General features: G+C 42.9%; 6 protein-coding genes, 1 long non-coding RNA gene and 2 other non-coding genes across 28 annotated transcripts; 4 read left to right on the top strand and 5 right to left on the bottom strand.

The window, feature by feature from the left end:
• The first annotated feature begins 81984 nt into the window (after nt 1-81984).
• On the top strand, nt 81985-106631 carry PNOC (prepronociceptin). 5 transcript variants are annotated; one of them, XM_036423959.2, is made up of 4 exons: nt 81985-82109; nt 93246-93395; nt 102852-103239; nt 106200-106631. In XM_036423959.2, exons 2-4 carry the CDS (start codon nt 93270-93272, stop codon nt 106283-106285), a joined length of 600 nt encoding a protein of 199 aa, XP_036279852.1. In that variant the 5' UTR covers nt 81985-82109; nt 93246-93269; the 3' UTR covers nt 106286-106631. The 5 variants fall into 5 exon arrangements, with proteins under 5 accessions (XP_036279852.1, XP_045432630.1, XP_036279850.2 ...); XM_045576674.1 differs by having other exon boundaries at nt 82085-82212; XM_036423957.2 differs by having other exon boundaries at nt 82085-82212; nt 102852-103297.
• Nucleotides 106632-108797: 2166 nt separating this feature from the next.
• On the bottom strand, nt 108798-153181 carry ZNF395 (zinc finger protein 395). 4 transcript variants are annotated; one of them, XM_036423952.2, is made up of 11 exons: nt 153056-153175; nt 139395-139480; nt 126112-126389; nt 123539-123771; nt 121236-121345; nt 117306-117541; nt 116838-116938; nt 115743-116022; nt 114055-114147; nt 113156-113259; nt 108798-112358 (listed from the first exon to the last, which is right to left on the bottom strand). In XM_036423952.2, the coding sequence occupies exons 3-11, from the start codon at nt 126370-126372 to the stop codon at nt 112247-112249; spliced, it is 1530 nt and encodes a 509-aa protein (XP_036279845.1). In that variant the 5' UTR covers nt 126373-126389; nt 139395-139480; nt 153056-153175; the 3' UTR covers nt 108798-112246. The 4 variants fall into 4 exon arrangements, with proteins under 4 accessions (XP_036279845.1, XP_036279849.1, XP_036279846.1 ...); XM_036423956.2 differs by having other exon boundaries at nt 126136-126389; XM_036423953.2 differs by having other exon boundaries at nt 126112-126385; nt 139407-139480; nt 153056-153169.
• A 35835-nt stretch (nt 153182-189016) lies between these two features.
• On the bottom strand, nt 189017-239619 carry FBXO16 (F-box protein 16). Of its 6 annotated transcripts, none has more exons than XM_036424034.2 (9): nt 239101-239617; nt 232851-232986; nt 225105-225140; nt 217226-217432; nt 212747-212911; nt 207803-208035; nt 201048-201150; nt 190035-190060; nt 189410-189558 (listed from the first exon to the last, which is right to left on the bottom strand). In XM_036424034.2, exons 2-9 carry the CDS (start codon nt 232947-232949, stop codon nt 189549-189551), a joined length of 879 nt encoding a protein of 292 aa, XP_036279927.1. In that variant the 5' UTR covers nt 232950-232986; nt 239101-239617; the 3' UTR covers nt 189410-189548. The 6 variants fall into 6 exon arrangements, with proteins under 6 accessions (XP_036279926.1, XP_036279924.1, XP_045432605.1 ...); XM_036424035.2 differs by having other exon boundaries at nt 189416-189558; nt 190017-190060; nt 239101-239618; XM_036424033.2 differs by lacking the exon at nt 190035-190060 and having other exon boundaries at nt 189017-189558; nt 212747-212806; nt 239101-239619.
• On the bottom strand, nt 209502-209604 carry LOC118711918. The gene has a single exon (XR_004985874.1). It is a non-coding gene; the product is annotated as a U6 spliceosomal RNA (small nuclear RNA).
• Nucleotides 239620-243015: 3396 nt separating the features above from the next.
• On the top strand, nt 243016-324207 carry FZD3 (frizzled class receptor 3). Of its 4 annotated transcripts, none has more exons than XM_045576495.1 (7): nt 243016-243178; nt 253239-253768; nt 275292-275488; nt 280326-281343; nt 308471-308619; nt 313646-313879; nt 322359-324207. In XM_045576495.1, exons 2-7 carry the CDS (start codon nt 253580-253582, stop codon nt 322570-322572), a joined length of 2001 nt encoding a protein of 666 aa, XP_045432451.1. In that variant the 5' UTR covers nt 243016-243178; nt 253239-253579; the 3' UTR covers nt 322573-324207. The 4 variants fall into 4 exon arrangements, with proteins under 4 accessions (XP_045432451.1, XP_036279919.1, XP_036279923.1 ...); XM_036424026.1 differs by lacking the exon at nt 243016-243178 and adding an exon at nt 252526-252577; XM_036424029.1 differs by lacking the exons at nt 243016-243178; nt 253239-253768 and adding an exon at nt 278564-278647 and having other exon boundaries at nt 275365-275488.
• Nucleotides 324208-324575: 368 nt separating this feature from the next.
• On the bottom strand, nt 324576-325459 carry LOC118711084. The gene is made up of 2 exons (XR_004985643.2): nt 325058-325459; nt 324576-324830 (listed from the first exon to the last, which is right to left on the bottom strand). It is a non-coding gene; the product is annotated as an uncharacterized LOC118711084 (long non-coding RNA).
• Nucleotides 325460-333640: 8181 nt separating this feature from the next.
• Nucleotides 333641-334634, top strand: LOC118711828 (FUN14 domain-containing protein 2-like). Its single transcript, XM_036425215.2, has one exon. The coding sequence runs from the start codon at nt 333682-333684 to the stop codon at nt 334195-334197; it is 516 nt and encodes a 171-aa protein (XP_036281108.1). The 5' UTR covers nt 333641-333681; the 3' UTR covers nt 334198-334634.
• Nucleotides 334635-359114: 24480 nt separating this feature from the next.
• Nucleotides 359115-471510, top strand: EXTL3 (exostosin like glycosyltransferase 3). 5 transcript variants are annotated; one of them, XM_036423528.2, is made up of 7 exons: nt 359115-359220; nt 431668-431759; nt 433228-435849; nt 451220-451347; nt 455367-455511; nt 461407-461535; nt 468418-471510. In XM_036423528.2, the coding sequence occupies exons 3-7, from the start codon at nt 433702-433704 to the stop codon at nt 468625-468627; spliced, it is 2760 nt and encodes a 919-aa protein (XP_036279421.1). In that variant the 5' UTR covers nt 359115-359220; nt 431668-431759; nt 433228-433701; the 3' UTR covers nt 468628-471510. The 5 variants fall into 5 exon arrangements, with proteins under 5 accessions (XP_036279421.1, XP_045432656.1, XP_036279420.1 ...); XM_036423527.2 differs by lacking the exon at nt 359115-359220 and adding an exon at nt 416230-416367; XM_045576699.1 differs by lacking the exon at nt 359115-359220 and adding an exon at nt 416240-416367 and having other exon boundaries at nt 431665-431759.
• LOC118711956 lies at nt 368077-368212 on the bottom strand. The gene has a single exon (XR_004985904.1). It is a non-coding gene; the product is annotated as a small nucleolar RNA SNORA1 (small nucleolar RNA).
• Nucleotides 471511-479038: the final 7528 nt, after the last annotated feature.

Raw genomic sequence — 479038 nt, 5'->3', positions numbered from 1 at the left:
AGACCCAGAAGAGAAGCCCATATGGGGAAAAGTCAACGCAGAAAGTGGATGGCACTGCCTGTGGGTGTGCCGATGAGCCTGGCAGCTCGCCATCGAAGAGACCCCGTTACTGATTCTGCTGGGGTCTCCCTCACCCAATCCTGGCCTCCTGCGGGAAGCGGGCGTCCCGCTTGGCCCATCTTCCCTGCAATTTGTTCACTTTGCGGAACTGGGTTCTGCTTGGCGTACCAGGCGACAGTCCCCTCTGAGGAACATCCCTTGGAGGAAATTGCCTCTGCAGTGACTCACAGGGAAGGGGCCATAAAGCACTGAGTCACCCATACCCCCTCCCGCCCTGCTCCGAAGCTTCTGCCCTGTGTTTTCCTTTCCAGAGACAATTTAGGATTTAGGATCAGTTTCTGTGCTTTTGGCCCCATACAGAGGCGGCCGCTGCCAACTAAACCGAGATCTGCAGTAACCTTTTCTCCAACTCATTGTTCGCCTGAAAATGGCTGTCACAGATAAATGCTCTGCCCTGTCCTACCCTGCCTGGCTACTGACCACATTGAAAAAGGAAAAAATCAGAGCAACAAGAGAGAGGATCCGTACTTGGCCGAGGCCCACACTGTTTCTAAATGATAATCAAATAGTCTATGCCCCTGACTGAGACTGAACAAACCTTTCTCTAGTTGTGTATGAAAACTGTTTAAGAATTATTTTGATTGCTATAACTTTGAAAAGGCCCACGATCAAAACACATTCCTTTAAAACATATACTTTTTTTCCCCCTAAAAAATACCCACCAATGCACATGCAGACAAAAAAAGAAAATAAAAAAAAGACGGGGGGAGGGGAAGAAATCTAGACACAGAACTTACACCCTTCCCAAAAAATTAACTTAACATGGACTATAGACCTAAATGTAAAAATGTAAAATGTAAAACTATAAAACTGCTGAAAATTACATAGGAGAAAACCTAAATGATTTGGGGTATGTGATGATTTTTTTTAGATAGAACACTAAAGGCACAGTCCATAAAAGAAAGAATTGATAAGCTGGACTTTACTAAAATTAAAAATGTCTGCTCTGGGAAAGACACTAAGAAGAGAATGAGAAGACAAGCCACCCACTGGAAGAAAATATTTGCAAAATACACATCTGATAAAAGACTGTTATACAAAATATACAAAGAATTTTAAAAACTCAACAATAAGGGATAATTAGGCAAAAGATTGGGATACCTCACCGAAGAAGATACACACATGCAAATCTCTATACATAAAAGCCTAATAAGCAAAGTGTCCCCTCTGGAGTTCAACCGACCAGACCCGAGTTCAATCTCTCACTATGACGTGTGCTGACCACTAGGGGGCGGTGCAGAAGAAGGAAGGCCTCAGCTGGCAGCGGGAAGGGGTGGGGGGGTTGGGAGGTTGGGGGTGTGTGGAGGCCCTGCCGGCAGCCAACAGCCACTAGGGACCCTACCCGTGCACGAATTTTGTGCACTGGCCTCTAGTAAGTATATAAAAATATAGTCAACATCATATGTCAATTGGGAGTTGTGAATTAAATCAATGAGATACCACCACACACTAAATTACAATGGCCAAACCCAAAACACGAACAACACCAAATGCTGGTGAGGATGTGGAGCAACTGGAACTCTCCTTCACTGATGAGGTAGGATGCAAAATGGTACAGTCATTTTGGAAAAGAGTTTGGTAGTTTCCTACAAAACTAAACATACCCTTTCCATAGGATCTAGCAACCATGCTCCTTGGTATTTACCCAAAAGAGTCGAAAACTTATGTCCACACAAATGTTTAGAGCGGCTTTATTTATAATTGCCCAAACTTGGAAGCAATCAAGATGTCCTTCAAGTAGATGAATGGATACATAAACTGTGGTTTATCCAGACGATGGGATATTACTCAGGACCACAAAGAAACGAGAAGACTTGGAGGGAACCGTAAATGCGTAAGTGGAAGAAGGCACTATGAAAGATTGCACACACTATCATTCCGGCAGATGACAGTCTGGAAAGGGCACAAGAAGATCCGTGTGGCCAGGGTTTGGGAGAAGAGAGGGATGGATAGGTAGAGCATAAGAGGGTTAGGGCACTGAAACTACTCTGTGTCACATAATGGTGGATACATGTCATTATATATTTCTCCAGGCCCACAGAACAGACAACACCCCGAGTAAGCCCTAAAATAAACCAACAACTCGAGGGGATCATGTGTCAATATGAGTGCATCCACTGTAACCAACGCAGCACTCTGAGGGGAGGAGAGGGAGGGATCAGTAGTACGGGAAGCTGAATGGGACAAGGGGTGTATGGGAACTTCGTACTTTCTACTCAATTTTGTTGTGAACCTAAACTTTCCCTAAGGAATAGCCCATTTTTTTTTAATCATATGGGGAAAGATTTTAAGAATAAATTAATACTCCAGATCAGGCCTGGGAAAATGCAGATTCCTATGATAAAGGGCCACATGAACAACCACACACATCCCTCAGCCCGAGGCATAGTCTTCTCCACATGCACCGGGTCCTTTCTTAGGCCTGTTGCGATGCGTGTGTTCTGGCTCCAGGCTTTTTTTTTTTTTAATTATTTATTTTTATTTATTTGGCCCTGGCCTTTTAAACTGAACCATCAAAGTGTGGCAGAGAAATTCCTTTTTGAAAAATTATGTTCTCCTTACATCCCCCCCCCCACCCCCCGTTCTCTCCCCACTCTAGGTCAGCTCCTTTCTAAGTCTCAGAATGTAAAATTTTAACACCAGTTTTTTGTTTTTTGTTTTATTGAATTAACAAATGGACTAACCACACTGTGAAAGGCATTAAGGACACGGCAGCCAGAACCCAGAGGAAATTAGATGCTGTACCTAAGAAGTCTCCATGCAAAGCCATTGGTTGCTGTACATAGTCAAAAGCGTCATTCATACAAAGTAAAGAGAACAAGTACAGCCATTAATAAAAACAGGATCCGGCCAGTAATTTGCTCAGGTCTATGCACGTGACTCAGAAATACCTAGAGTCAAACTTGTTTGCAAGTATTTGTATGCATCTTAGTTATAATAAACTATACACAAAATACACATTGATATGCATTCATGGGTACAGATGTATACTGAAAATATCAGAAAAACTTATTCTTAGTATTTACATTTAGCCAAAATGCAGAAAAAACTTAGTTTTCATTATTATTATCATATTAATAGTAACAAACAAATATATTACATCTAGAGGTCCAGTGCACAACATTTGTGCATGAGTAGGGTCTCTAGGCCTGGCCAGTGATCAGGGCTGATCTGTGGGGCTACCAGTGGGGCAATCAGGGAACCCTCGCTGGTATCCACCTTGACTGGCCTGGGCCTGAGAGCTGGGGACAGCTCCTGCATTGAGTGTCTTTCCCCTGGTGGTCAGTGTGCATCATAGCAACCAGTTGTTCCACTGGTTATTCGGCTGATTTGTGTATTAGGCTTTTATTATATAGGATTGATTTTAGAGGGAGAGGAAAGGAGAGTAAGAGATAGGAACAATGATGAGAGAAAAACATCAATCAACTGCCTCCCACATCAATCAACTGCAACCCAGGATGACCTCTTGGTGCATGAAACAACACTCAACCAACTGAACCACGCCAGCTGAGCTGTTGTTTATTCATTTGTTGATGGACACTTGATTGTTCCCATCTTTTGGCCATTATAAATAATGCTTCCTTCCCCTGGCCAGTTTTGCTCAGTGGATAGAGCATCGGCCTGCAGACTGAAGGGTCCCAAGTTCAATTCCAGTTAAGGGCACGTACCCAGGTTGTGGGTTCAGTCCCCGGTAGGGGACATACAGGAGGTAGCCAATCAATGATTCTCTCTCATCATTGATGTTTCTATCTCCCTCTCCCTCTCTGAAATCAATCCTATCTAATAAAGAGGGAATATGCTAATTGACCCTCATGCTGTCACAAACATGGCAATACCCATAGCCAATAAAGAGGGAATATGCTAATTTCTGCCCCGCCCTCAAATATGGCAGCACCCACAGCCACAAGATGGCAGCACCCAGTCTTCAACCCCATTGGGGTGTCTGCCTCCAGAATCCCCTAACCCCTTAGCCCCTCAGCTGCCCAGGGCTTCCCAAAGCTCAGGTAACCAGGGCCAGCTGAGACTTGCGCTGCTGGCAGTGGCAGCAGCAGCAGAGTTGTGATGGGGTGTCACCTTCCCCTGATAGCCAGGTCAACTCCTGCCCCTGAGGGCTCCTGGACTGTGAGAGGGGGGCAGGCCAGGCTGAAGGACCTGCTCTCTAGTAGATGAATTTTCATGCACCGGGCCTCTAGTAAAAACACATTTTTAAAAAAAGATTTCACTTGTAAATAATGCTTCTAGGAACATTGGTGAACAAGAATCTGAGTCTGTTTTCAGTTTCTTGGGGTACATACCTAAGAGTGGAATTGCTGGGTTATATGGTAGTTCTATGTTGAACTTTTTGAAGAACTGCCAAAACATTTTTTACAGTGCCTATACCATTTCACATTCCCACCAGCAACAGGTTCCAATTTGTCCATATCATCACCAACACTTGTTTGTTTTTTCTTTTTAAAAAAATATATTTTAGCCAAAACTGGTTTGGCTCAGTGGATAGAGTGTCAGCCTACGGACTGAAAGGTCCTGGGTTCAATTCCAGTCAAGGGCATGAACCCTGGTTGTGGGCACATCCCTAGTAGGGGGTGTGCAAGAGGCAGCTGATGTATGTTTCTCTCTCATCGATGTTTCTAACTCTATCCCTTTCTCTTTCTCTCTGTAAAAAATCAATAAAATATATTTTTTTAAAAATAAAATAAAAAATATATTTTATTGATTTTTTTTACAAAGAGGAAGGGAGAGGGATAGAGAGCTGGAAACATCAATGAGAAAAACATTGATCAGCTGCCTCCTGCACACACCCTACTGGGGATGTGCCTGCAACTGAGGTACATGCCCTTGACCGGAATTGACCCAGGGACCCTTCAGTCTGAAGGCCAACGCTCTATCCACTGAGCCAAACCAGTTAGGGCACTTGTTAATTTTCTTGATGATGATGATGATGATGACGACAATGATAATCATTAAAGCCATTTTATTGGGTATTAAATGGTATTTCATTATGATTTTGATCTGCATTTCCCTAATGAGTAATGATGCCAAGCATCTTTTAATGGGTTTATGGTCCATTTGTATAAGTTTTTTTGGGAAATGTCTAAGTCCATTGTCCATTTTTTAGGGTTGTCTTTTTGTTATTTAGTCCATTGTTTAAGTAGTCATTGTTTTTGGTCCTATTGGCCATATCTGCTATAAGGCCCGGAAGCACAGGCTACATTTCATGTCCCCAAGGCTGTGACATCAGCAGGATGGGCAAATCTATAATATTTTGGACTATGCTGCTGTGTGGCTTGCTCTTTTGTCCTTAACTACGAGTACTGTTCTTCTCATGTCATTTGGGGACTCGGAGTAAAGACTGCTATTCATCTATGTACCACAGTAAGACAGATCTAGTCAAAGTGTAATCATTGCTTGAAGAGAGTTCGAGGTCAGGAAAATTATGGCTAATTTTGTGAAATAAAGGGTCTAATACCTTCCTTTCAGTAAACTGTAATTTAGAAGAAAAATTTAGAAATGCATACCTACTACAGAGGAGGCAGGGCCAGACGAAATGATTTCTTAGGCCTTATATGGCCCGTGGGCAGGACATTCCCCTCCCCTTGCCTTGGAGGACCTTCTGCTATTCCTGTCTATATCTCAATTAGTGAAAGAGGAGAAACAACTACCTGTTCAGTGAGAGATGCTAAACCAGCACATTAATATGATGGAATATCATGCAGTTATTAAGATTGTATTTATGGCCCAGCCAGTGTGGCTCAGTGGTTGAATCAGGAGGTCATGCTTCCATTCTGATCAGGGCACATGCCCAGGTTACAGGCTTGATCCCCAGGAGGGGGCTTGCAGGAGGCAGCCAATCAATGGTTCTCTCTGATCATTGATGATTCTCTCTCTCCCTGTCATTTCCTCTCTGAAATCAGTAAAAAAAATAAGAAAAAAATTAAAAATATTGTGTTTATGAAGATTATACAATAACACAGTATTTATAATGTGTCAAGGACAACAATCTATATGAACCTAAATTTATTATAGAAAATACAAATACAAGAACACTGGATGTTCAGTTTCCCCCCCAATATTAGCAGTGGCTACCACTAGGCCACATGACTAGAGATAACTTTTTTTCTTCCTACTGTTCAAAATGTCCAGCTTTGCCCTGACTGGTTTGGCTCAGTGGATAGAGCATCGGCCTGTGGAGTGAAGGGTCCTGGATACGATTCCAGTCAAGGGCATGTACCTTGGTTGCGGGCACATCCCCAGTAGGGGTGTGCAGGAGGCAGCTGAGCAATGTTTCTCTCTCATCGATGTTTCTAACTCTCTATCCCTTGCTCTTCCTCTCTGTAAAAAAAAAAAAAAAAAATCAATAAAACATATTTTTAAAAATGTTCAGCTTTAAAGGCCATAGATTGTTTTTCTAATGTAAAAACCTCTTTTCTAATATAAGGTACATTTTATTGCCATGAGTAATTACTATTACTCAGTTCAATTTCTGTAAACATTGATTGAGCAGCAACCCTCTCTCTTGCCTGCAGGATAGTTCACCTAATCAAAAATCAAATTGAGGACTTGAGTCTTTCTCTTTCATCCTTCACTGGGCTGGTTTCCCAGGGGCAAAACGCTAAGGTTTCCCAGGGGCAAACCTCAAGGGAAGGATATCACTAGACACAGGGTAGTGCTTCCCTGAGAACAGTCCATCAGCTGAACAGGGTGGACTCGGTTTATCCAAACTGAGTTGTGGAACAGCTGCTCTCAGCTGCCTGTGTAACACAGGAAAATCACTTCCCTTTTCTTGGCCTCTGTCGATAGGAAGATGATGAGGTTTGACCAGATCTGCAAGGTCTTTCTTCCCATCTGTAACAATCTAGGGATCCCACTCAAAGAGGTCAGCAGCCCAAGGCGATCGTGGTTTTGTAGAAAATGCCCCCTTGTGTGTATGGATGCGGGGGCAGCATGAGGAGGAGGCCAGGAGATGTATTCTGTGGTAAATCGTAGGCAAAGGGCACACAGGTTTGGAGGCTGGGCATTTTGATCAGTAGGAAGAAAAGAAACGATCTATAGTCGTAGCTTCTAAAGGTGGCCATTGTTAGTATTTGGGGGGAACTTATGCGCAGTGTTTTTGTATTTTCTATAATACAAAGCCATAATAATTGGAATCCATAGAGATTGGTTTCCTAAACATCACTTTATAAGCACTATGTTATTGTATCGTCTTCATAAATAATTTTAATAACTGTATAGTCCATCACATTAATGTGCCAGGTTAGCTTCTCTCTTTACAGGGTCATTTATAACAGTGAAACTACAGAGACAATGCAATTTTCCAACAGCAGGAGGAGAATGAAATAAATCGTGGCATAGCTGAAAATAAAATATTGGGCAGTCATTGAAAATTATGTTTATCTCTACTGATGGAGCAAGAGATTCATAACATATTAAGTGAAAAATCAACTTATAAAAATATATAATATACCTTTTTTTGAAAGGCTAATAGTGATTACAGTATTTTGTGGTGGTGATGAAATTGCTGGTAAGATTTTTCTTTTGGTTTAGTTCCGATTTCTAATTTTCTATACTAAGCATGCCTTGTCTACGTGATTAAGATAAATACGTAGGGTATGTCAGTCAGGGTCCTCCTGAGAAACAACCAATGAGAGAGGTAGATTAAGTAGGTAGGTAGGTAGGTAGGTAAGTAAGTAGATAGAGGATACGTGTGTGTGCGCGCGCGCGTGTGTGCATGTGCGCGCGCCCGTGCTGCAGTCCTGAGGGAGAATTTCTTTTCTGAAAAATTTCAGTTTTTGCTCCTAAGGCCTCCAACTGCCCGCCCACACACACAGTAATCTCCTTTACTTCAAGTCAGCAGACTGCAGGTGATAACCACATTGACGCAATAGCCTCCCAGCAACAAAACTAACCAGCACACGGGAGAATTCTTTTCAAGCAATCGAGTGAAATAAAAGATGGCAACACTTTCCTTCACTGGGACCTCAGTGGGCCTGGGAGAGAGAGTCTGATGTGATGGGGCCTGTTCCTCACAAGAGAACCTGAGGAGCCTAGAGGGGGCCCCTTCCCAGGCCCCCAGTGTGGGAGGTCAGTAACTGTGAAGGTAGAAGGAAGGCACGGGGGAGGGAGGGGGAGACAAGAGCCCTGGCAGAAGGCAGTGGAAGTGACCCCTCCCTGTGAGCCTTCAGTTAGCACATCCGTGAGATGCCCGTGAATCCGGGCTGCGGACACAGAAGAAAGCCACAAGGAAAGCAAGGACAGGAAGTAAACGGACGCTTAATGAATACCCCCGGCTGTGGAAGCAAGTTTGGGTCCAGTAAGTGCTACCCGACTTTCAAGAGGCGCAGAGACCCCCAGGATATCCGGTTGTTACAAACCAAGCCCAGATCTGAATGGTTAGTGGAGTCCCTTCCTTCCCGGGGCTGGTGGCTATCAGGTAGCTCAGCCTGATGCAGCCCACGCGCCCTGTAGACGTGTAGCCGTCAGCGGTTCGGTTCTAAATTACCGTATTTTTCGGACCATAAGACGCACTTTTTTCCCCCCCAGAAGTGTGGGGGGGAAAGTCCCTGCGTCTTATGGTCCAAATATAGCCTACACATATACTTTAAAAAAAAAGTTTTTTTACTTGCCCGGCTCTGTGTGGTCTCTGTGTGCTTGCCCGGCTCTAAAATGGTTCTAAATGCTGCTGTTTGTTTACAGGGTTGATTACATGTGTTTATGACTGTGATGTTGGGTTTTAATGCACATAAAATATTTTAGGACACTATTTGTTTCAGAATCTTTTTTTCTTCATTTCCCTTCTCTAAAAACTGGTGCGTCTTATGGTCCGGAGCGTCTTATGGTCCGAAAAATACGGTGGCCTGCTGACTGAGCCGGCTGCTGGAAGGAGCGGGCAGGTCAGTGGGGGTCCCCGGGCATGAGGGACTCTTCAGCAGTGTGAGTGAGGCCAAGGAAAGGTATTAGGGAAAGAGAAATTACACAAGCACCAAGGACAATACAGAAATCCCAAACAAAACGGTGCTGCTTTCCGTTGGGGAAATTACAAGGCCAAAGTGGATGATTTCTGTCTCAATATATTTGGCAAAGGAGAGGGAGAAAGAGGCTGTTGTTTCTTTTCCATTTCCCGGTCTTGGCAGAAGAAAAACCTAAAAAGCTTCTGCCCCTTCTCCCCCAGAGCACCTGCTCTGGCCACTGTTCTCATCCCTCTAAGCCCTTTTCAGAGCTCAGAGCCACTAACTAGGTGTTTGCTCCTTGCCTCATGCAGTTCCTACAAAGAGCATCATTACTCTTATAATCAGGCAGAAGAAGAAAAAAAATATCCATTTAAAAATCTGGCAGGGACGCTTGCTTTCAAGATGGCACTTTTAGGCCCTGGCCAGTGTGGCTCGGTTGGTTGGGCGTAGTCCTGTGCACTGAAAGGTCACCAGTTCGATTCCCAGTCAGGGCACATACCCAGGTTGCAGTTTGACCCTCGGTTGGGGTGCTTGCAGGAGGTAACCAATGGATGTTTCTCACATCAACGTTTCTCTCTCTCTCTCTCTCTCTCTCTCTCTCTCTCTCAAATATCAATAAATCATATTTTTAAAGATGGCAATTTTAGGACATATACTCTACCTCCCCTCTAATGCAAAGATCCTTTGAAACGATCCAATAAATAGTAATATAGGGGGATATAGTTATAGCAGGGCTGGAAAGCAGAGGTGGATGCCACAGATAGTCCAGGAGCTCTGAGGATTTCCCAGAAAAACTGAAGCAGAAGGAACAGGGAGATACACGGAGAGAAGATATGCGACACTGTTCTGGAGGGTGACTTAGCAGTATGTCAATCATAAATGCACACACCTGTAATTGCAGCCTCACAGACCCTGGAGATTTATCCTAAAGGCATAATAGGACATATGTATGAAGATGTATGTTATGATGATTGTTGTAGTTGCACTTTTTTATATTTTCAAAATTAAACTTCACTTCTCTCCTTTCACTGTGCTCTTCGTCCATGTGCGCTCCAAAGGTGGAAACCAACCAAAGGTGGCATTTCTTTCCGCTGACTATGCAAATACTGCCAGATGCTGACCACGCAGGGAGTTAGAATGACATTGGTTTCTTGATGGAGTCCATAGTACAGCACCAGGGCACCAGGGAGAAAATATCCCTAGCATCCACAAAACCTAAGATTCTCTGATTTTATACCAAATTAACTCCTTAAAATTATGTCTCATTTGATATTGGCTTAGATGTTTGTGGCGTAGTTTTATCTCTTATAATCTCTAATTTCCTTGCCTCCATTATTTGCCTTTATAGCCTCAATTTCCCCCAACCTTTAGTAACACTCATTCTGAGTAATCTCCTTTACTTCTCAAGTCAGCAGACTGCAGGTGATAACCATATTGACAAAACAGCCTCAGAGCAACAAACCTAACCATCACATAGGAGAATTCTTTTCAAGCAATAGAGTAAAATAAAAGATGGCAACATTTTCATTCACGGGGACCGCAGTGGGCCTGTGGATCCCCTCACTTTTTTCCTAAAGACAGCCCCGGTCCTCTTCTCTCATGTCCGCCGGGACTTTCAAAGTCCACTGACAGCTATGTCTGAACCCTCCTGCCCTGCCCCCCGGGGTTGGGATCCACCAATCTCATGCTTTCCCCTTCCTGCTTTATGACTCCTGCCCTCACCCTTGTTTTGCTGCATTCTGAAGTCACCTTCTAAGAAATATAGATTAAATAACATTGGAAATGAAAAAGGAAACACAACCCCAATGAGGCAGAAAATCTTTAAAAGAATATGAAGACTATACTGTGAACACATATAAGTTGGGGGGGAAAAAATGAGTTGAAATTGTTTAATTCCTTTAAAAAGTAGAGCCCACCAAACTATTCATAGAAAACCTGAATTATCCCATAACCAGTTAACAGTCTGAATCAATAGTTAAAAATCTTTCCACAAAGAAGCACAGAGAACTTTAATGGAAAAGTCTACCAATCATTTTTAAAAAGGGTAAATTTTGGTCTCGCCCAAATGCTTCCAAGGAAGAGAGAAAGAAATACTTCCCAATGAACATCCTCTTATTGCTAGCATAACCTAGCCCTGTGGTCGGCAAACTCATTAGTCAACAGAGCTAAATAGCAATGATTGGAATTTCTTTTGAGAGCCAAATTTTTTAAACTTAAAGTTCTTCTAATGCTACTTCTTCAAAATAGACTCGCCCAGGCTGTGGTATTTTGTGGAAGAGCCACACTCAAGGGGCCAAAGAGCCGCATGTGGCTCTCAAGCTGCGTTTGCCTACCACTGCCCTAGAGGACTATGGGTCCATCCACAAGACCGAAACGGCCCAATTCCCACCAATTGGATTATTATATAAGCAAGAAATAAACTTCTTGGGGGAGGGAGGGGTTATTTGTTACAGCAGCTAGCATTTACCTTCACCAGAGATTGATAGTTTCAAGTGGGGTGCTACCATAATAAAATAAAAAATATGTAAGCATAGCTTGGGCACGTTGTGAGAAAATAGATTTCATAGGCCAAACCGACATTCGCTAAAACTGTCACCTGATTATAACTTGGAAGGCAGACCGTATGCCCTAGAGAGCCTGCTAGGGAAATGGTTGGACAAGCCACAGTTTTTACTTGCTGTTTTCAGCAAGTCTCAGGAGAAAGAGTTGAGCACAGACAACAATACCTGGTTTGAGAACAAAGACAAAGAAATAGCACAAAAATATGGGTTAAAAAGCTGAACCAGGAACCTAACCCCTCAGAGCGTCACTAATTACTTAGAGGGGCTCAGTACTGGAAGTGCCGTCATCCACTCAATGCAATTGCCTCCACGCCTGCAGGTGGCTCCCGCTAATGTGAAACACAGAGAGGCTTGAGGGTGAAGAAGCAAACAAATCAAGCAAGCTTGAGAATTATATCTGGAACAGGCTAGTGCCAGTGGTTGCAACGTACACGTACATGAAGTGTAAAATAAACACCGGTTTTCAGACGCAGTGAGGAAAAAAGGTAAAATATCCCATAAGCAAGTTCTCATACTGGTTACACATCGAAATAACCTTAGAATTGTATTGCCACCAGAAAATCAGGCCTAAACGTAAAAGGCTGTGACTGCGAAACAAGCTTTGGACCTCGAAACTCGCGCTGGCAAGAAACCCCCACACACGTGCGATTCTGGTTCTGGGCAGACCTTCCTGGAGAAGGTCAAACTCCCCAAATCACGCCCTCGATATCCATGATTCATGAATCCCCTTTGATTCAGGCCAAACGCATATAAAACACATGAAGAAATCAAGAACATGATAAAGAAAATCGGGGTAACCCAAACACACTGTTTTTACTAATCAAATTCAAAACAACAGACATAATAAGAATACTTGCAGAAGACGATCCTTAATTAAGGCTTGGATCTAGAGAAGCTAAGATTTTTTTTAAACGAAAGGTACATATGCTTTCCCAAGCGTGCTGCCAGCAGGGCAAGATGAGGGGCTTTTAGGTTGGCCTGGGCCATCGCCCCTCGGTGCCCAGTTACTTCTAGAAATCATGCCGGTTAAAATACTACTTTCTGCTCTGCACCAGCCTCTGGCTGCAGGGGCAGCCCCTGGTGAGAAGACACAGGTTGTTTTAGAAATACCTCCATCCTGGAACAGCGCTTCCTGGGAGCCATCCTTGCAAATTTTCAGGGTCCGGGACTGGAGGAAGCATTTCAACAGGGGTACAGTGACCACGTGCAGGATGCAGGGACCTTGCCAGGGCTCCTGCCGCCACCGCCTCCTGGAGCCGGGCAGGACCCACCTGCTCCGTGGCGTGGGGCAGCTCAATGGTCAGCCAGGATGACGTGCTGGAGGTGCTGAAATACCTCGGGGCCTCCCAACGAAGGCCCATGAGCCGCTGTTTTTAAAGAGCCCAAGTTCCTTTTTCTAATCCCATGAGATTGTGGTATCAAAGCATGCTGAAAGGAAAAGGCTGGCTGCCATGCATGTTGGAATTTTCCATTAAATAATTTGCTTCGCCCGGGAAAAGAAAATGGGGTGATGGCGCGCCTCTTAGTGGGTGGCTGCTCTTTTCCCAGCTCCTGGTGCCTGGCCCTCCGCCTGGCCGGCATCCACATCCGTATGCTGGCTCTGTCCTCAGGCACAGGTGTAGGCCCTTCGGCACATCCTGTGGGCTCGTTTAGAGGGTGGGAGCCCAGGTGTCTCCCAGAATACATTGTTTTCTCAAAGTTCCTGATGGTTGTTGCTGAGGTGCATCTGGCAATCATAATCAGAGCCACAATATTGGCTCCAAGAGGGGAAATGCCTGTGGGAGCTCACTGCAATGGGATTATATTTCTTTAAAGTGACATTAAAAGCAGCACCTAAAACCAGAAACACCCATCAGAAAGGACAGACATATGCACCCCTAGCAGCACAATTCACATAGCTAAGATTTGGAAACAGCCTAAGTGCCCATCAGCAGATGAGTGGATTAAATAACTATGGTACATCTACACAATGGAATACTATACCACTATAGTAAAGAAGGAACTTTTACCATTTGCAACAGCATGGATGGAACTGGAGAGCATTACGCTAAGCAAAATAAGGCAGTCAGAGAAAGATAAATATCACACGATCTCACTCATGTGGGATATAATGATCAACATAAACTGATGAACAAAAATAGGTCCAAGGACAAATGGCAGGGGGTGGGTGGGTTAGAGAGCAACCAAAGGACTTGTATGCATGCACATTAGCATAACCAATGGACACAGACACTAGGGTGGTGGTGGCTTGCCAAGGGTGGGAATGGCTGGCTGGGGGGGGGGGGGGTGTCAATTGGGAAAAAGGGAGATATAGGTTAAAACTTTAGACAATAAAAAAAACAAAACAGCAAGCACCTATTTGGTGTTGCAAATGGAAAACATAGTAAGAATCTAGTTACTGAGTGGCCAGTATAGTATTATGATTCCTGCAGTGGAGTGTCATACTTTTAGAATTTGAGTTCTAACCTTTTGATAATAATAATAATAAAGTAATACTATTCATATCTGGGCTCCATCTTGGGGCTGCAGGGACCAGTGCAGACATTTATCCCGAAGTCCTGGCAGGGACGCCCATTGCCACACAGACCAGGGACCTTGTGCTCTGGGGCCCAGCCTCTGGGGATGTTCATGCTGTTGCCCATTCAGATAGAGACCATGTTTCCCTAAAGATAAAAACGAAGGTGCGTGGCAGCGGGCTTTTATTTGAGATCCAAAAGGAGTGGTCATTCAGGCAGCAACCCAAATAGCGTTCCCACCAGGGGGTGATGGCAAAGGGTGTTCCTAAGAGGGGAAGGGCAATCATTACCTCAGTAGGAGGAAAGGCTTCCTGTCGGTGTTAATGAGTGAAGGGAGGACTTCCTGCGGGTGCACACAGGCCAAGTTACTCATTAGCGATAAGAATGTCTTTCATCTTTAGCCAGGCAGTCGGATGTCTGTCCTCCGTTAGCTTTGCCGTTGTTTGGGACACACTGAGGCTAGGCCCAGTCCCAAGGTTATTTTGCCCAGTTTTAACATTCCAAAGGTTTGAGGACTCGGGCATGTAAGGCAGCTCATCTGGGATGGCAGCTCTGACTGTGGGAAGTGGCTTTGTTTACATTATTGTTCACAACCCTTGCTAGTATGTCTGTTCGGCCCTTTGCGTTCCCAGAGCTATTGCCTATAGATGGAGGCATTTTGGCATAGTTCGTGTGGTTTAAAAATGCACCTTGGACGTTGGTTATAGATCTTAGGCTCAAGGTTTCAAGGGCTTTAAAAATGCACCTTGGACATTGGTTATAGATTTTAGGCTCAAGGTTTGAAAGGCTTTCTGATTATTTCATCCACAGTAAGCCTGGGGACGTACCGCATCTTCACCACCGAAAAAAAACAGTGGGGTTGTCACTGAATTAAAATAGACTTTTTTGTTGTTGTTAATCCTTACCCGAGGATGTTTTTCCATTGATTTCTAGAGAGCATGGAAGGGAGGGGGAAAGAGAGAGAGAGAGAGAGAGAGAGAGAGAGAGAGAGAGAGAGAGAGAGAGAGAGAGAGAGAGAGAGAGAGAGAGACATGTAAGAGAGACACATCGATTGGGAATCAAAGCCGGGACCTTCAGCCCGCGGGTGATGCTCTATCCACTGAGCCAAACCAGCTACGGGTAGACTTTATTTTTTTTAGAAATAAACTACAGTGTTTCCCCCAAAATAAGACATAGCGCATGGAAAGATAAGACATCCCCTGAAAATAAGACCTAGCGCAACTTTGGTAGAAAAAATTAATATAAGACACTGGGTAGGAGACACAGAGATTTCCCACATGTCCCCTGTCCCCACACACTCACAGCCTCTTCCAGTATCAGCATCCCCACCAGAGCCGTACACTCGTTACAGTTGATGAACCTACATTGATGCATCAGTCACCCAGAGCCCCTAATTTATACCAGGGTGCACTCTGGGTGATGGCATTCTGGGTGTGTGGGAAAATGTATAATGTCATGGATCCACAATTAAAGTACCACACAGAGCAGCTCCACTGCCCTAGAAATCCTCTGTGCTCTGCCTAGTCACCCCCCCTCCAATTCTTCGCAACCCCTGATCTTTTCACTGTCTCCATAGTTTTGGCGTTTCCAAAATGTCATGTAGTTGGAATCAGAGCATGTCAATCTTTTCCTATTGGCTTCTTTAACTTAGCAATATGCAGTTAAGGTTCTTCCATGTCTTTTCATGGCCTGATAACTCATTTCTTTTTTTCTTTTTTTTAATATATTTTATTGATTTTGTACAGAGAGGAAGGGAGATACAGAGTTAGAAACATCGATGAGAGAGAGTAATCGATCAGCTGCTTCTTGCACACCCCCTACTGGGGATATGCCCGCAACCAGGTTCATGCCCCTGACCGGAATCGAACCCGGGACCCCTCAGTCCCCAAGCCGACGCTCTATCCATTGAGCCAAACCGGTTTCGGCAACTCATTTCTTTTCAGCCTGAATAATATTCCACTGTCTGGATGTAGCTCACATTATTTATCCATTCACCTCCTGAAGGGCATCTTGGTTGCTTCCAAGTTTGGGCAATTATGCATAAAGCTGCTCTAAACAGCCTTTGTATTGACATGAGTTTTCAACTCCTTTGGGTAAAGACCAAGGGGTGCCATTGCTGAACCATAGGGTTAAGAGTATCTTTAGTTTGTAAACAAACAAACAGAAAAACAACACACCAAACTTTCAAACTGTACTAAGTATCATTTAAAAGTACAGTCAAATAACATCTCTTTTTGGAATGACTTGTAGCCAAAACAAGTTTGTAAATGCCCGGGAGAGCGTGTCTATGAGACCTAGGTCAGGGTACACTAAGGTGATTTCACTCCGTTTAATTCCGCAGCCACTGTGCATGGCCTATGCCAACTCCCACCACAATGAAAAGTCACCTGAAGTGGTAGAATTGGGAACCGTTCCAGGATTCCCTGAAATTGCCTTTACTCGGGAGAGAAGACAAAACAATTAGGTATTTTCTCTCATGAGAGCAGTGCAAGGAGACACAGGTACACTCAGCAAGTGCCTTTCTCTTTTCTGTTCCCGAGACGAGAAGAGTCTGTGTTGGGGAAGATGCTCTCAGGGCTACAGTGTTTGATTCAGCCGCTAAATGAACGTGCCCTGGCTTTTAGCTCTTTCACTTTATCATCAAAGTAAAAGATAGAAATAGCACCAGGAAGTCCAGAGCTACAGACACTGCTCTGTACATACCTCCAGCCAACACACATCTTGCAACCATCAGCTCAGCTGTACACGGAAGGGCAAGTTATACATCTTAAGTATTACATTGGAAAACCAGTGCTTATGTCTAGAGAACTCCTAATGCATCTGAACAATGGATTATCAAAAGCTACATTGTGAACCGTCTTAACTATGCAAGAAACATGCCCAGAATTTTCATATGGCGATGTCTGAGGCCATATACAAAAATATATGATTTCCACTCTAAGAAACAGAAGAAAAAAAAAAAAAAAAAAGGAAGAAAGCGTCAGACTCATTCTTATATCCCATAAGTTCTTTCTGTGATGGTGATCATTGGCTTCAGCCTTGATTGCAGCTGAATGATGAACTTTTGCCCTTAGCCATCTGGAGATCAAGCAAAAGGGAGGTTCGGCTCCCCTCAACAAAGCTCGCCTTATCAAAGCACAACGTTAATTTAAGGAGCTGGGATTTGGATTTCTGAGTTGGCTCCACACAGCAGAGCAGGTTATAAACAGCCAGAGACTCTGAAAGGGGCCCAAATGCCTCCTCTTCCTCGTGGGGCCCGCAGAGCTGGGTTGACGGGTTGACGGGGCCCCAGGAGCAGCCAGGCTGGTTTCTCTCTCCCCCCCGCACTGGCCAGGCCCTTTGGCAAAACGGCTGTTACCCTGTGGACACTGACACTGGGCTTTTCTCTCTCTCTCTCTCTCTCTCTCTCTCTCTCTCTCTCTCTCTGAGGAGTTCTCTCCATAATGAAACCAGCAGAAGGGGCGGCAGCTGCTGGGCTCCCGGGGTCCCCGGTGGGCTGCTTTTGAATTTCCTGAAACTGGGAGAGTCTATTTCTTGGAGGAATTGTGTGCACGGCTGGACAACTTCTCCCACAAAATAAAACCGAGAACAAATGGGTTCAGAATGTTCTGAGTCTCTTCCTCCGTTAAGACAATAAAATGCGATTAAGGGGAAGAAGTGGCAGGGGTCACCGTTTGGGCAGAGTGAGAGGTAGTGTGCTTACACGGTATTTGTTGCTTTTTTTTTAATTTTTTTATTTTCCTGGTCACTTTAACTTGTGACCCTTGGCTTTGCAGGCCAGGCAATTCCAGACTGACAGTGCCCAGAGGAAACGGGGTCATGGGAACGAGAGGGAGGGAGAAAGGTTTGCCTTTAGGTTTAGAAAGCCCCAGCTGAATGCTGCTGCCGCTGAGATTCACCCTCCTGATTCAACAACCTCCACGTGGGCAAAATACATGAAAGAAGGGTGTTTAACACAGTGGACATCGGGCAGGGAAGGACTGTTGTCCCTGAAATGGGAAATCAACAAGCCGAGCCCTGTGACTGCCCCAGCGAGGCCTTGAGACAGTGTCCCAGGCTCGGCGCAGGGAGGGCCGGCGGGTGGAACCCGGAAGACTGCCTAGTTTGGGGCTCGGGTGTGGGAATCCAGAGGGACAAGGAGACTGGGGTCTGCAAGGCACAGAGCTGCCCAGGAAGAGGATTCTAGAGCTCCACAGAGGGTGTCCCCTGAGCATTCAACAGATCGCCAACAGCACACATGTGAGGAAAGACCCCCCTGGCAACACAGGAGGGAACAGCACGAGTGATCACACTGGGCTCGGAATAAGGGAAATCAGATGCTGAAACTCGATAGCAATCAGTCAATGGGGTACCCCTAAAGCAGTACCTGTGGTTAATCAATGCTTTTATAAGAGGCTTTGCCCCAAAAGGAAGAATACAGAGCTTGGGGGCTGGGGAAGAGTCACTTACCATCCCACTCAGAGACCTCCCTGGAGAATCTGTGCTTCCTGTCCTCGCAGCGCTCGCTGGGCTCTGCCTCACAGGGCTCCCAAAGGGGGAACGCCTCTCTTGGTGGGCATGGAGAGATTCCCGTGGAAGATTAAGCTGCCGCTGCCACCTATGCCCCTCAGCTCCCTTGAGCCCAGGGACCACCTCAAAAGACGGGGGGCACCTTCCTGGCAGGGCTAATGGACACTGACCTCCAAAAGGAGGGGGAGATAGGGAGGACGCACGTGAGGGACTCTCGGCACTCCTTCGTCCAATTTGGACAGAAAACGGACACGCGCGGGAATCACAGCCTGGGAAGGGCTCGGTGACAGGGCTCAGGGGCCCTCGGTTGTTAAGAGTCTGTGTTATGCCACCAAATTAGCCACCGGGATCAGCAAAGGTGCTAACTAGGTTGAGGGGGATCTAGAGTGCAGAGTAGAGGAGGGAGATGATGGGTGCCAGTGTGGCCCAGAGGTAGGTATTGTCGTTCATCGCACAGAGTTTCCTCTTGTAAATTCCCCCAGGAGGGAAGGTGCACCAGTGCCCTGAAAATAGATGGAAAAGCAGATCCAAGCAACAGAATGAATTGTAGTGGACACTGTACCACACCCAGATCTGCAGTTACTGTGTGTGTGTGTGTGTGTGTGTGTGTGTGTGTGGAGGTGGGGGTGTGTGTTGAGAGCTGGCTACTGGAAGGCAGTCTTCACATGTCAGCCCCTTAGGGTTTGCCTCAGCTGCAGAGAGCTGCCTCGCCTGCGATCACATCGCTTCCCAGGGCAGCCAACATCCAATGAGGGGTCAATCAGGGAATATGCCCCACTTGGGACAAATCTGAAGTCTTAACCTAGCGCTGTGGTCGGCAAACTGCGGCTCGCGAGCCACATGCGGCTCTTTGGCTCCTTGAGTGTGGCTCTTCCACAAAATACCAGGGCCTGGGCGTTAGAAGTTTAAGTTTAAAAAATTTGGCTCTTGCTGAAACCGGTTTGGCTCAGTGGATAGAGTGTCGGCCTGTGGACTGAAAGGTCCTGGGTTCGATTCCGGTCAAGGGCAAATCTCAAAAGTACAACGATTAAAATTTCTTTTGAGAGCCACATTTTTTTTTTTTTTTAAGGAACTGTTTTTTTGTGTGTGTGTGTTTTTTTAAAATATATTTTATTTATTTTCCACAGAGAGGAAGGGAGAGGAATAGAGAGCTAGAAACATCGATGAGAGAGAAACATTGACCAACCGCCTCCTGCACACCCCCCCACTGGGATGTGCCCACAACCAAGGTACATGCCCCTGACCGGAATTGAACGTGGGACCTTTCAGTCTGTAGGCCGACACTCTATCCATTGAGCCAAACCGGTTCCGGCGATTAAATTTTGATCAGATAAATGAAGCTTGAGATAGAAATGATGGGGAAACAATTAAGGGTTTCTTTTTTGTGTATCTGAGGCTTAGAAATCATATTGAACACCAGTGAGATTTCACTATTGGCATTAAAGAAATAATCAGGATTACAGTGCCCAATCATGTCTATCGATATATCTCCCCAGGAACTACCTAGTAAGTCCGTCTGCAAAAATCTTTTTGTGCCCTAAAGCAGCAAAGCATGGGGCTGAAGAGAAAACGCCTGTCAAGTCATCCAGTTTGGAGTCATTATTAGTCCTCTGTGTCCGGCTAAAACAAATGACTCCAGAAAGGTACCCACGTGGAACCTCTGAAAGAGACCTTATTTGGAAACAGGGTAATTAATTGCAGATGTAATTAAGTTCAGGATCTTGAGATGAAGACTATCCAGATGCGCCATGACTGTCCTTACAAGAGAGAGGGACAGGGAGATTTGAGAGAGGCAGGGGAGGGAGAGCACACAGGCCCACCGAGGAGAAGCAGTAGGAAGACAGAGGCGAGACCGGAGGCATGCGGGCCAGGCGATGCAGGAGGAGGCCCAGAATGGCCTCAGCCGGAGCCTCCCCTCCTCCTCCCGCTGGCACTGTCCTGACAGATGTCAGACTTCTGGCCTCCAGCACTGTGAGAAGATAATTCCTGTTGTTTCAAGCCTCCTCGTTTTCAGTAGTTTGTTACTGCGCCGCAGGACACCAACACTCTCCCTCCTTCTGCCTCAGAATGCATCCTTTGTGAAGCATGCAGCTTTCACTTCCTCACGTGGCCCCAGAAACAGTTGGAATAGCAGGATGCCCCCCTCAGGTGTGCTCGCTATGGATACAATCTCTGCGTAAAAATTGCCCACAGCGGAGGACGCAGCGGCATCGATCTGCCTGTGGATATGAATTACAGCTCCTTTCCGGAGAGCGTGCCCAGCAGCCCGGAGGCATAGCTTGTTACAGCGTGAGTCCATTTCAGCCAGATCCACGCTCAAGGTCAAACAACTTAAAAATACCCACAGACACTGTCTTAGATCCAAAGAACTGATCTTACTGGTATTCTGATCAGAAAATAAAAAGTAAACCATTTATTGTGCCGTGACTCGCAGCCGGTCAATGGCAGGATGGGAATCAGACCTTTGCTTTGATCCCATTTTTCACTGTGGATCCTCCGGTAAGGATATCTGAAAAAGGAGGAGGACACTTAGAAAGAAGGCCAAGGAGAAATATTGTTCTTCCACTGAGAGCCACAAGGAGATTCATTGCCTAAGGAGCAGCGTTGACAGCAACATTGTCTGCGGGGCCTATTGTTCTTTCTCCCCCAAGGAGCCTTCGGAAGCCTCTGCCTTATCTGTCGGGCCCCAGGAACCTCTCAGGGGTTGCTTTCTGCCCCAAAGCTCTGTCTCTTTCCTCTGGAGAGTCTGGGGGCAGGTGGAGGTAGGAGTGTGGGAATGAATAACAAATGGCGTTTTTTAAAGGCCTTCTAGAAAACTCCCGAGTGGTGGCAAATTATTTAGTCCAAGGCTTAAAAGCGAGCATGCAGAAAGGAATAAATAATATCGAACTCTCTGAAACAATTCTGAGAGGCAGGTGACACGGTCTCCATTTTATAGATGAGAAAAATGAGGTTCCAAGAGCTCAGGAGACTTGAGGTCACAGTAAGAGAGGAAGCTGGGATGAGAATCCAAAGCTGTCCGACTCCAAAGGCCCTGTTCATTGAACCTGACCGCATTTCCCCCAAATCGAACGTATTACACAGAAACACAGAAACAGAACGTGGGTAGACGGACACCCCCTTCCAAGATAAATCTTGTCTACCTCACGACACATGAGGGGTCAAATAAAATTAATCAATTCCCATAGAAAGCCCAGTTGCCTCTACCTCTAAGGAATGTGTGGTCTAGCCCTGGCTGGATGGCTCCGCTGGTTAGAGCATTATCCTGTGCACAGGAAGGTTGTGAGTTTGAATCCTGGTTGGGACGAGTATGGCAGGCAATTGATGGGGGTGTCTCTCTCACATCAATGTTTCTCTCTCTCCCTCTCCTTTCCTCCCTCCTGAATAATAAAAAAAAAATTTTTTTAAAGCACGTGTAGTCTCAAAGGGAAAATATGAAACAGAAACAGCAAAGCGAGGAGGAGCAATAGAACGCAGGCAGGGATCTGACAGGGCGCTCAGAAGGGAAAGGCCACCTTCAGATGGAGGCGCACAGAGTTCACCAAGCGGGGAAGGAAATTTCATGCCAAAGAAAGCATACACAACCCTGGAGGTGCAAGCTGGGGTGTGTGAATACTCCAAAAATGTAGTAAATGTTACGAATTATTCAGAGAGAAGTAATCATGGAAATGAGTATCGGGCAGACTTCGGCCTTTGTGATATCGGAGGACGGGCCCAGGTGTCCAGGGGAGAATTCATTTGCTTCAACCCCTCAGAGCACCTGGAGCTAAAGGGGAAAAGGACTCTTTGGAGCCTGTAACTATCCTGTAACTAAGCTTTAATTCCTATTGTAGGTAATGCATTCGTGGGATATATCGAAACAACTACAGTGAAAATAAGCATCACGGTGAACTGAAAAATCAGAGAATAGAAAAATCTAGCTTCTAGAGACAGTGTGGAAACATAAATCCTGTGTGCTACGATCCGCAGGGAGCCATCAGCCCCGGGAAGACCGGGGAAGCATGCTGTCCCGCTCCCGCCCGCTCAGTGCAATGAAAACCCGGGACCTCCTGTGAGAAGCAAACACACGAAGACTGAAACAGGGAGAAAAGCTGGCTCAGCAGGGAGGGCCTTTGGCTGCCAAGGAACCTGGTGGTGAGCTCCCTGGGTTTCTTTTGGCCTCACATGCCACGGACTTGGAGCTAAGAAGCTGCCAAATCAGAAACACAAACGAATGAGGACACACACAGAAAAAGCCCAACAAAAGCTTGCTCTCTGGCAAACATGCAAACACACACACATACACACACAGAAAAGGGCCAGCGTAGCAAACCCTTTTTTAATAGACCGCCTCTCTGACTCTGGCCAATCTGAGCAGGCTTTTTACTAGAACACAGTGTACATGTTCTGTACCCGAAGCTACACTGTGTTCTAGTAAAAAGCCTGCTCAGATTGGCCAGAGTCAGAGAGGCGGTCTATTAAAAAAAGAACTGGTGTTGCCTCGGAAGTGGGGGGTAGTCTCATAGAGTGAATATAGGCCTAAACCTATGTTTTAGCTGTAAAATTAGGGGGTCGTCTTATACGCCGGAAAATACGGTATGTTACGCCCAGACTTCGTGATCCCCAAGGACCACCAGGGAGCCCAGTCCGATGCAATAAACAAAAGAGCCTTTTCCATGCTAGCATGGGCTCTGTCCCACTCACACCGGCAGCATGGCGGAAGAGAGCAAATTTCGCCCAGTCCAGGGGTTTTACTCAGGTCGGTGGTGATGTCACTGCCTCAGCTAACCCTGATTGGTTGGGTGAGGGCTAGGGTTCAGTTACAGAATGGAGGATAACTCCACCCTGCCCCACAGTGGAGTCAGGAGCTCATCCTCGCCCCGCCCTGCCTTTCACCTAGATCTCCACCCTCTCCAGGCTGTGACCAGGCTGCTCAGCGTGCCCACTCCAATCATACTGTGACCAAGAGGGCTGAGTAGGACCTGGGCATTCACAGGTGACAAAGCTGTTTACCCCCCACCAGCACCCCTCTACGGCATCAGGAACCCAAAGATCTCAAAAGGAATAAAAAGAAAAAAACCAACAGGTGACCACACTGAGATAACAGCAGTTTGAGAATGAACTAACAATGATTTTTGGAACAATCAGCATAAAAAAGAAAGAAAGAAAGAAAGAAAGAAAGAAAGAAAGAAAGAAAGAAAGCAAGCCTCAATGTGCCATTAAAAATATGTTTTCACAAATAAAAAATTAGAAAGTCTCAGCAGAATTGACAAGATCAAGAATCATCTAAGGAACATTTTAGAACTGAAAGATAAAATAAACAAAAAAAAATTCAGGGCATGGAGACACGACCTCAGAGGGAGCACCCGTGCCCTGTGCCCTGCAGCTGCTATCCCACCACGTGCACCCACACACCCCAGACCCGGCGGGCTCTGCACACACCTGCCCTGGCTCCGCAGCCACTCCATGGGCACTGCCCCTCCCACACCCTAGTCAGTGCTGGAGCCCGGGTGCCTGTGCCTGGACACTGACACCTGCCCCTCCTCGGACCCGGGAGCCACAGTCCCACCATGTGCATTCTCCGGCTTCGTAATTCCACTTTGGAGAAGAGTCTCCTAGAAAACCCAAAAGTGTGTGTGGGGGGGGGGGGTGGAGAGGAGGGGGACAAACAAGATAATTTGTACAAAGATGCTCATGATGTTTTCACATAAAGAATTAAAAGTTTGAAAATAACTCAAATGTACCACCACTCAACCTCCCCCCCCCCTTACCCCCAAATCAGTAAAGAAAATGATAATAAAACAATATGCTGGGTTATTCTGAAGCTATAAACAATGTCAACTAGATAAATGATTTTAACACATGGAACTGTGTTTGAAAAAATAACAAGTGATAAAGGCGAGACACATGATTGCATCCGCAGAGATTGCATCTATGCAGACATTCATCACCCGCTCTGAGACCCGCGGTGACACGGGAGCCACGGGGAGAAAAGGTCTCATTCGTTAGCTTCTTTCATGGGGAAAGTTACCTAATTTTATTTTTGTTAATCCTCACTCGAGGCTATTTTTCCATTGGTTTTTAGAGAGAGTGGAAGGGAAGGAAGAGAGAGAGAGAGAGAGAGGGAGAGAGAGAGAGAGAGAGAGAGAGAGAGAGAGAGAGAGAGAGAGAGAGAGAAACATGAATGTGAGAGATACACATCGATTGGTTGCCTCACACACACACACATGCCCTGACCAGGGCCGGGAATCAAGTTGAACCTGCAACCCAGGTACGTGCCTTTGACCAGAATGGCACCCGGGAGCCTTCGGTCTGTGGGCCGATGCTCTGTCCACAGAGCCAAACTGGCTCCGGCTAAAGTTGCTTCATTTTTAAAAATGGAAAGGCGCTGCCCGCCTCGCTGCGCGCCGCGCTCCGGGGGCGGCTCGGGACGCTGCTGCCCTGGGCCTGACACCGAGGACGCGGATCTGCGAGCTGGACCGGAGCCGGGCGCCGGGAGGATCGGGGGGGATGGGGTACGGGAGGGGGGAGGACGGGGGAGGGTGCCCCCAGCCCAGTCTCTGATTAAAGTGCTCGCGCCCAGGAAAAAAAAAAAAAATAAATAAATAAATAAAAATGGAAAGGCAAAGAAGTTGTCCCACACGCATGAGACAGCCACTATTTTAAGCAGTACTTCTTTGCCATGGCTTTAAGTGTACGTCCCTCACCATCTTGTGAGAAGTAAATGTACCAATCTTCCTATATAATAAAAGGCCAGTATGCAAATTATCCCCTCAACTTTAAGTTCAGCCAGAAATTCGACCAGAGGCCAGAGCTGGCCTGCCAACTGCCCCATGGCCTCTTCCCCCGGCCAGCTCGGCCTGATTGCCCCATCAGGGCTGGCTGGCCAGGCCCCGCCTGTGCACGAATGTGTGCACCAGGCCTCTAGATTTCATATAAGCAGAACACGGGCACAGGTGCAGGGGGTACCTCCCATTCATAAAGCTATGTGTTTCCCTCTGTGGCTTTGGGGTCCTGTCCTCTCTCTGTAAGTCTCCCGGCTAAAGCTCCAGCGGGCACCAGCCCAGGAGCCCTGAGCAAGCACAGCCTCGTTCACCAAGGCCCCATGATCTGGGCTGAGTCTCTCTCTTGCTGTTTTCCACAAAGCCCTCTCCTCTCCTCAGCAATATCTGAGAGGAGGAAACATAACCAGATACTGAACTATAAGAGCGAGAGTTTCCCCAGGTATGTTGCTCCCCTGGTGTGGAGGTGAGGGACCTTGTGGATCTAAATTCTGAGTCTGAATTTTGACTTAGTTTGGCCCCAGGTCAAGATTTCTGAATTGGCTCTGGACCCAGTTATTGAAGCCTCGGTTTCTTTGTCTGCAGAGGGAGGATCCCACGGTCAGCCGGATGGGAGGAGTGAGAGTAAAAGACTGGCACCAGGAAGCACAGTGCTGGCCCCACCTGGCCTTCTCCCCGTTCCCCTGCACAGCCCCTAACCCAGTGCTCAGAACTTCGCTCCTCAGCTGTGTTTCACTCAGCAGGTATTTTTGATTCACTGAGGAGACAACCTGGGAATAGTCTGATTTCCAGAAACATCTCTAATTTTTTTCTAAAGCTCCATAGGAAGGAAACCATATCCTAAAACAACAACAATAATAGTATCTTCTCCAGAATAAGACAGGAAATAAATGAGTACACTTTGCCCCTTCTATACACTTGGCCTAGAGGCGGTGCCTGCCAAGTATCTCTTGACTGGTCGCTACTAACCTTCTCACCCAGAAACACCTGGGCCAGGAATCCAGGGAGAGGAGTTTGAGTCCTGGGTCGCGTAGGGATGGCTCTCAGTGAAACTAAACCTTCACTGTCCCAATAGCCTGACTCTAACATTATCTCTGCCCCGCCCCCCAAGTTCATCCAGATCATTCTTCCCCACACACCCTTCCTTCCATCTCTTCTAAGAACCTTCTCTGACTCCTCTCCCCTGATTTCTAAAAGAAATTCTGCCACATGCCCTTCACACAGCTCTGTGGCCGGCCTCCTCCTCCTTGCCCAGCCTTCTCCACAAGCCCCTCCTATTTGGGGGGGCCATTTGCCCAGCTCTCCCTCTCCAGCCACACCCCATTCCTACCACCAAGCCTTTGCCCCTTTCTTCCCCTCTTTTCCATGCAAAGCAACGTGTCTCTTCAAGGCCCATTTCATCCTTCTCGGAAGGCTTTCTGGACTACTGCAACCCCCTCACCCCAGCTCTGGATGCCTCACAACCCCCGGACCCCGGTGTCATCAAATCATTACTGGTTTCACTCAGGGGTCACCACTGATTGCCTCACTACCCTACGACTCAGAAAGTTCACAAACACAGCATCTGCTGGCGTGGGAAGCTATTTTCAAAATTAAACAGTAAACAAGGCCGAGGGCTTTTTCCTGAAAGGAGAATTAGAGAAATTTAGTTTGAAGACTCCTTTTCATTTAAAAACATATGGGGATGTTAGCTTGAGGCTCCCTTCTGAAGCCAAGAGAAGTACAAATTTCTTCTTAGGAGGCAAACGTTCCATTTGTATGGATTATATCCGATCCTCTGGATAGGTCATTAGTATAGGATATTTGAACTATTCTCTCTTAAGTTAACACTAAAGGTAACTGGGCAACAGTCTCCCACGATGCTGGGGCACTGCTGAGCCTCAGGGAGAGTGAGGGGGAGGACAGGTCAAAGGTCAGGTTGAAAGGTCACCAGACACACTAAAATAAATTCAGGAAATCTACTTCATAATGATCAGCCTAAGGCAGATTATGTTTTCCCATGGAAACCATCTTATAACTGGCTGTTAATTGAGCACCGCTAATATACCACAAAAGTTTTCTAATTATAAGAAAAATGTATGCAAGAGCTGGCATAAATATACCATAAAAGATATATTTAATATCTTATGATATATTTAATATCATAAAAGATATATTTAATATCCTGAGGTTATTGGACAGCCCTGGAAACCACAGTTTTTAGAAATAAGACCCATCAGGTCAGAGTCACGATATTTACATTACGATTCATAACAGTAGCAAACTTACAGTTATGAAGTAGCAACAAAAATAATTTTATGGTTGTGGGTCACCACAACATGAGGAACTGTATTAAAGGGTCGAGGCATTAGAAAGGTTGAGAACCACTGACTTAGAGAAATGGAATTACACTTTATTGTTGTTGTTGTTGTTGTTGTTGTTATTATTATTATTATTATTATTATTACACGTGGGCCCAGAGAAAAACATCTTTCAAATTTCTGGGCAAAAACATGGAGGAAGCTTTCCATATTTGTACTTTTTCCAGTTCTTTGTCTCCCAAAGAAGAGTTTTCCCGGTCCCCTTTGCAAGTTGTTAAAGAGCCCCATGTGCTGTGGCCTTGAGACCACAACTAAAGGCCTGGCCTGGCGCCAGCACTGATAACTCTGTCTGGGATGGTTTATGGCCTCTCTAAAATGGGAGCAAACAGGTCTTGCAGGACCAGACTATTAAAGGGGCAGAGACTAATAAGAATGTGCATTAGGTTCATGGCACAGGTTCAGATTGCTAGACCCCCAAAATGTCTCATTTTCCCCCATCAGCTCTAGGCAAGCAAGAGCACGGCCCCTCCAAAGGGCTGAGAGACGTTCACACCGGGGCATGAGCACTGCGCTGCATCCTCGTGGCTGGCCAGGCACACACAGCCGAAGGCCAACAGGGCCAGTCTGACTCTGGAGACCCCCGGGGAAAGCACGTTTATAGGAAAAGAAAACAAGGGCGTGCTGGGGCCCCAAGGGGGAACTATTTTGAAATCTATGAGCCCTCGAAGAAACCCTCAGCTTGGAACCGACTGGACTACCTGTTCACCTCCTCCACACCCCTAGGGTCATCAGTCCTACAGGCTGACTCCAAACCAAGCCCTCAAAGCAAATGGATAGCCTACCGACTCCAATGTACTTCATTTCAAAGAACTAAATAAATCACTGGCCATTTTCCCCGTAGGCGCCTGCTTGACACAGCTTTCAAGTTGAACGTCATCTAGCATTCCTTGGGGTTGAAGGCCGGCGTGCTATGTGGCATCTGAATTGCTCACCTGGCCTTTCCTTTCTTTCCTACATAAAGGAACCGGCAGCCCCACGCGGGGCCTCTGGAGCCTTGTGGGGCCCACACGAAGCCCCAGCGGGAGCACGCACAGGTGCCCGAGCAGGGAACAGGAGAGATAAGTGCTTGTGACAGAAGCAGCAGAAAACGTTCATGATTAAAGTTAAATGTCAGTTTTCATTCTGAGAATATGGGAGTCAAAGCCCTCTCGAGGTCAGATGGAGAGGAGAGATTACACATCCAATCAAAAACAGTAAGGATCGTCGCTGATGAAAGAAGCCTTCTAATCCCTCCTGCGACAGCCGCAGTTCGGATCTCCTCTCTCCTCCGTGTGAAACCCTTCCGTGTGCCCTTAAGACAGAACCCCGGCTCTCTCCACGGCTTCAGGGCCTCGGGCCTCTGGTTCCCCAGCTCGCTGTCCGCCAGGCACAAGGGCCTCACTCAGCTCTTACACCCACCAAGCTCCTTCCTGCCTCTGGGCCCCCGTGCAGGCTGTTCCCTCTGCCTGCAACGTGCTCCCCCAATGGCATCTTTTACCTCTCAGCCCAGATGTATCCTCCTGAGAGGGGCCTGACCTGGCCAACCCACCTCAGCAGCCTCTCCCCCCGCTGGTTCCTACCTCCAAACCGTGTTTACCACCTTCAGAGCACCAAAGGCAATCTGTTTAGTTTGTCTGCTTGCATCCTATCTGCCATCCCTCTAAAATGTCAGCTCTCTGAGCCCGGAGTCTTGCCTGCCCGGTTTGCTGGCAAATTCCTGCGGGGAGACACATGTCTGTGGTGTCTGTTGTTTCGGTGTGTCGTGTGACGTAGACACTGATGGCTCTTTGTTCCAAGCTATCCTTTCAAGGATTTTTTAAAATATATATATTTTATTGATTTTACACAGAGAGGAATTGAGAAGGACAGAGAGTTAGAAACGTCAATGAGAGAGAATCATCGACCAGCTGCCTCCCGCACACCCCCCACTGGGGATGTGCCCGCAACCAAGGTACATGCCCTTGACCGAATCGAACTTGGGACCTTTCAGTCCCGAGGCCGACGTGCTATCCACTGAGCCAAACCGGTTTCGGCTAGGATGTTTGTCTGTTGAACAACCTTGGAAGCTGCTGGAGTGCCTCCCTCCAGGACACAGTTAGGCTTGCTTCCTGTCCCGTGTAATAAGCTGCATGTGTAGCCTGGAGATGTCTTCGGGAGGGGACGGGAGGGCCAGGGATGACGGGGAAGCCCCTGAGAATGCCCTAAGAGTGTCTGGTAGATTAGAAGTCGTGGACACAGCCCTTTTCAGCATCTTCCACCTGAAGGTAATGTCTGCCCTGGTTGGTTGGGCATCATCCCATGTACCAAAGGATTGCTGGTTCAATTCCTCATCAGGGCACATGCCCAAGTTATGAGCTCAATCACCAGTAGGGGGCATGCAGGAGCCAGCTGATCAATGTTTCTCTTTGTCTCGTTCTGTTTCTCCTCCTTTTCTCTCTCTTAAAACCAATAAAAACTTTAAAAAAATAAATAAATAAGATAGTGACTGTCTCCTTGTCTCTTAAACCTGGGATGGCCTTGACAGTGGCTCTGGTCAAGTGGATGTGGTAGGGTGGGTTCCAGAACTTAAGAGGCCTGTGGCTTCTACTTTCTCTTTTTTTTTTATTCAGCCACCGGTGCAAAGGCCCATTGAGGCCACATGAAGCGAGAGACCCTGAGGGATGAGAGCCCATAGGGAGAGGAGGGTCATATGAAAGAGACCCCAGACCCCCAGATGGCAGCTGTAAGGAGGCTCCATCCATATAAGGGATGCCAGCTGACACCGCCAGGAGCTGAGGTGAGCTGTGCCCACCGAGCTCTGCCCAAATTCCTGAGCCACAGATTCATAAGCAGCAAAATAGTTGTTTTCACCCACAGAGTTTTGGGTGCAGCAGTGGTGTGATGGGGGCATTGCCTTCCCCTGACCGCTGGGTTGCCTCCCACCCCTGAGGGCTCTTGGGCTATGAGAGGGGTCAGGCCGGGCTGAGGAAATTCACTGCATGAATTTTCATGTACCAGGCCTCTAGTTTATAATAAAAATTAACCTTAAATGAGTAAAGCAGAAAATACAAAACACATCAGGCATGTTTAGTCCACTGGCTGCCCTTTTAAAAAATGATATTAAGGCAGATATACTCGTTTATTCAACCTAGAAGAATCACCTGCTAGTTTTCTGACTCTATCAGCTGTGTATTCGACTAAGAGGGAAAATGGTGTTTGGTCCAGCTCGCTGACAGATAGAAGCCAAGCATCCAGAAGCAGGCCAGCCCAAATGCCCAGCCGCCCAGCATCCCTGTCTCACTGATGCTTGGAATTGAATCTCAGCCCCAGATGCATGCATGAAATTCTCCCTTCCCTTCCCACCCAGAGGAATTCTCAAATGGCTTTCATTTCATTATATCTGATCTTTTCAAAGTTAAACTCCAAGAAACACCTTGGTTCTTACTTTGAGAGCCTTTGTCTTGATATCTTTCCTTAAGAGAGTCTAAAGTTGTCTTTAAATTAAAGTAAGATTGTAAGCCCTCAATATAGGAAGTCTACCTTGCTGACCCCTTGAACTTGAACTTCTTAGTCTCCAGAACTGAGAAAAAATAAACTCCTGTTGTTTAAGCATTTTATCAAGCAGAATAAATCATTTCTTCGACTGCCCTCACACAGACCACTTTGCACTATAATTAGCTGGATCTTTGTCTGGTCTCTGCTGGGTGGGAGATTTGTGAGGACAAGGATGCCCCCCCCGCCCCCCCGCACCCAGCACAGATCCTGTGGGAGCTGAGCACAGTAGAGAAGAGGTAAGACTGAAGGTCAGTTAGGGCCAGGTCAGGAGGGTATCAAGGGACAGTCTGAAAAGTATGGCATGGAATAGACACAATGTGCTCCCGAGCTCATGAGCTTTCAAATGCAAAAGACTAATATTTAAATCCTGCATGAATTTCTGCTGCTATATGACCTCAAGGAAGTCACTTAAGCCTCCCTGAATCTCCATTTCCTCATCTGAACTACAATAGAATGGTACAGGGTAGCCCAGTTGGCATTGTTCAGTGGTTTAGCATCGGTCTAGGAACCAAGGGATCACTGTTTGATTCCCTGTCAGAACATATGCCCGGGTTGTGGGCTCAATCCCCAGTTGGGGGTGTGCAGGAGGCAGCCAATCAATGATTCTCTATCATCATTGATGTTTCTATCTCTCTATTCCTCTCCCTTCCTCTCTGAAATCAATAAAAAATATATACTTAAAAAAAAAAAAAAGAATGGTATAGGATAGGATGATCAATATAATGCAGGATGCTCAGTTAAATTTGAATTTCAGATAAATAAAATGTTAGTATAAGTATGTTCTCTGCAATATTTTATATTAATTTAAGCATTTACATTTAATACCAATATTACTAAATATTAATACATTAATTGTATTTAATATTTAGTATATGTTCCATGCTATATTTTATAGTAAAAGGACATCTTATAAAAAAATTATCTATTACTTATCTGAAATTCACATTTAACTGTGCATGCTGTATTTTATTTGCCTAATCTGGCAATTTATCCAGGTGTATTGTGAGGATTAAATGAAATTATTTCAAGGGCCCGTCAGGGGCATGCATACAGTAGGCACATGCCCGAGTTGCACGTCTAAAACAGGAAACCACTAATCATACGTGAGCAAGCGTATGACAGAACCATCCATCTTAGGGGTGCTAAATTTAGCTCTGGCAAAAAATAATTATTTGAGATTCCTCAAAATGCCTGAAAGTAGAACGTTAAACTCATTTAAAATATACCACGTAAGCAGCTTTCAATTATAACTTTATCTCTTGCAGGTTCTGCCCAAGCAACTTTGTAATCTAGCAGTTTCCAAGTGTCTAAAGTCTGTGCGCATAATGAATGGGGATAATCATTCTCTCCCAGAATGCCTTGGCTTTGATGATACTGTGTGTCAGACATATGGTCTGACTTGAATGACAATTGACTAAATCATTGTTTTCGCTCAATTAACTTACAGCCCTGGTAGCTGAGCCAGAGTTCTGAGCTCCGGTTTCTTGACAAGCCCCCTCCCAATTAATAGCCGGATCTCACCCCAAGGCTGCACTCCAAGAATGGAATACATCATGCTTTCACAGATGATGACTGCAACAACCACAGAATTTAATAAATTAACTGAGAAATCATGTAAAATGTAATAGAGGTGTGCTTTTCGGTAGCATCATAAAGAAAAGATGTGTCATGCTCCACCAGGTCAGTTGTCACCCTAATCTTTTCCTCTCCTCTTTCCTGGACATCAGGACCTCTCAGTTTCCTTTACACCAGGTGAGCCTATGGGCTTGTTCTAGTCCAGTGGTCGGCAAACTCACTAGACAGCAGAGCCAAAGATCAACAGTACAACGATTGAAATTTCTTTTGAGAGCCAAATTTTTTAAACTTAAACTTCTTCTAATGCCACTTCTTCAAAATAGATTCGCCCAGGCCGTGATATTAAGTGGAAGAGCCACACTCAAGGGGCCAAAGAGCCGCATGTGGCTCGCAAGCCTCGGTTTGCCGACCACGGTTCTAGTCCACGGGTTTTAGCTGAAAGCGATGTGTTGAACTTCCACATCACCTGTTGAGAATGGCACCTGCTAGTCTGGGCTCCTGGACGAGGTCACCGTGCAAGAGGCCACCTGCCTTCCCCAGGCCACAGTGTGACAGGAATAAACTATGCTCTTAAAGCCACTAAAAGTTCTCGTACAACTTTGTGACGCCAAACTAGGCTTGGCTCTAACGGTGGCAAAATTAGTCCACTTCACTCAATCTCCTCACATCAATGACTGGAACGAAGTCCCAACACCTGGACCCAGCTTGCAGGACCTTGAAGGATCCCGCTCCCCCTCACCACTGCGAAATGACGCCCCTGCTTCTTCCGCAGGCACCTCCTTTCCCACTCCTTTTCCGGAAGGCCTCACCTGCTGCTGAGGACTGGATGTCTGTGTCCTCCCAGAACGCATCCGTTGAGGCCCCAGTCCCTTGCCAGGATGGTGGTGTTAAGCGGTTATTGAGTTTGGATGGGTTCGTGGGGAACACACACCATGGGGACCACGAGGTGCCCCCATACGAGGGCATGAGGAAGGGCTGATATGTAGGACTTGGGTTTGTGCTAGGTCCGTGGTCGGCAAACTGCGGCTCGTGAGCCACATGCAGCTCTTTGGCCCCTTGAGTGTGGCTCTTCCACAAAATACCACGACCTGGGTGAGTCTATTTTGAAGAAGTGGCATTAGAAGAAGTTTAAGTTTAAAAAATGTGGCTCTCAAAAGAAATTCCAATTGTACTGTTGGTATTTGGCTCTGTTGATGAGTGAGTTTGCCGACCACTGTGCTCGGTGATTTGGGGGAAGATTTAAGTAAGAAAGGCTTTGCTCTGGATGGAACGCCGTCGGGAAGAGGGGAGATTCTATGGCTGGGTAAGGCAGCAGAGGGCACTCACAGTAGCTGGAAGATGGGGGCACTGGTCTTCTATTGCTTGTAACAAATTACCACAAGCTCCGTGGTGTAACACCACACAGCTTTGTGATCTCACAGTTTCTGCAGGTTAGAATCTGGGTGCTACACGGCTCAGGGTCTCACTGGATGAGGGCTGTGGGTCTCTCCTAGTGCACAGGGTCCTCCTTCGAGCTCACTGGATGCTGGCAGAATTCGTTTCTTGCAGCTGTAGGACCATTTTCCTTCTAGCTGTTTCCCTGCATTCCTAATAGGCAGTTCCCAACATGGATGTTTGCTTTCTTCCCAGGCAGCCAGAGTGTCCCTCTGACTTCCTCTTCTACAATCAGCCAGAGAAAACACTCTGCTATTATTATTATTATTATTATTATTATTATTATTATTACTGTTATTTTTAATCCTCACCCATGGATATGTTTTTATTGATTTTTTAAGGGAGAAACAGAGAGAGAGAAACATCGATTGATTGCCTCCCATACACATCCTAACCGGGAATTCATTTGCAACCTAGGTATGTGCTCTGACCAGAAATCGAACCCATAACCTTTCGGTGAAAGGGTGCATGCTCCAACCAACTGAGCCACCAGGCCAGGGCTCTGCTTTTAAAAGATTCACGTGAGTAGGTAGAATTCTGGATAATCTCCCTATCTTAAGGTCCAACTAATTTGGGACTTTAAGCACAACAGTACCTAGATTTGTGCTTGTTGAATAACAGCAGGGGGTGGAGGGAAGGCATGTGGACAGCAGGGACCCTGAACTTTGGGGCAGGCAGCTTAAAGTTCCAGCTACCACAGGGGGGTGGGGGTGGTATTTTGTGAACCATTCCCATGTATTCTGTGTACAGACATGATGACTGACAGAGTATTCTTGTTTTTGTCTTGGTCTGCTGTGGTCCCCAAGTGGTCTTGTCTGAGGCTGATATTGCAGAAATTTGTATGTTCACTACCCAGGCTTCTCTGAAAGGGCCAGGCCAGCTCCTGGAGGTCAGGAACTGCGTTTTCCTTTCTCAAGGGAAAGTTCTCATGACTTCTACTAGGAAATAGAAGCAGCGAGATGAAGGGCCTTTCCCAGTAGAGATAAATACAACAGAGGCCAACAGATCCACAAAAAGGCACACAATGTCTCTAGCAGTGAGGAAAACGCAAATGTTAATTTGTATTTACATAAATATAAACAACAGGGCGATGCACTCACATCCATCTGAATGCCCAAAATATATAAAATCTGATCATGGAAATGTTGGCAAAGACGAAGAGACCCAGGAAACCCCACGTACTACTGAGGAGTAGACATTGCCATGACTCTGCTGAGCTATCTGGCCACATCTAGCATGACTGACAATGCGCATACTCTATGATTTGTGAGTTTAAGATCTAGAAATGCCCCAAAGAAATTCTTACTCACACACAGAAGGACATGTAGAAGAATTTTCACTGCATGCCATAGTCACAAAACAAGTCCAAACCATGGAAATAACCTAATGCTCATCCAGAGGAGAATGGATAAGTACATTGTGTTAGAATTCAGACAATGAAGCACCATATGGCATTTAAAAATGAGAGCACTAGAGCTACATCTATCAACACTGGAAAAAATCTCTGAAACAATTTTGAGCAAAAGATCCAAGATGCAGTGGGATATTTACAACAAGATATCATTTTACAGACTTTTAAAATAGGCAAAACAAAGCTTTTTACTTTTTATGGATGCATAGCATATGTGGCAAAATATAAAAATGTGGGTGGAAATGATAACGGTTGAATCCATGAATATGATTCCCTCTAGGGAGAGATAGAGGAAGGGGGTGGAAAAGATCTGAGAAGGGTACGCAGGAGGCCTCCATGGTATCTGAAATGTGTCATTTCTATTAAAGAGCTCTCCAGCAAATACGGGTTAATGTTAAGATTTGGTGAAGCTGGATAATGGGTATGTGGATTTTCATTATATTATTCCTTATTCATATCTCTATGTTTGAAATAATGAAGTTGCTGTTTGATTTCAGTGAAGAGACAAGTTCATTTTTCTAAGTGGAGATAATAAGAAATAACAGCCAGCATGGTTCCATAGTTGAGTGTAGACCTATGAACCAGGAGGTCACAGTACCATTCCTGGGTTGTAGGCTCTATCCTCAATGTGGGGTGAGCAGGAGACAGCCGATCAATAATTGTCTCTCATCATTGATGTTTCAATCTCTCTCTCTCTCTCTTCCTCTCTGCAATCAATAAAAATATATTTTTAAAAAAATAAATAGCGGTGAGGGAACCAGGAGATTTAGGTTGGAAGCTGTAGAATGAGGACTATAGAGAAGATGGACAGTAAAAGTATCTAGAATGTTTTCAGAATCTCCTTCAAGAAAGTCTTTCTTGATCCTACCCCAAATCCAATTCTGGGCTCCTATAATTCCCTGCATAGTCATAATAGTCAATAAAAATTATCTGTTTTTGGTATTCACAAAGTCATGCCATCATTTTTTATTTATAATACATATTCATATATATATATTCATATTCATATATAAAGGTGGTTATTTCAGAGTGGATGGATAAGGTGGCATCTATTATTATGTAATCTAATTATACTTACATGTCTGTCTGCCTATCTCAGAATGAAACTTCCTTAAAGACAGGGATCACACTTCACCCAGATTATGTCCTTCTCCAAGCTGAGCCCTGCCCGGCTCACAGAGACCAACTGGAACTTGCTGAATGAATGATGGGCCATTCAGAAGAAAAGCTGAGGTAGTAAGGAAGGAGGTGATGATCAGTTAGAAGGGAAGGACCCAGACTCAGTGTCCTCAATACGCTCTGCTGCCGTGGATCTCAGACAGGTGCTAAGAGGGGAAAAGAGGACTGCAATGTATTTAAAAATGTAAAACATTACACAGCCTTAGAACTGGGTGCAATCTGAAAGATACCTTCTTCAGAGTCCTTACAACAGCATCCCCAGTAAATGCCCAGCCATGGAGGACATAAGCCTCTCCCATCCTATCTTTGAATAGCTCTGATGGAAATTTTCCTTTTGATATGGTGGAATCTGGCACCCTATCTCTAGATTCTACTGCCTGGGACCACTTCTCTGGAGGTTTCACTCTGGTCTAAAATGGAATCTAACGTGTTACTGTGAATGCCTATGCTGGTACGTAGAGGGTGCTCAAGGACCAAGGGGCTCAGAATGAGACCGGAAGGGCCTGGGATGCAAGCAGATGTCTGGAATCTTCCACCTAGAGAGTTGAGGAATTCCATAGACCTTATCTTCACCTGGACCTAGCTTTCTACCCTTACTGAGTCTGGTTCTGTCATATTCCTGTGATGAAAAGAGAGAGACACAGAGAGAGAGTAAATAAAGCAGAATTAAGCTAACCTTGTTCTCTGCCGATTCTAATTCTTTGAGGGTCCAGGTCCTGGGTTTATATTTAATCCTCACTACAAGGTAGGTCCCATTATCTCTTTTAAATAAATGAGGAGTCAGAGAGGTTACGGAATCTCCCCAAGGCTGTGCAGCCTGGAAGTGCAGAGCCAGGATTCAATGCTTGAAGTCTGGCCTCACAGCCAGTGCTCTGACCCCACACCACATGGCCTCTCTTTGCACACTGATGGACAGAACAAGCAGCACGCCGCCCGCCCATTGGCCCAACGCTAGAAGGTGGTACACCAAGAATGGCAGGACAAGGAGTTCCAAAATAGTTCCAAGCCTAATGCCGGACACCTGGCAGCAAGCACCAAATCAAAGCCCGTAGGATGTGGCATGAGGGCGCTGCCACTTCAAAGGGAGGGGAAACCTGTCTACACTCTGGACAGGGTATATGTGCAAGGCAACATCTATGTTCATATCTATGTGTGTGTGTGTGTGTGTGTGTGTGTGTGTGTGTGTGTGTGTGTGTGTTCTTACAAGATCTGATCAGAATATCAAAGATTAGAGCAGCCTGAGACACAACTCGAATTTTAAAGCCTAACTAGAGAAACAGCTAGTTGTGATTAATAGCTGAAACTTCTGAGCCTTGAGCCAACTGTGTTGTCATTACTAACAAAAAGAATTTGAAATCCAGACGGATAAGGAGCTCTTTCCTGCTCCCTTTAATTCTACCCTCTGCACACAGAAAGCTGCGTTGAGACACCTCTACTTCACTCTTCAATGCCTTGGCCCATGCCTTTGTCAGATCGGGGGTGTTGTCTGGTTCCATTGGCCCAAGTCAGTTCAGTCCTCATGTTGCAACCCCAGTGTGGCGAGCATGGGCTGGACAAGTAACCACACAGACCATAGAAAATATTAAACCGTGTTTCCTGTTGTCTCTTTTTCTTTCTGATATCATCTGCAGGGACATGCTATGGTTCTGACTGCCTGAAATGAGGATTCTTCTCTCTGCTGAACAGCTCTCTGAATATAATCATATATGAAGAGCAAGTTCATATTGCTCACTCAGCCACTCCTTCTTGGGATCTACTTCCCTGGAAATAACTCTCAACTATGACCCCGCATAACCTCAAGGGCAAACACATTCAGCAAAGCAACAGCCTTCCCTCACTCTTGCGGAAGTTAGAAGAACCGTGCTGCATGCGGAAGAAAGTGAATGACTCACGCTGGCTTCCTCCTGGCACATTCTACTGGAGACAGCATTTGTTTCTGCAGAACAAAAGGGGGAGGAAACAGTCCTTGGTTTGGGTTTGAGTAGCCGTTTCAGCAGAGATGGATTTCCAAGCCATTGAACCTGAAGAGTAGACTGGGGATCCGCAACCATTGGGCATCAGGCAGCATTCAGAGAAACACAAAATGAGGAGCAAAAGGGAGAAAGAACCACAAATGCAAGAAAAGAAACAAAAATATGGGAACAGATATCCAAGAAAGTAAGAGAGAACTTAGGTAGAAGCAAAAGGGCTTGGAGGACAAATAAGGGGAGAATAAATGATAGACGAGTCTTAGAGAAAAATAAATAGATGCACTAAGGAGATAGACAAAGAGAGTGAATAGGGAAGGACCTGCAGGAACATGAAACAAAAAAACAAACAAACAAACAAACAAAACAAAAAACAAAAAACGAGGCACAACAACCACTGGCAGAGGTATCTAAACCCCAAACTATTAGTCAAAACCCTTGGTTTTCAACAATAAAGAATTTAAAATTTAAAAAATTATTGTGTTGCTATAATACTATACTGTGTATTGTTAAGTAGAACACATGTTTAATATAAGCTCATTCGAATAAATAAATTGTATATGTAGAAGAAGAAAAAACTCCTTGGTAACAAGGATGCCATGGAAGGGATCCTTTAAGGGAAGACTGTGGGGTGAAACTCCCCAAGGTAAAATTCCCCCCATTCTGTGTCCCAGTAAATTATTCCCAGTGCAAAACCCAGGATTGAAAGCCTTATGTAGCCAAGGGAATCATGCACACATAAGTGTACCCTCGAGGAAGAGTGGGCAGTTAGCTACAGGTAACATCGAACTAGTTCCCTTCGAGATGATGTCAGTGTTTCCTCCCACCCTCGTCCCTAGGTACCCAGTGTGTCTGTACACAGCTCCCTCTGGAAGGTCCCAATGAGCACAATTAGGGATAGAAATGGGAAAGCCGTAAAGGGCATGTGTGGGTGGGGATGTGGAACATGGGCAAAGCTTTAGGGATACTTTTCCTCAATGTTTGCCAGATATTTCCTCATATTTCTAAAATGTTTTATTTCCTACATCTAAGCTCTGTATTGCAGATAAATACAGAGATTCCTTGCTATAGGCTGGTTGATAACCTCAATCTTTTCCTGACATAACTTTTCAGACAGCAGTCCCCTCCCCCTCCCCCACTTCCTTATTCATGGATTTCAGTTAGCCACAGTCAACTACAGCCCAGAAAGATTAAGTGGAAAATTCCAGAAATAAACGACCCATAATGGTTTAACTGCACACCTTTTTGAGTAACTAACACAATGAAATCTCATGCTGCCCTGCTTCGTCCTGCCCACGGCGTGAATCATCACTTTGTCCAGCGAATCCTCGCTGTATACCCTGCCTGCCCATTAGTCATCTTGGTTATCAAAGAACGAGAGAGCACATTTGCATAACTTCTACCACAGTAACCTGTTATAATTGTTTTATTCTGTTATCAGTTATTGCTGTTAATCTCCTACATTATAAATTAAACTTTACCCTAGGTATGTATGTACCTATAAGAAAAAAAAAATCCCAATATATACATATATGTAGAGTTTAGTACGATCTGCATTTTCAGGCATCCATGGGAGTCTTAGAACATATCCCATGGATACATGGGGACAACTGTACATCTAGAGCTCTGACTGCTAATAATTTAAAGAATAGGCTTCATATACATTGAGTAAAGAATTTTCACAATAACACTTTAGGGACAGAAAGGCTAATGTGACTTTCTCTCTTCTACAAAAGGAAGCCAAGAAAACACTCATTAAAGAAATTCATCCGAGACCTCCCAACTGGGACTTAGGCTCCTCTGTCCATTTGCATTCCCGTCCCACTGTGTGACCTGGGCTGTATCCTGGTCATATATTTTCTGCTCTCACACATTTTCTCTCCTTTTGCTTCAGATATTTGCTGTTTTGTGTTTTTTTAAATTAAAGCTTCACAACTCTTGAGTCCCTACCTCAATCCTATTGTTCTTCCTCCCTCCCTAGAAATAACCATACTCTTGAAATCAGAATTTGCCATTGCCATATATCCATGATAATTTCATTACTTGGGTATATACATGTATTATAAATGTCATAAAGCATTGCTTCACAGATTTCAATATGTTTTGCATTATTCTGCAACCTGCTTTTTTTCTTTTCCTCATGGCATGAGCTTTGTTCATACATTAGCTTTTACTTCTGAAACTGTGTTTGTCTTCCATGGCCTCACCTCCTTCCCACAGCCAAAAGACCCACTAGCAGCCTGATGTTTTTCCTCTTCCCATCCTTCCTCTTCAGGGCTGAGCATCAGAATTTGGAGCCAGATGGGCTCAGCGATCCCTCCTGGGCCGCCAGTGGGCCCATCTCCTGCTACGTTACAGCCTTTACTCATTTCCATCGGGGTTTACCCTGAGTGATTGGATTAATGAGACTGTTGATATAGTAATTTCACTGCCATCTTCATAATTAGTTCTCAGTGGAAGTTGTTATAATCATGATTCTTCTCAGTAGGAAGACATTGAGATAAAACTCTGGGAACAGAGCTTTCGAAAGTACGTGAAGCAGGAAATTCGAAGTGGCATCTGACTATGTCCTACTCAAGAAGGCCACCGAGGCTGGGTGAATAAAAATAAATGAAAGCTGTGGTCTGGGCATGTTGGGAGAGCATGCATAGAGAGGTCATTTTCTAAAAATAGCCTGATAAAATAATTAAACTAAACAATCACTATCTGAACACTCGTCTTTGGAAAAAACCCAAGGAATTAGATGGCATATGGTAAACTCCTGGGATAGATGGCCAGGGGAGCTACTCTATGTCTGTGCTTGCAGAAATGAGTCAAGGCTGTAACATGGCAGGAGACTGGCCCATGGGCAAGCACTCAGCGCTCATCATTGTGCAATAATGATTTATAAGCCCAGCCCTTGTATTGCCATGGCAGGTGCCATGATGGTGAGATGCATGCCATCTGTACCTGGAGCCTAGCACGTATCTGGTGCTCTATCATTCAGTGAATGGAGAACAGTGGCACCAGTTAAATCCTGCTGGCATGTAAAAATCTCCTATTGGCTGTCCACGGAAAAAAGAATTCCATCGAGCTACCAGCATTGCCTCAAAGTAAGCTCACGTATGGCAGCTACAAGCAGGAAGGGGCAGAAGCACATCCACAGGTGACAGGGCCAAGTTTATTCATTCAGCAACACTGGCCAAGTGCCTTCCAAGCCTCGTGTCAGCCTTGAGGAGGAACGGAAAGGGCCTACTGAGGGGGAAGGAAGGAAAGATTTACCAAATGTCTACTCTCTAATCTTACTTATATCAGATTTAATATTGGCCACACAGGAAAGTGGGTACAATTTCCATGTTACTCACAATGATACCAAGTCTGGGAGAAGCTGCCTGTCCTAATCATTATCATTCAGCTTATCAGTAGTAGACCCAGCAGTCAAGCTCAGTTCCATCTGACCTGAATGTTCATGGATGTCCCACAGTAAATATGGCCTTTCTCCAAGGTAAGAAGTGGTCCTTAACTTTGAGGAACTTGTGGTCTAAGAAAGATCATTTTGGCCCTAGCTGGTTTGGCTCAGTGATAGAGCGTCGGCCTGCAGATCAAAGGGTGCTAGGTTCAATTCCGGTCAAGGGCATGCACCTCAGTTGCAGGTTCATCCCTAGCCTGGGCCCTGATCAGGGCGTTTGCAGGAGTCAACCAATTGATGCATTTCTCTCACATTGATGCCTCCCTCTGCCTTTCACTCTCTCTTCACCTTCCTCTAAAAATCAATGGGAAAATATCCTCCAGTGGGGGGGGGAAAAATCATTTTGGCTCATAAAAAAATAATGTCTAATTAGAAAATAAAACAGAGAAATTGAGATTTCAGTACTTGTTATAAACAGGTAAAGTTAAGCCTATTAAATTTTGCCTCCTACTATTTTTTTCTATATTCTAAAAAAAAAAAAAAATTACTTCATTTTGTTTTCCCTACCTAGAATACTAAGTCACCCTGATCACATGTGTTAAAGGTTTGACAAGGCTATCTCACTTTTGGGTCACCCAGAATCTGAACTTTATTTAACCTTTGGGACATTCCCACCCTTATGAATTCTACTGAGAGGCAGAGCCCACCTCCCATTATAGAGGTTGAAAATACCAGCCTTCCCATCCTCCCTTGCTCTGAACATGGCCATACAGCCCAAGCTCTGAAAATTAGGCACACTTTCCCTAGAATTTGAAACAAGCAAGTGAGGCAATGAAGGAGCACAGATGATTGAGGTTCTAAGAGTAAGACTGATGCAGCATGTGCTAGAAGCCTATATCCAGAGCCAGTGGTCCTAGTGCTACAACCGAAGGCTCATGGGTTATGCATATGTGCATACTATTGTAGAAGCCTAGTGCATGATATTTGTGCATGGGGTGGGGAGGGGTCCCTCCGCCCGGCCTGTACCCTCTCCAATCCAGGACCCCTTGGGGGAATGTCCAACTGCTGGTTTAGGCCCAATCCTGCAGGCAGTCGGATATCCCTCTCACAATCTGGGACTGCTGGCTCCTAACTGCTCACCTGCCTGCCTGCCTGCCTAATTGCCCCTATCCACTCTGCCTGCCTACCTGATCATCCCTAACTGCCTCTGCCTGCCTGATCACCCCTAACTGCCTCTGCCTGCCTGCCTGATGCCCCTAACTGCTCCCCTGCTGGCCTGATTGCCCCTAACCACTCTCCCCTGCTGACCCGATCACCCCTAACTACTCTCCCCTGCCTGCCTGATTCCCCCTAACCACCTCTGCCTTGGCCTCTGTCACTGTGGCTTTGTCCGGAAGGATGTCTGGAAGGACATCCAGAAGACATCCAGTCTATCTGGTCTAATTAGCATATTACCCTTTTATTAGTATAGATAAATTCTTTGGTTAATCTATTCCTATCCCTGCTTCCCCTTCCCTCCAAGAATCCTTAAACTGTTGCATGCTTCCATATCTCTGCCTCTATTTTGTTTGTCATTTTATTTTTTTCATTAGTTTCCACATATAGGTGAGATCATATGATATTTATCTTTCTCTGACTTATTTCACTTAGCATAATATTCTCCAGGTCCCTCCATGTTGTCTCAAAGGGTACAAGATCCTTTTTCTTTTTACTGCTGCATAGTTTTCCATGGTGTAAATGTACCACAGTGTTTTTATCCACTCATCTGCTGATGGGCACTTGGGCTGTTTCCAGATCTTAGCTATTATAAATAACTCTGCTCTGAACACAGGAGTGCATATATTCTTTCTGATTGGTGTTTCTGGCTTCTTAGGATATATCTAGAAGTGGGATCACTTGGTCACATGGCAGTTCCATTTTCAATTTTTTTTTTTTTATGAAACTCCATACTGTTTTTCATACTGCACCAGTTTGCACTCCCACCAGCAGTGTACTAGGGTTCCCTTTTCCCCACATCCTTGTCAGCACCTGTTGTTTGTTAATTTATTGATGGTAGCCATTAGGCAGATGTGAAGTATTGCATCTCTCTGATAATTGTAATGATGAGCATTTTTTCATATGCCTCTTTGTTATTTGTATGTCCTCTTTGGAGAAGTGTTTATTTAGGTCCTCTGCCCATTTTAAAATTAAATTTTTTATCTTCCTTTGTTGAGTTGTATGAGTAATTTACTAGTTTATATTTCAGAAATTAATCTGTTATCAAATGATTTATTGGCAAACATGTTCTCCTATGCAATAGGTTCTCTTTTCATTTTGATCTAGTTTCTTTTGCTGTGCAGAAGCTGTTTATTTTGATGTAGTCCCATTTGTTTGTTTTTTCCTTTGTTTCCCTTGCCCTACACATTGTATCAGTGATAATTCCGTTACCTGAGATGTCGAAGATTTTGCTGCCTATATTTTCTTCTAGGATTTTTATGGTTTCGTGATTACATTTAAGTCTTTTATCCATTTTGAATTTATTCTTGTGTATGGTGTAAGAGCCAATATAATTTCTTATAAGATTTTGATTTATTGAGCAAAGTGTAAGGTATAAAGATAATAAACTTTAAAAGTAAAATTTTGACAAATCAGTTAAATTCAACTTGCCCCTTCCCAGTGAGGCAACCTCACTGCTCTGAACTGGTATTAACATTCTAATGCATCCATAATACTTCACTATATATTTATGTAACCTGAAGCACAAGATATTAACCATCTTGTATTTGCTTTAACTTCATATAAATGGTGTCATACTGTATGTATCCTTTTGCAACTGGCTTTTTTTTTTTCCTTAACATTACAAGTTATGGAATTCTTCTAGGATGATATATGTGGCTATTCATTCATTTTTACTGCTGTGACTATAGTATTCCATTGAATGAATATACCGTAATTTATATGTTCCTCTATGGGAAGACATTTACATTATTCTAATTTGATGTTAATATAAATCATAAATAATATAAATAATACTGCCCCTCTTGCACATGTGTATGTGCATGTGTAAGGGTTCCCAGAGGAGTACATTTGTTGGGTCATACAATACCATTGTTAATACTTCTAATTTCTGGGTCAAAAGTAGGTTTATAGCTATTCATATGGAAAGTAATATAATAACTAATAAATAAAAATATAAGAACAAATTCTGTTTTATTCACCCAAAACTGTAAACCTACTATATATAATATATATATATATATATTATCATATATCTAGTTATCTAAAGTGCCTGCATCTTATATCATTTTAACAAGTTTAGCCCTAGCTGGTTTGGCTCAGTGGATAGAGCATCAGCCTGTGGACTGAAGGGTCCCAGATTCGATTTCAGTCAAAGGTATCTACCTGGGTTGCAGGCTCCATCCCCAGTAGGGGATGATCAAGGGGCAGCCGATCAATGATTCTCTCTCATCATTGATGTTTCTATCTCTCTCTCCCTCTCTCAAATCAATAAAAATATATATATTTTTAAATAAGTTTATTTTGCTGCTTGAACCAGCCAAAATCAACTTGTAACTAAGAATTGATAAAAATTAAAAATACAGACTGATGCTGGGAAATAATTATCCATGAGTCCCACAAAACAGCATGGAACTAGCATAAAAACGGACATATAGATCTATGGAACAGAATAGAGAGCCTAGAAATAAACCCATGCATACATGGTCAGTTAATTTACAACTATGAGGAAAGTCAGTTTCTTCAACAAAGGATGTTGGGAAAATTAGAAAACCACATGCAAAAGAATGAACCCGGACCACTATCTTGTATCATACACCAAATTAACTCAGAATTGATTAAAACTTAAACCTTAAATCAGAAAATTATAAGAAAATATAGGCAGTAAGCTCCTTGGCATAGGTCTTGGCAATATTTTTTAAACTTGATACCAAAACCAAAAACAACAAGAGCAAAAATAAACAAGTAGGACTACCTCAAACTGAAAAGCTTCTGTACAGTACAGGAAACCATCAACAAAGTAAAAAGGCAACCTACTGAATAGAGAAAATATTTGCAAATCATAAATCTAATAAGGGGCTGATATTCAAAACATATAAGGATTCCCCGAACTCAATAGTAAAAAGACAAACAATCCGATTTAAAAATGGGCAGACATTTTTTTTCAAAGAAGTCATAAAGATGACCTACAGAAAAAAAAAATGCTCTATAATGATAGGGAAATGCAAATTAACCCCATCATGACATATTATCTCACACCAGTCAGAATGGCTATTATCAAAAAGACTAGAAATAACAAGCATTGCTGAGGATATGATCTACCGATTCCATTTGTGGGTAATTATCTGAAGAAAAAAAAAAAAAGAAAGAAACACTAGTTTGAAAAGATTTATTTATCCCATGTTCACTGCAGCATATTTATAAGAGTCAAGGTATGGAGACAACTGAAGTGTGCACTGATGGATGAATGGATAAAAAAGGATGAAATCTTGCTGTTTGCTACAACATAGATAAACCTAGAGGGTATTTTGCTAAGAAAATATCAAAGAAAGACAAATACCATATGATCTCTCTTATATGTGGAATTTAAATATATATGTTATATTTTACACATACATACACACACACACACACACACACACACATCTACATCATAGATACAGAGAACATGTTAGTGATTGCCAGAGGTAGAGGTGGGAGAAATAGGTGAACTGTTCTTGTTTTTCATTTTAGTTTAAATAAATAAATAAATAAATAAATAAATAAATAAATAAATACTACATAGTGTGGTTGTTGTTTTTTAAGAAAGGAGAGTGGGGTAATAGTTTGTCAAGGACTCAATAATGGTGTGAGTCTACCCAGGAGATCAGTCAACATCCCACCATCTGCTCCAGTTCTAAGTTTGAGGTCTCAGATGTGAATGTGCCTTCTCCAGGTCCAGTGAGCTATAAGCTAAAAAATACGTTACATAGTTCACCCAATAAACAGTGATAAGGATGGGACAGGATCAGTAGATCAGCATTTCCCAGGAAAGAGGAGACTAGAGACACACAGCAGTCACCTGTCCACAACATGTAATGCATTCCACTGAGGACAAATAGAGGGAACATTCTAGTTGGCATAGCAATGGGTTCCTTGGCTGCCTAACCTGGACAGCCCTGCTTCTGCTCTTGGAATGTCCTCTTGGCTCACTGGCCTCTGTGGCCCCTCGTTGTGGCCTCTGGAAGAAACTCCTTGTCCACTGTTCTCACGGCCCTCTCTGGGGAGGCCACTGAGGAAGATGGCCTCTGCAAGGTGCTTGTCTTTCACAGCCTTTTTTTTTTTAATCGATACAAGCATGTTTATTGTTATACGTGATGTTATTATGCACAAGTCTTTCATCAGAAACCACTTTTTATTGGTACAAATGTTTCCACTATTATAAGTATTACTACTATGTACACTCTTGTACAAGTATTTCATCAGAAATCACTTTCCACCCAACAGGTTGGAAAAGATGAAAAAACTTTGATAAGCTGTGTAGGCAGGCACTCTCATACATATGCTGATAGGAGCACAATTGGAACTACTTCCATGAAGGGCAATGCGACTAAATATATTACTCATATACACATATGAGTAATTTTGAGAGATATATATATAGATATCTATCTATATACATTTGGTTATATACATATACATTACTCATGCAATATCTTTTGACTAATTCCACTTCAAGGAATTTATCATACAAATGTATTCACAAACATAAAATGGCATATCTACAAGATTATTCATTGCAGCTGTGTTTCTAAAGCACAAAATTGGAAACCACCCAAATGACAAGAAAGGACGGTTGAGTAAAGTATCGTACACCCATACAACGACGTCCTCTACAGCTATAAAAATGAAGGAGAAAACTCTTCACTTAGGTATGCAAAACACATTGTTAACTTTTAAACACAGGTACAGACAGCGAGTAGAAGATAGTGTCCTCTGTGTCAGAAAGGAAGGAGAGTCCTATCTTTAGAAGGATACACAAGAAACTGATAACCAAGGTGCCAAAGGGGACGGGAACTGGGTGGCCGTGAGCATGCGTTGGAGTAGGACTTTTCCCTGTGTGTTTATTCTTTTGTATTTGATCATATGAATATATTAGCTATTTAAAATTTTAAATCAGAAACTTGGTGGGCCAATGTTTATGGCAGCATTATTCACAATTAACAAAAGATGGAAATTAGCCGAAACCAGTTTGGCTCAATGGATAGAGCGTCGGTCTGCGGACTGAGGGGTCTCGGGTTCGATTCTGGTCAAGGGCATGTATGTTGGTTTCAGGCACATCCCCGGTGGGGGGTGTGCAGGAGGCAGCTGGTCGATGTTTCTCTCTCATCGATGTTTCTAACTTTCTATCCCTCTCCTTTCCTCTCTGTAAAAAATCAATAAAATATATATTTTTTAAAAATGGAAATTATTCATATGTCCAAATGAGTGAATAAACAAAATGTGGACTATACATACAATAGAATATTATTCAGCCTTAAAAAAGGAAGGATATTCACCAACGTGGATGAACCTTGAAGACATTATGCTAAGTGAATGTCACAAAAAGACAAGTTCTGTGTGATTCCACTTATATGAGTTAGACTGAGTAATCAAATTCATAGAGACAGAAAGACAAATATATGTCTATGATATTCTGTTATAGAAACCCAAACAGACTAAGGCAAAATCAGAAGAAACTAAGGAGGCACAACAATGAAATGAAATGTGTCATTAGTTGCATTTTATCCTGGAACTGAAAAAGGCTGTTAATTTAAAAAGTAATGAGATCTGGATAATGTCTAGAGTTTATCTAATAGCCAAGTGCCAATGCTGGTTATGTAAGATGTTAACAATAAGGAAAACTGGGTGAGGGGAAAACAGGAACTCTCTGCACTAGCCTTGGCGATTTTTTGTGAGCCTAAAAGTACTCCAAAATAAAAAGATTATTTTTTTAAAAATCATCCAACCTTTTTAGTTATTTTCAGAAGTAAAGTTTGTCAGAATAACCTAATTTGAAAATGGAGTTCCCAGATACCCACAAACTCCTTCAGGTCTCTGCTCAAATTTCACTGTATCAAGGAATCTTTCCTTGATCACCCTATTAAAAACAGCAAGACCCTCTTAAAGGAGAAATGATCCTAGAGGAGTAAGAAAATGTACTTGACCCAGTATGAAAGGGGCAATTCTTTAAGAACGGTTACATTCAACCAAGATTTCTCTGCCTTTGGGCATCGACAGACCACATGATGGGCCAAATATTAGAACTTTCCTTTATTTAATAACTTTTATCATTATTTTAATATTTTTTTAAACTTTAAAAAATCAATAGTTTCTTTCAAATCAGTTGAAGTCTTTGAAGTCTTTGACTCTTTGGCTTGATGTCATCGTTCGTGTCACCAGATTCCACTTCCAATTGATTTCTTCTCATTTCACCTCATTATGAAACTGAGTCTCAATGATGTTATAGAGTGTGGTGGCGAGAGTCTGGCTCTGTCAGATAGTGCTTGATGCCTGGGTTGTCCAGGGACACGGAAATCACGGCGGGATGACTCACTAAAGACTTCTTTCAGCTCTCCATCAGATGCTAAGTCACTGAGCATATCACACTCCAACGCTGGGGGAATGAGGCTCAGCCTGGGGACCGGTGCTGAATGGACTCCTAATGGACTCTTTGGAAAGTAGCTTTTCATGCTCCACTGCAGCCCTCAGAGGTAATTTTAAAATACGCCCAATAATACATCATTGATTTCTCTCGCCCTGAGAAGAAAAGCAGCAAGTGCTGGAGAAAAGACAAAAGTTTCTGCAACTGAGCTATTTGCAACACGGAGAAATTCTGGTGTTTTATCCTCCATATTAAAATGCATGATCATTCAGCCCGAAGGCAATAGGCTCAGGCTCTTAAAGACAATAAACATATTGCTGAGACGATTGAACAAAACACTTGACGTCTCAGGAATGGAGTTTATGACATTATCCATGTCATGCAGAAATGTTTTTATTTCTCCCTGGTTTCACAAACCCCGAGAGCTGCTCTGCCTCTGACAGCGAGGGTGCCTCCGTGTGGAAAACGTCTGGTACTAGGTGCCCGTTTCCTGATATAGCACATTAGAAATATATACCACTGCAGGTATGATTTGGATGAAGGCACAATTTTCACTGTTTCTATTAACCTTGAATCAGGATCAAATGTATTTGAGCATGTTGACTTTATTATTAGTATTCAGGTACTAGAGGCCTAGTACATGAATTCGTGTACCAGTGGGGTCCCTCGAGGTAGTCTGTGGAGACTGGGCCCCAGCTCATGCCCCCAGCCCTGCAGCCCCACAGCCCCACTTGGCACCCCGCCTTGTCCTGGTGCAGCCCCCTCACCTGCTCCACCATCCCCCCTGCAAGGCGATCAATCGGGGCCAGGCCTCTCACCTGGCTCCCTCAGCACCTGGGAACTGGAAGGTGGCCCTGCCCCCTGCCACCGCCATTGGTTGCCATCTACAGGGTGTTCGGTGGGGTGATCAGGTCTCTGCTCAAACATGCCTTGGCCTGGCGCCACCCGCTCACTTGCTCTACTATCCCACCACTCACTTGCTCCACCATCCCACTGTAGTCCCGCTCTCACTGGGGCCCACTGGTGCCACCCGCTGCCAGTGAACTGTCACCAATGCCCGCCATGTTCTGTGTCATTCCCCTGTGGTCAGCACACATCATAGCAAGTGGTCGAACTCCCGGTCTCCTGGTCCAAGGACCGTCCAAGGAGACAAGGTGCATATTAGGCTTTCATTATATAGGACAGTGATATCTACATATTAGGAGACAACTGCCATTGAGAAGGCAGATTGCCATAAAAGTTCCAGGAAGTGGAGGCAGGCAGTGCTGTGCAGGGGCCACAGGATTTAGCACAAGGGCTGGTCAAAGAGCAGAGGGAGAGCAGGAGAGAGTGGACAAGAGTCTTTACTGCAGTTTTCTTTGAGAAGAACAGGTGAGGCAGGGTAAACCTGTTTGGACTGGCTCGATTGAATCATCTCAGCAGGCTCTGGGGACCAGGGACTGCCCCTCACCTGCTATCTGGTCCTGGAGTGATTCCGACAGATGGGAAGTCACTGAAGTATGGGAGCTGATAAAGGAGGTGCTCAGGGGGAGGGGCTCTAGATGGGTTGGTTTGCATATAAAAGGCAATTCAGGTGATTTTGGTTTACTATCTCTACAAATTAGCTAACCCTGGGAGGGGCAGTCCCTGCAGTGTCAGCGAAGGCCCACATGTCAGAGCACCGCACGCGATGAATAAACGTCTTGGTTAGCGCAGGATGCCCACTGCTGGCCACCAGCCGTTCTCAGAGGACAGAGCCACGTTACCGAGCAGCCTCTTTTCCTTGCAGAGCGATGAATGGCCCTCCTTGCATTACACACAGCGAGGTATGATCAGAGAAGAGCCCCACAATTATCTCCCAGTCCACACCGTCACTCAATAACTAATTAGCAACTAAATTAAAAAATATCTTCTTCAGCCCGCCTGGTGTGGCTCAGTGGTTGAGCATGGACAGATGAACCAGGAGGTCATGGTTTGATTCCTGGTGGGGGCATATGCCCAGGTTGTGGGCTCCATCCCTAGTTGGGGGGCATGTAGGAGGCAACTCATTGATGATTCTCTCTCATCAATGATGTTTCTATCCCTCTCTCCCTCTCCCTTCCTCTTCTTTAAATCAGTTATATAGATAGATAGATAGTTAGATAGATCTTCTGTAGCATGTGCTTTTTTAGTGATAAACAAGACAAAAAGTCTCTACATTACCCTCCCTCATGTGTGCACCACACATATACTAAAAGCTACTTTATATTCTATATGTCAGTAGTTTCGTCCTATCATACGATGGTAATTGCTCTTTTACTAGTATATTGCCTGTGATATCCAACAGCATCAGTTTTTAACAGCATCGTTTCAAAGTGAAATTTTCAATAATAAGTTATGCGTTTTTTCCTGGCACATATATCACCAGCCTTGGCTGGTTTTACAAGCCTGGCATCAACAATGCAACTAATACCTCTTTTTGCTTTGCTATGAGATTGCAGTTCTGAATGATGCCTCTAGTTTGGGTCTCTCTTCTGTCTTTAACAACATAACTAATCAATTGGAGGTTTATTTTTATTAAAGGGGTTTGTGTACTTCATCTGAAAGAACCTGACGGCTTTGTGTCGCTACTTGATAAAGTTTCATGTCAGTCAACATATTAAGGACCAGAGGGGGAAATGAATGGCCTGTCCAACAAAATCCAGTTTCTAAGTATGAGCATACTTCTTATTTGCACTCATCTTTTGACTAATTGTGCCATTTTACTTGTTCCAGCCCAGAGCGTCACATCCTCCATTCTCACACATTCTATACTTGAGTCGTAGTGTTTACATTATTGTGCTCGCCTCCATTTTCATGCTTCATGGAGCCACTTCCAAGCCACCATCCGTCTCTGTAAACTAGGGAAATACACTAAGGCCTCGCTTAACGGTGTCAATGGGTTCTTGGGAACTGCAGCTTTAAGAGAAAAGCCTAGCAAAACCAATTTTACCATTGACGAATGATATGAGCAAGACTTCGGTTCCTACAGAATATTTCTGTTCACAAAAACATCATCAAACTTCTAAATATAGACCCCAAACGCTTCTAATATTAGGCATTGAAATGAATGTGAGCCGTACACGTTTTCAAGAAAGATGAATAAAAACAAGTAAGATCCTTATTATCCAATCCGCTTATTTCAATTCAGGGTCAGGGAAGGGACGGGGCCAGACCTCTCTAGGCAGCTCAGGGTGCAAGGTGGGACCCACCATGGACAGGAAGCCCTTCCTTCCACCCCATGGCCACACACACACACACACACACACACACTCACTCGCTCACTCACCAAGACTGTGAAAGCATAGTAGACATGCCAATCACTTAATTGCACATCTTTGGGATGTGGGAGGGAACTAGAGTCCCTGAAGAAAACCCACGCAGACGTGGCCATAACATCCGAAGGTCACAATAATGTTGAACAAAATTACATTATCCAGGGCCTGCTGTACTGCAGGGGACGTTAAGCTATCATGAATATCCCCTTAACCGTGGCTTTCACTGTTTCCAATAGGTTTTGATATAAAATGTTCTCCTGTTCTCCATTTCACCAGTTTCCTAGACATTACAATACAAAAGTAACTACAATGAAAGCAAAATCCAACAAAAGGAAACAATACCATACAAATAGGTCAACCTAGAGAACTGAATTCTGTCCACTGGAATTGTTACAGGAGATGATATTGCCAAAATGCAACACATCCATAACCTTTCCTGCAGGGCATACACAACCTTCGAGAAGAAAAACAGTAATGTAGCAAGATGTAATTGACATCACAACTGGGCTTATTTGTAAGATGAATAACATGGCCCCATTGTTTGTTAATTCCTGTGACTCACTTGCTAGCTGAGCAGAGGATCATAATAACTTATAGATCTGGTCGCCCTTTTGATATTCCCGATGACTAAATCAATCACCTTTGTTCTGTTGTTATTTTTCAGGCATTCCGTTCACTTTTTTTAAACATAGAAATGATTTTCTATTTCCAGAAACATTTTTCCTCTTTGACCATTCCTTAGCAGAATAGCCTAATATCTCTGTGAGGTTCATATAATTTTTTAACAAATCTCTTTCTTCTTCCTGAGTCTAAATCGGAACTCCCTAGTCAGGTTTTGGGTAGGTTTGCCTTCAAATAACGGAGCCCCTTAAAGGGCTTAGGGGCATTCTCTGCCTGGTTGCATCACGTCATGCAGGTCAGGATGGTGGGCTCTGCGGGAAGTGGGGAGCCCTCTGCTCAGAAGGAACGCTCCTCCCGTAGGTCAGAGCCCAATGGCCCGGCAAGCTGACCCCTCACAACTGAAGCACCTGAGGAGGCGCTGGGTTCTCGGAACTACGGGAGGCACAGTCCCCTCCTTCCCACACGGAACCAGAGCGGTTCAGCCCAGCAGGGACGATCCCCTGGACAGAGACCAGGATCAATGGAACCAGCGACTCAGTGGGCTCTGGCTTAGGCTTTGCCAGAAAGACGGGTCTCCTCCCAGGTCTGTGGGCTTCCTCTCAGCATTGCAAACCACGCCGCACAAACCCAAACCTCTCCCGGCCCGAAACCACGTTTGCCTCACAGGCAAAGCTCCAGATGTGTTTGGGACTCCCCTCGGGGCTCCAGCTGTGAACCCCGCTTTTCTTACCAGTTGACGACTCCAGCAGAGAGAGGACGCCAGGGGTTCATAAAAGCGTGCTCCAGTCAGCATCTTTCCCGAGCCCCCAGCAGCCAGCCTGTCTTCCCTTGACTTCATCCTTCAAATGGGGTCCGGAGAGATTTACCTGAAACATAAAAGCATCATACCGTGATGAGAACGCTTTATGATTCCCTATTAGCTGAAGACAAAGTGCAGGCTGTAAAGCATGGATTACTAGCTTTATTCCACCGCCAGGGATACGCATTTCACACCCGAGTGCAACAGAACCGTCTGTAGCTCAGCCCTGCTGTGGTAAACCTGTGTACCCGCACATCCAAGCTTTCTTTTATCTCAACATCAGCTTCGCTGTCACCTCCTCTACGCTGTCCCTAAACCCCCAGCTTGGGTTGAATACTCCTTGTCAGTTCTCCCACCACACTTTGTGAATGTCTCTCTCTCCCCCAAAGCCATTAGCTCCTCCAGGTGATCATCCATGGCTTCAGTCATTCATGTATCCCCTGAGCCTAGCTGAGTGCCAGCCCCATGGCATGGCCACAAGATGTTATTTGTTGAGTAAAATTGAACATAATCTCAGTCTCCCACTGGACTGAAATCTCTACACTTTTTATGAATGCTTCGTGATTGCTGCTGTAGATGGAATATTTGTGTCCTCAGCCCAAATTCACATACCTGCAGCCTGATGCCCAGCGTGATGGGTCAGGAGGCAGGGCATTCGGGAGGTAATTAGGCCGTGAGGGTGGGGCCCTCAGGAGTGGGATGAGCAGCCTGAGGAAAGAGACCACAGACAGCTCCCTCACCCCTTCTGCCCTATGAGGACACAGTGAGAAGATTGATTGTTGTCAGTGACCCAGGAAACTGGCTCTCACCAGTCACTGCATCTGCTGGAGCCTCAGTCTTGGACTTCTGGCCTCCAGAACTATGAGAAATAAATGTCAGTTGTTTATATGCCACTCAGTCTACACTGTGATAACAGTCCCAAAGAACTAAAAAAAAAACGTAATGATTTGCTGAAACCGGTTTGGCTCAGTGGATAGAGCATCAGCCTGTGGACTGAAAGGTCTCAGGTTCGATTCCGGTCAAGGGCATGTGTCTTGGTTGTGGGCACATCCCCAGTGGGGGGAGGAGGGGTGCAGGAGGCAGCTGGTTGATGTTTCTCTCTCATCGATGTTTCTAACTTTCTATCCCTCTCTGTAAAAATTCAATAAAATATATATTTAAAAAACGTAATGATTTAAGTCTAAGTATTTAATGTGCAATTTGCATGATAATAAAGAACTTTGCATTGTTTAACATGTGATACTGGAATTCAAGGGCCATCTGAGATTAGACTATTCCTCAGGTTTCTTGTGTATGGGATATATTTGTCAAAACAAAGCTGCGCTGCTGATCTGATACTCAAAACTCTTTTTTTAAATTATTTAAATGCTTTATTGTTTAAAGTCTTACTTATGTCTCCTTTTCTCCCCATTGACCTCTCCCTGGCCCCTCCCACCCCCCAGCACATGCCCCCAGCCCCCTACTGTCTTATGTCCTTGGTTATGCTTATATGAGTGCATACAAGTCCTTTGGTTGATCTCTTTCCACCCCCCACCTTCCCCTTCCTTCTCTCTGAGGTTTGACAGCCTGTTCGATATTGATCTGATACTCAACACTCTTGTTCACAGACCAGAAGCACGTTTTCCGTCTAGACCAGAAGAACTCTGTCAAGGTCACAGAGCTCTGTAACGAGCCGTGTGAAGAAGGCCAGTGTGCACTCGCGGCAGCAACAATCCTCACGCTGGCACGAGACCTGCTGCTTTGCCAGAAGGACTCCTTTAGCCAGACTAGTGTCAGTTTCTCTCTCTGAACATTCCACATTTTCCAGGCCATTACCATCCATTCTTTTCCCAACACTTTTTATCGGCCTAACTGCCGCATCATCACCATAGAATTTCCGCCACCCATTTCCTACAGGTATTAGATTTGGCATCTGTTCTCATTGTGCACTCATGCTCAGGTGAAACAGCTAGGAAAAATTTGTTTTGGAGAGGAGGAAAGAGGAAGAGGGTGGGAGGGAGGGTAAGGAAGAGAGATAGAGAAAGAGAGGAGGGGAGGGGAGAGGAAGGGAGGGGAGAGGCGGGGAGAGGCGGGGCGGGCGAGAAGAGAAGAGAAGAGAAGAGAAGAGAAGAGAAGAGAAGAGAAGAGAAGAGAAGAGAAGAGAAGAGAAGAGAAGAGAAGAGAAGAGAAGAGAAGAGAAGAGAATAAGCTACATAGAGTAAATTTAAAAACTTAACCAAGAGGAAAGATTTTATGTCAGCATGATAAAAGCCTAGTGTGATCATCTAGTTTCTTAAAAGATGAGGGTTTTTTCTTAATAGGAAAACACACACATATACACACACACATACACACACATACACACACACACACACACACACACACGCACACACATGTGGGGAAGCACGGGACCTGGTTGGAATGTCTATAAGGAAGATTCTCTAAAGGAGGCCTCTGAGGGGACCTTTCTGAAGGCTGCAGCCCCTACCTTGACTTTTCCAAACAAGTCTGATCCCCCAGACAGTTTTGCTAGAATCTCTATGTTTAGTCTTGAAAGACCCGACCTTGTAGGAGCATGTACTTTCTCAAGGACATTTGCCCTGCTGGTTGTATCTAGAGGTTGAGTTCAAGCTGTTGTTACAATAAAAAGCCAACGAGGCAGGCTAACAGGACTGCTTTTACTGCTGAAGTCAAAGAGTCCCTAGCCCTCTCTTTCACAGAAACCTGTGTCAGAGTAATCTGTTCATCTGTAGCTCAGGGTCTGCTGGTCAGCGCGCGCGCATACACACACACACCAAAAAACACCATTGCAGGCCATTGTTAGAGACTATAACCTTGAACCACCTACTCTGGCTCTGGAAAATCCTTGCTGAGAGATGCCATGTTTCAGGAGGGCCTAGAGCTGCCCACTTCTAACTTCAGTCCTCCCTACCATTCAGGTTAAGCCACCAAAGTCTTCCTCCTTGGCCCCCATGAGCCTGAGCTACAGAACCATCTTCACCGGGGTGCTCTTAAATGCCTTAACACCAACTTTCACTGCGTGGCACTCCCAGAGACGTACATGAAACACGGTCCCACTTTTGTCAAAGATCTTGTCATTAAGGAAATTACTCGACATCCTTGATAACAAGGACAGCAGCAGTAACAACCCTGAGTGAAAGAACACCTGGGAAACCCGCTTCAATGCTGTGTCCAGGTCTGAACCTGGATCAGAAAAAGGACATTGGGGGGAAAACGGATGAAATCCAAATTAGGTCTGGACTTTGATTAATAATTACATACCAATGTTAATCCCTTCATTTTGGCCAATGTACCATGGTTACACAAAACAGTAACATTGGGGGAAACTGAGTAGGAGTCTGCAGGAACACTGTACTATCCTTGTAACTTTGCTGTAAATCTAAATTATAATATTTCAAAGTAAAAAGTTTATTTTGGTGGGAGGAGGGGGTGGGAGAGGGGGCGGGGGAGAGGCTTGCATGAGAAGCTTAGAGTCAAGAAAAAAACACATCTCTCAAGAATCATGTATCCATGCCTCTCTTTCAACAATAACAGCCCATGATTTATTGTCCTTTTCTTTTTTAAATCCTCACCCAGGGATATTTTTCCCATTGATTTCTTTAGAGAGTGGAAGGGAGAGGGAGAGACAGAGAGAAACATCAATGCTAGAAAGACACATGGAGTGGTAGCCTCCTGCATGCCCTTGATCAGGGCCGGGAGCCTGCAACCAACATACGTGCCCTTGACCGCAATCGAACCCTGGGCCCTTCAGTCCACAGGCCAATGCTCTATCCAAACTGGCTAGGGCTGTCTTTTTTTTTTTTTTACTTTTGCTGTTCAGATGCTCAAAACCAAATTCTATGCTAGGTTACATCAACTTCATTAACCCTTAGGGTCATCACAATTTGTTTCCTCATTTCTCCTGATCCCAATGTTCCTTTTCTGTTAGGAAGAGAGTCTAACCTTGCTGCATTTTGCTGTTGTTGTCCTAAGCCACCTCTAATCCTTTTAGGACGGGGGTTCTGTATTAATTATAAACCTAAAAATTGTCCAAAGTCATGGAAGCAAAACTGAAAGCTCAGGAAGTCACGGGTCAAAATAAAATGGCAGAAGGAATCAGGCCCTTTAGGCAGAAAGATGACTCAGGGGAGAAATGAGGGTTGTCTGCAAATAGCTGAAAGATTGCCCTTGCAAAAGCAAGAATGACTTTCCTGTTACACCCAAAGCCAAATCCCAGCCAAGGGAGGCCCATTGCTAGAGGACTTAACTCTGCACAGGGAAGAACGGACAGAGCCAACCCCCAGGAAGGGGTTAGTACCTCAGCCTGAGGGATAACATGGGGTATCCAGATCATCTTAACAGTATGTGCTTTTTAAAAAATATGTTTATTGTGGGAGAAAAAAGAGGGGGAGGGGAACATCGATTTGTTGTCCTTCTTATTTATGCATTCATTGGCTGCTTCATGTATGCGTCCTGACCAGGGATTGAACCCGCAACCTTGGAGTGTTGGGATGATGATCTAAACAACTGAGCTACCTGGCCAAGGCCAGTAAGTGCTTTTCTGAAAAATAAATGTTTTCAATTACAGTTTACATTTAATATTATTTGTATGTCCTGTGTTTTTTAATCCTATAAACTTGCACTAGGTCTAGTTCAGTGGGTAGCAAGACTGTAGTCTAGACCATCTGTCAGGAATTCCTCATTGAAGAAGTTACACTAGAAGATCTCAAAAGTGTCTTCCGGCTGCATATTCTGAGGCTAAAAGCACATAATCTAGTTCCGGGATGAAGATGAATGCACATAACAGCAGTGGGTGATATCATTAAATGCTTGCTGTGCCAGGAGCCGTGGAGTGCCTTTTGCAGTCATTGTCTCTTACCCTCTGCAACAACTCCACAAGCTGGCCCACACAGGAGTATGGTGCCCCCCGGCCATGCCTTTTCACACTGCTCCAGCCCATGCGGCAGAGTTTGCAAACTGGTTGTAGAATGGCACCCCAAAGGCAGCATCTATGATAATTACGGTTGTTATGGGTGACTGAGTCAGGCGACCCATTTATTCAATAAACATGGCCCTGGCAATCAGCCTAACAATGCGTTGAGAAGATGTGACGTCTGTCTGCTCAGGAAGGAAACCTCCTTGCTCTCAGCATCCTTGGCTTCAAGCAGAATTTCCTCATCTCCAATATTTGGTACTGTTATGTCATATGTACAATACGGCACTCACTTGCTGCATGACCTTGGCCTAGTCACTTAACTTCTATCTGCCCCTCACATACTCCAGGGAGTCAGACAAATATTTCTGAGGACCTTTACCTATAACGTTATAGATGATATTTGCAACAACATCCAAAAATCAAATAATGAGCAAAGGATCTTGAGGTCTAAGGAGACCTCATCTTTTATTAGGAGCTCATTTGCCCGTGATTTTATTTTTAGCTTTACTACCCCTTGAGAAGTAGTTATTGGCCTCCATTTTCACATCTGCAAAAGGGGGACATGGGCCTTACCAAATGATTCAGCCCTGCTGACCTTGGTGGTCGCCAGGCTGGGTTTCAGGACAGTAAACATGAAGCTCCTGTGAGATCACAGCTTTTGCCGCAGGAAAAGGTGCTGATGATATTAACTGTTAGCACGTCGCACAGAGGAACATTTGGAAGCAGAATAGCATTTGCCCTACAGACTCAAAAGCAGGACTTTGGGGAAGGAATGTTGGCTTCCCTGAGGAATAGCATGTAGGAAGAGAAGATGCTCAAGAAAAGAGGGAGTAGTTGAGAGAGAGAACAGATATAAATTTGTTTCTGCCAAGGTACAACATGGCATACAGTGGCACCATCACACACGGTACCATCCCCGCCCTCAATGATCACCAGTTCATGGCAAATCAGAAAAAAACACCAATAAACAAGACAGTCTGGGTTACATGCAATAATAGCCCAACAGAGAAGAGGCAAAGATGGATTCTGCTCAAAGAAGTCTTGGTAAGCTCTTGGAACAAAGTGCCATCAGAACAAGCCCTTATGCATGGTAACGGTTCTAGAGGTGAGGTTAGTGGGGATGGGAAAGAAGGGGGTTCTAATCAGGAGGATGAGTTATAAAGGATGACAGAAGCATCAAAATTTAAATTGTGACTTTCTATAAGAGCAGAGGAGTGGGGACACGGGAGGTAGAACAAGAAAGAAGGGCTTCGTGCTTGCTGAGGGACTCAGCCACCCTTGGAGGGTTAGGGGTTTTGCAGAGTTTCTCAGCCAGAGGAGAGGATCATGGCTGTTTTGGTAAGACTGCTGCAGGAGGAGCGAGGAAGCCATAACCAGGAGGGACTGAGGCAGGAGACCCAGGCAGGAAACTCTTATCACTGTCCAAGTTCACATCATGAAAGAGGTCAGTGAGGGGCAGCCGGGGAGCTGGATATGGCGCGTTGTGGATGCCCCTGGTCCGAGGTCCAGGACGCTGGAAGGTGTTAATGACATTAAGCCAGAGAGGACACGTTTAGACAGCACTTGAGCGTCTTCACACCACGTTCCCTCCCCTTCTCTCAGACCCGGGCTACCCCTGACTCCCTTTCCACTCTGCGATCCCATTTCAAGAGGCTACTAGAATCACATTCCAGACACATTTTCCCAGTTCAATCCCACAGGTTCCTGGCAGAACACGAAGAGGGAGGACTTCTGATTACTAACAGTCGTTCTGTTTTGTCTACATTCTTTCCCCACTCAGCCCCTGGTGCCAGCCAAAGTCTGTTTCCTGGCATGTATGAGTGGCTGAGTCCTGCCACTGGTGTTTCCTTATGTCATTTGCCCTACTTCCCTCCATCTGTCTATCTTCCTCACCTTCTTCGAAATCTAGCCTGGAAGTCACCTCTAGGAAACTTAGGATGAGCACACATGACCATTATCAACTGTAATGCCCCCGGTTTTGGTTCCCTATCCCCCTCTCACGGCTGAAGACTGGCAGCATCAGAGGTGGCCCTTCTTTCTCCAGAAGGGACCACTTCTACTCTCCCCCACCTGGTGAAAACCATGGCTCCCTGAACTTCTCAGCATAACTGCCTGCTGCGGAGACATGCATCTTTCAAAGTCCCTGGTTTCCCTTTTATCTGCTACCCGTTCTCAGAGGAGCCAGGGTTGTGATGTTCTAAGATGGCTGGTAGGGCTCTCACCTCATGTTAACCTCACTGCCTGGGGCTGACAGGTCCCAAGATGGCTTGCCATCCTTCCTCCCATCAATCTGCCTGAAAGAGTGAAGGTGCCAAGATTTCTTCATCTAGAGAAAAGAGGATTTTCAGCCACGCAGAGGGAGATAAATACTGTAGATAACTGGGTGAAGTGCGTGAAGTCACTTAATGGCACAGCCATTTTTTAATTACCTTCGGAACAGGAGATAAGAATAATGGAAGATTACAGATAACCCGTTAGCTTCAGACAACCTTCCACGTCAAATTTGCAGTTTTAAGCGGATGCTTACAAGACAGGAAAGAGGCCAGTGAAGGGTTTTCAGGAAAGAAGTAAAATCCCCCGAACCCCTCCCAGAAAGACCCAAAACAAAACAGGAAAAACACAAAAGGGTTCTCCATAAAGGCTAAGTACGGCACACTGCAGTTATTAACCACAACTCTCCACAGCCTTTTCCGTTAACAGAAAGACTCAATCTTCCTGAGAGTGTGACAAGTGACATCCGATCACTCCCTAGGGATTCTCTGTTCTTTAGTCACTTAACAGTCGCAATAAATTCTTCCATAGTTCCGTTTAAAGCATTGTTCTGCAGGGGGTATTCTAGTTTACTTTGAACAGCCTGTGACAAATATCCCCAACCAAGAGCAAGAATGCTGAATTCAACCCATTCTAAGAGACACAGAAAAGTCAGCCTGGCCCAGGTAACCTTGTGAGCCAGGAAGTGCCTTGGAGGCTGGCTCCAACTCCTTAGTTCCTCTCTTTTACTTTTACAAGAGAATGGAGAGTCCAGGGCAGGGGAAAGGCATTCCAGGGGTCACCCAGATCATAAGTAGCAGAATCGGCACCAGGTCTGGGTCCCTTAAATCTAGGCAACATCTAATTTAGAATAGAACCCCTAGTAGACTGGGGTGGACATGGAGATGCACCGCCCAGACCCCCTTCCAGAAAGGACATGGGGAACATGGTTAGCACACAGCCACCAGCTCTCAGCTCCCTCGGGGTCTGCCTCAGAGGGGGATGTCTGTGCCACCCAAGGTCGCACCTTTTCCAGGGCAGTCCGCATCCATTGACTAAGTGAGGCAGGGTTCAAAGATCCTGTCATTTCTGCCAGCTTGCCATTCTCTTTTATTTTTATTTTTTTTAAAATATATTTTACTGATTTTTTACAGAGAGTAAGAGAGGGGGATAGAGAGTTAGAAACATTGATGAGAGAGAATCATCAATCAGCTGCCTCCTGCACACACGCTACTGGGGATGTGCCCACAACCAAGGTACATGCCCTTGACTGGAATCAAACCTGGGACTATTCAGTCTGCAGGCTGATGCTCTATCCACTGAGCCAAACTGGTTAGGGCCATATATATACATTTTAAGTCAATGGATCTACCATCAGAAGGTATAGTCTAATTCTCCCTGGCCCTTGAATTGGGCTGGGCTTAGGGACTCACTTCTAATGAAAAGAATGAAGCAGAAGTGGCACTGGGACTTCAGGGGGGAAAAAATAAATGCATGTTCTAAACTGAATGTTATGAGGTGCTCTAGCCTGGCTCTTCTCCTCTTAGGTTACTTGCTCTTCTGTCGAAGCTGCCATGCTGGGAAGAAGTGCGGAAGACACTGGAAAGGCCAAGGGGAAGGGCTCCAGTCCTCAGCCCCAGTCAGGGTCCTAACAAACAGCATGGACAGACAGCCACTGAGATGACTCCAGCTGCGGTCACATCTGGTGGCAACCTCATGAGACCCCCAAGTGAGAACCACCTCCTAAGTCCAGACAACAATAAATGAGTGTGTGTTTAAAAAAAAAAAATCAATATTGAGGCCATTTCACAGTGTATACAAATATCAAGCCATTATACTGTATACCTGGAATGAATACACTGTTACATATAAAATTAAAAGAAGTCGATGGGCATGTGTTCTGAAAATAAATGCTCTTCTAGGTGCAGACTGCCTCCTGAGGAGGTCGAAGGGCCACCACACCATAGGAGTGACTGTCTAAACAGCTGGAAATGGATGGCCCTCATAACAGCCTCTGGAGAAAGGCCACCCAAAGCAATCCGTTTTCTTTAACAGCCAGTTGTGACTGGCATCTCCACATCTATCTTACCTTTGAAATTACTTTTTCGTCCTTTACAACCTCTTGGGATAATGGTTCCATAAGCTTCTTCCCTATGAAACTAAAACAACCGCATGTTCAATTTGCCTGCCGCACTCCCCATTTCAGAACATACGATCGCACTCACTCTTCAACGTCCCCTTTCCAGCCTGAGAAGTCTAGTGTTTTTCATCACATTCCCCACTGGCAAACCAGTGTGGCGCCTGAAACACTCAAGGCCTGTGGAGCCGGTGCAAATTCCCAATGAAATGGGGTTTAACTAAGTAGTTTATTTGTTCATATGTGCCTTGTTTTAATTGACTCTGAAGACCGCATGTGGGGTTTTTAATTTGTGTGAGAGAATGCAATACATATTAAAGTACTTAAAAACAAATGCATAATGTTCTGAACCGAATGTTAAGATTTTATATAAGACTTTTATTATGTGTTAAAAGCTATTTTTTTTTTTTTCTTGAGACTCAGACATCATGGCGGAAAACAGCCAGAAAATATTTGCATGCATCCTGCCACCTCTGCTGATAACTTCTCAGGGTGACTGTGCCTGGCCTTGTGAAATACCATCCACATCGCTCAAATGGGTGTGGCCATCACTGAACCTCCGACCTGGTGCCCTTACTTTCCAACAACACATCAGCTGTGATCACTCTAATCTACCCTCGGACTCCCATGCACACAGGGCTCTATTGCCCCTCTATGTTATATCTTTGCCAACCCTGCCCCACAGCTGGAGTGCCTGTCCATCCTTACCTACTTTCCAAGTCCCCTTTTTCTTTTCTTCTTTTGGTTCTAGTTATTTTATGACTTTCTTCTTCCTTAGAGATCTCCCAAAGGACCAAAAGAGAATTTACATATTTTTAACTCTATAAAACGTATTCTCCACTGCAATTACCCTGTAGACCCTTTCATCTAAACGAGATGTGTCTAAGATGCAAAGTAGGATCTTAGTGATCTGATTTTCTTTTTTTTCTATATCTTCCAACATGTTCCTATTCTAGTACATGGGAATTATTGTTAATAATTGTTCTTTATCATTACTCATCAATTGTTCTCAACTATGCTATTAAAAGATAAAAATAATTTTAAGAATAAAGAATGATGGAATTGTCTGGAAAGATGATGCAGTAGTGAAGAAATCATCTACTTCCGTTTTCTTATTGCCAAAGAAATTTATCATCTTTCACGAAAGTACAAAAGAAGGCAGTAAACTCCATCTTTCTAGCCTGCTCCTAGCGTTCATTGAGTACAAATGACAAATCACATTTTTTCATTTTCTACTCTTAAAGGCAAAGAAAAAATTGGACCAAGGAAGATATTTCAAATTATTAGATAAACTAGAAGATGAAGTGAAGTGAGATAAGACAGCAGCACTCTAGATGCTAATAATGATTGTAAAATTTATCATTTAATGAAATCTAAGACTTGCAAGTTCTCAAGTGACAGTATCTTAATGATTTTTCTCAAATGTAAGCATCATTTTGTGAACAATATATTTTTAAGGACAAAAAGAGAAAACAGTATTTCTACCCAGTTAATCAGGCAAAGGAAATACTTCCTCCCAATATTTTGTGACAAGAATGTGAACCAATTTTGTTTCATTTTTGATGATGTTCGTGCCTCCAAATTTATTTGATGCAAAGAAGTTTGCTATATTTGGATTTATATTAAAATTTCTAATAACGTTTTTTCCCCACTACTCCTCTATTTTCATGTCTGTAAAGTAAGTATTCATAGAATGACTTCGAATTTTAAAAGATAAATAAGCCATTCAGTGCGGATGGTGACTATTTTTCCTGGTGCCTGAGAGTTCAGGTTCAGCTGGAGTTCTATCTTTTGGAACCTTGCCTCCTGTTTCAGTTCACCCTGACCTTCCCCTCCTCAGAGTCACTGTTCCAAAAGCCTCCACCATGCCCTAGCCAGTTTGCTCTGTGGCTAGTGTCAGCCCACAGACTTAAGGATCCAAGATTTTATTCCAGTCAAGAGCATGTACCTTGGTTGCAGGCTCAACCTCTGGCCTCTATCCATGTATGTGGGGGAGGCAACCAGTCCATGTGTCTCTCATCACATCTATGCTTCTCTCTCTGCCTCTCCCCCTCTCTTCAACTCTCTCTAAAATCAATAAAAAATATCTATATATATATATATAAAAGGCTAAGCGACCAGCTGACCACCCAACTGCCTGACTGTCTAATGAGTAGCTATTGACACACACTGACCACCAGGGGGCAGATGCTCAGCTCAATCTGTGACCCTTTGGGGGATGTTGGAGAGCTGGTTTCAGTCCAATTCCCGCAGGCCAGGCTGAGGGACCTAACCTGCTGGAGGGACGATCCCCGCTCACTCTGAAGACACCCTTTGAGCCTGGGCTGCCCTCGGTGCATCCGGCCAGGGAGAGATCACAAGAGGTTGGCTCCAGGGTGTGTCTAGCCCATCTCACCCAGTCCTGCCCCACTGGCCACCTTCTAATTAATTTCCTTTCAATGTGCATGAATCCACGCACCAGGCCTTTATAAGTAGGGAGATCTAGGGGAGATAAGAGATCAACTGAAGGACTTGTATACATGCATATAAGTACAACCAAAGGACACAAAACTCTGGGGAGGGAGGATATAAATGGGAGGGGGGAGGCAATGGTAAGATATGTACACAGATAATAATTCAATAAAAAAATAAATTAAATAAATAAATAATTCTGATTCTCTCTTATCATTGATGTTTCTCTCCTTCTCCCTTCCTCTCTGAAATCAATAAAAATATATTAAAATAAATAAGTAAATAAAATAAATGGGAAGATATCCTCAGGTGAGAATTAACAAAAAACAAAGACCTCCACCAAAACAATGGTTTGTTGTGGTTTCTATATTTGCTTAATTTCTATCTAAACCAAATCACAAAGCTCTTTAGGGCAATAATATTCAGTCAGCAAACAGTTGCATGTGACTGGCACTGTCGCAGGCCGTGCGGACACAACAATGAGTGAGTTAGACATGTCTTCCTTGACTTTATGTTACTTATTTCAGTTGTGGCCATACCAGAACTCAGTCAAATGAGAGGGCAATGAAAAGTAGTTATAGCTTCAGTGTAAGACTGCCCCGTACTTGAATTCTGGTATCACCACTGCATATCTGCGGAAACTTGAGAAAGCTTTGTCTCTCTGAACCTTGTTCTCTTTATGTGAAAAGTATAGGTCTTATTTCCTTCCAGAAGAGCTGTGTATTAGTATGCTAGAGCTGACATAACAAAATGCCACAGAGTTGGTGGCTTACACAACAGAAATTCATTTTCTCACAGTTCTGGAAGCTGGAACTCCAAGGTCAAGGTGGTGGCAGGGTATATTTTTCCCGAGGCCTCTCATTGTCTTGCAGATGACCACCATGTGTCCTCACATGGCCTTTCCTCTGAAGGCACACATCCCTGGTGTCTCTTCCTCTTCTTATAAAGACACCAGTCATTTTGGATTAGGATCCCACCTTATGACTTCATTTAACCTTAATTACCTCTTTAAAGACCCTATCTCCAAACATAGTCACGTTGGAAGTTAGAACTTCAATGTATGAATTTTGGGAGGACACAACTCAGTTCATAATAGAGTGTTACGAGGATTGAAAGCATAGACCATATGTAATATACCTATTATACAGTAGATACTTAATTTAAAGGTATTTAATTATTGTCCAGCCAGTGTAGCTCAGTGGTTGAGCTTCAGGAGGTCATGGTTCAATTCCTGATCAGGGCACATGCCAGGACTGTGGGCTCAGAGGGGAGAGGGGGATGCAGGAGGCAGGCAATCAATGATTCTCTCATCATTGATGTTTCTATCTCTCTCTTATATAATTATGAATGTCTTTTGGCTCCTGGATCAATACTTTTTTTCACAAAGTTCTTCAAAGCAGTTGAAATAATATATTACAGTTGTTACAGAAATCATTAGACATTTTTATGACACTTTTTTGTCACATTCTTCAAGCTAACCTGCACCTATTTCTTTGTATGTGTTTATATGTCTGCATGTGCATGTATATATGCTTAGGTATGTGTTTCCCCACATTCCCTAGTGAGAGGATAAAGCCCTGAACAATGGGAATCATATCTTTCATTCATTTGCTACATTAATGAATTTAACACTCTGCACACAGTCAGTGCTTAATAAATGGTGATTCTTTGAACAGGCCTGACACAATGGTAAACACACAGTAGGTACTCAGGACATACTTGGTTGACTATATTAGGATACCTGGATGCGGGATACCAAGTTGTTCTCACATAAATGCTATAAGGAACAGAGGAGAAAGTGCCACCTTTGGGGTCTGAAGAACTGTTCAAATGTGGACTCTGCCACTTACCAGCATGTGGCCTTGAGCATGTTACTTAACTTGACATTCCTTTCCTCATTTGTAAAATGAGAATAATGGCATCCATTTTGCATGGTTGATTTGAAGTCTAAATGAGATAGTGTCTGTGAAATCAACTATCCTGGCACATAGTGAGAAATCAGAAAATATTACCTGAATGTATGAGAGTTTGTCTGAATATTGGATCTCTAGGGCGGTGAAGGGCTCAAATAAAAAAATAAAAAAACTGCTCTGCTCCCACTAGCATTTTCAAATTAGGCTCAAAGGCACCTCAGGGTAGGTTTGAAGAGGAAGGATGGGATGGAGATAGCCAAAAAGGTAACATAGGGAAGGCTTGGACTAGGCACTTGGTCCTCTGCAGACTTGGTGTCCTAGACTATTAAATCTTCCAGTATTAAACCCTCGTCTGGCCACATACACACACACACACACACACACACACACACACACACACACACACAGGAAGGTTTGTTCTATGGGTCATCATTCTTTATTTACCTCATCCCCTTTCATAGCCACTGAAGTGGAGGGTAAGGAATAACAGATTCATGTTAAGCCACTCAGATTTGTTCTTTTGATTGATTCCAAAATCTCCCTTTCTTGGGCAAGGAAGTACAAGAACATTCTAGAACATGTTGTGTCAGAAAACACAAAACATTCAAAAACTAATGGAATCAGCACAGGATACAGGAGCCAACTTGAAGGATTACCACTGGCCAAATTTGGGGAAATTTGAATATAAAAAAGAATAATTACAATAAGTGTTTATAATGCACTAGAGGCCCGATGCATGGATTCGTGCACATTCATTGTTTATCTATTTATTGTTGATGGACACTTGATTGGTTCTGCCTTTTGGCTATTGAGAATAATGCTACTATGTACATGATGGTAGAGTTTTAAAGGTATATGCATAAAGAAGAGTTTGGTGATCTATGCAACCAAATAAATACTAATAGGATTGATTTCTGAGATAGAATTAGAGATAAATTTTTATAAGGATGTTATTTTTTAGAGCAGCTTTAGGTTCATAGCAAAATTAAGAGGAAGGTACAGATATAGGTACAGAGATTTTCTAGACGTGCATGCGCACACATGCACATACACACACACACACACACACACACACACACACACACACTTGCATAACCTCCAACATTATCGACATCCCTCACCAGAGTGGTATATCATTTGTTACAACTGAAGAACCCACATGAACACATCATAATCACCCAAAGTCCAAAGTTTACATTAGGGTTCACTCTTGGTGTACATTCTGTGGGTTTGGACAAATGTATAGTGACATGTATCCATCATTATAAATATCATACAGAGTATTTTCATTGTCCTGAAATCTCTGTGCTCTGCCTATTCATCCCTCCTCCTTTCCAACCCCTGGCAACCACTGGTCTTTTTACTGTCTCCATCGTTTTGCCTTTTCTAGAATGTTATATAGTTGGACTCATATAGTACACAGCCTTTCAGATTGCCTTCTTTCACTTAGTAATATTAAATCTTCTCTGTATTTTCATGGCTTGATAGCTCATTTCTTTTTGTTGCTGAGTAATATCTCATTGTCTGCATGTACCTCTGCTCATTTATCTAGTCATCTAAGGATGAATAGATATTAGTTGCTTCAGATTTGGACAATAATGAATAAAAGCTGCTATAAATATCTGTAAGCAGATTTTTGCATAGACATAAGTTTTCCGCTTTTTGGGTAAATACTAAGAAGCCTGATTGCTGAATAATGTGATAAGAGTATGTTTAATTTTGTAAGAAACCAACAAACTGTCTTCCAAAATGGCTGTACCATTTTGTATTTTTACCAGCAATGAATGGGAATTCTTGATGTTCTACATCCTTGCCAGCATTTGGTGTTGTCAGGTGTATAGTAATTATCACATTGCTGTTCGAATTTGCATTTCCTTTATGTCACATGAAGTAAAGCACCTTGTAATGTACTCTTTTGCCATCCATATATCTTCTTTGGTAATGTGTCTATTAAAATCTTTGCCCATTTTTAAATCAGGTTGTTGGATTTCTTATGGCTGTGTTTAAAGAGTTCTTTGTATATAATAGATAAGAGTCTTTTATCTGGTGTGTCTTTTGCACATGTTTTCTTCCAGTCTGTGGCTTGTTTTCTCATTCTCTTGACATTGCCTTTTGCAGAAAAGAAACTTTTAATTTTAATGAAACCCAGCTTATCAATGCTGTCTTTCATGACTCATTCCTTTGGTGTTGTATCTAAAACGTCATCTCCACACTCAAGGACATCTAAATTTTCTCTTGCGTTATCTTCTTGGAGTTTCATAGTTTCGTATTTTACATCTAGTTCTATGATGGATCCCGAGTTTATTTTTGTGAGAGACAATAAGGTCTATGTCAAGGTGGGGTTTTTTTTTGTTTGTTTGTTTGTTTGTTTGTTTGTTTGTTTTTTGCATGTGGATGTTCAGTTGTTCCAACACCATTTGTTGAAAAGATTATCCATTGTGTTCCTTTGCTCCTTGTCTAAAATCCATATCTACATGTCTATGTGGGTCTCTACTTTTTTGTGCGCATAGTCTAAAAAAGCCTGTTTCAGTTTGGTGGAAAATGCCACTTCCTGTTCCATAACAGGTCTTTCTATCCCTGAAAATTATTGGGATAATTGCTTGTGTAATGAAACATTTATTCATTTAGCAAATATTTCCACATGAGAGAATTTTATATTGCTCACAAAGACTCTAGATAAGCTTGAGGGTCTTCTTATCCAATCTCAAGATTTTTCTATTTCACTATATAAATATTATTATAACAACATGAAATAAAATTTTGTGAAAATAAGGAAAAAACCACCATGTCAATGATTTTTCTTTTTTCTTGTTTCCCAGGAATCCATATTATTTCACGCAGTTGTAATCAAATGGCCTTCTTTTACTTCTCTCTTCTGAATCGATTACTCATTAATTTTAAACCCTCTGGAATCCATTCATATTTGGGACATGGACTGTTTGTGTTCATTCTAAATGCATTTTTCAAGCTTCGAGGACTCTGGTGTGCTGCAGATGGAATCTCTCCCCATTCCCATCTGTGTGCCCAGCCCTGCCACAGGGTCTGACCCCCCAGAAAGCCCTCAGTCCATGTTTGTTGAATGAATGAACAAGAATATGTTGTGTTGATGGGGAGGAGATGGTCTGTGTTCAGACCAGGCACAGGCAGGAAGCTATTACATGCAAATCAGAATGTTCCCATCCCAACCCTGAGCCCTGACTCAGAGCCCTCTGGTGCCTTTTGTCTCCAAGCAGCAGGGAATCCAAGCAGAAAATTCACCATTAATGGTTCGATAAAAACATTCAGGTCCAAAATGCGGCCCGTGGAGGCCGCCTGGCAGCCTGGCGTCCAGATGTGCTGCCCCCGGAGGGAGTCTCATTCCCATTTAGTCTAATCTGTCATTAGACTGGGAGCCTGAACTCCTGGAGCCGAGCCTGGGAAACGCTTCACATTGGTGGGCAAAGCGGCAGAAAAAGGCAGAGCCAAGTTGTGGCAAGTACCAGTTGTCTCAGAAAAAGTTACTCTCCTGGCGGTCTGCGTTCCGTTTTGTTATGCGTGACTCAAGAGGTTAATCGCCTGCCTTGCCCTCAGAGAAACAATTCCATTATCTGAACCAACCATGTGGGTTTTGTGTGTGCGCGCGCGCGTGTGTGTGTGTGTGTGTGTGTGTGTGTGTGTGTAGGCACTGTGCTCCTGTGATTGAACAAGATACATTCTGCAAGTAATTCTGACGGTGACGCCAGCTCATGAACGGGTGCTCCATAAAAGTGCTTTGATTGTAATGATGGAAGACAGAGCTGCAAGTACCAGCCGTGTGCGCATGTGGCCGGCAGAGACCCAGGGTGGAGAGAGGGTAGGCGGGAGGGAGAAGGTCACAACAAGGTTCTTAGAAATTGTCTTTTAGTGGATGCAGAAAAATTGGACTTGGAAAAAAATCTGTCTTCCAGAACCACGAAATCACTTTGGGAGGTAGTCATCTTGCATCAACAGCACAATTACATGAAATGGCATTCTAGGTGCTCGGAGCAAGCAACTGTTTGGGGAAGGGAGGTGAGAGGGGCCCTTCTCTGCTGGGCAGGCTCAGTCTGTGTCTGACTGCCAGGCCCCTGATGGTGGTGGCGAAGGAGAGATGTGATTTGATATAGAAACAGGAAATGCCAAGAGATTTGGAGATTTTCATGTGACGCTACTTGCTGGAAAAAAATAGAAAGCTTTCAGTGCAGTTGCTTGACTATTTGTATGTCTATTTCTGGCAGGATTTTGAGGCTGCAATCCACGTAGAGACAGAACCAGCCACATAGAGACAGACGAACACCTACACAGTCCCTCCCCTGCGTTCTCCAATCAAGAAGTATTTAGTGTCAGCCCTCCTTTAACACCCCCAAAAGACAGCTGTGAGCAGCTCACTCGCTCTGCAGAACTTTCAGTGTCTTCCAGTTGCCAAGGGAGAGTACAAATGATTGAGGTCACCATTCAAGGCTTCCCACCCAGCCTGCACATCGGCCCCTTTTTTTACAGCTGCCTCTGCCCCAGCTCCCCTGGCTGTTCACTGTCTCTCTCCCCGCTCCTCCCCCCACCCCCAACATCTCCACTTATTCAGATCTCACCCATTTTTTTTAATCCTCACCTGAGGTGATTTTTCCATTGATTTTTTTGAGAGAATGGAAGGGAGAGGGAGAGACTGAGAGAAAGAAACATCAAAATGAGAGAGGCACATCAATTGGTTGCCTCGCGTATGCACCCTGACCAGGGCCGGGAGCCTGCAACCGAGGTACGTGCCCTTGACCTCATACCCAGGAAACTTCAGCCTGATGGCCAACACTATATCCACTGAGCCAAACAGGCTAGGGTGTGATCTCACCCATTCTTCATGACCCAGGTCAAATCTTCCCTGTCCACCAATTCTTTCCCACCATCCCATATCCAAGGGGATCCATCACCTTTAAATATTTTTAAAATACATTTTTATTGATTTCAGAGAGGAAGAGAGAGTGGGGGGGAGATAGAGACATCAATGATAAAAAAAAAAGAATCATTCATCAGCAGCCTCCTCTATGCTGCAACCCCCCCCCCTGGAAATCGAGCTTGCAACCCAGACATGTGCCCTGACCGGAATCAAACCGTGACCTCCTGGTTCATAGGTCAACGTTCCACCACTGAGCCACACTGGCCTGGCTCTCCCTCACCTTTAAATGCCATTGTATCTTTTGCTAACACAGCAACTGACTTATATATCTTAGTTCCTGCAATCCATCTTCCAAGCCAGACTGAGCTCTCGGAGTACAGGGATTGTTATATTTCATTGAATCACTTGCCTGTTAATATGTGCCTTGTGCATAGTAACATACATTTAGTGATCAATCAATGTGTATGAGATTGGTTGACTTTAGTGTGCTTGGCACTGTGCTCAGTTGGAGAGAAATGGGAGAGAATATAAGTTGCTTCCCCCAGGTGGTTTACAGTCCTCCTGGATAGGCAAGATGTGAAACTGGCGGAGACCAGCAGGGGGCACACTATGCAATGCAAACTGCACAGGCGATTGTCCAGAAAAGTGCTATGCAAGGTCAAGAAAGGAAAAAGCCAACTTTATTAGCTATAAGACAGCGGTTCTCAACCTGTGGGTCGTGACCCCTTTGGGGGTCGAACGACCCTTTCATAGGGGTCGCCTAAGACATCCTGCATATCAGATGTTTACATTATGATTCATAACAGTAGCAAAATTACAGTTATGAAGTAGCAACGAAAATAATTTTATGGTTGGGGGTCACCACCACATGAGTAACTGTATTAAAGGGTCGCGGCCTTAGGAAGGTTGAGAACCACTGTAATAAGAGGTAGTTGTACTTGAGATGGCCTAGGGTTGATCATTATATATTGTATCTGCATAGTATCTTAGAGTTTTCAAAGCTCCTTCATTTACTACATTATTGAATAAATTTCACAACACCATTGTTTGGTATTGCTATGCCCATCTAAAAGAATAAGAGTACAGGTTTTGGCCAAAACCGGTTTGGCTCAGTGGTAGAGCGTCGGTTTGCGGACTGAAAGGTCCCGGGTTCAATTCCGGTCAAGGGCATGTGCCTTGGTTGTGGGCACATCCCTGGTAGGGGGTGTGCAAGAGGCATCTGGTCGATGTTTCTCTCTCATCGACGTTTCTAACTCTCTATCCCTCTCTCCTCCTCTCTGTAAAAAATCAATAAAAAATATATATTTTTTAAAAAGAGTACAGGTTTTGGAAGCAGTAGTCGCAGTAGTCATCTAGCCAAAGTCACATGGCAAATCGGGGAATAAGGTCTTTAGAGCTCAAGTCCAATGGGCTATGCAGTGTGCCCTGATATCTTCCAACTATATCATTCTTTGCTTTTAAATTAGAATTTTGGAGTGAATTATTGAAGAAGAAAAAAAATGGAAAGCCCATTAAAAAATACTAGGGCCCTGTACAGTGTAGCTCAGTGGTTGCACCAAGAGGTCGCTGGTTCAATTCCCTCCCCAGGAGGCAGTCAATCGATGCTTCTCTCTCATATTGATGTTTCTCTCTCTCTCCCTCTCCCTTCCTCTCTCTCTAAAACCAATAACAACATATTTTTAAAAATTACTAGGCAAGCTGCGGAGTGTAGGGTAATCTGAAGAGAAAGCGAGGGAGCAGTCTGGGAACTCTGACAAATGGCAATAAAGATGAAGTGAATGTACGTCCTGACTATAGAGGGTAGGGAAAGGATGAGATGGAAGATGACTCAGAACTGGGTGGCTGTGAGAATGCTACTGATGACTTGGAACATTTGGACAGGGGTTAGTTAAAGGGGAGATGACACTGTCCTGTGGGCATCAAGGTGACATCTGAGTGAGGACCTCCTAAAGGCACCGGGAGTATGGCACAGAAGTCCAAGGGGGAGATTGGGGCTGGAGAGGGACCTAGGACCCCCTCCCCAAGTGTAGAGTTGTGAAAGGAAATGAGTTCACATACAAACCTGCACCTCATCTAACATCGGGACAAGCTGAGCAGGGGCTTGCATCCAAAACATGGGGCATACGTTTAGCGGTGAGGAGTTGTGGGACATGAGGATATCAGCACCAAACCCTGGCATTGAGATAGTGACCTGCAGAGAAAATGGCACCATCCCATAACACTTCTCCGAGTGCCACGCTCAAGTGCCTGTGGTGGCTGGACGCCCTCTTATCCTCAGCCTGGCCTTTCCACAGGGTCCCTGCTCTTCACCATGCAAGGGTCAAGGTACAGCTCCAGTGGTGATGGGCTCTTTCTAAAAATATATTTATTACAAGTGCTGTCGGGGATGCGGAGAAAAGGAACCCTCATGCACTGCTGGTGGGGATGCAGACTGGTGCAGCCACTGTGGAGAACAGTATGGAGTTTCCTCAAAAAAGTTAAAAGTGGAACTCCCATTTGACCCAATGGTCCCACTTCTAGGAATATATCCCAAGAAATCGGAAACATACATCAGAAATGATACATGCACCCCTATGTTCATAGCAGCACAATTTACAATAGCTAGGATTTGGAAACAGCCCTAAGTGCCCATCAGCAGATGAGTGGATTTAAAAAAATATTTTTATTGATTTCAGAGAGGAAGGGAGAGGGAGAGAGAGAGAAACATCAATGACAAAAGGGAATCATTGATTGGCTGCCTCCTGAACACCCCCTCCTAGGAATCAAGCCTGCAACCCGGGCAGGTGCCCTGACAGGGAATGAAACCGTGACCTTCTAGTGCATAAGTAGACTTCAATCAGCCAGGCATGAGGACTGCATGGGTGCTGCAGGGACACTGTGATATGGCAGAGCAGGACGTACATTGTCAGTTTGGTGTCTGGGGAAACCACTGCCTGGGGTTGGGAGCCAGAGGGTGGAAAGAGCCCATGGTGCACTCCCTTGTGCATACTGTCATAGTTCCCTCTCGTCCCCTTTCTGCGGTTGTATCCCCATTATCTGATGGGAACAGTATCATTTTCCTCTTCTTATACGCTGAATTATGCCTACTCCCCCCCCCCCAAAAAAAAAAAAAAGTTTGTATATTGAAGTCCTAACCCCCAAAACTTTAGAATGTGATTTTATTTGAAGACAGGGCCTTAAAAGGGATGATTAAGGTTAAATGTGGTCCTAGGGTGGGCCTCAATCCAATACAACCCGAGTTCTTATAAGAAGAGGAGATGAGCCGAAACCGGTTTGGCTCAGTGGTAGAGCGTCGGTCTGCAGACTGAAGGGTCCCAGGTTCGATTCCGGTCAAGGGCGTGTACATTGATTGCAGGCACATCCCCAATAGGGGGTGTGCAAGAGGCAGCTGGTCGATGTTTCTCTCTCATCGACGTTTCTAGCTCTCTATCCCCCTCTCCTCCTCTCTATTTAAAAAAAAAAATCAATAAAAATATATTAAAAAAAAAAAGAAAGAAAGAAGAGGAGATGAGGACACAGACATGCACAGAGGGGAGGTCAGGTGAGCACACAGGGAGAAGACAGCCATCTACATGCCAAGGAGAGGCCTCAGGAGAACCCAATCCTGCCGACACCTGGTCTCAGACTTCCAGCTCCAGGCTGTGAGAAAATACATGTCCATTGTCGAAGCCCTCCTGTCTGTGGGCCTTTGCTACAGCAGCCCCTAGGAGGTGAGCACGCCTCCAATCCTTACATCTGCCCGTGTTTTGCTGTTGCTGTTGTTGTTTTTAATTTTGGAGAGAGGCAGGGGAAGACTGAGAAAGAGAAACACCGATTTGTTGTTTCCGTTACTTATGGTTGATTCTTACGTACCGAGGCTGTCACTTCTCTGCCCACTGAGAGCCTGCAATTGATCCTCGTCATCTTAACATTTTGTTCAACAAGCAAGATAAACATCATCTCTCCCTCGGACTTCCGGTCTGACCTTCAATTAGCACCCTATTGTGAATTCTCGAGTTGCCTGTGCCACGCCAGCCTGTGCTGCCCTGGCTGCCACGCCTGAGCATGTCTTGTCCCCCAGCCTCCTTCTTGAGGGCAAGGACACTTACATGCTGCTCCCTCCTGTTCTCACATCGTCTAGCAGGACGCTCTCTGGAAACTCTGGGTAGCAAAACCTGATTTGTAAGAGCAATCGTTGGCTCTTCGCCTTTCAATTGCACTTGCCTAACTCTTCACTTAAAACCTAGCTCTTACCCTGGCCAGATAGCTCAGTTGGTTAGAGTGTCCTGATATTCCAAAATTGCAGGTTTGATCCCCGATCAGGGCAGGCACAAGAATCAACTATAAATAAGTGAAACAACAAATTGATCTCTCTCTCTCTCTCTCCCCTCCCCCCTTCCCCCTTCCTCTCTCTAAAATCAATAAAATAAAATAAAACTAGCTTTTACTGATTAATAAATTCAACTGTCCCTCAATATCCCAAAAGCCCATTTGGATTTTAGAAGCCAAGTTGTGGAGAAATTGGGTATCTCTGTTTTAAAAACTCATCTGCATTCTGATGAAAGGTGTTTTAAAATGTGAAGACGGTTTGCCCTCTTGGAAAATAAAAAGCAGCGTTTCCAGCTGGGACCCTGCTAGTGTGGTTACTAAGGAGACCAATTGAACTGTAGGTGCTGTAATTAATCAGCCAATTGCGAACAGCCCAATGCCCTCTCCCCTTTGACAGGGGAAAATGGCTGGGTGGGCGGAGGTCCCCAAAGTGCAGCACAGGAGCCCAGCCACGGCTGCCTTCTTCGCCCTGTTCTCTCTCTACTGACGTTTTCCAGGGGTTGTTTTAAGAGCTTCTATTGTGCCTGTCAGAACTGAACGGAGTCTAATTCTTGCCACCATTCTGGCGTGGGCCTCTCTATTGCAAGAGGATAGCAATGCCCTGGCAGTGTTGCTCAGTGGGTTGAGCATCATCCCATGAACCAAGAGCTCCCTGGTTCGATTCTCCATCAGGGCACATGCCCAGGTTAGTGGGCTCAATCCCCAGTAGGGGGTGTGCAGGAAATGTTTCTCTCTCCCTCCCTCTCCCTTCCTTCCTCTCCCAAAAAAAATCAATTAAAACATATTATTTTTAAGAGGATGGCAAGCTGGCATGACAGAAGTGAATGTCCACCGCCTCACAGTCACTAGAAAGAAGGCTGCATGCCCTTTCCTCTCCGGTGACTTCAATAAGTGCGCACTGCCAGTCCAAAGACAGGCCAGCTTGCTGCTCGATGACAAGTTGCCCATTGGAGGGAGGCCATGGCCTTTAAGACGCCATGATGCAGCAGCAAAATGTGAGGACAGAGCCTTTGCGTGTTCGTGAGCACCACAGTCTGTACCTTTCCCAGGCCTCTCTTGCTTTTCCGAGGGGCAAGGCTTTTGTACCCCACACAGCAGGGCTGTAAACTCCCTCTGGGTTCCCTCCTGCCTTCCCCTCCATGCATCGTAGGACGCAGCCTACCACAATACGCAGCCTCCTTCAACCCAAAGAGACCTTCCAGGTCACTGGCTTCAACTCTTCGATTTGCTAAATGAGGGGAAAGTTCAGAGAAGTTAAGTGGTTTCCACTTTTGCTTTTTCTTTCCCTCAACGGCAAGAGAAGAAAAGCCCTTAGGTACTGAACACCCTGGAAATGACGAGGTGCTCAAAGAAAGGCATGTCATGCCAGGTGGTTTTCCACTGCGTGTAAGGGAGCATGGTAGCTTCAAGTTATCCATCAACAGCTCCTGTGAACAGCCTGTCTAGCTACCCCCTCTGTCCTGTGACTTTGTAGTCTCCATCCAACCTGGCTCTAGACTGGCCTCATGTCTGCCGTTAGCTACCAAATGCAGCAAAAGCAGTGGAGTGCCAGCTTAGGCTCCAAAGGACTCTACATGCTTCTGTGCATTGTCTTGCTTGGCTGTACTTATTGGTGCTTGCAGCTCAGCCTTCCTATGAGATCATGCCAAACCAGCCTGCTGAAAGGATGCGAGAGACACATGAAGGATAAGACACACCAAGGTGTCCCCGGCTGACAGCCAGTCACCCTCTTGAAGCCAACCTGAAGCTGACTGCAGAAGAACCACCCTGCTGACCCCATTCTACATGGCTAATTTGCAGCATCACCAGCCAAATAAATGGGCTGTTGTTTAAACCTCTGACTTTGGCGTGTCTTGTCATGCAGCAACAGCTAACTGAACCCTGACTTATATTTGAAAGACATAGTTGAGTGTTTTCTCTCTCTCTCTCTCTCTCTCTCTCTCTCTCTCTCTCTCTCTCTCTTTTAAAATATATTTTATTGATTTTTACAGAGAGAAAGAGAGAAGTATAGAGAGTTAGAAACATCAATGAGAGAGAATCATCAATCAGCTGCCTCTTGCACACCCCCCACTGGGGATATGCCCACAACCAAGGTATATGCCCTTGACCGGAATCAAACCTGGGACCTTTCAGTCCACAGGCCAACACTCTATCCACTGAGCCAAACCAGTTTCGGCTGTTTTCTCTTTTTTTTAAAAAAAAAAAAGTTGCAGTTTGGAATTCCATAATTGGTATGGCAGCTTCATAGTCATCCGAGACCCAGAACCCTTCTATCTTTATGCTCCATCATCTTTAGTCCATGGTTTTTATCCTCAAAGTTGTCTTATGATCCAAGATGGCTGCAAGAGCTCCAGTCATCACATCGATGTTCCAGGCAGGAAAGAGGGCAAAGAAGAGGACTCTTCTAGCTAAACTGCCCCCCTTTATTGTTTAAAATATATTTTTATTGGTTTCAGAGAGGAAGTGAGAGGGAGAGAAATATATAAACATCAATGATGAGAGAGAATCATTGATTGGCTGACCCCTGCACACCCCATCCCTGGGATCGAGCCCACAACCCAGGCATGTGCCCTGACTGGGAATTGACCCATGACTTCCTGGTTCATAGGTCAATACTCAACCACTGAACCGTGTCAGCCAGGCTAAACTGGCCCCCTTTAAACAGCGTTCCTGAAATCCACATACAATTAGCAGTTTGATTCTCATTGGCTATCCTTAGCTGCAAGCAAGGCTGGCCTTTTAGCAGAACAGATTGCCACCTAGCATAAAATCAAGGGTACTGTTAGTCAGGAAGAATACGGGTGTGGGCATTGGGTAGATAACCAGCAATATCTGTCGTTGCATGTGTTCCATCAAGCTCCAGACCTGGGACCCCAATACACACATATCAGGATGCAAAACTGATCACAGGTCTTGCTGACCTCTCAGAGTACAGAGTGCTGGCTTTGACCTGTATAACCAAGTGTAAGGTTCCGGCAACAGAGATCTAAGAGGAAAACCACAGTATGCTAGTCTCCTGGGCCCCTTTGCTATGAATATTGATGGAAGGGACATTTGATTGTTGGAATGTGTTGCTCTTTACCTAGGGCAGTGCGTTCTTGCTTTCCTTCTTCCTCTCTTCTAGTGAGATATAATTCACGTAACGTAAGATTCACCATTCTTAAGCATGCACCTAAATAGTTTTCAGTAGATTCACCGTGGTGCAATCATCAGCACTGATTCCAGAATATTCCCCCCACCCCAAAGAGGAACCTCAGACCTCTTAGCAGTCAGAGCACATACTTTCTTTCATCCTCCACCCAGTTATGAGGGGAGAGCCTGACTTGTCACATGAGAAGGTGCCTGAGCTCCGTGGACAACATAGACTCCAACCCAGGGATTCTGGAGTATTTTCAGATCTTGGGAAAGCCAAGGAGGAGGTGCTGGTGCAATGGGCCTACCCTAGGGTCGGGAACAGAGGGCTCCCTGAGGACGCTGCAGAATCTAAACCCTGTCTGCCTGGGCTGCCTGTGGGCTGCTCCCTGCAGGAGAGGGAAGGAGGCTCCGCACTGAGTGGGGGAAGCCCCTTCAACACCTTCCGACTCCGAGGCACGTGGGGTGACACCCGGAAGTACAGCAGCAGCTTGAAAAGCATGCTGTTGCCCTGGCTGGTGTGGCTCCGTTAGTTGAGTGTCATCCCCTGCACTGAAAGGTCACTGGTTCAATTCCCGGTCAGGGCACATGCCCAGGTTGCAGGCTTGATCCCCATATGGGGTGCCTGTGGGAGGCAGTCAATCAATGTTTCTCACATCGATGTTTCCCTCTCCCTTCCTTTCTCTACAATCAATAAAAACATTAAAAAAAAAAAAAAAAAAGCATTCTGTTGCAACACTGGATGTTGACAGGGGCTTTTTAGATCCCATTAGCATTATTGAATGAGAAAAGGGTGGAGGGGATGCAGAATTCACAGTTATTAAAGGTCTTATGGCCCGGCTGGTTTGGCTCAGTGGATAGAGCGTTAGCCTATGGACTGAAGGGTCCCCAGTTCGATTCTAGTCAAGGGCACAGGCCTGGGCTGTGGGCTTGATCCCCAGTGGGGGGCCTGCAGGAGGCAGCCGATCAGTGATTCTCTCTCATCACTGATATTTCTCTTTCCTTCTCCCTTCCTCTTGAAATCAATAAAAAAATATATTTAAAAATAAAATAAAATAAAGGTCGTATGTGTTTTTTTATTCACAACCATCCCGGAAGGCGTTACACCCATTTTACAGGCAGAGGGCCTGAGGTGCTGAGAAGTAACTTGCTCTGATAGCAGAGCCAGAACTGCAGACACTTCAGTCTAAGTCTGAAGTCTCGGTGTTTTACCCTGAGCCATGCTGTGGGCACCTGTGAAGTGCCTCCTGGCCCAGCCCCTGGCAGGTGGCGCCCCTCCCTCGGGTGGCATCGCTGCTGCCCTTGGGTCCGTGACCGGAAGAGGGGGCTCGGCTCAGCCCTGGGCTCCTCCGAGCCAGTGGGAGCTTCCCCTCCTTCTGCCCGCTCATTCTTCACTCCTCAGGCAAAAAGGTTGCTCAAGGAGACTGGAGGACGGGGGGCTGCCTCCTCGCTGTCACCGGGAGCCTTTTCTTTCCTGACTGGCTTACCAGAGAAGCCTGCCAGTCCTCACCGCGCCTCTGGAAGCCAGGGGAGGCAGCTGTGGGAGCCTGGAGGAGCCAAGTCCAGGTGAAGCAGGCTGGAGGATGAATGGGCTGATGGTGGGGAGGCTGGGATGTCACAGGTCTGCGCACAGAGCCAGCCAGCGGGGCGGGCGCCAGCCAGGAGGCGTGTAGGTTCTGCTGCTCACTTGCTTCAGGGGGTCAGCGTGTGTGTATGTGTCATCGAGGTGGGCAGGGAATGGGAGGGCTGTGGGGGTGGGGGGAGGAGAGAAGGATATATATGCTGGTGTGGCTGAGACGGCAGAACCGAGCCTCACATCCGAGGGAGCCGGGCTACTGCTGACAGCTCTCAGGTAGGCGATGCATGCGCACCCCAGCCCGGGACCCGGTGCCGGGAGCCTTGGGGGAAAGCCGGGCAGCGGGGGGCTCTCCCTCAGCCCCCCTCCTTTGTCCAGGGTGGATGCTGCCGTCCCCCTGCGAGAGGATTTCTTCTTCGTCCGCTTTATTTTCCATGCTCGGATGGAGGGTGGAGGGGAGCCTGGAGGTTTTTTATCCTAAACGCAGAGGCAGAAGGAGAAAAGAGCCGAACTTGGAGATGAGGAAAAGTTTGGGTTTAGCAGGCGTGGCCCCTACTTTGCCATTCCTATCTGTTGAGGAGAGGGGGCTGTGGAAGTGGGGGTGCAGAAGGGGCAGGTTTGGGGGGCTGGCTTTCAGGGCAGCCCTGAGGACTGCCCCCCCACCCCGTCCCGAGTGATCTCTCTGTGCAGCTTCCCTTTCTTCCCTTCCCTCAAGTGTGTTCAGGCTGGTGGGTTTGGATTTGGGTTTTCAGCCCCGAGGGAACCCTTCCCCGATAGGCACTGAATAGGAATTGTGAGTAATGACGTGGGAAGTCGGAGCAGCTTTGTGTGGGACCCGTAGTGCGTGGCTGGCCCGGCTCGCCCTGTGTGAATTCCACGTTGATGTCTGCAGGGATGACCTTGGTCTCCCAGACCCTGAGCTCCTTTGAGGGTCTCGGGGTCTGGGAGAGAGGACGTGGCCAAGTCACCCAAACTCTCCCGCTCCTTCTCCGCCTCTTTTTCTTTCTCCTCTCTTTGTGCGCCTCTCTCCCCCGGCGTGCCTCTCCCACCACCCCCTCCATTCCCCATCCTCTCCTCCCCCCATCTCCTTCTGAACATGGGCAAGTTCTGGGGGGAATTCAAGTCGGGCAGGATGCTTGGGGAAATGGACCATTTAAAGCAAGCTGCTGTGGACTCACAGCACACCCCGCTCCCGGGCTCACACATCTGTGTCTCGCTTCCCCGAGCAGCCCCAGCCCGTAATTGCCCCAATTATAACCCATAACGTCGTTCACGAGACGAACAAAAGACAAAGCTCTTCTTTGTGGCATTCGCCGTGGAGCCCTCACCCGAGTCCTCTCCACGGAGGGGCACGGGAAGCCCCGGGCTCCTTATGAAAGGCTCCCACGGGCCCGCGGCTCTGCCCCCTGCCTGCGGGCTGCCGCGCACCCTTCCCGCGTGCGGACACGGCGGCGGGGAAACACACTGTGCGCTTCCACGGATGCTGGATGCTGCGATGTCTTTCTCAGAAAAGCGACCGGTGATTCTGCATGCTTGCGAGTCTCCTGCAGGGTAGGGTCCCCGGAATGCCCGTCCCCAGCCTCCACCTTAGTAAAAAGCGGCTTCCCCTGTCCCGCGTGCTGTGCGTCTGTGCGTTGAGGGCGCTGGGGTGCAGCCTGGGGTCGTTCGGGCGGTGCCGCTCTGTCTGTGGGGCTTTATCAGCTGGAGGCTGAGGGTACTCCAGTCTCCGGGGAGGAGATTTTGCATTGTCAATGAAGGGAGTAATTGCAAGACGAGGCTCAAGCCCCGTGCTCTCCGGAGCCTGTAACAGGAGCTGTCACGAAGCTATTCCGTCTTCAATCAATCAGATATTTATCTCCTCCACGCCACCCGGCAGGGGAGGTGCACGGGCCCGGGCTGGATTCAGCCGAGGTGATAATAACAGCTTTGCACATTTGTACAGTGATTTGCATCCACATTTTCACACCCATTATCCCCGGCAACAGCCCTGGGAGGGGGTGCCATTATCTCGGTGGTGCAGCGGGAAGCCGAAGCTGTGAGGTTAAACCGATCGTGCAGGACTCGGCAGGCGGAGGACTGAGCCCGGCCCCCCGAAGTCCAGCGCGCCTCCCGTGTGGGGCCAGGGGTGCTCCTAGACCGATGGCGATGGGGTGGGGCGGCACAAACACAGGGAAACAATTAGCAGACAAGGCCAGGCCAGCTGTAATTAAGTCCTAAATTGCGTGGTCCAGACAGCAAGTGTTGGAGGGATTCCCGGGAAGCCGTGTTTGCCCCTCTGCCTGCAGGGATGCGGGCGAGCGAGGCAGGGGAGGACGTGAATGGGTCTGTCCAGGGATTTGGAGAGAAAGGCGGCAGCCAGGACAAAGGCACAGAAGAAGGGCAAAGGAACTCCATTTATTGAAACCTACGATGCACAAGGCAGAAACCTAAACACACTTACTGTGCCCGGCCCGCGTGGCTCAGAGGTGGAGTGTCAACCTATGAACCAGGAGGTCACGGTTCGATTCCCAGTCAGGGCGCATGCCCGGGTTGCAGACTCGAGCCACAGTGTGGGCTGTGTAGGAGGCAGCCAGTCAATGATTCTCTCTCATCAATGACATTTGTTTCTCTCATTCCCTTCCTTTCTGAAATCAATAGAAGTATATTTTGTAAATAAATAAATAAACACGCTTATGTTGTGCTAAGACACACACGGACACACATAAACACACGGACAGACGTGCACACACACCATAGGGAGGTGAGCCTTCGGGTGAGTGTTTCATGCGTTTATCAGCGTGCTTCCATGAACGACACCAGAGCCCAACAGCTCCCAAAGCCGGAGAAGGAACCCTTGAAACCAACCAGCTCTGAGCCTGGGCGGGCAGCTCATCAGATACCTTAGGGAGGGGGGGGACAGGCTCTCCTGAATCATCCAGACAGCAGTCTCACTGGCTTCAATTCTGGGAACTAACTCTTTTGGCAAACTGGGTTTTCTAAACACTTTTATTTAAATGCCTATAGGTGCCCCCACAATCTGACATGAAGGGCTCCTGCTAACCACAAACTAGCTGTGAGACCTGGGGCACCCAATTTAGGGGCCGGTTTCCTGAGCATCTCCCTAGATAGGCCACGATCACAATCGGTCTGGACTGTCCACGATCCTGGGGGGTTTCCAATCCTGGCAGCGGCTGTAGCAGAGCAGAAACACAGCACCCCGCCCGCTCGGAAGGGCCTGACGTGGCAGGTGAAGGGGAGAGATGGCCTCCCAGGGGTCCCGGGTGTGGGTGACAATGTCACTGAGTCACCACCCAGCCGGGGCTCTGCCGCCCCACTGGAGCTCAGAGGCAACCTCCCCCACCCCCCACTCCCCACTCATCCAGCTGAGAAACCTGCGTGGTGTTCCCGATGGGAGCCTCCCACTGCCCGCAAAACAGACCTGCCAGCTCTCTCAGGCCCCACAGCCAGCATCGCCAGACGTGAGCAGTGCCCGGCAGGCACTCCACCGGGCTTCAGGACACGAAGGCTTTGTTCTTTATGGTGTTACCTTTCGTCATTTGCATTTATAACGTATATGAACAAATAGATGGGGAAAGCATGCTCAAAACCTGATTGCTGGTGCCATAAAGTGAAAGAAGCTTGAAGATGATTGGTCTGGTTCCATTCCTCGTTTCCTTACCTCTGTTTTCTAATCTACTCGAAAATAACATTGAGTGATTTCAGTATAAAAGTAAATACGCTTTTACGTTTTCATTTTCATGGTTTTGACAGTATGTGTGGAATCAGGAAGATCAATGCTAAGAGCGATAGCTGCTCAGTGTTGAAGCAGCCCTGATGGAAACGGATCCTGGTGACCTCTTACCCCTCCACCCCAACCCCTACCCCCACCACCACCCCTCCTGACCCTCTCCTGAGCCCCAGGCTGGGCTGTTACTGTGGCCTCAGTCCGGTGCTGCCCGGAAGCTGCTTCCTCAGGAAGCCCTTCACTTCTTCCCTCCATATCCCCCCTTCTTGCTTCCCCTCAGCAGGAGAGCACAAATATCTGCCCGTCCCACTTAGAAAATCAACCACATTAACCACCTAATCCAACGGTCTCTTCTTAGAGAAGGAGAAACTGAGGCCCAGAGAAGGGGTCTTGCTCAAGACCCCACTGTCATTGTCAGAGTCAGAGCTTGAGCCCAGGACTCTGGTCTCCACACGCAGGGCTCCCCTGTCCCTTGCTCACCAGCACGGGGTGCACTTAGGCTGCTTGGGCGGGCCTCCCTCTCCTCTCTGCCCCTGCCCTCTGCCCAAGCGGGAATTTTAGAGCAGAAAGGGGGCCTTTTTGAACATGAGCGTATTAGCCAGAGGAGGAAAAGAAAGAAGCCTCCCTCCACAATAGCTGGTGAACAGGTGACACGTGGGCATCCCGTCTGCAATGGGTCATAGAAACGGGGCGTGAGGGAGACAAACCCCTGTGCTCATGAGCGACTCCTGTGTGAACTGGGCAGAAGCAACAACAGAGAGGGGGAGCCCAGAGTTCAGGGCACAGGCAGGTGCTCAGAGTGAATCCAGCTGCACGAAGGCAGAGAGAGCCACGGAGATCAGAGCGGTCTGGTGAGAGCAGGAGCCTGGGAACCCGGTGGTCTTATTCCTCCTCCTCAAGCCTGTGTCTTCCCAATGGTACAATGGGGACAATGGCCCTCACCCCCTGGCACCGATGCTTATAAAGCTATTAGCACAGCGTCTGGCACACGGTGTTCTGAATATAACCTTTAAATATATAAAGAGAGATCATCCCCACAAGATGGTCTCTTGTGGAGATGGTCTCTCTTCAAGACCATCCCCCAGAATTTGCCAGCTTCCCAAGGCAGAACCGGCATGAGGACGCTGTGGTTCCCCAGATCACACCATTTGGGGTCAAAGTGCCTGAGCTGAAGTCCTGGATCTGCTATTATATGAGCTAGACTCTCTTCGGCAAGTTGCTTACCCTCTACAAACCTACGTTCATCGCAAAAAGGGAGGTAACATTCACCCTAGATCAGAGAGCTGCATGTGAATATTGAAATCTTCCGTAACCTGTAGAAAAACCTGTAGCTACCCTTGAGATGGATGAGGAGGATGGGGACATATATGCTCCGGCAAGAAGACTGCCCCCTCTTCCCTCGTCCTCCAAAAGCACCCAAATGACAGCTTCGTTTACAGGTCACAACGCAAGACATAATTCACTTTTATCTTCAGCTGAAGCTTCATACATAATTCTCCAAAACAGATTGGCAACTAATTATATTGTCCTTGGAAGCAAGATTACATGCAAATAGATTAAGTCTAAAGCACAGGGGTATTTTATCTTCATAAGCAGCGAAGCACAATTAAATTTAGGAGGTGTCATTGCCAAGCTGAAAGGTAATTAAACATTTCTTTATTCAATACGAGATGTCCAGATCTCTAGCTATGATGGTATCACCACATGGAAGTGTAGGCAGGGCTCGGCTTACCAAGTGAAATTTTAGCCAATTAAAATTCAGACATATGTAGGGAGCATTTTTTTTTTTTTTTTTTTTTTTTTTTTTACTGATGGTTACTATTGTCCAATAAAACAAAAACAAATATAAAAACCTGTCATCACCCCCATTTTGCAGAAGCCTGAAGCTCTCGGTGGGGAAAAAATTTGCCCAAACTCAGTTACAAAGTGTAAAGATTGAGCATAAATGTCACTCGTGAATTAACTAATTGCATGCCTTCATTCAAATGTCATTAACTTATGTACAGAACTACAAAAAAAGGAAAGCACAAGCCTTCCGAAGAATGAAAAGCATCTATGAATTTTCAGTAAAGTTCAAAATCTAACTTAACCTAGAACACACTGATACTAGGTGTTGTGAGAAGTACCAAAAAGTACTTTTCTAAGGATAATTACATATAATTTGAGTTTTCACATTTATCAATCTCATGTAAATATCACAAACCATCTGGGAGATAGGATGGTGGTCATTCTCATTTTAAGGATTTGTTTTCATTTTAGAATAGAATGAATAGCACTCAGCATTTTAACAATAGGTGGGGTCCCTTGCCTGGGTTGTGGGTGTGCAGGAGGCAGCTGATCAATGATTCTCTCTCATCACTGATGTTTCTAGCTCGCCCTCTCCCTCTCCCTTCCTCTCTGAAATCAATTTTTAAAAATATTTTTAAAGTGAGGGGTGGGGCCCAGAGGGGGATTAGGGAGGTTGGACGAGCAGGGAGGGCCAGGCTAAGGCCAAGTAGATTCCATAAGGTTACCCAAGCGCCAAACTACAGAAGGCCCGCCCTGTACATGCAGGAAGGCTACCAGGCGGAACACATGCTCCAAGTCCCAAGAGCTTATCTTCTTCCTGCCCCGCCCCCTAAAACTCATTTACCCAGAATTTGAGATAACAAATATCAGCCAAGCCATCAAACATTTCCTGGGTGAGCAAGTTGTCGCAGTTAATGCTCTTGGTGAAAAACCTCAGCTGGAGAGCATTCTATTAACATCTGTCACAACTTATCAGCTCGGCCTATGCAGACGTGTATTGCAATTTTGTATTAAGAACCAAAGGAAGCAGTCCCTTTTCTCCCAGCCTTCCTTTCTTCTGTGGCATCCAGGTGCTGCCATCATGTGGCCACAAAGGGCACAGCCATGCCATTCTGGACAGATTCCACAAAAATAACCTCCAGGTTAGAAAGACTGAAATTGAGTAGAATAAGAAATGGAAAGGCAAATCTCAAATTAAACAAAGACCTATGCAAGCAGTCCTTAGTTTAATATATTGGCTTACACGTTGGCTATTTTTAGAACTCATGATACTCTTGAGTTTTGAAAACTCTTCAAAAGAACCTGTAAGTGGTGACGGGCTTTCGTAGCTTGTCTACCAACCCCTATGTGACCCATTCAAACTTCACAGATATTACTATTCCAACCCTGCCTTGTGGCCATATGTGACCAGTCCACTAGCAAAACATGCTTGGACTTCCAGCTTAGGGTGGCACACTGCATCGCCCCGGAACAAAACTGGTTCCCACTCCCCAATCCGCACAGGTAGCGAATAGACACTGTCAGTGACGCAGATGCTGAAGTGGCCCCGGGGCCATCAGCACTCTAGGCCCCCAAGGAGGCAGATTTCTAGACACTCCCCAACTCTACCTCTGCTAAGGAGAAGGAAGAGGGCTTCTGAGATCCTCTACTGTCATTAGTCAGACTTTTTTGAGCACTTCCTAAGTTCCTGACCCTGAGTGCTGGAAATAGAGAACCCTAGAATATGACCCTTGCTCTTCAGGAAGTCACAGGTCAGGGAGAGAAACACACACACAGATGTCCCGGCTCACAGGAGAATGTGGTAAGTGCCCTGCGAGAGGCTAGGAGAACATTATTGAGGAAAGGCTGTGTGCTGAACCCTTTTTTTTCTCTCTAAGCTTTTATATAACATGTACACTGAGTGGCCAGATTATTATTATGATCTCTGAACACATAATAATCTGGCCACTCAGTGTATATTAATGTAATGTAATGAATTCGTGCATGGATGGGGTCTGGCCAGCCTGGCCAGGGGGAGGGGACATGGATGGGTGGCTGGCCTGCCTGCTGGTCAAATTCCTGGTCGAGGGGACAATTTGCATATTAGCCTTTTATTATATAGGATATACACTGAGTGGCCAGATTATTATGTGTTCGAGATCATAATAATCTGGCCACTCAGTGTAGTATGTATGTGCCAGGTGCTATATTAACTGCTTATAAACATTAACCAGTTAGTTGTCATATGAGGTAGATACTATGTTGTTCCATTGTTACGGTCTGCAGCAATGAGCTGATGGGAACTCGCCAGTCACAACCACTCTGCGGTTCCCATCCGACAGGCCCTAGAGGTTCCCTCACTTCCCACTGTGATGTGCTGCATCTCGATGCCGCAGCAGCAGATATGCACGTAGCTGAGACCAGGGGGTGGGGGTGGCTTTCCAGAGGCGATGACTCTGAAGCTGAGTATGAAGTATGAGTTGGAGACGTGTATTCCGGGTAGAAGGAAGAGAACGTGCCCAGACACAAAGCCATTAAGGACCCGATAGAGTCGGAATGACAGGTGACTCACCAGGATGATAGAGGAGACAGAGGGTGAGTAACAGGAATGGTGCTAAGTCCCAGCGGGAGTTAGAGAATTATCTTCAGTGCAAAGCATTGGATTGGAAGATGGTTTGGTAGGAGGTCAGGTTATTAGGCAAACAGATTAGGAGGCTTATCACAATAACCAAGGCAATGAATCCCAACTAAGATGCTCACTCTTGAGATAGAGAGGGAAAATTGCATTGGAGATTTATTCCTTTGTACAGATGAGTGTGCTCATGGTTCATTAACCCAGGGCACCTCACCCTCTGGAGGGTAAAGCTCAAACCCTTTAGGATAACAAACAAGACCCTGTTCTATCAGACAGAGCTCGTCTTTCAGCAGGTGCTTCCCCAGGTGGGAAGGTGGCCCCATCCATGCACCAGCCTGCTCAGCCTCCCCTCACAGGCTGTGTACATGGCTCCTCTGCACCTGTGAAAAGACTGTTTCCAGTATCTCTCAAATGCCCTCTTCTTTGGAAGACCTTCTCATCCTTCAAAACCATCTCAGATGTCAACTCTTTGACTTAGACATTGATTGAGCATCTTTCAGTCGACATCCTCTTAGTATGAGATGCTTGGGTGATACACAAGAAGAGTTGGGATGGTCCCCCAATGTGGTGTCGACTGCAGGATCCCTCCTCCTATCGCCTCACTCCATTTCACATCCATATCCTACACCAGTGTGTGTAAGAGTCACCTGAGAACACGGGTCCAGATTCAGTGGTTGCAGGGTGAGGCCTGAAACTTCTTGTTTCTAACAAGATCCCAGGTGATGCTGGTCCTGCTGGTCTGCAGACTGCATTTGTACATTTTCTCAGTGGAGTCTAATGAAAAAAGCCATAAAGGCAATTATTTTTGGTTTTCTACACTGAACTCTTTATGAAGGTAGAATTTATACACAGCGAAGTTCACAGAATTAAATTTAAATTCAATGAGTTTCGCTGAAACCGGTTTGGCTCAGTGGATAGAGCGTCGGCCTTCGGACTGAAAGATCCCAGGTTTGATTTCGGTCAAGGGCATGTACTTGGTTGCGGGCACATCCCCAGTAGGAGGTGTGCGAGAGGCAGCTGATCAATGTTTCTCTTTCATTGATGTTTCTAACTCTCTATCCCTCTCTCTTCCTCTCTGTAAAAAAATCAATATTTTTTAAATAAATTCAATGAGTTTTGGCAAATGTAGACACCCCTGTGACCAACACCTCAATCAAGAATATTTGCAACATTTCCAGAGAGTCCGCTTGTTCCCCTTTCCATTGAATCCTCTGAGCGAAGATTTTTCTATAGGGACCCAGAGTAATCCTCTGAGCGAAGATGGTTCTATAGGGACCCAGAGTGATTCAGTTCAAGGAAATAGCTTTTTGATTCAGGAGGCTTCATCACAGGATCAATTTAAAGAGGGAAAGGGAAAAACAAAATATCTGTCGGGCAATCCTACATGAAGAATATAAACTTCTGATCTGACAATGGTTGAAGCTATTATCTTATAATCATTTATTCATTTTTTATTGATATGGTTTTTACTGAGTTTTAGAGAGTCAGGGAGAGAAATAGAGAGAAACATCACCAATAGGCTGCTTCCTGCCTGCCCCACACTGGGGATCGAGTCCACAATCCAGGGTTGTGCCCTGATTGGGAATCAAACCAGTGACCTCTTGGTTCCTCAGCTGATGCTCCACCACTGAGCCAAACCAGACAAGCTATTTGATATATATATATATATACATACATATATATATATATATATATATATATATGTGTGTGTGTGTGTGTGTGTGTGTGTGTATATGTGTGTGTGTATATGTATGTGTGTGTATATATATGTGTGTGTGTATGTATGTGTGTATATATATATGTGTGTGTGTGTGTGTGTGTGTGTGTGTGTGTATATATATATATATATATATTCTGTGCTTTGCATGGGATAGCAAGGTGAGTGAACATGCTGGCCCTGTGCTCAGGAGTTAGCTCACGGCTAGCAGGAGAAACAGACAAGGAACCTGCAGCCTCCTAAAAGAGCGAATTCTGGGATGTAGGGCATTCCTGGCCGATGTGAGGAAGGCTAGAGGATGAGATGAAGTACATGTGTCACGCATAAATGTCACAGTTTGCACACCTTGTTCTTGCACAACACTTCACAAAACGCCCCTTACAGTTCTCATCGTATCTTCGCACCAGCCCTGGGACAAGGCAGGTGCCGCTACCGTCATGCACCGCTGAACGACAGACATGCATTGTGAGAAACGCATCACTCCACGGTTTCCTGGTTGTGTGAACACCACAGAGTGCACTTACACACATCTAGAGCCCACTACACACCCAGGCTCCATGGAACAGCCTATTGCTCCTAGACTATAAGCCTGCACAGTATATTACTGTACAAAACATGAGATCAACTCAAACTTGAGGAAAGGATGCAACCATGAGATGCGGTGAACACAAAATGCGTGAGGCTGCTTCTGGGGCAGCACGGCACACAGTCATTTATTATCGGTACTGTGTACCGTCCATCATTGTACGTGCTCTCTTTTATGTGACGGAAGCTCAGCTTTGTCTGCGCCAGCAGGAGTAGCACAGTGTGTACTGTGACAGTCCCGTGGCTGCCACGTCACCCGGTGATAGGAATTGTTCAGCTCCGTTATAATCCTATAGGCCTCTGTTATAATCCTATAGGCGGTCGTTGTTGACCGAAACGTCATTAGGTGGCACAGGATTATCTTCCCCTTTTACAGCCATGAACACTGAGGCTGGGAGAGGTTGTCTCAAGGTCACACACTCAGTGGCAAAGCTCCCTGAAAGTGCCCGTGCGAGTGGAGGCCAGCTGGGTGGCAGGACTCACAGGGGCTCTCTCCCAGCAGCTCTGGCACCCCGCATGGGCATCCGGCCTGGCTGACAGGAGCAGACCCCTGCGCCCTTGCCGATGATCCCCTGCCTCCTGGGAGGTGGACCTCAGCCGGCAGTGTCCCTTCTGAAGAGCGCCTGTCCTGCATCCCCTGGGTGAGTCTCCCCGCCGGAGGCTGTTCTAACGGCCGCGCACCCTCCCCTGTGTTTCAGCGTCTTGCCTCCCGCTCCTGCACCATGAAAGCCCTGCTCTGCGACCTCCTGCTGCTCAGCCTCTTCTCCAGCGTGTCTGGCAGCTGCCAGAGGGACTGTCTGACCTGCAGGGAGAAGCTCCGCCCAGTGCTCCACAGCTTCGACCTCCAGGTAAGCTGTCTCCTCCTCCCCAGCTCCTCCAGAGCAGACCCCAAGGGAGAAACTGAGGCCTCGCCCGGGATCACGTGGTTGTAGGGGAACAGAAACAGACGTGAGCATCTTCCCAGGGCAAACCCAAATGCATAAATCTGTAAACATTTATGTCCACTCGACCAAGTTCAAACAGAAGCCTGCCCACACTGAATATTGTTCCCCCATTAAAAGAGTGCATAAGCATGTGAGAGAGTTTGGCAAATTAGAGAAGTTTTTTTAAAAAGAGAATTGAAATCACATTTAATCCTACCAGTCAAGAGGAAGAATCCTAGTGTTTTCTCTTGCTGTATTATGCCTGGATAATTTCCATTTCCCCGAGTTACTAAACAAGTTATTTCTCTCGGTGAATACAGTATAACTTGTTTAAGCATCCCCTCCTGAGTTCAACATGTTTGCTGACCTCCGTTGCTAATATAACAGATAATTTGGCAAATGATCACCTAAAATGCTCTATTTTAAACTTTGCATTTGAAGCACAAATCTGACATTAAGTTTCTTTTTATTAAATAAGCTGCTTTCTCCACCGCCTTTTTTTATTGTTGTTGTTAATCCTCACTAGAGGATATTTTTTCCATTGATTTTTAGAGAGCGTGGAAGGTGGTATGGGGAGGAGGGGAGAGAGAAACATTGATGTGAGAGAGACACATTGATTGATTGCTTCTCGCACAAACCCCCACCAGTGCTAGGGAGAAGCATGCAACCCAGGTATGTGGCCTTGACGAGGAATAGAACCCATAGCTCTTCCGTGTGCTGGCCGACGCTCTAACTCTGAGCCATAGGGACCAAGGCGCCACTGCTTTTATTTTTATCTAAATAGTTATTCCTCTCTTAGAAATCCAATATAATTCCATTCTTATTATTTTTCTTTGTAGTTAAATAAACTCCTTTCAAAAGATGCCATGTTTCAAACTCCTCAACCTTTAAAGCAACCAGAAGTAACTATGTCCCTTAAGGCGAATGCACAAACATAGAAACCAGATATTCAGGCTGGGCCAAGGCACCAGCGGTGAGCAGACACAGCCCAACAGGCCTCAATACCAAGCTCCTCCTGCCCTGTAGTTTTCGAGCCTGTTTTCTGAGCAGTAATAACTGCTGCATCACAAAAAGTATTCCCAGATAACCCTTTCTGAGTGTATCCGTCCCTCTCATTCACCCGCCGTGGTTTTCCTGACTAGGACAAGGGATCCAAAGGTGAGCAGGTGGGTGGGCCTTGCAGCCAGTGGGAGAAGAATCCGCAGTCCCTCCGAGAGAGAGTAATTACTGGTGCTGGGGGAACACAGAACAGCGGACCCCAACCCAGCCTAGAGCGGCAGAGAGGGCTTTTGGAGGAACTGAATCTCTAAGGAGACCTAAACATGAGTGGGAGTGAGCCCAGCCATCATGGCTCAGTAGTTGAGCATCGATCTATGCACCAAAAGGTCATGGTTTGATTCCCGGTCAGGACACATGCCTTGGTTGTGGGCTCAGTTTCCAGTGTGGGGCGTGCAGGAGGCATGATTAGTGATTCTCTCTCATCATTGATGTTTCTCTCTCTCTCCCTTCCTCTTTGATATCAATAAAAATATATATTTTTTAAAAATGTTTTTAAAAAGATGAGTGGAAGTGAAGAGGCGGGGAGTGGTCCCCAAGTATAATAGTAAAGGAAGGCATGGGGGCAATTGGGGAGGGTAGAGAGGGGGCATTTGCAAATGCCTATACGAGGGAGGAGCGTGGCATTTAAGGAACTGAGAAAAGCTGAGTTTGGCTAGAGCACAGAAGGCCCCCATGCCTTTTCTGTGCAGCCCAGAGAGGTTTAAAAGTTCACCCAAAATCTCTTTCCCTTGGTCTTAGTAAAAAACAGAGTAGAGCCGAAATCGGTTTGGCTCAGTGGTAGAGCGTCGGTCTGCGGACTGAAAGGTCCCGGGTTCAATTCTGGTCAAGGGCATGTACCTTGGTTGCGGGCACATCCCCGATAGGGGGTGTGCAAGAGGCAATTTGTCAATGTGTCTCTCTCATCGATGTTTCTAGCTCTCTATCTCTCTCCCTTCCTCTCTGTAAAAAATCAATAAAATATATTTTTTTAAAAACAGAGTAGACTACTAGTTTGCATGTAAACCAGTGAAGGCATTGATGAAGCAATAATCTCATAATGGCCACACTGCTAAGGTTCTCTGCTTGCAGCCTAGACCAGACTGAAGGTTATGCACAATTCCTGAATCACTGGCCATAAGTGCAACCCTTTATTTCCCACTCAAAAAAAAAGCACTAGAACTCAAAAGATATCTGTACAGCCATGTCCACAGCAGCATTATTCACAATCTCCAAAAGGTGGAAACCACCCAAGTGTCCTCAACAATGAACAGATCCACAAAACGTGTGTGTACAGACAATGGAATATCACTCAGCCTTACAAAAGGCATTCTGACATGTGTAGCAATGTGGATGAAACTTGGAGACATTGTGCTAAGTTGGGTTGACCTGTCCAGACACAAAACACAAAAGAACAGGTCAACCCAAGGCCATGGTGTCCAAGGGGGTGGGAAGGCACATCAGTGTCTCATAATCGGGTGTGACACTTTTTATAAGGAGGTCATGTAATCTGTGAATGATTTTCACGGGACAAAAGGACAAATACTGTCTGATTCTATTTATAGTCATCAGCGGTCGAATTCATGGAAACAAAAAGTAGAAAGGTGGTCGCTGGGGCTGGGAGTAGGGGGTGGATGGGCATAGAGTTTCATATTGGGAAGATAGAAAAGTCCTAGAGATGGATGGTGGTGACCATGGCACAGCACTGAGAGTGTACTTAATACCACTGAGAGCACACTTAAAAATGGTTACAATGGTAGAAAGTTGGTGTTATGTGTATTTTATAATAAAAGGAAGTATTTGGAACTTAACTGTAAGGATAACCCTGAGTTTGCTCTAAAGTATTATTTTTTAATTTACCTTTGTTGTTGGAAGTATTATAGATGTCTTTTTTTTTCCCCCCCATTGACCTCCTCCATCCTGCCCCCATCCTTTCCAGGCCTTCACCACACTATTATCTGAGTCCATGGGCTATGCATATTCTATATAATACAACCTTAATATGCAAATCGACCAAATGGCAGAACAAACAGTTGCTATGACATGTACTGACCACCAGGGGGCAGATGCTCAATGCAGGAGTTGCTCCCTGGTGGTCAGTGCACTCCCACAGGGAGAGCACCACTCAGCCAGAAGCTGGGCTCACAGCTGGCAACCGTAGTGGTAGTGGTGGAAGTGGGCTTAGCCGGCAGTGGGACATCCCCCCAGGGTCCTGGACTTGGAGAGGGCAGGGCACAGGCTGGGATTGGGAGCCACCCGCCCTCCACCCCCAAGTGTACGAATGTCCTGCACTGGGCCTCTAGTATGCACCCCCCAGTTAACCTCCCCCCACCCACCCACCCCTGCTTCCCTTTGAGATTCATCAGTCTGTTCCACATTTCTATGTCTCTGGATCTATTCTGTTCATTGGTTTATCTGGTTCATCAGATTCCACATACCAGTGAGACCATGTGATACTTGTCTTTCTCTGACTGGCTTATCTCGATTAGCATAATACTCTCCAGGTCCCTCCATGTTGTCTCAAAGGCTAAGAGATCCTTCTTTTTTACAGCTGCATAGCATTCCATGGTATAAATGTACCACAGCTTTATTTATCTAATGTCTTAAAAAAAAAAATATATATATATATATATATATATATATATATATATATATTTATATATATATTTATATATGTTATTGATTTATATATATGTTATTGATATATATATATGTTATTGATTTTATGGACTCAGAGAGGAAGGGAGTTAGAAACATCGATGAGAGAGAAACATCTATCAGCTGTCTCCTGCACACTCCCTACTGGGTATGTGCCCACAACCAGGGTACAAGCCCTTGACCGGAATCGAACCTGGGACCTTTCAGTTCGCAGGCTGACGCTCTATCCACTGAGCCAAACCGGTTAGGGTTATCTAATGTCTTTTTTACAAGGAAAATCATTCACAGATTACATGACCTCCTTGTAAAAAAAAAAAAAAAAAAAGTCACACCCGATTGTGAAACACTGGTGTGCCTTCCCACCCCCTTGGACACCATGACCTTGGGCTGATCTGTACGAGAAGACAGTGGCCAGCAAGTACACATTCGCTCCAGTCTCCTTCCTGCCACCAGGATCTGCCTTCATTCTCCCCACTGCCTCCCATCTGAGTTCCTTCTCTCCCGCCTTCCACCTTCCATGGTACCACTGATTTCCCTACTGAACGTTCCTTTTTAACCCTCTCCCGCCTGTTCTTTCCTTTCTTTTGCTATTATTGTTCTAAACCACATGTGTCAAACACAAGGCCCGCGGGCCAAATCCGTCCCGCCAGGCCTTGCAATGTGGCCCGCACCGCGCTGTCATCACTGCACTCCGCTGCGTTTCCATCACAATGACAGTTTATGACTGTTCAGTAAACCATTCGGCCCTCGATTTAGGCTGGATTTTAGATTTTGGCCCCTTCTCTGATTGAGTTCGAAACCCCTATTCTAAACAGTGTTTCCCCAAACTTCTGACATATGCGTACGCCTTCTATAATTTTCGTAACGCTGAGTACCCCTCGTATTCATGAGAACGTGGAATTAGGCACAGCGAAGCACGGTGCAGTGCATATCCCCACCAAACTCTGGTGCAATGCGTACCCCCACCAAACTCTTCCCGTACCCCTGGGGGTACGTGTACCACACTTTGGGAAACACTGTTCTAAAAGATTGCGACTTTGACACACACACACCCACCCCAGCCCCTGCCACTGTGTCACTCTCGGCTGCTCTCAGGGTCCGCAGCAGCTCCTAAGCACCAAACCGCAGGCCCACGGATGGGCTGTCCACTTGGTGAACTTACCTGGCACTCTTCCCTGCTTGGGACTCTTGTTTCTCTGCCTCCGGTTGGCCTCCTGTTCTTCTCCCCACCCCCTAAGCATAGTGACTGCCAAGGTTCCCTGATTCTCGCCTCCATGTACTCGCTCCCTCAGAGATGTCATCCCCACATCCAGGCCTCCAGCTCTCCCCAGGCCCCAGGGAACTCCCAAACGTACACCCACACCTGGTCTCTCCTGGGCTCCAATCACATCCCACACTTCCCAGAAACCCCGCCTCCTCTCCTGGCTGTCCCAAAATGCCCGGAACTTGCCCTCCCACCTTGCACGTGCCTCTCCCTGCTCTTTTTCTTCCAAATCCCAGCTAAGTTTCATCCTGCTTCTCCACCTGCTCCCATAGAACCAGCGCCTCCCTCCTCGGTGCTCTGACAGTTCCTTGTGTCTGCTCGTCTATCTCTCTACATACGGTGTGAGCTTCCTCTGCTGATGGTCCCGGGCATTCCCACACGTGGCCCGATGTGCTGTGTGGCACAGAGTTACTTCTTCCAAACAATGGCCAGTTAGAGAATGGCCAGTTACTGCCTTACAGTGAGGGGTCAACCCTTCGCAGGGCCTGCTGACCCCCAGAGGGACTGGCTGCTGGGTTGTTTGGTTTCTAGTTTGTATTTATTTTATTTTATTTATTTTATTATTATTATTTTTTTTTTTTTTTTTATGAAATGTCTAGAATGTAGGTAGCCACATCTCCTTTTCAAATCTGGCAACTCCTGAGTATGTCCACTCTGTGAATAATAGGGTGGAGGGAACTCACCTCTTTCAGCAAGGTCACTTTCCCAGCCCCTCCGCCACGTTATACAACCCTGAGCTATTCCCAGAACCTCTTGGACCCCTGGCTTTATCAAGAATCCCTTTATTTCTCACTCCAAGTCCATGGTCCAAGTGTGGCTGGCTTTTCCTCAGTCTGTAATTTTGGTCAGTAAATGACTCCCATACAAAACCCAGTGTCATGGCCTGCGTTGTAAATGGTGCTTTGCCGTATCAGCTCAAGGAGAAAAAAAACAAAACAAAAACCATCATGTTTGAGAGACAAAGAAGAAGGTAACCTACCGTGAGGTCCGGGGAAATGTATTTAAAACTTCCTAAAACTCTAACAACAAAAGAAGCTGCCTTCCTTTAGGGCTTTCTGTCCTCATTACATGAGCACCCTGAGTGGCTGGTTTGTAGTAGTGCTGCCAGAAAGGGGATCTGGCCCTGAGCAGGCCGGTAGTGTTTGGGTTCTTGACTTCCTGAAGGGAAAATTTCACCACAGGAGTCCAGGTGATTTTTAGAGGACGTTTGTTAAAAGTGGGGACAGGGAAGCAAGCACAGGCTGGGGAAATGACCATAGGCGTGGCTGCTTTGGCTCACTCAGAGGTCATTGAAAAGGGGGCCTTAGGGACAGGTTCGGGGGGTTTGCCCGGGATGAGCTGCCACTGCCCATTGCTGCCCTGGGTGGCAATCCTCACGGAGTCCCACGCCCCTCACGCCCTTCTTTCCCTTCTAATGGGCTTGTGTGCCTGTTCCCCAGTCTGTGATTCCAGACATCAGTTTCCCCACCAGCCCAGCTTTACAGATCAACTTGGCATCAATCTGAGACCTTCCAGATGCTCCCCCACGCTCCGGCTTAATATAGCCATGCCGTCAGTGTGGGTTGGGAGAATGCGTCCAGCTCCCTTAATAGGCTATTAGCCCATCTCTGGGAAGAGGCTGGTGGCTCCCTCAGACCAGACGGTTCGGCATTAAGCTCTGGCGCCCATCTGGTGCTGCAAATGCTGTTGTGAATTTGGATTCCTCACATTTGCCCAAAACCTTCTCTGAAATCACGCGTTCCGATGATTTTTCGAGTACCTAATTCGTCTAACAGTATGATGTGCCTTCGTATGGGGCTATGCATCTGGTTCGATCATAGAATTTCATTTTCTCTGATTGACACACAATCTCATTACCATCTGGGCCCAGAAACCTCAGGGACTTGCAGAAGATCTAATAGCCTTTAGATTTAACAATGTCCACCTGTTCCTGTAAACTGATGGTATAGAACAGTGTTTCCCAACCTTCTCTCATGATGAGAATCACCTGGTGGAGTTGTTAAAACACAGATTCCCGGATCCCAACTAAGAAGTGCTAAACTAGAATTTTTGGGAACATATAGGTAAAATTGTATACTTAACTAGTGCTCTAAGACAGATTTTATATACAGAGCACTAAGTTAGGTATGCAACTTTACCTATATGTTCCCAAAAATTCTAGTTTAGCACTTCTTAGTTGGGATCCGGGAATCTGTGTTTTAACAACTCCACCAGGTGATTCTCATCATGAGAGAAGGCTGGGAAACACTGGTATAGAACAATTCAACACGCGTTTGGGGCTGCTGTTCTATGAGGATTGGACCAGGTGCCCAAAATTCTACCCTCCTCTTGACTTCCACGTGCTGCTACCCATGTTTTCCTGCTTTCCTCTTGACTCTGTTGTTTCTCAGACTCGCCACTGAGGACAGTTTAGGCTGGATAATTATTTGTTGGGGGGGGGGGGGGAGCGCCTGTCCTGTGCATTGTAGGGAGTTTAGCAGCATCCCTAGACTCTACCCATCGATAGCAATAGTGTCCCCCCTACCCATCCACCATGTGACAACCAAAAATATTTCCAGACATTTCCAAATGTTCCTGGGGCGGGGGGAGAGAGGCAAAATCTCCAGTGGAGACCCACTGCTACAGAGTAATAACCCAAGGGCATTATGGTCTGAAAGAACATGTTACAAATTGATTCTACCCAGTTTTCTTCCAAGTGTTTTGGAGGCAAGCTAAGTACAGACCCCCACGTGAGCTTATCTCTGAGGGGATCTCTGGCCACAGTGTTCCCTGATGGCTTCTTCCTCCTCACAGCAAGTTCCACAGTAGGATTGCTCATAGTCCAGCCTCAGAATCACCTGCAGTGCTTGCAAGGAAAAAAAAAAAAAAAACTAATTCCTAGATTCCTGGCTCTGCCTTGGCTTGCCGAATCAGAATCCCAGAGGTACAGGCTAAGAATTTGCATCCAAACCAACTTCAGTAGCTCTTCTTACAGAGCACTCAAGTTTGTAGCTACCATTGTCCTCAAGTCCACCCTTCCCACCTGCTGAAGTTGCCTGCCCTTCTTTCATACCCAGTGACATTGTGGGTGTGAAAAAGAGGTTGCTCTGGGTCTCTCAGCTGCGTGGGCACTGACTGCGAATGACTTCTGCCAGCTTCTCTGAAAAAAAGCTAATGGGAAAGACCTGCTCAAAAAAACCACAGCTCTAGTCTCAGTCGGTGCCAACATCTGACAGCATGCGGGCTAGCATGCGGGCTTGGTGAAGAGTACTCTTTGGACACCTGACCAGTGAAGGAGGGTGGCACTCCCACTGGGTTCTGTCTCTTTCTCCTCTCTGGTCCGGCCATTTGAAAATGAACCCTTTTCCCATTGGCACGTTATCTTTTGGTCTCGTAGGATCCTAGTCTCCCATTCAATTCCATCAACTCAAAGTACTGCAGACACACGTAAGCCGTTGAGCAGGGTGTTCATCACTCTCTGTGCTTCCCTACCTTGACCTTTATTTTCTATAAATGAAGCACAGAGAGTGATGACTAGTGTTTCGGGGGAGGGGAGGTGAAAAATTAACACCGGGATTGATCTTTTCCTGGTGACCTTAAAGTAACCATGCAGATTTAACTACATGCTCTGGCATCCCCAATGCTGCGCATGTCCCATGTCCTGCGTGATTCAGGGTACAGGCTCTAGAAGACGGGCCACTCGCAAATGAAAGAGATGAGACGAGAAATAATTATTTGGAAATATTGGAGGACCAGGCAGGAACCCAACTCAAGAGGAAGGACTCCCCTTGGGCTCAGGCCTTGCCATCCTTTTATTCAATTTGGGATACACCTACAGCCCTTAGGCAGGCAATTTCCAGTAACAGACTCTTATCAGTAAGGATTTACATGACTGTCTGTGGGGAAGTTGCTTCAGCTAGCTAGACTAAACAGTGGGTGCGTAGCTCGTAGCTCGGACCTTGCCCACACCTCTCTGCTGGTGAAGACAATAGGTGGTTTCCCACACAATGTCTTAAGCCAGTCTGACTTCCAAGTCTGATAAAAGAACAACAGAAAAGTCTTTTTTACGGGTGACCCTCCTGAGCTGTTTGGCTCCAAAAACCCAACTACGTCACTAACAGTTAAGGTACAGTTTAGCACGTGTGTTCTGTGTTAACTTGCTGTATCGCCTGGGATAAGGTAGCTTCCCATCTCTGAGCCCCAAGTTTCTTCATCTGCGAAATGATGGAGCTGGGCCAGGGAGTTTTCTGTCTCTTTCCAACTTAGAAATTCTATGAACCTAAACAATTACATGTAGAACGGCCGCACAGCACTTAAGAAAGACATGCTTTAGAAGAACTTGCATGGTACAGGTATAGACCATAGAGGGGCTTTATACCCTCACTGCCTTGGATTAATAGATGCCCCCCCATCCTTCTCCCTTCCTCCCACCTCTGTCTTGGCAGGTGTGCATCCTCGAGTGCGAAGGGAAGGTCCTGCCCAGCCCTCTCTGGGCGCCATGCACCAAGATCATTGCCAGGGGCCCCTGGCAGCTCAGCCCTGCTGACCCAGAGCACCTGGCGGCTGCTCTTTACCAGCCAGTCACCTCCGAGATGCATCTGAAGCGAATGCCCCGTGTCAGGAGCCTGGTCGAAGCGCAGGAAGAGACAGAGCCCGGCGCAGAGGAGGCTGGGAAGGAGCAGAAGCAGCTGCAGAAGAGGTTTGGGGGCTTCACCGGGGCCCGGAAGTCGGCCCGGAAGTTGGCCAACCAGAAGCGGTTCAGTGAGTTCATGAGGCAGTACCTGGTCCTGAGCCTGCAGTCCAGCCAGCGCCGGCGCACCCTGAACCGGAATGGTAATGTGTAGCCGGAAGGGGAGCCCCTCCCAGCTGCACCGTCCACTTCAACCCATGAGTGAGTTGGGCAGGAATGAGCTGGGGGCAAGAAGAAACCTCATATATTCATCTTAGCGCATTAGCCCCCCAAACATACAAGCCCCGCTCCCCAAGGTGTTCACCCCCTGCCTCCTGCCCACCTTTTTTTTTTTTAGGAGCAAAGATTTTTTTTTTTTTTTTTTAGGCTGACCACTGCCATTGAGAGACTAGTTACCATGGGGATAATAGTAGTAGGTTAAGATAACTAATTCCTCTATAATTCTCCAGGAGTTTAGTTACCATGGGGACAGATAAGGGGAACCAAGCCTCCTATTCGATTGCCATGGCAACCATTCAGTTCACCTCTTCTCAGAGACTATCTCTAAGCAGCAGTAGCTAGACTTACCCTTAGCCTATTAGCAGAGTATTATTTCTGAGGCTGTGATATTGCTATTTCACCTTCAAAAACAGCTTAGCTGTCCCCCACGTCTCCCTCTATATCTCTAGACAGCTGGATTCCATGGAAACCATGAAACTTTCCCAGTCAACCCCAGTAGGAGTTGTGGTTAGGGCCAGGAGCTACACTTTCTGCTCTTCTTTCACTTGCCGTGTGTCCATCCTACCGCCTGATAGACTGGCCAAATGGTCTGACTCCTTGTGGTTGATGGCATCATCACTGAGCTTTGAGAATCTGGCCCAAATGACTCAATTGCTTTCATCTTTCCTCACTTTTCGCATCTTCCCAGGGCCATTTTTGGTTTGCTTTGGTTTGTGTGCTTGCCCTTATTCCTTCCTCCCTTCTGGTCTTTCCTTACCTCATGACCATGCTTCTACATGTACCTATAATACATATCAGATAATAAATATCAAAAACCCTGATCTATTGCCTCATTACAAATTCAACTTTCCTCATCCCATCAACCTATCTATAATGCTGAATGGCACAGAGAGCTAGCACAATGGAATTTTATGAAAATCTTAGAAAACCCATCAAGCCTATGTGCCTTAATTTACATATGGGTATAATATTATATGCAGAGGCCAGCTGGCGTGGTTCAGTGGTTGAGCATTGACCTATGAACCAGGAGGTCACAGTTTGATTCCTGGTCAGGCCATATGCCATGGTTGTGGGCTCAATCCCCAGTGCAGGGCATGCAGGGGCAGCCAACTAGTGATTCTTTCTCATCATTGATGTTTCTATCTCCCTATCCTTTCCTCGCTGAAATCAATAAACACACACACACACACACACACACACACACCTCTTCTTACATAGTCTTTCTTGCCCTCGCAGAAAGAACTAATCAGTTAGTCAAAACATTTCCAAAACATTACCCAAATGGGACTTTTCCCTCCGAGGCAAAAAAAAAAAAAAAAAAAAAAAAGCCTGCATGTGCTGTTGTTGTTTGTGTCCCACACTGCAAAGATAGCCAGATTGTTCATAATCCTGCTTCAAAGCATCTGAATGCATGTTCATCTTGGCACTCACACCTCAGCAGGGAGGCAGCCCACGTGGCTCTTGGCAGGTAGGCCAACTTGTCTGCAAGTGGCCCCTGGCCAAATATGGACATGTGCATTGGGTTGTGAGAAGGCCGCTGTGTTTGTTTTAGCAGAATGATTAATCTGCGAAGGCCCTGAATGGACCTGCACTGCTTTTGAAGTCATACTCTCGGGTCCTTAACAAGCATTCTATTTCTTCCCAAGCCATATCTGCACAGAGCTTAACAATACATCTACTGAGCAAATGGCTGATAGATTGAATTGAATTCTCTCAAATCTCAGACATTCTTCTATAAAGTGGCTCTTAAGGGAACTGAAGCTCATGTCTGATTCTGAAGTACAACCATTTTCTTTACCGAAAGACAGTTTAAAATCAGCCACATTTGCAGGAATCAATGTATTTAAAAACAAAACAAAACAAAAAAAACACTATTTGAGCCCCTATTCGGGCAATTGGTTTTTCTAATTTTCTATTAAGCTTCCAGCTGAGCGGCACTGAGACAAAACGGGTAACTAGCTTCTGTCTGCTGCTCTGCTCACGAAGTAAAGTTCCTGATGGAAACGCTAGAAACATCAACCAGCTCATTTGGGTCCTGTCGATTGCTTGCTTTCCCCTTCTAGAGCCACCTATTTCTTTCCCACACATTTGTGGTTGCTGAGTTCCAAGATGGATGTGTACTTATGAGCTTGCCTTTACAACCCAACCAGCCCTACCTGCGCTTGAGACTCCTCCAGCTTGGGGGATCCCCGTTGCCAGTGCTAAGCTATACTTGTGTGATATCCAGAGCCAGTCTGTTCTGAGAAGGTTGGAGGAAGAGGGGCTGCCTCACACTGGAATGGGCCAAAGAACTCAGGAAGGAGGGACATCGCGTGCAGGACCAGTCCCAGGCAGAATGATGAGAAGGTCTGGGCACCTTCTATCCCTTCTCTGTCCCTATATGGTCTCCTCTCTGCTGCCCGGAGCTGTGACCCTTTTGGGCAGTGGGAAATGAGCATATTCATTCATGATGAGGAATCAGTAAAATCAGGCTTAAAGAGCATGTGCAATGTAAGAGAACCATATGTGAGGATGTAATTCAAGAAATGAATGGCTCCACATGGACTCCACATACCAGGCATAAGACAATGGTCTCCAGGTAGGGCACCTATCCAGTGCCTTTCAAATGCCAGCCCATAGGCCTGCCCTGTATGCTCCTAGTTATGCCAATAGGCTATCGTATGATGGTCTACCATGTAATAGGTCTATATGTATTATATGCATTAGAGCCAGGGGCAGCAGGTGTAAAAGGAGTTAGGGATCCCTTCTGACGGCTCCAGGGACTGTTTGGTTGGTCAGTAGCTTTTCTTTGCCTCCTTTCCTCCACTCAGTCACGAGGCTAAATAGGATCGAAGGGTCTGTCAAATTGTCTGGTTTGTCACTGTAATCATTTCTGTCTCCCCAGGTGTCCGGGTGATCCCCAAAACAGCATGTCGCCAGGCCCAGACCTGCCGGCTGGGCATCCGGATTCCTCCCATCCCAGGGCACTGAGCCAGGCTTCGCCTCCAAGTCTCCACCCCCAGGGTGCAGCGCCTCCCTGCCTGGTTGTCAACCCCCCCAACCCCGCCTCCCCCACCACCGCCCCCCACCACCGCATGTTTCATGGCAACCCAATCCTACATCAGAGTGTATTTTTGTAATTCCTCCAGCTGACGTGTAAATGGTCCCGTCTTTCCTCCTCACCCACCTCTTCCCTCTTCTAGGGGTGGGCTGAAGGAAGGGGACACCAAGCCTGGGGTTTTGACTCGTCACTGCCATCACTTGTTTGTAAAAGAGCTGTTCTTTCTGACGGATTGTTTTAAACAGATATTTCTCCATTAAACTTCTACCGAGCAAATGGGTGATGGGTGGGTCAGCTGTTTCTCAGGGACGTCACCGAGAAGCACGAACTCCAAGCACACCGGCAGAGCGGCCCCATGGAGGGGAGGCGGGGGCCACAAGCCTGTGGCTCTGCTTTCTGTCAAGTATGACAGGCAAGAGACGTGAGCACAGACATGCAGCTGGGTGGGTGGGACAGAGGGGCCGCGTTTCTCAGAAACTCCCTGGGCAGGGCAATATAGCCAATGGGCAAGTTGTGTCCCACCCCGCCTGCAGCCCCCATCCCACCCTGCCCTCCTCCCCCACTCAACCCGCCACCCCAACCCCATTTCTGACTCAGCGTAAGCACTTGCCGTGTAAGAGAGCCATAAGTGAAGATGTAATTTAGCCTCAAGCAATAGATTACTATACATGGACTCCGCATACCAGGGATCAATAGAAATTTGCATGAAAACTTCTTTACTTTTAAATTTAGGGAAAGAACCATTGATTTGTTCTTCCACTTACTCATGCACTCATCGGTTGATTCTTGTGTGTGCCCTGACGAGGCAGTGATTCCGGCGCCGTGGCCATCGGACGATGCTCTGGTGGTCCGTGAGGTCCAAGAGGTTGGCGACCGCTGCGCTAACCCTCTGTTAGGGCAGAAATCTGCCTTTTTAACAAGTTGCAAGAGATGCAGATCCTGCTGGTTTGGGACCACTAGATTGGGATGTGAGGCGAGGGGCAGAGCCTGGACAAACCTGCTGTTTGTCCTTTTTTTTTTTTTCCTCCAGTTTAACCCAAAACATGTTAAGGTGCATAACTATCAGAGCCCAGCCAGGAAGCATCTGGGGCGCCCAGACAGAGTGACTGAGGAATCCACCGTCTAGCACATGTGTCAAACACAAGGCCCGCGGGCCAAATCCGTCCCGCCAGGCCTTGCAATGTGGCCCGCACCGCGCTGTCATCACTGCACTCCGCTGCGTTTCCATCACAATGACAGTTTATGACTGTTCAGTAAACCATTCGGCCCGCGATTTAGGCTGGATTTTAGATTTTGGCCCCTTCTCTGATTGAGTTCGACACCCCTAGTACAGCGTAAGGGAGGGTGAGGCACTCTGTTGAGGAGGTGAGAGCTGGAGCAAGGGGGAGTCCCTGAACCCGCTGAGCTCAGCTCTCAGCAGGGGCGCAGCCATTGGCACACAGCGCAGGCAGGGCCCCCGAGAGGCAACTTCTCTATCCTTCAGGCCCTCCACCTCCAGCCTGGGGCCTCCTGTGGGTCAAACAGCCAGAAGCCAGACAGTTAGAGGTCCACAGACACAGCCACCAGGTAAGGCTGAGAGGGCCCAGGGCTGCAAATGAAGAATATCCAATTCAACGTCAGTGAGCGGATGTGGGGGCTTGGGCAAACAGCACTGAAGCAGATTCCATCCAGGGCTTTCTTAGAGAGATGTGGGGGACAGGGACAAAGGGAAGGAGGAGAAAGAAGCCCTCTTTTCTACCTCAAGGCAAGAAAAAAGGCCAAAGGACAACCTCCCGCATCAGCTTCCAGGGCTTCTGGACTTGACCAGCCGTGACCAAATTCCCGGGCCCTCTCACAGCATCTTCCCCCTCACCGCCAGGCCCTGCTTGGGGTCCTCGGAACCCGCTCCTCATGGTCCTGTGTTGCTTTCTGCTCCCAGCACCCTCCCCACGCAGGCCAGCTCTCACTGGCCATTTGGGCCATCCCAGACCATGGAACCAATGAATTCAGGGAGTGGCCCAGGTTGCTCACTAGATCAGAACTCGTCCCGTAAGTAGAGTTTAACTTATTTTCTCCTAAGTCACTTACCAACTCGCCAACAGACTCGGCAACATGGCCAAGAACACGTTCCCCGTTGTCATTATAAGCAACACAGGAAATAGTTCTACTGCCTGGATTGCAATCCTAGTGCCCTGAGTTCCCGGGGTGTGACCTCGGGAGGGTGATTTAACCTCACTCTCTTCATCTGTGAAATGGGGATCATAATAGTAACTCCTTCAGAGGGTTACTGAAGTCATCCATAACTCTTGGCCTGGTCCCTGATCATGAAACCTATCGTTATTCTAAGCAAATGAATGTGGGGCTCTGCCCGTCAGGTGACTGACATGCTGTAGTTGGTTTGACACCAAGGATATCCTTTGCAGGGGGAGGGGCCGGAGGGACAGGCACACAGTAAACCAGACAATGTACCATTTTATTCCTTATAAAATATATTTCATATTGTTGCTGTAAAAACATTACATTTCACATTTAGAAAAAAAAAACAAAACTTTTTAACGGTAAAAATAATACTTGGAAGACAGCTGGGGGGAAAAGGCGCCAATAAGACAAATTCACAAATGAGATTTATCTCCCTCCCTCTCCCTCTCTCTCTCTTTTTATTTATTTATTTTTTTTATATTTTATTTGCCCCTGGTAAAGTCAGAACCTGGGAGGAGCAGAAAATAACAGGACAGATTTCTTCAAACAAATCAGAGTACCCTCCTCCAAATTAACCATGTCCTCCCAGGAGAGAAGCCATCGGTGTGCCATCGCCATGTGGGCATCTCTCGGCGTGCTCTCTGCAACTGCAGGGCCGCTTCCCCGGCCAGCTCACACCTCACATAACTGAGTCCGACCACTGTGCTCGCTGGTCAGTCCTTGTGCTTTGCACCTGTGACCTCACTCGGCCACGGACCTTCTGGACTCTCTCTGCACTGAGCGAGCCGAGGGCAGGCTTCATAGAGTGACGGCTGGTCACAGCAGGTACCAGACTCCCCGGGTAACCCCAAGAAATGTTCTGAATAAGGGTAACATCCGTGGAATCGAGTTTCCCCCAAAATAACTGCATTGGAGCATCCGTCCTGTTACTTTCGAGCGTGCACCTCTGGCATCAAGATGCCTTCTCTCAGGTTCTGCTGCCCAGGTGGGCTGGGACGTAGGGAGAGAGATACAGAGATGAAAAACAAAAAACAAAACCAGGCATGATCGCTGGATCGGTTCACAAACCACCCCACCCTTCGAGAAGAAACAAACGGGGGTAACCCCGAGGACAGACCACACGTCAAGAATCAACACAACAGCCACGAGATTGAGGTGCGGGAAGAGGGAAGCCGGGGGCGGGGGGAGTGAGGGGGGCACCACCACCCGAAATAAGACAGGAGCAAATGCAGACAGAGAAAGCGGCACCAAAATAAAACATCAAAATATAAGATAAAATAAAAAATAAAACCACCTCAGTTTTTTCAGTCGTCCCGTCAATGTCTGTCTTCCTTTCTCTGCCCTGTGTACCAAAGACATGAAAAGCCTGCCTCCCTCAGAGAAAATCTTTATATCCGGTTACATACGAACAATCCAAACTGAGGGAGGCGGGGGGAGAACAGCTTTTCAAAAGATGAGACTCAGCAAGAGCTCTGATGAAGAAAGGAAGGGAAGGGAAGATACCCCCGGGCAGCGTCCGCGTCTGAAACCCGTCCTCCCTTCCCCTCCCCTCCCCTCCCCGAGAAGCCCAGAACACGGACAGTGCGGGAGGTGAGTGAGTCAGGATGAGCAACCACCTGCTTTCCATCCTCGGGGAGGCTGAAGGGACAGGAAGGAGCGCCCGGGCCACTTCCTGCGGGCCTGGTTTTGAGCTTTCCCCGAGGAAGAGACTCCACATACCTTTTTTTCACAAAGTTATAAAAATATACCCCATCACCACCCAAGACACTTGTGCATAACTGTCTTTCCCTCCGTCACCAAACCCGGGTCCCCATCACCCTTCACCAAGCCACGCCCCTGTTCTCTTCTCGCGGGCAGGTGTTCTAACACCCCGCCTGCCTCCCACCTTGAGGCATGTGCATGTTTCCCGAGGGAGCGGCCAGAGGAGCTCCTGGGAGCCAGGTGGTTCCCACCTCGGCTCAAGGACAGCCAATGGGGAGATGCTGCTGCTCTGTCCCCCAGGAGTGAGTGGCATGGTGGGCTTCCCTGAGCCCCTCCCTGACATCCAGGACACGGGTCCAAGGCAGCTGGTCAAGCAGGCCCCAAGGAATCGCCACGGTTCCTGGGAAGAAAAGCAGGGCTCTGAAACCCACCCGGGCCTTCCCTCGGGGCTCAGCTCACCCCATCTTAACCCCTGGCTGGCTCGGCACTAAACTCCCCACATCTCTCTCCTTCTTCCCAGCACAAGCTTTGCTCATTAACCTCCTGAGCAATGCAGTAGGGCTCCCCTCAATGCCTGAGTCCTCCAGAAACATCCTGGGAGCTGTGAATGCATCCCCAGGTCCTCCTCACTCCATTTCCCCAGCCCTCTCTCCGACCTCCTCCATCCTGCCTTCAGGCAAGAAGGTGCTCGGCAGGTACCTGGGAAGGTTACACCACACTAAGAGAAGGTTGCCTCCTCCTCACTGGGCTGGGCCAACCCGGGTTAAAAATAAAAAATAAAAAAATCCAGAAGCCTCCTGCCTTGGGTCCTATCCTACCTGCCACCTAAGGGAGGGACGGGATTGCTCCCAAAGGGGCAGGGAAGCCATCGAGCAATGAGAGACCTGCCAACTGTTTCTCCATCGGTGGGCAAGCCGCCACTCACCTCCCCTGCCCATGCTCTTCTCTCTCCTTCCCCACCAGCCCTGCCGGGTGGCAGCCTCGGGGCGGGAATGGGGAGATCCCTGGTGAAACCAGAGACAGAGAGGAACCTACCACCCAAATAAAAGGGGACCTTTAATCCCCTTTTGAATACATCCTCCTGAAGAAACTAACGTGTTTCAGGGGAGTCCTTCCCAGCAGAGAGCTCTCACAGAGACGGAAACCCTCTCGCTTTTCCTCAAGGAAAGAGGAAAGAATATCAAGGTAGTGTTCGGCCGCACGTCAGAATGGGAATTCTTATCCGCCTTCTGGCTCAGCGATGGGGGACCGCCTTTCAGAACACGAGGCGTCTGGGCTGTCGAAGAGGCCGTGCAGTCTGTGCGGGGATGCCCCCCAATGCCCGAGGGGACCCAGATCCAGAGCGCCGTCAGCAGAAGCCTGTCCTTTCACTTCCGTGGAAGCGGTTGGTGAGACAAGCTCTCTATTCTCCACAATTCGGGTGGAGAAGGGCTTGCTGGGGGGAAAAGGAAAAAAAAAAAATTCGCCCAGACACCCCCCACTCTTCCCACCCCAAGGCGGGGTCTGCTCTCTGAGTCATCAGCCAGAAACTTTTTTTTTTTTTTTAAGAAAAGTAAATTCATCTTGCTCACAGTCCCTTCTGGGCAGAGTTGAGAAAGCAAAGAATCCACCCACTCAGCAGGAAACAGAGCGAGCTGTTCCTTCTTTTGATGCTTACACACTCACCCCCCCCCACCCCCCGAGAGAGGGGGTGTGGGGAGGGGAGGCGCACACGTTCTTTGGTCTCTAGTTCGCTGCAGAATACCCTTGGTCAGTTTTGGCTCTCTCCTGGATGAGGGGGCGGAAAAATAGGTTCGTTTCTCTCTCTTTTTAAAAAAAAAAATAAAATGTTCCCGCAAGGGAGGGGAGAAAGGGGTTTCAGTATTAAACCTCTGCCAAGAGAGCCCACACTCCCGGTGTCCACGTGTTATCGGTAGGTGTCCGCTGCGGGCTCACGGGTCTGCCTGGCGTCGTTGTCCGGCCGCCGTGGGGCCGGGGGCGGCGAGGAGGAGCCGGCCGGCCGGGGCGGCGGTTCAGTCCAGGAAGCGCTGGCAGGCCTTCTTCCAGCGGCAGGCGGTGCACCACTGGTCCCGGTGCTCGATGCCGTACACTTTGCGGCACTTCTTGGCCTCCCCGCGGGCCTTCCTGCCGAGGGAGGGGAATGAGGGCACTGTCACGCGCTGGTGGTCAGCCCTGGAGAGTGGCCAGGTCAGCCCTGGAGAGTGGCCAGGCTGAGCAAACAGGCAGAGGTGAGAAGGGAGGGGAGGGGGGAGCGTAGGGGGCCGGAGGACCGCGTCTCCTTAGCGTCTGGTGTGTCCTCCAGCCGGGCTCACCCTGCCCCGCCCGGTTCCCGGGGTCAGTGGCCTCAGTAAATATTTACTAGAGGCCCGGTGCACGAAATTCGTGCATGGGGGCGGGGGAGGGAGGGGGCCGCGCGTGCACCTGTCCCTCAGCCCAGCCTACACCCTCTCCAGTCTGGGACCCCTCGAGGGATGTCCAACTGGGATCCAGGATGGGGCCTACATGAGCAGTCGGACATCCCTCTTACAATCCAGCACTGCTGGCTCCCAACTGCTCGCCTGCCTGCTTTCCTGATTGCCCCTAACCGCTTCTGCCTGCCAGCCTGATCACCCCCTAACCACTCCCCTGCCAGCCTGATCGCCCCCTAACCGCTCCCCTGACAGCCTGATCGCCCCCTAACCGCTCCCCTGCCAGCCTGATCACCCCCTAACCGCTCCCCTGACAGCCTGATCACCCCCTAACCACTCCCCTGCCAGCCTGATCGCCCCCTAACCGCTCCCCTGCCAGCCTGATTGCCCCTAATTGCCCTCACCCCACCCTGCGCGGTTCCTAGGGTCAGTGGCCTCAGCGTTTGCACGCGCAGTGGAGACAGTGGGGATGAGAGCCAGGAGGAGGTGGTGGGCAGGCACGGAGGGCCTTACCTGGTGCTGCTCTGGGCCCGGGGTGGAGACGTGACGATCAGGTGGGATTTCACGGCAGGCGGTGGCTGCTGGGGCTCGCTGAAGCTGAGCGACCTGCTCCGGACCTGGGCACGGAGAGAGGGGCCGTGAGCACAGGGCAGGCGGCCATGCCGGCGGGGCCCCTCCTTGTGGCAGGAGGGCCCGCGTGCCTTTCCCGGAAGGACATTTCGGACGGAGGTGAACAGGGGCCGGGTGAGGGGAGAGCCTTTTAGTGACGCTCGAGAGAGAGAGAGAAGGAGCCCTGGGCAGGGGCGGTGGCCACTTTGGCGGACTGAGAGGCCGTCACCACGGTGACAGAAAAGAAGGGACTGCACTGTCTCGATGCCACGTTCAGGCACCCAGGCTTCCCAGTGTGCGATCCCTTCCTGCCGGAGACACGTGAGACCAGAACCCGCTGCGGGTGGTACCAGTGGCTTCCAAGGCACTTTAGTTCAGAGGCAAGCCACCTGAGCACTGGTCCACGGTGGCCGAGAGATTTCTGATCCAGCCTAGACAGCCCCCCCCCACCCCCGCCTTCTTGCTGGCCCACCCTCTTCCCCTCCAGCTTTCCCACACTCTCTCCCTTCTTAACACGCACCACAGGCACGCGGGCCCAAAAGGGCCCTGACCCTGGCCTCGCCTGGTGATTTTCTTGGCAATAAACTTGCACGAAGTTTAATAAACTTCTCTGCAGGCACCCTCCTTCCACCCTCTATGAGGGGCTGGGACCCCCTGCCAGGCCAGGGGGCGATCTTCACAAAGTGTGGGTGCTGCCGACCAGTGCGAGGAGAGGGCCCCCCAGCACTGGGTGTGTGTGGCAGGGCCCTGGGCTCGGTCCAGGGCCCCAAAGTGCCGCTGGGCTCAGAGAATGGCACACTCACCGGAGTGAAGGAGGAGGCCGTGGAGGGGGCGGCGGCCCAGCTAATACTGGTGTAGATGTGCGGGGAGACGGGGATCTGGAAGGACGGCAGGGCCTGCGGAGACAAGACAGCCTCAGCCCAGGTCCGGCTCTCAGACTCCGCCCACCCACCTGTGCCGTCAGGATGCACAGCAGCAGGTCTCTGGCTGGAAACCCTGGAACCCACCAGAAGGCCCCTCCCAAGAGAAAGAGCCAAGTTCCCAACTCTCTGACACTGTCTCCTTAGCCACAGGCACCAATCTCTTTTGGAAACCCCTCTCAGAGCTGGTGCACATGCTAGCCTCCTGCTGCCATCATCACCCACCAAGAACACACTAAAGGCAGTTCCCCAAAGACGCCCTAAAGGGAGCGATTGCTGCATCTAGGGTAGGGAGTGCCCAGCAGCCACGTGGAATTAGCAACACTCTCCGGGATGAATGGGTTTAGGTTTGTTCATCCATACACTAGCCACAGCCGAAACCGGTCTGGCTCAGTGGATAGAGCGTCGGCCTGCGGACTGAAGGGTCCCGGGTTCGGTTTCGGTCAGGGGCATGTGCTTTGGTTGCGGGCACATCCCCGGTGGGGGGTGTGCAAGAGACAGCTGATAGATGATTCTCTCTCATCGACGTTTCTAACTCTCTATCCCTCTCCCTTCATCTCTGTAAAAAAAAAAAAAAAAATCAATAAAATATATTTTTGTAAAAGAAAAAAGTATATATTTTTTAAAATAAATAAGAAAATATATATATATTTTTTAAAGCCTCCGGGGACAGCCAGCCGCCTGAAGGGCCACCTGAAAGTTGGCCAAACATGAAAGAGCTAAGTGATCCCTCGTTCTAATGAGGACACCTGGCTCGTTTTGTACAGGTTTTCCGACTGAAAGCACTGCTGTCTAATGACTAACCTGCACATCTGCCTGGAGTCTGGTAAGATCAGGCTGTGGGCACGGAAGCGTTGTAAGAAAAATGGGCACGTGGTTAAGCTGTGCGTTTACTGAATACCTACTGTGTGCACAGGGAAGACCATCCTACATAACACCCCCCTCTGCGACAGCTTTCCCAACCACATGGGCATCCCGGCTTGGCCCTTCCTATACCCACAACAACGTCTGGTGCCTCCAGTAGGGCACACGGACGATTATAATTAATCATAGTTACATATGCATTTCTTTCTCCGGCTAAATGGTGCATTTCTCAAGGTCAGGGACAATGTCTTATTCTGTCTGGAAAGCTTACCCCACTGACACACAGTAGGGTGTTTTTTGTGTGTGTTTTTTTTTAAATAAGTGGTGGGTTGTTTGTTAACATATGACTCTAGGGACTAGAGATTTGCTCTGGAAAGCCCCAACTACAGGACTCTGTCCGCCTTGATAGCCGGCGGCTAACATCTCCCCAGTCCAAACCCATCAACCCGGGTGCTCGGGGATTCAGCCAGATTTCTAGGACTCGCTCGTGACAGCCACCGAGGGAGAACGCGGGAAACCCCACGTGGTCAAGGGTGACTTATTTCCCTTTCCTTCTCTGTAGAGGTTAGAGGCGACCCATTTAGCCACAGGGCTCCGCCTCCAATCGGGGTGGTCAGTGGCCTGCGATCAGGCTGGTTGGTGGGCAACAGGTCAGACACGGGACATCCTCACGGTCACAAAGCTAAGCTCCCGCCGCCCAGCCATACCTGGTATGCATGGTCGGCCTGAATGTGCCAGAAGGAGCCGGGAGCTGACTTGCTCAGAGCACCGGAGGGCAGGCAGGATTCCGGGCCCGGGTGCTCTGGGCCCGAGGGCTGGCCTTTGGGAGCAGGCGGTGGGAGAATGGCGAGGGGCGGGCTGGCCACGCCGGGGGTGGGGGCCGAGTCGGCGGCGGGGGTGCCGGCAGCAGCAGCTTCCTCCTTCATCTGCACCTCCGTGTAGTAGAAATCCTCCTCCCGCTTGAACTGGTCGGAGTCCACAGAGTCCCTGTGTGGGAAGGGGACGCAGTGGTGGTCAGGGACACGCTGCCTCAGTTCAAACACAGGGGAAACTGAGGCACAAGGCGGTGGGGGGATGTCTGCTCTGAGCCACCCAGCGAGTCAGGGAAGGAGCCCAAGAGGCCACACAGGAGCCTGTCCCCAAGGCAGCATCACGGGGAGGACATGCTTGTGCATCCATGGGGCCGTTTCTCCTGCACCTGAGGCTTCTCCTCCCTTCAGGGTGTCCGAACCTCACCTCCTGCAGGAGGCGTCTGACCCTGAGCCCGGCCACGGGTCCTGTCGGGCCCAGCTCGTTGCTGTCACAGACTCTCCTCCAGGGGAAGGGCTGTGAGCCAGTGCCTCAGCCAAGAGCAGCTCTGAGCAGGGAACGGTTGCTGCACTAAAGGGTAGGACGTCCCCAGCAACCACGTGGAATCCAATTGCGCCCCAGGTCCCCGAGGGAAAGCAGGGGCAGGCCTCGCCGTGGGGTCTCACCCCGTTTCTACCCAGAACTACAACAGCTTGCATCCTGCAGGAGGCTAGATGACACACCCACAGACAGACGGATGGTGCTCCCTCCCCAGGAACAGCTAGATGGACATTCACTGCGACGGGATAGGAGACCGGTCCTTCCTTCCCAGCAAGGAACTCCCTCCAACAGGCTACTCCGCTGGGCCCGGGGACAGGCACCAGGTGGCGCTCTCGAGTGAGTCATTTCCTTGGAAGCATTCTGGGCTGTGGGTCCCCGGCAATCAGCAGGGTGAAGGGGGAGACAGACCTGAATGCTCCCGGAGGCAACCAGGCCCCGGGCTCCACACCTACCCCAGGTGGAGGGCTTTCACGTGCCGCTTGATGCCCACGATGGAGCGCAGGACTTTGCCGCAGTTTGGCCACAGGCACTTGTACATCACCTTCACCGAGTTCTAGGGGAAAGGAAGACAGGGTCATCGGGACGCGTTCCGCTCCTCCATCCCCTTCCCATCCTCACCCCCTGGGGACTTCAGCCTCCTGCAAACAAAAACCCAACAGACGGCTCTCCGGAGCCAAAGAGACGGACAGGCAGGGGCAGAGTGCCTCGGCCCAGGAGCCGGGCCTGTCAGACCCAGCCAAAGCCTCACGCACACAAGCATCAGGAGAGAAACAGAAGAGGCGGGGGCTGAAGGGAGCTCCCGGGAATGTCTAGAGGGAACAGCAGCAGCCAAGGAAAGCTGAAATGGGATGGAGGCCGGGGACGCCTGGGACCGGTGGGGCCTCGCCAGCCTGAGCTCACGTGCACACAGCACCACGTACCTTTCTTTTACGTGGAGCCGGTTCATCCAACAGGAACGCGTCCGGATCCGTTTCGAACCCAGGATCGGTTTGGGGAGAACCAAAGGCGTCCCCCAGGTACTTGGGGCTGGCCTGGGGGTGCGGGGGCGAGGGGGTGGAGACGCCACTGCTGGCGCTCCAGTGCCCGCTGGTGGTGCTGCTGCCGCTGTCGGACACGTCGCCACTCTCCTTCCACGGGTCGCAGGCCGCGCGGGAGGCTGGCAGAGAGAAGAGGGGGGCGCTCAGGGGCCAGTCCCCAGACGGAGCTGCTGGCCATGGCCCTGTATACACCGGATTCCACACGGGCAGCCCACGTCAGAGGCCACGACAGTCTCGTTTGGAGCCCGGGTTCCTGAATCCAATTCCTGGCTCTGGCTCTGCCTGGCCGTGCCATGTCAGGGAGGAAAAACCCAGTAAACATGAGGAGACAATGCCACTCATCGCAGCCACGTCCCTGGGTCGTCCTGCTCGGCTCCAGTGGGCATCTCCTGCCACGGCCACGCTGGTCACCACTGACCAGCAAGCACACACTGGAGCTTCCTCTTGTATAGTATTAACAGAAAGAGAACCTAATTAAAATGTGTTTCTCACTGCCCCCCTGGTGTGGCTCCGTGGTTAAGCATCGACCTATGAGCCAGGAGGTCACGGTTCAATTCCTAGTCAGGGCACAGGCCCGAGTTGTGGGCTCAGTGCCCAGTGGGGGGTATGTTGGAGGCAGCTGATCAATGATTCTTTCTCTCCATCGATGTTTCTGTCTCTCTCTCTCCCTTTCCCTTTCTCTCTGAAATAAATGTGTGTGTGTGTGTGTGTGTGTGTGTGTGTGTGTGTTTTAAATGTGTTTCTCACTTTATATGTTTAAAAAAAAAAAGGCAGCGGCCCAGGCCACCATGACCTCCTGGTTGAGCATCAACCTATGACCCAGAAGGTCACGGTTTGATTCCCAGTCAGGGCACATACCCAGGTTGTGAGCTGGATTCCTAGCGTGGGACTTGCAGGAGGCAACCAATCAATGATACCCTCTTATCATTGTTTCTCTCTCTGTCTCTCTCCCTTCCTCTCTGGAATTAATAATTAATAATTATAAATAAATAAATGCAGGGGGAAGAGGAAGGGAGAGATTCTACTGCTTCTAGGCCTAAAACAGTGAGTGAGAAGGTGCACAGACCTGTGCCGGGGACCACTGGGCGCCTTCCCCACAGTGGAGTAGGATGGAAAGGCCAAACTAGGAGCTTGTTGGCCAGGCTTTCTTGAAAAAAATGCCTATTGATCACTTAAATCCAGGCAAGTCCATCCAAGACTGCCGGTGGGAAGAAACCACTCGGCCAGCTCTACAGCCACTGGGACGTGTACCGTCCATCAGAGGTGGCGGCAGCCCAGGCGGCTGCTTTTCCCCACGCGTGATGCGTTTAGAGAAGATAAGCTCTGAGAGCAATTCAGACCAATGACAAGATGCCTGGGTGACGCCCAGCAGGGCTCTGAACCTGCCGCCTGCTCCCGGCAGGGCCTCTGAGCAGGAGGAAGATCACAGTGAGATGGGACACTTTCCGTTTTCAAGTTGCCTGTCTTCAGGCTGCGTTAGGCCCAGCCCAGACTCTTCCACTGCCTAGGCCATAAGTCCCAATTCCTAGGCAGGACAGGAGAATCTGACATTCTCACACACAGAAATAGCGCGAGAAGAGGGGAAGCATGCGGTGCCCACATCCCCAACTACCCCAGCTCCACCACAGGCGGGCTTTCCACAAAGCCTTCTCCGTAACCTGGGCCCTGAGATGGACGGACACGACCTCTGGAGCCAGGATACAGATCCGCTGCTTTTCTCCCATCCTGCTCCATATTCCCAACTGCTTCTCAGCTGAGCCAGGCCCCTGGGGTGGATCCCCAGCATGCATTCCTGTTGCGTGTTGCCCATGCCGGCTCCCCTTCACCAAGCCACACCTGCCCGCAGGAGCCCACCCACACAGCATGGGAGGCTGTGAGCTCTTCCCTCCCTCAGCGTCACTGTCAAGTCTCAAAGCTATGGCCCCCTGGAGACCAAGAGGGTATGACATCTATACATGGGGCTTACAAAACAGGAGAGCCCTTTAGGGGGAGAGCTCAACAGCCCCAACACCCCAATAGGTCCAGGGCCCCCACACACCCACTCAAGGAGAGAAGGGCAGAGAAGCAGAAGGCGACATCTAACGCGATCAGGGCTCTGGAGAAGAGCAGGTCACACACAGGGAAACCCTACAACCCAGCCACCTCCCGCCGGGAGCCATGGGCATGGCTCCAACGCTGGAACTGGCAGGCGGGCACGCGGAGAAAGAAAAGCGTTTTAAAAAGAAAAAAAAAGGTTAATTTCACAAAGGAGTCTGTACGTTGTCAGGCGAACATGAATTCCTCTGCCTTTGATCGGGCGATTTTCTAGGGAGGGTACCAGCTATTCTATGCGTGAAAATGAAGTGCTCCTCTGCAAGTGCACAGCAATGAGAGCACACAGCGAACCTCTAAGAAATATTTATAATCCCCTCCGGTGTGTGCGCACACACACACACACACACACACACACACACGTGCACAGAACCACCCTAACAACACAGACACCCAAGGGAAGAGTGGTATCTGTGCAAACAGTATCCGTTATCCGTGACCGGAGCAAGGCTGGGGTGATTGTGTAGACCACGCCTTGTGGCAGAACACTCCAATATCATTCGCTGCCAAGGAAGCCTTATATGTCCACTGATTTCAGTCATAAGACCAGACATAAAATGGAGGGGGAAAAAAGTCTTTAATAAACTACTGAATTTTGTGTCCAAAAGGGACTTCAGATATCAAGATGGTGGCATATTATGTTAGATATGTATGTGTTGGTGTTGGGGTGTGTGTGTGTGTGAATATTATATATGTATTCTACACACAGATATATACATTAAACCCGATGGGAATTGAAGTCAATGATTTTCTTTCCCTTTCTGACACATTTCTGGATCTTCCTCCTCTTGACCAAACCTCCTGGATCTCCTGAACTCGTAGAGTTTACTGAGAACTTAAAACTGACTCCCTACACACCATGCTTCACCACAGGTGGGATAGCAGACACAGCAACCTGCTAGCAAACTCGTCGCTGACGACAAGCTTTGGGTGAAGGAAGTAAATTTACTTCATCGCTCCTTTCAACTGGAGGGATACCTGTAAAGGCCACTTTCCTCTGACTCCGTGTTTCCAGTGAGAGCTCACCAATGAAAAAGTTATTCCCTGGGAGTAAGTCAGGCCAGCCCCACAGCGAGTTTCCAAACGAAACACTTCAGGTTTGCCACCAGCCTTGCCGAACTGCTAATATCCAGCAACCCTTCTCCTTCCTCCCATTTTACGGATAGTGTATTTTGGGGGTCGCACCGGAAGAAGTGCCCTTTAATTTGTCAATTTGCTGTGAAGTCGTTCTGTTGCAATCAGATTTACTTTAGACTTGGGCTTGTTTATCCCAGGTCCTTGGCCTGTAGGCCCACGCTAATTTGTAAGGCTGAATGAGGCACTTGGAACCGGGGCGTGAATCTTCTGAGGCCCCTAGGGGGCCATTCAGTAAGTTTCCACCTCCGTGAACTAAACATGCCTCTCTGGGCCTGGTGCAGGCCCCACCAAAGTGCCTCGCTCACTTACTCCCACAGAAGAACTTACTCAAGTGGCCAGGGTGGCTCAGCCCCGTGCTCAATCATCTTCACCATGCGCCAGGAGGCTTCTCCCCAGAGGAGGGAACTGAGGAAAAAGAACGGAAGCATCCAGCTCAGCGTCACTCAGCCAGTCTGGGACATGGGAAAGAAGGGACTCTGGAATCCTGTGGCCGGGCCAGTACGTTGGCCATTCGCTGCTCAGAGCAGAGGACGTGAGTGATGAGGCTCTGCCACACCCAGAACCCACGCGGACTCCCTTCCTCACCAGAGAAGTTGGCCTCGGCCCCAGGAGGACTCTGCACGACCGGGCTGCAGGACAGGGACGTCAGCACCATGGCCGCCATCATCTCGTCCATCTCCACTGCCTCCGACTTCCTGGATTCAAACAGGCGAGGGCCAGAGGTTACATGCGGACACTGCTGGTCACGTGATCATATTACCTATCTGGGCTGTCCCCTCCACACCCCCACTCCAATCAGCCAGGGTGTACATTAAATAAAGCATGAAGGTCTCCCCTCACTCTTGGTGAAAAATACTCATTCTGGGATTACGTTTATAGTATCGGTCAACCCCCGTATAGGGGGGGCGGTCCCCATCCTATTGCTGACACCCAGAGGCAACTCCATTCTCTCCCCTGAATTCACTTCCTAAATAACTCTGCAGCTTAAAGTAAAGAACTGTATTTGGGGAGAAGGAAGGAGAGTCAAAGCAATGAAAAAGAGCATGGACAAAATTAGGATGCCCACTAGAATTCGAAAGCACTAAAATTACCTTTCGTTCCCCATCTTATACTTAAATTTATGAGGAAACAATTACACTAACCAATTCCTTTCCCCTCCCCCAAGAAAAATGATGAGGAATTCTGTTAGCTTCTGAATGTCAACAGAATCTACTTCGTAAGCGATGAGCAAGTAAGCCAGAAGCACTAACGTAAACCTCAATGCTTTAAACAGCAGAGGTCTATAAAATTGTACATGTAATTTGTTTGTTTTTTTTGTTTTTGTTTTTGTTTTTTTAAATATATATTATTGATTTTTATACAGAGAGAAAGGGAGAGAGATAGAGAGTTAGAAACATCGATGAGAGAGAAAGTCATCGATCAGCTACCTCTTGCACACCCCCCACCGGGGACATGCCCGCAACCAAGGCACATGCCCTCGACCGGAATCGAACCCGGGACCCTTCAGTCCCCAAGCCGACGCTCTATCCACTGAGCCAAACCGGTCCTGGCACATGTAATTTGTTTTTAATCCATATAAAGCTACATCATGTGGAAGTACATTTAGACCTGTCTATAAGTTAATGCTAAGGTATGTAAAGGTGGTCTGAAATAAATTTGTAGCTAGCTCCTCTGTTTCACAGGACTGTAATAATCTTTTCTTCACAATTCAGATCCACCAAAATGTGTGACTGGGTTTGAAGTTGTTAAACTGAAACCCGTAATATATTTCACATATTAGCATCCCTTTGTTTTATGTGATCTTTGTATTTTCATTTCCATGGAGTAGAAAAACACATTCTTTTGCCAATATTCCTCTGAATTCACATTCACAAATATTGTTGCTCTGGTCTGCTCTCAATATTCTGGGTGTGCTGTCACAGGCAGTATTGCCCACAGACAAGCACAGAAAGAGGCGGAATGAGGCTTGCACGTCCTGGGTATAAGACAATCTCCACTGGCAGGTTTTCTCTCTTAATTTTAAAAGATCAATGTACCAAGAGTATGTAACAGGAACTAGGAGAGAGATATATACATATATTCCCGCTCAGGGGAAAATTGTATCATAAAATTCTAAAGCAAGATATACATTCAAACAGTCTGCGTTCAACATTAATGGTTTTGAATTATGTTGAGCACCTAAAACTAATACAAAATAATACTAAACGTAAACTGTAATTAAAAAATAATTTTTATTTTTTTTTTAAATCAATGGTTTCGAGCGTCTAAGCGAGGGGTCAGCAATCTACGGGCTGTGGACCAGATGTAGCCTGCCGCCTGCTTCTGAATGGCTCCCAAGCCAAGAATGGGTTTACATTCTTTAAATGGTTTTAAAAATCAAAAGAAGAGTATTATTTCTTGACATGTGACACATAAAATTGAAATCTGAGTGCCCATAAGTGAAGTTTTATTGCAGCACAGCCGTGCCTGTGTGTTTCCTCATTGTCCGGGGCTGCCCTCACGCCACCACAGCGGAGCGGAGTCTCTGGGACTGGGCTTGCGTGGCCCACAAAGCCCACCCTCCGCACCATCTGGCCCCCTCAGAGCAAGTTCACCGGTTCCTGATCGAAGCCATTGTTTCTGTCTCTCGTCATGAAAAACTAAGACCTAATTTTATTCTAAGTACGGAAAGAGGAAAAACAGCCCTTCGTCAAACCAAAAAACAGCAGAACAGATACCGTGCCGGGTGTTTCTAAAGGATGCCGTCTCTTCTCTCGGTGTCCCATCTGTCCAATATCCTGACCACTACACACCTAGGACTTCCACGTTCCTCCCCCATCGCAGAACGTGCCACCACCCCACGCTCACCGCCCACGTGGTTTTCGGAGCGACGGCTCTCCCACACAAACCTTTTCGGGACGTCAATGTTCCTGGAGACCGGCCTGTAGGCTTGTGCCTGGGTTCCCGGCTCCGGAAGGGGCCCCTGGGGAAGAGGACCCTGCAGCTCGGCCAGCCACACCTCCTCCGCTTTGCAGCAGATCTGTAACTTCTGGTCCAACAGCCAGACGGTCACCTTGTCCTCTGCCCAGTTATGCTGCTCCACCAGGCCTGGGCACTCCTGCCCCCCGTACCACACATACACCTGGTGGGAGAGCGAGAAAAGCAGCAACCGTGGTCAGCACTTGGTAGTTCTTACCGCCCAGAGCCCAGGTTCTGGGATTCACCTAGACTAGGGGTGTCGAACTCAATCAGAGAAGGGGCCAAAATCTAAAATCCAGCCTAAATCGAGGGCCGAATGGTTTACTGAACAGTCATAAACTGTCATTGTGATGGAAACGCAGCGGAGTGCAGTGATGACAGCGCGGTGCGGGCCACATTGCAAGGCCTGGCGGGACGGATTTGGCCCGCGGGCCTTGTGTTTGACACATGTGACCTAGACCAACTAAAGTCCCTGCCTCAGTGGTAATGCAAGCAAGACGCTGCCAGGCAACTGCTTCCCACCTGAGCCCCCGGTGGATTGGTTCTTCTAAAAGCAGATCCTGCCGAAACCGGTTTGGCTCAGTGGATAGAGCGTCGGCCTGCGGACTGAAAGATCCCAGGTTCGATTCTGGTCAAGGGCATGTACCTTGGTTGCGGGCACATCCCCAGTGTGCAGGAGGCAGCTGGTCGATGTTTCTCTCTCATCAATGTTTCTAGCTCACTATCCCTCTCCCTTCCTCTCTGTGGAAAAATCAATAAAATATATTGAAAATAAATAAATAAATAAAAATAATAAAAGCACATCCTTATAGACTCTAGACACCAAAGGTTCTCAACGTGGGGCACGTGCCCCATAGGGAGGCAACTTGGTTTTTAAGGGGGGCAATTCGAGAATGAGTTATTAACAGTGATTTTTTTTTGCACTTTTTATGGTTCTAGGGGCCACATTTACAGCATATAAATATATATACTGTGACACATTTATGCATTTCAGTTCTCTATGTTTTGAAATTTTATTTGCTGTTTTTTCCATATCGTTTCATATTATTATTATTTTTTAACAATGTCTTACTGATTTCTTCTTCAGTACTTCAACTGTCCTTTTGTTCTTTTATTCTTCTCTGTCATGGATGCCGTGTGCTTTGGAAGCTTGCTCAGACCAAGGTAATGGCCTTTTAGGCTTCCGCCACGTAAACAGAAGTTCACTTTTTGAATAATAAGAATTCTATGTCATGGGTGGGGGCAGTCAAGATTTTAGAGATGCTTAGGTGGGGCATGGCCACAAAAAGGTTGGGAACCATGGCTCTATATGGAGAAGGTGAACATGTCAGTTTCTGAGATTTTTTTTTTTTTCTTCTGAACTTAGAGTCTATATTCTATTAAGCTTAAGTTGTTATCATCTTAAAATAGACAGTTTTCTGTAAGCCTTGTAGTAACCCAAAAGGAAGGAAGGAAGGAAGGAAGGAAGGAAGGAAGGAAGGAAGGAAGGAAGGAAGGAAGGAAGGAAGGAAACACCTCTAATCAAAAAGATAAAAAGAAAAAGAATCAAAGCATGACTATGAAAAAAAAAACAACAACAAACCCCAGAAGACAGCAAGAGAGGAAGAACAAAGGAATTACAAAACAGTCGGAAAATAATTAACAAAGCAACAACAGGAAGGCCTTACCTACCAATAAGTGCTTTAAATGTAAATGAGTTAAATTCTCCAACCAAATGACTTTGGAATCCATGTCCATCCTCCTGAATTCTTGCCCTGCATTGCCTTCAAAGTTCTATATGTCTCCTGGTTCACAACTACTGCCTTGAATTACTCGCCCTGCATCATCTTGCCCTCTAGGGACTTCTGAGTCTACCTAGGGACAGGGTGGTAGGGATGGCAAGGTCAGCTGTCCTCCCTCGAGGGCTGCCTAGCAGAGGGGGAAGCGAGCTGTGGGAGACAGAAGCCTCGGCAGGGAGACAAAAGGGAGAGTCCACTTGTGGACCGTGGAGAAGGCAGTGAAAGAGAAGCCCGGGCCCCTGCATCCAGTGATCACAGCAGGTGCGGGCCCTGACACAAGGGGAGAAAACACTGGAAAGGGAAGGCCAAATAGTAAACGAACACCTTCCTCTCTTATTCAAAGACACAACCTTATCAACCTCTCATACGCCTGCGATTCTTCCTGTTGTTTTGTTAAGTTGCAAACCAAGACATGTTTAAACAAAAACAAAAAAAAAAAAACTGGGCTCTGGCCGTGCTTGAAACTGAGGTTTTGAGCGGGCCTAAGCCCAGCATGTCCGATGTCAGGTCTCACCAGCCTTTTCTCCAGGCAGCCCTGTCAGTCAGAGAGGAGTCTCAGATCCGCTGCTGACAACTCATTCTCCCGAGAAGCCTGCTCTGCTGCCCACAGGCCCCCAGGGCTGCAATAAAGGTCTGTGTGCATGCAAAGCGATGCCCAGGGAGTTTCTGCCTGTAACTCGGGGCACCCCTCGCCTGCAGGCCACAAGCCTGGGAAGATGGGGCGCCTGTCCACACAGGGACCATCCTACCTTCTGCCCGGGCTGGAAGGCCATCTGCTGGAGGCCTGAGGTGCCGGGAGCCTTGAGGACGTCCTTGGGCTGCTCCTGACAGGAAGTGTCCTTAGAGGTGAGGAAGGGCTGGGGAGCCGCCCCCTCCAGCAGCTCCGCCTGCGGCTCCAAAGAAGGGGGCGTGGCCTCGGGCGGCCCCAACACGCGGGCTCCCAGGAGGGACCGTTTGCCGAGGCGCCTGGACAGCACGCTGGCCATGCTGCCCTCTTCCCTGAGGAGGCAAAGGGGACACAGAGTCCGTTAGCCATGGTCCGGGGGAGTCAGGAAGCTTCCGGGCCATGCCCTCCCCGCACGCAGCCGAGGGAACATTTGATAGGAACTCTTGCGACATTTTTCTTTTTACAGAAGTAATACCCAGTTCTCGTAGGGCAGTGGTCGGCAAACTGCGGCTCGCAAGCCACCGGCGGTGTGCCGCTCTGTGGACGAATGAGTTTGCTGATTACTGTGCTAGAAGATTTAACTGCATCAGTCAATGTTATTTGATAAAAAAAAAAAAAAAAAAAAAAAAAAAACCCTTTTAGAAACCACAAAGGATCTGCCTAGGCCGATGCAGGGGTGGGGAACGTCGGGCCCTCGGGCTGTTATAAGGCCCATAGAATCATTGGCCGAGCCTTGCCAAGGCAGTAGGGGTGAGTTAATTAAATGTTTGACCAAACCCAGCAAGCTAATTTTTAAGTCGATCTTTTTTTTTTTTTTTTAATGTTTATTTTATTGATTTTTACAGAGAGGAAATGAGAGGGATAGAAAGTTAGACACATCGATGAGAGAGAATCATCGACAAGCTGCCTCCTGCACACCCCCCACCGGGGATGTGCCCACAACCAAGGCACATGCCCTTGACCGGAATCGAACCTGGGACCCTTCAGTCCGCAGACTGAGGCTCTACCCATTGAGCCAAACCGGTTTCGGCTAAGTCGATCATTTTGCTTGGCCCTGGAATGATGTTCTACATGTCCAAATGGCCCTTGGCAGGAAAGGGGTTCCCCGTCCCCTGCTGTAGAAGCTTTTCGCAACCTGCAAAGTGTGACGGAAAGGGGGTTTCCGGAGTCTTTTACTCAGAGCCTCAAGGGCTGGAAGCAGAGAGCATGGTATCTCCACCATGAATTCCCCAGAAAGCAGAGAAAAGGTAAGAACCAGGTTGGAGTCACAGCACCCATCAGGTGTCTGGTGGCTTCCATCCAGTAACAACACTACTGTGGAAAGCTTTATTATAATAAAAAGGTGACAAGTGAATTCTTGGCCAAAAAAAAAGAAGAAATATGTACATCCAATTAACTGGATTTTTACAGCCCACTCTCCTCCCTTCATCCTCGAAGCCTCAAGCCAGAAACAAGAACCTCGGACTCTCCCATTTAATTCCGTGGAGCAAGTAAGAGCTAGAGGCGAGGCCGCAGTACCATGGTGAGACACCAGAGGGCAGCATCCATCCAGAGAAAAGAAACCACCCTTTTCTAGACCAAAAAAAAACCCAGTAGCCACCCCCACTTTCCACAACAGGAAGTTTGAGGTTTCTACCTCTGGAAATGAAGAAAAGGTCCTATTTCCAAAATTCCTGGGCTTCCAGTCTCCAGATGAAGCCTGAAATATTGCGATAACAGGCCCTGACGATGTTTTTTATCAGCCTTCTTTTCTTTTTTGTTCATGTAAAAAACTACTTTTTATTTGGTTTGTGAAGGGGCACGCACCTTCCAAAGCCAGTGGGGTTTGCCGAGCTGGTGAACCAGCCCACCTTTGGTTTGCTCCCGGGTCTGTTTGCTCTCTTCTCTGGCCTTTCTCCAAATTCCACACTGAATTGTGCTCTATGTTATTCGTTTATGGTATGCCCACCTCTTCATGTTTAAAAGCAGAAGAGAAAGAAGGAAGAGAAACTGCCTTTGCCGAGTGCCTCCTCGGCACTGGCTTTCACAAACTGTATCTAATTTAATCCTAGGGGACAATCTGAGATAAACATAATGGTCTTTTACTTCTGACGGGGAGACTGAGCCATAGAGAGTGAGGGTGCTGAGGCTGCACAACCAGGAGCCCCAGCAGAAGGGGGGGCGGGGTTTGAGGGGTGCTGCCCCCATGTCTACCTGGGGTCAGAGGTCATAATCCTGCCATTATTCCCGGAGGTGTGGGATCTCTCAAAATACAACACTCCATTACGTTGCTTTTTATCTACATGGTATTCCTCCCCCCCACCCACCCCCGCTTTGTCAGTGAACCTTAATAAAAACAAATAAATAAAAATAAAAGGGGGAAACCACTCTGACCCTGCAAGTCTCTACTTCAGTTTCTTTGTACAGATTCTTTCCTTGAGAAATCTCTCCTCCAGTCTTAGCCTCTTACCTACAAAACAGAGGTCGTGGCTTCGGCCTGACCTTGTTCGGCAGCCCGGGCGCTGTTAATCATTTAGTGCTTTGGGGAGACCTTTATACACGCACTGCCCTCTAGAGGGAGCGGAGGGATTATGCAACCGGTCTCAAAAGTTAAAAGATGTCAGCCAGGTTTACACGCGTGACTGACAGCACGGAAGGGAAATAAATACGAATCTAGACTGAAGGTAGGCTGGGCAGCATCGCCCAGGGGGGGTCACTGCCCCTCCTGTATTTATCAGCACACTCACTACATGGCGGACATGGCTCTCCAGGTCACAAGAGTCCTTCGAGGGCTCCGAAGTGGACCGGAGCGCCTCCGGAGGTCAGCGGGCAGCGGGGTGGAGGAGCCAGGCTGACGCTGGACCTCCGAGGGACTCTCCAGGCTCACCTGTTCCTTTCCCCCTGGGCCTGAGGGTCCCACCTTCCCTCCTAGGACACATCGATCGATCTACCTGGAGACTTCTTCAAACCTCTCTTCCCTGGTCTCTGCTTCTATTCACTCCCCTGTGGGTTTCTTGCTCGGGAGCAATCCAAGGCCCGTATAAACCAGCCATTTCCCTAATTTGCCATAGGATCTGGTACAGCCAAGAGAAATCAAGAAACAGCCTTCAAAGGATAACAACAACAACAACGTCTCGACATGTAGCCAAATCTCACTTTATGACGTTACATTCTTTTTATATATATATATATATATATATTTTTTTTTTTTTTTATTGATTTTTTACAGAGAGGAAGAAAGAGGGATAGAGACTTAGAAACATCGATGAGAGAAAATCATCGATCAGCTGCCTCTTGCACACCCCCTACTGGAGATGTGCCCGCAACCAAAGCACATGCCCTCAACCGGAATCGAACCCGGGGCCTCCCAGTCCGCAGGCCGACGCTCAATCCACTGAGCCAAACCGGCTTTGGCTGATGTTACGTTCTTGACTCACGGAAATCGCGGATTGAAACAAACCGGTTGCTACAAAGGACTTCCTGCTGATGCACAGTCTGAAGGGGGTCCCCTCCCGTGCCTCTCACCCCTTCCGCTGTCACACACGGGGAAGGGGCTAGCGAACTAGAATATGTATTCTGGTCCGTGTCCAAAGCGGGGGAGCCCCTTCTCGGGCTCAGAAAACATGCTCCGATGTGCTGGTAGCCCTTCAGGGAGGACATCCGCCCTCCGTTAAATAACTGGAACAGGCAGGAGAGGAAAACAAACCCTCTCTGTGGTTCTGAGTTGCAAATTGCTATTTGACATGTAACCGTTGCCGGACAACCACATGTCCCGGGCCTCTCACGCACCATGGCTGTTCTCTCCGGCCCAGGGACCCTGCAGCAGGCCATGGCGTCACCGAGAGACACTTCTAGGGCACAGGTCATAGGTCCAAATGATTCCGTAAATCACTAATAACTTGGGTTGGTTGGTTGGTTTGTTTGTTTGCTTGTTTAGTTAAGGAGAGTTAAGCTTGGAGTGAGACTCTCGTTTGCTAAACCTTGGGTGCCTGCCACAAGCTCTCCAATGAACAAGTAATTTACGGATCCAGGTGAGGGACAGCCACCCGCTGCCCGGTCTCAGGTTCTCTACTAACCTCAGCTTTCTAACTCACGATCTCCGCTGGTGACCACTGCACAGCACGCCGGTGTGAGTGGTCAGTTCTCTGGCTGATATTTGCATACCATCCTTAAACGTTTATCAGAGAGGTGCTCGTGTTTCCCCTTAAAAGTCTGCCAAGTTTTGCCCAGCTGGTGGGGCTCAGGGGCTGAGCTTCAACCTATGAACTAGCTGGTCCCGATTCAACTCCCAGTCAGGGCGCATGCCCGGGGTGGTGGGCTCGATCCTCAGTAGGCGGCATGCAGTAGGCAGTCCATTGCTGATTCTCTCTCTCGTCACTGATGTTTCTATCTCCCTCTCCCTGATTCCATTTCTGAAACCAATCAAAATATATTTTTAAAGAAAATCTGTAAAGTTTTAACCTAAAAATTTTCCCACGGTGGTGTCCTAAGCTCACTCAAAGGTTAAAATGTAGCGATAAACGTCTCTTGCTTTTACAACACAACTCAGTGGAGAGCAGGATTCCCACACCTCTTAGCCAGGGCGGTCTCTGAGAGTGCATGTGCAGGTATTTACAATGTATGTGGCCTCTCAGAGTGAAGGTCACCGTCTGAACTTGGCAGAAGCAAGGTGTCATACCCCGGCACCACCACCCAAATGCCGCCGGTGGTTCTCAAGTCTTTTTTCTCTTTTTTCTTTTTTTCTGGACTGCCTTCTCCAGAGAAAGTTAAAAAAAAAAAAAAAAAAATTCACTTCACTGAGCATATACTGACCTTTTCTTCCCAGAGGACTCTCTGCCCAGCCTGGCTTTGGACAGAAAACCCTCCAAGAGCAGCCAAGGCTATGAGCCAAGACTTTTACATCTCCCAACTTATGTAACAGTCCCTGTTATACCATTCTTTTTTTTTTTTTTTTAATACATTTTTATTAGTTTCGGAGAGAAAGGAGCAGCAGAGAAAGATAGAAACATCAAAGAAAGACGGGAACTGTAAACTCCTGGTTCATAGGTTGATGCTCAACCACTGAGCCGCACCATTTTTAAAACGTGTGGTGTACGTTTTAGGTTTTCACAATGCAAGCTTAAGGTACACAGCACTGAGCGAGTTAGTGATTGATTCAATACCAACATTTCTAAATCAGCTATTCAAAGAATGACCATTTGGATTTTCAGAGCATTTAAATTCTTTTTCTTCTCCTGAAGGCTTTTAAAAACTAGATGACACGCCATGTGTACGTGTGGGCCGGTGTGGCTCAGCGGTTGAGCATCGACCTATGAACCAGGAGGCCAGGGTCCAAATTCAGTCAGGGCACAGGCCTGGGTTGTGGGCTCCAGCCCCAGTGCGGGGTGTGCAGGTGGCAGCCGATCCATGATTCTCTCTCATCGTGGATATTTCTCTCTCTCTCCCTCCCTCTCCCTTCCTCTCTGAAATCAATAAAAATACATTTTTTTTTAGAAAATAAAAAATAATAATTAAAACTGGATTACACCGATCCATGTGTAAGAGTTCAGACTCCCCATAAAATTAAAGTGACAGGCTACTATCAGGGTGGACAGGACTCTTTGGGGTTGCCCCACCTCCCTTTCAGGGGCCGGAATCCCGGTCCCAGCATCCCCTCGGAGCGAGCACCCAGCCTCCCCGCTGCTGTGGGTAAAAGATGGAACAGGATCACGGAAGGGAGAAACAAGGGGCCCGAAGCTCAGTGCTATTTTCCTGTCCCAGCAGATGGGCTGTAGAAACGGGCCATCGACGGGTGACACCGAATTTCCTCCAGCAAATTAACACACGACCCTCATCAACAAACACCTGTGTTGGTTCGACCACACAACCGTCTTCAATCCCGTGAAAGAGACACACCACTCTGCTTGCCCGGCCGGCAGGACGAACGTGTGTTTTCACCGTTCTACCCAGGCACCGGCCCGCTTCCCCTTTCCTCACACCTCGCTCCCCGTCGGCTCCCAGACCGCCAGGGCCACACGTGGCTCCCGGTCCCACGCGCTGTCATGCATGCACGACGCTGCACGGCACACGACCCTTCTCAGCACGCTGCTCGGTGCATAGCCGGGGCTTAGGAACCCGTGATTCTAACAGAACTAAGGGGCCTGTCTCCTCCTCGGACTGCAAGCCCGTTGAGGGCAGAGGCCATAGCTTGCTGATCTCCCCAGACATGTGATTTTTAAGGAGATGATATTCCCAGAAAGCCCCCGATTTCAAAAAGGAGATGTGTTCTAAGAAGCAGTACGTGCTGCTTGCCCTACCATGGAGACAGGTATCAAGAGCAAAGGGGGTGTCGGGGGTGTCCCCCCACACCCAGTTCTAAGACAGGAGGGCTGCCTTAAAAACAAGTTGGGAATGCCAAATAAGGAAGCAGGCGCAGGGAAAACCGAGCTCACCGGTGTGCGTGTGGGCGGCAGAGGGGTTCCCAGCGCGGCTCTGTACATGCACGGGGGGGAGGGGGAGGGCCCGTGCCATGTGTACGTGTGGGTACGTGCGTGCAGGGTGGTCAAACCTGATTTACACCCTGCGAAAACTATGTGAGCGCTCCAGGAGGGCGCGGGGAGGGCGGGCGGGCCAGCCGGCGATTGCTGACTCGGCGTTTTACCCAGAGGCTGCAGCAAGGAGGGAACCAGGAACTGAGTGTCTCCAGGAACACGAGCCTCAGAGAATTAACAGTTTTCTCCAGCAGCTTTCAGAGTAAGCGCAGAAGAGACCCGCGCATTAACTCAAACCACCCGTGCGTCAGTGCTTCAGTGGCACTGGGGTTTACACCCATTTTAATGCTCACACACTGGGGACCTTCCCTGTTTTTCCTGACCGCCCAGCAGCTCAAGAAAATGTGGGCAGACAGCATAATCTCCATGTGACAGCTCAGAACACCGAGGAGGTCCCCTGTGTGCCGAAGCGGGCAAGCACTGGCGCTGGCCGCTTTCCTGGCTGCTCCCCGGTCCTGTTCTCTCTTCCCCACAAGGGGAGACCCAGCAGCAGGGCAGGGGTCCGGACCGGGGTGCAGGGTCCAGGGCTCAGGAGGCGCGGCCTTACCAGACCTTCACTACGCCGTGAGGAAGAGACGTGTCGTTGGGAAGACGGAGCCTCGAGGTAGTGATAGGGAAGCAAAGCAAAAGCTGGCAGCAGAGAACTGTCCTAAACACATAAAAGGTGGAGGTGAGAATTTTAAAAGCCAAACAATCTGCTGTGGCTCAGGGGTTGAGCGTCGGCCTATGAACCAGGAGGTCACAATTGGATTCCCGGTCGGTCAGGGCGCATGCCCGGGGTTTCGGGCTCGATCCCCAGTGTGGGGCGTGCAGGAGGCAGCGGATCAATGATTCTCTCTCATCACTGATGTTTCTCTCTCTCTTCTTCCTTCCTCTCTGAAATCAATAAAAATATTTTTTAAATAATAATAATAAAAGCCTAATAATCCAGGACCCCATTAGCCTAAGGCCCTGGGTGTCAGATGTGCCAAAAAGGAAAGCCTTCGGGGCCATGATGCCCAAGGTGCCCATCTTAAGACACCAGGAAAGGGGTTCCCATGTCCTCACGCCTGTGAGAAGGCAGAGAAATGCGGACTGTTTTCTGGAGAACGGGACCAGGGAGCAGCCAGGAGAGCGGCCAACGCCAGCAATTACCAGCTTCGGCGAACAGGGGACCTCCTCGAGGGACATCGGTTTTCTGAGCTGTAACCTGGAGACTATATACTCTTTTAAACCACTTCGTTGTAGTGGTTAAGACAGAAAAAGGTATTTGGAACTCAGCAATCCTTGGAGTGAATAATGGCACTCCCCGATGGCACTGAGTAAACAGACAGTGGGGCCTGTCAGGGGGGGCGGGGGGCAGGGGGAGAACCACCTGGTGACTTGCCCGGCCGGGGTCAACAGGTAAAGCACAGAGCACAGAGCACAGAGCAGCAGGTACCCGAGAGAGACATCACCTGGTCTGAGAGGCAGGCCAGGAGGGTGGGATCCAAAAGTAAAAATGAGAAACTTCGCCGGCTCGCGCAGACCAAAGATCCGCCAACGAGAGGCAGCTGGCCAGGCAGGTGAGGGAAGGGCCAGCCTCAGGAATCCCAGCCTCGCCTGGGGCCACCGTCCCCCATGTGAGTGGACGGTAAATAAGCTGTCATCCTGGAGACCATAAGGCACGAGATAAGAGGCGTGTGTGGCCGGGATGACATTTAAAAACCTGAAAGAAGAGCTGGCAACCGGAGTTTGTTCCTAGACCAGGATGGAGGACGGGCCAACGGGAAGAGACCTGCCTGGCCGGAAGGGAAGTCACCGGAAGTCACCTTTTGCAGATCAACGTTTAACCCAGCGTTCCCTTCTATTCCCGCTCCCCGGTGAACTGTACGTGTTCTCCATTTCCATATTGGGGGGGGATAGGGGGGCAGCTCCTCGCTGTCCCTCCATCACCGTCTCCTGGAGCCAACAGGTAATAAAAGGACCGCGGCACAGAGCGACAGGTCCTCAAGGAAGATGTCCGCTGGTCTGAGCCGTCTCCCACAATGGAAGCCTCCTCCCCAGCACCACAGGGGATGCCTCCCGCGCCCCAGGAGCGCCGGGCTGAGCGGAAAGAAAGGCTGGAAGCCACTGAAGCATTAGAATCGGCCCCTCGGAAGGACACCAGCCTGTGCGGGAGAAGGAAGCCCAGCCCCTGCTGAGGGAGTGTCTCTGGGGAAGGGACAGAGCCGCCAGGCACCTCCACCTGTGGCCGCGACCCTCAGCCACCCTCTCAGAGCCTCCACGTCCCGCCCGCCTGTGAACATGAGACCAGTGCCCCAACCACGTGTCCCTGCCCCAACGCCCGTCCCAGATGGAGGCTGGGGAGCCAGGTCCCACACCACGGGCCACTCCAAGTCACACCCCCAGGCTGGCGTCTGGGGATGGAGGCTGTCAAACGCCGTTTGACCAGAACCAGTCATACAACTTACTGATTCTAGAGGCAACCAAGAGGTTGACCATGGGAGAGCCGCTCGTTAATTCAAATCACAGCAAAACAGATCTGCAGCAAGACAGGGGAACCGAGGAACCTGTGCATTCCACGGAGAGGCCTGCTGGCCACCTCCAACCCACTCCAGGGGCTCAGGGCTGAGCGGGTGCACCACCACGCCCAGGGCCTGCCGCCCATCCCCACATGGCAGAGCTCCTCATTTCATCCCCGGCAGGCAGGCACCTCCCAGTTCTGCTCTTCTCTCCTGAGCCCACATCTCAGTCTTGGTGCCCTGCCGCCGCCCGTCCCCCTCCCCCCCTGGGTGGTCCAACCTCCCGGAGGCGGAGCCTGGCCAGCCTCTGCGACCGGCTGCTGCAGACTCTCGGGTCCTGGCCCCAGGGGTGCTGTCCCAGGTGAGCTGTCCAGCTGTCCCGGGTCCAGGCCACACCAGCGCAGACCCACACAGGAAACCATTTCGCACCAGCTCACCAGAAAGAGCACCAAGGAACACAGGCACGGGCGCTTTTAAAAATCTGCTGATGCCCTGACCAGTGTTGCTCAGTGGATAGAGCGACAGCCTGGGGACTGAAAGGTCCCAGGTTCGATTTCAGTCAGGGGCATGTACCTTAGTTGCGGGCACATCCCCAGTAGGGGGTGTGCAGGAAGCAGCTGATTGATGTTTCTCTCTCATTGATGTTTCTCACTCTCTCTCTCCCTCTCCCCGTCCCTTCCTCTCTGTAAAAAAATCAATAAAATAAAATAAAAATTAAAAAAAGAGATTCTGCTTAAAAATCTGCTGATATTCAACCCATGTGCCAGGCTCTGCCGATGCACTGGATCGGCGTCATTTAGAAGCCTAAGCATCAGACCCGTCAAGAGCCTCGGCCTCCCTGAGCTCCCACCTGGGCCCTCCCTCCAGCACTTGTTGGTAAAAGCACTGACTATCCTCTAGACTAGGGGTGTCGAACTCAATCAGAGAAGGGGCCAAAATCTAAAATCCAGCCTAAATCGAGGGCCGAATGGTTTACTGAACAGTCATAAACTGTCATTGTGATGGAAACGCAGCGGAGTGCAGTGATGACAGCGCGGTGCGGGCCACATTGCAAGGCCTGGCGGGACGGATTTGGCCCGCGGGCCTTGTGTTTGACACATGTGCTCTAGACTAGAGCTACACCCAGACGCCTGTGCTTTTGCCTTGGATGACTGAGTCAGAATCCACGTCTCTGTGGAAAACGCAAACCTCCAGCCACCGGACACGGAAGCCTGGTAGGAGGATGGTTTTCGGGACCCAGCTCATCAGGTTAGATCAACGTGCACGTGAACATGTTAAGCGCCTGACATGCGTTAGCGAAGTGGAAATGTGTTGTGATTTTTTTTTTTTTAATCTGTTGGGTGACTGGGAGGGTGAGGGGCGCAGACCCATTTCCTCCCAGAAAAGACAAAGTCAGCCGAAGTAAAGAGACCACAGACTCCATAAAGGAAGGTCCCGGGGCCACCCAGCTAGAAAGTGACAGAAGTGAGCTTAAATACGACTGATTCCAAAAGAAGACGCTCTTTCTTCCATAGCCTACACTCAGGAAAAGCACATGTGCGTCAAGCAAGAAGCTAGACTGATGGCCTCTTAAAGGCTCCTTGTTGGTAAAAGGGGGAGTCGCTCAGAGGTCAGTGTGGTGGTGGTGGTTTGGGCGTGGAAAGGAAATGGAGCGGGCATGTCAGCAGCAAAGCATCCGGCAGGGGGCTCCCCGAGGACCAGGGCGACGGTTATTCCTAGCTCACACTTGTCCAGAAATCTCAGGGCTGCCAAGGAGCCCGAACTCCCCAATCATGTGCCCTCAGGCACGTTACTTCCCCTCCCTGGGCCTCAGTTTCCTCGCCTCTACCATGGGAGAGAGAGCACTCCTCCTCCGCAGGATAACCTGCGGGTGTCCTGAGGCCTGCAGTTCTCTGGCACAGGGCCTTGGTTTGTAAGAGCCACCAAGCTCCTCTTCCTAGCCGTTCTGACCCCTCTGAGAGAGGACCCTGGGGAAGAATGAAAACATGCACCTCCGCCCTAGCTGGTTTGGCTCAGTGGATGGACCGTTGGTCTGCGGACTGAACGGTCCCAGGTTCGATTCCAGTCGAGGGCATGTACCCTGGTTGTGGGCACATCCCCAGTAGGGAGTGTGCAGGAGGCAGCTGATGGATGTTTCTCTCTCATCGATGTTTCTAACTCTCTATCCCTCTCTCTTCCTCTCTGTAAAAAAATCAATAAGATACATTTTTTTAATTTTAAAAAACAAAAAAGTGCACCTTGGGCACTCAGCACTGTGCCTGTCACCGAGTACCCAATAAACGCTAGCCAAAAAAAAAGGCACCAAACTCTGAACAGTAATGAGCCAAACTTAAGGAACGGTTACGTAGAGGGGGAAGCGGCCAGGAACATTTAACCCTGACAAGGGCAGTGCAATCGATTTAAGGAAAGAAAAAAAAGAAAATCGAAATCACAAAGAGCCCTGTGGCACAACGGTCGGAATCCAGGGAAGGGACCTCCTTGCCACTGCCGACCGGACTGTCATCCTATCGAGGTCCCGGAGGCCAACGCAGACAGACAGCACAGCGCTGTGTCCGGCACGGCTGCAAAAGTGCCGAAAACAAAAAGCAGCACGCTGCCGCCCACCCCGTAGAACCTGGGAACACGGGAAGCGTGGCCAACCACAAAAACGAGTTTGTACAAACAGAAGACGGTCACCGGAGGGGGAGGGCAGCCGGCGCAGCCAGAGGGGTCAAGGCCAGCAGAGTCCAGTGAGGACCTAGCAGAGGGAGCGATAGGGTGGGGCACTAACTCCGTCACCAAACCCTGAAATGACAGGGGAGGGAGCGCCTGCCAGCACCCTCGGGAGACCAGAAGAGGAGACCACGCCTCAGAACCCCAGAGGCAGGCGATATAAATGCATTCCCGGGCTTGGGCGATGGCTTGAATGCCACGCTGGGCTTCCCCAGGAGTCAGATCCAGAACTACTTTCATGAGCACCTGTGTGAGGGATGTGAAGACAGACTTGGGGGAAGTAACGAAGGCTGCACAGGGGTCCCGCCTCCCACAAGCTCGGGGGCCAGCAGTGCGGGCCCTTCAAGAGGGACTCAGCCACGCCCTCCCTTGCTACACTGGCATGGGCTTGGCCCGATACGAAGAATTTCTGTTTTCCAGGAGTTCTCAGGGATCCAGAGATGATGTCAAGAAGAGTAAGTCCAGAGACGCGCGCTATCCTTCTCCACATACAACGAAACTATCCAAGAATATGACAGTGCTTCAGATTTTTTTGATTTCTAAGAACGCTACAATGCTTCCAAACGCCTCACCCTGGGCTTGAGCACCGAGGGTAAGGCGCTCTGTATTGTGGAGCGGCGCAGAAAAAAAATAAAAATCACAGATGCGTTAAGGTCTCCAGCCAGGGAGGGAACCGGGCTTAGAATGTGCCATGCAGTCCACCATGTGCTGCTTGTCCATCCTGCAATTCCCCTGCACACAACCACCACCCACATGCAGCCATGGTCCCCGGGGGGGGGGGGGGGGGGGGGGGGGGAGGGAGACCAGACAGAACTATGTGGACCTCAGGGCTGTGGGTTCGATCCCCAGCCCTTCCAGGCCACCAGTGCTAACTTATGGGGGAGGGAGGCACAAGGGAACACAGCCAGCACACCCTGAATCCTGCGCTCGCCTCAGAAAACAATCGCTTCCTGTCTGAGCATGTGAGGAACTGACCTTGCCATCTGTCTTCCTCAGGATTTAAAAGTAAAGTGCCCTCTTACACAGCAATTCCCCTTTCTCCGTGTCTACTCTGGAGAATCACTCACCTGTGTTACAAAGAGGCGACTGCAGCCAAGCTGGCTGTAACATTTGTAACAGCAGAGGGTTCAGAAATAACCTTACACGTCCACCCGTTAGAGCAGTAGTTCTCCACTTTTCTAATGCAGCGACCCTTTAATACAGTTCCTCATGCTGTGGTGACCCCTAACCATAAAATTATTTTTGCTGCTACTTCATCACTGTAATATTGCCACTGCTCCTGAATCGTAATGTAAATATCTGTGTTTTCCGATGGTCTTAGGCGACCCTGCTAGCGGTTCTCAACCTGTGGGTGGAGAAAACACAGATATGAAGTGTGGGGCGGCGTTAGGAAGGTTGAGAACTGCCGAGTCAGAGGAAGGCTGAACAACAGTTTCGCCGCTGCTTCCAAGAAGGCCATCCAGGAGCTAACCAGAATCCAGAAGACCGACCTCAGGATTGGAAGCCATCACCACGGGGTGCCCTTGAGGGGCAGGGCAGGGGGCCAATATGTGCCGTGCAAAGCACTTCTCCTTTTTGAAGCTCTATGGGTATGACTGCAACTATGTAAAGCATTTGAAAAATACCAGCAAACCCAAAACAGCGCTGACCTCTGGGGAAGGGCTGGATTAGGAGTGGTTGTCAAGGAAGATTCTGTTTGCTCTGGGAGGTCTGCCTCGCTTTCCTGTGAAGAAGGTGTTCGTTTACTCCCTGTGCGATAAAATTTTATTTAGAAAGAAAGAAGGGGGAGCAGGGAGAAAGGAAAGGGAAGGAAGGGAAGGAAGGAAGGAAGGGAAGGAGGGAGGGAGAAAGGGAAGGAGAAAAGGAGGGAAAAAAGGAGGGAGGGAGGGAGAGAGGGAGGGAGGGGGGGGAAGAAAAGAAAAGGAAAAGGAAAAGAGAAGAGAAGAGAAGAGAAGAGAAGAGAAGAGAAGAGAAGAGAAGAGAAGAGAAAAGAAAAGAAAAGAAAAGAAAAGAAAAGAAAAGAAAAGAAAAGAAAAACTAACTGACCCTGTTCAACACATTTCGGTAATATGCCTGGGGGCGTGCTTCCCCAGGAGGCTGACAGCTCAGCAGTGCAAAGCATCCGGGCTTTGCAACACGGATCTTGTTTCAATGTTACAAGCCCAACTCTGTAACTCTTTTACTTATGTGCTAGTTCAAGGAAGAGGCAGGAAAAAGGGAGAGAGTGTACTGGGGGCTTCTGGGTAATCCAAAGGGATGTCCTAGGAATCATTCCAATTCTTCTAGCTGAGGATTCCAGCTCTCCGACACAACACACACACACACACACACACACACACACACGCCAATAATGGCAGCCCTCACCCAATCACACTTGATCCTAACATTAATCTGGATCCTGTGGACACAGAAAAATCTGAATACCCCACTAGACAGGCTCCAAAATATTCCTGACTCACCAGGGTACTGATTTGTTGTTGTTGTTGTTGTTAATCCTCACTGGAACATACTTTTTCCCTTGATTTTTAGAAAGAGTGGAAGGAAGGGAGGAAGGGGAGAGGAGGAGGGAGAGAGAGGGGGGCGGGGGGAAGGGGAGGAGGAGGGGGAGAGAAACATCTACATGTGTGAGACATCAATTTGTTGCGTCCCCCATGCACCCCGACTAGGGCTGGGGATCAAACCCACAGCCCTTAGGTCCATAGGCCAATGCTCTAACCACTAAGCAACCCAGCCAGGGCATAGGGTACTGATTTTTAAGCACACACCCCCCTCCATCTCTTCAAAGCATTATATATAAAGTCCCCAGAAACACAAAATTTGAATCTTAAGAGCCTAAGTGGCAAAACTCACCTGAGCTGTGGTCCTTATGATGGGGGCCGGAGGGGGGAGGGGGGGGGGGAAGAGGGGTGTGGGGAGGGGTCATCTAGAAATAGTCACGAGGAACATTTCTGGGGTGATGAAAATGTTCTGTCTCGAAATGCATTTGTCAAAACTGATTACCAGCACCCTTAAGATCTGAGCATTCCACTGTATGCAAATTATACCTCAATTAAAAAAAAAAAAAAAAAAAGAGAGTGCAACTGAAACGCTGTTTCTCTGCCAGCTGCAGCAGAACTTTGAGCTGCCCTATCAGACATCTGAAATCCCTGTTATGCTATGTAAAGAGCACAGAGTACCATGGCGACAGTCGCCATAAAAATAGATAACAAGATTAAAATGGATAGAGGCCGCATGAATTTAAGAACAGCACACCGGGAGCAATTCATTCCCAGCAGCCGAAGAAAAAACAGAAAGCAGAGAGGGAGTTTCTCGTTCCCCCTGCACTCTGAGAGACTGCCGCGGAGGATGGTTGTTTTCCCTAAAAAGTGTTTTTATGACTTCCCAAGACTCCAAGGACAAAAGAGGCCGAGAACTGTTATTATTCCTCATTGTAGTTTGCTTTAAAAAAAAAAAATTTTTTTTTAAAGCATATGGTAGTGTATGTTGTCCCCATATCCACTCTCTGTGGCCCAGGGAACCAATTCATAGCAATTCAACAAGCAGAGCTTGTGGGCCTGAAGGACACCGAGGTAAAGGAAAACGGGGCCCTTTGTCACCAAGGCGCAGGTTTCCAACTTCAGTTCCAAATAAGCAGGCAGGTTCTGCCTGGATTTTTATGTGCTTCTAAAACTGCCATTCCATACATTGTGCACCCCAAAACTGCTTTACTCCGTGTGAAGAGAGAGCACTTCCAAATACTGTTTTTTTCTTCAAGTGCTAATATGTGAGCCTGGGTCATGTGGAGACGGAAATCATCTTGTGATGTTCTCCAAAGTGAAGAGAAGCCTCTATTCTCTTTGCAGAGCTCTCTAAGAAATGTGTGATATGTGATGTTGCCCTGGCAGTGCCTGCACCAGCAAAAAAGGTAATTCAAAAATATCAGGAAGAAAATCTAAAAATCTATGTTTATAAAAAGCCAGCGACAGGAATGCTGTTAACGACTAGAACAACTGGTCGCTATGATGCCCACTGCAGCCAGCGAACTGGCCCTATCTGGGGATGGGGCTGGACGACCAACCTCCTGCAGCCCCTCACCCCGACTGGCCCTGCCCCTGATCACCCCCCCCACCTCAATAGGGGGCAGGGCTGGCTTGCCCACCTCCTGCAGCCCTTCCTCCTGGCAGGCCCCGCCCCCGATGGGCCTCCAACGCGATTGGCCCACAGTCCCTCCCTCCAGCCAGCTCCGACTCTGATCGGCCCCCCTACACCAATTGGGGGCAGGCCAACTGGCCAACCTACCACCATTTCTTCCTCCCAACAGGCCCGGTCCCGATCCACCCTGATTGGGGCCAGGCAGGGCTGGCTGGACCCCACCCATGCATGCACGAATTCGTGCACTCTGCCTCTACTGTTAAATAATCAGGGTGGTTTCTAAAACAACCATAAATTTCAGTAAACTTTAGGCAATATTAAGCTAATCAAATTTTCTACATGTAAGTGATAAATAATAAAAATGAAAAAAATTTTGACTTAAACCACAAACTTATTGCCTGATACACACACACACACACACGGAAATCCCACTCAAAAGTTTCTTTAAATGTATTCATCCCTTTTCCTTTTTGTCGCTAAACCTACAGAGCAATCCCAAGGCTCAGTCTCTTCCCAGGTGTCAGGATGGCACTGACAGTGCTCCTCCTGTGGATAAAAATCTGTAGTGTCGGACATTGAAAGGAGATGGTCAAGGGCACTTCCAGATCCCCAAAAGCCAAGCAGAGCACCCATCATTCAACTGAAGGGCCCCACCTTGTTTCATTCATTTTCCTGCTAGAACTGGCCGACATGCGCATTATTAGTCTTTTATGTGTCCAGCCATTTTATTTATTATTATGTTCCACTTCTACCCAAGCCCCAACCTTTCACTTTCCTAAAGACCAAATTCCATTTTCTGCAGCCCTGTGCCCAGAGAGTCCTGCCCCACCTTGGAACAGTTCTCAAAGTGACTGTAGAAGAGTCTCCTGGAAATGCTGGGACCCATTTATAAACATTTTTAAAAGAGCTGACATGATGCTATTGACTCAGATCCTATGCAACTACAGGTATTCTCGTTCAGCTGTGACAAACCACCTAATGACCCGACCCTAGGACTGGACAGGATTTCGGAGGTCAGCCTAATTCGCATCCTTCTCTTCCACGGTATGTTTACTCAACAACATTCAACCCAACTTGGAATCCTCCAATAATGAGAAGCTCACTAGTCTATGCGCCAACAGTTCCATTGCTGGGCAGCTCTGTCAGCTGGGAAACACTGTTTCCTATTGAACTGAAAATCTGCCCTCTGGTCTTTGGGGTTAAAAAGAACCTTAAAGCTCATCAACCTCAGTGTAATCATTCTACAGATGAGGAATCTGAAGCTAGAGAGGATCAAGTCGCTGTTCTATCCATTGGTCAAATTCCAACAGCAGGAGCCAACATGAGCAGGTCCACACTCTCCTGTGCTTGCTAACCACGAAAATACTTGCAAGCTCTGTCACGTGCCCACCCCATGAGTCCGCTCCAGTCATTCCTGATTCTACACCATCCTGGTCGCCTTCCTGTGGAGAGTCTTGCTGGCTTGTGTTTCTTGTAAATTATGCCCCCCCCCCCGCCCCCGGTTGGTCCAAATGTCACGTGACCAGCAGAGGTTATTAAAACTAGATCCCTTGACTGGATGGATGAATTCCTGATCCAGTTGAGAACTGGATTCAATGTGTAAATGCCTCATCCCACTTAGGGCTCACATTATTCCCACAAACATAAAACTATCTCAAAACTTTTTCCCCTGCCCTAACCAGTTTGGCTCAATGGATAGAGCATCAGCCTGCAGACTAAAGGGTCCCAGGTTCGATTCCAGTCAAGGGCATGTACCTTGGTTACAGGCACATCCCCAGTGAGGGGGGGGGGGGGAGTTGCAGAAGGCAGCTGATTGATGTTTCTCTCCCATCAGTGTTTCGGACTCTATACCCCTTTCCCTTCCTCTCTGTAAAAAAGCAATAAAAATTTTATATATATATATATATATATATATATATATATATACACACACACACACACACACACACACACACACACACATGCACACACACACACATATATGTGTGTGTGTGTGTATATATATATATATATATATATATATATATATATACATTTTTTTTTTATTTTTTTTTTAAACAATACTTTTTTCCCCACAGGATCTGCCCCTCCTCAGCATGTATGGAGTTGCTACCAGGGTTACACTGTGCTTGTCTGTTCACCTGTGGGTCTGCCCCTTTCAATTAGATTATCAAGTTCAGATCAAGAACTGTCTTATTTTATGACTCCAGTGCCTCATCCTGTGTGTGACCCAAAGCAGGTAGGGACAGCCTAGCAGCTGTGGCTCAGTGGTGGAGAGTCAACTTATGAACCAGGATGTCACTGTTCCATTCTCAGTCAGAGCACATGCCTGGATTGGTAGCTTGATCCCCAGTGTGGGGCATGCAGGAGGCATCCAATCAGTGATTCTCTCTCATCATTGATATTTCTATCTCTCTTTCTCCCTCTCTCTTCCTTTCTAAAATCATTTAAAAAAATATATTTTAAATAAAAGCAGTTTAGGTACTCAAGATACATCACTGAATGAACTATCTACTTTTCCCCATCCTTGAACAATAAAATGTTTTTAAAATAGCAGTGTTTAAGAGAAAGAAAAGACAAACCAGACTAGGAGAAAATATGTGCAAAGGATACAGCTGGTGAAGAACTATCAGTCATAACATACAAAGAACTCTTGAAACAATAATAACAAAACAAGCAACTTGATTAAAAAATTTACCAAACCCCTAACTGGTTTGCCTAAGTGGATAAAGCCTCAGCCTGTGGGCTGAAGGGTCCCAGGTTGGATTCTGGTCAAGGACATGCACCATGGTTATTGGCCAAAGACCTTAACAGACACCTCACCAAGAAGACCTACAGATGGCAAAAAAAAAAAAAAAAAAAAAAAAAAAAAAAAAAAAGTACATGAAACGATGCCATCACATGTCATTAGGGAAATGCAAATTAAAACTAGACACCACTAAACACCTGTTAGAATGACCAAACTCCAGAACACTGACAACACCAAATGCTGGTGAGGACGAGAAGCAACAGAAACTCTCATTCACTGTTGGTAGGAATGCAAAATGGCACAGCTGCTTTGGAAGACAGTTTGGCAGTTTCTTACAAAACTAGGCATACTCTTACCATATAATCCAGCAACAGCACTCGCTGGTATTTACTCAAAAAATTGAAAACTTATGTCCACGCAAAAACCTAGACACAGATGTTCATAGTAGCTTTATTCACAATAATTGCAAAAGCTTGGCAATAACCACGACGTCCTTCAGTAGGTAAATTTAGGATAAACTGCAGTACACCCAGGCAATGGGATGTTTTTCAGCACTAAGAAAGCCATGAGAAGCGATGAAGGAAGCTTAAATGCATATTACTAAGTGAAAGAAGCCAAACTGAAAAGGCTGCACACTCTGTAATCCCAACTATGGAACACTGTGGAAAGGCAAAACTGTCACGACAGTAAAAAAGGTCTGTGGCTGCCAGGGGTTTGGGGTGATGCTGGGATGAACAGGCAGAGCACAGAGGTTTTCAGGGCAGTGAAAGCACTCCATCTATATATATATAAAAGCCTAAGAAACCAAACGACTTGTTGACTGGTCGCTATGATGCACACTGACCACCAGGAGACAAATGTTTAACGCACAGGATCAGGCTCCCTCCTGTCTGGATGGGCCTGCAAGGATGGGGCCTGTGGGGATCAGGCCAAAACCGGCTATCCAACATCTCCCAAGGGGTCCCAGATTGCAAGAGGGCGCAGGTCAGGCCTAGGGACCCCACCAGTGCATGAATCTGTGCACCGGGCCTCTAGTAGGATACAATCATAGAGGATACATTTATTTCATACTAGAGGCCTGGTGCACAAATTCATGCACAGGTGGGGTCCCTCGGCCTGGCTGGCAATTGAGGCCTATCGGGGGGCCAGCAGGCTAAGGGGAGAGACTGAGGGAGATTGGCTGGCCAGCCCAGCCCCCATCAGGGCCTGGGTGTAGGGGCCACAGGAGGTTGGCCATGGGAGTGCACTGACTACCCATGGGGCAGCCCTGCATTGAGCGTCTGCTCCCTGGTGGTCAGTGCATGTCATCACGACTGGCCGACCGGTCATTCTGGTTGTAACAGTCGCTTAGGCTCATAGATAGATGATAGATAGATAGATAGATAGATAGATAGATAGATAGATAGATAGATATCCAAACTCAGAATAGACAACACCAAGAGTGAACCCTTATGTAAACTATGGAGGTAAAGTGATAGTGATGTGTCAATGTTGGTTCATCAGTTGTAACAAATGCACCACTCTGGTGGGGGATGTTGTTAATGTGGGAAGCTTTCTACGCGTGTGTGGGGGCAGGGAGTTTAATGGAAAATCTTTATCTTCCTTTTAATTTTGCTATGAATCTAAAATTGCTCTAAAAAAATAAAGTGTACTTAAATATATATCAGTTTCTTCCACTGTGATACACACACATTATCAAAACACAAGTAATAAATTTTAACTGTAAAGAGTGACAGTCAACTTGATCCTTCAAGAAGCAACCAGTACTAAGTATTTCAGTATTAAAATTAGCAATTTCCTTCCTGTCATTTTCCATATACTTTTGTTTCTTTAAGATTTGAAATCATAGAGCAGATGCACTTTAACTTTAACAGAAACTTGTCCGTATTATTTTTAAATTATTCCTAATCATTATTTTGAATGCCCTTAATATCCTATATAAAAAAAAGATAATATACAAATCGACCAAATGGTGAAACGACTGGTCTCTATGATGTGCACTGACCACCAGAGGGCAGATCCTCAATGCCTGGACAGTATACTCCCACATGGGGAGCACTGCTCAACCAGAAGTCCAGAAGCTGGGATCATGGCTGGCAAGCGCAGCGGTGGTGGCAGTGCTAAGGATGTCCGACTGACATCTTAGGCCCATCCCCCGAAGGCTGAGGGGACCCCCCCCCCCCTGGAGTGCATGAATCTTGTGCACCAGGCCTCTAGTTCTATTAAAAAGACACATTCACTTATAGATTGCTTCCAGCCCACTCATATCATTGGCTATTTAAGTTATTTCCAATTTTTCACAATAGTTTATTTTAAAAAGTCTGAATAATCTCTGTGCATAAAATAGCATCTACATTTTGGATATGGTCTATCTCTAGAAGTAGGATTATCTGACGAGAATGTATGAACATCTCGACACATTACCATTCAAATTTTAAAAACTGAATCAGACTTTTCATGTATCTCTTACTGAATTTTTTTTAAATTTGGGCCTCATTCTGGGTGACTTTGAACATGGACTTACCTATTAAATAAGCAATCCCTCCCACCTGTGTGTCTTCATCCACGCATTGGAAAAATGGGGAACAGCTCAAGACCAAGAATAGAATCCTACGGCATTTGCTTTCAGACCCCCTTAAGGGCTGACTCAGTGCCACTAATTAACAGTTTTTGCCTATTAATAGCACAATCGAAATAAATTAATAACACCATCCAGCTCACGTTCTACCATCATATTCAAATAACTGTTAAATATCTCCCTACAAAGTCAAATGTACTAAAGCTGCTATATCATTTCTCTGATCTGGTAACCAAACCATCATATAAAACAGGCCATGGGTTTCATTTCATCCGATTCGACGGACTATTAATTATCCTAGCATCCTCAGACCACACACTTTTTAAGCAAAAAGCACTTCCATTTCAACTCTTTTTTAATGTTATAGTACAAAGGCAATATTTTAAAGTAATCAGATTGTGCAATCTGAAAAAAAAACAAAAAACAGGGTGACTTTTGTTCAGTCTCTTACCTGTAGCTCACCTGGGGAGACATAACAAGTGGCTATGGACTCCCAGAGTACACCAATCTGTCTCAGGACCACAGAGACCTGAACTTACTCACTTCTCACTTCAGCTGGTCCTAGAAGCAGCCTAGTTTCCCAGGAACCGTTTGCATTAGCACCTGGGCTTGGACCAGTGATTCCGTATTCCTTGTGAACCTCTGGATCCTGGAGGCCTAGCCACTGGGGACATCCTAGGAGTAAGGATACACCAGAAGAAACAGCACATCTCTCCCTGCTATTCCTTTACTACTGACTCAGAACCAAAGCTCCTGAGAGTCTAATGTCATTCGGCATGTGGCAGTCACCACTCACCTCTGACCAAGTTATTACCTCGACTTCGTTCTTAGAAGATACAGGCCAGGGGCCTCCATCTAACCGTGGCAGGTAGTAGTGGAAAGGAGGAATGCTTGGGAGATCTGGGGGTCACTAGAAAATTGTCTCACTATAGAAAATATGTCACAAAGCCCTCCAATAAGTGCCATTCCAACCCACCAAAACAATGTTGCCAAGTCCCAGCCCATAGCAACTCAGAAAGTGCTGTGCACTCGCCTACAGTAAATCATTTATGCACACGAACATTGGAGATTCCGTCAGGTCAGACTCCTCCCTGAATCCTCTTGAAGATGCAGGTCACACACCCAAAGACCTGCAGGACTAAGCATCGACGTAAAGCGACTGGACTGAGGCAACAGGGAGCACTGGGACTATGACACCTGGAGACCACGAGACCTGTCTCCCACACCCAGGGAGCAGCCACCACTCGGTTCTAGAAGCCTGCCTGACGGGATTCTTTAAGGCAATCCCAAATCCAGAGGTTTTCTGGATCTCTCCCAGGCTATGAAAACCTTTGGGCAGTCCAAATTACAACACGTCGGAAGACGGAACATATTCTTTGGGCCACGTACTTATCACCCCTACATGATGCTTTAATCCTAACCCCCCTTGCCAACCTGATTCTGCCTTCGCTCTGCTCATTATTCTTGCACGCGCCATGTACATCCCCAACTCCAGGTCTTTGCCCATGCTACACCTCCCACCTGTGCAGCCATAAGACACCCCTGCAAAGGTGTAGCCCAGACTTCCTTCCCTATTCCAAACAGTTTTCCCAAGCCCCTCCAGCACAGGTTGCTCACCCCTTCCTCTGAACTCGGTGGGTAGCTATTGTTCATGTGGCATTTAATCATTTTGCTCTGCTCTGTAACCATAGCTCGATCCTAACACTCCAACTGGCCTGTCAACTTCCAGCTTCTTCCTCATGCTTCCTTCCACCCACAGCACTAATAAGGGTAGCTCTGCACGAGCAGCTTAGCAAACACAAGGTGTGAAAATTCTCTGTAACTGTGTTTTTCAAACTGTGGGGAAGGATCCATTACAGAGTGGCTACATCAATGTAGTGGGAGACAAATATTTTTTAAATGAAAAATAATAGAATAGAAAATAAAGGTAGCAGAGGAGACTGTACCAAGCCAAGGAAAGTAGTATTTTATTAACTTGAATTAGATTTTTACATACATGATAAGAGTGGACTAGGCCATGAGAGAGCAGAAAACACTGTTCTATAAAGAGTGAATTAGCACTACTGCTCTGTGCAATTTTTTTGACCATCATATATTCCCTATAAAGAAAAAAAAAAAAAATAGCCCTAGCCAGATTGGCTCAGCGGATAGAGCATCAGCTTGCAGACTGAAGAGTCCCAGGTTCGATTCCAGTCAAGGGCACATACCTGGGTTGTGGGCTTGATCCCCTGTGTGGGGCACGCAGGAAGCGGCCAATCAATGCAATCAATGTTTCTCTCTCATCATTGATGTTTCTCCCTCTCTCTCTCCTTCTCGCTTCCTCTCTGAGATCAATAAAAATATATATTTTTTTTAAAAAAGAAAAGAAAAAATCTGATGGACACCTCTGCCTATGCAAGTCACTTCCCCTGCGAGATCACCGATCCTACATCTCAAAGAAACAGAGAGGCTAAGGAAATGCAATTACACTCTCCACTCATTCTGCAACTTTTTGCAATCATCCTTCACATTCACCAGCCCTCAGATGTTGCAAGTTGAGGCCTGGGGAATTTGTTCAGCAAATCACCCAGTCCCCCTTGCAACAAGAAAGCAGAATTCAGAGCTCAGGAAAGACCTCTGCAGGCAGGTGGCTGGATTCCTGGGGACTGGTAATGGTTCAGGTGGGGATTGGCCTGGCTCTGGGAAAGGCAGTATCCCTAAGCCCAAAACGTCCTCCTTGCTCCTTTAGGTCATCCAGCTGCTCCCCACCTCCGCCCATAAGTGGGACACCAGGACTAGCCTGAGGTTCTCAGTGGAGAGCAAGTTCAGCTCGTTTCAAAACCCAGCCATGTATGTCTTTAGCAAATTCCATTCTACCCCACCCCCTAACCCCGCTTTCCATCACACTCATGGCTAGAAGAATAAGCAGCCCATTCTCCTTGGACCTTCAGTTTTCCAGAGTAGTTTGGCCAACTGCAGGGTCAGGACCAGGAGATGTCATTTGAATAGCAATACAGAACAGAGGCTAACAATTCGGACCCTCACTAGCATCCTCTACTCCCTCCCTATGACCAAGACGACATCCCACTTATTTCCGGGGTGCCTTCCGTCTCCCAGCCTTGGCAGCCTTTTCTACACTCCACATCCTGGCTCACCCTGCCCCAATCTCAGAGTCACAGTCGCTTGCAGGACACCTATGTTTGGATGTCTTGACAAACACAAAACTTCTCTGCAGCCTGAGTGTCAATTACTTCTCTCCAAAACACACATTTCCAACTTCTCAATTTCTCGAGTTACCAACTACTGCCGTGTTTCCCCGAAAATAAGACATTCTCCAAAAATAAGACCTACTTACAGGTTTCCTTCTGAGTGAAATATAAGGCATCCCCCGAAAATAAGGCCCCCCCCCTCCCCCTGGCTCTGTCTCAGAATGCTATTGCTAAACATGAGAGATTTGGTCCACCGATTCAGAAAGAAATGGAGTCACAAGAAATTCACCAGGAAATTCAGGAATTGGATTGTTATGATGATGTTCCAGAAGATGATGACATGATTGTCATTGAATAAATGAGTAAATTCTTGATACTGTAGGATTCACAGTTTGTCTGGTTTGTGTTGACAACTACCGTACTACCGTACCGTATACAGGTAATAAATTTCCTTTATTTTCATTTAACAATAAATGTGTACTGTATTCTTCTTCATGGAAAAATAAGACATCCCCTGAAAATAAGACCTAGCGCATCTTTGGGAGCAAAAATTAATATAAGACACTGTCTTATTTTCGGGGAAGCAGGGTAGTACAGCGACTCCAAGGCCTTGGCATGCAATTGGTTTCCACAAGGTATTAATTTCCGTCTATTTCTTCCTTTCATCCTGCCCCTGTCAAACGGATTATTTCAATGTTACTGTTTCTAAAACGCATCCTTCTTTCCATCTCCAGTTATCCCGGTCCAAACCCTGGGCACTCCACAGTAGTAGCTGCCTAACTGATGTGTCTCCCATTATCACTTTTTAAAACCCTTCCGACTACCCTTTCATTATGTCACTCCCTGGCTCAAGCACTTGAATACCTCCACAGTACGCAGGGTGAAGTGTCATTCCCAGCCTGGCTTCCTAGCACTTTTACAATCTCGACCATTGTTCCTCTCCATCTTTATCTCCTGCCGTTCAGGAAATGTTCCCTTGGTCTGGCCAAGGCCGTCTCCTTGTCAGTCTCTCGGAAAAGCCATGCTCATTCGCACCTCGAAGCCCGTCTCAAGGGTCTCGTCTTCCAGGAATACAGACCTGGTGAGTCTCTGAACTCAAACAGCACTTCTTCTATACATTCCACATTTAAATGAATCGTGCACTCTCTTGAGTTGTACTTTACCTGCTCTGGTCTTCTCGTCTCCTTCCTGAGTTTATAATCCCCAGCAGACATCATCTCGTGTGTCCCTTGTACCCTCCCTCCCTGGGATCCCTGTCTGAACGTCTTCTCTGCTGGGAGCCCCTTTGCAGCCTCTTGCACCTGTTACTTCTTCCCCTCCTGCCTCTGGGCCTCTGCCAGTGAGTCATCCCCAGTGCGCAACTTATGTCAGAGCGTAGTACTGTCCGTCCATTCCCCAACGCTAACCTTTCCTTTGATATGGCTCCCTGCCCCCGGCATGTACAGAATTTAGGAGGCCACAACACATTAAGTTGGTCAGAAATCGCTTTCACCTGGACAGCAGGCTTTCTAAGGCCTTCGATCTGTGTGCCTCTTGTCCTCTCACAGAGAGCCTGGCCTGGCGCTGAGAGCACGCAGCTCCTCACAAGTGCCTGTGGAGTTGAACGGAACTGCTGTGTTTCCTTGCGTTTCAAGTTCCTTGGGACCCAAAACCTCTGTGTACACAACACCTTAGGAGGGTGTCAAAAAGGCCTTGGGTATCTGTGGATCACTCGCTCTCAGGCAAACTAGACCACATATACTTTTTCTGGAGAGAGGAGTGTCAAGAACTTAGTGGCGGCCCACTGGCAACCCTTGCGCCTGGCAGCCTGGCACCATGCCCGCCGGTGGAAGCGCTCCAGAGACACCAGGAATTGGCCAGGGCTGCCAGAAATCACAGAGGCGAGGCGGCAGCACCCCCTCGCCCGCCTGGCAGGTGGGCTTCTCTAGGTCCCTGAGCCAATCCTAAACTTGGATTTAGGATTGGCTTGCGCTCTGAACTCCAAGGCAGGGAAGAAAAGCCTGCCTTTAAAATTGTTTGCACATGACAAACTCTCCCATCCGGGCCCCCAGCGGGCAGCCCCCCATGCCCACAGTGCCAGCTCCTAGGGAGGGTCAGGGGCCACCAGTGAGGAGAGGCAGAGCTAACCGCACGGAAGGAAGTGGGGGTGGACAGAAGAGGACAGAAAGGGGGGGGCAGGGGGGCGGCGCCCGAGGTAGAGGGTGTGTCTGTCGCGCCGCGCGCCCCGGAGCCCAGCGCTCGCTCGCTCGGTAGAGTGGGCAGGAACGCGCGGGCCCAGCCGGAAAGGGTCAGCGAGGGGGGAGGGGGGGGCAGTTCCCTCTCCGTCGGGGAGAAGCGACTCCGGACAACCGTTCAAAGTTAGGGAGGGGGTGCCTCGGCGAGCGCCAGCCGCGAGCGAAATAAACAAGACGGCACACGGGGGAGCGAGCGAGCGGCCACCCCCAGCCAGCCAGCCAGCCAGCTAGCGCGGGCACCGCCGCAGCGGCCCCGCGCCCCGACCCGCCAGTGCCCCCCGCGCCCCGGCCTCCCGGGCCCTCAGGCCCCGGCCCGCTCCCCGGTTCCCCCCGAGGGCGTGCGGAGCGTGGGAAGTTCTCAGGCCGCCCCCGGGCTCGGCGCTGCAGCGCTGCGAGGTCCCGGCACAGCTCAGCTCACCTCGCCTCGCCAGCAGCAGCAGCAGCAGCAGCGCAGGCCGGACCGCTCGGCTCGGACAGCTCGGCTCGGCTCCCGCCTGCAGCTGCCGTCGCCCCTGCACCACCCACCGGCTGTGCGCGGCCCGCCGCCCGGCTCCGCTCCGCTCCGGCCGCCGCTCGCCCGCCCAGGCTCCGTTCGCGCCCACCTGGCCGGCCTGCCCGCCCCCCTCCCTCCCCGGGACTCTGCGCTCACGTACGCGGCCGCGGCCACAACCCGGCCCGGATTCCCGCCCGCGGAAGGGAGCGGAAGAGCGCGCCCGCCAGCGAGTGAACGAGCCAGACTCGGGGACACACACCCCCTCCCTCCTCTCCCCCCCCCCCCCCCCCCTCGACCGCCCTCCCCACCCCGCCCCCAGCCCCAGGCTCCGCGCGCGCGTGCCCGCGGCCTGCGCGCCCCTCGCCAGCTCCGCGCGCCCGCACCCTCCCCGCGCGCCCCCCGCGCGCCTGGGCGCACACCCCCTGGAGACCGGGGGCGCTCCAGAAGTTACCCGGCGGCTCCCCGCGCACGAACGCCATTGAACCTGACCCAGGGGTGACCCACCCCCCAACCCCCACCCCCAAATCGGAACCGGCGGCAACAGCCCCGAACCAAACTGGAGTGCTTTGCTTTTTTTTTTTTTTTTTTTTTTTTTTTTTTCACGGAGCCGCCAACCTGGCCAAAGTTTCTTGCTGTTGTTTTTCCCAGGCCTGGCTCTGGGACGGGCTCCTCGAGGGAAGCCGCGCTGCCCCGGGCGGGAAAGGGAGCCGGAGTGCCCCCAGCGCCCCGGACGGGCGTGGGGCGGGGGCCGGAGGGACCCGGGCTGCGCAGCTGGACCGCCGGGGAATGAGAGGGAGCAGTTGCAATCAACCTTTCCATTTTTTTCTTTTGATTTAATGTTTTCTCCTCCATTTCATGTCGTTTTACACATTTCGCTCCTGTGTAGTTGTAAAACGAGGCGTTATTTACTTTTTTTTCTTCTGGACGGGGAGAAAGTTAACGATTAGCTTTCAGCCCTTATGTAAACAAGGCCGGTTGCTTTTGGCACCGTTAGGCTCTGGCTTTTGTAGAAGTTGTAAGGAGGAGCATTAAGCTGCTCCATTGTGTTGCTCTGTTTTTCCGAGATAAGACCGGAGGCCCTGCGTAGGGAAGGGTCCCAGGGTCTCCAGGTGTGGGCCTGTTGTTATGTTACAATACGTGTAATGACTAGCAAAGGAATGATTTCCCTGTACCAGAAAGTTTCTAAATACTTGGGGGCAAACTTGTTGAATGCACAGTGAGCCGTCCGTGTGAGGCACCCTGTTTTTCTTGCCGAGTGGCCGTGGGGAGTGTGCTGGAAGGGAGCAGAGGCTTTGCCAGCAGACAAGCCTGGCGTGCAATACTGATTTAACTGCTGAGCAAGCTTTACGGTCTCCAGCAGTTTCCTTTATCTCGCTGAATCTCAACTTCGTCTGTCAGACAAAACTTTCTTAAAAACATAGGCATAATTCCTAGCTTGGAACAAAGAAGCAATAAGTATTATTTCCTTTCCCATAATTCCCAGCATTGCTTTAATATATATATATATATATATATATATATATATATATATATATATATATATACACACACATACATACACACCCTGTTTCCCCGAAAATAAGACAGTGTCTTATATTAATTTTTTCTCCCAAAGTTGCGCTAGGTCTTATTTTCAGGGGATGTCTTATCTTTCCATGCGCTAGGTCTTACTTTCGGAGGATGTCTTATTTTCTGGGAAACAGAGGTAGAACCAAATTGCCTATAGAGCATTGGTTCTCAACTGGGAGCAATGTCTGGAGACTTTTTTCTTCTCTCACTATTTTGAAAATATCTTAACTTGTATATATCCCATTTCTTTCAATGACGGTTGACAGTCAATATTATTTTAATTAGTTTCAGGTGTACGGCAACTGTATAGTTTACAAAGTGACCCTGTCCATAATTCTAGTATTCACTTAGCACCATACATAGTTATTACAATATAGACTACATCCCCTTGACTATTTTGTAACTACAAATTTGCACTTCTTAATCCCTTCATTTTTTTTTTCACCCGCCCCCAAACCCTCTCCCATCTGGCAGCCTTCTGTATCTAAGTCTGTTTCCGTTTTGTCGGTATGTTTATTTTGTTCTATAAGTTAAATCATATTGATGTTTGTCTTTCTCTGTCCGACTCACTTCACTCAGCATAATACCAGCAGGCGTCTACAAACTACGGCCCGCGGGCCACATGCGGCCCGCAGAGGAGTCTGATCCGGCCCGCCAGGTTTTTTGGGCAGTGAGTGCAGCCGAGGTGTTACAGTAGGAATTAGTAGTTCATATAGTTCAACCCTCCAGCTCTCTGAGGGACCGTGATCTGGCCCCCACTTTAAAAAGTTTGAGGACCCCTGCCTAGGTCTATCCATGTTGGCACAAAGGGCAAGGTGGCGCTATTTTCATGGCCAAGTAGCATTCCATTGTATATATGTACAACATCTTCTTTATCCAATTGTTTGTTGATGGGCACTTGGGTTGTTTCCATGTCTTGGATACTGTAAAATAATGCTGCAATGAACATAAGGGTGCATATATCTTTTCGAATTAATGTTTTGGATCTCTTCGGATATATATCCAGAAGTGGAATTGCTGGGTCATATGGTAGTTCTATTGTTAATTTTTTTTTTTTTTTTGAGGGAACTGTCTGGAGACAGTTTTGACAGTTATAAAAGAGGGGGTGCAACTAGCATCTAACATGTATGGGCTCACAATGCTCCTTAATACCCTACAACGCACAGGACAGCCCCCCCCCACCTCCCCAACGCCCCCCCCCACACACACACACGGACAACAAAAGATTACCTAAAATATCAATAGTGCCATTGTTGATAAATCCAGTTATAGGATAATTCTGCTATCGAATAATTAACCAAATACTGATTCTACCTCTTAATTCTCAACCTCAAGGAAACATTCTTGTTTTGCATTGAAAAGAATATAAAAAATGAAGGCATTTTGAGGATCATAGCAATTATGTTAGCACACAAACCCTTCCCTTTTTGTTGTTGTTGATGTTGTTAATCCTCACCTGAGGATATATTTTTCCATTGGCTTTTTTTTTTTTTTTTAAGAGAGTAGAAGGAATGGGGAGAGAAACATCAATGTGAGAAAGACATCCATTGGTTGCCTCCCATATGCACCTTGACCAGGGCTGGGAATCCAGCCTGCAACAGAGGTAGGTGCCCTTGACTGGAATTGAACCCTAGACCCTTCAGTCCGTGAGCTGACATTCTATCCACTGAGCCAAACCGTCTAGGGCCACAAACCCTTCCCTTAACATGAAAACACAGGCTGGAATTTTACATTTCATCTTTAAAGGAATGTTTTCATTAACTAGCAGCAATGTATGCTCCCTTTTTGTTAAGGTGCCTTATATATTACGTTCACTATAGTACATAAACAGCTACCTGTACATATTCTTGTTTTCCTTTTGCCTCCATCCGTGGGTGTTTACTCACTTGTGTACATTCTCTGCTAAGTCCCTCGCCTATCCGGAGGTTTATAGTATGTGGCCTCTGCCCTTAAGGAACCTACAACCTAGTAGGAAATGGATTAATGCACATGCAACAATTAAGGAACAATACAAGATAGCATGTAATTAAGCTTAATTGCAGCGCCCAGACTAATGCGGCTCAGAGGAGAGGGCAATGAGTTCCACCAGCACCAGTTCACCGCTGCCTGTGTGGCCGCAGTGTCCAGTCAGTGTCTGCGGGATAAAACGAAACAGGGAACGTTTTTTACACGAGCCAGGACTCGAGCTAGCCTAGACACTCCATTACAGGATCTAAACTGCTAGATTTTGTAAATGGATGTTGGTGCCTGGCTGGCAGTTGAGTTTATTTCTCTTAAAATGTCCCGTGCAAACATGTAACCAAATCTACAGATTTCCACAAATGACTGGATCTTAATAGAAGTGAAAAACAATCATTCACTCGACAGATACGTGAGTGCCTTCTGTGCGCAAAACCAAAAGAATATCTGGATTGGAACAGAACCCATCGCCTGTTCTGTTAGAGACACAGACCGTCTGAGGGCTGTGTTCTCCCGCAGCGTACGCTGCACGCATCTCCCTTTTTGCTGCAGGTACGTACTTGCACGGTGTGCATTCCAGAGTTCTGCACATTAACAAAGGCTCAGGACGAACTTCCCACCACAAACTTCCATTCCCCGACACACACCCCCAGCACTTAGCGCCTTCACACAGAAGCCAGGCCCTGTCCTAAACACGCACTGCGTCACACACACATCACACCAAGCAAGATGTACTTAGCAAGACTTTAAGGTGTTTGTTTCCCTTCTTGGCTCCCGACCCCCCCATAACTAGACGTTACTCTTCTTGGAAGCTGTCCCATCTAGCACTGTGTTTCACTTCCTCCCACACCCTGGTCCCTATTAAAATATAGGCATCTTGTGTCTCTTTTCCATCAAAGTAATTAGCTTCTTGGAGCGCATATCCCATTCGCTTGAGGTTAAGCAAACCCAAGCCCTGCGGTGTCTTATGTGGACACATTTATAGGGGCAGATGAGTGTCAGATTGCCACCGTCTCCAATCCTCTGAAAGTAACTGCTCCCAGGTTTGTCTCCCTCCAATCCACTCTTTACACTAGTCCCTTTTCTCTCCTTAAAGCTCAAATGCTTCCTGTAAGTTTTGTTAACAAAGTCCCGGCTTTGCTCATTAAGATCCTTCATGGTGTAGCTCCTGATCGCTCCTCCAGTCACTACTTGCCCCTCTCTGTCTCTACCCCATCCACTCTGCACTCCAGACTTGCCAACCAGAACTTTTGTCCTTTGCCTGCACAGACTTTTCCTTTGTTTGATACATGCTCTTTTTTTCTCCCTAGAACATTCTCCACCTCTCTCTCTCTCTCTCTCTCTCTCTCTCTCTCGCTCTCGCTCTCGCTCTCGCTCTCGCTCTCGCTCTCGCTCTTTTTTTTTCTCTGTTAATCTTCACCCAAAGATATTTTCCCATTGATTTTTTTTTTTTTTTAAGAGAGTGGGAAAGACAGAGGGAAACATCAAGGTGAGAGAAGCACATCTATTGGTTGCCTCCTGCATGCGCCCAACTAGGGCCTGAGAGAGGAGCCTGCAACCAAAGTATGTGCTCTCCCTGACCAAAATCGAACCTGGGACCCTTTGGTCTACAGGCTGAGGCTCTATCCACTGAACCAAACCGGCTTGGGTTCTCTCGCCTCTTTGCCTGGCTACCTTACTCATTCTTCAGGTGTCAGCTAAGATGGCCCTCTCTGCCCTCCAGGGCTGGATTCGGTGCTTCTCCTTTATGTTCAATCACACCCTACTCTTACCTCCATTGCATTGTACTGACATCGCCATTCCCGGAGATTAAAGATTCTGTGAAGACAAGAAGCATGTCTTGTTCTCTATCGAATACGCAACATTTGGCACAGTGCCTGGCGTGGAGTTGGCCCCCGATAAACATTGGTTAATAATAAATTGTAAGTCAGACCCAGGGGACTGACTGACTAGAGCTATTCTATCCATGGTCCAGGCAATTCAATCTCTGGTTCATAGTATGTCTTATATGCTCAGTGGGTGCTGGGGCTGAGGGAGACTTTTTAAGCATTTATTTAGAGTGGGATGTACAGAGTCCTCGGCTTATATCAGAACCTTATTTTATATCTAACCTGGCTTCCTGAACTCCAGATTCTTGTTGCCAATTACCTACTTGACATCTCCACTTGAGTGCCTCATCAGATCTCAAATGTGCCACGTCCAGAGTTTGATTTCCCTTCAAACACTGCTTCTCCCCCATCACAATAAATGCTAATTCCATTTTTTCCTAGTTACTTGAAAAACCAAACTCACAGACAAACAAAAACGTGGAGTCGTCCTCAACTCCCTTTTCTCCCACTCTACACCCAATGCACCAGAAAGTCCTGTTGGCTCTATCTATGAAATATATCCAGAATCTATATATGTCCCTCCCTTTCCTCTACTTCCCTTGCTGGACCACCATCTCCCTGGCCTAGACTTCCACAATAGGTTCCTAACCGGTCCCCCTGCTTTGTCTGTTGCCTTCCCATACTCTATGAACACCATGGCAGCCAAAGTGATCCTTTTAAAACCTGAGTCACATCCAGTCACTGTTCTGCTCAAAACCTTCTATCACTTCTCACTTCCCTCATGACAAGGCCCTGCAGAGTCTTGCCCCGAGTAAACTCTCCGGCCCCACTGCCACCCTCTTCCCTGGCTCCCCCAGCACTAGCCACACCAGCCCCCTTGCTGGTTCTCAGATCAACTTCCAACTCAACCTTTCCAAGCTCTTCCTTTGGAGTGGAATGATCTTCCTTCATATAGCCACATGACTCGCTCCACCGCTTGATTCAGGTCCCTGCTCAAAGACATCCTTATAAGAAAGAAATTCCCTCCCTAACCTATCTAAAACACACCTACTTTATTTTTCTTCATAGCACTTATTGCCACTGACAGCCTGTCTCCATCCACTTGACTATACTTTCAAGGATAGTAGAGTCTATATTTTTAATATATGTTTTTTTATTGATTTCAGGAGGAAGCAAGAGGGGGAGAGAGAGAGAAACATCAATGATGATAGAGAATCATTGATTGGCTGCCTCCTGCATGCACCCTACTGGGGATCGAGTCCACAACCCAGGCATGTGCCTTGGCCGGAATCGAACCCAGGCCCCTTCAGTCCGCAGGTCGACATTCTATCCACTGAGCCAAACCAGCCAGGATGAGTCTTTATTTATTTATTTGTTTTTTTACTGCAGTATCTATAGCTTCTAGAACAGAAGTAGGCATTCTAGCATATACTGTAGTAGGCATTCAAGAAATAATCATGAATCAAGGGTCTACTAGGCTACCAAAAAGTTACCCCTGAACTAGGTATCTATCCACTGCTTTTGTCCCAACTAATCCTCCAGGATTTAGCTGTCCTCCAGTGGGACATCAAGATACCAGCTGCCTAATTGTTTGCTGCTCTGCTTCTCATACCCTTAGATGAGGGATTTGTGTAACCTCTATGGTACACAGTTCTCAACACAGTTTCTACACAACCTCAAAACAGGCAACGAGTTTCCAATGAAAAAGATAATACTGCTCACTTAGAATGTGTAGCAGACTTTTTATAGGAGGAGGAGGAAGAGAAGGAGGAGGAGGAGGAGGAGGAGGAGGAGGAGGAGGAGGAAGAGGAGGAGGAGGAGAGAAATCACAGTGTATCCTAGCGGGCAAACATAGATCCAGCACCAATGTTACGCACTTTCACTCCAGAAGGCACCGGGCTCAGCAATTCTCAGAGAAAGCAGTTTGCAGATGTGCCTGGGACAAATGGCATCTCTTTCTGAGCCATGGGGCTTTCCTACAGAAGGTGGGCTTTGCATTTCCTGCACGAGAAAGAATTGATAGGTTGCAAGTAGGTTGTTCAAAGCTCCAGGGGATCCCTGGAGTAGCTTGCTTACATCTGCACAGCCACACGTTCCAGCAAACAAGCCCCCACATGCGTGAAGATATCCAGAGATACGCTTCGGTGCATAAACATCCAGATCCATACCTACTTCCTCCTGGCTCTGAAATCCTGAGTATGAACCAGAGTACATATTTGAAGGAGAAAAACATGAGCTGGCTTTGGGAACATAGACCATAAAGCCCTGTGGCTCTGGGAATGAAAGAATGTGTAAGCCCAGGCAGGCTCTCTGTGCACATCTGGTTTTTCCTTTTATGCATCTGTGATTTCTATGACACAGGAAATCCACTCTGGAACAACCCTGTCTGCTTTCTAGTGAGCGCATAAGAAATGCGGATTAAAAGTGTGTTTATCTCACTGTTTGAGGCAGGAAGATAAAATCCAGAACAGTACTCTCTGACGATGGACCGACTCCAGTGTCACCCTCCATGGTGCCCCGGAGGAGGTGCTAGTAACTAAGACCAGAGGAATGAAGGCCCAGGAAAAATGTTCTGCAAGGGCTTAAGACTATCTAGACATGCCTCTCACTCTGAAGCAGACCAGGCACAGAAAACGCCATGTGGGAAAAAATATCCATTCAGCTCAGCCCAACAAATGCTAGGGGAGCAGTTCCCAGTCTTGCTGGGAGCTCTTCTGAGTTAGGTTTTCACACTATGGCCTCTGTAAACATAGTCTTCTCATTAGAAGTCCTAAGGGGGATGACACAGAGCTGTTTAAGAGAAAAGCATGATTAAATAAGATGAAACAGGATAGGAGACCTTAGACTATGAAAGTAAAGCGAGAACTGGGTTAGCCAGACCCTCCCCGCCCCCTAGAATGGGTGTGGGGAGCCTAAAGTCATTTCACCTACTAGATACAAGAGTTACTAGAAAACAGATCGGGGGCTATCAAGAGAAAGAGCCTGGCCAGCTGGTGTGGCTCAGTGATTGAGTGTTGACCTATGAACCAGAAGGTCATGGTCAATCTCCGGTGTGGGGAGTGCAGGAAGCAGCTGATCAATGATTCTCTCTCATCATTGATGTCTCTATCTCTCTCTCCCTCTCTCTTCCTCTCTAAAATCAATAAAAATCTTTTTTTTTTTTAAAGAGAAAGAGAGGAGTGATCAAGCAAAGGCAAAAACAACCATTAAGAAGCAAAAATTGGTACAAAAGTATACGTCATGAAAGCCAACCCATACCGCCCCCTATTTTAGTTTCTTGAGTTCAAATCAACACATAATTATTACTTTTCTGCCCTGTGTTTTGTGTCACTAGGTTTGCTCTTACAGCTTCTATTCTTACTTTCCCTCCCATCGCAGGGGCACCCCATAGCCCCCCAGAGAAAGGGCTGCTGACCTTTTCTGCAGTGAACTTTCCAGTTTCATTTTTGTCCGGCGGTTCAACTTCATCCCCTTCATATTTCATTTAGTTCGCTAAGCCACATAAGCTTTCTGCCATTCTCCCTCATTCTTCTGCAGGACTAAATTCCTTCCCACGGCAGCTGGGCCTGCCACAATCCAGAAGACCCAGATCCTTAAAATGACCCAGACCCTGGTTAAACCCTGTATGGGAGCTCCTAGCAGAGGAAAAGGTTGTGGTCTCGATTCCTTGTAGGGGGCGAGCAGGAGGTAACCAATCAATGATTCTCTCTCATCATTGATGTTTCTATTTTTCCCTTCCTCTCTGAAATCAATAAAAATGTATTTTTTAAAAATGAAGTTCATAAGTCCATAAACCAATCAAACAAAACCCCAAATACAAAAGCCTGTTTCTAAAAGCATTTTAAATGCTGCCAATCGTTTTATGACAATTTCTGGCTCTTCTGGATCAAATAGCAGGTGCTGCTCCCTACTTGTGCTAGACATCATATTGTATCTGCTGTCAGCCCAATTTCTTACATCCATCATGGGCTGGCCTCCATCACTACCCAGTGAGATAACCAGCTCCATAATACCAGTTTATAAGACATTACAGGTGCAAGGGGATTGGCATATACCAGTGATTGTCAACCAGTATGCTGCTAGAATTGTTTAAACATGTACTACCTGACTGTTTAGTGAGGGGCATTGATCTCTTTTCCCTTGGATTGTCAAGTTAAAAAAAATGACAACAGCTAACACAATAGCTGCCCAGTGTGAATGAATCAAAATTATACTTTTTTTTTGTCAGATCGCCAAACATGTATTTTTGGTATGCCTCAGAACTTTAGTAACTAGTATACAAGTGCCATGAGATGAAAAAGGCTGACGATCATTGACATATTTAAGGAATTCCCTCTTGCATTTCAGTATAAACAATAAGGTCTGAAATTTAGCTTCTCCTTCAAATTTGATCTCTCCATGTTTAAATTATTTACTGATAAAAGTTTCTCCTCTTTTTGTAGACCTGCCTAAATTAATTTAGATGAGAAGAATGAACCCTACTTATTCTTGGTTCTCTGAAGAAAGCCAATCAAGCACTTACCCATGAAACCCATAACCTTACCTTAAAAATATATCCAGTCACCATACTATTCTCTTAACCTACAGCTCATCCATCTTTAGGTCACCTACTGTCTTAATCCTATCTAATAAAGAGAGGATATGTTAATTGACCCTCATGCCATTGCAAAGATGGCAGCACCCACAGCCAATGAGGAGGGAATATGCTAATTGGCTGCCACGCCCTCAAAGATGGTTGGCACCCACAGCCACAGGATGGTAGCCCCCAGTCCTTTCAGCCCTACCGGAGCAGAAGGTGCAAAGCAAGGCCAGGCCCACCCAAAGGTGGGCCTTGCTGCTTCATGCACCTGCCTCTGGAGTCCCCCAGTTCCCTTAGTCCCCCAACCACCACCCAGAGCTGGTCCAAGGCTTTGGTAACCAGGGCTGGCGGAGGCTTGCACTGCCAGCAGTGGCAGCAGCAGAGGTGTGATGGGGCATTGCCTTCCCCTGATTTCTGGGTTGCATCCCACCCCTGAGGGCTCCCAGACTGTGAGAGGGGGCAGGCTGGGCTGAGGGACCACCCCCTCCAGTGCATGAGTTTTCATGCACTGGAGCCTCTAGTAATCCTTATAATACACTGGAGTAGAAATCACATGAATTAATCAAATCCTGTTCAATTACCCTTTTTCATTCTCCACCTAGGAGCACTCTGATTTTCCAATACTTGTCCTAAACATGGCCCATCTCACAATCATCTCACTGATAAACTGCTGAATCGCCAAAACCCAAAATTTCCATCTGACAGTATAATTGATTGCCTATCAGATCACCCCTGAGAAGCTTTCATTGATTCCTGAGGGTGAGTAGAAATGGCTGGCAACTAACTGGGTTTTCAGTCAAGTCATTGCTCAAATATGGGCGTGAGACCTGCCATATTTAGGAACCAGATTTCTTCCTACTCCCAGACCATTCTAGGTTGTTATTCCTCTGATAGTTCTCTTCTTCCCTCCTCAGTCAAACTAAGCACCCCAAAGAAAATCTTCAAAACTCATCGGCTAATACCCTGCCAGGTTTCTTTGACAGGAGCACTAAGAGCCACGCTGGCTAGAAAGTCATTGCTGCTGTGTACTTTAGCATCCACAGGCCAACATGCCCACCCACCACTTGATGAACGGAAGTTGTTGTTGTCACTATGAACTCTTCTGTGTATTAGGAAAAGGTGCCGAGGGTGAGATGCTACAGCACCTTCATTTAGCCGTCAGGGGTCCTCAAACTTTTTAAAGTGGGGGCCAGATCACGGTCCCTCAGAGAGCTGGAGGGCCGGACTATATGAACTACTAATTCCTACTGTAACACCTCGGCTGCGCTCACTGCCCAAAAAACCTGGCAGGCCGGATCAGACTCCTCTGCAGGCCGCATGTGGCCCGCGGGCCGTAGTTTGAAGACACCTGGTAGAGGGGTTACAAAATGCTGATGGCCGACCTGTGAAATCTGGGTGACAAAGCCAGGAGAAAAATAAATTCAATTCGCAAAAAGCCTTTAAACCTGGCTGGTATGGCTCAGTGGTTAAACACCAACCAAGAAACCAAGAGATGACAGTTTGACTCTCAGTCAGGGCATATGCCCAGGTTGTGGGCTCAATTCCCAGAACAAGGCGTGCAGGATGCAGCCAATCATGATGTTTCTCTCTCATCCATGTTTCTATCTTTCTATCCCTCTCCTTCCTCTCTCTGTAAAAATCAAGTTTTATTTATTTTAAATACATTTTTATTGATTTCAGAGAGAAGGAAACATCAATGATGAGTTGATGAGAGAGAATCATTGACCTTCTGCCTCCTGCATGGACCCCCCCCTCTCCCAGGGGATAGAGACTGCAACCTGGGAATGTGCCCTGATCGGGGAATTGAATCATGACTTCCTGGTTTATAGATCCATGCTCAACCAGTGAGCCATGCCAGCTGGGTCTAAAACTCAACTTTTAAAAAAGCCTTTAAAATAATATAAGTCCTGATGAACCAAAAGATAGGTATAGAGACAGTAAAGCAACAAGCAGACTGTCAAATTACAGTGGGGGAGGGTAGGGAGATCTGGGGGAGATAAGAGATCAACCGAAGGATAAATGCATATAAGTACAACCAATGGACACAAAACTCTGGGGAGGGAGGGCATGTATGGGGGGGGGCAATGGTAAGATATGTACACAGATAATAATTTAATTTAAAAAAATAAGGGGGAAAAATAAAATAATGTAAGTCTTTGATGACATTCTCTTTAGAAGGAGGCCACGTAGAAATTTCATCTCACCCCACACACAAGCTCCTCCAAATCCTCTTTTCATACTTCTGTCTCCAAATTCCTAACTTCCATCAACTTTGGTTTCTTTCCCTTTCTACTCCTTCTCTCTTCCACTGGCTTAACCTTGTTTTCTTACTCCTCCTTCCCCTCTCTCTCCTCTTTCCTCAAGTGGAGAAATATGGTCTGCTCCTGACTATGTCTCTCAGTGTTGTCAAAGATCTGGCAGCTGCCTGAGCCAGCCAAGAATCCTCCTCCTGGGAGTCCAGGAGTGGCAAGGGATTGGCATTGTATACATTAAACTTTTTTTCTTCTTCTTCTCAGGACAAAAGAATCAGACCAGTTCCAGTTTTTCTGGTGAGCTCTCGAGAAACACGGGTCTCTACAGTTTTATCTCTAGATTCTTAGAGAGCTGCTAAAGGATGTGAAGGATCATCCCTCCCTGTTCTCCTTGATCAACTTTTGCCTGGTGACCTACCTAGCTGTCCATCACCAGAATTGTTTAGGAGGAAGAATGATCTGTTAGGGACTCCCTCTATCTCTAAAATTCTGAGACAACTCCTAATGCCTCCGCTCTTTGCAGATCAATGTCCTGTCCTTCTAATTGTTTCTTTAAAACTGACCGGTCCCCTGCTCAATCTTCAGCTTTAACCAACTGAGAGAATTCTCAGCCCCTCTTTCTTTACCATTTCACTAAAAACCTCAATCTTGCCTGGCCAGTGTGGCTCAGAGTGTCAACCTATGAACCAAGAGGTCACAGTTCAATGACCACTCAGGGCACATGCCTGGGGTTGGGGGCTTGATCCCCAGAGGGAGGCAGGTGACCAGGGGGCAGCCGATCAATGATTCTCTCTCATCATTGATGTTTCTCTCCTTCTCCCTTCCTCTCTGAAATCAAAAAAATATATATATTTTTAAAAACCTCAATCTCATCCTCTTCATGATTCAAACCATCACAGTATCCCAAGGTGAAATGTTATCTATGCAACTTCTAACTTGGATTTGGTGAATTGTGTCCTGTTTATCACACAATAGTACAGAGGGAGAATTATGTGTTCTTCTGTCTACTCAGATTCGTGGAACTCTTGGTATGACTCATGGGAACTAGAACACTTAAGAAGTGATAGTTGTGGCCAGCACCCAACTTCCATTATTTTCTGAAGGATAAATAAATAGCACGGTGCCAAACTTATTAGTCAGGCCTCTCTTTGGAGACAAGCGACAGGAACTCAATTCATGCTAGCTTAAGCAACAGAAATGGATGTGTTGGCTCACATAACTGGGAAATCGAGGAGTTTGTGCTGGCCACAGACACAGCCGGATCCCAGGTTTAAAGAAAGATATCAGAGTTTGTGCTCTCATTTCTGTTTGCCCCTTCTTATGAGTCCCATTCTTTTCTCTTTCAAAAGAGCTCCCCACAATCCCCTCAAAATAGCTTTTCTTCAGTACTTGGGAAGACTTTTGCTGACAGCTACCAACGATGACATCCCGATTTAGTAACACCAGCAGAAAACAAATTTTTCTCTCTCATATTTATATATCAGTTCCAGAGAAAGACTCTAATTGATTATTTGTCATTAAAATGTTCAACCTTACGGTTGCCAGAGGGATGGGATTCTACAATTCTGAATCTTTATTAAAGCACTGGGAATAGGACTGATGTACATAAGGAATGAATGGACAGAGAAGATTACATGTGTCTGCTCCACAGTGGGAGGGAGGAAGGAGAGGACACATTTGGGATTCAAAGCACTTGTGTTCCTGTGCCCTTTGACTGGCCATTTGACTTCTGACAAGCCACCAGTGTCTTTTTGAGCCTCGATTCTTCCCGAATAAAATGGCTACGTGGTCATTACTAGGTCAACATTAAATTATAGGTTACATTGTATCTTTTTAGACATCCAGATGATTTTTCTGACAATGAAAAACTGTCTTAGCCGAGAAAGGCATTGCCCCTGTGCCCACGTCCTCTGTTTTTACGCCAATATACTTATGAAACTGTGCTTTGGGAAGAGCTTTGCCATCTATCACACAAGTTAGAAAACGAAGCTCACGTCGCTGGAGTGCCCTCTCAACTAAAATTAACTTATTTGTGTAACTGTGGCCACACGCAGGCACCCAAAATATGTGACGATGCCGCAACTGAATCATTTCCTGGATTAAGGAAAGTGGCAGAGCCCCACTGGAGAGCAACACGCACACACAGCCACCTCTCAGGCAGGGATCCCTGAGAGCACGTACGCAGAGCCTTCTCCTCTGGGGAGCCCACTCTGGGACTAAGTCCAGGCCGAAAGGATTGCGCTCGTGCACACCCTACACCAACGTGTATGCATGTGTGCATGTGTGTGCGCGCGCGCGCGCGTGTGTGTGTGTGTGTGTGTGTGTGTGTGCGTGAGCGCGCGCGTGCGCCTGCAGAATGGAAGCTAGAACAGGCTAGGAAATTGAAAACACACACACACACACACACACACACACACACACACACACACACACAAGCCACAAAAACAACTATCCAGGGCGTCTCTAGCTGGCTCCTTCCAGGAACGCAGCGGCCTTGGCACCCCCGCTGCAGTCCCCTCCTCCTCCCCTCCTCCTCCCCTCCTCCGCCCCTCCTGTTGCAGCGGCCCGGGAATCCAGTCCGCGTTTTCCCTCCCTCCCTCCCGCCCCGCGGGTTAAAGCTCCCCCGCCGGGAGTAAACAAGCAGCCCGAACTGGCAGCCCGTGGGCCCGCCCCTCCGCCCCGTTTCCTGCGCCAGCCCCAGCAACAGGCCCCGCCCCTCGCGACAGGCCCCGCCCCGCGCCGCCCTGCCGCCCGCCTTCGCCCTCGAGGTATCCGCCTGCCCTGGCCTGGCCCGGGCCCCGTGCCCACTCCTCAGCCCGCCCCACCGAGCCTGCTCCCTCCGGACACCGCTCCCCACCCACCCGCGCGCCCCGAGCCCGCGCCCGGGGAGGGCTCGCGGAGCACACGTGACTCGTGTTGTGGGCGGGGCCCAGCGGGCCGGTCAGCAGTGGAGGCGGCGGGCGGGGCGGGGCGGGCCCGACCTCGCCTTTCCACTCCCCGGAGCTCGCCCCGCCCGCCCGCCCGCCTGCCCGCCCTCCCCCGGCCCGGCTGGGGCCCCGCGCTGGCCCGGCGCCCGGCGCAGCCCTAGGCCTCCCGATGACTGAGTCACCGCGCCGGCGCCTCCCCGCGCAGCCCCCGCGTGCAGCAGGCTCGCCCCCAGCTCCTCCAAGTCCCACCGGGCTGCGCCTCCTTCCCTAAGTTTCCTGCCCTGCTCCCCGGAGCTGCACACTCACCGGCCCCGGCTGCACAAACATACCCCTTCCTGCCCCCACCTCGGGGACGTCCTCCTGCACACAGACCTATATTGTGCGATCCTCCCACCTCGGTCTGACCTCCCCGTTACCGGAATGTCGGAGGAAGGGCCCCGGGGGTGGGGGGACTCCGCGGCCCAACTCCCTTCACCTTTCTGCTCCTGTAAAGGTGGGGAGACCTGCGGGTCAGGAAGGTGAGAAGATTTCCTAGCTCAGTGCCAAGAGCAGAACTCGGACCTCCTGTTGCCAGGGCCTTCTCGCGCTCTCTCTCTCTCTGCACCCGTGCCTGCCTGTCTGGGCCAGACGCACCAGCCGGACGCCTGGCGCTGCAGACTGGGCTATCCTATTAGCGCCTTCCACATTCCCCTCTCCCCCAGGGAAAATGTATCTGCCCATTCCCTTCCGTCCGTCTCAAGGCCATAGCTGGCAGAAACCCTCTGCAGAGGGACAGGAAAGAGGCCGTTTCAGCTACAGGTTGGGAGAGTGGACTGCGGAGCCAGACTGAATTCCAGTCCTATCTCCACTTGCTGGCTATCTTGGGCAAGCCGTTAGATTTCTCTCCGCCTCCAGTTCCTTATTTGTAAAACGGGGGGCGGGGGGGGGGTGAGTTGATAATGATAGTAACTATCTCTTAAAAGATGTGGTGAGGATTAAATGAGTTAAGGTAGGTAGTGTTCAGGACAGCACTTCCCCTAGTAATAAATAAAGCTCTCCAAGCAATCGCTCTGGGCTGGCCACTGTTCTATGTTCTGTCTCTTTCCCGATGCCTCTCACTATATATTGCAGCCAGATTCACCTACTAGGCCAGGCTAGGCTTTGGAGGACTGAGTTTAGGGGCCAGACAGATCGTGACAGGAAGAGCAGAGGGCAGGGTAGTCCCGTTGATGGGGACATCCCCAAGTTGAGTGCAGTACTGCTGGCTCAGCCAGGGTAACAGGATGGATGGCCTGGCGAGAACAGAGGCCCGGGGGTTCTGAGTTATGCCCTTGCAATATGTGGCTGGTGGAGTACCGGGAAAGGAAGAAAGATGGGATTCAGAGAATGAAGTAGGCCACAGGGCCAAACAGCCAGTTGGGGTGACAGAGGCACCCATCAGACAGAATGTCAGACACTCCACCAGTGCCTGACCTTTCACCTCCTGACCCCATTCAATAAATCACACAATTGATTATGGATATCTAGCCTTCCCTTGCAAGTTCCTTGAGAGTAAGCCCTGCGTTTTTGTTTACCTTTACTCACCCCTTAGCATCTAGCTCGGTGGCTTTGGGAATAAGTGATCAGCAAATGTTTTCAATGTTCTTTCAAAGAAATTAAACACGCATTTCATTGGACTGGGCCTTGGGAGGGAAAAAGGCCCTGATTTTAAGGAAAGGAATCTTAAAGAGTTTCCATATCCAAACCCCTCACTTCTAAGTTAAAGGAAACTATTTGCCTGGGGTTGTACGGCAAGTTAGAAACAGAAGCCAAGTCTCTGCCCACAGTCTGATGTTATTTCCATGACACCGCACTGAACTTACAACGCAATTGAAGGAAAAGCAAACTCCCTAAAAGCAATAAAACAAAAACGAGGCCGTGTGTGTGTGTGTGTGTGTGTGTGTGTGTGTGTGTGGTAAGACCTGAATGCATGGTACAAATGGGACTAGCGGTAGGAATTGAGAGCAGGGGAATCCCCAGGGGCTGGGATCACAGACAAAATGCTCACTGCCCAGAGGGGGCTTGCACTGGTCCTGAAAGGTGGGAGGGACTCAGGACCATGGAAGGGAGAAAGAATTCCTGGCAGGGGAAGTGGCTTCTGTTAACGCGTGGTGAACATTAAAAGGTCAGAGAGGAAACCAGTCGGGTGAGAAGAGAGGTAGGGTTGGATCACAGTGGGGGGAGAAATGTTAGAAGGTTAAGTTGAGGTCAGCGTTGAGGACATTTTAAATACCAGGATAAGGAGTTTTCAACTTAGTCCGTGGATAATGGGGAACCAACCCCTGAAAATAGACACTGAGCTAGACACTGAACCAAGACAAGATACCAGACAAATCTCTGCCAACGTGGCCTGATTTGCATTTTTTTAGACAGTTGCTTGCCACGTATGTGCATTTAATCAACGTACCCCCACTCGAAGGAAACCTCTACCAGCGTTGGTCTACATTTATTTCGTCTCCAAATGCCTGTGGTTTGTGTGTGGGAGCAGAGGAAGGAGAGGGAGGCGGGTGCCTGCTGTAGACCCGCCACTTGCATCTGTGATCTCTCTTCTCATCTCACTGCCTTGCGGAGTGTGGGCCTTGTTGCTCCAGTAACACCCTGAGATGGTAAGTAACATTCCCAAGTAGCATTCCAGGATTAGGGAGCTAGGCAGAGATGGCACCAGAATTCAAACTCGGTGTTGCTGCCAAAGCCCTAACCTCCAGTCACCTGTCACGGCTCTAATGAGAAGATAGAGGCATTGTGTTCCCACTCTCAGATTCCTTCCTAGGGAGGGACCCGTGACCCAGCTAGGCTCATATTTCTAGAAGCGCTTTCACCTCCCTGGTTTTCTATTCTTGTCTTTAGGAAAGGAGATTCCCGTTTTGTGTCTTTAGAGGCAGACAAAGCTATGTTTGAATTCCATTTCCACCTCTTACTAGCTGGTGGCCCCCGGCAGGCGGATTTCCCTAAAGTGAATGAACCTTTAGCTTCACAACCCCTCCCTCACCTGCATGGGCCCCTGGCAAGCCCTTGGCCCAGTTTTGAATCTCTGATTGTGCATTATTGTTCTTAAAGGGGGCGCCAACAATTGCATAAGCTTCAGGCCCCCATAAAACCTGGATCTGCCCAAACTGGATAACTTCCATCAAGTTACTTTCTAAGACTTAGTTTCCTCATCTAAATAAAATCATTTTAAGATTGTCCCAGTAGCATAGTTGGTTTGAGTGTCGTCCAAGGTGGTGGGTTCTCTCCCTGGTCAGGGCACATACAAGAATCAACCAATGAATGCATAAGTAAGTGGAACAACAAATTGATGTGTTTTCTGTTTTTGTTTTCTCTCTCTCTCTTCTTTCCTCTTCTCTAAAATCAATGATTTTATCTGAAAAATTTTTAATTAAAAATAAAACCATTCTAGACTGATTTTCAAATAAAATCATTCTGGTCTACCAGCAGGCTCCAGTTGTACAAAGAGTACTAAAGATGATGAATTACTAGTAACTTGAAGAACCTGATCTGCCCTAACCTTATGCCCAAGGCAAAGTTTCACAGAAACCCTAGGCCAAAAGAAATGCCTAAAGAGTACACTTATCAATTAGTTAGATCCAAACAACTTAATTAGTATTTACGTCCTAACAATTTAGTGGTTGCTTTCAAAAATAATATTACACCAACATTGAAAAAGACTGATATTTTTTATTCTTAAGTAACTACCATCACTTTCTAATGCAATTTGTGCACATGTGGTGGCACCTCTCAAACCTCAGAATCAGATTGCACACAACCTCCCTCATTTCCTTTTCCCCACCCAATTTCTTTTTCACAAAGCATCCACCAAAAAGCCAACTGCCGAAACTGGTTTGGCTCCGTGGATAGAGCGTTGGCCTGTGGATTGAAGGGTCCCGGGTTCAAGTGTGATCAAGGGCATGTACCTTGGTTGTGGACACATCCCCTGTGGGGGATGTGCAGGAGGCTGCTGATCGATATTTCTCTCTCATCGACGTTTCTAACTCTCTATCCCTTTCCCTTCCTCTCTGTAAAAAATCAATAAAATATATTAAAAATAATAAAAAAATAAAAAAATTAATGAATTAAAAAAAAAGCCAACTCCATTAGGGTAGGAAGGATGTCATCAAAAGGAATGTGATGCAATCGAATGCTGAAACTTTAATTAATAGCTCAGGAAGTGTGCCACCAATATCAAGTATCCCTGTGTTTCCTTCAAAATTTAAAAATATCCCGAGGTTCCCCTGGGCATTTTCTGTGGCACCTGGGGTGCCTCCGCACACAATTTGGGAACCAGCGGATTAAGGAACCTGTCAGACACTATTCAGGAAGCAACCAGAGGGCAGCAGAGTTCTCTCCAGTGGATGGAAAAGAGGGAACCACTTGTACCCTCATTCAGTTTTATCACTCAGCCCTCCATGGGAAATCTTCCTGGTACCTCTCCATTCTCTGTCGTGGCTATTTACATAACATTAATAAGCAGTAATGCTGGGTGATTGGAGGGCTCCCGTTCTACGCCTGCTACTGGAGAGGTACAACACCTTGCCCATAGTCTCCTCTTCCCAGTCTTCTTCCAGCTTTAAACAGATATGAATCTACCCTCAAGTTTTCTCCTAACAAGCCCACATTTTTAGTGCACTTGATTTTAAATTGACCTCCTAAGAAAAAAAAAATTCTTCTATTATACACATTCTGCAGGCCAGGAAGCTGGGGAATGTGCCATCTTTAAATCAAACAAAAATCCATTTCACATTAGGCAAATTTATGAAAAGAGGAAAGAAAAAATAACAACAAAAAACTCTACACAAGGGGGTTTGTGGAGTGATGGAAATGTTTTTTCTTGGTTTGAATGCAAGTCACTGCGTGTGTTCAGTTTGGGAAAATTCACCAAATGGTACACTTTTGATATCTGTATCTCTCTGTTTGCATTAATACTTATTTAAAAGGGAGGAAAGCAAACTGCAGAATCGAAACAATATATAACTTACATAACCCAAACAATCTATATATATAAAAGGCTAATTTGGGAAGTGTCTCTGCGGGAGTTTGACCAGGAGCCCGGGAGTTCTATCCCTTGCTATAATGTGCACTGACCACCAGGGGGTGGTGCAGAACCAAGGAAGGCCCTAGATGGCAGCCAGAAGGCCCCAATCGCCCCTGATTGCCGGCCAGGCTTAGGGACCTTATCCATGCATGAATTTCATGCAATGGGCCGCTAGTCCTATATAATAAAAGGCTAATATGCAAATCAGCTGAATGGTAGAACGACCAGTCACTATGATGCACACTGACCACCAGGGGGCAGACACTCAATGCAGGAGCTGCACCCTGGTAGTCAGTGCACTCCCACAGGGGGAGCGCAGCTCAGCCAGAAGCCAGGCTCCATGGCAGCGCTAAGGATGTCTGTGGCAGAGCTAAGGGGAGCAGGCCTAAGCCGGTAGCCAGACACCCCACAAGGGCTCCCAGACTGTGAGAGGGTGCAGGCCGGGCTGAGGGACCACCACTTCCCCTCCCCTCACTGAGATGGGAGATGCAAGAAAAGCATGTGAATATACTGTAATCCCCCCCTATCTGCGGTTTCACTTTCTGTGGTTTCAGTTATCCACAGCCGACCACGTCTGTAAATATTAAATGGAAAATTTCAGAAATAAATAATTCATAAGTTTTAAATTGCGCACTGTTCTGAGGAGTGTGATGAAGTCTCGCACCGTCCCTCTCCGTCCGCCTGGGACATGAATCATCCCTTTGTGTAATCCGCCCAGTATATGCCATCTGCCCAATAGTAACTTAGTAGCTATCAGACTGACTGGGAAGGACCTCAGTGCTGGTGTGTAAGTAACCTTTGTTTTATTTAATAATGGCCCCAAAGCCATTCGCAATTGTTTTATTATTAGTTACTGTTGTTAAACCCCTTCTGTGCCTAATTTATAAGTTAAACTTTATGTATGCATGGGGGTGGGGGGGACAGTATATGTAATGTTTGGTGCCATACATTGTTTCGGCGTCCACTGGGGGTCTTGGAATGTATCCCCCCAGCTTGTAAGGGGGGAATACTGTAGCTGGCTGCAATCTCCAGGTGCAGTGGGGAGAGTGAGGTGAATTTATGGGCCTCGGGAAGCATGCCAGCGCAATGGGGAGAATATGGTGAAATCACGTGATAACAAACCTGTAGCCATACAAGTAAACAAAAGAAAAGTGGCTGCTGCTGCTGTATGGTTTGATCCCATCATTGCCGTGCTATGATTGTACTGACACAGTACACAAGGGTCTAAAATATAAGAAAAAGATCAGATCCTCTCTCTCCACAGTTGCAAAGGAGGGAGGAAGAGAGAGAGAAAGCAACACGTGCTACTAGTTTCAGAATGTCAAGGAATCAGACCACTCTGAGCTTCAGTTTCGTCACCTGTAAAGCGAGGGTGGTGATGGCCTAACACTCAGAGCATGCAAGCTAGTGCTCGACAGAGTGCCTGCTATTGTTTATTCTTAGAGAGCAGCGCCCAAGATCCCAGAAAGTCACACAGAGTCCCTTCAGCCACTCAGACCTGGGGATTCACTTCTCCCAGGACTGAGACTGGACAGAGTCCCGAGTGGAGAGGCACTTGGTTTTCCAGGGGATGCTTACCCCGCTACACACACTTGGCATTTTTCACTTTCCTTTATTATAGCACTCGTCCATGTAATTTTGATTTTTTGAGTGGGATGGGGCTGAGAGTGAGGTCATTTGTATGTAAAAAGTTGCTTCTTTTCTCTGTAATTTATTTAAAATATATTTTTATTGATTTCAGAGAAGAAGGGAGAGGGAGGGAGAGAGAGAAACGTCAATGATGGTAGAGAATCATTGATCAGCTGCCTCCTGCACGCCCCCTCCTGAGAATGGAGCCCGAAACCCCAGCATGTGCCCTGACTGGGAATCAAACCGTGACCTCCTGGTTTATAGGTCAATGCTCAATCACTGACCCATGCCAAGCCAGCTCTCTTTAATTTATTTTATTCTCTAAGATCCTGGTTATCCTAGGGATCCTAGATTGAAATATATTGGACATATAACATTTTGTAAGTTTAAGGTGTACAACATGTTGATTTAATACATTTATATATTACAACTAGAGGCCCAGTGCACAAAATTCGTGCAAATAGCTTGGTCCTCACAGCTTGCCTCAGTCCTCGCAGCCCCAGCCTCATCGGTAAGGTTGTCCGGCTATTTGGTCTAATTAGAATATGACGCTTTTTTTAAAAAAAAATTATAGATAGTATTACCATTGTAGCATTAACTAACACCTCTATCACTACACATAATTATCACTTCGTTTTTAAAGTGGGAATAATTAAGATCTAGTCTCTTAACAAGTTTGGCATCTATAATATACTATTGTTGTCTATAATCACTATACTAAGCACTAGAATTCAAGGTCTTATTTGTCTACTAGCTGCAAGTCTGTACCCTTAAACATCTCTCCTATTCTCTCACCTCCCCTCATCCCTGGTAACCACCACTCTGTCCTGTTATTACGAGTTTGGCTTTTCTTAGGTTCCGCATATAAGTGATACCACACAGTATTTGTCTTTCTCTGACTTATCTCACTTACCATAATGTTCTCAGAGTCCATCCGTGTTTTCACCAATGGTGGGATTCCCTCCGAACTCATGGTTGGGTAATATTCCATCATGTATGTGTGCATCACATCTTCCATTTGTCTGGTGGTGAGCACTTGAATTGTTACTGCAGGGGATTCTTTTTAAAACATAGATTTTAGAAAGAGAGAGGCCGAAACCGGTTTGGCTCAGTGGATAGAGCGTCGGCCTGTGGATGAAAGGTCACGGGTTCGATTCTGGTCAAGGGCATGTACCTTGGTTGCGGGCACATCCCCAGTGGGGGGTGTGCAAGAGGCAGCTGGTCGATGTTTCTCTCTCATCATTGTTTCTAGCTTTCTATTCCTCTCCCTTCCTCTCTGTAAAAAATCAATAAAATATATTAAAAAAAAAAAAAAGAAGAAGAAGAAAGAGAGAGAGAAACATCCATTTGTAGTTCCACTTAGTTATGCATTCATTGGTTGATTCTTGTGTGTGCCCTCACCAAGGATTGAACTGCAGCCTTGGCGTATGGGGACAACACTCGAACCAAGTGAGCATTCTGGTCAGGGCCTGCAGGGGATTCTTAATAGAAATAATTATTTAACACCGAAGCCATGATGTCTTACTGACCGGGCCCCATGGGAGCCATTGCATCTGCACAGACTCAGGCTCCTAAGGGAACAAACTGATGAGCCTCCCCTGACGGCCGAGGAGGAGAAGGTTCTAGAGGAGAGCCTTCTGGCCAAATCCTCTTCCATTTTTAAGTTACTTGGGTAGTACCGGTTTTGTTGTGGTTGGTTTATGTTTAAAGATTTTCGTACTGATTTTTGGAGGAAGGGGGCGGGAGAGAAACATCGATGTGAGGGTGTAATATTGATCCGCTGCCTCCTGTATGCCCACCAGGGATCCAGCTGCAACCTTGGAAGGCAGAGCAGAGGTTTGGTGCCTTAGAAGGAGAGAAGGGGTTACCTACTCAAGGCCCGGTGTCAATCTCTGATCAACACTCTGGCCATGTATCCAGTGCAACTGAAAAAAAATATAAATTAGTTCAGAGCTTCTGAGGAACAATGTAACGTGAATCATTAAGAACTTTAGAAATATTTGTATCCTTTGGACCTTTAAAAATGAAAATGGTTACATGTTGGTCCAGCTATAGAACCCTTACAAACGTTGTTGATGTGTTCGAGGAAACGGGAAATGTTTAGAAGACATTAAGCATAAAAAGCAAGATGCTGAATAATGTGCATGAACTCAATACTGAATTCTCTTATGTAAAGGAAAATATACATAGCAACAGGAATACTGCCACATGCAACCGTGTTTGCTTGCGGGTAGTGGAATTAGGGTGCTGTTTTTGTCTAAATATTTACACTTCTCTGCATTTGCCACAGTTTATGCAGCAAGCACCTATTACTCTGATTATATGGTGGCAGAGGAAGGCTGCAACCGACCTCCAACGTCCTCCCTTTCCTTCTCAAAGCTTTTTGCTTCGGGCTCATTTCCTCCAGGCGCCTCTCTTAAAAGTTCTGAGGGCTGCACAGGGCCTGCAGGCGCGTAGCCCAGCACGAGCTGCTGGAAGGAAGATTCGAGAGGCCTAGGCCAGTGGAGGAGGGCGGAGTCCGGCTGGGACTGGTTTGTGCGCCGTCCCCTCCCCCCACCCCCCCTGTTCCCGCCCTGCCTCCTCCTCCCTCCACCGTGAGTGCAGGGGAGGCAGCTCTGACTCGCCCGCCCTCCCGGCAGCTGTGCCGGGGACGCCCCTTGCAGCGCTCCGAAGGCCCCGGTGGGGCTCGCGGCCTCCTCCTGGCGCGCCGCCCGCCCCGCCGGATCGGGCCCAGCCCCGGAGCGGGAGGCCACGCGCCGGCGCCCCCGGCCCCGTCCGCTCCCCGGGCCCCGCGCCTGCGGCCTGGATGCGGCCGGCGGGACCGCGGGAGCCGAGCAAGGGGAGCGAGGCTCCTCCCGGTCTCTGGGCGCTCGAAGCCCCGAGGGCGGCTCGGACGTGCGCGGCCCCACGGAGGCCTCCCTGCGCCCCCCCTGGCGCGGCCTGCGGGCGGGGACCGCGGGGCGGGGAGGGGGGGCTCCCCTGGGGCCGCCTGCCTGGCGGAGAGGACGGATCGGAGGCCAGGGGGACCCGATCCTGCCCTGCGGCCTTGCCCGCTGCTCCTCCGGCCCCTTCGTGCCGCAGTCCAGCTGGGCCGGAGACTCTGGCGCCGGGGCGGGCCGCCGGGGCCTCTCCGCGTGCGCGCCCTGGAGCCGGGGCCTGCGGCTGGCTCTCCAGGGGCCCTTTCGATCCTAAGGCACGCTCAGTTCTAGGCACCAGACCAGGTTTTCTGTTGGCGCTTGCTCGGCCTCAGCCGGTCCATCCCCCCCCCCCCCCCCCCCCCCTTCTTTGCATGGGCTGGGGCTGGCGTTCTGCCTCAGCCTTCCTCCAAGCCAAGGCTACATCTGACTCACCAGGGGCCTTGAACTCATGAATCCCTCCTGTAAATCTCCACCGGTTTCCGTAATCTCCTCCCACCACCCTCGGGCCGTTTGCCAACGCACATACCCGAAGCGGAGTCACAGTTTAACTCTGCTTTGCCACCAGGACAAGATAACTGGCCTCTCGCTTTCACCGGCACGTATTCCCGCAGGGAAGGCGGGTTTACGGTCGTTCCCTCGCCCAGGACCAGCTTATGGCGTGGGCAGGGCGCAGTGCAAAATGAAAATGCAGGACCTCTTGCTCAGTTTCTAAGACTCTGACAGCAGGAGGCCAAGCCTGGGACTCTGCTAAGCTCAGGACCCTGTGTGTCTACCTCAGTGGTACACCCAGGATGCCCACCTTACCAGCCCCCTTCTCTATCCTCAAACCTGGGCCGAACTTCTTCTCACCCCATCAATGTTTATTGAATGCCTAAAAGAACAAACAGATAATCTCTTCATGTGGCTAGTTCTTAGAACGAGGGCCAGCCATCTCCTTTTAAGGCGTTTGCCCCGCGGACATGACCAACTACTCTCTTCCTTTGGTTTCTGTCACACACTGCACCATTGGATTGCCCTCGCTTTCTGATGCACTGAAGTCCTTCGGCTTCCCTTTCTCTTCTGCTCTGCATCGGTGTGTCTTCTCAAAGGTTAGGTCCCCGGTTCCTCATGTCCCTTCTCATTTTCTTGGAGAAATTGTCCTCCCCACTTTGTGTACACCACATACCCCAGCCTTTACCTCCAGCCCAGGTTTTCCTCCCAAGCCCTGGCTTTGCTTTTCTAACTCTTAGGCGACCTGGCACCTCAAAGGTGCCAAGTCAGACGTGGGATGTCTGCCTGCTTGTCCTTTCCTTCTCTCCTGCCTTCCTGCCCGTCTTCCTTCCTTCATGATGGGAGCTGAGCAAAAAGCACACCAAACCTGGGACCCTTCTGCCTTAGCTAGTTTGGCTCAGTGGATGAAGTGTGATAAAATGTCAGTCTGCAGACCAAAGGGTCCCAGGTTTGATTCCCATCAAGAGCACGTGCTTCCGTTGCAGGTTCCTCCCCGGCCTGAGCCCTGACTGGGGCTCGTGCAACAGGCAATCAATCGATGTGTTGCTCTCACATCGACATTTCTCTCTATCTTTCTATCTCTCTTCCACTTTCTTAAGAAAAAAAAAATTCAAAAGGAAAAAGGTGAGATTAAAAACAAACAAACAAAAGCCACCTGGGACCCTTCTAAGCAGGGGACTCAGTACACCTGCCCAGGTGACACTGTGGTGAAGCCAGCCCTGCCGACACCCTTTCCACAGACTCACAAATACTCTAGTCATTAGAGAGGGGGAGGGGAGTAACTCTACCGTGGGGAACACTGGCAGGTACCATTTTATTCGATAATCAAGTCATGGAAGTTAACACCAAAGTAATGAGGTAAATGGATATGAGATCATTGACAGGTGTGCTGTCTGATGGATGACACCATGAGAACCTCGTCACCTCTGTGATATTCCAGTTAAATGGTGCATAATCTGGGTCTAATTATGAAGAAACATTGGACAAACCCTAGTTGAGGGACAGTTTACAAAATAGCCTATGATAGTACTACTACTAATAATAAAAAAGTCGAAGCCATGTAAGGACAGGGAAATCGAGGAACGTCTCTAGATTGAAGAAGATTTAAAAAATATATATTTTATTGATTTTTTACAGAGAGGAAGGGAGAGGGATAGAGAGCTAGAAACATCGATGAGAGAGAAACATCACTCAGCTGCCTCCTGCACACCCCGCTACTGGGGATGTGCCCGCAACCAAGGTACATGCCCTTGACTGGAATTGAACTTGGAACCCTTGAGTCTGCAGACTGACGCTCTATCCACTGAACCAAACCTGTTAGAGGGATTGAAGAAGATTTGAAAGTTGTGAGGATTGGGTGGGATGTGGATCCCCTGTGGATCCTCTTGCTCTAAAGGATGTGACTGAGATGAGTCTCTGAGCAAAGGGGTTAGTACAAAGGTGTTTTGTGCTAGTCTTTCGGAATAACTTTTCTATCAGTTTGACATTACTTCAAAACTTACCATTATCTCTCCTACCCCTCTCCCCCATTCAAATTGGCTTCTCCTCTAAGTTTGTGTTAGTAGCAGCAACATCTTCATCCAAGTTCAAAAACATTGGTATCATCTTTGGCTCCTCTCTCTCCCCTCCCACCTCTGCCCCCCCCCCCTCCCCACCGGACCACTCCCTCAGCCCTGTCAGTGCTTATTTTTAAAAGTATCTCCCACACAGCCACGTTTCAAATTAAACTCCCACCGCGGTTGTGTGTGTTTTTTATGGCTTCCTACCTCACGTAACAGCTTTAAGGAGTGTCTGTGAAAAGAATTCGTATGATATAAAGTACTGTGTAAACACAAGGTCCTATTACTCCATTTGAAGTCTGGATTACGGCTGCTATCATCCACTAATCGGTCTCCCTGTCTTTTGGTTGCTGCCTTCCACAACCCATCCTACATACAGTTACCGGAGTAATCTGCCCAAGAGCACACGTTTATCCCTCTGGGCCTTGCTTCCCACGGTCCCCAGCAGGGCTGAACCCATAGTCCCTGGGAAGCCTGATCTTCAATGAGCTGAACCAAGGTGGTCTGTCCTCCTATCAAATAACCAAGACCTTTTCCCAAGTCAGAGAGAAAATGAAAATGAATGGTTAGAATTTCCTCAACCTGCAAGGTTCCCCCCCCCCCCGCCCCATGCTTGTTTTCCCACCGTAGTAAGGATCCAGACTTGTATCTGCTAGCATTAGCAGATGACCAACTGCAGGAACAAGCAGCAACTAAATAATGACGAAGATTCCGTAAAAGCCAGATCGCACTCACTCCAGCAGCTGGGCTTTCTCACCGGCACGTGTGCTACTCGTTGTGATATGTAGAATGCATGTCAGTTGTATCGTCATTTTCTTTCTTAAAAAAAAAAAAAATTAAAAAAAAAGATCTCTCTTTTGGTCGATGGCATGAAATATATCAGGATTTCAACATGAGCGAGTGAGAGAAAACACTGCCCTCCTGAATAAATACTTTGGCCTCTTGTTCAGGGTTTTTCTACCCTTATCTCCTCTACTCCCCTTCATGAATCCTTGACTTCAAAGTGGTCTAATCTCTGTTCACATTTTTTTTTTCTTTCTTTGTATAAACCATTCTATCTCTCTGGAACTTTGTCCTGGCTTATGCCTGTCCGTGCAAAGCCCATCCAGCCTTAAAGGGCCAAATCCCCTCGCTGGGATGTAAGGTCCCGGCCTCTCCTGGTCCAGGGGCGAGTGCGTGGGAAAGAAAGAACAGGTCGCTCAACAGCAGTGTCCTTCAGGCTTCACAGGGCACGAGAAACACCTGGAATCTTTCATGCATAACTTTTTTGTTTGTTCTTTGGTGAGACCACTTCAGTTTTACTCTCTCTACAAATTTCAATTAAAACCGGAGAGTTTTATAACTGTAGTCATATTGTTATGCATTAGATCCGCAGACCTTTTCATTTTACCCTTTTCCCCACTTATCCCCGTTTTCCCCAACCCCAGCCCTTGGCAACCACTTTTCTACTCTTTGTTTCTATGAATTTGACAAAAATGAAAAAAAAAAATTTAAAAAAAGGATTCCACACATAGAAGTGATACCATGCACTATTTGTCTTTCTTTGCCTTTTATCACTTAGCATAATGCCCTCAAGGGAGATCCATGTGGTTGCAAATGTAAAGATTTCCTTCTTTCACATGGCTGAATTATATTCCATCTACACTAATAAAAGAGAAAGATGCAAATTGACTGTACCTTCTAGATGCCCACCAGCCAATCAGGAGTGAGCATGCAAATTAACTCAAGATAGATGGTGAGTTAATTTGCATAAGCAGATGCCAAACGGCAGAGTGGGGTGTGGGGGGAGGGGAAGGGGGCTGGACACTCCGCACTGTCCCAGCCGCTGGGAGCCTCTAGGCAGTTTGGGAAGGTGGGGAAGGCGGCTCCCAGCCAGAGAGAAGGCGGTGCCAGCAGCCAAGGAAAGGAAGGCCCATTCTGGCACGAATCTTTGTGCATAGAGCCTCTAGTGTAGGGGAGTCGAACTCAATCAGAGAAGGGGCCAAAATCTAAAATCCAGCCTAAATCGCGGGCCGAATGGTTTACTGAACAGTCATAAACTGTCATTGTGATGGAAACGCAGCGGAGTGCAGTGATGACAGCGCGGTGCGGGCCACATTGCAAGGCCTGGCGGGACGGATTTGGCCCGCGGGCCTTGTGTTTGACACATGTGCTCTAGTGTATATATAAACCACATCTTCTTTACCCTTCATCTGTTAAACAAACACTTCATTTGTTTCTGTATCTTGGCTATTGTAAATAATACTGCAATGAACATGAGCATGCATATTATCTCTTCTATATCCTTTCTCATTTCTTTTCGACATATAATCAGAAGTGGAATTGCTGGATCATGTGGTAGTTCTATTTTTAATTTTTTGTTTTCCTTAGTGGAGGTACCAATTTACATTCCCACCAACAGTGTATAAGGGTTGGCTTTTCTTCAGATTCTCACCAACTCTTGTTCTTGATTGACTTTTTGATGGTAGCCATGTGTCAGGTAAAATCTCTTTGTGGCCGGCATGGCTTGGTGGTTGAGTGTTGACCTATGAACCAGAAGGTCACCGTTCAATTCCTGATCAGGGCACATGCTTGGATTGTGGGCTGTATCCCCAGTGTGGGGTGTGCAGGAGGCAGCTGGTCAATGATTCTCTCTCATCATTGATGTCTCTCTGAAGTATATATATAAAATATATATAACATCCTCTATAATAAAGAGCTAATATGCTAATTAGACTGAACAGCAGAATGACCATCCAGATGACCTTCTAGACAAAGCTGGGGCTATGAGGGCCTGCAAGGGCTGGCCAGGGCAGCCAGGGTTGCATGAATTTTGTGCATCAGGCCTCCAGTATATATTATATAGGTAATATACAGTATATATTATACCGGGATTGACCCTGTTTTTAAAAAATCTCATTGTGGTTTTGGTTTGCATCTTCACATTGTATGATGTGTCAGAAACCCCTTCCTTTTTGAGGCTGAATAGCATTCCATTACATATATTACCACACTTTGTTTATTAACCCTCTCGTCAGTGGATGTTTGGGTGGTTTCCATCTTTCGGCTGCTGTGAATAATGCTGCACAAATATCTCGGGAGGCCTTGCTTTCAGTTACTTTAGGTATATACTCCGAAGTGGAATTGCTGGAATATGGTAGTTCTAGGTTAAATTTTTTTTTTTTTTTTTTTTTTTTTTTAGAAACCATAGTTTTCTATAGCAGCTGCCCTCTCACATTCCCACCAGCAATACACAAATTCTCCGCACCCTTGCCAACACTTGTTACTGAGCGTTTTCGATCGTAGTCATCCTAGTGGATGTAAAGGGGTTGGTTACTTTTTAAAATATGTTTCTTCCTTAGGCTGAGTTATTCAAAAACTGACTATACAAATATTTGCTTTATTGATTCAAATGGAATCAAAGACCTGAGCTGAATAAATATTTCCCTAAGGGCACAGAGCCTCTCCCTAGAGGTAGTGAAAAATGTTTCTACCAACACCAGTCACTTGTGAGTTTTTAAGAGAGCCTTAAAATGGGCAGAAAAGGTTCAGCTCCCCAGGCTCAGATTAGAAGGAAAGGAGCGCCCTCTTGTGTCCTTTCTCTGCCAGTGTCGGTGAGTAAAGAAGCCAGCCAATGACAACAAACTAGAGTCATGCGCCTGCTGTATAAAAGAAAATGTGAAAATATGAAGAGAGTAAAAGTGGTATCCTTGGAAGAATTCCAAAATCTAGAAGGAGTGGAAAAATAAGAAATAATAGTTGTAAAATACTATAGGTAAAATGGATAGATTATGCCCTTGCCGGTGTGGTTCAGTGCTTGGAGAATTGGCCAGTGCACTGAAGGGTTTGGGGTTAGATTTCCGGTCAAGGGCAGGCACCAATCCATGACCTTGGTCAGGGTCTGTGTGGGAGGCAGCCAATCAATGTATTTCTCTCACATCAATGTCGCTCACTCCCCCTCCCCTCCCTTCCGCCCACTCTCTCCGAAAATTAATGAAAAAACTATCTTAACAATGGATGAATGGCCGAAACCGGTTTGGCTAAGTGGATAGAAGGTTGGCCTGCAGACTGAAAGGTCCCAGGTTCAATTCCAGTTAAGGGCATGTTCCTTGGTTGCGGGCACATCCCCAGCAGGGGGTGTGCAGGAGGCAGCTGATCAATGTTTCTATCTCTCTATCCCTGTCTCTTCCTCTCTAAAAAAAATCAATAATATATATATATATATATATATATATATATATATATATATACACACACACACACACACACACACAATAGATGGGTAGATAGATAGATAGATAGATAGATTACTATGTGAATACAGAGGATTGATACTTCACAGGAGATAAGTCAAAATTTACATTAAATTGTAAACCTGGCTCAGTGGATAGAGCGTCGGCCTGCAGACTGGAGGGTCCCAGGTTCAGTTCTGGTGAGGGGCACATTCCTTGGTTATGGACACATCCCCCAGGGGGGTGGGTGTGTGCAGGAGGCAGCTGGTCCATGTTTCTCTCTCATCAATGTTTCTAACTCTCTATCTCTCTCCTTTCCTCTCTGTTAAAAGATCCATAAAATATATTTAAAAAAATAATTGTAAACCTGGCTGATTAAAAAGAGCTCAAGTTGGCATTGGGCACCACATAGGTCTAGTTGTCAGGGCTCCATTGCCCCTTCTAAGGTTTCGACTAGCTCACCTGTGCACCCTCTCTCTTTTGGGGGGAGGCCCTGGGAACTCAGCCTGCGTTCCTTTCTTCCTTGGGTGTCCTTCCCACGGCTGCCTATCTTTAGAGGTTCATTCCCCAGCACTCCCTCCTTCCCTGGCCTGGATGTTCACTGGGACCCTGTCTCCTCCGCTTCCCCAGCCTTGGTGCTCACCAAGGTCTCTGGCTCTAGGGTTTCTGCAAGTGGCATCAGTGTGTGTGTGGGACGGGGGGCGGGGGGGCAGTGACAAAGGAGCAAAAAGCTCTCTTGCAACCCTTGCTCCCGGAAGCAGCCTTCAGCTGGCCTCTAAGAGCTCTGCCTTGGGTCTGCATCCTTCTCGGAACAAGAAGAAACACAGAATCCAGGCAGGGCAGTGGATGTGACAAAATAGCCCGTCAGGTAGCAACGGGCGCTCTGTAGGGGAAGCAGCCTGGTGGAAAGAGCAGTTCTTTAGGGTCAGGCATTCTGAGCTCTGCTGCTTCGTAGCCGTGGCCACCTGCGGCACACTTCACCCCCGTTCTACAGCTATGGAACGGGGACCACAGTACCCCCTCCCTCCCTCCCAAGATTCTTGTGAAGGTCCAATTAGAGAGTTCGTCAATCGTGCAGGGAGTATCTAGTATGATAAATGTCCACTTTCCTCCCCTGCTGGCCCCAAGCCTCCTTCTTACCTTAAGTGTCTCTAAGTCTCATGGCTAAGTCTGACTTCTGGGTCAGGGGCACAGTCACTCTGGTTTTTAGGTCAGTATGAGCTTTGTGGGGAGCAGAGTAGCTGCTTTGTCTGCATTCTCCTGTAGAGTGGCGTGGGGAAGGAATTTCCAAACCATCCTGAGGACTTCCCAAGACTTTTTCCAGTGGCTCAAACTAATAATAACCTGGGAGTCTTCCAGACTAATCAGGTGGTTCGGACTCCCTCTGGTTGTTTCCTGAGCTGCTCACCCTTAGAACCTAGCCCGTGCTGCGAGAACTCCCGCCCGGAGAGGGCGAAGCCCTGGCTGAGCCCCCAGTGGGCCGTCAGTTCCAGCTCTCCAGGCCTGTCCCTGCATCGTCGTCGTGGAAGTGGGTCTTCCAGCCCTCGGAGGGGAGGAGACAGGATGCTGTGTGGGTTGGAGACAGGCTCTCCCCAAGAGCCCTCCCAAGCTGCAGAATCACGAGCAAAACAACAGACTGTTGTCATAGCAGCAAAGTTTGGGAGTGACTTCACAGAAATAGATAACCCAAATACAGATTAAGGCAGGAGATAGTCACTCGTTCTGGGCAGGTCTGCCTTTCTCTGAATATGTCCTTGTTCCAGAAGAATCTGTCTATTCCAGAAGCTGGGCTCATTCTCCAGACTGGCCTATTCAAACATTTGCCCACAGCATGGCTGGCTCCAACAGCAGTTTATTGACTTAGAAAATATTTTTATTGATTTCAGAGAAGAAGGGAGAGGGAGAGAGAGAGCTGGAAACATCAATGATGAGAGAGAATTGTTGATCAGCTGCTTCCTGCACTCCCCCTACGGGATCAAGCTCGAAACCTGGGTATGTGTCCTCACTGGAAATGGAACTGTGACCTCCTGGTCCAGAGATTGACATTCAACTACTGAGCCATACCAGCCAGGCAACCACAGTGGTTTTATGAATCAGAAGTGTGCAGAACCCTGGAGCTACAGCCCTCCCCTACTTACACAGCTGCCCCTGGTCCCTAGGAGCCAACCAGGAGGGCTCAGGCTCCGGGAAGAGGAAATCCTAAATCACAGCACCTGCTTTGCCCAAGGGACGATCCCAAGGTCTCATCTGGGTGTGTTTGCTTTCTTCTCTGCCCCCAGCACATGGGAACCTCCCTCTGTCGATTCAAACGAACCAATTGTGAATTAGTCGTGTTATGTCCTCCACCGATTATCTGGGCATCCAAACCACCATTCTCTACCACCATGTGAGGCCACCGTTTGTTTTTTTGTTTGTTGTTTTTATTTCAGGCCTCCTTTTAAAATCATATTATAGTATACTAGAGGCCTGGTGCACAAAATAGTGCACCAGTGGGGTCACTCAGCCTGGCCTTCAGCTCTCCAACATCTCCTGAGGGGTCCTGGGTTTTGAGAGGGTGAAGGCCAGACCAAGAGACCCCACCGGTGCACCATCAGGGCCGGGGAGGGACCTTGGTAGGGCCCTAGGGCATGTCTGGCCCATCTCGCCCAGTCCCCCACCTGCCGGACCTTAGCAGCAAGCTAACTTATGGTCAGAGTGTCTGCCCCCTGGTGGTCAGTGCTTGTCATAGCAACTTGTCGAATAGTCAAACGAACATACACTTAGCATATTAGGCTTTTATTATATAGGACCAGAGACCTGATGCATGAAATGCATGCAAGGGGATTGGCCTCCTCTGCTGAGGCAGTTGCCTCTGCTTCAGCCCCCGCCCACCATGGCTTCGTTTGGAAGGTCGTCTGGAAGGACATCCAGTCTAATTAGCATTATAGGCTTTTATTATTATAGATGAACGTTAGTGTTCAATATTACATGGTTGACAATCACTTGTCTATCATTCTGCTTTACTTGGGTAAGTAAGTGTCCTAGAATAGTCACTTCTGGGACCTTGAAATGGTTACATGACCTTAAATGGCTTAGTTGAAAATGTATGACTACTATTTTTACAGCTGAATAACATTTTGTGTTTTCCAATAACTCTTTAAAGCCCATCCATTGACTACCAATCATAATTCCACCTTTGGAAATGTCCATGTTACCTCACTGTGCTGGGTATTTTTCACTGTCCCACTCATCTTCCCTCCCAACCCCTCCTAGCCACACTCCTCAGCTCCACTACCTGCCTCGGAAGCTGGCATCGCAGAGCTGTACCCCTGGGGCATCTTTGCTGTGGACTTTCAGTTGAGACTGACCAAAGGGAAGTGCTATTGGAGTGTCAAAGGGTGGGGAGAGAGGGGGGTTGCCTATTCTCTGCCCCCATATGCTGTGTTCCTCACCACACAGCACACACCCTATTGGGTGGCCTCTGCCCTGGGAACAATTCTCACTGAGTCCTTTCCCATCTGCCTCTTCAGGCCAAAGAACATAAAGGCTTCTGCAGTTGCTTCTTCCTGGGTGCTTCCCCATCTCATCTTGACCCTTGTCATTTCCTCCTCCCCACCCTCCCCAACCCCCCCACAAAGTTCCCATGCAGAAGCCCTAACCTCTAGGATTTCAGTCTGTGACTGTCTTTGGAGATAGGGTTTTAAAGAGGTGAGTAAGGCTCATTGAGGCTATGTGGGTGGGCCCCCATCCAATCTGACTTGTGTCCTTATAATAAGGGGGGATTGGGACACAGAGAGGACACGTGTGAGGCACAGCGGGAAGGCAGCCACCTGCAAGCCACGGAGGGAGGCCTCAGAAGAAATCAACCCTGATGACACTGTGATCCTGGACTTTCCAGCTTCCAGACTGTGAGAAAGTAAATGTCTATTGTTTATAAGCCACCCACCTATGGTATGTTTGTTATAGCAGCCTGGGCAGACTAAGACAGTGATACTTTGTTATGGAAGGCCTAGCAAATTAAGGCACCCCGGTAAACAGGATGCTGTGTATGAACATTAAACTGCTCACACAGCCTCGGAAGTGTGCTGAGTGCATCCTCCTGGGACCCTGCCTCATACGCCCGATATTACCAAGGGTACTATCACCTGGCCCTTTATTAACCCCTATCATCACATTTCCATCTATGTTTGTGAACATGTCAACATTTATGCCATGAATGCCTTTTGATGAAATACGGTAGAACTCGGTTTCACAATCAAGAACCTACCGCCGACAGTTTCTTTCTTTCTTTCTAAAGACTTTTATTTATTTATTTATTTATTTATTTATTTATTTATTTTATTTTATTGGTTTTTAGACAGAGAAGAAGGCAGGGCATGAGAGAGAAACAGCAGTGTGGAGAACCGGATATTGATGGGCTGCCTCCTGCACACCTCCTACCAGGGAAGAAGCCTGCAACCTGGGCATACATGTCCTGACCTGGAATCGAACTGGCAACCTTTCCATGCCCAGGACGATGCCCAACCAGCTGAGCCACACCAGCCAGGGCCACCAACCATTTCTATAGAGGAGCCAAGTGTGGAGCCTCTTGTCATTTCTACAAAAATCTGTTCACATTTTTAAAAATCCTCACCTGGGGATATGTTTGATTGATTCCTAGAGAAAAGGAGGGAGGGAGGGAGGGAGAGAGAGAAACATCTATCAGTCCTGTATAAGGATTGCTCAAACGCACCACCCTTTGGGGTACTGGATGACATTCCAACCAACTGAGCCAGAGCTCTTTCCACATGTTTAAATCAGCTTCAGCTCTGAAGCCTGGATGGGCACCGACCGGAGGCCAGCGTGTCTCTGAAGATGCTGCATGAGAACTTTCGTTGCTGCCTCGGTGGCTGGGAGCCCCGCCAACTGAGGAGGAGGAGGAGGCCAGGCGAGCTGAGCCGAGACTTGCAGAGGGGAGCCAGGCTCTGCACTCAGGGACACCTAGGGAGGGAGAGAGATATCATTAGAGCGAGAGTCATTGACACATCAAAGGAAGCTATATAATTAAACATTTCTTAATGATGTAAAACCGTTGTGTAAAATCACAGGACTGGGTGGGATTTATTGAGACTTCCCAATTTCACCACCCCTTATCCCCATGCAATCTTCGCCTTGAGCTGCTAATAATAGCTTCTTTCGTCTCCAGAGTGCTCCCACAGCCATAATTTCATCTGAACCTCAGGGAATTCTGCGGGGCAGGCGGGGCGGTATGAGCCCCTCCCTTTTGCAAATAAATGAAACCGAAGAACAGGCAGGCGAAGTGCCAGCCATGTGTTAGGGCTGGGGCTGGAGGCTTGTGATGCTGAGGCCAGGTGAGCATCCAGTGCCCACATTTCATACTCCCTCCTCATCTGGGCATGCACACATTGTCTCTGAAAAGGCAAATGTCACAGGCTGACCTTCCAACCAAAACTCACGGTGAGAAAGGATTTCTCCTCTGCGTCTGGCCGTAGCAGGAAAGGGAAGAGGAAAGAATGGAGAGAAATCACACGCATGCAACTTGCAGGAAACTTGTACGTTTACCCTTACGTTGGCTCCTACCGTGTGCAGAGACATAAGGAGACTGAGCAGACACACACATGCCATAGCCTTCCCCGAGCACAATCCCCCTCCCATCACTCCATGTTCAGCTGGCAAGTCTCAGCAGCAGGTCATTTGTTACGGCCCCCCCAGTGCTCTGCTAGAGATGTTTGCAACACGTGGGTTTCTGCCCATCTGGGGGAACTCAGAAATTGCTTCAGCCGATGACGGCTGTCTCCGGTCCTCCTAGTCCACAAAGATGCATCACACCGACTGGTTCGACCTCAGCTGCTCTCTTTGCTCCTCCTTGAAATACCTGTCCTTCGAGGCCCGCCTTCTGCAAGGAGCTCCCGTGACCTGACCTTCAGGGATTTCTGCCTCAGCTGGATTTCTGTGGAGGCCTCTGGCTTAGTACTGAACATATCTATGCTCTTGGCATTTAGCATTTGTTTCTCTTTTTTCTCTTCTTTTTAAATTTTTTTTATTGTTTAAAAAATTACATGTAGTAGTACATATACCTCCGTTTTTCTCCATTGACCTTCCCCCAGCCTCTCCTACCCCCTATCGCATGCCCTCATCCCCCCCCCCAACCCCCGCCCCAGTGTCTTGTGTCCATTGGTCGTGCTTATATGCATTCATACACAGCCTTTGGTTGATTGCTTTACACACACTCCCCGCCCCCCACCCCCACACACACACACACTCCCCAGCCTTCCCGCTGTAGTTTGACGGTCTGTTTGGTGCTTTACTGACTCTGTATTTCTGAATGTCATTATTGTCTTCTGATGAAAATGCAGGCTCCCTGAGAGCAAAGCTAGACTCTTCTACCTCACTGAACCTCTGGCTGCTGCCTGCCTATAGCAGAGGGATCCGTCTGTTTCCTGATTATTCTGGCAAAGAGCAGGCAAAATGGGGGTTAAACACAGCGAGCCGTTAGAATCGAAGAGGAACAGGGGCAGGGATGGCAGATATAATCTTCCCTGGTGTGCAGTGTTGGGATCAGCATGGGGTAGGCATGTTCAGTGTTGCTCTAAGATCAGCACAAGGTACGACAACACGTAGCAGTGCTCCTTTGTGCTATTTTAGTAACAGTGAAAGTAACATAATGCCTGCTGAGAAGGAAAAAAACCCCCCCACACACAAAACTAGCTCTCTGTGATTCAAGAACGGGCTAGTCACAGCTCACCTGTAACAGTTTCACATTTAATCCTATTACTGCGCATAACAGCTCCCCTGCATTGGAGGAACCCCCTTCTCCTGAGCCCCCAGGGAAGTCCACAGGCCCAGGCAGGCTCCTCGAGCGAGCTCCTTTGTCTCTGTGGCAGGTCCCAGGGACTACCCACCGCCGCCCTCTCTCCCCTTGGTGATGGTCACCGCCTTCCCAGATGGTGGCTTTCCCCTCCCTTCAAGCTGGGCTCAGGGAGGCCTCCTTACGTCCACACTCCCCTCTGTCCGTGAAAGCAAGTTCCTAGGCCCTCACCTCTTCATCGTAAGACTTAGATGTTCATTGTTACAAGAGAAAAGACACGTTTAAGGGGGAAACACGAGGACGATGTATACACCGGGGCACACCGACAGGCCAGGATCTTGGTCTAGACCAGTGGTTCTCAGTCTTCTTAATGCCTCGACCCTTTAAGACAGTTCCTCATGTTGTGGTGACCCCCAACCATAAAATTATTTTCGTTGCTACTTCATAACTGTTATTTTGCTACTGTTATGAATCGTAATGTAAATATCTGTGTTTTCCGATGGTCTTAGGTGACCCTGCTAGCAGTTCTCAACCTGTGGGTTGCGACCCTCGGAAAACACAGATATTTACATTACGATTCATTAACAGTAGCAAAATTACAGTTATGAAGTAGCAACAAAAATAGCCAAAACCGGTTTGGCTCAGTGCCTAACTCTTCAATTGCTATCTCACCCCCCTCTCACCCTGCTCTCCCTCCCGAGCTCCTGGCTCACACGCTCAGCTCTCTTCTGACTCCGTGACCTCACTCCTAGCATGTCCTGTTGTGTTGTAGCCTGAGTAGTGGTAGCAGGAACATTAATATGACTGCTCAACCCAAGTACCTAGGAGTCACCCCTTTCTTGACCGGAAGCTTTCCCTCACGCCTCTCCACCCCCTGCCTATGAGTATCTGGAGGATAGAGACCGAATCGTGTTAGGGTTGTACCCCTCGTGCCTGTGAACTACTTGTTGGATCAGTGAGTAAACACACGAGTGATTCCTCCTTTTTCCCCCCTTTCAGAGCAATGGCTGGAACTCCTGAGCGGGTGGGCCCCTGAGCAGGGATAGCACACTCCTATGCTCAGGCTGGATTTTATTAGACAGAATAAAGTCATGAGATTGGGGAGATGCTCCTGAGGCCAACGGACCCAGGAAAGAGGAGGCTAAGGCCAAGACTATCAATAGGGCACATGCCAGCTTCTCTACCTGTATCTGTCACTCCTGATTGGGTTGTTTGTTGTTGTTTTCATTCATGTTATTTGCAGAAATTTGCAAATGATCAATGATACAAAAATCACCACCATTGGATAAACCCACAGGTGACTGAAGAGCACAGATTGGGTAAAGGGGCATGTGGGCGTAGACACAGGATCGATGATGACAGCCCCTGCAATGCCCCCTCATGAATAATAACTGCAAATACATGACCACTGGGCATGTTGCAGAGTCACATATTTGTTGTTCCATTAATCTCCCCACGCCTGTGAAATGGTAGAGGGAGGTAAAGAAGGTGACCATCTTCACTTTATAGGAGACCCCCACCCACATCTCCTTTTAAAAAAATCTACCCTGAACACTTTATTATGACTCTCAGTTCAGAGTGATGTAGTGAAACTGTATATAAACTGTATATAAACTGTATATAAACTGTATATAAACCCCTAGCCGGTATGGCTCAGTTGGTTGTACGCTGTCCCATTCACCAAAAGGTCACTGGTTCAGTTCCTGGTCAGGGCACATGCTCAGATTCAATCCCCCAATTGATGTCTCTCTCTCTTTCCCTGTACCTTTTCCTCTAAGAGCAAGGTGACCAGATGTCCCGCTTTTGGCGGGACAGTCCCGATTTTTAACAATTCGTCCCATGTCCCGTAGCGTTTTAAAAAAGTCCTGATTTTTGGAAAGAATCTTTGGTCACCTTATCTAAGAGGAAAAACAAAAACAAAACAAAACAAAAAAATACCCCACCACAATGATAAAAACATTTTAAAAAGAAAAGGATATTATTTTAAAAACTGTATATAAATGGATTGCTGTGTTTGCAAATCAGAAGGTTTTTTTTGTTTGTTTTTGTTTTAGTCATAGGCTCACAGCTTTGACTCAGCCCTGTAAATGGCCTAAGCTTAGGCCTGGGGCTGAGTAATAAGGGCCACTGGTGGGGATACAGGCTCAGCGCACAGATGAGATGGCTGGGGAGGGCGCCTCGCCAGGGGCTTCCCTCTGAGAGGGGAGTAGAAAGGGGTGGTGGCTCCTCCTGGCTTCAGCTTAATCCCAGGAGGGAGCTGCTTCGTGGACTCTCCATGGGGGAACTCTGTGAGGGGGACCCCTGCCACACTCCTGCCTGTCTGGGAGCCCAGAGGGCTGCTCAGACCCCCCTGGCCACCCTTCTAGGTCAGCTCCTGGCGGAGGATGCTCCTCTTCCCTCCCAGCGCACTCTGCTTCGGTGAGAGACAGAGGCAAGGGGTTAGAGAGGAGAATCAGCATGGTGCCAAGGAAGCCTCAGACCTCTGTTGTTAACCTTGGGGTAAAACTGTCAGCTGTGCAGGAAGGCCAATCAACTCTAGGCAGGGGTTTTGAAATTTAAATCCAAGACTATGTGAGATCACCATGAAGTAAGTGAAATAAGGAAGGGGTGTGTTGCAAAATGTTCATAGGCCGTAAAGCTCAAATGGCTGTTTGTCAGTAATGATTATAAACTCAGATTTCAAAACATCCATGTCTCAGAAAACTAGTTTCTACTGTAGTTTGTGGTGAAATACTGTTACTAAATGTTCTATACACACACACACACACACCCTACATATGTACATGCACATTATAAACTCCAGTAGTAACACCGATTAAAATATGTCATAAATAATATGAATATAACAAATAACTTTACATAGCCCATAAACACGTTTCTTCTCTTCTGGTAGATCCTGAAGAGAAGCCAATTTTAGCTCTTAAATAAAATCAAGCAGCATCTGGCCCCAGTCTAGTCAGCGAGAGAGAAGCAGGTAGAATCACCCCTGTTGGAAACGCCAGGGTCATTTATTATCTTAACGTGATAGAACAAGAGGCAACAAGACGGGACAAGCAAATGATGTTCTTACAGACAAAGGAGAAATGCAGACTCTCCGTGGGGTTCTTCCTGAGGGTGCATTTTGCCCCCAAGATTCTTAGCAGGTAGGCATTTTCTCCTCTGAGGTATCAGACATTAAGAGCCAGCGCTATAGTTAGTAAGCAGTGGGTGCACATGACACAGAATCCACCCACTCACCGGACACCCCAGATCAGGTGTCAGTGCAGAAGCCTGTGTGTTCACAGGCATAAGATGGCACAGATGCCTGGCAGGGAAAGAAAATATCTGGTTAAAATCTCATACTAGTATAGGCGCAAGCATGTTTTACAGAGTGGAAACTAGAAGAGAAAGGGAGAAGAGAAAGAAAACTGGAGAAGGAAAGGCAAAAGCAAGAAAGAGAGCTTATTCCAAAGGCTGGAGCCTCCTTCCGGCTGCCGGGCAGGCCCTCCTGGGCAGCTGCTCTCTGCCTCCCACTGTGGACCTGGTGCTGCCCCACCACTAGCCACTGCTTACTGAACGCCTGCTTTGAGGAGGCGCCTTGCTCAGTGCTTTACACCCCCCTCCCAGCCCTGTGAGTGCTGTTACTAATTCCGTTTCACACCTGAGAAAACAATCTCCGAGAGGTCAATAACGTGGCCAGACTCAAAAAAGAGCTGCTAAAATGTGGCATCAGGCAACGAACTTAGGCTGTGTAAGTCCCAAAATTGTGGTCTTTAAAAAAACAAAACAAAAACCTTACCCGAGGATATTTTTCCATTGATTTGTAGAGAGAGTGGAAGAGGGAAAGATCGAGAGAAATATCAATGTGAGAGAAACATCAATTGGCTGCCTCCTGCATGCGCCCCCACCAGGGCCCGGGCCAGGCCAGGGAGGAAAACTGCAACCGAGGTATGTGCCCTTGACCAAAATCAAACCCGGATCCTTTGGTCCACATGCCGATGGTTTATCCACTGAGCCAAACTGGCTAGGGCACCAAACCTGTGTTCTTGGTCAGCAAAGTGAAAAATAAGATAGAATGTGGTGGTGGTGGGGGGGACACGACACATAAACATGTATTGTACTTAATATAGTCCCATTTAACAAATGAAACGGAGGCTCAGAGAGGTTAAATGACTTATTGAAAGTCATGCATGTCATTTAGTAAAAGAACCCAGATCCCTCTGTCTGCAAAGCCCATATTCTTTCTTCCCAATGGAATTCTCAAGGATTGCACTGACTGAGCTGAATAATTAAAAATCTCTCCCATAGATATTTTTAGTTCTGCACATCCAAACAAACAAACAACAAAAAAAAAACCTTGATAAAACACCTGGAGAGTTCACCAGAAATGAGAGTCTATTAAATATTGCCTGCAAGGAAACCCCTGCATAACTGTGTTTTTTTAAATTCTTCTATTTCAGTTCATTGTAGTTTCCAAAGTTCCAAGGAAAAGATGGGAGACAGAAACCTGTTTATATGGCTTTATAAGTAGGAGCCTCGGGATAATGGAACCTTCTGGCTATCCTGTGTAAAGTAGCTTCAGTCCCAGCTGTGACCCTCAGGTCTCAGGAGAGAGGGGAGGGAACATGGAAGGAAGCTAGGGGGGCCCATAGATCAGACATCAGCCTGGAACGGACCTGTGAGGTGTTGGAATCCAACTTCCATTTTATACACGGAGAAAGGAAAACTCAGAGAGGCTGAGTGACTGCTGAGTTAAAGGTAGCGCTGGAGCTAGAAACCTGGGTTTTCTGACTCATAAACCATCATGCATTCCATGACAGGAACCAGGAATCACTTTGGAGTAGAATTCTTTTCCCTCCTCTTTTGAGCTTGGGGGAGGGGGAGAGGCCGGGGAGAGTGAGAAAGCTTAAAGAAACATTTTATTTTATTTTTAAAATATATTTTTATTGATTTCAGAGAGGAAAGGAGAGTGAGGGGGATGCACCCACAACTAACGTAGTACATGTCCTTGACTGGAATTGAACCTGGAGCCTTTCAGTCCGTAGAGAGAGAGAGAGAGAGAGAGAGAGAGAGAGAGAGAGAGAGAGAGATCAATGATGAGAGAGAATCATTAATCAGTTGCCTTCTGCACGCCCCCAATGGGAGATCAAGCCTGCAACCCGGTTGTGTGTCCTGACTAGGGACTGAGCCATGACCTCCTGGTTCATAGGTCAACACTCAACCACGTCGGCTGGGCAAGAAGCATTTTAAATCATCAGAATCGAGAGATCCTGGAAAGAGGTGAAGGAGGTAACTGCAGCGGCTGGGCTTGGCAGAGCACAGGAAGAGATAAGGTCTTATCTAAGGCAATTAGAGTAAGCAGGCCACGCCAGGCTTTGGGTACTTGTATTACCATGAATGCTCTGAAACTGCAAGCTTTTTGAAATCTGTGCCCAAATCAGAACCGGAAGTGAAGATGTCTAACCTCCAAGCAAAAGTCCAGTGAGAGACAAAAGGTTTTTGTTTTTATACTTAATTTGGTGGGAAAAAGACAAAAAGAACGGGAACCAAGATGTCAGCTGGGGGCCTGGGAAGTCCCAAACCCACCCCCACCCCCAAGTTTTTGTGAAGTGTCCCCAAAGGACTTCTGTTTTCTTGGCCTCCTAGACTTCTGAGATCTTGCTTCCTTGTGCAAATTGAGTACAATTTACTACAGAGATGGAAGGCAGGGTTTACTTCGCAGCAATAGCATATACATTTGATCGGATGGGTGGTATCACTGTCTAACACCTTCCAGGTGTCTCTTCCTGACCTCATCTCAGCTTCTAGACCCAAGCGGGCTTTTCTCTCCTCTCTTCTCCCCTGTCCCTCTGCTCCTCCTCCCCTGCCCTCAAAAAAAGCAGAAACCACAAACTTCCTGAATCTCCAGCAGAGCAGGTTTTCTCTCCTCTGAAGGGGGTGCCCCATACATTCAAGCCCTCGAGGTGTCATCTCCCTCTGCAAGCTCATCAACAGCTCTACCCCAGGAGACAGCTCCCTCCTCACCCTTCCCAAGAGGAACTGTGGGGCCAGCTCTTAGGATTAAAAAAAATAATGATTTTTTTTTTCACACCTTTACATGAGATGGGGAAATTTCTGGAGGTTAATTAAAATGGTACCTGGCTCTACTGTGGTGTTTATATTTTTAAGTTGTTTTGTTCTGTATGGAATTTTATAATAGCTAATATTTGGGTACTTCTTGATATGTGTAGAATTTTCTAAAAACATGTTATTTATTTCAGAGAGAGGAAGGGAGAGGGAGAGGGAGAGGTAGACACATCAATGATGACAGAGAATCACTGATTGGCTGTCTCTTGCACATCCCCTACTAGGGGGTGGAGCCCCAACTTGGACATGTACCCTGTCCAGGAATGGAACTGTGACCTTTTGGTTCATAGGTCAATGCTCAACCACTGAGCACATCGGCCTGATGATGTGTAGGGAATTTTAAGAAACAATGTTCAAAATTCTAAAGCGCCAAAACCGGTTTGGCTCAGTGGATAGAGCATCGGCCTTCGGACTGAAAGGTCCTGGGTTTGATTCCAGTCAAGGGCATGTACCTTGGTTGTGGGCACATCCCCAGCAGGCAGCTGATCAATGATTCTCTCATTGATGTTTCTAACTCTCTATCCCTCTCTCTTCTTCTCTGTTAAAAAATCAACAAAATATATTTTAATTAAAAAAAAAATTCTAAAGCGTTAGTGAGAAGGTCTAGGCTTTGTTTCCATCTCCCATCAACGATTCACACCCAAAGATGGTTAAATGGAGCGGCTGCAACGAGGCAGCATAGCGCTGAAAGTTTGAGAGGAAACCAGGTGCCCTTTTAGGGGTGGGCTCTGAAAACTCAAATCTATGAAACAATAGACAATTGGTGAGCTCAGCGCAATGCATGTAGACTTGAGACTGTTTCCCTAGGACTGCTTCTCTTTTTAGAGAGAACTCTCATATTTGGAGGCTCTAAGTCCTGAGAGGGTAAAGTGAGATTGGCCCCAGTGGCATCAAAGCCACAGCCCTGGAAAGATGGCCTAAGGAATATTCTTTGTATACTTCTACACTCCTGTGCTTTTCCCCCCTTCCAACCCTTCCATTCACAAAGCTTTAACTTCTCCAAGGAACCTTTGCCCCTTTTCTATTTATGGGGGCTTGGGGAGGGTGGGGCATGGAGAGACAGGCAAGGAATATTCATGTTTTCAGATCTCAGCAACCTCAGGGGCAGACTTAGGGGATCTGTCCCTCTCGTCCTTGCCTTTGTAATGTATTCCCCTAAGTTCCACCTGCTTCCCTAGTTTCTCTAGTTTCTCCTGAAATCTCCCTAGAAAATAAACCTGTCTACATAACACAAGAACTTTCTAACAAGTGAATATGTAATTTTTTTCCATCGCAATCCCACCTCGGCTGAGTAAACCAACCTCTACAGCTGCAGGGGTCAGAATTTAGGTACTCCTGACTCTTCCTGGGTTCCCTCCTTGAGTTTCCTCAATACTCACTTCCTCCTCTCTCAGCCCCATACCTGAGTCTCTTCATTTTCTCAAGCATCTTGCAACCTCACTTAGGAGGTTGCTTATTTCTTTTAAAAAAATATATATTTTATTGATTTTTTACAGAGAGGAAAGGAGAGAGTCAGAAACATTGATGAAAAAGAAACATCAATCAGCTACCTCCTGAACACCCCTTACTGGGGATGCACCCACAACTAACGTAGTACATGTCCTTGACTGGAATTGAACCTGGAGCCTTTCAGTCCGTAGGCTGACACTCTACCCACTGAGCCAAACTGGTTTCGGCGGAGGTTGCTTACAGTGAGGGCAAACTGCTACCTCATGGAGAGGGGGCCTTGGCCACACTCACAGCCAGTTATAATGTGCATCGTCACCCAGACCAAGACCTCCACGTACTTTTGGAAGGTTTGATTATGCCTGTGCTCCTCAGCAAAACTACTAAACATAAATAGTGATTGTAATTAGTATAGTTACATAAACAATACAAGTAGATCAATACAGTCACAAACTTTATTTATTCATAGCATAATAGTTCTTTATCGTTGTTTAATCTGTCCTGGTTTCCCTTTGGGGCTTTAATTAGCAGTGCAACTTTTAAAGTTTTTCATTTATAACAAATATTTCAACTTAAGCAAGCCCTGCTAACATGTGACAGATGGTTAATGTCAAAAGCCCGCGGAGAAGGCTTCTGTTTAGCCTTTGGTTTTTGTTGTTCTGTTCCTTCTTAAGCCAGAGAAATGTTTGTGCTGATCATTCGTAAGCATACATTACCATCAATTTTTATCGTCCTTCAATTCCCTCATCTCCCCCAGATCGCTCTTGTCCTCCTGGCTTAGGAGAGGCCGGGAAACCAGACAGGAGCATGTCTGAATGGCCTGTGTGATAAAGCCTCATAAAGTTATTTCTCTCGATTAATGGTTTTCACTGACAATTTTACTGCTCTGCTTTAAGCATCCCCATTCCCTCGGGCATTTGCACATCTGCCTGTGATAATCCTCATCCAGCCCAACAAAACTGGTCCCTCAGAATACAAATAGCCCTATTTGAAAAAGCTCATCTCACTCTCTCTTTTTTGAATATAATAACACTTGAAAATAAATTTAAATGGAAAGTAATAGGGCTTTAAAGCAGAGCTATCAAAGTGATTTACTCACGAGTACCTACTTTTTCTCCTCCCAATTCACATTCATTTTATATTCATTTGCCTTCAGTGTGTATCCTCAGCTGCTTTTTTTTTCTTCTTCTAAATCTTTACTAATAATGTGAACTTTTGATTCCCTTCTTATTCCCTTCTACCTTGCACCAAAGACTCATGTGCTCAAAGGGATCCATTGGGGCTATAGAATCAGTTTGGAAAACTCTGCCATGAAATGATAATGTTCCCTGGACACAATTACTGACTTTATTAGGTCACCAAGTAGCTATTTTTTTCATTAGGGAGAGAAAAGTTCTGAGTTCATTTTTTCTGCAGTTACTTGAAATGCACCATTGTGATCATACTCCACTGGTAGCAGGAAAGTGCACCTTTTTCTTAGGTCAGTGGAACCTTCACTCTATAGAGCAGTGATTTCTGTAGAGAAATTTCTATAGCACCCCCACCAAAGGGCTCATAGCAGAAGGAAAACCGAAATGATAAGGATGTTCCCTTTATATTGTATAGTTCTCAAAGCAGATTCATACACATCAGTTCATCTAGTCTTTTTGTTTTGTTTTAAACAGAGGAGAAAACAAGGCCCAGAAGATTAAGTGAAGGGCATCTTCAAGATTACACAGCTGGTCAGTCCCTTCCAGAGACCAGGATTTAAACCACCGCTTGATTCTAATTAAAAAAAACACACCCAAATTCAGTTTCACAAACAGGATTAGAGACCCAAGAGCTTTTCATTAACATTATGGTGGGGAATTTTTGTTTGTTTGTTTTGTTAATCCTCTCTGAGGATATTTTTTCATTGATTTTTTTACAGAGAGTGAAACATCAGGGTGAGAGACACATCAATTGGTTGCCTCCTGCACATACTGAGACCAGGGCCAGGAAACCTACAACCAAGGTACATGCCCTTGGCTGAAATCGAACCTGGGACTCATCAGGCCGCGGGCTGATGCTCTTTCCACTGAGCCAAACTGGCTATGGCTTTGGTGGAGAATCTTTTGAAAGCAATACTCACCAGCGACTGTGCTTTTCTTAGCTTAGATCTGTCCCGCAGTTTATTTTTCTTATCATGTGACTGTCGGCTGGAATCTGGGGTCGTTTCATGTCTTTTCTTTCTTCTGTATGTTGGAGGGCATTGGAGAAATGACAAATACTCATTTTAAAACTTTGGCCATTTGACTTTGTTGTTACTAGGACTTAAAAGATTATCTTCACTCATCTGGAAGCAAGCCAAATGTCCATCAATAGAGAGCTGGTTAAATAAACTCTACACCCACACAATGAAGTGTTATAAGCTGTAAAAAGGAAGGCAGAATATTTGTGATACAACTGTGGAGTGATCTCCAGGATACAGTGTCACATGAGAAAAGGAAAAGTGAGTGAAGTGGTACATATTGTATGCTATTATTATTATTTTTTTAAGTGTGTGTGTGTGTGTGCGGCACGCATGTGTGTATTTATTTATGTTTTCTCAAATAGAAGGATTACAGCATAGCATTTTGAAAAATGGTTACCCAAAAATGGATTCCCATGTGACCCAATCAGTCATGAGGAACAGTATGGAAGGGGAGGAGCAGAAGCTAGACTTCTCCACATATACTTGGCTTTGTTTTGTCTTTTACTTTGGAACCACCTCAATTTTTCTTAAATTTTAAAAATAAAAACAAAGGATGAAAATCCCTAAAATCAAAAACAAAATAAAACAAATAATCTTGTCTGTTGAGTTGGGGCATTAGCATACACAGAATAATTTCTTTATGGGACTTTAACACAGTAATTTGTCTGAATATTCTTTTTAAAAGAATATTACATTTTTATTGATTTCAGAGAGAGGAGGGGAGAGGGAGAGAGAGATAGAAACATCGATGATGAGAGAGAATCATTGTTCAGCTGCCTCCTGCATGCCCCACACTGGGAATCAAGCCCGCAACCTAAGTGCCCTGGCTGGAATCAAACCATGACCTCTTGGTGGACGGGTCTATGTTCAACCACTGAGCCATGCTAGCTAGGCTGTTTGAATATTCTTAATAGAATATATCCTAAGGGACAAAACACCAAAACATGTATGAATGAAAATGTATGACTTTTGGATTTTGTCTCAAAAATAACCTGAGGGAAGGGCAGAGTGGTAAGGAATAAATGAAATGAAATTGGTCAGGAGTTGAAACCTGTTACTGCTGGGAGATGGTTACAAGGGGTTCTAGTCTCTCTACTTTTGTACATACTTGAACTTCCATTATAAAATTTTATTTTAAAAGATCAGTTTTGCTGAATATTTCTTGCTGCTTAATGTTCAAAAATTTCCCCTAGCTTTCCGTTGGCCTGTGGACTGAAGGGTCCAATTCCAGTCAAGGACACATGCCTGGTTGAGGGCTGGATCCTCAGTGGGGGAAGAGGGTGTAGGAGGCAGCTGATCAATGATTCTCTGTCATCATTAATGTTTCTATCGCTCTTTCCTTTTCCCTTCCTCTCTGAAATCAATAAAAATATATTTTTAAAAAACTTCCCCCAGCTTTTAATTAAGAAATTTCAAACATAAAGAATAGTTGAGCCTAGACCAGTTTGGCTCAATGGATAGAGCGTCGCCTTGGGGACTGAAAGGACCCGGGTTCGATTCCCGTCAAGGGCATGTACCTTGGTTGCGGGCATATCCCCAGTAGGGGGTGTGCAAGAGGCAGCTGTTCGATGACTCTCTCTCATCGATGTTTCTAGCTCTCTATCTCTCTCCTTTCCTCTCTGTACAAAATAAATAAAATATATTTTTAAAAAAAAGAGTAGTTGAAAGAATAGTATGGTGATTATCCATATATTCTTCAACTAAATTCAACAATTGATAATATTTTGCTTTATCCCTTTGTATAGATACATATATGAACACACACCATCTATACATACGTATATATTTGTCACAGTGTAAGAAAGTAAATTGCCTACACTTCCCCCTAAATACTTCAACACTCATCTCCTAAGATAAAAATATTTGCCTACCTAACCACACTAGTTATCAACATACCTCAGAAAATGAATAGTATTTCCTTAAAATCATTTAATTCCCAGTCTATATCAAATTGCCCCAAGAATGCCTATTAAAGTCCTTATTTTTTGAACCAGAATTCCATCGAGATTCAAAATGAATTTGGTTGTTATGTCTCTTATGTTATATTGGGTCGGCAACTACGTAATTGCGGATTTTTTAAAGAAATTCAAAGACAATTTTTTCATGGAACTAAATAACTTTATTCTGTAATGTATTGCCAATTTTGATCAATGACCTTTTGGCATCTTTCGCGCAGCATCATAATCCCACGTTCAAAAAACTTCTGGTTTTTATTAGCAAAAAACTGAATCAGGTACGATTTGACATCATCATCATTATTGAAATTTTTACCATTCAAGGAGTTTTGTAAAGATCGAAACAAAAAGTAATCAGATGGTGCAAGGTCAGGACTATATGGTGGATTTGGCAAAACATCCCAACCAAGCTCCATTAATTTTTGCCGAGTGACCAAAGATGTGTGTGGCCTTGCATTGTCATGATGGAATACAACACCTTTTCGATTTGTCAATTCGGGCCGCTTTTCTTCAACTGCATTGTTTAATTTCGTTAGTTGTTCAATGTAGACATCAGAATTGATCGTTCGGTTGAGTGGTAAGAGTTCAAAGTAGACAATTCCTTTGTAATCCCACCAAACTGATAACAAAACCTTCTTTTGATGAATATCAGCTTTTGATGTTGTTTGAGTTGGTTCACCTGGCTTGCTCCACGATCTTTTCCACTTGATATTGTTGTAAACAACCCATTTTTCATCGCCAGTTATCAGTCGTTTTAAAAATGGATCATTTTCATTACGTTTCTTTAGCAAATCGCAGCTGCTAATGCGTTGCGTTAACTGTGATTCTTTCAGTTCGTGAGGAAAGCCATGTATCGAGTTTTTGAACATAGCCAAGTTGTTTTAGGTGATTTTCAATGCATGTATGTGATACATGAAGCTTCTCTGCAATCTCACGTGTTGTACTGTGACAGTCCGAATTGATTATTGCTTTGATTAGGGCGTCATCAACTTCAACTGGACGACCAGAGCGTTTTTCATCTTTGAGTGAAAAATCACCAGAACGAAATTTGGCAAACCAATTTTGACACTGCCGTTCTTTTAAGGCTTCGTCACCATAAACAGCACATAACTTTTTATGAGCTTGCGATGCGTTTTTCCCTTTGCGGAAATAAAAAAGCAAAATATGACGAAAATGTTCCTTTTGATTTTCCATTTTTCAACGAACGCCAAACGAAAACTACAAAACAGATCAAAAAACTTTTTCTACTGATTAACAGCTGAATAGCCAACTATCAAATAAAAAAATGTGTTTTATATTTTGTACTACGTCTGCAAACCTAAAAATTCAACTGAAGCCATATATGTGTGAAACCCGCAATTACCTAGTTGCCGACCCAATAGAATATTCTTCCCACCTCTTTCTCCTTGCTCTCCCCCTCCCCGCCCATGACACTGACTCTTTGAAGAGTCTGAGCATCTGGTCTATGTTGATGAATAGATCCTATAACTTAGGTAACAGTGTTATTGCCATTTTACAAATGTGGGAACAGAGGCACAGAGAGGTTAAGGGAGTCCCCCAGTCACACAGTTAGAAGTTTGGGAGCCTGAGTAGATAGAGTGTCAGCCTGCAGACTGAAAGACTGAAAGGTCCCAGGTTCGATTTCAGTCAAGGGTATGTACATTGGTTGCGGGCACATCCCCAGTAGGGGGTGTGCAGGAGGGAGCTGGTCGATGTATCTCTCCCATTGATGTTTTTAGCTCTCTATCCCTCTTCCTTCCACTCTGTAAAAAAAAAAAATCAATAAAATATTTATATATTTTTAAAAAGAAGTATGGGAGCCTGGATTTGCAGTATGGCTCTAGAGCCTGTACATCACCACTATCCTATGCTGCCTTGGTGTTAATCTGTTGAAATACATTCTAAAAATATAGCAGATGTATTGAAACATTCAGATATTTCAAAATTTGTTTTCTTCATTTTTGTTTATCTTTTGTATGTGCATGAGTGTGTTAAATGAACAGATACATATGTATACGTAGATACAGATCTATGTTTTCCTACTTTTTTTTCTTTCTATATAGGGGTGGAATATTATAAATACTCCTTTGCAATTTGAGTATACTGTGTTCAAAAGTTATGTGGGTATGTTAATACCTCCTTCTCTGTGGGTACATCACATGGTTCTAAAGTAAAAACTATGGCCGAAACCGGTTTGGCTCAGTGGTAGAGCGTCAGTCTGTGGACTGAAAGGTATCAGGTTCAATTCCGGTCAGGGGCATGTACATTGGTTGCGGGCACATCCCCAGTGGGGGGTGTGCAAGAGGCAGCTGGTCAATGTTTCTCTCTCATTTCTAGCTCTCTGTCTCTCTCCCTTCCTCTCTGTAAAAAATCAATAACATATATTAAAATAAATAAATAAATAAATAAATAAATAAATAAAGTAAAAACTATGTAAAAGTATAAAAAAAGTATTTAAAAAATACACAAGAAGTGTATGCAATGTATAATCAGAGAATTACCAAAATAAGTAGAAATCTTCCCCATTCAGCCGAGACCGGTTTGGCTCAATGGATAGAGCATCGGCTTGGGGACTGAAGGGTCCCGGGTCTGATTCCGGTCAAGGGCATGTACCTTGATTGCGGGAATATCCCCAGTAGGGGTGTGCAAGAGGCAACTGATCAATGACTCTCATCGATGTTTCTAATTCTATCTCTCTCCCTTCCTCTCTGTACAGAATCAATAAAATATATTTTAAAAAAAAATTTTCCCCATTCATTTTACAGTTGCCTCATGCTCCATTGTGTGAATAGACCATACATGATTTATTCAACAAATACTCTCCTATGTATAGCCATTTAAGTTATTTCCAATATTTTAATATTACAATGTTGCAATAAATATCCTTGTGCAGATGCATTTTTAGTATTTTCAACATTGATTCCTACAAGTAGAATTGCTGGGTCAAAGTGTAAATATATATGTATTCTTGCTGAATATTGTCAAGTTTTCTTCCATAGAGTCTGTACCAATTTATATTTCCACCAGCTATAAATAAATTCTACCAGCGTTTGCTCACAGCCTCACCATCAGAACATATTACCAAACTTTAAAGTTTGCCAGATAGTTGAAAAATGATGTATTTTATAACTCTGTGTAAAAAAATGACCCTGGAAGGATAAACTAGAAACTAATGAGCTTTGTTAGTGGGAATGGGGTAGAAAAGATAACAGGGTGGGAGCAGAGTGGAAGAGATGGGGGTGGCAATTCTCTGAGTACCGTATACATTGTATACACTTGTATACTTTTATATACTTTTTTTATACTTCTATATAGTTTTAACTTTAGAACCATGTGACCTACCCACAGAGAAGGAGGTATTAACATATCCACATAACTTTTGAACACAGTATGATGACTATACTAGAGGCCTGGTGCACGAATTTGTGCACATTGAAAGGAAATTAATTAGAAGAAATATTTTAGTATCACTATTTGTCCTTTCTCTATTATAGAAGTGTCAACCAAATTCACGATCGACAATGACAGATGGAAACACACATGCCAGCGAGAGCTTTATTTATATATTAACTATATATACAAAGCTCTGGTGCCAGTGAGAGCTTTATATATATAGATGCTCAGACTAAACGCAAAGAGAACCATAAGAAAATATTTAATTCTATTGTAGTTTGTAAGTCTATGGTGTGTTTTTTTGTCTTTTGTTAATCCTCACTGGAGGATATTTTTTCTATTGATTTTCAGAGAGAATGAGTCAACTAACTGCATATTGAAAACACTACTTTGCATTCCCAACAACAGATGGAAAACACTGGTTTCAATCACGGTGGGTTGAATCTATGAATGCAAAGGGCCAACTCTAGTTAAGTTTTTGGCGAATCAAATTTATATGTGGATTTGAACCGCATGGGGGTCAGCACCCCTAAAACTAACATTGTTCAAGGGTGAACTGTACAATGTATAATATTTGTGACATGTAACATATATAATGAACAATAAATAAATACGAGAGCCAGGTTTCTTACTGTCAGAGAAGGGAGGTGTAAATATGGAAAAAAGAAAACTACTAGGATGAATCCTAGGGTGCTAGATTAAAATAGAAGTAAAAGAAATTGTAATGTTAAATCATCCCATATAATAAAGAGGTAATATGCAAATTGACCATCTTGCCATCACACAAGATGGCCACCCCTATGTGGTCACAAGATGGCCAGCAGGGGAGGACAGTTGGGGGGACCAGCCTGTAGGGGAGGGCAGTTGGGGCCAATCGGGTTGGCAGGGGAACAGTTAGGCATCAATCAGGCTGGCAGGTGAGTCGTTAGGGGATGATCAGGCTGGCAGGCAGAAGTGGTTAGGGGCAATCAGGCAGGCAGGCGAGCAGTTGGACATCCCCTGAGGGGTCCCAGATTGGAGAGGGTGCAGGCTGGGCTGAGGGACACCTTACCCCCCCCCCCCCCCCCCCGCATGCATGAATTTCATGCACTGGGCATCTAGTTACAGCTATAAAACACAAACAAATCCTAATGAACGGGAAATTTTACCATAAAACAGTTTGTTTACTTTTCTGTTACTTTTTACTTCTAAGTATGGAAAAGCACTTGTATATTCACTTAAGTTCTATTTTCATCTTTTCACGTGGATGTGCCAGCCAATTGTTTCTAAAAGCAAACAAGGGAAGAGGGACATGGAACTTCTCACCCTTGCCAGATCTGCTCGAAGGGGTCACAATTGTCCAGGTAATTGAAGCGAATGATATCAGTTGGATGCTTGTCAGAGGATCGCCAGGGTGGGAGTTCTTTTTCCCCCGAGTGGTTCTTCTTTCTTAAAGAGGAAGGAGACCGGAAAGCCGATGACGGAGACCGCTTTTCCTCTGGAGAACTGCCTGTCACTGGTTGAACATCAGCAACCACAAACCCATCTTTTGGAGATGTCTAGAAAAAGACAATTAAGGATTATTTCTATTTTTAACACACTGTAATTATAACAACAATAAAACGAAGAATATCATCATCACCACCACGATGGTGGTGACAATGATTACAGCAGCCGTCAACCCAGGAGTACTTGCTGTGTGCCAGGCAGGCACTGTCTTGGGAAGTTTTCATACATTATTTTATTTAACCTTCACAATAACTCTAAAAGGTAAACATCACTACTCCCATTTTAAAGAAGAGGAAACTGAAGATAGGATAAACCGATTAATTGGCCTGCTGAAGTTTTAAGAGACAGGGCCAGAATTTGAATCCAGGACTGTCTTGCTTCAAGACCATACAATGAACCTCTCTACCTGGTACTGCCACCTCCTTTACCGCATCATTGTATAGGGTTTCCACAACTGCAATTAATTCACCCATGAAAACGTATACTTTCAAAAAAGTACTCCAGTCCTAATTACCTATAACCCATACAGACAATTTCAAGTTATATAGGGGTAGTCTATTGATTTTTATCAATTATCAAAACCTCATCTGCTCCCCCAAATACTTTTGCTTTAATTTCCTAAATTGAAAGTCTATTTCTGTGTGTGTGTGAAATTCCTAAGGTTTTCATGTGGTTGTAGCCCTAAGGGAAATGGTATTGGTATGTTGAGAAGCCATTAAAGGCTTAATTTCTGTTCTTTAAGAGATTAGGGGAGCTTTGCTTGGTGAATTGGTTTGTTTGAATTGCTTGTGAAAATTAAGAAATTCCCCAGTGCCTCCAAGCAGAGTCAGTTAGCTTTTTATCCTTGTTTCAACTGCTCTTTGTATATATTTCCATTACAGGAGAGCACTTAGTACTCATTAATTTGTCTGTGTCCAAAGCCACTAGACTAGGCTCCTTGAAAGCATGGTTGGGATTATTGCACTCAAGTACCCAACACATAACAGTTAAAAAAATAAATAAATAAATAAAAAAAAAATATATATATACATATACATATATATATATTCATTTAGTGAATAGTTATAATCTGTTAGATTAAGAAAACATTTTATATTTATATCTCTGAGAGCTCATTATTGATTTATTACTCAATAGTCTGTGCAGGTCTCATTTTGAATGGGCATTCATTTCATCTCTCTGATGCTTTTTCTGGAGGAGGTCTAATTTAATAGTCCTGGGAATAAATAATATGTGATAATAAAAATCAGTCTCAGGGGGAAAACATAGGGCATAAATGATAGTAATCACATATAAATAAACACATTAACTCTAAAAAATATAAAATGCTTGACACTTTAACATAATAGGTAATAATGAAAACTGTGATGACACTTCTGTATTAAGTAAACAAAATTTTTGTTCACCTAATCTTTTTGAGAATTTTTTTAAGGAGTGTATGCTGATTTTATTGTTAAATACTTTTGCCTATACTGAAATGATCACAAATCTTTTTTAATCTGTAAATTACATTGTTTGATTTTTTTAATGCTTTATAAATTTGCGTGCCATCCTTACACAGGGGCCGTAGTAGTTTTCTCTGTATCATTCCAATATATGTGCTGCCAAAATGAATATGACTGATTTTTTATTAATAGTATGCCAACCTTATTCTCCTTGGGTATATCCCATTTGGTTATCATGTATTATAAATTTCTGGATTTAATTTGCTGATATATATTTTTTAAATATATTTTATTGATTTTTTACAGAGAGGAAGGGAGAGAGATAGAGAGCTAGAAACATCTATGAGAGAGAAACATCGACCAGCTGCCTCTTGCACACCCCCTACTGGGGATGTGCCTGCAACCAATGTACATGCCCTTGACCGGAATCGAACCTGGGACCTTTCAGTCCGCAGACTGACGCTCTACCACTGAGCCAAACCAGTTTCGGCTAATTTGCTGATATTTTTAAAGGAGTTTTATATATGTGTTCCTGAGGGATATTGGTCTGTGGTCTTGTTTTGTTTTCTTGTAAAATCTTTATCTGGTTTTGGTATAAAGGTAGAGTTCAGAAGGGTTCCTTCCCTTTGTCTATGTAGAATTGATATCTCTTCCTTAAATGTGTGATAGAATTCACCAATAAAGCTATTTGGGTCTGAAGTTTTGTGGGAAATTTTAAAAGAATTCAATTTTTAAATTGATAAAGATTTGTTCATGTTTTCTATTTCTTATTGAGACTGTTTTGGCAATTTGTGGTTTTCAAGGATTGTCCATTTCATCTAGGTTGTTGAATTTAAGGACATGGAATTGTTCATAATATTCTTTCATTGTCTTTCTAATGTCTTCAGGACCTGTAGTGATGCCTCCCTCTTTCATCCCTGCTACCAGTAATTTATGTGTTTTCTCTTTTTTCCCCTTTAGCAGGCTAGCCAAAATTTATCAATATTATTTATGTTTTCAAACAAGCAGCTTAGATTTCATTGATAGAAATAGATTTTTCTCTATTGTTTATCTGTCAATTTCATTGACCTCAGCTCTTTATTATTTCTTCTTTCTATCTGCTTTGGGTTTAACTTATTCTTCTTTTTCTAGATGAAATATTATTGAAATTATGTTTCTTGGTGCAGATAGTGTATCTTTACTGTTATAAAGATCATTCTAGTCCAGTTGTCTCAATTTAAGGGTGGGGAAACCATTCTTAATCACTACCATCTGTTTTTAAAATGTTTTCATGCCAGGGACAAAGTACTGGAGGGAAGGGAGATGGTGCTGGCAACTGAGGGAAGGTAAGTGATGTTCTCCTCTAGCGACTGCCTGTGTGCACCATCACTGGAGCAGCCTCAGAGGGGGCTACACAAATTGAGTAAGTGTGGTACTGACAGTTGACCTTAAAACCATAGTCAGATGACTTTATTAGCATTAGTCAGACGCTTTATAAACTTAGTCTTTCTGACTAAGAAATAGAATTATTAGTTGATTTTATTAACCTCTGTCTTTCTAACTTAGGTTTATTTCTTTAACAGAAAAACTCAAGTTTAATATAACAAAGTACCCTCTACAGACATTTAATGCTAAGCAAAGAGGTGGCCATTTCCTTGCATCAGAACTAGTCATTATTTTAAATATAGTTGTACAGAAATATTCTGTACAAAGAGCTATTGCAGAAAAAGCATTGAAGTTAGTTTTATATATACTGTTCAAAACCTCCTTTCATTCTATGAATTGGCTAGTCACTTATCTCTCCTCTGCCCCACAAAAACCCAAGCTCCAGCTGCTGAGGGCCATTCTCTGCCCACAAATGAGAATGAGAGTTGAGAAAAGCTCTACGAGAAAAGATATCATAGCTATGGTAATTTTGAAAATAACTTTAACATCAATGCAGTTTTTAAAAAGTTCTTTAAAGAAATCCTCATGGAGCACACCAATTACTAGTTTTATTATTGCAATTCTGATAATATTAGTTATGCATAGTTTATTGCTATACTAAGTGTAAATGTATATTACTTTCATAAAACTAACCTAAATGAGCAATTTAGAAGTTGGCTATTCCTATTTCAAAAGGATTCTTGAATTTTAAAAGGATTCACTGCAGCTTTTTCATAGAATATGATACCCCTGTGGCTTTAAAAATCATTTAAAAATTTAATTTATGCGCAATTTTTCAGGAACGCATTCATTGTACAAAATTATGCACAACTCTACATGTATACAGACCATGCCATAAATAAAATGCTCTCAAAAATGTCCTATTATTAACAGTGACTACTTTCTATGCATTATAACCAATGTAATTAAGCCACTAGAAAAAAAATTTATTTTACTTTTTATGATTGCTAGAGGTCTGGTGCATGAAAATTCATGCATTCAGGGGGGTCTCTCAGCCCAGCCTGCACTCTCTCACAATCTGGGACCCCTTGGGTAGGGTCCAGTCCCACCATAGCATGGCTCTGGTTCCCTGAGCCTGCGGGCCAGGGGGAGGGACCAACAGGCCAGTCCGATGGCAGCATGGCTCTGTTCCCACAACTCCCTCCTGTCGCTATGCCATGGGACACAGGACTGACTCCCACTACAGGCCTCTGGGACCTAGGACTGACTCCCATTGCACCAGCCGGGACCCAGGACTGACTTCCGTCGCACTGGCCAGCACCCTAGCTTGGTGTTCAGCTGTCCATCTGGATGTTTTTAGGTCGTGACGGACCCTGGCTCTTTATATATTATATTAGAATATGTAAATGCTTTACGCTGGTAGCTTCCAGCTTAAAAAGAACTTGAATATGCCCATCATGACTTGTCATTACAGATTTATTGGAAAACTTTTCCTTATAAATGTTACAAAAATATACTTCAGCTCATCACAAAGAATTATAGAATATTTGAAATAGTAAAGTGGAATTTGCTGATCCACATGTAACAAATACTGCACATTACCCACAGAATCCCAGTGTCAGAACTGTTGTGGGGTCGGGGGAGGCCGGAGGGTTAGTGAGGCAGGGATACGGAAATCTGAGACCTGGACAGAGTGAGGAGCTCCACAGTCCTAACTTCCTGAGTGGATCGGTGGCTTGGGAGTGTCCGGCGAGGGCTCTCAGTGGTCACTGATATCTTGGCATGGGTTGTCAAGTTCCCAGAAGAGAATTTTGAAGTCATAGTATTCTTCCTTTGAACCAACTCCCTCTTCCAAGTTCAAGTGTGATCATGTAGTCTTAGTTCTAAACTTCCTAAATAACTGATGTTTGTAACTTTGTTGCCTTTTTTTTTTTTTTTACCCCACATTTACCTTAGGTCTGGTAACATGAAACTCCTTCACCATTTGAATGTAGTGCTTCTTCCATATACCCTGCTCAAAGGGAGTTGGAGAGAAATTGATGTACCAGTTAAACCGCAAACATTTGAGCATCCAGAGCTGATCCAGCTCAGTTAAGTTCTTCCAGTGCCAGCTCACCTGGAAAAACAACAATGGAAGGGGAAAAAAAAAGGACCTACATTACATGTTTACTTCCTCTGTGTTTTAAACTGTCACTTTGGACCCTAGATAACATTTTTTATCTTTTCCTCCAACTCACAGCTTACATAGTTACCTCCTACCTCAAGTGCTTCCTACCCGGGCAGAACAGTTTTCTTCAAATTCCAATTCAGACTTAGGATCTGAGTCAACACATACTTACCGAGCACTTATTAACTATCCTCATAGCAACCTATGGAAGTAAATATAATGATTACTCTCACATTGCAAATGAAGAAACTGAGGCTCAGTTAGACTTTGGAATTTCATCAAGGTTCCTGAACTTTATGTGAAAGTTATATGAGAGTTATAGAAACTCAGGTCTGCATAAGGTATGCATCTGTTTTCCCTTCATTGTTATGATTGAACTAAATATAAATTTTATAAACAGAACACAAATACCGATACTATACGGTGTGTTCCACATGAGACTAGACATCTGCGTCTTAGCTGGAAGAACTGCGAAGATGACTACTAGCATTCAAATCCAAATTTCATCCTTGGAAAACGATCCTCTTTTTTAAGAATCACTAGTTAATGATTTTGAACCAAATAAATAAATAAACAAATAGAACACTCTATAATGGGTCTTGCTATCCATACATCTACTTATCTATCACCCCTCTTCCTCCCTCCTTCCATCCACCACTTACTGAGTTCCTACTTGTGTAGCACTGTTTTATGTGCTGAACACGAGTCAGGCAGGAGAGAGGAGGCACAATTAAAAGAAATAAGAGTTCTGGGCTGGAAGAAGGAAAAAGGTTAGAGGATCTGATAGAGCCCCTCAGGCAGAAACAGAAACCAGATCTACTTTGTCCAACTCAGAATGAAACTCCAACCTTAATCCTTATATGATTAATTAACTCAGAATTCAATTGCGAGATGAGGTTTTGAGAGGGAGAAAAATGTTTGAATTGTCATTCTTTTCCTCCTTTTCCTTAGATCTTATTTAGAACTTGGATATTTAAGCTAGGCTTCCCCCCCAGGGTAGATAAGGTATTTATTTGTTTTTTTTAAGGTAGAGAAATGAGAATTGAAGGATAGGAGCTTTCAAAACTATAAAAGATACACCCCCCCCCCCCCCCCCAATATACCTTTTTAAACACCTTAAAGCTCATTTTAGTGCAATGAATTTCTTGTTTCCTTTAAACATAGATGAAGAATAATGATCTGTGTCTTCCTCAGTCAGTATTGAGAATAAATACAATGCAAAAGTCTTGCTAGACTGACATATGGTGCCCGTAGATTATAAGAATAGCTATTTCAAATAATGTTTCCTTAGAATGGTAACATTCTCATGTAGAAAACTTGCAACTTCTGAGAAGTTTAAAGAAAAACAATGGACAAAAACCCATCAATTAAAGATGAACATTATTAACAACCTGGTAGGGCTCTTTTCCTTTTAGTCCTTTTTTTTTTTAAGGTATATAAGAAACAAAATTGGGAAACTCTATACACAATTTAAAATCATGCTTTCTTAACTTTACATATCATAAGTATCTCTGTCCTTCCAAATCATGTTTTCTAAAAGCTGCATAATAATTTATTAATGGCTATCTTATTACTGGACATTTAGAATGATATACTCTTTTTAAAAACTGTTTCGTTTTTAGAATAATGTACATCAATACTAAATCCAAGGGTACAAAGAGGCACACAGTAAAAAGGAAGTCTCTCTCTCATCCCTGTTCTCTAGTCCCTCATTTTCCTCCCTGGATGTAACCACTGCGACCAGCTTCTTGTGTATCATTTCAGAAGTATCCTAAGTCTATATTAACAAATATGTATATATTCTTTATCTTTCCAAAATGGTAGGACAATTCTGCACCTTTGCATTTTTCACTGATGATATATTTTGGAGATGGTTGGAATTTATTAAACTGATCTAATGGTGGACATTTCCATTATTTCTAAACTTTTGCTATTGTAAACAATGCTGCAATATTCTTACATAGACGTAATTTTGCATAGGTTGAAGTATACCCATCAGATAAATTCCAAGAAGTAAAACTGCTGGGTCAAAGGGAATCATTATTAAAAATTGTAATTGATCCCAACTTGTTCTCCACGGTGGTTGTACCAATTTATCTATGAACAATATATAAAAGTGCTTTTCTCTCCTCACACCCTCGCCAATATAGAATATTATTTTAAAAACTTACCAATCTGTATCGTGAAAGATGGCATGACACAGTGAGACTAAGCAGCTTACGTATTTTAGAAACATCTGCATTTCTTTCTGGGAACTACTTGCTCATTCCCTTTGCTCATTTTTTTTTTTTTTCCTGCTGGGTTGTTGGTCTATTTTTTCTTTTCTTTTTAAAATATAATTTTATTTTAAAAATATATAATTTTATTGATTTTAGAGAAGGGAGAGGGAGAGAGAGAGAGAGAGAAACATCAATGATGAGAGAAAATCATCAATCAACTGCCTCCTGTATACCCTCTACTGGGGATTGAGCCCACAAGCTTGGCATATGGCCCTTAGGTCGACTCTCAACCACTGAGCCACACTGGCCAGGTGGTCTTTTTTTTCTTACTATAGATTAATAGACCTTCTTTAAAATATAAGAAAATTAGCCCTGTGTTGGCAATATGTATTTTCCCTATTTACTGTTTGGATTTATAATGCTCTTTTTTATACAGAGAATTTTTATAGTCACAATTTAAAATCTAGCCTTCTTTATTCTTGCTGATAAAACACATGTAGTGCCGAAACCGGTTTGGCTCAGTGGTAGAGCGTCGGTCTGCAGACTGTAAGGTCCCAGGTTCGATTCCGGTCAGGGGCATGTACATTGGTTGTGGGCACATCCCCGGTAGGGGGTGTGCAGGAGGCAGCTGGTCGATTTTCTCTCATCGATGTTTCTAGCTCTCTATCTCTCTCCCTTCCTCTCTGTAAAAAATCAATAAAATATATTTAAAAAAACAAAACAAACAGCCGGCACCGGTTTGGCTCAGTGGATAGAGCGTCGGCCTGCGGACTGAAAGGTCCCGGGTTCGATTCCGGTCAAGGGCATGTACCTTGGTTGCGGGCACCTCCCCAGTAGGGGGTGTGCAAGAGGCAGCTGGTCGATGATTCTCTCTCATCGACGTTTCTAACTCTCTATCCCTCTCTCTTTCCCTCTGTGAAAAATCAATAAAATATATTTAAAAAAAAAAAAAAAAAAAAAAAAAAAAAAAAAACAAAACAAAACAAACAAACACATATAGTAAATACTATATATAATGAGTAAAGCAATAATTTAAATTACATGTTTTCATCTATGGTTTCTGGGTATTATAGAATACTCACCAAGACCTCCTTTCCTGTGTTTTCTTTGATTTCATGTCAGTCTTTTATCCTACTAGAAATTCTTTTCAGATAGCTACCCAGCTTTCCCAGCTCCTTCATTAAGTAATTCATCTTTCCTACTGAATTCATTTTCTCAATTTTAAAAAATGAAAGTGAACACTTTACACATGTGTGAATGCATGCTAGCAGGTCAAATGTCTGGTGTTACTAGCCTCTATGAGAAGACTCAACAAAATCACTACCCGTTTTATAATCTTCAGTAATTTAACTACCCTTTAACACACCATGGAATTCCTTGTAAGAAAATAATGGTCAGCTTCTTTTCCAAATCCGTGAGCACATTTGCTCACTCTGAACTCTTTTAGTCTCATATTTTTATTTATTTTTTGTATATTTCATTAGCACCTTATTTTGAGCCTCTCTTTATGAATGGCCTGCACTGGACATTCAGGTTTTATTGTAGCTGTGCAACGTAAGACGATCCTGCGGAGGAAGCATTTCTTTTTTGGGTGTTTCTCTCACCAACAAGCTATATTTTTGTATATGTGGACATTAATGGTATCTTTTATTTTTTCTTCCTTTTTTCCTTTTTTATTTTATTTTTTTTTTTTTCCATTTTGAGCACCAAATAGAGAATGAGACACACAGTGTCTGAGACAGGAGTGAATCCAAACTATACAGACTAAACATACTGAGCACCCCTTTATTGGTTTTGTGTATAGTAAGCCCTCACTTAATGTCACCGACAGATTCTGCAACTTTAAGTGAAATGACATGTAACGAAACCAGTTTTACACGGGCTGATATCCACAAGTCAAGTTCCTACAGATTCTCATCAACGTTGTAACAAAACTAAGTTCAACAAAATGAGATCAGTTGAGAACCTGCTACATGTGCTTTTTTCCCCTCTCAGGTTCCAGGCTGTCCTTACAAAATGCCCCACGCGGCTTCTTTGCCTTTACCTGGGCACAACGACAGAGGCTTCTTGGGTCCAGGAAAGAAAAGATGCGTAAGGACAACACTCTGGGGAGCTTGGTGGTGAAATCCAGAGCTTCTGCTGGGATTTTCTCCTGGAGCTTTCGACAGCAGAACTTTTGCTGTGACAGGGAGCAGCGCTCCAACAGGCCTGTCAGGATTCTTCTCCTTTGAGAGTCTGTCCATTTGTCAAACTGGAGAAAAAAAGAATAGAAAAACTTCCTGATTTAATCTGATTCCAGAGATTCATTACGAAGAAGCAATAAAGAATGGCATAGAGCCGGGACCAGTTTGGCTCAGTGGATAGAGCGTCAGCCTGCAGGCTGAAGGGTCCCGGGTTCGATTCTGGTCAAGGGCATGTACCTTGGTTGCGGGCACATCCCCAGTGGGGGGTGTGCAAGAGGCAGCTGGTCGATGTTTCTCTCTCATTGACGTTTCTAGCTCTCTGTCCCTCTCAATTCCTCTCTGTGTAGAATCAATAAAATATATTTTTTTAAAAAATGGCATAGAAAGTGAGTCTAGTAATGTATTCCTAATGAATGGCGTGCTTTTCTTTCCCTAATTAGTAAATTCCACATTTTGCCACACCTACATGCCCTTCCTCACATTTATATGTGTGAACCTGTGCAAGATCTGAATGTGCACAGAGTACACTTGACCTCAGAATGTGCAGTTAATTAGGACAGTAAGTTGGGAGCTAGCCATATTCATTAACTGAGAAAACATATTTATAACATACCACGTGAAGAGAAGGTGCCTGGGCAGCCTCTCTCTTCCCAAAGAGTGGTGCATTAGCTCGTAAGAGCCGAACTCAAAGACCAGAAACAAACCTTCACATTCGCAGTGGGAAATAAGGTATTGCATGCAAATATCCCTGAGAAGGGGAGTCTATTGGGGCAAAGTCCCACTAATGTGTAAAAAATTGATGTGATTGGAGAGGAAATAGCAATAGGAGGACCTGGATGAAAAGAATTCCAGAGACAAGAGGTAGATGCCATGTAATCTGAGGCACACCAAACTTTGGTTACTTCCCAATTTCCCCCAGAGATAACCCTACATCAGTTCCAAGATCAGTGGCTGAGCTAAGATAAGAACGTGAGGGTTGGCTAAAACCCAAAGAAAGGCCCTATAGGATCACCTCCCTGCTGAATGAGCCACTTTTCCGGAGTTTAAATCTTCACTTCTTTTGCCCATTAGAGAAAACAGGGACATTTGGGGCTACTTGTATTTTGTATGCGATTTCACTTCACATGTGGATACTTATTACAGCTATTATAAAGTAATCCAAATTTTGTAATGAACTTTAGTTATATACTGACTACCTAACAAGGCATATGAGTATTAAGCAAAAAATGTATTTGGTCCAAGCCTTATAGTCAACTTTATTATAGTCATACAATGTATTTTTGTTGTTGTTCATCCTTACCTGAGGATATTTTTCCATTGATTTTTATTTAGAGAGAGTGGGAGGGAGGGGAGAGGAAGAGAGAAAGAGAGAGAGGAGAGAGAGAGAGAGAGAGAGAGAGAGAGAGAGAGAGAGAGAGAGAGGAAAGATGTTAAAGAGATACATTGGTTGCCTCCTACATGCACCCAGACTAGGGATAGAACCTGCAACCCAGGTTCATGCCCTTGACCAAGAATTGACCCTTTGACCCTTTGGTGCATAGTTCGACGCTCTAACCACTGAGATTACCGGCCAGTGTTACAATGTATTTTTTTTTTAAATCAGTAGGGATACTTCTTGATTACAACTATTCACTATCACAGATCTACTTGATGTCTCACAAATCTCACTTGGAAGACTATAATTCAAGAGGGGGAAAAAAACCTCTAAAATGAATAAAAACACCAAAAACTGTAATTTACAAATAAGTGAGTAAAATGTATTCATGTGTGTTTCCTGATTTGTCCTATCCCTGTTTCTGCACAATCCTATCTCTAACTTCTTTCTTTCTGGGATGGATTATTGGAATGAATTTAGAGAAACCAGAAAAGAATGTGGAGGGTCAGGGTCAGAACCAGGCCCAGGGGGATGCACTGATCTATATGAATAGCCAAGGGAGGTAGAAAGAGACAAGAAGAGCTTTGGAGTTCTGGCTTGCAGGGAGTTTGAGGGTTTAGACTGTCATTGCCTTGATAGCAGTTTTAGAGTGTAAGAGAACTGAGGAATAAAGGCAAGAGATCTAGTGTTTTGAACTGGATTCTCTGTGATTTTTATCTTAGAGAGACAAAATGAAAATTGGAATTTATTTCTTTAAATTACTTTCAGGCAATGCGATGAGCTTCATGAGGACATAGGATGAATATGGTTACAAAACAATTTTCATGAGATATTATCATCACTGTAGGAAATCAGAAATAACCCAAAATGACTAACAGTGGGGGATCAGCTAAGCAACCTGTAAATGGATAAAAGAAAGAGTGGCTTTATGTTGATGGTGAGTTTGAGAATGAGACCACTGGGAGTCTCTCTTACAATATTCTGTTATTTCTAATACTCATTAGAAATAAATTACTTAATCCCAGTTCTACCACTAACAACCTCTCTCAGCCTCAATTTCTTCTTTTATACACTAAGAATAACTATATCTACATTGTAGAGTTGTTGAGAGGAATAAATAATATAATCTATAATAATAAAAGTGTAATGTGCTAATTAGACCAGACAGCTAAACGACCTTCCAGATGTCATTCTGGATATCCTTCCAGATAAAGCCATGGTGGCGAGGGCCAAGGCAGAGATAGTTAGAGGTGATCAGGCAAGCCAGCAGTTGGGGCTATCAGGCAGGCAGGTGAGCAGTTAGGGGAGATCAGGCAAGCAGGCAGAGTGGTTAGGAGCAATCAGGTAGGCAGGCAGAGTGGTTAAGGACAATTAGGCAGGCAGGCAGAGTGGTTAGGAGTGATCAGGCATGCAGGCAGTCCTGGATTGTGAAAGGGCTGTCTGACTGCTGGTTTAGGCCCAGAAACCAGGCCTAAACCAGCAGTTGAACATTACCAGAGGAGTTCTGCATTGCAAGAGGGTGCAGGCTGGGCTGAGGGACTCCCTCCGCAACTGCCCTGCACAAATTTCGTGCACCGGACTACTTGTATATGTATAAAGTTCCTAAAAAAGTGCCTGACTCATTGTATGGCAGATATTATAATAAACTAGCATAGTAAAGTTAAAAATAATAAGTATGTGGGTTAATCCATGTAAAAAGAAAATATGTGTAACAAATTAAAAAGCATAAATTTACCATGTTGGCACATTGATAAGTATGGGAAATATATTGAGAATGGCTGAGATTTTCTCATCAACTTTCATTTATATCCACCAAAAAAAAAGGGGGGGGCAAATTGGAGTGATTTAAAATGAATATAAAAAAGAACATTAGGATTATAAATTATTATGAACTCTATAAGAAATAGCAATAAAACATTATTTTTTAGAGGCTAAAAAGACAATTACTTTGGATTCCCATTTCCCTGATGACAATGGTCAAAGGCAATTTAAATTTGGCTGTGATAGGTGTTCTTTGCCTCAAGGAAGCTTCCTTTCTAATTGTGTTTGTGTAGGCTAATACAAAACGAATTTGCATTCCTTGAACTCCTACCAATTGAAAGTGATGACTCAGAAGAATGCTTAACAGTTGGGGAAAATCCCTTTGGCATTTAAAAGGCGCTAGGAATAATCCAAAAAGTAAATAATCTGTGGTAGAGTTAACTGTACAGGAATTCAATAAGCTCCCACATCTATTGCATCATCTTTCAAGTAATATTGCAGCCATCGATCCAATGTGTGAGATTGGGGAGCACCTGGGACCATTTATGGTATTTCACTTCATGTTCATTTGTCATATTATATTATATTGTTATGTTAAATTATGTTTATATTTATTTTATAATTATTTAATGCCTTTTAAAATATATATATATATATTTAATTGATTTCAGAGGGGAAGGGAGATGGAGAGAGACATAGAAACATTAATGATGAGAGAGAATCTGATTGGCTACCTCCTGCTTGCCCCCAACTGGGGATGGAACCCGAAACCTGGGCATGTACCCTTGACTGGAATGGAACCCAGGACTCTTCAGTCTGCAGGCCAATGCTCCATCCACTGAACCAAACTAGCTAGGGCTTAATACCTTTTTTAGGGGCTTTCTTGACTCAAAAGAATTGTGAAAAATTCATAATACTCCCAACTACCCTGTTTCCCCGAAAATAAGACAGTGTCTTATATTAATTTTTTTCTCCCAAAGTTGCACTAGGTCTTATTTTCAGGGGATGTCTTATCTTTCCATGCCCTAGGTCGTATTTTCAGAGAAACACGGTACTATTTTCAGAGGAGTTGGGAGTACTATGAGTGTATACTTGCTGCAGCTTCAGGAAGTGAGGACAGTTGCTAGAGATGACGGTCCATTTATCTGACACAATGGCAAGGCAAAGTTCACGGGGCGTGAGAGATAGGATAAAAAAGGAGGCTTGTTATTTTTTTGCTTATTGGTTATGTTCATGTGAGTTTCTGAGTCCTATTGTCAAAAACTCAAGTTCACAATTCAAGTAGGAATACATTCTTATTTTTAAAATTTCAGCTAGGTATGAATATAATCAAACATGAAAATTCTATTTAACCATTCCTCCTTGTCAATTCTCGCTCACTCCATTCCCCGGAAATGACTACTGTTCACAGTTTGATGCTTGTGCACGTCTATGCAGTTACCTACACATATACCCATCCATAAGGACGCAGTTAGATAAAGTAGAATATACCCGTTCGTCTACAGAGACATTTAAAAATCAAACAAAAGATAGCCATAGTATCCTGATCTGTAATGAGCTCCAGAGCATATTATCTTCTCATTCGTTCGTGGTAGGATGGATATGCGATGATCTGTTTGCTCATTTTACTGCCAATACCATTTAGATTATTTCTGATACAAAAACAGGACAAAACAAAAAACCTGCAATATCCTACAACGTGCCTTTTCAGGCCCCATGTGGACATTTCTCTAGTACAGTGAAATGGCAGTGGAATTACAGGCTCAAAGGATATTCGCATTTAAAAATTGAACAGACAGTGTCAAACTGTCTTGTAAACGTCTTTACCATTTTTATATTCCCTCCAATGGTTTTCAGCATATTCTCCCATTCACCAAGGAACCTTACTTTGGATGTTAATCTGTCTCTTTAATTGCTGCTGCCACATAGACAAAGGGAGGAATTGGGAATCTCACTGTTTAATTTGTATTTCTCTGATTTTAGTGGAATAGAGCATCTTTTATGTTCATTGGCCATTTGTATATTTTTATATATTTCTCATTGTTCTATTGACATTATATATGAGTATTTGTACTTTTCTTACTGATTCTAGGAACTCTTTATGTCTCCCAGATATTAATCTTTATCTAGCATGCAGTTTACAAAATATTTTCCTGTTTCTCTTTTGAATTTTAACTGTGATTGTTTGTTTCCAGCAAGTTAAAAGCAATCTACTGTTTTCAAATTCTTTATATTATTATTATTATTTCTGTTAACAACATAGAAGCTGAGAAAAATGTGAGATGCTTTCTTTTCTTTTAAAAAATATTTTTATTGATTTCAGAGAAGAAGGGAGAGAAAGAGAGAAACATCAAAGATGAGAGAGAATCATTGATCATCATACCCCTACTGGGGATGGAGCCTGCAACCCAAGCATGGGCCCTTGACCAGAACTGAACCTGGGACCCTTCAGTCCCCAGACCAACACCCTATCCACTGAGCCAAACCAGCCAGGGTTATCTTTCTTTTCAACTAAAATACTTCTGCTGTTATTTTCTGTTGAGAGGCAATTGTCTTTTCTAATGGATTAAAAGGTGAGATTTGTGATAAGCGATTAAGTAGTAACATGGAATGGTAAAAGTGTAAGAGCTTTTAAGTTTCTTTTAATTATTTTGTTTGTTACTGTACAGAACATCAGGACCATGTGTAAATGTGTGAACAAAAATGACATTGTATAGCCAAATAGAAAAATACTCTTGGATTGTCTATCATTAAATAGAATTCATATTACATCTTAGCTCACATGTCCAGATTGTTTTCAAAAATGACTTTTAAAGACTAGTTTGAGCTTTAAAACCAATACTTGATCGTTTCCATAAAAATCCAAATTTATGCTAAGTAAAAAGAAAAATTGCTATCTTTAGTTTCTTTTTTTGGAAAATATATTTTCTAGGTTATCAATCTCTTATGTTGTTCATGAAATACACAAACAAAAAATCTACATGATATCATAAATTTAAAAAATAAGTTTGTTTTTGGACAAAAGAGAAAAAGTAATGAGTATCATTTATTCATTTGGTAGTATCAAGGAATGTATAACAAAGAGCATGATAGAACCATGTTTGCCCGCCATGCATAAGTCTATTGGAGAAGTTAGATAATTAGTAATATTTGCATTATTATTTGTATATTTCTATTAGTTATGGTAAAAGAAAGAATACATAAGATCTTTTAAAATGTTTGAAGACCTTATACAGGGTGATAGTAAAAATATTTAATAATTAGCAATACTACCAACCAATCAAAACATAGAGAAGCTGTTCAGCCACATCAAATATTGGGTGAACTTTAGCCCTGGTTATATTAATTTAGGGATTTCCACTACTAGTAAGTGGAGCAATAGCTGGTGTAAAAATAGTCATTCTTTATAAGTCTCTTTTTAGTTGTTGGTAACAGATGCAAAGCTATTTAAAAACATTTATAGAATGAGAAAAATTCAGCTAGATTTTAAATTATGGGTATTTTTTAAAAATCTTTACTTGAGAGAGAGGAAGACAGAGAGAAGTGTTGAATGTTGACAATGGGGAAGAGGGTACTAGAGGGAAACTAAGGTGGAAGAGGCTTACTCCTTTGTTTCCTTGCTCTACCCATAATTTAAAATCTAGCATCCAAACTCTTGACCCTGACAGCAGCACTTAATTCCAGGGTCTAATTTTTCCCACACTCCCAGGACCATCACACTTCCTCAGATATAGAGGAACCAGGTGGTTGCTATCTACATTATTCCTCATAAATCTGGGTCCCCTGTAGGACTGGTCCCAGCCCCACAGAGCCCTTCTTCTGAACTTCCAAGGTAGCAGTAAAGCTGGGAAAAGCTACTTCCTGCAGTTCTGTTTCCATGGCACCTCAGGGTTCTCTTTTTGTCTTTTCTGTTTTCCAGCATTTGTTTAACTGGTTCTGTTTATTTAATGTAATTATGTCTGGGCCCTAGCTCAGTTGGTTAGCACGTCGTCCCGTCCCGATATGCCAAGGTTGACAGAACATATAAGAAGCAACCACTGAATGCATAAATAAATAGAACAGCAAATTGATGTTTCTCTCTCTCTCTCTCTCTCTCTCTCCCTTCCTCTTCCTCTCTAAAATCAATAAATAAAAAATTTAAAAACATTAATTATGTCTATTAAAATAACTGGTTTAATTTCTATTTTCCTGGCAACCATAACTGATAAATCACTAAAAAACTTCTCAGGCCCTGACAGGTTTGGTTCAGTGGATAGAGTGTCAGCCTGCAGACTCAAGGGTCCCAGGTTCAATTTGGTCAAGGCCATGTATCTTGGTTGCGGGCACATCCCCAGGAGGGGGTGTGTAGGAGGCAACTTATTGATGTTTCTCTCTCATTGATGTTGCTAACTCTCTATCCCTCTCCCTTCCTCTCTGTAAAAAAATCAATAAAATATATTTAAAAAAACAAAAGACAAAAACAAAAACTTCTCAGGCTATGAGCAATCATTACTGATTACCTTACATCTAAACAGAATTCTTTGGGCTCTATGATAACATAACATATTATAAAAATATACTTTATCTGTTTCAAATATAGAAATAAGTATATTTTAAATGGTTACCCATTTTCCAACTAGAGCTCTTCTTTCTTCAAATACCTACAATAAATTAAAAATAATGGAATGATTTTCATAATTCATGGTTCAAAATACCTATTACAAGAAAGCATTAAAGTATCAATAAATAAGTAGTCTTTTCATTGTGTCAACTGAATATAAAAGATTTCATTCTTGAGAAGTTACTTTACTTACTTTTAGTTTGGGCAAGGTATCTTTTTTATCAGTTTCTGCATGTGGAATAATTCATCTTAAAGAAGTATTAATTTTACCTGGCCACATATGAGAGGCAACCTATCAATGTTTCTCTCTCTTACTCTCTCTCCTTCAACTCAATAAACATATCCTTGGGTGAGAACTAAAAAAGTAATACTTTTTAAAGTGAAGAAGTTAGAAAAGAATGAGCCCTGGCCAGTGTGGCTTAGTTGGTTGAGCATAGTCCCATGCGCTGAGAGGTCACCGGTTTGATTCCCAGTGGGGAACATGCCCCAGTTGCAAGCTTAATCCCCAGTAGGAGTTGTGCAGGAGGCAGCTGATTGATGTTTCTCTCCTTCTCCCTTTATCTCTCTTAAAAAAAAAAATCAATACAAATATATATATATATATTTATCTGGAATTTGAAAGATGAAAAAACTGACAAAGAAAACACAGCAAAATGGAGATCCTCTCCCCAAATATTTCAGTATCAATAGTTTGAGAACTTATAAAGTTTATGAACGAGCAGCTCTATTTTTATATGTCAGTGTACACACATATTAGTGAGTATACATGTTCTTAGTATGTATCTCTGTGCTTACATTCAGTGTTTAACTGTATAGGTTTGTTGTTATATAGTATTTAGAACAGAAATCATGTATTATTCATCTTTCCATCTCTAGTTTAGAGTGTTATACATAGTATATCACAGGTACTCATGTTTAATGGATTAAATGAATGTGGCAATGAAAGTGACAATGAATATACTTATGGATATATTGGTATATGTAAATGATTTAGCTATTGATGTAGAGGTGTTTTTCTGAGTATCAGTTAGTAGTATATGTGTATTTGAATGAGTGAGGAAGGGAAAAATTATGTGAGAATGTCTGGCAGGGAACTATGGAGAGAGGAAACAAGAAAAAGTAATGAACAGATGTAAGTGTCTCTCTCACTCCCACACATGCACCCTGTCAGCTTTCATAATTGGAATCATTTTCAAGGTTGCCAGATGGGAGGGGGTTTGGGAGGATGGATGAAAAAGGTAAAGGGATTAAAAAGTACAATTGGTAGTTATAGAATAGTCATGTGCATGTAAAATACACATAGGAAATATAGTTCATAATATTCTAATAACTATGTATGGTGTAAGATTTATTGGGATGAACATTTAGTAAATTATATAATGTCTAATCAATGGGGTATACACTTGAACTAATATGATACTGTATGTCAACTGTAATCCTATATAATAAAAAGGTAATAAGGCAAATTGACCATCACTCCGATACACAAGTTGGCCGCCCCCATGTGGTCAAAGATGGCCACCACAAGATGGCCTGCAGGGGAGAGCAGTTGAGAGGGACTAGGCCTGCAAGGGAGGGCAGTTGGGGGCAAGGGAGGGCAGTTAGGAATGACAAGTCTGGCAAGGAAGGGCAGTTAGGGGTGACCAGGCCTGCAGTGGAGGGCAGTTGGGAGTGATCAGGCCTGCAAGGAATGGCAGTTAGGGGCAATCGGGTTGGCAGGGGAGGGCAGTTAGGGGCGACCAGGCTGGCAAGGGAGGGAAGTTAGGAGTGACCAGGCCATCAGGGAAGGGCAGTTAGGGATGACCAGGTTGGCAGGGGATGGCAGTTAGGGGCAATCAGGTCGGCAGGGGAGCAGTTAGGAGTCAGTCAGGCTGGCAAGGGAGTGGTTAGGAGCTGATCAGGCTGGCAGGCAGAAGCAGTTAGAGGCAATCAGGCAGGCAGGCGGGCAATCTAGACCCAAGTAGAAACTAATGGGAGCCAGCAATCCTAGATTGTGAGAAGAATGTCCCAGATTGGAGAGGGTGCATGCTGGGTTGAGGGACACACCCATCCCCCATTACCTATGCATGAATTTCGTACACCAGGCCTCTAGTTGAAAAATAAAAAAATGATTAAAAAAAACCCAAACACTTGGAATTAATGTTTTTCCCCTTCCTAAATTCTCTGGCACTGCAAGAACTTTCCTACTAGAAGAGTAACTCAGGCCTATTTCTTCCCTTTTTGTAGAGGAGGACTAGGAGCTGGCTTTATGCTTCTAATGGATCACACTTTCCTTCCTTTTTTACGCTCTCAACTCTAGTTTCAAAGGGCATACAAAATGAGGACTGAAATAATTGGTTCAACTACAACCTCAAGGCCAGCGAAATGTCAGTTTTGCTCTTGGATGGAGAATCTCATACATCACAGGTAGGCTTTCTTTGCACATTAAAGAAGAAAAAGAATGTCCTCTCCTCCCCGCTAATTCACTGCCACCTGAGCTACTAGGACCCTCAAATAAGCTCAGAATTTCTAAGTGAAAACAGAATACCTATAGAATATAGAAGATTCAAAAATCTGGTTTCAAATATTTCCTAAACTCTTCTCCTCCCTCTAACCAAATCCAACCAGTCATCTATCACCCAAACCAAATCGTCAGCACCACCGCTTTTCTGATGCCCAGTGACCTAACTCCTCCCAACGTATAGTCCATGTACAGCGCATGCTCCATTTGGTCTCTACAGGGTTTGCTATGGCTCTCTGGTTGTTTCTGTTCATTTTATCTTCCCATGTATATTACAACCACAGTCTCATCAACAGGTTCTGTGGCAGGCCCTCCAAAAACACTTGCTAATTGAACAATAACAGCAAAAAGCTTCAAAAGTCATAGCATTTTAGTGCTCAGAGAAATCCTAGAGATATTTTTGCTCAATTTCCTAGTTTTATAGAGGTTAACCAGAGGCAAAAGAGGATTACACTCATAGATTTTAAAAAATCACAGGTTCCACACCGTCTATTCAGTTCAACTCTGTACTTGTTTTTTTTCCCCTAGAACCTTGGTCTTCCCAGCCGTGACTTCCAGTTTGACATGCCTTTCAAAAGGAGGATGGGATGACCATCACGGTGGCCAATGACAAAAGGATCATTTGGAACAAAGGGGCACTGACTTGAAGGGGCGAAGAGAAGTAGGGAGTAGGGAGGAAGGTGGAAAGTGTTATTCAGGCTAAAACAATAGTTTTTAGAGGGCCAACCACCAAGTCTAAGCAGGGTCCAAGTGATAATGGAGAAAATAAAATGAAATAAAGATCGCTAAGAGAGTCTCTTAAAATAGAGCCAGAAGACTATTAAGGAGTGAGGCTTATGAACATTTTGGGCCTCAGTTCTCAGAGCTGCATTTATGTTGCTAAGCTACCAAAATGGCTGAGCTATAAGCATCCTGGAGCTGAAAACATCTTGGAACAACTGCTACTTGGACACACGTACTAGTAGACTTTACTTCTTTCCTTGTAGTTTCTGTTTCTCTCATTTACATGTTGGAACTAACCAATTCCTGTGAACGTAGCCAGCAATCCTTTATTTGCAGGAAAGAATTATATTTTGTAGGGGTCTCCTCCTCCTCTTCCCCTTCCCTCCCCACTCGGCCCCCCTCTTCTTCCCTCTCCCCACCCCCCGCTCTCCTCTTCCTCCTCCTCCTTCTTCTTTTAATAAACCCTGCCTTTGCCTGGTCTCTCCAGAGTGCAGTTTGGGTTGTTACCTGAATCTGTGTCTATCGGATTGCAATCTTTTTGCTCAAATAAATACTTTTTGTTCAGCAATGTTATTCATGCTAAAACAATAAGTCTTTAAAGGGCCAATGATCAAGTCTAAGCAGGGGTCAAGCAAATCCAGTTCTTTATCAAAAGGCATCTAGACCCAAGTAGAAACTAATAGGAGTAAAGTGGGGGAGGGGAATATTACATGAGTTGAAATCTGGGTTTGACTCTACCCTTGACAAGAAATACAATTTGGGCCGAAACTGATTTGGCTCATTGGATAGAGTGTCAGCCTGAGGACTGAAAGGTCCCAGGTTCGATTCCGGTCAAGAGCATGTACCTTGGTTGCGGGCACATCCCCAGTAGGTGTGTAAGAGGCAGCTGATCGATGATTCTCTTTCATCAATGTCTCTAACTCTCTATCCCTCTCTCCTTCTCTCTGTAAAAAATCAATAAAATATACATATTTTAAAAAAGAAATACAATTTGGGGCAAATTATTTAATTGTCAGGTCCTTAGCCAGAGTCTTATAGTCTCTGGTTGGAGCAAGTCTTCATTTCAAAGATTTACAATCATATTCTTCATCTTAAAGAACTAGAAAACAAAGTATCAATTCAAAATGGAAATATAAAAATGGATCTTCTTTCTTCGTAGAATGTTTATAACACAATTGCTTAGACCCTGCTGTTAAATCAAAATCCTATGTTATTTCAGTCTATTTCACTGTGTAACATCCTTACAGTGTGGGAATAAGCTCCTCAATGATGGTTGATGGTAACTAGGTGCTTTTCTCAGAACACCCTTCTTTAAAAAACAATTTTTTTAAAAAAATTAATTTCAGAGAGGAAGGGAGAGGGAGAGATAGAAACATCAATGATGAGAATCATTGATTGCTGCCTCTTGCACATCCCCTATTGGGAGTTGACCTGGCCAGGAATCTAACTGTGACCTCCTGGTTCATAGGCCAATGCTCAACCAATGAGCCACACTGGCTAGGCTCTCAGAATACCCTTTAACATGTACTATACTACATCTGTGAACCATACTCAAAAGAAATGTTGGTTACTTGCAATTCAAATACTAGATGGCCAAGAAATGCATATACTTTCAAAACATTCCTCCTCTCAAAATTCACAGGGCCTGAAATGTTTTGAAATCTGTTACATTTGTTTATGTTGATAATGCTGTTTTCCTAGGCATCTGAATTTGAATTCAACCTTTCTGCTTAAAGCTTGCAATGAAGTTAAAATCCTGTGACTCTTATTTTAGTCTGGAGTAGTTACATATTTCACATTTTACTACAGAATAGAAGAAAATTAAAAAAAAAAAACACAAAAAACAGGGCTTCAAAAATTACACACTGATCACTGGTAACAAGTACTCTGCTTTATAAATGTAGAAAAGTCCTTGAAATTATTGTATGGACACTTCGATATCACCAACTATGAATATCACCCAAGGATATTTTTTCAATTGATTTGTGGTGGTTTTTGTGGTGTTTGTGTTTTTTTTTTTAGAGAGACTGGAAGGGAGTTGGGGTGGAAAAAGTGGGGGGGGGGGGAAGAGAGAGAAAGTCATTGATGTGAGAGAGACACATCAACTGGTTGCCACTTGCACACACTCTGATTGAGGCCAGGATATAACCTGCAACCTAGTAGTGCTCTTGACTGGGAATTGAACCCAAGATCCTTCATTGCAAGGGCCAACACTATAACCACTGACCCATACCAGTCAGGGCTTGGCATCTATTTTCAATTCCTTTCATGCAGTCAGAATGCTAGACTTGAGAGGGATCTTCAAGGTCATCTGATCCAACCTACTCATTTCATAAAGAAGGACACTAAAGACCAGAGAAGGTAAGGTACTCCAGTCATGTGGGAAATTATTGGTATAGCATTTCTGTTAGGTTCAGAGAGGCAAAGGGTCAAATCCAGGCTAAGGAAGGAGGGATACAGACATAAGAAGGTGAGAGTCAATAGAGGGAGCTTTCAGGGTGACTCCATGTTTTATGTTTCAGGAACCACAGCAGGCACTGGAGACAGAGAAAAAAGACAGAACCTTAACTCCTGACACACTGGTCAGTAAAAAGTGATGAGAGCAAAGAAAGGTAAGCAGGAAGAGGCTTCCCAGAGAAAATGTTATTTGATTGACTCTCCCAGGAGGCAATGAGGAGAGCATATGTAAAGGTGTGGAGTTGTCAGAGAGATAGCTCACCTGGGGGCCCATCAAGTGGCCTGGATATAGGAAGAGAGGAAGCTGTGGCAAGGGTTGGAACTGGGAGATTGGCTGAGGTCAACTCATGAAGGGTCCTCAATGCTATGCATGGGGATTTGGAATTTACCTTTCAGAGTGGGGCCTTTTATTTGGTTTTACATAATAGGATTATATTAGTATTTTAGAAATATTATTCTGGGATCAAAATAGAAGATGGATAAATTGGGACGAAGGCAGTGAAACTGTTAGGGGGTTATTACAATGCACCAGGCAAAGGGTGATGAGAGTGTGAACTGAGAATGTGGAGCTGGAGGTATATGTGAATGGAGAAAAGGAGCCTGGATGAAGAGCTCTGGGAGGAAGGCTCCTAGAACTTGAGAATGAACTGGATATGGAGGTGGAGGGGTGCTGGTAGACACTCCTCCCTGGGCCTCTCGCACTCCTAAATGTCTTGGAATATCAAGACTGCAAGGCCCTGACTGTCATTTCTCCAAGTTTTGTTTATAGCAGTGTTTCCCAAACTTCTCTCATGATGAGAATCACCTGGTGGAGTTGTTAAAATACAGATTCCTGAATACCAACTAAGAAGTGCTAAACTAGAATTTTTTGGAACATAGAGGTAAAATTGTATACTTAACTAGTGCTCTAAGCTTAGGTAAAATTGTATACTCTAAGCTTAGGTAAAATTGTATACTTAACTAGTGCTCAATTTTAACAACTCCACCAGATGATTCTGATCATGGGAGAAGTTTGGGAAACACTGGTTTATTGGAAGGAAAACTTTAGTAATTCAGTACTCTCTCCCTTTGGGATCAAGAGCAGGCTTGTTTACTGCTTACTATAAAAGCAGTGGATTCTCTGGCCTCATAGTTCTTCAGCTATGACACAGACCCAAGGTGTGTGAGGTATTTATCTGGGCCTTCTGCATCACTCCTGTCAGACAAGGCAAGCAAGGAGAACCATCACAAACATGATGCTCGTGCTTCATCGTGAGAAATAAAGTTCTTTGTCTCTGATCCCAGACTTGCATCTTTTACTGTGAAACTGTAGTGTCTTCTATGCTATAAATAACAGGCTAAGTTATTAGCTTGCAAATTGGGAGAAACCAAATTCCAGACCCAACAGAGAGAAGGAAGATTTTAAGTGACTTGGAGTAAAGTGGAACTTGGTGTTTCACTAGGGCAGTGGTCGGCAAACTCATTAGTCAACAGAGCCAAATATCAACAGGACAACGATTGAAATTTCTTTTGAGAGCCAAATTTTTTAAACTTAAACTTCTTCTAACATCACTTCTTCAAAATAGACTCACCCAGGCCATGGTCTTTTGTGGAAGAGCCACACTCAAGGGGCCAAAGAGAGAGAGATAGAAACATCAATGATGAGAGAGAATCATTGATTGTCTGTCTCGTGCATGCCTCTTACTGAGATCAAGCCCGAAACCCGGGCATGCACCCTTGACCAGAATCGAACCTGGGACCCTTCAGTCTGCAGGCTAATGCTCTATCCACTGAGCCAAACTGGCTAGGATGATTTATTTTCTTTAGAGAGAAAGAAAGAGGCGGGGGGAGAGTAAGAGGGTGGGAGAAAAAGAGAGGGAGAGAGAGAGAGAAAAAGAGAGAGAGATGAGATTTGTTGTCCCACTTATTTATATGTTCACTGGTTGATTCTTGTATGTGCTCTGACTGGGGATCAAACCTACAACCTTGGCATATCAGGATGATGCTCCAACTGTGCTACCTGGCCAGGGCAATACTTTTCCCCTCCTTTCAGGCATGGATGCAACTAATAAAATAGCTCTGGTCACTTACCCGGTCATTCAAAAGCTTATGGTTTAAGGGTGTCCAAGTACTCATCTTTGTCTGCATTTTGGGACCATCTGTGCCTTTTGGAGGTGCAAAAGCCATCATGAAATGACTGGATATTCTTCTATAAGAACAACTATACCTGTCAGAAGAAATGAATCATGTAATATTCAGACTATTAGAAATACCAATACCATACAATATTTTAGTATGTTGAGAGAAGAGAATGAAGGGAAGAACACTTACTGGGAGCTTTATATGTATGCTCAATTAAAGTTCATAACAATCTGGTGAGGTGGTAAGTTTTATCCCATTACATAGATAAAGAAAATGAAGCTCATTCAAGTTACATGCTCTGCTCATAATTATACAGATTGGAACTGGAAATCAAACTCAACTCTAACTCTATTTTCATTGGACCACAGAGAAAAATCAAGAATCAAATCACTCCTAACTAAGAATATCCCATATTGGCTTAGAAAGAAGAGGTATTTTAATTTATAAAATCATAGTGCAATATGAAACACTCCATCCTTGTCCCGTGTGATTGCCTTCCTCCCCCTTTAACTTCCTGACATCTAAATAACAAGTGTTCTAGCTTGATACCATATTTAAGAAGTAGAGTGATATAATACCCAACACTAAGCATTTAGAGATGGACAGCTTTGAGTTTATTGAGGGAAATGTGCTGTTTTTATTTTTTATTTATTTATTTTTTAATTGATTTTTTACAGAGAGGAAGGGAGAGAGATAGAGAGCTAGAAACATCGATGAGAGAGAAGCATCGACCAGTTGCCTCTTGCACACCCCCTACCGGGTATGTGCCCGCAACCAAGGTACATGCCCTTGACCGGAATCGAACCTGGGACCTTTCAGTCCGCAGACCAACGCTCTACCACTGAGCCAAACCGGTTTCGGCAAAATGTGCTGTTTTTAAATGCTCAGTATATGTTTTCCTTTGTTTGATGAAAGCACTATAATTTCCATGAGGAATTGCCTTTCCCTCGTTGTTTAGAGTTTGCTAGGTTGGTTAACCAAAGTGGCCTCCCCTTCCCTGGTCACAAGTCAGAGCTAGGCCAGTTGAGATTGATGCTGGCTTATCCTTACTTTACAGCTGAGGTGGACGTTTAAAGTAGCACTGGTACTCTGCTAGGCTGTTCCTCAGAAGCCTCTTGTCTTGTCCATTTTGTGAGCCACAGGACATCTTTGCAATAAATTTCCTCTTTTGCTTACATTAGCTAGGATCTATTTCTATTATTTACAACCAAAATAATATGGGTTTACCTCATATGCATTTGATTCTGGTTCTTACCTCATATGGGTATGATTCTGGTTCTACAACTTAGTAATTGAATAACTTTTTGCAACTTTTTTAATCTATCTGAGCTTCAGTGTCCTCATTTTTTCAAATAAGGCTGTATCCTATATAATAAAGAGGTAATACGCAAATTAACCCTCATGCCATCACAAACTGGGAAGGGGGGTTAGTGATGGATGACCAAAGGACTGAACAGCAGGCTGCGTGGGGCAACCAGGCCAGCGAGAGGGCTGTGAGGGGTAGCCAGGCTGGAGGGGAGGCAGTTGAGGGTGACCAGACCGGCAGGCAGGGTAGTAAGAGGCAACCAGGCCAGTGGGGGGAAAGGGGAAGTTAGGGGAGACCAGGCAGGCAGGAGGGTGCAGTTGGGGGTGATTAGGCTGGTGGTGGGGATAGTGAGGGGTGACTAGGCTGGTGGGGTGTAGTTGGGGGTGACCAGGCCAGAGGGTAGGGCAGTTAGGAACAACCAGGCTGGCAGAGGGGGCAGCTGGGAGTGAACAGGCCAGCAGAGGGGAGCAATAAGGAGTGACCAGGCTGGGGTGGGAGGCAGTTAGGAGTGATCAGGTCGGCACACAGAGGCAGTGAAGAGTGATCAGGCCGGAGGGGGTGGGGGGAAGCAGTGAGGGGCAACCAGGCAGGCAGGTGAGCAATTAGGAGCCAGCAGACTAGGGTGTGAGAGTTATGTCAGACTGCCGGTTGGAGAGGGTACAGGCTGGGCTGATGGATATATCCCCCGTCAATGCATGAATTTCATGCATCAGGCCCTCGTGTGTGTGTGTGTGTGTGTGTGTGTGTGTGTGTGTGTGTATACCTACACTAGGTGTGCGGAACCTTTTTCTGCCAAGGGCCATTTGGATATTTTATTTTTTATAATACATTTTCTATTGATGAGAGAGAGAGAGAGAGAGAGAGAGAGAGAGAGAGAGAGAGAGAGAGAGAGAGAAATATCAATGATGAGAGAGAATCATTGATCAGCTGCCTCCTGCACGTCCCCTACCGGATATGTGCCCTTGACCGGAATTGAACCTGGGACCCTTCAGTCCGTAGGCCAACTCTCTATTCACCGAGCCAAACCAGGTAGGGCTAGATATTTATAACGTCATGCATGGGTCATACAAAATCAGCCTGCTATATTTGGTCAAACTTTTAATTAAAACACCCCTAATGCCTTAGCAGGGCCAGACCAAATGATTTCACAGGCCTTATATGGCCCTCAGGCTGGACATTCCCTACCCCTATCTATACTCAACTGCCACTGTGAATGTTAGAGAATAAGGATCCAGTAGACTGCCTGATAGATAGGTGGCCTCAATAAGTAGTAACTTCCCATCATTCACAGAGGCCTAAATACCTGTCCTTAGAGGGCCATGACAAAATATTTTAAGGTGGGAAACAGTTACAGCAGATTGATGGTAGTGTCAATGTATATCCTCCATGTTTCTGCCCTCTTTTCTCCCTGAAGGTGGGCTTCATATTGAAAGGCAGTGGTGATGACTGAAGGGATCAGGGCTTGTCTGTCTGATCCACAGGTTCCAAAAATTACTCCATAGCAGCAAATATTGGACAACTAAAAAAATATAATCACTCGTTTTAGTGATTTCACTTATACTAGTATGGGGTTCCTCAAATGCTAGATCTGAAATGTTTGAGGCTCTCACTTGACAGGTAATACTTGACAGCATTAGAGATTAGTTATAGGTGAAGATAAAGCCAATGTTTTCAAACCTCAGTGGCGTCATTAGACAATACCTCCTGGCAGTTGCCTGCTGCCATCAGACCACTGGGACAAAGGGGGCTCAGATCAATCCTCACATCTTTCTCAGCGCCCAACAGCCAATTATCTAAATCACACATATTTGGCTAACTTGCAAAGGCATAAGAAATGACTTCACTGCAGTATTATTAATTGGCAGCTATAAAAGTATATGTGAGTAGGCAAATTACAGATACAAAGCATGGTCACTGAGTCTAGAACTGCCTATTAAAAACTACATATTTCTTTCTTTTTAAAAAAATACATCTTATTGATTTTTTACTGAGAAGAAGGGAGAGGGAGAGAGAGTCAGAAACATCGATGAGAGAGAAACATCAATCAGCTGCCTCCTGCACACCCGCTACTGGGGATGTGCCCACAACCAAGGTACATGCCCTTGATGGGAATCGAATTTGGGACCCTTGATCTGCAGGCCGACGCTCTATCCACTGAGCCAACCCAGTTAGGGTTACATATTTCTTTTTTGTTGTTGTTATTTATTTACATTTGACCTTCCTTCTTATTAAACCAGGTGTAATTTTTTTCTTTGAGGGTCAAATAACTCTTTGAGAATGTGATGAAAGTGATGAATTTTCCTCCCTAGAAAAATGCACATGAACATAAAATTTTGCTTACCCCAGGTTAAAAACTCCTGGTGTAAGCTGAGAAACTCTCTCTCTTCCCACTTTGTATAGGAAAAAAGCTAGGAAAAAATAAATAAAATTTTTTTTGAATTAGGACAAAAGAGCTTTTCTAGGACCTCCCCAAGGCTCCGCATTGATTGTTTTTTTCCCCCTGGTTCCTCAAAGCCAGAAATTATTTGAACAAGGCTTCCTTCAAATCAACTTGAGGGAAATTGGTATTCAGGAGATGGGCCTGTCCAGGACAAACAGCTTTCTTGGTAATACAGTCCTGCTGAAGCATGAAAATGGGGTGTCCTACCCTGTCTTTTGTCACCATTCTTTTACAATTTTTCCTCCTCTCTTCATACCAGAAAATAGGCAGAATGCATATCTGCATGCACACACATGTTCACGCTATAGACCACATGTGTCAAACACAAGGCCCGCGGGCCAAATCCGTCCCGCCAGGCCTTGCAATGTGGCCTGCACCGCGCTGTCATCACTGCACTCCGCTGCGTTTCCATCACAATGACAGTTTATGACTGTTCAGTAAACCATTCGGCCTGCAATTTAGGCTGGATTTTAGATTTTGGCCCCTTCTCTGATTGAGTTCGACACCCCTACTATAGACCATGCAGGGCTATTATAAAGACAAACACTTTTAGATAACATACACAAAAATAATTGCCCCCACTCCCATCAACAAGAAAAAGCAAGTTGTTTTCCCTCCTTCCACAGCTAAAGCTTGCTGATGCTATTTTTGTAACCTCTTTCCTCCTTAATGCATGTTCCTGAATGTTTATCTTTAGTTTTTCTTTGGGGGAAAAAATGGAAAAAAGAGGACCTATGGCCTTAGCCCCCAACGTATCCATGTTTTGTTGTTGTTGTTTTTTGTTTTAAATATATTTTTATTGTTTTTTTCAGAGAGGAAGGGAGAGGGATAGAGAGTTAGAAACAACGATGAGAGAGAAACATCGGTCAGCTGCCTCCTGCACACCCCCCACTGGGGATGTGCCCACAACCAAGGTACATGCCCTTGACCAGAATTGAACCCAGGACCCTTTAGTCCGCAGGCTGATGCTCGATCCACTGAGACAAACTGGTTTCAGCTGTATCTGTGTTTAACAGCAAGGATGTGTCCTCCTGTAAAGTTCTAGGGGCCACACATCTCTAATTTCATCTTCCAAGCTATTTTTCATACTGTCACCATTACTCAACTTTGCTTAGGACCTGTTAGGCCTGTATTAGAGGTACAAAAGTAAGGGTTTCTACTTTAATGGAGCTTAGAGTCCACTATTAAGAGAGTTTCCTCTTTAACAAATAAAAATTATATACATTTGATCTGTACAAGGTGATGTTTTGATATATGTATACATTGTGAAATGAACACTCAAACTATTTAATTATTCCATCATCCCCTATAGTTACCATTTGTAGATGTGTGTGTGTGTGTGTGTGTTGAGAACACTTAAAATCTACTCTCTTAGTAAATTTCAAGCATACCATTATATTATTACCTCTAGTCACCATGCTGTACATTAAGTCTCCAGAACTTATTCATCTTATAACTGAAAGTTTGTACGCTTTGATCAATATCCTCCCCCACCCCCAAACACACACACCTCATTCCACCTCTGGTGATCACCATTCTACTTAGGGAGATTTGTGGGGGGTTTTTTTTTAAGACAAGTTATTTGATCATGTCCCTTTTCAGCTCAAAAACCTTCAGAGGCTTGCTAATGGATACAGAATATCCAGACTCCTTAGCATGCAAGTCTAGATTCACTATGAATTTACCCCAATCTATCTTTTGAGCCTCATTCTCCTCTCTATCTGCCTGGATGCATGTACTTCCAATCCCTCTGAGAAAACAATATAAAACTTTGATGCTTCTTTGCTTATGTGTTTCTCTGAGACTGCTCACTTGAATCTTAATCTCATAGTACGTAATAGATGCTCAATAAGTATTTGTGAAATCAGCTGAGTGAATGAATGCGACAGTGGAGGGGACAGTTTAAGGATTAAAACTAGTGGGAATGTAGGGTGAAACTCAGAACATTATGAATTGAGCACTGGGATTATACTCAGGATTATCAAGTTTTTATTTGGAGTTGACAGAGCAGAATAGGATTGCGTTTCTCTGCTAGCACACAAGTCACTCATTGTACACGGCAGTATCATTCGAGAAGGGAACTTCAGATATTCAGGCAATCGGGTATGGTCAGATTTAAATACTAATTCATCTTATAGTCAACCAATTAGAAAACAAACACTGTAATACAATAAAAGAGAGAGAAAGAGAGAGAGAGAGAGAGAGAGAGAGAGAGAGAGAGAGAGAGAGAGAGAGAGAGAGAGAGAGAGAGCTGGTACTTGATAGGCATAGAAATAATTGTTTGTTGTTAATTTTCTAAGTATGAAGCATCTGGCGCTTTAACTGCAGCTGAAACGGAGCAAAATGCAATCCCCAGGAGCAGTGACAAGGCTTGTGAGAGGCCCAGGAGGACATGCGAGTGGAGCTGTGTAAAGAGAGGCTCCATCTTTTCCATGCACTACCCACTGCCTCACCTCTTTCAGCTGGACTCCCCTCTTCAAGCCTCAAGCGCTGGTGTTGCCATGGCTGCTTTTCCTTTGACTTTGCCCAGCCCCCACCCTCTAGCTTCCCATTAGTCCAATCATCCTCTATAAATCCTTTCGCTGGCATCCGGGGTCTCTCAGGCAACAATGTGTGGCCTCTTGATTGGCCAGGAGATCCAGGAGGGCTGGCTCCAAAATTAGGCACACGGATGTATCGAAAAAAGTGAGAGTGCCAAGGAGGTGGGAGGGGGTGCCATCTCCCAAGATAATGCAGGGGAGACAGATGCCTCCAATTCCGGAAACAAGCAGCACTGCAAGCCCTCGTTCAAGACGTTTGTTTTCCAAACCAGGCCAACCTTCTGAGCATGCCCAATTACGTTGCTCTGGTCACTCCGAGCCTCCGAAATATAAACTCCGTTTCTCCGGGTTTTAAGAATGACCAACAGGTAAATAGAGGACTGGAGGGAAAAGAAATTCCCGACTGGCTCCATAAAGAATGGCACCTACGAGAGGAAGTGGAAGGACGTGGGAAAACTGCCTAGCACACACACTCACAAATGCTTCAGCATGAATGTTAATTGATCGGATTATTAAGGAATTCAGGCTGACTGACATCCCGGAACCAGCAGATGGCATGCCTTAATAAGAATAATTCCAAACGTGGGAAATTTTACCACTCGGTCTAATTTAATTAAATGTATTGAGCATCCACCATGTAATCAGGGGCGGCGTGAGAATGCAAGGATAAAATAAAAAAAAAAGAATCGAATGAGGACTGGAAAATACAATGTGTAAATAACGAAGGCCCCCCAGTGATAACTGCTGTGATAGAACTATAAAGTGCTGGAGAATCACCCAAAATTCAAAATTTCAGGACGGAGCTCCTTAGTAAATGTAAAGCAATTCTTATGCACAGCAGCTAACAAAAACAAAACAAAAACATCCTTTCTCTCCCCTCCCTCCCCCACAGGCAAAAAGAGACTTTTCTCACTAAAATAGATAAGAATATATTCTCCTCAAATGTAAACCCTATGTTTGTATTGTGTTTCACAGTTTTAAAATATGCAGTATTTGTATATCTCCAATTTAAACAGAAACAAAACAAACAAACAAAATGAAGCTCATGAGGATGGATTTCCTTGAGTTAACTAAGGACCTGTAAGTGGCCAAACTGAAATTAGAACCTAGATTGTCTGAATTCCAGACTAGTGGTTTTTCCCCCCACATGACCAGGTTGTATGTATATAAATAAACAAGGGCTTAGGTGAGGTGGAGGGTGGCCTAGGGGAGGTATGTAAATGCAGTACTAAATTACCAGTTAACATTTATGGTTTCAAAACTAGTCCATCCAGAAAGAGACCAGTTTTAACAACGTACTGTAAGAGAGCTGTCTCTCTGTGAAGTGCCTGCTCATTAAAGCCTTCCTATTGGTGGTTACAACACTGAATGAAAGAGAGATGGGATAAAAGAGAGCATTGCACTTTTTTATCCCTGAAAATAAGGTCCTTTTAGTCTATCCTCTCAACTAGTACCCTGTGAGCCTCCCCTTGTCCAGCTTCTCATCAGTCTGACTCTTGATCTCCCCCATGACCCCACCGCCCACCTCCCACCCCCAACCTGGCCAACAGCCTGAAGGGCACCATTCACCCTGTGCTCATAGTAAGCACACCAGCTCAGTGTCCACAATACTTCAACATTACTCTTAAATTAAACATTTCAAACATAAAGTTTAGAGATTTACATAAGAAAAACTCTTGTAGTCCCACCAAGATTTTTAAAAATATTAACATTTTTGTTTCCTGTGTGTGATTAACAGTTGAAACATTTTTTGTTGTACACTTTCCATATCTCATTCCCCTCCTGGCTTGCCTAAAGGCAATACTGAGAAATTGTTGTGAAACCTACTTGTCCATTTTTAAATTCTATATACATACATATATATCCTCATAAACAATATGACTAGGTGTAATATAAACAGGTATAATAATTTACATCTTGTAATTTGCTTGTTTCACTGTTATATTTCTGAGATTTAGTCATGTTGATACATTCAGTGATAATTTCTACATCTTTTCTACCTCCCCTTGTGAACTATGATATGTCCCAACCCTGACAGTTTTCAAAGGACATTGTGTAAATTACATAAAGATTCATATAGCTGCACATCTCCACAGGCTCTGCAAATACAAGGAATCTTGAAATATAGGGTGTCCCAAAAATATATATACACACACACTTTGAATAATAATAAATGCAGTGTTTTATTAGAATACATTTCATTTTCAAATGTATTTCAGCTGTTAACATATGTATACATTTTCAGGGGATACCCTGTCTATAAAGTAGGCACAGTTTTTCACATATGACATTTGCTTCCTAATGATCCTTAGTAAATGCAGTGTTGGCTCCTGGCGGGTTTGGCTCAGTGGATAGAGTGTTGGCCTGCAGACTAAAGATTCCCAGGTTTCATCCCAGTTAAGGGCTCATGCCTGGGTTGCGAGCTAGATCCCCAGTGGAGGGCGTGCAGGAGGCAGCCAATCAATAATTCTCTCTCATCATTAATGTTTTTGTAATTCTCTCTCCCTCTCCCTTCCTCTCTCTGAAATCAATTAAAAAAAAAGTATATATATATATTTAAAAAGACACATTGGCTTGCTTATAATCAGCCTAAGAATCAACATTATTTTTTAATGGTATTGCACAGGAATATGTTTATTAGAAAAATTGAAAATGTCATTTATATCTCACTTATTATGCTTTTCCCCAAAGCTCACGTTTTTAGGTTGTTTTGTTTTTTTAATCCTCACCAGAGGGCATTTTCCCAGTGATTTTTAGAGGGAGTGGAAGGGAGGGGAGAGATACACAGAGAGAAACATCACAGGCACTGCAGAGCCAGGATTGAGATTGAGCCTGCAACCAAGGCAGGTGCCCTTGACCTGAATCCATTCCGGGACCCTTCAGTCTGCAGGCCAACGCTCTGTCCACTGAGCCAAACCGGTTAGAGTCCATAGCTCATCTTTTTATGTTAAACTATACTTATGGCTAAGCTTCGTAGTCAATGTTTATTTAACATTTACTGAGTTGTGGTAAAATAGACATAACATACCATTTACCACTTTAACCATTTTTCAGTGTGCGGTTGGGTAAGGTTAAGGACATTCGCATCCCTGGGTTACCAACAGACCAAAATGATGCCTCTGAAGTCTGGGTTGAAAGGGACAGAAAAGGAAGAGTAAAAATGGTGGGTCAAAGAACAGCTTTGGCCTTGAATGAATTTAGGCCGTCATGAAGACGCTGCGTGGCTTTGGTGGAGTCACTTCATCTTCCTGCCGTTTATTCCTCGTCTGAAACACGAGGTTCGGTTTAGATGATCTCTAAGGATATTTTTAGCCCTAACATTGTTTATGTAGAAAAAGAGAGGGGAAACTTAGGAGTAAAAAGATGGGGGATGCGGTCAATAACCACCATCTCCACCTGTTCCCGGAGGTCTTGCAAAGAGGCTTGGTACTATTCCAGGTGCCCTGCCTGCGGTTGTGTTAGCATGGGGCTCTGCACCATGCCCTCTCCCTGCACTCAGTGCCACCCCGAGCACTCGGTGACCTGCCTCTGGGCCACCTGCAACGCCCTTGGCGCTCTCATACCAGCATCCTTCATAGGCTGGGGTGATGAGAGCCTCCGCGCTGTCTCAGCCGCAGCGGGGAGGAGAGCGCTGCAAAGAGGGCTGAGCGCAGAGAATAACAAACGCTTGCAGAGCTGCGAACGACTCCGCGGGGACAGCCCAGGGAGAGGCAGCACGCAGGGCACGATGCCGGGAACAACCCAACGCGTGGAGTCGGCCCCGCGCGGCTGGTCTCCACAAGGCACCGCTCGGCCGAGCGTGCCCAGCGCGCCTGCGCTGTGCGTGTGTGCGCGCGCGCGCGCCGACGCTCGGGAGTGCTCGCGGCCGCTCCGAGGCGCGCGCCGGCGGTCCTCGCTCGCTCGCTCGCTCGCTTTACCTGAGGGATCGGCGGCCGTGCGCGGCCGGCGCTGCAGCCCTCGCCTCGGAGGATCCCGGGCCCCGCGGTGTGAGGTGAGCACGGAGGCGGCGTGCGGTCTTCCCGGCGGGGTGAGCGGGCCGAGGAGGGCGCGGGGCGGGGAGGGAGCGACGTGGTGCCGCCGCGGTCGCCCGCTCCTCTCCTCACCCTTTTGCTGAGGAGCCGCCAGCGGCCCCGCCACCTCCTCTGGGATCGTGATTCTCGTCGCGGCCAAAACAAAAGCTTTCCGCGCCGGGCTGGGAGGCTGGGTGTCGGACCGGCTTCTGGGGGTCGGCGGCGGCTCGGGGGAGGATACGGGGGAGCCGGTTGGGGGGGCTGAGGGCTGAGGGGGGCAGGTGCCCGGGGAGATGGTTAACCCTCTCCGTCCTCCGCCCGCGCCAGACAACCTGTGCGAGTGTGGACCGAGGCTCCCCCTCAGCCGCCACCCCGGCCCGCTCCCCTCTCTCGGGAGGAGGAAGGTGCGGGTCGGAGGAGCCCGCCGCCGAGGTGGGCGCCGCGGGGCCGTGTGGCGCTGGCCGCCCGCCCGCCGGGAGGGAGCGTGGGTGGAGGACGCGGCCGCGGCGGGGGAGGACAATGCGCCTGCCGAGGGCTCCAGCGCCCCGGGCCCTTGGGGAGTGCCGGCGGGAGACTTTTCCCCGGCCCCGACCCCGCTGCTTCAGCATGGGCTGACCTCTGATTTCCCTACCCTAAAAGTAAGTTGTCCCCTCCATCCCGTCTGGGAGCAGAAGTCCGCGCTCCCTTCCCAAAATGAGCCTCTCCCCCTCCTACCTACCCCCCCAGCCGCTGCACCCTTTTATGCGCCGGGTTTCCCACGGCATGAGTACTCCTGGGTAATTAGCAGATGGCCTCCGAAATAAAGGCTCTTGTTACACTATGTAAAATCGTTTTTAACATCTTCCGAGAGGCTTAAGTGTCAGGAGTCTTGGGTTAGGTACCTCGTCTGTAAAAGAGAGAGAGTCTGCACAAGACACTGGGGGTAGGGGTATGGGGGTGAGGGCATGCGACGGGGTGGGGGGTGGGGGAAAGTCAATGGAGGGGGGGAAAAGGAGATATATGTACTACTATGTGTAATACTTTAAACAATAAAAAAATAAATAATTACACCCCCCCCCCCCAAAAAAGTCTGCCGCCTCCCCCCTGCCCCAATAATAGCACATGCCGTTAATTGAAGTGGAAATATATCCACCCTGTGAAGGAGGTCCAGTTCCTTGCCCAGTACAAATGAAAATTTGAATTTCGGTTCCGTGCTGAATCTGGGCAGATGCAGCAGCAGAGCAGAATGGCCGTTCCATAAATGTCTGCTACATAAAAGTACCCAAACAAAATCTTATTCTGTAAAAGTTTTGATAGACCTGCAATGTTCCTGTATGGGAATTGAGCCCCTTTGCAAAGCCAATGGAACCAGGATCAAGCAAACAAAGACCTTCCTGACACTGGGGGTGTTCCCTCCCTCTTCAGCCTTCTTTCAGCCTTTCGTGGTGCATGACAATCTAAGGAATAAATCCTTAGTTCTGCTATTAAGAAGCACTTACTCTTCAAGATAATGCTTTCCATCTGTACTTTCCAGCAAATCAATACTATCTTTTTTCCTCTAGAAAAAAAAAATGTTTTCACTTAAACTACCAAACCACAACCTAAAGGTGAAAAGATGCAGGGTTAGGAGAGTAGGAGAGAGGTGTAAAAGCTTAACTGGGCAGGCTTGGAAGGATAGAGCTGAGGGCAAAATACAGTGACTACACAGTGCTTCTCTTACCACGTTGCCTTTTATTTAGTGAAAGAACATGTGCCTCCTGTACCCACGAAATGCTTTGAAACTACCTTGAAAACAAGCAATTCATAAGGCCTCCCATCCTATCTTCTATTTCCTCCTCCTGTTCTTTCTCATTCACTACTAATATTCTCTACCTCCTCATCTCTCCTAAATTTATAACACTGCCCCATTAATAGAAAAAGAAAAGACTATAGACTCCTTTCCTCATCTTAGCTACTATATTCCCTTGAGCTTTATTTTGTGCTTTGAACACTTAGGTGTTTTTGTTTTTGTTTTGGGGGAGAGGGGAGTTCCATGCTTGAGATACTTGAAGTAGGGAGGGAATATAATAGTAAAGTTCACTTTCTTTTTTTTGTGTAGTAGAGTGTGAAAGCTTTATCACTGGAGAAGGAGAGACGAGTTTTTAACTCAATAAATTCTGTTTCCCTCTTGACAGGAAAAAAAAAATCTCTAACCAACTTAAATTTTGTATTAGTTTGTTAGTAAAGCCATATGATATTATATTCAGAACTTATTCTGAGCATATTAGTTTGTTGATGTTAGAATGCTATTGATTTTCTTTTCTTTATGAGACAGATGGTAGGAAACAGCTCCTATTACCTGTCAGGGGAAAATGGTGTTGGCCTCAAGTTTTGTGTGTGTGTGTTTTTTAATTCCTAACACTGTATTGTTGTAGTTGCTTAAAAATGAAGCTGCCCACAAAAAGAGCAACAACACAAATAAAAAGAATGGTTTGGAAAATACATACTGGATAAATTATTCAGTATAGATTTTTGAAAAGAGATGCAGCAGGGTTTGAAGAAATGAAGACTTTTAATAGTGACATTTCCATAGGGCCAGGAGTAAATGTTTGAGTAAGAACTCTTCACTGGCTAAGGATGGAGTTTTACTGTCTGTCCTCTCAAAATTCTCTCTCTGCTTTCCAATTCATTATGTTAAAAAGTTTTGACAGTTTAGATGGATCCAAAGAGTGTATTGCAAATGAAGTTTTAGGTAAATATTATTTGGCTAGTGGGCTTTAAAGAACAAATACTGGTCCCTAAATTTTATCTTATTGAAATAATTTTATAGTCAAAGTATATAAACCATAAAACCTTGCTAAGGGGAAAGTCAGGGACTTGATATTAGAGAATTTTCTGATGAACAGATTTTACTTGACAGGGAAACTGGGTCAGAATTGCTGCCTGATTTTTCTTTTTTCCTTTCTTTTCAATAAGGAAAAAGTCTGGCTTTTAACTTTCCATTTTTATTTTCAGGTTGGTTTTAAAAGATATTTTGCTTTTCTTTAATCTTAAAATAATTTATAATTTGTAAAATGGACTGGATTTTTGAAGCCCTCCACTCATTTTAATTTGAACCTAGATAAATTTGTTTTCCCGTGGGTTTTTGTTTGTTTGCTTGTTTTTTTTTTCTTTAAGCTCTACCACTCAGCATATTGGAAGATTAATTTATTTGTTTTATCAGTAGATGACAAAATGGACTTTAAAAATTAGATAAAGTGAGAAAGATTAAAAAAAAAAAAGAGATACCTTGAGATTAATAGGAATGTAAGTCCTGTGAGTTAAATATGAAGTCATATAAACTTTTAGCAACAAGGAGGCAAATTTGGAGAATGAATTTATTTTTTAAAGAATAGGACGTGGAAAACAAAAGGCCAAAGACCACATGGGTGGCATGGATTTTAGGAAAACGACTGTAGCACTTAGAGCAGTGAGTATGCTCTAAGAGTATATTTTGTCTCTTTAATAAGACAATGTCCTTGAGAAAAGAAACTCAGAGGTAGTCATTGTTAATTCTTGCAATGCATTCTTAGAAAACTCTGAAAGAAGCCAAAAAATATTTCTCCTGTTTCTTCCGTAGAGCCACTGTGTGTGAGGCAACCTTTTGATGGTCTTTCTGAACTGGAAATGCAAAATGTTGTCTACACTTAAAGGGTGTCAAGAAAATTAAATCTAAACTGAGAATGATGAAAGAGATCACTTTCTCTACTGAGAGTGTAAATTGGAATCGAATTGCTGAACATAATCTTATGTTTCAGGACCTTCTTGACAAGCCCTCAGGGCCTACTTTTGTCATTGTTTCTTCTGGGATTCAGCCTGCTTTCCTCTTCACAGTTGCCACCTCCTGTTCTTTTGGTCGGCTTTGCAGCCAGCTTGGGAAGAGGGCTTTCTATTATAAGATTGTATCACCTTCCCCTTTATGGCTGTCCTTTAGGATAAATACTCAACTTATTTTAAGGGTTTTTGCTTTTTATCATCAAAAGAAAACTAGTAATTGGGAATATCAGATTCCCAGTGTTATAGATTCATAAACATTAAAATGTAGGTTTAAATGTATCTAGTTGGTTTTGTTTTCTGATGGAATAATAATCAAGTAACTTGATCAGAAATTAGTTTTTTTAAATATCTTGTATTGCTCTTTGGGAAAGTGAATGTGCTTGTTTTCCCATAGATATGGCATGAATAAATTCTTGCCATATCACTCGCTTTTTGCTGGTCTCTGGCTCCTGAAGCTGTTCACTTCAGTTATGTTAACCCTGTAAGTCCCTTTCTTTAGCTGAAATTCTGCAGATTCCTTTTTTTAGAAATATGTTTTTATTGATTTCAGAGAGAGGATGGGAGAGGGAGTGGGAGAGAGAGAAATATCAATGATGAGAGAGAATCATAGTTTATCTGCTTCATGCATGCCCCCCTTATTGGGGGATTAAGCCCTCAAATTGGGCATGTCCCTTGACTGGGAGTGAACCATTATCTCCTAGTTCTTAGGTTGACGTTCAACCACTGAGTCACACCACCAGGCCTGCAGATTCTTTTTAGTAAAAAATATCAATAAGATGTTAACCTTTATTTAATGGGTTGCTGTATTTTGATAGTATCCCTTTGGGTCCAGAATCTTCTCTGTGGCCTGCCTGAATAAAACTTCAACTTAGAGCTTTTCTATGGAATACCCCTACCTTTGGAAAAAATGACTTTTGCTATCCACCCACACATCATTATGATATTGAAGAATCATTTGAAATACATATAAAAAGTTTTAGGTTTTTTTTTTTTTTTTTAATGTGTATAGTCCTAACCGGTTTGGCTCAGTGGATAGAGTGTCGGCCTGCAGACTCAAGGGTCCCAGGTTCATTCCCATCTGGGGCATGTACCTTGGTTTCATGCACATCCCAGTGTGGGGTGTGTAGGAGGTAGCTGATCAGTGTTTCTCTTTCATTGATGTTTCTAACTCTCTCTCCCTCCTCCTTCCTCTCTGTAAAAAAATCAATAAAATACATTTTTTTAAAAATGTGTATATCCTTTGATTCATCTAATAGGTGATACTATATTTTCAGTATTGAAAATCAGTTGATATATCTCATATTTGCATTTTTTGTTATTCAAGTTGAATATCTTTTCATGTGTTGATTATTTGTATTCTTTTGTAAATTAATGACCTTTTCCCATCTTTCTATTATTCTGTAGCTGCTTCTATCTTTTAAAATTCATTTTATATATTATGTTTGCTAAGCACATAATCAGACTCAGGTATATTTATGCTCTTTTTAATTATTCTACTTCAGGACAGCATTTCTCAAAACGTGACTTATGGAGCATTTGTAACAGTACCTGAGATAATTGTTAGAATGCATGTCATTCTACAGAAATTCAAATTTCTTTGACCTGTGAGGGGAATTGGTGAATCTGCTACATATTAAAAGTAGAGAACCGCTGACTTGGGGGGCATGTACATTTTTTAAAAACATGTTTATATTGCCGAAACCGGTTTGGCTCAATGGATAGAGCGTCAGCTTGGGGACTGAGAGGTCCCGAGTTTGATTCTGGTCAAGGGCATGTACCTTGGTTGCAGGCATATCCCCGGTAGGGGGTGTGCAAGAGCAGCTGATCGATGACTCTCATCGATGTTTCTAGTTCTCTCTCTCTCTCCCTTCCTCTCTGTACAAAATCAATAAAAATATATTTTAAAAAATATGTTTATATTGATTTTTTTAGAGACAGAGAAAGGGAAAGAGATAGAAATATTGATGAGAGAGAAACATCGATCAGCTGCCTCCTACATAACCTCTACTGGAGATCAAGCCTGACGCCCAGGCATGTGCCCTGACCAGGAATCAACTTTTGGCTCATGGGTTGATGCTCAACCACTGAGCAACACTGGCCAGGCAATTCTTTAATATTTTTACTATTCTCATTTTGTCTCACTGCATTCGACTTTTTTTCTTATTTATTTTAATAATCATAAACTACAATCTTGATATATTAAGATTATTTTCCTAGCCCAAACATAATAGATTTTATAAAAGTTTTGATATGTGGTAATATGGATGTTGTAGGGTATAAAGGAAGCTTATAAGACGGTGGGAAGCTTTGCTGCCAAATTTCATCTAGTTTTAAAGATCCAGAGAGTTATTGCCCAGTTTCTAATTCAAGTTTTTTTTAAAATAAAATATATTTTATTGATTTTTTACAGAGATGGAGAGGGATAGAGAGTTAGAAACATCAATGAGAGAGAAACATCAATCAGCTGCCTCCTACACACCCCCTACTGGGGATGTGTCCGCAACCAAGGTTCATGTCCCTGACCGTAATTCAACCTTGAGTCCACAGGCTGACTCTATCCACTCAGCCAAACCGGCCAGGGCAATTTTTTTTTTTTAAGTATGTTTTTATTCATTTTTAGAGAGAGAGAAAAACATCAATCATCTGCCTACTGCATGCCCCCTACTGGATCAAGCCTGCAACTAGGCCTGTGCCTTGACTGGGAATTGAGCCAGGGATCTCTTGGTTCGTGGGTCGATGCTCAGCCATTAAGCCTCACTAGCCAGGCTTTTCCTCAAGTTTTATATGATCGTCTTTGAACCATAAATTTGAAACTCATCACTTCTTGAAAAAATAGTTTTATCCAGTGAAATATTTGAGATTCGGATTATTATATGCATATTTAATATGGAACAATGTTCCCTTAAATTTTTTTTTTTTTAGTTGCAAGTAGATGAACATGCTATATAAGCAACAAACTACAGACTGCACTTATTTGGATGTTATAATGTGTAACCAAATAAAGCTTTCAGCAGTTATTTGACACATATTTAATGATATGCATAATTATTACTGTGTTGCATGGTCATTAAGCTTAAATATTAATATAAATAGCTGTTTAATATCAGTTTCCTATGGCCAGACTTCACTTTTCTGGGGCCAGCTTGAAGGAGGAAAAAAGATATGGTAGGCCAGGAAGCTTTTACAAAGATTCTGATTTAGAAATTTTGGTATAGAGAAATTACGTGTTTGGGGCAGGGAGTGCTCATAACTTTAGTGCTACTAATTCTAGAGGCCACACACTTCCCCTTTTTCTTCCACTACCCATGACCACATACTAGCGAGAAAGTGCGAAGATTCAGCCATTCCTTTACTTTCTCCAAATAGTTTTTTTCTAATAACTAGAAGTTGTGATGCAGAGGTCCTAATCACTGGTAGTGTACAAAGGACAGTTTCATGCCCTGCTTAAACCAAACCAGTTCTAGGTCTCAAGGTCTTAAGCTGTCATGAGCCCTCATATTTAAGTTATTTAATTAACTTTGGTCTCTGAGAATTTCTGAACCTGATCTTTTCATGTTTTCCCAAAGTAGGCTTTCTACAACAAACACAGAAATGTCCCATGCATGTGAAACTAAATGCAATGAAAACAAATTTTAAATCATCACTAAACCAAATGAAAGTACAGTATAACTTAGAATATGCTTTTTTCCTACCAAGCTTGCCTTCCAGTCCACCCACACCCTCTCACCCCCAAATGAAATGAAATAAGTATTTTTGCCAATAGAAAAGTAGAGGCAAGTCAAAGATTCTAAAAATTAGTGAAAATTAACTGGGAATTATTCCTATTCATGCTTTGAGTTTCTAAGGATAATTTTTATTCTCTGCAGCCTGGCTATGTAATAAAAGATTTTGTGATCAAGTATTTCTGCATCTGTGTGTGGCAGTAAATTTTTGTGCTATCTGAAAAGATATGCAATATTGGGAAAAAATTTTTGATATTTCTTTTAGAGCCTTCTATTTGCCAATTCAATATTGGTTGAAAAGGTAGCCTATATATCAACTGTAATTTAGTTAACTGTCACACATCCAAATGGAAACCATCCCCACACGCCATAATATTTTGAATTTAATTTAAAAAATCAACTTGCAATGAATATTATAAAAATATATTACTCACAATTCGGGTATTCTTGAATATTTTCAGCTGAAAATTCTCACGAGAAATGATTTTAAAGTTGGTCAGGGCTGCCACTTAGGGAAAACATTTTTTTTTTTTTTATAGATGTGCGTGGAGTGTGGGGAAGGTCCATACCACTTGTGTCTACAGATGCTTATGGCGTACAATGGGTTAAAAGAAACTACTGTGTTTCCCCAAAAATAAGACATCCTCCAAAAATAAGACCTACTTACAGGCTTCCTTCTGAGTGAAATATAAGGCATCTCCCCGAAAATAAGGCCCCCCTGGGCTAAACATGAGAGATTTGGTCCCCTGATTCTGAAAGAAATGAAGTCATAAGAAATTCACCAGGAAATTCAGGAATTGGATTGTTATGATGATGTTCCAGAAAATGATGACATGATTGTCATTGAATAAATGAGTAAATTCTTGATACTATAGGATTCACAGTTTGTCTGGTTTGTGTTGACAACTACCGTACTACCGTATCGTATACAGGTAATAAATTTCCTTTATTTTCATTTAACAATAAATGTGTACCGTATTCATCTTCATGGAAAAATAAGACATCCCCTGAAAATAAAACCTAGCGCATCTTTGGGAGCAAAAATTAATATAAGACACTGTCTTATTTTCGGGGAAACAGGGTACCTAATCTTTGATGCTGCTTTATCATTTATAGAATACTTTTATATACCTTATCTCTTTAAAAAAATATTTATTGTTGAAAGTGTCACATACTTATTTCTTTTTAAAAAGTCTTTATTGTTGAAAGTTACATATATCTCCTTTTTTGCCCCCTGCGTTGACCTCTTCTAAACCCCCCTTTTCTCCCCCCCACCCCACCCCAGGCCTTCACCACCCTATTGTCTGTGTCCATGGATTATCTATATAATCTTTGTTAGAGAGATGGTATTTTCAGGAAAAAAATTCTGAGTTAGAGAAGATATGCAATGTTTCCCATTCACACAGCTACTAAGAAGCTTGAATCCATTACCTTTTCTTTTAATCTTCACCCAATGATATTTTTTATTGATTCTTAGAGAGGGAGGAAGGGAGAGAGAAACATCGATGTGAGAGAGAAACATTGATTGGTTGCCTCCCATACATACCCTGACTGGGATTGAACCTGAAACCTAGGTATGTGCCCTGACTGGGAATCAAACCTGCAGCCTTTTGGTGTACACGAGGATGCTTTTACCAGCTGAGCCACCTGCTCAGGGCTGAATCCATAAATTTTTGGTTTGTTTATATTTCATCTCATTTTTTTTTGTGTGTGTGTTTTTTGTTGTTAATCCTCACCGGAGGATTTTTTCCATTGATCTTTCAGAGAGAGAGGAAGAGAGAGAGAAAGATAGAGACTAACATCAATGTGAGAGAAACACATCAATTGGTTGCCTCCTTCACACACCCGATCAAGGCCAGGGCCTGGGATGAGTGCAACCAAAAGGTACGTGCCCTTGATAAGAAATAGAACCCGGGATCCTTTGGTCCGAAGGCTGGTAGTCTATCCACTGAGCCAAATTGGCTAGGGCTCTATTTCATCTCTTTGGATACCTTCTGCCAAATCATTTAATGTAAAAATGCACTATTAATGATTAAGACATATACAATAAATTTTAAATTCAATAGCTTGTAAGTATGAAAGCTATTTAAATAAAATTTAGGACAATAGCATGAAATTTGTTCAAAATGAGCCCGTTACAGCTGTGGTAAATGAAAATTGCTTCAATATAGACAAATTAAACCATATGTTATATAAACAACTAAAAGGGAAGAAAGTTTACCTTCAAATACTTTTTTCCAGTTACAGTTGACATTTAATATTTTATATTTTAAGTATTGTTTAAGAATTGTTTTAGTATATCTATAACGTAAATGATAAGGTAGAGAAACTATACCATATCTTTTATGAAATACTTATATATTTTATCTATTAGGTCAGTATGATATTTCTCATGAAATGTTGCTTGCTTCTTTTTCTGACAGTTTGTTATAGTATAAAAATGCAACTATTTTTATATAGTGAATTTCAATCCTACAACATTAAGCTTATCAAAGGTTTTGAGAGGAAATGACTAATTTCTTGCATTTAAAAAAATACTTTTCAGGTATTCCAGTCAAAGGAAGAAATAGCTCTTCTAAGATGGAATCTGTTGTTTGGGAATGTGGTTGATCACCTTGATATGTTTGGCCAAATGTGCCCTATGTGATAAAATGAAAAGAAGAGACAAGATGATGTCATTTTCCTGTATTGTGAAACCAAAAACAAATGCCTTTTGTGAGATCAAGGTAACAAACCTCTGACAGTGCGAAGAGTATTTGACTGTTTGAAGAACTTAATAGTAAAATATAGAAGAGCACTTCTTCAAGCTGGGACCTGCAGGTGTACAAAGATCTAAAATACATATCATAGGCCTGATCGTCCAAATCTCATTCAGATTCAAGAAGGATGGCTATGAGTTGGATCGTCTTCTATCTTTGGCCCTTAACTATGTTTGTGGGGCATATAGGTGGGCACAGTTTGTTTTCTTGTGAACCTATTACCTTGAGGATGTGCCAAGATTTGCCTTACAATACTACCTTCATGCCTAATCTTCTGAATCATTATGACCAACAGACAGCAGCTTTAGCAATGGAGGTAAGACTTAATATATTCTTTTGACATATCTTAAAAAATGATTCTTATTTTGCTCTATTAACTTACCTAATGAATGTGACTGATAAACAAAAGGGAAAGGATATGTTATTTTAAACTACATCTTGTGCATTAAAAAGTTCTTGATTTAGGATCTTCAAACTATTAGTTCTTGATTTAGGTTCTTCAAACTATCAATTCTTTAAACTATTAGAAGAATTGATTTTGGGGGAATGTTACTTATTTTTTAGACATACTTTATAAAGAAATTTGAAACTGGAAAATGGAAGATAATAGCGATTTACTAGTAGAAGTTTAAAATTGCCCAAGTTAGGATTACATTTTTCTGTTATTTGACTGATAATAAAACTTTAGATAAAGACAATATAATAATATCCATAATTCATTCATTAAGTATTGATGGTAATTTTATTTTGCAAAAAGTTCTTTTGTTCAGCCTTTAGGCTAGTGGTTTACAGTATTTCAATTTTTTTAAATACTTAAAATTATTTTCTGGCCTACCATGTTAACATTAGTTTTGTGTGTTTTTTAAGAACAATAACTGAAGCAACAAAAATTTTTTTGCTATCTGAATTTATCTGTTCTTGACCCCTCAAAATTTTATAAAAATTTACTTGAATTTTTCTAATGGTAATTTTTTTAGGCACTTTTAATGATTTTACTTTATTAATTTATTTTAATATTTTTTTATTCATTTCAGAGAGGAAGGGAGAGGGGGGAGAGAGAGAGAAACATTAGTGATGAGAGAAAATCATTGATCAGCTGTCTCCTGCAAGCCCCCACAACTGGGGCATGTGCCCTTGACCGGAATCGAACCAGGACCCTTTAGCCTACAGGCTGACACTCTGTGTCCACTGAGCCAAACCAGCTGGGCTGATTTTAGGGTAACAGGCAATTAGAAAACTATGACAAATTAATGGGGGTAATTAATAATAAGTTTAAATAAGCATGTATTTCTATACTGGTTTTAGACTTGTGGACAGGGATATATTTACCAGATAAGAACAAGGAGGCAGTAAATGGTGGCAATAAGGAGCATAGGTTTTTGGATTTGGACAGATGGGGCTTTGAATTCTAGCTCTATCACTTTCTAGCTATATTACTTTGGGCAGGTTGTATGAACTTTTCTTATTATAGTTTCTTTGCTTGTAAAATGGAGTTAATAATCAAAACAAGCTTTTGTAAAATGCCAAATAAAACCACATGTACTAAATAGTTGGCACATATTAGTACTCTAAAAGTGATAACTTTTACCATTTACCCATTTCCTCATATTAATGTGGCTATATAATACATATAATTTACAGAGAATGTTTTCTACTTTAGTCTTGAATCCATTGTTACAGTGCTTTCAGCAAATTGAAGCTTACATGTTTTGGAACTCTTAGTTTCATAATAAAACTAGAGGCCTGATGCATGAAAATTTGTGCACTGGGGGGTGGGAGGATCCCTCAGCCTGGCCTGTCCTCTCTCACAGTCCAGTCCAGGAACCCTCAGGGGATGTCCTTCTGGTGGCTTAGGCCCACTTTCCCCTAGGGAGCAGGCCTAAGGCACAGTTTGGCCTCTGTCTGCAGAAGGTGACCAGGCTGGTCAGGGGAAGGTGCCACCCCATCACCCCAATGCTGCTGCCACTGCTGGCCACCACAGCAGCCGGCTCTCCTTGGCCCTCACAGCTGCTGCAGCTTTGTCCAGAAGACGGCAGGTCTATCTGGCCTAATTAGCATATTTCCCTTTCATTAGTTTAGATTCAAAGGTTCTTACTTCCAAATAGACTAACATAAATCTATCTGGGAAAATTTGTAAAAAGATCACTATTCATAGATTTTAAAATGTGGAGAGCATCTTATATATTTCAAATATTCAAAGATGTTATAGAGGTTGAACAAAACATTTTCTGCTTTTTCTCTGACTACACAAGGTCTAACTAGTAAAGAGAGATTTGATACTGATTGATAGATGAAAATGGGTATTAGTTTTAATACAGTAATTTGTTTCCAGGCATGGTAATCCCTAATGTGCATTGAAGCCATCAATTTTCTCACAAAAATAAATTGAAGTAGAAGTACCCTTGATTTTAGTATCATATAGGTTAGAACAACTCCTTTGGAAAGCAATTAGAGTGGTAAAAAGCTGGTTATAAAGATTTTTGTACTTATTTGGGTTCACTTTTTGTCTGTAACTTTAAGACTTTGGAGTTAAATCACTTACCATCCCTGAGTCTTGGTTTCTTCATTTGTGAAAAGACATTAATAATGAAAATATCTGAAAGGGCTGTTAGGCTTAAATGAAAGATTTATAAAGTAGATAGCACAATTCATGGCACACAATAGGTGATTCAGAAAAGTTGATTTTATTCCAAATTCCATCCTATCTAATAAAAGAGTAACATGCAAATTAATCAACACTTTGCTACACTCACAAGCCATGCCCACAAGTCACACCCACCAGCCAATCAGAGCGAGTATGCAAATTAACCCTAATCAAGATGGCTGCGGCCACAGAGAGCAGGAGGTAGGTTTGAGTTTCCCTGGCAATGGAGGAAGCCAAGCTTTTCACACATTCTGGTGGGCCCAGGCCTCCACTCAAGGGTACAAAGTTTCAATTATGGAAGGTAAATAAATTCCAACAGAAATGGTGGCAGCCACTGAGCTGGAAGAGCAGGAGGCTAGGGTTTCCCCGGGTGAGGAAGGAAGCCAACCTTTTGCAGCCCTGGCTGCCTCAGGCCTTCACTCCAGGCTACAAAGTTTCAATTATAGAAGATACATAAATTTCAACAGAAATGGTTGCTGTCATGGAGCGAGCAGGAGATTTGGCTCTGCTCCAGGCTACAAAGTTTTAATTGTAGAAGATAAATAAATTCCAGATACCAGGGCCTCTACTTGGGTTGGGGGGAGAGGGGGGGCGTGGCTAGCCTGCAAACCACCACAGGCCCCTCGCCCAGGCCGCCCCATTCCCCAAGGAAACCCTCACCCTGATCTGGGACACCCTTCAGGGCAAACCAGCCGGCCCCCACCCATGTACCAGGACTCTATCCTATCTAATAAAAGAGTAATATGCAAATTGACCATCACTTCAACACACAAGATGGCTGCCCCATGTGGTCAAAGATCCTGCCCCCATGTGGACACAAGATGTCCACAAGCTGACCAGCAGGGGAGGGCAGTTGGGAGGGACAAGGCCTGCAAGGGAGGGCAGTTGTGGGTGATCATGCAAGCAGGGGAGTGCAGTTGGGAGGCACCAGGCCTGCAAGGGAGGGCAGTTGGGGGTGATCAACCCTGCAAGGGAGGGCAGTTAGGAGTGACCAGGCCAGCAGAGGAGGGAAGTTGGGGGCAGTTAGACATCAATCAGGCTGGCATGAGAGTGGTTAGGGGGTGATCAGGCTGCCAGGCAGAAGCAGTTAGGGGCAATCAGGAAGGCAGGTAGGCAGGCAGGCAAGCAGTTGGGAGGCAGCAGTCCTGGATTGTGACAGGGATGTCTGGTGGGATTGGGCCTAAACAGGCAGTTGGACATCCCTCTAGGGTAGGGGTGTCGAACTCAATCAGAGAAGGGGCCAAAATCTAAAATCCAGCCTAAATCGCGGGCCGAATGGTTTACTGAACAGTCATAAACTGTCATTGTGATGGAAACGCAGCGGAGTGCAGTGATGACAGCGCGGTGCGGGCCACATTGCAAGGCCTGGCGGGACGGATTTGGCCCGCGGGCCTTGTGTTTGACACATGTGCTCTAGGGAGTCCCAGATTGGAGAGGGTTCAGGCTGAGCTGAGGCACCCTCCCCCCCCCCCCCGCGCCCCCCCGCACTAATTTCGTGCACCGGGCCTCTAGTTTCTAAATAATCATACAGAGAAAGTTCTAGAGAGATGATGTATGTGTTCAAGTGAACTTGTAGGTTCATGGAACATTCATAATGATGGCATGATAAGCCGTTTCTATCCTTTTCACAAATAAGCCCATGTAGTCTAGATTTTTGGCAATGAGGTTGCCTCTGTTGGAGTTTCATGTATTCTAGGGAAAGCACCTAAGTGGGTAATACTTTCTAAGAGAAGGTTCTAGTGATTTAAAGTGATTAATATTGGGGATAGTTTGCTTGTACTAGTAGTATGGTTGTCATATCAGGACAATTCTACATTCACATATAGTCATCTGATGGTTTGAGAGGGTAAAGTTTCTGTAATAGTAAAAGGTACTCAGCAGTCAACACAACATACTTCCAGAAGGAAGTAAGGATTCTTGGGTCCTTACAAGGTCTTATATCTGCTGATGACACCCTTTATCCAGGAACTTTGGATATATGTCTGCCAGCTTTTATCAGGAGCAAGTAATAGGAGCAGATAATCCCAGCACATTGTTGAGTGTTCACTGTGGGACTTGGATTGAAAGATGAGTTCCTAGGTGTAGCATCTTTCAGCAGGCCCAGGCTTCACACCTGCCTGGCTTATTTCTGTTCTGATGTTTGGTGAGTCAAAATAAGTGCTTGCAATAGGATAGTAAATGACAGTGAACTAGGGGTATACAGATAAGAGAAAGTACAGGATCTGGGTTATCTCGAACTTGATTATTTACAATCAACAAGTTGGATATTCTTTCATTGTATATAGAGGATTTTAAGTCTATACTTTCATTGAAATTGGGAAATGTTTAAATAATAGGATAAGTATCACTGTATTAAGTTGGAAAGGAAGATCCTTTGCTGGTATATTTATTTCTCTACCCTACTTTCCAAAACATGCACATGTATACACAAACACTAAATATTTATAACTTTTTAACTTGATGTCTTTTTTTCCCCCTTGAGTATCAGTGGCTTTTGATAGAAAAAAGTTTCTCAAACCATTTTGAGCTGTCCAGATTGCTAAGTAAAATTTTGGAAGCTGTACAGCATGGATAACAAATTGTCAGTAAGTGCCGAAACCGGTTTGGCTCAGTGGTAGAGCATCGGTCTGCAGACTGAAAGGTCCCGGATTCGATTCTGATCAAGGGCATGTACCTTGGTTGCGGGCACATCCCCAGTGGGGGTGTGTGCAAGAGGCAGCTGATTGATGTTTCTCTCTCATCGACATTGCTAGCTCTCTATCTCTCTCCCTTCCTCTCTGTAAAAAATCAATAAAATATATATTTAAAAAACAAACAAACAAAAAACAACAAATTGTCAGTAACTATATATACCTACCCACACAGTACCAGGTATTAGTATATTTGTGACTTTAATGATAATAAAAGAGATCTGAGCAGCCTTTTCTCCCATTTTGAATAATTACATTAAATAGGAAGGGGACTGTTTAGTGGAAAAAGCACTAGTATGGGGTGAGAAGACTTGTTTTTTCTACTAATTAGTTTTGACTTCTTTGTATTATTTTTCTCTAAGAAATGAAGTTATCTCTGTCTATTTTACAAGGTTATTGTTAAGATCAAATGATATAGTGACATATATATTAAAGATCTTTAAAAAGTTAAAGTGCAGAGCATTATTCTTTGTTGCCTGTCACCCTAATCTCTTTGGGAGGTTGATTTCTTTTTTTTTAAATATATTTTTTATTGATTTTATACAGAGAGGAAGGGAGAGAGATAGAGAGTTAGAAACATCAATGAGAGAGAGTCGTCGATCAGCTGCCTCTTGCACACCCCCTACTGGGGATGTGCCCGCAACCAAGGTACATGCCCTTGACCGGAATTGAACTTGGGACCTTTTAGTCCACAGGCTGACGCTCTATCCCCTGAGCCAAACCAGTTAGGCCCTGATTATACTTTATTAATTTTTAGGATAAGTTGAATCCCAAGCAGTTTCCAAAGGTGATTTTTTTTAAAGCATCATTATGAACTCATGTATTTTTTAAAAATATATATTTTATTGATTTTTTACAGAGAGGAAGGGAGAGAGATAGAGAGCTAGAAACGTCAATGAGAGAGAAACACTGACCAGCTGCCTCTTGCACACCCCCCACCGGGGTTGTGCCCGCAACCAAGGTACATGCCCTTCCTTAACTGGAATCAAACCTGGGACCTTTTAGTCCGCAGACCGTCACTCTACCACTGAGCCAAACCGGTTTAGGCTGAACTCATGTATTTTTAACATCTACACTAATAAAAGAGAAACATGCAAATCACATCACTCCTCTGCCTCTAACAGCCAATCAGAGTGAGTATGCAAATTGAACCAAAAACATGGCGGCTGTAGAGCCCAAGAAGCCACCTGCCCCATAATCCCAGACCTCAACCAGCCTCAGGAGCCTCATGTCCTCCTGCCCCATGTCCTGGGGAGACTGAGAAACTGGGCCCCAGCGCCTGAGGCTGGGTGCGCCCTGGGAGGCGAAGAAGCCACTTGTCTTGTGATCCCAGGCTACGGCCAGCCAGAGAAGCTGCCCACCCCATGTCCACCCGCCCCATGTCCACTGTCCCACATCCTGGGGGAGACGGAGAAATCGGGCCCCAGTACCTGAGGCTGGCTGCAGCCCGGAAGATGAAGAAACCGCCTGCCTTGTGATCCCAGACAGTAGCCAGCAGCAGAAACCTCATGTCTGCCTGCCCCACATCTTTAAGAAGACAGAAAAACCAGGCCCCAGCTCCTGAAGCTGGATTCGACCTGAGAGACTAAGAAGCTGCCTGCCCCATGATCCCAGGCCACACCAGCTGGAGAAGTCGCCCACCCCACATCCTGGGGGAGACAAGAAACCGGGTGCCAGTGCCTGATGCTGGCTGCAGCCCAGGAGATGAAGAAGCCACCTGCCCTGTGATCCCAGGCCACAGCCTGTTGGAGAAGTTGCCTCCACTACATCCGAGGAAAGATGGAGAAGCTGTCTACCCTGCAGTCCTGGGCACCAGCACCTGTGGCTGGCTGTGGCCTAGGAGATGGAGAAGCCGCCCACCCTATGGTCCTAGGCACTAGCACTTGTGGCTGCAGCACAGGCAAAGACACCTGCCCACCATCCCCTGCAGCTACAGCCGGCCTGGGCATCTATGGATGACCAGAGGGAAGGAAGCCTATATCCTGGGTGCCTGTGGTTGGCTGGAGAAGGGAATCTTGGATTCTGGTTGCAGGGCTGAGGCAAAGGTGGCTGGGGGCAATCAAGTCAGCAGGGGAGCAGGTAGAGACAATCAAGCTGGCAGGCAGAAGCAGTTAGGGGCAATCAAGCAGGCAGGGGAGCAGTTAGGAGCCAGCAGTTCTGGATTGTGAGAGGGATGTCTGACTGCCGGTTATCCCACGAGGGGTCCCAGATTGGAGGAGAGGGTGCAGGCCAGGCTGAGGGACACCCTCCCGCCACACCCCTGTGCACCTGGCCTCTAGTATTTTATATGTTTCAATCCTTTGCAGTTATTATTATTATTGGGGCTCAACCTATTTCATCTTTGGTAGTGGGAGCCTCTTTAAGATAGCTCCTGAGTGTGTGTGTTTTTTTAGAGTACTCTAGGGGTTTCTATTGTAATAACTTCTTTGCTATGATTCAAATCCACTTCATAAAATTCTGCCTCAAATCTTTGTTAATAAATAAATTTTAAGTAAATTTAATGACTTAGTTGGTTTTATTAAACAATTCATTAATAGGGCATCATCTTATCTAGCAGATAGAGAGATAGTCCCAGGGGTAATACAAGATGGAAGACTCTTATAATAAGGAGGGCAAAGCAAGGAAGTTATCATCAAGGAAAAATGAAAGTTCATTGGAGGAAAGTAAGAGTTCATAGGTATTATGGCCTCTTATTGGTTGAGTTTCAGTATTTCTATTGGCTGGGCGAGAAGAAAACCTCCTGCTGGAATAGTAAAGTAGACGTACTTCCTGTGCAAGTACCCTTTTTCTGATTGGTTGGGATCTATAACTGAATTAATTGACTTTAAAATTGAGTTTTCCTGTTTGGAGTAATTGTTAGCAGTGAGTGATAATAGCTTGAGTGTTCCATTAACAGATCTTCCCAGCCCCAATTTTAATTGAGGTTTCCTTTATTAATTTTCACACCTTGAATCATCAGTTTATATAGGGAATACTGATTCCTTTTAGTTGGAAATGATAGTTAGAGACTACTATGTGGGCGCTAACGCTATTGATAATAGTTTAATCATTTTTAGGCTTTTTCCTGGACAGAGTTAGGAAATAATTTTTTAAAGGAAGTACATTGTAAGTTTATGCAGATACTAGCAATTGAAACAACATTGCAGAGTTTTTATTTAATTTTAATTTAATTTTTTATACTGAAACATTATAGACATTGTAGTATTTCAGAATAATTTCATTATTATTATACTATGATTACTAAAAGCAGTTTTAATATTCTTGTGTGCTTCTTTTGCTTAAGGATGTGTTTCACCAAGGATGGACAGTCAAATACTGTATTATAAAGTTACTTAAATACTACTTCTCTTTGAAGTTAAACTCAATACACAGATTAATGTTTCATTTGATTTTGAGGAACAACCTAACAATTTTTTTTGTTTAACTTATTTTATAATTACATTTTAAAACTTTGGAACAAATTATATTCAGAGAAGTCCAGTCTCTGACCCTTTCATTTAAAAATGTTTTTTGTTTATACTTCCTTTAAAAATGTAAATATAATGTTTATTTAAAATGTTTTTATTATATTTGTCTATATCTGTATATTCTTTCACCTTTCTTTGATATAGTGTCATACTATTTGTTTTTATTACTTTACTTTTTCACTTAATAATATCTAGTAGATAATCCCATAGTAGTATTTATAAATATTACTAAAAAAAATACTTTATAATTGTGGCAAAATTTACATGACATAAAACTTACCATTTCAACCATTTTTAAATGTATACTTCAGTGGCATTAAGTACATTCATCTGTTAGTGTAATCACATATAACCTCCAATACTTTTTCATTTCCAGAACTGAAACTCTACCTATTAAACAATAATCTTTCATTATCTATCCTCCAAGTTCCTGACAACCACCATTCTACTTTCTTAATTAGACTGCTGTAGGTACCTCATATAAGTGGTATCACAATATTTGTATTTTTGTGACTGGCTTTTTTCACTTAGTATAATGTCTTCAAAGGGTCATCCATGTAGCATATGTCAGAATTTTCTTTCTTTTTAAGGCTGAATAATACTCCAGTGTACGTATATACCACAGATTTAGTTTATCCATTCATCTGTCAGACACTTGGGTTGCTTGTACCATTTGGCTATTGTAAATAATGATGCCATGAAAATGGTTGTACAAATATCAGTTCCAATCTCTGCTTTCAATTTTTGGGGTTATATATCCAAAAGTGAAATTGCTATATAATATGATTTTATTTATTAATTTGAGCGGGGGGTGGGGAGAGGTGGGGAGGAGTTTTCCATAGCAACTGCTCCATTTTTTTCTTTTTTTTCTTTCTATAGCTGCTCTATTTTATATACCTGCCAGCAGTGCAAAGAGTTCCAATTTCTCCATATCCTCCCAATACTGGTTATGTATTTTTTCCCCCCTGGATAATAGTTATCCTAGTAGGTGTGAGGTTTTCTTCATTTTTTAAAATTTAGTTCTTACTGAAGGATTGTTTGCTGCTTTTTTGCCATTGAAAGCAGAGCCTGCCCTGTTCATCTTTGTGTGCCCTGTACCTAACAGTACTTCACACATAGTAACTGCTAAATATATATTTTTATGAATTAATGAACTTTATAAACTATGAATTTCAAAAGAGGTGGTAGTATTCATGGTTATGGTTATGATGCTGTACCTAACCACTTAATCTCCAGGGGTGATAAATAGTAGTGTCCTTGGTTAGGATGTTAGTAATGGTAATCCTAATACATAGAATACCACTTAGCATTTAACCTATGAGCACTGGTGTTTTGCTTTGCCCCCCTGCCCATTTTTGGGTCTTTACTTGATGCTTTCAATATACATATTTACACTTATAAAAGGTATAACCAAATTTTATAAGAGCTTAAATAACCAGATTTTCACAGCCCTAGACCTTTCATGTTCCTTCTGCCTTTATACTCTCTTCTCCATCTTTGCCTGTCAAAATTCTAAGTTGTACTTAATAGATTAGTAAGTAGAAAAAAGTAGGGGTAGTTAACAAAACATTATGCATGATATCATCCTGCTTTGGTTGGAAAAAATATATATGTTCATTTGGAAGGCTTTTCCCCAAGTCTATAATGGTTGTTCCTGAATTAGTACAGTTTATTCGTGTTTTCTGTGTTCTTCATTTAATGTTCTTTTTTCTGTAAGAAATACATTATGCTTTTAAAACAATAAAATTAATACAGAATCTTTATTAAAAGCTCAAGGGTCCTTTTTTGGTTAGCACCCAGTTGCAGCGCCTAACAAAGACTTAAGTATTTATTACAGATATTTTGATTGAATGACTGAAACTTAAGGAAGAATTTGGTAAATGCCATAAAGGTATAAAGTGCTCAGGAGATTCAAGAGAAGTCTCATCAATTGCAGATGATATGTGAATTGGCCTTAAAAGACAGTTTTGTGTGTGTGTGTTTAGGGAATGGCATAATATATATATACCTATGTATCAGTAATTATTAACATTTTATGGACAGTCTTTTTGGAAACGAAATTTCTTTGATTATATGCTTGAAATTCATGATTTATATCTTTAGAATACATGCATTATCCAGCAGATTTACTTCTTTGGTTGTCTTTTGTTTAGGTTAATAAAGTGGTTTTTCCCTAAGCAAACAATTTAGTGAGTTGGCTTAAGAAGCGTATTGTGTGACAAGGAAACCAGCCATAAATTAAGAAGCTTCTAAATTTAAAAATGTACACACAAGTAGTGGAAAATTAATTGCATTTAGTTACTTCTGAGTTTAGGGGGAAAATAGCAGCTTTTAAATTTTTTAATTGATTTTCTTGTGCAACATCACTTTAAAGGAATACCTTTTAAAAATTTGTATTCAATTAACTCATTAAGTGTGGTGGGATTTGATTTTTAAAGTTTCTCTTTATGAGACTATACTTAACAATTTTTAATGATATTTGAAGTATTAAAGTTTACTTCCTAAAGGTCTGCTTTGGGGACTCCCCTTTGACTTAGAAGATAAATATATTCCTGTGCTAATGGCATATTTCTGCAAACCAACTCACCAAAAGACTATTGGGAAGCATTTAATATGCTTTATGAGATACTTTAAAATATTAGGATTTCTAAAATGAAATCTATTGGGCTTAAAGGTGTTTTACAACTTAGGTTTTTTATATACAAAGTAATTCTTAAAGTTTTAGATCTTTTATCATTAGGAATTTTATTGTTACAAAAATAATTTTAAAGGTATATTTAATCACATAAACTTATTCTAAACAGTTATTTTTTTAATTTCTATTTCTAATTTGGATCTGAAATAGAATTGAATACTATTTTTGAATTTTCGAGGCCATTCCACATTTGGCTTCACATTAGTGAATTTAGTCATAATATTCCCAAACCCAGTAGGATACTATTTCTATGGTTACCAGACCTTTGTAGAGTGACTAAGATTGGAATTCTGATTCTCGTGAGTCAAATTTTGGCCTTTGACTCTGTCCCTTTCTCACATCCCTTGCTAAGCTTCTGCTGTTGCTATGCTTGAAGGCTTGTCAGCTAGCAGGTTCCTATGGTAACAGGAATGGAAATTTTAAAGAAGAAAGAGATGGGGAGCATAGAGGCTTGGTTGATTTGAATTTGAACAAAGAATGGTAGGTTCCACATTGTGTACCTTTGTTGTAGAAACCAGAAATTTAATTTTAGAAAGTTACTTTTCAGTTTGTAAACTTTCTATACTTGGCGTTAATTTAGTGAACAGAAGTATTACTGTTTAATAAGGAAATACTCAGTAAGATAAAGATCCTTTTTCTACTTCATAGTGCTTTAAGTATATAAAATATAACTTATTTTATATACTTGTTCCCAACTCTACAGTATTCAGGCTACCTCATTACATTTTTATTTTGTTGAGATTAAAAATTGTTAGGGTTAAAATCAAGGCAATTTGCATGTTTGAAAAATATTAATATTTTTGTTTCTATATAAACTTTATTGAGGTATAATTTGTATACAAAAACTGCACCCATTTACAGTGTTCAATTCAGTGAGTTTCATATATATATATATATATATATATATATATATATATATGAAACCATCAAGATACAGAGCATTTCCATCATCTCAAAATTCTTGTGTCCCTTTGTAGTCCACACCCTGTTGACTCCTTTGCTCCAAACAACAGATCTGCTTTCTGTCACTATGGATTACTTTACTTTTTTAGAGTTTTATATAAATGTAGTCATATAGTATCTACTTTTTTATGTCTGATTTCTCTCATCCAGCATAATGATCTTGAGATTTATCCATGTTTTGTTTTGCTTTTTAAAACATAATTTCCATTGACTTTCTTTCTCACTTGGCATTTGAAAATAGGGACTTGAACAGGTTTCTTCATGTTCATCAAATATGCCTTCTTCAGTTCTATTAATTTGCAGCTTTTCAGTAATCCCCTTGAAAATTATAATTTACTGGGTTTTGTATGCTATTTTATGTATTATTTACATATAATTAAAACTATTTATAGAGGAGAAAACTAAAGTTTAGAGAGGTTATATAGAACAGATTGGTTAAGCTCAAGGTCTTTGGATAAGAATGCCATGGTTTGACTCTTGGCTCTTTGCAGCTCTATGATCTTGGGTAAATTACTTAACTTTCTATGCCTCATTTTCTTCACAGGTATTATAAAATAGGATTAATAATTTTAGTACCTACTTTAAAAAAAATAATCCTCACCTGAGGATATTTTTTCCATTGATTTTTAGAGTGAGTGGAAGTAAGGGAAGAAGGAAGGGGCGAGAGGGAGAAGGAGAGAGGGAGAGGAGCATGGATGTGAAAGAGACACATCAGTTGATTGCCTCCCACACATGCCCCAACTGGGGTCAGGTATGTGCCTTGAATGGGAATCAAACTCTAGATCCTTCTGTGCATGGGTTGATGCTCTAACTCACATGTGTCAAACACAAGGCCCGCGGGCCAAATCCGTCCCGCCAGGCCTTGCAATGTGGCCCGCACCGCGCTGTCATCACTGCACTCCGCTGCGTTTCCATCACAATGACAGTTTATGACTGTTCAGTAAACCATTCGGCCCGAGATTTAGGCTGGATTTTAGATTTTGGCCCCTTCTCTGATTGAGTTCGACACCCCTACTCTAACTGCTGTGAGCATCACTGGCCACGGCCATAGTACCTACTTTATGAGATTGTTAATGAGATAATGTGTGTAAGGTACTTAGAACTCTGTCTGGCCTATACTGTCAGTAAATGCTAGTTGCGATATTGCACAAGGTACTTGTATTTAATAAGTGATAGATAGAAGCATAAACTTACTAGCTTTAGACCCAATGCAAGCAGTGCAAAATAACACTCAAATCAATTTTATAGTTAATCATGGAGCTCACAGATGGAGGTTAACAATATTGCATTAGTTACTATTTTATGTATTACTTAGTATCAAGCAAGTTTGAGACTTGCTTAAAATGCGCATATATATGTGATATATACACATACATCAACATATGACTATATTTTTTAACTTTTGATTTTAAAATAATTATAGACTCACGGGACATTGCAAAATAGTATAGGAGATTCAGTGTACTCTATCTAGTTTCCCCCATCTTACTATCTTATATAACTATTTTACAGTAACAAAATCTTGAAATTAACATTGATACAATCAACAGACCGTATAGTTCACCAGTTTTTACATGTGTTCATTTTTATTTGTGTGTGTATGCAAAGGTACATATGTGTGTAGTATTTGAAATTTTATCACATTTATAAATTGATGGAGCCACTGCTATAGTTAAGAAACAACTGTTTTATTACCACCAAGGAATTCCTTCTTCTCTCCCTTCCCAATACCAAGCAGCCACTCATTTGTTCTTTATCTCTGTAATTTTTGTCATTTCAAGAATGTTATATAAATAGGGTTATACAATATGTAATCTTTTGAGATTAACTTTTTTCATTTAGCATAATACTTTTGGGTTCCATCCAAGTTGTTACAGGTAAATAGTTATTATTTTTTAATTACTGAGTAGTATTCCAATATAGAGATGCACCACAATTTGCTTACTCATTCACCTATTGAAGAACATTGGGTTGTTTCCAGTTCTTCGAGATTACAAATAAAGCTGTTGTGAAAATTCATTTACAGCTTTTTGAGTAGACATAACTTTTCTAACAACACTTTGATTTTGAACTTCTAGCTTCCAGAAATATGAAATAATGAATTTATGTTGTTTAAGTCAGTTTGTGTGATACTTTGTTATCGAAACCTCTGCAAACCAATAAAGTATATCCATTCATTTATTTTTATCTTCTTTGACTTCTTTCATCAGTGTTTTATATTGTACAAGTTCTGTACTTGTTTTGTTGGATTTATACTGTTTGAGTGCTTTTAGTGATTTTAAATGTATTGTTTAATTTAGATCCCAAATCCTCATTATATACAATACAAAAATACAATTTTTAAATATTTTTCTTATAGCCAAAACTTTGTTGAACTTAATTGTTAGTTCTAGATGTTTTTAGTAGATTATTTGGGATGTTCTGTGTGGACAGTAATATCATCTACAAATAGAGACAGTTCTCTTTTTCCAGTCTCTACACCTGTTATTTTGTTTTCTTGCTTTAATTCTGCTGGTAGGATTTCCAGTACCATCCTATATAATAAAAGGCTAATATGAGAATTAACTGAATGGCAGAATGACCAGTCACTATGACATGCACTGACCACCAGGGTGCAGACGCTCAACGTAGGAGCTGCTCCCTGGTGGTCGATGCACTCACACAGGGCAAGTGCCACTCATCCAGAAGCCGGGCTCACAGCAGTGCTATGCCTGTGGGATCAGGCATAAGCCATCAGTCAGACATCCCTGAGGGCTCTCAGTCTGCGAGAGGGCACAGGCTGGGCTGAGGGGGAACACCCCCTTCAGTGCATGAATTTTGTGCATTGGGCCTCTAGTCTATATATATAAAAGCCTAAGCAACCCTTCGACCAGTAGCTATGACACACACTGACCACAAGGGGGCAGACGCTCAATGCAGGTATAGAACATGGAACACACTGATGCAAGATGGTGCAGGCCAGGCAAATTTGTGCACTGGGCCTCTAGTATTGAATAAGATCATTGAGAGCAGGCATCTGTCTATCTCTTGTTTCCAATCTTATGGGTAAGAATCCAGTGTAAGTATGATGTTAACAATAATGTTTTTGTAGATGCACTTTATCAAGTGGAAAAAGTTACTAATTCTAGTTTGCTGAAAACTTTTAAAATCATGAATGCTATTTCTGCATCGTTTGGTATGATTATGTGATTTTTGTCAGCCTGCTAATTTGGTGGATTACATTGATTGACTTTGAATATTGAGTCAGTCTTGACATTGCAGAACAAACCCTACTATGTTTGGATATATAATGCTTTTAATATATTTTTGGATTTGATTTGCTACTATTTTGTTAAGGATTTTGCATCTATGTTCATGTGGGGTATTGGTTTGTAGTTTTCTTCTTTTGTACTATCTTTGTTTGGCTTTAATAGTAATCCTTGCTTCATTAAATTAGTTGAGATTAATTCTCTGCTATTTTCTGGAAAAGACTGTTTAGAATTGGTATTAATTCTTCTTTGAATGTTGGTTAGATTTTACCAATGAAATCATCTGGCCTGTGCACTTCTTTTTCAAGAGATTTTAATCTACAAATTCAATTTCTTTAATAGTTATAGGACTACTCAAATTATCAGTTTCATCTTAGGTGAGGTTTGATAGTTTGTGACTTTTGAGGAACTGGCCCACTTCATTTAAATTGTCTAGTTTAGGTATATACAGTTATTTATAGTATTTCCTTATCTTTTTAATGTCTGCAGAGGCTCCAATGACATCCTTTCTTTCATTCTTGATATTGGTAATTTGTGTTTCTCATTTTTCTTTATCAGTCTTGCTAAAAGTTTATAAATTTTATTGATATTTTCAAAGTGATTTTTCTATTGTTTTTGTTTTCAGTTTCATTTATTTCTTTTCTTTATTATTTTCTTATTAATTTGCTTTTCATTTATTTTGCTGCTTTTGATTATTATGAATAATGCTGCTCTGCTGTGAGCATTCATATATATAAATTTTTGCTTGAACACCATTTTTAATTCTTTTGGGTATGCATATAAGAGTGGAATTGATGAATCATTTGGCAGTTCTGTGTTTAACTCCTTGAAGAATCACCAAACTCTTTTCCATAGTGGAAGGTTTTCAGTTTCTCCATAAGCTTTCAACACTTTTTTTCTTTTTAATTATAGCTATCCTACTGAGTGTGACATGGTATCTCATTGCGGTTTTGATTCAAATTTCCCAATGGACTAATGATACTGAACATCTTTTTATGTGTTTATTGGTCATTGTGTATCTTATTTATCGAAATGTCTGTTCATGTATTTGGTTCATTTAAAAAATTGGGTTGTTTGCCAAAACTGGTTTGGCTCAGTGAATAGAGTGACAGCCTGCGGACTGAAAGGTCCCAGGTTTGATTCCAGCCAGGGGCATGTACCTTGGTTGTGGGCACATCTCCAGTGGGGAGTGTGCAGGGGCCAGCTAATTGATGTTTGTCTCCTATTGATGTTTCTAACTCTCTCTCCCCCTTCTTCTCTGTTAAAAAAATCAATAAAATATATATATTTTTTAAATTGGGTTGTTTTGGGTCAAGCTATAGGAATTCTTCATGTATTCTGGAAATTAGACCCTTATCAGATAACTGATTTACAAATATTTAAATATTTTATTCCATGTTGAGGTTTGTCTGTTCACTCTCTTGATAGTGCCCTTTAATACACAAAAGCTTTTAATTTTGAATTTGATTTTGATGAAGTCCAATTTATCTAATTTTTCTTTTGTGCATTTGGTGTCCTAAAAAACCATTGCCAAATCCAGGGTCATGAAACAAAGTTTCATAGATTTTTGCTCTTATATTTAGGCCATTGATGCATTTAGAATTAATTTTGGTGTAAAGCACAAGGATCCAACTTCATTCTTTTGCATGTGAATTTTGTTTATAGCCTCATAAGACCACCAAAGTTCTGATGGTTTATCAGTTTTCTATCACTAGCCTAGGCCAGTGATTGGCAAATTTATTAGTCATTAGAGCCAAATATCAACAGTACGACAATTGAAATTTCTTTTGAGAGCCGAAGACCGACTTGTGCGTATGGGCCACGACTTGCACTGTATGTGTGTGCCCACACATGGTATTTGTGGAAGAGCCACACTCAAGGGGCCAAAGAGCCACATCTGGCCCGCAAGCTGCAGTTTGCCGACCATTAGCCTAGGCAGATTTGATTCTCAGCTTCTTGCCTTATGCCCAGATTCAACAAATGCCTCCTTGGAAATGTGGATGCACTGATCAGGCCACCTCACTATGCTTCCCTGCTCTCTAATTCTTGGTCTCTCTAGTTCTTTTCCTTCAGTAGTTCTCTAATAGCCTTTTATTTTTAGTCCTCACCCAAAGATATTTGCCATTGAGTTTTTAGAGAGAGTAGAAGAGAGAGGGAAGGACAGAAATATCAATGTAAGAGAAGCACATCTATTGGTTGCCTCCTGCACACACCCCCAACCAGGGCCTGCGCCAGGGTGGATCCTGCAACCGAGGTATGTTCCATTGACCGGAGTCAAACCTGGAATGCTTCGGTCCGCAGGTGGCCAACACTCTATCCACTGAGCCAAACTGACTAGGGCCCAATAGCTTTAAAAATATCTATTTTTAAAGCTATTGGGCCCAAAACTCTGGGGAGGGAGGGTATGTATGGGAGGGGGAGGGGGGCAATGGTAAGATAAGTACACAGATAATTTAATTAAAAAAAAAAATATATATATATATTTTAAACTTTTTCTCCCTATATTTTAAAACTGTCCTTTTTTTAAAGTTTGCTCTGAAAGAAGTAGAATAGTGTGTTTATATTTATATTTATATTTATATTTATATTTATATTTATTTATATTTATTTATATTTATATTTATTTTGGAGAAGAAGGAAGAGGGAGAGATGGAAATATCAATTAATTGGCTGCCTCTTGCACACTCCACTCTGGGGATCAAGTCTGCAACCCAGGCATGTATCCTGACTGGGAATCAAACCATGACCTCCTGGATCATAACTTAACTCTCAACCACTGAGCCACACCAGCCCAGCTAAATTTGTTCTTGATGGACGCATTGGTTTAACACAAACTACTTCTTCATTCCTGGAAGTGATAGTAACATAGTTTATTGCCACAAATAGTTTACTGTTATATATCGGTTATCACATCCATTATCCAGTTAACTTCTTTTTTTTTTTTAATTAAATCTTTATTGTTGAAAGTATTATATATATTCCTTTTTCCCCCCATTTACCCCTTTTAGCCTGCTCCATTCCCCTTTCCCCCCAGGCCTTCACCATCCTATTGTCTGTGTCCATTGGTTATGCATATATGCATACAAATTCTTTGATGTCTTCCTACCCACTCACCCTTCCCCATCTTCCCTCCGAAATTCTGCACTTTGTTCTATGCTTCTACGTCTCTGGATCTATTTTTTTCATCAGATTCCACATATGAGTGAGATCATGTGATATTTGTCTTTCTCTGACTGGCTTATTTCACTTAGCATAATATTCTCCAGGTCCCTGCCAGCGCTTATGGCTCAAAGTGCCAGAATGAGACGGAGTGTCTTGAACTTGCAACCCTGGCATCTGCACACCAAGCCTTGGGGCAGACCATGGCGGTGGCACCTGTGGGTGAAAGGAGAGGAGGGAGTTGGGGTGCGGATCTGGGAGGGGCCTAGAGTCTTCAGGAGCAGCCCACCTGCCAAGGTTGCTTGTGAACCACACGCTCGGGCTTGGTCAAAGCCCCGTCAGCTCTGCCACTTGCCTTCCAGGTGCAGCTAGCCCTGAGCCGGCTGGCGTTGTGCTCAGAGAAGCTGCTGTCCCTGGGCTCAGTTAAATAAGAGAAATCAAAGAGCCGAGAGTAAATATCCTTCCAGCCCCTTCCTACGCCCCAGCTAAGGAGGGCTGGGGCTAGGGGTAATGGAAAACAGCTGCTGCTTTGCATTTTATAATGAAAAGACTCCTGCTATGTAGAGAGGAGAGCTGCTTCATTTCCAGCAACACCTGGCATGTTCCCGGCCCCAGCTCTGAAGCCTGACAGCACCTAGCAAAGGTGTGTCCGCACAGCCATGTTGGCCTGGCTCCTGGAATGTTGGGAGCAGATTTGAGCTGCATTGATTAAAAAAATAAAAGCTAAAAATTGAAAAACGCCTTTTTGTACTCAAATGGCACTATAAAATGCAGATTACAGCATCTGATTTTGTCTTCTATGTTTATTTTGAGGCAGAGTGCAAAAAGGTTCATGGGAAACGTAGAAAACACAAAGGGAAAGGGGAAGATTCTGCTGTCCACAGCATTGAATGTTGTAACTTTTTGTGTGTTTTGTTGTTGTTATTTTTCCTTCCATTCTTCAAGTCATTATATGCCATTTAAACCACTTTATGGCCTTAGGAAATGAGCTAATGCTTCCTCTATTAAGAGCAAGCAGTAGTGCTTTCATGAGTCAGTTACATTTAATCCATTCAAATGGAGCATACTGAGTGTAGAGAATGGTATGTGTCATTATATAAAGAACTTGGCATTATGATGTTATCTGGCTGAAGATCTTATTAATTTTGCAATTTAGAGAATGTAGACAAATAAGGCGTTGATAATGAATGTGCATGCTTAACTGCATGACTTTATTTTCATCTGTAACGACCAAATGACTGGTCACCAGTAGGTGCATTGATGGGTCCTGCAGTCTGGGTGAGGCTGTGTAGCGTGGGCCAGGGCCAGGGGACCTGAGGTTGCACCCCTAGTGCCAGGACATGAGGCTGTGTCCTCCGCCCAGCGAGGCTTGATGAGGGTGGGGCCGGCTGGGTCTTGGTGTTGCCCAATAAGGGTGGGGCCAGCCAGACACTTCTATTATAGAGAAAGGGCAAATAACAATATTAAAATATTTCCTCTAATTAATCCCCTTTAAATGTGCACAAATTTTGTGCACCTGGTCACTAGTGTTGAATAAGAGTAGTGAAAGTCAACATTACTGTCTACTGTTCTACAGTTAACTTCTTTGACATCAGTATCTTTAAGTTACTCTTGCCTTTCTGATTGTATTGTGTATAGGAGATCTCTTGTAAATATTTGTCAGTGTAATAAATTGATTCTTACTCAATAGGCCTGGTAGTGAGAATATTTGTTATTAATTCAAAATCAACAATGACTCAAACTATTATGTAAACAAGTGGAAAAATATTTGTCAAAAGTCCAGATGAGCCTTAGCTAGTAGGCTCAGTGGCTAGAGCGGCAGTCTGCTGACTGAAGGGTCCTGGGTTCCATTCCAGTCAAGGGCCCAGGCTCTATCCCCAGAGTGGAGCATGTAGAAGGTAGCCGATCAAAGATTCTCAGCATTGATATTTCTCTCTCTCTCTCCTCCCTTACTCTCTGAAATCAATAAAAATATAACTTTAAAAAAAAAGCTCAACCTGACCAGCATGTCTCAGTGGTTGAGCATATTGATCTATGAACCAGGAGGTTGGTTCGATTCCAGTCAGGGCACATGCCCAGGTTGCAGGCTCCATCTCCAGTGTGGGGCATGTAGGAGACAGCTGATCAGTGATTCTCTCATCATTGATGTTTTTTTTTCTCTCTCCCTTTCCCTGACTCTCTGAAATTAATAAAAAAAAATATATATATATTAAGAAAAAAAAGCCCAGATGTACACTTCTTGGGATATTTGATCTATTCTTGTGGTTATAATGATGATTTAATATGGTTTTATGTTTGGAGCCACTATTTATTCCTTGTTGCTTTCTTAATATCAGCTTATAGTTAGCTATGTTTACATCAAGTGATTTCAGAGTTTAAAGAACTCTCTTTTGTTTTATCTTTAATTTTTAATGTAAAAAGAACAAGAAAGTATGAGAAAAAGTGAGAGATCTCTTCCCTATTTCTCTCCCTCAAAATAACTAGTTTACTTCTCTTCCTCTCCTCTCTTTCCATTTCACTTCTTGTCCCCTCTCCTGTTGATACATGTTAATTGAAGAAAATATAAAAATTGAAATACATAAAAGGAAGAACATTAAAATTTCTTGTAATCTTATCACCAAGTAATAATCACTCTTTTGAGCATTTAACATATCTCTTTTGTGTTTTTTGTTTTCTTTATAAAATGGAGCATATTGTTATTATTGGTTCTCAGGATTGTCTCTACATTAATATCACCAATAACAATTAAAATATACATATAGATTCTGAGATATATCTTAGACTTAACCAAATCATAATCTCTAGGGGTAGGGCTAAGATGATTTGTTCAAAAAAACAAAAAATCCTCCTTCAAAAAATTTAATAACTTTCAGAATTTTTAAACAAAAAATTGAATATTGCAATATTGTATATAGAAAACTTTAATTTATAAATAAATCTTTCTCTAATGGTTCAATTTTAACTTTTTCCTAGCCATTCCATCCTATGGTGAACCTGGATTGTTCTCGGGATTTCCGGCCATTTCTTTGTGCACTCTATGCTCCTATTTGTATGGAATATGGACGTGTCACACTTCCCTGTCGTAGACTGTGTCAGCGGGCTTACAGCGAATGTTCAAAGCTTATGGAGATGTTTGGTGTTCCTTGGCCTGAAGATATGGAATGCAGTAGGTGCGAAAATCATATTTTTATGGATCATAACTTATGTTGCAATATATTTAAAAATTACTTGGCTTGTTCATCAGTTTTTAAAAACTTTTTAAAGTACATATATATTATTCTTAATTTTAAAATATATACTTGTTTTTTTATTTCAGAAAGGAAGGGAGAGGGAGAGATAGAAACATCAGTGATGAGAGAAAATCATTGATTGCTGCCTCCTACATGCCCCACACGAGGGATGGAGCCCACAGCCCGGGCATGTGTCCTGACTGGGAATAGAGCCATGACTTCCTGGTTTATAGGTTAACCACCGAGCCAAACTGGCTGGATTGATTTTTTTTCTTTTTAAGAAAAAAACACAAAATAACAATTTAAATGAAGTTGAAAATTCCTTCCTTGGTACCTGCCTTGATTTTATTACCTTCTTTCCTCCCCAGAGATGAAGTAATCATGTTAAATTTGTTGTTAATTATTCCTGTGTGTGTTTTTATATTCTTATTACATATATATTGTATATATCCATAAGCAACATTAAATTTTTTTTACATGTACCTATGTTTATATCTTTAGGTCTGGTTCATTCCCTTTAATTGCTATATAATGGCCAGTTGTATTAATATCCTATTGTTATTTAGTCATCTCCTAAGGATGGTCATTTGGGTTATTTCCAGGATTTTACTATTATGAGCAATGTTACAGTGAACATTGTCACCTTCATGTTTAAAATTAAATTTGTTTATCATCTGACAGTAGTCCTTGGAGATGGTAAAAAGCAGGTGGTTTATTCTCACTTGAGAGATGGAAAATTTAAGAAATAAAACATTAATTGCTTGTAGTCAATTCATTGACATTTTGCTTTCTTATCCACTCTCTCCTCAAATACCTGATTATATTCATAGTCCCTCTTTAGAAATTTGTAAATTTTTTGCCTGGACCAGAATCCTATTTTGTTTTTTGTATCTAACTCTCATTGTTTAGTGGTCACTTTATGTTAAAAGTTTATATACAAGTATAGAAATCTCATCATGATCTTTATTTCTTTATTTTGATAAAATTAAATCTATTTTATGTCCTCACTATTGCCTGGATTGCCTAACTCTGAAAGCTTAAATCCTGGCAAGCTGATCTTTTATAACAACTCTTCATTCATCCAAATCTCTCATATTTTTGTTTCTACTGCATACATCTTTGCTTCATGGACACCCCTAAACTTTTGTGAGGTTTTTTTACTCTCCCAATAGACCCCTTCCTGATCGTAATTATTTCCTTACTTAGTTTAAGCTTTGTTGTCCATCACTTGAAATAACACGTTTGTTAGCATTCTTAATTTATTTTTTCCACTATATTTGCTCAGATCCCCAAACTGATTGACTCAACCAATGTCTTATAAATTACCTGTGCTATTATTTTTAAATATATATATTTTATTGATTTTTTACAGTGAGGAAGGGAGAGGGATCGAGAGTTAGAAACATCCCTCGAGGGGTCCCATATTGGAGAGGGTGCAGGCTGGGCTCAGGGACACCCTCCTCCCCCATGCACGAATTCCGTGCATCAGGCCTCTATTATGAATATATTTATTCAACAATGATTAATTTAACAAGTAGTAAACGATGTGCTCTGTGTGTGGGCCCTATCCTATGTTGAAGATGAACAGTAAACAAAACATCTCTGTTCTTATGGAGCTAATATTCTAGTGGTGAGAGATAAATAGATAATGTCAACAAATGCTATTAAGAAAGAGTGGAGATCAGAGACATAGAAGTATGGAACAGACTGATGTATCTCAGAGGGAAGGCAGGGTGGTTGAGTGGGTAAAAACAGATTAATCAAAGAACTTATATGCATATATGCATAACCCATGGATATAGACAGTAGTGGTGAAGGCCTGGGGTTAGGGGGGGGGGACACAGGTTGATGGGGGTCAATGAGGGGGAAAAATGGGACGTCTATAATACTTTCAACAATAAAGATAAATTTAAAGAAAAGAGTGGAGTTAGGTGATAGTGATACAACACAGGGAAGTAGAAGCTCTATTGTCTGTGGAGGCATTGGGGAAGGCCTTTTTGATAAGGAGGTATTGGAAGAGGGATCTAAGTAAAGGAGGAGAACAAATACAGATATCTAGGAAAGAATACTCCAAGCAGAAGAAATAGAGGATCAAGTTCAAAGGTTCTGAAGTGAAAGAATGTTTGGCATATTCAGAGAACAAAGAGATCAAAGAGGCTGGAGCTAAGTGAGGGAAGAAGAATGGAAAGATTAAATAAGACCAGAAAAGTATTGGGGAGGTAGTTTTGTAGCTCTAATATAAATTTGAATTTGTCTCTGAGAAGGGAAGCCATTAGAAGATTTTGAACAGAAGAAACATCATGAGCACAGGAGTGGCTGCTGTGTGGAAGTGGAGATCAATTGGAAGTCCAGGGATGAGGCACTGATGTCAAACTGGGGGGCAGCAGCGGAGAAAAAGAGAAGTGGTCAGATTCTGAAATATCACAAAGTAGAATGACAGGATTTGCTGGTAGATTCTGAAGTGTAAATGAGAGAGAAGATGACCCCAAAGTCTTTGGCCTAGGCAGCTAGGATGAAATTATCATTCATGGAAATAGAGAAATCTAAAGAGAAAAAATCAAGAGTTTGGTTTTGAGTGAAGGGTGTCTATGTGTTGAATTGGCAGTTAGATATATACAAATATATCCATAAAAATACATACTATTACTTTGCATGGTTTTAAATTTTATCAGTTTTGTATATACATACACATTTCTACAACATGCTTACCTCTCCAATCTCATCCCTGACACAAGTCATGCATACCTCATGCTCCAGTAGTACTAAACTCACCCTGTTCACAACTGTATGCTTTTGTTTGAACAGAAGCTAGGACACTGTTTGGCATACTTCCAATACTGGCAAATACTGATTCAAAGTTTTATGTTCAGAGACTTACCCTGTGAAGTCTTTTATAAACTCTTCTCCTAATTAATCCTTCTCTATATCATTTTATACTTTATATAGATTTTGATTGCTTCATGCATCACACTGTTGTCTTTTGTGCTGTCTTTACCAGTATGTATCTCCTTTTAGACTGAAGGATAGAGATCCTGTTCTTTTGTCTGTTTATGTTAGACCCCTGGCATACTTCAGGATTCCAATAAATGCCTGAATGCAGTAAGTTTCTGTCTTTATAATTTCAAACCCTGTGAAGAAAATGGTTTGTATTAAAAAATAAAAGATTAATTCACTACAGTATAAGGTTATGCATGCATTTGGCAAACAATATAAATGATAGTTCTTTGGAAACTATTTGATGCATATAAACTAGTAAACATTGTTAGTGAGAGTCTGAGGACTTGGCAACTGCTACTGGCAAGAAAATTGAAGATGCAGGAAGTTTATGAGAATGGCACTGTTAGTCATGTAAGTATGTCTGCCTTATTTTCTCTGTTCTGAGGCTATGACACTCAAGTTTGTGGATCTGAAAAATTGTTAAAATGCAGATTTCTTAGGCCCTAACAAGAGTATATTGTAATATGATTTGTGGTGGTAGGGACCGAGAATTTACATTTTAAAAGGATCTTAAATTTTCTCATGCACTTGAAAGTTTGAGAATAACTGGATTAGAGAATGCAATGGGTTGGAGAGAAATTAGAGATGGTAGGAAGGAAATAGTTGACATTAGAGACCTTAGAAGGCCTTTAATTAACCAATCTGATAAGCAGAGAATAATTGTAAAATCTTTAGCTTTCTAATTCCAACCCCTGTGAAGAAAATAAATTTAAAAAAAAGATTAATCTACTAGAGCATAAGGCTATGCATTTGGCAAACAATATAAGTGATAGTTCCTTGGAAACTATTTGATGCATATAAACTAGTATATAAGCCACTTATAAGGATTTTTAATGTTAATTTAACTCAAAATACCTTGGAACATGCACTTAGGGAATAGTTTTAGCTCTTATGTTTAAGTAAGTTCTATGTGAATATAGGGTAAATTGAAGACTATACTGTAGTTAGACCAGACTAACTTCTAGCTTCTATTTTGTTGGAACTGTATACTTATATTTATTTATTTTACTTTTTTATATATATGTTTATATTTTGAAATGCTCTAAATTGTGTTCTAAATAAATAGTTTATATATACATCTATATATATATATATATATATATATATATATATATATCTTTATATATATATATATTATTGATTTCAGAGAGGAAGGGAGGAGAGAGAGAGAGAAACATCAGTGATGAGAGAGTGTCATCAATCAGTTGCCCACTGTACGCCCCACACTGGGGATCAAGCCTGCAACTCAATCATGTGCCCTGATCAACCACTGAGCCATACTGACTGGGCATGTACCTTTTTTGGATGGCTGTGCTTGACCATTTTAAGAAAGAGTACTGTTTTCATTATTGTTTTAATCCTCACCCAAGAATTCTAGAGAGACTGGGAGGGAAATGGTGGGGAGAGAGCGAGAGAGAGACACATATCGACACGAGAGATACATCAATTGGCTGCCTCCTGGTCAAGCCCCTACCAGGGCTAAGGAACTTGCAACTTCGGTATATGCTCTTGGCTGGGAATCGAACCCATGAAACCAGCAAGAGTACTGCTTTTAAAGCCAAGACAAAATTGTGAAACATCATTTTTGGTCAACTATGGAAAATCTAGTTCTGTAAACCAAACAATATATTACTATTTGCTTTATTTCTACTTATTGTAATGTACTCTTAAGTACATAAGGAAAAATAATAAGGTCACGGGTGCTAATTTTGGAAATTCAAATTGTTAAGTGGCAGTGATTTCCCAGTAAGTAAAATGGTTCTCATCTCATATTTTATAGGTTCCCAGATTGTGATGAGCCATACCCTCGACTTGTGGATCTGAATTTAGCTGGAGATCCTACTGAAGGAGCCCCAGTGGCAGTGCAGAGGGACTATGGTTTTTGGTGTCCTCGGGAGTTGAAAATTGATCCTGATCTTGGTTATTCTTTTTTGCACGTGCGTGATTGTTCACCTCCATGTCCAAATATGTACTTTAGGAGAGAAGAACTTTCATTTGCTCGATATTTCATAGGATTGATCTCAATCATTTGCCTCTCTGCCACGTTGTTTACTTTTTTAACTTTTTTGATTGATGTCACAAGATTTCGTTATCCTGAAAGACCTATTATTTTTTATGCAGTCTGCTACATGATGGTATCATTAATTTTTTTCATTGGGTTTTTGCTTGAGGACCGAGTAGCCTGCAATGCATCTAGCCCTGCACAGTATAAAGCTTCCACAGTGACACAAGGATCTCATAATAAAGCTTGTACCATGCTTTTTATGGTACTTTATTTTTTTACTATGGCTGGCAGCGTTTGGTGGGTAATTCTTACCATCACATGGTTCTTGGCAGCTGTGCCAAAGTGGGGTAGTGAAGCTATTGAGAAGAAAGCATTGCTGTTTCACGCCAGTGCATGGGGCATCCCTGGAACTCTAACTATCATCCTTTTAGCGATGAATAAAATTGAAGGTGACAATATCAGTGGCGTGTGTTTTGTTGGCCTCTACGATGTTGATGCATTGAGATACTTTGTTCTTGCACCCCTCTGCCTATATGTGGTAGTTGGGGTTTCACTCCTTTTAGCTGGCATTATATCCCTAAACAGAGTTCGAATTGAGATTCCATTAGAAAAGGAGAACCAAGATAAATTGGTGAAGTTTATGATCCGGATTGGTGTTTTCAGCATTCTTTATCTGGTACCACTCTTGGTTGTAATTGGATGCTATTTTTATGAGCAAGCTTACCGTGGCATCTGGGAAACAACATGGATACAAGAACGCTGCAGAGAATATCACATTCCATGTCCATATCAGGTAAGGGAAACCTTGTTCTAAATTTTGTGTAATAGTGAAAAGAAGGCATATTACTCTGAAGAGCTAATCTTAGCTGGGGCTTTAAAAAACTTCATGAACCTTCAACTTGTATATTAAAATTTTAAAGCGAAAGATAATGAACAAATATATTGTAATAAGAATGGCATACATATGTTTTTATAAACATCTTCCTTTTAAAATATGACTTTAACCACTTTAAAGTATGGGCTTTTAAGCAATTTACATCTGTTATTACAAAATAGTTGCTTGTTGATTCTTTAAAACTTCAGGTTTGAAGGGAAGAAGCACTTTACCAACTCTGGTAAAAAGGTACTGTCTTTTTATAGAAATTTTATTGATGTTCAAAATAGGAATTAATTGTTTTTTAGAATGCAGTTGTACAAACCAGTTCATTTCTTAATTGGTCTGTTTTATCTCTTGCATCCTGAATATTTTGTGACTTAGTTTAAAGAGATTAGATAATCATAATAATAGACTAATAGAATCTTAGAGATCATTTTCAGGTTCCCTCTATAAAATTCTTAAGCATCTGTCTCCTTTGTGACTTAGAAAAGGATAGTAAATTGCTCACACTCATCTGGGATTTAGGTCCTAGGAGAGAAGTGGAACAAGGAAAGTAATTCAGAGGAGTTGATGCTAAGTATTTCTCTCATCTTAAAACCTTCTGTGGAACTATGCCACTAGCTATTACCCTCTCTTCTTCCTGTTAAGACAAGTTTTTTGTTTTTTTGTTTTTTTAAGAATTATCTCCTGTTCATCATGCTCCAGGTTTCCTATTCTCAGAAGTGCACCAGCCACCTTTCTATCTATCCCAACCCTTATATTTCTCTAATACCTTTTAAATGTCTTTATTAAAGTACTTATGTATTTTACTTGTCTATTTCTCCTGCTAGATGGTGAACTCTTTAAAAGCAAGAAGTTCTTTTTCTTTCATATTTTTTGTGTTATCATATTTTAATGTATATTCTGTAGGTTAGTAGATAATACCATTGAAAACATGGGTGTATAGATTGAGAAGAAACATAAGAAATAGTAACATTCCTAGCCAGTTTGGCTCAGTGGATAGCATGTTGTCCCTTTTACTGAAGGGTCCTGGTTTGAGTCTGGTCAAGGGTATGTTCCTTGGTTTTAGGCTTGATCCTTGGTCTCAGGACACGTGCAGGAGGCAACCAGTCGATGTGTCTCTCTCACATCGATGTTTCTATCTCTCCTCCTCCCTTGCACACTTTCTAAAAGTTAATGGAAAAATATCCTTGGGTGAGGATTAACAACAACAACAACAACAACAACAACAACAAAAATGGTAACCGTTGTACTGGGAATAAGGAATGTGTGATTAGTACATAGTCAAAGCTCATAAATATTTGGTGAATAAAAGTGCCAATTCCCTTTTATTTTGTTGTGTAAATAGTCCTATACAAAATTACATTTTTATTGTATAAATATTAACTACTAGCTTTTAAAAAATAAACTCAAAATAAAGAGACCAGAAGAATGAGTCATTGAAATTGTATTATATTTCTTATAATTCTTAACAGTATTACTTATTAACAACTCTTAATATGAATTTTCAGTCCTAAAAATAATCACAGAGAAAAAGGTGATCAAATTACATCATATGCTTCCCCATATAAGTTATCTAAGATTCCAAATATGTATTATCTTAGGGTTATTAAAAAAACAAAGTTTATGAAAAAATGATCTAAAAAATACCAAACCTTGTCCTGGCTGGTATGGCTTAGTGGGTAGAGTGCTGGCCTGTAGAATGAAAGGTCCCAGGTTCGATTCTGATCAAGGGCACATGCTAAGGTTGCAGGCTCGATCCCCCGTGGGGATTGTGCAGGAGGCAGCTAATCAATGACTTTCTCTCATCATTGATGTTTCTCTCTCTTGCTCGCCCTTCTCTGAAATCAGTAAAAAAAATATATTTTTTTAAAACCCAAACCTCAAATATGTAAATTAAAGTAGTTGGGATGCTGCTATTTTTAAGACATTTCTAGAATTCTTTTAGCATCTTTAAACAGTTTAAGCTACAGAGATATATGTGTGTGTATGTGTGCACATATAAGTACATTCCTTTGTAGTTATAGGTTAAAATTATTTTTTCTAACTTATAGAAATGTTGGATTTCCAACATACTGAAAAGAATAGAGAATTATATAATAACAATAGCATAGTTATTAAGCTGTAAACTCTGGAGTAGGAATCCTGACTTCTTGGTTACTTCCATTATTTATTAGCTTTATTTAGCTTAGACCAGCTTCACTCCTCTCTGCTTCAGTTCCCCATCTATAAAATGAATAATAGAATCGAATAGTAATAGTATTAGATATAAATAGTAATAGAATATCTCTCCTAGGTTTGTTTTTAACATGCATACACTTAGAAAAGTACCTACTATATAAGTGTTCAAATGTTAGCTTTATTATTCATTTTATTCATTTTTTGTTGCTGCTCTTGCTATACATACATATATGTAAATAATAGGTTTTTTTAAACCATCCAGTACTAAGTTTTAGCAAACCATATTTGCTTTAGACTTTTCAGAGAAATCATATTACAGATTTGACTGAAACTTCCTGCGTAACTTTCCCCAATCCTATTTCTCTTATTCCCTGCCCAGACTTAACCATCATCCTGAATTTGGAGTGTCATTCCCATGAAAGTCTATACAATTACCAATGTGAATGTAGCTATGAAAAACTTTTGTTTTATACTAGACTAGAGGCCTGTTGCACGAAATTCGTGCATTGGGTGGGGGAGGTCACCTCAGCTCAACCTGCACCCTCTCCCAGTCTGGGAGCCCTCAGGGGATGTCCCAATGACTGTCTGCCTCTGTGGTCAGTGCATGTCATAGCAAGCGGTTGAGCAGCCTTAGCATATAAATAGTATATTATGCTTTGATTGGTTGAATGGATGATCGGGCACTTAGCATATTAGGCTTTTATTATATAGGATAGTATGTAAATATGCTATACATCTGTTTTTTATATGTATTTATGTTAATACATAAATACACGTGCAGGAAGCAACCAGTCAATGTGTCTCACATCGATGTTTCTATCTCTCCTCCTCCTTTGCACACTTTCTAAAAGTCAGTGGAAAGATATCCTTGGGTGAGGATTAACAACAACAACAACAACAAAAATGGTAACCGTGGTACTGGGAATAAGGAATGTGTGATTAGTACATAGTCAAAGCTCATAAATATTTGGTGAATAAAAATGCCAATTCCCTTTTATTTTGTTGTGTAAATAGTACTATTTGCAGTTCATTTTTCTTTAATCCTTTTAAGGAAGGTATATGTTAATATTTTAAATATATAAAGGTATAGAAAATAACAAACATCCATCTACTCATAATGTTGAAATTTAATATTTTATCTATCTATCTGGCTGGCTGGCTATCTATTATTAAAGACAAAGTTGATGAATCTTTTCATTCCCTTTCATATTCCCATTCCTCTTCCTTCTCCCTTCCCAGAGGTAACCCTTCTCATAAATGTGGTATTTATCACTTTTTCATATATATATTAATCCTCACTTGAAGATTTTTTTTTCCATTGAGTATTAGAGAGTGTGGGAGAGAGGGGGAGAGATAGAAATATAGATGTGAGAGATTGGTTGCCTCCTGCATGTGCCCTGAATGGGACCAAGGATAGAGCCTGCAACCAAGGTACATGTCCTTGATCAAAATCAAACCCAGGACCCTTCAGTGCTTGGGCTGATGCTCTAACCACTGAGAAAAACAGCTAGAGCTCTTCCTAATACTTTTATATTGTGGCTGAATATGTTTCTATAAAACTTGCTGTTTTGCAAGTTTTAAAAATTCATATAAATGAGGTAAATCAGTTGGTTGTTTTTTTACTCAACTTTATGTTTTTAAGAATATAAATGTTGATATGTGTTCATTTTAACTCTAATAGTCTAATGTAGAAATATACTACAATTTATTCACTCATTATTCTGAAACTATATTCTGGTCATATAGTTTCCAGTTTATTTTTTGTTATCCATTTTGCAATGAATATTTTTGTAATTCCTGTCTTCCTTGTACACGAATAAGAATTTCCATGGGATATACATCAAAGTGTGAAATTGTTGCTTTATAAGACATCTTCAACTCAAGTATTTTAATTTTACACTCAGTACAGGATGAGTTTGATAAGGTTGAGAGTATTTTTGTATGTTTACTAGGTTTCTCTTCTGTGATTTGCCTATTCATAACCTTTGTCCATAGCTCTGTTGGGTATTTGCCTTTTTTTGTTATAGTTTAAATATTCTTGACATTAATCTTCGCCATTTATTTTTATTGCAGATATCTTATCCTGCTCTGTAGCTTGTCTTTTAACTTGTGTTTTCTTTGCTTTTTGTGTTTTTTAAAAAAATCCTTTCATTTATTCATAAAAAAAACACTCTTGGGATTGAACTTGTTTTTTATTTTAAATGAATCTGGGGGCCATTTTTGTATACTGAGTTTTCATATCTTTTTGTTTATTTTTATGTTCATTAATTTCTGGGTTCCTTGTTTTTGTTGCAGTTGTGAATAAGATGTTTTCTCTGTTACATTTTAAATTGGTTATCGCTGGTATATAAGAATGCCATTGATTGACTTTTGTGTATTAATCTTATAATGAGCATCCCTGAGAACTCTTTTATTAGTTCTAATTGTGTTTAGATCCTCTAAGATATTCTTTGTAGAAATTCTATTGTTTGAAAATAAGGACAGCTTTGTCTCTTACTTGTTTTCCAGTTCTTACATTTTATTTAAATTTTTTTGCATCTATAGTAGTCCCCCATTATCCACAGGGGATATATTCCAAGATTCTAGTGGAGGTTTGAAACCACAGATAGTTCTGAACTCTGTATATACTGTGTTTTTCTCTATAAATACACACACACACACACACACACACACACACACACACGCCTAAGTGACCTTTTTGACCAGTTGCCATGATGTGCACTGACCACCAGAGGGCAGACGCTCAATGCAGGAGCTGCCACCTGGTGGTCAGTGTGCTCCCAAAGCCAACCTCCCCAAGCTGGCCCAATTAGCTTTGATCGGCCCGATCACAGGCCAGGCCAAGTATTGTTTCCCCACCCATGCACAAATTCGTGTACCAGGCCTCTAGTCTATGATAAAGTTTAACTTTGGCATCAGTAAGAGATTAATGATAATAACTACTAATAAAATAGAATATAACAATTACTCATCTTTTCATGGGAAGAAAGTACATCTCTTCTTAGGCACATCTAAATTGTCAACATCACTACTCTGGCCCTTTGGGGCCATTATTAAGTAAAATAAGATACTGAGATAGTTGATCTGATAACCGAGATGGCTACTGAGTGACTAAAGGGCAGTTATTATATATGGTGTGGAGATGCTGGACAAAAGGATGATTCATGTCCTGAGCAGGCTGGAGCAGGACAGTGCTAGATTTTATCATGCTACTCAGAACAGTGTGCCATTTAAAATTTATAAATTGTTTATTTCTGGAATTTTTTATTTAATATTTTTGGATTGTGGATTTACAGGTAATTGGAACCACAGAAAGTGAAACCACAGATAAGGGGAGACAACTGTACACTCGTAAATGAGATAGGTGATGATAATTGTTACCTTTTTGTACTGTCCCTGTCTAGTTTGGGTGTTGAGATTATAATAGCTTCATAAAGTGAGGTTTGTTTCTCTGAAACAGTTTCCATAATAACTAGGGCTCTCTGCTCTTTGAAAAGGTTAGTATACCCCGTAAAAACTCTGTGTCCTAGTATAATACTATAGGAGTAAGTGAGAGACGTTTTGGTAATCACTGGGTTTTTAAACTACCATTTCAATTTCTTTAATAATAATGTTTTATTCAGGTCTTATTTCTTCTTGAGTCGTTTTTGAGAATTTCTATTTTTCTAGAAAAATATTTCAAATAAATTGGTATAAGGTTATTCACATGTTTTAATTTTGAAAATTGTTACTATTTCCTATTTTTGTTCCTAATGTATGTTCTATTTTTTTTTCAATTATTTCTGTTCTTACCTTACTTTTTTCCTGCTGCTTTTCTTTAGAATTACAGTTGATGCTTGAATAATGTGGAGATTAGAGGTGCCATCCCCCACATAGTTGAAAACCTTCATATGACTTTTGACTCCCCCAAAACAATGCATACATACAGTTAGCAGTTGGTTAAATCTACTGTTATAAAACTCAGTTGTGAAACTCAGGGATACAGAGGGCTGGCTGTATATTTATTGTAACAAATCTGCATATAAATAGACCCACTCAGTTCAAACCTGTTTTGTTCAGTGGTCAACTATACTTTGTTTTTCTAGATTCTTGAAAATTCAACTCATGCATGGTAACTATTTCCTGTTTTTTGAAGTGTTTTTATTAGTTATTTAAAATTTAACCCCCAAAAAATTATTTCTTAAAAATATATATTTTTATTGATTTCAGTGAGGGAGAGGGAAAGATAGAAACATTAATCATGAGAGAGAATCATTGATTGGCTGCCTCCTTCATGTCCCCCACTTGGGCTCAAGCCCACAACCCAGGCATATGCCCTAACCTAGAATCAAACCCAGAACCCCTTTTGTCCTCAGGCCAAAGTGCTATCCACTGAGCCGAAGCTCTATCCACTGAGCCAAACCAGCTACAGCCAAGAAATTGTTATGAACCATGTTGGTCACTCATTCAGTTTTTCATACTTACTTGGTAGTTCCAAACAACTTTATTTATTTTATTTATTTTTTTAAAGATTATCTGTAGCTAAGTTACTTACAATTTGTGTGGGTTTTTTTAATTTAAATTCTTTATTGTTTAAAGTACTTTTTTTTAATGATATTTTTTTTTCTTCTTTTTTCAAATATATTTTATTGATTTTTACAGAGAGGAACAGAGGGAGATAGAGAGCCAGAAACATGATGAGAGAGAAACATGGACCAGCTGCCTCTTGCACACCTTCTACCGGGGATGTGCCCGCAACTAATGTACATGCCCCTGACCGGAATCGAACCTGGGACCTTTCAGTCCGCAGACTGATGCTCTACCGCTGAGCCAAACCGGTTTCGGCTAAAGACTTCTTAAGTCTCCTTTTACCTCACTGAGCTCTCCCCAGCTGCTCCCATCCCCTAGTACATGCCCTCTCCCTCCTCCCCCTTTCATTGGTTTTGCTCATATGCATGCATACAAATCCTTTGATTGATCTCTTACCCCCTTACTCCCCACATTCCTTCATAGGTTGGACGGTCTGTTTGATGCTTCTTTGACTCTGGTTCTATTTTGTAGAACCTTTTACTCATTCAAGTTGGGGAAATCTCTGGCCTTTCTTCCTTCATAAAAAAGTTTTTCCAATTCTAATGGAAGGGGGTGCTTTTTTACATTAATACCTCATAGATTGACATTACATACTTGCATTTTTATTCCCTGCGATATGTTTCTTTTCCAGAATTAGTTTTAACTTTTTATTCAGCATAAAAGTTCAGAGATTGTTTTGGCAGATTAGTGCAAGTATGATTAAAGCTTTATTCTGTGTATGAATCCCATGAACTCCCTTGTGACTCTTGCTTTTCCTTCTTAAGTAACAGATATTGAGTTAAATATGACTTGTTCAAAAAAAGATAGTGTTATAAATATGAACTGTTCTTATTTGTATAAAGTTCATTGTGAGTAAATCTGTGATTTTATCTGATACCCATAACAACCTTATAATATTGATAGTATGGCTTCATTCTTGTCACTCTAAAGGGAGGAAGTTAAAGCAGAAAGAAATATGACATATCACAGAGAAACATTAACTGAGGGGTCAGCTAAGTATAGCCCACCCAAACTAGAGCCTACTGACAAATTATAGAACCAGTCATCTAGGGTGGTTTTTTTGAACTGTGGTAAAATATCCCCCCAGAAATGGTAACAAAATTTACCATTTTAAGTGTACAGTTCTGTGGCACAAAGTTCATTTACGTTTTGTGCAACTATCAGCACCATCCATCTCTAGAAATCTTTTCATATTTCTAAACTGAAATTTTACCCATTAATCAATAACTCCCCTTTCCTACCTGCCTTCCAGCCCCTGGCAGCCATCATTACTTAATGTGTCTATGAATTTGACTACAGGCATACCTCTGAGATATTGCAGGTTCATTTCCAGACCAGACCACTGCAAGTATCACAGGAATTTTTTGGTTTTCCTGTGCATATAAAAATTATGCTTACATTATACTATAGTCTATAAAGTGTGCAGTAGCATTGTGTATAAAAATAATATACATACCTTAATGAAAAAAATTTATTTATTTATTGCAAGAAAATACTAACCTGGGCCTTCAGATAGTAATAATCTTTTTGCAGGTGAAAGGTCTTTCCTTCCATTTGTGAAAAACGCATTATCTGTAAAGTGCAATAAAGCAGTGCAATAAAATGAGGTATACCTGTACTACTCTGGGTACACATTTATGTGATATATATTTGTCCTACTTTGTTTTTTTAACAGTTTGATATTAGAATTTTAATACTAGTTTTCATTCACAATTTCACTGAGAAGAATCTTACGTAGACTTGTGTATTGAGTACCAGAGATATTAAATTCCTATTTGAAGTAATATCCCACACATAATTGGACAGATTTACTATCACTGAGCTTGCCTAAAAGAATACTTAGCAGGGTCTGAGACATTTTAAAATGTATTGAGCAATGAAATTTTCTTTAGAGTAGCCTGCTACATGACTTAGAGAATAATATTTGAATATTTTGCTTCTAGACGTTGCTTTATAGTTATTTCTTACATTACTGCAGGTTTCAAATATTTGAAAAATAAATTTGGGAAGTAGTTGATCACATGTTTCAAAATGTCAGTTGTGTTTAATGCAAATGGCATGTATTTAAGTCCATAATTTGAAGAAAAATGGGATTGTATAAAGGATTTTAAAATATTTAAAATAGAAACCTTGCTGTAAATAGAAATTTACTGATTAGATTTTAAAATACTTATACTAGCTCTGGCTTATTTGACTCAGTGGATAGAGCGTTGGCCTATGGACTGAAGGAAGGGTCTCAGATTAGATTCCGGTCAAGGTTGCAGGCTCGATCCCCAGTGGGGAGTGTACAGGAGGCAGCAGATCATTGATTCTCTCTCATCATTGATGATTCTCTCTCTCCCTCTCTCTTCCTCTCTAAAATCAATAAAAATATTTAAAAAATACTTTATACTAACTAATTCTAGCAAGAACACTTTTTAAAATGTGTTTTAAATAATACTTGAACAAGTAATATTTAATGTCAGAATTATGAAATTAGCCCTAGTTGTCTACTTTATTATTTAAAATCAGTACAGTTTATTCCTAGAGTACACTTCCATCTGATATACTATTTAACATTAGTAATTTTCTAGGTACTTCGGTGTTTTGTTATTGCAGTTTTTTCTTTAAAAATAATGTCCTCTATTTATTGCCTTTTAAGAGGCTCAAAGCATTTTCTGAGTTACAAGTCTCAAAGGTTATTTCTAGAAAGGACTTTCAATATAATATACATAGTATTGGTTAAAAAAAAAACAAAAAACATGGGCTTTATCCCTGGTCAGTGTGGCACAGTTTGTTGGAGCATCATCCCTTATACCAAAGGGTCGTGGGTTTTATTCCCCGTCAGGGCACATGACTGGGTTTTGGATTCAATCCCCTGTTGGGGTGTGTACAGAAGACAGTTGATGGATGTTTCTCTCTCTCCTTTTCTCTTCCTCCCTTTCTTCCTCCCTCCTCCTCTTTCCCTCCCTCCTCCTCCTTCTCCTCCTCCTCCTCTTTTTTTTCTTCTCTCTCTCTCTTTCTCCCTCTCTCTCTAAAATATACATACATACATACATACATACATACATGGTATTCAAAGGCAGACAGGCTAGGTTTATGTCCTGTCTCTAACATTCTGTGCCTAGTTTCCTCATGTAAAATGCAGGAAATAATACGTTACATATAATAATATGTAACCCTTGAGTGGCTATGAAGATTAAAGGAGATAATAAATTTAAACCTCTTTCTAGAATGCCTTGCAAAAAGGAAAATTTCAGTATTTTTTTTGCCATAACTACATATTTCTTGAAGCTTGAGGAAGGAATATATTAACCCTATATTCTGAACTAGAATCATCATTTTTTTCATTTAAATATTTTCTTTTAAAAAATATATATTTTATTGATTTTTTACAGAGAGGAAGAGAGAGAGATAGAGAGCTAGAAACATCAATGAGAGAAAAACATCGACCAGCTGCCTCCCACACACCCTCCACCGGGGATGTGCCCGCAACCAATGTACATGCCCCTGACCGGAATCGAAACTGGGAACTTTCAGTCCGCAGACCGACGCTCTACCACTGAGCCAAACCGGTTTCGGCTAAATATTTATTTTCAAAAGTGCACATATTCTTTCCTAAAGTGCCCCTTCATTTTTTCACCTCTTTCGTACATCTAATGCAATGCTATATATCCCAAGAAATTTTAATACTAGAACCTATGTTTCAGTAGTAGAAATGTGTTACTGTAATGCAAGCAACTTAGCTAAGACTCTGAAGTTCACATTAGAACCATTTGTAGAATTCTAAAAAATATGTATTTTTATAAAACAAACAAAAAACATTACTTGTATTATTTCAGCCACACAAGGCAACCCATCTGTTGTTTATCGAGTCTTGATTCAGAAAAATACAAAACTAGCAGAAAAATGTCAAATCTAACCATAATATTAGCTTCAACTTCTGGTAATGATGTTTCTCTACCAGGCAATTTCAAAAGGAATCATCATTGTTTATGTAAGGACCCTGAGGGAAATAGGTGTATTTTACACTGCCAACATTAGGGACAGTGAATATTTCTGTATAAATATATAGCGCTACTAATACTTAAATGTTAAATATCCTGCCTGTGATTTCCTACTACCAAATTAATTTTTCCTCAAAATTGTTTAGTGTATATAATAGGGAAAAAGAGTAATCCATGAAAAAATATTCTAAATCTCATTTTATAGGAAAATATTATATTATAAAAGAATATTAAAGAAATTTATAGAAAACTATTAATACCATTATGTACAGGTTGTAAAATGCTGTCAAATGGCACTGTTGGATAAATATATTAAAACATATAAGTTACTATTATTCTGGCCTCTGTTTAACAGAAAAGCCCAAGTTATAAGTTCAATTTTAAATCTTAGTTGCAAATGTATCTGGTGTACAAATGGTTTACACATTTTAGAAAAAAAATGTTTAATGAACTTGCCATGATCTGCAGCAGGGCACAGAAAACTTTGTCAAATAGTAAATATTTTAGGCTTTGCCTGCATATGGTTTTTGCAGTAGCTACTCAACTCTATCAAGATAATACAAAAGTAATCATAGACAATATGTAAACAAATGGAATTGTTCCAGTAAAATTTGATTTTACAAAAACAGTTGCATCAGATTTGGTCCACATGCTTTAGCTTGTCAATCCTGATCTATAGCAGGCATTGTTCTATATAATCTTTGAAAATTTAGTAGTTGGTGGCCTGTCTGTGCCATTTTTTTCTGTCCCATATGAATTGTCAGTTTCATTCTTATTACTATTCTTGAGAATTATTGTTTTACACTATTTGCATAATGGCATTAAAAATATTCAGTACAGTCTGGTATTATTATATTGCTACAATAAAAAATAAAAATAAATTCTAGTATATCACTATAATAAAAACTTGCCAATAAATTTCCCCCCCAATCATTTTGTAGTCATTACTGCACCAGTTAAAGGAAATAATTTCAGTAGTTTATGGGAATAGTAAAACAGAAGCAAAATAATGTAATAATCATAGAGGCTTCTAGTTAAGTATTTCCTATGCACCATGTTCTGTACTCAGCAAATTTATATACATCATCTCACTTAATTTTCACTAACGCCCAGTAAGTTAAATTGTACTCAATTTTCCAAATGTATAAATGGAGTTTTTTAATTATACAACTTATTCAAATTCAAACAGTAAGTTAGAGCTGGGATATGAATTATCTTTCTGATTCCAAAGCTTACATTCTTACCACCACTTTACACCTCTTACCCAAAAAACATAGGAGGAGTATTTGGGAGATGCAACCTAGTCCTGGCTGTACCCCTAGCTTTGTCTTTAGACTAGTCACTCTAAAGTTTCTTTATCTCTAAAATTAGGGGGTTGGACTGAATAATCTCTAAGGTTCTTCTCAGTTTTAATATCAAATGAATCTAGAAACTTTTCTCTCATAAACCACAGATTTTTTTTTCTTTATTAATAAAATTAATCTATAATGCAACAACCATTTATTATATATCTACCATTTTGGCATATTGACAATTGCCAAATTGAGAAAGCAGGAGTGAATAAGATACAGCTCCTATCCTACAGGACTTTATAGTCTAGTAGAAGAAAACAGATATGAAAGTCATTTAATTCTGTGAGTGACTAAAGCACAATTATTTTATGGGGTTTTACCTCTGTTTCTTTAAAAAATATGGAGAAACCTAGTAAAAACATCTTAAAGAATATGATATTGGTTATACTACAGCTAAAAATACAGTTATTTAGTAAGTATACAAAGATTAATTTTGAAGAGTACATTTATTTTTCCAGCACTTCTAAATAATATTCTTTTTTAAAATTTGTTTTTATTGATTTGAGAGCAAGAGGAAGGGATAGAGAGGTAGAAACATGGATCAGCTGCCTCCTGCTTGCCCCACACTGGGGATCAAGCCTGCAGCCTGGGCATGTGCCCTGACTGGAAATTAAACTGGGGACCTTTTGGTTCCTGGGTTGTCACTCAACCACTGAGCCACACTGCATAGGCCCAAAGAATATTCTTCATTGCCAAATTAAAGTATGTCTTTTTATAAATTGGGTAGAAAAAAAATTTGCTGAAGTCCTAAGGTTTAAAAGTGACCAAACTAAAAAATAATAACAATAAAATAAATAAATAATAAAAGTGACCAGATAATTACTTTAACAATTTCTTAAATGTTGTGTCATCTTTATTCTCAAAATATAGCACATTAATCCCTAAGGGTAACTATGGAAAAATAAAAATAAGTGAGGTCTTAAATTTGCCACAAATATAGCATATATAGCTAGCATTGCATGCAAATATATGTTCCTATGTGAACATTATAGTGTATTTTGCATATCTGATGGAAAGAGAATGGTAACTAAAATTGTGAAGTCCAAATCATTGACTAGCTGCATACAGTACTATTTATTTCAAAGGTGTGTGTCTGTGTATCTGTCTTTCTAGAGGAGTTCCTCTTGCCCCTTTTAGCAAGAGAAAGGCCATATTGTCTACTTCTATTCTTGGCCCTATCTGAGCTTTAATTGCACCATAATTGGAGATAGTGAGTGATGATCTGAAAATTACTTTTCCCACTTACTGCTTAAAACTGAGCCTTCATAAGGAAGCCTTTTCCATGCTTCCTTTCTTCCAGGCCTCTTCCTAATTCTATTAGCCCTTCCAATGCAAGGGACACATTAGCAAGGGAAAAAAGAGGAAGAGGATTATTAGAGTTTTCACCCAATCCTTTTCCTACTACAAAATGTCCATCTATTGGACAGTGGCTTATTTATCATTTCTGAGGATTCTAATTTATTCTTGGCCCAATTGAAACATCTTTCTGTCAGAGGTAGAACCAGCAGGTGAGACTTAAGTGCCTTGAGATATTAAGAGAGTGTAATAACATACCAGTTATGCTCAAAATAACCAACTTTAAGATTAGCTGGCTTACTAGGTTAGAAGTTAACTTCCTGGGACTAATGAAAAAATAAACTGATGGCCAGTTCATGTTGGATGCTTGGGCTAGAGGCTATTTTCTGGAATAGCTGCAGAGTTCCCTTCTATACCAGTAGTTATGATAATGGTGTTTATTATGTAGGAGAGATTTTTTTTTAAAAGTACTTAAAGATATAATGGCTGCAAATTTTCCAAAACTGCTAGATACTTGAATCTGTAGATCAAGGAGGCATTATATACACCTAGCAGGATAAATAAACAGAAACATACACTTTGATGAAACTGCATAATGCCAAGGACAAAAGTTTTGAAATCGGTCTCAAAGAGAGGACAGATCATCATAAAAGACCAACAGTTACAATGACAGCAGAGTATTCAATGACAAATATGAAAACCATAAGACAGAATGATTGTATCTTTAAAATACTGAGGGGGAAAAAAAAACACTTTTCAACCAGAAATCTGTACCTTGTGAAACTTGTGGAAAATATGGTGATGCACTGCCAGATCTTCTACAAAGAAAGACTTGCAGCTTAGCTCCTGAGGTGTATCCAGCAGACATCTTTCAGCCACAAAGGGCTTCCTTGTCTGAGATCATGTCTTTCCTAGGGCCACCTGCAATGAGAGATTATTAGGTGACCTAAGAAGGCTAGTCTTCAGTGCCTGGGCTCTCTGGTGACTCTCAGGCTGTCAACCCTCCCAGCACCTGGACCCTTTGGTGAGAGCAAAAATGGGGAGACAACCCCCAAAGAAGGAGGTATTGCCAGAAAAGGAACTAAATGAAATGGCAGCATGCAGTATGTCAGAAAAAAATAATTCAAAGTAAGGGTCATAGAGTTTGTAAACCAGATGGCTTGGAAAATCAGCTTATGTAAGAATCAAGAGGAAATCAAGAATGATATAGCTACAATAAAAAACACAGTAGACTAGAAGAAATGGAGTGCCGAATTAGCGAGTAAGAAGACAGGGCAGAAAAACACACCCAATCTGAACAACAATTGGAGAAAAAATTTAGAAAGCAAGAGGAGAGCCTTAGGGAGCATTAGGACAACATGAAACAAAGTAGCGTGTATAATAAGTATGCCAGAAGGACAAGAAGAGGACCAAGGATTATAAAATCTATTTGAAGAAATAATAACAGAAAACTTACTGATTTAGGGAAGAAAAAGTCATATAGGCATAGAGTCCCAAACAAGATGAACCCAAAATGACCCAGGCCAAGGCACATCATAATTACAATGGCAAGCATTAACGACTAAGAATCTTCAAGTCTGCAAGAGAGAGGCAGAGAGTTACCTACTAAGAATCTCCCATTAGATTATCAAATGATTTCTTAATAGAAACACATCAAGCCAGAAGGGAATGGAAGGAACTATACAAAGTGATAGAAAGCAAGGGACTGAATCCAAGTATACTCTATCCAGCAAGGCTATCATTCAATAAAAGAAATAGAAAGTTAAGAAGGAACACAGGCATAAAGAGTAAAAATGGTTACAAACAAAAGTACCTATCAATAATAACATAAAACATAAATGAACTAAATGTTCCAATCAAAAGACATAGAATGGCTGAATGGATTTTTTAAAATGACCCATTTATATACTGTCTACAAGAGACTCACCTCAGCACAAGGGACTCAAACAATCTGTAAATGTAGGGATGGAAAAATATTTTTCAGAAAAATGGAAATGGAAGAAGAAGAAAAAAAGCTGGGGTAGCAATACTTATATCATACAAAATAGACCTCAAAGTGAAGACCATAATAAGAGATAAGAAAGGCCACTTAATAATACTAAAGAGATTGATACAAGAGAATATAACTCTGATAAACGTATATGCATCTAATACAGGAGCACCCAAGTACATGGGAAAAAAAAAACTTGCGGAAGATATCAAGGGAGAAATTGACAATACAATTATAGTAGGGGACTTTAATACCCCATTGACATCACTGGATAAATCCTCTAGACAAAAAATCAGCAAAGAAACAGCAATCCTAAACAACTCAGTAGATCATATGGACTTAATTGACATCTTCAGAACATTTCACTCAAAGTCACAGAATATACATTCTTCTCAAGTGCACATGGGAAAATTTTAAAAATAGACATATTGGGACACAGGCAAAGTCTTCAAATTTAAGAAGATTGAAATCATATTAAGATTATTCTCAGATCACAATGGCATAATAGAAATAAGCTACAATAATTTTTTTTTTAATTTAAACACTTGGAGGCTAAATAGCTGTTATTAAACAATGATTGGGTTGACAAAGAGATAAAACAAACAAAAACAAAAACAAAAAACAAAACAAAAAACAAACAAACACAACAATCCAAAATCTATGGGACACAGTGAAAGCATTCCTGAGAGGGGAGTTCATTACAGGCCTGTCTCAAAAAACAGAAAAAAACTGGTAATAAATTATCTGACTCTACAACTTAAAGAATTAGAAAGAGAGCAACAAGAAAAGCCCAGAATAAGCAGAAGAAAGGAAATAATAAAGATCAAAATGGAAATAAATGACATAAAGACCCCCCCCCCCCAAAAAAAAATACAAAAGATCAATAAAACCAAGAGCTGGTTCTTTGAAAGGATAAATAAGATTGATGAACCTCTAGCCAGGCTCACCAAGAAGCAGAAAGAGAGGACCCAAATAAATAAAATCAGAAATGAAAGGAGATATAACAACAGACCCCACTGAAATACAAAGGATTACTAAAAAATACTATGAACAACTCTATTCCAACAAATTGGTCAACCTAGAAGAAAAGGACATATTCCTATAAAAATATGACCTTTCAAAACTTAATCAGGAAGAATTAAAAAATACGAATAGGCCAATAACTATGGAGGAAGTTGAAGCAGTAATAAAAAATAAAAAATAAAAGTCCAGCAAACAAAAGCCCTGGCCTCATTGGGGAGTTTTATCAACATTCAAAGAAGAACAAACACCTATCGTCCTCAGACTAGTCCAAAAAATTCAAGAGGAAGGAACATGTCCAAGTTCTTTGTGTGAAGCCAGCATTACCCTAATCCCAAAACCAGATAAAGACACTTCAAAGAAAGAATTACAGGCTAGTATCTCTGATGAATATAGATGCTAAAATTCTCAACAAAATTCTTGCAAATTGGATCCATCATTACATTAGAAAGATCATACACCGTGACCAAGTGGGATTTATTCCAGGGAAGCAGAAATGGTACAATATCCACAAATCAATGAACGTGATAAATCACATAAACAAATTGAAAGATAAAAACCACATAATCATATTAATTGATGCAGAAAAAACATTTGACAAAATCCAACACCCTTTCTGGATAAAAATCCTCAGCTAAGTGGGAATAGAAGGATCATACCCAAAAAAATGAAAGTCTTATATGACAAACCTATTGAATGGGCAAAAACTAAAACCATTTTCCCTAAGAACAGGAACAAGACAGGGATGCCCACTCTCACCACTCCTGTAGCACTTCAACATAGTACTGGAAGTGCTAACCATATTGATCAGACAAGAAGAAGAAATAACAGGCATCCAAGTTGGAAAAGAAGTAAAACTGTCATTGTTCACAGATGACATGATATTGTACATAGAAAATTCTAAAGACTCCATAAAAAAAAAAACAACCCTAGATTTAATAAATGTGGCCATGTAGCAGAATACAAAATTAACACCCAAAAATGTATAGCTTTTTTTATACACCATCTAGAATGCATGGATTCGTGCACTGGTGAGGTCCCTCTGCCTGGCCAGCCCTCTTGCAATCTCTGACCCCTCGGGGGATATCAGACTGCTGGTCCTGCCTGCTGCTCCCACTCATCCCAACCCTGCTGCCCCTGGCTCCCTTTGGTCAGCTGACCACCAGGCGGCAGCTCCTGCATGAAGCGTCTGCCCCCTGGTGGTCTATGTGCATCATAACGACCAGTGGACCAATTGTTGGGTGGGTTCTGTTGCTTAGGCTTTTATATAGATAGATAATGAACTCTCAGAAAAACATAAAAAAAGCAATCCCACTTACCATTGCACCAAAAAAAATTAAGATACCTAGGAATAAACTTAACTAAAGAGATAAAATACCTATACTTGGAAAACTACATGACATTGAAAAAAGAAATAGAGGAAGACATAAACAAATGGAAGAAAATACCGTGTTCGTGGATTAGTAGAATCAACATCAATAAAATGTCCATACTTCTAAAGCAATCTATATATTTAATGCAATTGCACAAACTTGGAACAAACTCTCCAAAAATTCATATAAAATAAAAAAAGACCCTGAGTAGCCACAGCAATCTTGAGAAAGAAGAATAAAGTTGGAGGAATCACAATAACAGATATCAAGCTTTATTACAAAGCCACTATTCTCAAAACTGCCTAGTACTGGCACAATAACAGGCATATAGACCAATGGAACAGAACAGAGAATCCAGAAATAGACCCAAGTCATTATATTCAATTAATTTTTGACAAAGGAGGCAAGAGCATACAATGGAGTCAAGACAGTCTCTTCAATAAATCGTTTTGGGAAAATTGGACAAATACATGCAAAAAAATGAAACTAGACCACCAACTTACACCATTCACAAAAATAAACTCAAAATGGATAAAGGATTTAAATGTAAGATGGGAAACCATAAAAATCTAAGAATCTATAGGCATCAAAATATCAGACATATAATGTAGTAAAAACTTCACTGATACAGCTCTTCGGACAATGGAAACTAAGGAGAAAATGGGACTACCTCAGAATAAAAAGCTTCTGCACAGCAAAAGAAATCATTAACAAAACAAGAAGAGCCCATTGCATGGGAGAACACATTTGCCAATGTTATATCCGATAAGTGCCTAATCTCCAAAATTTATAGGGAACTCATACATCTTAACAAAAGGAAGATAAACAATCCAATAAAAAATGGGCAAAGGACATAAATAGACACTTTTCGAAAGTGGACATACAGAAGGCCAAGAGACATATGAAAATGTGCTCAAAGTCACTAATCATCTGATAGTTGCAAATCAAAACAACAATGAGATACCATCTCATACCTCAGAATGGCTATAATCAACAAACAAACAGTCATTGGTAAATTAGAATTTAAATTGCTTAACATTCCTCGTGCCATTCCTTTTTTAAAAAATGGTTTTTTTAGTTTAGAATGTCTTTATAAAATATGTTATTGATTTCAGATAGGAAGGGAGTGGGAGAATCATTCTCCAGTTGCCTCCCGCCTGTCCCCTACTGAGGAGAGGGCCTGCACCCCCCGCATGGGCTCTGACTGGAAGTTGAACCATGACCTCCTGATTCATAAGCCAACGCTCAACTACTAAGTCACACTGGGGAGCCTCATTGCCATTCTTGAATTTAAAAGAAAGAATTATTGTAAGAAGGTAATCTCTATGTGTTTGGGAAAGAAAGTGAGATTATTTGCAAATGTGGAGTTTGTATTTTATGATTTCCTCTAACAATAAAAGCGTGGGAATTGAAATCCCTGTTTACTTCTTTTTACAGGGTTGCAAATAAATTAGTGGACCAATGATGAAAGACGATAAACTTAGCAAAAGGAAAATAGACAGATATAGAACTAGGAATGAAATATACCTAGTTAAAGAAGCAAATTACTTTTTTTGCTTTATTTCCAAAACTGTTGCCTCCCTGATAGGAACAAACTATATTGTAATTGTAGGAGCCTTCACTTCCTTTTTGTCCTTTCTTTTTAAAAGGTATAATAAATATTTCTGACATACAGATATGAATAAGGAATGATGTTGTGCATTGAATATCAATAGATCTACCATCCATTTAATAAAAAACACTGACAAAACACCAATTCCTCCTTTGTGATCTAATCTGCCTTTTAAACTATCATCCCGGATTTGTTGTTTTTGTATATTTATATATTTATTCATATATTTTCCTAAATAATATATATTAGTTTAACTATTTTAAAACTTTATAGTGTCAAAGATGTATATATATTTTTGCACCTTGCTTTTGTCATTTATTATGTTTGTGAGATTTGTCTATGGTAATATCTGTAAAGTTTATTTGCTTTCTCTGCTGTGCAGTATTGTATGGATATATCACATTTGTTTGTTTTACTCTCAATGGATATTTAGGTTATACCTTGTTTTTCCCCTCTTAGAAATAATGCTGCTATGAATACTTTTGTGTGTTGACATGAGTTTCTCTATAGTATAAGTGTAAAAACAGAAATGTAGTGTCATAACATGTGAATCTTCGACTTTACTAGATGTTGCCAAATTGCAAGTTGTTTAACCAATTTAGAATCCCATACGAATGAACAGAGAGTTCTCATTGTTCACATCCTCATCATCAGTTGGTATCATCAGATTTTTTAATTTTTTGTCAATTGTATTCACAATCCTCATTGCTATATAAATTTGTATTTTCCTGATTACTGGTGAGATTGAACTTAGGTTTATTAGCTATTTCAAGTTTTATAAATTGCTTATTTACAGACACATAAATATTCTGGATTATAATTCTTTGTTTTATGTATTATAGATATTTAGCTTGGCTTTTCACTTTTTAAATCATGCCTTTTAATCTGCAGAAATTTAAAATTTTAGTGTATATATTTACCCATCTTTTTCTTGTTTTTATAAATTATATGTTATTTAAGAAATCTCTATTCCAGAGTCATAAAAAAATACTTTTTTGCAGTTTTAAAGTTTTGCTTTTCAGGTGTGGTTTTTAATCTATATAATTTATTATGTCTAGTGTGAGGATGAGATATTATTTTTAAAATATGTAGATATATAGTTATCACTATTTAATGACTAGACTTCTTCCAGTGAGCTATAATGCTGCCTCATATATCAAGTTTACATATGTGAAACTTATTTTGCTCTTCTTTTCTATGGTCTGTTTTCTGTCTTTGCTTAATCTCCTATCATTGTTTTAATTATAATAGCAGTATAGTAGTTCAAGTAGGACTTTTCTAAAGAGAATAAAAGTAAAGGCAAATAAAGCATGTAGTATAATAAGTGCACAAAATATGGAATCAGAAGACCTCCATTCTAGAACTACTCTTACTTACCAATACGACAGACCTCCATTCTAGAACTACTGTCACAGACTGATCAGTTATTTATTTTTATGTGACTTTGATGATCACAGGCTCAGTATAAGCTAACATTTTGTAATGAATCTTTTTTTAAATGAAAGTAAACCTAATGCAATATGTGTCTCCATTAGTATAGATTCTACTTGATAGGGAAAGAAATCTGCCAACCTTTAGCTGATTCAAAGCCAAAATCTCAGAAACAAGAATTAAATGTAGGCCACCACAATAATCATAAAAATGCCCTTCGTGGTTTTTATTTTTATTTTTCACAATGCTTTTTCTCCTTTAGCATGAATAATTTTTCTATTTAATTAAAAAGAATTTTCGCCGAGACCGGTTTGGCTCAATGGATAGAGCGTCGGCTTGGGGACTGAGGGGCCCTGGTTCGATTCCGGTCAAGGGCATGTGCCTTGGCTACGGGCATATCCCCAGTAGGGGGTGTGCAAGAGGCAGCTGATCGATGACTCTCTAATCGATGTTTCTAGCTCTCTATCTCTCTCCCTTCCTCTCTGTACAAAATCAATAAAATATATTTAAAAAAATAAATAAATAAATAAAAAGAATTTTCAAGCCCCAGGTCTTTGATGGATTCCGGATCTAAATTAGAAGAGTAAAACTTTTCCATATTGTGGTTGAATAAAGTCATATTGCAAAATTCTGATGAATAAAATTAGTGGAGATCAGTTGTTTAGAAGATAGTGAATGTAAGCTGTTCACAGCTAGCCAGACCATGGTAGGGAAAGGACAGTAAGATGTGGGGCTTACAGTGAGTACTGGTAGTCTCCCTTCTCTATCTGGTTCCCTACAGTTCCCAGTAAATAGATCAGAGAAATATGTCGGGTGAGTTTTTTCCCAATGTTACTGTGATATATTTTAACATTAATAGGAATATAGTGTTTATAAAGGATAATTATAAGAGTTTTAAAGTTTCTCACTTGTCCATTTTAATTATACAAAGAACTAAGATATTTAGTGATTTTTTTCCTCAAAAAATATAGGCATTATAAGGTTATTATAAAATAAAAACTGAACATCGTATTCCTTTATTTAAATATTTTCCTTTATACCTAGTATATATCCTGTTTTAAATCAGGACTGAATTTGTTTGGGGAGGGGAGGGGTGTTCTTATGTAATTTATAAAAAGATAATAATTCATTCTCCTTTCTCTTTCTTTTTCTTCATTTATAAGGGAAATCTTTTCTTTTAGCAAGGTTGACTATTGTTCACCAGTGTCTTAGCTCTCCGGCTCCAGTACTCTGCCTAAATGGCGTGTTCACAAAACAGGTGTTGCTTGAGTTGCTTTCTCACTGTATCTCTACCATGGGCAGGTGCTGACTTGGTTACCTTGGAATTTTGGCTTTGACCAGAACTTTATAACACAAACTGTTCTATCCCTCTGTTTTCTAATTCTTTTTACACTCTTGCCAAATAGAAGGCTTTGATTGTTGGTGTTATTGCTGATCTTGTTTTAAGCACTCCTCTTAATTTCAAGCAATTCTGTTATATAGGCAGTATTTCTAATTTATGAAAGAAAATGCAATGCAGTTTAAACACTATAGAAGCAACAAGATACAGTCTCTCACAGGCTTCCCTTTGGCTGGCTGCAGGCACCCGGGACCTGCCAGCTGCAGGCACCTGGGCCCTGGCTTTGTCAGGAAGGACATCCAGAAGATGTCCAGTCTTCTAATTAGCATATTACCCTTTTATTAGTATAGATGAGGGGAGGATAACATTTTTACTTCCTTACGTGACTCTTTGAATGTGCAGTATGAAGTTCCTCAAATTTTTACCTGGGAAAGGGGACATGGCTCAGTGGTTGAGCACCAGCTTTGACCTATGAACCAGGAGGTCACAGTTTGATTCCCAGTCAGGGCACATGCCCAGGTTGTGGACTTGATCCCCAGTGTGAGGCATGCATGAGGCAGCCAATCAATGATTCTCTCACATCATATTTGTCTCTCTCTCTCCCTCCCTCCCCTTTCCTCTCTGAAAGTAACAAAAGTACATTTTTAAAAATTATATTATTTGTAAATAATCATTTTATCATCCTTTATAGTTTTTATACCTTTTTTTGTGTAATTGCAGTCAGAACTGTTGATACAAAGTTAATTAAGAGTAGAAATAGTAGCTTTTCTTGTATTCCTGACTTTAGTGAGACTTAGTAACTTCTGGTGTTCCCATTAAACATGGTACTGGCTTTTGGAATAACAGATTTATTTTGTCACTGTAAGGGCTTATCTTCTATTTTTATTTTGTTACAATGTTTAATAAATGGGTATTTATTATAATTTTAAAAACAATTATGGATAATTTTATCAAATTTCTTTTTGGCATATGTAGAAATGATTGTATATGTTTTCTCTTTGATCCGATAATGTATCAAATGTATAAATCAATTTCCTTGCTTTTCTGTATTTGGTTATGATATTCTTTTTTAATTTATTGATTGATTTGAGACAGAAGAAGGGGGAGAGAGAGAAAGAAAGAGAAAAACACTGATTCATTGTTACACTTATTTATGCATTCATTGTTTGATGCCTTGATTCCTGGATTGAACCCAGAACCTTGTGTATTGGGACAGCACTATAAACAACTGAGCTACCTGGCCAAGGCTATGACATATTCTTTGAATTTGCTGTTTGCATAAAAATTCATAAATGGGACATCTATAGATTTATTATTTTATCAAATCTTGAGCACAATTTTATTCTCGCTACTGGGGTCAGTTTTTGTTGTTGTTTTACTCTCACCTCAGGATATATTTTCTTTTGATTTTTTTAGAGAGAGTAGAGGGAAGGAAGGAGGGAGACAGAGCGAAAGAGAGAGAGGGAGAGAGGGAGAGAAAAAGAAAGAAACACACACAGAGAGACATCAATTGGTTGCTTTCTATCTGCACCCCAACTGGGGCTGGAGATTGAGCCTACAACTAAGGTAGGTGCCCTTGATCAGGAATCAAACCCACAACCCTTCATTACGTGGGCTGGCACTTAAACTCTGAGCCAAAGTGGCCAGAGCTATGTTAAAACTATGGTTAGTTTTGTTTATATTTTCTTATTATTTGTTTTCATTAATTTCTAAGTTTATTTGCATGCAATTGAGCAAAGTAATCTCTTAATATTATTTTAGTTTTTGTCTTTTGTAGCTGTTTATTTACCATTTTTGCGTGTGTATGTGCACATGAGTTCTTTTCTTTCCTTTGTTGTTGTTTTTTAAAATATATTTTTGTTGATTTTAGAGAGGAAGGGAGACAGAGAATATCAATGACAAGAATCATTAATGGGTTGCCTCTTGGATGCTCCTTGCTGGGAATTGAGCCTGCAACCCGTGCATGTGCCTTGACCTTCTGGATCCTAGGTTGACACTCAACCACGGAGCCACACAGGCGGGCTTCCCTCTGTTGTTCTGATTGGGCTAGGCACATGTGTCAAACACAAGGCCCGCGGGCCAAATCCGTCCCACCAGGCCTTGCAATGTGGCCCGCACCACGCTGTCATCACTGCACTCCGCTGCGTTTCCATCACAATGACAGTTTATGACTGTTCAGTAAACCATTTGGCCTGCGATTTAGGCTGGATTTTAGATTTTGGCCCCTTCTCTGATTGAGTTCAACACCCCTAGGCTAGAGTATGGTTATTATGCTTTTCAAATAACCAACTTTGGAGTTTATTAATTTTTTTTACTTTTAACTTATTTTATCTTTACTAATTCATTTGATTTCTTTTTTGTTTTACTTTATTGACAGATAATACAATTAATATTCCTAGTTAGTCATTAATCTATTAATTTGATTTATAGTTTCTTATTCTACAGAAATTTTAAGTTTTTAGTAATCAAAATTATCAGCCTTTTTCTTTTATAACTTCTTTGTTTCATATTACTTTTCTAAAAAGGCTTCACACCCTCCATTATAAAAATGCTTTATGTTTTCCATAGGTTTGTGATTTATTTTTAACTTTCTAGAATTTATTTTTTCTTACTATGTGAGGTGGTGTTTAAATTGTTTTGTTTCCAGGTAGATTCCCAACCATTCCTACATCACTTATTAAAAAATCTATCTTAGATATTTCAAATAAATATCTAAGTGTTTGAAATACTTATATACCTCACTTTTTATATCTTGTGAAAAATCCTATTGATCTTTTCAGATTATATCAAGTTTATAGGATTATTTGGGGGGATAATTAAATTGACATCTTTAAGACATTGAGTCTTTACATGTAGGAATATAGTATATTTCTCTGTTTACTTCAGTTTTTCTGTGTCCTTCAATAAGGTTTTATCATTTTCTTATTAGGTTTATTCCTAGGTGTCTAAAAGTTTTTGTTAAGATTATAAATTAAATGGTTTTCATTATTTTTCTTACCTCTTTATTGATATATATATATATATACGGAATTTTTTTATTTTTCTATATTAATCTTGTCCAACTTAAGTTACTGAACCCTTTGATTGTTTCTGCTTGTTTTTGTGTGTGTGTGTGTGTTTTTTTTTTCAGTTGATTCTTTTGGATTTTCTGGATAGTCTTGTTGGCTCTTTGTTCCCCATACTTACACTGTGTTTTTAAGTTTTGCTTCTGACAGGGTATCTCATTGATTGGACCTGGTCTTTCGGAGTGATTGCTCTATTCTTCTTATCTCCAGAGAACAGAACTAGGACAGATAGGCAGAAAGCTAGAGTTATTTGAACATGGAAGAAAAGCTGATGTGACAGTATTAATGTCAGATAAAATACAATTTAAAGTGAAGAGTATTCATAAAGCAAAATAAGCAGCTAGACCATTATTGAATTTACCTAACACCTCACATAGGCTTGAAAATAAAAACTTGACAAGATTGGAAGGAAAACTGATGAGTTCACAGTTATGTGAGAGATTTTAGTATACTTATATTAAAATGGGTAGGTAAACAGAAAATTGGTCAAGAATATAGGGAAAATTTGAACAACACAACTGATGAAGTTGATTTAATACATATAGAAAATTGTGTGCCCAGCAAATAGAGAATATGTGTTATTTTTTTACCACACAAGGAATACTTAGAAAACTGTATCCTAAATCATAAAATAAGTCTCCAAAATTTAAGGTAACCAGAATCTATAGACCAGATTCTCTTACCATAATAATTAAACTTGAAACCAGCAATAAAAATAAAATTTTGAAAATCTAATCTGACTAGAAACTAGAAAATGCACTTACAAGTAACTCATAGGTTAAAGAGGAAGCTTGAAAAGAACAGAATAAAGAATGAAGTAGGTAGATGGAAGAGCATATTAAAGATCATAATTTTTTTATATTGTGACTAGAGGCCTGGTGCACAAACTTCATGCACAGGGGTGAAGGGGGGGTGTCCCTCAGCCCAGCCAGTGCCCTCTCCAATCTGCACGCCTGCCTGCCTTTCTGATTGCCCCTAACCGCTTCTGCCTGCCAGCCTGATCACCCCTTAACCACTCCCATGCCAGCCTGATTGATGTCTAACTGCTCCCTTGACAGCCTGTTTGCCCCCAACTTCCCTCCTCTGATGGCCTGGTCACCCCTAACTGCCCTCCCCTGCAGGGTTGATCGCTTCCAACTGCCCTCATTTTCAGGTCTGGTCCCTCCCAACTGCCCTCTCCTGCTGGCCATCTTGTGGTGGCCATCTTGTGTCCACATGGGGCAGGATCTTTGACCACATAGGGGCAGCTATCATGATCTTATGTGTTGAAATAATGGTCAGTCTTCATATTACTCTTTTATTAGATAGGATAGAGGCCTGGTGCATGGGTGGAAGCCAGCTGGTTTGCCCTGAAGGGTGTCCTGGATCAGGTTGGGGGTTCCCTTGCGACGTGGGGCAGCCTGGGCAAGGGACCTATGGTGGTTGGCTGGTGGGCGTGGCTTGTGGGTGTAGCAGAGTGATGATTAATTTGCATATTACTCTTTTATTAGGTAGTATGGCCAATCATAACACTAGTAAAATTGGCCAGTATGGTTATTACTTGAGCCTCTATTCCTATTTAGGGTTTATTTGGGCATTAATACTATTTTTCTATAGAAGACAGCTAATGTGAGCTAATAAGAAAAATATAAGACTCAAAATATATGTTTATTGTCAAATTTTTGCAAGTGTATCTTTCCATATAACCAAAAAATTAAGTATAGTACTATATAAGTGAAAACATCAAAATGTAGAATTATTTTACTGTTGTTTATTTTAAATATTTTATAATGGCCTTTAATAAATAATTATTTTATTTATTTAAGATATTTTCCTTTTCCTTTTTGTAGGTCACTCAAATGAGTCGTCCAGACCTGATTCTCTTTCTGATGAAATACCTGATGGCTCTCATAGTTGGTATTCCTTCCATATTTTGGGTTGGAAGCAAAAAGACATGCTTTGAATGGGCCAGTTTTTTTCATGGTCGTAGGAAAAAAGAGTAAGTTGAAGTAAAGTATCACAATGTTCACAGACTTCACATTCACGTAAATTTTTTTGTATTGTTTACATTAAAATAATTTGGACTGTAACTTCAGCTGCCATCAGTTAAGACTGGCATAGTAGCATGTCTTAATTAAAAACTGAAAACTTGGTGTGGTTCAGTTGGTTGAGCATTGTCCTGTGCACCAAAAAGTTGCTGGTTAAATTCCTGGTCAGGGGTTGGATTTCCGATCAAGACACATGCCCAGGTATGGGCTCTTTCCCCAGTTGAAGGTGCAGGGTGCGGGGTGGGGGGTCATGCAGGAGACAGCCAATTGATGTTTCTCTCTCTCTCTCAAATTAAAAAAAAAAAAAAACATTTAAAAAATAATATGAAAAGCTAAAAATATGGCCCTGGCTAGGTAGCTCAGTTGAGTAGGGTGTCATCCCAGTACACCAAGGTTGCATGTTCAATCCAGTCAGGATACATACAAGAATCAATCAATGAATGCATAAGTAAGAACAATAATTTATGTTTCTCTTTCCTCCTCCCTCCTTCTCTCTCAAATCAAATTTCTAAAAAAGTTAAAAACTTCTCTTCCTTACTAAGATATGAGGGAAGGTCAATCTTTATTTTTAAAAATCCAAATTATAATTTTTCTTAAAATTAAAAACAAATTAATGCTTTTATATACATTCTTATTTTATGTTCTTTATATCCTGTGAGGGTTATTATAATCTTGGTGTTACAGATGAGAAAACAGACACAGAGAGGTTAAGTGCCTTGGCCTAAGCCACACAGGTATTAGATTAGGCTTCCATTTCAAATTGTTCATCTAAGTAAACCATAAATGATTTAAAGAGATAGCATGCTATTCCATTCTGATATAGTACACATTAAAGCCAATATAGAAAAAAATATTCCATTAGATAACATAAAATATGTTTAAGAAAATATTTTAATTCATTTCATAGTTGACCACACTACATATTAGAATATCATAATGGTAAGACTTGCCGAAGCAATCTTTTGAGGGCATATTTAAAGAATCTTTAATTTTTTTTGAACCTTTAGTTCATTAAATAAAACAAGGTTCTTCAATATTCACAAAAGAACCAATTATTGATATTTTAAATTTTTTACTCAGAATCTTAAAAATGAATATATCTGAATTCTAAATTAGTATAACTTATGGATAGGGTCCATGGAAAGTGGGTTTCAGGAGATACTCTTAAGATTGTATTTAAAATGTTGTGCTTTGTATGGGCTAATTACTTTCACTATGCAACTTAAAGTGCCTCAGTAACAAAAAGCTGTATTTTATAAACTATTAGTAACTAATATTATAGTTTATCTTAAACAGTTTAAATTAAAATAAAATAACCACATTTAAAATATATATTTTTTTCTTATTCTGAGACTGCTACTAGTGATAGCAGATAATGTATTCTCCTTTAAATACAGTTTCATAGGACAAAGAGAGAAAGATGCATTCAACAACAACTACAAAAATATATTTTCTAGGAATTAATTCATTCTTTAAGAAGTCTTTATTAAATGCTTACTATGTCCCATGAACTATTTTGGGATACCAGGGATTCAACAGGAAACAAAACAGGACAAGTGCCTGCTTTCATGGAGTCTTCTTTGTAGGATTTACTGTGATTTATCTGTGTATTTGTTGAACATTTTAAACATATTTTAATCACAGTACAACATAAAGCTGAGGAAGGGGCTTGAGTTAAACATTCCTGGTCACTTCTGGATCATCCTATATAATAAAAGTGTAATATACAAATTGTCCCCTCCATTGGAGTTTGACAAGGGAATGGGGCCAGCCCACCAACCCATCTGGGGCCTCTCCGCCTGGCCAACCCCGCCCCTGATTGGCCCCATACACTCCATTCAGGGGCAGGGCCGGCCAGCCAACCTCCCCTGTCCCATGCCCCCGGCTGGCCCAACCCAGTTGGCCTTTATTGGGGCAAGCCAGCCAGACCCCACCCATGCACAAATTCATGCCCTGGGGCTCTAGTAGACAATTCTCTATGGTAGGGGTGTCGAACTCAATCAAAGAAGGGGCCAAAATCTAAAATCCAGCCTAAATCGCGGGCCGAATGGTTTACTGAACAGTCATAAACTGTCATTGTGATGGAAACGCAGCGGAGTGCAGTGATGACAGCGCGGTGCGGGCCACATTGCAAGGCCTGGTGGGACGGATTTGGCCCGCGGGCCTTGTGTTTGACACATGTCTCTATGGGGTTGTATTAGAAATTCCACGTAGAGCTACACCCAACCTGCCCTTATAATTAGGTGATCAGAGTCCCGCTTTTGGCAGGACAGTCCTGATTTTTAACAATTTGTCCTGCGTCCCATAGTGTTTTTAAAAAGTCCCGATTTTTGGAAAGACTTTTTTAAAACCCAAGGGTCACGGGACAAATTGTTAAAAATTGGGACGTCCGGTCACCTTACCTTATGAGGAATTATTCTAGTTATTGGGAGATCCTGGTTGGGCCAGAGTCTTTTTCAAACTGACAAAAGTACCCAAGGATCCTTTTACTTGGTTTTCTGCAATCATGGATACCTCCTCAACAAAGTCATTGTGATCCTCCAAGCTAGGACAGTACTATTTTTGACTTACTCTTTCTTCTATTTAGTTTTTGACACTGTTTTCAGGATTAAGTAAACATTGTTTTATCATTACTTTATGATTGGTTTCTAAGCCACTTAAACTTAAGTTTGATCCCTGACTACTGGTTTTGTTGTGGAAAGTCCACTGATCCCTTCAAACCTCGGTTTTTCATCTATAAAATGGGGACCACAATGTTGATTCTTAATAGATTCTAATATCCTCTTAGAAATATTCTCTCAGGACATACGTCTCCATAACAAAAACATTATTAAGAAGGATAGTCCTCGCCCAGTTGGCATGACTCAGTGGTTGAGCATCAACCTATGAACCAGGAGGTCACAGTTCAATTCCCAGTCAGGTCACTTCCCCAAAGTGTGCAGGAGGCAGCCAGTCAATGTTTCTCTCTCATCATTGATGGTTCTGTCTTTATCTCCTTCTCCCTTCCTCTATGAAATCAATAAAAATACATTGAGGGGGAAAAAAGTGTAGTCCTGGTCATTGTGGTTCAGTTGGTTGGGCGTTGTCCCCACAGTGCACCAAAAGGTTGCTCCAGGTTTGATTCCTGGTCAAGGTACATGCCCTGGTTTCATGCCTCGATCCCTGGGGCAGGGGCACATAGGAGGAAGCTTTTGATGTTTTGCTCTCACATTGATGTTTCTCTCTGTCATCCTTTCTCTCTAAAATGTAGAGGGCCACCTTTAAATTGTCAGCTGAGCCCGAGGCAGTGTCCCGGTTGCACCCTCCTCCCTCCCGCAAGAGGGCTGGGGGGGTGTTCAGTTTCTGACTACCTTTGTCCAGGTGTCGGCAGGGGCGGGTCTAGATATGTAAATCCAGTAATGCTAGGGCCTAAGTTAAGAATGCAAATAAGCTCCTTTGACCCTATAAAATAAACCTGCTGTGTGGCTCATGGCTCGGGGCTTGCTGCCTCTCTATCAGAGAGGATGGCGCCCACCTATCGCCCAGCTTGATGAATCTATTTCTACCTCTTGGTGTCTATCTTTAGTTTCTTAATCCCCAGCTCCTCCACTCAGGAACCTACTGTCCTTTTCCGTAATGGAGATGGACATGGAAAACAAAGAAACAGTCAACACACTAAAAATCAATTTTAAATAAAAAAAATTTTAAAGGCTCAAAGAAGGACGTATTTAAAATACTTGGCACAATGCAGGTACTTAACAAATGCCAGTTTTCCTTCAGCCCTTCTATCCAAGTTCTAAAAACAACAATGCTTTTGTAATTTTAAAAGAGAATATATGCACTTTCTCACTGTATGATCCAATCTTTATGTATTTGAGGTGGTTGTTTTTTAAATGAAATTTTAACTTGAATCCTGACTCTCAAGTTACCGATTTACATAAACTGAGACACAGATCTTTGCAACAATTTAATTGGCTCTCTTATTAATTTAAATACTGCTTTGTTCATCATCATAAACATTTGCTTTTAACACTTTCATAACAGTTAAAAACTTTTGCTCTTGACAATAATTTATCTCCTTAATTTTTTTCTTTAAGTCTTTAATATATCTGAGACTTAATTATATATTTGTATATATTAAACATTTTTTAAACAATTTCTAGTTTGGGAATGACTATTTTCCAGTCAAAATTTACTTAAAGTAATTTTTCATGTTTTTGTTCTAATTATGACCACTTACGTTTATTCCAGCATTAGACAACTGCTTCTATCAGAAAATTAAGTTGTAGCCTTAAAACAACTGATCTTACAAGTTAAAAAATGTATCTGAGGCCTCTATTACTTCCATAAAAAATGCAATAAAACAATTGCTCTATTTTATAGTAATATCTTTGTAATATTTCAGTGCCCTTGCAAATCATAAAATTCTTTAGCTGAAAGAGACTTTTTAGAAATGATTAATATAACTTCATTTTATAGATGAGGAAAAGGAAAGGAGATAGTTACTTGCCTAAGATCACATATTTGTTGATAGAGTTGAAACTAAAATATTTATTTTTTTTATCCTAGCACAGACCTCTTTCTATCACTTTTGTGAACAGATTGACACAAATTTTTTTTTAAATATATTTTTATTGATTTCAGAGAAGGAGAGAGAGACAGAAACATCAGTTATGAGAGAGAACCATTGATTGGTTGCCTCCTACACACCTCACACTGGGGCTCCAGCCCACAACCCAGGCATGTGCCTTGACCTGGAATTGAACTGTGACCTCCTGTCTCATAGGTCGTTGCTCAACCCCTGAGCCATGCCAGTTGGGCTGATTCACAAGAATTTTTATTATACTCTTTCCTCTATTAACAATGTTATATCTGTTCCAAAGACATTATGTGGAGAGCAATTAATTTAAAGAATAATATCAGTGCGTCACAAAAGTATTATTTGTTTGTCTATAGGAATGTTAATCTTTATCTTAAACTTAGTATTTTGTTGTCTAGGATAGTGAATGAGAGCCGACAAGTACTCCAAGAACCTGATTTTGCTCAGTCCCTTCTGAGGGATCCAAATACTCCTATTATAAGGAAATCAAGAGGAACTTCCACTCAAGGAACATCCACACATGCTTCTTCAACTCAGCTGGCTATGGTGGATGATCAGAGAAGCAAAGCAGGGAGTGTCCACAGCAAAGTGAGCAGCTATCACGGCAGCCTCCACAGATCTCGTGATGGCAGGTGAGTTTATTGCTAGCTTAGTTTATTTCATGTGCTGAATTAGAGTTACACAGCTTAAGGAAGAGTAGCCAATTCTGAAATAGAGGTTGAACGTTGTTAATTTTTTTAAACTTTGCTAGGAACAGTTGTCCCTGATTATGGTCCAATATAAAGCCAGTCAGAGAAGTTTAAAGCTTAGACTTGCTGCAGTAAAAAATATGGAGTCATCAAAGGGTATTGAGTAGGGAGAAGGAAGGATGAAAATGGTTATGTTAGTAAGATTAATTTAGCAAACAATTGTGGAATACCTACTATATCAGCTACTGTTCTGGGAATACAAAGATGATATAGGCATAACCTATATTTTTAATAAGCTCACAGTTTTTAAGAATAATAGTATAGTCGCTATTAGTGTTGTTGTTTACACATGGGATCCGGAAAGATAAGTTTCAGTTTTCTCATCTGTAAAATGGAAATAGTAATAATATCCTTTAGGACTATTGTAAAAAAATTAATGAGATAATATATCCAATTGCTTAGAACAGTGCCTGTCTTAGTAAGTGCCTGATATTAACTTCTGTTATTATTTTAAGTGAACAATTAAAGTAAATATAAGTATGATGGTACAGTTGGCCCTTCTTAGCTATGGGTTTTGCATTCAGGAATTCAAATGGGCATGGAAAATACTGGGGGGGAAGTGTTATATTGTTGCTGACCTGTACAATGTAGTTTGACTTATAGTGGTTGTGTCTGTCTTAAAAATGTTCAGACTTTTTCTTCTTGTCATTATTTCCTAAACAGTATACTAAAAAACTACTTACATTGCATTTACATTGTGTTAGATATTGTAAGTAATCTAGAGATGATTTAAAGCAGCGGTCACTAACCTTTCAGACCTAACAGACCATCAATGGTCTGCAGACCACCTTTGGCAACCCCTGATTTAAATTATATAGGGGTGATTTAAAATATATAGGGGTATGTGTATAGGCTATATGCAAGTATACCATCTCTATATATAAAAGCCTAAGCAACAGACCAACTGGCTGACTGGCTGGTAGCTATGATGTGCAGTGACCACCAGGGGGCAGATGCTCAATGCAGGAGTGGAAACCACAGGTATGGAAACATGGAACAGACTGATGAATCTCAGAGGAAAGGGGGGAGGGGGAAGGGTGGAAAGAGATTGACCAAAGATCATATATGCATTCTAGAGGTCTGGTGCACAGATTCGTATACCGGTGGGGTCCCTCGGCCTGACCTGGGCCCCCTTGCAATCTGGGACCCCTCAGGGGATATTGGAGGCCCTGTGCACTGGCACCAGTGGGGTCCCTTGGCCTGGCCTGCAACTTCTCACACTTCAGGACCCCTGTATGTTGGGCTGCCAGTTTTGGCCCTATCCCCGCAGGCCGAGCCAAGGGACACCACCAGTGCATGAATCTGTGCACCGGGCCTCTAGTTTTATATAAAAACAATTATCCATGGATTTCAGTTTCTGCAGGGATCCTAGAACTAATCCTGGGTGGATACCAAGGGAAGACTGTATTAGTCCAGAGGTTGTCAAACTTTTTTCTATAAAGAGCCACATAGTAAATATTTTAGGCTTTGTGGGTTATCCGATCTCTGTTGTAACTATTCATTTGTGCTATTGTAGCATGAATAATATATAGTCAAGATGGGAATGACTATATTCCAGTCAATTTTTACTTACAAAAATAAGAAGGGCACAGGATCAGAGAAGCTTCACAGAGAGAATGAGAGAAGGGGATGTATTTTCCTGTTAAATTTGCCAATGATTAGACACTTCTAAGGAGCTTTGCAATAATTCAGTTAAGAGATGATGAAGATTAACAGGAAAGTAGTGGCAATGGAAAGAGAGGAAGAACTTATCTGAAAAATATTTAGAAAGAAGAAATTAAAAAATAGGAATTGATGATGGATTAATAACAACTAGAGAGAACTATATCAAATGTTTGTGTTATATTGTTCTTTGGGGTTTTTTTTGTTTTGTTTTGTTTTTTTAACAATTTCTAGTTTGGGAAACTGAAAGAATGAAAATTCTTATGCCTAAAATGGAAAGAATTCTATGTTAACTTTAAAACGTGTTTTTATAACTGTCTAATATCTTTTCAATCTCATCCTAACCTTTCTCTCAGTCTTCTCTATCCTAGTGTAGGATATAATTTCCATACTTTTTAGATTGAGACTTCTCAGAAGATCTTTTGCCTTCTAATGAGACAGCTACTCTGTTTGTAAAAAGCAGCAGTCTTTTTTTTTAACTATATTTTCTATCTTTTATCTATTTTTTCCTTGTGTATAATAAAATTATAGCCTTGACTGGTCTGGCTCAGAGGATAGAGCATAAGCCAGCGGATGAAGGGTCCCAGGTTCGATTCAGGTCAAGGGCATGTACCTTGGTTTTGGGCACATCCCCAGTAGGGGGAGTGCAGGAGGCAGCTGATTGATGTTTCTCTGTCCTTGATGTTTCTAACTCTTCTATCCCTCTCCCTTCCTCTTTGGAAAAAAAAAAAAATCAATAAAATATATTTTTAAAAATTATATACAAGGTGCTTTAGGATCCCAGAAAAGAAAACCATCAAATTATCATGGGAAGTCAGAGGAAATTTCACAAACAACATTGCACTGCTACTTTGAATATGATTCAGGGGAAGCACTTGGAAATTAAAGACAGGGAAAGAATATATATGCAGAGGTAAGGAGAACAGCAGGGGTTAGGTACTGGAGTATGGCTACCGCATAGTATGCATGTGTGGGCAACTGTGGTGATAAAATCAGCTTTGTATTTGAGAATGATCACTTTGGCAACACCTAGGTGAGAAGATTTTAAGTAAGCTTAGTTGGGAAATTTCTACAGTAAGAATTTAGGGGTCCTATCTTAAGACATTCATAAGGAGGGAGGGAATTAGAATACATTTTGTAAACACCATCCTCCATGAAATAACTGTCAGCATTATATGACATTTGATATTATTAGCCGCCTCCTTTTCAATAAGAATTGGACAGTTATTTTTAGTACAGTGCTTATGCATATGCATGTGGTATTCTGTATATAGAGATATATAGAAGAAAGTTAAAGTATAATTTCTGCATTCTAGGAGCATATGATCTTTTAGGGAAGATAAGATATATGCATAAGAACCAATTAAGTAATAGTGCAAGCCAGCATATAATTAAAACAGTGAATGCTATAGATGATTGATGTTGTGGAACTTTAGAAAAGGGAAAGATCAGATTGGCCCATGAAAGTATCTTAGAGAAGATAAATAGAGTGAATGAATGGTAACAAAAGATAAGTTCATACTGAATAGAGAATTTCTGAAGGTAATTAATCATAGGGAATTTTAGCCTCTGTAATCTGAGTGGAACTGGAGCTTCGATAAGGAAGTTTATAATCATTAGTATAAGGAGTTGGTAATTAAAATTGTGAGAAGCCGTTAAGTCATAATTTGAAAAAGAATAGATCAAGAACAAGACCTTACAGTAATAATAATAATAGAATAGCCAGCATATGATTCAGAGAAAATGCTTATACTATACACATATGAGAGAATCAAAAATATAGTGTCATGAAATCACCATGGCAGTTAATTACTTTTTAATAATTCTTTTGGTATGACGTATTTTCAATACAGTTGTCTTTCCTCGGCTGTACATGCATACACACACAAGTATATTGAGTAACAAATGATTTTAGAAATACTGTATTTCCCAGAAATTCAGGACCCAGAACTATAATGGTGGCCTACTAAGGTTGTTCTATAATGTGGTGCAAGAACACTCTGCCATACCCAGCACCTCAGACCACATTAAACCTAAAACTCTAAACAGGGATTATCATAATTCCAAAAGCCATTGCATGGAAATTTCTCTTTGCATCATTCAGGGTTATTTTTAAAAATATATTTTTTTTTACTGATTTCAGAGAGGAAGGGAGAGGGAAAGAGAAATAGAAACATCAGTACGAGAGAGAATCATTGATCAGCTGCCTCCTGCATGCTCCCTATTGGGGATCGAGCCCACAACCCAGGCATATGCCCTTGACTGGAATCGAACTAGGGACCCTTCAGTCTGCAGACCAATACTCTTATCCACTGAGCCAAACTGGCTAGAGCAGTGGTCCGCAAACTGCGGCTCACGGGTTACCTTTGCCCCTCTGTTGACTAATGAGTTTGCTGACCACTGGGATAGGGACTTACCCTATTTTTCGGACCATAAGACACACTTTTTTTCCCCCAGAAGTGGGGGGGAAAAGTCCCTGCGTCTTATGGTCCAAATGTAGCCTACACATATACTTTAAAAAAAAAGTTTTTTTACTTGCCCGGCTCTGTGTGGTCTCTGTGTGCTTGCCCGGCTCTAAAATGGTTCTAAATGCTGCTGTTTACTTTACAGGGTTGATTACATGTGTTTATGACTGTGATGTTGGGTTTTAATGCACATAAAATATTTTAGGACACTATTTGTTTCAGAACCTTTTTTTCTTCATTTCCCTTCTCTAAAAACTGGTGCGTCTTATGGTCCGGAGCGTCTTATGGTCCGAAAAATACGGTAATCACCAGGAACAACTACAGCCTGTAATTATTGGATTCGAGAGTTTAGGGTTATCAGTCAACATTTAAGTTTACTTGTTTTTTTTTTTGTTTTTTTTTTTGTTTTTAAATTTATTTTATTGATTTTATACAGACAGGAAGGGAGAGAGATAGAGAGTTAGAAACATCGATGAGAGAGAGTCATCGATCAGCTGCCTCTTGCACACCCCCTACTGGGGATATGCCCGCAACCAAGGTACATGCCCTTGACCAGAATCGAACCCGGGACCCTTCAGTCCCCAAGCCGACGCTCTTTCCATTGAGCCAAACCGGTCCCGGCTAAGTTTACTTGTTAACATTATCTTTTGGTCATCCTTTTCTCATCATCTTATTGATTTCTTGGTTATGAAATAACACACACATAAACAAACACACACACACACACACACTCACTTCACATTACTCACTCTAATCCAGACTCCTTGATAGATAATTGACCTCAGTGCTATGCAAAATAAACACACTTGAGACAAATACCTTACACATGTAAATCAACTTCAAAGAATAAGTAATAGGTGATTAGGTGGGTAATTTTACCCATAAAAGATGGATAAAAAAGAAAGTGGATGAGTAGGTAGATAAAAAATTTCCATTTGATTCATTTGCCATATTTATTTGAATTGAGTGAGTAGGATGGTAAAAAGTGGTTACTACAAGGGATAGTTAGGGAATGCATAATGAGATACTAGTAAAATTACAATTAATTGAATTATTCATTGTATAGAGTAGGGGTGTCGAACTCAATCAGAGAAGGGGCCAAAATCTAAAATCCAGCCTAAATCGCGGGCCGAATGGTTTACTGAACAGTCATAAACTGACAATGTTAACCAGAAATGTGAATTTAAAATGAGTGGAACAATCTTTTCCTTAACAGTGCTGTTAACCAACTCACATGCTATCAAGGATTTGGCCCGCGGGCCTTGTGTTTGACACATGTGGTATAGAGAATCAGAGAACAAATCATCTTCATTTTTTTTTCATTTTGACTTTGCACTACACCATATTATCTTTTCAGCAAATTAAACATATTGTACTAATTGTTTTTGCCTAAGCTTATATTAAGTAAGATTAATGTACATTTTCATATTGTATGTTAGATGGTCACAGTGTTTAAATAATTATCAAAATATAAATAAACTTGGTAAATCCCACATATACAATTGAGATTAAATACTATAATTACATTTATTTTTCTGTGTAGTTGATTCCTAATTATGCATGGATGGGTTGTTTATATTATAGAATTTTGTGAATAGCCATATACTTCAATAAATAGACATGATAACTCAATATAGTAATTTTTCCTGTGAAACATATATTCTTTGATTCATATAACTAAAATACTTAGGTTTCATTTAAGAAAATACCCAATTCATATTTTTAAGTAGTGATTTTGTGTGTTTTTTTTAATTACTCTGATATCATTCCTGAAACTGAAGCAGATTTGTTTTAATTTGATTTATTTCCCATATTTATTTTAAATAATATTTATGAAGTTATGAGAGGTGAAAGAGCTTCAAATTAGCTGGCAGATCAAATTTGGAAAAATCTTTCACTCAGTTAAGGCAATAATTGTTTTGCAAAATAATAATAGAATAACAAGCTCATTCTGAAATATTTTCAATTAACAAATTATCAAAACATGCAAGTAAAATTTAAAACTGGAAACAAAAGATATACTTTCTTTTATAATTTTAAAAGGACTTTTCAATTTTCAAAATCTGTGGTCTAATGAAAACTGTTTAATAAGCATGCTGTCAAACTAGATCTCCTCAGAAGTTCATGAATCAGTCTTTAAAATCTTTACATTTTATTTATTTTATTATTTTTTTAAAATATATTTTATTGATTTTTTACAGAGAGGAAGGGAGAGAGATAGAGAGCTAGAAACATTGATGAGAGAGAAACATCAACCAGCTGCCTCTTGTACACCCCCTACTGGGGATGTGCCCGCAACCAAGATACATGCCTTTGCCCGGAATAGAACCTGGGACTTTTCAGTCCGCAGACCGACGCTCTACCACTGAGCCAAACAGGCTTCGGCAAAATCTTTACATTTTAGCCTAGACAGTGTGGTTCAGTGTTTCAGCATCAACCCATGAACCAGGTCTCTATTGGATTCCTGTTCAGGGCACATGTCTGGGTTGTGGGCTTGATACTCAGTGACGGTATACAAGAAGCAGCCAACTGATGATCCTCTCATCATTGATGTTTATCTCTCTTTTCCTCTTTCTAAAATCAGTAAAGTCATAGTTTTTAAAAATTTTTAATTTTATAAATGATTCATATTGAGTCATGAAATTTGTTATAATTATGAAGGAATGATAAATGAATGCTTTGACACCCAATAGGTCTTCAGCTGCATATGATTATTTTGATGACTATTTAAAAAAGAAATGGCCTGCTATATTCTTTTTTATTTTTAGAAACATTACTTAAAATTTAATATGTTAAAGTTATAAATTATATTCAGTTAAGTTTTCTTTGAGATTTGTTATCCTAAATTAAATACTTTTTACAAAAAGGTGTACATCTGAGTATGAGTATTCTTTTTTTTTAATTAATTTTAAAAAAATATATTTTATTGATTTTACACAGAGAGGAATTGAGAGGGACAGAGAGTTAGAAACATCGATGAGAGAGAAACACCGACCAGCTGCCTTTCGCACACACCCCACTGGGGATGTGCCCGCAACCAAGGCACATGCCCTTAACCAGAATCGAACCTGGGACCTTTAAGTCCGCAGGCCAACGCTCTATCCACTGAGCCAAACCGGTCCTGGCTGAGTATGAGTATTCTTATCTTTGATGAGGGCTCAGTGAGTCAGGATTGTAACAAAAGAAAATTTAACAGCTCCCCATTGCTGCTTTCAAGATAAGTACAATGATGAAGGAGAAGACCGTCCACAATAAGCAGTTAGCCCAGATAGCATATTCAAAAGTTCTTTGTTCTGGATAGCGAGAGAATTTGCTTTAGCAGGAATGTAAGTCATAGTGTATTAGGATGTTGTTATATATACTTAAGTAGATGTATCTTCTATAAAATAGCATAGTATGCTCACAGCTCCGGAGGAAAAATAGTTAACACCTTTTACAATAGTTAATTTAATTGTTAACTGGGCTATCTGGAAAGAAGATGTCAGCACATACTGTCATTGTTGCTTGCCAGTTCATTCATCTTTTTTTTCTTTTCCTTTTTGGTTACACTAATTTCTCCTCTAATTTCATATGCTCCCTCTTCCTAATCTTTAGTAAATTTGAGTTGCTATACTTCTTATCGATATTATAGCTCATTTTCTTTTAAAAAAATAATTTTATTGATTTTTTACAGAGGGAAAGGAAGAGGGATAGAGAGCTAGAAACATCAATGAGAGAGAAACATCAATCAGCTGCCTCTTGCACACCCCCCCATTGGTGATGTGCCCGCAACCAAGGTACATGCCCCTGACCTGGGACCTTTCAGTTCGTAGGCCGACTCTCTATTCACCGAGTCAAACCGGTTTCGGCTATAGCCAATTTTCTACACTTCCGATTTATCAAAGTTTTGATCAGTGTCATCTTTCCTCCATTATTTTCCCTCCTCTTTCTGAACTCACCCCGTAACCCATAACTTATTTGAATGGAGAAAATTAACCTTAACTTCTGTCCTTTTGCAAAGGATAGGACCTTGATTCTGAATCTAATGAGTATATTTTCTTCCTTTTTTTTTTGGTTAGCCATATGAATAATTCTAGTGTTAAATGAAATTGCTGTAAATCATCAAAGGTGGTTGTTACTTTTTCATTTATTGTTTTCCTAATTATTTCATTTAGTGCAGCATTTTCATGCAAAATTTAGTGTTATTTTTCTAGTGTGTTCTATTACTCGCTTCAAAATAAACTCTCCTGTACTAGGTATACTCCCTGCAGTTACAGAGGAATGGAAGAGAGACTACCTCATGGCAGCATGTCACGACTAACGGATCACTCCAGGCACAGTAGTTCTCATCGTCTCAATGAACAGTCACGACATAGCAGCATCCGGGATCTCAGTAATAATCCTATGACTCACATTACACATGGCACCAGCATGAACCGTGTTATTGAAGAAGATGGAACCAGTGCTTAATTTATCCTGTCTAAGGTGGAAATTTTGTGCCGTTTACAAAGCAGATTTTATTCTTTGCCTTTAGCATGACTGACTGCTGTAACTCACTGTTATCATGCGTTCAGTCAGGTGCAGATTGTGTCCATTGGAAAAGTAAATTTTTGCTTTTTATATTGCATCAAACTTGGAATATCAAGGCGTCTTAAAATTATATTGTCACATAAATAATTCTTATTTCTAGGAAATGAAGAGAGAATTATTTGGTAAGCATTTTTATAAACCCACTATTTTATATTTAGAAAAAATCCTAAATGTGTGGTGACTGCTTTGTAGTGAACTTTCATATATAATATCAACTAGTTGTGAGATAACATTCTGGTTGTTCTGTTAATAAAACAAAATTTCAGAATTAAAGAATTTTCTATGCAAGGTTTATTTCTTGGATGAATGGTAGGATTTTGTAGTTTTATTTCCATGAGTGAAAAAGAACTGTAGTTTTAAACTGTAAGAGAATTTGATAAATCAGCAAGGGTATTTTAACTAATAGAATAAAAGATCAGCAGAAGAATCTGATTAGAGTATTGAAGGCTCTTTCAAAATTCTACCAAAATAAATTTCATCCAGAGAGATACAGGATTAGGAGTATCACTGGCCATTTTTCCCCTATAAGTGAATTGTTTTCATTACTTTTGTAAATATTCCTTTTACTTCCAGTGTTTTTATAACTTCTCCATATTCTTTCCATATGCATGATGGAAAAAATAATTTGTAGCCATCTTTTCCCATGTAGTATTATAATATTCGTAGAGAACTTTATGTTCAAATCTGTTCCATGGAGGCATGTAATAAGATAAGCATCACCCATTATAAGGGTTTTTTGTGGTAACCACAATTACAAAATGGCAAAATGTTTTCTCTGTATTCATTGTTGTATTTTTCTGCAGTGAGATGTGATCTTGCCAAAGCCACCAGATCTTGGCATCCAGCCCTTCCTATCAATGAGTTGATTGTCTGTACTTGCATTGCCCAGTAGCAAATAGGCTACAGCTTTTGCCCTCTCCCTTGTATTCAGATTTGGATAAGTCTTGTTTACAGCTGAAATATATATAACCTAGGTCCAAAGTGGTTATTTATATGGGGTATCTGAAAAATCACTGTAACTAAATGAAGCATGATTAGTCTTGCTGTGAAGTACCTTGTAATCTTAAAAATATCAACTCAAAATTTTTTGACATTTTGTCTTGTAACATTTAAATAATTTACAATAAAAACTTGGTAACTATATTAGGCATGAAATTGATCAGAAGGGAAAGAAATTTTTTGGAAAATGTGAGGTGTAATGTATAGAAAAACATTTTAAACAAGCATGTCCTCAACCCTGACTAGAGATGAGAATCATTTGGAGAACCTCTGATGCCCAAGCCTTCCTCTCATTCAGATGAGAATTGATAGGTTTTTAAATAAGTTTTCCAGGTGATTCTAATCTGTAGCCAGGCTGCAGGCTGTTTTAAACTGATTTGCCCCTGATGATGATCTGATGGTATCTCATATCACATGAAAATCTAGGTGGACTCAATATTTTACATCATTATCTGATACAAAATTGTTTTCCACTTTATTTGTCCATTATAAAATGTGGAATGCTGACTCCACTCCCAAAAATTCTCATTCTGTCAGAATTTAAAATCTGTAGTTATAAAAATACCATTGGTGGTTCTTATGCAGGTAATCCAAGAATGACACCTTAGAAAATATTCTAAACTCCAGAGAGGCCTGGCTTTGTCATTTGCTGGCTTTTGACCTTTAAAAAGTCAACTTCTCTGAGCTTTAGTTCCCTTGTTTGTAAATGAAGATAAAAGATAAATACCTACCTCACAAAGTTGTCAAATAGGGGACCAAATGAAAAATCATATGAAAACTCTTTGAAAACTAAAATATAAGGGATTAAGATTATTGAGGATTTAAGAGATTTGAAGGCTTTTATCATGACATGTGTTGGTTCATATGTACTTTTACTTTTTTAAAAAAAGCAAAAAGTAACAAAGAATTAGGTGTAGAAAAAGTAGCTTTTATCAGACACAAAAGTCAGTTTTCTGGTAACAATTTATCATGTTTTTTTCAAAGTATATGTTAATATTTTTATTATTCTTCACAAGATATATTTGAACATTTGGCCCAAAATGTAATTTTCCCCCCTTTGTCTTCATTGTCTTTCTCCTTGGAATTGGAGTAAGTGTTCAAGACATTGTAAATTCCCTCATAATTGACATCTATTAAACCTTTTTTTAAAATATATTTTATTGATTTTTTACAGAGAGGAAGAGAGAGGGATAGAGAGTTAGAAACATCGATGAAAGAGAATCATCAATCAGCTGCCTCTTGCACACCCCCTATTGGGGATGCGCCCCCAACCAACATACATGCCCTTGACAGGAATTGAACCCGGGACCTTTCAGTCCCCAGGCGGACGCTCTATCCACTGAGCCAAACTGGTTTCAGCGTAAACCTTTTCTTTGAAGGCCAAATTTACAACTTATTTATAAATAAATGAACAATTCATGAAGCTTTTGTCTGAGATTCTCTCCTGAGAACAGCATGAGAGGACCAACACAAGCATTCAGAAACAAAAATAAGAAGTTAAAATAGAAGGTACCAGTTTGAGCTCAAAGATGTTGTCAGTCTTCGCCATCTGCATTATATTATGAATTGCCAAACTGTTAATTGGTTTTCTTGTACAAATGGCCAAGTATAGACAGTTAATTGAAACTTGTGAAAATATTAATTCTTGCTTCTTGATTTTTTATTTTTTATTCATTTATATCTTCTCTATTAAACTGTTGATATATATGTAAATGCTATATTGACATTTCAGTTCAGAAAAGTATTCTAAACTCCCAAGAGGCCTGGCTTCTATTGACCTTAAAATACTTCCAGTATCTTAATTTTGCACCACAAAATTTATTTAATATTATTAACTCATGGTTTTGGATAACAATATTTAGTTTGGGCTATGTTATTTATCAAACTAGTGCTCCAAATTAATTTATTTTTCAAAGACAGTTGAAGAACTATATGTAGCAAACAGCATTTCAAGTTTCAACTAGTTTAAGCCAATTTGAGCAAATCTGCCAGCTTTCTTACCATATGTTTAATTTGTGTTGTGTTTGGCACATGATAATGTTTAGTGTTTTGTTCATTCAGTTGACAGCTGAGAAAATAATAGTACTCTCTCAAATGTTAATATATAATCAAAAGGTTTTCAAAAAGTACTTTGATTTCACCAATATTTTGTTTAATTTATTCAGTAATTAACAGATCTAAGACAATATTAAGCTCAAAATAATAGCTTCAAAGAATAATTGATTAATAATTCAATAACTAGCAAAGGGCTTAGTACATAGTAAATTTTTTAATAAATAAATGAATAACATGTCATACAACTCACTTTTACTCTAACAGTGAGCCTCACTTCAAAAAAATTTGAAGGATCTGAATTTAAACTAAGTGAAATTAAGTCTACTTTACCAAAATAACATGTTGCAAGAAATAAGAAACAAGAAAATTATACCAAATGAAACATATTTTCCCTATAGTAACAGTCCATATTACTATTTAAACTAAAGAAATATATATATACAAACTTGTACTAACATTTTTTATTTATTTTTAATGGTGAGAGCTATTCTTAGAAGTATTTAGGCTCTTTTTGGTTTTATGTGAAATTAGATCTTTGTGTATTAGTTGGGTGATAAATACTTAAGCAGACCTTCATTAGTAATAATTTTCTCTTTCTGTTTCTTCTTAAAGCAGATTTAGAAATCTAAGAATTTCTTCAAATTGGAAAATTTTTCAACATTTTAAAAATCTCTTCAAATTAGAAAATTTTTTTCAACATTTTAATCTCAGTTTCTTTGTGATAATAGTTGAAAATAACTGAAATTATAACTGTCTTGATTTAGGTTATAGCCCTATGAAATAAAATGAACAACTTAATTTTTTTTTTACAAAATAGAGGATCATTGGCTAAAACTTAGAAAACATTAATATACCAAAATTTCACTCTTGTGATATTTAAACCGCTTTTGACATGCCAAAGGTACATTTATATATATATTATCATACTTGTATGAATTACATAGTCTAGTATAATGAAAATTCCACTGGCCTTGGAATTCAAAGATCCATAATTATGGTGTGAAGTGCACAGGTCATTTAAATTCTCTTAGTTTCAATGTCTTCAGTGTAAAATGAGGATAAGGCAATTTTTGGTCCCAACTTACCTCACAGAATATGTGAGGATCAAATGAGATAACATGTAATGCTCTGTAATCTATAAATTGATCTACTTATATGTTTCTGTTAAAATTTGGGGGTTGTAGAAAATAAGGATATGGTTTTCAGTGGTATATAGCAGTAACAACAAAGCAGGCAATTAGACCAGTATTCATTTGGTACAATGTTTAAATCAGCAATCCAATTATCCTTTTAAAAATGAGATTCTTTTTCAAGAGTAGCTCTGTCCTTAAATTGTGTTAGCTCTCTAAAATACAGTAGGCTCTCAAATTTTATATGATGAATTTGTAGGTCCCTTTCAACAGAAATTAGGGATCTCCAGCATATGATATCTTCGATTTGGAATTATATAAAATCACTTGGCTTCACTGAAATTGTAAGAAAAATATAAGAAGTGTAAGCCTTATTACTTGTTTTCTTTGAGGACTTTCATGTGCCTAATTCTTTCTGATTAAGAACAAGTTTTTAAAAGGTGATTAAATTATTAGTTTCCATCACTGCAAAACTTTAAATTGTAAGGCATTATCTTAATTGTTTCTGTGTTTGTATATATAATTTTTTAAACCTGCCTAAATGGCAAGACTTTCTCCATTTCCCCCGATATAAGCAGATAAAAGACACCTTATAAAACCAAGATTTACAAAGGAACTCTTGATTCTTTCACATTTCTTTTATCCCTTCTTATAACTGATTAAACGAGATAAGGTATTTACATTTAATTCAACTATGTTTCTGATAAGCTGTATAATTTTATACATTCTTATTTCTATTTTATATGAAAAAATAATATTGTCATCTCCTCATAATTTAATTTTCTACCGTTCTCTTTTGTTCCAGTTATATGAGTTTTGAGAAAGGAATAGGAAGATCAAGCAACCTTTACCTCCCATATAACTATAATCAGTTTCCTAGAGTTTTTTCCTAATTTAATTTTAATCCTTGATTTCTTTTATAGGCAAATTCATATATGATTATAATTTTCTCTCAGGATCCAAAATCTAGGGGGAAATGTTAAGGTCGTCCTAGCCATCTTTGTAGACTTTATTATTTTGGTTGATACATAAAGATGTAATATAATTAGTTAATAAGCCTATTTCTTATTCTCTGATTTCTCTCTAGTAAAATTTTGTTGCTATAAAGGTAAAAGGAAGTTTCACTTATGTTTTTGCCAGATACTATACCAGTACAACATTACTTCCTTTAAGAGTAGTTCAATTGCCGAAACCGGTTTGGCTCATTGGATAGAGTGTCAGCCTGCAGACTGAAAGGTCTCAGATTCGATTCCAGTCAAGGGCATGTACCTTGGTTGTGGGCACATCCTCAGTAGGGGGTGCGCAAGAGACAGCTGGTCAATGTTTCTCTCTCATTGATGTTTCTAGCTCTCTATCCCTCTCCCTTCCTCTCTGTAAAAAAATCAATAAAATATTTTTTTTAAAAGAGTAGTTCAACCTATTTAAATGCATTGAAGGATAAGTGTCTTCAGATTATTATTTTTTAAATATATTTTATTGATTTTTTTTAGAGAGGAAGGAGAGGGATAGAGAGTTAGAAACATCAGTGAGAGAGAAACATAGATCAGGTGCCTCCTACATACCCCTTTCTGGGAATGTGCCCACAACTAAGGTTCGTGCCCTTGACCGGTATCGAACTTAGGACCCTTCAGTCCATGGGCCAATGATCTATTTACTGAGCTGAACTGGTTAGGGCAGATTATTGTTTTTTAAAGAATCACCTTAGAAAATTTATTGTGTCCTTTCTTAGACATTTTTCAAGATATGATAACGTTGCTCAGAATTTATTCCTATTCTATTGGCCACTGTCACCAGTTTAACTTAATACAAAAACAAGTGTTTTTTTATATTGTAATTTAGATTTTGAGAACTCAGAGTTCCATACTTTTCATAATTACCATTAGCTATTAACATCTATATATAAAAAACCCTAATATGCAAATAGACCAAACAGTGGAACAACTGAACAACCGGTCGCTATGACATGCGCTGACCACCAGGAGGCGAGTGTGGAACATGGCAGGTGATGACAGCAGCGGGTTGGTGAAGTAGATGAGCAGGGGCGCCAGACCAAGACAGGGCACTGGTCACTGTTATTGGGGCAAGCCTCTGGTGGTTACTGAAAATACTTTGCTCCCATGTGCCATTGTCCTGTCAGGCGCTTTCCCCATGCTGCCAGCGCTGGAGCTACTGCTTGTACCTGCTGCCAGTGCCCAGCGCCAGCCCCGATTGCTCAGCGCTGTCGTCAAGTGCAAGCAGCAGCTGCTGGCCCCGATCGCACCTGAGGGCTTCTCCACCTCCCCCTGCTCCTGAGGGACGATTGGGGCAGCAGCTGCCACTCACACCCGCTGATGGTGCAGAGCGACTCTGGCACTGTTAGTGCATAGGAGCGGTGGTGGCAGGAGCAGGGCTGCCAGCAGACGGGACTAGGGGGCTGTGGTGGGAGGAGCTGGGTGGGGCACAGAGGATGCGAGATTGCTGTTGTGTCCACTGCAGCCTCCCAGCCCATAGTTCCTTTCAAGGTGCATGAATTTGTGCACTGGGCCCCTACTAGTATTTATAAGACTGATATTTTTCATGCTTTTTATTTTATCATATTTCCTGCAATAGGGTGAACTACATTATTATTATTTTTACTATTGACCTGGGGTTTTTGTTATATAAGTTTGTTTACATTACTAATTTACAGCTATTTTTTTGTGTGTTATACTTACTGGCTTAAAAGAATAAAACTGTATAGAGTTAAATAATTTCTGTTTTCTAAATTGGCAGTTTTTTAAATGCTTAGTAAAAAGGGATTATGTTATTTTTGAGTACCACTGAATTTTGAGTCAGGCAACTTGATTTCTAGGTTTGTCTCTCTTCTAAATGAACTGTGTAACTTTGGAGTTTTACCTCTTGGGACCTAGGTTTTCTCATTTGTAAATGAAAGAAACAAGGCCATTAGATTAGGTAGTCTCAAATTCCACCTGTCTCTAATATGTTTGTTTCTTAACCATTTTATAATCATTATCAATATCCATGAACTATATTTACTAGATTAATCTGTACTGTTAATGCAATTTATTCTTAAATTGATAGGATTCAGATATGTTATTAACTTTGTTTCCCATTCGTGACTTTAAGTAATTTTAAAGGAGGAAAATTGTATTAAAAGTGAAAGAAAGCTTACATGTAAACTTTATGTAAAAATTCTTCTAAAGCACCAATATAAGCACCTCAAATTTACATACAGAAAAAATGACATATATAATGTGGTTTTTGTTCTCTTAAATATAAATATAACTAGTTAGCCTAAACTTTGAACAAACCACACAGTGATACTGGCCCATATAGCAAATTAAAAAGCTATCAGAGCCCTTGCCAGTTTGGATTAGTGGTTAAGTGTCAATCTATGAACCAGGAGGTCACAGTTCAGGCTTGATCCCTAGTGTAGGTGTGAAGGAGGCAGCCAATCAATGATTTTTCTCTCATCATTGATGTTTCTTTTCTTTTTTTAATTTAGATTATTATCTTTGTACATATATCATTGCCTCCCCCCCATACATGCCCTCTTTCCCCAGAGTTCTGTGTCCATTGGTTGTACTTATATGCATGTATATAAGTCCTTCGGTTGATCTCTTATCTTCCCCAGATCTCATTAACTCCTTGCTGTAATTGACAGTCTGCTTGTTGATTTACTGTCTATATCTTTTGGTTCTTCAGTTTATAATGTTCTTTATCATCCATAAATAAGTGAGGTCATGTGGTGTTTCTCTTTCATTGACTGGCTTGTTTCATTCAGCATGGTGTTCTCCAATTCCACCCAGGTTGCTGAAAATGATGAGAATTTCTTCTTTTTTATGGCAGCATAATATTCCATTGTGTAGATGTACCGTCATTGATGTTTCTATCTCTCCCTCTTCTTTTTTTCTCTGAAATCACTAAAAGTATTTTTTTTAATTAATGGAAAAAATATCCTTAGATGAGGATTAACAAAAGAAAAAAGCTACCAGGTTTGCCAACATTAAAATAATTATAAAATATAAAAGGAATTTCAGAGTATATTGAAACTTTTCTGTTCAACAATTATTTTTATGCTGTATTCTTAGATTCATTGAGTGAATACAGTTGCTAAATTGCCATGAACATGTATGTATCCTGCTTTAAAATATTATTAGAGATACATGTGATTTGTTATTTGTAATTTTTTTCTGGCTGTGCAGATGTTTCCATAAAGCTTCTTTAGCTCTCTACAGAATTCTCTTTTTTAGATTTGTGTTTTCTAAGAACCAGGCCAAGGAGGTTTCTGTTACTTTTAAAGATCATTGTCTTTATTATGTATTGTTTTGTTACTGAAATAAATACTCTTGCTCTAATTGTCAAACAGTTGCTTAGGCTTTTATATAGAGAGAGTTCAGGTTGATAAGAAAAAAGTGAGTATAAAAACATATATAAATATGAAGCTTCTTCTACAATGAAATCTCCTTACAGCTGTGATCTAAAAGGTTGTAAATTGAGTTGTCCTAAATTCAGATGTTGTTACAGCTCTTCATATAAATAATATTATGAATAATAAGGGTAACAGGTTAGCTAACAAGAGTTGATCTTGTACATTCCAGTATTAATCTGGTGTCTTAGTTTTGGATAAACTTTTATAGTGGAGAAAGCTTATTTTGATCTCTCAATAACTGCTTGGTACAATTCTTCTTAGTTGATACCATGAGTCTGTTCAGGTACATACCTGCTCCTTTACAATCCCCAAGATATTACTATCTGCTTTTTAAAAAAAAAAAGTATTTATTTCAGAGATAGGAAGGGAGATGGAAAGAGGGAGAGCAATATCAATTATGTGAAATAATCAATTGGCTGCCTCCTGCAGTGCCCCTATTGGGCATTGAGCCTACAACCCAGGCATGTGCCCTGACCGGGAGTCGAACCATGACCTCCTGGTTAACGCTCAACCACTGAGCCACACGGACAGGGCTGCCTTTTATCTCCAGTCTTCTTTATCAATACTTCCAAAGTATAACTTATCTGAAAGTGTTAGGAAGAAGGAAATTTGCTTTAACTTATTAAAGTGTTGGGGACTATAGCCCTTTTACCTCTGTCTTAAAGAGAAATCTGCATTTAAGAACAAACACATTATTCAACAATAAAGATTTAAAATAAATAAATAGAACAAATACATTATTGCCAGTGCAAATTACTATCAGTTAATAGAATATTAAGCTTTAAGACAAAAGTGGAAATAATCTCACTAGTGTTGATGGGACTATTGTGAGGCAAGAGATATTAAATGACCTAATGTGGGAATCTGCCCCTTTCACCAAACCCATGAAATGTCTAAAAGTGCTGTATACTTTTAGTGATCTTGAGGAAGGGAGCTAGTCACTTGTAATTATGTGTTCTATGAAGTCAATGCCATGCTGATCCTATTTTTTTTTTCCTGATCCTATTTTTATTTTTAAGTTTAAGGTTGTGTCCAGAGCATCGTAGGTATCCATCATCCATACTATTCTCCTGAGATGCCCTGTGTTTCAGTCTTAGCCAACCTTTCAACTTGGCCTGTCTTCCAGCTCTACTCATTGATATTAAATTTACAGGTGAACATTGTCCATTGTTGTAAAAAAAAAAAATATTCATTTTACTATTATCAAGAATGACTACCACCTTCTCTTTTCAAGAGATATAAAGGAAGAAAAGTTATTCATTTTTTTCATTATTTTCCTTTAAAAACTATTATTTTTAAATGGCTGGCAGTTAGCAATTGAGTTTCCAAACCTGTTTTGGATTAAATTACAAGGTAATTCTAATATTGATTCTAAAATTTTAATCTTGCTTTATCATATAAACATCTAGTTAGAAAGTGTTTATGCTAAAGACGTATTTTGTGGAATTAGTTCTTCATGTTTCTCTTTTGTGTATTGAAAATTGTTCATTTCCAAGTGAGTGGGAAAGTTACTATTGTTGAGATGTGTATAGGGCAAGTGCACTTGATTAGAGCATGAACTGTATTTTTACATTAGCTGGATGTGCTTTGCACTCTGCTCTTGTAGATTTATTTTGTTTACAGTAGACTACTGTCGGTTTTTGTAAATGTTTTTACTTAGCACTTTAACTGTGAGTGTACAAACTGATTTTAAATGTAGTTGTTGTATATTTTGGTTATAAACTGGAAATTTTTAATAAAATAAAATAATTCATTGTCTGTTTTGTCTTTAGTACCTGACTGAATATAATTTTTTATATCATCTTCTAGCTGGACCAGTGTTGCTCAGTGGTTGAGCCTTGACCTATGAACCAGGAGGTAATGTTTGGATTCAGGTTGGGGCACATGCCCATGTTGCAGGTTCCATCCCCCGTTAGGGGTGTGCAGGAGGCAGCAGCCAATCACCGGTTTTCTCTCATTCTCTCTCTCTCCTTCTCCCTTCCTCTCTGAAAAAAAAAAAAAATTAAATTACCTTCTAGACTCTTTAATATATTACCCTGCAACTTTTAAATGAGTTTATTCTTATAATAGTCACTTTTCATTCATAACATAGGATTCACATTAATTTGGAACATAGTATACAAACACACACCATCTCGTATCATGGCTCTTTCACACTTTGCCAATATAGGTTAAGACCCTTCTCTGTACGTTGTCACATCCTCTTTAATAACACGTATCCTCAGGACTAGGCACACAATAGGGGCTCAGTGAATATCTGCTGCAAAACATGAATCCATTGGATACGGCCCAGGAGCCTTGTGACGCAGTTGCACGCATGGGTAGGGGCGGGGGGAGTGGGGGGGGAGTGGCTGCGGCCAGCACAGTCCGCCCTCTTCCGCTGCGGCCGTGGGAATGGAAACATCTGACCCACAGGCCAGCGGCGCCCAGCCTTCAAGGGTGGCATCGCAAGAGCCCCTCGCTGAAGCATCCGCGTCCAGTCAGGGACATTTTGACATAGTGGACCTTGCAGAGTTGGCTGAAAAGCAGCGATGGTGGCACAAGCTTTTCGACAATGAATCTGAGCTCTCGACTGAGAAGGGCAGCATGGCAACCCAGCTGTTAATTGGAGGTGTCACTGGATGGTGCACCGGCTTCATATTCCAGAAAGTTGGAAGGTTGGCTGCCACGGCAGTGGGAGGAGGGTTTTTTCTCCTTCAGCTTGCAAACCATGCTGAGTACATCAAAATTGACTGGCAACAAGTAGAGAGGGACATGAAGAAAGCCAAGGAACATCTGAAGTCCCAAAGGAGCACCCACATACCTATGGAGGTGAAAAGCAAAGCTGAGGAGATCGCGTTGTTTGTGAAGTCGAACATTCTGATGGCGGGTGGATTTCTTGGAGGCTTCCTGCTTGGCATGTCATCCTAAGGAGGTCAACTCCGTTTCCGTTATTCCTGGGCTTTCCACCTACTAGCCTCTTCATCTTAGGACATCAAGTCTCCTCTTCCTCCTCTTCTGTGCCTCCCCCCCTGCTGTGGCGGATCTGAATGGCTTCTATAAGGCATTTGTTGGTACAAACTGGATACGGCCGTACCGTGAGCCTCCAGCAACGCCGGAAGAGAGAGTAGGCATTAGCTCTCCTCCCAGAATACTCCCACCTGACTAGTCTGTAGGAAAAGAATGTTCCTTTTCCCCTTTATAAGATATTTCCTAAAACATAGTGCAAGATGGCTCACATCGGAGGATGGGTGGATCCTCAGAGGTTGTCTCAAAATTGATTTGGAAAAGGAATAACAAGCACATAGGTACTTGACTATGTACTGCATGAAAAGGAACTGAATACATTCACCTTTAAGCATGAAAGGTGCGAAAAAAAGAATACATTAAAGTATATCAATTTCTCAAAAGGAAAGCCTACTCACATAAGCAAATCAGTTTTGGGTGGTTTTGTTTTTCTTGTTTTGTTTGCATAAGAAGGCAGACCTGGATTTAAACTACTATTAGAGTTTCTTGCCTCGATCATGCAGTTTTTAGTTGGAAGATACCTTAGAAATCATATGGTTCAATCTTTAGCCCAGTATAAAAATTCTTCGGAACCATCTTTTATAAGCCTCTGCTTGAATGATTTCAGTAATAGGAAGATCACTCCTCTGTAAGGCCTTCCATTCCATTTTGAGGCAGCTGATTATATAAATGCTTTCCATATATTGAGTGGCAAATGTATTTCTTTGTTACCTTCACCCATTGGTTTTGCCCCACAGATATACAGTAATTCCTTCACAGTATTATTTTCTAAACGTTTGAGAAAAACTATGCTATTTTCATCCAAATTTTTATATGGGCAAAATATGTCCCATACTCCAATTCCTGTCTTATTTTTCTATTCTCTCATGACTTACTTTTAGACGCAGTAGTTCCCTTCCAAAGACTCCAGTCGCAAATATTCCTATTAAAATTTTCCATAGAACTGAATACGTTTCTCCAGATACTATAAAACCAGTGAAGAATACAGTGTACATTCTATTCTATACATTACACTTCGTTAGGTTTATCATAGAAGAATGGGACACTTTTTTTTACAACGATTTCTTTAATTATTAAAAGGAAATGAAGAGATGTATAATATACATTTTCATCAATTATTCAAACTCTGTTTGCCAATGTAAGTCCAGTAGTTCCTGGAGGCACTGATTGATGACTATATGCCAGGCAATGAACCTCAAAGTATCTCCTGACAATTAAGGTGGGAAAAGGTCCTAACTTATATGTTGCTAAACTTAAGGATTTTACGTTTGAAGGGAAGGGGGCAATTTCTAAGTGGTTTATGTTATGTTGATCATTAGCTAACTTTGTAGATCAATGTTGATTATTAGCAGATTGAATAATAAATCTGTATGTGCTGGGGCACATTGATACACGTGCATATAGTTTCTTCATATATAAATGAAAATATTGGACTAAACCAAAGGCTTTTAGCTATGGGATTCTTTCACCAGTATAGGTAAGTCTCAGTATATAAACAGATAAAGACGGACTGTTTAAAGAGAAAGTGCCTAAAATCCCACTTAATTCGCCTAACCCTTCTCTTTCCCTCTTCACTACAATATCCCTTGAAGCACCTAGGTTGAACTCCCATTTTTAAAATTACTAAATCAGCCCTGGCTGGTGTTGCTCAGTGGATGGAGCATCTTCCCATGCATGGAAGGGTCATAGGTTTGATTCCTGGTCAAGGACACATACCTGGTTTGGGTTTCATCCCCAGGGGTGCAGGAGACCACCAATGGACGTCTCTCTTCCCTTCCACTTTCTCTAAAAATCAATGGATGAGAATTGGAAGGAAGGAAGGAGAGAAAAAGTAGAAAGGAAAGAGAAAAGGTAGAAATTACTGAATCATTCTATATCTTTATTGTGATGGTCACACAAATCTATAAGTGATAAAATTACACAGAACTATACATACACAAATGAGGGAGTGTAAAACTAGTGAAATCTAAATAAAATAGATGGATTGTATCTATGCCAATTTCTTTCTTTCTTTTGATATTTTATTCTAGTTACAAAAAAATGTTGCCATTGAGGAGAAACTGGGTATGGGTATTATTTCTTAAAACTGCATGTAAATCTATAATTATCTTAAAATATTTTGATGACTCCTGATCCAACCCGAGACATGATAAAAAGGAAGCTTGCTAAGCTAAAAGGAAAGTTGGGACTAGGAAACCACTTCCCCTGACTTTCAGAGAAGAGTGTGTTCTCTAGAACAGAGATCCTCAAATTTTCTTTTGTATAAAAATCACCTGGGGGTTCGGAGGGAAGGATAGTATGAAAAAAATGAGATTCTCAGGCCCATTCCTCAGAGATTTAGATTCAGTAGGTGTGAGGTAGGACCCAAGAATCTGAATTTAAAAGCACACGTGATTCTCATGCCTGTGGTCCAAGGACCACCCTTGGAAAAACATCTTATTGCCCTAGGCCAGAGGTCGGCAAACTCATTAATCAACAGAGCCAAATAACAGCACAATGATTGAAATTTCTTTTGAGAGCCAAATTTTTTAAACTTCTTCTAATGCCACTTCTTCAAAATAGACACCCAGGCCGTGGTATTTTGTGGAAGAGCCACATTCAAAAGGCCAAAGAGTCACATGTGGCTCGCGAGCCGCAGTTTGCCGACCAGGCCCTAGGCAACAAATAAATCCTGTGTATGACAGATGGACAAATAAGTAGGAGATAGTGAGTTATTTTGAATACTTTTCTAGTTGTTTTCCCTCCCCCTTTGCCCCAGAATACCTTGCTCAGCAGCAGGTTGCCTGTGCCATGGAGTGGGCACATGGGAAGTATGCAGACACCTGCCAGCTACTTCGTGTGCACAGTACAACTCCAGGGAGGTGACGGGCCAGTTTTGAGTTAGCTTTACTAACGAGCATCACTTGTTGACTGACACCAGGGGAAGAGCTCATTATTCACGTTTGGCCCAGAGCCTTCTCTTGTAGGGCTGCAAATGAATAGATGCCATACGGCTTCCATGTTCACCTCAGTGGGAAAAAAGTGGAAAGATCATCAAAGCAACAATTTAGTTCATGCTTCTTGTTGAAAAGGGTCAGATTAGCTGGAAGGAAGCTTGTGGAGGCTGTTTGGCACAGAATTTTCACACTTGATCTATTCCTTTCTTCCTCAATTGCATTACTCCTGCCCATCCCACCCTGGTCCCTTGAATGGAGTCATTGTTCTAAGTCATCCAAATGAAAGCTTCTGTTCTTTTGAGCAATTCTTACCCCCAGCCCCCAGATGCTCATGAAATATAACCCCTAAGAAAACAACACGAGGTTGAGAATATTATGTCAGGAGTCACTATTCCTGTAAAGGGGCCGGCCTAATCCAGAAACTTCACTTCTTTTTCTTTTTTTCAAATTTATCTTGTTGATTTTTTACAGAGAGGAAGAGAGAGGGATAGAGAGTTAGAAACATTGATGATAGAGAAACATCCATCAGCTGCCTCCTGCACACCCCCTACTGGGAATGTGCCTGCAACTAAGGTACATGCCCTTGACCGGAATTGAACCTGGGACCTTTCAGTCCGCATCTATCCACTGAGCCAAACCGGTTTCGGCTTCATTTCTTTTATCGATATTATCCCCACTTCAAACCCCCAATAGTACAAGAGAAATCTTGTAGCTCTTCATTTCTTGGTAAGAACTCTAGAATGAAAACCCTAGAGACAAGTGTATATACTTGAAGTTAAAACTGAAGTGGGAAAATAAGTTGAAATTTATAGAGCTGAACTTTAAAATGTTTTCCTAGTCTATCTCCCAACTGACACTCCTCCAAGGAAAGGGAAGAGGCCTGGAGCAAAGACCAGATTTAGATACGTTAGGTTGATGGTTGCAATATTGATAGGCACATTCTTTCATCATAAGACCACACTATACATGAGTGCAGAGAGGGAGATTCCTCCCTCCCCCAGAAAAGGTACCTTTCCTTCCTTCCCTGCTCCTACAGCCCACAGGTACTGGAAGGGAGAGAATCCTCAGCTTGCATGGCAACCTCTACTCCTGCTGCTATCTATAACACCAGGAACTTCCCCTGACCCCTGGACAACTTCTGAGCTGGCACGTATTGACTGAAAAATGTTTTTATCTATGTGGATCCCTTCATTGAACTAAGGAGAGACAGGAGCCTCGAGAAGGGAAGGACCTGTTAACACAGCTCAGCTGCATGGATTCCCTCTTGGTGTTACTCTAGAATGGTTCGTATCTGTAAGTATTAAGACCATACCGCTCCCTTTTAATGAGTGCAGTACATTTGGATGAGAGAAAAGATGGGAGGGGAGATTAAACAGCACTGAGGAATGCTCATCTTCAAAGTTTAGCCCAGAGTTAGTCTGGGTGAGAAGGGGTGGAAACTGATGTCATCCCTTCTCTCCCCCCTTTTCCCCTGTGGCTCTTTCTATCCATCTCTCTACCTTTCTGTTTCTCTGTACCTTTCCCTTTGCTTCTGCTTTTCTGTAGCCCTGTTTGGACCAGGAGTTCTTAACCAGTAGTTCATGGATCCCTTGAATATAATGTAAACATGTCCACTTTATGGGGAAAGCCCTGTAGTTTCTAATTTTCTCAGAGGGTGTGATGAGAAAAAAAAGCAAAGAACCATTCTTGACGTTGCCTCCCTTTCCCCCTCTCAGATTCTATTATCACCTTTCTTCCTCCCGCCGATGTCTTTCCCACTTATCCTCTCATGCCTTCTCTCTTTTCCCTTCTCTTTGTTTTTTTTGTCCTGTGCTACTTTCTGAAAACTGGCCATACTATGAAACTGAATACTAATAATTGTCATGTGTTGAATAGTGTTCAGTAAGTACACTATTAAAAACACCCTAAGTTAGATATTTTATATTTCACTCTAAAAAAAAAAATTCATGACAGGCAGTTTTTGGCTAGTTTTTAACTTATCTGTAATAATTGATTTTTGCGTCTATGAACCCACAACTGTGAGTGAGAACATAGTTTACTGACCTTGATCTACTTAGACATCTGGAGCATAATTGCTCTCCCTAGTGTCACATTTTGGGGTGGCATACTGTGTGGATGAGGAAAGTAAGCTGAAAAGCAGAAACCCTAATGAAATTTGAATCCATGAACAGGATTCATTTTCAGTAGCTTGCAGGGCTGTCAGAACAGTTGGCTGCAGAGAGGCAGAAACAAATAGGATGGTCTGACAGCCATCTGAGCAATGTGAGACTCTCCTTAACTGATCTCAACAAGTAGAGCAGATCTTTGACACTCAAGATTATAGATTGCAGTCCCATGTATTGATGTTCTGATGTACTAACATTCCAGGATTTTTGTTTTATTTTTTTTAGGCTAGTCATGAATTTATAGACTGAAATCCACAGATAGCCTTTCCCCCGCCCCCCTGGAAACAAGGCAGGGACACTAGAAATTAAAAGCAATGCTTTCAAACAAAACTTTACATTTGTAAATAGCAGTGGAATTTCATGCCACAAAATACAGCATTACAAAGAACACGTATATGAATAAAAGTAACTACAGTGTGAAAGTGATGTGGCCTCAATTATGCACCTGCACAGGTGGAGGTCACCTAGAACGGGAGAACTCTTCATCCCACTTGTACTATTGCACAGCTGGCCAGCTGCACTCCAGATGTCCAGAAGCATCTGGTTTGAGTGGTGGATGTGGCATCCAAAGAACGAGTTTTTACAAGACGATTTTCCTTCCAGTTACCAACTGACAAGGCCCTTCCGCACAAATACACTGCAGTGGAACCTTTAAAAGAAGCAACGGACTCATTTTTTTTTTTCCCCTGAAGAAACACTTGCAGGTCCAAGCTACTTCAATAATTACAATTCATAGTTTCAAAGTAAAGGCAGCACACACACTCTTCTCGCCCCCTCCAAACCCGCATCCCAAGTCCTTCACTGGGATCAAGTCTCTATCTTGAGGCGGGAAGCTTGGATAGTTTTTAATTGTTTTTGCTATATGTTTTCCAGCCAGATTGCTTGTCTGAGATTATCCTTCAATCGGGCTATCTTTTGACCCATTTCTTCTCTGACGAACTGTGGAGCCACCAGAACCCTAACCATCTGAAGAGTGGGTCAATTTCCTAAGGTTACATCCTTAGTATTGGTAGAGCTAGGATTAGAACTTGGCAGCTGGCTCCAAAAACTATGCCCTTAAACACTGCATCATACCACCTCTTTAAAATCAGAAATGGTATTTCAATCTTACATGAGAGAAATAGCCATATTTTGCTTTGCCCTGGAGCTGTAATCACCAATTCAGGAGAAATGTATTACACAAGCTTCACAAATTCTCAATTCACAGCATCATTTGAGATATAGTTTTATAGATCATCAGTTCAATACTTCAGAGATTTGCTTCTGAAGTTTATAGGCAAATAAATAAGGGCGTATAGAGTAATAGCCATCTTATCCTTAACAATTACCCTCAGATGAAGGGACTGACCATCCCTGTGAAGAATGAACCCCATGGGCAGCTCACAGAGTCAGATGAGAATGGCTCTTCTCTGGTGTCTGCACCTGTACCATTAGCCCAGTACTTGCACTATCCCTGTGTTCAGTGCATATGTGGAGAAAAAACAACAACAACAACAAAAAACCGTGTCCCAGTGGCATGGTCTCTGGTGAAGCATTTCCCCTCTTACCTACAGCCATTTGCAAAATGTTACCTTGACATTCAGAGATTAAGTGATAACCCAAGTTGAGGGAGCCTCTTGTTTGCCTAAGGACAGTTTTTATGCCATACACTAAAATCTCTTCTCCTTTATTTCCCACTCCACCTGTTTCTCCTTCCTTTCTCTGCCCCCAAACATTCTCCCTTTCTTCAACCTTCATCCTCCTTAGGTTTCTCTCCACCATAACATCTTTCCACCTCTCCTACCCTCTCTGTCCCACATACTCTCTCCATCCTGAATACGTTGTCATCTGTTCTCGATTTCAACCCCAGATAAGTGCCCCTGAGTCTATTGACCACTAGTCCTTCCTTCTCTTTCAGGGGCTCTCCACCCTCACATATCTTCTCAGACATCTCTCTTCTGTGCCAGAGATTCTGTTTGAGATAGAAAACTGCTCCTGAGTACTTGGAATTTGGAATCTTTGGTCTAATCCTGGCATAATTCCACCCTTAAGATCCAGATAAGCCCTGTCTTGTTTTTGCTCAGTGATTAGAGTGTGGCCTCAGGACCTACCAGTCACCCGTTAGATTCCAGTCCAGGGCATGTACCTGGGTTGCAGGTTCAATCCCTGGCTTTGAACAAGGTGCATCTTTCTCTCTTCCTCTCTTCTTCCCTCCCTTTCACTCTAAAAATCAATGGGGAAAAATACCCTTGGGTGAGGATCCAAGTAAAATTAGTACCCTGTTTTCCCAAAAATAAGACAGTGTCATATTAATTTTTTCTCCCAAAGTTGTGCTAGGTCTTATTTTCAGGCGATGTCTTATCTTTCCATGCGCTAGGTCTTATTTTCGGAGGATGTCTTATTTTCGGGAAACACAGTATGAATGCCTGTTGTGAATTCCTGTCTCTAGCCTCTGCCTCCACCATTGGTTTAGCTCAGTGGTCGGCAAACTCATTAGTCAACAGAGCGGCAAGCCGCCGGCTCTCGAGCCACAGTTTGCCAACCACTGGTTTAGCTCACTCTGTAAGGGCCCTGTGTCCAGGATTCAGAAATGAGATTCAGCCTTTCCCTCTGTCTGCACCTAAAACTGATCCTCACAGTATTTAGTAATGTTTCTTATAGTTAAAAAAAAAAAAAATGATGGTGTTTCAAGCCATATCAAAATGCTCCTACATCAAAGCATCTGTGCCATATTGTCACAAACCTGACAGAATGGGGAGTGACAGATGGGTCAGCAGGCCTGAACCAAGTTGGCTTTGCCCGCATGGGCCAGTATATCTTGGTTGCTGGTCAAGTAATCTGGAGGAAATAAACTTACCAACTCATCATTTTTTAAGGCATATGGGACAGGAGTAGGAAGGAACCAATGTTTACTGAGCACCCATCATAGCCTGGCACTGAATCTCACTAAGCCCTCAAAACAGCCCTGCTGGTGGGCACTATCATACCTGATTTTGAAGATTTGGGAACTGAGAATCAGGTTACATGGCATGATTTTTTCAATATTCCTATTGTGGGTTGTCTAAATGGTCCCACAGCAGCTCCCTGGAGGGCTGAATCAAAGGCAGACCATTGTCGTTGCCTAGACATCAGTCTCCATAGAGTACCCCTTCCTTCCTGGAAACGTGAGATGGAGAACGTTCTATTCCCAGCACTTCTTGTGCGGAAGAGGTAGAGTAAATAGGTGTAAGAAATACTAGTTGATGGGCTGCGGGAGGTGGGTAGAATTATATTTCCGCTTCTCTTGGCCTTCCTGAGTGTGGGGGAGGCTCACATGTGGTTCTGGTTTGGAGAGTTGGTATGCACTGTTAGAGACCGAACTGCATTCTTCAGGACAACAGAGGAAAGGCTGAGCCGCTGCCACGAGAGCACCCTCTCCTTCCTCCCTGCGGCCTGACCCCTCCACGTCATGCCTCACGTCCCAGTGGCGGGCAGGTGGTTAAAGCCTGAGAGTCTGAGCTCGTCAGGTCCCAGGTGCTGTGGGAGCTGCTGGCGTGGGTGCAAACACAGCCACGTCCAAGAATCACACCACCCACAAGCGGTTCCAAAAATGGCACAGAAATGGTATCAAGAAACCCTCAGCACAAAAATGCAAGTCTCTTCATGGAGTGGACCCCAAGTTCCTGAGAAACATGCAGTTTGCCAAGAAGGACAAGGGCTGGAAGAAGATGCAGGCCAACAACGCCAAGGCCATGAGCGCACGTGCCGAGGGATCAAAGCCCTTTTGTAAATAAAGCCCAAGGAGGTCAAGCCCAAGATCCCAAAGGGCAGCAGTCAGCCGTAAGTTCAATCAACTTGCCTTCATCACTCACCCCAAGCGTGGAAAATGTGCGTGTGCCCACATGCCCCAGGATCTCAGGCCCTGCTGGCCAAAGGCCAAGGCTCAAACCAAGACCCAAGCTGCAGTTTCTCTCCGACTTCACCCTCACATTCAACCTCAGAGTAAAGGGACATTCTTCCTTAAAGCTCCAGTATCTATGCTCTCATTTCTCCTGGTTTCATTCGCCAAGGACATGTGGTACAGTACCTCTGGCTCCAGCTCGGGCTCTGGCTCCCAGACATGCCCAGGGCCCCAGGAAGGCTGTAGAGTAGAGGCCCCTGCCTGCTAATGTGAGAAGGGAAGGACTGGTGTGGCCTCCTGTGCTATTTGGACATATAAACCCGAGGCAGGATCTGTAAATAAAAATAAAAAGGACTATGGATGGGATTGAAGGCGAGGCAATGGGCAGCCTCCTGCGGTCCAGCCCTGGCTCCATCTGCCCTCACTGGCCTAGACTCTACACACATTCCTTTCATTTGTCCAATCTAGCCCTCCCCCAGGGAAGCTTCAGCCCTCCCTCCACCCACACCCCTCCCGCTCCTCTCTCTGTGGGTCATACAGTATCAGTGAAACAAATCTCCCAGAACTGCCTTTCTATTATTAGGCACTCTGTAAGTTAATGTGCATATAAAGTGAGGTCATTTAAAAATTTCACTTTGCGTAAATCTATTCAGAACTAGAGAACAGTGTTTCTGAAAGTGGTTTTCCTGAGAAGAAATCATGAAACCCACCATATTATGATTTCAACGGGTGTTTTTTTGTTTGTTTGTTTGTTTGTTTGTTTTAGAGTGACAGCCATGTTGTCTGAGGATCCAATTTCTATGTAGTAATGTACACACGAGTTTACCTTAATGGGAAAGGTGTTTTCTACAACAAAATCTAGCTTTTTCCAAAGTTCCTTTTAAAAATTAAGTAATTCAGAATGCTGTAGAAAACCCTTAGATTTTTCTCTTTACATTCTAGTTGAAAGAAATGAGTGAGAAGATTGGGAAGGGAGAGGGGGTCACAGAGAGGTAGAAAAAGCAGAAAGATAACAAGGAGAACATGAAGAATGATGTGTGAAGAGGATAAAATAGGTGATGAAGAGGGAAAGGGAGATAACAGAGGCATGATGGGTACTGTACCACATGCCCTTGGCAAATGAAACCAGGAGAAATGAGAGCATGGGTATAGGAGCTTTAAGGGAGAATGTCCCTTGACTCTGAGGTTGAATGTGAGGGTGAAGTCGGGGAGAAACCGTTTATTCCACCATCTATCACAGGGCATACGCTCATCTTCCAGATCCGAAGCTAAGGAAGCCGCAAAAGGAAGCGGCTGGACTGCTTCCTCTCGCAAGGTGAGTATGCCTCCATCTGCCGTGCTGTCTGCTTGCTTTGCACATTTCCTCACATCCTGTGCTCACAGCTCCATCATATGCCATCCTGGCACCGACGCAGAGGAGGCAGGCGCACTGGAACATGGGGAGTAGCGGGGGGCACAGCTTGTTTCCTGCTTTGGAATTCGCAGTGACACATGGGTGACTTTATTTTTAAAATTTAATACATTTTCTGATGTTTTAACTGAGGTATAACTTAAAAGTGCATTAATCCTGACAGCTTTTTACATGTATATCAGGATCATGTAACTGCATACCATATATTGATATATATATGGTATGTTTTTACTGATTTTAGAGAGAGAAAGGGAGAGGTAGAGAGACAAATATTGATCGGCTGCCTCCTGCACACCCCCTACTGGGGATCTAACCTACAATCTGGGCATGTGCCCTGCCTGGAATTGAACCAGCAACCTCTCGGTGCATGGGACAATGTCCAACCAACTGAGCCACACTGGCCAGGGCACTGGAAACCATATAAGATAGAATCTCTTATGCTCTCTCCCAGTCAGTATCTCCCCCACAAAGGTAACCACTTTTCCAGTCTGATATCACTATAGATTAGCTTTGCCTGTTTGACTTGTACATATGGAGAAATAGAAAGACAGGGATGTGTGTGTTTGGGTTCCTTTTTCATCATTGCCTTTGAGGTTCATCCATGTATAGTGTTCTATATATAGAATAATCCATTGCTTATCTTTGCTGTGTAGCATTCCATTATGTGATATATCACACTTTATCCATTTTGTTGTTGGTGGGCATTTGGTTGTTTCCAGCTTTGGGTTGTTAAAGCTGCTGTGAACATTTTTGTACATGTCTTGGGTAGACACTCATTTCTCTATTGTATGTACCAAGAGTAGGATGACTGAGGCCGAGGGTGTATGTGTGTTCAGCCTTAGTAGGTACCAAACCTACTGACCTCTGGTTGCTTTCATCCAAAGTGCCTTGAAGGGTGAAGAAGCCACCACAGAGATTCCTATCTGTTTATAGGAGACCTGGTAAGTTGCCAGAAATGGGAAGTACTGAGGGAGATAAGGAAATGGTAAAGGAAAGAAACAAAGAAAGGAAGAAAAGAAAAAGGAGGGGTCCAGAACAGAAAATGAAGACTTAGCTACAGAATGTGGAGGTCTGGGAAATGCGGGTGGTAGAGAGGACTCTGGCTGTTTTCAGATATCAATAGCTCTTCAGTATTGAATATTTTCTAACTTACCACAAAAGAAATAAAATGGAGAAGACAATGCTTTATAAAGAGGTTACAATTTTTTAAAATCTTTACCCAAGGATATTTTCATTGATTCTAGAGAGAGAGGAATGGAGAAAGAGAGAGAGAAACATCAATGTGTGACATCCTGCAGAGGCCCCAATCCCCGACTGGAGATCAAACCCACAGCCCATCTGAAAAATAATACAATGATTAATAAATAACAATATAAGAATAAACTCTGTTTTACATACTCAAAACTGTTAATCTTCAGCCTTTAGGATGACTGGACATCCTTTACCTTGGGTGCCTATTGGGGGTTTCCTGAGCAAATCTCAGCAAGGCTTCGGTTTACCTTTTCAGTCTCCCCAAGCCGAGAGGAGACCAGGTAGCCGTGAACATATGTAAAAGCTGCCAGAATTTAAGATCCCTGCTCCTCCCTGTTTTCTTCAGTCATAACATAGTGTTTAGCTGAGTAGGAGTAGCTCTGCCCTCTCTTACTGGTTTATTCATTTCACTAACACTTACCGAGTACCGCCTCTGCAGAAATGTGAAAGTTGTTGAGAGGAGATGAAAAAAGTGAATGGTATGATTCCTCCTTCAATGAACTTAACATTCTTTAAGTGTAACTCTAGGCATATAAGTGTAATTACAATAAAGGGTAAATTAAAAAAGGAATAGTCTAGTTGGTATAGTTCAGTGGTTGAGCGTCAACATGTGAACCAGAAGTTCATGGTTTGATTCCCAGTTGGGGCACATGCCTAGGTTGTGGGCTCAATTCCTGGTAGGGGGTGTACAGGAGGCAGCCAATCAATGATTCTCTCTCATCATGTTTCTCTCTCTCTTTCTCTCTCTCTCTCTCTCTCTCTCTCTCTCTCTCTCTCTCTCTCTCTCTCTCTCTCTCTCTCTCTCTCTCTCTCTCTCTCTCTCTCTCTCTCTCACGCTTCCTCTCTAAAATCAATAAAAAAGTTGTGTTTTTTATTTTATTTTAAAGCTGCTTTTTTTTGAAAAAAAGATAATATATGGGTTTATAGGCTAATCTCAACTGGAGGCTGTCACAAATTTCTCAGAAGCTGTAGTATTACATATTAGCTGTGCCTTAAAGATGAAGAAATAGGATTTCTGTAGGTAGAGAGTGGGATGGGGCAGGAGAAAGCCCAAGTAAAGGCAAATTTTCACATCTGCTACAGCTAATTGATCCTTCTTAGCAACTGCTAAGCCCCAGCTAGAGACAGCCACACCCATCCAGATGGACTTAGATTAAAAAAAGTCCATAGCACTTGCAAAGCAGAGAGCATCTGCTTTGCAAGTGCTATGGTCTTTTTTTTTACCTAAAAAAAAAACAACAACAAAAAAACCATAGCACAATTTAAATTGGAACACAATTTAACTGTCTTAGAACAGATACTTGAGCTCATCTCATTATAGAAAGACACAGAGAACTCCATTTCCAGACGTCTCCTGGTAAAGACACCGAGCCAATTGGGATTCTTGCTTGCTCTCTCCTCATTCCTGAATGGCTACCTGGTGAGCTTCTGAACATCGGCATTTGAGACAATCTGGAGATTCAATTAAAATGAACACCCCCCCTCAAACAATGCTCTTTACTTCACTTTTGGTGGCTTAGAGTTCATTCCTTCTTCTATCCCATCAACAAATATTTGTGATTGCCTATTTCTGGGCACTAAGATACAGTAAATAAAGTAGATTGAAAAGATCCCTGCTGTGTCCTGGAGCTTCCCCTCTAGTGGAGCAAGACAGATAGTAACTAAAGAAATAAAACAAGAAAACTTCAATGAGTGAGAAGAGCTGCACAGAGAATTAAAATAAAGTGACATGATAGTGAGTGAATGGTTGCCTTCTTATAAGGGTCATCTGAGATGGTGACATTAAGCTGAGCTCAATGAGCTGGTGTGGCTCAGTGGTTGAGCATCAACCTATGAACTAGGAGTTCATGGTTTGATTCCTGGTCAGGGCACATGTCCAGGTTGTGGGCTTGATCCCCAGTGTGGGGTGTGCTGGAAGCAGCCAATCAATGATTCTCTCATCACTGATGTTTCTCTCTCTCCCACACCCTTCCTCTCTGAAATCAATCTACACTAATAAAAGAGAAATATGTAAATTGAACATACCTCTGTGGCACCCACCAACCAATCAGGAGTGAGTATGCAAATTAACCCAACAAAGATGGGTTAATTTGCATATGCAGGCATGGAGAGGCTGGGTGGGGGCAGGATGCCTGCTATGAAGGGAAGGTTGCGGGACAGAGGGAGCTACAGGAGTGGTGCTCTGGCCAGAGCAGAGAACACTGAAGGCTCTGGCTGGAGTGAAGACAGAAGGCGGTAGCCAGAGTGAAGGCCTGGGTCCCAGGTGCCAGAGGAAAACCAGTGCCAGCAGCCAAGGGAAGGAAGGCCTATTGCACGAAAATTGGTGCAACAGGCCTCTAGTAAAAATATATTTAAAAAGAAAGAAAGAAAAATAGCTGAGCTCTGAAGGAGCCCATCATGAAAAGATCTGAGGGCAGCGCATTCCAGGCAGAGACATGGCTCCTCCAAAGGCTCTGAGGCAGGACCCAGTGGGTGTATCTGAGGCACAGAAACATTCCAAGTATTATAGAGGTCTTGGGCAGAGGTCAGGGCTGAAAAATATAGATTTGAGGAGCCATAGAGAAAATTTCCTAATGCTCTTTGTTGATTGCCATTGCCTCAATCTTCTTCTGTCAACATTCTTAATCCTCACCTGAGGATATTTTAACATTTTTAAAGCGTATGAAGGGAGAAAGATCCACGTGGAAGAAACATATTGATTGGTTGTCTCCTGAATGTACCCTGACCAGGGCCCAGGCTGGAAAATAGCCTGCAACCGAGGTATATGCCCTTGACTAGAATTGAACCCAGGACCCTTTGGTCCACAGGCCAATGCTCTATCTACTGAGCCAAACTGGCTAGGGCAACATTTTTTTCTCTTCCTAAATCCCTGGAACCTTACTCTCTCAAACTCATTCAGCCACCTTTTCTTAGCTTACTGGGTTTCTTTCTGCAAATATGGGGACCTGAGGACCTTGATCATTTTTTTAAAAAAATATATTTTTTTATTACTTTTTTTACAGAGAGGAAGGGAGAGCGATAGAGAGTTAGAAACATCAATGAGAGAGAAACATCGATCAGCTGCCTCCTGCACACCCCCCACTGGGGATGTGCCCGCAACCAAGGTACATGCCCTTGACCAGAATCAAACCTGGGTCCCTTCAGTCCTCAGGCCGATGCTCAAGCCAAACCGGTTTTGGCACCTTGATCATTTTCCATTTATCAATAGAACCAGGACGAACTTCCCATCTTTGTTAATTTGCATTCTCACTAAACTCCCCTCATTCCCAATCTCACACACACACACACACACACACACACACACACACACACACACACACTTTGAGTGGATTACATTCACTGAGTTTTGATTCGTTACCCTGACCCCAACAAATGTAGACAAAAACACCGATTAAGCAAAGTTCATTGGATGTAACAGTTGGGAGAGCTTCCAGAATACCAGACAATATCAGTTTTTTATGACCTTTGCCCTATTTCTCAGATGAAAAATGGAACTATAAGCGGATCTAGGTTTTCATGCTTCTCAGTGACAGAGGCAGAAACAAAGCCCACTTCAGTGTCTCCTGTGCTGGACGGCAGAACCACAGAGCCACTGTGCACACCCAGGGGCCCCTTTCATCCCCGATTTGACCTCATCCCTGCAGAGACGCCGTCTGTGGCTGTCCTTTGGACCAGAGGAAAGAGGATTCCCCAGCCCAGGTATGAGTGTTGGCTCTGACCTGGAAGACAAAAGAAAATAATAGAGTTATTAAGCACTTTTGTGTGGCAAGAACTATGCTTTGCAAGTTACCTATCTTCATTTCCACACCAACCCTGCGAAATATTTACCCAGGGGAAATTTATTTTCTTATTAATCTTTAAAAACAGGTTCAACAAGAATTTTTAAAATCATGAATGAGTTTGGATTTTGTCAAGTACTTTTCTGCATTGATATTATGTTATCCCCACTTTGCAGATGAAGAAACAGGTTGATAAAAAAAATGACTGCTTCACATTTGGGCATCAAGCCCCGAGCCGTTTGATCCTATTATCCCGTATCGCCTCTCCTGTCTTGTGTCCTCCAGCCATCTTTTCGCCTCTCTGAGCCAGGGTTTTTTCGTTGAAGAAATGGGACATGAAAAATGTTATTTTTATGGTCTCATGTCCTTCTCATAGTCTGGATTCTAAGGGCATTTAAACGGGGCTAGTCTTTCTGTTATCTGAGCGAGAGTTTTGTATCATCCTGTACTGAAAGGCCAGCGGGTGACAGTCACCCCTGCGTGAGGAGAGGGGATAATGGCCTCATTTTTGGAATGTCTGGCACAAAGGGATTTGTCACCCTGACCCCAGAAGTGAAAGGCCACTTAAAGACAGAAAGGATACTGTCATAGCTTTCCTGTTGCCCTTGGGTACAGCTTCTGATTTCTTCCTTCCTTTGTGTCTGGAAAAGACTTCTCATATTCTAAGCCCTTTATGCTTTGAAGATGAAGCTTGCCACAGGAATGTCAAAGGAGACGCAGGGTTAAATACAGAAGTGATTCTGTTCACGTCTAGCAGCAGAAGGCGCCCCTGTCACCCCAGCCCTCATCGTCCAGCCTCCATTGTGAGCGCACAGGCTTGGCATTCCGGGATCACCCTTCCTTTAGGCTTGGCAAAGGGCAAAGGGCTCTTTCTCCATTGAGGTTGCCTGCCTGGGTCCAGAAGAGCATTCTGATGGCACAGAGGAGAAGCAGCGCCAGCCTAGTGGTGTGATGTTTGGGTCAAAACCTATCTTGAATGCAAAAGTTATTTGGGGTTTTAATCTCATATTATATACCCTTGTGATAGTTGTCCATGTATGACATGTTTGAGAACTCTAGCAAGGAGAGTCTGCTCTCAGGATTCTTGACCAAATATTTACCCATGGGAAATTTATTTTCTTATTAATTTTTTAAAGCAGGGACATCATGAATTTTTAAAAATCATGAATGAGGGTTGGATTGCGTCAAGTACTTTTCTGCATCTATTGATATGATCCTATGATTTTTCTTCTTTAGCCTGTTGATGTGCTGGGTTACAGTGACTTTTGAATGTTGAAGTAGCTGTGTATCCCTAAGGTAAATACCTCTCGGTCATGGTGTTGGATTCATATGTTGGGTTTATATGTTGTTAGATTCAATTTGCTAATAATTTGCTAAGGATTTTTTTTTTTTTTAAGCATGAGAGATATTGGTTTGTAGTTTTCCTTTCCTGGAATGTTGTTGCTGATTTGGGTAGTAGGATAATGAGGTACTCACAGAATGAATTGGGAAGTGTTCCCTTTGACTGTATTCTGGAAGGGATGGTAGAGAATAAATATCATTTCTTCCTTAAATGTGTATTAGAAGTTACCATGAAACCAATCTGAGCCTGGTGCTTTCAGTTTTAGAAGGATATTAATTATTGATTCAATTTGTTTCTCCTTGTGTGAGAAACAAATCATCTGAGTTTGACAGAAAGACTTGGGTCTTTCAAAGAATTGATCCATTTCATCTAAGTTGTCAAAAAACTTCTGGGCATAGAATTATTCGCAATATTTTTTTAAAAATATATTTTTATTGACTTTTAGAGAGGAAGGGAGAGGAATAAAGAGATAGAAACATCAATGATGAGAGAGAATCATTGATCAGCTGCCTCCTGCACACTCCCTGCTGGGGATTGAGCCCACAACCCATGCATGTGCTCTTGGGCAGAATCAAACCTGGGATCCTTCAGTCCGCAGGCCGATGCTCTATCCACCGAGCCAAACTGGCTAGGCCCTAATATTTTAGGCACTCTAGGGCATAATATTTTTTATTATCTTTTTAATTTCCCTAGGATCAATATTCATGGTTTTTTTTTGCGTGTGCTGCTGCTGCTGCTGGTTCTTCTTCTTCTTCTTCTTCTTCTTCTTCTTCTTCTTCTTCTTCTTCTTCTTCTTCTTCTTCTTCTTCTTCTCAGTTATCCTGACCAGAGATGTATCCATTTTATTGATTTTTGTGGTTTTTTTTTTTAATTTATTAAATTTAATGGGGTGACATTGGTCAACATGAACATATAGGTTTCAGGAGTGGGTTTCTACGTTGCAAGATCTGTATATTGTATCATGTGCCCACCACCACCCAAAGTCAGCTCTCCTTATTGATTGGTTTAAAATCAGCTTTTGGTTCTATTTAAGAAAACAAACATAGAAAAGAAAGTTTTCTAAGAAGTAAAATAAAGAACAAAACCAAACAATAAAAACAAATCAGCTTTTGGTTTTGTTTTCTCTATTTATTTCCTGTCTTCAGTTTCATTGATTTCTGCTCTAATTTTTGACATCTCTACTGCTTACTTTGGATTTAATTTGCTCTTCTTTTTGGATTTCCTAAGGTGGAAGCTTATATTACTGGTTTTAATCTTTTTTCTTTTCTAAAATATGCCTTTGATATTATAAATTCCCTCTATTACTGGTTTCTATAAATTCTGTAAGTTTTATGTTCACTTTCATTTAGTTAAAAGTATTTTCAAATTTCTCTTAAGACTTCTTCAACCTATGTATTATTTAAAAGTGTGTTGTATAACCTCCAAATATTTTTTAATTTTCCAGCTACCTTTTTGTTATAATTTCTAGTTTAATTTTATCGTGCTTCGAAAGAATACTTTATATGGTTTCAATTTTTTTAATTGTTAAGATGTGTTTATGGCCCAGAATGTGGTCTATGGTCTATTGTGGTGACTACTTGATGTGTGAGCTTGAGGAGAATGTATATTCTATTGTTGAGTGAAATAGTCAATAGATGTCAATTATATTTGGTTGATTGATGGTATTATTGAGATCAACTATATCCTATTGATTTTCTGTCTGCTGCATCTGTCCATTGCTGATAGAGAGCTGTTAAACTACAATGGTGGATTCATTGATTTCTCTTTGCATTTCTATCAATTTTGCCTCGTACTTTGACACTTTGTTGTTAAGTGTATAAACATTAAGGATTATTATGTGTTCTTGAGGAACTGACCATTTTATCAATATGTTTATCATTATATAATGCTCCTCTTTATCCCTGATAATTTTCCTTGCTCCAAAGTCCAAAGTCCATTTTGCCTGAAAGTCAAATAACTACTCTAGTGTTCTCTAGATTAGTGTTAGCATGATATATCTTTATCCATCTTTTGGATTTTTAAAAATATTACATTGGGCCGAAACCGGTTTGGCTCAGTGGATAGAGCGTCAGCCTGCGGACTGAAAGGTCCCAGGTTCGTTTCCGGTCAACGGCATATAACTTGGTTGTGGGCACATCCCTAGTAGGGGGTGTGCAGGAGACAGCTCATCGATGTTTCTCATCGATGTTTCTAACTTTCTATCCCTGTCCCTTCCTCTCTGTAAAAATATCGATAAAATATATATATATTTTTAAAAGAGTCAGTAACTGAGACAGGGAGACGAAGCCCCACAGAGAGGAAGGAGAGGCAGTCAGAAGTAAAAAGCAAATCTTATGCTCTTCAAAATTTCTGCACAAGGCTAATATCTGAATGCCTTAGAGCCGTGGTCGGCAAACTGTGGCTCTCGAGCTACATGCAGCTCTTTGGCCCCTTGAGTGTGGCTCTTCCACAAAATACCACAGCCTGGGCAAGTCTATTTTGAAGATGTGGTGTCAGAAGTGTTAAGTTTAAAACATTTGGCTCTCAAAAGAAATTTCCATTGTTGTACTGCTGATATTTGGCTCTGTTGATTAATGAGTTTGCCGACCACTGCCTTAGAGCTTTCCTTTCTAAGTGAATTCATCACCAGTCACACACCCAGTGTGGACTGAGATACGGAGAGGGACCTAGGAATACATGAGGGCTCCCACGAATGACCCAGTGACCACACTCTCTAGTGGCTCCTCAGCATTTATCTTAGAACTTGCTGTGGTTTCTCTCACTAGCGGAGGAAATTGAGGGGAAGAGGTAATTGATTTCCAGGCTTATTCCCAAGGTACCCTTCTGCTTCCTTCTTTTAGCCACATCCACTTTCTCATCTCAAACGCTTTTTACTCAGGCTGTATCGAGATAGCACAAGATGCCTAGTTAGCTCAACTCCAGGAAGCAGGACAATCTTTCAAAGCCCAACTCCTGTCAGAGTGCCTCCGTCCGAGAGGACCTGTCCAGGTAGGACTGGCCTTTCAGCCAAGCTGAGTATGTGGTGTGTCCTGATGGTGTGATTGGAGGACTGGCAAGGTTGCCACATTCGAAAATTTCCTTTTCCACTCATGCCTAAAAATTCTACCCTTATTGATTCCTACCCAGTGTCTGGAAGGAAAAGACACAGGAAGAAGATGCCGGCTGTTTACTTTCTAATGTTGCTTGGGGATAGCCTTTGACCAGAGTCATACGGGGACTTCAGAGTGTACAAATTGGACTATCTTACAACTTCCCAGTACATGCTGACAGAATTCAATACAAGGCCTCAAAGCTTTGGGGCAGGGGCAGAAAATCAAAGAGCTTTTCAGTGACTATTTCTTAGGAAGCAGAATAACAGCAATGAGCTGGGTTTGACCAAAGTCAGATCATGGTGTTTAACATATGCTTGATTGAACAGCATTGTTTGCATTCAGTATGCTATGTCACTTATGCTCATTTAAAAGCACATGGAATAAAATTGCATGCGGGCATCCCACTATCCCACCTTGTCTTTATCTGGCTGGGTGGCTCAGTTGGATGGAGTGTCATCTTACACTAAAAGGTTGTGGGTTCGATTCCTGGTCAGAGAACATAGTACCCAGATTGGGGATTCAATCCATAGTGAGGCAACCAATTGATGTTTCTCTCACACATCAATGTTTCTCTCTCTCTCCCTAAAATCAATAAAAACATATCCTGGAGTGAGGGTTAAAAAAAAAAAAAGTAAGTACAATACAATAACTTTTATTATATATATTGCTATAATTGTTCTATTTTATTATTAGTTATTATTCCTGGTCTCTTTATTGTGCCCATTTTATAAATTAAACTGTATCATAGATATGTCTGTCCAGGAAAAAAAAACCATAATGTATACAGGGTTTATAGTTTATAGTTTAGAACTATATGTGATTTCAGGCATCTATTTGGGGGTCTTAGAATGTATCCTCCATGCATAAGGGGGGACTACCTTCACCATTTATTAGGGCATGTATAACCTGTTTAAGTCACAGGAGATGCACCAACTTGTCTTGGTTTTGTTTCCTGCCTTTGCACAAGCCTTACCTGTTCTAACAGGAGCCCATGTGTGTTCTCCAGTGTGCTCAGCCTGACCCATGTCCCTACCTGGGACAGAGCCCATGTGGGATTTAGCTCAGTGACAAGAATCATGTGCGTGAACCCTGGAAACTCTAATCTGAATGTCTCTCTTCCAGGCAAGGTCTTCTCAGGAGAATCTCTATTCTTGGGAGGATGTCCCAATAAGGGACATGAAAGAGCAGTGTTTCCATCCAGTTTGAGAAACATTCTGATTGCCTCACCTGTGTGCTGAAGCTACCTACCTGTAGTCTTACTCAGGCTGGACAAGCTTCTGTTGCCTCTGGAAGAATTCACTTCCTCTTGCCCAATCCCCATCTCCACTGCCCCGGAGGCTGTGTGTGGACCCTAATTCTGCCTGGGTTACCCCACTGCCATGCCCTCTGCACACTGCTATCCAGAGGGAGGTTCTGCTTCTGCCCCTTCTGTCTGATTCTCACTGGGTGCTCCCAGATATGGCTTCCTGCCCACAGCCCTCCCACTTGGACTGTTAAGCGATTACCTGGGCTTGAAGATGTGCTGCAGCCCCAACTCTGTCCCCAATGACCTCTTGTGGTGGTTTGAAGTCAGCTAATGCTGGGAGTATTTACACCACAGAAATGGGCATACACCACAGGGCACAGCTTTTCTTTCTGGAGAGCCAGTGGTGGTTTCACCAGTACACTGCTGACTGGGCTTCTGGTTCCTTCAAACGTGTTAGGAAGGCCTCCTTTCTCCCAGAGATTCTCTGGGTCCCTGTCACCTCCAAAGTGAGGAGGTAAGGCTCAGTGAAGATTCCAAGCTTCTCTCTCACCCACATGGCAGGGCTAATTGGGAGAGGCTGGCTCAGTTCCAGAAAACTGGATTTCACCCTTGTAGGGCACCCACCCCAAGCTGAGAGGGCTCTGATCAGCCTCTTGAACTAAAGCTGAGCTCTCCAGCGGGAGGGCATTTGTGTGCCTTCTATTATAATGACAGGGATCCTGCCTATAATTCTCAACCCACGTCCGCTCTGCCCATGTTCCACGTTTAAATGCAAAAGACGCCTCTCTGCCTCCAAGTATTTGGGCATGTCTTTTCAGCTCTTCCTGCACGAGGCCAGACACATCAGATGTAGACACAGATATCTGACTCATAGGAAGCCTCTATCTTATCTCACTGACATCCCTGGTTTCAACTGGAAAGGCGGGAAAGGTGTTAAAGAACAGAAAAAAAGAAAGTTGTACTCAATTTGGCAAACATAAGGAAATATCCAACATCACCCCAAAACAATTTAGGAAATGATAGTATTTTCACCATTGAAACGTAGCAGGGTTTGAAAAGATTGAGGCCTGTTGAGGGCATGATCAGAGCCTCTGGAAACAGAGCGAGGTGGGCACCTGGCTCCTCTGTAGATTGTCTCTGTGACCTTAGAGAGTTCGTTGTCTTCTCTGAGCTCAGTCTCAATGTGGCTGCTTCTTGAATTCCCTAGTTGTAGGACTTCCATTCAGCCAGATTTCAGGCGGGTTCTGAATGATGGTTGTTCTGCCGTTCAGTTGTAATTTTGATGTGGTTGTGGGAGGAGGCAAGTACCACATTTACCTATGCTGCCATCTTGACCAGAAGCCCATCAGTTTTGGTTTTACTGGGTTTAAGTTGTTAGTGTTCTGATGCATTTGAGATTACATAATGTACATGATTATTATCTTTGTCATCTGGGGGGTGCAATTTTCATAAGATTACACTTTGAATCCCAAGCTCTTGTTCTCCGGTATAGGTTGAACCGTTGCTTCTCCAAAAATTCATGGGTTGAAGTCCTAACCCCTTATGCCTCAGAATGTGACCTTATTTGGAGACAGGATCATTTCCGATGTAATTCGTTAAGATGAGGTCATACTGGAGTAGGGTGCCCCCTAATCCAACATGATTGGTGTTTTTATAAAGGAAGGAAATTGTGCCAGAAACCAAGATCAACAGTTATTAATATGAATGCGAGGAGTGCACCAGAAGGCGGAGTGGCTCCTTGGAAGTTCACAGGGTGAATTTGCATTGTATTACCTACTGCTGACTCAATGGCCTAAAGCAAACACCCCGAAAATACGATAGTCTTACTGTTTACTATAACATTGCCATTGATATGTCTGTTTTCATTCCTAAAAGGCAATTGTGTATTCTAGTAAATAAAAGCAGCTGGGAAAAGGAGATTCTATAGTTGAGTTTGCCCTGGCCTCCCCCCATAAAATCAAAATTAATCCCGTCTTGTGTGTATCATTTGTATGTCAGCTCTTTCTCCAAGCCTTTGAACCTGAAAGCCATGCTGGCGGTATCCTTTCACAAAGTTGGACACAGGCACTAATACAGGGAGAACACCATGTGAACATGAAAATGGCCGTCTGCAAGCCAAGAGAGCAGCCTGAAACAGGTTTTTCCTTCCCATGGCTCAAGAGGAACCAATCCTGTCAACATGTTGATCTCAGCCTTCCAGCCTCCAGAACTGTGAGACAACACATTTCTGTTGTTTGCTACTCAGTCTACAGTGTTTTGTTACATCAGCTCTAGCAAACTAATACACTGTCCAATAAATAGACTTTCCTTTTGTGCCTCATAGCATTTGCTGACAAGCAAAACTGTCATGATTCTCTAAAACCTTAGAACTTTTTTTTAGGTAAAAATTTTTTTTATTACTTCGAGAGAGAGGAAAACTGAAATATTGCAATGCCATCCAAAATTAGAAATAGTCCCAACAACTTAGAAATGTTTGAAAAGCTATTTAATTAAAATAAAAAAATCTTAAGCCCTGCCTCAGTTGGTTGGAGCTTCATCCTATACACCAATCACAAATCCTGATTCCTGGTCAAGGCATATACCTAGGTAGTGGGTTCCATCTCCGGTTGGCTCCGGGAGGCAACCAATTGATATTTTTCTCTTGTATTAATGTTTCTCCCACTCTCTCTCTTTCATCTCCCTCTCTCTCTTTCTAAAAATCAATAAAAACATATTCTTGGGTGAGGATTTAAAATAACAATAACAAATAAAATACAGTAAAATATTCTTAAGACACATTAAACTCTAAACTATTTACATTGCTCCAAAGTTTCTTTTTACATTTGTCAACACGTATATTCTCATATACTTGGAATCATTGGCTGTGTGCTTTCTTGTGTTGTATTTTTTCTTTAATCTTATTTGATATAAATATTTCTACATAGGGATAATGGTCCATAGTGACATATTATTAAATAGTGACATTATTTACGTGCCTTTCATATATTATTAATCATTTCTTATTTTCTAATTTTCACTATGAATATTTTTGTATAATTTATTTATTTATTTATTTATTTATTTATTTATTTATTTATTTATTTATTTTTACTTCTCTTGAACTATTTCCTTCAGGTATATATCCAGAAGAGAAAATCCTGGATTGCATAGTGTAGTACTTCCTGTTACATGTTACATTTTAACAGATTGAGCCTGTGGTTTCACCAGAAATAAAACTAGGTAAGTGTGCATATTTCCCCCATAATCTTGACATCATTCAGTCTCACCATTTTAAAAGTTGTTTCCCCCCTCTAGTTTAAAAAGCTTTCCCTCGTCTTCAAGGTTGCTTTAATTTTATACTTATGTGGCCCCAGGCATTTTTAAAGCACCTGGCTTAGGTTTCTATCTTACTGAGATAGAGCTTTTTGCAACCAATGCTGGCTTCCTGCGGTCGCCCTAAGCGGGCAGTCCACCTTCCCCTCTCAGCGGGGACTCTCCCAGCTCCTGCACATTCCCCATCCGCGGGGCCAGGGCGCCCTTTGCGGCTGTGTCCGCCAGGGGTCAGCGCAGGCTCAGCTTTAGGCTCTGGCCTCCCACAATGCACCGGGCTCTGTGGTCCCCGCGTCGGAAGGTGACGGAGCTGCGGCTGGGCCGCGGGGCCACCACAGGTTTGGGAAGTGTGGGCGGGGCTGCGGAGGGGCGGGGCGACCCGGGGGCGGGGTCGCGTGGGCGGGGCGTCAGGGGGCGGGGCCCTGGCCCGCCGCCGCTGCCGCCGCCGCCGCCGTAGCCCCTCCTGCGGGCCGCAGCCAGGGCTCAGGTCGCGCCCTCCCCGGCAGCGGAGGCCGCTCCCCCGGGAGCTGTAACCAGGTAAGGGCTGGGGTTGGGGGCGATGTGTGGAGTCTTTTATTAGTTGTGCAAACGGGACCGTCTTAAGCTGCTTCCATGTCGAGCTGGAGCCACCAGGTCTGTTGGGGGCGAGTCTGTTTTAAAACTCTTTTGTCTGCGTTCCCTTCTCCGCGTCCCCAGTCGCTGCGGGGCTCCGGGGAGCCGGGTGTGGGGAGCCGGTGCCCGGGGATTGCAGGCTCGTGCAGGCGAGCCAGTCCCCCGGAGCGGGGCTGGGATGGGGGAGAGCCGGTGCAGGCGCGGGCTGGGGTGCGCGGACGCGGGGGGCAGGGGCGGCGGGCCGGGGTCTGCGGGTGCGGGTGCTGAGCCCCGCGGTCCCCGGCGCCGGAGTGAGCGGCGGCTGTCCGGAGCCCCGCCGCGCCACCCTGTCAGGTGCAGGCCGTCCTGAGGCTGGAGCTAGTGGGTGCTCTCAGGTGCTCCCGGACCCAGACGCGCCGTCCCCAGGACCTCTCCTCTCCAGGACGCTGCTTCCCCATAGTCCTTGCTGCCACCCTCCAGAGCGAGCGCTGGCCCTCGTTTGGGGGCTTCACACTTAGAACTTCTCACAAAGTTTGGCAGACGGGAGCCTGGGATGTGGGGCAGCGGGGAGAGCTGAGGTCGTGGGTGTCTGTCCTCCTCGGCTTGTGCCTGGGCACTCTGCCTGGCTCCCTGGATTCGGCCTCGCTTCCTGTTCCCCTCGGTGGCGATGCCAGTCTCTGGTAATCCCAACCGGGAAGCTGCAGCCTGAAGTTCTAAGGTAATGCCCCAAAAGCTCAGAAGACAGGACTATTCCCATCTCTATCCCAAGGTAGAAGAAGTTACATTTTTAGAGGTGTATTTTTCTTTAAAACCCTCACCCTCTAATCATTCCAATACATTCATATCGATTGATCTTTACATGTGAAATCTAAGCGATTTCTCTTATTGTTTAGTAATAAAGGCTATATAATTAGGAACACTGCCTGATACATTCTTCAGGTGACCATGATTCTGAGTAATAAATGAGCTGTAGTAAAAGGCAGGACATGGGAAATCAGGTGAACTTGCTTCCAAAACCATTTCTACTGTTACGAAGAGGTTGGATTTAATTATCTTTATTGTTTCTTCCAAATGTAAAATGCTGGATGCATCTCTTGGCTTGAGATAGCAATCGAATATAAGAAAATTCTTTCAAATTATTTTTAAATGGGATATTATCGCCTCACGTATTCCCAGGGGAAGAATCTAGGAGTTATTAGGATTCCAACTCTTTGTTAAGTAGAATTTCTTAATGGTCCTTAACTCCATCTCTGGGTACTTTTCCTTCAGAAGTGTCAGTTCTCTATCAAAATACGAAATTATGAATTGCTTATTATGTATACTATTTTCTGTTTGGAAAATACTTTCCACATCTGACGTTAATATTTATTTAAATGCATTGTGTATTTATGAGTAAAAAAGGTAAACCTTTAAATGATTAAAAGCAAGAAATAAAATAGTTGCCTGGCCAGTGTGGCTCAGTGGTTGAGCATCGACCTATGAACCAGAAGGTCACGGTTTGATTCTGTGGTCAGTGAGGGGTGCGCAGGAAGCATCAGTGATTCTCCATCATTATTGATGTTTCCTTTTCTCTCCCCTTTTCCCCTCTCTGAAATCCATAAAAAAAATATATTTAAAAAAATTGTCTTAGCTAGTAGACATCCTCAGTTAGTGGAGATAAATGAAAAAGATGAAACCCATTAATAGGAAAAAAACACCCATAAGAATTAGAGGGCACTGTTTGAAGCTTAAAAGAAGCAGTTTAAGCCCTAACCGGTTTGGCTCAGTGGATGAGCATCAGCCTGCAGACTGAGGAGTCCCAGGTTCGATTCTGGTCAAGGGCATGTAATTTGGTTGCGGGCTCATCCCCAGTAGGGGGTGTGCAGGAGGCAGCTGATCTGGTGTTTCTCTCTCATTGATGTTTCTAACTCGCTTTCCCTTTCCCTCTCCATAAAAAAAATCAATAAAATATATTTAATAAAAAAAAAGAAACAGTTTAAGAATATGTTAGAGATAACATTGCACAGTAGATTGCAAGCATTAGTAAGCCCATAGCCCCAAGAGATTCATGTGGAAAGACACTGCCACCCATATAAAGAAATATGTATAATAGATAAATTCATGGGCTCCCTTTATAAAAATAAGTGGATCAGATGTTTCCCACATTAACTGTAAATACCATGTACACTGGATTAATTTAAACTGTTGGCCCATTCATGCTTTTACAACCTTCCAATTCCTTTATTATTTCAAAAAAGGCCCAGTGGCCCAGTTCTTGCTTCTGAAACAGGTAAACGAAAACAAACCCCACAATTGACCTCTAGCCACAGACTGGCGTTTACAGGAGTTAGCACAAGCAAGCAACTCATAATTTACTCATTGCTTGAGAAGATACCTAACTGAGTGCAAGACTGGACTCATTGCTCTAGCCCACTCCTAATGAGAAGTAGCCATGGGTATGGCTTCTTAATTGGGTACGGTGTCATCAGAACCATACAACTAGGGGGGCCTAGGATATGTCTCAGGATTTCTCAGAAGAACTGTGAAGACGTGAGGCGCTCAAATGAAAAACGCACAACTTATTTTGGAGGAAGAAAGGAATAAAGTACTTAGAAATAGTCCCTCTTTGGCTTCCATCTTTAGGGTGCCAGTATTAAAAAGCCGCTTATTATATTAGGATACTAATTATAACATTAACTCATTATGCATTCACAAAATCATGGAGATAAAGTGACTAGAGGTGAGGCCTGGAAAGATAAAAAGTACGATGAAAGAGAGAGGTAGGAGCCAGGTCACAGAGGGCCTGGAAAGGGCGAGGGGAGCCACTGAACACTTAGTGGAGAGGATCAGGATCAGAGCTGCTTTAGGTAGCTCTCCCGGAAGTCCGTGAAGGACAGACTTAAGAGGTGAGGAGGCAGGAAGAACGGCTAGGAGGCTGTAGCAGTGCTTAGGAAAGAAATGACGAGGGCTTAGCACTTACAGAATACATTACCAGTTTCCGCTTTCTCATACATTACCTCATTTGGTCTTCATAACGGTTCATTGCGGCCAGTGGGTTAATATTCATCCTTCACTTTGTAAGCTTACCTCAGTGCTTTGTGTTCATCATCCCTGACCTTTATAAAAACCACTATAAGCTAGGCATTATTAGCCCACTGTACAGACGTGCATTCTGAGGCAGGTTCAGAAGCAGCCCTCGGTCCAGTGTCTAGTGCAGGATCCGTTCTGAATAGTGGGCAAAGAATGAGGCAAGACAACTCTTCCAGGCAAACCTATACCCCGAAAACACGTCTCAGGGGTCAGCATGGCAGTGGGATCACAGTGCCCTGAAAACACTTCCATCTCTGCAAGGGTCCCCTTGAACAGAACAGTGTGGCGGTTCCTCAAAATAGCCAACATAGATTTACTATGTGATCCAGCAATTCCATCTCTGGGTATATACCCCAAAGAAGTAAAAGCAGGATCTCAAACGTATCTGTACACTGATGTTCATGGCAGCATTATTCATAATACTCAAGACGTGGAAACGGCGCAGGTGGAGGAATGGGTAAACAAAACGCGGTATACCCATACACTGAACTATTACTCCATGTGGAGAGCGGCTCCAGTGTTTGGACAGGTTCACGCCTCGGACTAAAGAGAGGGCACAGTCCTCTCACTGCCACATACAAGTCCCAGCTTGGAGGGCAGAGCCCTCCCAGCACAATGATAGCCAACAGCTGTAGTTGTAAGCTTGAACCTATGGCCTGAACACGTGGCCCCATGTGCCTGAGTGACATGGGCTTGACAGAGTTCAGGTGCATGTAATTGAGTAGATTCGAAACCCACGATAATGTTGTAACCACACCCTTACTTTGCCTCGTGGAATCTCTCTATAAAATAAGGAAACAGCTTACAGGCTGTGGCGGCACTGTCTCCATCAGAGAGGGCAGCATCTCTTCCAGACCCAGCTTTCTTCTCTCGTCTGTCTTTTCTGAATCCTTCACCGCCCCCACTCAGGTTCACCCGTGGCCGTGCTGGCGGCACAATTCAGCCTTAAAAGGGAAGGAAATTCTGACATCTGCTACCACATGGATGAACTTTGAGGCCGTCATGCTGAGTGAAATCAGCCAGTCACAAAGGACACACTGTACAGTTCATTTAGAGCGGTCACAGTCATAGAAATGGAGAGCAGACTGGGGGTTGCCAGAGGCCAGGAGATGAGGGGAATGGGGAGTTGCTGTGTAACGGGGAGAGAGTTTCCGTTTGGAAAGATGAAGAGCGTTATGAAGATGGATGGTGGTGACTTCTGAACAACAACATTTATGTCCTCAGTGCCTCTGAACTGTACATTCAAAAATGGTTAAAATGGTAAACTTTATGTTATGAACAGATGACCAAAGTCCAGGTGCATGTGACAAATTAGTGAGCAGGATGACTAGGAAATTCATTCCCAAAGTAAAACAGACGTCTGGTGAAACCCAGCCCAAAGGAAGGACACTCGCTGGATGCCTAGGGACAGATAACAGCGTGTCAGGTGGGAAAGTATCAGGGACACCGTTGAGTGACGCCTCTGGTTTTACAGTTGAAAACAGAGTTATCGAGCGATTTTCCCAGAGCCACTGAGGAAATTCAGGCAAAGGGAGAATCCAAAGCAAAAACTTTGGGTAGACAGACAGAGGTGGTTTTCTTAGCCTATCTAATAAAGAGGGAATATGCTAATTGACCATCACTCCATCTCAAAGATGGCTGCCCCCACAGCTGAGGCCAAGTTCCCTTAAGGAGTTTTAACAAGCAATCAGCAGGGACCTGAGGCTACGCACCCGTGCACCCCCCAATCCCCCCCCCAACCCCCATCCCTACCCCTGGCCTGGTGTCAGGCTGGGGGACCTCAGGCTGCACCCTAGGCCCCACTGCCAGGCAAGGGGACCTGAGGCCATGCCCCCGACCAGGTAAGGCTTGACAGGGGACTTCAGGTTGTGCCCCCCACCCTGGCACCAGGCTGGGGGACCTCAGACGGCACCCCCTGCATGGCAGGGCTTGACAGGTGACCTCAAGGTGTGTTCTCTGTCCTGGTGCTGGGCTAGGGGACCTCAGGCTGCTCCCCCCAATCCCAGCGCCAGGCCGGGGGACCTCAGGCCGTGCCCCCAACCCAGTGGGGCTTGATGGGGTTCCTCAAGGTGCATCCCCAGTGCTGGGTCAGGGGAACTCAGGCCATGCCCCACCTAGCAGGGCTTGACAGGAAACCTCAGACCATGCCCCCCACCCAGTGGGACTTGACAAAGGATCTCAGGCCATGTCCCCCCACCTGGTGGCTTGACATAGGACCTCAAGGCATGCCCCATCCCCGATATGAACTGGGGGACCTCAGGCCATGCCCCCTGTCCTGGCACTGGGCCAGGAGACTCGAGGCTGTGCCCTCTGCCCAGCAAGGCTTGACAAAGGTGGCACTGGCTGGGTCTGTATCTAGGCCAATGGTGGTGGGCCAGCCGGGTCTGGGTCTCATGTGATTTTAAGGTACATGTGGGTGGGCGGGGACTTGATTTTGGGTCCTGTGGTGACCACCAGGCTCTGATAGGAGTAAGGTTTTCATATACATTTTACTAATTTCCTTCCATCCCTGACACTTCTGTTATAGAGAAGAATATTAAATTATATCCTCTAATTAATCCCCTTTTAATGTGCACAAATTTCATGCACCGGGGCACTAGTTTAAGCAGAAAGAGAAACCAAGCCTTCCATCTTTATCAGCCTTGATACAGCAGATTCACAGGCTTACAGTTGCTGAAGAAATTTGGGTGCTTAGAATTCCGTGTCTGATTGCTGGCTTTGTCCAGGTATTTAGGGGAAAGTGGTGATGAGTTAGTTTGTTCATCTATTCATTCATTCTCAGATATTCGAGGGACCGTGTTGTGCCAAGTGTCCTTTCCAGTTTCCAGTTTTTCTGTCTAGTAACAGCTGTCTACCAGCCTTACTCTAGCTGCTCTGCCAGTCACCCTTGGACATCAACTCTTAGCTAAGTCTCCTGGAAAGGTGTTAGGGGAACAGGAAGAGTCAGAGGGGAGCTGATACGAGGTAAAGTGACAAAGGTGTCAAATGCCGAACGGAGTTGTGATTCCAATGAGGAAGCCACCCAGAGCTCAAGGATTCTCATTAGGACGATGTCTAGGGCCACAGATGCAGAAGGCTTGGAGTCCTGCTCATGTGACTCACCCTTGGCACAGAGCAAAGGTGGGGCCTGCCTGGCGTTCTCAATGCCTGCATGGCGGATCAGAGTGATGCATGCAGACAAAGAAAGGTGCAAAAAAAGAGGAAGAGATATAGAGGACAGTGCAGTGTGGAAAAACCCTGGTTTTTGTGGAATTACATCCCCATCTTGTGGCTTCTAAGGAGAAAACCACGTTGGCTCTTTACAACTATGTGCAAATTGTGAATAGAGTCCCCCTTCCCCCCCAAAACACACACACACACACACACGCACGCACGCACGCACACACACACACACACACACACACACACTTTTAAAATTCTAACCAAGGATTTGAGAGAGATAGAAACTTTGATGTGTGAGAGAAACATCAGTCCGTTGCCTGCCATATGCACCCCAACCAGGGATTGAACCCCCAGCCTTTTGGTGAATGGGATGATGCTCCAACCAACTGAATCACCAGGCCAGGGCAAGCCCCTTAAAAAAAAAAAAAATCCAATATCTCCAGCTACTTCCCGAGGGGTAGGGTGCAAGGTAAAACATAACTTGCAAAATAAGGCACTAATTGAAACCATTTCAGAAGGAGGGGCCCATCAGGGAAGGCGCAGTGGCGCCTGGCATATAGGAGACACACACACAATATATCCTAGCTATTTTTAAAATGATAAAACATAAAAGTGGTCACAGCAGTGAAGTAGAAATAGATCCAATCAGGCACCTGAGATGAGACATTTTGGCATGGAATGTAGCTTTAGATTTCTTGGAAGCCATGATGTAAAAGGAAACCGGTTTTCTTTTCTGACGAGATAAAATATACAGATTCAATTATAGAGAGACACACACCCCCCACCCCCACCCCCGGATCTAAATTCAAGCAAAGATTTATCACATGAGCTCCCTTGAATATAATTTTGAAGCTATGTACAATATCTTTAGTAACATTTTATGGATAACTCTAAAAATGTCACGCGGATGAATGGTTTTTTTCCGCAGATGAATGGTTTCTACCTTTGGCAGAAAGTATCTGCATTTATCACGAACGTGCAAAGACTTTTTCTGTTAGCATGCTGCAGGGGTAGGATTCTGGGAGTGTCACTTGCAGGAAGTTACCTAAGTATGAGTCAGAAGAACCTGGAAACGTGGGCAGAACAGGATAGCCGAGCGCAGAACAGGATAGCCGAGCGGGAAGAGGTCTAACTGCCTATTGAGCTCCGTCCTCTTGAATGCCCTCCTGGGGGAGAGGACCCCTGGGCAGGAAACAGGAACTAAGTGGCCCAACAGGCACTTAAGCTTTGAAGCAAGAATAGAATAAGCCCTGTGCTACTCTTGTCACATGAATGCCTGCTGCTGCTGGATAGATCAGCAGCTCTCGATCAGCCCCTGAATGTGCTGCAGACAAACAGGTTGTGAGGCAGTGGGAAGGTCACGGACTTTGAAGTCAGATAAATCTGGTTCAACTCCTAGCTCTGCTTACTTAATAGGCATGTGATTTCACAAATGACTTCATTTTTATGATCCTCAGTAGGATGTTAATGTCTACCTTGTATGAGTCATTTTGCTGGTCATATATAAGATACATAAACAATAAAAAAAAAGTAATAGCTAACAATCAGTGATGCTTAACTCAGATGAAGCATTATGTTAAGTGTTTTACGTGCATTATTTCATTTATTCTTCAAAGCAGCTCTCTGGCACCTAGTAGATGCTCGTCACATGGTATACATTGTTATTACTTGTATTAGTTAAAACAATTAATTGATCAGGTAAAAGGGAAAGAGGCCATCTTTGCCCTGGGGATTAGTGTCTAGAACAGGAGTCGGCAAACTCTAAATCACTGGACACATCTGGCCCTTTGTCTGTTTGTGCATAGTTGTTGAGCTAAGAATGGTTTTAACATATTTAAATGGTTGAAAAAATCAAAAGAAGAATAATATTTCATGACATATGAAAATGATATATAAGCCCTGATCTGAGGAAAGAGTTAACTCTAATACACCAAGGTTGCAAGTTCAATCCCTGGTCAGGGCACATACAAGAAATAACCAATGAATGCATAAATAAGTGGAACAACAAATCATTGTTTCTCTCACTCACTCTCTCACATTACTAAAATAAAAAAGAAAGAAAATGATATAAAATTTGAATTTCAGTGTTGATAAGTTTTATTGAAACACAACCATATCCTTTTGTTCCCATATTGTCTGTGGCTGTTCTCTAGAGTTGAAATAGTTGTGACAGAAATACATATGGCCCGCAAAGCCTAACATATTGACTACGTGGTTCTTTATAGAAAGTGTTTTCTGACTCCTTATCTAGAATAGACCTCGAGAGCTCAGAGCAGCTGCAGAGCAGGAACTAAGCCAACCTCAGTGTAAGCAAGATGGCCCAGAGGTGAGTATTAAGAGATGGGATCCAGAAGGAGCAAAATTCCCATGGACCTCAGTTTTGGGCCCATGGACAAAAGATGTGGTAAGCTTTTTCTGGGCCAACACAGACAGGTTGAGGAGAGAGAAGGCGTGGGCTGGACCATCTATTTACAAACTCTTCAAGCTCAGCCAATCTGGGACTAGAACTGATTGAAGAAGCAGACAAAGAAATCTGAGATCTGTGAGCTGGTTTTTTTGCTCGTTTGTTTTTTATGTTATAGATCTCATTGTCCCCACTACAATAACATTACTGTGATGGAAACATAATCTGTGTTCTCAATGCAGCCACATTAACAATTTCTGGATACCATGAACAACAGTGTCCATTTTCATCTACAATGAGGGTTGCAAACTGTTCCTTTTTATACCTCTGTATGTTTGCTTTTCCCTTTGTGTTTTAGAAAAAAATCCTCTTTCAAACATTCTAATCTTATCTCAGCTAGGCAGGGGGGTAAATGATTGATTCACACCTGGGCCAAGTTAAAGTTTAAACTTAACTGTTCTTAGGCCATATGGTGTCTGGTCTGGTTCCTTCTCACTTGTCTAGACTCATCCTCTGACTGCTCCCTGCCCTCCCTGTACTACATTCATGCTGTGCAATTATAGCCCCTGGGAGTCCTCCTGTTCCACATCTCATGTTTTTTATACTCTGCTGCTCCCTCTGCTTTCCAGTGTTACACTGCCGTAACCTTTATGGCTAGGGTTCAGGACCTGAAGAAGGGGCCGTGCACAAATGAAACCACTAGACAAGAAATATGAATTTAGAAGGCATGGGGAGCCAGGTGGAAACTCCTCTCTAGTGGAGAAGCTCACTGAAACCCTGGACCTGTCAGCTTTTATTCACTTGAATACACATTTTCCTTTAGCAATGCATACAGGCATATCAAAGGTAAAGTTTGGTAAACAGTAAAAGGATTATAAGGTAGGGAAACTAAGCCCATAGCAGGGCAATATTATGCTGATTTTCAGCCCTGCTGAATATTAAAGTCCATTGGCTTTCCAATGGGTCTCTTTGCATTTATGCTAACTACTGTTGGTTTTAGTCTCCGCATTATACATCTTCCCTGCCTGGAGAAATCCTCATTCTTCAACACTGCTGAAATGTCAGCTCCTTCGTGAGGCTTTCCTGGAAGGAATGATCCTATCAACATCTTTGCTCCTCTACTTGCTGTCACAGCACATGTCACTCTATTGGCATCCATTGTTGACTCCTTCAAGGTTAGGGCTGATGTAATCTTAGCACATCCCCTCACTTTTGGGACATGGTAAACTAAATGTGTGAAGACTGAAAAAGAGAATCAGAGTACCATGCAGGGCCAGGAGTGATGAACTTTCCAGCTCAAGAACCTGGAAATGATAGGTGACAAGTGTTACAGATAAATAAAAATCTATGCAAGGAAGGCCTAGTATGGCAAAGTTCCTGTCTGGGTTTTTTATTTTGTTTGTTTTTTCTTTATGAAGAATTTTGGATAATTTAATGAGAAATGTTCTCTAAAAGATGACACTATTCTGAGTATTCATGTATGCTTCTCTGAAGTAGACATCATAAGACTCCAGAGTCATAGAAGCATGGAACAGACCGTCAAATCGCAGAGGGAAGGCAGGGGAGGGTGGGTGGGAGGGAAGAGATCAACCAAAGAACTTGCATGCCTATATGCATAACCCATGGACACAGATATTAGGGTGCTAAAAGCCTGGGGTACAGGGCGGGGGTGGGCTAGAAGAGCTCAGTGAGAGGAAGGAGGGGACATATGTAATATTTTCAACAATGAAGATTTAAAAAAATACATTGCAATTCAGAGAAGACATTTTAGAGATAATATAGGTCAAATACTTTGTTATTGATTAAACTAAATGTAAGGATGGAACTTGAAAATACAGAATGGAGCAAAAGTAGACTTACAGTTGTGAGTGCTTGAAATATAGTTTATTCTTGTGTTATTATTTATTAATTAGCTATTGTATTTGCTATACAACCAACTGTAAACCTACTTTTGCCTCACCCCATATTCATGACTAGTGGCCAGTAGATGAGATCTTTCAAGTGTAAATGTCTCACATGAACTCTTATCACTCTTGATGGAAACTTGAGAGTCTTGACACTGAGAAGGACCTTATCTAGTAGCCTCTTGGTGTTTGGTATTCGCTCAACCCAAGGGCTGTATCTGCTCTTAAGGACTTGTTGCTGGTAACTTTGATCTCTTAATTGGATGACCACTGAGATCTCAGAGCCACAGTTTGAGTCTTTTTTTTTTTAAACCCAGATTCATGATCACATGCTAGCCTGCTGAGTTTCATGGGCTCTGCCTCACCATTTGAGAGATCCCTGTGTGGCTTATCTTCATCAGGTTGGCAGTTTGCTGTGCAGAAAAGTTGAGTGTCCCATCAGCAAACTGAGAAGTTCCCCTTTTAGATCAGTAATGAAAAATATGAAAATGTACTAACAGTTTTCATTTATAAAAGAGAGCTTTTATAAGTTAGTGTCTCAGGATAACCAAACATTTACACACAGTTCTGTCTTTTCTTTGGTTTCTAAGATTTTGGTAAAATTGTGTTTTGTTTTTTGTTTTGTTTTTTGTCATTGAGTGGGCCCTCCTAGTTTCCAGCCAATTTTTCTGTATTTTTCTAGTCTCCTGTTCTATACAACAATTTTTCAGACAGCCTCCATTCTCTTTAAAACTCTATCATGTTTTCATTCTCGGCAAATGACCCTGTCTGCTACTTTAAGGAGAAGATAGAGGCTGTTAGACAGTAGCACCTTCAAGTTCCTGCTGCTACGCTAAGACATTTTGTTAATTCCGCAGCCATCCTCTTTTTTTTTTTTTTTGGTCCTATCCCAACAGAAGAGGGATCCTTCCCTTGAATTAGGGCCAGCCTTTCCATGTGTGCCTTGACCTGTTCTCTTGACCTTCCTCCTCCGCCCTTCTCAGCACCCCTCTCAGGAAATTATTCCCTCTCCTGCATCCTTCTCATTAGCCTTTACACATTCTTCTGTCTCATCCAACTAAAAACATCTTCCTCTGGCAACCCTCCCCTTCACAACACAGCTTCTTGATGTAGAACTGTTTCTGTTCACTGACTGTTCTTCTTCCTCAACTCTTCAGCCTCCTTCAGTTGGGTTTCTACTCCCATCCCTCCATGGGCACCTTTCTCACAAAGCCACCAGCTACTGCTGCCTTGTTGGTAAAGCCAATGCTTGTGTCTTAGTAATTGTCTTATCTCTCAATAGCATCTGACTTTACTGACCACATGCCTCTCTTTGGCATTGTACTTTCCTGGGCTGCTCCTCTTGCTTTCTCCTTGGGCTCAGCTTCCTCAGTGTCACGTCTTTAGTGGCAGTTCTACCCTGGGCTTTCTGCTGTCACTGTCCTCACTCTTCCCAGTGTTGGTTCCAAGTGACAGAACCCCAACTCAAAATTAACCAACTCACCAAACCATCAGCACCAAAAACCACAACAAAGAAAATGCATGATTCATGTGCCTGAAAAGTCCAGGGATAGACCAGGGGCAGCTGGTATTGAGACATGAAAGAAGGGTGTCACAGCCTCACCCCTCTCCCTTAGCTTTGTTTCCCTCTGTGTGGCTTCTTTCCGAATGAAGGCAGAACACCTCCCAGTCACTGCGGGTTTATATGCAATCCTCTTAGCAAGCAAAATGGAAAATTTTCTACCCAATTTCTTCTTTTTAATATATATTTTATTGATTTTTTACAGAGAGGAAGGGAGAGGGATAGAGAGTTAGAAACATCGATGAGAGAGAGTCATTGATCAGCTGCCTCTTGCACGCCCCCCACTGGAGATGTGCCTGCAACCAAGGTACATGCCCTTGACCAGAATTGAACCTGGGACCCTTCAGTCCTCAGGTTGATGCTCTGTCCACTGAGCCAAACCGGTTTCGGCTACCCAGTTCTTAAGCTGGATGTCTACGAATCATTTTTGATTCCTTACCACCCCCACCTAACTGCTTAATTGTCAATTAAAAAATACATTTAAAAAATATATTTTATTGATTTTTACAGAGAGGAAGGGAGAAGGATAGAGAGTTAGAAACATTGATGAGAGAGAAACATCTATCAGCTGCCCCCTGCACACCTCTTACTGGGGATGTGCCCACAACCAAGATACATGCCCTTGACTGGAATCGAACATGGGACCCTTCAGTCTGCAGGCTGACGCATTATCCATTGAGCCAAACCAGTTAGGGCTTAAAAAATATTTTTATTGATTTCATAGAAGAAGGGAGAGGGGGAGAAAGATAGAAACATCAATGATGAGAGAGAATCATTCATTGGCTGCATGCCCCCTACTGGGAATGGAGCCACAACCTGGACATGTGCCCTGACCAGGAATTGAATTGTGACCTTTTGGTTCATAGGTCGACACTCAGCCACTGAGCCACACCGTCTGGGCTTAGCTTCTAAATATCTCTTCATCCCTGCTGTTCATATTCAAGTTCAGGTCACTGTCTTTTTGTCTAGGTTCCTGTAATAGCCTCCCAGTGATTTCCTGCTTTGGGTTTTGCTGCCCTACAATCTGTTCTTCACATAACAGTCATGGTCATCTTTTTGGAAATGTGTGTCTGATCCCATCCCTGCCTACACAAACCTTTGATAGAAAGCCTAAAGCAAAGCTTATGTTCTTATGCAAGGCTTTGAGTGACACAGCAACGACTTCTCTTTTCTCTTTTCACTTCTCACTTTATCCCTTGTTCTGGACCATTCAGCCGCAGATGCCTGGCTAGCTAGCTCTCTCCCAGCTCCACACCTTTTCTCAGGTGCTCCCTCCTCTTGGACCACTTCCCTCCTGACACCTTTCCTAAGCAACCACTACGTATCCTTTCAGGTCTCAACATAAGCCATGACTGTACAGAGAAGAGCCTTCCACAGTGCATTATGTACATACTCTTGCTGTTAGAATATTCTTCTTTTCCATCTTAGCACTTAGCACACTTTGTTGTAATTGCTTATTAAATTTAACAAGGTCTGTGAAGGCAGGTATTTCCCTAGTTTTGTGAAATATCCCCAGCATCACAGAGTAGATACTCATGAATATGTGTTGACCTGTAAGATAAAATGAGATGTGATTGTGCTAGGTGGTTTTCCCATTCTCTTCTAGATAGTAGAATCTGGATAGATTGGATTTGCTACTGGAAAATCTAAAAGTATAATGTCCACTGCTTTCCTTTTTTATATGCTTATTGGTCCTCCTTAAAGAACAGTTACATTTTAGAATTGAAGAGGATCTTAGTAATCATCTAGCACTAATTCATTTCATTTAACAGACTAGGAAGAGGGAGCTCAGAGGGGCTCAGTAACTTGTACAAACCACGGAGCTATTTACATAATTGGATTAGAACTCAGAGGTCATGATATTCAGTCCAGAGCAGCTTATGATCTCAGCACTAGTAAGTATGATTTTTATATTATTTCAAAGGAATCTTATGCCTATAACTCACATGTTTTACCTTAAAAATGTATTTTATGTGTTTTTAGTGATTTTATAGAGGAAAGGAGAGGGAGAGAAAGAAACATCATTGATGAGAGAGAATCATTGATCAGCTACTTCCTACCCACCCCTCACCGGGGATCAAGCCTGCAACCTGGGCATGTTCCCTGGCCAGGAATCGAACCATGGCCTCTTGGTTCATAGGTCGATGCTCAGCCACTGAGCCACACTGGCTGGGCACATGTTTTACTTTTTAAAATTTACTTCCAGATCCTGTACATGTCAATAGATTCTATCAATTTTTATATATATTTTATTGATTTTTTACAGAGAGGAAGAGAGAGAGATACAGAGTAGAGAGTTAGAAACATTGATGAGAGAGAGTCATCGATCAACTGCCTCTTGCACGCCCCCCTACTGGGAATGTGCCTGCAACCAAGGTACATGCCCTTGACCTGAATCGAACCCGGGACCTTTCAGACCGCAGGCTGACGCTCTATCCACTGAGCCAAACCGGTTTCGGCAGATTCTATCAATTTTTAAGGGTGAAAATTACTGGCTGGTCTAGGGATGTCTAAAGTATCCCATAGAGTGGTCCTCACAGACCAGGTCAGGTCGGTCGACACTGCATGTCGTTGGGCCTCTCACACCACCACGAAAACCTGGAAGTTACATGTTTGATTTAGTTTTTCCCCCATTTCACCTCAGAAGGGTAATTACTGGGGAGAAGCCATCTGGATTTGATCGGAGGCACACATTCATGTTGTGTAAGAGAAATAACAGACTTCTCCGTTTCACTCTGTGCGAACTGCTCTCCGTTCCCCTGGGAGGCTCTCTGATGGATGTCCGTTATGAGCTAGGAGCATGGAAAGAGATTTGCTTCCCTGAAAACCATGTTGATGTTTGCAATAGTCTAAGAGTGACTTTCTAAAACCAATGAAAATAGAATTGGGTAGAGTGAGAAAGTAACTATTGGAGACACTTTTTAGTTATTTTTTTTTTAATTTTTTTTGAATTTTAATTTATTAAAAATTTTAAAAGGCATTTTAAGGAACCCCCAAATGGAACTTGTTGACCAAAGCATTAGAAGACTTCAACTAATGGACCTATTCCAAAAGAAAATTCCTTGAAAATTCAGAGATTGTGCATAAATGTTCCTCAGGCATTAATTTATAATAAAATGTTCAGGGTACTTTTTCATTATGATCCCTTGCTTTACCTGATTATTTCAGCTGAGTTACCTACCCTTTACCTCTTGCATGTGGACTTGTTATATGTTTCTGAGTATTGTCAAGGAGTTAATGTTTTTGCTTTAGAACTAAACTTTAAGCTTCTCTATTTTATTTCTTCCAAATCTTACTACGGTGCCTAATGCAATGCTCTGTGTATGCCTCTGATGACAGAATTTTATGTTCCCGAATGTGAGTGGTGCCAACCAGTCCTTCTCACTCAGGGTCAGCATGTTTTGTGTTCATTGTTCCTTCTTCTTCTTCTTCACTTGGGGATGTTGTTTTTCTGAAAGGAGAGAAAAAGGGAATATATAAGAAGGTGCTCAATCAACCAATCTCCACTGGGGCTTGCCATGCATTTATCATAGTTTTTGTTTCTAAAAAAAAAAAAAAGAGAGAGACTAGAAAGACAAGTTAAAAATATATTTGAAACAGATGTTTGTGCTTAAATTAAAAAATTCCAAATGCAGCCCTTTGACCTAGCATGTCTACTTCCGGAAATCTATCCTATGGAAATAATTGAACGCAGGCAAAAAGATTTAGCTCTTAACATGTTCATCTCAGCCTTGTTTAGAATGGGAAAGAATTAGGAACAACTTGAATTTTCAACCACTGAGACCTAACATGTAATAAACACAATGGAATTCCTCAGTTTAAAATAATGTGTTTACTGACATGAAGATGGTTACAATTTATTCATTGGAAAGCTTTAAGTTATCAGATGTGAACAGTTTTATCCAATTTTTTAAAAAGAAATATATACACAAATGACTAGAAGGATACACACACATATTGTGCGGTGGTAATGAAATTAAGTTTTCCTCACCTGTGTTTAAAATTTTTCTGCAGTAAACTTCTATAAAGCTATTTTTAAATTAAAAACTTTTCCAAACAACATGGTGTCCATTAGTGTCATTATTTTGTATGACTTTTTTCTTAGAAGTATTTGATTGTAAATGAATATGTTAATAGTTGAGTTCTCCATACATAGTAACTGTTAAAATGCCTAATAACTGCGCAAAGGGCAACGTTGCTTTTTTAAAAAATTTTATTTTATTGATTTTTTTACAGAGAGGAAGGAAGAGGAATAGAGAGTTAGAAACATCGATCAGCTGCCTCCTGCACACCCCCATCTGGGATGGGCCCACAACCAAGGCACATGCCCCTGACCGGAATGGAAGCTGGGACCCTTCAGTCCACAGGCTGATGCTCTATCCACTGGGACAAACTAGGGCAGGGCAACGTTGCTTTTACTTTCTTGGTTATCACTTTTTCCTCTCTTTGGCAGATTCCAAATTTGTAGCTACGTTAAGCTGGAGTCTTGTTGGAAGAGAGCAGGTGACTGGGTTTTATTTCTGGTTTGCTTACTAATTCTCTTTGTCACCTTGGGGCGTTTACTTTTCAGCTTTTTGCTCTGTAACTCTGTAAACGGTGGAGAACACCTTGCTCATTTCTGCCCCAGCAGATGTACTGAAAACGTCAGGGTCCCCACGTGTGGACTGGAACATAGCTGATCGCTGCTACAGAGCCATAGATACATATAAGTACTAAATTAACAGTGATTCATTTATCGTTTAGTAAGTAATAGTTCACCTGGCCACCCAGGGTAACTTGTCACCCTTAACTACTGTGAACATTCACTAAATTGTCAAGTTAATTCTGAGCCTTTTCTTATTGATTTAACCAATATCTGAAAGTTGTCAAACTGGATTCAAATTCTGGCTCTCCCATTTAACTCTGTGATCTTGGGGAAGTAAGTTAATTTCTCTGGGCCGAAATTTCCTCATTTATATAGTGAATAGCATAATACATTGTTTTTGTAGGGATTGAAGGAGATACAAAATGTATTATGAATGCCCAGAAAGGAGTAGTATAATTAATGTACTGTTACTAGGGACCTGTTGCAGGAATATTCCTGCAAGACTTCAGGCGGGCTTTCCTCCCGCCACCACCACCTCTCCTGCCCCCCTACCTCTCCTGCTGTGCTGGGCAGGGGCTCAATTCCCAGTAGGAGACATGCTCAATTCCCAGTAGGAGACATGCTCAATTCCCAGTAGGAGACATGCTCAATTCCCAGTAGGAGACATGCTCAATTCCCAGTAGGAGACATGCTCAATTCCCAGTAGGAGACATGCAGGAGGCAGTCGATCACATTCTCTCTCTCTCTCTCTCTCTCTCTCTCTCTCTCTCTCTCTCTCTCTCAAAATCAATAAAAAAATAATAATAAAGCTCACTTTACCACCTTCCTACTTTCACTTGGTGAGCCATTGGTGGTAAGAATATATCTATGTATGCATGTATGTATTTATTTTTGCTTATGGTTCTTTCTTGACATTCTTGCCAACACTTTTTTGCTGTGCAGTGGAAGCAGTGACAGAACGAAATTTGTTGTTTCTCTTTTTGTATTAAAATGCTTAATTATCTCTGCAGGAGATGGTCAGAGAAAGAATAAGTAACAGCTCTGCTTAGTGTTTCTTTGAATCAATTAGGAATCCCAGCTGACTCTCCTCATTGTGTAGAAAAGAGGTCACAATTGAAGGGAGAGGTCAGGATGCAGCCTTGAAAGAGGCTCATTGATGGGGATGGGTGGGGGCCCCCAGAGGAATTCCTTGTGCTGTGCTGATCATCCAGCAGGCTAACTTGAAGGAAACAGTTGATGCCTCCTGTATACACCTCACGGTGTTGCATCTTCATTTCCTAGCTCAGAGTCTTGAGAAAAGACACAACTCCTCCAGCTCCAAATATCCCTCTTCCTCCTGTTCTGCAGTTGCCCAACTATCTGGAATGTTCATGCCATCAAAGAAATGCTGGAATCTGAAAAATTATTGTTATGAAATCTTTCAAGCGTTCAGAACAGCACAAAGAATACCATGTGTTCATAACTTAGTTTTATCATGTCTTAACATCTTGCTTTTTGCTCCAGTTACTTTTTTTAAAAAGAAAATATATAGATGTAAGTCACAGGGAAAGACAAATACCATATGGTTTCACTTGTATGTGGAATCATAAACAAAAAACAGAAGCAAACAAAATGAAACAAACTCATAGATACAGAGAACAAACTGATGGTTGCTAGGGGGTTGGGAAGGGGGGATGATTGGAAAAGGGGAAGAGGATTAAGATGCTCAAACTTTTATTAAATTCCACATATGAGTGAAATCATCTGGTACTCGTCCTTTTCTTACTGGCTTATTTCACTTAGCATAATGTCCTCCATAAAATCTCCTTCCTTTTTTAAGGCAGAGTAGTATTCCATTGTGTAAATGTACCACAGCTTTTTTTATTCACTTATCTACTGATGGACACGTGGGCTGCTTCCAAATCTTGGTTGTTGTAAGTAATGCTGCTATGAGCATAGGGGTGCATATATTCTTTCGAATTTGTGTTTTGGGTTTCTTTGAATAAATTCCCAGAAGTGGGCTCACTGGGTCATTAGGCAGTTCCATTTTTAATTTTTTGAGGTAACTCCATATTGTTTTCCACACTGGCCGCACCAATCATCAGTGCACACTTAATGGTTTTGATTTGTTGATAATAGCCATTCCAACGTGATATCTCCTTGTATATTTCTTTGATGATTAGTGACGTTGAGCATCTTTTCATATGTCTGTTAGCCATCTGGATGTCCTCTTTGGAGAAGTGTCTATTCTGGTCTTTTGTCCATTTTTTAATTGAATTTTTTTTTTGTATGTGTGTGTGGAATTTAATGAACAAACTGAACCAAGCAGAGACAAACTCATAAGTAGAGAGCAGGCAGACAGTTCTGGTGAGAGGTGTGTTTTGGGGCTGAGGGTTGAGAGATTGAACAAAAAATAAAAAAATAAAAAATAAATTAAAAAAAGAGAGAGAGAGAGAGAGAACTCCTGTGAATGCACATTGATAGGGCCAAGGGCCAAATTTCTCCCACAATGGTAGTCCCCACTGATGATGTATATGACAGCTTCTGCTTCTCCACTGCCTCAGCCAGGCTTTCTGTTGTCTGACTTTTAACATTTTTGTCAATCTGATCCATGTGAAGTGGTGTCTCACAGATGGTTGTGTTTCCTGATCACTAATGAGGCTAAGCATCTTTGCATGTGTTTATTGGCCATTTGTAGCTCCTCTTTGTTGAATTATCTGTTTATGTTCTTTGCTTTTTTTGTTCATTGCATTATCTCTCCCTTTAAAAAAAAATAAAAAAAAATATATATATATTTTATTGATTTTTTACAGAGAGGAAGGGAGAGAGACAGAAAGCCAGAAACATCGATGAGAGAGAAACACGATAGGCTGCCTCCTGCACCCCCCCCCCCCCCCCCCACTGGGGATGTGCTGGCAACCAAGGTACATGCCCTTGACTGGAATCGAACCTGAGACCCTTCAGTCCACAGGCCGATGCTCTATCCACTGAGCCAAAGCTCTCTCTCTCTCTCTCTTTTTTTATTTTTTATGTTTGAAGTAGTTCATTGTGTATTCTGGTTGCTACTTCTTTACCAGGAATATATACCATGCAGAGAGCTTCTCCAAGTCTCTTGTTTGTCTTCTACTTTGTTTTTTATATATTTTGATGTATAGACAGTTTAATTTTGACATCGTCAACTATTTCACAATCTTTTCTTTATTATTTATGCTTTCAAGTCTTATTTTTTAAAAATTCCTTCCATAATCATATGTATATTTTTCTAAAGATTGTCTGTTTTGCAGAAACTTTGGGATTTTGTTGATGTAATTGTTTCAAATTGGTCATTATGACATTAGTTTACCTGGTGCTGAATTTGACTCAAAAATTTTTTTCAGGAAGATTTTATTGTTGAACTCATGTTATAATATTGCAATATCTTCTCTAATTCAATCTTCTATCATCATATTTATATTATAGCCTGTATCACATAATAACATTAGACAAAATACTTCAGGGGTTTGACTTCCTGAAGCCCTACCTTCTCTCTCATATCCCGACTTAGTCATAATTTTTCAAACTTTCAAATTTACTGGCTTATGCCACACACCCTTCCCCTCATCATTAAGTTCAACAATATGCCATGAAGATTACTTAAGTTACTTACGTTTCCCTAAATATTTAAGGAATTAGCATTCTTAAACTTTTCTGTCTCCTTAAATATAGACTCTGGCTACAACTAGTCCCAAGAAAGAATGACACCAAAACTTTCACTTCAGACAGTGGTTCTACATCCAGACAATGTTTAATAAGGAAAACCGAGAACATTCTTATAGGGAGCCCAAGCAAGATGGGAGGAGGGGGCAGATTCAGTCTTCTGGCCCTCTGCACTCCACTTGCACTTGTGAATTGACCTTTGTGAGTCCTCTGATACTAGCAGCGTATATTGACTATTTCCATAATATTCTGGGCACTTTAAAATCTGTCACCTGATTTAACCTTCACAGTAAGTCAGAAAGACAAATATTAAAGGAAAGCTTACCGTGGTGGTACTCGGGCAGGCTAAGTAGCCATCTCAGACGGTGGATAAAGAAGAATTGAATTTATTTAAGGAAAGGGGATATGGGGGGGTGGGCTATCCAAAGAAAAATTGAATTTATTTAAGGAAAAGGGATGGGGGGTGGGCTATCCAAAGGGAAGGGCTGCTCAGCACTGAGCCAAGGGGGCGTTGGGTGGATGATGGCGGCACCCAGGAGCTGCAGTTTCTTCCTTATTCACAAGTGCAAGTGCAGTCACTGGCAAGAAGTCTTGTCCTCAGTGGGTCTGGGTCAGTGGGCTTGGAATGCAGATGGAATGCAGGTGATCAGGTTTCTTCTGGAAAATTTCAGTTCCTTATGTGATCTGATTTCTGGTGTCCAGCAAGGTTTTTTTGTGTGTGTTTCTCTCCCCCCCACTCCCCCTTCTGGTCTTGGTTCTCCTGTGGTGGACACTTACAAATGGCCATTCAGAATCATATTGCCCTACAGGCCTAACATCTCTCCCCTCTGCCCCCCTTTCTATTTGTTAGTAATTATTCTTATGGAATCAGAAACTGACCAGCTGACAGCTTAGTATGTCCATTACTATTGGGGTCGGGGAGAGGGTGGAATTATCAGAATAGTTTATTGAAGTTATTAAGTACTAAAAGACAATAACTAGAACATCTGGTGAAAGTCAGACATTTGCCCTAGCCAATTTGGCTCAGTGGATAGAGCATCAGTCTGTGCACTCAAGGGTCCCAGGTTCCATTCCGGTCAGGGGCATATGCCTTGGTTGTGGGCACATACCCAGTAGGGAGTGTGTAGGAGGCAGCTGATCGATGTTTCTAACTCTCTATCCCTCTCCCTTCCTATCTGTAAAAAAACCAAAATCAATAAAATATATATATTTTTTAAAAGTCAGACATTTGCCACAGGGAGCTAATGCAGCAACCTTTAGACAAAACATCCCTGCATCCTTTTCCTGGTCAGTGGGTCCCAAAGCATAAAGGTCACTTTCTTCCCAAAATGAATAGAATGAGTGTAATTCTGTATATTAACAATAGGCGTCCCGACTCCTACTGGGCCAGAGGTAGAGGTCTGTGCACACAGTTCCTCCTTGAGGTGTTCCTTGGGTTCAGTCACCACTCTCCCCCCTCTGGTGCCCTTCACTCTGGTATGATGGACCCAGGGCTTTCCCCCTGCCGGCCTCAGAGCGGTTGGAGTGGTGAGAAGCATGTTCCAGGGTTCCTTCCATGTTGATTGTCTGGTGATCCGGTCTTCCATGTTTTGAGTAGAACTCTTGTCTCCTGCTAAGAAGGGATGTAGCGGAACTGTGGCAGAAAAACCCCTAACACAGGCTGCATTATTTTTTTTTTAAATATATTTTATTGTTTTTGTACAGAGAGGAAGGGAGAGAGATAGAGAGCTAGAAACATCGATGAGAGAGAGTCATCAATCAGCTGCCTCTTGCACACACCCCCCCACTGGGGATATGCCCGCAACCAAGGTACATGCCCCTGACTGGAATCGAACCTGGGTCCCTTCAGTCCCCAAGTCGACTCTCTATCCATTGAGCCAAACCGGTTTCGGCCACAGGCTGCATTATTAAGTGCAGTCGGTGTTTGGTTATATGCTGCATATAATTCTTGATTTTTAACAACATGATCTACATATACATCTGTTCCTCTAGAAGCCTGAAAAGGTCGCCCGTATATTATTTCACAGGGACTCAAGTCCACTGTAGGGAGCTACTCTAGTCCTGAGCAAGGCAGTTGGCAATACCTGATGCCAATGCAGATGAGTCTCCTGACATAGTTTGACTGTATTCTTCTTTAGGTTATCCTTCATTTTCTATCCTCCCCCCCCCAAAAAAAAAAAAAAAAAGATTGGGGGTGGTATGCTGAGTGGACCTGTTGAGTGACATGGGAGGTAAAAGCTGGTCCTGAGGCTGCCACTGCATCACTTGTCTGGTTTTGCTGCTTTTCTAAGCCAGGAGCTGAAATACAACTGAGGCTTAGATGTTATCTCCAGGGAGGAAAAGATCAGGGGGTCTAAATGGCCTGACCAGTGATAATGTTAGGGGAAGGTAGGCTACCCTGTGCTGCGGTTCTTTCCCAGCCTTACAAGGGGTTCAGCATTCTGGAGAAAGGGGCTGTGTGTAGATGATTAAAGAGTCCAAGGTCAAAAGATGTTTTTGGGAGGCATTGGGGGTCAGAGGAGCTTCAGCTAAAGGGAACTAGAAGACTCTCCCTTGACCCAGGACCCGTGCTTTTCTTCAACACGATTTATCCTAAGGCAAGGTGGAAATATACCCTTCAAAGGGTATGGTATCAAAGGGTTTACTGAGATAGTCAGTTTGGGGAATAGCCTACAGCTGTTCAGGTGTTTGGCCAACAGGGGGCAATAAAGTGCCCTGAGCTGTCTGCAGCTGACAATCCCATTCAGGTTTGGGGGAAGTGCCGTTTAGCCATTTCCAACAGGTAAACTACATTATGTGGCTCACCCTTGTTGAGCCCTGCAAGCCCCATCAACCTTTTGGGAACTCTTGTAATAATTACATGCTGGAATTGGTTCTCGGCAACCCTAGGTGCAAGGTTCTTGTTTTCCCAGTTTTGCCCTTTGCTAGGCATCTGGAGCTTTCTGCCTTGGTGAGTGTCTGTACCTGGCCTTACTGTGGGGGGGCTATCTAACATCCCTGGCTCCCTCAAGGATTTCAGGCACTGAATTCTTTCAGAGAAAAGGGGCATACCCTGTTTCCCCGAAAATAAGACAGCGTCTTATATTAATTTTTTTCTCCCAAAGTTGCGCTAGGTCTTATTTTCAGGGGATGTCTTATCTTTCCACGCACTAGGTCTTGTTTTCGGAGGATGTCTTATTTTCGGGGAAACACAGTAGGATCTTTTCTATAGACACTTCCTGCTGAAAGGGAGTGACACTTTCCTTCAGAGCCTAAAGACCTTTGCTCTCTGTCAGAGGGACAGAGGGACCTGGCACAGAAGGAGGTTGTGATGGGTGTTTAGGGCTTGTAACCTGGTGGAGACAAACTATGTTATAAATCTTACTATTATTGGGGCAAAAGCTAGAACAGCAAGAAAACTTTGAATACAATTAATTGAAGACATAATTCACAACTGTGTATTATGGAGTCTATTGAAACACATTTCCCCATCCCCCCTAAAATTACCCTCATTTTTATTAAAGAGCCAAATTAAGTCTAGTTACAATTTTGCCTGATTGTATGAACACAATAAGAATAGCAATTAATTATATAGTCTTTTAAAAACCTGCTTTGCTGGAATCTCATCATTGAGCTTTAATTAGTTCCTCAGAGCAAAAGAGCTGAGCCACCTAGTTGCTGTCAGGTTCTTCTGCAATACCTGTAGACTTGGGTGAATTCCTCAGGTTCCTTTTGTCCCCAGTGATGTCTTGAGGTACCTTCCTTGTCATGTCTTGGGAAAGCAATCTTTGTTCCTTACCTGAAAAGACTGCCATGAACCACGTGATCAAGCAAGGTACCAGGCTTTCTCCAAGGGGCTCTTATGGGCTTCCTTAGGCTTTCTGGTGACATCCAGTGACAGGCATGTCTCTCTTAGATATGACATCCCAGTCAAAATTTTGGTTAATAAAACCACAATTGGAAACTGCTCTTATTAAATTCACGCAAAGAAACATATTGCCACGACTCATTTATTAAGAATTGTCTAATTCTGGAGGGATCAGGTAAGGAGAAAAATAGAAAAGCTTTCATAGTGGAAGTATAATTTACCAAACTGTTCTAGGGAAATAAAATAAGCTTTCATATATCTGAAAGACAGAATAATCTTTTGTTTATCCTGATTATTTGCTGGTATTTCACATTTTCAGTTATTTAGAGTTCTATAAACTTTTGCTTACTTTAAAGAGATGACCTGTTTAGAAACATATAATGTAGAGTAAGTCAGGGTCCTTGTTATGAATCTTTTCAAAGACTTAACTAACACATTTATAAATGCATCAGAGCAAAACAATGATTGTAGATGACAAACTTAAATGACATGGTTATAGACTTGACTGTAAAACAATTGACAAAGAATCTTGCTTTTCTGTAAGATATAACACCTCAAGATAACAGTTTCTTGGTAAGTAAAAATTATTATGAAATGACAAATGGACAATATAAAGCTTATATTTTTAGATTCAATGCAGAGTTTAAAAATATATATAAAGAACGAATAATATGCAAGGTTTTAAATGTTATACATGGCTCATTGGAAGTATGTATTAAGCACAGGAAATAATTCATAAACACCCCAGTGTGTGTGTGACAAACATCTGGAGTTCTATTGCCAGGCGCCTTCAATGAGGAGCTATTACTCTAGGCGTGTCCAGTGTCACTGACAATATACCTGTCACTCCCAAGAATTTTCTGTTTGAACTTGGCTCTGAATCTTTGCAAGTTCTTTCCTAGAGCAGACTGAAATTTCTAGAAGGTTAATTTTAATAAAAATATATGTATATTCTTATTTGGCAAAGCTTCCCATTTAATTTTTCAAGTATATTAAATGGGCCTGATTAGTTTAAAAACTTAGGAGACACAATGAATCCTCGAGGTATTTTAGGGCCTATTGTAATAACTCAAAGTCATTTCTCTGTTGAAAAAAGTCTTTTGAAATTTAAACTTTGGGAAGGTTGTCAAATATATTTAACCAAAAGCTTATATTATAAATCTTTTGTAAATCCAGGTAAAACAAATGTATATATTATGGTAATAACTTTAAAGTATACTCATTAAACTTAAGCCAGTTTTAATATTAAATATTTTGTCTAGACCATAGGATCCTATTTGTTTTATATAAGTCATCTCTGGGGGCCAATAAAACATTATAGCCTAGTGTTGCCATCTGGAGGCAGAAAACACATCCTATTTAATAAAATGGTAATATGCAAAATAATCATCACTCCGTCACAAAGATGGCCGAGCCCATAGCCACAAGATGGTGGCGCCCAGTCCCCTCAGCCCTGCTGGAGTCCCCCAGTCCTGGGAGGGTGGCTGCTGAGAGCAGATGGTGTGAGTGGCCTGGCAGAATGCTTACTTCATCGCCGTGGCCACGAGGCGAGTGTTCCACCCTGGCTTCGGATGGGCCTCTGGGCCGCGGAGAGCCTCTGGGCAGTGGGCATGGACTGGCCAGGCCCCTCAGAGAGCTACTGGCCCACGGGTTTGTGTGCAGGCAGGGCTACTAGTTATATATAACACACAGACAAATACAAGAAGACCATTCACATGATTTTGACATTTATGAACACATTTTAAACATACTATTTTTTTCAAGAAACACATCCACTTTATAGACTTTCTGTAATAAAAGCTAAAAGCAGGTGAACTTAAAACTTACCTAGCAATCAATGTTTCAGTAGTGCATGTCATTTTAAAATATCTACATGCTTATCATTTAACCCAGCAATGCTCCAAAGCTTTTAAGTTACCAAAAACTTTGGAAAAGTATGTATAGGCGTGTGAGGCTGGAGAAAAGGCAGAGGGAGGAGGGAGGAGGCCCCGCAGCAGTTCCCAGGCCTTTGCTGTTTGGATTTAAAACGGCCACATCCTTTCCTTGGAGAGGAAGGTTGGGGTGATAATGAGTTCCGCTTCCGATAGTAGTATCAGGACTGTTGAGTAAGTGTTTGCAGTTTTGAAGTGAAGAAGAGGTTAAAAAAGCAGCAACTTGCTCTTTGGGAAGGGTGGGGTGAGAAAAAGGCAAAATCTGAGGTGTCTTGAGGTTATAGGGGCCTAAAGGTGTAGGCATGAATGATGCAGGAGGAGGAGCAGAGTTCCTTTAGCCTGGCGGTGGAACTCCAAGAAGGCCTGAACATACGGAATCTTGGACCATTTGCCTGAGCGGCAGTACAGATCCTATTGGAGAATGGAGTTATCGATATTATGAAGGATGCCGTTCTGGGGTCAGGTCTCCGATTGTCTAACTTATATTGTGGCCATGCTGTATTGCAATGGAAAATGAGGTGTTTCGATTTTGTCTTATAAATCGAAGGCCTTAAAGTTCTTTAAAAGGCAGGACAGCCCAGCCAGTGTGACTCAGTGGTTGAGATTTAACTAGTGAACCAGGAGGTCACTGTTCAATTCCTAGTCAGGGCACCTGCCTGAGGTTGTGGGCTCCATCTCCAGTGTGGGGCATGCAGGAGGCAGCCAGTCAATGAGTCTCTCTCATCATTGATGTTTCTTCTCTCTCTCTCCTTCTCCCTTCCTCTCTGAAATCAATTTTTAAAATCGGGGGTGGGGTGGGGTGTTTGGTAGGGGGCAGGCTAGTCCAAGTCAGTTTGGCTCAGTGGTTACAATGGTGGCCCAAACTGAAGAGTAACAGGTTTAATTCTGGTCAAGGGCACGTGCCTTGTCTGTCTCTCATGGATGTTTCTCTCTGTCTTTTTCCCTTCCTTTCACTCTCTCTAAAAATCAATGGGAAAAATATCCTTCGTTGAGAATTAACAGCAAAAAAGTACACCTAAAAGCTTCAGAAGTTTGAAAAGGTAGGTGTGTGTGTGTGTGTGTGTGTGTGTGTGTGTGTGTGTGACATGAGCTTTAAAATGTATGAATATTGCTAAGACAGTTTGCAGATAACCAATGACAAGGCTTATAACCAATCCCAAGCATGTTCCTAAGGCAGAATTCTTTGAAAGACCAATCAGGTACTAGCAAGCCCGTCTAGCCCCTAACTTAAAAGTCAAGCGCTTCTTCTCGCCCTGGCTCAGTGCACAATGGACACCTGGCGTTCCTGTTGCAGGGGAGCGCATTCCCGTGCCCACATGGCTTATGGCCATATGGCCTCTGTACACGGGCTAATAGACTTTAATTTGCATGGATGCCCTCAATAAACTTTGCTCCCGTTAAACGTTTCCTGCCCTCAACTTCATTCTTTGATTTCAGGGAGACAACAAACTTGGATTCAGCATTCTACATTTTGCTTTCAGAATGATCTCGGATTCTGTGTGCTGTGAGGCTGGTGTATAGGAAGGAAGCACCTGGCTTCTGAGGGTGTCCAGGCACCATCCCACTGCACAAATAATTGAATGGAGGACTCCCATGAAGGTCTGAAATGCCATTTGCATTTTCAGTTTTACATCATTCCTTTTTGCTGTGTTATAGTAGCCTTTTTTTTTTTTTTTTTCACCCTCCTACTTCTTCAAACTGCTGCAGGTTCGCTTGAATCAAGTGGTTCTCACAGGAACTGCCATGTTTTTCAGCAGATTGGTGGAGACTCCACAGTGTCACAAAGGGGAAAAGCTTGAGGAGCTCCTCGCTGGTGGTGGTTCTCGCCCTCTCCATGGGCATATTTCCCGCCATGTGGAGAAGACAGTGAAGAAGGCTGGCAGGAGAATCACAGGGCAAGCTGGACAGAGCCCTGGGGGTGTATGTGCCCCTGGGTCCTGCTTTCGTGGAAGCCTGTAGCACCTGTCCTTGCCTAGATTTGGCTGATCAATCATTCTTTGAATTCTGACCTCCAGTACACTCCCCTCTCTGTCATCTGAGTTTCTATCATTTACAATCAAACGAGTCCCAGCTAGCCCAGCTGGCGTGGCTTAGTGGGTGAGCATCGACCTATGAACCAGGAAGTAACAGTTCATTTCCCCATCAGGGCACATGCTCAGGTTTCAGGCTCCATGCCCCGTGGGGTGCGCGCAGGAGTCAGCCAATCGATGATTCTGTCTCATCATCGATGTTTCTATCTCTTTCCCTTCCTCTCTGAAATCAATGTAAAAAAAAAAAAAGTCCTGGATAATAGAGAAGGAAGTTTTTGTGCAATAGTGATGTCCCCACATTTGGGATTCAGAAAGGTTTTAGGGTAGATCTCTTGCAAGTATCAAGGCGCACCATATGTTTTACAAGCACAAGGGGCTGGATTTTGCATCTAACTTGACTGACTTTCCTTTAAATAAGACATTTGTTAAATGGTGAAAAACTTTGTTAGCCTCAGCTATGCCCAAACCTCTCCTGAAGTCGTTTGAATGGTAGCTTACTTTTCGTGTGATTACGAAGGAGCCCAGGAAAGGTTGGCCAAGCTTCAAAACGTTCTTAAATTTCTGACATGCATAGGACCACCATCGCCATATGGATTTAGAGAGTGGGTTGAGGAAAGTGATTTGAAGGGTGAAGGGGTGGATATCAAGTTTCAAACCCGGTGGGAGGAAACAGTGGGGGAGGAGCTGGCTCTTGACCTGTGGAGGCATCTCTTTAATGATTGTCCTTCCTGCCCTGGAACCCTGGACAGTTCCACCCTCCCTGGCTTCACTAGGCAGGTCGCCCTGACCGTCCAGTGGCATTTTTAGCATTCTAGTATTCTTATTTTTATTGTTTACCTATGTAAAATTCTTATGCTGCCTATCTGACTGAGCTTCCTTTCCCTTCCAGTTTCTGTATTACCTAAAAACAGTGGTTTGATTTGGTTTTTGGGAGATGCGTTGTATGCAATATTTTTTTGGGGGGGGAAGGGGCGTTTAAGAGGAAGCTACACTCATTAAAATGTTTCATTGGAAAGCACATCAAAGCACAAAGACAGAAAAAAACACATCACACCCATGATTACACAACACGTGTAAGCCAGAAGCATCCACATTTGGGCAGATTTCTCTGTGGTATCGTTGGGGAGTATTTTCCAAGCTTGGCTTGGCCGCCGGCCAGACATCTGTCCCAGACTCTTTGACCTCCTGTGCTTCACTCCTCCCTTAATAGAAGTTTACTTAGTCGACCCTGCCCGCCCCCTTCAGCCCTCCCATAGCAAAAATTAAAGCCAGCTGCTGGAGGGTTCTGGTAACGGGTGCGGTTGGCTGGTCGTGAGCATCCCTGGCGAGGGGAGGAATGGCCCCGGTGAAGGAGAGGCACCTGGCAGGGAGGCTTGTCAGCCGGGCAGTGGCTCAGACACCCTGGGACAGGATGGCACCAGCAGAACCCGCCCCGTGCTGCCAGTGCAGAAACCGTGCCCTCCTCCCTTTCACTTCCCTGCCCTTGGCAGCGCTGAAGCCCAGGCTCCCCGGGTGGTGGTGGGTGGAGTCCCTCAGAAACCAGCTTCCTCCTCCCGTTGCTAGGCCTCCTGGGGGCATGTTTGTTTTTATGGTTCTCTTCTGAATTGTTTTGAACAGGAAGATCCTCACGTGGTTCAAACTATATCTGTGTTTTATAGAGCAAAAGTCTCCTTTCTGGCCCCCCCCATCCGCCCCTTCCACCCTGTGTTCACCCTCTGGCAAGTGACTGCAAGTCATTAGCTTTTAGTTTTTCAGTGTGTTTGTCCACAGTTTACCTTATGAATATTCAAGCAAATCCAAGTATAGTCTGTGTTTTTGTTTTTCCTTTCTTGTAAACAAAAGGGTGCCTGGTATACATACATGCTTTCTGCACCTTGCGGGCCTCCTCCCCATCCCCTCTTAATGTATCTTGGGGACTTTTAAACTTATCTGTGCATTGAAAGCACTTTATTTTTATACTTTCGAAACACTCCATTATATACTAGTATGTAGCATGATTTATTTAAACAGCCTTGTATTCAAGGTTATTTGAGTTATTTCAGATCTTTTGTTATTTACAATAATGCTGCAGCGGGCAACTTTGTATATCATGTTATTTCTTTTTTTAAAAAATATATTTTATTGATTTTTTACAGAGAGGAAGGGAAAGGGATAGAGAGCTAGAAACATCGATGAGAGAGAAACATCGATCAGCTGCCTCCTGCACACCTCCTACTGGGGATGTGTCGCAACCAAGGTACATGCCCTTGACCGGAATTGAACTTGGGACCTTTCAGTCTGCAGGCTGACGCTCTATTCCATTGAGCCAAACGGGTTAGGGCTATCATGTTATTTCTTAAGTATGGCAGAAGGATAAATGGCCAGCAGTTAAATTACTGGGCCAAACGAGGTATTTAGTTTTAATTTTAATCTCTGTGCTCAAATTCTTTCCACGGGAGTTGTGTCAATTTATACTACCACCCAGAAAGAAAGAATAGTTGTTTCTCTTGGGGGATTAGTATGCTTCTTGCATGTTGCTTTGAATTGTTCTAGAGTTGTTTTAATTTGGAAGTTGTCCTTCTAATTAGAAGGCAAATTTATGGAGAGCAAGGGCCAAGCATTTTACTGCCTTTGCATTGCATTTATAAATGATATAACATGGCACCCTAGGAGCACAGTAAATTTGTTTCCAATATAATTTGGGAGAATAAGCCTATTAAACCTCACTGATAAAAACGTTCTTATACTTGGTTGGAGTTCAACGGAACTGATTTCTCTCCCAATGAAATTCATTATGAGGCCTGTTTCAAGCAGTTATGGAATGAATGCTGGGATGACTTGGGCTTACAGATTCTCTTGCTCTGTGCGGGCTCCTATCCAGATTCAATCCAGTGACTCCGCATCAGCAAGTCTAATCGCATGCTTGTCCCGTCACTTCTTTTCCTCAGCCTGTGCCAGCACCTGCCCCATAGTGAGCAGGAGAACAAAGAGCTGCTTTTAAACATATTCTGTCTACCATGAATGTAAACATTTAGTCACTGTAATTTAGTTTGCCTACATCCTACCTGTAGTAGCAAGAAATGGACTTAATTATGTATTTGTTCTCCGCTGGCACCCTCCTTGGCTGGCCTGGGGCCTTGGGGCAGCTTCTGCATTGAGTGCCCCCTGGTGGTCAGTGTGCATCATAATGGCCGTTCATTCTGCTGTTTGGATTTGCATATTAGGCTTTTATTATATAGAATGGCCCATATTGACCTTAAAAGTAAATGTTGAGCCGAAACCTGTTTGGCTCAGTGGATAGAGCATCAGCCTGTGGACTGAAAGGTCCCAGGTTCGATTCCAGGCAAGGGCATGTACCTTGGTTGTGGATACATTCCCAGTAGGGGGTGTGCAAGAGGCAGCTGATTGATGACTCTCTCTCATCGATGTTTCTAACTATCTATCCCTCTTCCTTTCTGTAAAAAATAAATAAAATATACTTTTTTAAAAATTGTTGAATACATATGTGTGTATATGTGTGTGTGTTAAGCCCTTTTACACATATGAATATTGTCAATTATACTAAAGAAATATTCCTCTATTGCAATTTTTTAATGGGGATGTTTCCCTTTCTATATATTTTTGCTTACATATGATAAAATATGTCAACTTAAAGTATGCAGTTTGATGAAGTTTGGTAATCATAGATAATTGCATAATCTCACCAAAAAGTATATTCATGTTGAGGCTTTATTATATATGTGTATGTGTGTGTGTGTGTGTGTGTGTGTATACACATATATGCATAATAGGTGCATGTATTTATGATGGTATAAAGCCTTAGCATAAATATAAGTGTACATATATGTATGTATGCAAGTATGTGTATGTATATGTATTAAAATATAATACATATTAATAGAAAGCCTTAATATGAATATATGTATACATCTAAATAGAAAGCCTTAATATGAACATATGTATAGTACATACAGGAATAGATACATAATAGCAATATATGTATCTATATATTTATGTATATTTCTATCAAGACTGTATTATATAAATAACACATTTGTCTGTTTTATATATGTAGATTATCTAAATACTGTGTTGTATATAATAGAATCTCAAATGTAAACATAGTTATATAAACTATAGAGCCTTAACACTAACTATGTATAGATCCAGCACTGGTCGTTCCAACCATCTTTGTCGGGGGCCCAGGGAAATGTGCCATAGCGAGATTAGGGTGGGTGGGGGGTCATACTCTCATAAAGTGGAAGAAGGACCCCTTGAGGGGAGGAAGAATTTGCTCCTTCGTCCCAGGCAAGATCTCAGGCAGCTAAATTGTTGAATTTATGTTGACTATCTGGTAACCGATTCCCTAAAACAGCTGGTGCTGCATGCCATGTAGAACCACCACTGTTCACTGAAACCCCCAATCGCTCTCACTCTGTAGGACTATCTCAGACTTCCCTTGGGTGGGACACATTGCAGGGAGAGGCTATGCTCATCTCTCTTTTCCTCTCTGTGAGAGGACCGAGGACATGGCTGTCATAGGCTGGTCACAGAACCCCAGACAATGGGCGTCCTGCTTCTTCCTAAGCTTAAAAACTCTTGTAATAGTGACGTAAACAAGATCGATTTATTGCCTTTCCCCCCATCTTTCTCTCAAATTAAGGCTCAAGAAGATGGCTGCTCAGTGCATAGGAGTTACAAAGAGACTAGACTTCTGGGAAAAGAGGAAGAAAATAAATGAGAAAATATTGCTTTTTAAAAATATTACCCTTTTAAAGTACAAGTGGGTCCTAACCCGGTGTTAGGTCAGTCTACCTCAGCACTATGCACAAGGTGAATGTGCTTGCTTATTGTCTATTATAATGAATTCCCAGAGCTGATACTCAGTAAAAAGTAAAATTACATTTCATAGTACATATATATATCCAAGTGTGTGTGTGTGTGTGTGTGTGTGTTTAAGCCATGGATATTTTCAGAAGGGTGTGTTTGACATTTAGAATTATGAACGATATGTTATCAGTGGAAGTGGATATTCCCTTCCCCACAGGGTGCTGGGGGTGGGCTCCTTATGAGATCTCGAGAAAAGGGTTTTCTGAGACTCTCGTGGGAGGGTGAGTGATTTTTCTTTGTGTGAATTACACCCCTGGGTTTCCAAAGTCCCATTTCCCTTAATCCAGTCCCGGAAGAAGTGCAGCTGGGGATTTAGTAGAGCTAAAAGCAGATCCAGTATCCAGAGTTTCTGTTCCATGGGAATTAGGTCTGGTTTAGCATCAGGCTAATTGCAGTCCAGTAGTCTATTGTGTGGGGTCCACATGGCTGTGGGTGAATGCAGTGGAGCCAAAAGAGCGTGCCCCCTGCAACAAGAGTCCCAAGACAACCAAAAGCAACCAGGAGAGACCAAGAGAGCGAACTTCCTTTGTTTAGGGATTAAATACCTCAAATCTTCCCATGCTTGCAGTGGCCACGCCTACTCTGGCCAATGGCCTGTTCCCAGGTGCAACTAACAGACAAAAACCTTCCCTGTTTTACCCAGACTGTACTGGGCCTCTGTCTGTTCTCCTCCTCTCCAGTGCCTTCCCCCGTGATCCGTGGGGAATAAACCCGGTCTCCCTGGGGAGTGTTAGACTGCAGCTTCCTGCCAAAACTACACAAATGACATGCCTATAATACTTGGCCTTCCCTGTGCTCCTTTCCTATTTTTAATAACTAGGTTAATTATAGCGGTATCAAATATACAACTAAGCCGAAACTGGTTTGGCTCAGTGGATAGAGCTTTGGTCTACGGACTGAAGGGTCCTAGGTTCGATTCCAGTCAAGGGCATATACATTGGTTGCAGGCACATCCCCAGTAAGGGGTGTGCAAGAGGCAGCTGGTCAATGTTGCTCTCTCATCGATGTTTCTAGCTCTCTATCCCTCTCTCTTCCTCTCTGTGAAAAATCAATAAAACATATATTTAAAAAATATACATATACAACTAAAACTCACAATGCCTATTTGCTCATTATTCTGGAAGCTCTCCTTTACTTCCAGATTACAGATTGAGTCTTCGCTTGTGTAATTCTAATAAACTTAGTCCTTCTATTGGCTCCTCCAGCACCCCGCCCCCCAATCATACTTTAATTATCGAGCATTGGTTTTTGTTGTTGTTCTTTTCTAGATTGTTTTTTTCATGTTTATCTAGATGGCAAAAGCCTACTTATCTAGTTTAGGTGGCAGACACTGGGAGCCCAACCTTCTCGAATGCTCACAGAGCCGTTGTTAACCAAGTGTCCTAATGGTCGTCTCTGGGGCACTTCTGCACTTTCTGTCTGCTGCCTCCCAATCTGAAGCCTCTTGGGAGCTTCTTTTAGAGACCCGTGTGTTCCCTGAAGTGTCTGAGCTGTGGTTTCCTTAGCCTTTTCTTTGTCAGTCCCATGCTAATGCTCTTCACACTCGGCGTTCTCGAGATTTCTGGTCTGCCGACGGCCATCTTTGCACTGCTTGTTACAATTTCATTCTTCCTCAAAATATCTCTTCTGGCCTTTCAGTGGGCCCTTGGATGGGAGAAGAGGGGGATCTTGTACTCAGTTCAGCAGTCTAAACTGGAAGGTTCTTTTCTTTCTTAAAATTGTAGCCCCGTCGTCTCCTTTCCCCTCCCACTTGCAGAAGGTTCCCTCAGTGAAGCATTCTGGACGATTTTCTTGGCCGACTGGACTTGAAGATCTGGGAGCTCCCAGTGCTAGTGGTTTTGTTGACTCGTTACCAGCTACTTGGGCACTGCAAGGATGAGAGAATACGATGGTACTATCAGAGTTCTTCCAGTGCTTACCTATGCCCCTACAAAGCAAAATTGCTTTGAACAAGTAAATAGGCAAGGGAGACTTTATTCAAGATCACAGTCATGCAATAGGGTCAAGACTGTTGCAATCAGGGTGAGAGATTGAACTCAACTCTGCATACAACACGGGTAGCTGGGGGTTTGTCGCCAAGGGACTGGATGAGGTGCATCCATGGATAGACAATTACCAAGAGGGACTTGATTAGATACCAATGGTTGGGGGATCCTTGCTAAACTGGTTTGGCAGGATTCTTTTTGAACTTGACTTCAGCAGGCTGAGGGTAGTAGGTCCAGGACACAGGCTAATGAGGAAGAGAGCTCAGAGGAGCTGAACCAAGTTTGGTCAGAGATGGGGTTCTTATCAGCTCCTTCCTCATTCTGTATAAAAGATACTGTGAATATTTTTGTTCAGTACTGGGATTCTTGGCCTCCTGGCCAAGTGGCTACCATCCTAATTTGATAGTTAGCTTATGCCTAATGTGATATTTCTTTTTTTCACTGAGTCTTGATTGGTGATATATTTCCTTAAAGATTAGTCATTCATAACACTTTGGAAGGCAGAAGTGAATTGTAGTTAAGAGTAGGTGATTTGGAATCAGAAGCACTTAGGGTCAGCTCTGTAAATTATTAGCTGTATGACTTTGGGCAGGTTGCTTAAAACTATCTTCCTCTTGGAGTTAAGTATTACCATAATTATCATTGCTCAATAAATGGAATGTATATCAGATCATCTGGGTCTTTGTAATCCAGCCCCAGCAGGATTCCCTGCATCATTACAAATATATGAATTTAAATATCCACTAGGTACCAGAAACCTATACATCAGCCCTGCTGGCTCCAGCAGAGACACTTTTTAAGTGTCAAACCTTACTCTGAATAGCAATATACAAGTAAACTTGCACTGCATTGACTCTAAGGAAAGTGTCTAACTTTATTCCAATTGTTTTGCACATCAAGGCCATTGGAAATTATTTTATTATGGAACTAGAGGCCCAGTGCACAAAATTCATGCACAGGGAGGGGGTGTGTTTCCCTCAGCCCAGGCTGCACCCTCTCTAATCTGGGACTCCCTAAAGGGATGTTCACCAGGATCAGGCCTAAACGGTCAGTTGGACATCCCTCTCACAATCCAGGACTGCTGGCTCCCAACCACTTGACTGCCTGCCAGCCTGATCACCCCCTAACCACTCCCCTACCAGTCTGATCACCCCCTAATTGCTCCCCTGCCAGCCTCATTGCCCCTAACTGCCCTCCCCTGCTGGCCTGGTTGCCCCAACTGCCTTCTCTTACAGGCTTGGTCCTCCCCACTGCCCTCTCCTGCAGGCCTGGTCCCTCCCAACTTCCCTCCCCTGCTGGCCTGATTGCCCACAACTGTTCTTCCCTGCCGGCCATCTTGTGGCAGCTATCTTGTGTCCATATGGGGGCAACCATCTTTGATCACATGAGGGTGGCCATCTTGTGTGTTGGAGTGATGGTCAATTTGCATATTTTATTAGATAGGATAGTTATTAAAGTAGTTAATACCTGCATCAGAGTAATTAAGTGGTGTTAAGGTATATAGCCTATCTGCTCTTTCATGCTGATCAGATGCTTCTCTCCATGTTACCAACTCCTACAAAATGCTATTACTCTTACTAACTTAATTGATATGTCTTCCATGGCCTCTTTACTTTCAAAAGTATACCTGGTACTCAGACTTAAGGGTTGCATGTTCGGTTCCGGTCAAGGACACATACCTCAGTTGCAAGTTTTATACCTGGCCCTGGTTGGGGCATGTGCAGGAGACAACCCAATTACAATCTGAGCAGGCTTTTTACTAGAACACAGTGTACATGTTCTGTACCCAAAGCTACACTGTGTTCTAGTAAAAAGCCTGCTCAGATTGGCCAGAGTCAGAGAGGCGGTCTATTAAAAAAAGAACTGGTGTTGCCTCGGAAGTGGGGTGTAGTCTTATACAGCAAATATAGGCCTAAACCTATGTTTTAACTGTAAAATTAGGGGGTCGTCTGTCTCTCACATCGATGCTTCTCTCTGCCTCTCCCCCTCCCTTTAACTCTCTCTAAAAATCAAGGGGAAAAAAATATCTTTGGGTGAGGATTAACAACAAAAAAGTAAAGCTAAAAGCTTCAGAAGTTTGAGAAGATAGATGTGTGTGGTTACAAAATTAGGGTTAAACAGAGGTCCTTTTTGTAGTAGGACACACAGAAGATTGAAGGCAAAGGACAGAAATGGAACAGGATCAATGGAAAAATTACCCTTGGGTGAGGATTATTAAAAAGAAAAAAGAAAAAGGGGGGGGGGGCATGGAGAGGGACAGAGGAAGGCAATCCAGAATGGTAGGAACAGAGACATGGAGTCCAGGCAGCATTTCTTAAATGTATGTGTCTCAGAATCACTGGAGAGTGTGTTGAACAGATCATGGGCTCCCACACACAGAAATTCTGATTTCATTGCATTACATTTGAAACGCACTCCACGCAATGCTGACGCTGCTGGCCCGTGGTCACACCCTGGGTGACACTGGAACAAGCCAGAGAACGGCCATTGGAGGGTAGGTTGAAGTTTCTGGGGATGTAAGGCCCTTGGGCATGTTTACAGGTTGAGATGAAGGAGGTAGCGGACTGGGACTCGGACTGGGACTCGGGGGAAACTGGACCCCCTGGAGAGAAAAGGGACGATTAAGGAAGGAGATGCGCAGACAAGATAAGAGGAACTGCATGAAAGGAAGGTGGAGGCCGGGGGGATGGTCACGGTCCAAACAGTACAGGGCTGTGGTGTCCACTTTAAAAAACCAAAGCCCCTTTGAGTGAGATGACTATCTTGTAGCATCTCCTTCTTCTGTTGTGTCTTTTTATCTTTTGCCTCCTCGAGCTGCTGTTTATGTGACCTTTCGACTCCCCCTCGGTGCCTAGGAGCCTTGGTCTCTGCCCAGATCCTCCCGGGCTGCCACATCCCCGAGCAGACTCAGAAGGAGATGACTTGCCACAGACGAGTGATCAGTGATGAATAGGCTTTCGGCAGCACAAGGCATGTCAGGGATAAAGGGAGATTTCAAAAAAACATGTTTGATCACCACTGCTGGGATTGTGCTCCTGCCACCTTCTTGCTAGCATTGCCGTCAGGCTCGTCAGGCTCGTTGACAGCTCCCCTGGGACATCACTCCCCGGCAATGCAGTCAGAGAGAGGAACAAAGACACGGCGGCTCGCTCTCCTCCGCTCTCTGAAGCCTGCTTCCTGGTAGCCTCAGAGCCCTCGGACAAACGGGAGAGGCTTCAAAAATCCCTTTGTACGATGGAAAAAGAAAACCCACCACCACTTCTATGACAGCTCTATGCCTGTGTGAGTCACACTCTCCGAGTTCCAGACAACTGAGAGTCACTGAGGGCTGTCACGGAACGAGCACCGTCAACAGCACCAAGACCCACAGCTCAGCACAACAGCGTTGGGATTCTGAGGGCGTCCTTCATGTCCCTTTCTTTTCAGAGTCCCAGACCAGCTGATAATCGTTAGAAGAAACAGCCCAGGATTAAAATAGCATCTTTCTTGCTGCTGAAAGCTGGTCAGGATAGTGTAGCTTGGACCCGATGCCTAATAGGTTTCCCTTTAAAAAAAAAAAAGTCTTTATTGGGTTAAAAAATATTTTTAGAGAGAGAAAGAGGACGGGAAAGGGAGAGAGTGATAGAAAGCCCCGAGATCAGTGATTCTCAACCTTTGTAATGCCGCGACCCTTTAGTACAGTTCCTTATGTTGTGGTGACCCCCAACCATAAAATTGTCTTCGTTGCTTCTTCATAACTGTAATTTTGCTACTGTTATGAATTGTAATGTAAATATCTGTGTTTTCCGATGGTCTTAGGTGACCCTGCTAGTGGTGGAGCCTAAGACCATCGGAAAAGGGCCTAGACATAGGTAGAGTCACCAGGAACTGTCTTATCCCCTTACCACGTGGAGGTGAGAGGAAAGCATTCAGCCAGTGGGGCAGATATCTCTGGAGAAATTCAAAAGCAGCCTGGGCAGTGAGAAGGCGATGACCCTGTACCTGTTCTCATCAGCCATGGAAGTAATGTTTTCTTCCTTGAGAAGGGAAAGTAAGAGAAATGGGCAGAGAGAAGGATGGAAGCTATTTCAAAGCCGTGAAGGGAGAGTGTTTCCTATATTTAAAAAAATGTTTTATTTTTAATTTAGAGGAGGTGGAGAGAGAGAGAGAGAGAGAGAGAGAATTTGAGAGAGAGAGATTTGTTGTTTCGCTTATTTATGCATTCATTGGTTGATTCTGGTGTGTGCCCTGACCAGGAATCCAACCTGAAACCTTGGCATATCGGGATGACTTTCTAACCAACAGAGGTGGTTATCTTCTATATCAGTGCAAGAAGAGCATGGTCTCTCTTACATCGTCCAACCATTCGAGCATGTAACCCATGGGTTGACCTCTGGCCAACCAAGGACAGGGATACCCTCCTTGGTAGGCATGTTGGGATGAAAAGACAACTCTGAGGGGGTTGTATTCCAGACACCAACAGCAATTTGGCTCCGCCTTCATGAGACCTCTCCCTTAGAAACTTAGCACCTTCGTGTCCCTGCCTGGAACCAGCGACGGGCTTTCGGCTTTGCCTGCAGAAGAGTGCAGAAGGGGACAGAGTGGCATGTTGGTTAAATTAACCCCAGCACTATGCTCTGCTCCAAATCAAGGTTCATTTTCTCTCTGGTTCTTGTTTCAAGATGTCCAGCCATGTTTTGCTCTGAGCTCACACTGTAGCATCAAAGTCCTCCAGCCATGCCGTGCCAGCAACATGAAGCTGCCCTGAGTTAGAATACTAAATCCCAGGAGGCAATTCAAGTCCCCGCCTCTGGAAGCTCTCAATCTGATCAAACAAGACAGACACTAAAACAAATCATTACAACCCAATCTGAGCATTTGAGGGTAAAATAAAAACATTTACAGCAGCTTAGAGGAGGCAGCATTAGTTCTCTCTGAGAAAGTGGGAAAAGGTTTCATATAAGTGATTTTTTTAAAAAAAAGACTTTTTTGGCCGAAAACGGTTTGGCTCAGTGGTAGAGCGTCGGTCTATGGACTGAAAGGTCCCAGGTTCGATTCCGTCAGGGGCATGTACGTTGGTTGCGGGAGGCAGTTGGTCGGTGTTTCTCTCTCATCGACGTTTCTAGCTCTCTATCTCTCTCCCTTCCTCTCTGTAAAAAATAAATAAAAATATATATTTTTAAAAAAAGACTTTTTTGTTTTGAAAAAATGTCCAAGCTTCCAGAACAGATGCAGGAATGGTCCACATTAACTCAGATTCACCAGTTGTTAACATTGTGCTGTGTTTGTTCTTTCTCTCTCTCTGGATACAGTCCCCACCGCACCCCCACATTATTATTGTTGCTGTTAATTTTGCCGAAACCTTTTGAAGTTCCCGACATCATAACCCTTTCCCCTAAATACCTCAGGATGTGTTTCTTAAGAACAAAGACATTTTCTTGTATATAACCCTGGTGCAATTTTTAAAACCAGGAAATTTAATAGTGCTGTCATGCTTTTATATCATGAAGAATCCATTTTCAAATTTCACTACTTGTTTCAATAATGTATTCTACAGTAGTCCCCCGCCCTCCAACAATCCAACATCCAACTCAGGTTTACACTGCCTTTCGTTGTCATGTTTCTTTTTCTTCTTCTTTTTTTAATGAGTTTATTTGAGTCAAAGGTGATGGCAATTGCCAGGAAACAAGATCTCAAATGCTCCCAGTTGTCAAGCTTCTTTAGTCTCCTTTGATCACGAACACATTTCCTCAGCCTGCCCCTCCTTCCCTCCCTCCTTCTTCCCTCCTAACTTCCTCTCTTTTTTCATGACATTGACATTTTTAGAGTAAAGACCAGTTTGGTAAAATGTGCCTCAGCTTAGGTTTGTTTGATTGTTACCTCATGGTTCCACTGCTTCATTCTTTCTTCTCCTTTTGAAATGCCAGAACTATATAGTTTTACAACTTTTTTGTAATTTTCAGACGATTCTTAATGCACATTCATCAATTTTTAACATTTTGCTGAATTTGTTATATTGTTCTCTCTTCCTCTTTCCCTTTTTGTGTGTTTGTGTATGTACATGTATAGAATAGTGTTTTTAAAAAATCTAAACCAGTTAAGAATAGGTGTCACCCTTTAAGTGACAACATAAAATTAAATTTAAAAGATTAAAATTGTGTATATATTTAAGGTGTGCACCATGATGATTTAGTATGGATGTACATATTGAAATGATTACTACAATCAAGCTAATTAACATTTCCATTTTCTCAACCCAAAATAGTTACCATTTTTATTTATTTATTTATTTTTTGGGTATGGTGAGAGCACCTAAAATCCACCTCTTAGCAAATTTCCAGTATTAAATCCATTATTATTAACTGTAGTCATTAAATCCATCTCTTAGCAAATTTCCAGTATTAAGTCCATTATTATTAACTGTAGTCATTATATTGTTAGGTCTCTAGATTTACTTATCCTACATAACTGCAACTTTGTATTTTTTAATCCAATAACTCCCCATTTCCCACCCCTCCCTACCCCTGGCAACTATCATTCTACTCTCTGCCTTTATGTATTTGACCATTTGTATGTTGTCTTTGGGAAAATGTCTACTTAGGTTTTTCTTCATTTTTTAATTGGATTGTTTGGATTTTGACACTGAGTTGTAGTTCTTTTATATTTTGAATATTAACTCCTATCAGTTATATGGTTTGCAAATATTTTCTGATCTAGAGATTGCCGTTTCATTTTATCAATTGATTTCTTTGACACGCAGAGGCTTTTTACCTTGTTTTTGCTTTTGTTGCCTGAGCTTTTGTTGCCATGTAAGTGACAGCATTTGAAATAGACTGTTAGGGACATGAAAAAGCTTGCCAGTTGAACAAAAGAACTTGGGTGTGAGAAGGGAATTACAACCAGAGGGATCAGCATGTGTGAGATGTAAGCCAGTAGCTGGTGAACAGCCATTTATTTATTTATTTATTTATTTATTTATTTATTTATTTATTTTCAGAGTAAATGGGCGGGGGGAGAATGGACCAAAAAGGCAGTGGGGCTTATTATGTTAAGGAATTTGAACTTTATTCCATAAGTAAAAAGAAAACGTTGAAGATTTTAAAGCAAATAGATGATAATATCATTTATTTTCCAGAAAAATGAACTCTCGCACAATTTGGGGGAGAAAGGGCTAGAGAGACTATCTAGGTCAAGCATGTCAAACTCAAAGGCTAACATGGGTTGAATAAACAAGGCACACGAGCCTGAGGACCATGAGTTTGACATGCTTGATCTAGGTGGCTATTGCATTACACCAAGTGATGAGGAAGACTTGGAGGAAGGGGAAGCAGAAGTGGGGGATACTTGCTGAATTCCTACTATGTGCCATCCATTTTGCGTATGATATCTCATTTAATGGTCACCAAAAAAAAAAAAAAAAAAAAAAAAAGGTTAAGTAATTTGGCCAAGAACAGTCATAGCAAGTTTGTGGCACAGTTGCTGTTAGAATCCAGTGCAAATCACATTGGGGTCATGAGGGATGGAGCAGGACTGCGAGAGAGCCATAGCACTCTGGAGGAAGCATTGTCTGATAGCCAGCTGGGACCAGGGCAGGGGAGACAGGAAGATAATAGCTGATGTTAACTGATTACTAGGGAAAGGAAAGACTTGGGGAAGGTAGAGAAAATGGTGGTTTTGTTAACAGGCTCTGTCAATTTGGTTTGGGTTGAGTTTGTGAAACATCTAGGTCAAGGTATTTAATGGGCAGCTTGTCTTAAGAGCTCAGAAGAAAGTTAAAGTTAGAGACGGAGCTGCTAAGTCATGAGTGTGTTTACCCAGTGAGTGCTGGATGAGAACAGAGGTGGCCAAGGCAGAATCTTGGACACACTCCCTCCCAAAGGATGATGGGGAAAGGAGAGTAAGTGAAAAAAAGAGAAAGGCTGGTGACAGAGCAGCGTCATGAGATTGGACCATTTCAAGGTGAGTGACCAGGACTACCAAGTCCTGCAGAAGAATTCCTGAAGAAGCCTGAAAAGATTCAGTGGGATTAATGAGTGAGGTTACCCTAATGAGGGCAATTTCAGTAGATTGGCAGGAGCCAGCCTTCTGGGGGATTGAAGAGTGAATGGTAGAGGGTGTGGACGTAGAGTGGAGATTATTCTTTTAGAATCTTAGTGTATGAAGATGATAGCAGTGAACATTAATGAGGGTTTGCTATTTCTTTACGAGGCACTGGACTAACAGTCATACTCATTATCCAGGATAATCCTTACAATACTTATATGAGATAGGCGCTATTATTATCCTCGTTTTCTGATAAAATTATAGCTGAGAAAGTTTAGAGAAGTTAAGCAACATGCCCAAGGTTATACCACAAATAAATAATAGAACCAGGACTCTAAGTCTTTTTGAGTTCAAGGCTGGTATTGTAAGATGGTGGTAGTTTGGGCTGGAGTCTATGTATAAGCATGGGGGGAAATCCCTGTAGTGAGGAGGATGTTGACTGTACGTATCAAAGAGAGAATAATGAACTGATGGAGCAAGATCTAAAGGATGAATATTAAATCACACACACACAAAAAGTGCCTAGTTTTAACATTCCTTTGTCGAAGGCCAAAACACCTGAGAGAAGAATCTATGAATATGGACCAGGTGTCAGCTAAGGTAGCATTCTTTTTTAGAGATGTAAGTGAAATTGGCTTAAGTCCCCATTTCACATCAATTGGGAATTTCAAATGCCAAGTTTTCTGTTAATTCCTGGAAGCTCATCTTAGGGTTTCTCTGGCTTTTGAGTTTCTGCTTCCACTAAGTCCCTCATCTCAGTTGTAACTCAATTCATTTTTTTTCTTTGCTTATATGCTTTATTTATTTTAATTTCAATTCTTCATTGTTGAAAGTATTACATATGTCTTCTTTTTCCCTTATTGACCTCTCCCCGCCAGTTCCCATCCCTGTAACTCAATTCTTATTCTTGGGTTCCATGCTATCCCAGTTGTAGGACTCAGACCTGCTTCCTCCCCCATCTTTTTCCCCTTGATTTTACCCCAGTCACTCACATAAGGCATTTATCATGTGATATTACTGAGGGCTTAGGGGATTTCAGATCCTTAGCAACACAAACAATGTTAAGCCCAATAACAGATATTTCTATTTTAAACAGGTTTTCAGCTCCCCCATCCCTGGAATTCCCTTCCCAAGCTCAACCTCCCATGCTGTCATTTCCTGACACTCCCCACCCCCCCATTTCCTCTCCTCTTTGCTCTCTTTCAGTTCCCATTTTTTTAAAAAGTAATCTGTAGAGCTACCTCTTTGTTTCACAGATTTATTGTGAGTCAACTTTCTTCTTTTATATTTCAAGTGTCACATCAAGGTAATTTCCTCAATGAGGCATTTTCTATCCCTAAGAGGAACGCTGGCATCAGCTACAAAAATAATATATATATTTTTGCCCCAGTACTTATAGATAGGCTTAAAGGTAGGAAGAGGGAAAGTAGGAGGTCAAGCCTGTAGCTTCTGTTTTCTCAACGTATATGATATATGCTCTTCTATTGAGGTAGGGATGGGTCTAGTAAATATTTGACAACTCAGGTGAGGGATTCTGTCAATAGAAATTTATTAGATTTCTAAAGTATCATAAAATACCATCTTTACATAGAATGATTCCTTTAAGCCTACAAACGTGTAGAATCTATTCCCTTGCTAGAGGGATTATTCAGTTTACCGAGTGCTGTAGTCATTATGAGAAAAGTTGAAAAAGCCATGGAGAAGGACAGAATCAGTGTAAGTAAACCAAAGCCAGGGTAATGGAGGTCACAGTCCTTGCTAAGCCTTTCTCTCTCCCACTGTAGGCACAGATGCATGTTAATCAGTTTTAGCACTGCTCTGGGGCTGGAGAGCTGTTCATCTCACTGCTGGAAAAAGATAGAGGAGTCGCATTTCTTGTTCCAAGGGAACTCCCACCCTGATCAGGAACACCCTTCAGGGCAAACCAGCTGGCCCCACCCCTGCACCAGGCCTCTATCCTATCTACAATAATAAAAGAGAAATATGCAAATTGATCATCACTCCAATACATAAGATGGCTGCCCCCATGTGATCAAAGATGGCTGCCCTCATGTGGACATAAGATGGCCACCACAAGGTGACCAGCAAGGGAGGGCAGTTGGGAGGCACCAGGCCTGAAAGGGATGGCAGTTGTGGGCAATCAAGCCAGCAGGGGAGGGCAGTTTGGAGGGACCAGGCCTATAAGGGAGGGCAGTTAGGGGTGACCAGGCTTGCAGGGAGGGTAATTAGGGGCAACCAGGCTAGCAGGGGAGCAGTTAGGCATCAATCAGGCTGGCAGGGAAGTAGTTAGGGGTGATCAGGCTGGCAGGCAGAAGTGGTTAGGGGCAATCAGGAAGGCAGTCAGGCGAGCAGTTGGGAGCCAGCAGTCCTGGATTATGAGAGGGGTGCAGGCTGGGTTGAGGGAACATCCCCCTGTGCGCAAATTTTGTGCCCCAGACTTCTAGTCGTTTAATAAACACATTTTGTCCTGGCTGGTAGCTAAGTGATTAGAGCCTTGGCCCTCTCACCAAAGGGTTTCAGGTTTCATTCCCAGTCAAGGGCAGGTGTGATATCTAGCTGAGGTCCGAGCATGTGCAGGAAGCATCCAATTGATGTATCTCACATCAATGTGTCTCTCTCACATCAACATTTCTCTCTCTCTTTTCCCCCTTTCCACTCTCTCTAAAAAAATCAATGGAGCCGAAACTGGTTTGGCTCAGTGGTAGAGCGTCGGTCTGCGGACTGAAGGGTCCCAGGTTCGATTCCGGTCAAGGGCATGTATGTTGGTTGCGGGCACATCCCCAGTAGGGGGTGTGCAGGAGGCGGCTGGTCAATCTTTCTCTCTCATCGACGTTTCTGGCTCTCTATCTCTCTCCCTTCCTCTCTGTAAAAAAATCAATAAAATATATATATATATTTTAAAAAAATAAATAAAGCCGAAACCAGTTTGGCTCAATGGATAGAGCGTCGGCTTGGGGACTGAAAGGTCCCGGGTTCAATTCCGGTCAAGGGCATGTACCTTGGTTGTGGGCATATCCCCGGTAGGGGGTGTGCAAGAGGCAGCTGATCAATGACTCTCTCTCATCGATGTTTCTAACTCTATCTCTCTCCCTTCCTCTCTGTAAAAAATCAATAAAATATATTAAAAATAAATAAATAAATAAATGGAAATATCTTTCAGTGAGCCAATCCCCTCCCCCCAACACACACATTTTAACACAATAAAGAAGGGAAATATAATCTCATAATAAAGGACAGTCTTATCAATTGAATAAATTCAACTTTATTAAAAACTCCTAACTTGCTTTTGCTTTTCTCATTTAACTGTGGACTGATGAGAACTTCATCCTATCTTGCTCCACAAGATGTTCTAAGACAGGCATGTAATGCTCTAGTACCTTCAGAGATGATTATGAGAATCATGTGGAAACACATATTGGCCTATTCAAAAGTAAGTGAAAGAAGAAGAAATGGAAAGGATCAATATATGAAGATAACAGTTTTGTAAAATTTTGCTCTTGAGCTGGAAGGAAGCCACAGAGTTGGCAAAATATTTTATCAGTTTTTATGATTTTTTTGCTGTTAATTTGTGTTCCTGCTAATATTTAGATATTTAGTGTTTAAATTAGTTAAATCCTATTTAATAAAGAGGGAATATGTAAATTTACCATCACTCTGTCACAGAGATGGTGGCGCCCATAGCCAGGAGATGGCGGTGCCTAGTCCCCTCAGCCCCGCTGGAGTTCCCCAGTCCTTTCAGTCCTGCCGGGGCGTGTGTGTGTGTGTGTGTGTGTGTGTGTGTGTGTGTGTGTGGCAGACGCACAGTGTGGCCAGACCCACCCTCAGCCCCCCAGCCGCCTAGGGCTAGCCTGAGGCACAGAAAAGCCTTGGATGTTGGCTGCCCAGCCGCCCAGGGCTGCCTGAGGCTCAGGTAACAAGGGCCAGCCGAGGCTTGCTTTGCTGGCAGTGGCAGGAGCAGAGGTGTGATGGGGGATCACCTTCCCCTATCACCAGGTCATCTCCCGCCCCTAAGGGCTCCTGGACTATGAGAGGGGGCAGGCCGGGCTGAGGGACTCCCCCTCCAGTGCATGAATTTTCATGCACTGGGCCTCTAGTATGAAACATAAGAGGAAAATATTGAGCATCATTGCAGCATAGTTAAATGCAAGTAATGTAAAAGCATAGTGGTATTTGAGCTTTTCAAGTATTTTCAGGTGGGGGGCAGGAAGGGGCTGGAGGGAGTCGATGGGGGAACATGTAATACTGTCAACAATAAAGATTTAAAAATAAAGTATTTTTATATTGAGCTAGTAGATTTCATATAGTTAACATCTTTTTGGATTATACTCATAATTTATGTCAGTCATTCTTTTTCTAAATAATTACCTCTTCACTTTATAAACATGCTTTTCTTCATAACCTACACAATGTAATTATGTATGTCCCTTTTTACAACAGTATAAAATATGCGATATTATCCATGATAATAAGTTTTGGGTTGTGAGTTTTGGCTCTCAGCATTGATGGATGGGTAGAAATGTGATCACATTTTTATTTGGTTCCATTTTTGACCTGTAGCATAACAATTGCAAGGCTGAATACTTGAGTTGAAGGAATTAATATTTATTTTGCTTTGGGATTGACTGGGTCCCACTAGAATCATGCTCTCACCATGGATGTTGAGAAATAATTTTGAACAATATTTAGGAAAATAGAGAAAAACTTCCTCTTCAATAAAAATTGGTTGCAAACATTCATGAGTTGGATAAAAACCCACACATTTTTCTTTTGAAAATCTGGTTGGTAGAAACTACAAGTTGTTGTTTTTGTTTTTTTAAATATGTAAACTCCACATGTTATTAAGTTATACTAATATATATATATATATATATATATTGGGTCGGCAAGTAAGTAATTGCGGGTTTCACACATATATGGCTTCAGTTGAATTTTTAGGTTTGCAGACGTAGTAAAAATGTAAAACACATTTTGTTATTTGATAGTTGGCTATTCAGCTGTTAATCAGCAAAAAAAGTTTTTTGATCTGTTTTGTAGTTTTCGTTTGGCGTTCGTTGAAAAATGGAAAATCAAAAGGAACATTTTCGTCATATTTTGATTTTTTATTTCCACAAAGGGAAAAACGCATCGCAAGCTCATAAAAAGTTATGTGCTGTTTATGGTGACGAAGCCTTAAAAGAACGGCAGTGTCAAAATTGGTTTGCCAAATTTCGTTCTGGTGATTTTTCACTCAAAGATGAAAAACGCTCTGGTCGTCCAGTTGAAGTTGATGACGCCCTAATCAAAGCAATAATCAATTCGGACTGTCACAGTACAACACGTGAGATTGCAGAGAAGCTTCATGTATCACATACATGCATTGAAAATCACTTAAAACAACTTGGCTATGTTCAAAAACTCGATACATGGGTTCCTCACAAACTGAAAGAATCACAGTTAACGCAACGCATTAGCAGCTGTGATTTGCTAAAGAAACATAATGAAAATGATCCATTTTTAAAACGACTGATAACTGGTGATGAAAAATGGGTTGTTTACAACAATATCAAGCGGAAAAGATCGTGGAGCAGGCCAGGTGAACCAACTCAAACAACATCAAAAGCTGATATTCATCAAAAGAAGGTTTTGTTATCAGTTTGGTGGGATTACAAAGGAATTGTCTACTTTGAACTCTTACCACCCAACCGAACGATCAATTCTGATGTCTACATTGAACAACTAATGAAATTAAACAATGCAGTTGAAGAAAAGCGGCCCAAATTGACAAATCGAAAAGGTGTTGTATTCCATCATGACAATGCAAGGCCACACACATCTTTGGTCACTCGGCAAAAATTAATGGAGCTTGGTTGGGATGTTTTGCCACATCCACCATATAGTCCTGACCTTGCACCATCTGATTACTTTTTGTTTCGATCTTTACAAAACTCCTTGAATGGTAAAAATTTCAATAATGATGATGATGTCAAATCGTACCTGATTCAGTTTTTTGCTAATAAAAACCAGAAGTTTTTTGAACGTGGGATTATGATGCTGCCTGAAAGATGGCAAAAGGTCATTGATCAAAATGGGCAATACATTACAGAATAAAGTTATTTAGTTCCATGAAAAAATTGTCTTTGATTTTCTTTAAAAAATCCGCAATTACTTACTTGCCGACCCAATATATATATATATATATTCAATATAAATATACACATATATATATATATAATTTTTAGCATGATTACTTTTTGAATCATGATTACTTTCAGTTTTGATCTTACAGCCAAATTGGTTAACTGATGTTCTTTAAATACTTCTATGACATCTTGCCAATTTTCAGTTGGAATGCCTTGTTTACACGAGATGTTTTTAAGTAAAAGTAGTGAGCGGTTGATTTTCCGAGACTATGGGTACCTTTTTTTTTGGTGACAGCCCTGCAGTCATAGAGCTGCCTATATATATGACATTGGAACACAGCCATCAACATGCTGCATAATTTTCCCTCTTTTCTCTGATTATAGCTCTCATTACACTGTTCTTTAGTCAGGCGTGCCATGTTGTGGCATGTTGTGTCTAACTGAACACATCTTAGCTACTCACTGGCATAATGTGGGCTAAATGCTAGGTGCCTCTCTGGTTGCCTTTGGGAACATTTGTATCTTTTAAAAATATATATATATATTGATTTTAGAGAGGAAGTGGGGGTGGGGGGGGAGAGAGAGAGAGAGAGAGAGAGAGAGAGAGAGAGAGAGAGAGAGAGAGAAATGTCAATGATGAGAGAGAATCATTGATCGGCTACCTCCTGCATGCCCCCTAGTAGGGATAGAATCTGCAACCCGGGCATGTGCCCCTGACCAGAATCGAACCTGGGACCCTTTAGTCCACAGACCATCACTCTAACCACTGAGCCAAAATGCCTAGGGCAGGAAAATTTGTATCTTTATTTGGAACTTCTAGGAGCAAGCTTAAGAAATTTTGATGACAATTTTAATAACTACTGATCATCAAGTGTGATTGCCTCTGCAAAGCTGTGGGCACAGAAGAAAAACTCACAGGGGAGAGGGCTCTGGAAGGAAGAAGGGTCAGATACATTATATTTCAGGGACAATAACTCAGTTTTAGAATCTTAATTCGTCATTACAAATTAGGTATCTTATGTAGATAACAGATTTGAATCAGGCTAAGCTTCCTAATGTGAAACTAGTACAAACTTATTTTTCACAACCACATGCAAGGTTTTTGTGTGTTTTTTAAAATACTCATTGGAATAAACTGTGCACCTATGGATGAGGACAATGGGAGATGGGGAGGGGGGGGAGGGTGGGGTGGGAACCTGGTGGAGGGGGGAAGAAATGAGGAACCTTTGTAATAATATGAACAATAAAGATTGATTTTAAAAAAATAAAATAAAATAAAATACTCATTGCAGGATATTTTTCCATTGATTTTTTTTTTTTTTTTTTTTTTTTTTTTTTTTTTTTTTAAGAGTGGGAGAGAAAGGGAAAGACAAAGAGAAATATCGATGTGAGAGAAACACATTGGCTGCCTCTTGTATGCACCCTGACCAGGGCCTGGGCTGGGGAGGAGCCTGCAACCAAGGGACGTGCCCTTGACCAGAATCAAACCTGGAATCCTTCAGTCCACAGGCCAACGCTCTATGCACTGAGCCAAACCAGCTAGGGCAACAAATCCATTTTTGGCAATAATCTTTGCTTTGTTTTGGAGGTGATGTTAACTCAGTTTTTTTACTACATTATTTGCAAACCATCCAAACTGTCCTCCCTTTAGCTGGCTAAAAAACAGCCTCTTTTAAAGGATAACATCAAAACCAGGACTTTCAGAGAGAGCCATTTTGCAGGCTACTGAGCGCTATCTGTGAAGCCTTACAAGGCAACCTTTCGTCTTTCTGGTATTGGTGGGCCAAAGAGAGGAGTAACCTGGGAACGCTAATCTAAAATTGTCATGCATTGTTCTAATTATAAGCCACAGATTGCTCGATCATTTATATTAATATATGGTAAAGATCTGGCATAGTAGCTGTCAGCACTTTCTTTTAAAATCAAAGCACTACAGGTGGACAAATTCTCATCTGACTTTAACTCGCTGATAATTCCTGAATCACAGTTCTTTGAAGGTTGCTGGGGGTCACCAATGGCTTGGCTGTGATTGATCTAGAAAGACTTCCTGAGTGGATTGTGGGTCTAGCAGCTGTCATTATGGGAAATGACCACTGGCATCTCCCTCACTAGGACTTGAAGTAACTTTTATCAGTTTCTCCTTCTGGGTAATCACATTTTTTGGGAAGAATGGGTAATTGGTGAGGACCCTGTAAGGGAGCATTTTGCTTAAATCTTAAACAATTTCCTGGTATAAGAACTGTTTTCTTTAATACAATTGGTCGCACTATATGCATTTTATATTTCTTTAACATCTCTAACTCAAACTATAATTCCCCTGTGAAAGAAATGCTTACCAATCTATTTAAACAGCCAATCTTTTAGTCGTTTGTAAACTTTCTACATTTGAACTCATTTAAAACAAAATCAGATGCCTTAGTTGAATCTATGAAGGCAACATATAATTCACATCGCCATTTCCAGCATTTCTCTTGCCTTGCAAGCTGTTAAAATTTCAGGCTCTGGAGTCAGACTGCCTGGGTCCTAATCCTGGCACCATCATCATCAGGTTTGCGATATGGGGGGAATTGTTACTGTGTAGAGTTCTTAAAAGAACTAAATGAAATCGTATCTGCCACAGAAAGCTATCCATACTAGCCTAAACAAGTAAGGTTTTAAAAAATAATTTTACTTATTTTGAGTGGCAAGGCTCAGGCTCCCCTGTGGCAGCTGGAACACGTGCATACAACTGGAAAGTGAGCATCCGTTGAGGCTCTCCCTCCATCTCCCTCGGCTTGCTTAGTTTCCTTCTGTGTGTTGACTCTATTTTCTGCAGACCAGCTTTCTTGGCTTATCTCTGGGCCAGAAGTTCCTTCCCCAAATCTATTCAAGTTATTACTCTGTTTCCCCGAAAATAAGACAGTGTCTTATATTAGTTTTTGTTCCCAAAGATGCGCTAGGTCTTATTTTCAGGGGATGTCTTGTTTTTCCATGAAGAAGAATACGGTACACATTTATTGTTAAATGAAAATAAAGGAAATTTATTACCTGTATACGGTACGGTAGTACGGTAGTTGTCAACACAAACCAGACAAACTGTGAATCCTACAGTATCAAGAATTCACTCATTTATTCAATGACAATCATGTCACCATCTTCTGGAACATCATCATAACAATCCAATTCCTGAATTTCCTGGTGAATTTCTTGTGACTCCATTTCTTTCAGAATCAGTGGACCAAATCTCTCATGTTTAGCAATAGCATTCTGAGACAGAGCCTAGGGGGGCCTTATTTTTGGGGGGATGCCTTATATTTCACTCAAAAGGAAACCTGTAAGTAGGTATTATTTTAGGAGGATATCTTATTTTCGGGAAAACATGGTAGATGAACCACTGTCAATTTCCCGACTCGGCTTTACAGTCAAGTTCCCAGAGGAGAGGAAGCACAGTCAGCTGGGGCTGGAGGGGAGGAGGCCATGGTAGGATGAAGGCTCTTCCCAAAGGCTGATGGTGCTCGGGGTCTCTAAGAAGGTGGTATAATGGTGGAGATGGGGATGGAAATAATTGGCAACTCAGTGATAATCATGGTGACAGTGTTCAAGGGCGATTAAAAGCCCCTTGCTTTGACCATTGATTACTTATTTCTAAATACCATTTTATTAAAGGATAATATGTCTCTAGAGAAGAACACACATGGCAAGTGTACGCTTAACGATTTTGACAAACTGAGCATACCTGTGTAACCACTCCCCAGCTCAAGAAACAATATTACTAGCAGCCATGTCACTCCTTTTCCTCCCCTCTAGTCACTACTCTTTAGGGGTGGTTTTGCCTGTTTTTTACATTTTATATTAGTGGAATCATACCCTGTATACTTTTTTTTGTGTGTGTGGCTGGTTTCTTTTGAGTAACATTGTTTGTAAGACGAATCAATATTGTTGTGTTTATTTGTGGAGCTTTCAGCCTCATTGCTGTATTCCATTGTGTGAATACACTATACTTGTTCCTGCCTACCGCTGATGGACATTGGCAGTTTTCTATTATTGTCTATTCCTAATGGTGCTACCATGAACTTATTTTGTTGAATATATATATACATTGCTACTGATTATGCATATTATAATATGTATAATAATATTGATACATATTTTATATATGTAGGGTGTGGTGAATTACCTTTCATCACATATGATTGAATTGATGATCTCTTGTGGATGAATATTGTTATGCATTTTATGTGGTGATTTCTTATCATTTTATGTTGTGACTTTCATGATAGGGCAGGGCATTATTTTAAATATTTTGCATACATGAAAGAACCTTGATATATTATATTTTGATAGGGGCTCAACTGTCTGTTGGTGGAATGAATGAGCAAACGGATGAGTGTTGTATGCTTCCTTCTTTTTCTGAGAGCAAGACCTATACATGGAGCGGTTCCAATAACCATGTTTAGAGAGGGTTGACCTGCTGGGTAGCCTAAGCTCATTGAACGAAGGATGGACAGGAGACCCAAACCAGGCCAATCATGTCTTTTCTGGGAAATTAAAATTTATAACTAAAAGAAAGAGATGGGATACCGCTGAGACCCTCTGACTGTGATCAGGAGAGAAGACCCCATGGGCTCCTGCTGTTGGTACCAAAGGCACACTGGTTTGTCTTTTCTGCTTCCTCAAAGCAGATACCTATCTACATATATGACTGTTAAAAAACAGTGCAAGATGATATCTCAATATGGGATTAAAAGGAGACAATGCCAATAAAGGGTTTCGTTTATTGCCTGGCAATTAAGTATGTATAAAATATGTATTAAAAGGGTGATGATGGGATGATGTCTGCCTGCAACTGGAAAACGGGCACTAAAGTGTGACAGTGAGGGATCTGCTTAGAGGAGATGATGATGATGCAACGAAGCCGATTGAAATAGGCAAGGAAGAGAGTGTGGAGAGGAAAACGAAGGTAGCCCATGTCCTGTCTAGTTAGAGATAGGAACTCTTTGAGCTAGAGCTGTTTGACAGGAAGGAGCAGCAGGAGAGGACAGGCTCACACGATACAGAGGAGGCAGAAGGTGGTCAGCAGCAGCAACGAGGGCTCCAGTGAAGTGGAGGATACACCAAATTTTGGTTGAGTATCCTTTTAAAAAAATACATATCTTATTGATTTTTCACAGGGAGGAAGAGAGAGAAGCATCAACCAGCTGCCTCCTGCACACCCCCACTGGGGATGTGCCTGCAACCACGGTACATGCCCTTGACTGGAATCGAACCTGGGACCCTTCAGTCCACAGGCCAATGCTGTATCCACTGAGCCAAACTGGGAACAGCAAGGAATGCTTTTGATTTTAAAAAATTTGCTTCCATCTGACTTTCCCCAACAAAAAGGGGTTGTTTTTGTACATAGGTGATGGTGGTGGGACTTTAAGTTAGGTCATAGAAATAAAGAAGAGAGTGAAGTGTGAGGGGAAAGAAAAAATAGGAGAGGGGAGAGTAAGATGTCAGGAAGGAGAGAAGAAAAAGGAGCATCAGAAAGAGGAGGGGCTGATGGGGGTGGAAGTTGAAAAGTGCGCGCTGGAAAACAGGTTGCTAGGTTTGTTTGTTTTTTTAAAGTTTTGTTTTGCAAATGGAATCCTTAGTTCAGACTGTCCTCCGTGGGAAACTAAGCAGTCCTCCGTGTTTGATTGGCCTCCTGGCTAGAGCACGGGCCCGGGCTCCACCAAAAAGAGTGTGTGGACGGGATATGGCAGCTGTGGGAGGCAGGCTCTGGGGAGCATGCAGAACGTCTAAAGCAGCAGACCACCCAAGCACAGGGATAGGAGCCAGCCGGTGGCCTTGGCCCTTTCCAGCTTCTCCAGGTCCTGGTGTGGTTTGGGTTCCCTGGTTACAAAACCCTGGAGTAGAAGCCCTGCCCCTTAGGAATTAAAAATGATAGATCCTCCCTTCCCCCAACTGATGGAGAGAGTATGACATAACTGCACCTGCGGCCCAGACATTTCTGAGCACCTAACCAGGCGCCTTATATGGACTGTACACTGAACCACCAATCAGCACCTGCCCAATACCCTAAGCCCCCATTCCTAAGTCCCTAGGTCCCTAATCATGTGCCTTATATGAAACCACCAATCAGAACGTGCTGAGTACCCTAAGCCCCCTCCCTTCCCGTTCCTCCCCTCAAAAGGTGCCTTCACCCCTGCACATGTGCTCTCTTCCTTTGCAAGGCAGCCCGGCAGGGGTCCTTCTGGTCCTGGTTTTTGGCCCTCTGTCTCATCTTGCAAAAAACATGATAAAAACATCATGTTCATGCAAATTTGAGCTTAGGTTATGTTGCAGTTATAGATTTTAAATAATGGCTTTAACTCATTTTTGAGTTAACAATAAATGATCAGGTGTACCTTTTTGGATTGGTCAGAGTTCCCTCGCCCATTCCCACATGGGTTAAGTCTTGCCCTGGCTTTGCAAGTGTGGAAGTGGTCTGTTAATGTAAAAAAAACAAAAACAAAAACAAAAAACAACCATTGTAACCTGTAAAGAATTTTTGTGAGTTTATTTGAGCCAACATATGGCATGAAGCAGAACCTCAACAAACTGAGATAGTGCTCCTGAGAGTGGCGGGTTACATTTGTATTTATACATTGCAATCAAAGGAGGAACATAGGTGAGTTACATGAAATCCATTGGTGATAGGTTAAAGAGGTGGGATAAAGCAAAGCAGGGAAACCCCTGGGATTGGATAAAAAGTAAAATGATGGACACATACTTGGGGGGGGGGGGGGAGGGAGTGTAGGAACAATTAACATGATAATGAAAGAATTTGTGATATCTGTCCTGGCGCCCACCACATTGGGTTGTGCCCCAGGGGCTCCAGAAAATTCTAGCCTGGAAATAAATGAAAAAGGAAAGTTAGAAGTTACCCAGACATTTCCAGGGTATGTTATCATAGATGCAAAAAGACAGATCGGCCCAGTTAAAGTAGAGGTTGACCTTGTCAGCGAAGATAACGGCCGGGGATCTAACTGCCCACGAAACCTGCGTTTAGTTAAAGTTTAATTTCAGACCATCCTTTGTGGTTCCTTTAGGTCTCAGAGTTTGCAAGACCAGGTGCAGGCCTTCCCTGAGCTTGTCAGGTCAGCATGTGGCCCCATTCGTCCGTATCTCTTAGGACTGGAGGAAAGGTGCCCGCTTGGTTTACAGGAGTTGGCTCTATAAATATTTCACATGGTTGCTCTCCGCTTTGGTTAATGATTGCCACACGACTGGATTAAGGTTGTTGGTGGTTTTTTTATTTTCTTGCACAACCCCGGTATTTCCTAAGCATTCAAGCCTTGCGGCCTTTTGTCTTGTGGTTAGGTATGCAAAGTGTTTCCAAACTCCAGAGCATCTCCGGAGCCCATCGGCTCATTGGGGGCGGCCTTTTCTATGGGGCTGCGTTTATTTCCAGGCTAGACTTTCGGGACATTCTCCGCGCTCACCGGATGGGGTCTTCGCGAAGGGCCAGGGGCGCTGGGAGGGCGCGGGTCTGAGCGCCCTGCCCCGCGCGGCCTGTCCCCGGCGGGAGCCGCTCACGCACGGCGGCGTCCTCCTTCCCGCCGCGCTTCCCACAATCCCCCGCGGGGCCGCCGCTCCCGGCCCGGCCCGGCCGGTCCCGCGCGGAGGAGCCTCCAGAGCCAGCCGAGGCCCCCGCGGCCCTTCGGGCGCCGCCCGGAAAGTCTCGAACGCCGCCCGCTCCGCGGCTCCCCGAGCGCCCGGCTTCGGGCGTTTCCGGCCGGCGCCCTTCGCGCTTCGGCAAGTTCCGCCGTCCCTGGTCGGAAATGGCTGCCGGCCGGCAGGGGGAGCCGGGGGTCCGGCGCGGCCTGGAAGGCGGGCGGCAGGCGGCGAGAGCGGCTTTTGGGAACCCGAGTTTCCTACCGGCGGCGGCGGCGGCGGCGGCGGCGGCTCGTCCCTGAACTGGAAGCCGGTAGGACTCCTGGCGGCGGCCGGAGCCCGGAGCGGCCGCGGGGGGCGGCGGCCCGGAAGGGGCTCGGGGTAGGGACCTGGGGGCCGGCCGGCCCCCTGCGCAGGGCACCGGGTCCGGCCGCGCTGGGGCCCCCGGAGCCCGCGGAGGCTGCTGCCCGGCGCGGGAGAGGCTTGCTTGCGGTCTGGTCGTAGGCCTTCCCGGGCGGCTCGGGGCCTGGGGAGGGCACCTCCGGGGCCTCAGCCGCGGGGCGAGGAGGGTCAGCCGGGCTCGGTGGGGCTTTGAACACGCCCTCCCCACCCCCACACGCCCCCTACAGCCCCAATGTGTGTGCCTCCACCCACTTCCATTCCTTTTTCCTGAGAGATCGGCTTCAGCGGTGCAGCCTCTAATGCACTTTAAATCCTCCTCCCATCCTCCCCCCCCCCCCTACCCCCAATCCTCTGCCTCCCTGTGTGTGTCCAGCGGCGTGTGTAGAGCATCTGCGGCCGAGGAAGGGGCTTTCCCCGCTGTCCCCCTCCTGGGCTCCCTGTGCACACACACTCTCCCATGTCTGCTCTGCTCTGCTCTGCGCTGCATTCAGACGGGCGCCTGCTGCTGCTCTTCCTCTGGCTCCTGCTCGCCGGGCTCAGCCCCTTTCCTGATGAATAGCCACTTCCTGTGCGGTAGGGTCCAGGTGCCGCTGGGGCAGGAGCTTCTGGGGCTCCGGGGCCCAGGCCCCGGCTCCGGAGCGCTGGGCCTGGCTGGCGCCGCCTGGGCAGGACCAGGGGCTGCGGAGGGAGCTGCTGAAACCCTAGCCGAGTCCCCGACCCGCGCTGCTGGGGGTTCGTCCTGATCCGGACACCCCCCCCCCCCCCCCCCCCCGGGGGATGGGCACGGCTGCCTCCCTGCAGCCCCAGGGTATTGTGTTCATCTCTTCTCCACGCGGAGCCAGTGTTTCAGTTCCTTTTTTAGAGGTCTGTGGCGATTCAAAGGACTTGGATTTGGTGGCTTTCTCCCTCTCACCTGGACTTTCTCTTCTTTCCTTTTCAAAAATGCTAAGGGCTTCCGCAAGTCCTCTCGGTTGGACTCCTGAGGAGGAGGCATCGGAACAGCACATGCCCTTTTTTTGCTCCTTCCATCTGCGAGTTACTTAAGAGGCATTTTTCGCTTTCTTGTTACTTTAATCCTGTTCTTCCAATTTAGGTAGGATCAGGTTTGAAGGCCCGGCTCTCCATGTGTTTGTTCTTTTGTTTTTAGAAAGTCTTTGTGTGTTACAGTCTACATTCGCTCATGTTTTGCTCAGCAATTAGCCTTGATTAGTGCTCCTGTGTCAGAGTGCTCTGGGATAATAACCTGTGGGGCCTTGATAGTCTTGAGTAGCAGCGAAGCGTTCTCAACAACTTACTGAGCAGGGGGACTTTTAAATTTTTCAAGATGAAAGAAAAGCTGCCTTCTTAAATTCTTTACTTGCTGGGTTAAAAATACCTTATCCTGTGGGGAGCCTGAGGAACCCTCGTAAGTATTCAGAAGTAATGTAGGCAACTAGCTGAAATGCTTTCTGGAAGAGAAATAGAATTGTGGATCTGCAGCATACTTGAAGCATTGTTTATTTACTATCCAAAGATATAGGAGGCACACCTACAAATCAAAAGATTGACAAGCAAGCGTGTTTGTTCATTCCCCCACTCCTCATTTTCTGAAGGGGCGGTCGCTGGCATTAAAGGTTTGGTGTGTAGTTGGAATCTCTTAATGATTAGGCCTCAGAAAAGACTTGAAGTAATCAGGCTAGAGAGAAACGAGTCAGGGTTAACCCTGAGAAATGGAGTTCTAAGAGAGGGGGGGAAAGTTCAAAGGATGGTTTGGAAACCAGCAGAAGAACGTATGGGGATTAGAAAAGGACACGCCTTTTCCCTCAGGACACTGGGCTAGCTATTGAGTGAAAAGTCATTGAGGAGTGGTAGGGGTGTGAGGAGGTGGCAGTGGTGTGTGTGGGGTGGGGTGGGGAGGGGGAGAGGAGGGGGAAGGAAAGGTCTGAGGTGGAACTGGTAAGTAGTCCCAGGTGGAGGGTTGAAAATATTGCCTGAAGCAATAGTAGAGTTCTGCTTTAGGGGGAAAAAATGAAGATCCCTCCAGATCTGTAGTTGGCAGAGATTTGGGTGTCTTTGCTTATAGTTATTTCAGAGTGAGGCAAGGTATAGGAACCATCCTAAAAGTGTGCACTAATTTCTCCTGGGTGCTAAGTTTAGCTTGGAAAACTTCACATTCAACCATTGTCTTAGCATGCTTATTTCTACTTTATTTTTGCTTTCTCTTAATTTTTGGTAACTTTCTTTTGAAAACCTGTAATGATAAGCTAACTAAGGGGAAAGAAAGGATTTTTCAGGTATTTGTAGGCTCTATGAAAGTGGTGGGGTTCAAGCAGAGAGAGTTTGGGAATTCAAGAGGGACAGGGATAGGCTCACTTATAAGCATGATCTTTTCCTACCGGAACCAGCCCACATTTCTTGTACGACTTTTTCAGATCTCTCTGGTGATGTTACTAGGTGGAAGAGAAGCAGGATTAAAATTTTTGTAATCTCGAGTGTATAAGAAGAATATGGAGACTCCATTTAGTGACATACGTACCTCCCCTACACTTAGGCCATGCTGGTTAGGATAGAATTCTGCTCATACACACTGATGTGACCCATTAGAATCCCAGGGATGGAGCCATAGGAGGACGAACTGTATCTCAGCACTCAGTCACCTCTGTGGTTTATAACCTGAGAGTATTTTTACAGAAAAGTAGGTAACTTTTTCTGTGAAGGGCCAAATAGTAACTGTTTAGGGTTTGCAACTATTCAGATCTGGAGTTAAAGCAGCATCATATACTTAATAAATATAGACAGTACATATATACATAAAATCCATAACAGAAGGAGCAAGGCAGCTGGCTATGTACCGTATTTTTCGGACCATAAGACGCACTTTTTTCCCCCCAGAAGTGGGGGGAAAAAGTCCCTGCGTCTTATGGTCCAAATATAGCCTACACATATACTTTTAAAAAAAAAGTTTTTTTACTTGCCCGGCTGTGTGTGGTCTCTGTGTGCTTGCCCGGCTCTAAAATGGTTCTAAATGCTGCTGTTTGTTTACAGGGTTGATTACATGTGTTTATGACTATGATGTTGGGCTTTAATGACTATGATGTTGGGTTTTAATGCACATAAAATATTTTAGGACACTATTTGTTTTAGAATCTTTTTTTCTTCATTTCCCTTCTCAAAAACTGGTGCGTCTTATGGTCCGGAGCGTCTTATGGTCTGAAAAATACGGTAGTTTGGCAGTGCCTGCCGTAGCGTATCACCTCCTCAAATACATGTCATTACTTTTGTTTATTTCTCTATTTGACTGTGCCCAATACCTTTTAGACTGGTCAGTGATTAATGATTAACATACTGGATATTTGCTTTAGTGACTTTTTCTTTGTTATCTTATCATCTTATATTGTTGTCATTTTAACACACTTCTCCAACTTCATTTTAAACGTTTTTTCCCAATAAATATTTGATACACTGAAGGAGGAATAAAAACATGAATTAGGTTGAGAATATGCCATTAGCCTGTGTATAGTAAGAGAGATAAGATGTAAATACATGGTGATGGTAGATTATAGTGTCTTAAGTTACTGTAGTTCTTTTCCATCATCTAGTACTTTTTAAAAAAAGATTTTTACGTAATTTATTATTTTTTCTTTTTAAATTTATTTTTATTGATTTCAGAGAGGAAGGAAAAAGGAAAGAGAGATAGAAACATCAATGATGAGAATCATTGATCAGCTACCTCCTGCAAACTCCCCACTGGAGTCCAAGCCCGAAACCCGGGCAAATGCCCTTGATCAGAATTGAATCTGGGACCCTTCAGTCCGCAGAGCCAAATGAGCTAAGGCAGTGGTCGACAAACTCATTAGTCAACAGAGCCAAATATCAACAGTATACAACGATTGAAATTTCTTTTGAGAGACAAACTTTTTAAACTTAAACTTCTTCTAATGCCACTTCTTCAAAATAGACTTGCCCAGGCCATGGTATTTTGTGGAAGAGCCACACTCAAGGGACCAAAGAGCCACATAACAGAAGGAGCAAGGCAGCTGGCTATGTACCGTATTTTGCCGACCATCATACAGTACTTTCATATAATTTCTTTTCATGTAGGTTTTGATCTTTAACTTTGAGAAATAGGAGGCTAAATGTTACAAAATTTTTTTCTTATTTAATCCTTGCCTGAGAATATTTTCCCTCTGCTTTTAGATTGAGTGGGGTTGTGGGGGAAGGGGAGGAGAGAAAGAGGGGGAGAGAGAGAGAAACATGTTGAGAAAGACCTATCATTGGTTGCTTCCTACACGTGCAGCCCAGATGCTTGCCCTTGACTGGGAATGGAACCAGAGACCCTTTGGTGCTAGGGTTGCTGCTCGGACCACTGAGAACACCATCCAGGGCCAAAATTCCTTTTTTTTTTTTTTTTTTTTTTTTTTTTTGAGGGTAAGGAAGGTAGGAAAGAAAACTGAAACTTTGGGAGGCTTAATTATTTTACCAGGCTAGATGTAGTAAGTGACAGAATTCTTGAACTGACCAATATTTACTGGCCTGTCCCTATTTGAACACTTACAATAACTTGGCCCTCCTAGACAAACCTTTCTAATTTGCAGACTAGTTTTTAGGAGGCTTTTCCTTATTGAGCTTCAGTTTGCCTCCACAATTGACACCTCTCAGGGCCATGTAGAAGAGTATATTCATATTCTATATTAAAGTTCTTCAGATGTTGGATTAGCCATCATGTCTCTTCTTTTTGTAGGGCTTCTGTTCCTCAGGCTAAATATTTCCACTTCCTTCTGATGTTTCTTATTTTACGGTTTCAAATCCCCTCATTGTCCTCTGCCCTCCATTTACTTTCTTAATACAGTGCCACCTAAAAGAGTACAGTGTAGACAGTAACCTTAACTCCAAAAAAATAAGGTGGTAATTTTGTTCGAAATAGTCATGTATTCTTGACTCACTGAAATTGTCAAACTCAAGCCATAATTCTGTGTGTGCATGTGCTGCTGTTAAATTAAGTCATTTCCTTGTACATAGTTTGTGGATCTAAGTGTTGAACTTTGCCTTTCTCTATGAAATTTTATCTGTTAGATATAAAAAAATTTATCTTTTTGTTTTCTGTTTCCCCCCCCCCACAGCCTTGACTTACTCTTCCTAGCATGATTTCTTTTATTTCTGAAGTAGAGCTGTAAAATATGAAAACACTGTGGCTTAGAATGGAGAAAATAGTTGATGAGAACCCAAACCTTTGTTAATGGATTCAGTGGAAAAATAAGGAGTGGAAGCTTTCACGGAAGGCACTCTGCTTGAAACCTTAGAGGTGAAACAAAAGGAATATAGCCTCGGTAATAGCCTTGCTTCTTGAGTTGGTATGTTGGTAATGTTTTCCCCCCAATAAAACAAATTTGTATGTGCTTTCTGTGTGCAAGGCAGTTATAAGTCAGTGGGGTCCCAGATTCTAAGAGGATCTTTGAGGTCATTTAGTCCAACCCTTTATGAGTTAAAAAAAGATAAGGAGTATGTGAGTCAAGAATGGACACGGAATTGTGAAGTTAGGGAGTCTGATGGATCAGAAGGATGTAATGATAAAGGGATGGCAAAACTGAAGCCTCACGTTGAAGTCACCCACGAAGGAGGAAGCAGGATGCCAGAGCCAAAAAGATGATTTATATGTTGCTTAGCAAACTTCATTTTTCTATCTAATTTAAGATGGATAGCTTAGGGCACTAATGATATCAGTTATAGTATGCCTCTATAGCATAAAATAAAAATTACATTTTCTTGAAAAGCAGGTACCTTAGAGAAATTACAATAGTTTACTCTCTAGACCAGTGGTCCGAAAACCGAGGCTTGAGAGCCGCAGTTTGCCGCTCTGTTGACTAATGAGTTTGCCGACCACTGCTCTAGACATCGAAGTAGGACAATCCATCTGAGGACATTTAAAAAAAAATTCTGCTTTTATCTTTTCCCTACCGTATTAGTCTGTATTTTTCTTTTAATATTGTGAACCTTTCCTCTTTTTACTTAAAATGATTGAAAGTAAATTATTTTGACAGCGTGATAGTCATATTAATGACATGCATTTGTCATACTTTATATTTAACCTTGCTTCTAATTCTTGGACATTTATAATCTTTTTGGCTAATGTAAAGAATGTAGTGGTGATTACACCTTTGCAATAAAAATCTTTGTCCACCTAGAATATATTCCTAGAAAGTGAAATTCCTGGGTTGAAGATAGCAACATTTTAAAGACTTGTTACAAGTAGCAAATTATCTTTCAGTTTCTCTTCCTATTTATACAGTATAAAAACAACTGTTACACTGCAGCTGCCAGCATAGTACACACATCTACTGTGCTTTGTTACTAGTAAGTGGTATACTTTGTAATGCTTTAGTGTGAATATCCTTGAAGCCAAATATCTTTCTCATTCATGATTCTTAAAAGTAGTTTCTGGAAATGGAAGTGTAGGGTCAAAGGATAGGCAGAGTTTCAGGGCTTTTATTACTTACTGCCGAATTGTTCTCCAGAAAGGTGTGCCAGTGTTCACCCCCAGCAGCAGAGTGTGGGGATGTTACCCCTGCCCCTCGGTAGCACCACATATTATAAATTTTATAATTCTTTATTGATTTACAAATAGAAAGTGTCACTGTATCTTGTTTTAAATGTACATTTCTGTGATTGCTAGGATGACTGGACATTTAAAAATGCTTATCATTTGGACCTCTTTTTTTGGTTTAAATTCCTATTTATTTCCTTTATCGACTATTGTATTGCCTTCACTACTATTAAAGTAATGTCATGCTACAAATGCTTCCCCCAGTCTTTTCATTGAATCTAAACTTTTAAAAAATATATAGAAAGAAGCCTTTGATACTTACGTAGTTAAATCTGTTGAACTTTAAAAAAAAAATGAATTCTGCTTTTGCTTGGATTGCTATAAAAGTGGCTATACTTGGAATGAAATTACTTGTATGTTTTCCTTTTGTTCTTTTTATGATGTCATTTATTACAGTTACAACTTGACTCTGTCTGGGACTAAGTTTTGGATTTGGTTTGCTAATGCAGAAGTCTGACTTGTATTTTTCCCTCAAAAGCTCACTTTAACCTTATTTATTGAAAAATCTAGTGTGCTGTACTTTATTATTCCCCCCCTCCCCCCGCCCCCATTTTGGTAACTTTTTATTTTCACATAATGTAACATTTATGGTAAAGTTATGACACAGCACAGCTGTAAGAACAAGACTGGAACTGCTCAATAGTGTTACAGCTCAATTATGAAGCATCACAGCTGCCAGGGAGCATTGGGCCAGGCCCCTCTCTGGCTAGACAGCTCTGTTTGGGTTTGTTCCACTTCAGCCTGCCCTGCTCCGCCTGCTGTGCTCTGGTCCAGCAAGATGTCGTTGGTGTTTCATCTTTGGTGTTTCAGCTTCAGCCAGGGAAAGGCAGTCTTGCGTGGAAGGGGAAAATGTGCTCTGAGCCAGAGGACGACTGACTAGTCCTATATAATAAAAGTCTAATATGCTAAGTGTCCCATTGTCTGGTCATCTGTTCAACCAATCAAAGTGTAATATGTTAATGATATGCTAGGGCCACTCAACCGCTTGCTATGGCATGCATTGACCACCAGGGGGGCAGATGCTCTGACTGGTAAGTTAGCTTGCTTCTGGGGTCCGGCTGATTGGGACTGAATGAGACAGGCCAGACATGCCATGGAGCCCTCGAGTGGTTCCTCCCGGGCTGTCCAACCTCCTGTGTCCCTCCTAGGCCCCAATTATGCACCAGTGGCGTCCCTGGGCCTGGCCTGCATCCTCTCAAAATCCAGGACCCCTCAGGGGATGTCAGAAAGCCAGTTTCAGCCTGATCCCACAGGCCAGGCCGAGGGACCCCACTGGTGCATGAATTCATGCACTGGGCCTCTAATATAGATAGAAGTCTATATTATATAGATCCTGATTGATCGATCAGTCATGCTAATGAGGATTCAAAATCCTCACAGTTTGGTACAAAAGGCACTGTCCTGATTGGTGAGAATGGAGCTATTCTGATAAGTAGGTGAAGATGCTGATGGAAGATACAGCTGTGCAGCTGCAGGTTTGATGGGCAAGTCTCAGTCCTGTTAGTTCCGGGAACTCCGTAGTAAGGGCTGGTTGAGATGTGAGGAGCCTAGTGCAGGTAGGAGTTCCGTGCAGGTTTTCTCTCTGAAGTGCAGTTTGTTGGAGAGGCCCCTCTTTAGAAACAGCTGCTAGGTTCTGAAACCAGTAAACCCACAGGAGCCCTTCTTAGTTGGTATCTTCTTTCTTGGGACCCACAATATATAATTTTTTTTTTTAACACTGTTTCTCATCAACCTTTTACCAATGAATCTTGTTATCCAGTGCTGAATCTTTCCTGCAATAATTATTAATTTGATGGCCACTAAATGATAGTTTTAAAAAATCTCCATCTGCCATTTCTATATGTTTATAATCAATCATTTATTTCTCTATGAATACACGATTTCTCCTTTATTGGGAGATAATTTGTTGGTAGTATTATTTATTTAGATAGCTAAAGTGTCCCAGATTATCCAGTGGGAGCTGGATTCCTTCAAACTGGATCCAGTGTCCTTTTTTTAGTATGTCCTATCTTTTTTTTCCCCCCAAGTACATCTTTGCTTTGCTTTCTGGCAAAAGAAGATTTTCAGACTCATTTTTACTTTACTTATCCAGTCCTGAAATCAGCTGCTTATTCAAGGAATCTTACTCGATCTGGTATTCACACTGATACCTCCGGCATTTGCCCAGTTCCAATGGAACACTACAGGTGTTATTCTAATCTTCGCTTCTAAATCTGTAATACTTTAGCAGTGAGAAAACCAGTTTGATCTTCTGTCCAGACCACTAAAACTCTCCATATCAATAACAAGGATTTGCATCTTTCATGTGTTCACTGGAGCATGGTGTGCTGTACTTTGAAGTGACTGCAGCAAGATAATATTTTTCTTTTAAAATAAAATGTTTTTATTTTTTATTCTTTAGAGAGAGAGATAGGGGGAGAGAGAGAGAGAGAGAGAGAGAGAGAGAGAGAGAGAGAGAGAGAGAGAGACATCAATATGAGAAATATCTATCAGTTACCTCCATAGACACCCCAACAGGGAACTGAATTCATAGCCTGGGCATTTGCCCAGGAATCAACGTACGGGATGATGCTCAACTCCCTGAGCCACAATGGCCAGGCCAACATTTTTCTTAATTACAAAAACAATACCTGCTTATTGTAAAATGAATGAAGACAAAATGAGTTAAGGAAATAAGTAGTAAATACTACTTATTCCTGTGAGTAGCAGGGTACAGGTCAGATAGATCTGGATTTGTATTTGGGCACCTCAGTTTGCTTGCTATAGGGCCTGGAACAAGATTTACCTAGCTTAGTGGTTCACTCGTCTTTACTTGTAAGTAAAAGCAGTAGCTACCCCCAAGATGGTTGATGTGAGGATTAAATGAGATAACATATGTAAGATGTGTTATCTCAGCTACATTATAAATACAGTTATTAAAAGTGGAAAATCCCTCCTACTCCCACATCTTCCACAAATGTATGGTATAGTCCGTAGACGTCCTATATGAGAAAGGTATATTGTAGTTGTCTGTAATTACATTGATACAGATGTCATCAGTTTGATTGGAGATTGTCATTAGTTTTTTGCTAGACCAGTGGTTTTGTGTTAAAGTTCTGTGGTCTGCTTTACAATCACCTGTGGGCTTTGTCAAAATACAGGCACCTGGGTCTCCCCCCTCCTCCCTCTTTTGAGAATTCTGACTTAGTTAATGTTGGGTAGGTTAGGTGAGTTGTGAACATGAATTGTAACTAGCTAAAAGCTAACTGGAGAGACAATAGGGTTTGAATTTGTGGGATGTTATCAAATTTATGGGAAGGGAAACAGGTAAGAAGTGGCATAATTTTAAACTGAGGACCTATTCAGGGAGGTGAGGCTTCTGGGTTCAGGTTTATTGTTGACTAAACAGATGACCTAGTTAGTGGTTCTGCAAACTGCGACTTGTGAGCCACATGCGGCTTTTTGGCCCCTTGAGTGTGGCTCTTCCCCAAAATACTACGGCCTGGGAGAGCCTATTTTGAAGAAGTGGCGTTAGAAGAAGTTTAAGTTTAAAAAATTTGTCTGTCAAAAGAAATTTCAATCGTTGTACTGTTGATATTTGGTTCTGTTGACTAATGAGTTTGCTGACCACTGACTAGGTTAATCAATAATCTTAGTTTACTTGTTAATACCTAAATAGAACTGAGCATTGGATGGAATGCTTATAACTTACTGATGAGTTCCTTTTTGTGTGTTTTGTGATTCTTTTGCTATTGGCATTTGTGGAACATCTTTGTATAAGAAATCTGTTCTTGCCAGGACCGGTTTGGCTCAGCGGATAGAGCGTCGGCCTGTGGACTGAAAGGTCCCGGGTTCGATTCCGGTCAAGGGCATGTACCTTGGTTGCGGGCACATCCCCAGTGTGGGGTGTGCAAGAGGCAGCTGGTCGATGTTTCTCTCTCATCGACGTTTCTAACGCTCTGTCCCTCTCAATTCCTCTCCGTGTAAAATCAATAAAATATATTAAAAAAAAGAAAAAAGAAAAGAAATCTGTTCTTGAGCCCAAAGAATACCTTTTTCCTTTCTTAAAAGCCCTGTAATAAGAATAGCTAAACTCTGTGGTCCTGTGATTGCCTCATAATCTTTACTCTCAACTCAGTATGTCACCAGTTTTTCTCACCAGTTCTTAATTGCTGACAATTTTCTACAGACATATTTTATTGTGCTTTGATTGATTGCATTTCATAGATGTGTGTGTGTGTGTGTGTGTGTGTGTGTGTACACTACAATTTGCAGGCAAGGCACTTCACTAGCAAAAAGATTACGACTTGTTTTATTCCAGGAGTCTGGAACCAAATCTGCAGTATCTCTGAAGTATGCCTGTATTTATTTTACAACCAGGTTAAGTTTATCCAGTAAATAAACTACTGTGGTGGTCGTATTATGAAAAACACATTGGTTTGCTCTCTTGTAACTTGTGAATTACATAAATACAGTCATTCTTTATCTACAGTTAACTTTCCTGGAAAGTGCCTTTTGTTGTTTTGAACAATAGAAGTCAGTCTTAGGAATAGCGATAACACTAGGAAATTTGTTTTAGTGCTTCCTGATTTTTGAACTAGGTACACTGAAGCAGGCTCTTTGTCATGCTTAGTAGGAAATCAGGAAATGATTTTCTTTTGGAGTGTTTGCATTTAAAAAAACATAACCAAACATTTGAAATATTGTTTTCAACAACATTACTAAAATGATTTCCTGTACCAAACTATCTTTTCCTAATTTGAAGTGCTTGCGGCAGTGAATGTAACAGCAACAATGTGCATATAATATAGTTCTATAGAATCTGCATCTGAGTGGTAATGGATTTGTGCGCGTTTGATGGGCCAATTTTGATTTAAATGAAAAAAGGGAAAATAATACTACACCTGCACAGATACACAGGTAGGTCATAGGTACACAGGCAAAGATATTTTGCTCTGAGTGTATGTTTTCTTGTTTAGTAGATGCTGATATAAAAAACATCCAAACCTGTAGAGAATTTTTATGAGTTTATTTGAGCCAAACTGATGACAGTTGCTGAGAAGTAAAATCTCAACTGATTGACAAAATGCTCTGGAAAATGGCAGATTTCCAGCTTTTTTATACATTAGAATTAAAGGAGGAGCCTTAAGGAAGTTTACATGAAATCCATTGGTGGTAGATTAAGGAGACAGGAGAAGAAAGCAGAGAAATCTCTGGGATTGGATAAAAGGCTAAATTAAGAAACGCTTCTTTTACTTTGGTGGGTCCAGGTAAGTTAATTACCATTTACGCACATAGAGGGTTGGTGTGTGGAGAATGAGATAATGATGAGGGGTTCTGTGATCTTGCACTCTGGTGCAGTGGTTGTGCCTTGAGGGGTCTGGAAATGAAGATTATGCTTACATTTTAAAGGCATGTTACTCTTACATTTTAAAAATATCTTATGGCCGAAACCGGTTTGGCTTGGTGGATAGAGCGTCGGCCTGCGGACTGAAAGGTCAAGGGTTCGATTCCGGTCAAGGGCAAGTACCTTGGTTGCGGGCACATCCCCAGTGGGGGGAGTGCAGGAGGCAGCTGATCGATGGTTCTCTCTCATTGATGTTTCTGACTCTCTATCCCTCTCTTTTCCTCTCTGGAAAAATCAATAAAATATATTAAAAAAAAAAAAGATATGTTATGGAGAGGATAAAGAAAAAACTGGTACATTTATACAATGGAATACTATGTAGTTGTAAAAGAGAAGGATTTATTACCCTTTGAGATAGAATAGAGGGACCTGTAGACTATGATGCTAAGTGAAATAAGCCAATCAGAGAAAGACAAATTATCACTTGATCTCACTTAGATGTGGATTCTAATGAACAAAATCAATAGATGAATAAAATAGAACCAGTGGCATGGAAACATGGACCAGACTGACGAATCTCAGAGGGATGTGGGGAAGGAGGTGGGAAGAGATTAGCTAAAGAACGTATATGCATTTATGCATTGTCTATGGATATAGACAGTAGGATGGTGAAGGACTGGGGTGGAGTGGGAACAGGATGGAAGCTGATCAACGAATGGGTCAAAAAGGGGGCAACTGTAATACTCTCAACAATAAAGATTAAAATAATTAAAAAAAAAAGTAAAAAGTAAAGGTATGTTGTCTTAGATACAAAAAGACAATAGACAGGCTCACTTAAGGTAAAGATTGACCTATGAGAAGGAAGCTACAGGCCTAGGATGTGACTACCTGCCATGACCCACTTAATTAGGAATTATGTTCAGACCATTCTTTATGGTAACTTTTGGTTCCCAAGTTTGTAAGGCCCACCGTTAGGCCTTCCCTGTGCGTTAGTATGTAGTCACTTTTTTTTGCCCACATAAATGCTTTAAATATGAATATAGAGGTGGCTTTAGGTTTTGGAGTAGTATTAATTAATCATTGTCCATGGTTTCAGTGGAGCAGTAGTAATGTGGATAATCTAAAAGTAATTTATGCATGATGTGCCTGTGTACTGTGTTCCTTGAGTTAGTATCATAGGCATTTTTTTTTTTTCATAATGATTAAGATATTGAACGTGTGGACCTTAGATTTAGCATTGCTTTGATTTGAATCCAAGTTTTACTCAATGTGGATGACTTTGGACAAATTACCTAAGCTTTGTGCTTTGGTTTCTTCATGTACAAAATGGGAATAATAATAGTACCTACTTCATAGGATTGTTGTGAATATTAACCACAAAAGAATAACTGTATTTAAAGAGTAGTGAAGCGAACCGGAGAAAGAGCTGTTGGGATGGAGAACTAAGAGAATGGGCCAGTAAAAATATAAATTACATAACCCTGGCTGGGTAGCACAGTTGGTTAGAGCATCATCCTAATATGTCAATGTTTCGGGTTCTATCCCCTGTCAGGGCACATACGAGAATCAATAAATGCATTCATGAATAAATGGAACTGTAGTAGGCAGTTAGCCAGACATGAGCAGAGCAAGGATGATGTACAACAAAACACAATGGGGGAATGAGTCAAGGAAATAGATGAAACACCAGAAAGTACAGTTTTATGGAAAATAAAGGGAAAAGCTGAGAGTTTGTAAAAAGAAGTGATCAGTGATGTAATTGATTTATTTAACAGATATTTAAAGAGTACTTACAGTGTTGATCCAAGCAGACAAGGTCCTGTTCTCAATGATTATGTTTTGGTAGGATGGTAAGTAATAAATAAATAAATGAAAAGATACTATAGAGAAAATCAATAGATCAATACCAGAAAGTGTCTTTTAGTACACACAGACCCAGGGCAAAGCCCTGAGAGTGAAAATCTATGTGTATAGTGGAGGGCAGGGAAAGGCGGAAGAAAGAGGCTGGTCACTTCAATAATTAATAAAAGTTATTAAGGGAAACTTACATATGAGACATGTCTTGGGCAGTTTCAAGATGCAGTGGATCCCCGCACTGCTTGGTAGGTGCCAAAGACTTATATAAAGTACAGGGGGAAATAGCACAAGTACTAGTATATAATGCTACAACGTATAGAAATTATTTTACATGCTTGACCAGGTCAGGACAACAGCCTATTCCAGGAATCAGCACATATCAGCAGGCAAGGGAAGGGTGCTGATTAATGTCAGAATAAACATCAGTTACCATCAGACAGTCTATTTAAAAAAAATGTATTTTATTGATTTTTTACAGAGAGGAAAGGAGAGGGATAGAGAGTTAGAAATATTGATTCAGCTGCCTCCTGCACACTCCCTACTGGGGATGTGCCCACAACTGAGATACATGCCCTTGATCGGAATCGAACCTGGGACCTTTCAGTTCGCAGGCTGACACTCTATCCTCTGAGCCAAACCGGTTAGGGCCCATCAGACAATCTCTTTGGGGGTTTGTGGAAAGCAACCTCCATTCTGGACTAGGCGGTGGTCTTCCCATGGAACATCTCTCCATAGTGTCAGGGCATAAGAAAGGCTACTTTAATGGAATGCCAAGAAAGTTAAGGTCTGAAGGATGAGAGTCACCTAGAAAAAACCTGAAGGGGATGCATTCTTTTGATCAGTGTTGAAATATTGATTTCCAATAGAACATTTGTTTTTATTTCCTGCTGTTTATATGTAAGTTGGTAGCACTAGCATTATTAGATTAAGCATAGTCAGTTTCCAAATGACTTTTAAAAAACATTTTGTTTAGACCCGTTGTAATCTATTTTTGAGCTTTTAATATTCAAACATATAAAAGCAGAGAGTATAGTATATAATACAGCCTCATGCATCCTCTTCATTTTAATGTCAACAACAGTTCACAACTAATCTTTTTTCATCTATGTCTCCAAACACTTCTTACCATCCTCATCCTGTTTATTTTAAAGTCAATTCCAGATAAATTGTTTCCTCTATAAATGTCTTGGTATATACTTCTATATTTTAGTGTTTTGATTTATTGCCTCTTAGAACATATAAATAGATAACAATATATATGGATTGTTTATTATTAGTGGCCCTTTTCACTTACAAGAGTGTCCCTCTTTGTTTGGACCTTAAATTCTATGGTTACCTTATTTACATAAGGGAAGCCTCTTCATAGTGGACAGTAAATAAATTCTTTAATAGAACCTTCAGTATTGAATATTTTTCTAATAGCATGCCATTTTTTTGCTTTCTAGCAGGACCGAAAGCCCGGGAGTTCACTATATCAAGAAATTATATGCCAAGATATAATGGCGTATGAATCAGAGAAAAGAAGGATCCTAAACATATGGTAAGGAGGGAATGAATAAGTTGGACTGCCTGGATTATGCCTTCCTTTTTTCCTCGAATCCATTCTGTCTTTGCTATGATTTCTTTATAAATGCAGAAAATATTCTTTTGAAAACAAAAAGATTTTAACATTGGGATGAAAAGGATAATGCTTTAGAAATATTGACCTCCATTTCTTTGGGATATTTGGTCAGCTGTTAATTATCTAAGTTTAGATCATTCAAATTTAGCTTTTCCATGATCTATATTTTTGTTGTCCTTATCTCTTGCTCTACATACTCAAGCCTTTTAGTAATGTTGTCATCAACTTTTAATTTTTATTTAAAGGGAGAGAAGACTGTCAAACCTTTAATAGTTAATACATCTTGAACAAAGGTAGATCCTTGCTATTTATTTGTCTTATCTCTTAGGCTAATGGAAGCTCAATGAGATCAAGGAGTTCTTTATGTTTTAGAATCTCCCATAGTTATACTTAGAGTACTTGAGACATATTAAGAGTATGGGGTAAACACTTTTTGGAGGGAAATCAGTGAATTAAATTGGGAGTATTCATTGGCATAGCACATTATGAATTCAGTTCTAAGTATGTTGAGTTTGAGGTGAAACTAAATGAAGAGCGTGGATAGCCTGTAATAGTAAAGTTTGATAAGAGAACAGGATTGGGAATGTTGTTTCAAGATTTATTAGGTCGAAGTACCCTCACATCCTCTATCATTTATTCTCATAGCAACATAATATATTGTTGTTATCACCATACACTTATCTCCATTTTGGGAGATTAGAAAGCTGAGGCATAAGGTCTGAGCAAATCTGTCTCTAAAGGATAAGAAATAATGCCTCTCATTTCTAAGTATAATGTTCTTTTTAAAAGACCAAGTTACTATTTATATTTTAAGAAGGAGCACATGATGTCTATTAACAGATGATAAAAGAGAAGCAAACTGGGAAATATATTTTGTATCAGGATTACTGCATCTACTGCTGGGCAAAGCTCAGAGGAGTTCAGCTCTTTTCATCTCTAAATATAACAAACTATAACAAACTGAGTTTCTTAATAGATTTTTTTTAAAAGTAGCTCAAAAGGAGACTTTCATGTTAAGAATAAACATAGCTACCATGGTTAGATATGATGTTTCTTCTCAACTAAAGGGAATTTCTAAGTCTAGAATAACAAAATGTAGCAAGTATCTTGGTCCTCTGTTGAATGTAGTTGATCATCATTTTATTTATTTTAAATATATTTTTATTGATTTCAGAGAAAGAGGAAAGAGAGAGAAACATCAATGAGATTATCATTTTATAGGCTCTAATGCTGCTCTATACCAGTTAAATAAGGGTGTGTGTGTGTGTGTGTGTGTGTATGTAAAAGATTTAAGGATTTTTTAGAAGTATATTGAGGGCATGCAGGGTTGTTGGACATAATCTCTTCAAGACTGACACTGTTCTTTTTTTTTTTTTTTTTTTTGCAGACCTGATTGTTGGCAATGACATCGACAATAGGCTGGCATTTATTTCTGTCCTAACCAGCTACTTTATAACTGTGAACAGTAATTATGCATATTTGTTGGTTAGCCAAACCAAGGAACAAGAGCTATGGCTGTTGAAAAAGTCTATCTGATTCCAGGTTACTTTTCCTGGGTTTCATCATCAAGAACCTCCTTTTCATCTCAACAATGTGGTACCTTTTACCGTTTGATAAAGATTAAGGACATGTTCTTTGGTCAACAGCCAGAACTTAAAATCTGCTGGAATAGAGTCAGAGACCATTTCAACTACAGCTGAGGAAAATGAAATTTCCTTTTTATTTGGTGCCTTGTACAGAGAGCACACTAACTTTTATGGAAGCGTGTGAGTAAAAAGAGATTGAGTTTTGTCTGCCAGAAACTCATGGTGATGGCTAGTGACCCAACGTGATCAGAGGGGCAAGAGCCACAAAGGAACTCATGACAGGCTATACCATGTTGCGGAATGGGGGTGTGGGGAACGGAGGTCAAACCTGTATGTTACGGTGGTCTAACCGTATCCGACTTACATGGCTCAGTTTTACCCTCTTCATTATTCTGGTTTTCTTCCCCCTCATTGCTCACTATTATCTCACCACTCTGGATGAGGCTGATGAGGCCGGCAAGAGGATTTTTGGCCCGCGGGCTGGTAATGAGCTGTGCGAGGTAAAGCATGTGCTGGATCTTTGCCGAATTCGTGAGTCTGTAAGTGAGGAGCTGTTGCAGCTGGAAGCCAAGCGGCAGGAGCTGAACAGTGAAATTGCCAAGCTGAACCTAAAGATTGAAGCCTGCAAGAAGAGTATTGAGAATGCCAAGCAGGACCTGCTTCAACTGAAGAATGTCATTAGCCAGACTGAGCACTCTTACAAGGAGCTGATGGCCCAAAATCAGCCCAAACTTTCTCTGCCCATCCGATTGCTCCCAGAGAAGGACGATGCAGGCCTTCCTCCCCCGAAGGTCATCCGGGGTTGTCGGCTACACAATTGTTTCGATTATTCTCGCTGCCCTCTCACCTCTGGTTTTCCTGTCTATGTTTATGACAGTGACCAGTTTGCCTTTGGCAGCTACATGGATCCCTTGGTCAAGCAGGCTTTTCAGGCTACGGCACGAGCCAACACCTATGTTACAGAAAATGCGGATATTGCCTGCCTCTATGTGATATTAGTGGGAGAGATGCAGGAGCCAGTAGTGCTGCGGCCTGCTGAACTTGAGAAGCAGTTGTATTCTCTACCACATTGGCGGACAGATGGACACAACCATGTCATCATCAATCTATCACGGAAGTCGGATACACAGAACTTACTGTATAATGTCAGTACCGGCCGTGCCATGGTGGCCCAGTCTACTTTCTATGCTGCCCAGTACAGACCTGGCTTTGACTTGGTAGTATCGCCACTAGTCCATGCCATGTCAGAGCCCAACTTCATGGAAATCCCACCACAGGTGCCAGTTAAGCGGAAATATCTCTTCACCTTCCAGGGTGAGAAGATTGAGTCACTAAGATCCAGCCTTCAGGAGGCCCGATCCTTTGAAGAAGAAATGGAAGGTGACCCCCCAGCTGACTATGACGATCGTATCATTGCCACTTTAAAAGCTGTACAGGACAGCAAGCTAGATCAGGTCCTAGTAGAATTTACCTGCAAAAACCAGCCTAAACCCAGTCTGCCTACTGAGTGGGCACTGTGTGGGGAGCGGGAGGACCGCTTAGAGTTACTGAAGCTTTCCACCTTTGCCCTCATTATCACTCCTGGGGACCCTCACTTGGTCATTTCATCCGGATGTGCAACACGGCTCTTCGAAGCCCTGGAAGTTGGTGCTGTCCCAGTTGTGCTGGGGGAGCAAGTCCAGCTTCCTTACCATGACATGCTGCAGTGGAACGAGGCAGCCCTGGTGGTGCCCAAGCCACGTGTTACTGAGGTTCACTTCCTGTTACGAAGTCTTTCTGATAGTGATCTACTGGCCATGAGGCGGCAAGGCCGCTTCCTCTGGGAGACGTACTTCTCAACTGCTGACAGTATTTTCAATACCGTGCTGGCTATGATTAGGACTCGAATACAGATCCCAGCTGCTCCCATCCGGGAAGAGGCAGCAGCTGAGATCCCCCATCGTTCAGGCAAGGCGGCTGGCACAGACCCCAACATGGCTGACAACGGGGACCTGGACCTGGGGCCAGTAGAAACTGAGCCGCCTTATGCCTCGCCCAAATACCTCCGCAACTTTACCTTGACCGTCACTGACTTTTACCGCAGCTGGAACTCTGCTCCAGGGCCTTTCCATCTTTTCCCCCACACACCCTTTGACCCTGTGTTACCTTCAGAGGCCAAATTCTTGGGCTCAGGAACTGGATTTCGGCCGATTGGTGGTGGAGCTGGGGGTTCTGGCAAGGAGTTTCAGGCAGCACTTGGAGGCAATGTCCCTCGGGAGCAGTTCACAGTTGTGATGTTGACTTATGAGCGGGAGGAAGTGCTTATGAACTCTTTAGAGAGGTTGAACGGCCTCCCTTACCTGAACAAGGTGGTGGTGGTGTGGAATTCTCCCAAACTACCATCTGAAGACCTTCTGTGGCCTGACATTGGCGTTCCCATCATGGTAATAGAAAATGAGCAGTTTGTTTTATTGCATGAAATAGTGTTTAACTTTTAATCTTTTTTCTAAATGCATATATAATATACGTTCACCTTTTTATCCTATACAGAGTTTCCCTCCCCGTGAGTTTTCTGCTTGCTTCTTTTTCGTTCTTTTCAGGCTTTGCCAATTCCATCTCTGCTACTCCTTAAATCTTCTAAGACTCTCCAAAACTAAAATTGATACTGGCCTCGAAGGCCTATGAAACCCCTTCAGTTACCCCATAGATTTCTTCTAATCATAACAAAGATGATGAGATTGATGATGAAAAACTAACCTTTAAGAAGCACTTGTGATCTCGGCAATGTAATTTAGCATTTATAGAACTTACTGCTATTTTATTTCATATCTGTGGAAGCTGAGGCTTAGAGAGATTAATTATTTTGCTCAGAGTCATGATTTGTATTGGAGGAGCTGAGCTTTAGTATGTCTGACTCCAGAAGTTCCAGTTTTAATCACCTCCCAAAGGGATTTAGGAAGACCTGTATCATTTATCAGGATATTATAGAAGTCTTTTGGAAGATAAGCCATGGTTTATATTTCGGAGTTGGCAATCCTAAACATTTCCTATAGTCTCTTGTAGGTTCTTATTCTTTTCTCTTTTTGTCATAGGTAGGATGCTGTATTTTACAGGAAAAATATAGCCAAATATGCAGGATTGGGTTTTAGTTCTGAGTACTTCGTTGATCTACCTTCTGATGTAAATTTGACAATCTGGAAGATTACCCATTTCTCTTAAATTCGAGGCCTTAGAGCAGGTCTTAAGTAAACGTCCAACTACTTATTCTGCACTGCAGCATATGTGCTTTCCAGAAAAAAGGAAGTAAATACAGACAGAAGATCTGATCAGCCGTGTGTTGCTAGACGCTTAAGAAAACCATTGTAACTTTTAGGAAGAATTTGGCTGGCAGGGAACTGTTTGGGCCAGACCAGTTTTCAAAAAATTCATCGAGAAACTAATGCATGTGAAATACTTTTTTCTGAGTTCTTTTTTTTTTATTGTTTAAATTATTACATGTTTCCTTTCCCACCCCCCCTTTAATCCCCCTTTTGCTGCTTCCAACCCCCAGGACAAGCCCCCACTGCCCCAGTGTCTGTGTCCATTGGTTATGTGAAATATTTTCTAAGCAGCAGCATGATATAATAGAAAAGTTTGAGTTTGGCAGTGCTATATAGACCTGGGATTAAATAGTCATTTTGTGATCTTTGATAAATTAATTAACTTCTTTGACTTTAAGGTTAAAGAGGAATAGAAGATAATACAAGTACAGAGTCTAGAAAGATGCCTAATTATTGATTCCTACTTATTCCTTTATTTTGAAGGAATATGGCTATTCTGCCTGTATTTTGGACAGCTTTAACTCACTTTACTAATAAAGGCTTCTTGTGGTCTCTTTATACTTTCCCTTTGTTTCATAGCTGGTACTGCCTACTTTCTTCTGTACAAATCTTTGTTTTAAGTTTTCTCTCTTACTAGTACTACTGCTGCTACTTGCTTCTGCTGCTAATAGTTTCTCGAGGCTATTCAAGACTGCATAGGGTTCTAAAAAATTTTGATCTCTTCCTAGCCAGTTTGGCTCAGTGGATAGAGTGTCAGTCTGTGGACTGAAGGGTCCCGGGTTCGATTACAATCAAGTTGCAGGCTCCTCCCCAGCCTGGGCCCTGGTCAGAGCACATGCAGGAGGCAACCAATCGATGTGTCTCTCTCACATCAGTGTTTCTGTCTCTCCCTCTCTCTCTCCCTCTCCCTCTCCTACCCTCTAAAAAAATAACAAATAAAAATTTTTGATCCCAGAATTTATCTTGTATATCAAGAAAAGTGTTATAAATGGAGAGATTTCTTTATAGACTTCCACCCATTCACTTTTTTCTTTTTCAGTTACAACTTTTTGAATGTCATTGAAATTAAATAAAAATTGTTCTGTAAGAGATAGTTGCTGCTCAAACAGGACAATAAAGCAGCCTTTGTTTTCCATTTTTCCTGCGTTTTCTTTGAATTCGATAGGGATGTAGAGAAGCTGATGCCACCCCGTTAACAATGACCGAAATTTGTCAGGACTAATCCTTTCTTTTAACACTGGTAGGAAATAAGTAGTCCCCTATGATTACTGGGCAGCTTATTGCAATAATACAATGCCTACTGGGAAAATGCCAGAAACTTTCTCAAAAGAGAAAACAGTTTCAAGCTAGAGAATTTTCACTCCATTCTCTAAACATTTTGACTATGTTTTGTATTAAAAGAGAGCGGGTTTTGGGGGCAGCGCTTGATTTGCTGACCTCCTGGGAATAGAGGCAACACTATTTGCAGCACTCTCTCGTGTGGAAAAAGGTGCTATTATGGGGCATCAGAGTGGTTTTTCCACCTACGATGCAGATGTGCCCCATCCATTGCATTATAGTTACCAGGTCTTTTTTTTTTTTTTTAAAATTAGCAGCAGGTGGTTCCCAGGCAGTCTCTCATATTGCAGTCTCTCATATTTCAGTCTTTCAGGGAAAATGATTTGAAATGAGCATATTGGCTGAATGAATCAACCCAGGAACCCACATGCCATTTCAGAAAATGCTGAACAATTTGTGCTTCTCTTATGCTCAGATTCCCATCTAAGCACTTGGGACAAATGCTTGATAGAGTTTTGTTGGCAAGAAATTTATTGAGCTGTATGTGTTTGAGTAGAGGGAGATTGCCTTAGGGGTACCTACTGGGATTTATATAGTAAAATTCTTCCTTCTCTTCTATTATTTACATAACAAAGGTGGAACTAAGTCGACTCTGGATTGGAGTAAACGTGTTATTCACTGACACCATTCCTGGTCCCTCTTGCCCCAAATGGTTTACTTAAAGAGAATTTCAGTTCAAATGGGATAGGGCCTGGGCAAGGTGACAGGAATCCACCCAGAGAGGTGGGGTAGTGTCACCAGTTGAAGTAGATGTTTCATGTGAATGGTGTGGGGCTTCTGAACAGAGGTGGTAATGGAGGGTGACTGCTCTTTCTCTCTCTCTTGCCTATTTTATAAACAGTTGAGTCAGATTCCTTAGCTCCTGGAGAGTAATGACAGAGAATACTTTATGGAAGTCAAATGGGAAGTAGTATTGTGCCAAGGTTTTGAAGGCTAGTTTTGAAAAACAAAAAAACAAAAATAAAAACAAAAAACCCGTAATATCTGGGGATCACCACTTTCATGCACCTTTTTGTGTGTGTGTGTGTGTGTGTTTTAAGATGTTCCACTGTTTCTAGGCCACCATTGTTTCTGATGTTATATAAATAGTGTTTCAGATTTTTGTTTTTCTATATAATGTGTTGTTTTTCTCTGGTTGCTTTCAAGATTTTTTCCCCCTTGTATTTGCTTTTTAACAGTGTGAGGGTGATGTACCTTAGCATAGTTTTCTTTGATTTTTTTAATTCTGATTGGGGTTAACTAAGCTTGAATTTGTCCATTTATGTTTCTCATCATATTTTGGTGAAATTTTATTATTTATTTAGATATTTTTTTCCTGCCCCATTTTTTTCCTTTTCTCCTTTGGGGGCTACATTATATATATATTAGACGTTTTGATATTATTCCACAATTCTCAGTGGTTCTATTGATTTCTTTAAAATACTTTCCCCCCCTCTTTTTTAGTTTTGATAATATCTATTAACCCATCATCAAGGGCACAGATTTTTGTGTCCACTGTTAATCTAGTCCAGGGGTCCTCAAACTTTTTAAAGTGGGGGCCAGATCACGGTCCCTCAGAGAGCTGGAGGGCCGGACTATATGAACTACTAATTCCTACTGTAACACCTCGGCTGCGCTCACTGCCCAAAAAACCTGGCGGGCCGGATCAGACTCCTCTGCGGGCCGCAGTTTGAAGATGCCTGATTTTAGTCAGATAGTCCAGTCAGATTTAAATTTCAAATACTATATTTTGTAGTTCCCACATTTCCCTGTTTTAAAATAATAGTTTCTGTTTTTCTGCTGAGATAGTTCCTCTCTTTTTTCCATTCTGAGTATACTTCATTGAGTATAAATAATGATAACTATTTTAATATCTTTGTCTACTATAACAACTAATTCAAACATGTAGTTATTTTGGGGATTTGTTTTAATTGCTTTTTTTTTTTTTTTTTTTTTTTTTTTAAGGACTGGGCCACGCTTTTCTGGTTCTTTATACATCAAACAACTTTATATTGTGAATGTTATCTTGTGGAGACTTTGGATTTTGTTTCGTTTCTCTGAAAGTGTTGCTATTTTAGTTTTAGTAGGCAATTAATTTAGACTTTAGCTGGCCTGCTTACAAATAACACCAAGCATGCATAGTTTTGGTGTGGGCCAGAGACTGGGTAATTTATACCCAGTTGGAGCTCCTCCTGTTTGGCTCACTCCTTTCTGGAACCTGCTTTCTTTCCAGGAGCTGTGGTCGCCCCAAACTTTGCCCTTTGATTCTTCAAACTAGAAAGATATGTGAGTTTAAGCTGTTCTATATGGTGACCACTCTGGCCTACTCTCAGGTTAAAAGCAATAGTATCATCCCCATGTTGGTAATTCCTTCCTAAATTTCAACTCCCCTCTATAATTTGTCACCACTGTTCACTGGCTAGTACTACGTCAGGTACTTGTGGGTTTTTTTGATATTTTTTTCCAGAGTTTGTAACTATCATCTGTAGGAGGATTGGGTCTGGCAGGAGCCTGTTCAGCATTCCTGGAAGCAGAAAACTCCAAGTGAACTCTTGTTGAGTCATAGTCTCACCCAAAATTTTAATTTGAGTTATTACTTTATTCTGACCAATTAACACAACTTTCACACACTGCTGGCTATTCTGGAAAATAGCAATAAATAGGGTTGCCTTGTTGGAGCATTTTATGGAAATGAAAACATCAGAATCTGTCCTCTTGGAGTTTTAAAACTCGGGCTGTTATGGAAGGGGACATCTTCCAGTTATGAATGGTATTGTCTTGCTCACTCAAAACATTGCCCATCTTCACACTGTGAACTCATTTCTCAGATTTGTGACAGCCGGTGCCTTGATTTTTAATTTTTATTTTCTCCATAAAGGATATAGCTAATTTACACAGGTGCTTGGGAAGGCCTCTTTGAAGAGGTGATATTTGAGCAGAAGCTTGAATGAAGTGAGAGAATTAACATGAGAGAGGCCATGTAAATTCTAAATTCTGGATGAACATACAGAGAATGGCAAGTGCAAGAAGTTTGTCATGTTGAAGACATGGCAAGAATACCCAGGGTGTCTAGGGTAGAGTGATTGAGGAGAGAGTTTGAAAGAAGTTTAGAGAAAGTAGAGAGCAGCACACGTAAGATGATATTGGCCATGGTAAGGAATCTAGATTTTATTTCATGTATGTGATGGTGCCGTTGAAGGGTTTTAGTAAGTGATATATGTGGGGCTATTGGGAAAAGAGCAGAAACAATTGAAAAGCTATTATTGCAATAGTGTAGGTGAGAAATGTTGGCAGCTTGGACTAGCTCAGTAGTGATAGAGGTGGTGACTTCAGAGATAAGCCTATCACACCTCCTACTGTGTTTCCCTGAAAATAAGACATGCTCCGAAAATAAGACCTGGCGCCTGGAAAGATAAGACATTCCCTGAAAATAAGACCTAGCACAACTTTGGGAGAAAAAATTAATGTAAGACACTGTCTTATTTTCGGGGAAACAGGGTAGTAGACTCTAAAGTCTCTGTGGAAGTGGTAAGGCCACAATGCACAATTATTTCCCAAATGAAAACTATAGAGATATGAAATTACTTTTCCCTGCCCTTTTCCCTTTCTTTCAGCCCTTAATATTAGAATTCAAAAAGGAGAGTTCCATTTGGGGAATTTGATGTCATGCTAGGGTAGTGATTTTAATCTATTTCCCTTATAGTCTACTAAGGGAAAAGAAGAAAGACTGGAAGAGAAACTAGCTATGTAGTAAACTTGTTGGCATTAATATTCAGTTGTTGAGCCTCTGCTAATTAGGCTGTTAACGGTTTTACTTCTGGATAGACCTCAGGCAAGAGTAGAGAATTTGAAAGTCTCATTTCTTAGAAAGTTGATAGGCTTTATTTTATTTATTTTTAAAATATATTTTATTGATTTCAGAGAGGAAAGAAGAGAGATAGAAACATCAATGATGAGAATCATTGATCAGCTGCCTCCTGCATGCCTCCTACTGGGGACTGAGCGTGCAACCTGGCATGTGCCCTTGACTGGAATCAAACCCCGGACCCTTCAGTCTGCAGGCCGATGCTCTATCCACTGAGCCAAACTGACTAGGGCATATGCTTCATTTATTTTTTTATCTGTGCCCACTCTACTTTAAAAATATTGCTTGAATATATCAGATGATAATTTTTTAAAATTATGATTCCGAGCAAAGCTCAGAGTAAAAACCTTGTCCAATTTCTTAGGTCCAAGATTGTAAAAACTTCTTGGACTACCAGACTTCACTAAATATTAGTGTATCTGTGTGTGTGTGATATTTTATTTAATAGCTTCGTGGCTAATGCTATGGCCCTCTTCTGTTTAAGCATATAAAAGAAAGCTACTAGAAATTAGAAATTAGTAACAAAAATTCTAGATGTATAAAGGAATTGCTGAAGTTAAGTTGTATAAATGATATACTAATTGCAGCAAATCCATCTTTAGGTCGTGTTGCCCTCTCTTAGTTTATATGTGCTCTTTTTACTAATTCAAAGTTAAGAGTAGAGAAACTGCCGAGACCGGTTTGGCTCAGTGGATAGAGCGTCGGCTTGGGGACTGAAGGGACCCGGGTTCGATTCCGGTCAAGGGCATGTACCTTGGTTGCGGGCATATCCCCAGTGGGGGGTGTACAAGAGGTAGCTGATCGATGACTCTCTCTCATCGATGTTTCTAGCTTTCTATCTCTCTCCCTTCCTCTCTGTACAAAATCAATAAAATATATTAAAAAAAAAAAGAGTAGAGAGACTGAAATTGTATTGCTTTAGGCCACTTGACTAATTAATACCTAAATTAGAACTTAGGTGTTAGGACTTTTGACCATAATTCATTGCATATTTTTCTGTTTTCAGAGGTTATACTAATCTCTTGTTAAATAACTACAGTTTTTGAGCATTTTGTATGTGCTGGGTAGGCACAGTGTCATGCTCTTTATATGCATTCTCTCATTTGATGGTGAAGCTCTAACCTATCTTGTTTTACCTACAATTTCATGGAGATCATTGCCAACCTTTTCTCTTATAAGTTCAGCAGACTTATCTCATAATCTAAAATGTCCCCCCTTTTTTTTTCTGCATTAGACCCAAATTTAAACTAAGTTAGAAATGGAAAACCAATTCACAGTATTACCTTCTTATTCCTTTCTCTTCTGTCTTTGCATTTCCTAACTTTTTTTTTGAAATTTATTTTTTTTAAATTTTATTTATTTTCAATAAATCTTTATTGTTCATATTATTACAAATGTTCATCATTTTTTTTTTCTCCCTCCATTGCTCCCCTCCACCAGGTTCCCACCCCCCCCTCTGCCCTTTCCCCACCCCCCATTGTCCTCATCCATAGGTGCACAGTTTGTGTTCAGTCTCTTCCCACAACCCCCATTCCCCTTTTCCCTGAGAATCGTCAGTTCACTCTCCTTCCATACCTCTGATTCTATTATATTCACCAGTTAATATTGTTCATCAGATTTTTTTTAATTCCCTTGGATTTTAGATTCACTTGTTGATAATTACATATTTGTTATTCATAATTTTTATCTTTATTTACTTTCTCTTCTGAAAGAACCCCCTTCAGCAATTCATATAATTCTGGTTTGGCGGTGATGAACTCCTTTAGCTTTTTTTTATCGATAATTAGTGAAGCTCTTTATCTGGCCTTCGATTCTGAGTGATAGCTTTGCTGGGTAGATTATTTTTGGCTGTAGATTCTTGCTATTCATCACCTTGAATATTTCTTGCCATTCCCGTCTGGCCTGCATGGTTTCTGTTGAGAAATCAGCTGACAATCGTATGGGTGCTCCTTTATAGGTCACTACCTGCTTTTGTCTTGCTTCTTTTAATATTCTCTCTTTGTCTTTTGCTCTTGGAATTTTAATTATGATGTGTCTTGGTGTGGTCCTCTTTGGATTCCTTTTGTTTGTGGTTCTGTGCGCTTCCTGGACTTGTAGGTCTAATTCTTTCACCAGGTGGGGGAAGTTTTCTGTCACTATTTCTTTCAGTATGTTTTTGGTATCTTGCTCTCTCTTTTCTTCTGGGACCCCCATAATTCTGATGTTGGTTCGCTTGAAGTTGTCCCAGAGGTTTCTTATATTATCTTCAATTTTCTGAATTCTCTTGTCTTCTTGCTTCTGGAGAGGATGTCTTCTGGCTCTTTATGTTCCAAATCTTTGACTTGATTCTTGCGATCTTCCATTCTGTTTTTAGGACTCTTTATAATATTTTTTATTTCAGACAATGTATTCTTTTTTTCTTGTTGATCCCTTATTATTTCTTATTGATCCCTTATTATTTCTTGTTGATCCCTTATTATTTCTAGTTGATCCCTTTTCATGTCCCCATAGGTCTCGTTTATTTTATCAGCCTTTTCTAGGAAATTCTTGAAAAACCTTATAAGTGTGGTTTTGAACTCTATATCCAGTCACTTTTTGTCCTCCATTTCTTTCGTTTGTGATCTGTTTCCTTGTCTCAGCATTTTCTCAGCTTCCCTGAGTTGGTAGCCTTAAAAGTCACTGTGTTCAGCTTGGATGGGGTGGAGTTTCAGGGTTGAGCCTACAGCCTTGGCTTCCGTCAGCCTCGCCCTGTGAGGCTCCTGAGTCTCAGTATTCCTCAGGGTCCTTCAGTACTCGTTGCAAGCACCACTGAGAGTAAGGTGCCCTCAAGTTTCACCCGCTACCAAATAGTCTAGACCAGGGGTCTGCAACCTTTAAGACATAAAGAGCCACTTGGACCCATTTCCGAAGGAAAAAAAAACAAACCTGGGAGCCGCAAAACCATTGCGACATTTAAAACAAATATAACACTGCATATATTGTTTCTTACCTTAATGCTATATACCGGATCATGCAGTTAGCTGTAAATCTGAAGAAAAAAAGGACTTTTTCACTTAACAATTTAAAATATATTTTTGCAAATTAATAGCTAATTAAAATATTTAATTTACCTGGTTAATGGGATTTTTGCTCCTGAACCTCAGTGCACAGTGTCAGCACATCAGGGCTGTAAGACGTTACCTTCATTTTCACACAGGCTTGCAAGTTGTTGGAGCCGCGGTAAAGCTTTAAAAGTGCCCAATGCGGCTCTGGAGCCGTAGGTTGCCGACACCTGGTCTAGACTCTCCCCCAATGAGCCTGGAACTGGAGTTCAGTTCAATTGGAAGTGGGGTTCAGAGCAGTCTGGAGCTTTTGTCTCCTTCCCGGTAGGGCACATGTGTCAAACACAAGGCCCGCGGGCCAAATCCGTCCCGCCAGGCCTTGCAATGTGGCCCGCACTGCGCTGTCATCACTGCACTCCGCTGCGTTTCCATCACAATGACAGTTTATGACTGTTCAGTAAACCATTCGGCCCACGATTTAGGCTGGATTTTAGATTTTGACCCCTTCTCTGATTGAGTTCGACACCCCTACGCTAGGGCAATTCAGCGGCACAGTCAATGTGCGCACCTCTGGGACTTCCTTTGGCCGCTCCCCTGAGTTTCTGCCTTACAGCCCAGGTTCCCTCTGTATGAGCCTGGGTCCCCAGGGTCTGGCCTAGAACTGGGGTTCAGTGCAATTGGAACTGGGGCTCAGCACAGTCCAGAGCTTTTGTCTTCTTCCCGCTAGGGCAATCTAGCAGCAGAGTCAATGGTCCGTCCTGTGTGCATAATGTGCGTGCCTGCGGGAGCTCTGCCTTTCGCCACTCCCCTGAGATTCTGCCTAGCAGCCCAGGCTTCCTCTGTTTGAGCCTGGGTCCCCAGGGTCTGGCCTAGAACTGGGGTTCAGTGCTGTCGGATCTGGGGTTCAGCACAGTCTGGAGCTTTTATCTCTTTCCCGTTAGGGAACGCCAGCCAAGCACTCAGCCTCCCCCTCCTCTCCAGCTCCGTCCTCTCCACGCACGCAACATGTCTCCTTACCTTAGGCTTTTACAGCTCCTCTGCTTTTCCTTCTGGTTTTCTCTTTCCTTCTCGTTGTAGAATTTCCAGTCAACTTTCCTGTAGTTCTGAGTAATGTCCATTCTGTATTTTAGTTGTATTTTATTGAAATTGTTGTGTGAGGCTGCAGTTAGGTGTTACCTATGCCGCCATCTTGGATTCTCCCCCTGCATTTCCTAACTTTTTACTCCTACCATTTAATTGAATGAATGAATCTTGAAAAATTGATAAGTTTTAATGCTCCTTTTCCAGTTTTCTCTCTGTGTATCACCTCTCCATCCAGTTGCCTGAAACTCTACTTCACATACCTTACAAGAAAGCACATGTGATGGATGATATGCTTCTGCCTAGACCTCATTTTCTTTTGTAGGTATATTTAAATTGCTGAATTTAGTAGGTGGCATTTGTGTTCATATGATTTTATATTTTTCACATACATTTTCTAATTTTATTGCTTCTCAGGTATATTCTAAATTTTTATGTTTTCTGTCTGTGGTCTACTTTATGACTAGGGTTAATTCACTTAATCTTTTCATGCTCTATTTTTTTTGCCTACCTAGACCTGCTTATGGCTAATGATGAGCTGCTTTCATTTAGGTGGTTCCTCCATTTGAATACAAATTCATTCTGCTTCACTTAAGCAACTGTCACTAAATTGTTGAAATGTTTATTTGTTCTTTATACATTTTTATCCCTTAGGTATTAAGAGATGTTTGCTAATTGGGAATCAGATTTATCATGGTAGTTAATTTCTGATGTGAATTTGATACTTTGCTAATCAATGTAGATTTGTTTATTCTGCTTGGATTTAGAACCTAAATGCCTTGTTAACATACTAGGAGAAAGGACTCTGTTAGAGTGGTAGTTATTTTATTATTCAGAAACTCCAGAATTCCTCATGAACCAAATTGAATGTTAACTAAAGTTACTGATTTCTTGATCTTGCATATACTTGTATACATTTGCATATGGTAGGGTTCTTGGTCATCATTGCTGTACTGATCCATTGTAATGAGAAGAAAGGTACAATGAGAAAATCGTGGCCTTTATGAATGATAAACAGAAGAACTAGTGAAGCATCACCAGGGAGCATTACACATGAAACAGAAAAATGAATGTTAGTGAGCCTTGCTCCTGATTTGATTGTTGTAGGTTGATGGATTTTTTGCTATAGAAAACTAGACTCAATTCTAAGAGGTGTCAGTATATTGAATGTTTATGGTTTTTATATATAAACTTCTCAAATCTTTATTCCACATTCTGAAAATAGAATGTGCAAGGCTGAATTAAGTACTGCTTCCTATTCATTCATTCATTCATTCACTCACTCACTTATAGAACATTTGTTGAACATCAGGCATTGTGTTCTATACATTCTGGTCAGTGTTACACCAGTAGTTACATTAGTAACTTGAAGATAAGTCTTCATGGTCCCATTACTAAGGTGTAATTATTAGGCATGTTAAGGAAGAGGAGCACTGTTTTAAGTAGAAATAAAACATTAACAAAAATGAGAATATTTCCTAAACATGATATACTACTTTGGCTTACCTTTCGGATTACTCATTTCTTTAACATTCTGATGGCTATTCTCCAACAGCCGCCAGTGCTGATTTGTATGTCTGCATTACAGTTATTTGAGTCTTTTTGTCCTGATTTTGGTGCCAAAATAGATAATGATAATGATGGTTTGCTGATCTTTTTTCTAGCCTTTAAGTGCTATAGCTTTGAAGTAAAATTGTTAGAAAAAAAGGTCCCCCTCCCCTGCCCCCGCTTACTAGTAATTTCAGTTTGTATTTGCAGTTTTTAAGGCTAGAAATCTCTTTTTTTGTTATGGGGAAACGTGACTGTCCTTAAATAATGAGCTACCTTTATTCTTGGAAGTTTGCTTTACTGTTTCCTGGTGGTTGACTATAAATTATAGTGTCTTAGCAGCGGCAACAGAGACTTTTGGGCTGTATAATTCTTTGTTGTGTGGGGCTGCCCTGTGCTTTGTAGAATTTAGCAGCATTTCTGGCCTCTGCCTACAAATTTAAGTAGCTCACCTCCCTGCTGCCAGAGTTGTGATAACCAGAAATGTCCACAGATCTTGTCACACATCCAGTCTGAGGCAGAAATCACTTCTAGTCGAGAACCACTGCTTTGAATTCTTAATGTGGACATATTGACCACAGTTACTTGTAAGCTAACCACAAGTAAGCTGCTGCAGTACTTGGTGTTGTGTTTCTGTGAATCCTTAAAGCTTTTTTTGGTTGTTGTTTTGATGGCTGTTGCTTCACTTCCTAATCCTGAGAGTTGCTGTCATCTAGCCCAGAGAAGCTGTGCCAGGACAAGCACTGTATGCATTCCTGGAACCCATAGCAGTTGTTCTTAATGGAGTTTAATAAGCTTGCTCAATAAGCTGGATGTGAAATCTAGTCCAAAACACTTTGGTATTAGACCTAAGTCTTCCAAAGGACAAACAGGTCCTCTTGGTATGATTTACCTTGTAAATTGGACAAAAAACTGGATTCACTCTTGTAGCACATCACAATCATTTTAGGTTTTTGTTGTTTCTTGCTTTTAGATTATGAATTAGGTTGTTTATAAGATTGTCGAGTTTGGCTGGTAAACAACTTCAGTTTTTGCATACAACATGGGGCTGTGTTGATTTAGCAAAAGGCTGCTTACTTAAATGTTTGCACAGCTAGTAAGCAGTGGAATCAGGATATGAACTCAAGCTTTTTCTGATTAACTCCAAAGCCAGGCTTTTAAAAGCCTCAGTACCAGTGCCTTTCAAAATTTAATGTGCATAGGAGTCACCTGGGGGTAGGTTCTGACTTGGAGGTTTTGGGGATAGGCCTGAAGTTCTGCATTTTAACAGAGTGCCAGGTGATGCCCGCCTTGCTGGTCTGTGAATCACACCTGAGTACTGAAGCTCTGTGCGATGTTCCAGGGTTACTACAATAATTTTGCTGTAGCCAATCCTCCTGGTGATTAACCCACAACATTGTTAATAGAAAGTGGCATAGAATTGGATTTTTCAATCATTTTTTTTCTCTTCATTTTAAGCTGTGTGTATGCTCTACTGGATTTTAAGCTGTGTTTATTCACTGCTAGAGTTGAGGGAAGCTTTGTTCACCTGAATCTGCAGAATTCCAGTTCTGTATTTAAATGAATAGTAGGCATGTGAGTAAAAATGAATGATCCGAGCAAGGGTAGTTTGTTGGGGGCATTTGTGTGAACAACTACTGTACATAGTCCATTGACTCTAAGGTAGATGTTATTTTACATTTTAACATTCTGAACTCAGGTGTGTCCTAAGATCGATGATGTTTCACCATTGCCACGCTTGGTGTTTGGCTTCTGCTACTTCTGGCCACCTTCCCACTCCCCGCAGAACAGAGCCCAGCAGTTATGGCACTGTGTACTTTGCTGTCTCCCCCTCCTCTTTCCCCCGATTCAGGCTTCAGTGCCTTTGTTCTGCCACTGCTGTATCTGAGCCTGGGATTCTGGGCTACAAGCTCAGGGGTTTTTATACTGGTCAGATTTGCTGCAGGGCAAGATGGATTTCTGTGTCTGTTGCTTAGCTCTCACATCTGTTCTGTGTAGTAGCAAATCTATTACAGATCCTTCCTTGTCTTGACTTGAGAGAAACTCATCTGGGGCTGAGGCAGTTTTAAAAAGCTCTTTAATAAAGTAAACATATAAACTATTTCATGAGCTTTCTTATTTAGCAGCATTTTTCTTTCTTGATGCTACAGACATTAATAATGCATTTGCCTTGGGGCTTTGGTTTAACGAGATTTATAAACATGTGATCAGCAGAAAAATACTAATTTGGAGTTAGAAGATAGGAGTTGGAGTCTCACTCTGCTACTTGCTAATTGTCCATGTATAAAGTGAGAGGTGGGCCAGATGATCTCTGAGGTCCTTCTACCTCTCAACTAATTGGATTCTGAGTGTACGAGAATGCATTAATTGAATTAATTGAACTATGAGGACTTTGTTTTAAAAATATAGAAGTGATTAATTTTGACAAGGGGAGGGTAGTGGCAGGAACTCTGAGCTGGGTCTCCAGGGAGAGAATAATTTTGGTAGAAAAATAGGAGAAAGAACATTTTAAGCTGAAAAAACAATACTCGTGAGGTTATGGAAATACCTTTGAAATCATTTGTAAACCTTTAGACCCTGAATATAATTACATTCATGTTGATAGTTAGAAGTTTTCCTCAGTACAAGTAAAACATCCTGTTGAGAATAAGATGACCCATCCTGGCTTTCTAAAAAGATCACTTCTCAAGAAGCTCTCTTTGTTTCTGGTTTTTGAAAAGAATATGATGGGTTATATAATCCAATCATTAGTTGGATTAATTAGATATAGATACCATAAAAATAAATGAGCTATCAAAGATTGAGAATAGTCATCCTTGTTTATTTGCATATTAGGGGACAAGGTGAATAAGAAAGCTATTACTACTTACATTGTGATAAACTATGCTTCTCTGACATAGGGCTTAAATACAATTTAAAAAATTATAATATAGTTCTATTTGGGCACTAATCTTTCTTTTATGAAGAAAATACTGCTTTGCACATATGGGTCACTTTTGGATTGCTTGAGTTGGGATTTGTTGTGTACACAGAAACTGTTAGTTTTACTAAATTTAGGTACATCTTGAAAGAAAAAGCTTTTGTGTGTGTAGTCAGTGCTGCAGGTAGAAATTGCAAAGGTGAAGTAATTCACCTCAGTAGGATATAGGCAATCCTTAAAAAAACCAAAACAAAAAAACCCCAAACACCCCCCCCCAAAACAAAACAAAACAAAACACCAAAAAAGGCCTTAAAATTGGTCAGAAATGACAGACTAAAGAGATTTCTGAGTTTGGTTTTAAAGTTTTGGAGCAAAACGGGGATTCCAGATCAGGGAATCAAACCTCAGATAGGCTCTGCCACCTTGTGTTCTCTTGGGAAAGTAATTTTTTACTTAGAATGTGCTTAATCACATGTGTAAAATAATCCTCAGCTTAAGCTTGTTTCACAAGGAAATTATTCCAATAGTTAACAAATAAGGCTTAAAATGTGAACTCCTCATCCACTACTTAATTATAAGGCAGTTTTTATCCCTGAAAGTCATATGCTAGATTATACAAGTGGAAGGTAACCAAGCAAAATTATTCAGTAAATTTAGCCACAGTCCTTTGACCTAAGGGCAGTTTTGGTTTTGCATTCTATAATGTGGCATTGACCATTAAGTGTTTTTCCTTCCTTTTTACAGGTGGTCCGTACTGAGAAGAACAGTTTGAATAATCGATTTTTGCCCTGGAATGAAATTGAGACAGAAGCCATCCTGTCTATTGATGATGATGCTCATCTCCGCCATGATGAAATCATGTTTGGGTTTCGGTGAGGAGTTAATTTTCAATCAAGAAACATTTCCATTTGCAAGTGAAAGATAACTAAGCCATTCAGGCAGCCAAATGAATTTCTTGGCTGATAGTAGCTGGCTGAGAAATCCTTAGAGGTAGTAAGGGTCTAAGACAAGCTGGATCAGCAGAAAAATACTAATTTGGAGTTAGAAGGTAGGAGTTGGGTCTTAGGTGAGATCAGAGAACTCCATTTCATCTTCATCTCTAGGTTCTGTTTTCCTCTGTATTGCCTGTGCTCTCATATAGGCTCTTCCTCCGAAGCTAGGAAGATGGAATTCTGTGATTGGCTGGACAGGGTTATCTGCCTGTCCCTGGAGTAGATCATCCTCTAACTCCTGAGCCGCGGTTTGCCGCTCTGTTGACTAATGAGTTTGAGTTTGCCGACCACTGCTCTAATTGAAAACCACATGGACTGAGAATGGAGGCAAAGGGTAGTTCCCTAAAGGAAATGTGAGGCAGGCAGAAACACATGGCTGTGTATTGGGGCAATGGAACAGTGCCAGAATCCCGGGGCCTGAAAGATTTGAGCAACGATGGGGTTGGACGCAAAGATCCAGGAGGAAAAAAATAGGGGGAGGAGGAGGTGGTTATGATGAATGACATTTGTCGAGTCTGTACTGTGTGCCAGAGACTAGCTGAACAGTTTGGCATATCTCATTCATTCTCCTAAAACCTGGTATAAGTTGTAGTCATCTCCATGTTACCCAGAAGTAAATTGAGATCTAAGGGAACAAAACCACGAAGCTAAAAAGGATGTGGCAGAGCTGGAATTTTAACAGGCTTGTCTGATTCCAGAACTTCCACTCAAACACCTTTAAAAAAAAAATGTAGTAGTTCTTGTTTGGGCTTAAATATCCCAAAAAGAGAATGTTCCCACTTGAGGGAACATTATAGGAAAGAGAATGGAGTAGATTAGAGCTACTCAAAGTGTGTCATGGACTGGTATACGGGCCTCTGGGCAGTTTATTGCCTGTTCATAGAGAGGTAAGTTCTAAAATTGAGGGTAAGCATTTAAAAACTTTAAAGCAATTTGACAGTTCCATGACATCCAGGTGTTTGATCGTTTATCTTGCAATTCACTTTTGGGAACATTTATTGCATATCATTCACTCATTTAAATATGCCATTCAATGTTTTTTTTTTTTTTTAGTACATTTACAAAGCTGTGTAACTATCACCACAGTCTATTTTAGAAATTTTCATTACCACTCAAAGAAACGCTGTCCCCATTAACATTTACTTTTGACCTCTCTAAGGCCTAGGCAACCATTAATCTCTAGTGGACATTACATATAAATGGTACCATAAAATATGTGCTCTTTTAAAAATAATGATTTTAGAGAGAGGAGGGAAGAATGAGAGAGAGAGAGAGACAGAGACATGCACAGAAAGAAAAATATTGTTATGAGAGAGAAACATTGATCAGTTGCCTCCTGTACGCACTCTGACTGGGGATTGAACCTGCAACCTAGGTATGCGCCCTGACCTGGAATTAAACCCGCCACCTTTTGGTGTTTGGAATGACACTCCAAATCAACTGAGACCCACTAGCCAGGGCAAAATATAACCCCTTTTGTAACTGATTACTTTCACTTAACATAGTGTTTTCAAGGTCCTTTAATCTTGTAGTATGTGTCAGTACTTCATTTTGTATGGTAGTTGTAATTCTCTTAATACATTTAAAGAATAATTCATCAAAGGGAAGGTATACCAAAGCATGATCTATGATATAGCACATAGATTAAAAATATTCAGTGTAGCCGGGACCGGTTTGGCTCAGTGGATAGAGCGTTGGCCTGCGGACTGAAAGGTCCCGGGTTCGATTCCGGGCAAGGGCATGTACCGTGGTTGCGGGCACATCCCCAATAGGGGGTGTGCAAGAGGCAGCTGATCAATGACTCTCTCTCATTGATGTTTCTAACTCTGTATCCCTCTCTCTCTCTGTAAAAAAAAAATCAATAAAAATATATTAAAAAATATTCAGTGTAGCATAAGTTAGAATATAATATTACGGAACTTATTATGTATAACACTTTCAAATGTAAATTGGTAGCATTATATATAATCAGTATTTTTGAATATCTGACTTTCAAATATGTATTGTGACCATGTTATCTAAAACTTTTGATGTGTCATCCCAGGAATTTATTTAAATCTTTAAGTTAAGTTTATCTTGTGTCAGTGCTTCCACATTGATTTTTTTCTTTATTACTTAATAGAAAACTAACTCTTGATCAGCCATTTCATGGTTGACAGACTTTAACTAATTAGGTATGTTACCTTTTAATATTGTGTAGCAAGTGAGGTTTTGCTTTATTAAGAACTGTCTGCATTATAGACTTAAATCAGCCACATCAGACAACTGAAATACTCAGATTCCCATCCTTCTGATGATATTTTAGAAATAGTAAGAGCAATAGGCATATGACGAGATTAGAATCTTTAAGGGTATTAATATAATAATTGGTTATACCAGTGTACTTACTAGCCATCTTTAAAACCTGGATATATCAAATTATATTACAGAAATTTCTTACAGCTTTTTAAGTTAGGAATTTGGAGACAGTTTTAGGTGATAAATTAGGATAGAGGTTGGGACTTGGATGGGAGACTGCAGAAAGCCCAGGTGATACAAGTGTGGTTTCTTATCTGTTGGACCGGATTCATTGCTTTTGAATTTAATAGGAGAGGAATTGTTCTGAAGTGAAATCGAATGTTTTAGGAATTGAATCTCTATGTAAGTGATGAGGGAGTTTCTCAAGCAGTTTAAATCTCTCCTTGGGGCTGAGGTGAAGTGGGAAGTGATGGTTCATTGTTTACAGGACCCCGAAGCTGGGCTGATGGGTTCTATGGAGCAGAAGAGCTTTCAGCTCTAGGATTTTAGCCTGGAAAACTGGGGGACTGATTCTGTTTGTTGTCTTACCTGTAAATTTGGGGATGATATAAAAGTTTATCCTGGAAACATTGAATTTTCAATTTATTTATTGCATTTATTTACATGGCCCTGTAGACCACTTTTTATGGTGTAGGTCTCTCCCTCAGTTCTGCTTAAATCAAGAATTAAGACTATTGGATCTTACAGAGACTTGACTTGGGGTGGTGAACACACAGTACAATGTACGGATGATGTGTTGTAGAGTTGTGCACCTGAAAGCCGTACAGTTTTGTTTTTTTTAAATTCTCACCTGAGGATATTTTTCCATTGATTTTAGAGAGGATAGAAAAGAGAGGGAAAGACAGAGAAACATTGATGTGAGAGAAACACATTGATTGGTTGCCTCCTGTACATGCCCTGACCAGTGCCCAAGCCTGCAACCGAGGTACAGGCCCTTGACTGGAATTGAAACTGGGACCCCTCAGTCCGCAGGCCAACGCTCTATGCACTGAGCCACAATGGCTAGGGCTAACCTGTACAGTTTTGTTAACCAGTGTCACCCCAGTAAATTCAATAAAAAGGCAAAAAAGAAAGACTGTTGGACGTTACTCCATGCAGCAGTCTCCTATTTAGACCAGTTGTCTCTAAGCTTTTATAGTAAACTCACTCAGGAAAAGAAAAATTAAGTATGCAATATACATCAGTATATGCATGCATGTCTAGTGTACTAATATAGCATGCTCATTGTAAATAAAACTTTTTAGATAAAAAGTAAATAGGAGTAGAAATTTATATCTTCTTTCTGCTTCTTGGCAGAATGCTATACAACCCAGTTATTCCAGCTTTTTCTTTCTGTAAGGGCGGGAGAGATGCAGGCTACCAGGAATTAGAAAAGCAATATAATAAGCCAGTGCTTATTAAGGAAGCTACATTTGTCATTTATTATTTGTTTTTATCCTATTTGGCTTGTGATTAATTTTGTTATTAAAAACAACAACAACAAAAGAAAAAAGTAACAGCCTAAGAACCAAAACCTGCAAGATATGGGCAGTAATCTTAAATGTTTCTGATAATCTTAGAGCTTTGTACTTAGGTGTGTATATATACTTGTGTTTTTCGAGGGTGTGGAGAGAAGCACGGGACCGCATTGTGGGTTTCCCTGGCCGTTACCATGCGTGGGACATCCCTCATCAGTCCTGGCTCTACAACTCCAACTACTCCTGTGAGCTGTCCATGGTGCTGACAGGTGCTGCCTTCTTTCACAAGGTAAGACAAGGTTTGGTAAGAATGGCATGAACTTAGTAAGAATTCAGCCTTAGTGTTGCAGTGTAATGCTGCCCTAAATTTATCTCTTCTAGTGCTTTTCATATGTCCCTTCTTTGTTAGAATTAAGTTATTTCTGTTTTTAAAGACAGTGATCAAGATGCTTAGCATAACTCTGGCATAAAAAGTTAGGATGAGAAGACTGCCTATACAATTGCATGTAGGCCAGCAAGAAAATTAAGTTCATCTTTCTGGATCTTATTTCATCATCTGTAAAAATGAGAACATTGTGCTAAACTAACATCCAGTCTCAACATGGCTATTCCAGATGTGGCCTGGCACAGAGGGCTGAGCCTGGCCCTCTTCTGACTCAGGCTTGCCACCACTCCCCCAGGCCCCACCTCAGGCCTCTATCTGTTATGGCTCTGTATTCTGTTTGATTCCTTAGAGCTTGTAACCTTCATGACTCACATCCCAGTTTTCATTGATTATCTAACATGCAAACCCCTCCAGTTATTACCCTTCACCTGTATTGTTATTGCTAACCTGTTCTTTTTTTGTTTGTTTGTTTGTTCCTGACTCATCTTCTCTCATTTTCTCATCTAGTCTATAAAGTAGCCACTGGACACTTGTGACTGTTGAGCACTTGAAATGTGACTGATCTGTATTGAGATGTGATGTGTGTAAAATGCACACCACATTTTGAAAACTTAGCATGAAAGAAGGCAAACGATCTCAATAATTTTTTATATTGATTGCATGCTAAAATGCAGTTATTTTGGATTAAGTAAAATATATTACTAATTAATTTTACTGTTTCTTTTTACTTTAAAAAATGTGGCTCCTGGAAAATTTAAAAGTACATGTGTGACCCATTATATTTCCATTGGTGCTGTTCTGTACCTTCCCTCTCAATTCCTTCCTCTGGACTCTGGAGAATCCCTTCTCTCAGATTACCAACTCACCTACAACCCACAGAACACCTCCTCTGTCTCCTTGACCCGATGGAAACCTGACTTTTCTCTAAGGAGAAAAGTATTTCTTCCGCAAACAGGGATTGAAGCTACTCATCTCCCCAGATTTATACTTTGGATCAGGAAAGGTGTAGAGAACTTTTCACTGCTTATCAATGACATATCTAGACAAGTCTCACCTGACATATAAAATCTCATTGGAGGCTCATGGCATCTGTGTTGTTGTGCTGTCTGCCAGCCTTATAATCATTCCCTTCATAGTTATCAGTGTGTTGGTACCTGGCCCATCATCCTAATCTCCGTTCCAGCTGTCTGTCATTCTGGGTGACTTTATTGCCCTTATGAAGATTCACCCACCATACTGTCTTCCCCATAAATGCTGAAGTATCTCAGGGTTCTAGCTTCACCTAGTGCTCTTCTTACTTTGTGTTTCCCTCAGACATTCTCTCACACTCACAAGGTCTTGTGGCTTTCCTTAGCACCTATAAGCTGTTGATTTCTGTATCTAGATTCCAGCCTTGGCCCTTTCTTGGGATCTGCACTTGTATATTTAATTGTTTCCAGGTCATCCCTTGTATGTCCCTGTGGTCTTTCAAACTGAATTTTCCTCCAAAAAGCCCATGATCTCCCACCCGCTTCAATTCCCTCAACTCTTTTGCTCCTCGTTTATTTCATATCTCAGATAGTGGCATCTTGCAAATTATTTCAAATAGGACTTCAAAAGTTATCTCACTTGGGACATTTGAACCAGCCTAGGAAGTCATTAAACTTGCAGCTCATTTTTCTTTTTAAAGTATAACTGTTACGCTCATCCCATTCTTGAGCCTTGCCCTTGTGCTTATTTTCTAAACTTGCATGGGCTTTGTTTGGGCTGGGGATTGCAAGTAGGATTAGAGAGCAGCTGGCTGAAAAACTACCTAGGAGTCTTTTATTTTCACACTGGTCGTCTGAGAAAGAGCCACTGGGTTTAGCAGTATCTGCTCATAAATATCTTGAGAATTTGTCTTCTGAAGAGTCTGCCTTCTCAATTCTCTGATGGCTCTATAAAAGTTACAGTATCAGATCTCTTTACTTTCAAGCAATAAATAATTTACTTAATAAAACTTAGGGTTTTTTTTTTTTGTGTGTGTGTGTGTGTGTGTTTTCCTGTTTGAAAATCTAGAGCAGAGTTTACAAACTAGCAGCCCCCAAACCTTCTGTGTCTTATAGAAATGATACTTTACAAAAAGATTGGGACCTTAATGAAAATGAAATCAGATCACACAGGGCAGGATTTCTGCCTGACACCAACTGGCTGGAGCTGCGTAGCCACTGTACCTGGGGATTATGTGCTTATTTGCCTCATGACTCTATTTTTCTTGCACCTGTTTCTTTAAAATGTTATGTATTTATCTTAGTTGTTTGATCCTGGAAAGAAATTAAGTGGTCATTCCCTAATCTGGAACAATCTTTTTTTAAATTACAGTTGGCATTCAATATTATATTAGTTTCTGGTGTACAACATAGTGGTTAGAGATTTACATAATTTATTAAGTGATCACTCCCGAAAGTCTAGTACTCACCTGACACCATACATAGTAAGTATATTATTGATGGTATTCCCTATGCTGAGCTTTATATCCCCATGACTATTTGTAACTGCCAATTAATACTTCTTAATCCCTTCACCGTTTTCACCCAGCCCTCAGCACCCCTCCCATCTGACAGCCACCAGTTTGTTCTCTCTATCCATGAATCAGTGTGTGCTCTGTTGTCTGTTTATTTTGTTTCCACATGTAAGTGAACTCATGGTGTTTGTCTTTCTTTGTCTGACTTTTTTCACTTAGCATAATACCCTCTATAGAAGCAATCAGGTTTGTTTTTTTATTATAAGTACCTATCCAATAGAAATTTTGAACCAGTACCTCAAAAATATGTATATTTATTTATGAATTACATTTATATATTTGTACTATCCTACTTACAGAAATTTTTGTAAAGTTGAGATAAAGATGAAATAGTTTCTAAGTATTCTCACTTAATTTTTAAATTTTCATGAAAGCAATGTGATTGAATATGCCTTACTATTTTTGAAAATCTTGATTTGACACTATGTTATGGCAAGTCAGAGATCTGTTTTTAAATTAAGCTTATTTTTGATACTTGGTTTTAATCATTGTCCCTGGAAGAAATACCTTATTTCTGGGCTTACTAAGTCTTGATACTCATCATCCAATTTGGTAGCTTGTTGCTGAAATTGACTAGAATTTCCATCTTCCATGATGCCATTCAATTTTTTTTTAGCAAACCAATGAGAGGTGTTACATTATTATATTTAAGAGTTGGTTCCCACTTCATTTCAACTTTTTGTTCAGGAGATTTTTAAACAGGTTACAGAAGGTTTTTTTTTTGTGTGTGTGTTTTTAAAATGTATACATATGAAAGTTTTTGTAGATTTTTATAAATTATTTTTGGCATTAAAATTAGATAATTGTGAAAATATTGCTAAGCAAATGTTTTCATGTTTCTCTATTTTTTAAAGCCAGTTCTTGTTATAATTTCACCTTTCTCTTGATGATATGGGTTGTGTTTAGTATATTTTTTCTTATCAGCATACTAATGGTAGCCACTGGCCATTTAAAGGGTCAACATATCTTAATCACCTGCCTTTTTCTAAAAGAAAAATGTGTAATTCATTTTTTTAAATAATATATATTTATTGATTTCAGAGAGAGAGAGAGAGATAGAAACATCAATGATGAGAGAGAACCATTGATGGTCTGCCTCCTGCAAGCCCCCTTCTGGGGCTCGAGCCCACAACCTGGCATGTGCCCTTGACCAGAATTGAACTCAGTACCCTTCAGTCCTCAGGCCGACACACTACCCACCGAGCCAAATCAGCTAGAGCTTATCTTTCAAGTTCACCAGCCCTTAAGTACTTTGCCACCAAACCAGCAAATCAATGTATGCTACAAAAATTGTATGATCAGTTTTTCACTACATAGATTCCATATTTAAGGTAATAAAGTACACAAGTCAGTTTTATTGAGCACTTTACCTATTTATTCATCATCACCATATTGCATCACAGTTAACATGTACCCTATTTTATAGCATTTGCCCATTTCTGTGGTATAAATATTCTTACCATGGTTGATTTCAGGTTACCGACATAGTCCCTAAACATAGAGTTGGGAAGAAATTTGCATTTGCACATCATTGTATAGTATTTTCACCATATAAATATGATAGACATAGATAACATCAAGATAACAGTAAAATTTAGTTAATGATAAGAAAATATAATTAAGTGATGAGCTTTAGGTTTTTATTTTTTATTGTAAGTTATTTAAGTTTACACAATTATTTTTTTAAAAATAGCTATTTTTCATAACAAGTTTACAATATTTCTAAATAGTCTCACAACATTTCTGGAAACTTAGCAGTCAGCATTCATGAGCAGGTGTGAGCCTGCTGCAGCACACCATTCTGTGAGTCTTGCAGGACATTTCGGAACTTAGGCTTTTGGTCTGAGTAAGATGGGAAGCTATTGAGGGGTTTAGAGCAGCAGTTTTCAACCTTTTTGTTGATCTGACAAAAAATGGGTATAATTTTGATTCATTTACACTGATGGCTGTTGTTGTGTTGGTTGTTGTCAATTTTTTATTTGACAGTCTAAGGAAAAAGAGGTAAGTGTCCCCGACTAAATAGTCAGGTATTGCATGTTTTAAAATTCATGTGGCACACCAGTTAAAAATTGTTGGTTTAGAGTGACATGTTCAGTTGGACTTATGCTTTAACAAGATCACTCTGCTGTGCTGAGAATGGACTGAAGGGAAGAAAACATGGCATCAAAAAGACCTTTTCGTTTTTATTTTTTTAAATATATTTTCATTGATTTTAGAAAGGAACAGAGAGGGAGAGAGAGATAGAAACATCAATGGTGAATCATTGATTGGGCCTGCAACCCGGGCATATGGCCTGACTGGGAATCGAACCATGACCTCCTGTTCAAGGCTCAACCACTGAGCCATGACAGGTAGGCCAACCAGGGAGACTATTTAGACAATATGAGTAATCCAGGCAAGGAATTATGGTGGCTTGGAGCAGGGAGGCCAGTGGCAATGGTGAGAAGTGATCAGATTCTAGACTCTGTACGTGAGGCACTGAGGGATTGGATATTTCATGGCTCAGTGACTTACTGAGAAATCTGAGAAGATAACCAGGCTTTTGTTGTCAGAGAGAATGTTGTTCAATTGCACCAGTGTCTGACCTGATTTGACAAATTTTTAGATTATTGTAAAATCACTGAGGTACCAAGGAAATTAAATGAAATTTGGATTCTCTAAGGGGTGATAATGGCAATTTGGAAGGGGTAATTATTCATTACAGAAGATCTGCCTTGCAGGATGCTAAGCCCCAACTCCCTAAATGCCAGTGATTGCTACCTCATTTCTCCCACTTCCTAACAGCCCGTAGATCCACACTTTTGTTGTTGTTAATCCTCACTGGAGGATGGAGATATATATATATATATATATATATATATATATATATATATATATATATATATATGTATTTTTTTTTCTCTAGAGAGTGGATGAGAGGAGGGAAGGGAGGGAAGAGAGAGAGACAGAGAGAGAGAGAGAGAGAGAGAGAGAGAGACAGACAGACAGACAGACACACACACACACACAGACACATTGATGTGAGAGAGACACATTGCTTGGTTTCCTCCTGCATGTGCCCCGACTGGGTCTGGGATTGAACCTGCAATCCAGGTACGTGCCCTTAATCAGGAAATCAAACTCTTGACCCTTTGGTGCGGAGGCTGACACTCCGCAACAACTTAGTCACACTGCCCAGGGCGTCTGCTCATATTTTTGGGAAAAGCCAAAGAAGTGTGGCCTCTGACAGAGTGTGATTCTTTTTCTCTTGCTGACAGTATTATGCCTACCTGTATTCTTACGTGATGCCCCAGGCCATCCGAGATATGGTGGATGAATACATCAACTGTGAGGACATTGCCATGAACTTCCTTGTCTCCCACATCACTCGGAAACCCCCCATCAAGGTGAGGTTCCACTCCTGATCGGTCGGGGGTGCATGAATACTGAATTCGCTTACTGGTAGTTGGCAGTAGTGCGGTATGTAACCCTACCTCACAGTCCTCATCTGTAAAATGGGGATAATGATACCATCAACCAAAAGAGGATTGTCTGAAGGTTAAATTAGTTGTCAGTTCAGTGGCTCTTCACTCTTAAGGGTAAAGTGGATTGAACTCAAGAGGATTTTTAACCTGGTTGGGAAAAATGTTACATCTTTAAGTTTTACTAATCTCTAATTGGAATTTTTATCAGTTATGAAACAGGCTACAATTTATAAGAGCCTTAACAGGCTACAATTTATAAGAACAATAATTGTGCTTTGTCATCAGTAGTATTCAGACATTTTCATATCACATTTGCTGTTGCATCTCAAAGTGCCATTTTTGTTCATCACTCCTTGAAAGTTTGGTAGTTATTATCTACAATACTAAATGTATTTAGATCTTGCTACCAAATGCATTTATAAAAGAACACATATATTACTGTATTTCAGTATAACTGTTGCCTTAGTAATCGCATGTAGTTAATTTTATGCATTTAAAAACATTCTGAGGTGGAGTCCACAGGTTTTACCAGATTGCCAAGCCAGAGTGGAGGGGACTCCTGTGGTACAAAAACTTAAGAATGTCCGAGTTAAATTACCAGTATGTAAAGCTCTAAGAATAATGCCTGGCACATAAGTTAGTGCTATGTAAGATATTTACTTTAAAACAAGAACAAAAGTGCCATCAGAATTCTAGAAATTTGAGTTTTGTTTTTATCTTTGCATTGTTGAATAGATTTGACCAGAGTGTCCCAATTTCATGCTCAGTGTATAGAAAGACCATTTCCATCACCCTTTCCGTCATCACTGCAGGTTCAGATGAGTGAGCTCTCTCTTGGTGAGGGCTCGTGGAGGCCTGGTAGGAGCCTTCGCAGTGATTAATACTAGAGAGTCTGTGTGTCAATTCAAATGAGTAGTATTTATGACTCTGCTCTGTCAGTATTCATGCCATGGAATCATGTGATGTCCTTAGAAACATTGCTTAAGGCCTTATTTTATTATGTTTAAAAGGCATATTATTTAATATTGTAAAATAATACATTATCTTTATGAATATCATTAGTGCCATGAGTGTGTAATATTTTATTTTTACATATTGAAGGTAAGTTTTATATAAGTAACCAGCAGTCTGTACTAAAAACGATAAATCATATCTTTGGTGGGAAGCATTGAGATAATCAAAGGATATTGGATCCATGCAACAAAGGGTAACAGGTGGGGGCTGGGTGAAGGTGGACAAAGAGGTGTGGAAAGAGGGGACATTTTAATACTGTCAACAATAAAAAAAGTTTATTTAAAACAACACGAAAGAGCTAGAAAAGCATTTGGGGCCTCCTGCATCCATTTATACCTAGCAAGCCTTTTTCCAAGTATGACTCAGGGTTATAACTTCAACTCCTGATTACCCCATAGTTTCCTCTATCCTAGAGTCTTCTGCTAAAGCCTCACAAAAGAATAATTAGCAAATGAAGGCACGCAATTGTGTGGGCTTTTAAAAAATTGTGAGTGATAATAATCAGTTATTTCCATAAAAGTAGTATGTTTGCCAGGTACAGTGGTAGACCTGATTTAAAACAATGAAAAGCATACTTCTTTGCAAACTTTAGGGTTTGGGAGACAAGGCCTAGAAAGAAATTAATGATTGGTGAAATTTTCTATTCTTTATCCTTTCTTATATATCCAGGGACTGGACTGCAGCCAGAAGTGTGCTTCCATTTACACCTCTCTCAGAGGTCAGAGACAACCATGAAAGTCAGGCTCTGAGTGGTTAGATGTCACCTAAAACTCTTACAGACATGATGACATTTTCACCTTCATCAAAATGTGTTTGTCTATTTTGTTAGACTAATTAAACACTGGCCTAGTCTCTTCAATGTAGAGATTGAGATGGAAATAATTTGTACATGGTACACATGCTCTTACCAAGTGAAAACTTAGTAAGTATTTTCTGAATTTTCTCAGTCTTATGGGAATATAAGAGGAATTCAAGATCAGGGTAAACTTTTTAAAATCAAAGGCCCAATAAATTAAGAATGCCTTCAAATTTTGAGTTAATTTCTTCAAATTCTGAGTTCAGTTATGCACTTTATAGTATAGAACCCATTAGAACTATTTTTATTAACTTACCTATTTTTAATAGCATCAGGTATATATACTATTTTGTATTCTAAAATAGTAAGTTCTTTTTGCATTAAATACTTCAAAATTACATTGTTGAACTGTTTTCTCCCTTGTTAAAATTAGAAAGGTTGGCTCTAGCCATTTTGGCTCAGTGGATAGAGTGTTGACCTATAAAAGGAGGGGTCCCGGGTTCGATTCTAGTCATGGGCACATACCTTGGTTGCAGGTACCTCGGGCCTGGTTGGGGTGTTTGCAGGAGGCAACCAATTGATGTATCTCTTTCATATCAATGTTTCTCTTTCTTTCTCTCTCCCATTCTCTCTCTAAAAAAAAATGTCCTTGGTTGAGAATTTTTAAACGAAAAAACATGGAGAAGTGACACTATGATTCCAGTTATATAAAATTTAAAATGGGCAAAGTGATCTTTAAATAATTAGAAAGGTTGGTTGGTTTTAAGATTAGCAGTGTTTTTTTTAATAATGTTAATATCTTAACAATACTGACTAAAGAGCAGGGAGATAATGTTAGAGCAATTGCTGCTTTGAATATTGTAATGTTATATTTTCTAGGAGGAAAAAGATCTAGACTATAAATAGGCTTTATGCAGAATAAGGATTTGGTGTGGTGGTGGTGGTGTAGGATTAATGATGTGTAAGGGTACAAACTTAGAATGAGTAGTAAATAAGCCATGGAGACCTAATGCACGTTATAATGACTATGGGCATAACATAATACTGCTGCTGCATAGGAAATTATACTGCAAGCCAAGGATTGCTGGCAACACCAGAACTGAGAGGGAGCAGGGAACAAGCTAGTCTCCAGGCCTTCTGAGAGGATGGACACTTTGACTTCAGACTTGTAGCATCTGGGACTGTGAGAGGATAAACATTTGTTTTCTAAGTCTCTAGGTTTGTGGTAATTTGTTTTAGCAGCCCTGGGACACTAATACAGTCACTATCATGCCTTCAGTGGTGTTCACATCATTGTTTTCCTTTATGTTATCACCTAAGCATCCATCCCTAAACACCGTAGCTTACTTGTAAAATAAACCTTTTTATGTTAAAGTAGATTTAGATTTACAGACAATTGTGAAGCTAGTACAGAATTCCCACCTACTCCATGCAGTTACCTTGTTATTAGCATCTTATATCAGTGTGGTCCTCTGGTCCCAATGAATGAACCAGTATTGATACACCATATTACTCAAGGCTTCCCTTCATTTGGATTTCCTTAGTTTTTGCTAGAATGATAATGTACCATGTTTCCCTGAAAATAAGACATCCTTCGAAAATAAGACCTAGCGCATGGAAAGATAAGACATCCCCTGAAAGTAAGACCTAGCCCAACTTTGGGAGAAAAAAATAATATAAGACACTGTCTTATTTTCGGGGAAACAGGGTAGTAGAATAATGTAAAGTATAACCAAGAGCACATGTGAGCAATTGTGTGCCCTAAACTCTCAGTTCCTACATTCTTGGACCACATTCCATGGCTCTCTGGGGTAGAAAGCCTGACTAGAACACGAGGAGCTGACTCTGTACAACCAGCCCACACTAGGGCACAGGCCACACTCGGGAATGAGGCCAGACAAGTTACACCCGTTCCCCCAGTGAAGCCCGCAGCTCTGGGCTGGCAGGGACTACTGGACCAGGAGAGCCTGCAGCAGACATATGCACCCCAGGCCGATCAATTCCCTACAGTCTTTATCCACACTCCCACTAACAGAGAAGTTAGAGGAGCAACCCAGGAGCTGCTTTAACCCAATGCTTGGTCATCCGTCAACAGGGTTAAGTTACAAAACGAGTTCCACCAGTGAGCGTGACCAGAACTAGGCCCAGCAGGTGAAAGATTCCAAGCCCCCTTAGTGCCCAGCACAGAGGGTAGGAGGGGGAGATACGTGTGTTCAGCTGTGGGCACAGTGGCAAGTTCTGTTCTGCTGTCCTCGCCCTATTGGTGTGGTCCTACCAGCTTCCTGGGTCTGCCCTCTGGTGGCCCTGAGCTTCCACTTCTGAACCCAAACTTCCCAGCCTCAAGCATACACAGAGCGGGACTGCCAGAGGCAGAGGCTGGCTCTCTGAGGAGGGTGAGTGGGCGCTCTTCCCCCACCTCCACTGGGTCCCAGGGCAGAGTGCAGCTCTGAGCAGGGAGTTCAGCTCCGAGAAGCGGAGGAAGTGTCTTTTTTTCTGTTTCAAGATCACTTTGCCTATTTTAAATTTTATATAAATGGAATTGTAGTGTCACTTCTCCATGTCTCTTACTATTGCTTGCGTATTTTTAAAGCTTTTTGTCAGTATTTTCCATATATTCCATATAATAATTTTAGTATACTTTTCATCACTAACATTTTCTTCATGCCCATCAATTGAGTTTGATTTAAATAAAAATACTTTTCATTTCTGTTGGTCTGTTTGGTTTCTTTTCATATATGCTTGGACTTTTTTAATAGTCCCTGTTTCTTCGATTATACTTGGAGAAATCTTTTGAAATTGCAGCATCATATTATACACATTTGTTATGTCACTCTCTGATAGTCCTACTGTTTTGCAGTGTTTTGGGGTCTGATTCTGTTTCTTCCTTATGTGGCTCATTTCCATTCTTGTAACTTTTTTTCTTGTTAATCCTCACCCAAGAATATTTTTTCATTGGTTTTTAGAGCGCGTGGAAGGGTAGGGGAGAGACAGAAATATCAGTGTGTGAGAGGGAGACATCAGTTGGTTGCCTCTTGCACGCGCCCAGACAGGGCCAGGGATTGAGCTTGCAACCGAGATACATGCCCTTGACCAGGAATCGAACCTGAGACCCTTCAGTCCACAGGCTGACGTTCTATTCACTGAGCCAAACTGGTTAGGGCTTTGTGACTTTGTTGTTAATTTTCACATGAGGATATGTTTTCCATTGCTTTTCAGAGACGGGGGGTCGGTGGGGGAGGGTGGGGGGAAAGAGAGAGAGACAGACAGACAGACAGACAGACATCAATATGAGAGACACATCAACTGGTTGCTTCTTGCATTTCCCCCGACTGGGAGTGAACCCCAACCCAGGTACATGCCCTTAACCTGGAATCAAACCTGATGCTTGGGCTGGCGCTCTAGTCGCTGGGCCACACCAGCTAGGGCACGTTTTGTGGCTTTTGATTGTGAGCTGATATTCTTTGAGGTTTTTGCCTGTGTCTCTTTGAGGTCTGAGTTTGTACCTGAGAGGATTTGCATTTCCTTCTCCGACATCCTTCAGGTGTGCTGTGTAAGCTAAGCGAGTATCTTGGGACTTTTTAGGACACACAGAAACATAAATTCTAGCCTCAGATGTGTGAGGGCCCGCTTATGCTTATAAGTGGTCAAAGTGCTGTTTCCTTACCTGCTTAGAGCGAAGACTGAGAAGAAAACATTCCCTCAGTGTCGCTCTCTATGTCCAGGTGGGCCCCAGAGTTCCAGTCTCCTGTCTGACTCACGGCTTTTGCCTCCCAAGTCTGATGAAGACCCCACGCTCCTGGCTGCCTCACTACATTCAGGCTTTTTCATTCTTTTGGCCTCTAAGGATTTTATTTTTCATCACAAGCCCAGACATATATTTAAAGAGATGGTTTACATATATCTTACCCTGGTTTTCCCCCCAGGTATTCTGTGCTGAGGGGTTTTATATTATATGGTTGGGCACGTTGTTGATGGTGAAGCTGTTACATTATTCTCCATACTTTTCTAATTGCTTTTCCTAATAATTACTAAACTGTAATATAACTACTTTCCCATGTCTTCCCCCCCCCCCTTTTTTTAATCCTCACCCAAGAAGTGAGGATATTTTTCCTATTTTTTTTTATTAATTTTATTTTTAAAAAATATATTTTATCGATTTTTTTACAGAGAGGAAGGGAGAGGGATAGAGAGGTAAAAACATAATGAGAGAGAGGCATTTATCAGCTGCCTCCTGCATAACCCCTACTGGGGATGTGCCTGCAACCAAGGTACATGCCCTTGACTGGAATCGAACCTGTGATCTTTTAGTCCCTAGGCCATCCAGTGAGCCAAACCAGCTAGGACATCCCATTAATTTTTAGAGAGAGTGTAAGGGAAGGGGGAGGGAGAGAGCGAGAGAGAGAAACATTGATGTGTGAGAGACACGTTGATTCGTTGCCTCCTGTTTGCGCCCCACGTGGTGCTGGGGATTGAACCTGTAACCAGGGTTCGTGCCTTTGACCAGGAATTGAACCCTTTCAGTTGTGGGCTGGTGCTCTGACCACTGGGAAAACTGACCAGGGTCCCGTGTCTTCTGTAATTTTCTTAACAACTTTTTATGGATGTGTAGTGTCTTATAATTATTTAACTAGTCCCCTTTTGATGGGTCATTTTCCAGTATTTTGTTATTGAAGATATCAAGAAACAACTTTATACCTACATTTTGCTATGCAGCTAAGAATATTAGAAAAGTTACTAAGAGAGGTAACAGTGAACATGTTTAAGCTTCTGATACCTGTCAAGTATAGGCCGTTTGAAAGAGCCCCTTTACTGCTGGATGTAGCCACGTCTATGGCAGGCAAGCAGGCAGCCTGGGCACTGGCCCTGACTCACTCTGAGCACATGTGGCTGTCTGAGGCCGTGTCTTCCCCTTGGACTCATTGGTTGGTTAAACTGTGGGGCTTCTCGGGGTGAGCACCTGCAATCCTCACTGAGCTCCTTCTTCCCTGCTCCAGGTGACCTCACGGTGGACTTTCCGATGCCCAGGATGCCCCCAGGCCCTGTCCCACGATGATTCCCACTTTCACGAGCGACACAAATGTATCAACTTCTTCGTCAAGGTGTACGGCTACATGCCCCTGCTGTACACGCAGTTCAGGGTGGACTCTGTGCTCTTCAAGACGCGCCTGCCCCACGACAAGACCAAGTGCTTCAAGTTCATCTAGGGGCATCGCAGGTTTGGGGAGAGGACGAGCAGAGTGAGGGAGGTGGCTCCTAGACGTGGAAGGACCCCACGCACATCCACTGGGTGGGTGGCCCAGACCCTCTGCCTGGAGAGGCGGCAGCAGAGTGGAAAGGGAATAGTTGCCTTTCTCTCGAAGCTGCCACGCTGGGCCTGGAACCCAGACAGAGGACACTGGGGCTCCCGGCACAGGGCACTGACTGATAGCGTACACTGAGGACATGGGGGCTCTGGAGAGTCACTCACACAGGTCATAAGCCCAGGACAGCTGGTTTGTGGTTTTTAAATCCAGTTACATACCAACTGTTGTTATTATTTAAAAAGAAAATGTTTCAGATTTGCCACTTGCGGCTTATTTATATATATATGTGTGTGTGTATATATACATATATATATGTGTATGTGTGCGTATATATGCACACACACACACACACACTCACGTGCATATACATATATATTTGGGGGGAATTTGAAATTTCTGCCTATCTCACAAAGTGAGGGACCCACCAAGGCTCCTAATGTTCTCTCTTGGTGGAGATGGATCCTGGCCTTATGGATCTGGCTCATTCTTAATAATCATCTCCATTCTCCCCAGAGGACGTGCAGAAACAGAAAAAGGGCCGGCCTGGCCCTCTAATGGGGCCCTGGATGAGATAAGACCTAACGGTTTGTTCCTTCTCCCTTTGCGCACTGCCAACAGCGCTCCGTGACTCCTTCTCCTCTCCCTTGAGTCCCCGGGGAGGGAGGACCTGCATTGGGGGACAGTTGAGCTTCCTTGTGCTGGATCATTGGTGTTTGTAGAGTCATGATGAGGTCATGCTGTCCCTGGATTGTCCCTGCTCTTTCTCTTCCAAGTTGGAACCAGAGGAATGAGGAAGGAAGGAGACCCATAGCAGCTCTTCCAAGTGGCTCTTTGTCCAGCCCTCCTTTCATAAAGATGTGTTTTGGCTTCAGGCTTTCCTGAGGGCTGTCTCCTATGTAAGAGAACAGAGCTGGCGGCTGCCCTCCCAGGTGTGGTCTGAAGTGGTTTGCAGGTGGGCCTTCTCTCTGTGACTTGGAATAAGCAAGCGTCCTTTGTGGTCCCCCCACCCGGCTGGCCGGTGAGTCTTAAACAAGGCAGCTGCCTTGGGATAAATACCTGGGTGAAATTCACCTCCCCCTACACCGTATGTTACCTGTAGTTTTTGGATCCCTAATGCCTGGTTGTTCCAGAACACGCCGAGGTTTGGTATGTGCCAGAACAATGGGAGGATCTAACACCCTTTTCTTGACTTCTGACTGAAATATCATAGGCATTTTCATCCACACACTCACTTTCCTTGGGTTTACATTTCTATTCCCTGGGCTGAGATAGAAATAAGCTCATTTTTCTTTTGTGGTGACGGCAGTAGGATAAGCAAAGAGGGTGTTCGTGGCACTTGGCAGGGATTCAGCCCATGCCTTTGGCCATTTTTCTGGACCCCACTTCCTTCCAGTGAAGGTGAGTGTAGCTGGTTTTCTGCACCTGAACAAAAGCTCAGGTCTGTCCTGGTCATGCACATGCCTTAAACCAGTCCGTCTTCCCTAGACCTTGACACCTGTGCTTCTATTTCTTGGGGGCACATTCTCCTGTGACCTGCCTGTACCAGTGGGTTCTCTTCAAGTACCATTTTGAAGCCAGGTTCTGCCCTGTAGATACCACCCAACCGTAGGGCTAGCTTGACGTAAGTGGCCTCTCTGCAGGACCTGAGCTGCTCCCAGGGCGGATGGAGTCCTCCAGGGTCCTCAGCAGCATCTTCTCATGGCCCTCCTGCCGAGGCAGCTGCCTAGGAGATCGAGTCACGCTTCTCAGCAACCCAGCAAAGGGTCCAGACTCCCTGCACCCTAACTTTCTAGCATCCTTTCCTTGACTTCTGACTGTATTCTTTTTAGCAGTAGCCTTCTTCCCTCGGGAAGCCAAAGAGTGTGGTGTTTTGAGCTATGTATGTGGCTGCTATCTTTATCTTGTTTATTTTAATGTGAGGAACTAATACACTGCCCTTCAGTGGGGCGTGGTGGGAAACGAGCAGTCTGTGTTAGGATCCCCTTCAGAGGAGCCAGATCGTTGGGTCCCTGAGGCTGTTGGTGGATCCAGGCGTAGCTGAACGGGCTGAGATCATGGAGAACGTCAGCTGTGCTGTAGGCAAGGTTGTGATGCCAGAGCTTCAAACAAGGATGCTCTGTTGGGACCTGGATGGACACTGACATGAAGGACCCCACAACAGGCTCTGGTGGACGCTAAGAAAACAGCTGTACTCTTAGACACTCAGCAGCAAGCAGCAGGCATGCGGACCTTCCAGGGTGCGGGTCAGGTGCTCCTGGAGCATGGCTGCTGGGTTTTGCACGTGGCTTAGGGAGAGGCCCTGTCCCATGCTTAGAAGGCCTTTGGTGCTGACCGTCACCTTGGGAAGCCCGATGTCACCTGCACCACCTGTGACTCACCTGGATACGAAACAGGTCCCAAGATGCACGTGGGTTTCCTTGGCCGTTGAAGGTAACGCCCTGGGCTCAGGACATCCTTGCTCTCCGGGTAGCGAGGGGAATCCGAGTGAGGGCCCCCCAGGGTGCTCGGTGGCCGTTCTGCACTGCGCACCTCTGGCCAGGCTCTGCTGTGAGTGCGCTTCCAGCCGGGGCCTGCGCACAGGGCCGTGGGCCCACTGTGCGGGAGGGGAACCTCTTCTGGAGTTGCCTGCCTGTGCGCTCTCGAGCTCCTGGTTTGAGATGATGACACTTAGAAGGGGAGTTCTCTGCTCTCCATGCCATGTCCATCCACCACCCTTTCTAGTCATGAGCACAATGGTCTGACATGAGATTTTTGTAAAAAAAAAATAAAATACATGGAGACTAACTCAAGCAGCTTGGTGGTCTTTTGTGGTTTCCTGAGTGACCTGAGAGGTGCCTGCTGGTTCCAGGCTCCACCAGGGCTCGGCCTGGCGCAGCCTCGTTCCTGAACCCAGGTGACGCTGCTCACAGGCACGGACCCGGCTGCCTGGCCTGCATCTGCCTCTGTGATACTGAGTCAGTCACACCGAGAGGAACTGAGGTGTCATTTACCTGGTGAGTGGGAGGGGGTGGCATGTGGCATACGTGTACCTTTAACTTTTATGGTAATTTTAAAACGTGTGGATGTGGCGAGTGCAGTGGAGCTTGTGTGTGTGTGTCCAGTGCAGAGAGGAGGGGCTGGCCAGGAGTGGCCTGGGTTGGTCTAGACTCAGAGGTTGCTCTGTTGAGATACGAGGAGGGGCTGAAAGTACCTGCATCTCGTTGGTGCTTCTCAACTGTCAGAGCCCCGTCCTTTGGTATCCGTGGCTCCCGATGCTGCTCGGCTCTGTGATCAAAGCCGTCCTCGGAGAGAGCGTGAGTCGGGGCGTTGCAGATGTTGGAAATCGGAAAGAGGACAGGAAACTGGGGCAAGCTGAGTTGTTGGGCTCCTGTCCTAGGCTCTGCGTTTGGGCATTTGGCTCACACGGATAGTCTTGTGTGTGTGGGACCCAAAAGTCTGATTCTTGCAAGTAGTGCTGACAGTTGGTCAGGTAGGTTTGCACGGGTGAGGCGGTAGATAAGTCACATAGGGTGGGGGTGCCTCCTTGGGTCTGGAGTTTTGACTGCCAAGTTCCTGTTCTTCCAACCATCCATCTTGTTGTAATTTGTCCTGGGCCCTGAGAGCCGTGAGGAAGTTGCTGTAGAAATGTGCGTTTTCCTGAACACGGGCTCCTGTCGGCTCCTGCTTGGACTTAACCAGGTGAGCTAAGTGGTAATGTTAGTGGTTGATAGCTTTGCCAATGAAATTGAAGGCTCCAAAATATTTACAAAAATCTGGGAAGGATAATGTTGCAATTAAGGGTATGGGCTCTGGAGTAGGTTACATGGGTTCAAATCCTAGGCTGTCCATTAAACTGTGGTGGGGAGCAATTTATTTTATTAAATTGTTTGGGGCAACTTTGGTCAACGTGAACATACAGGTTTCAGGAGTGGGTTTCTATGTTAAAGATCTGTATATCGTACCATGTACCCACCACCCAAAGTCAAATCTTCTCTGGTCACAATCTTCTCTGGTTACCACAATCAAACGTCTCAACAAGTAGAAATTTTATGTCCCTTCACCAATCTCTTCCATCTTCCTGGGCCTGTTCATTCACAGAGTAGAAACTTCATGTTATGCATTCACATGTGATGTCCAGTATTTTTTAAGGTAAAGGAGTGACTTGCAGCTGGGCTGCCTAGATGAGGAAGTTGGTACAGAGGTTACATTCTCGCCATCTTCCATTGCACCTCCTCGGGGTCCAGCTTCGGTGCCAGGCCCTCGATGCGGAACATCATGGCTCTGCCTCACCGGCTTCCACCAGCCGCGCTCTCGGGGTTGAATTTTATGCCCAGAAACTGCAAGGGGAGGAGGCTGGGGGGTGTAAGTGTTCTACTCTGCTTAGATGGAGCTTGTTGTCCTTTAGACCGATCAGTGCTGGCTGTTGAGGCTGTGAGTTGTAGGCGGCCGTTGTTACCGTCAGCCTGCTGTCTTGCTCCCGGTGTGGCTGCCTCCTCTTGTGCTGGATAGGGTGACCTCTGGCTGTTTCACGAAATGTATTGTGGCTGGGCCAAAGTCCTCTGCTGGCCTGTCAGCCTCAGCTGGAAGCACTACCTCCAGGGAGCCTTCCCTCCTCCTCCGTCCCCCTAATACCCTGTTAGAGCTGCCTGACCTGTCATGTTTACAGCCTACACCAGACTGTAAGACTCTTGAGAGCAAAGCACATGAGTGCTGAATAGTTTGATGAATGAATGATCTGACAAACTAAAGAGGGTCACATAGAAATCATAGTTGGCAATGAGCTGAATAGTAATTGTACTGCAGTGTTTCTGGAATACTTTATAGCTGTGGTGTTAACCCAATAGGTAATGGAAGCCTGGCCCAGGATGGTGGGGCAGTTGTACTTTCACTGTTTTTATTACTCAAATCATTGACAAGGGGCTGAGAGAGCATCTCAAGAAAAACGAGACACTGAATGGGTTCCAGAAGATCATTTAGGTGGGAAGCCTGGCCCTAGGGCTGGGTTTGGTTTGCTATTTAATTCACCTGCTTCTTGGCCTGGTTTTATTAGGGAAATTGTTTTACTTTTCTCTGTTTGTCTATAAATCCTGGTGGTATTGAATGGTTGTCATATTAGAATTTAAACTATTGAGATTCTACTAACTTAAACTATTAGTCCCAATAGTTAATTATGAAACATTTCAAATGTACTGATAAACTTAAATACTTTTTATAGTATGAGCCTGTATGCCTACAACCATTTTACTATACTTTCTTTACAGTTATCTCTATATACAACCCTCCATTCATCCTATTTTTGGTGTATTTCTAAGTGAATTACATTAATGTATTTCTTTCTAAATATAAGCACACACACCATTACCTGGACGTCAGTGATAGTTTCTATGCATTTAATATGTAAAATTTACATTTTAAATTTATACATTGAAATACACAAATCTTAAGTACATCTTCTTTTGAGTTTTGAAAAATGCATATACCCATGTAACTCAAACCCCTATGAAAAAATAGAACATTTACTATTAAATCCAGAAAGTTCCCTCATGTTCCTTCTTCATCAGAACCAATATTCTGATTTTTTTCTTTATCTTGGATTAGTTTTCCCTGTTCTAAGATTTCATATAAATGATGTACAGTTTTTACTCTTTTGAGCGAGTCTTGAAGAAACTCAGCCCATGCTGTATTAGTAATTTGTTCTTTTTATTATTGAGTAGTATTCCCAAATGCAGTGTAACAGCATCAGTCCATTCTGTTGACAGGTACTTGGGCTGTTTCCAAGTTTTTGCTCTTATGGATAAAACTGCTCTGAAGATTCCTGTGCAAGCCTTTTTGTGGGTTTATATTTTTCTCTGAGTGGAACTGTTGTGTGATAAGGGAGGTATATGCATGTTTAGTTTTTGTTTTTGTTTTTTTAAATTTTATCTTTCAATTACAGTTTGCATTGAACATTATTTTTTGTTAGTTTCAGGTACAGCATTGTGGCTAGGCAATATATATTTCACCAAGTGTTCCCCCGGATATTTTTAGCACCAAACATATATAGTTATTACAATAATGCTGACAGTATTGACTGTACTTTGTACCTGTGACTATTTTTGTAATGATCAGTTTGTACTTCTTAATCCCTTCCTTCTTTTCACCCTCTACTCCCCTCCCATGCCCACCAGTCTGTTCTCTGTATCTATAAATTCTACACGTTTATAAGAAGCTGCCAGACCTTTCTCCAGTGACTGCACACATTTTGCACTCCCACGGATAACAGGGTTCCGGTTTTCCCACAGCCTCACCAATCTAGTGTATCTTCAGTCCTTTAAATTTTAGCTTTTCTGGTGAGTAATGATATCATGTAGTTATAATTTGCATTTTCCTGATGACTAATCATATCTTGCTGGATCATATGATAGCTCTATTTTTAATTTTTTGAGGAACCTCCATATTGTTTTCCATAGTGGTTGTACCAATTTACATTCTCACTAACAGTACATGCACAATTGTTCCCCTTTTCCACATCCTTGCCAAAACTTGATTATCTGTCTTTTCTGTTTTCTTTATGGAAATGTCTATCCAAGTTCTTTCCCCATTTTAAAAACAGAGCATCTTTTTGCTGTATGATTCTTTATGTATTTTGAACATTAGACCCTTATCAGAGAGATGGTTTGCACACATTTTCCCTCATTTGGTTGCTGCCTTTTCATTTTGCTGATGTTTTCTGTGTGGTGCAGGAGCTTTTTAATTTGATGTGGTCCCACTTGTTTATTTTTGCTTTTGTTGCTTGTGCTTTTGGTATCATTAAAAAAAAAAATGTTGTCAAGGCCTTTACCCTTGTCAAGAAACTTTACCCCTGTTTTCTTCTAGTAGTTTTGCAATTTTGGGTCTTACATTTAAGTATCTAATCCTTTGTGAGTGGTATAGGTGGGGTCCAATTTAATTCTTTTGCATGTGGTTCCCCAGTTTTCCCACCACCATTTATTTGGTGGAGACTGCTCTTTCTTTGAGTCTTCTTGGCTCCCCTGTCAAATATTAGTTGACTATATGTGTAGGTTTATTTGTGGGCTCTCAGATTCCATTAGCCTCTGTGTGTATTTATGGCAGCACCATAGTATTTTGATTGCTATATAGCTTTGTAATAAAGCTTGAAGTCAGAAAGTGTGATGCCTCCAGCTTTGTTCTCCCTCAGGATTGCTGGTCTACTTAGGGTCTTTAGAGGTTCCATAGACATTTCAGGGTTGCTTTTTCTATTACTGTGAAAAATGCCATTGGAATTTTGTTAGATGGTAAAATAATGTTTTAGTGATATGAATAAAATCTGTAACCGACTACCAAGAAGCAGTGGAGACTGTGACATTTAATCTTTAGAGAATAAACTCATAATCATTGTTGGCTCTAACCCCCACTAAGATTTGACATTTTGGGCTCAGCTCCATACTGCCTATCTAGAATTTAGTTGTTACTAGTATTTCCTCCAGATTTATAGTTGGTTATTTTTACCTCATTCTAGGTTCATGTTATTTACACGTAATTCCACTGCAGTTAATTTAAGACCATCTGATTTTTTTAAAAATATATTTTATTGATTTTTGTACAGAGAGGAAGGGAGAGAGATAGAGAGTTAGAAACATCGATGAGAGAGAGTCATCGATCAGCTGCCTCTTGCACACCCCCTACTGGGGATATGCCCGCAACCAAGGTACATGCCCTTGACTGGAATCAAACCCGGGTCCCTTCAGACCCAAGCCGACGCTCTATCAATTGAGCCAAACCAGTTTCGGCCTGATTTTTTTTTTTTTTATTCCCTCCAGTATAGTATGAAACCATGAGACAACATTCAACTTTCCTTAGGACTGTAGAGGGAAATGGGACTCAGTGCCAAAGGAGTATCTCCCTTTCCTACCCACCAGTTTACATGGTTCATATGAATATATATATATATATGTAAAAGGCTAAGCAACCAGCTGACCGACCAGTAGGTATGATGCGCACTGACCACCAGGGGGCAGATGCTCAATGCAGGAGCTGCTGAGCAATAGCAACTTTGCAGAGTGCCCTCTTGCATTTTGAGACCCCTTGGGGGATGTCAAACTGCCAGTTTCACCCTGACCCCTGCAGGCCAGGCCAAGGAACCCCACCTGCCGGAAGGACTACCCTCACTTTGCAGATGCCCTTCAAACCCTGGCACCACTCCAGGTGCGGCTGGTGGGGAGGGACCATGGGAGGTTGGCTCCAGGGCATGTCCAGCCCGTCTCAACCAGTCCCACCCCACTGTATTTAGTTCCCTTTCAATGTGCACAAATCCATGCACTGGGCCTCTAGTTATCTTATAACTTGGGAGGTTTCTTCACTCTTATTTCTGTTGATATGTCATTGTAGTTTGGCAGACAGCCAACTGACAGCCAAAAGCTCCATGTTGTCCAGGGATCATGGTGAGTTGTTACCTTTGCTTGAAAAGAAATGGACTAACAGGTACGCCTTCCCTTCCTGGCCTGCTCCTGTTCCCGGACACCCACCTGGGACACTGTGGCAAGGCAGAAGCCACTTACTGGCTATGTGTTGGGGAAAATTACTTAACCTCAGTTTCCTCATCTGTCGCCCAGTGGAGAGAATCCTGAGCCAGGAGCACACAGCTAAGCCACACTAGACTCCTGACACACAGAAACGGTGAGATGATGTTTTAAGCCACTAAGTTTTGGGGTACTTAACAGTAGCAGTATCACTTCTTAGACGAAATAACATCAGGTTCCTCCTCAGCATTTTTAATGGTTTTCGAATTACTATGTAATCAAGCCTTTCCAGGTGTCAGGCCTTTCGCCAGGTCAGCACCGGTGGTGGTGGTGGTGGGGAGAGGGCCACCTCTTGGTCAGGGTGGGTGGCCCTTGCAGACGGGTGAGCCGTTTCTTCTGGGTCTTCCACTCCCCACCGGGTGTGGGACCCGGATGCCTGAGCTCAGGTGGAGTGACAGCTGCTCTTGGAAAGGCCGGCTCCAGATCGCCTCTCTGCTCTAATGAGTGAGTCTGTGCTTCCTCCTCCCTCTTGCTTCCCCCACTAAGTAGGTGGGAGTAACTTGATTAAAACTGTCATAATTTTTAGATTAGTCCCTGTCCATTTGACTAATTTACATATACTACGGGTTGTCTCTGTGCCCTTGTGCTCTCATCAAGCACTTAAACAGAAAGCAAGCTTGAACAAATCCAAGTCATTCCTGAACGTATCATTATTAGGACCTGTAACTAAAATAACCATTTTGATTTTTTTTTGAGCTCTGTTTTGTACTGTTTTTGTGTTTTTATTATTTAAAAGAAACTTTTAACTTGATTTCCTCATGTTTGATTTAGGAAGTGTCCCTACATGTGATGCTGTTTACAGCTCTCCTCCTAAAATCTAAATTTTCCTGCCTACGGCACATCAGTCTCTTGTAATGTCATTCTCTCTCATGGTTGAAGGCTCCCACTCTATTCTATAGACACATCCCAGGGCCCTTGATTGGAGTGACCTGTACCTTAAAAACACCTATGTAAGCATTCCTGTACCCCAATCTGACAAAGCTGGAAATGGCAAAAAGTGAAGTAGTCTTTTTCCTCCTTTAACGAAGAATTCATTCTCACTATGTGTTTATTCTAGAGGGAGAATTGATACCCAATTCTCCATAAAACAGCTCCAGAGTGCTGTATATTGTATATGTATGTATGTCTACCTATACACACATATACATCCCTTTGTGATGTTTAGCTGCTAAGTGAGTTGGAGGACTGACTTTCTGGCTGAACGGCAGTCTAAAATTTTTTTTCAGAACAGCAGCTGAGCTGGGACTACTACAGCAGGTGACTAAGACTTGCACTCCACATTTTAATACCTGAAAAATGTGTATGTGCGCTGCAAATGATGCTGCTAGATTAGATGCCTCTAACTGTCTGTCTGAAACAATTCAGAAGCAGCATGATTTCAAATGCACTACTGTTAGTGGTGGGTCTTTGGGCATCTGAACTTACTGCGGAGAATCCTGAGAATCTGCGGGAAAGGTTACTGCAGGTAAAGGTCATGTAGTACAGCGGTCGCCCACCTTTCGGACCTCCATGGACCACCGGTTGGCAACTGATGATTTAGTAGAGTCCAGCTCCTGTTCTCCTGGAAGGTCATGGCTGGGGTTTTTCATTAGAGACACAGCTCAGGTAAAGTTCAGCACTTTTTCAAACAATTTAAGGGAAACTATGAATTATATTTAAATGTGGCTCTCCTAGATTCTTTTTTTATGATATTTCAGAGAGGGGAGAGAAACAGCAATGATTAGAGAGAATCATCGAGTGCCTCCTACATGCCCCCTATTGGGGATCGATCCCAA

The sequence above is a fragment of the Pipistrellus kuhlii genome, unplaced genomic scaffold, assembly GCF_014108245.1.
Source record: "Pipistrellus kuhlii isolate mPipKuh1 unplaced genomic scaffold, mPipKuh1.p scaffold_m20_p_8, whole genome shotgun sequence".
NCBI lineage: Eukaryota > Metazoa > Chordata > Mammalia > Chiroptera > Vespertilionidae > Pipistrellus > Pipistrellus kuhlii.
The sequence above is the reverse complement of the archived record's forward strand: the minus strand, read 5'-3'. Positions and strand labels throughout refer to the sequence as shown.

Coding starts and splice junctions, on each gene's coding strand:
- PNOC (XM_045576674.1), top strand. CDS start 82,156: ATGTCACAGGTCTGCGCACAGAGCCAGCCAGCGGGGCGGGCGCCAGCC. Junction 93,396..102,851: donor TCCACAGCTTCGACCTCCAG/GTAAGCTGTCTC, acceptor CTGTCTTGGCAG/GTGTGCATCCTCGAGTGCGA. Junction 103,240..106,199: donor GCGCACCCTGAACCGGAATG/GTAATGTGTAGC, acceptor CTGTCTCCCCAG/GTGTCCGGGTGATCCCCAAA.
- ZNF395 (XM_036423954.2), bottom strand. CDS start 126,372: ATGGCCAGCGTGCTGTCCAGGCGCCTCGGCAAACGGTCCCTCCTGGGA. Junction 121,346..123,538: donor AACATTGACGTCCCGAAAAG/GTTTGTGTGGGA, acceptor GTTTGAATCCAG/GAAGTCGGAGGCAGTGGAGA. Junction 114,148..115,742: donor AGGCCGACCATGCATACCAG/GTATGGCTGGGC, acceptor TTGTCTCCGCAG/GCCCTGCCGTCCTTCCAGAT.
- FBXO16 (XM_036424031.2), bottom strand. CDS start 232,949: ATGATGGCTTTTGCACCTCCAAAAGGCACAGATGGTCCCAAAATGCAG. Junction 212,912..217,225: donor GCCTCTGTCGTTGTGCCCAG/GTAAAGGCAAAG, acceptor TTGTTTTTCCAG/GTGAGCTGGCACTGGAAGAA. Junction 201,151..207,802: donor TTCGAGCAGATCTGGCAAGG/GTGAGAAGTTCC, acceptor TCCAACATACAG/AAGAAAGAAAAGACATGAAA.
- FZD3 (XM_045576495.1), top strand. CDS start 253,580: ATGGCTATGAGTTGGATCGTCTTCTATCTTTGGCCCTTAACTATGTTT. Junction 275,489..280,325: donor GAAGATATGGAATGCAGTAG/GTGCGAAAATCA, acceptor CATATTTTATAG/GTTCCCAGATTGTGATGAGC. Junction 313,880..322,358: donor CACAGATCTCGTGATGGCAG/GTGAGTTTATTG, acceptor CTCCTGTACTAG/GTATACTCCCTGCAGTTACA.
- LOC118711828 (XM_036425215.2), top strand. CDS start 333,682: ATGGAAACATCTGACCCACAGGCCAGCGGCGCCCAGCCTTCAAGGGTG.
- EXTL3 (XM_036423528.2), top strand. CDS start 433,702: ATGACAGGCTATACCATGTTGCGGAATGGGGGTGTGGGGAACGGAGGT. Junction 435,850..451,219: donor ACATTGGCGTTCCCATCATG/GTAATAGAAAAT, acceptor TCCTTTTTACAG/GTGGTCCGTACTGAGAAGAA. Junction 461,536..468,417: donor CTCGGAAACCCCCCATCAAG/GTGAGGTTCCAC, acceptor TCCCTGCTCCAG/GTGACCTCACGGTGGACTTT.